The sequence below is a fragment of the Caloenas nicobarica genome, chromosome 1 (genome assembly GCF_036013445.1).
Source record: "Caloenas nicobarica isolate bCalNic1 chromosome 1, bCalNic1.hap1, whole genome shotgun sequence".
Lineage (NCBI taxonomy): Eukaryota > Metazoa > Chordata > Aves > Columbiformes > Columbidae > Caloenas > Caloenas nicobarica.
Window position 1 is genome coordinate 143,400,416 of NC_088245.1, and position 493,895 is coordinate 143,894,310.

A 493,895-nucleotide genomic window follows, 5' to 3' on the forward strand; every position below is an offset into this window, starting at 1 on the left:
GAGATGGCATGTTTTTTTCCATGGCATATGTCAAACCTGCCTGCTGAGCTGGGTCTAGTTATTCATGAGCAGAATGCTGGATCTATCCACTCACAGGTAAAAGAGCTACTTACCTAATGAACACTGAAGTTAAAGATTTCCTTTAACATTAAATGAACTTTTTAGAGTGGCACCAAGATACCCCTCTATCATGGTAAAGAAGTTTGGATTTTCAGTGTATCTGCTGGATGGTTCACGGTGTCCAGGAGTGTTTAATACAACAGAGCTTCACAAGAATAGTAGGAAGAATTTAAATAGAGAGCAGAAGACCTTATTCGGGTCCCTTACTCTGGGATTAACTTTACTCTTGTTAAACCCTTGTAAATGCTAGAAAACATTTTGGCTAAATAAAATTCTGCAATTCAGTTAAGTTTTGAGTATTATATACTTAAAATTATTTGCATACTTAAGTATGATGCCTCAGCAGGTTGCAAGACCTAACGTATACACTGAGTGTTTTAGAAAGCACTTCCACAAACTTAATGTGCAATACTGAGGCATTTGTCTCTTGTTTTTCTGGTGTTAAGACCTCTAATTTTATTAGCCAAATTTGACTGTACTGCCACTGTAGCTGTAATCTAAACAACTCTAAGAATATGCTAATTGAGCAGATAGCATAATTCTTTTGGCTGGAATTCCACCATAAGCAGTGGAATTTGTTTTCTGGAAAAAGAGGTAATGTGATGTAATAATTCAGTGGATAGCTGAGAGAAACAGTGAACCTAAGTGCAGATCTGGACATGCACACAAGTGATTATCTGGGAACAGTGCTAGTAATAACCTTCAGGTGTCTGCTGACATCAAAAAGGAGACATATGGCCCTTAGATGCACATACGGCCTTTGTATTAGTTGGGTGAACAGGCCTTTCTATTGACTATCACAGGAAAAAATCCAGTGCATATGTGACATTTAAAGATTTAAGGGATAAGAAGATGGAGGTGCTAAGATGCTGCGGTAGGCCTGAGTTGGTGTGGTGTGTGCTCGGCCGTGCCGTGTCCCTGCACAGGAGGCGGTTTGGTACCCCTGAGGCAGCAGACTTCCTTCTGAGGTGGAGAGAGGAGGAGGTGGAGCGATGAGGAGAGCAAGGAGGAGAGCGTAAGTACTGCAGCCAAGAGCATGTCCAACATTAAGATCTTCAGTGGGAGCTGGCACCAGGACCTGTCCCCAAAGATTGCCAATCGCCTCGACCTGGAGCTGGCCAAGGTGGTCACCAAGAAATTCAGCAATAAGGAGACATGTATGGAAATAGGTGAGAGTGTATGCAGACAGGAGCATCTCCCTTATGAGGAAAGGCTGAGGGAGCTGGGTCTCTTTAGCTTGGAGAAGAGGAGACTGAGAGGTGACCTCATTCATGACCTCATTCATGTTTATAAATACGTAGAGGGTGAGTGTCACGAGGATGGTGCCAGGCTGTTCTTGGTGACAACCAATGATAGGACAAGGGGCAATGGGTACAAACTGGAACACAGGAGGTTCCACTTAAACATGAGAGGAAACTTCTTCACAGTGAAGGTAACAGAGCACTGGAACAGGCTGCCCAGGGAGGTTGTGGAGTCTCCTTCTCTGGAGACATTCAAAACCCGCCTGGACGCCTTCCTGTGTAACCTCATCTGGGTGTTCCTGCTCCGGCAGGGGGATTGGACTAGATGATCTTTTGAGGTCCCTTCCAATCCCTAACATTCCATGATTCTGTGATACATTGTGCAGCATGGCTGTGGGGAAATTAGTGACAATCTGATGGAGCTCATTATCATGATAAATGCCTGTAAGATTGCCTCAGCCAGCAGAGTCACAGCTGCTTTTTGGTATCCCTGTTCATAACCTGTATGCTGAGCCTGCTGTACTGAAATGGATCAAAGAGAACATTGCAGAATGGAAGAACTGCACCATTGTTTCACCAGATGCTGGTGGAGCAAAGAGAATGACCTCCATTGCAGATCGGTTGAATGTAGACTTCGCCCTCATTCACAAGGAGCACAAGAAAGCCAACAAGGTGTATTGCATGGTGCTGCTGGGTGATGTGAAAGAGCGGCCATTCTGGTGGATGACATGGCAGACACGTGTGGTACCATCTGTCTCGCTGCCGGCGAGCTTGTGTCAGCTGGAGCCAACAAATTACTGCCATAAAAGCATTTTTTGGTCTATCACAAGTTACTCCCCTGTGCTTGATGTATAAGTCCTGTATCAATCCCTCCGTCCTTTTTGTATGAAGTAGCATAGAGTCTTTGCTTCTTGTATTTTTCCACCAACGCTTGTTCTCATGCTGTTCACTCTTGTAGTTTCTCACAGGTTTGATGTCAGAATTCTGCTGCACATGCACACAAGCGATTATCTGGGAACAGTGCTAGTAATAACCTTCAGGTGTTTGCTGACATCAAAAAGGAGACATATGGCCCTTAGATGCACATATGGCCTTTATATTAGTTGGGTGGACGGGCCTTTCTATTGACTATCACAGGAAAAAATCTAGAACATATGTCACATTTAAAGATTTAAGGCATAAGAAGATTGAGGTGCTAGCAAGGATCTAATGTGTTAATATAATGAACAAAGTCAATAATTTGTCTGCTTTATAGGCACTATTACCTTTATTCAAGTGCAGAAGAATTAACCTTCTCAGAATAAATTCTTATTTCAATGAGAGAACAAATAAGTAACTACAGAAACTGGAAAGTTGCAAGTCTCTTTTGCTCATTTAGAACATTGCCTGTCAATGCAGGACTCTCCTCCATAGTACGCCATCTGGTGCCTTAGAATCATACAGTCATAATTCAGGTTAGAAGGGACCTTCAGGGGTTATCTAATTCAACTCTCTCCTCAAAACAGGTCTAATTAGATCAGGTTGATCAGGGCCATGTCCAGGGGAGTCCTGAACATGCCCAGAGATGGAAATTCTGCAACTTCTCCAGGCAATCTGTTTTGGTGTTTGACGACCTTCATGGTATTTTTTTGCCTTTTATTTGGAATATGGAATTTACCATGTTGCAACTTGTGTCTGTTGCCTTCTGTGCCATCACCATGCACCTCTGAGAAGAGGCTAGTTCCATCTTCTATTCCTGTCCTGCAGTTATGTAGTTGTAGGCAACAACAAAGTCTCCTCTTAGCATTCTTTTCTCCAAGCTGAAGTTGTCCAGCTCTCTCAGCTTCTTCATGTGCATCATATTCTCCAGCTCCTGACCGTCTTGGAGGCCTTCTGACTGACTGTCTCCCATACATCAATATTGTTCTTGTACTGCAAGGAGCCCAAAACTGGACACAGTACTCAGATGAAGTCTTATGAAAGGTCACTTCCCTGGCCCTCTTGTTAATACAGCTCAAGACACTGTTGGCCACCTTTGCTGCTGGCCACGCTGCTGACTCATATTCAAATTGACCATTAGGATGCCAGGTCCTTTTCTGTGGAGTTGCTTCCCAACAGCCCCCATCCTGTACTAGTTCATGAAGCTATTCCTTCCCAGATGGAAGACCTTGCAATTGCTCTTGTTGTATGCCAGGAAGCTTGCATCAGCCTGTATCTCCAGACCATGGAGCTCCCTCTGAATAGCTCTGCCCTCCAGCTGAATTTGGCTTTTGAAATGCACTAAAAGAATGTAAAAGCTAGGGAGCCACGGTAGGAAAGAACCCCTGTGCATCAGAAGCCTCTCAAGGGAAATGAGAGCGCCAGATGGAGATGATAGTTTCATTTGCCTCTAGAAGTTACTCGCAATGGGAACGAGACAATACAGAAAGCTTATTTTGCTAAATGTTCTTCTATCAGCAGTGAGAGGTTGGTTTGATCTTCTGTCTTACCATCTTGAAAAAAAAATATTTGTGTTGATTTCTTAAGATGTGTTGGCAACTTGCCTTATGATATTGATATTTCTGATACTATATTTTTATTTGCTTCCCACAACATTTTAATTCTGTATCTGTTTTGATTCGATGACAGGGACAGTTCTAAGTCACAATCTAAAATGGAGTCTTTATTATACAATTCTGTTTTTCCCAGAGGAGATGCCTGAGAAATCTCATGGACCAAACTGTGCAGTAGTCTGCAGCTGGTCTATTTGAACTGATCTTGTGCTGAAATCTTCTAAGAAGGAGGAAGATTCTGACAGCCAGGGAAACCATCTGGATTTATCTAATTCTTCAGATTTTTTTTGTTGCATAAAAAGTGTGTATTAAGACAAGCCATCTGAACAGTTGCATTGCTAATGGGACCATATTCCTAATTCTTTGTCTCTGTTGATTCTATAAACCTCTAAGGCTTTTACAATGTATAACGTTTCACAGTTTGTCACCACTTGCATCAGGGTGGTGTACCCTTTGCAAATTATAGAACCTAGGGCTCCGCATAAACTATTTGTGATCAGGGAATGTAGCTTTGGGACAAACTTCCAAGATAGGTTAAGCAAATTTGGCTTCTGGCTGCTTTTAGGAATTCTGCAAGTTTTCACACCCCTTTTAGAAATCAACACTCTCACAGATCCAGATATCCTTTTTACATGAACAAATAAAAGCCTTTAGAATGGTCAAATCAAGCTAACAAAACACCCCCCACACAGCCTCCACATCAGAAAATAACACAGGAGGAAGCCTCTATCAGATCTACCAGAGACTATTATTGATTTATGTGTAGGATGTTCAGATGCTCCTGTTAATGCATGGCACTACTAAGCCACAAATTATTCAGGGAGTGATTTTTCCAGTACACAACAAATACCACTAATGATTCGTGATCTTAGGAATGTCCTCTCTGTAGTACAGAAAGGATGTTACTGTAGTGATATAGCTGCTTCACGTGACCTGTGGCACGAACTTCTGCATCTGGTGAATGGAAGACAAAGGGACGCGTATAAATCACTTTCGATTCATCTTTCATTCTGTGTTGCAGGATGTCTTGGTGCCCATTACATCTTACAAGCTGACTTAAAACAGCCTCATCTGAGATATCCTTCCATTGACTTTGCTTTTATTGGAGTCTCTTTGTGTGTGGCTAAAAAGATTTAAAAAGGGGAAAAATGCAAAATGTACTAAAATCCTCATGTTTAACATTCCCTAAATATTTAAGAAGCCACCTCCTGGTAGCTCTTGCACAACTGTGGGCCAAACGAGTAAAAAATGTGCATCAAAATTTTGCTCTCTTTAGTCTGAGCAACCAAATCTATTCTGGATTCTTCCATGATATGGCACAACTGGTACAGTTGATATGCTCAAGGAAGAGAATGCTCTGCATGTTTCTTTGTGAAGAAAAAGCCTTAATAAGCCCTCAGCATAGGCTTGAACATAGTTGAGTTTTCATCATCGTAACAAGAAACAGTAATGTTAAAACAATTAGTAAACATCATCTAAATAGTTCTTCAAACAACCCTCTGGATTGGGTGAGATGACTCCTGAGATGCTTTCCTGCCATTTCAGTGGAGCCAGCACCGGACACCACTGGCCAGGAAAGCAGTATCTGTTCCACAGAGCTGTTTGGGAGAGGAACAAGAGAATGGTTTCTTCCTTAAGATGCTTTTTACAGTGGAACCACTGGAGCTGGACACCACCAGGACGTGGGGTTGACTTGCAACAGCCCTTCCACAGCAGAAAGGATGAACCATGAGGCCTGAGAGGCTAATCTGTGGAAGCTATGGAGCCCTGAGCCCCCTCTGCTTTGTGGTGAGAATGTCTGTGGTCAGTTGAGAGCTGAGGAGGTTTCAGTTCAGAAGCTGAAAAGAAATGTGAAATGATGTCTGTGTGACTGTCATTCCCACCCTCCCTCTCATCCCTCCGACCTTGCTGGGAGGAAGCAGGGCTGGGACTGCGGCTGTGGGAGCACGGACATGACGTTTCATCAGCATCTGAAAATTGCATTCCTCTTCCACTGAAAAACGCGTCATGTTCCATTATAATGGTGATGGTATTACAAAGGTGATTCTTTGATCCTGCCAGTGCTTAGGGTGCTTTTTCCCCAAAAATATGCTTTCTTGACAACCTACGGGAACTAACTCGGTACGACAACATCTACTCTGAGTCTCTGCAAAGGTGCTATGTTGCCTTCTTTTGACTGTAAGACTAGAAAAATATTTTTTTAAACTATTTATTCCTCATGGGTGAATTTAGCGTCCTAAAGCAAGCCTCTCTCTTTACACACTCCAAGTGTTCGAAAGCTAAATGACAAGAGCTAAAACTGCAATGACTTGGGACTTCGTAACCAATCCCTTGCTTTTCTGAGAGCTCAATTTGCATTTGCGTGTAGAGATCGACGACATCAGTTTATCCTCTTCTATTAACAACAGCAATACTCGTGTTTTCAAGGAGCTTTGCTCTTCCAGGCAATTCTGCCTCACTTAATCTCTACTTTGAGAAAAGAAAAAAAAAATACATATATTCTTAGCCAACTCGTAAAGGAGGACGGAGGTGGAATAAAGAGGAAATTTAGGGGCTGACTCCCAGGGGCTCAGTTTCGGGGCTGTTAACCCCGAGCACGCCGGCCCGGAGGCGCTGCCCGCAGCGCCCAGGGCGCGGTTACGGACGGGGAGGGGACGCCCCCGCTCAGCGGGGCCGCAGTCGGAGCCGCCCCCGGGCCCCCGCGGCTCCCCCGGGCTGCCTCTCGGCGGCGGGCGGGGGGGACGGCAGGAAGCGGGGCAGCCCCTCAGCCGCCGGGGGCCGCCCGGCGCACCCGGAAGCGGTTGGGCCGGTTGCAGGGGGCGGTTGGCGGCGGTTGGCGGCGCGCTGGCTGGCTGGCTCGCAGGCGCGTCCCGCTGGCGGCCGCGGGGCTCAGGGTAGAGACGCGGCCCGGCCCGGCCCGGCCGCCCCGCAGCCCGCGATGCCCTCGGACTGCCGGCTGCGCTGGCCACGCCGCGGGGCATGGTGAGCCCGGGGCGGCCGCTCCCCGCGGGGACCCGGCAAGCGGCCTCGCTGCTCCGACTCAGCGTCCTCCTCCTCCTGCTGCTGCTGCCACGGGGCATCGCGGCGCAGAAAGGTGGGTGCGAGAGTGGGCGGGCAGGGCGGCGGCGGGCGAGCCAGCTGCCCGGCGGCCGCGGGGAGCGGAGGCTGCCGGGCGAGTGAGGGAAACCAACCTCCTCCGGGGCTGCGGGGAGAGGGAACTCCCACCTCTGGTTTACCCCCCCCCGCGGCATGTGGTCTTGCACCTCGCCTGCCCCCTCCCTGGCCAACAAAGGGCGAAAGAAGAGCCCTATTCTTGGAACCCCCTTTTTCTCGCTCCCCGTTCCCCCAGTGGGAACTGCCCGCCCTGTCGGGGAGCGTGGGGGCTCCCTCAGGCGGCCCGCACGCCCCCCAGATGCGGGGAGGTTTGCCCGGCCCGGGCCGCCCCCCAGCTCCGGCTCCAGGGGGGGCTGCACCCGGGCGAGGCGCGACCGACGGGACAGGGGAGGGAGGCGCTGGGCTGCGGGGGTAGATTTGGGGCGCAAGGGCAGTCCGAAGGCGGAGGGTGTACTCGGGTTTGTATTCTTGAACAACATCCCATTTCTGGGGGAGGCAGCCCGAGCCGCGGGGGACCCCTGGGTGTTTCCTCCGCAGGCTCTGTGTGGTGTGAGCCAGGAGGTGGATAAAGGGGAGATTCTTTCTGCTTGCTGTGAAAAACAGACTTGAATGCGCTCGAGAGTATGTAGAAGCGTGTATGGGGGTGAGAGTCTGGAATCGGAATGTGTGATAGGCAGGGGTTTTGGATTTTGGTTGGTTTGTTTTTGTTTTGTTGGGGTTTTCTTGTTTGTTTGGGGTTTTTTTTGAGAATTTGGCAAGATTTCTCCTGCTCTGGTGGAATTACTGATTAGGCTTTAGCACTTTGAAAATTACGAGGCACAATTTGGTCACTTCATGGCAGAAGATCAGAGGATGCCACAGTAACTGTCACTTTGATCATATGCTTGGGAGAAAGTGGTGGGAGCGAATGTTTTGACAGCATCTTGAAACTTTCACTGCTGTCAGTACAGGGGTTGTGAGAAGTTTTATGGTTTTCAGTTCCGCTTGCCTCTTGCACTGGTCTTGCTTAGTTTTGGAAACTCAACTCTGTTTTCATGTAGCTTTCTCTTTCTGTACATCTCAAAGAGAGATGGCAATATATTTGAATGGCACAGATGCTGTATCTAAGTGCACAAAAGGCAAGTGGAAATCTATGCACTATGCTGTTAAGCATACATTTCAATTAATTTTTTAAATGGAAAACGTCACTTTGACTTACCTTTTCAACTTATTTCCAGCTAATTGCATTTAATTTTAAGTATATTCCTATTCACATACGAAGCTAATGCCAGTAAGCATTTGGCATACCTGGTTTTGTTTTGTTTTAATTTATAATGGAAGAGAAGACCTATTTGCTTTTGAGAGGAAACTGGGCAATTTTAACATTTGATCTTTTCAAGGGTGCTGCTCAGTGAGTCAGGCAACAGCAGAGTCTTAGTTCATGCTGTGGGAGCATCACACTCCAAATACTTGTGTTGACCAGACACTTGTCTGACCTTTTGGTGAGCAGACTGAGTTTGTTATTCTATGAGAAAACTGAACTGGGGGAGGGGGAAAGAGTAATAATTTTTGTCCACATTGTTGAGTCAAATTGGCTCAGTGAGTGGTCAGAGGTGTGCTAGAGGGTGTGAGACCATGCAGCAAGAAGTGGGACTGTGTGGGCAGCAGGCTTTTAGGTATGCTGTTCACTTTATCTTTCTGTACTCTGAGAAACAGTTGAAGAGCTCCTACCCAGATTTTCAGTTTCCAGTGTCCCTCTAGTTAAAGCTTAAAGGTTTGTGCAGAAGCCTCGCTTTTGAGCAAGAGGGGAGCTGCTTTATTGACAAGCTTAATTTTATTTGGTAACAAAAAGCAGAGCATGTTTTAAGGTTAGAGTCTCTGGTGTTGAATACAGTGCTCTTCAGTATGAGAAGCTTTTGGAGCTTCTAAGAAAAGTTCTGCTTGTGAGGGACTGTTTCCTTGCCAAAATATTTTCATTTATCTTATTCTAGAGAAGGTTGGGCCGCCCATATCCTCTATCTTTAAGTGCTGGCATAGTTCTAATTTGGGTAAAGAGTCCCATACAGAAATGAAACTGCTGCCTTACTCATGAAGGGTCTCCACAAAGCTGTTACTATAATAAATTAGTGTCTTAAATACATGCAGAGACTTCAATGAGAGTATGTTGATTGCCAATGGAAGTAACCAAGGCTTAGGAAATTCCAGAGTTAAAGTTGCTTTTAAGCTCATTTATAAAAACACAGTAAGTGATACTATGTACGAACCTAGCCTCATTTGTTACGTTAAGGAGACTGATCCTCTGTTAATAAGCAACTGTTCATTTTCTTTTCCGCTGTTCAGCAGCTCTAAGCCTTACATACTACATGGCATTTAAATCTTAGTCTGAAGATAAAGCGTTTTCATTTCTCACATGCTTCTCTGTAGAGCACCTCCCTAGTATGAACTGATTTTAAAATAACAATATGGTTTTGGGCAATGTGAAACTTATTTTGAATATTGGGTCAAATGTTCTCCTCCTCCTCCCTTTCCAGAAAGCTGCAAACTGAGGAATGAAAAAGTGCAGGTACTGCTGTGGTGAATATGCTTTTCGCTGAGTAGCCCTCTGCATTGTCTTGTAGGATTCAAGTGGGATTTTTTACAGCCTATCATGTTGAAAATCATTCAGTATATGTAATTTAACATTCTTTGGTCGAAGTCTTGAATTTGAGCATCTTACTGTCTTGGAAAATATGAGAATTTCGTATGAGGTTGAACACCTTCAAAAACACTGAAAAAGACTCAACAGAGAAGTACCCTGTGCTGCGTTTCATACAGTCTCATGCATCAGGGATTCTCCAGCCAATGGCTGTGCGAGTCAGCTCTTGTGATTTTGAAACAATTTTGTAGTTACTCTAGGTCCTGGTTTCAAGGAAATTGATATCTGAAAAATACTTGAAGTGTTTTAGTTGTTTTTCATGTAATTAAGCACGTGTGAATGAAAGCAAGCCAGCACCATATAAGATTCCTGCTCTTTGTCGATTGCATTTTGAAAAACAGTGCTTTTAACAGATGTTCAGCTATTGACATAAATTTGGTATGGCCTTTTTGCTGGTTAAGTTTAACCTTTTTTTTGAATGTGGAGAAACATTATAAAACAGCTAAGAGGGAAATGGTTGCTTAGCTTTTATCAAAATAGAAGTTGAGTAATGTCACAGTTATTTGGAAGATATGAAGATTGTAGGGTCTGTGGAGCAAAGACTTCGTTATCACACATGTGGTTTGGTAGTCCTCTGTTGGGATTCCTAGTGGATACTGATTTGCATATGAAACTGGAATAAAGCCTTAAGTTAAAAATAAACTGCAGATTCTAAAATGGATACCCAAGTGATTGGAAGCAGATTTCTTTGCATCTTCTTAAAAAAAATGAACTCTGGATGCTTGTTTTTGAATGTAACTCCCACGTTCTGTTCTAAACAAATACCAACCCATGAGGATGTTGTTACATACTCAAACCTCATTGAAGAAAGTACAAGGAAGTGATTCATCACTGTAGCTTAAAAATCTTTGCTTCAGTGTAGCAGAGAAAAATAATTTTTGATTGTATGGCGCAGAGTTACCATGATCTGAAAAGCTAACTGACAGAACTAATGGGTTTGTGTGTATCGAGTCTAATGAAATGATTTTTCCATGGCCTTATGTTTGTAATAGAACTGCAGTGTTCCTGGATCCGTTATGTGTTCCTTGTTCCTCTTCAGTTCCTCTGTGTGCCTTCCCCTTCTCTCCACAGGGCTCCTGGTCTCACCTCTCCTCGTCCATCTGGCCAGGCAGTAGATAATGGTGGCTTTGACTGTGTCCAGTCCAGATTTAGGCACATGCTGATCCATCAGCCTAGCCTCTGCATTCTGTAGGACCTGAAATAGCTCATGGTCATTCAGATGTTGGTGGCTGAAACAAACACCTGTAGCGACTGTTGTGACTTCCTTGCCACTTACTGTACAGGGGTGTTTCAGTGCCTTTGTACTGCATTTTGCTTACAGTATGGTGAGTTCAGAAATTCCTGGGACAGATGCGAGGTTTAGAACTAGCTGTGTGAGTTGGCAGACTTTATTTCTGTGAATTTGTTTCCTTGAACTTTGTTTCAGACTTGGAAATAACTGTCTGTCTCTTTTGGTCACTAAGATAACCTTCTGATTGTGAACTTCAAGCCTAAAAGGATCCAACAATGTCCTCCAACTATAGATTTGGAAGACAGGTGGCTTGATTTGGAGAGAAGGAAGCAGGCAAAGTGCAGGTGGCTCTAGCTGCATATCCATCAGCTGGGCAAGTGGAAGGGAGAGAGGCTGTAGCTTCTCTCTGAATGTCCTGGGAGAGATTGTTTCCTTCTAGAACAAGGAACTGGCAAGTGTTGCAGCCGCCAAGGTAGCCCATTGCAGGTGTCTTTTTCCTATGGCAGAGAGCTGTTGGCATGTGAATATAAAGCTCTACCACAAAACCGTCTGCCATACGAGCAATCATCATGTGTTGCCCTTCATACAAATGCCATTTTCTACTCTTGCTAAATTAGATCGGGTGGTGTCTCATTGCCCTTTGTATACATTGTCCTTGGCTGGCCTTGTCTGGGAGGAAGAGAGTCACAGCCAAACCCATAAGGAATTATTTTGATTAAAAAGACCCCCAGCTCTTTGCATGAAGCGTTTATTATCCCTCAAATTAAGATTTAGAATTAGCCTTTTATAATGGGGAGGGCAGTGCTCTATTGAACTAGTTGATTTTGCTAATCAGACAGTTTTACTTAAGAATGCAGAGTGTTTTGAAGATGCAGTTGGGGAGAATGCATACTCTTAAGGATTTAGGGATTGGTACCATGTAGGCAGGAGTGCTGAGGCAAATCCCCTTCATCCTTGTGCTGAGAAGTACGGAAGAATTTTTCAAGACTGAGGTGTAAGTTTCTGCCAGGCTTAGCCAACATGTCTGCTGATTCAAGTTTTCTGATGCTCTTTTTCACTTCTCTGCATTGTGCTTTGAAGGTAGATGTAGGGAGGAGGAGGAGTGCTCTAGTGAATTGTGTGGAGGAATGCTTCCCTGGGGAACGGGAGCTGGTATTGGAAGTATAGACCTAAAAATGGTGGAAATTCTTTGGTTTTGAAAACAAGAATCTCAGCAAAATTATTTTTAACTCCTCCAGTTACTGAGGCTAATTTGAAGTGGTTAAGAGGGTGTGGTGGGCAGAAGGTACACACGTGTTCTGCAGAGCCATCCTTTATGGGAGGCTGCCTCGCAGCGCTGATCCGGTTCAGCCCATCTCGGTTTTGGGAGCCTGTTGAGGTCGTGCCAGCCTAGTCCACTCCTCTGAAGCAAGCAGGAATCACCACTTTGTAGAAACGCTCTTGGAGTTCTCATACTTGATTCCAGAATGTATTGCATTTTGCTTTAGATTTAAGCCGTACAATGCATGTGGGTTTTATATATATGTGTGTGTGTACATGGCTAAAAAAATCATGTATCTGAGCTAGTGTTAAAAAGGTAATGTAAATGTTCTTTCAGAAGCTTATATGCTGTTACTGTGTGCATCTCAAGCCAGTGACCTAGCATATTAGTGCAGTCTTTAGGAAAACAATTTTCCTGCTACTGAAAAGAGCTGTTTAGCTTTCAGGATTTGGAAGAATGTTTTCTAATGTTATTTGCATAAGAGAAGAATAATCTGTCTCCTTTTCTGCAATTCTGCCACCTGCTTTGTGCTCCGGGAAATGTTGCATTAGGTTTTTAATGTGATCACTGCTGTTCTGTATAGCTTCAGTCATCAGCTAGTTAACTGCTGCCTTGAATGCATCAGCTTTGATAGCTCAGATAATCATCAGTACAGATTTAATCCTTGCTGGAATTGCTGCTCAACCTATTGGCAAATGTTTCTATATTGGTTATTTTATCCATATTTTGAAAGGTTTCTAAATAAGCTATTGCATGTCAACCCCTCTTCTGTAGCTGCACCCTGTGCTTTGGGGAAGCAGTCAGGATTACGTGGAATTTGTTTTGTAGTTAAAGGATTTCCCTCTCCTCCTGCATTTTCTGATTAAGCATTGCTTTTAGATTCATTTCTTTAACAAAATATTATGGAAGATCTGTCATCCTTTTTTTTTTTTAAATAGTGGTATAGTTGAAATCATTGTCCAAGCACAGACTGTGGATTTGTAACTAAACTGAGGTTAGGAGAGGTGGAGAGGGGGAATAGTTGTAATGTTAACATAAAAGGCAGTGTAGCAACTTGAATTAAAATATGATCTATAACATTTTCGGTGCTGTTTTTTTATACAGAGTGTTGGATTATTGTCTGTGAAGCCTGCTCATTAGTGTGGTAAGACTGTGAAATATCAGATTTTGCTAAGCTTCATGCTTTGCCTTCCATTATTGGATGCAAAGATCTTGAGCTGTGCTGTTAATATTGTATTTGAGCTTGTTGCTTTATATTTGAACACTTTTTGTGTTATTTGAATTAAAAATTATACTCGAAAATGTGATAGTGATTTGACATTTGGACCACAGAATAGCATTGATTTTTGAAAATGGCTTTTGTTTGTAGAGTTCTTTGTCTAGTGTTTGGAAAAGAAAACAAACCCTGACCCTTGGATGAGTAAGAAACATTTAACTTGTGCTGTTTCTTTCTGGACATGTCATTTCTGCTGTTTCACTGTGTAACCACTTAATTTCCCTTCCTGAAGAGCTGTCGAAGGATAACATTTCTTTATGGCTGCAAAACTTAAAAAATGAATTTAAGGCAGATAGTTCATACCTGTTTAGCTGCTAGTATCTCAGTTATTTCAATTAGTTGGATCTTGGAATTGATACACAGGCACTTGGTACTGTTTATGGTATTTATGGTATTTGGATGCTTCCTATTGGAACTTCTTGCAAAAGCTTTATGTTTATAGTTGTTAGTTCTGTTTTGGTTAGATTAATTTTTCTCTGCAAATACTGGAATAAAAAAAATACACCATGACTTAGCAGTCTATAAGGCTTAGACCAGCAAACAGCTGATGGGTGCTGAAGCTCAGTGATTACTCATCTCTTTGACTTTGGTGGGATGAGTTGCACCCTGAAAATCAAGGACATCAGTGTTTGACAGTAAGTGACAACTCGTACTTGTAAATATTTTGTTGCGAGTTTGCGGTGAGACTGTGATTTGGGTTGACCTTCCTAGCAATAAAACAATTGAAATGCATTCACAGTAATAACGTAAAATATAATACTAAGTGCATGAACCCATAGAAGTGCAAGGATTCTTAGAAGCTATAGGCAATTGTTTTAGTAAGGTAGATCCTTTTGAAGAAAAAAGATTCCTGGAAGCAGAATATGTGTAAATGGGAGCCGAATGTGTACTTGTCAGATGTGCTTGCTTTCAGTTTTTGCTAACAAGAAGGTGTTTTGGGCTCTTCACTGGTCTCTGTGTACGATAGGTGTTTTCCATTTTGACTCAGGTAGTCATTATTTTCTTACAATTATTTGACTGCTGATCTTAAGAACCTCTTAGTATCTTACCGAAAGTACCAAGCTGCAAGTTTTCAACTGAATGAACTTTGGTCCTATTGATAGACATTCCATGCATCTTGTTTTTGAAGGGTAACACAATTAGGAAATTTCCAGTTCTGCACCATTGTTATGATAACATACGTAGCTGTTGCTTTAGTAAATGTTTTTGTGTAAGCTGAATAAAGTTTATGAACTTGGTCGTGTCATTCTTGGCAAAAGTAGTATTGAATAATAAGGAATTCACCCATACACCATAAATAAAGTAGGTGTATTTTTTAAGAACAGCTTAGAAATGGTTAGGTGTTTTTTGTTTGTTTTCTTCTCCAAGTGTTTAAGCATGCTAGCTTTAGAAATAGTTAAAAATTCTTTCTCTCAAGATACCTTTAAATCAAGTCTTTCTGGAAAGTTAAATTTAATGCAACATCCTAAATTCCCTTTGGTTAGAATCATGACTAACCAACACTAAGCAGTTGTGGTATGCAAGAAATCGTACTTAAAAGGACCCTTCTGGTCTTCAATACTGTGAATCCATCTTCCTGCAAAATGGCCTGTCCATCAGAACAATCATCAGTCTTGCTGAACTTGATATACTGTGCACGAGACCACATGGATTCTCTTTTTTAACTTTTCTCCCCCACAGAGTTCTTATAATAGAACCATTTCTTTAAATAATACACTGGTTTTATTGGTCCTTAACTTGATGTGCTGTGGGAGATAGCCATTTGATACATCATTGAGGAATATTATTAGTGGTGGAAAAGGGAACTTGAAAATCTTGGAATGCTTCTGTAAATGGTTGTGAGCAGGTAACACTTCTGTCCTGGTGTCAAAAAAACATGATGGCGTAAAAGCTTTCCGGAGTGATGCTGTCAGTCATATTACACTAATACTGTTGATCTTGGCCTGGCATTTACAAAGCTTGTAAATAAATATTGTGTAAAATTATTCCAGATTTGCAAAAAGCTGATTATTTTTCATATCTAAATGCCATTTTCTCCTCATATTCAGTGATCCATTTGTCATTTCCCTAGACTTCGATTGGGCAATCCTAACACCTCAAATGTTGCTTAACTGTGAAGAGGAAACCTTTTCAGATCTCTCAATTGCTGTTTCTTGGAGTAGAAGTAGTAGTAGTTTCAGTACCCAGTTGCAGCTACAGATATTGAGGGAGGAGGATAGAAAAACTGAACTGTTTAGTGGTTTTGTCATAGTTCTCTTTATACATCCTATTGTTGCACTTCTAGTTTTAAATGGAGGTGAAACTAAGTGGCATATTAACTATACTTGGCAAGACAAGCAGCATGTGTAGCTGCTTGGTTGTAAATGTTTGAGGCAGATGAAAGATCCTCAATACTTCCAGTGGAAAGATGAATTATAATAGGAAAGCAATGGAAACAGAGGTGAATTACAGTGGTGCAATTTTGCTTGGTTACTTCTCTAAGTTAGGAGATTTTGACTCTGAAAGGATAGTTTAATACAGTGATCTTGGATGTAAGTGGAGTATGTTGCCCATGTATGTTTGACTGCAAGTTCACAAAGGTTTTAATAGTTGGCAACTGTTGCATCTTTAGCAGGACCGTAGCCAGTTAAATCCATATCTGGTCATTTTAACTTTGCTCCAAAATGATTAAGGTGTAGGGAAAAACACCTTGCCTTGTTCAGTGTGGTGGAAAGAAGCCACTGGTGCTTAATTTTTCTTTTACAAATCTGTGAGTTTTGTGAAACCAGGAAGGCCCGAACCACATTATCTGTTAATTTCTATTTTTATGCCATTGTATGCAGGTGTCAAAATATGTCTCAGTATCACAAGGGCGGAAAGAGATGCATTAATGCTTTTGAAGACTTACGTATGAAGTCCAGTGGTGATCAGTTTCTATCTTCTTCTCAAGTGTATTTGGAAAAGTCAAATAAAACACTTTCTTTCCTTTATCTCTTCATTTTTAAAGAGCTGTTTTCAAGGTCTTCAACTCTATAACACAAGGCATCCTTTTTGTCTTGCTGTGAAGAAGTTACAGCAAAGCTGGTGGGCAAGTTTAAAGTTCACAGGTAGATTTTACTGGAGCTTCACACATTACTGACTCCCTACATGTTTTTGCTATACTTTTGTGATAATTTTGGCACTTTACAACCAGTGACTCGAGTGTGTAAATTTAGTAATATTCCTAGTTAATTATCTTCTTATTCAGTAGTACATCATGTTTGTTTTATTGTGTTCATAAAGGGTCACAAGTGTGAAAGTATCTTCCTTTTAAGGGAATATCTACAAAGCTAAATTAGGAATTAATTACTTTTTAGAACAGATTGTGTATTATATTTCATTACACCAAAATGAAGCCATGTTGTTCACAATGGGAAAACCCCAACAGTCCCCATCGTAATTTCGAAATGAGAGCTGAAAAGGAGTGTTAGAAATTAAGATGATGTGTATCACCTACACTGGCAGATCAAAATACTGGTGTAGAAATGTAGAGTGTTACTGTTTCATCAGCTGGATGACAAACTTTAAAGAGGGTTAGAAATTGATATTTAAAGTCACTGTTCTTGGTGCAGCTACAGAGTGCAAATAATTCCAACTGTTTTTTGAGGTTTTCTTTTTGAAAGCATGTAGATGCCCCACTATTTTTTGTTCAGGTATCCAAACCATCAGCTTCCTTCTGCCAGTTTCTGTTGATTCCATGGCAGCCAAACGCGATTTTTACCTGTGGCTGCTTCTGTCTCACCCTCTCCCCCCATCCCTCTCTTGCATCCTCTTCATTGTGCTGGCTCCAGTGATTCTTGGAGCCCTGTTGGCCCATAACTGTACCCTCAGTAAAAGGCAGATAGAGTGGTAACCCGGGTATGAAACTGCTGTACAGCTCAACAAGGGTACAACAAGCCTCTGCAGCAGGCAGGGTGGGAAGTTGCAGCTGTTAGAAAAGGCAAGATGGTACTACAATAGCTAGTGTTTAGATCAAGGTATGCTGCTGTGGATCCGCAGTGTAAGCTGTGCAGTCTCATTTATAAACTGGTAATGGAAGAGAGAAAAAGGTGACTATAGTGTTAATTTAGCATGTTAATTTAGCTGGTATGATTGGATTATTTTTTGCTGCTTTGTTGTTGACAAATGCAAGACTGGTGAAATTTCATTTAGTCCTGATGTGGTGAGTAGTTTGAAGACCTTAGAAGAGATTTGAAGCCGGTTCTGACCATGACTGCTGCTTATTCTCATAGAGTTTTGCGTGACCATCTGTGTGTTATTTTTCATTTCCTTCATTGGCTGTTTTTCTGCACTTAAAGCACTGAAGCACAAAAGTGTTTATTTTTCTGAAAGTGTTGGTACGGATTGCTAAGTAAATGATATGTCTTGGGAAGCGGGCAAGCTGCGTGTGCCAGACAAAAGACAACATACGGCATGAGCTGTCACTGCGATTCAGCATGGGCAGCAGATCAGGAGGGCTTCTGCATTATGTGTCATTGAACGCAGAGCCCTTTTACAGAGTTCTCATGAAAATCACTTTTCACCATGGGTAGCCTGTCTTTGTAGGCTGCTTTTGCCTGCATGCTATTTAAGCAAGTTATAGCTGTCCCTGGGGACTTGTTCGCATCGTTTCCCTGACATCTGTAAGCAAAAGCTCTGCAACAGTGTTAAACAGCTGATCTTTCTTTTCTGTTCTTTTGAAGTAGTCAGTTTGGTTAGTACATGATAGGAGAAGAAGCAATTGTCTTATCTGCTCTGACGCTGTAATGGTTTGAGATAATTTGTTTTAAAATGTTACCATATTTTGGATGTTAAATTTAGCAAGGCTGCTAAGTGTTACTCTTGTCTAAATTCAGTGGCTGAAAGCTAAGACTGCATTTCCAGAGATGGTGATTGAAAAGGTCTGTGTACAGATGAAAATAATAAAGTGCTAATTATCACTAGCCCAGCATGTGGGTAGTGTTGTAAATGAAAACAGTAAAATTTTGTTGTTATGGCATCTTAAATTTTGTACTTTTGCTATAAGATCAAGAATCAACCTCTGTCTCCCTCTCCCCTCAATACTGGGCTGCCAACATTTTGAAAGGCAAAATGCTTATTGTGCTTTACCTTTGTCCTGTTTCTATATTTGTTAAACCTCAGCCTGTAATTTCATTGCCCTTCTAAGGGTGCCCCACAGCAAGTAAATCAATCCAAGCTCAGACAACCGTAATCCCACCTGTCCTCCTTTCCTTGCCCTACCACTGGCAGTTGCACAATGAGCTGCCTCAGAGAGGTGAGTTGGCTGAAATCTAACCCTGTGCTGGGGGAATGAATAGGGGCACTGGTTCGTCTTCGGCCAGCCCTGCTCCTGAAGCCAGCACACCACTCTTGTGTGACTGGTCTTCCCAGGGGAGGGATGGTTTCTACATTTCTGGTTGGGATTCAAGGTTGTTTAAAACGCAAACACGGGCTGGCAGGGCTGGTAAAGAAGCAGTTGCTGGTGTTTCCCTGTCCTCACACTGTCCTATCCCTCCGTCAGGGACAGCACCGATGCATGCGCACGCTAAAATAAATTGGGGTATTGCTCTAGGTTAAAACTAACAGCTGTTTTTCTCAAGTCCCTGGTCTGGTTTACCATGCAGCTGCAGAAGTGTTTACCTCCAGTACCAGGAAGGGTGTGAGAAGAAGTGGCTAAAAGCAGGAGGCAGACAAGCCTTGCTTTTGTCTGTGGCTGCACTAATTTAAAGTGCCTTCAAGTGTTTATTGAGCTATGGCCTCACTTCTGGAAGTGTGGGGTATTTTATGTTGTGAAACATCTGTAATGGGATGGAATGCTCAAACCAGTGTGTTACTGAGGCAAATAAATGGCATCAAGATGAAGGTGGGCTGTGTGTTTGGCTTGTTAAGAAAATTGATTCTGATAGAGGAGCAGATTCCATCCTGAAGAACATAGTTCTGTGGATTTTGTTGGAAACAACAATGGGTTTGGAACACACAAATAAGGTCATTTGACAATACCTGAAAAACCTATTTAGAATTTGATGTCTCGGTGGCCTTAATTCCTCAGTGTTTCTTATTCATGGAACTGTTTTCTTGGTTGTATAAACTTTCTTGCCCACAGTGAGGAAAGCAAAAAATAGATGCAGTATCTTTAGTGACACATTGGTGAAGAGCAGGGAAATGCAGACCACAGGAGAAATTAATAGGAGTGCATTGAATCAGAAAGAGTTGTATAATTGGAGTTAAAATTAATGCTTTAAAATACCCTTTTGCTTACACAGCTCTACTAGATTTAGTTCTGTCATTGCTTACTTAAGCAAGATTTAATTGCATCCTGTATGGAGTCACAAACTTGCAGAAAATTATAGCTTATATATGTAAAATCTTCTCAGGAAACCCACTGGTTAAACTGAATCTGTTCAAAAGGCAGTGCCACGTGTTAAAATTGACATCAGTGTTTCGATATGCATCAGTTAGGCCTTATAGACTGTAATCTTAAGCTGTCTGATGTCTTTGTCATTCTCTCTTCTCCAAGTAAGGAATGGGAATGCATTCTCTAGTCTTAAAGATTAATTTTTAACATGTTTTGGTAGTGAGAACAAGCTTGGCAGTCACTAACAGCAGCCAGTCTCAGGGGGAAAAAGTTCTGATTAATTAACTTCAACAACTATAAAGAATAATTAATCTTTTTTTGTGGCTATTAATAGAGTACTTAGTGCCCACTCCTGCATGTGCAGTATCCTCTCATTTTATTAAATTTCACATTTTCCTTCTTATCCAATGCATTTTGATATGTTTGCGTTGGTTCAAGTTCTGTATTTTGTTGATGTAAAGAACTTGGGTATGAGAAATCATTTTAAATGATCTGCATGATTGCATCAGACATCAACATGCCATAGCCGGGGGGTCACGTGTAATCTGTCAGGATAATTCATCCAGACTGTATTCGAAGGCGCCTGCAGAAGAGATGAATGGTTCTCCTGATGACAGCAGTCTGCTTTCCCTTACCGGCTTTTCAAGAGGTGCCCGTGTTTCTAACACAAGTTTTGGTGAAAAGCTGAGTTTGTTCGTGTTTGCCGTGAACATGGTCCTCAGGACATATGAAATTCAATGCACATCTGCAGACCTTCCAGCAAATGTCAGGTGTAATGTGTACGTGCAAGTGATCTGGTGCTTCTGCAAAGAGCTTGATATCTTCTGCAAGCACAGTAGTTTCGTTGTGTGACAGAGGGGGCTGAAAGAAAGCAAGAGACCCATTCAGCTGCATAAATACAACAGGAATTGTCGGCCCATTCAAGAATAATTGATTTAGGAGTTGACATCTGTGTCCTCTATGTCTTCTCAGATATTCCACTCTCATGCACACAGATTAACAAAAGCAAAAGATTCTGTTGCACTTAATTAATGACTTCCAAATGAATGAAATAGCTAATGCTCTATATATGTGGCTGTAGTTCAAAGAATTGTACTTTCTTTTATTCTTGGAGAAATTGATGAGTGTTGCAGATTGCTCCCCTGATACGGATATATATGCGTGTCTCCGGAATTGATCAGTGGTATTTATAAATCTTTTACACAGAGAGGCTCAAGAACTACACTTTTATAGTACCAATGAAACAAAATGAGGTTTCATTGTTCTGCAAGTTTCACTGGAAATGTGATTTTTAGAGATTTCTAAATAGCTCCTGAACAATGCCACTGCCCTTGGCAGACTGTATATTGCATACCAAATGTGCAGTGGTAATCCTTCAATGGTAATTCTTCAGGCATCAAGTGTCTGGCACTTCTGCTATCACTAACTTAAGTGAAACACACAACAAAATAAGATGTAAAAATGTCCAGTCAGAATTTAAAAATTTCTTTTAAATTTTAAATTTTATTTTCTTTAAAAAATTAGCTTCATAGTAAGATGTTGCTGTAGATGCATTCAGCACTTTTTTTTCCTTTCCGTTCCTTTCTAGTGTGATTTGACAGCAGGTTCTTTAGTGTGGAAAGATTAGAGAAGTATTTTTGCCTTGCATGTTTTCAAGAAAGCCTACAACAAAAGGGAGATTTAAGATTTGCATTTCCATTACATTGTGTGAGACAGATTAGAAGGTTTTTCTATAATATCTAGCTACTCGAAACAAGACCTATTGTTCCTAGCTACAAGGGGAAATTTGGCATTTCTTAGTGATATGTCTTTAAAAGAAAAGTCTCGAGATCTTTTTAAAACTTACAATATTTTATTTGCATTGTGTCACCTAAGTGTGTAAGAGTGTTTTGGTGTTCTTTTGCTTTTCTCATCAGAAGGTGTGCCCTATTCATCATACAAATGCGGTGCTGGTTTTGTTTCATGCTTGAGACAGCTAAACAGCAAACTGGTGAAGAGGTTGGTTTAAATGAATGTTAGCCATGATATTTTCTACTTCTAATTGGAGAAATTTACAGTTTGGGTCAAAGAAGAGGGCCAAGCTTTCCTTTGTATTTGACTTCCAGCAGCATAGGCTTAAGACACAAAAGAGTGGGAAAGAATCAAAGATACATAATCACGTGCATTATTGGTATTTCTGGTTATAAGAAGTAGAATTTATGTGGTAACTGCATTGCAATAACAGGCCCATTGAAATGAGAAATAATTAACTACCAAGTAATCTAGATCATGCAAGCATTTTTATTTTCCTTAAAATCCACTCAGAACAATGGATCTGCCTGTATGGGGGAAGCTACTATGATTTCATGTTCAAAAGGCCACTCTATTAGTGTATCTGCATAATATTTTCAATCTATAAATAAGTAAACAGTTGCTCACCCCTGTCACATGATAGGAAAAGCACAGAACTGGTTAACTGGCCGTTTGTTTTTATTTAGGATATAACCTAAGCCCGACTGCTGCTTATGTTGAAAATTAAGTTTATATATTTACAGTATGAATAGTTTTGAAATACTAGCCACAAATATAATCACGAATAAAGACCTAGTATATATATGTTGGTTTTATTGTTAATATAATAAGTTTCATATATTTTGTAATGCGTATGAGTACTTGCTTACGAAAAGCCAGTTTACTAGCAAAGGAGTCTGTCTTGACTGATAAGTCTGTTGTGACTAATAAGGAATCTGATATCTAAAAGTTTACTCGCTAATAAACCACGGCCATACAGGTTTTGAATTATAAATCTTAGGTTTATAACATGCCGTTGGAAAGAAAACAGGATTAAAATGAAACACAAAACATACGGTTTAAGTTACCTTTTTGTCACACTGGACAATCGTGTCTTACGTATTAGAAAAACAGTAATTTAGGAAGGTAATTTATCAGCTGTCACCTAAATGGAAATAATATTTGTTGTGGGATGAAACAAAGTGTTTTAAAGCAGATTTCTAAAATTGGATGAAAAAAAACATTGCTAAACCACAGCTTTACAAATAGTTTTTGATTTTACTGAAGCAGTTAATTCCAGTTACCTTTTCCCAAAGAAGATGCATCATTTTGATTCGAGCAAGAAAAAAACCTGCAGTTTGCATCTGTTTGTGATTTCGTATATACCAGCAACACTTTAGCTTTCAGAACATGCAGCTGTCTTCCAGTTTGCTCAGATTATAAAGAGAATAGGTTTTGTTACGAGAAATTAGGTGCTTTTGTAAACACAAGTAAGTTAACACTGGTTGAATAGTATACCACAGTTTATTTTTCCTGTGCCACTTCAGTGCATCGGAGTTACTTTTTCATTCAGTCTTGCGTGAAATACATTTAAGACTCTTGAAATTTAGTTAGAATTCTTAAGTACGTGTACAATTTTTGTCCCTAAACCGTAGCTTTTTGTGTTTAGCAGAAGAACTACATATATTAGTGTGTAATATGAAACACCTTCAGACTGTCACTTTTAGCTGTCAAAACTAACATCTGTCAATACAAATTATGTTGATCATTGTGAATTTCCAGAGTGTGCAATCTTGACATAGTGTTAAATCTGTCATCATCACTTAGCAGGAACTGTATACACAGGCATGAGTTTTGAAGGGTAAAATGGACCTACAGATAATTTTTTTTTGCAGTGTCAAAGACATTTTTTAGCAGCATATCTGATCTGATTTTTGTCTTTGCTATTCTTGCTTACTTTACTTTGCTCTAGATCCTGAAAGGTCCTGATTGCTTTTAGGGTAATGTTTACAGATCTCTTTCAGAAAAGCTCTGGACCTTCTAGTGTCAAATCCTGATAATGATAATGCTGTTCCTGGCCTACTCATTTTATGGGACTAAATTCTAAATAGGCTTTTAGCTTCCAGTGCTAACAAAAAGCAGTTGGAGGTGTTATGAGGCTTATTTTGTGGGGCTTATGTGATTGCAGATGTTAATTTTGCTGCATGTGTCCTTGTGTTCTGGAATACTTTGTTTCATCTTGATACAGTAATTTATAAAGAGCCAGTGACAGTGGATGTTACTTAAAGAACATTCTTATTTCCGAAAGAACACACAAATTCTTACACTTACTGTACTGCACGCTGGGGAAATTAATGTCTACCTGTTGAGTAAATAGATTTATCAGTTTGCTCTTTATAATTTAATTTTGAGAATACACTGTGGTGTGTTTTCCACTTGTTAAACAAGTCTTTAGTATTGTTATTGCTGTTTAAAATTAACACTCAAATGTTACGTAGAGGGCTTTGGGTTGGAGTTACAGTTTAACTTGTTGTACAAATCCAGAAAAATTGAGCATGTTCTCTAAAGAGCTGTAAGAATTAATTACAGAATTAAAATTGTGTTAACATAGAAAACAATGCACTAGCAGTTTGATGGTCAGACCTGGCAGTTATTTTCAGTACAGTATTTGCTGTCCATTGTCCTTCCACTTCTGTTCTTTTTCATCATGTTGTGAATACAGTAACAACAGTAAAACTGATGTGCTCTTATTTTGATGGGTTTCTCCCTCCTTCCCAGGACCTGTTTTTTTCTGTACATAGGTGTTGAGGGAACTTGAAATAGCAGGGGCACTTTGTGTACTGTCTGTGCAATTTTTTAAGTCATTATGGATGAATTCTTATCTCACTGAGGAGGTTGTAGCAGCTCTCTGGTCATCTATGATCAGGAGTTAAACATTAGGCAACATTAGTTGAATGATATTTTCTCACAATGGTTGTTTCATCTGCATGTGACTCACCTTGGTGTATTCTTGCGTCATGATTAGTATGGTTAAAAAACCAACAGAGCTCATACCACTGCTGGAAAACAGGATGACTAAAAAAACAGTGAAGCTTTGAAGATGAACATGCATATCTGATTTATTTTTGTTCTTTTGTAGGTGATGGATGTGGACACACTATTCTGGGCCCTGAAAGTGGAACTCTTGCTTCGATAAACTACCCACAGACCTCTCCCAATAGCACAGTCTGTGAATGGGAAATTCGTGTAAAGCCTGGACAGCAAATTCAGCTCAAATTTGGTGATTTTGATATTGATGACTCGGATTCCTGTCATTCCAGTTACTTAAGAGTTCACAATGGGATTGGCCCCACCAGGACAGAGATAGGTAGGAGCTTTTATTATTAATATTTGAAAGCTGCTGTCCTATGTAGAACTTGGGAGATACTGTTAGTACTTCTGCTACTTTTAAAATTTCTTCCTGTTTACCTGCTCTGAGCATAGAGTTACTACTAGGTGTATGGAATTAGTTAAGTTCTTTCTTATAGCCCTAGAAAACTGGTATAATTCAGTTGGATATTGGGCAGGGTAAGACCTTGCCCGAATACGTTATACACTGCTTTGTACAATGTGGATTTTGAGTCTTATTAGAAGTGACAAAAAGAAGGAAGTGTTTATTATTTACAGGAATCTCAAATAAGGTAAAGAAAGGAATTTTAGTAATTCTGTAATCAGAGTTGTGTTTTTCCTGAACCCTGCAAAACTTTGAGGAGAGCTGTGTATAGTTCACCACAGAAGAAAAACAGCCATCAGGTACCAGTTTTATTAGGTCAATGCAAAAGTAATTGCAGTTTTGGACCGTGAATTTTAAATCATTACAACTAGGCTCAAACACGTCGTTATTAATCAAAATAACAACCATTACAATCAACACATTTTTACCAAGGAGATATAAATTTATTTATTCCTGTGGTGTAAAAATCTGTGCTTTGGGATTCGACAAACTCTTGGAAAGCATTTTCTGCATCCTGCTGGTTGTGGAAGTGTTTTTCCTGCAAAAAGTTGCTGAGATGCTTGAAGAAGTGGTAGTCGCTTGGCAAGAGGTCAAGTGAATGTGGCTGATGAGGCAAAACATTGTAGCCCAATGCATTCAACTTTTGAAGTGTTGGTTGTGCTATGTGGAGTCAGGCATTGTCGTGTAGAAGAATTGGGCCCTTTCTGTTGACCAATGCCAACTGCAGGCGCTGCAGTTTTTGGTGCATCTCATCGATTTGCTGAGCATAATTCTCAGATGGAATGGTTTCACTGGGATTCAGAAAACTGTAGTGGATAAGACCGGCAGCAGATGACCAAACAGTGACCATGACCTTTTTTTGGTGCAAGTTTGGCTTTGGGAAGTGATTTGGAGGTTCTTCTTGGTCCAGCCACTGAGCTGGTCATTGCCGGTTGTCATATAAAATCCACTTTTTTGTCTCATGTCACAGTACGATTGAGAAATGGTTTGTTGTTGTTGTGTAGAATAAGAGAAGACAACACTTCCAAACGACGATTTTTTGGATTTTTGGTCAGCTCCTGAGGCACCCACTTGCCGAGCTTTTTCACCTTTCCAATTTGCTTCAAATGCTGAACGACTGTAGAATGGTTGACATTGAGTTCTTCAGCAACTTCTTGTGTAGTTGTAAGAGGATCGGCTTTGATGATAGCTCTCGAGTGGTCGTTGTCAACTTCCGCTGGCCAGTCACTGCGCTCCTCACCTTCAAGGCTCTCGTCTCCTTTGCGAAACTTCTTGAACCCCCACTGCACTGTACGTTCATTAGCACTCCCTGGACTAAATGCGTTGTTGATGTTATGAGTTGTTTCCGCTGCTTGACGACCCATTTTGAACTCAGATAAGAAAATAACTCGAATTCACTTTTTGTCTAACATCATTTCCATAATCTAAAATAAATAAAAAATAAACAGCAAGTAACAAGCCAGTAGCAAAAAAACTTAAAGAGAGAAAAGCGCATGAAAATGATGTATAACATAACCACATTTATTTAAGAATGTATTCCTTTATCAAACAGCAAATTTCAACAATGCAAAAACCACAATTCCTTTTACACCAACCTAATAGTAACTTTACTACCGATAATACTGCTCGAAAGCACAGCTAAGATTCTCCTGAATGCTACAGAAATCCTCAGCACAGGGGTTGAGTACAGGCACTATATAAACATAGAAGTGGTAAAGGAAAGAGTTGTTTGATTGTCCCTTTCTCTGGTGATGTGCTCATTTCAAGTATGCTCACCATTGTTGCCCAGCAGATGAGCTCTCTGGAATGCCAGAGTATTCTCAATGTAATTGTTCCTAAATAATTGCATTTTTTTACTGCTATTAAAGCGTATGTAAATGTCCGTCTTCTCGACAGAATTCCTATATCCTAAAAATGTACTGAAAAAATGATGCATAATAATGATAGCAGAACATCCTGCATTTTGTTCATGCATACAACGATTAGATGCTAAATGTGACACTGATCCTATAATAATCTTTGGTTCTTCAGATTCTCAAAGGAAACTCCACTGTAATGTGTGGGGTTGTTTTTTTTCCCCTCAGACATTTGCCAGTAGCTAGCAAAGTTGTTGTAAGCAGTGGAGAGGGAATTGCAAAACTATGAGGATCTTCATTTAAAAAAAAAAAAGTTTTATATATACATCTTATGTGAAATGCTTTTCTTTTTATATGGAATAACTCTGATTTGAGCTGTTCATCTTTGTGGTGTTAACAATAGTTGTGTAATTCGAATATTCCCCCTTTTCTAATAAAGTTCATAGTCTGATTTTTGTCCTCTTTAAGAAGACAAAATAAATCTAATGACTTTAAGTCAGGGCTTTATTCAAATAGCACTGTGACATCATCTATGTCAACATATATCTAGGGGTTTAAGACCCTTGTGGTTACTTTGTATAAAACTCAAAATAAATGGCTGGTCTTCCTTCACTAAAATTAGTTGTTATTTTGCAAATTATTTTATTTCCTAAAGCTTTAATCCGGAGGGAGAGAGAGGGAGAGAGATTTATTTCACTGATATTGTTTTTGTGCAAGTCAAATGCTGATCCCACTAAATTGAGTCTTTTTATAATGAGGCTAGAGGAATGTTAGCTTTGTTAACCCTCTTTTCCAACTGTTACCTAGGTAAGTGTGTGTGAAAATAAGTATGTGCTTGGAGCCGTTGAGACAGACTTGGTCTAAAATAGGAAACACTGAAGTCCTTAAATGGCAAGGAATGTCCAGTTCTGATAAGTCTATTATTCACTTTTACAAGTGACTTAATGGGTTCAAGTAAATTTTCTACTTCATTTGTTTCTCTTGACTTTAGCCGTTCCCAGCTGGTGTAATAGCACAGTATGTTGTGCAAATGTGTGTGTCGTTCTGCTCTTGATAAATGAAATCACACAACAAACAGTGATACTAACAGTGGCAGATACAGATGATGCAGATTCTTGAATGTTCATGTTTGAAGCAACAAACACTGGAGAGATTAAACAGTGACCTGAATTTGTTTGGAAGAAATTTGGATTTTTCCTAAGTTTTTCCATTCAAGACTACTGACATGGTGTAACATGAAAATATTTCTATTGTATAACATCTGAAATGCAGTGACACTGACTTTAATGCAAAATGACTTAAAAATTGGCTGATTAGATTAAAAAATTGTTAATGGATTTGTTCATTGATAAACAGAGAAGGTTTCTCATAAAGCTTTTGAGGGCTGGTTCTAATTCCAAGCCTTCAAAAGAAGATTTAAATCCTTGGTATTAAGTTTGTCTTTAATTTAAGTAAGATCTAGAGGTGTTCTGTATTAGATTTCATCACATTCAAGTCACTGTGCATCTACGGTCAGATATATTTATATAATACATACAATGTGAGCACAGATCTATAGGAGCAGAGAACATAAGCTGCTGTGGGAATTCCTTTTCCTGCTGTAATGTTATCGTATGGAAGCACTTGGAGTCCTTCATTGCATATCTACAGACATCTTCTGCACATACCATTGACAGAGGCGTCATGGCAGTCGTGTTTTGTCCCTTTCTAATGCCCGCCTTTTAAAAGTTTGCTAAAAATCCAGCAAGAGACCAGGGAAGAGTTAGAAAAAATACATATAGTCTCAAAAGTGACTTGCCGTGATGCATAAGGTGCATCAGTCTAGAGTTTGTTAAAGGCTGTATCTCCATGGTGCAGGCAGCACTGGATAGTTTATCCAAGCTAGATTTAAATGTCTTACCCTGTATATTTGCCCAAAGAAGATGATAAATGGTATCTTGAGGACAGCCTGACGCACCCCAAGAGGACTCTCATGTTGGCCAATCATGTAACAAGATCCAGTGGCTGAAAACAAAAGTTAAAAAAAAAAAAGTGATAGCTGGAAAAATTATGCGGTTCATCATAATGCAGTTAATCATTGACACGTGACTTAGAGCAGAACACAGGGTCAATGTGGAGCCCTGGTAAAAGGGAACTTATTTATTTGTAACTTTTGCTGATAACCAGTTTAAGTAGTAAATTGAGGTAAGCATTCTAAATTTCATTGTAAAATTAATTAGAAAATACCTTTGCTTTTTAAAAAACATATCTGAATAAGCAATGTTTAGAAAGCTCTGAATAATGATAGGAATTTGTATTTCTAATTATTTTAGTAGTATTTGAGAGTGCAATTCACTTTGTAAGGTATTTGACATATGCATTATATTTGTTTGTGTTATATTTATATCTGTTTTGTGTTATATTTGTTGAGAACTATTCCTGCAGGGTAGTGTTATTCCACTCCCTCTACTTTAGTATTGTAATTTACCTTCAGTTGAGAAGGGAGTTTGGTTTCTTTTTTGCTATTTTACAATGTGATAACATACTTATTATCAAGAAAGCAAATAATGAATGATAAATGGAAACACGTGCAGTGTCATTTGCTGCTGGTGATTATCCACTGCAGAATCTTAAATAGGGCTATAGATGGTTTACGACACTGAATGATCAAGGGAGCCTATAGAACAGAAGATATTTTTTTCCTTATCAGGTTAATAAGCTGATCAGTATTTCATTAAACTTCCTAATTAGTAGGACTGGATAATATTGACTTAGGTCTGTTTAACAGCCGTTCATCCAGGTGATGTTATTTGTTAGTAATTCTAGGACTTCATAGGACACATACTGTCAATATCTGCAGATTCCAGCATCTTAGTTTAAAACGTATTGCTTTTGGTAATTTTGGCAAGAGAAGTATCCAGGTGCAGAACCTCTGTTAGATTTTATAGGTGCAGCAAAACAGAAAGTGAACCAACTGGCAGTTTATATAAATGGTCCTCACATACGCTTGTATGTTGATGCTGAAGTTCAGTGAATCATGCGTGCTGTTGTTCAAAATTGAGAAAAGTAGTTGACAGAAACTGTGAAGTAATGGACGAGGAAGCAGTGCCCCAAAAGCTGAGGGAAGAAGAAGGACTTTTTTCTCATTTGCTTCTGCAGATGATTCTTGGTGCCCTAACTTGATCCTTAACAGATTTCTTACGATCTTTGAAGAACTGACTGTGAAGCCATGTGTGGCTAGAGGTGAAGGTTGCATCTATTTGGAAGAGTTAAGGGTATGAGAGAGACTCACCTGTTGACAGTGACAAAATAAATGTGATACCCATACTCTGCCTTTTGCTTTAAATGGACACAGACTACATTATTTACTGTCATGCACATGTGTTTGGTTTTGAATATATGCCAGAGGTAATGCGAACTTAAGCTGCAAATTAAAAAGATGCTTATTACCTATGTTGGTTTTGGTCCATGTCTGTTCTCCCCCTTCTCTCCATAGGAAAATACTGTGGGTTTGGCTTCCAAATGGATGGTTTAATTACTTCAAAAAGTAATGAAGTCACAGTACAGTTCATGAGTGGAATACACACTTCTGGACGTGGATTTCTTGCAGTTTATTCGACCACTGACAAATCAGGTATTTATCATAATTTGGTAATTTTCCTGTACTGGTAGAATTAGAGCTGTCTAGTAAAAGCACAGAACTATTTTATTCATTCCTACATTCTCACAAATTAACATCTGAAAACAGAGGCTTTTAATGCAGTCTTCCTGATAACTTCTGTGTAGGAAATTGGACTGTTCGGTGACTATTTAAGTTACTGTAGTTTTAAAGAAATGGTATCAAAGCTTACCCTGGATAGCAGAGCAAGAATCTGTTATGAATGAAAGAGCTGCTTTGAAGAAAGGACGAAATGCATTTTTTCAGGTAGTAATCAAGATAACGAGGATTTTTTTCTTATCTAATGGTATATCTTATACAGACCAACCTTGTGGAAAATTTTATTTCAGTAACTGTTTTCTATACTCCCTCAACTTTTCAGTTATAAAGTTAGCTGACTACTTTTTGGTCTTTTGGCCATTTTGTGTTTTTTCCATATTTTTGGTTATTCTAGCCGCTCAAAGAGGTTTCTGTATTTGTTTTGCATCTCCTTCCTCTCATGGTAACAGTAAGTGACATACATGGTCCGCAAGGAAATGAAGGATTGCCAGCAACTGCTTCACAAGACAAAAGGCTTGAGACAGCCCTTTCTAGAAGTAATTCTAAAAAGAGAAGAGAAAGAATTTTCATTTTTAATTTTCATTTAGTGGCTTTTCTGATGCTTTTGTCTCTGTATTTTGGACTATATGTGCTGATACACAGCAGACAGAAACATGAAGTTTGTGATATCACTCATGGATGCCAATAACGTGGCACTCTGTTCTCAATGCTACCTGGTTTCAGTACTGTAGAACCATTAAAGGCTGAAAATACAGGCCTGTTTAGCTAGCTTATTAATTTAATTTTGTGAAAAGAGTGTATGTTTGTGTCTCTGAATTATGTTAGGTTCGCTGAAGTATAATAGTAAATTAAAATTAAGCTGCACAGAAAATGAATGTGTGTAGTAGTATTTATCTTCTTGTCTATGTCACATTCTCAGTAGATTTCCCAGTTATTCAGACAAATTTTCAAGGTTCTACTATAATACAACAACTATTGCAAGAAAATTAATTCATTCTGAGACTTTCGGTTAAGCCACAGAGGCTCAAATGTATATTTTTGTGCATTTTAAAAAGCATACTGAAACTTGTTGTCTTTTATCATCCTCTTGTCCTGATACTTTTTTTCTTTCCAGACCTAATTACCTGTTTAGACAATGCAAGTCACTTTTCCGAACCAGAATTCAAGTAAGACTGATTTTACCTGTTCCCCTCCCAGTCTCTTTCATGAAGTCATTTTAGTGTTTCTACTTCATTCTGTTACTTACACCTCATGCAGCTTGAAAATTGGCGGTCCAGAGAAATTAAGAAATAAACTAATTAGGCTTAGAGTTGAATAATTTTAATATTTGCACTCCTCCTTCCTATCTCTCTCCCTCTTTCTCTCTCTCCCATTTTTGTATACAGTATACAGTAGAACCTTGTTAATTTGCACTAACACGTAGGAGCTAATATCTCATTGCCGTAGACAGAGTATTGCTTTATAAACTTGTGTTACAGCAGGTACACACTTCAAATACTGAAATTCATATTACAGTTATGAAAGGAGCGCTGAACTATGAAACGAGTTAAAAATTTCAAACCCCTTTTGCAGCTTGTAAATTAATAAGGTTCTGTAAAGGCACAAAATGTTGTTCCTTCTCATTGAGGAAACGTTTGTCATTTCCCTGTTTTTCCCTTCTGCATTTCCATCTAGAGCAAGGAGAGCGTTTAAAGTTGCGGACTGTTGTGAAGTATGTAAGCTTACTTTTTGGAGAACTTAAGCCGTGGCATCACAAAACATTTCAAAGTGCAAACTTTCCATTTCTCTCTCATTTTCCCAAGTTCCAAAACAGGGCTCTAATTGTAGGTTGTGGCCTTGCTCAACATGTGCCAAAGTCTTCAAATACCACTGTTTTCATAGTACCTGCAGTGTTGCTTCAACTGTTGTTGAGCTGCAGTGAAAATGTTAATAGTTTGTGTCAGTTCACTGTTAGATCTTGAAGATTTAAGGGGTTTTGTGTGTGTAATATGAAGTGGCACTAGAACGTGAACATTGGTTTGCATCAGAGGTGTAGATGTCTTGCCTCTTGCTTTCCATGAACTAGTGGTATTAACTGAATTTGGCCACTTTTTTATGATGAAAGCATTGCCAGGAGTTATTATAAAGTAGCATTACTTTAGACATGTATTGTGTAAAGATGCAAAACTAATAGATATGCAGGTTTCTAGTTTATAAAATAAAATGCATGAATTACTTGTAAGTACTTGTAAGACTTTTAATTTACAGAAGCCATGCAGTATTTATATTATAAAATCCTGGCTTTATTGCTTTTTTATATTGAGACTGGAACTGTAGTTTCAGTTGAGACATTTTTTAAACTTTTTCAAATGTCTTTTCTCCTGCTGTATACTTCCCTTCTTAAGTATTTTTTTGTCTGATTTCATATGTCTTCAACTAGGATATGTCATTCAATAGTGATATGTGAATGATAACGGAGTATTGTAAATGAAAAAATAGTGACTATTTTATAAAATGGTAAGAGTTGCAGTTGCTTGCGTATCTTGACTTGATGTTTTTTTCTCTTCTAGTAAGTATTGTCCAGCTGGATGTGTGATTCCTTTTGCTGACATTTCAGGCACTATTCCCCATGGATACAGAGATGTACGTAAAAAATACCATGGGCTTACATGAATTTTGGTAAACACACACTGTATAAGTACAAGTTAATCATGGTTGTTCACATTAGTTCTGCTCTCTGGGTTCTGGAATTTGTACCTCTTAAAGTGAATAGCATGGTTTTCATTTTTTTGCACAGCTGCTAAGTGGCTGATGCTTCAGATGTTGCCATCTCCAAGAGGTGAAGCAGTGAGGTAGACACCCAAAGATTTTTGTAAGGCCTGCTGAGAAGAAGGACAGATCAATCAAAATATTGTTTTTTACTTTCTGGTTTGTTTTTGTTGGCTTTTTCAGGTTGGGAAATTCAGATTTATACAGAGGGAACCAGTTCTTTTAATCATGCCCTCTTTTTTCATGCTATAATACATCTCTAAACAGAGAGTCTCAGTGGTTATCTTAATTTTTTGTTACAATACGAGAGATGAAACACTATGCTCAGCAGCTATAAAACCATTTGCAAAACAGTTAATGCTGTAAAATTAATAGTTCTTTAAACTGGAAATGAAAATCTTGAATAACGTACTATTTACTTAGAACACTACAAAAGCCTATATATTGTATTTTTCAGATGTAAGCTTTTGTAACTGAATTAGCATACCTGCCATAAGACTAGAGGGTGTTTGCTTATTTTTAAGTGATTATAATTTTGCTAGCAGTCTGGTCAAGAATTACTTTAGATGTCTTTGTTTATCTTGAAATGCTCTTTTAATAAACCATTAGATCCAGCACAAAGGAAAGACAATTTTAAAACATTAGCAAGCAAAGATTTTAGTACTAAGTATGAACTTAAAGTGTGCCTCTCTGATTTTCTTTTCTCAAGTATCTGTAAACCCTAGGCTGCCTGCTTAAATAATAACCCATATGTAAAATTGTCATCACAGCACAACTGCATTGTATGTTCTGGGCCATACTGAGTCCTCACTATGTGGCTGCAAGGTAATTTTTGTAGCTAGTAACAAGACGCAGTTGAGTCTCTGCCTGATGTATTTGCAGCATCTGTAGTTCTGCTTGTTGGGAGCTTTTTTGCCACAGTCTGGAAAACTGTTTTCTATGGAGGAAAAGGGAAACTTGAGGAAATAAATGCTTCGTGACTTTCTTTTTGTATACTTTATAGCCTTGAATAAAAGGCAGAGAATTTCTCACAAGACAAGTTGTATAGAAAAAACCCCAATTGTCCAGCACTTTAGACAAAGTTTCAGGTAGAGATTTCTCTATTTTTTTTTCAAATGATCAGCAGCTGCTTGCTGCTTTTAAAAATACCTTAGATCTTGATATGTGTGTGTGTGTGTTGTGTGATCCAGAGTCCTTGAGGACTTGGAGCGCCCATTGCTGACATCTTCTGGTGAGCAGGGAGTCCTGTGCTCTTACTTTCAAGGAAAAGTATGAAAGGAGAGGGGAGCTGCATGGATGAGTGAGACAATTACATTTATTTAGAAAGCTTTTAGGATATTTGACTGATGAGGAATAGGGTTAGAGTTTTTATGTGTGAATACACTGAGGAGATTTATGTTTGGAAAAACTTTTTTTGGCCAGTGAGCTTGAGATACAGGCCTACTATACCATGTTGTTCTGGTTTTAGTTCTGTTTTTAAAATAACGTGAGAAAGTAAGTCACCCATGAAGTCTTCCTTCTCTGGAAAGGACCTGCTGATTCCTTCCTAAAGAATTATAGTGAGGCTCTGTAGTACCCAGTGGACTGGTTGGCAGAGCGGAGCAGCACGTGTTTTCAGTAGAACCAGCTAGCAGCAGGCTTTGTTTGGAGGAGCAACTGTTTGCAGAAAATAAAAATCTGCAGTCATCATCTGTTGCTTATTGACTTGGGCAAGTATGCACTGGGATAACCACACTAATAATAACAACAAGCTAAATATGGTTTCTGGAAGGTGGATTGGGAAAGATACCCAGATGGTCCTTCAGAGGCAACTTGGGCCCAATCAATCTTCTAAAATTCAGGTTGATTCCAGTCTCATTGAATGTGAGCAAGGGGCTGCAGGACAGTGTGTCTGTGTGTACCCCAGTGCTGCACATTGCAGGATCACTGGGGACAGCACTGTCTATGCCTGTTGCACTGTGTGTAGCCAGTAAACCTCCAGAAGCCTTGGTGTGTGCGGTGGATGGGTGCAAAGCCACTGCTGCTAAGCCGTCTTTGGAACTGGGCTTGTCTTTCTGCTCCTGAGCACTAGGATATTTCTTGGTCAAGCCCGTTTGGCCTGGAAGGGTTTATTTCCCAGCTGAAAATCTCCTGGGCTAGCTTTGGTCCAGAGACAGAGGCATCTTGCACTGCACACTCTGTGCTGTGCCTGAAGGACTTGGTGTAGTGAGCGAGTCCTGTTCTCTGTGGCCCAGCGAGCCTGCAAGCCAGGGAAATGGAGGTGTCACCCTGACATTTGTTAGTGCATCTGGGTTAACAGTCCTCCAGGGAGAGAAGAAAAGAACAGGATGTCCTGCAGAAAGTTTTTTCATACCTGATCTCCACCGATCTGTACAACCTAGGTAATTGGCTTCTTTAGAACGAATTGTGTTCATGTCTTACTGTGAATTGATATGGATCAGATTGCTGGATGGTTAAACCATGTTTAGCCATGAATTTTTAAAAAGTATAGCACATCAGCTAAAAGTTACAAAATCTGCAGTGCATCACTCCTTAATTGTGAGAAAATGAATAAACATACTTTCAGTGTGCTTTCTATTAAAAGGCTTCCTAGTGTTTATGTATTCAGCTTCTGTTGTCTAATATAGAAGATTTACTGTAGGCTGAAACTGAGCTGTCTGGCTTTTTCAGACTGATTTACCTCACTGTTTGAGCTTATTTGATTACAGGAGTTACTTTACAGACACATCTGGGTGAGGATGGAGTGAAATGTAGGATCTTGGTTTTGTGTTTTTATACGTTCCATAATAAAACAAAGATGAGTGGTTTCTAAATAACAGAGAGAACAGTTAAATAAGAACAGTTTCTTAATGTAATAGTAACAAAGACTGTAAGTGGAAAATGTAGCATTTACAATAAACTGTGTAATATTTAATTTCTTTATAATGTAGTATTAAGTTTTTGTTTTTCCCCTTTTTCAAGTCATCATCACTTTGTATGGCTGGTGTTCACGCAGGCGTTGTGTCAAATACTCTGGGTGGCCAAATTAATGTTGTAATCAGCAAAGGCATTCCGTACTATGAAGGCTCCCTGGCTAACAATGTCACCTCAAAAGTGTAAGTGTACTTCCTATATTCTCCTTGTCTTTAGCACCTTAGATCTTGGTAGTGTCTCATCGCAGGATTAATTCAGCTAGTGAAGCTACGTGTTCCGTGCACAGGTTCTCTTCTGTAAGGTTCTCACAATGCTCTTTTGCTGTGGTATGATTGTTTTACCAGATATATTTAACCTCTGGACCATAAAAATTAATTTTTCAAATTCTGCAAGGAGGTTTTATCTTGCAAAATGCGTGGCTTGACTGCAAATTCCTAATGGTCTGTGGAAAAATAATAGTTTAATGCCAACTTTTTAGTGGCAGGGAGAAGAGTGTAACTTGTCAATTTACCTAATGAGTCCCAGGAATGAAAGCAATCAGAGGGGATTCTTGCTCTTATGATGAGCTTAATTTAAAAGGGAAGCATTAAAACAAAGTCTTCCATTTTGCTGGGCAGATGTTTGTTTGAAAGCCGTGAAGTCAACTGACTAGATGTCAGTTGAAAAGGTGTTTGTACTGAAAGCGTTGCAACCTGGTGACAGGAAGTGTTACTTTAATCATGAAGGGCTTGTTTAGGCATATGTGCAAAGGTTTTAGTGGCAAGCGGTCTGACATGAAAAATAAATTGAAGACAGTTTGTTTCAATTTTCCTCACTGGCTGCCACGAACCCCATCTTTTGTTCTCTGCAGGGGACCATTATCTACAAGTCTCTTCACATTTAAGACGAGTGGTAAGCATTGTCACATCTATTACATGTTGATACTTTCATACGGATTTTGTGAGTAGAAATAAGTATGCAGGCATTTTATTATTTTTTGTTCTAGATAGTGAGGCTTTTTTTTTTACTTCATTCCTCAGGAATGTATATTTTTGAATTGTTTTACTGTCTCATTTTGATGATTAATTATCACTGGGTTTATAGATACAGTGATGTGTAAAGTAAGCATTGCCTTATCTGCAGAAAGAGATTCTTTCAGGTTGTATTCCTCTATTATAGTCTGGGTTTAAGTGACTCATCTCCCATACTTTGAACACACTGCTGAAGCAGAGTTGGGCACTTAAGAGTTGCTCTCTGTTTGTAACAACTGTGCATTGTAGGTTCTTTCCAGGTTTACTCCTTGCACTTTCCTTGTTGCCTGCTAAGAAAGCCAGCAAAAATCCCCAAATGATTCCTCGACTTTCTCCACCCCATTTTACTTTTCTTCTCCCATATTCTTGCAACTGAATGCTATGTGATAAATTACTTGTCTCCTGCTCTGGAAGGGCATTTCTTGGGCCTCTGTGTGTCAGTTGTGTTCCTTCTTGGCTGCCATGTTTTGTTTCGTAAATGTATATCAAGTTGCTGATTGGTATGTTCACCCTTTTTAGAGCTTTACTTCTTTGCATGTTTTTACTTTCTGTCAAGTCCTGGTTTTCAATTAAATTAGCTCTAGTTTTCTAAATGGAAGCTAGCTTTTCTCTAAGTCGCCTTAAATGCCATCTTTGAAGTATTGTGAAGACAGTGGTCTTTCCTTAGTCTCTTTAGCTGTTTAACAACACCAAATGTTGTTAACAACACCAAAAAAAAAAAAACCCTAACAGCATTAGGTCTGTTTTCCATAAAGATAAAATTAAAAACACCAACAAAAAAGGGGAAATTATACACATACTCCTCAAAAGGAAACAAATACTTTGCCTAATAGGTAAATAAAGGTGATAGCTGAATGGGGAAATAAAGACAGGAATTTGATGGGCAGGAGTGTTTTGAGATGGAAATGTATACAAACAAGCAAAAATTTGAATATTATATGTATTATCTTTTATAATAATTTATGTCCCAGACATCTGCAAGAGCTGGAAGAAGGAATTGCATGTTTGATGACCTTATGCATGGAGAATATTAAGCACAGTGATTGAGGCAGGGTTTGTTGTCTTTCAGAATTTGATCTGATAGTGTATATGAAAGTAATTAAATGGCCTGGAAATATGAAGAGATGAGGCTAAATACTTATCTAAACTATCTGGATTTCAGTGATACATTTGAGAAATTACTGAATGAGCTAGAGACAAGATGCAGGTCTAGATTAAAATGTATGTAGTTGGGTGGCCTAGGAGTTGTTGGGAGGAAAAAGAGAACTCTCTAGTGTGCTCAAATGAGGTTTATCAGGCTGTGGTGAAGTTACTAGTGTGGTTCTTCCATAATAGCTGGATTCATGACTTGGTACAAAATTGAGGAGTGTGTTATTAATGCTAGAGGTGTGGTCAGTACAGAGGAAGATGAAACTGTTTGTACAGGAAGACTTGCCTGACTTTGAGACCCGAGTAATAGAAATTATTGAAGAATTACAGAGTAAAAAGTATAACGTTGGGTACGTAGAGACTGAGGCATTTCTCCTTCAAACTGGCAGCATGGTAAATGGAAGTGGCAGATGAGGGGAAGGATCTGGTTAGTGAAGTGCTGATGTGATCCTGTGCTGTAGCAGGTGAGGTATCTTCAGGAGAGACAACAGACTATTAATGCCATTGCACTGGACATTGGCAAAGCCTTTTCTGGGATACGGTCGGATGGGGGCTCTGCCACCTGTGCCTCCCTTGAGGGATGAGCACCCGACCTTGGTGCAGAGGAGGGCTGCAGGGGACCTGCTGGGAGCGGGGGAGCTCACAGCAGAAGGGAGGCCAGGCTGGGTTGTTCAGGCTGGCTGGCTGAAGGCAAAGGTTGCTCTCTGCTGATGTGTCTGGGGAATACGGGTGTGAGAGGGAAAAACTGTTGGCACTACAGAAAAGATTTTAGCAAAGAGCAGGTGGATATCAGCTAGCCACAAGGAAATTTAGTCAGGAATATCAGAGATGTTTTATAGGCATCAGCAGAATGTGACATGGAAAGAAACTTTTACTAAGAATGGTGACAAAAAAATACAGCTCATTTCAAGGATGTGTTTGAGCTCAAGGCCAGGGTTATGACATGGCTTCCTACATTTTTTGGTGTATTGTTTGAATTAACATTTTGATACTGAGGTGGGTTTGAAAAACAAGAAGTTATGTAGACACAGAAAAGGAATGAATGATTTGTGCATGAACCACACATACTATTAAACCATGACAGCTCCCCCAAAGCTTCTCTGCTAGTGCTCTGTGAGGGTGGTGATTGGAGAATATCCACATTACTCTTGAGCAGGTGTAAGTCACGTAATAGTCAAGACCACAAGTTTGGTTCCAGCATCACTTTTAGAGAACTAAAGATGGTGTGTTCCATTGGTAGCGTTGTTATGGAGTAAATTTAGATGGCAGTTTAATATTTGCATGTGAAGTCTTAAACTCCAAGCAAGGAAAATCATTTTGCAACTTGAATTTTCATTTTGAACCCTCAGGTTGCTATGGGACACTGGGGATGGAATCTGGGGTAATCCCTGATTCTCACATCACGGCATCATCTATTCTTGAGTGGTCTGACCAAACAGGACAAGTGAACATTTGGAAACCTGAAAATGCCAGACTAAAAAGGCTTGGTCCTCCTTGGGCTGCTTTTATCAGTGATGAACATCAGTGGTTGCAGATTGACTTGAATAAAGAAAAGAGAATAACAGGTAAGTGAATCTGATGTGACTTTTAAGCAGCATTCAAAAAGTGTTGTTGCTGACATCATTTTTTCCAGTCCTTGGTCTTAGATAAAGTCCAGGTGAAATCTAATTATCATTACAGCAAAATTGGTTCCATGTCCTAGCTAATATACTCAGGAGCCTGGAGTCAGAGTTGACCAGGTGGAGTCTCATGCTAGAAAACCCATGTTCCATCAGCATTTCTTGAAGTGTTTCCTGTGGTTTTATTGGATCCTTGATGGTTCCCTTTTTCTGCCGATAGTCTCCTTGGAGGTAGAGATCCATCTCCAGTCAGTTCAGTTTGCTGGTACCGCTGATGCTGGTGTACTGACTTAGGTTTCTAGGTTTTCGCTGCTGCCTGTCATGGCCCTAGTAAATCCAACAGTGGAGATAGGAGCAGTTGCAGTGCAATGTGAGATAAGCAGCAGACTGAGTAAACCAGCTGGCAGCCTCCCCTTCACCTCCTTTCCTGAAGTGGAACCTGATTTTGGGATGGTGGACTCCTCAGCAGTTCTGCTTACCCTCAGTAAACAGAGCAAACAGTGCCAGCTGATGCAGCCAGAGTTTGGGTTAGGCGCTGATCCTTGGCAGAGATTGTGATTGACTGTCTGTCATGATTTTAGTAGCTGTGTTTATCTGGAGAGACAGCTGGAGGGGCTGGTGTTTGCTTCACATTTTGGGAGTTGGGCAAGTGAAATTATGGTTGCCTGATCCTGTTGTTCACCACGTGGCCCACGCTGCATAGTGAAGCACTGAGGCATTTGCATTTTGGGCTTATCCTCATGGGTAGTGTGAGTAGTGGCAGTGCAGCTATTGTATCTGCTGTGCTGACGTTAGTGTTCTCTATTTTGGTTTAATTGTTCAGAGATGACTTGCTGTTGTTAATGGGCATGCTTGCAATCCAACCTAAAAAATCAAGTGGCTTTAGTTAGAATGCTTTTTAGAGTCCCAGGCTTTAAGACTATTGTGAAACATCCTCCTTTGATCAGGTTGGGTTTGTCTCTTTCTCAAATGCATGAGCTGGTCTCTGTAAACTCAGCTGCACACCTGCTATCAGCACCTTGGCTTCCTGTCATTAAGCAACTCGGGTTTAGCAGCAGCCTTTGTTATTACCTCCCTGGGGACTATTAGGATTTTACATTAGTCCCCTAATTCCTGTGCTAATAAGCTTTTACAAAACAGCTTCCCTGTGTGAGTTGTTCTGCAGCGCTGAAGTGTCAGCTTTAGGAAGCCGTAGTCCTTGCAGTGATGCTTTTGGTTGGCAGTACAAAAGCAGGGAAAAGTGGTGCCGTCTCAGCAGATGAACAGGCCGTTTCCATCGAGAAACGATGGGGAAGTGCTTAGCAAGGTTATATTAATGAGAATTAAAATACAAAAGTAAGTAAAATGATTATTAAGTTTCAGGCACTGTAGAAGTTTCAGACTCTGGCAGCTTGGATAATAAATGAAATGTAACTGGATCAGTGGAGATTCTAACTATGTAACCCTGGATTCAAAAGCCAATCTATTAATTCTTACAAACTGGTTCCAGGTTTTGTCTAACTGGGCACCTTCATTTTCACAGGTATTATAACTACTGGGTCAACCTTAGCAGAGCACTATTATTATGTCTCAGCCTACAGAATTTTATACAGTGATGATGCACAGAAATGGACAGTATACAGAGAACCTGGCATGGATAAAGATAAGGTAAAAATACCACACGCTTTCTACGTATCTTCTGTGGAGATTTTGCAATTGTAAATATGATGAAGTCTGGTACGGTGAGGAAACATTAAATAACTTTCCTGTTCAGTGTAATTTTGCATCAGAAACAGCATCTGTGCAGAAGAAAATATGAAAATATGTAAGGATTTGAATGGTTCTGAAATTATTTTTATTGCTATTTGAGGGTGAGACTATTCTATACAAGAAACTTCTGTTGCCAGTGGTAGGCTGGCTGGTACTGTGTCCCTTTAAGAATAATCAGATTTCTTTCAAAATAGGTTGTTTCAAAATTAAGGTTTATGTTCTCATCCTCTTGTGGTTACAGAATAAATGTTAGGGTTTTATAATTTTCTATGTTTTATAATGTTTCTGTCAATCTTTTTGACAAAATAGTGGTAAGTTTCTTTCTTGTGTAATCTAACAGCCCTTGCAGAGGGGAGTTTTCTTGAAAAATGAAATGGTATGTTCAGATTGCAAATGCTTTACCACACAGAAAAATTGCCTAATATTAGTGGCAAGATAATGTTATTTTCCCTGTGTTTATGGTTTTGCAGTATTTAATAGCCAAAATGAGAACATTAATGTTCTACTGGGTCTTCCCAGTGGTTTGGATCAGATTTTCTTCAACAAATGAGAAGATTCTTGGTAGCCTAACTGGAACTAGAATTTCCATCCTCAATTTCTTGGATGTAATGTACCTTACTTCCATGGGCCTGTGGTATTACATACTTGTAATAGTAATTAGTAACCTAGTAACTTTTTAGAAACGGCTCTTCAGAATGGTAACTCTTTAGCTGTACTTGGCTTTCTTCTGTTTGCTGTAGGTTAAGAATGTTTCATGGTAGCATGTAACATTCTGCTGAGGTTTTTGAACACTGAGTATAATCACAACAGGAAACTTTCTTGAAAGGAGACTTTACTGTCAGGATGGTCCATCTCCTCGAACCGATATGCGAGCTAAGTATTCAAGAAAAAAAATGCAGTTCTTTTGCTGGTTTTTGAGTGCCCTCTTCTGGCAATAAAATAAAATCTCAGCTAGTGAACCACCTAGATTAAAGCTTCATGTTTAGTTTTATTAGTTTCCTAGAAAACCTTTGAAGCTGTTACCTGATAATTTGAGCATATTCTTTTTCTTGCAAGTTCATGAAGTGAAACAAATTGTGGAGCTTGAAATTACAGGTACCAGATCTTTTATTTCACTGTATGTATCATTAGGTGCAATGCATGAAGAACCATAGATACTCGGGAAGCGGCAGGTGTAGTTAGGTGACACAAAAAAAGGATCATTATGGTTGATCACTTAGGCTTCAAAAAAATAGCAATTTTTTTTTCCTCTGTCTGACATCATCTCACTTGATGCAGCTTTGCTTTTGGACACATATGCACGCAGGCTTCTGCCTTTAAGCCTTACACAATTGCACACCAGACAAACAAGGAGGTTTTTCTGAAAGATGGTTGAAATTCCTAACATTGTTCAAGAGACTACAAGCTTTTCCAAGGCTTTTCTGTAGCTTCTGGAGATCTGTTAGTACTTGAGAAAAGCTTTTCTTGAAATTTTCATGCGTGGAAAGAAGAACAAAATGTTTGAATTGGGGAAAAATGACAAATCGAAATTGCAGTGTTGGAAAAGTTTTATTTGACAGCACAGAGGCAAATCCAGAGGGTTTGATAATAAATGGAATGTGAAAGTGATCTCTCATCAAGAAACTTGCACTGTATTGAGCTCAGAGGCAATTTTTTCTGTGCAAAAAAAATAGATGAATGAAAAATATTGAGCTGCAGGTAAAGTTAGAGTACTGTCTTAATACTTGACATCAAAAGCTTGACTAATAAAAGCCTGGAGTCAAGAACTACTTTACTGTTAATCTTTCTCGAAGATAAAAGTCAGCGTTAATGATTTTTTTTTTTTTGCCGTTGCTGTTAACATGCTCAGCCTCAGAAACCTGAGGTGAGAGTAACTTTTGGTGCTGGGCACCTGTTTTTGTAATCTGTGATTTCAGCTTTTGTTGCTGGGGTAGCTGGATGCAGCCAGCACCTTCTTTTCATAGTGGGCACTGGCGTGGCACAGCGCAGCAAGGATACAGTACAGCAGTGTGGGCTGGGCGCATCCTCTCAAAGAGTTTCCTCTGTATTTTGCTTCTCATTTGCATCTTGACCAAAACAAATAATTATCTGGTGAGATCTGTAGCCACAAGCCTGTCAGCTTAAAAATAAGTAAAGAATAATTTTTAAAAATACTCTCATTTAGGGGAAAAGTACCTGTAAATTGGAACCCAGTCTTCTGTGTTCTTGCCATGTCTCATTAATCTGTGAATACGTAGGCGCACAAACCGTGACTGCTTTGTATTATTCATTTATTTCCAAAATAACACCATAGACTTGCCCCTGCATTTAATCTGTCTTCATTTATTGCTAATATTTAAGAACAATAAGTTTAAATTCAGAGCAGGGCAAATATGTGCTTGTAAATCTGCGCTGCAGTAAGCTGTGGAAGAACAGAAAATATATGCTCTCAAGGCAAATACCAAGATTTTTAGTATCAAGGATCGGCTAACAGTTTTATAGTGTTTCTTGGATACATAAAAATAAAAGTGCTTGTTACTAATTTAAGATGTAGAAGAAACAATACCCTAAATATGAAGTACTGCATTTAAATTACCAAGTGCTGAATTTTTCTGTGCCTAACTAAATTGACTTATGTGTTTATTTGGTCAGTCAGTGCTTCCAAACATGAAGACAATTAGTGCTCATGTAAGGACAAACGAAAATTCTTATGCGTAATAGTAATGGGGCTTGTGTGTCTTTTCAGAGTGGAGACGTGTTATGTACATAAGGGAGGCCAGGCCTGAGTCCCTTAAAGGTCCCCGGGGCTGTTTGGGGGGCTTAGGGGACTTCTGAATGGATAGTGTCCTGTAATAATTGTTTTCTTTCAAACCTATAGGGATATTCTAGTCATTTTGTTACAAAACCTTAAGCACAGGAGTGCAATACAACGTATGAAGGTTGAAACACCAGATATCTGCGTTGATCAGAAGCGTGCCAAAACTTGACTGCTCCATTTTATGCAGACACATCAGCTGTTACACAGTACGACATTTGTCCTTAAGAAGGGCAAGGTGCTTTATTGTTTACCAAATGGTGTGAGTGAGCAGAAAACTCTCTATAGTATTTATTTTTCAGGTCCGTGCAGGCAAGTGCCACAATTCTGTTCTGCATTATGTCAGCCATGATTTGCAAAATCTGTCAGTGCTTTAAACATGTTACTCGTTGACTGTCCACTCTATGGTGACGTGTTGCAGTAGCACCCAAGAGCTGCACTTGCAGAGCCAAAGCCCAACTGCTGTGCACTGACCTGGAGAGACACTTCCCTTCCTGCACAAAGACACAATACCAAACCAGCCCTCCCAAAGAAGACGATGGGAGGGTGCACTGGGTCTAATTTTTGTGTTGTTTCAAGCAGCTCAGTGCAAAACCTATAGTTGACTGTCAGTTTGTCAGTGTGCTGACACTGCATCCCTACAGTGACCTACTGGTTTTAAATTTCAACCAAACCTGTTCTGTATTGTCAAATTCTGATGAGTTCTTTGCTTGCAAGGACCAGCAGTGAAGGACCGACTTTAGCTCATCCTTTATGCAAAGTCTGTGCCCTTCTCTTCCAGAACCGCACAGCTCTTTATGAGATTCTGGGGAGAGCTCTCGCGTTCTGAGCTTCAATCCTTTCATTTTGCTTGCGGTTCAGCCCTTGTAGACAGCAGCCACTAGAGGACGGCGTCAGCACATTTTTCACTGTGTCTCGTAATGCTTTCTAATAAATGCCTTACCCGTTCACGGGACAAACTTAAACTGTTCGGCTGTGTGAAGGCACCAATTAATTCCTGTTTTCACGTTGCCACAACTGCTTGCTATATATATTTGAAGAGTAAGTCCAAAATATCATAAAGGACTGAGTTACAATTATTTTCAGTGCCATAAACATTAAGACGTCTTTAACAGCTGGCATTGCCTGGGAACATCAGGAAAATATTACATGGTACCTTTATTCTGAAGTAAGTAGTTGTGTGCATAGACGTACATGTGCACCTTTATTTTATTTATTTATTCATTTCATAGGGCTGAGTGAGTGGAGATGTGCAGGCAACAGCACCAGCCTGGGGTGAATTTTCAGGATTCTGCACCACTTATTTTTCATAAATGAAACATTAAAATTGGTTGTGGTTACTTAGTTCCTATTGCATTTGTATAACATAAATATTTGTCTTTTTTTTTTTCTCCCCCCTAGATATTTCAAGGGAACACTGAATTGTACCAGGAAGTTCGCAATAATTTCATTCCACCTATTATCGCACGTTTTTTTAGGATTAACCCCTTAAAATGGCACCAGAAAATTGCAATGAAAGTAGAATTGCTGGGATGTCAGTTTAGTTTAGGTAAGGCAACTGAAAACCTTTCAACTGTACAAGTCAAGCAATGAAATAATTGCCAAAGATTACATTGTGGGTGTATCTTCAGTGAGAATAAAGTACTTCTTAGCTGCATAATCATTCTGTAACTGATACTTCAGAATTTCTTCCAAAGTTGTTATACTTAACCTGGAAGATACATAGTTTAGGCATAAACTATAAAAGGTAATTTAGAAAACAAGTCTTTCAAAAGAAACCAGTTACTTGCTTTCCATGTTATTGAGTCATGGGTCTTTTTCTTCCTTATTATATAACACAAACAAAAGCTTTAGAGCAAACTGTTCCAGCTGTTTTCTCTCAAAAGGAAACACGGAAAACTAGCACTTCAAAAACTTTTTAAAATAAATTCTTTTCTTCTGAAGGCCGTGCTCCTAAAATCACCATACCACCACCACCGCAGAACAAGAATGACAAGAACGATGGCTTCAGTGATGACTTCATTCATTCGGTGAAGACTTCACTGGAGACAGATAAAACAACTTTCACACCTGAAATAAAAAACACCACAGTGACTCCAAGTGTAACTAAAGGTATCCATAGTTAAGCAGTAGAATTGTTTGGGAACTCCTTACAGTACTTTGGCATATTTTGATAATTTCTTAGGACAAGGCACTTATGATGTAGCTAATCTTTTATGTGCCAGTCATGTTGGTGTGAAATTTGAAAGACATCAGCTGGCATCATCCCTGTGTTTATCAAATAAAAGCGTCAGAAAAGGGAGTGAGGTGACTGCAGATGCCGGCACTGGTCTGGATGGCAGGGGACAGGGCGGTCTCATCTCACAGGCAGATCCAGCAGAGGCTGACTGTGGTTAACTGTTAAGGTACCGTGGTATTTACTTCTTCCAGGAGGTTCAAACTTAAGTGGTTGCGTGTCCTGGGCTCTTTGGATTTACCTGGTTAATAATAAAATACACTGTTTGAACAGAAAACATCTTTCTTGTATTAAAACAAATTTGTTGATTTCTATGAAAAGCCTTGCAGAAATACCAGCTGTGTATACATGTAGAAGAGGGAGATGTTAATTGACGTTTATACACCATCGGTGCATCCAGCAGGGTAGTGCAGCGGGGGAAACTGGTGTGAGAGACGCTATACGTGAAAACTATGTGCTTTACCCAAGTAATTTTTGAATTAAAAACTGATTTATGAGAAGTTCGTCTGTTTGACACCACTTAATTTAATGGCTTTCAGATGTGGCCCTGGCAGCAGTTCTGGTTCCAGTGCTGGTGATGGTCTTCACTACTCTGATTCTTGTATTAGTTTGTGCCTGGCATTGGAGAAACCGGTAAATGAAGAGATTAATGAATGTACTTTAAATGAATGTTAGCCTGCTGTGTGGGAATGAAATGCTGCATGTATTGCTGTGGGAACTACATGGTCCACACTGTGGGAGGATGTTTTTCCAGAATGGTATTCTCTGTGAGAAGATATTTGCTTGAATAATGAATACAGTGAAAATGGGTTTTTTAAGTATTTTCATTAGAAGTGCTTTTACAGAAAACTGGTTTCTCCAGTAGCAGCAGACTGGTGATGGCAAGCCAGGCTACTGGTGCTTATACTTAAAATTTGTGGACCAGATACAGCCAAGGTGACAGTTGTTGAGTGTTAATGCATCTTCCAATAAGCAGACTAGCTAAAATACCCCCTCCTTTTTTTCTTTTTCACAGCAAGAAAAAAACTGAGGGCACTTATGATCTACCTTACTGGGATCGTGCAGGTAACAAAATGGTTTTATGAAATCCTTTACTTGGCATTTTTGCTTTGATGCATAATTCAGATTGCAGTTACACAGACAAGCCCCACAAGCGAAAGCTTCTCTAATGCTAACTGCCGTAGGCTTCATGAACACTGAATTTCTTTTCTGGACAGACTTAACTGCTTCATTCTCCAATTTTTTTTTGGGAAATAGAAAATGCTTTGTCTCCTGTTAGAGCCTATAGCCTCACATTTTTTTTAGTAAACAAAGTATAGTACCTCTTAATTATACAACATGAGGGCAAAAATAATTTATGATAAATGTCTTTATACATATTTTTGGTTGTTTTTTTTTTTGTCCTGGAAAAACCTTTCATCTGAGTGTATAAGGTTTGTCAAGTTTTGTCTTTCTTCATTGCCCCAGTAAGTGTGTGGGATTGTTTGCAGCCTCTTCTAGGCATATTTTCCATCTTACTGTCTTGTGCCCCATTAACTTGGGATCAGGCAATCCCACCGAGCAGTGCTTAGCGAGTGTCCTGAACATGCCTGTGCTACAGCACACAGGGCTGCTGCAGCAGGTGGGTTTGACCGTGCTTCACCTCTCTGGCCTTCTATGGAAAACATCCACATCTGTGTGTTTGCTCACTGGCAAGTGCGCCTTGTCCTTTAGCCAAGAAACCTTTTAATGACCTGAGTGTTGTTTGTTACATGTCTGTTTCGGATAGGTCACAGCATTGTTGGCCTAGAGTATTAGACTCAAAATATCCTGTATTTCAATGTCAATGATGGACATGCCAGATTTTTTTCCTGTTTGCTTAAATTTAAATGTTCAGTATGCAGGTCTGCTTTAAAAGGAAATCTGGCAAAACGCTGTATCAAAATAATGTTGCTACACTTCTCTGTGAAACCTCGGTCCGTCCCCTACCACGGGCTACCTCAAATTTTGTTAAACACTGTCTATGGTTTTGAATATCCTGTTTCTTGGGTTTTATCTACAGGATGGTCTCTTGCAGCTGGATTGAAATATGTTAATGGACAGCAAAATTAGAATGGCTCTGGCTACTGGGGGAAGGGCTGGGGGGAACCTAACAAAACCAACTCCCTCCCTACCTTCTCTCCTACCTTTATGACCACGGTCACTCCTTGTCATTTCCACTGAAGTTATAATCTTCTTCATTCAGATTTTGGCAAATATTCACTGATCAGCAGTTAGCAACGTGACATTAACAGCCAGAAAGTACATGAATTAAATGTACTGTTAGATTATAACTGAGATTGTCTAAAAATTTGTGTAAATATTTGACTTGCCAATTGGAATCATGGCTGACTACTTAGTATTTTCTGTGTTGTATTTTATGAGTTTATTAATGTGATGAGTAGCTCCAGCACTGCTGCTAATGGACATTCAGGGATAGATTCACTGGACTGCAGCAGTTCTGCAGGTGTTTGAAGAGGGGGAGCATTCAGGCAGGTTGATTGGGTGACAGTAATATTTTCACCTCTGAATCTTCAGTCTGCTAGAAAATATTAAAATGTCTTGTAACCTTAGGGTCATGCAAATATTGGTAATTGCACTGTTTACTTGCTACTACAAAATACAAGCTGTGGTGCAAAAATATGTAATAGTTTGAAACACAGTATATATGCAGTCTTAGTTTTGTTTGGTTGGTTTTTTTTTTGTTTTTAAATCCATATGAAGGATGGTGGAAAGGAATGAAGCAGTTTCTCCCAACCAAATCAGCCGAACATGAAGAAACTCCCGTGCGCTACAGCAGCAGTGAAATTAGTCACCTAAGACCAAGAGAAGTCCCAACAATGCTGCAAACAGAGTCTGCAGGTACATTTTACAGTTTTTTGTGGCCTGTGTCATATATAGAATCATAGAATTATTTCGGTTGGAAGAGACCCTCAGGATCATCGAGTCCAACCATAACCTAACCTAACCTAACCTAACTCTAGCACTAAACCATGTCCCTAAGAACCTAGTCTAAATGCCTTTTAAGCACCTCCAGGGATGGTGACTCCACCACTTCCCTGGGCAGCCTGTTCCAGTGCCTGACAACCCTTTCCATGAATAAATGTCTCCTAATATCCAATCTGAACCTTCCCTGGCGCAACTTGAGGCTATTTCCTCTCATCCTATCACTTGTTACTTGGGAGAAGAGACCAACACCCTCCACGCTACAACCTCCTTTCAGGTAATTGTAGACAGCGATAAGGTCTCCCCTCAGCCTCCTTTTCTCCAGGCTAAACAGCCCCAGTTCTCTCAGCTGCTTCTCATCAGACTTGTGCTCCAGGCCCCTCACCAGCTTCATTGCCCTTCTCTGAACTCTCTCCAGCACCTCAATGTCTTTCTTATGATGAGGGGCCCAAAACTGAACATAGGATTCAAGGTGTGGCCTCACCAGTGCTGAGTATAGTGGCATGATCATTTCTCCAAGTCCTGCTGGCCACACTATTCCTGATACAAGCCAGGGTGCTTTTGGCCTTTTTGGGCACACTGCTGGCTCATATTCAGCTGCTGTCTATCAACACCCGCAGATCCCTCTCTGCCAGGCAGCTTTCCAGCCACTCTTCCCCGAGCCTGTAGCGCTGCCTGGGGTTGTTGTGACCCAAGTGCACGACTCAGCACTTGGCCTTGTTGAACCTCATACGATTGGCCTCAACCCAACGATCCAGCCTGTCCAGATCCCTCTGTATGGACATCCTACCCTACAGCAGATGAACATATACATATATATGTATATGAAATGCCAAAATTGTCAGGATTATGGCTACATTTAAGTATTTCCTGTTTGGTTTCAAGAACAGAGGAGAAATTAATAGTTCTGTTGGCAAGTGCATTTCTTACAATACAAGCTTTTTCAGATCTCTTCTCAGTGTATCATAAAAGCATGTATTAATTGACTTGATGTGCTGTGGATAGGCACTTTCCCAAATTAATGCAGTAACTGAAAGTTTCTTTATTTGTACTTGTTCTTAACCCCATAAAGGGTTGAAGGATTGTTTTTTAATGTTTCCATGCACTGGAAAAAATTTCACCCCATTATCTTTATGCATGAATCTGAAACGTGGCACTTAGTTCCCTATGCTGACCATATGGATTAAATCATTCTTTTGACCTAGAAAGGAGGAGTTACTGATAATGGTAAATGCCCTTTCCTTGGTGAACCCATCATTAGAGGAAGATAACTGACTGTGCCTTTGGTTCTGTGCTTACATGCTAATGGCAGAAATATGCAGACGTGCAGGAATTATGACTTCACGGCAGACAATTACTTTTCTTCTTTTGGCTGCTTGTCTGTTTTTGCCCAGAGAGCCAGGTTTTTCACCTCCAGATTTTGTAACTCAGATTATCTGGTAAAGTAAAACATCTCAGCTGACAACATCCAGGCTTCCCCCCTCGGAGGACAAACCCTCTACTCTAAAGACCACTTTTTATCTGAAGCCCGCCAGGATAATTTCATTTAATTATTATTTTGCAGGGAAGTATGTTTCAAAAATCTTCGTTTTGAGGCAGATTTACAGCAAGGAAAATTTCAGCTTAGGAGGGAAGAAGTTTAAACCTGAGAAATCAGGATATTGTAGCTATCCCAATGGCTTTCACTGTTGGGGGAAATTATTTCTTTCATAGCAATTGGCACTGGCAGACAGACAGATCACTGGTCTGATCTAGGATAATAATTTCTATGACACTACTGAGAGGTTGTATTGAATGTGATGCCACTGTAAACAAAATTTCCATTAAGTGTGTGGTTTTTGTTGTTTTGTTTTGTTTTGTTGGGGCTTGCAACACAGAGTATGCTCAGCCACTGGTAGGGGGAATTGTCGGCACGCTTCATCAGAGATCAACCTTTAAACCAGAGGAAGGGACAGAAGCAAGTTATGCCGATTTGGACCCATACAATTCACCCATACAAGAAGTTTATCATGCTTATGCTGAACCGCTACCTATAACCGGACCAGAATATGCAACTCCAATCATCATGGACATGTCCAGCCATCCCAGCACACCTCTTGGCGTTCCTTCCATTTCCACCTTCAAAGCTGCAGGGAATCAAGCTCCTCCACTGGTGGGAACTTACAATAAACTCTTATCTAGGACAGACAGCGCATCATCAGCACAGGCGCTGTATGATACACCAAAGGGGCAGCCAGGGCCAGGCGCTGCCGACGACTTGGTGTACCAGGTACCACAGAGCGTGGCCCACTCCACTGGGAGTAAGGATGAACTCAGTTAGCTCACAAGTAAGGTAGAATGATGGCTTGTTTTTAAAAGCCAGTTCCATAAAACTGACAGTTTTCATTTTTAATTGCATTGTTTTGATATTGTTAGTCTTAAATAATATGATGTTGAACCAAAAGATGTGGTATTGGAGGTCCAGGAAACCAGTACTTCTGCCTTTCTTTAACCTGTGTATATAATTACAGCGTGTTTCCTGCAAAACCATGGATGTTTTTATTACTGCTGTACAATTGTCTGCCAGACATGAGAGAAGAACTCTTTGAGCTTACCTTCAGTAATTCATAGATGTGAATGATTAGTTGGAAGAAACAGTTTAAAGTACGAATGCCAATAATTTCTTGCTAATGGTACTATTTCAGAGGGAAAACAAACAAACAAACAAAACCAAACCTCCTAAGCACTGTAGCTTCTAAAATTCATTTTACTTTGTAAAAGGCCTGCACAACTTTGGACTTTAAAAATGACTACCAGGACTGATGGCAAAAATCCCATTAACTTCATGGCATAAAGTAGTTTTGATTCCAAATTATGTTATTTCAGCTTTTGTTCACAGGATTAGGACTCACCAGCTTTGTGTTCCTCAGAAGTTTCCCAACACTTTTGTTAGCCTTCCAAAACTAGAATTTGCTGTCTGTCTAATCTGGTTCCTGCCTCATGTCCTCAAGCCACTCAGTCTTGTTCCTTCTTAGGGATCCAGGAGGCACAGACTAAGTCATACAAGCATACTACATGGCAACTGCTTTTACATTCCCTATTAAGTGAAGGCTACTCTGAATAGCACCTGCCTCAAATTCAGACTTCCCTGATGGTCAATGTGCAGGAACCATCAAAGTGTTTGAGGTGACAGAGTTCAGAAAGGTTCTCCCTCTTCCCCTGCCCTGTCCCCCTCCCGAGTATCTATTGATGTGTGTTAAGATGTGAGCATATAAAATGATATGTATATACTTTTGTGAGTGCTTAAGGAAGCATGCAAATATTCTAATGGTGCACAGTTTGTGTTATACATGCATTTAGCACATATGGTACGTTTTAGCACAACTGAAAAACTTTAGCCTTGGGGCTTATGATTGTATGTATTAGAAGTATAAAAGATTCCAAAACCTTTGCAAGAGAACCAGTACTGTTCCAAAGAGTGCCCGTTTCAGAAGTGTTTAATGGAATTGTATCCTTTGCATGTCCCAGTGTTCTCTATTATGAAAACATTGCAGTCAGTCTCGATTTGAGATAACATTGACTAGTTTTAGCTAGGTAATCACAAAATGAAAACCATTTGGATGTCATGGTTGCCATTTTTTATCTTGTTAGAAATGAAGCACAGCTTTTTAACCTAAGTAGTAGAAAAAACCCACAATAAAAATGCTTTATTTTTATTGTAACAGCACTGTTGGGAGGATGCTGAATTAATTTATACATGTGAAACCTCCTACCTACACATTAGCCCAGTTTTATGGACTTAAGTGGTTACTGTTTCTTTCTGTGATGCAACTTACATCAGCCTTGTTTATTGCCCAGCATCCTTAAACTAGGTGGAGAACACCCAAATTGAAACTAAAATGCTGTTCAAGGGGGCTGCCACCAATATGGTAACTTATCACTTGAAAATTTGATTGCTCAGGGGCTCTATAAACTCAGTAATCCAAAATTACTTTGTGGCCTGTTCAACATCCAGAAGATGTTATTACATACTCTGTGCTGCCTTAAAGTCCAAGTCTACATTTTTTTTTACCACTTATTCTCTCATACATTGAGGTTTTTTTGTGTGTTTTTTTCTGTTGTTTTGTTTTGGTTTTTTTTTAAGAATTGGGTGTCTAAGCCTAAATGTGAATGTAAGTGAGGGTGGTATATAAGACCCATTCATGAAAAATAAATTCCTGCCTATAGTTGTATTTTTGTTGTTATTGCAACTTTTTCTGCTTGTTTAAAGCTAGTCTGCAATCTTTGTAGTTTTGCTTATACAGGTAAGTGTTCTCTCCCATCAGCAGCAAATATGACTTTGAAATTATCTGAGCTGATTTTATTTGAAAGGAGTGGGAGGTTGTTTCCACCAAGATGTGACATACTTATTCCAGCAAGAAACCTCTGCATTCTCAAACTGTAACAATTTAGGTGTAGAAAAAATTTACCATAGAAATAAATGGATCTGTTCAAGTCAGTAAAATTAACACTTGGATTTAATTTTTTACTATGGGCCAGGTATGGTAGAACTGTGGATATACCGTACACTAAGATGGTGTAAGAATTAAAGTTTTGCTATAGTGGGTTAATTTTTTTAAGCAACCATAATGCAGTTTCATTATCTGAGCAGCATGAGCTGTTGACTGGAATTTTTTTTTTTTTTTTTTAAGAATTTGAAAGTCCCTTTTCTGAAAGAAACTGGTCCCAAGTTTTGCTCCCTGCAAACATGTTTCTGCTGGGTCTGAGAACTTTGAGTATGTAATAGTTGGGTTTAAAATGTATGCTATGACCTGTTCAACACTGATTCCCAAATGGAAGTTGCACGATGCATTTAAGATCAGCATTCTCCTGTGCACAGTACAAGCAGAGGTACATTTAATGGGTCTCTCTTACATGTGAAGACATATGGATATAAAATGTATTTCAGTCTTGTTTGGCTTGAGTATTCTCCCAGAATGTATGTTCTTACCTCAGCATGTATTGTAGTTGCTCAGTATTTGTATATGTTGCTAGAACTTAGACTGTATAAATAGTGAGGGATTTTTATATGTATGTTAAAAAATATTTTAAATAAATTGTACATACGTATAACTCGGTATATTTGCATTTGACACCTTATATCTAACTCATTTGTAGACTGGAAAGGCAAGGGTTATTTATGAGTTAACCCCTTCTGTAGTATGGTATGCCCTGCCTCCAAGACTGACATTGTTTCATGGCAGTTGGTGTATGCAGGAACCACCCACACAGGATGGGTTGGCTCCTGCCCCGTCTCACCAAGCCTGAGAAATAGTGAACTGCCATCTACCAGCGTTCTCCTTGTGGTTGGAGTCTGCTGCAGGGGCAGGTGCTACTGACAGAAGGCAGCTTCCCTGGAGTTACCTCCTGCTGCCAGAATGCTGGCTCTGGAGTCCTGTGTGACAAGAGCCTACAGCACAGCAAAGGCAGCTGCCCTCTGTTAGCATAATGAGAAAGTCAGGCTCTGGTCCAGTGTAACCCGTTGCTTAGATGCAGAGACAATTTCCCACCAGGAAGCACACCACCTCTGTACTGGTAGAGGGGCTGCTAGTTTATTCTTCAACTAGACCATGGCTATTTGCCAATTACTGAGAAAAAGCTGCTTTTGCTTTCAAAGCTTTCTCCTTCTTTATCTTAATTCTAGCACTGCAGTTCCTAAAATTATTACTCTTCTTTTGCAAGTAGGTTAAAATTGGATTATAAATGGCTTAGTCCTGTGCTTGTCAAACTACAGCATCCTTGTAACATTACAAGCAGACTTGTCTTCAGAAAATGAATCCGTGCTTTAGTTGACCTGTGTTCTAGTGGGACTGTTCTCTAGTGGGACAGCCACCTGTGTAAGGCACAATACTTGCCATTTCTTTATCTGTCTCTGCATCTTGTTAAACACACATTCTGCATTTAATGCAACTTGCCTGAAATACTGTTACTTCAGCTTGGGCTGTCACAGCTTCATGTTGAAGGTTTTCCACATCTTGGATGATTGGGGAGATGGGGGCAGGGACAACACACCAAACACAAAACCTTGAAGCAAAAACATACCTCGATTTCTGAAAATCTTTCAGGAACTAAAACCACCCTACTTTTACACATCGTAGTGTGCCTAAAAAGTCTTTTTTCATTACTTTCCCACAAATAGCAAAAAGACCAGGGGAAGTTAATAAGCCAGGTATTCTCTTCACTACACAAATAACACAATATTTCTAAGAAGAAAAGTTCCTGAAAAAACTTGTTATGTAAATGAATGAAATTTGTCTTTCATCCATAAGTGTTCAACATTTGCACTGTTTTATACTGATGAAAATTGAACACGCTTTTTATGCTTGCATTCAACTCTCTTCTCCTGTACTAGGAGTTTGCAGATGTCTCTTTGCAAGCTGAAAGAAACTCCTGTAATTCTACTGGACACTTCAGATGTCTCTTAGCATTAAAAGTTCACTAAAATGCACTTACTTCAAATGGGTGATGCTGACCTGTGAGGAGACAAGCACTGAGGAATTGTTACTGTACATGCTATTCCAGTGAAAGTCAGCTTTGGAAGTTGTCTGGTGAAACTTTTCTTCAGGTAAGTCTTAATTATTGCTAAGGTAATCAGATACACAACTATCACATCTGAGAAAACTCATTATCAGTAACCAAATTCTGATCTAAAAAAACGCATATAAAACTTGAAACTGGTGTCAGTTTTCAGCGCTCCCAGAAGTTTATACCAACAGCTGCTGCTGTTGCCTTGCAAAAGAAATGCTATATTTTTTGTACATCTAATGACAGTACTGACATGACATTGGAACAAAGAGCCCTACCTACATTCACATTGGCAGAAGCCTAGAACAGCTTTTAAGTGTACTTCTGTCTGCATACTAAACTTATCTAGGGTGACTACACGAACAACCCTGGTTTTAGGTAGACTGTGATTTTACTATAATTTGACCACAAAGTTAAATAGTATTGTGGCCCTTTTAGATTTTTTTGCTTTTTTACATGGCTTTAAGCAGTACAGAGTCCTAAACATGCAGCATGCAACTGAAGGGGCAAGTGGAAGTCTACAGGTCAAGTTTCACACTAATACAATGCCACAATACATTGTAATAGTCCATAAATAATTTTAAAGTCTTACATTGCTTTCTAGGTGCCTGCAGTTCACTTGCCTTGCTCCTGAACATGCTGCAGCTTCACAAGATCCTAGGTCTCCAAAACCAGCTTTTGGAGACAATGGGCTGAGTGCCACAATGCATTCTGCTCAGGACGGCTCCTCCATATTGGCCTAGTCTCATACATGAGCCTTTCTGAAACAAAGGCAAAAAGAGTTGAATTTTATTAGTAAAAAAAAAAAAAATCCATGCTTTATGTATCAAACATACGATACACAGCTGATAAAAATGCATTGATTAAAATATTCCCTCAGAAATCCAAGAAACAGGTCTATTCAAGTCATTCTATAGGTTTACTTTAGAACCACTCAAAAGTAGATTAAAAGCTGTGTTCTACACTGCACTGCTGTACCTTCAGTAATTGTGTGAAGATTTTTTTTTCTGCATCGAAAACCCCTTGTAACTGCAAAAAATGCTTTAATTGTCACTTTAACTACCTCTGAAGTAGACCATACCACTAATATGTTTAAATGCTGCATTATTATTAGGAGAAATTACCAAAAAGTAGGATTTGGTAATGAAGTTAGGCTAAAGCTCTTGTAAATAAATGGTCAGATTTTGGTTTGGTGTCTCACCTGGAAGGCAGGACGGCCAGCAGTATGACTGCTTGCTACTACTGTGGTTTATTGGTACTTCCACAGTTAGTAGTGACTTTCTGTGCCTGCCAGGATCCTGCTGCAGCCTCTCCAGACACAGGGATCACACAAGCACTGAGGGGAGACCACTGCCTGGTCACGTTCCAGCACCAAAACAGCCACTCAGCACCACCACACATGGACTCAGGGAATCACATAAAATGTTTCCTTTGGTCCCACAAAAAGCCTCAGCGGTATTCAAAACCACCACCAATAAACAGTTGAAGTTCTTGCACGGATAATTACTTCATTTCACATTAAGGAAAAAAGCAACTTTCAGCATTTGCCTTATACTGAGAAATTACTTTTTTACTGTTTCTACAAGTTCTTGCATTTTTTTCTCTTGGACTAGTAGAAGCATCATTGCCTGCTGTACAGAATATTAGTACGGCAGACATTAATTCCCCCTATGGAGGGAGGAATGCATGCATTTTTATTTATCTAAAGGGAGGAGTTATGCCAACTTTATTACTACCAAGATGCCTAGCACTTACACAGGAGAGGAAAAATAATTTGCTAAAATACATCCCCATCTGAGAAGAGCTCAGCTTCCAGCACTGTGTTATTACTACTCTAAAGGAAGTAAAATCATATAAATCATAGAATACATTGAGTTGGAAGGCACCCATAAGGATCATTGAGTCCAACTCCCTGCTCCTCACAGGACTACCTAAAACTAAACCATATGACTAAGAGTGTTGTCCAGATGCTCCTTGAGCTCTGACAGGCTTGGTGCCCTGACCACTACCCTGGGGATTCTCTGCACAGAGGTGCCCATGTGCTGGTTTAACATGTCAGCTGTGGAAACTTCCACCCAGCATCAACCTTCTGTCTTTTGTCTGCTGGTGCAAGCTCTCCTCCAAAATACCTGATAAGCTGCTGCACAATGGAAGGTTCATAGGTGAGTTCTGTCTGCTGCTCTGCAGTGGGAAGCACTTGTTTGAGTCTCTTTCACCCAACTATCCACACTTTTTTGCTTAAAAAAATAAAAAAGCATGAAGACAATGCTCTTTCAAGTCCCCACGGTGTTGGGGGGGGGGGGGCGGGCACGGGTTTTGGCAAAGGATAGGGCACAGCAGATAGACCACACAGAAAGCATCAACTCCTTCAAGAAAAGGATTTGAAAAAGCTCCATAATATTCAGGAATTTCCTTTGGTGCACGTACAGCATAAAAGTGCAGCCTCTGTCAAGGCTTCTAACGAAACTGCTCAAGAAAGGAAAGCAGGTGGAGGCACACTGAGGAGAAAAGTAGAGTGGAAGGTATTTCTGTCACAACACATATACCATGTCTGCACTAAGTTTTGAAAAGCTGGTCACACTCCCTGACCTGTCAATGACTGCAAAATTTGCAGTCCTGTTTTCAGTGGAAGTTTATGGTATCAACTTAGATGGAATAGTTTTAAAAGGTAAACCTTGTTTCAACAGTTAAATGACATTCCTTCACTGCCAAAGTCATGAAAAGCTCTCTGTTTGGCATTTCATGAACTAAAGAGGCAAGAAAGAGTTTTTCATAGCAATTATTAGCAACAAATTAGGAATGGCTACAAAGAAAACAGAGCAGAGGGAATTTTAAATGATGAGGACCTTTAGCCTAGTAGTTTTTGTAGTTTAAGATCAAAAGACAGACAAGTTTCACACATACCTCTAACAGGTTGCAAAGTAATTAAGAGCTTGATGGAAATAAGCCAAAAAAGGCAGTGATATTTCATACTCCTTCATTTTTCAAAGGGAGAGAAAACAGAACTTTAACAGTCATCTCTGCTCTACCATAGTAAACTCAACTTAAAGGAAAGATGAAAATTGGACAAATCACTGCAAGACTACTCAGTACAAGTAAAAGACTTTAAAACCAGTGTGGACTGTTATACAAAACACACTATAAAGAAACTGACCAGAAAAAAAAAGAGCAAAGTCCTTTTACCATTATCTACATTGCAAATTCTACCATTCAAGCTAAGGAAAGGTGTTGTAAAGATGACAGACTCCGTGGAGAGGAGCAGACAGGTACCACCACAGCACTTGAGTGGCAGAGACTGCAGGCTACAGTGCAAAATCCACACAGCACTGAAAGCGAGCCTAAAACCAAACTGAAGCCTGAACCATGCTGACACAAAGCTGACACCTACTCTACAGGAACACACAGGATTTATGAGGTCTTCATGTGTTTTGCCTTACTTAGTCACTTTGATTCCCTTCTTTTTATGTTGCTCCATTTTTTTTTTCTTAATTGAAAAGCCCTTCTGTTCTTCAGGGAGCTCACTTTAAGTAGAGGTCCAGGGAAATCCATCTCAAAAGCCCCACCCAACAGAGGATCCCATCACAAAGCTGCATAATTTGCATGGGAACTGAAATATGGATGTATAATTTACATTCACTACAGTCTAGCAGATAGCAGTACCATAAACAGGAGTGCATACAGACATGAAAATAGTACTTGCCTTGAACTGGTATTTGATGTATAGTTCAATCTTGTGACACAGCAGTAAAAATGTCTGATTCACAGGAATCTTGCAGAGATTCAAGATTTGTTTTTAGCTCCTGCTGTGAACACAAAGAAATATTCTATACAAGAAATAACAGCATTGTAAGATACACACAAAAATATAGACTCATTTGTGTATGCAAAACAGCTATGATAGAATATACTCAGGATTCATTCAGGATTGCACTTGTAGAACAAAAATGAGAATATTCTTCAGACACTGAGACAAAATACTGCAAACAAGACTCTGCTTTTTTTCTTCAGCTTTTATGATGACAATTTTGGAAGAAAAAACAAAATGGAGAAATCCCAAAGAAGTCTCTAAGTCATCTATATTACTCCAATGCCTCCTTCTGCCCAAGAAAACTGACTCACTGAGAGCAAAAAGTTGCATTTTTCAGTAAAGCTCAGATAAATGTTTCATAACTTCAAGAGATTTCCCAGCTGCAGTTTCATGCAACAAGAAAGCATTGTACTGGTCCAAAAATTCATTAATGTAAAAAGGTAGCCAGAACAGGTTTTGTAGTTCTCACCCCACGTAACACTATTTTAGCTATAATCCTGGAAAGTCATCTTCCTTCAGACAAGCGAACAAAAAAACCTCATGTTACTGTCCTTAAAGAATTACTCAGCATCCTGTCTTAAGTCATATCTGGCACAACATACACCATATAAATTATCATGCACCACATACAATATACAGTGTTCCATCCTACTAGATAAATCTCACTATCTTAAATTATTAAAGAGACAAAATTATTTCAGAGATTCAAACACTAATAATAGTACCTTAATCACTAGTAAAGAACAGCTTTCCAAATACTGACAAACTCTCTCAAATACTGACAAACTCTTCAGGCATAACACATGCAAAAAGAAAGCTCCTCCCTCCCTGCTCTCGCATCCATAAAGTTTCTAAGGCTTCAAATAAGCGACAGTCCTGGTGAGGACATTCTCTCTCCCAGAAGCAGTCAGATCCCCAACATAATGTTAAGACCCAATTCTGCAACCTGTATGGCAGCTTCTGTATTGGTTTGGGTGGAACAAGGTCAAGCGCACCACTGAAATAATTAGGTCTCAGAATCAGGCATGTAGATATGGTAGATACTAAATATACAACAGGCTCCAAGGAAGCCCTGTTGTAACTTCCAAAAGAGAAGGTTTTTTTGCATATGTGCTTGCCAAGTCCTTGTTTTTATATCACTCTTCCTCCTTTTATACTACCTAACATCAATCTTTCCATTACCAGCCTAGATGGCCAGCTGCCTCACTTATTATTTTACATTCCTGAAGGTATTTATAAGCATGTACTATAGCTGTAATAAACCATGAGGCACTTGGTTAACACCAGACACTTAAAAGTACTCCTCCAGCAGCATGGACTTCCAGAATTTTCAGAGTTGTCTTCCAGCCCAGCTTTTTGGTAATCACAGAAAACCACAGTACAGTGTTATTTTGACAGGTATTTTCATTTCCCCAAATTAAATAGGATCAAAAGCGAGTACTTTGATGTAAAGGAAAAAAAAATCCAATATCTTAACAGAATTCCAGTTCCTAACAGCAGATTATAAGCAATGATGTTTCAATTAGGTTTTCATGGCAAAATATAAATAATTTATGCTGCTATGCATATTTTATAGTCATTTTTCAACACAGTAGTGGAAGACGAAACCATAAACACAAAGAACTGCTCTCCTACATAACGCAAACAAAAAAATGCTGATTATTAAACCAAACTTCTCTTATAAAACTAGACCTCTGCTGGCAGTATTCCCACTGCAAACAGTGGCAGATACTAAATTTGTCAGTATCAAGAGACTGAAACCATTATTCATTATTCCAAAAGTTTTAATGTTTTCTGCATCTGTATCAGATTTTAAACTCATACAATACTGAAACAGCCACATGTTATCCAGTACTAATAAAGCTGCCTGCAAAAATGAGTTCCCACTGAGTTGACTTAAAGACCACTTGAAATACAACTATATTACTATTTTTGAAACTTGTGCATATTTCCAAAATTGGCTTTTTATAAGGCATGTGTACGACTGAGTTAGAATTAAATAATTCCAAGAATATTTTTTCCATAAGTCATGATACCAGCTCTCTAATAAAGTCAAAGACATCCCTCCTTACTGTCAGCTGTAATGGCAACAGAATTTGGACACCAAGAGACTCTAACATTTGTTGGTATAGTTAATGTTTTCCTAGTATAGCTACTCTTTTTCCTTAGCATATATCTGTGCATTTGAAACACTTATTTTTCTGTTAGTCTCCACTACCAATGACTTCTCTGATTTATCAGTCTGCAGGATAGGTACATAATAGTTCAAACGACTAGGTCCAACCATGTATCAGCTGAATCCCCTTCATAAACCACAATATAAATACTTTCTAGTGACAAATTAGTTTGTTGGTACTAACAGAGAGGGGTACAAGGAAGCTGTTTTCCCGTGGAAAAATTACACTTACTCCCCCCGCTAAATTAAGGAAAAATTAACTAGTAATGAAATGTCAGACTTCTGCAGGATCTCTGATGCAGGACTTTTCAGCGCCAGCAGACAGACACACCAAATTCTGAGAAGCTGTATATACAATTTTACACTATTTCATTGAGTATTTTCCCTTTCATATTGCATTGTGAGATACATTTCACAGAATCACAGAATGTTAGGGATTGGAAGGGACCTCAAAAGATCATCTAGTCCAATCTCCCTGCTGGAGCAGGAACACCGAGATGAGGCTACACAGGAAGGCGTCCAAGTGGGTTTTGAATGCCTCCAGAGAAGGAGACTCCACAACCTCCCTGTGCAGCCCGTTCCAGTGCTCTGTCACCTTCACTGAAAAGAAGTTTCTTCTCAAACTTAAGTGGAACCTCTTGTGTTCCAGTTTGAATCCATCACCCCATGTCTTACCATTGGTTGTCACCAAGAAGAGCCTGGCTCCATCCTCGTGACACTCACCCTTTACATATTTATAAACATTAATGAGGTCACCCCTCAGTCTCCTCTTCTCTAAACTAAAGAGACCCAGCTCCCTCAGGCTTTCTTCAGAAGGGAGATGCTCCTCCCTTCATCATCTTCGTGGCCCTGCGCTGGACTCTCTCCAGCAGTTCCCTGTCCTTCTGGAACTGAGAGGCCCAGAACTGGACACAATATTCCAGATGTGGTCTCACCAGGGCAGAGTAGAGGGGGAGGAGAACCTCTCTCGACCTACTAACCACCCCCCTTCTAATACACCCCAGGATACCATTGGCCTTCCTGGCCACAAGGGCACAGTGCTGGCTCATGGTCATCCTGCTGTCCACCAGGACCCCCAGGTCCCTTTCCCCTACACTGCTCTCTAATAGGTCATTCCCCAACTTATACCGAAACCTGGGGTTGTTCCTGCCCAGATGCAAGGCTCTACACTTGCCCTTGTTATATTTCATTAAATTTTTCCCCGCCCAGCTCTCCAGCCTGTCCAGATCTCACTGGACGGCAGCACAGCCTTCTGGCGTGTCAGCCACTCCTCCCAGCTTGGTGTCATCAGCAAACTTGCTGATAGTACACTCAATTCCCTCATCCAAGTCATTGATGAATATATTGAATAGTACTGGCCCCAGTACTGACCCTTGAGGCACTCCACTAGATACAGGCCTCCAACCAGACTCTGCCCCATTGACCACGACTCTCCGGCTTCTTTCCTTCAGCCAGTTCACAGTCCACCTCTCTACCCGATTGTCCAGACCACACTTCCTCAGCTTAGCAGCAAGGATGCTGTGGGAGACAGTGTCAAATGCTTTACTGAAGTCAAGGTAGATCACATTCACCACTCTGCCATCATCTATCCACCTCGTTATGTCTTCATAAAAGGCTATGAGGTTGGTTAAGCAACTTCCCCCCTGGTGAAGCCATGTTGACTGCCCCTAATGACCCTCTTATCCTTGATATGCCTTGAGATGGCACCAAGGCACAAATTCACTATTGTCAAGTTCTGCAGTTCAAATACAAATATTTTCAGAAGACCTTCATTCACGTAGGTAAAAAAATGTTTACCTGACATTCCTTTTTGCATGTCTTCAGACTTTGCTTGAGCATAACCTGAGATAGTCTGCATGTCTTCTAAGCATGAAGCTTCATATAGAATCAAACAGAAATTTAACATTAAAAAACCCCAGTAACAAGCTGATTTTATTTAACTGATCATTTATATCTGAACACATGCACAAAGAATATATTTACAATACCTGTTTATAGTTATATGTAGTTCTATTTCAAGATAATGTTACAAACTTCTGCAAAATAAAAACAAGTCATTATTTTCACATAACTTAGGGAAAAACAGCATGTGAAAACACATTTTTTTCTGTACAAATCAATTATATAAAAATACCACTGTCCTAATCAGGTTTTCTCCAACTTGCAAGGCAGTGTTGTGATGAACTGAAGCTGGTTTCTTCATAGTATTGACAACCCCATGGAAACAAAACCAGTGGATTCTATTACCTGCTACATTGAGGTTGATTAGCAAAGACAGACCTTGATTGAACAATCTAAATATGCCATGGTAAATACTTATTAAAAATCCTTACTGGGTCAAATTTAAAATTACCTGAATTCTGAATGTGGTTATTTCAGCTCTAAACAGGAAAAATAAAATTTTTGCTTCCGTATCAAGTGAGGCATTATTCAGCTCAGAACATTATCTATTAAAAAAAAAATCTTATATTAAGTACGATTACAAGACATTACTGTACTTATTTTTATTAGCATAACTATTTTCAGATGAAAACTATTCAAAAGACCTTAAAAATAAGTGAGCCACAGACCTCCTGTTTTTTCTATCAGAGAAGGAAAGTGTAAATGTCTGGCAAATGCCAGGATCAAACCAGCATTTTCCTCTCAGTCACTTCATTGATGAGTGAGGCTCACATAGAGTATGTGTGAACTGAGTTGGAGGGAAGCATACGGTTTTTTATGCTTACAAAACAATTTCCCTCATTACAGAATCACAGAATGTTAGAGATTGGAAGAGACCTCAAAAGATCATCTAGTCCAATCCCCCTGCCAGAGCAGGAACACCTAGGTGAGGTTACACAGGAAGGCGTCCAGGTGGGTTTTTAATGTCTCCAGAGAAGGAGACTCCACAACCTCCCTGGGCAGCCTGTTCCAGTGTTGTAGTAAAAAGTTGTGCCCAAATGTGCCTCTTTCCTATAAAGGCATCTGGAACAGCTGAAACGGATGCAGACGTTGATTTAGTATTGTAAATCTCAACCTGGAAGACACCAGATTAGGCATGGTATATTTGTTGGGATCCAGTTGTCACATTGTATCATCTTGTATTTACCTTGTTTTTACTCTTTTCTAGCTCATGGCTGACAGTGGAAGAGGGGACTATGCTAAATGGACCCACCCAAGGTTTGTCCATATGTTATTAATTTTGCCCAGTGCTACCTGTGATTTGGGAGTCCCTGGGTTTGCTTTCACAGTGGCTATTTACACACTGAAGGTCAAAAAAAGCTGTTGTCTGACCATACTAACAAATGCAAAAAAAAATAACAGAGAAAGCACCTGTACTCTGCTCATATAGACATAGTGCTAAAGCAGGTTTGATCCAGCACTGGGATCTTTCATAAGGCTGTGAGTACCACAGATTCCCCTGCGGGAGACTGGTAGACACGCATCAAGTGTCTGGCACATAACAAGCCCCGCACCGCAGGTTCAGGTGAGACCCAGACCAATGTCTACTCACAGCTGCCGGTCGCACTGGCAAAGGCACCATGGAGAAAGCCCCACCAGAAGCATCAGCGCTTTTTGGATCCAGTGTGACGAAGCAGTGCTTTCACTAACACCTGTCCCCGGGAAACCCCACATGGAACACATTAAACCCCTCGGGCCCAGCAGCTGCAAGCACCCCGCCTCCCTCGGCCTTGCTGTACCCACTGCCCGCCGCCTGACCTGGTGACGGCGGGGCGGGGCAGCGCCCTCTCGCCTCAGGCCGGTCCAGAGAGCGGAGTCCCGCGGCCTCACGGGGCTGGGGGCGCCGGCGCAGCCACGCGCCAGCCGTTACCGTCCCGCGCCAGCCGTTACCGCCTCGCGCTCAACCGCCCGCCCCCACCTGCTCGAGTTACGTTATTCCACAGCCGCTGCCGCGAGCGGTAAGTCCCGCCCCTCCCCGCTCCTCGGGGCTCCACTGGCTGCAACGAGCTACTCTCCTCCCGCCCGCTGCTCACTGATTGGCTCAGCCCCCCGCCGATCAGCGCGACAACCGGAGCCTCGGGGACAGCGCGGCTGCAGGCGGCTCACCTGGCCCTCGCAGCTGGGCGGGCGCGACATCGCACAAGAACCCAGCTGAAGATAGGGGGCGGGGTGGGGAGGCAAACCGGCGGGAAGCGAGAGGTTGTCAAAGGGAACACACACGGGCTGTGGCAGATAAACTGGAAGCTGATGATCCGCAACTCATCTCTGAAAGGTGGCGCCTACAGGCCAACCCTGTTCCCGGCACGTGGTAACGGTCCACCATACTTCACGGGAATGAACACAACCTGCCAACGGCTCCTGAATTTCTTAACTCTTTCATCTGACAAAACTTACCTTGCAGGGAGGGGGTAAGAAAATCCCAGTTTCCTCCCCACTGTCATGTCTGTCCCATTAAGAAGGTGTAAGTTCTGGACAAGGCCAGCATCAACTGACCACCTTTTCCTAGTATAAAAGCTTTTTTTTTTTTTTTGGTTTTACTCTTAGCACAGTGAACACAGCGAAGTCTAAAGAACAAATATGCTAAAGGCTTAACTAAAAAGACTTGCCTTTTCCACCAATTTCTAAGGAAATTGTGCTCTGCCTGCCTGTATCCTCTCCCCCACCCCCCAATAACTTCTGAGTGACATTTGGCTGATGAAAACCTGCCAATGTATGGATGATGTTACAGTTGTTACGAGTTTTATGAAATCAGAAGTGAACAAGAGAGACCATAGACAACACTACAAATACACAGCTCAGGCCACCTCTACATAAAGCTCCTTGCTTAAATGCTACTAGAGCCTAAGAGCTCTTACAAAAGAAGTAAAGCCCAGGATGCAAAACGAGGACAACTCAATTAACTTTGGTATGCTCCTGAAACTTTTAAATTATATCCCTCCCATAGGAAGGGAACATTTTTTCTCCATAACTCAGCATTATTGAAGTCATTATTGGAAATAATCTTTCGACAGCTGAGAACACTTAAAATTACACCTGACACATTCATAATTCATTTCTTTCTACGACATGATCACTATCACCTGCTAGGTAGATATGAGAATTCCTGACAAAACAAGTTTCAGGGTAAACCCCAAATTTAAAAAATTAGCCTATTCACTTACACTGTGTGAGACATTCCATTTCAATCAAAAACCCCCCAAAGCCAAAAATTATTAAAATGCCCAACAGGCTTGTGCTGTCTTCTGATTTTTTTACCTCCCTTTGAAAAGGAACTCTTGACCCTTTCAGTTAAGACTTGGCTTTCCACTGGTTGCCTGAGGTGCAGTGACAAACTTTGAAATCTGAATGATGAATTCCTCAAGCTACAGCCTAAAACCCATTGGCACAATTACAGTTTACATATCTGTTAAGTAATTCTTGTACTTAGTTCATTTGATCGGTAACTAAAATATGCAGACATGAAATCTTATCCATAGTTTTACCTCTTAGATCATCAACTTTGTTTGGGATCAATGCCTTTTTTTATTATTAACTGCAAAGCCAGGAATGACAATGCATGAAGAAAGCTTCAGATCTTCAAAGACTTTCTGTGATCATTGCCGGATCTCACGACACCCAGTAACAACCAGCTTAAAACATGAAAATTTGACTATAAGCACTGGGATTTTTTCCTTTACTGAACTCAGCAAATAAAAACCTGTGCTTTGTTTTTCTCAGTCCAAACAGGAATGGCTGACACCAAAGTTACACATGAACACCACTGACGTTTGTCAGTCTCAGATTCTGATGGCTGATCTCCAGCCATGGCTTATTAGTCATCAGAAGATAATACTATGAAAGCCCTTAGATGCAGAAACCTATCTGCTTTATAGGCCTTCTAATTCTTGTAAGGTGTAGCTGATGACTCACTGATTATTCTTTTATTATTTCTACTTTTAGTGACTTTAATTTGAAGTAACACTGCTGCAGTCAAAGCAACACTGAGCACAGAACCAGGGTAAAAACTGAAGCAAGGCCCCTCTTTCACAAAACTGATAGTACTTCAAAAGTCACTGTCTAAATTTTTTGTAAATAAAATACCTAGGATCTGAACTACAACAAATCTGCAAAAGCACTCATGCCACCACGTGATTCGTCCATGGGCCGCTTTCTTACGACGTTGTGTCGTTTCGGCAGCCTCCAAAACAGATAAACTGCACACAGCACTACCTTGGTGTGTTTCCCGCTCCCTCACCTTTTCTACATTTCCGTACACAACTCAGACCACTACAGAGGTCAGGAGCATAGCAAGCCACAGAGGCGTTCTTGCAGCACACGCTGCTTTCAGCAAACACCTGGGAGGGGTCTCAGTCTCCTTCTGGATGTCCCACATTTGGATGGCACAACGCGGGCCAGCAAAAGCCAGCCCACATGGGGACTGTAACCTAATTACATGACTGAAACACACCCTGCCACCCACCAGGATGAAGCAACCGCTGGCGCATTTCCTTGGTGCCCAGTGTTAAATCACTGCTTTCACCCAGCGCTGGAGAACACGGTCCCGTTGTTCTTCTGCCACTGTGACAGATTTCTCAGCACATCCACTGCGGGGAGGGATGCTATTAACTGCAGATGTTATTATTGTCCTGAGCTGTTTTGAAGCTTTTCTCTGCGCTGTCAACTGCCACATTTTACCTCTGAGGCTGCGACAGCAGCTCAATACACCTCGCCCAAATGTTAACTCATTATGACTACTGGGCTACAGGCAGGTACTACTTCCTTCCTTTTTTCTTTTAACCATTCTGGGGTTTTTGACACGTTTCTTTTTCCAGTATTTTCAGGTTCATTGTCACTAATACTACAACCCATAGAAAGCCCAGGGATTCATGTAAGTTATTTGAGAAACCTCAAGATTTTTTAACCTAATCTTAAACCCTGAATCTCCCACTGTTATAACTGGGTTAAAAGAGCTGTTAATGTAACAGTTTCTCATTACACACAGGAATCATCATGGGGAAAAATGCAAATAACTTTAGGTAGCTGGGTCTGACACATTCAAACCTCTCTTTTTTTCACAGTTTTTTTTAATTGTTTCAGCTTGAAATGGATCATTTTAGGCACTTTACTGCAAAGGGACAATGGCTGCAATTGAAAGGGAGTATAAATGACCTTTTAAAATCTTGTTTCATGCTGTATGTTTGTCAATAGAGTACATAGTAGATATGCAGATATTTTGATTAGAGTTGTCTGACATATAAGCTTTCCAGCGTATGAGGTATTTTGATTTCTTTACCTATGGCAACTACCATTTGATATAATTTAAATATTGCCCCTACTTGCACTGGAGTAGAATCAGACCTATTGTCCTTTTCCTCTCCTAGGTGGCTATACAGGGAAAGAGAGAAAACTTTTTTCACGCACTCATAAATGTAAGCAAAAGCCAAATGAGCCCCACTCTTCCTCTGCCTTAACTTCTCATAGCCTGGGGAGAATGCAGGACACAGAGCAAAGAAAAACCGCTCAACAATCCCTCTCTTGAAAATAAGAGGCCACCAAAGCAAAGTGCCCAAGGCACTCCCAGCTCATAACAAAATTGTTCTTGGAATTGTAGGGAATTATGCAATTAGAGAGAACTGAGTCAAAACACTTTAGCTCAAAACTCTGCACCGTAGTTCAGGGAGTAGGTACTTTCTCTTGAAAACCAAGACCTTTTGTTACTTAGCTTGGCTTCTCCTCAAAATCATACAGGCTATCGAGATCACATGTCAGGATACACAATCATCTTAAGCAGCTCAGATGGATTTCTTTGCCTCCATATCCAAGAGCAGAAAAAGTATCTTTTCACTTCCACCATTTTCCCTCCTTGTGTGATTGCAGTCTTTTCTCAAATAGCTCTGTCTCTCACACCTCACTGTTCCCAGCTGAGGATGACAGCACCTTCTTATCATGTGACAAGCAACCGCTTCCTCACATTTTAGATCTAAACTTAAATCCAAATTTGTATGCAATCTCTCTTTACATTACCAAAACTTTCCAAGCCCTCGCTTCCCTGAACTGCTCACTTTGACTTTACTCTGGTATTAGTTCAATTTCTCAGAGAAAGGACAGAAAAATTTTACACTGTAATGTGTTATTAAAATACATGGCACCCCGTCCAAGGACTATTATTAATCACCTCCATGCAACACAGCTGTTTATATAAAATAGATGCAGCATGTAACTAATTTTTCCAGATTCTATAGGTCTGTGATCATGCTGGTCTGTTTCATGTGAAGGACTCATTCCTTTATTTTTAGATGAGATGAGTTAAGCAAATGTCTATGTCTAGAATACAGAAAAAACAACTAAGGCAGATAGATATTGGATGTATATGCATGAAACTGTAAAGCCTGAAAAAGATTCGGAAAAATTCTGTAACTGAAGTGCTACTTAAATATCCTGTAACTCCTGCTTCACTTTTATGTCTCTCTATATATGTATAGATATAAATCCCCTTATTGACATTCAATCTTAAGTGGAGCTGGCAACCAAAAGTAGTACAACAGTTTTTGACATTAAAATACTCTTACACCTCCCTGTAATTTAGAAATGAGAGTTAAATTGCATCTAAGTTTTTCATAATAATGGGTTCTTTTCACCCCCAGATATTTTTGCTACTGTTAAAACTGAACTATGAAACTCCAGAAGACAAAATGCTCCCATGTGTAACTGTCATCTTCAAAATTACAAACGAAAACATATATTAAAAAAAACCCAAGCCCAGAAACTTATATCGCATTTAGCTCACCTATTTTAGTTCCATGTTTACCATATAAGTTTAGATTATAATACATGTACTAACAGGAATCCTTTGTCCAGTTTTCCATTTATTAAAGATCCACTCCCCAAAAGAAAAAAAAATGGAATAATGTCCTCCTTTATTTATCTGTTCTAGGAAAAAGATGAGGAAGAAAAGAAAAGAAAGGAAAAGAAAGGAAAAGAAAGGAAAAGAAAGGAAAAGAAAGGAAAAGAAAGGAAAAGAAAGGAAAAGAAAGGAAAAGAAAGGAAAAGAAAAGAGAAAAGAAAAGAGAAAAATGCACTTTCCAGCACTTTAAGCAGCTGTGGTATTATTAATTTCAGTCCCCCAAACTTACACCCCATTTCTGACAGGCATCTTTCTTTTTTTGAGAGTGAAAGAAATAGGCAAAGTTCTATCAGCTCAAAGGGACTGAATATATGACAAAAAGTATTATGCTATCTTCTGAAGTGCTGGCATCTGCAGGAAAGAGATTCAAACAATTTAACAATTTTGATATGACAAAATATTACAAATCATGGCAATAAGTCTTTTATGGCTTAGTGATGTAGCGCTCACAGTGGTGCTGTTGACTTACACTTTCCAGGTGTAACTCTTAATTTCATTCAGCAGTCTTAAATCCAGACATCTTTGTACTGAATTGACAAGTCTACATAAATTAATCTCTCCTAGAAAAAGGCCCACTTACTATTGGTGGAAATATGCTTGATAGATAAGCTAAATAAAATTCAATTTTGAAAAGTTTTACCAAGGCTTTTTTTTCTTTACTCAAAACACATGATCTTAATTCATAAAATCGAATGAGCAAGGCAAAAGCAGCGCTGTGCCAAAGACACAGTATTGGTCATGACACGCCAGGTGTTTTAAAAGCAATTTGTTCCTCCGTAAAAGCACAACATCTCTGGTTCCTTCATGCCTCTGCTCTGCAAATCTCAGTATGCTTCCCTGATCAATTTGACGTAACAGTCTCCTAACAGCCAGAATAAACTATTTCAAAATCACACTGTTTTTTTGTCTGGAGTCATACTTCCTGCTGATATCAGCAGGTGACAAAAGGGGATAACCCCCTGGGACATGCCACAACGAGGAGCAGCTAATGATGCCTTTTACTATCTTTGTTATGTTAGGCCAGTTCTTCATCCAGGCCTCTCACTTCTGTTTCAGCCTCTGCACAAGAGGGAATAATGCAGCAGCAGTATAAAAAAATTCCATTAAACATTTCATATAGGTAGAGGAGTATTCTCTAATGGGAGAACTGAGGAACACATCTACAAAATCTTCTTGAAAAGGCACATTCATGCAAGTCCTGGCACAAGGAGCAGACCAACAGCATAGCTGTAGCACTGGCACAAAAGGCAGTGTAAGGAGATTGCTAAAACTTTTATTTTCCACTCTTTTGAGCGAGGCAGATTCCATCTGCTGGAAGTAGTTCATCAAAACTGCCATTCCCATTGCTCTGGTCTGGGGAGCAAAATCCTGAATGACAAGACAAACACTGCAGAGCTGCTCAGAGTTAACAACAGTAACTGCCCGAGCTCAAGCGGCAGCTTCCAGGAATACTGTTCAGAGGGTACAAAAAAGATGTGTTTAAAGCTGTGGTAAGATGAAAAAGAGGTCTGGGGTTTATAAGCAAAGACTTAGACAGCCTCTGGAATAATAGAAAGAGGAAGATTTGTTTGAAGACAGGTTTTCCCTGTGGAGGCGTTTGAAGACGATGTACATTTCAAGAGAAGAGGTTCTTGCACAAACCTCTGGGAGATAATGGGCAAACTGTAAGCACTACTTGCTAGACTGTGTTTTCTAAATAAGTTTTTGGTTTGGTTTGTTTTTTTCTGGTAGACACTGACTCACTGAAACACATACCTTGTTATTCTCCTTTTACTAACATTTTTACCAGATACTTCATGAAGAAATAAAATCAGTGACAATTGCACTGTGACTTAACCACTCAGATGACATATCATTTCCAGAAAGCCAGTTTCCTGGAGGATTTAAAAAAAAAAAAAAAAAGGAAAAAAGAAAGAGAAGAAGAAAGAGGCTCCTGTGGTCTGTGTAGAGCCAGAAATCCTGAGTTCAGCTTTGGCAGCAACTCCCATCAGGGCTTTCCAGAGGGCTGCGTGGAATTACATTTTCAAAAGGACTTAAAAGGTTTAGGAGCGTGCTCATTGTTAAAAGTGATTTAGACTAATGAGCTTAAGCATTGCTAAATGTACTGCTTCATGTCCAGTCCAGTGACGGGCAGGGCTCTCCCACAGCTGCTGGCAGATTTAGATGCAAGGGTTTCAAATACTGGAACTCCGTTTCTACAGCTTTCTGATGGAGGTGACTGGCCCCGACCAGGAAAAGCAGCCGGGGACACGCACCTCACCCAGCAAGTCAGCATAAAGCATTGATGATACGAGACTGTACTAAGAGGCTGGGCTGTGAGCTTGAGCAGCTCCTCTTCTGCTGCTTGTGGCACAATCATGAAGCAGAGATTAAAGGAAATGGTACCTTCTGTGGCTGCGCTCAGGTTCACCAGAGGCCCATCCACCAAAGGTCACAAGCTCCTGAGACACTTGTACAAGCAGACATGGGTGCCCCTGACAGTGGCATCCAGCTTCCCTGTGCCACATTCCCTTCTCTTGCTCTTATCTGTGGTTTCTTTCTTGTTTTACTGTGGAGGTTTTTTGGTATTTTTGGGTTTGTTTTCTTTTTTTTTTGGCGGGGGGGAAGAGGCAGGTAAGGCACACGGGATACTTATCAAAGGAATTAAAGCTTTCTATTATTTTAAAATTATTTTCATTATTTTAAAAAATTCAGATGTACCATGGTATACTTGACCTAAATTCTTCAGTGCTTTTCCTGCATTTTGCCAGAGACTGGAAATAACTCCTAAATGCGTAAAATTTTGAACATGAAACATGAAAATTGATAAGCCTATTCACGAGCTGCAGTGTTTACTTTCTGAAAAGCAAGTTGACAGATTTTCTGATGCTTTGTTTTCTATTGACAATAAGTCACCACACCACAGAAATAAGGGCTTGAAAGGGGAAGAGATATTTCATGTCACTTAAGAGTCTGTGGACTTTTACGTGGAAGGGTGGGGTAAGTAGGAGTGCAATTGTGGCCTAATAGCTGTATTAGGTAGGCGTTTCTGCTAAAATGCTTAGAATTAAAGGAGTTTTTGAATTAAGATTTCTAATAAAACATACAAATCGGTGTTTTGATGCCCTCTAGCTTTGCAGGTTTTTCTCAGTACCTAGATAAAACCAATAAACTGTGTTTAAACAAACCCTAAACTCCTAAAAAATGCCCTGTATTCAATCACAAATCGAGTATCAAACTGTGATGAATATGCTGCACTAAGCTGGTTGCTTTTTCAGGATAGCCGAAAAAGGTATATAAAACCTAAGCCAAGCCATTCAGCTCACATGTGGCCCACAAACAGATCTTAGCACCAAGTTCTACCTGCTCAAGCTTCTTGTTGGATGAAGACTTCACTTTTTACCCATTCAAAGCTCCATTTAAGTCAAGAGAAATCTTGTATGAATTAAGGGCTCAGTAAGAAATGAATATGGACCCTTACTTCTGGCCAGACATTAGTACCATATAATTCCTTTGCCATTGCAATTCTAAACCACTATGCTGTCATTTGTAGCTCATCTCAATACAAGTTTCCTAGGAAACAAATTTAGGAGCACACATACATTAATAAGAATGCAGCCTCAGGTAAGTTTGGTTTTGGATAATGGAATAGCACTTCCCCTCAATTCGCTTATGTTCACAAAACCTGTTACTGAAACAGATCCAGAGCTCAGGGGAAAGGATGAGAGGTCTGTGTTGCGTGGTCTTTGTTCACTGCACGCCTTTGCCTTTGTTCAGAAAGCCAGGGAACCTTATTACTTCTGCAAGTATGTTTTCTTTTTTCTGAGCTTTAAGTGGATGGCAGTTATGACAAAGCCCGTCAGGGTTGCTGCTGCACCGGTAACCACGTAGGCAATTCCTAGGAATGGGTTACTTCCTCCGCTCCATACCATGGTTGAAAGAATCACATGCTTCCTTCCCTTGAATTTGGTAACAGGGAAATCTGATAGAAGGATGTTAAGGTTTCACTGACAAAGTTAATGTTATTCCCAGGGGGAGAAAAAGTAGTGGTAAATGCTCAAAAACCTTTCCAAGGCATAAAGAGTCTAAAGATCTGCATTTGATGCAAAAATTTCTTTAACTGATCTGTGATGTCTCTGTTACTCTGGGTCCAAAAGCTCAGCAGCAGCTGATTGTAAGAAATCCAATTATTTTAGATGCAGTCTCTGTGTAAATACGGGAATATTTTTTTTAACACAATTTTCAGATCCATAGTTTATGTAACAGCTACTGCGTTAATTTGCTATGAAAACTCAGTTGAAAATGAGCCTCTTGGGCAGCTTATCATGATGATACTCCACATATTCTCACTGAGGGGAAGTGCTCATCTCTACCTAATACATCGTCTACCCAGGTTAATATATGATTTTACCTTTTATCTCTCCACGCTGAAACTTTCAGAATAGAACTACGCTGCAACATTTAAAATCATAGCTCTGTCAGCTGAGAAATTTATAGTCATCTTGCCGTAACTCCTGCTGACAAAACAAGAGCTTTAGTCGGCAAAGTTCACGCTGTTCAGCATGAGAGTGCATTTTCACCAGCACAAAAGCTCCTGTCAGCACGTGGCCCAAATCTGCCAGAGGGCTCTGCTGGCACAGGCATCCTGCACAGCTCACAACAGCAGGGATACCTCTGGCACTTCTTGCACCCCAGTAAGGGTGTCAACACATCTCATTAGGCCACTATTAAATATTTCGGCTAAAACAGCGTCTTCAACCATCTCTTCAGGTTCCCAGTCTTCAGTTTTACCCTTTGTGTAAAGCTCCCATGTGCTGTCTCCAGCTAAAACCAGCCCCCTCGGAAGTCAAATCCAAAGTCACATGCTGCCATTTCAGTTTAACTCCATCTGCACGGGCTAAAGAAAACTCATTCGTAGTGTCCCATCAGCCTCAAAACTAGGTCTTTTCCCAGTGACTTAGTCTGGAGTGTTTTGCTCAGTTTCGCTGTCATTTTACTACACAAATCCCATCCACTTCCATCTCATTATAACTATCTAATAGTTCTGGATAATCAGAAAGGATACTATAGGAAATCTGAAAAGTGTAATTCCCTGCTGGGAGGCCATCCACAAACTGCCTTACCCGTTCGACACGACGGTAAAGATTTCTGAATGTAGCAAAGGCTGACACTCGCATCCAGATTATGAAGTCATCATTTACATAACCATTGTTCCTTTCATCTTCCTCGTCTAACAAATATACTGGTTTCTGCCAGTAAGGAGGTCTTGCTGTCCCTGATGAAAAAGGAAGAAACCAAGAAAGACATACTGTCAGTAAAAACAGTGGCTGGTGACTAACTTCTGGGCCTAGTCACAATGAACACAGCGTATGAAATATGAGAGACACAAGACTCTGCCCAGTATTGAAAAATTATATATGGTAGATAACACTTTTCAGCCAAGCATCTGCACTCACCTTAAACATGAATGAACAGAGTTTAACGGTACCCAGCGGTTGCTACACATTGGAAACTTCAAGCACAGGAAAACCAAAGTGACTCGCACAAGTGAAAATACCGTTTATTCTGGATTCTTGTCTCTTCAGCAAACAACACGCTCTCTATAATGTGGAACTTGCCTTCATTTTTGTACATTCATTTATTCCTGTACAACCAGAAAGGCACCTTTTTGCAGTTTAAGGCACAGCTTATGATATTTAGAATCTGTCATATGAAAACCACTTAGATAATTAACTCTTGCATATTGCATCCAGCACAGCACTGACCTGATCCAGAATAGGGAGCTTTTAGTCCCCCTTCAATACAGATCAACCATAACAAGGAAATAGCCCCAGGAAACAGCTGTTTGAAAGACCTAGTGATGATGGTGGCCTCGCTTATCTGACAACTGCTTAAGAATCTGCAAAGGCGTGAAGAAGGAAAGATGTGACATGCAATTCTCCTTCACAGATGTTTTCAATAGGAAAAAATAAAGTTACTATATCTTTGCTTTCTCTGGACAGATCAAGCGTTACAAGAAACTCTACAGAAGGGTGTTGACATGGGCTAACTTCAGTCTTCCAAAACTACTTTCTATGGTCAGTGATAAAAAAAAAAAGATACTTAGGCTAAATCTGTGTTCTGTTCTGTCACCCTCTAGAGCTGCTTTTCCAACCTGCTTTTGGAGGTATTTCTCCCAAAGGCAATTCATCTCAGAATGGGAGACCCTCACACATGTGGGAGGCAAGGTAGGTAAGCCATTGAAAAATAAGCAATACCAGTGGAACCGTTCTTACCTGCAAATGCAGAAGAGAGATTGTATGATTCTGGATTGCGAAATTTCACATTTTTATCTGTCCACCAACTGTTTCCAGTCTTCAGCAGTGGTACTCGAACAACAGATGAGTTAACATTGTAAAAAAGATCAATAGTATCTGTAGGGAATACAAGAAGCAATACTTAAAAGACAGTCATTCTAATTCCCCGGCATTTAAAAATCTTGCTGTCCCTAGTTCTCTGCAGGAGCATTCTGTCCCACAGTCAGGGCTCCAGAGCAGTGTGGGCTGCTGGTCTAGGTCCGAGCCCAGCCCAGTAAATCAGACTTCCAAGGGAGCAGAGAGGTGCACAGGCAGATGAATATCAAATGGATCTAGAAGTTACTGAATGCAGCTGCCCCTTCCCAAGTCCTCTGGGGTATGAGTGGCTCAGCTGCTTGAAAACAGATGCTGCATTGCCAAAATCTGCTGCGTGGAACAGGTGAAAGAATGGGTGAGGATGGGGCAGACAAATGGATGGGGTAGAAGAGAAAAGCCTGTAGAAGCTTTTTGTCTTCTTTCCTCCCAAAGAAATGCATTCTGAAATCCGCCAGTGCTCATCGCTAGGTGCCTTCTAGGTTTCAGCTCAAATGTACTCACAGGCAGATTATGCCCACTAGGTTACTATAAACAAGATCAAACCTGGGATCAAATTGTGTAAGACTATGTATGCTTCCAGCATTCAAAGAACAAAATGCAACCACACGGATGCAAAGGTCCAAAACAATGCGAAGAACATGTCACCTCCTTCTAAGCACACAACTGTTGGAAAGCAGAATCTAGGCTCTCCCAACACCATACAACAATGTACTTTTTAGCAAGGAAGAACACTAAATCTGTTGTATCATTGTTCCTATTTTCACCAGGGACTCAATTCCTAAGTTCTGTTGTATATTCACATTGAAGAGGGTCCTAGGAAATGAAAAATCTTCCTCAGTTTCAAAATGAGGGGCAAGTTACTAAACAGCAGGAAGTAGGGCCCCATTTTCACCACAGTAGCACTGCCAAAGAAAACCTTTTGTGGGAGGAAGACAGAGATCTTGCAACATCAGGATTCAGCTGGATTGGGGTAACGGAATAGTTTCAAGTGGAAATTAGTACGGCAGATGCGGAAGGTACCTACTTACCATTGAACATGCTGTTGGCAATAGCACCACACGGAGCCATGGGTGTCCCATTTTGGTAGGTGGTGAAGGGTGCGCAGTAGCTGTTCTCAATCTGCATTCAAGGTCATAGAACAATCAGGCACAGAACCTGGGGTTTTGTTTTGGTTTGATGGTGTTAATGTTCTCCTCCCATTCCTCCTTCTGTAAAGCCACTGAATAATTAAGTCTCCAGTACCTTTTGGTCACATTAGAGATACATCCAAATGAATGAGTTTGTAGTTGAGGAATACCTTCTATATCATAGTAAGTAAACTTACGGTCTTCACCAAATTCTGCTGCGGACTTGTGAACTCCAGACTACAAAAACTCATCTGGTAATCTGCTATTGTAACACAGCTACAATTTAAAACGTTCCAGTGTAGCCTTGGCTTACCCTAGAACATCTTATTTTTCCTTCTTTATAATTTTGACCCGGACTGCTTCAGTGGTGGAGAACAGCAGATACCGTTAGCCACATTACTGCAGTTCTGTGTGAAGAAATCCTGATGGTTGATGACACAGCATGAAAAACAAAAGCCCATCTCAAATTTATCGCATCTCTCCTAGCCCAGTTTGTAAGAAACTATAAATCTTGAGGTTTAAAACCAGAAACATTTTCAAGTAACTAATAAATTGTGTAACTGATTGGCACAATAAGCCAAAAGTGGTTCCACTTGGATGCAAACAAACAAGCTGACTGGACCCTTGGAGAAGGATGTGGAACATGTCTTGAGAGTTACAAGAAACATTTTATAAAAAGAACAGGTCATTATGGCACAATCATCATATGTACTCAGAAGACAGTGTGTGGACTCTGTATATTAAGAAATGCTACTTCTAAGCCAAAGAAAACATGTTTTAGATTCGTAAGTAAAAAAATGGAATGCAATGGTTGCATTCTCCAGTTTCCTTATGCAGACTTGCTGCAGGTGATGCTGTCTAGGCTCCTCTTTAGACCTCTAAGTTGCATACTTCAGAATGCTACATGATCACCTATTTCACCATAAACTTCCTCCTGCTTCTTGTCCACTTCCAAAGCCAGATGGCAAAATGAAAGACTTAGAATAACTTAATTCCCTAAACCTATAATAAAAGCACAGGTTAAAATATTTCTGGCTAAGACTGAAAACATTAGAAGGAAAAGCATTCCGTAAATTTATTTGAAAAAGGCAATGTATTTTTAATCAGCTTCCCTATTAGGTGCAGGTTTGAGAACTGCAACGTTGAACTGACATTTTTTATTTGTCCCCTCAACCTTCCTCTCTTATTAACTTATTAGACATAATGGCCCTAACAATCATAAAAGCAGAGACCAAACACTGAAAATCTGTACCTTCTGTTTATTCCTCCCTAGAGCCATCTTAACACGCTTACAGTTACGCCTAGTTAGCTCTCCATATGGTCAAAGATGTACCTGATGGAAATACTGACAATCTCATAATATAAAGAAGAAAACTTACATCTGCATTTCGACCCAACAACTGTGCATCACTTCTTGATATCACATATCGACGGTGGTTTTGGTAGAAGTTTTGAAGGCCATAGTACATAAAAACATCACCCTAGAATTCAAGGATAAATCCTTTCAGTAAACTGAACTCATGTAGACAAAGAGAAATCCTATTACTTGCTAAAAAAGAAAGTGGAAGAGAGTGCTCAATTCATATTTAAGTGTTGGTAACTACACTCTAAGCAATTACTTCAGCAAACACTGCTAGAATCTAGTCTTTACCCCAATTGAGAGTTTTAGTATTTTGGCACAAAACTGAACATACTTTAAATCACCAAATGAAATCTAAAATAAAAACGCCTTATTGCTATTTTATTCAAGATGGCACAGCTGGCCGTGAACCTGCACTGACTATCAATATTTGGTGGAGAGACACTCAGCTTCCATAAAAGAAGGTGCACAAAATACTTTAAAAAGTACCTATGAGCTCTTAATTTCTTCAGTTTTTTTGAAAAATAAGGCTGCCTCTCATCAATTATTTGAACTCTTTGGAAAGTTTAGTCCTGTTATTAAAAGTAGAATGCTAGGCAGGCAAATACAAGCAAGACAAATGATTATTAAACTACAATCCCCTGTTATTCAGTTAAATAAACTTCTCATCTCAAACATCACTGTAATCTGAAGAATTAGAGAGTACTTTAACAGCCTTTTCAACACTGAATAACTCTGAAGTGACTTCGTAATTTAAATTGCACTGTAATTTTAAGGGATCATTTATGCAGTATTAAGCAGAAGGTCTCTCTGGTGGAACATGAGGCATTTTAACAGCCTCAGCAACAAGACCTGGAAGTTTAGGACAGCAAATGAAGGATACTTTTCCCAAATGAAACTGCAGAATGACATTGCTAGACTTGAATTATTTCAAGGACCTTGGGGATTAACAGCATAACTCTTGTAAAAAAGACAAAAGAAGTTTACTTATGGCAGGTGGTCAGAGCTTCAGATTTCCTTCTCATGTGAGAGCTTAGCAGTGCAGTAACAACTAACCCCAGGCCATGGGCAAGGGTTTGCTGCTACCTCAGAGAGAAGTCACCTCTGCAATCAAACACCATTTCCTTCATCCCCATCTTCTCCTTGGACATCTTCCAACTAGCGAAAGAGGTAGCCTGATCTTTATTAACATACCAAAATGAAGAGCAAAGGCAAAAGTTGAAAATTTTGAGTATTTTATGTTTTTAAAAAGTACAAAGAAAATTTAGTCAGGAGCTCTACAGAGCAGAATTACTGTATTTTATCACATAGGGATATAAGTAACAGGAGGTACTAAACGACTTGAGTTGGTTTCTCACATCCACTTACCAACATATCTTCCTTTAGCGTGAAATTAACAGAACAGTGGCATTCCTTATTCCAATTAGAGGTATTTTCACGGAGTTCTGAACACTCTGAGCATTTATCTGAATAATTAATCTGTCAGAGAAGTGAACAAGCAGAGATATTGTAGTAAAGGACATGCACACAGGAAAAAGTGAGTGTTTTAGCTGCAAGACTTCTCAGAGCAGTTGTCTTCTAAGTGACTCTGGGCTGCCAAAAACATTGTTAAAATTTGACAGAGACAGAGAATCAGGACTTGGCCTGAATGAACATTCACAAATTTTATCCCTGGTTTAAAGCTGTTTCAGAGCCTTTTGATGACTGTTGCAGAACCTCCACATCTGCTCCTTGGCAAAGGAGTGCTGAGTGAAGAACACTTCTGCAGCTTGGTCTGGCTGACCAAGTAATGTCTGACCAGTCCCCACATACATCATGGCCCACGCATCCCTCTTGAACAGCCTGGATGTGGTGCTGAGCGTTGCCTCCAACCAGGAGTCTATTAACACCACCACAGGTCCAACCAAACCGTACCTCCAGGAGATATTAAAACACCAGGGCTCCCTGCATTTTAAGATTTTGCCCCAGCAAACATGTATGTTCTTCTAGTACCAAACACTATCAAAGGAGTTAGTTTATTTCCCTACAAAAACCCAGGAAATAACGACAACATTTCAGGTATTACCAGTCAGTGGCAGTAACTACCATCCATATTTCAGATATTACCATCCAGTTAACCACCCAGTGCTTGCCTTTTTTTGGTGACTAGCTATCTCTGAGGATTTTCACGGAAACACTGTCTGCTGGACCTGAGGCATGAAGCCATTGCTACCATCTTTATCTGGAAGCAAAAATTCAAAGCCTTTTCCCTCCAAAAATAGCCCAGTTTCTTCTTCATAGAATACCTAAGAACACCACCCCCAAAACAAACCTGGAATTCTCTGACGCTGTTTGCGGACAGGATGAGGCAGATTCCCACAGAAAGGCAGAAGGTGCCTGTGAGAAAGAAGCTGGAGAGCACAGTCGCAATGGTGAGCTGGGGCTTCCAAGCTGGGAGCCTCTGTTGTTTGAATGCGCTGTTATCTGGACATTTGGAAGGACGCGCCCCTGCTTCTTGTGGAAGACAGCTTGTCTTGTTTTTCATTTTCTTCTTGGTGAGAGGAATGAATAATACACTTGTGCAGGAAAGTCTTTAAGCTGAGATACTGTCCTTACTGTTGGGAGACTGCATTGTTTGTTCAAACCTGCATTATGGCCAGGAATTACTCATTAACTAGACGTCTGTCTTCCTCATTTTCTACATTTGTGTTTGGATCCCCATGATCAGCTTGTACTAATCTAACGATTGTGTACTTTGGTCAGGGTGTCCAGCTCATGCCTCCTGGAAAAGCAACTGTGCCGCAACTCAGTAGGATTTGTTATGTCTTATTCATTTCCAGTGATACTGCCAGAGATACTGGAATTTCTGCGTAATTTCAGATGTATTATTTCTTCTCCTTTCACTTCAATAGCTGCCTAGCTAAGGGGCATGGCATATGATGAAAGGAGCTCTACTCCAATTGCACTGGATGCCACTGGGGACGACTTCAGGTGCTGAGACAGCACCAGACAGAAAACATTGCTTTGGAAGACCAAATCAATTTTCTTAATCTGCTACACTCACTGCTATTGATTCAGATGCAATTTAAAGTTGTAGAAAAGTTATGGTTTTTTAATCCCAAAATGGAAACTCATTCTCCAAATATCTGATTTGGATCAATGGCTTTCCAAGATGCTGATGTTTTGCTCACCTTTATTCATCTTGTCCTCTGAAAAAAATCCATCCATTACCTACTATCCGCAATGACAAAAGAATCATCCAGAGATCACCTTCTTTTAATTTAAATGGACAAACAGAAGAATATTTTTGGCACACTTCAAAAGTTTAACCAAAATAAAGTCTCAATACAACAGATAGCTAATTTATTACGCAATAGCAAAAAATAACATTTGGCCAGTTCTAGAACAGATAGGTGAAAAATACCTTTTTAACAAATTACTGAAATTCATACAATATTTTCAATGACCCTCAAGGGCAAGAACTAGATTACCACTCTCATGAGAGAAGTGAATGTCTCCTTTGGGACAGCAGAGGAGGATAACAGAGAACTGAGTTGTATAAAGACTTTCACACCCAAGTTTTCTCATCTTCAGAGTCTTAAAAGTGACATACGGTAAATCGAGCAGGTGAATGCAATGTAACTCTAGTTTCAGTATCACACTGTTCCTGCAATAAAAATAATGATAAGACTAAAACCAAAACTTTTATTTTATTATTAAAAGGAAACTAAGAAAAAGTCGCAATGTGCATTCTTTTTGTACTGATAGAGCTCTGAAAAGCCAGAATTCTTGATTCCATCATCTGTTAATCACTTCCATTGCAGACAAAGTAACAGTAAAATGCAGCTGCAAATGACTTCCTTGTTGGTAAATTCATTAAAAGAGTCCCAGCTTCACAGATCCCTCCCTGCACAGCTTTATAATACTCGTCTCCAGTAGGTCAATTGTTTCTTTCTTTATCTGAAGAAAATAAAAATCAAAGCAAACATCAAAAGTTACTCATAATGCCTTGGCTAAATACCATTATTTATTTACTCAGGCACCTTACTATAGGACTAGAAATTAAAGAAGTAGTTCTCATACATGGTCATGAGCTCCAGAACGTTTCAATTTTGTAAAATATCTAGCATTTGCTCTGCAGTCCTGAAGTACAACTGCGGCTCGTAAAGTCCCATCTAACATGACCCCAGAAAAGCTGTCATCGGCAGGGAGCTGATGAAGCCTGCCACAGCAAGAGATCCATCCTGGGCTGCAAAATCCCTATGGGACTTTCCAGAGGATCAACCAGTATGAAGCAGTCCACGGGAAGTGCTGCACAGCAACAGCCACAACGTTATTTGTGTCTGAGATGCCTGAATGAAAACCAGCATGAAGGTCAGGTCTACATGTGCTGTATGCAGAGTACTTTGGTTTATAACACGGATATGCCTGTAGTTTATTACTTAGCAAAAGATAAAAGACAAATGTATTCAAGAGTAACTAATTGACTACGTATTTCAGCAGGAACAAAAGATTCTCTATCATCATGGTTAGTCCAGAGTCTCCTTATAGCTCTCTCTTCTCACTTACATAAAACTTATTTGCAAGTTTTCCCTCAGGATTATATCCTTCTGTGCCTCCCTTTTGCACAGGAATAAATTATGTGAGAGACTGGCCAGTCTCTATTCCCCACTGTGCTACATGAGGGTGAAAACAGTTGTTTTTCTATCACAAGTCCGTTTCTTATAAACCTTTTTACTTTCATGATGCCTGAAACTTAAACTTCCCATATTTTCAAACTTACTCAAGGCTCAGTGTTTGTATTATTTGCAGACAATACAATATTGGTTTTTGTTGAAAAAACTCCACTTGAATCTTACAAACAAGTAATCTGAGCAGTTGAGACAGTTCTGTATTGTCATCAATCTCCATACACAAAGCTTTCAAACAGGAAGCTTGTCCTTTGGTCAGATCATAAAGTACACAATCAATTTTTATTTTAACCTTTATGCTTTAGTATAACTCCAGAATCTGATAAACTCATTTACCCCTCCTCTGGCTTCTTTGTGAGCTTTCTTTTTATTTCCTTGTCTCCATTGTTTGGGATGAATGAAGTGGGAGACACAAAAACAGAGAAAAAAAAAATCTAACAGCATTAACTAATGAGATGTTGAGGCAACTGAGAGAGCAGTGAATCAGGGCACCACTCATTATGTGGATATGATGGGATACAGGGCTACCATGTACAAAGATTCATGTGTTTCTAAATTCATATATTTATGAGAATATATCACTGTGTACATAATTCTTCACTGAACATCAGGTGAGTACAAAAAAAGTAAGTAGAATGGACACGTGTTTCCAGCTGTTCTTGCTTTCTGGTGTAATTGCAATGAAACTTAGCAATGCAGCACCTTAAATATGCAAAGAAATTATTGATAATTGAGATTTACATTGAAAATAGGTCAGTATGCATAATTTCTAATTTTAAGGGTACAATTTTGCCTCCACAATTAGTAAGGGATGAAAGAAATTAGTACATCAAACTGCCAACTCTCTAAATTACACTTTTGGTATGATAATTCCTCTCTTCATTGAGAAAACTTGTGACTATTCATAGCAAGTATTTGACCATTTTTATACAACAGTAAGATCCTCTGCTCACTGAGACTGTATTCCATATTTCAAGCCTGAAAGTTGCCAAAACATTCCACTGGTTTCTACTGTGTTAAGATGCCTTATCTCCAAAACATTATTTGGATATCTTTTATTTCTGACTTTTCTTATAAATAACTTTCATGAGTCTGTGTGATGTCTGCAGCAGGACAAATGGCTGCAAGATGTTCCACTTACATAGCTCAAGATGTCAAAAACCGTTCTGTATGTTGTGATACTTAAGTCAAATGCAGGTTAGAAGACTTTACTGTAATCACATGTTCACTATTCTGTAATCACATGTGAATATCTATTCGTTATTCTAATACTATATGTGAAGGTGGAACATTCTTTCTTACTTGGTTTTAACTTGAACTAAGCCTTAACATTTTGATGTTAAGATAGCCTTAAGATTTTACCTTAATAAAATACATCTGGAGTCTCAATTTTTGGCCTGTATTCCTAGAGAAATACCGTGATGCTACCTACAGTGAGCTGAAAGGGATAGTTCAGGTTTACAATAGCCCCAAAATAAATAATAGCAACACAATCTTCAGGTTTTTTGAGGTGGATCACCCGTAGTCTACTGTATGTATATTTACTTCAGTTGACTTAAAAAAAAACCAAAACAAAACTATCTCACTGCAACCAGCAGCTTTTGTACTGCTATGTCTGTGAATTAGTGTTCTCTGTTTTTTAAAAACTTACAGGTAAGTACAAGCACCATACAAAAAAGCCTTATGGATTTACCACAAGAGGGAGCCTCCTTGCCTCAAAAAGCAAAGCGGGCTTTTTTGCTACTTCATTTCTGCAATGTATTTTTTTTGCAAAGCGCTTTATCTGAGATTATTAGGAACACGTACCTTTGTGTATGTGGGACTGTAAAATAGAGCACATACAAATATATAGACAAGTGCAGAGAAGGATTTATGACTGATAATTTGTTTCACTTGTGAAACAACTTAACATGCAAAAAATGTCCTTCTTCCCTGGAGATTCTGCATATCGGCCTGCTCTAAATGTGCAAAAAAACAGAAATACTGCAGGAAATTTGAAACTTCATAACAACAATTAATATAGGAATCTGCCTTTTTCACTCTCTGCTGGTTAGATACCAGCTGATGCCCTACAGCATATGGTAAACGTGGCTTGTCACAGCAATAAATGTGAAAGCTGGATTATCGAATTGAAAAGAATAGTGAATTATCTTAGAAGGAGTCAAATAGTCTACAAATGATGGATGGCTCTACAGAGTTTGTACCCTACCTCTTGCCAAATTAAAAAAAAAAGCGTCTGTAAAGTTTTAGTTAGTTTTTGAGTAAACTTTTACACAAGGTCTTCTTACTGAGAGAACTTCCTGGGAACAGGTAAAACAACCATCTAGCATAAACAGGAGAAGAAAAATCCATACCATAACCATGGAAGTCACAGCTGTGACTTGCAACAAAAAAGGAAAAAAAACTTCCTCAGAAGGTAATTTTGAGATCTGAGAGTACAGACTTAAAGTCAAATGTTGACTTCTTTGTGTTTCTAGACCACTGAAGTCCACTTTACAGAAAGAAAACCTTACTGACCAAGATCTGAGCGCTAGAATCAAAAGTAATGAATATACAGAATATATACAGGTGCTTATACAATACCTCAGGGATATCCATCATTCTCCTTAGTTTCTGATCTCTCCAATTCCAATCCAGAATCATATATTTTGTGGAGTTCAAGCATAGGCCATCTAAAAATGCAACATAAAAAAGATGATTTGACATGTGCTTATCAAAATGATTATTGGCTTTTACGTCTTCTGCTGTCTGTTTCCAAGGAAAACTAATCTTTGAACACTTAAGTACTGTATTTTCTGCTTGGAAAACTAATGCACTGACACTGCAAACTCCCTTAACCACATAATCCCATGCCTTTTTGGAAGATAAACACAAAAGCAGAACAACTACTGTTGCCAGGCTTGTCAAGAGCTAACATCCTGCCAGAAAATAATTCCTCAAGCTTCCTCTTGATGAAACCGCAGGAGTTGAATTTCCACAGCTGATGAGGAGCTGGTAAGTCACAAGGACCCCAGTCTGAAAACTCTTGTTAATGGAAACTGACAGTGTTTAGCAATTTACAGGACCGGGTGCTATGTGAATGTGAGTCGGGTCAGTGGTGCCGCTGAAGAATTCCTTTATCCTCCAAATAAATGGTGGTGAAAGAAGTAAAAGGTCCTTTCTGAACCGGCCCTCCAGCTGTTCTCCTATTTTTCTCTGGTCTTCTACATGACACCTACAATTTTTTATATCAGTTCGTCTCCTCTCCTTTCTCTAGTGAGCTGCCACTGCAACACCAAGGTGTCAAAAAAGGACTAGACCTTAGGAGAAAATGATACATCTTGTGTCCCTGCCATAAGCTGCCTCCACCTAACATACTAATGTGCTGATGTGCTGAGCATTAATGATTTAATGTTGGTGGAGGGCAGAGGAAGCAACAAAATTATGCTACACTTGTACCCTTTTGGAAGTCATGGTAGAGTTCCAACCCCCGGCCAGTCTCTGACCAAGAAACTATGGTCAGAGCAAGGCAGTTTTTAGAAAGAGGAATAGAAAGGATCATCTTGTCATTTTGTTGTTTGCTTTTCTTTGTGTACATAATATCTACTGAGTAACTAAAAGTACTCAAAATTTGGGAAGAGAAAAGGAGATTTATACAGAATAATTAATTTTGTTACAGGCAAATCAGAAATAAAATCAAATCAGCAAGCAGATCTTTCACCCACCTTCACTAAAGTTTACAACGAACTCAGAGTGACATATGATACAATGACTTCTGCCATTATTTTCTTTAGATTTACTTGCAGTGTTTGGTTTCCTAAATCTTACATCATGGGTTTGCAATCACTTTCAAGTCACCATAAATCAGTATTCCTGCCAAAAGAGGAAGTCCCCCGCCTCTGCCTGCTCATTACCTGATTCTGCGTGCACACCGGTTTTGTTTTAATTGGGATCACTTCTAATTGGGATCAGTTCACCGAGCTGCCAAACAGACTCAGGCTAGCACAAGAAGCAGGAAGGGGGAATAAGCAGGCACTGACTGGGCGGGTGGGTGGGGATGTATTACTCTGCCTTGCTCTGGTAATACTGATTTATGCCAGCCTGAAGTGATCATAAAATCAACTACTAGAACCCTGACCTGATTTCACTGACACAGTAGAAGCAGAGAAACAGAGCTGTACAGTATAGTACCAAAATCCACAGATTCATGTCAACCTAAGCACTTCAAAACCAACTGAAGTCTCGCTTCTCATGAGACCAAGTACAAGATACTTATGGAGAAAACACTTCCTTTATTCCTACCTTGTTCCACTAGTGCTTTTACTCTCCCAGGAGTTCCAACCCCAATGTGGAACACGCCTTTCTCCAACATATTGATCTGTTCTTTTATCTAATTTGAAGAAAGACAAAACACTGTAAACCCATGATTGTTTAAAAGTTTATTCTCAAAAGCTGGAAATAAATTCAAAATCTCATAGTATCTCTTGCTAGAATACCATCAAGTAACAAACACTGTTCATCTTTCAAACTGTCGAACTGATGTATCTGGGAGAAAGTTTAAAAAATGTAACAGCCAGCTGGGCATCACACTTCTCTAGAAGTTGAGTCATTTTCAACTTTGAAAATCTGCTACCGCACCAACTATTTTTGGAGGTGAGAACAGTATGCTTCCTTCAGCATTTAAACAAATTCTCTGGAAATGTCTGGAAAACTGACAAAGTTGAACTAGCTCTAAAGTCCTTCAAGATGAAGACCGTGGAAAAGGGTGAAATAAAGCAAGTGACATTTGTGTGTTTGACAGCATTTGTATCAAAGGCCAAATGTCCATTCATTACCCAACATCCTGATATTTTGTGCTCTCCAACAGGTATGGATATTGGGTATCCAGGTGTCCCATTGGCAGAATGCAAATATAGGTGCTGCTACAGTTTGCTTTTACAAACCTCTGTGTGTGAGCCTTCTATTTAGACAGACAAAAGCCATTTGATTGAGCACCTCACAGGAATGTGGAACATGTTTAAAACAGAGCACATGCAGCATTTACATTCTGCATAGGATTGCACCAGAGTTATTGGAGACGGTGTTTGGCTAGATTCTTCAAACTGCAACAATGGGTTTCCAAAGGAAGCCTTAACTAAAGAAAGGAACATTATACGAACACTATATGAAAGGCACTACTGCTAAATGCTTTAAAAAGAAAATGGTACAGCACTAGTTAGTTGTTCAATTGTTCTATCAAAATTCCCTTGCAGCTCTCTTACCTTTATGTGCTTTGCAAACAACTTGAGAACTCTGCAGTCTCCTTTAAATGCTGTCATTGACCTAGCAACAAAAAAATTGAAAAAGGAATTGCAAGCATCGGGGCTGAGATTAAGACCACACAGGAGGAAAGCAAAACTAACCAGCATTTCTCAATGTGCTTGAGGCACACAGTCCTCCAGTGACCCTTGCTTGTCTTTGAACACTATGTACATTCTTGTTCGCTACTTGATCAACAGTGATCAACAACTGGACAAACACAATAGAAGATGTCAGTAGGGGGCAATATTGTTTAGACAGCTTTTCAGATAATGTTTAATAATTATGGCCTGTGCTTTCACAGCTAACTTAATTCAAAACTGACTAATCACCAAATTCTCACTCAAAAATATCTCAGTTACTGAGATACAGGCATGAATGAACATGTGTGTGCATGCACAAAAGGAAAGATCTGTGTATGGACCTACATTTTACAGAGTCTTCCTGCAGCGTTGCTGCTGGGAAAACCTCGGCTGCCACAGTCTTTACTGCTGAGATTGCCCAAATTCCAGCTAACCAAAACTAATTTGTCGGAAAAACCTGACTTGTTTTTCTGACACGCCATTTTGGCACAGAGTTGACAACTGTATGTTCTGTATTAATCAAGCAGGAGACAACATATTCAGTATTTACCCAATGCCATTTAAGACAGCTTTCTCTGCATGTTTTTGCAGTGCACCAAATTTTCGATTGTCTCTTGGGCAATGCTAAAGGTTTATATACAAGTATACATATAAACCACCTAAGCCTTAGATGGTAGCATTGGCATGCAGGAGCTAAGCACGACTGGCACATCTGCCGTATCTATGCGTCTGTCTGTGGCATGGAGTCAAACTTCCCAGCTGTCCATCCCATGTTGTACTGACAGATAATCAGAGGAAGTGGGGTCAACATGCAAAAGACGACCATGACATTTGTGAGGCAAACCTTAGTTCAAAGTCATCAAGCCTTCTGGAATGAGAAAGGGGGAGGACAGAGAAGGGAAAAAAAGAGGGCAGGGAACACTGAAAATCGTCATCTCTGCACAGCAGTTCTGCCAGCCTGAGCCAGCTGAGAACAAGGACACAGACCTGGGGGCACTCAGGCCAGATACATGCGTTGGCACTTGTGGCCCTGAAAGCCACGTCCTCATTGCCTTTGGTGCAAAGTCACGACTTCTAGCTGTGGATTATGATGCTTTATGGGTTTACTCTATTCCCAAGTATAATGTGTTGTGTGTTTCCCCCAAATTGATTACACTTTATTTTTGGTTTTTAACATAAAAGCACTTCCATGCAACTGAAGTACTAAGCGTTACTTCAGTCTAAAACCAAACACCACACTCCCACGGTTTAAAGAAGCAAGGGATATTGCATCAGTTTGAGTCAGTGAATTTGTTGGCTAGCAGAGGACAGTGTCCCAGTTTTGCCTTTATGTCTGTGGTTCCAAGACAAAACCTCTGACTGACTGCCAACCTCAACATAATATTTGCTATCGACATACTTGATGAGTTCCAAGGAACGAAGGGCAGAACTGCAGATAACCAGCATCACCACCGACTTCTTCTCCGTGTGGTTTTTACGGAGTTTTGCCCACTTAGGACAGACTGCAATGAAAAAGCCCATATACACACACAGAGAAAGTACTACATGCCACAATTTTAAATTACAAGTAGAGTACATGATGAGTGGTAGCCAGCAGCAAGAACACACATGCTGACTCCTATGAGGTCTGGATCTCTGGCAAGGCTTTTACATTTAGTCATGGCTGAGAAACTGGAAAGAAAATGCCCAAAATAAATAAAATATAGAAATACCACATAACTGAACAAATTAGATAAGCATTAAAAAATCAAGAATTTGTAAGATGACAAGCCTGTTGTCTTCATTTGCCACACAGAGCAACTTGTATCAGAGAAGACCAATCGAAAAGAAACATTTACCAGACCAGAAGTTCTATAAAAATATAAAAGAGAATAAAAATTCTCTTAGTTCATGTCAGCAGACAGCTGCCGGATTTTTACTGTAAGATAATACATACACCTACTGATGAAGCCACACTAAATTACTGACATACAATCCCTAGCAATTAAAAGAAACCCTAAAACATTTTGACACCAAAAAAGTGATAGGGTAAAAAAGAGCCAGAAAAGCAAGACCCGTCATGATAAAAAAAAAAAAAATCTTTAGAGTTATTAGTACTTCATAATTAAAAATATTTGGAGGTACAGATAAAAACTGCAATAGTATTGCATTAACAATGTTTTTCATACAACTTTCATCTCATCCAGACCAACATTTTAACTTACTTTCCTTCAGGTATGAAGAAAAACTGTGGGTGAGATCATTGGCTGGCAAAAAACAGGAATCTGAAAAAAATAAAGGAAAAAATAATTTTGTTGATGCATTTTTAACAGCAAAAGGAGACCATAAATTTGCAGCATAACCACTAGTTACATTGATGAAATTGTAACTGTGTTAAAATCCATCATCATAAATTACCATTTGTGAAACAAAGATTAATGTACGCCTCATGTTCACGAAGCTTTACATTGGATAAATCAATGAAGGTAACATCTCTCAACTCTATTGCAATTTCTCTCTTTTCTCCAACCATGAAACCCTGAATACAGGGCTGCACAGGTGTGATTGCATACTTTCAAGAAAGTTTTCATATGTCTTTGCCACAATCAAACAAAGGTCTTAGACAAAAGCCTTACAGTCAACCTGCTGGACTGTTCCTCCAATCTACCTATGACAGACAAATTTGCAGATCACCCAAACAATTCATCTGGTGTAGATGCAAGAACATACCAATAATCTACCTGTCAATAAGCCTGTTCCTCTTTCTGGCCTTTCATATTGTGGTAATCTACCTAACTATATCGAACCTAACAGTAACACACTGCATTTTAATGCCTTCCTCTTCCTTAATTTCCCACTGACTCGCTGTCTTTCACCTGCTCCCTATTTTAATCAAGAAGTCTTAAAAGCAGTCTGTGGCAGACATGCCACTTAACTTTAAGCTTCATATAGAGGCAATGGAGAAAGACAAGGTCCTAAGGGGTTCTTTAGAAGGCCTTTCCTTTCTCCGGTGTTTGTATAAAAAGCTTAAGTTCTTGAGATGGTGATTCAAATTAGATGGTCTGAAAATTTGCCACCGTTAAGGGTCCTTTGCCTGATGGAACAATATGCTCCTGCAGAGCATTAACAACTCTGCCTTCAGGGACCCACATATTTGTCATCATTCTGCATGAAGCACAGCACCTCAGGGTGCCTTGTCTATGGGATGAGATTATTGCTGACATATTTTAATTAAATTAAGGAGGTTTCCTTACAGATGTTATTCATGTTCACAAGGATGGTGCATTGTGCTAATGCTGGCAGCGTCAATCCACGATTTCCACCGGAACAAAGTGTGACAAACTTGTTTTGTAGCTGATACCTGGCTGAAGTCCTGCCTGTGTAGTTTCTCAAGCACAGGCACTCTCCATCACTATATCTTGTATTTAATGGGTGCCATCTTGCTAAAAACTTTTACTGTTCACTGATCTCTTTTATTAAATCCAGAGACTGACATTTACTGGGACTTGAGCTCCAAAGGGAATGACTGTGTACGACCGAAGGATCAGTAGCTGATGTACTCTTAAAATCATGTTTAAAAGATGCTTGACCCCAGTGGGGAAGAGCAGAGGCTGCCCTTTCATAAGCATTTGTTGGTAACAGGAGAGCTCTGTACACCCACCACAGTCCTTTCCTCCCAGTGGCAAAATATCTTTGCTGTTGTTTTGGTCTTCTGAATATATTAAGTATCATTAATGACTGAATGATTCAAAATATGGTTTCTAAAGGACACAAGCTTCAGCCACTGACTTTTCACCAACACTCCAGGAACACTGGAGTATTAACAACAATTTTAAATGAAAGTTTCAGAAAGTGGGGGGGAAAAAACACATAGCTGCAGACTGCAGCAAGAGACCATGCTGACTGCGAACCCGACCTTCTGCACCAAGCCAGTTCACAAGAACACACAACTCCAAGCAGTTGCTGGTTATTTGCTCAGTGCTTTGACGTGAACGACTTGACAGCCGTAGAAGTTTGTGCACTCCTTGGCACTCTAAGCCTCCAAATCCCAGCATAAAAAGAAAGGAATAATATCTCCATCCAAGCCAAGAGCCAATATAGAAATGGGTCACTTCACTAGTCCAAAAAGCTCTTTTAATAAGAAAGAAGCCAAAGCAATTTATTATTTGCTAAAAACCCTAAAGGTCTAAAAATATTTAACACAAGCTTTTCCAAGCAATCTATATGGGACTTCTCCAGGTTTTCTTGATTCAAAGAAAGCAAGCTGAACCTGCCCCATAGAAATAAAGAAGGGTCAATCCAGAATCATGGATGTTAAGGAGGAACGTATTTATCTAGAAAGACAGGCTTAAACTTTAAAAGAGAAAAAACACTGCTGGGCTAGAAGGCTCCTGTATTGGGCACAGGTCACTAAGAGTTCAAGAAATATCACGGGTGTATACAGGTGAATTACCAGACCCTTTGTAGAGTACTACCAACAAATAATAGAAAGTGCCTATAAAATGACAGTCCCTCTTCATTTGCAGAGTAAGAGGTGGAGAAGTTCAACATTGCCTTCATCTCTAATGCAACCTCAAGCTGACAGAAGCTAACCCTGCTCTGCCTTGTTCATCACTGGCTTTTAACCGGGGACAGAATATGGGAAACCAAGAGGGTCCTCATCATGGTTAAAACTTGGTCACTTTAAACTTGGACCAAAACTACCATCTTTCCTCATGTCACTCCCTGAAAAATCTTTGTATTTGACATCTCATAACCACATCAGAATGATGTCTCATTATTTCTTTGTCTACTCCTGTCATCCCTCCTATCATGCATCTGGATCAACTCAGATAATCCCAGAAACAAAACACATTTTCACTTTCAGCATCTTGGAAGCTATTATTAGGAATCATATGATTTGTACAAGAAAAGTGAGCTCCTGAAATTAATACTTTACAATAAAAAGACACATTTAAACAATGTGTTTTTCTCATTCCTGTAATTCTAAGAAAACTCACATTTATTCCAAAGAAACTAACATATCTACTTAAACAGCAAATTAATATACAGTATAAGAAAATATTTCCATAAAAATGTATAACACAAGACCTCTCCCCAAAATCCTCTTTCTTTTGCAGAAAAAGAACTCTTCAGTATCGTGAAGAAAACATTATTTATCTAGTAAATATAGAATAAGTTACCTGACAGCTTTAATTCCTCTATTTCAATCACTGAACGGTTTTCACCAAAATGTTGACTAAGCAGATTTTGCAGATCTGCAGGGACACCAGGTTTTGGAGCACATTTTTCCAGAATATCAGAAATTTTCTTCTAAAAAGACAAGTAAAATAGGTAAGTGTGGAATTTATAATTTCTGCTCTTTGGCTAGTGAACAACACTATAAACAAATGTTCCTCCATAACTTTATACCATTATTGGCTTAATTACAGCTTAATTAGAAAAACACCTTACAAATTGACAAGATTCCCATCATCTTTAGCAGGAATGCAGACTTCAGATACTTTGATGAGATGGTCTGTGAGACCGAAGACAAGAAAATCTTGTGCACTCACCTGAAATGCTGCTGTAACAAAACCAAACCTGGTTCTGTGAGTTTTGCTGTTGTTACACTTGAGTATCTGTTTGAAAATTCAGGGTTTTCTCATAATTTGTTTTAATTTATTATTCTTAAATCATAAGGAGAGCAATCAGGTGGTTATTTAATTCCTGGTTATATTTTGATTAAAAATGGGTAACTATCTATCTATTTTGGAAGGAAAGATGGTTAGCTATATTCACAGAATACCATGCAAGTGTGATGAAAATGAGTTAAAAGCTCACAAAAAAAAAGCACTCACAAACCTACAAGTCAAGCAGAAAGAGTTAAGCAGCTGCTTTGTTCTTCCAAAATATATACTTTTTTAAACCAAACTAATAATTTTTAGAGCCTGGACATGAGTTCATAACGATTGCATTTTACACCTTAGGAATGTTAGCAAATTAGAGGTCTGAATCTTCACTGAATTGAAGATGTTGCTGTATTTTTCCCCGTATCTGATGACAGGGAAGCCCAGGGTTCCCATTACCTGAACGATCTGCCAGCCTTTAAGAAAACAGCAGATTTTCAAGGATAGAGGCAGCCTGGAGAGAGCAGTAAGAATGTGAAGCCTCTCTTGTTCTCACTGAAAAGTGATTAATTTGTGAAAGGCCAGTTTACGGTTTCTTAGCCGTGTAAGCTAAACTGAACTTGCCGTCAGGAGGACGCACGGCAGCATAAGCACCGAAGTGAAAAGGAGCAGGAGAACACGGTTAGGACGGAGCAATGGGGTATGTATCTGTGAGGCAAAGTGAGATTTCACAGAGAGATGAGGTGGGTCTGGAAGCATTTTTGGCTGCTTTGAGGGATGGTGGGTACCTTCAGTGCGAGTTCGGCAGGCTAAGATCTGGGTCAGCAAAGATCAATGGAAATTTTGGAGAGCTATAGCAGGAATCTTAACATAGGGGACAGATCTTTTTCCATCGCTTTCTCTCACTCCATCTCAGCACCTGCTCCCTCCTTCTCTTTCATTCCCCACCACTCCATCTCTCTCTTGCCAATACACGCCAGACACTTCCAGAATGGCAGTATAAGGGGCAGAAGGCTGAACAGGGAAGAGCCCACCCTGACCTGCTGAAGCCACTGTGCCCCACAGCAAAGGCAAAGCAGGCAGCTGCCTCTCCCAGCCACCTGCCACTTTGGCCACTGCTTGTTAAACACCAGCTGTGTGTTTGCAAGACCCCAGCTGAATCTTTGACAGTGCGATATGCAGAGATGAACTGCTTACACCTTCCTCCTGGTCTACCTTGGGCCTGGCGCAAAGTCCTCTGCAGTCCCCAGAAAACCTTCCAGTGGATGCCTAGCAGGTTTTTGCAGTGCCTGAACTTGCAGCACTCCTTCCCAAGTTGCACCCTCATTTGGCACCGCTATATTTTTCCACCATACGACTGTCTTCCCACAGAACGACCAGAGGCCATCTGCAGGTCCCACAGCCTCCGCTTGAGGCCCACAGCCAAAACTCTTTGTTGTTGCTCCTATCAACTACAAACGCTCTTCTCCAGCCCCAGCCCCACAGCCCACCTCTGAAGTGACCCATGTTTGGGAACCCCTGTTCTGGCACTCAGCAAGATAGAACTATCAGGCTCATTTTACTTGGTAACTCAGCGTAAGGTAACTCAGTCATTCCACAGGACCATTACGTCATTCGTTGGGCCACTTGGGTTCCTCCAGGAAAATTATGGCACTCTGGAGGGGAGAAGCCTGATACTAATGAGAAATTCCGTGAGAGCAAGAGCAAGGACACCTGAGCAAACTCTCTTCCTTCAAGGAGGGCTGTGGGGAAACGTTCCTCATGCAGGAAGTTTTATTATTTTTCTTCCAATTCATTCCAGATGCTTCAAAGCAAAGGGTTTTTACCTCCCCTTCCTTGTTTTTGGAGAGAGCACTTTGTTTTGAACCCATAGATCAACCTGATAAATATTTCCTGATGGACTTCTTGACAGGCTGTGTATGTCAACTTAGTGGCCTAGCCCCACTGAAACCAAAGGTGTAACTAAGCACCTATTGTTTCCCTGAGAACCGGTGTCTTTTTGTTAGCTCTGATTCACCAATCTCTGTCGTGGGATGCTTTCATCCTGGCAGCAGTGGAACAAGTACCACGGTCACTACTGCCAGAGCTGCATTTAAAGCTAAATCCCACTCTTCCTTCTTCCCATTCCCTGGATGATTAAGAGGCCTGACATAATATAAAAAGGCCACCTTGCAGCCTTGCGAGGGAGCCAACTATTTACAGTCTGTCCTGAAAGACAATTAACTTGCCTGGTGCCATATAATTTCCATCTAGACTGCAAGGTGTGTTTTTTGTTGAGGGTGAAGATGGAGCACGGCCAGAGGGACAATACAGAGTATTTATTTATATACTTATGTTCTGCAGAGAAGAGTGAACAGGATCATTCTTGGCTCAGAAGATGTAACAGCAGCTGGAGCCTGACCACACTGCTGAAATGGGGCAGATTCTGCAGCAACTGAAATTCCACCTTTCTTTGATGCAGTTAAATTTTCCCTTGCAAGTGAGTATAGACATATACAACCACTGGGCAGAATATAGACACAATACTACAGTTCAGGCTGGGAATGGGTATTTTGAGGGAAGTCACAAAAGGAGGAATTTCTATTCTTGTCTAAAAGAGTCTGCAACATTACGACCACATTACTTCTCTTTGTCACAGGGTTGTCCCAATTCTGAATCTTGCAATAACACATACACACACTGCCCAGTCCCCAAACTCACTCTGGGAAATTCATACCTTCTTTCTCCTCTTCGTCTTTACAGTAGTCTCTTGTTTTTCTTCAGGCTGACTTAGAAAACACTCTGTGGGCTGCAAAGCACAGAGAAAAATTAAAAAAAAAAAGAAAAAAGATTCAGCATCAGATATCTGATCACCAGGGGTGGGGTAGAAGTCAATAGGAAGCAAGAAGGGATACAGAAATTGTAATGCTGGGTTAGGGAAAACAAACAAAGCCCAGCTTCCTCAGGTGTAGATGGGATAAAATTCTTACAGTTACATATATCCAGAGTACTTTTGGAATTGAGATCTATGTTGTTGTAACCAAGAGAGGAAAAAACCATAACAGGAAGTTGAAACATAGAGGTTGTAGTCACAATTCCATGAAATAGTGAAAAAGAGGTTTTAATTAATTAAAAATACCAAGAGGAAAATATGAACAAAACGTTGCAAAAACTTTGTATTTTTCATCTCTATTATTGTGCGTGGTTGTTTTACTAAACTTTGCCAACGGTGCTCTAAAATAACTGGGTCTAAGGTGAGCATCCATGCGGTGAAAGATACCATGGAACTGGGTGAGAACAATTGAAAACAATCATGCTCTGGATTTCCTTTGACATTTGCGATGCAAAAATTCAGGAAAATATGTTTTGAATTTCTTCTGCCCCATTCTTGCTTTGTCTCCTCATAGCAGGCAGGGTCAAATACACACAAGAAAAATACATGGTGCATTTCAGAATAATCTTCAGCCAACATGTGCTGCTATTAATAACCCTTTTTTGTGCCTGAGAGAGCAGGCTGAATTTGTCCATTTGTAACAGAGTCCCTGTTCGCATAAGTCAGAGTTAGGATTTATCCTTAGCCACTTAAAATTACCCCAAATAGAGGAAGCAGGGCACAAGTTTTCCTTCTTTTGAATATAGCAAATCTCTTTTCTTTCGTCTTCTTAGGGACTTCCGCTTCATGGAAATACAAACTAATCTACATGGATGGGCTGTAGAGCTTAATAAGTGACTTGATGAAGAGCAATGGGAAAATAGGCTGAGCTGCAGGAGAAAGCTCCTTGATAGCAGGATGCATTTGGCTGGAAAAATCTGGTCCTGTGAGAAACCACAGAGAAGTCTCATCACATGGAGCATTAAAAGCTCAGGAGCAGCAAATCCAGTGCTGGTCCCTGGGGAAGCCTGGGAGAAAACTGTCAGCAAGAAAGGGAGCCCAGCCAAAAGCCAGAGAAGCTGCTCCTTCGTGCCCTTGCGAGGGTAGCTTCAACAGGGCAAAGAAGGCCAAAGGAAAGCTAACAGAAGTTCAGAATATCTGAGCCTTTCTGATCACCCCTTAACAGGAGTACACTTCATGACAACTAGTACTACATGACCCTCCCCAGCACATTTGTGCCTTTCCAAGTCCACTCTCATATCCTTATCAGAATCATTCTGTGGTGTTTAACTGTTTATATTATGCTGACATTTCCTTTTTTCTCTACTCCCCTAGCTGATTAAGCTATAAAAACCAGGACAACCCCATGAGCAACACAAATGACCTCTTGCTTGCTCCTGCTTTCTGTGCTGTGGCGCAACCGCAGCCATTGCACTTGCAAAGGCAGTAGTGGTGTATAGAGATGGCCCTGAATCTGGTTGAGGTTTGAAATGATACTTGGGAACTACCAGAGAAGATTTGGCTGGGGAATGGCTACAGGCAGCAAATCACTCCACAACTAGGGCTGGAGTACAACGTAGCCTGGATCAATACCCACCCATGAGAAGTTGCAATAGAGACTGTATCTTGCGTCAACAAAACGTATCTGTAAAAACAGATATTATCTTCACTAGACATCAAGGGAATAACTGCAAGTAGAAACTCACCACAGCTAACAAAGTTGTTCCAGAGTTAACGCAAGCTTTATTTATTTATTCATTTATTTATTTTTGGTTTGTTTCTTTTTTTAAAAAAAAAATCTGTCCTGACTCTGATTCAAGTGTTTTTAAAACACCACCATACATTTCTTCATTCCTATCCCTACCATTAGCATTCCCAGACATTGAGACTGAAACAGAGCTACTCTCTGCCTTCATTTTCTGCTCTAACCCTACGCATCCCAGCTGTCCACAGATACTCAAAGACCACTTGCCAAGTGTTTTAATCATAAATTCCATGTTCAATATTATATTTTATGTAGAGAACAAGCCTCTGGGTTGATTTAGTCAAGGGACACTACTGCCAAGCAATCAAAAAGCCAGAAAGGGGCCAACCTGAATCTCTTTCACCCAGTAGAATATGATGGCTGCCTGTCCTAGAAAGCGCTACCAGTCTTTCAGCATATTGAAAACGCCACTCATTCACTTTGAGTCCATTTCTCCCTCCATATACATTGTGAACTGCTTTACATAAATCTGCAAAACGCTCCCAACTGGTATCCACATGAGAAAAGAATAAAACCATGCCACAGAGCTGAAAAATTTTCTCTAAGAGAAATAAAATTTTCTCACTGATAACCCTTCATTCAGATGCTTAAAACTATCACCAAATGCCATGGCATCTTTTTGAAGGCAGTATGTAACCCTTTATTTCAACAGTAACAGAAGCACACAGCAAGCCCATAGTCAAAGCCTTGCACGTTAAGACTCAAAATTATCTCCTTTACAACAGTATACATGTATTTAGTCAAATATTAGCCCAGCAATAATAAGTCCACTTTATTAAGACATTAAAAATAATGCCATAAGAGAAACTTCATGGTGGTGAATGGCTGTAAACTTACATGTCTTTCATGATCTGCAGTCTAAAACATTTAGGCAACTGATCTAGACTGAACTTCTGACCCTTATCCAAATATCAGTTGCCTACCTACTCATGCAATAGCTCTTTGCATGCCACCCTTAAGAAAAGGTCATTTGCATGTTTTTCTTACACAAGACACAGAGCAGACAACCTACTGGTTTTTGACATGGCTCCCTTGTGCTCTGTGTTTTTAAGCTATTTTTACATGGAAGTTCTTAAAATGCAGAAAACAGGAAATTTGTGCTGAGACCACTGATTTATGAACTAAAATGTCATAAATTCCTTTTTTGTTAATCATAGACAGAACATAAAATATTTCCTGTATTATATTTCTAACATTTTTTTTTCTTTACATGTTGCCAAGTTACTGGAAATTCAAATGTACAGTGAAAACATTCTTGTGAGTGTGTGTGAAAGTTTACATTCTAGGTCAGCCACATACTCTGACTTTTGGAGTTTGTGACAAAGTAAACACATCAATGCGCCATTTAGATCTGAGGCAAATGATTCATTTCATTGTAAGCCTGAGGGCAGTCTGCAGACTGGAAACATAAATGTTCATAATTCTATCTGGTTGTCTCCTGACTGACTTGAAGGTGCCAAGTCCACTGCAGAATAGCTTCCAGCCTGTGAATAAGGCAGGGATGAGTAAAATGGGTTATGTTATTTGCACAAAATCATTAGCTTTCTGTAAGTACATCTGATTTTGCAAGTATTTTGCTCTAAAAGACATGCAATAACACATCCATGACTTAGAGCTCCCATAAAGCATTGCGTCCTGGAGTTTTGTAATTAAAAATCAAATTACCTTGTTCCAAAATACAGACTGCTATTCTTTATATGAGAGGAAGAGCTGTGGCAGGTATTCTGCTACAGCTGAGCAGCCCCAGTCCACCTCAGCAGGATAACCTGTATTGGTTATCTTTTCTAATGTTCTCATAGAGAGAGCAAAGCAACTCCTCCAGACGAAACATCTTAACTTAGTTCCAAATGCTTAAGTGAAGATAGTGGTGATAAAAAGTGGCTCCATGGGCATCCTCATTGAGGTGAAGTCCTCAGCGTCTCCTGCAGAGCATGTTCAAAAGCAATACAGCTTCCTCCTGTATTGATCAATTCTGTCTTTCCTAATCAAAATGTGGAACCAGTTCAGATACTTGGCTTACTTCACCTTTGCTCTCCTTGAAAGACATTCAAGTGCATAGTAATTGCTACTATGTTCTTTACACTTCTCTGTTACACAAGTGAAAACCAAAACAAAACCAACCCCAAAAAGCAACCAAAGAAACCCATCCCTGCAAATGGTTTTCACTTCGGCAACTGCCTAGGCACCACACAGTGAATTTACTCTTGACCTAGGGGTCAAAATCAATATCCATAACTTCAAGGAGAGGTAGCCTCCAGTGTCATTTCAGCTCTTGGAGAGTCATTCCGTCCATTTTCCTGTAAAATATCATGAAAGCACCTTCAACCAAGAGACTACGTAGAATCAGCTGAGCTCTAGATGACTCTTTTCTGCAGAGGCTGGGGCACTGCTGTCTGTCAAAGACCTTGCTGTCTTTTCCTTGGCATACTCTGTGTAATGCTGAACAATGCAGTTTCTGCTGGTTTTAAAGGAAGCTTTCAGGAGTGCAAGTCTATCAAAATATCAGTCCACACAGACCCAAATTCTTCTTCACCTGATCCGGCACTGGGGATATGCTTGGACAGAGATGCAGTACAAGATTTAAATTTAGCTTTCAAGACCTTGTGTGTGCAGGGAAAGGGAAAAGATGAGAGGGGAGGACACTTGGTAGCACCACTCAGGCTTTTATCACTAGACAGTCACTTTGCAGAAGACAGGCTTGGCAATCTCAACTCACTCAAAAGAACAATGAAATTATTATTTAAATGTACTGGAATGCGATCACTTCCAAATAAGGCAAAATCACTTAATAAAATAATCTTACTACATGAACAGATCAAACAAAATGTGAAGTTCACCATCGATTTACTGAAAGAAGGGGGACTACTGTTCCCCTATGCATTGTCATCTCCATGCTTTACACAATTGCTGAATTTACAAACCTGTTTTCTTTTCTTTTTCACAGCAGGTTTGGAATCCGAATCTTGTTGTGTTGCTGTCCTGTTACCACTTGCTTTCTCAGTAGCTTCATCATCCGAAGGATCTGATGAGAAAAAAGAAGGGGTTTTGTTAGTTTTTCAAATCTATCTTCTATCTTTGCATTCAAGAATAGGGGTAAGATCTTCAACTGAAAGCTTATCACAATAATACAATCTCAAGTTTGGCAATAAGTACAGCTGTAATAGGAATTTTTATTATTTTAGAACACTGGTATTTGAAATTCATTCCAGGAAAAGTCCTAGTTTTCCCCTCCTCTTCACTACATTACATCTAGCAGGCAATATATTTCCTTATCTTTTTGGAATGCCGCACAGTGGGTGCCGGCTGCAGCATCACAGGCAGAAATGTCTAATCTTTTCCTAAACCTCCCTTGAATTAAGCTAAGCATCGAACAATGAATAAAGACATTTTTGATAAACTACATCTCAGGTTGCCTGACATCTCTCTGCATTATTATTTCAGAACATGTAAAACATAATCTTGGATTCATAGCACTGCATTTGTCATATGTAATTACAGACCTATCTCAACAAATCATTAGACCACAAAACAAGCACCAATACTGCTACTGAAGACTAAAATGGCACCATGCACCACAAGATCACAGTAAAAACACATCTTTCTTGCTAAGTTTGCTGATATTTCTTTTGGAATAAGTCATTTCTTCCTACTAAGACAAGTCTTGCAGATGAAGGAATAAAACCAACTAACAACAATAAAAATCAAACCAAATGTACACAAAAATGCACACAAAAACTATCCCAGACCCCATCTAAAATCCCAAAATGCCATACTGACACCAATTACCTACAAGAGGAAAAGTTACAAGATTGGTATAATGTCTTCTTATATAAAAATATATGCAGACATCTTCTGTAAGTACATTTTTACTTGTGTGTCTCTTACTAGTAATAATTAGCCAAGGGCACTGTTCCCAAAGTTTAAGCAGAATGTGCACAAGACTAAAAAAGGCTTCTGTTTTGAAAGAAAGCTATTTCAGATGCTTCCATTCATTCTTTTCTTCATCTCTTTTAACCTACAAAGAGACTTCGGGGAAAAAAATTATCCACAGCAACAATCCCCTCTAATAGTGCTATATTAGTGCTTAAGATGTATTCCACCACAAAAGTTTCTGCTGGGGACCGAATTACTTCCCTGATCATCGCCAGAAACATTATCGCCCACCAAACTGAATAATTAGAGCTGAATAATGCATTTTCTGTATTTAGAATACTCTGGAATATTTTTCCCCAACAGGTACTTAGTCATTGTTGAAATCTCCTGAAGTTATAAACAGACAGCTTAAGATGAAATAATTTATTTAGAATAAAAAGTAACAATATAATTCCTTAAGCCTCAAAGTATGGAAGATATAACTGCTGGTTATAACACACTACCTATGCAATCACCAGCTGTGAATAGAGTAAATTGATGGTCAGAGGACACGAGAGAGAGAAAACCAACTATGGCTGGCATTTACTAATTCCATATTGAAACGGGTACATACTGAAAACAGGTAAGTGAAAGGATATGTGAAAGATATGTGAAAGGATTTAAGTGAAAGGTACCTAAAGGATATGAAAGGGAAAAAGGAATCTTTAGTCATCTGCAGATGCAACACTTCATACTACACATAAAGCAGTGGCTTTGAAAATCTTAATGCAAGTGAATGGATAAAATAGCATGTACATACTTATGCCTGGAAAGATACTATCTTGTAACTTCTACTCCTTTTCCCACTTTGAAAAGCTTATGTAACAGCATCCTAAGTTGGATTGTGACAGCTGTTAGGAATTTAAAAAAGTTTGGGAAGTTGAAAGCTAGCAACTGAAGAAAATCAGTGAATGTTTTAGCAGGTTGGATGTAGTTTTTCATGATATCTTATTGCATATAGATTAGATTCTTGGCAAACTGCAACAGCTTTAGAAACAGATCAGCAACTGAGAAGATAATTTGTTTTCTGTCCAGCACAACTAAGGGATTCCTAAGTGAAGGGGTCAAATAAACACGTTAATGAACTTAATTCAGACCAAAACAAATGCTCTGGAAGAAATGGCAGCACTTGTTTGCATCTCAACGCAGGATGAAGACACATTCTGAAATCTTAAGTGGGAATCCCACAAGAAAAGCCCTCGCTTTCCAGATCTAGAGCAAACACACATGTGTACAGCTAGGGGACACTGCAGCTCAGCTGGCCTGTTTGCTTCCTTCTCTTTGCAGGCACGGCCACTACACCAGAAGCTCAGCGGACTTGGGGCCACAGGAGTGCCAGATCCCACGTGGGGCAAGGGGCTGGGGGCAGGAGAAGAGCAGGAATGTCACTCCAGGCAGCCCCTTACCATATGTTAGCTGTGACATCAAGCTGTCCCTTAGGTGGCTGCTGGTCAACCTCAGAGGACACTATGTGGCCATTCTGGGATCTCTTCTCAAAGGACATGAACAAGGGAGGTGGCAAATCTATATCTCAGACTTACTTGTACACTAAGAATTGTCTGGCACTGGTGTCCATGAGCTGCACTCATGAGCTATTTTGTCTCTCTTCTGAAGGACAAACTGTATTGAATTGACTCTTCTGAGCTGCCATTTGGATCATGAAGAAGAACAATGAGCAGCTGTCTCCAGTATGACTGACACTTTTACTAGAACGTCACTGTCACTGACCTAAGGGTGTTCATCAGACACTGGCTGAAGGTGTACAGTTTTCTGGGGAAGTTTATGGCCACTACAAGTGAAAAGGAGAGAGCATTCCAAAGCCCACCTTTTTTTTTTTCCTTTCTTTTTTTTTTTCATTGTCAATGGTGATATGGGTTTACTTTATTACAAATTTATTAATAATGCATGAAAAATATATCTAGTCCTGTACAGCCTAACACATGGCAGCAGGTGAACAGGGAAGCCAGAAACTTGAAGGTTTGGGAGACTTAACAAATTTCTTTCTTACATTACAGCTGAAATATCTGTGTCAATCTACTGGGTGCTTCCTTTCCGGTCTCCTGAGGATGCCTGAGTGCTCCTGCACCATATGCCTGCCCCTGCACATCAGCAGCTCCTTCCTTGCCCTGTTCCCCACCAAAGTCACTGACTGGGCACTTTGGAGTCTCATATATGATACTTCACTAGAAGCTGCTGAAAAATAACATGATCCAGCACACTCCTGGATGTTTAAAAGGTATCTTGGTAACTCTGTTATCACTATGCATTACCATGGGCTTGTTTCTCCCCATATCAACCCTCCTCTGGTAAATTTCTCATGTTGCATTTTGGTGGAGCACCTTCTGTATTTGAGAGTCCATTGGTGACTTCTGTATGCAATCCCTCTGTTTCTTCTGCCATGACTCCAGAGATGCTGGAGGAATGACCAGCTTTTATACATACCAGCTCCACAGACCTGGAGTCCTGGATGCACTACACCCAAGCAGGCTGTGGATCAATGATACAAAGTAAATACATTGAAGAAATCAAAACTAGTGCCCTCTTTCTCAGTCCCACTTGAGCCCCAAACATGCACCACTGAATATATCTGTGCATGCCTCATGGAACTGAATTGCTGAGCCAGCTCTTTCTCAGCAGACTCACTTCACATTGGAAATAAATGAGAATTGCATAAAATAGATTCAGAGGAAGCTGCCTGTGATATTTAAGCATTCCTTCTTAAATCCCACTTGGCGTGCTACTCTGAAAGGCAAACAGGAGTCATCTAAGTTTTAAATAACCCCTTCTCTTTCTCATAACTAAAAGATACACTGCTTGCAATAGCAGTCTAAAACTGGACAAATGGTTTCCATGATCCGAAATAGCCTGACAAACAATGTACCACCTGTTCACTGCCCATCTGAGTTTTGGACTGCACTTCACGATGCAACGTCCTTCTCCACTTTCAGCAACAAGCAAGAGAAGAGGGAATCAATCTCCAGCCCCAGACCCAACAAACTTCTATGAAAACAGTTAAAATTTGAGCATCTTTCTTCAGTACCAGAGTATCTCTACTTCATTCAATAGAAGGACCTTTTATCTGTTCCAGAAAGAGCCAGCCACTCATGTCCCAGTCAAGACAGTAGCCACTTTCAAGCTGTGATCATTTGTGACACCATGTCCGCTCCTGTGATGACAAGAGCATTTTGTTGCAGGCATCAAAGTACCACAGGCCAGACTCTGCCAACCACACTTACACTAAACAGTGTACCTTCTTCTGCAAATAGTTACCTTGATGTCAGCAGAGTTTTTCACAAAATAAATCATAACTTGATGCAAATAAATGCAGAAGCACCCAGCTCACAGATCCCTAACATGTCTATACCAGAGCAGCACTGCTTGCCCTGCTTTGAGGTAACCAGCTGCCCAGGAGACTCCTTTCTGCCAGAACACGAGACACCACAAATCCTTCCTCAATAACAAGCTGGTGCATAATGCAGAACCTGATTGATTAAGACAACGTCGACTTTCATCTCCCTCGTGGTGCAAATGAGCGGCAGGCAGGTGCTGACGGAATATGCTGCTGAAGGGGTGATGTTGTTAAGTGCAGCAATCCTCTGCATCTGCTTTCCCGTGACGTATGGACCTTACGCAACCCCAAGGTCATCAAAGACATCTGAACAGTCACGTAATGCTCTCGATATAGATAAATAAATGTGAATTCCACAGCTCTTCACTTTTGTTCCTTTGGTATTACATCAGTGGCATGACACATACTTAGAGGCTTCCCAGTCATTAAGTATTTATATTTGATTTTATTTTGAACCATACTGAAATGGAAAAAGCCACTTATGCTTAACACGCACATATCTAAGACCTTCTCATTTATTATATTGACTACTATTTAAAATCATTCAATGCAATAGTTTCTTACTTCTTACAAATTTAATATTGACATACACACATATGTCTAAGTACATGAATATATATACTAAATATATACACATACACACCTATATTAATACATACACGTCTGCATGTTTATACACATGCACATAAATAAGCACACAGATATTTATATATAATTTATCAGGTTCCCTTTAATCATCACCTTTATTAACTAATATATTCACAAAGAATGCATATTTGCTTGGTTATTTTTACTAGTATTTTTAAAGGCAGACAAGACCTTAATGATACAGGAGGTAATGACACACGCTTCGATCTGAAGGCAATTTTGTTTGTACAAAATAGCTAGTACATACAAATTTGTGTTTGCTAGGCTGATTCACCATTACTGAGACTTCTGACCTTCACATGCCACTTTTCTACCCTGAAGTGATTAATAAAGGAGTTATAGTAACAAAACCACAATTCTTCTAAGGGCTAGGGCTGACTGAAAAAGTTGAACTCCTTTGGGCAGCACACCTCGACATGTCCCCAAATAAAGAAAAACGTTACAACTGAAAAGGAACAGAAAATAATCTTAAAAGTCTTTGGAAAATGCAAATTGTGGCTCAAGCCAGCCTACGACTGAAATGAAGGTAAAAGAAGCTCACGGAACTGACAGCAGCTATGGGAAGTTCCTCACAGGAAGAGGATGAAGAGAACAGGAGGGGTTTTTTGAGAGAGAAGCAAGGTGCAGTTCTTCCAACTCTTTGTGATATAGGAACAATGAAGATGTAATTAAAGCTCAAAATAGAAAAATATTCTTTTGCATACATACCCAAATAATTTCCACTAGTGGTTTGGTGGGGTTTTTGTGTGTTTTTTTCTTTTTTTGTTTGTTTGTTTTTGGTTTTCTTCTTATCTTTTTATCTGGAAGCTAAGTGCCATCAGACATTCCATTTCTAGTTGGTTTTCTTTGCTAAGCAGTTCTGGCTAGTATAAAGTCTGTTTGGAGCTTGTTGCCTGCCTAAATTGACTTCTGGGGTGCCTCACAGAATCACAGAACGGTTGGGGTTGGAAGGGACCTCTGGAGATCATCTAGTCCAACCCACCTGCTAAAGCAGGTTCACCTAGGGCAGATTGCACAGGAATGTGTCCAGGTGGGTTTGAATGTCTCCAGAGAAGGAGACTCCGCAACCTCTCTGGGCAGCCTGTTCCACGGCTCTGGCACCCTCAAAGTAAAGAGGTTTCTCCTCATGTTTAGATGGAACCTTCTGTGCTTCAGTCTGTGCCCGTTGCCCCTCATCCTATTGTTGGGCACCACTGAAAGGAGTCTGATCCCATCCTCTTGACATCCACCCTTGAGATGTTTATAAACATTAAACTCTGTGAGAACAGTATCACTAACATTAATATATCACTACAGTATCACTCCTCAAGGCAGCAGGAAACATGAAGCTCAGGCAGGTCCTGCCTTGCTGCCCGCCAGTCTCCAAAGGAACAGATGAAGTTTTTAAACGAAACAGGCCTGACTGGGGGCAGGCTGATCAACTATTTAAAGTATTTTAAAGCATTCCAAGCTTAACTACTTCCCTGACAAGGGGACCGAAGGGTGCCGCATGGCAGTGGGAGAAGGAGCGGGTGTGGAAGGCGGTGGTGCACAGAGGCCTACGGCAAGCAGCAGCTCAAACCACATCCTGGACAGATCCCAAATTATGCAGCTGTGTGTCACCAGCACTGTTAATCCCAAAAGGAAGATCTCTTTCATGTCTACCAGGACAATCCTCTCTAAATTCTCTCTGTGTAGGCAATGGACAGCTTTGAATTTTCCTGTTGAGAAGCCTAATAATAGGTACCCTGGAGGCCAGGATGCAAAGCCAACTGGCCAAGCAATGTCTCTGAAGCTCTTCTGGGGACCTCCAGACCAGCCACATGGAATGGCTAACAATGTAAATTTTATTATTAATATGGTTCTTCAGACCACTTTCTGGCTATTGACCATGATGATACTTTAGAAATCCCTAGTAAATGAGATAAAATGTTAGTTACAAAAGTAATCTGTCCTTGGGGAAGATGACCACATAACCAATGCATCAAAAATAGCTCCAACAGTGTCAGTACCCTCTCCATTACTCAAATTGCACTGACTAAATTAGAAAGAGTCTGCTGGCACCCCTAGAAAAATAAATAATTGACCCTGTCATGGGCATGTATCAGCTGCAGTGGCACAACTGAGAAATCCAGATGACAGATCACAGTAAAAAAAAAATATCATTCCCTTACTTCCTTGAGTAAGGATTAGCTAAACCATTTTAAACAGTACAGTAAAACGAGATTTAGTCTTAGATATCAGTAAGAGAACACAAATACTAATAGAAAATGAAAAATGAATATTTAATTGCATCAAAAGACATAATATTACAGCACAGTGGAAATCTTTGATGCAAGGAAGAATGACGACATGGCTAAGCAGAGTGTCACTTCTAAAATTAATGAAGACTTTTTTTTTCTCCATTTTAGTTTTTGCAAATCCGGTTTTAAAACACCGATGAATTTTCATACTTTCCTCACCAGGGTCATGAATCGAATGAAGTGCCTTCGCTTGTAAGGCCTTAAAATACCTGGGTATTTTGACCATTTGGAACTAAAGAGTAAAAACTGTGACTGAACTGGCACCTGTTATTGTTACCAAGAGGTAAGAAGTTGCACGTGAAGCTCTGTTGCAGGTGACTACCAGTTAGTTACCATCCCTGTGTCGACTTTCCCTGTCGGCCTATTGCAACACAGAGCTGCCTCCCTGCCCGGGCTGAGATAATCTCCATGGTAATTACACACCATCATCCCAGACCAGCTGTGGTCCCCCAAGGTCTGGGCACTGTTTTCCCTTCCCACCTCCATGAACCAAGGGCTCCTTTCCTGAAACAGGCCTATTCCAGCACAACAGTAAGTTTTCATATCTTTGAGCGTGCCTTCAACTGCAGACTTTACCTGCCAAGGTACTTTAAAAAAGGTGTTTTAAACTGTATTTGCCAGGCATACCAGGAGGGCACCCAGTAAGCAACTGAGCAGAAACAGACAGAGTCCTATTAAAGAATCAGAAGTGCTCTAATTTTGTCCCCTTAGGTGACGTCCAGACAGCGTAAACTCCTTCCCAATCCATCCAGCCTGAGTCTGTGTCAAGCCAGAGTTTCTTGCAGTCAATCTGTAGGAATTCTCTGTAATAGTTTTTAAGTACTGGCAATAGCTTGTACGACAAAGACATCATTCTTACAAAAATGTAAACCCTTTCCCTGGGCAGTTCAGAAGGCAAATCTACCACAAACTCTTTTTTCCCCCAACAAATCTAGTGAAAGGATATCCAGTTTAGGTTCCACTTTCTTACACTGAATAGTAATCTCAATTAAAATCACTGTCTGTTCAAGCAGAAAAAAACCCCAGGTCTTAATAGAATAATAACAAATGAATTTTCACTATGATCTGATAGAGAATTTTTAGGACACAGACATAACTATCTGCCATGCTAAGGATCTCCCACAGAACATTTCTAACAACTACTCCTCCTTTCTCCCTTATTTTTAAAACTTTCTTTCTAACATTAAAAATGGGTACTTCCAAACTCGTTTTTGATGCATCTTGACTTGCTGACTGGGAATGAACCAAATGACAAAATAAAGGGTATATACGAGAATAAGAACAGAGAAAATTCTCTGTTGTACACAAGTAAGCACAGAAGAAAAAACTCCACATGACCAAGGTTAGGCCCAGCTTGTAGTACACCTACAACCCAGGCCTATTCATAAATTGATGTTTTCATTTTTATATATGGCCTTATATAAGACGACAGAAACATGTTAGAAAAATCATAGACAGTGGCTGATCAGATGTAAAAGTAGTAGGCCACACTCCTTCTAATAAAAATAATTTTTTCTTCTGTAAGACAAGGGTTGAATTTGCCATCCTATCACTGCCTCACACAAGGAATAACAGCATCATCAAGGTAAGAAGGGAGAACTGAAGATTCATTTAGTCACTGTAGTTTTAAAACATACGGCAAGCAAAGGGCAAACACAAAGATGTGACATGTTAGGAATATGACAGGCCCTTTTATTGTTTGCCATCTAACTTAATTTCTTCATGACAGGCCTGCTGAACAAGAGCAACCAGAGCTTGAAGATAGAATAATACATCAGCAGAGTGCAAATCAGTTCTGTTGTTTGCTCTAGTACCCTTCACCAATGACACCATCAGTGAAGGCTCAGAGGACGTCCACAAGTCACTGCAGTCTCCTCATTAATCCTTCTGTTGTTCTCTCAAAAGCCATCCTTTATGCTAAAACTTCTGATAATCTCTACCAGTCTCCAAATTTGGTTTAAAAATGTATTCCTAGAGAGATGGGGAAGTGGGAAACTGTTTTGTTTGTCTGTAAGTAGCATCAGTTTTGGCTGTTGACAAATCTACTGGATGAACATTACAAAATTAAATACTTCACCTTGTAAAAAGGGCTTCTCCTCTTGACAGATACCGGGCATTATATACCCTACAGTCACTTTATAAACCACTCAAAAGGATGCCAGCAATAGTGTGCAACAGTTTATGATGGTAAAAGGACACTCAATCCACCTCTGAAAAGCAGGGGAATGAGGCAAGCCAGAATGCAGTTGACCATGTTGGAAATCGGCCGAGACATTACAGTCCACATATCTCACCTTGTAAAATGCTCCATGGGATCTTTAAACAACTACAAGTGCCTAGGAATTTGTGATTAATCAAAAGAAAAATCAGTTCACAAATACTGGTTACAGAATGCATAACCGTATGAAGGGGAACACTACAAGGCTGATTTGAAATAGCTGTCAACCCCAACAGAGGCATCTGAGAGCAGAAACAGCCTGGGGTCTGAAAACCCAAATCATTCCAGAGGAAATCTTACCAACGAAGGCTGGGTAGTCAAAGAGAAAAACTGTCCACAAAGAGGCAGAAAGACCATCCAGCATCATAAACCACAAGTTATGAGCCCAGGAAAAGCTAGGCACAGACTAGGGCCTGATTCCCTACGACACTTCCCACCTGGTAGTGTGGAAACTCACAAAAAAGCCATCCTAAAGAAAACTTGAGTGTATACAACTGTCAAACAAAATACTGTTCCACTCATCTTGAAGAACTCATACAATCAGTCTTAAAGCCTTTTCCCCTCCTTTTGGGAAGTTCACATTACTGGGGTTTGTTAAGCAACATTTACAGCACTTTACACGCAAACAACATGGCTCTATAAAAGCCTCCCCAAAAACTAACATTCCCTTCCCAAAGCCACTCAAGCGTATTATTTCCATAAGCAAGAAACCATCCCTTCTCCAAAATCTTCACACGGGAGAAGTGCACATCACAGCTCCTGCCAGAGTCTGACTATTCCTGTGCTTTAGGACCCACTGAGCACTGTGATTCCTCCTTTTTCTAAGAACTACCTATCTATCGTATATGGAAACTGCTCCAGCTGTTTGCTGCGGCGGACGAAGAGAAACGATTCGTGCTGTACATATTCCCTAACAGTGCTAGTATGTCACTCAACATTTTTCTCTCTGGAGGCAGACTCATTCCTTTTTCGGGTCCTCTCTCCAAAGCCAAACACCAGCATCCTTCATTTGTTTTAATATTCGCTCCTAACAAACACTTATTCCCATTAATGGGGAAGAAACAGGTTGATTGGGAGGAAAGAGGAACTTGGATAAATCCATTAAGCTACCTAATAGATGGGCTCTAGCCCAAGTCTCACTATGAGCAAGTTTTGCCCAGGAATGTAGTACGGTTGATCCCAGATGTGATGTCTCCCTTAATACTGCAGGAGATTTATACTTTCTACTGTTCTCTCACCATCTTGGGAAGCAGCTGTGGTTCACAGCTGTAGCTCTTGTTGTGAAGGTAACACACAGATTCTGGCTGACCCTGTGGACTTCAAGCTGATAGATCATGATAGAATTACACAGTGGAACTTGCAAAAAATAGTAGGCTTCAATTAAAAGAAAAAATATATATAGCACGCTTTGCAAATCTTAACACCCCAAATTATTGTTCATACATATACATCACTACTTTACTGACTGTTGATAACCTTCACGCGTTTTTGGCTCACGCATATTTTGCAGACATACAGATCTATAGTATAAGGTTATCAGAGTCCTGATGTTTTCTCAGGTTTTCTCTGATTATTGAGAATTGCATGCATGTGTATAATGTAGCATACACTTAGATATATGTCACTACCAACAAATATATCCCGCTGAAGAACAATACTGCAAACAAGCTTTTACCCCAGCTCTCCTACATGTCTTAACACAGAACATGAGAAGACATTTTGAGTTGCTCAGATTTCTGCAGCTTTATTTATTCAGAAGTCTTCATGTGACATAGCAGTATCAGGTTGCTGGTTGACAGAGTATCAGGTTGACTCGTATCAAGTTAAACTCTCCTTCAGGTCAAGAACAAAATACCCTGACATGTTGCCACACAGAGTGGCAAATTCCCTGGAGTATAAAACATCTGTTGAGAAGCAGTTCCCTATTTAAGGCCCAAGGGTTATGTTTCTAAATCCCTTATTCTTTTGTTCCCTCCTCTGCATACGCTACACATTTCTCTGCAGTTTGGTCTCCAATATTGCAGGTTGCACTGCCCTTTGGAGCTACCCCAGCATCTCAAATTTATAGGGTATCAGAATATACATTTGTGCATTTACATCACTTTTCCAACAAGTCTTACTATAAAAGCAAGTGAAAGGAAGGATAATTTCTTACAGACAGAAGCTTTTAAGGAAATATCACATACTGCTGCATTAAGGTTTTTGAGAGGAGGAAACGTGACAGGCTTTTAATCTATGTCAGTGCTCTCTATTTTAGACCAGCAATTACAATGCGACCTCTCATCTGTACAAGTCTTCTGTGAACCGGTATGCTGCTCATTTGTCTAAATGATCAAATAAAGCACATTATGACCCGATCAGTTGCAACTGTCATAAAAATAGAGCTCATACCTACATTCACTTGCTGCAAGCAGATGGCTGATTGCTTTTCTGTCCTTTTACATTGCAGTCTTGTTCCCTTAGATCCTCTCTTTGTAGAGAGTGACATGCTGGGAGGCCAGTTTTCTGACAAGGTCATCTGCCTTCGGAGTATGAAGAGAATTGCACGGAAAGTGGGTTGGGCTATATTTAGAGTTTGGTCCAACTCCGTGCCAAAGTCCCCCCGCTGTCTCTCTCTTGCAGCACCGTCTCAGGTCTATTCTTGCAGATTCTCAGCCCACAGAACACACGAGGAGAGAAAAGTCACTCTGAGCTACTACTGGACCGAGGGTTTTGCAATTCGCTAAAAACAAGTGGATCAGGAGCTCAGCTGAGGACTCCTTAAATCCCTCAATTTTCTAGCATTAATTTTTCTTTGTTCAAGTGGATTTTCCCTTTCCAAGTGAATAAGGAGAGGAAACTGCCTGGGATACAGCAAAAAAGAGCCTCCTGAGCTAAGGTAAGCTGGCTTCATTTTTGTATTGTCATCATAATTAGAGAGCAATTGATGGTGACTTGGATCAGATATGTGATGTGCTTTTTCTGCTAGATCAGTTCTGCATGTCAGCATTAAGGGTGTCTTTGGATAATGAAATCCTCAATTTCAAAACATCAATTTTCATTATCACTGTCTAAAGGAAATGGGAAAATAAAAGAATATCAGCATGTGCAATACAATATGCATTATCTGGTTTTACCTGTTTAAACTAATGTAAAAAGCACGCAGCCATGCCAACAGACTGTATCATTCTTAAAGTAAGAGAATAACAGATGTGTGACTATATCCATGACGATTACATATATAGACATGCATTTAGATGCGCTGAGAGATGTTTTATCCACTTTATTTTGAACAATAAGAGAAAGTATGGCTTCAGGTTTGCAATATAGGGTTGCTGCAAATAGCACAGATATCTTTAAAAAAATTAACAGATGAACACATGCTCAAATCCCTTCACAGTTCCAAAGAAGTTGCTCAGCTTCAACCAGAGTACAGGCAGGATTAAAGATCATTTTGAATTTGGCCTCCTTTCCACTGTATGCTTTACACTGGTCCTGCATCGCTTCTCCTTTTAAAAACACTTGTGGTTGAGCAGTTTTCCTCAGAACCATTTTAAACTGTTGTGACTCTTAAGGAAAACAAACAAACAAACAAACTGGACAGAGTACAGCATTGCATGCCTGTCTGTAAGGAGATCCTAACACACTTCAGGTCACATGGATGTCATGATACTGTGGTGTGGACTCCAACATGAGGAGATTGTTATCACACAAAGACACTCTGGAGCCACGGATTTAGCACTGGCACAGACACACACACTCCCTAATGCAGCATGACCATAGAAAACGCATAGGAATGGTAATGTGAAGAAACAGAGTAGGAAGGTCCACTTGACCCAAAGGTCCAAACATTGAGACAACAGCACCAAAAACTTATTCGTAACATAAACACTATGTAGAAGTCTTACCAGAAATATCCAAAGAAAGGCAGATGGGTTCTGGATTAATAGTAAGCAAAGGGTAAGAGAGGTCATCAAGTCACTGGGACTTAGTGCATCTAAGCTACGACAACTGGGTGAATTTCTGCACTTACTTCAGGTCGTCTTTTCTAAGTATAGCTGCTGGTTAAACAATGCCATGCATCAAGCTGAAAAAGTAAACGAGTTCAAGGTGGCAAAAGCCTTACCTGCTGAAGAAGCTTCTGATTTTGGTTACTCTGAGCTCTGTAAAAGATAATCTCATTGTCCTTTGCTCCTGATTTTTGCTTAGTAATTTATGCTTGGGAGTCTCGAGTGTTAAGTTTATTCAGAGGATGCAATAAACACCACCCATTTCACAGAAAATACCTTCCTAGCAGTCCTAAGACTCTTTAACAAATGCTAACTAGGGTAGCATGTAATGGAACCAACTCGGGCTGTGTGATATGTGATAATTCAGATTCATCCAGCAGGTTTATATTGTAGGAACTCAAAGAAGAGGCTGTTATGGGAGGGTTACTCAATTATTGCAAAAGCATTCATCAAATTCATCAGCAAGTAAAAGGCTTCACAGCATAAAGGCAACTACTGCAGCCTATGCTTGGCAACAGCCTTTTATAAACAGTTGTTACACACTGATAGAAAAGAGGACAAATACATCTTTACAATTGTTTAAATGTTCAGGTTTTGAGTAAAGTTGTTGCTTAATGAATCAACTTCGTTTTTGTGACACTTCATGGCACCTATTCTCTGTTGCATGTGGGAAAATGTAATTTCCCCATCAAGGTTAAAGACATCAGGGGTGTAGAGGGTGGCTTAAAACAAAGCAGCAGGGATGTGACTGTAGTTTACAAAGACAGCATTCACAACCCCCGCGTGGCAGAGGGGAGGGAGCGCTGCTGTGTCCCAGTGGCAGCTCAGGACTGGCTCGTTTTGAAGGGAGGGTCATCATACCTTCCCCACAGGACCTGAGTCTAAAAGGTGTCTGTCACCCAAACTGGTGGGAGGTTTGTTGGCGTATGGATGAGAGGATGACAGCAATGGAAAATGGCAGTGTCGCTTCGATGATAAATATGAGCATGGCATTACTGGAAGAAGTTGGAAAGAAGCACATCTGAGTGAACAGGCCTCATGTTGTAACATAGACGAATCTCAATCTGGTTCTAACGTCAGGGTCAATCCTGCTTGGTAGGATCCTCTTCTTTCAGTTCTCTCCTCTCCATTATAAAATTCCAGCACGAGAATGAGCTGGCTTCATCTTGCTAAGGTGTGACCTCCAATGGGCATGATGTGCCATGCCCATCCTAGTGGAGACCACCACGGAAGGGAAAAAAAAATTAAAATAAAATAAAAAGGAGGAAAAGATCTTTTTTTCCTCCTCTTGTGCAGGAAAAGACCAAAACTCTTCATTTCTATTATGGGGGCTTAGACGGGACTGAAATCCACTTTCCTCACTGCGGGTGGGAGGGCATGGCTATATGTGTTGCCTAACACGTCCAAGGTTGTGGTGGAGGAGGAAGAAGAGGCTTGGCTGATGATACATGCTGCCAGCTGGCCAGGCAAAGCTCCAAGGGGCCACTCACAAACTCCTGCCTTTGGCACTGTCACCCCAAGCTGACAGGTGTGAGCAGGGCCACAGCCAGATGGCTAACTCCAAACAGCACCAGGGGGATGAGTAAGTCCCACCAGCAGTCAAATCCCTACTACTGCTTGTTGTATTTATGTTCCTGCATGTGGGCTTTCTCCTGATGCAACCAAACAACAAACAATGCTGGGATTCTCCTCCCTCCCTGCCAGGCTGAACTGACAGAAACAAGCTGGGGTTTTGAGCCAGAGTCAAAGCATACCTCAACTCATCCTGAAACAAGTACCTTTAGCAAGAGGCCCTGTCAGGTGTTACAGCATCATTGGCACATGGCTCTGGCAGCAGGATCCAGGACTCACCTCCACCCACCACCATCCCGGTATAGCTGGTGCTGCAGCCAATGTCCAGGCAGGGACACCCAAAAGCAGACGGAAGAGTTTGAGAAGGGCAAAGATGGCACGTAGAGAGTCAGTCCGAGAGCACTTGGGTACATTTCTCTGTGTGTATGCCTGCACGAGGCAGGATACCAAATATTGTGGCATGAAAACAAGTTGCTCCAGCTGCTGAAGCAGCTCTACTTCAACACCTGATAGAAATTCTCTTTCAAAACCTTTTGTGACTATTGCTATGATTCCTGAATATACTTTCCAGGAAAAGACAGGGGATGATGTGCCAATATATGCTGTATAGGAAATACAGACACCTACAGGCACAGAAAAATCACAAAGGTATAGTTAAGCAAACAGTTAATTAAAAAATTGTAGTCATTTTACTAAAGAATATTTTCCCCTGAGACTTATTGGTAACAGGGTAGAGGAAGGAAACCAGAGTTCATACTTGCAACAAGCCACATAGCCCCAAGCTTTGTCTGACCTGCTTTCACAAATACAGCTCCCAAAACCAGGAGGATGAAACTAACAACAGAACTTTTCCACAGGGTCCCCTATGGCATTTTGCTCTCTGTGCACCAGAAGAACAGTAATACCGTGTTGCAGAAAACTGTCTGCTCTGAGGTGAGGAATAGCCTCCACAATCTGCATTTTTTTTCAGTCTGATACAGTGTTGGGACCAACGGAAAGATCTCCAACACTGTTTTTCACATTTTGCATTAGAAAATACTACTTTTAACAATGGCAAATTCACTCTTGTATACCCAAAGCACACCAAAGGTTCATGCTCATATCTGAGCAAATTAAGGCACAGAAAAAGATCCCCTACACTTGAAGATCTAGGTACTCTGGAGGCCTGCAGTACTAAACTGCTTTGCAGCTCCAGTTGCCATCTCCAAACTGGTGAAGACTGCAGGTAGACCACTCTCTGTTACACTCAGTGCCTTACTTTTTGCCCAGACATCTTTATGGTCCCACTCAGTACAGTTTTATGGGTCTCAGCCCATACTTCAGTGATTATTCAGGGTTGACACACAACCCATTCACGTGACATAAGGTCTGCTGTGCACAGTCTTCACAAAAAAACCAGGAACCTGAGGTCTTCTCAGCGCAGGAGAAGGTGGGGTAGAAAGAGGATCCCCACCTGACCTCAGACATTGACCACCAGTGCAGCTGAGGATGCAGGGGATGCCGCCTGCTTTCACCCAGTCACATCCGCATCTCTCTCCTGCAGTCACACTGTGCTGGTTTGACTGAAAATGAGTTGATTTTCTTCATGCAGTTAGAAACCTTTCTTTTTCATAGTTAGCGTGATCATTATTTGGACTTAGTTTGAGAACAAGAGATAACACCCCAGAAAAGAGTTAATGTTTTAAATGCTCTGGTCTGAGAGACAAGGACATTCTGAGCACTCTGCCCACAGGTGTGAGGCATCAAGGAAGGGGGGCATGGATGGGGCAGAGCTGCAGGGGGTGGAGACCCACTCTGACCATTAAGAGCACAACATAGTGTTTTAGACTAAGATGAAGTATCTGCTTTGAAAAGTGCATTTATTTTATGTGAACTTTCAGTTTGGCTAGATGAAACAAACAGAGAGCAGCTATGACAGCTTTGTCTACAAATGATGATGTGAATGAAATTAAACAACTGAAAGTAGTTTACCTCGAATATTATAAACCAGTGCAGAGGTGTATGAGACAGCATGTATACACACCCCCAGAGCAGCAGTGGTTACCTCTACTTGAAAATATGCTTTCAGAAGTCTTTAAAAATTAAGGACATACAGCTGGCTACCTGCACGGCTTATTTTCTCATGTTCATGGAGCTGTTCCCAACAGCAGGTTGAGTGACAGCTACAGAAGCAGGCTGAAAACAGAGTGCTCCAGTGTGCCACATGTTTCTGAGGGCAGCACTGGGGGCACACGGCATGTTTGCAGACAGACCTTTGCTCTCCCGGGGGAGCTCAGCAGGAGCTGGGAGCCCAGGAGGGCACCAGCGCAACACTGGCTGAGCTTTGCTGAAGTGGTTTCCCTGTCACTGGTGTGTGCACAGCTTTCCACAGCTCTGTGACACCTGCCAAGGAGAAGGATTATACGCAAGGCTAGGCTTATCAGTGCAGTTCGTTTGAAGATGAAGGTGGTTAACTTTTAAAACAATTCCCACTTAAAATCCCACCTATACAATGTGGCAGAGTCATGCAGGGAGAAATAGTTTCAACTGGGATTATACAAAACTAACACAAATTTCTTATCTTCCATTACATAACCCTAAATTCTTACAATCACAGCAAACTCAGAGTGATCACTACTTGGGCTAAAACACCACAGAAAGCAATCCAGCAACACTGCATTTTTTTATCTCACACGTCAGAGAGTGAAAGTGCATATGCACAGCTGCAAAACTGTAAATTATAATTTTACATAAAATGAAACTTGGACTAAACATACTCCTGTTAAAATAAATCCCTGGAGGTGAACTTTTCCATTTTTCACTCATAACCAACTTTTTAGTACACCAGTCTGTTCCTCAGGCATTCACTTGAGCGGGAGAACAGTGTCCAATCTCTAGCATGCAAATAACATTAAAAAAATCCGTACTTACAGCATGGTTGTATTTAGCACAGTACTCATGCAATTTTCTTAGCCACTAATACTACTGCAGAAGAATATAAGAGCAAAGGAAGAAAAGAATGTAAAATAATCCCTAAACGAATGACAAATGTTTTAGATACTCCTCCTATGTGCAAAATGTAGTGAAAAATAGGCATTTTCCATCAAGTCTTGTTTCTCTTTAAGAATAATCAATTTAAACAGAAAACGAATGGCAGCCATTTTTCTTGTTACTATGTTTTATTCTGCTAACATAACGGCTAGAGATGTCATCCAATACAACTTGATGCATACCATCGTATGCCCATTCACACAATACCTGCCTAAAAGGGTGGGAAGGCAAGGAAATCCCGCTTGGGAGGAGAGTGGGGAGATCTAGGCTGAGCTTGTCAGTAAAACAGAAAAAGGCAGGGTTGAGATGAAGCATCAGGACTCGTGTGCTCCAGCACATGCTGTTGCTGTGCAGTTTGCCTTGGGCAGCCAACCCAACGGGCTGAATGCTCCTCACTGTACTTCTGCTCACCAACCAGCACCGTCCCACTGAGAAGGAGAGACAGCTCAGGTTGCGATGGAGCTTCTTGATATAGATAAGTAGACACCAAGAGATTGAAACTATATGGCCTCTCTTTTTTGCAACAGGGAACTTGAGACTCTTGAAGGGGCAAAACCAAGAGCATTTGCTCCCCCTCACACCAACTGACCTCCAGTTGTCTGAGTTGGGCAACATGTAGTCTAATTATAGGTTTCTTGTGTCTTCCTAAAGATTGTCCTCTTACGTGGGCAAAGAATCTCATGCATCTCTTTCAGAGCACAGATCATCCTCCCTTTGAGACTCTTCTGCCCTATCACAACTATGCAAGGCAGGTTCCCATCAAGTTTGCTCCTCACCAGTGAAACAAAAGGAAGAAACAACGCAAAGCAGAGTATAGAGTGACCACTGGAGAAGGCAGGGCTAGCTTCTTCCCTACTATCTTTTCCCATGACAGCTCACTTAAAAAGAGCTGTTAACATTGAAGATGTTTTTACTAGTAAAAGTGCAAAGCTATGGTACATACTGAGCAGTTTCATACTCTACCGTTGTTGAGGATGCACTACGTGTATGAGTCGATACGTTGTTTTCTTTGCATTTTGTGTACATACCCACTACGTGTGGTCAGAGAAGGGAATCCTGGAGGATTTATTTGGATGGAAGTCAGGTGTGCCTATGTGCGTTTTTATATTAAAGAGTTTGGGAGTACATACTTCTACATCTGATGGGGACTGCTTAGCCTTCAGCAAATCCCTAGCACTTCTTCCATTTCAGTTCATTTTACTGCAAAAAGCGATATGCAGAAATATCCCTTAATGGGGTGTTTTGGACCCTAAATAACATACGTAAGGTGCTATGGAATTCTTGAAGAAGGTGCTATAGTAGAATAAAATAATAGTTGTTTATTATATTCAGACAGAAAGGATATGAAGTTCCTTTCTTTAACCCTCGAAAAAGCACTAGTGTTTTAAAAAATATTTTTGAGAATTCAAGCCAGTTGCATTCAGATCAAGATGAAAACCAAACTTGGGGCTCATTCTGTCAGAGAGACACAGCTCAGTGGGATCCCTTTTAATTTGGAGTTATAATTCCCCAGTCTCAGTATCGACAGCCACAACCAAAAGCTTCTTTGTCGTGTCTTTGCTACTCAGCAGCTTCTGGGAGTGTCTGACACAAAACAAGAGAATGATAAGGGTTAGTTAGCCTCATCCAAAGGGTTTCACTACTGGATCCAGCTCAAGGACAAACTGATGACAGGCTATGTAAAGCTGGGGTCAGAATATATATGGTATGGGACAGACAGAAGCAGTGCTTTATCTAGGCCCTGAAGTCTCAACTCTGGAGACAGCCGAGTAAGGCAGATGTCCTCTGGCATCCCGTACGAATTCACATACTGTGAATTCTTCATTTGAGACCCTGTTGGGAAACAAAGTCTCCTCCCACTTGATTTACTGTGGAATTGCTGATAAGGAAACCTGGCTGTAGCAGAACACTCCCCGCAGCACAACGGGGACAAGACAGGCAGCACATCTGCGGAGGGGAGATTAGTGTCTGGGCCAAAGTTACAGAAAACATTCATTGTAAAATAATCTAAGTCTTACAATATGGAAAACGGCATAGCCCTCAAATCAGAGATGCTTTGTCTCTCACTGTATGTCTTTGGCAGCAGAAAGAACAGCCACATACAATTAATACTATCAAACAGAGCCCAGCACAGCAATAAAAAAAAATATATATCCTACGTACTATCATGGCAATTTTATCCCTTTGTTTATTTTTTAAACTGAACTAATTACTTAGCTCAGCAATGGTCAGGACTGGAAGGCTGCACCAGCACTGTAATGAAGGTAAAACCCTGGGGAACAATTTTGATTACAGTGGAGGTTTCAGCTGACTACATTTTAATTAATCGGAGTAGTACAGCAGTCTGAATTCCCAGGTATCCCATTTCAACCTGTAGACTAACATGATATGTTTTAGGACATACTTTAACATTGTTCTAATAAATTCTCCAGCAGTTCTTTTAAGTCTCAGAGGTAATCTAATTTTTTTTTTTAATTATTTATTATGGAGACTTTCAATAGGAATTTCAACTAATCACTAAAATGATGTGACTGTGGAATGCCAACAAATAGAAACCAAATACCTCTACAATACTTGTATTAATTAAAAGCACAGAAAATTTTCTAATTACAAAACAAAAGAAGTTTTTATATTTAATAAAGCATTTTAATTTAAAATATGTGTCTATTATAATAAAGACAAGCCACAGTAGCATTCGGTTAAAAAGCTCAGCAGTGAACCAGCATAACAACATGAGATATCCTCCACCATAGGATAAACACATAAGTTGTCAATGACAAGAGAAAAGCAGGATGTTCAGGGTTCAACACCTGGTGCAGTGTCTACATTATCTGTATAATCCAGGCTTAAGCGAGCTATGTTTAAGGACTGACAAAACATGCATAGTCTGAGAAATATGTGTCAAACGAAGAACCAGATCCCAAAATAAGCAGGTTTTGAGCTAATACATCCTAAGACCCAGCAGAGATTGTGTAATTTATATCTCTAAATTCAGAAAGCACATAAATTTTCTTTTGCATTCTTCTCTGCACCCTGAATTTGCCAGGGTTCTGCTACTGTATGGAAACAAGAATTTTAAACTGCCCAGGACTCTCCTGCTTTCTACTGAGACGCTGCAGTCCCCAGCATCAGCCAGATGTGACCTGCAGAGGTGGCTGTACACTGCCCCTATCCCGCAGCAGTAGTAGGACTCATCTTCCTCCCAGAGGGATGTAAAAACCAGAGAAAAATCCAGACATTACAAAAAAAGGATCGGGGGAAAACCCTAAAGACAGCCATCAAGCAGAAAGGGCTAAACCCAAGAGAAGGGCAGAGAACAACGCTGAAGCTACTGGCTATGGTGGCAGAAAAGGGGATGAGGACAGCAGATGTGGAGCTCTGCCTCTCAGCCCATACACTTCTCCATGTTAAACATGTCAAAAATGCTTTGTTTTCCACAAAAAACAACCCAACCCTCTCCCCTTGTCAACAGGGTGAGCTGCTGCAACACCTGCTCAGTGTACAGGAGGCCATAGAGCTGCTCCTTGGTCCCTGCATGAGGAACGGAGGAGGGGGTGACTCCTGCCTGCCTCAATGGACTCTGTCACACAGCTGTAGAAAAACACTTGCTCCTAGTAGCACCTACCGCACTAAGCAGTACTGAACCCCTAACTGCTATACCACTAGCAGAGGTGCAGCCCACCTCTGCCAGCTGCCCACTTTTGTCACCTAAATCTTTTAAAAAGGCACCATCGTTATGTATTTTCCCCTACATAAGAAAAGGCTAGGGGCAAGAACGAGTAAGTTACTTCGCATGGTCCTCTACTCTAGTGTATCCGTAAAGCTGCCAAAACTCAACCCCAAATAAAATAAAATATCAGTTAGATTAGTTTTCCAGGGTGAAACCGTTCTGTGTAGGGAAAAAAGGGTAGCTCCATTCTGTGTGCAAGCAATGAAGCAAACAAGAAATTTAAGAGAATGATCACGGATTTCCTCTGGCAATGGGAAAGGTACAGACCTCAGATCATGTCTCTGGCAAGGCATCTCTAGTCCAGCAATCACTATTGTCCTTCAGTCTCTGCTAACTTAACAGTACTACAGATACTCTATTTTACAGTTCTCATTACCACAAATATTACAGGAATAATTTTCTACAGTAAATAATCATAGAATTGGGCAAAGGAAATGGCATTCTCAGGAGCACATAAAATTATTCCAGTATGGAAACCAACTGTTCATGTCTAGTAATAACTGTATGTGAAACCAACTCTTAGAGATTTTAGACTGAAAACCTCAAAGAGGAAAAAGTATCAAATTATTGCCACAGACCAAGACACAAAACCTGACTTCTTGATTTGGAGAGGCAGTTCCTGCACAGATTTGCAAGCATGAAGCATTTTTTAATTTATTTGTTTTTTCACACTGAGTTACCGACCAAGTACTTAGTTCGGGTTTCAGAAGAGCTTGAGTGATGTATTTAACACCCGCTGGGTACATCGCCACTTACACCGTGTTCAAACCAGAGGGAAAGAAACAGCTGCTATTGGTCTCCCTGCCTCAGGTTAAGCACCAGGAGTGGGAACCCCCCACCAGAAGTGTGTGAAAGCACCAGCATCAACATGCTGCAGCCTCCAGTGATCTAGAATTCCCCTCCTGGTTTTCTGTTCTTCACTTATGCTTGTCTTTTAACTGCACCCAAGGATGAGCAAAGGTAAATAATGCAGCACACTTTACCTGGGGCTTACCCTAAAAGCCACTTCAAAACTGCAAGCTTAGGCAGATCCTAGCCAGGTTTTCTGTAGGGAGCCCAAAAGAGCTTGAGCCTACAAGGCTTTAGCACTCCCTGGCTCTGACCAGTACTCTGGCTACTCACCAAGCTCCTCTGCAACACCAAGGGCCACTGACGACCCAGGACTTTTCTATGTGTCAGTCAATAAGCGAGGACAAATGAAAGGAGAGTGGGGAAGCTGAAGCATACCACTCTATAGCTTAGGTGATCTTGACAGAAGTCAGGTTTTCTCAGCTCCCTTTAAGCCCCAGGAAGCATACTCTAGCAGGAGGTCTGACCGAAAAAAATGTGCTGCAGGTAAATCCATTGTAGTATGAAAAATCACCCACCTGTAGCTACTAGCCTTGAGTTGCAGAGAAAGAAAATGGGGAGGGAGAGCTTCTTCTAGGCAGAGAATTGTTCTGTCTTTACTCTTGCACCAGTAAGAGTATCAATGCACCAGTACAGCACTAGTACACACCACCAGTGACTTATGAACATGTGCAATAGTAACAAAGATGCTCATGACCCCAAACTGTATTATCGTCTGTTTAGTGGTGGAGTCGACAGTGTTAGGTTAACAATTGGACTCAATGATCTTAAAGGTCTTTTCCAACCTAAATGATTCTATGATCATGAGAACTCATGTCTCAAAGAGGAAAGGGACAAATAAAACGCTGCCTAGTGCAAGCATTGCATTTACTGTTTTGTTGGGGGGGGTTGTTTGCTTGTTTAACTAGAGAATCTGCATATCTCCTTCTCCTTAAATTGCTCATGCACATGTTGGGAGTGGAGATCGTGCATTTGCAATGACCGAATCACAAGCACGCCTACCAAGTAAACCTTGCAGGGGTGAGGGGGGAACTACATGCACGAGAGTCTTCAAACTGCCTACACACATGGCAGCTGCCTCCCATGGGGTCACTGGAAAAATCCATTCAGCCATTCTGATTGCTTTCAAGAGCAAGGAAGATAAAGACAGAAATACAGGGCGCTGGGGTGCAGAACACTTCTCAGACAAAGCAAGCCAGTTTTGGATAGGCTCGGACAGGTTCTGATCTATTTTAACACCACCTAAGATCGGCAGAAATTTTGTGGAGAAGAATAATTTTTGCCTCCACCATCTGAGGAAGATTAAGATCATGGCTTCATTTTACAGACAGTGTTGGTAGGGCAGTAATACTCAGGGTGCAAGAGAGGTAGGTCAAAAGTCTGCAACCTGTGCTGAACCCAGACAGCATTCAAGAGATGAAACAATTCTCTTTTTAACCTCTACATTCAAAATGAGACACAGAAATGACTGCAGAGGATTTTCATTCAAAAAACAGCCACTGTTCTGGCTCATCAGTCAAGACTTCTGTTAGCATGTACTTCAGGAAGCTTGCGATACCCTTGTACTCTGCTATACAAGTAGGAAACAAAATTCCTTCTGCTGTGTTCCTGTGTTGGATTATGAGGTCATTTTTCAAAGAGAGATTCGAAGCGTGCAGAGATAGGAGGTGGATGTGATCAGAAGTCTATAGACCTGTCTGTCTACTGCTTTCAACACAGTCAACTATAAGGTGCGAGCAACTCACTTGCAGAGCCAAACAGGAGTCGATCTGAATCTGTCTCAGACGGTTCATCTCATTCCTCTCAGAAGGCCCAAAACAGGCAGCTGCTCTTCCTCATGAGGAGTGCTTGCCATGGCATCCCAACAGATTAGGCTCCATTCCCCATGAAGCTATACATTATTAATCTTATCTGAAGCAGACAGTGCTGACGCCCAGCTTCCTCAGTGTCTGGAAGAATACCAGCTGTCTCCAGTTGAGCCCGAGTAAATGGAGAGAATGTGTGCATGTATCGAGAGGAAATATTTCTTAAAACTTTGTGGGATGCAGAATCCTTCCTCTCTTCTTTTCCTTACCCGCTATCACAGCAACTGCCTGGGAGTCACATCTCACTCCATTTCTCTGCATGCTCCCGTGCAATGGACTCCTTTTTGTATAATACCTTCTGCCTACAAGATAACTGTGCCACTTCCTCTCAGACGAGGACCTGGCCCCAACGGCACATCCATTTGTGGAGTTTTTTTGGGGGGATGGGTTACTGCAAGACTGTCTGTATCAGACCAGCAGAACCACAGAATCATTTCAGTTGGAAGAGACCCTCAGGACCATCAAGTCCAGCCATAACCCAACTCTAGCACTAAACAATGACCCTAAGAACCTCGTCTAAACGCCTTCTAAATACCCTTCAGGGACGGTGACTCCACCATTTCCCTGGGCAGCCTGTTCCAATGCCTGATAACCCTTTCCACAAAGAATTTTTTCCTAATATACAATCTAAACCTCCCATGGCGCAAATTGAGGCCATTTCCTCTCATCCTATCACTTGCTACTTGGGAGAAGAGACCAACCCCCTCCATGCTACAACCTCCTTTCAGGTAGTTGCAGACAGCGATCAGGTCTCCCCTCAGCCTCCTTTTCTCCAGGCTAAACAGCCCCAGTTCCCTCAGCTGCTCCTCATCAGACTTGTGCTCCAGAACCCTCACCAGCTTCATCGCCCTCCTCTGCACTCTCTCTAGTACTTCAATGTCCTTCTTATGATGAGGGGCCCAAGGAGATGCCCAGATTATGCAGCCAGTGGAAGATACAATTGCACACTTCCCAAAGCACAGGAATATACACTGTAAAGAAAATTTCTGTACTCAATAATTCCTTAGCTTTTACCTCTTTTAAGTCCTTCATGGGCTTGCTTCTAAGGCTCAACAATCTCTATGGTGGTTTTCCTCATCAGCCTTGGAGCAATAGCACCAACAGATACCACATAGTTGCCAGTGTTGTAAATAAAAAAGTTCATTTCTACTGAAAGGCAAACAAGTTCCGGGAGAACTTTTCATCTTGAACTTAAGAATTGGTCCAAAAGAGGTACTGGATAAGATTTGTATTCATCAGCCCTTCTTAAAAGTGGTCACAATCAACTGGATGGCAAATTACACAAAAACCAGTTTTACTAACTTACAGATCTTTCAAAGCTTCTGACAATCTCAAAGATGTTTTAATGGCCGTGTAGACATGGCATACAATGGTGCAACACAAATACATGGCTCAACCAAAGAACACAGCGCTGTAGCTGATTTTGCACCATAAACTTGTTTCTTGGACCAGTTTTGCATTTCAGGATGCAGTCCAGTAGTGACTTGGTTTCTGAACAGTCACATCAAGACACACAGATCTTGCATATTTCAGCCTCTCAAGAAAAACAGGGGTCTCTACTGTGGCAACACTACATGTGAGGAAGTGCTGGTTTTAAATAGAAGCCTTTCACTCTGGGGTGAAACAATATCCAAACAGGTTTTGGTCCCCCTAAATCAGGGACCAAGACTTTGCTAGTAAGTGGGAAAGTGTACTATAATTTGAAATATTACAGCCAGGCTGATGAAAGATCATTCAAGCAACCTGAATGGCTCACATGCAGTCATTTACTGTAGAAATCAACACACCATGTTCAGGTCTAATAAAACCACATAATCTGTTATTATGGAAAATATGCTAATTCTGCTCAGTATTTCCCACAGGTTTACAGCATTAATAAATCCAGATTTGTGTCATTAATCTCTAAAATTAATGACTGACTACCAGTAGAGTGCAGTAGGTGGTGATTAAAGCAATAGAAATGCCCCATAATACAGACATTATTGCCTTTGTGTAGGGAGGCACCGTGTGGTAAGTGAATATTAACTTCAAAGATCCAGCTCATTTTACACTGTTAGGCTCTTGGACAAAAGTTGAATTTGGAGCATGTTAGCATGTAATTATAATAAAACACTATGGCTGAATAGTATTACCCTCACCCACTTATATCATTAAAACAAGATGGCATTGCCACTTTACTTTCTAAAGATTGTTTTTGGCAAGGCAATTCACCTGTTCTCTCAGGTACTGTTTAGAAAGCAAGATCCGTAAATTAAGCCATTTATCTCCTGAGAGTATTGTGCTTTTTACATTGCCATATCTACCACACAGCTTTAGGCATGGCAAATATAAACTGTCTTAAACCTCTGATTGCCTCAGACCTGTTTGACAGGGCTCTTTCTGCCTCTCAGAGGAGGCTGATAGTTTGGCAGCATGAAGTCAAAGGCTTAATCCTGAGTATAAAGTACTCGAAACAATAAGGATCTCAAAGCAGAAGGCTGAAACATATTCTATATCCATACTCAAATTCCACAAGGCAAACCTATTCATCCACAAGGCAAACCTATTCACATATATTCACCTGGCAATTATGAATGACAGTGTTTAACTAGATCCGAAGCAACCCTGTTTATCATCGTAGCAAAGGAAGACTAGATAAGCACGTATATCTCATGAAATTAGCTATAGCCTATGCGCTTCTGTGACAGATGCACTCATCCATGACAGCTCCCCCCACACTTCTATCTGGGTTTGATCCTTAGAGTCACCTGTGTATTAAGATACATTCACTAAGCCTTCATCACAAGGCAATGACAGTTAATTTCCTTCATTACTTGATTTCCAATTAACCAGTGGTCTTAAGAGTCTGATACCTCACTAATGGAGAGAGTTGGAGCCAAAATCTGCCTGTTTATATAGGAGAGAAAGCAACTTAAATATACACTAATAGAGAGAGTTTGATTTTAATTATATTAGAGACAGGTTTTTTCCAAACAAAAGGGAAGTATATAAAAAATTTAAACAAAATAAAACTCCCAAAACTTGGCTGTTGAAAGAAAATTACATCTGTCATGTTAGAAATGTTGATAAAAGAGTTCAGAGTTGCTGCCAAGGTAATTGTCTTCCTGAATATGCACTGACTGTCCAGACACTGGTCACAAGATTTAAAGAATAAAACAATATAGATCTGTTACTTCATGTAAAATTAAACAAATTGTTTGCTTTTTTGGTTGTTTTGTTTTGTTAAAATGAACCACCATTCAGCATGAGTTTAGAAGAATACACATCTTTCAGGATTCTTTTTAATAAATCAGAGCAATCTGTAAACCCTTTTCAAAAATAAATATTTAGAGGTCATGTAAGCTATGAACGCAAAGAATGGCTTAGATCCAGGCATTGTGTAGACTGAATGATGTGATCCTCCAGACATTTTTCTGCCCATGTGGTGCCATCAAAGAATTTTGGGCTTTTTTTAAAACAACATGACAAAAGTTAAGGAAGGAAAGAGAGACATATGAGGAGCTGAGAACTGTGAAATGAGACAGGAGTAATGCAAGAGGGGTCATATCCCACTCAAACAGGAGCCAGCAGAAGGGAAGGAATGGGATATGAAAGGTCAGAACAGCAACAGTGGCCCGGTCTTTTCTTGGAAAGAGCTTAAGAATGAAAGTAAACCAAAAAACAAGCCTCGCACTTCTCCAGACTTCAGCTACTCTCTGCACTCTCTTCTTCTCACTAGTTTGGATAAGACTTTTACTATACAACATTTTTAATTGTCCACTTGGACCCTGAGGTGCTTGAGGAAAGTGCCGAGGGCTCAGCTACCATCCCAGCATTAAGTGTGGTTGGCAAAATACTCTGCTCCACCATCATTGTCTTCTCTTGAGCAAAGAACTTCCTGCAGGTCAAGGAAAAGGAGAAGCAAAACATCACTGTTGAGAAGTGATCTCCCAACTCAGACCAGTAGAACAACTCTTTAGAAAACTGCTGCCTTTGCTTCAGTTCAGCAACAGCACAAGAGACTGACGTACCTTCTTCTGATTTTGACAACCATCCAAAAGACCTTCTTCCCTAGCCTTGCCACCAACCATGCCAGCTCTCTGTACCAGTGTGCAGCAATATAATTCATTGGGCTACTTTGCAAAATGAGTTGCAGATGCTTCGGTAGTAAATCTTTCCTTAGTTGTGTGCTTCAGAAAAAATGAAATGGAAAAGTCTGCCTCATAGGCTTCATATCAGCCACAAAAAACTGCATGAAACCATGAAGTCAAGCGCAAAAGATCCCCAGAGAATTCTAGAGCATCACTGTCACAACATGATTTTCCAATTTCATCCACTCAGCTGAAAGGATGTTTAAAACCAACATTTCTGGGGACAAAGAAAATCTCATTTCAGTCTCCTCTCATTATTGAAATGTGGCTGAAACCTTCTATTTTCAGAACAGCCAAAAATAAATAAACGCTGGTAAATGTAGGGAAATTTTAGCCTCAGAAGTGGAATTTCTCACAAGAACTTTTGAGCAGCTGAAGATGTGGGAAGGGACACTATTACTTGCTCTCATCTACAGCGGTTGCTAACATGATTATACGGGCCCCTTTTAAAGTCAGTTTCCACAAAATGAGATGAGTCTGTCCGTAAACATCAGAGTAATTTGTCACCACACCCATAAACCTCGCTTCCTAGAACTGCCATACACCTGAATATCATTGAGGAACGCAGACCCCAGGCTCAGGATGAATGCCACCTAAGGCCCTCCTGCAAACTTGAGCTCTGTTTCACACTCTGACTTGTCATTTCTGCACAGCGTGACGGAGGCCACCGCGCTGGAAGACAGTCTGTTTCTGGGAAATGCCATCGCACTTCCACTCCTGACTCAGAACAGTAAGATGATTTTCCTCAAATCACACACCAAGTTAACAGCAAAGCCAGAAACAGTATGTAAATCTCACTGACATGGTAAAACATTAATAAGCCCACACGTGGGTTTTCTGCCTGTTTATTCTACGAGTCTCTACATCTACTTATTTTTCACATGCTGATGATGCAAGACTGAACTATGCTTTTCCAACACTTGGGAAGGCTTACATGTAACTGCTTGTTATTATCACTGACTAAATTACCACCAGAGTGGGAATCATACCTTTGAATAGTCTCAGTTCAATTAAAATCCCAAGCCTTTTTGTTTGCAGTTACCGTATTTCTCTTGTGGTTACTAGAAATATTACCATATTTATCTTATTTCTGAAAACTCCTTGTGGTTAAATAGGACAAATCCCTTCCTCCCTTACTACTGCTAAGGTAGCCTCTCCAAGTGCCCACTGCACTGAATTCCACAAAGTTAAATTTGAGTGACAAGCTATGACTCACCAAAAAGGAAATGAAAGCCATTGAGCATCCTCTGTAGTGTTAGCGGCACACAGGGAGGGAAGCTCAAACAAATGGGGAAAGAGAAGCTGCTGTGCTCCTACTCCCTGCCATGCACATGCAAGATCCCAGTTTCTCAGGACACTGTCAGCTACTCCTTGCCCCACACAGAGCACATAATGTGGTTCCCCTGCCCTTCCCCTTTGCTTTGCTTCTTAGCGAAATGGGGCTTATACGTGACGACGGAATCTGTGTCTATACGTCTGTGCGCTGATCCCGGAGCTTTTGTCTCAGCCCTCAGTGATTACACCAAGGTTAGACAACGGGCCAGAGAAAGCAAATTTCAGCAAGTTCTTACAAGTTTTGTGAAAACAGGCAGGGAGGCGACTCTCAAATTATCCTGTGGAAGGAGAGGTTGGCATGCACGATCCCAGAGAGAGGCCAGAATCCCAGCAAATTCCTCAACCATGGGAAAAGTTTCAGCTGAGACTCACAGTCAACCACCAGACACAAATTTATAAGAAAGTAGGCATGTTTAACCCCAGTGCTCGGAAAACGACTTGTCTGGCTAGGCAGGCACTGTAAAAGACAGTACTTTAAATGATTTGTTCCATTCTTTCTTCTAAGAAATCTTACCCAGCACTGGAACAGGAGGGAGTGAACTGGCAGGTGACACACACATTTGCTAGCACAAAAAGGATCTTTATAAAAGTAGATTTTGTATTTTCTTAATTAAGAAGAAAATAAGCCAGTGACAGGATGTGGTAAGGGACTCTTGTTTGTTCCTAAGCCTGTCTTTTCAAACACTTTGCAAGCATACACATTCAAATACAGAAAAGCATCCATTCTGAAATGAGCACCGGGGTGGAGCCAACATCCATGTTTTGGGATAGCTGAGTTTATTTTCTCAAGGTCTGCAGATCAGAGCAGAGATATCTATTATGAATATCTTGATCACACATCCCCACTTGTGGCTGCTTAAGTAAAGGGAAAGGGGAAGACTGGCCCCCATTATCACCCCTGTTCAAGTCCTGCCTCTTAGTTTCCCATGCCTAGCTCAGCCCAATGAACCAATTTGGCAATGACCCACTACCCCTGCTGTTTACCACTAACCTTGCTCATGACCATCCACAGCAGTCACAGAGCAAACACAAGCCACTCACCTGGCAGATCTGCAGGTATCTGTGGGAAGCAGTGAGTGACCTTTTCAGCTAGCAAAAACTACAGCAGGAAGACAGTGCTTGAACAAACCTCATCACTCAATAGAAAACTTCCCCATTGGCATAATAATGCAAGGGGAGACTATTCCTCACCGGCACTTTACTACGTGAGGATGTAGCTTCAGCAAAAAGGATGCAGCCTCAGCAAAAAGGATGCATGAACTTGCAGGCTAAAACAGTTGTGATAGACCACATGCATGTTCTTCCATCCCTCGAGGAGTTTAGACCTGGCCTGGCACATATCACGTTGCCTGCCACAGCAATACTCCTTCCAGAACCAGGTATTTAACAATGTAGACAGCCCTTGGGATACAGGCAGCAAACCACAGAGGACAGGAGACTAAGACACGTGGCTGCACTGCCCAGAAGGTCTCACTGGTTAGAGAGAATGGAGCTTTGCCACGCTTTCTCTTAAACCTTCACCCTCTCAGAAACTGGACAGTATGGCAGGAGAGCTATGGACTTCCTAAATTTCTGTCCAGCCACCTACCTCAAGTGCATCAAGTCTTGTCACCTAATACCACCAGCCTCTCTCCACCCCACAGATAGCTTTCCTTTCCCCTCTGAAACTTTGAATGAATGCTATTTTTCACAAGTAGAAACTACCAACATTGATAGAATTCTTACATCACTGTCTTTCTTTTATTTTGAAAAAGCTTTCAGTTTGCACTAAAGATATCTCTATCTACTCCAGTCCTCCATGACTCAATCTCTATAAATACTTTAATGGGATTTATTCCATTTATTTTCTAGTTTCCCAGGTGATGACATGACAGACTGTCAACCTGGTCTTGTGTAATCAGCATAGGAGAGGTCAGTGAATTGGCAATAACAAACTACTTGAGAGCCAGCAACAGGGAGAAGGAGTTCAGATATTCAATGATAATGCTCTAGCACAAACGCATGCTTCCCTCCTCAAAGACTATGGCATAAGAAAAAGCTTTAGGAGCAGATCCTTCACACCATAATCTCCTACACTGTTTTGATCAAGTTACTTAAGCACAGTTTGATTTGCTTACCTTCATCTGCAGCTAACCCGCAACAAAGATCTGGTGTCTGAAGCCTGGGGAAAGGACCAAAATACAACAGTTCCTACACCTCTGTGACACTTGTAATAGACAACCAGGCAACGACCTCAGTTTAATCTTTTTGCTCTAGTTTTCTCTTGCTTTTGCACTCCTCAAGTCGATAGCCACTCCTCAATTTTAGGAGTTCGGGATGAACATGCATTTCTCACTGTGCTGGGCTTTAGGCATGCCTGCCACCACCAAAACAGGCACTGTGTGCTTCTCCCACAGCATGCAACAGGCAAACCATTGCAGCAAAGTTCTTCTGCCAGGGCTGGGTCATGATATTGGCAGTGAATATGGGCTACAGGGTACTCCTGCACAAACCAGATCCTGATCTGAGAAGTGGGCCAGAAAGAGATTCGTGTGAGGCAAGAGGATGGGAGAACACTTCTCCCTAGTAATACTGAGAACTCGAAAAGGCTGGAATTTGGCATAGGGAAATGCACAGGCTGCAACTTCTTTTTTTTTTCCTTAAAAAAAACCCTCCTCCCTTCGTGAACTCCTGCCTAGCAACGTGAGACTCCTGAGTGGGATGCTCAGCCAAACACTTAAACTTCTCTTTGTGCAGGACAGCCTGGTTAGCTCACCAGAACATGGGAATCTGTGTGGAAGAAAAAAAGCAGCAAAATATTTTTAAAACATGAAGTTCAATCCAGACCAGTTCCCCCTTCTCAGTAAGGCCCTATAAAGCTGCTCCTGTTAGCAAGGCACTGGAAGGGGTGAGATTTCAGGCATATTCTTCAGCAGTGCTCTAAAATCCCTGCCTACGAAGCAAGCCTGCCAATCAGCCACCTTGCTCTGCTTGCACGCAAACCCAAGTCGAGTAACCTGAGGAGACATTAGCAACTCAACACTCACCGCAATTTCACGTCGTGGTCTGACCAAGTGGCACAAGCACTTAGCCACAGCCTTTAACAACAGCACGCTGCGCACACTAATCCCTCCTTGATATTTCATGTCAGCTCCCACTGTGAATCAGCGCAGACGTCAATGGATTTTGGCTTAACAAGCCGACTCAAGTGCTCTTGCACTGTTTGGAGCAAGGAGGATTATCGTTCTTACCCAAATTACACCCTGATCCTGACTGCAGTCCGCCAACCTCCTCCGAATGGTGCCTTACCAGAGCTAATGTGCAGCCAGGAGTATCGCAGCTGGGACTGCCTGAAAGGCTCAGCCGTTCCCTTCAGGGGAAAACACGGAACAAGCTGATGTCATTTACACGTTACCTGACTCTGATGAGCAAACTCGCTGGCAGCCAAACACAACACAACAGCGACACTTTAAAAGAAGTGTTCAGGACATGTTTTTCATTACCACAGTCAATCCAAACACACCATTGCTGCCTCCATCTCATCCCGCTGTGCAACAGAAATTAACAAGCTAAAGCGATAGAGACGCACGGATGATGAAAACATTCCACCAGCAAACTGGACTATGCTGAATGCTGTGCATGCACATCAATTCAGATAGCTCTCTGAGGCTTCTTTTTTGTAAGAAGGTAGAACCTCAAAAGTACAAAAATAATTTCAAATAAAGTAAATTTTTAAAAAAGAAAAAAGAAAAAAGCCGACAACTGTTTCAAAATTTTTTCCTCCAAAAAGAATGCATTTTTTCCTTAAGTCTTCTGACTCCCTCTGCTTTTTCTTTGCTTTAAAAATACGATAGTAGAAATGAATAGTCCAACAAATCAGAACTTCAGTAACACGACACATAGCACTTATAGCATTAGGCATTGATATTGTAGGTTGACAACACTAGATACGGTCAGTAGAACTGCTGTGATCTTGCATGATCAAAACCTAACAGCATCAAATTTCTCAGGTCTCTAGTGAGTGAGGGGAATGGAAGAAGTTCAAAGGCCTCAGGTCCAGAGTGAGGTGATCCTCTAAGGCAGCATGGCACTGAAACATGGGCACAGGAAAACAATTAATTTGACTTTCTCATCCAGAAAGGCCAGGCACTTTGAGAGGTACCCATGGCATTCACAGCTGGCTGGTCAGAGGGAGCTGTGGATGACGTCTGTTCAAAGCAAGGCTCCTACTCACTCATCTAGATTAAGAGCAAGTATTTTAACCATCTTACTTAGGAGCAAAGCTTTTGGAGGGATGACTGATCTTGATGAGTATGCCAACAAACCAATAGCTCTGCCAGCGCTGGAGGAGTCAAGTTATCTGAAGACATTACACAGCGTCACTTCTAAAACAAAGTCAGTTATGTCCTTCCAACTGGTATCTGGAAGTTGCCAATAGCAATAACAAAAGTATTCAAGAGAAAAAATAAAGGAGCACAAACATGGGGATTAGCTGGAAAAGGAGACTGTGGGTTTTTTTGCAATTGTTACTATTTTTAACTGCAAATGGAGTCAGAACACATTCTCCTAGTGACAATGTAATTTAAGCAGTCTATTATTCAGTATTATGTCAAATCAACATTCTGTGAAACATTAACCTCCATCCCAGGTTCATCCCCCTATGCCGCCCCCAATATACTCGTTCCAAAAAACCACTATATTTAATCCCCAAGTTTATAAAGCAGATGACATAAATGCTATTGCACTCAACTCTAGGGAATGACTAGCACAGTACTCTTGAAATCTCTAAGGAAACTCCTGCTGAGATAATATTTAAGACTTTAGACCTCAAAGCAACATTTCGCAAATGACGTCAAGCCTAAAGCCTAAAGCTACCTAAGTTGCATCAAAGCTGCTCAGACACGTTGTAGCTGGCATCAGCTCAAGTTCTTTTAAAATACAGTTAAGATGTGCAACAAATAGAGAACAACGAAGTCAGCACAAGAAAAAGGTTTTGAAGTTACCTATCAAAAAAAAGCAAGGCAGATCTTGCATAAAAACACGACGAACCATCAGTTTAAATGTTGGCTGAGTGCCCTGTTCACTTGGAGCTTGCTTAGCCATTAGGCTCTTCAAGTGCTGCATGTCTTACCCTTCAGCTGCGTTAAGATGCTGTTGATCAAGGACCAAGATAAATGGTAATATGTAACCTGCCGGAGGTGTCTGAAATTCCATCTGATTCTCATCAAAGTAAAAAATTCCTCACCGTTATTACAGAGTGTAAAATTTACCAAATGCCCCCAAGCGGGATAGCTGCCCCTCTGGAATAATGCCTTCTGCCCACTGCAACACCATCAGCTCCAGGTAAACCATATGGGTTCTCCATGCGCTCTCCACCTTTCAATCGTGGCTTCAAATCAAGAATGCTGCTATTGAAGAACAAGGGCAGAAGGGCTGAATCACAAGATAAGTAAGCAGCAGGGCTGACCTCATAAGCTATTCCTTAGGGCATACCATTAGGATCGCATGAGGTTCCTGGAAACAGTATATCAAAAACATACATTGAGGTTTTACCATTCATAGAATCATAGAATGGTTTGTGTTGGAAGGGACCTTCAAATGTCATCTAGTCCAACCCCCCTGCAATGAGCAGGGACATCACCAACTACATCAGGTTGCCCAGAGCAGTCTTGAATGTCTCCAGGGATGGGGCATCTACCACCTCTCTGGGCAACCTGTGCCAGTATTTTACTGCCCTCATTGTAAAAAATTTCTTCCTCATGTCCAGCCTGAATCTCCCCCTTTTAGTTTAAAACCATTACCCCTTGTCCTATCACAACAGGCCCTGCTAAAAAGTCTGTCCCCATCTTTCTCGTAGGCTCCTTTTAAGTACTGAAAGGCCTCAATAAAGTCTCCTTGGAGCCTTCTCTTCTCCAGGCTGAACAACCCCAACTGTTTCAGCCTGTCCTCACAGCAGAGGTGTTCCAGCCCTCTGATCTTTTTTTGGCCTCCTCCAGACCCTCTCCAACAGGACCATGTCTTCCCTGTACTGAGGGCTCCAGAGCTGGACACAGGACTCCAGGTGGGATCTCAGCAGAGCGGAGCAGAGGGGCAGAATCACCTCCCTCAACCTGCGAGCCACGCTCCTTGTGATGCAGCCCAAGATATGATTGGCCTTCTGGGCTGCAAGCACACATCCATATGCAGGAAGTAAACAATGTTTAGCAGGAATTAAACATACCTATTATTCAAATAAATTTTAAACACAAAACTCACACACAAGTCATGCTGGGGTTAAAGCGTTAACTTAGATCTAATAAGGCAATACAGCGGGAAGAGATCATGGCAAAAGCTGCACACAGCATAAGCACATGTGCACACCTGTGAAGGTACAGATGGAGGTCTCCAATGCTCTTCAAGAAATATGGCCATTACATTAAGAAACATTCAAGGCCAGGCTGGATGGGGCTCTGAGCAACCTGATATAGCTGAAGATGTCCCTGCTCACTGCAGACTAGATGACCTTTGAAAGCCCCTTCCACCCCTATTCCATGATTAGAAAAATAAGAATTACAGAAGCACTTTGCTTCAGATCAACTCCCAGATAAGTTAGCAGAAAAAACAACAGAAACCTCCAAAACAAACAACCCATTTAAGTGGGAAGAAAATCAAGCTATTGATGAGTACTTCTGAAAATCCTCCCCATCCTACTAACGCAGTCTGCTGAGAGCAAGCCGAGTGAGCTGTCAAGCATTTCTGCTTTTGTCCACTTTGAGGTCCATCCCATGCAGATGAGCCTCATCCCTGAGTTTCTCCCTTTACACGTGGAAGAAATCAACTATATACATTTAAAGTATGTGCTTTAAACATTCTCTAATACTGAAGATTATCCTTCTAACATGCGACAGACTTTCAGGGGAGATTAATTGGAAAACAAAGCGTTTGAGAAACATCAACAATACAGAAAAAAAAGCAGAAGATACATATGATGGGCCTAGAATTTGATGCCTATGACCACAGTAAGCCACGATCCTACATTCAAATTTCTTCACTTTTTTGCTACTGTGTTGACCTCAAGGACAAGTATCTCTAGACCTTAAAACACAGGCATCTCAGCTGCCTAAGCTGCAGCATTAGGGCCCATAGCTGGAGGAATCTGGCGTTATCCTCATTTTGTATGGTCCATGACAAGCTCATGTGGACCACACTGACAATTCATAGCAGAAACAATATGAGTCCTGTATCGGTCCCCTGCCACCTAGTTGGTGTTAAGACAAAGTAAAACCAGAACAATGATACTGCACTAGGAGAACATCACAGAGCAATTATTTCAGGGAAAATACTCTAGTGGGCTTTTTGAATTTGCTTGGGTTAAACAGGTTTAGACTCCCCCTAAACCTTTTACTTTTTTTCCAGTAAGTTGCAAGTTGTTCTGAACAGATGAGGAAGACTGAACACTCACTTAAAGCTCTGAGCTCAACATTTTCATGTTTTCTTCCCTTAGAGGTAAATTAACTACTAAGAAAGAATTAATATTATAAGTACAGTACTCAGTGTTTATATAGTCTTTCCTCTGCAGAACTCAAAGAGTTGCATATACTTTTTAATGCACTTATCAACCACAAATCCAGAAAACTGGACTTGCTTACTCGGTCTTCCACAAAAGATATCAGCCTTTGGCAAAAAAACCTTGTGTTTTTTTCAGTACTAAAAAGACCGTTTTTAGGACCATAGGAATTTAAAGAGCTTTTGATCAATTCCATCTCATGCAGCCAAATTCTCACTCCCAATTAATGTGAAAAAATTCTCTTGATGTAGCTAAGCTGCACTACACTGAGATCTGGTGCTGGGACAACTTGATTCATAAAAATCTGGAATTCTATCAAAAAGCTGATGTGACACAAAAACCTCAAGAGATAGATACACTACCGGGCACTGAGAACCTCTCAGCTCCACGTCCACACATTACAAAATGTAAGCGTCTACATTAGGTTCTGCAAGAGAACAGACACATACCCCAGTGCATCCCAAGGCCAACTCACTGCTCTGTCCTCCCAGCTTTATAACTCTACAAAGAACCGAACTAAACCCAGCTCAAAGCAACATTCTGAAAACTCCATATACTAAAAAGTCATTCTACTCATATGTTCCCATGTCCTAAGAGATGAGCATAAAACATGACCAAAAAATTAGCAATTAGGTTTTAGAGACTGTGATCTCACAGATGAACTGAACAATTTCAACCAAAGTCAATGGAATTATATCCACTGACATAAGATCACAACACAGCACTCAAAAAAAAATACCTTAAATCTTAAAATCCCCAGATGCAACATCTGTGGACAATGGCTATATTAGCCACACATGCATTATCCTGAAAGGAGGTTTCAATTATTTTTATAGTGAGATAATGTTCCCCTGATGATCTTAAAGTCTTAGTAGCATATAACAATTAAATTTCATTCTTGAGAAGACAATAGCAAACATCTGCAACTTTGAATCTATACAAGAATTAGTAATTTTTCCATTTTTTTCACAAGATGAGTGATTTTTCCACAATACCATAAAGCTACTGACAAGCTACATACAGGAATTTGAGGGGAAAGCAGGCGGAAGTCTTCTCTGAGGCCAAGTGTGAACTAGAAGTTTTACACTTTGCCAGTTGCAAGAAAAATGGGAAACGAAACACTTCATTTTGTAATAAAGTATCAGCTAACATACTTAGCAGAAGGAAACCTGTTCTTCACCAGCCAAATCTCACTTTCATGTGGTGAACTAAAAATATATCTGCAGAGGTTCGTTAATGCGGTTGACCTCAAAATTTGGAACTTTCTTCCTTCCAGATGCAAAATAGCTCAAAATTATGCATTTTCAGGGAAGGATCCAAAGGCCCCTTTACTGTCTATTCCTCACAGAAGTTAATCACGAAGCATCAGTGAACACAGCCAATCCTAGAAACTACGGAAACACTGTTATCCCCACTTCTGGGTAGAAAAATCAAGCAATTAGTCTCTTCTGTGTTTTCTACAATATACTTTAGAGCATTGCTATGCAAGGTTTAGCACGCTGCACGATGCCACCTCTCCCAGTGCTGCTCTCCTACGTTTGGTCCTAAACTAACCAGAGGAAAGAAAATATCACAGTCATCAGGGCTGGGAGAAAATTTCTTAAGATGAGGTTAAAAAAAAAAAGGAAAAAAAAATTTAAAAAAAAGAGACTACACATACTTAGGAGAGCCACAGAAAAGGAGAAAAGGTAACTTGAAGGCGGCTATATGAAAAAGCTACTTAAAGCTTGTTTTACCAGAGGAAAAACAAGGAGCTGACATAACAGCAACATCACTATAGGTCATAAGCCAACTGTTCACCTCAGCCAGCTAATCCAAACTACAACTTGATTTGTCTGTCCTAGGAACTGGAGAGTTCACTTTTTTTTTTTTTTAATTAAAAAAAATGGTTACTTTTCCATAACTAATGATTCTTTGTAACATATCACCTTAATGCTTCTCATGCCATTGCTATGCATGGGAATGGTCACTCAGGCCCTGCTCCTGTCAGGACTGGCAGCACCAGCAGCAGCATCTTCAGGCATTCTGCACTATGGGCATGCGACTAAAAGAATTAGTGGATCATTTCTCTAAAAGGTACAATCCCATAATTTTGCCAGCATGATCCTGGGAGCAAACAGACAGGAAGGTTAGTTGTGTTCATGCCTAAAGAAAACAAACTCCAGTTACTGGAGAACAAGAGTCCTTTCTTCTCTAAATGACTGTTCACCTGCATAGTAATAATGCTATGAGGGACCTCATCAGTATGTCCTTCCTCCAGCCAGCTCACCCAAACTAGGGTATCCAATTCTCCAGCAGCACAGTGACTGCAGAGCCATTCTGTAGCAAGAGACGAATCCCACCTGGCATCATTTTCAACAGTGCTTGGCTGAGCCATGGTTCTCATTAGCTGCTCTGCAGACCTTGAGACCAGGAATATTCATTTAGATATGCCCTTGGAAGTTACCTGCATTCATGGAAGGAACGAATCCCCAACCCTCATTTAGATATGCCCTTGGAAGTTACCTGCATTCATGGAAGGAACGAATCCCCAACCCTCACCAGCAGCTCTACCCCAGCACACTAATAATGATGTACGAGTGACAATCTGCCACTCAGTGTGACCACCTCTGAGCTGAGCCAATGGTATATAAGGCCCCTTTTAATGCAGAGTAATGCATTCTCCTACAGCTTAAAATCCTTGGGAGCGGGTGGAGAAAACACCTTCTACCAGCAGTGTGAAAATTCTTCAGGCAAGGATGGAAACACCTGAGAGAGGGACAAGGGAGCAAAAGACGGCAGCTTCATTCCCTGGCCTGACATGGAACTCCACATGCACTTAAAGGAAGTTAGTTCAGGAGAAATGCTGCATCTGGGAAAACGTCCATGTATCAGGGACATGGCACTGAGAGAGCTGGTCAGTAATTACAGTCTCAGTCTCTTCAGAATTACCTTTTAGCAAGAAGGATATCCCATCAAAAACCTAATCCTCTGCAAACCAGTAGGGAGCAGGCAGCCTTGGACTCATTTTTTCGTGAGCACTTTCAAGACCCAATAAAGGTGACACAGAATTATCCCATTCCCCTCAGCAAGCGTCACCAGATCATTCAGAAACTTAACTATAACCCACGGTTACATATGCAAAGAGCTCAGTTTACGGTGCATTTCTCCATGTATATTAGCACAAAAACACACAGTATAACACAGATTCGGAACAACAGATACCCTTTTAGACGTGGGGCTGGAATCACCTCCAAATGAACATCTTCCCGATTAATGAGGCACCCTTCTGAAGTACCAGATACGAATCTAGGACCTCTGGGTGACAGGGATCTACTTCTGATACATGGCAAACAAATAAGCTTGGCTCTACAAACATGTCCTGCAGGGGCTCCAGGAACAAGTCTGTTCCGGGGACACTGACTGAGACTGGCCAAGAATGAGAATTTAAAACAGGCTGCAGTACAGTGGTTTACCAAGAATAGGGTGTCTTTGGGACTGCAAACAGCCCAGCCTACGTGCCTGGCGCAGGTACTCTGGCCAGTGGAGTCAGAGAATGGGCAGAACTGGACAGGCTCCCACCTGCAGCAAGGCAAGGCTCCAAGCACTGACAGAGAGCCCTCTTCAAAGACTCCAAAATTGTCACAGTGAACACAAGCCCTCCCTGACATGTGCCAACCAAGCATAAGATGGACCTTAAAAATATTAAGGTATGAAGGATTAGGAATGCACGTAGATGCAGATATGTGGGATGGTCTATAGGAAACCCAATACCTGCCTCAAAAAAACACCCTACTCACTTCCAGCGAGTCACTAAGGTGGAAAATACAGCTTTTGCTCTGCTCCTTCTGAGGAAGGAGCCATTGCAAATCTCTAGTTGGCCTCTGTGGTGATCCCCTCATTAGTCATCACGGTTCACCATGAACCCGAGGTACTTTCTGTGAATGGCCAAACCACAGTGATGAAACAGATTTCTTTATGTGAAGCAATCTCCTGCCACAACACAGATACTATCGGCTAGTGTCATCATCCTTCATTTTCTTTTGTGAGTGAAGAAGCTCAGCCTGACCGCTTGTGTATCAAACAGACGGAAAAGTCCTGCTGAGAAGGAAGCTTCAGATTGTTTCTTGGCAATGCACTCTGGCCCTGCGCTCTAAAGCCTGACACACCACATGTAAGCGGGTTATGGTCTCTACCCAGCAAACAAGGAGGTGTATCCCCTCAGCAAGGAATGGAGCTCTTATAGCTTACATCTGGGTACAACTCTGCCAAGTGAGAAGCATGAGGCTGGAAATCAGGCTGTACCACAGCAACAGAAATTAAAAACTACAAAGAAGATGCAAAAAAGTCTGAAGTTCACAAAAGAAGTGATGCAAAGTAGAAAGGCATGAGTAACCCAAGCAAAGAGCAATAAATCCCAGAGAAGCTCTGACTTGCCAAGACAAGAGGAGCAGCTGAGCGTGCGAGGACAAGTGCCATCCACTCTGGCTGCCTCTGCGCAGAATGGAGGTAGAAAGTCACAGGATCCCCCTTTGTATGCATCACTAGCTCTAAAGCTTCTCCAGCCCCAATGGCAGCATCAATACACAGCAAGGGAGAATATAAATACAGAGACAGCCATACCGGAGAGTACACTTTTCCCCTACCAGACATAGTTTAGAGTTACAGCTGTTTGATTGTTACCAAATTTAAAAGGCTAGCCAGCCTATTAGGACAAATTTTTGTGATGACCTGATCTTATATTGTTGATGATGTGGTGGATATTAAATTGTCAAGGATCAAGAGTACCAGCAGAATTGTCCACGAACAGGGACACTAAGGGATAGAAATCCCACAGCTTTTCTTCTGCGGTGACCCTTAACATTAACCCACCATAACATGCTTACAGTTACAACACTCTCAAGTATGTATGTATAATCACCTGGCAGATTATACTCTGTTCTGTAGTTCATTTTTTCTCCAAAGAATTTACAGGTTTGGATATTTGGTTTTTTTATAACTTCAGCATAGCCAGCGAGCAGTCAAAAAGCACAGCACCACCCCCCAAGTTTTGGGCTATGTTTGCATAGTCCAGTGAAAGAAACTGCTATAAAGTGGGCACACATTGTTAAATTAAAAGGAAATTCATGATTAATTCTCTAAAGAATTCTCCAGCTGTTTTGATATGTGGGGATGTATATAAAACTACGAGGAAGCAATAGTTTCATCTCAAACCAGAAATGACACTTTTCTTTTACTGGTGTGCGGGTGAGGAATGGGGAAAGGTACAAATCATGCAGTTATTAGGAATAGGAGACATCTCAAAGATAACATGAAAATAGATGGACTAAACTTTTCTATAGCCACTTAGAAAGAAAGTGAATATAATTATGTAGAAATGAAGTATCAATACAGCCATCCCTCAGTGCATCAGCACTGAGCAACTCAGTTCCATTATGGTGTGTTTTATTCAGAAGAGTAAGGTAGCCCCTCCATCTGAAAAATTTAATCCAATACAAATCAAAATCCAAAGAAAGTAAATGTAACAAGCAGTTTAAAATATGTCTAACCTCCACTCCTCCCCCCGCCCCCAAAAACACCAAGAAAAATGGATGTTTGTCCTGTATGAGCCGAAGATGCACAGTTTGATGGTTTTTGCTTAATTGCTTAATTTTGAGGCCAAGTCTTATTTGCATATATGTTTCATTCCAAATATAAATGAGGAAAAATACATTCAGGCTACAGCAATCTTGGCTATAGCTAACTTCCATTTGTAACAAGGTTATTGCACTCTACTTTTAAATTGCCTTTGAACTTTGGTTCCTTAAGATGCCTTTGCAATTAACAAAGATGGTAAAGTTTGCAGTTGACTTCCACTTTACATGCAAATAGGACCTCTTGACAGGTGGCTCACAATAACAACCTCTGATCACTCCTTGACAACAGCTGCAGAGATCTACCACCTCCATCGGGGGTAAAAGCCTACAGGCTAATTGGTTGTGGTGTGAGGTTTTTTGTCTGTGTCTTGGTTTTGGTTTTTTGTTTTTTGTTTTTTGGTTTTTTTTAAATCTTGCATTCAGAGATGAGAGAGACGTTGCTCATTATGCAAAAGACAGTACACAGCTCTGACCTGCTTCTTTGTAGCTGAAGTTCATTACATGTTGAAGTTCATTACATTGATATGGCTGCAAAAAAGTAAGCATGAAAGCAACAAGTTACATTCCTAAGGAAACAGCAGCCACCTAAAGAAATGAACTAGTAGGGTGGCAACATCTTGCATCACCATGCCAGGAGTTTTAGGCCAAGAAGGCAGGCAAGTGGGTAAAGAGCCAGGTAAGCAAACATCTTGCTTACGCTTCAAAAGCTCAAATTCTGTTGTATTTCGCAAACTTTTTCCCAGTGTGACATTTTTATTGGTTCATCCAGCTAAATGGCTCCAGGATGAATCAGTGATAAAGGAACTAAACTGCCACCCTGTTAGGAAGGATGCTGAAGACACAGGAGGAACACCCACAAAAGCTGTAAAGGAAGGCCTGTCTTCATAAGCCTGTAATTGTACTGCTCCGCATCCCTGTGTAACCCATTTTAAAGCCAATCAGGTTCTTTTTTCCTAACCAAAGTCTTCAAATAAGGCCAATATGTTTGCTTATGGCTAAATATAACAAATCTGAAAACTGAACCAATACAACAGTTAGATCAATTTTATTTTCTTACGGGGATTAATAATTTCTTTTTGTGTTTTAAAAGTAAAGACTTACAGTCAACTGAAGCATGAGAAAATACTTAATGTGATTTTCCAAAGCATAACGTTTCTGAAGCGCTGCCAGTCATGTCATAGATTGAACATGGCATTACAAAGTATCCTCACGTGTAACCACAGTGACTCTACGAGCTATTCAAAGCCTTGTGAGATTCACTTACAGTTCTAGGTAAAGTACATTTCTTAAAGTATTTCACTGGCAACCATCTGAAGCTGCATTCCAAAAACTGAAGTGCAAATTTCACAGCCTCTAGCCATGGCAATTCACATCCTATAAAATAATCGGAAACTTTTATCTTTTGCAGAATAGCGGGGATCCCCTGCCCTTGCAGACAGTTTTTATATTTTGTTCCCTAAACAATAAAAATATGTCGAGAGCTGCTAGTAGGTCAGAAGGAGGTCAACAAAACCAATGTCGGGGCTTTTTATTTCCTTTCTTTTAAACTCCCTGGGGAGTCTAGTGATCGAAACTTAGCAAAGTGCATAAGTATGTTGTGTAACAAGATTGTTAGATCTGTTGGCTTCCAACTAAAGAGACTATAAACCAAAATTCTTGTTACGGATATTTCTTATTTTGGTCTGTCATGCATTCCCACTACAGATAGTCATTCTCATCCTGTTGCTATTAAGCTCTCTGATTAAAGAGCATTGCCGTAATATTTCCACGAAATTACTGTAATTGGAGAATTTTACTTTTGGAAAAAACGTAACAAAAATTAACATGTCTATCAATTCTCCTCTCTTAATTAATGCCAAAAGTGGAAGGGCTGAATTATTAACCACTTGCTTGCTTTGCCTGTCACACTGACAGAATGTTTGACCCATTCCTAGCATTTCAGCAACACTATAAACCAGAATCTTCCTCTAATACTGCCCATAAAGACCTGTCAGAATGGACAATGCAGACCCACAAGAAACATCTGAGATAACGATGCGTCCTTCCTAGAAGCATCTGAGCTAATCACAGAATCACAGAATGTTAGGGATAGGAAGGGACCTCAAAAGATCATCCAGTCCAATCCCCCTGCCAGAGCAGGAACACCCAGATGAGGTTACACAGGAAGGCGTCCAGGCGGGTTTTGAATGTCTCCAGAGAAGGAGACTCCACAACCTCCCTGGGCAGCCTGTTCCAGTGTTCCGTCACCCTCACTGAGAAGAAGTTTCTTCTCAAATTTAAGTGGAACCTCTTGTGTTCCAGCTTGAACCCATTATCCCTTGTCAACTGTTGGTTGTCACCGAGAAGAGCCTGGCTCCATCCTTGTAATATTTCACTGCTGATCTACACAAAAGCAAGGCAGACATATTTGAAGCTTATTTTGTATTTTCTCTTAAGCAATTCTTATGTGAAGCTTAATAAGCTGGTTTTGACCTAAGAAGTTCTCTGTATCTCTGTCCTAAACACATAAGGAATGCCTCACCTTTCTTCTTCTGATGGGATGGCCTGAGACTTGCCATCAGGAGAGACAATCTTTCCAAAGGTTTCCTTAACACATGCTAAATCTCTTTGGAGAGCTTTTACATGCACAGTAGCCCACCACTGTGGATTACAGTCAGTGGTCAGCAAACGGTTTTGAAGCTTCACCAGTGAGACTGAGAGAAGAATTGAGCTCAAGTGCCATAAACACTATAAGTCAAATCTTAGTCACACAGAATTCAATGTTAAACTTCCTACTGAATTTGTAGAATCCAAAATTTAGTTTCTAGTTACGGAAACTTATCCATTAGAAAACATAAAAGGAATCTGAGATTAGAATTCCTCAATATACATACACCTGGGACTTTACAAGCAGGTTTTAACATCATAAAACAATACACCACATATAAAATTCATCACATACAGCAGACTTCTCTCAAAGAAGGTGAAAACACGAATTTTGTGAGCAGTTTAGTAGCTTTTCCTCTAAACAGCTAAGTCAGTCATTCCCCCCAAAAATGGAAAGCAGCACTTTAGATTTACACAAATAATCTGAATATTATTTCTTAACTCCTCAGATAAAATACCGATACCTAACAAGCGTTATTAAAAATCAGACAAAAACCCCTCAAGCCAGAACTGCATTTGCTTTTGCATGGAAAAAAGAGGAAAAAATATTCTCAAAAAAATTTACAGCTGAAGGAAAAAAAACTTGAGTGCTTACACATCTGCTGGAATTATGAACAACTTACCCAACTATACAGTCTCCAGCTTATCTGACATGGCTCCACGAATGCATCTCTCTGCCCCCAGTAGGAACAGTAAGAGATGCTTTAAAAGTCTCTGAGGACAGTTTAAAATGAATAAAAAATGCAGAACCGTGAACCCAAAAAAGCCTCAAATAAAGTCTCTGATACATATGGAAAAATTATAGTTTAATCTCACAAAAGACTGATTTTTAAGCATAGATGGTAATTTATTAAGTATGAAAATGTTTGACTGGTCTAGACATTACCAAGAACCTCTTGATCCCTAAATAACATATTTTATCAGATGCTATGGGGTTCTTGTTTGTTTGTTTAGTATTTTTTTTAAAAGCCCACAAAAACACTTCATGCGCTTGCCACCAAGGAGAAAACAGCAGAAAAGCATCCATTTCCAAGACTGATGGTAAACACACTCTATGTCCTGTGTGTAGGACAGATTTTCAGATAACACTCCAAGAGAAGCAGCAGCTCTGAAGCTGGTGCACCAGAAGCAGAAGCTCTGCACATGGGGGTGAACTGTAATCTGCCTTCACCAAGGATAGGGATAACGAAACAGAATCACTCATTTCTTAGAAAGGTTTCTGGTTTCCCTTTCAAGCCCAGAAAGTGTTCAGTCAGCACAGCCTAGTACTTGCTACTGCTGCCACTCATTCTTCGGGTACAGAAGTCAGAAGTAGCCACATTCACGCTCACACCATAACCTCCCAGCTAACAGAAGCTAACCACGGTGTCCTGGCCACAAAGAAGAGGAGAAAGGAAGCCTTATAGTCAGAGAAGACACTAGAGAACAGCTGCCAACAGCGAAAGTTAGACCATATCAGAGAGAGGAAAAAGTGCTTCTAACAGCAGCTGTTTTCCTGCTCCCTCTCTGAGCGCTCCTTGAGTTTCACTCTCCAGATTTTTCAAGTCAAGCACCAAACAGGGTGGGATGGAATATGGATTTGTGCACTGCAAGTGTTTTTTAATGCCCAGGAAAACAGTGGATCCTGAAAGGTGCAGAAGGAACTTGCTGGGGAGAACCGCAGTGTAGTTTCAAGATGCAAACAGGAGAGCAGCATCTTTCCATAGCCCCCACCTCACAACCACTGTAGGTGACCTCAGCACGTCTGAGCTAAGAGCTAACCACCAGCCAACAATCCAGTCTGCACCCACCCACTGGCCTCAACACAAGTCAAAAAGAACACACACAGATCAGGAAAGTGAGTTGTAATTGAACCTCCCAAAGACGACTCAGTTTGACTTCTACATGACTTTGCTAAACTGCGAGAAGCCCACAGCACATTTTCTTCTTCTTCAGCCTAGACCCAAATAAAATCAGCAACCGAAATCTCTGCTGAAATCATCAGCCTCAGTAAAACTGTATGCAACATGCTCTCCTGTAATGGCTGGGCACAGGTTTTACATCAAGCCATGCTTCATCCTAAAGTCCTACCGATCTAAACAGTGGCATGCGATGCTCATCTCTACAGGCTGGTTACTGCAAACGTGGCTCAGAGCAGGCTAGATCATGGTCAAGCGATGCTCACGTGCCTTCTGCTAAGCCCAGCTGGCTCTGCTATTTTTTAATTTGTCAAAGGTGAACAGGGAAGGTGAAAGGTGTTAAGACATGGAAGGGAATAAACCAGACGTGCTCAAATTACCAGCTGAAAAACTGGCTGACAGGAGAGGGAGTAGGATGCTTATAATCTAGTGAAAATGCCATGTTAGTTAGGAGGTGTACATTTGTTATGTTTCTGTGACTATTTGTGAAATGGGCTCAGTCTGCACAAGAAGTATAAACTCAAAGGAACTGAAGACAGACTAAATTTTATGACTGTTTTTACTCATCACCTCCACAATCTTACAGTCTTCAAATGAGCACAGAAACATAAGATGTTTCTTAACTAACACCCCTCAATGTTGCACTGATCAGCTCAGCAAGCTCTTTTCACCCAAACACTGCAGGGTTGGTGGGAATAAAAAGTGGTCAACACACTGAGGAAATTAATAAAATGTAGCAATATCAAGTAAAATGCTGATATGTCTCAAGTTTCTTTTCAGAATACAACCAGACTTTTTTTTTAAAAAAAATTTTCGATGACTAGGCATTCTTCTTTAGATGAAATCTAACCTCTACTACTTTTCATGCAGCACCCTAAAAATCAAAATGTGTGGTTAGTTCCCTTGACTTTGACTAAGTTAAAGTGCATATGATAACAAAGCCTGTGAACTGTAAATTCTCCTTGCAAACACCAACTGGTGGCCATCTTGCTGAGCAGGTAACTTTCTTGTATTGAAAGACTCAGAGCTCTCACACAAAACTAAATAAATTCTTAAATTCCTACATGTGGCTATAATTGCCTCAGAGGGCATCATACGCAGCTGCAAAATAGAAACAAAATTTAAATAATCCTGTAACTACAGTTACAGAATTTATTAATATTATTTTATTACAGATTTTGAATAGTTATTTGTGTCCAAAAGAGGCAAATATTTAATTTGATGTTTGTTTCTATGGCTTTTCCAGCAAAAAATAGAGCACTTTATTATTGGCCCTGAAAACTGAGTTCTTCTATTTGTCGAGCTCTCCCTCTTTTGTGGAGAGAAAACTAACATCAAATGTACACTAAAACCAAATTAACCACTAGTGGGTTTATTATAATTTCTCAGGTTTTAACACATTGAAGGGAGAAGACTCTAGGTAGACTATGAAGAAAAGTTCAGGACTTGCCTCAATCAGATGTACTGCGTGGTTTAATTTTGATACTAGTCAGTGCCCACAAAAGCCCAGAAGTGTCTCAAGTCAACTACTAATTATGCAGGCAAATTGGAAAAGATTATCAGAAAAGACTAGAACATAAATCAAACCAACCATTTGTAAAATTAGGCTAAAGCACACGTATGCCATATTATTATTAAAAAAACCCAAACAAACCAACCAACAAACTAGTGGCTAGATTTCTGTAAGAAGAAGATGCAGGTTTAAGGAGCAGTAGACCCCCTAATTAGATCAGCCCTTACTCTGCACTCATACTTTTCACAAGCATTTGATGTACCAGAAGGTACTGGGAGAAGCCATGGTCTTGCTAATCCAAAACCCAGGTAGTCATCAGAGTTAAACAAGAGCTGACTAACATAACAAGGAGTTAACCCATTAAATAAACTGTTGTAGGGCTCCCTCCTGAGGGATTTCTCAATTGCTATGAAAACAATGTTCTACATCCAGCTTCCATTGCTAGAATGAAAACAAATGCTACGAAGAGTACGATGAGACGGAGGTCTTTGCATAGCAGAGTCAAATGGTGGGATCTCACATGCTGCTTCAGTTACTAAATTTAATAGTTTTAGTATGCCCAAAAAGATGCTACTCCAGAGGTCACGGCTCACAGATTCCAAGCAATTCCTCATCAAAACCCTTCAAAAGTAGCAGCTAAATTTAACATCAGCACCTGACGGGATATTATAAACCAATAGACCTACACCAAAGCATTCTCACATAGGAGTTCACAAAAAGCCCTCAAAAAAATGTATGTTATCATAACATATACTTAGTCACCTCATCTGACCTCAGCAAGCAAGCAAGCATGGGTGAATTCACCTCATATGGCATTAAAAGCAATGCTGCAGATACAGTTCTTTACAAATAATGCTTCTTTTGCCTGAAGTAACGATGAAAGCCTCCCTTCTTCCATATTCCCTCCTCTGTAGAGTTCTTCAGGGTGTCACCTTCTGCTAAAGACATAAAACTTAAGTCTTAGCCACTTAGGCTCACTAGAAGATATGAACTCACCCACCTTCCTCCACTGCTAGATTGTCCAAGTCCCAACTTAAATGATTTCTGCCTCTCCAGGTTTCCCCTTCGATGACACCTGAGTATGTAGAAACTTTGTTTCTTCTGCCTTTTTTCTAACTGAATTGCCAGAAGTTTTTCAAATGGAGGAAAAGTCAAGCTAGAAACTTGTTTTGGGGTAAGGGAGCTGCTTTTGGTTTTAGCTTTAAAAATGTGTGGTATATGCGTCAACCAAACTAGCAATAATTTAAAATTCAAAAGTAACCATGATTAAGAGATGCTTTTACAAGACTAGTGGTTAGCAAAAACTAGCCACTAGGCAAATTCTAAAAAGCCAAATTGGCTAACAATCAAGGAAAGAGGTCGCTGCACTCAGCTGCAAAATAAACACCCTTTTTTTTTCTTTAGTCAATCTTTGGAATTCACAGACAGATTTTATTTGCATTTTGTGCAAGCACTTGTTATAATCATGTCCATCAACAGATGGAAGTTGTGTTCTAATGTTACTAATCCTCTTATCAAAGTATTTTAGACACTGATTACAGCATTATGAAAAACAACTAAAATGTGAAGGCTCAGGGGTAATGAAAAGGATGCCAAAGGGTATCCTTTCCTAGGGGGAATGAAAGGCTTAAAGGAAGCACAATAGGACATCATCAGTTGATTGCCAAGGCTCAAGAAAGTCAGTTTGGTCATCTTCACTCCCTTTGTACCAATACCACTAGCTCAAGCTCCAGCTGCTCACCTGGTACCGCATGAAACCTAAAAACATACATGGTTACCAGTCTCTAACATCTTTCCATTTGTATGTTCATGATTTATATGATTTCAGGCAGATCTTTTTAGGAGAATAGGCCTGATCTGACAGCCCAAAAGAGGTGAGGCTGCTGCAGCTCCATGCTCCCAGGTGCAACCAGTAGCGAGCCTGAAAATGTATTCTCAGCTGGCACAAACACTCCCAGAGCACATGCACATACTGCACATACACAGCACACACTGCACATATACCGCTATATACAGACAGCCATATAAGTAACACACAGCCCCTCCCTGGCTGAACAGGAAGAGGTCTGCTAGAGAGAATACATATATATTTTATACATATACATGTGTACTTATTGCACATACTTCCATTGTTGCCTGGGACCCCCCTGCTTCACACACAGGTACCTGGCTCACAGACGACCTCACCTACTCACTGGCCCAGTCTTTGCTACAGCTTGCACAGCAGTTGCTCTGAGTGCTGCACCACGGACACATGGGTCTCTGGCCTCTGGTCTCACCTTGGTGTCTGGCACTTGGTTTCACTCACTTGGGTGTCCTCAGGTGCTGGCACCCAGACACATGGGCCCTGCAGCCCTCAGTCCCAGCCCAGCTGCTGGCACTCAAACCTTTGTTTGCTCCAGCTGCTGCACCATGGTTGCTATGTCCAGACCCCCATTTAGACACAGGGAATAGAGTCCCTCACCCAGGAAAGAGGCAGAAAGGAATATAATAAGACAACAGCACAGTCTGTTCTGCCAGGCACAAGGCATGGCCAGACAAGTACAATGACCAGCAAAGTATCTAGACACAACTGGCCCTTTTTTTGGTCCCTTCCTCCCCAAATCATCTAAATGCCTCCCTTTGCCTGCCTTTGGTTCTTCCCTGAAACATCCCATAATAAGTTCTGTGCAATACTGAAATGCTCTTCCCCTGCATCCCATCATGTGTGCTGAACACCTCAGCAGCAAACCCTCCTCAGTCCAAAAGGTGCTCTGGCATTGACTCATCTTGATGGGCTTCAGGGCTGGACCCTAGGGCTGAGGCTCTCCTGGGACAGCACTGGGAAGGGCCCAGACCAGGCACCCCTTCCTCCCAATCCTTAATTAGGGTTTCTGCCTGCCATTGTGCCCCTGTACTCCTCTGGGCTTATGGAGGTGGGCCTTTGGTGGACTGATGGCCCCTGTGATGGCCTGGGAGGAACCCAGGGCAGGGTACTAGGTTGGGACCCCATCTGCCTTTGTCTGTGCTCATATAACCTCACAGATCTTCCCATGCAAGAGTGACCCAGCAACTAAAACACCCAGCCCCACCCCCAGCTTTCTTTTCCTTTACGTTGTGGTGTTGTTGTTTGGTTGGTTGGTTTTTTACAATTGGTGAACATCTGCTCTTCCTATTAGGCATTTGGCATAATTTAGAGGAAGAATGAAAGGCATCTGTATTAGAAACACAAACAGAGGCAACTGAGATCAGACCAAACAATTCTCACAGAAAGCATGAAAATAAATTTCAGCTAAACATAAAGGTGAATTTTCCAAATTCCAGTACTCCTTTTTTTTAGAAGGAGATGCATTAAACATTTTTCTGTGGTCATTTTATACTTTTAGTTTATTATCAGGAAAAGAACTCTATAACTCTCATTTTACGTTCACCCTGACCATGGGTACCTTAAGCCTGGCCCAAACCAGAGCTCACAAGCTGGCTTTGGCACATGGGATCCTTTCAGCTGGTCTAGCACATCACTTTGGGAGAAGAGGAGGAGCAGTGGTGGGGCAGCAGACAGGCCTCCCTGGCCAATGCGGGCACGCAGAGCCCGGCCAGATGACCACACTCCTGAATGAAAGTTATTTTTGCCTTCTGACCAAGCACTGCACGCAGCAGCCCCGTGTGTTTGTGGGGAATAGTAAAGCATTTCGACCAATTCTTTCCAAGCATGGGGAAAATTACTGCTGCTTATGTAGTCTGTCTTTTGCCAAACGTGAATCTGGGAGCTCAGCTGAGCTATTTCTTTGAAGTTAAAGAGATGCTCTTCCGGCTTCCACCATTGACTACAGATTCTGTAGGCAATGTAAATACAGATTTACATCACAGGCCTAAACGCATCTATATCATTGGGATCAAGCAAGGCATTTTGTTGAAGGTACAGTTCAGAAGGCAAGATTTGGGAATAAGGGAACATAGAGTCATATGTAAGCAAACAAGCAGCAGCAGCATTACAGTGTGTTACCCCACAGGCCCCAGGTACAAGGGCTACCTTGCTGACCTGCAGCACTTGGAAACAGGCAGCCCCAAGTGTCTTCAGACAGTTTGCAACCTTTCTACCTTGTTTCATAGATTAGAAACTTATTTAACCTTTTAACTGACAGCACGTAATTGTATTGTTTTATATGCAGGGTCTGTTCGTAGCTTCTCTCTTGAAGTTAATTAAGTTCTTTGTTTTCTATACCACTTAATATAATTACTTATCACTTAAAAAGTGTACCAGAAGACATAAAAGCCAAGAAAAGACATGCAATTAAGAAGGATCTCTCTCAACCAAAACATCATACTGATTACTTGAAAGCCCGTTTCATAATTTGTCAGCAAAATGGCAGTGATGCATATCAATTTCAAAACAATGAGCATTAAATGCAGAAAATCAGCTGAAGGAAGGTTGTTATGAAAGCGTTTTACAGCAGCAATAAACCCCAAGTCCTGAAAGACTTAAAATGGTCCAAGACCACATGTTCTTACCAAGTACAAGAACTGGCTTATAAACCATATCTAGATTAAGAACAAAACAATGGCAACAGTCTTCAGATTACATCTGTCATAAGAAATGGCTCATCTAAGAAAAAGATGCCAACTCACCTGCCTCCACTCTGAGTTTGCGTCAATGCTCACTCTCAGTCAAGTTTCTACTAACTTGAATGATAATTGATCATATCGATGCTCCAAAAAGCAATGTCTCAAGTTTAGAAAGTTAACCAGTGTATATGCATCTAGGGAAAAAATAATCTCTTCTGTTTATCTCACGATACCTAAAGAAAACAACCCATGAGGGCATACTAACATGAACAGGCATGACAGAAAATACTAGCTCCCTCTTCTTTAAATAGCTTTGGTTGGCAAAGTGTAAAGGCATTATTGCAGACTTCTCTGCCCATATGACTACTGAGGGATGACTTCAGGTTAGCAAGGTTAAGGAAACAGCTGAAAGCAGCAGTTCCATTTTTAACTATTTTTTAATTCAGAGGCCCCTAAACATTCTCCAGCAAGGAGCAAATCTAAACTAAACGGAGGGGTGGGGTTGTTGTATCCTACTCTCTCCTGATTAAATTTCACAGATGCCGTGAAAAGGACAGTCGACTGGTGTCACCCCCAATCCGACCCCTGGGTCTGTCACTACTGTAACTGAAAGCGGCAACTGAGGTTTTGTTATTCTCAAAACCTTCTGTGGCAGCAGATAAAGCTTCTGCATTTTCCTTACATCCACTGCTAATAAGCTTGATGAACAAGTCTACAACCCTGTGCTGACTCAGCATCAACCAAATCTGGTTTGGTAGCCATGGGCTTCTTCCCTTTTCCTCATTTCCTCCAAAGCTGATCCATATTTCCAGTGTTCTCAGTGACTTTAATGAGAGTCACCAGCAACTCTTAGGTATGTTACTTTAAAACCAAAACAAACAAAAACCCCCAAACAAACAAACAAATAAAAGCAAAAGAAAGACAAGCAAAGGCCAAAGAGGTTAGGTTTGCTTTACTTGGTCTGGCCAAGCATGAAACAGCAACATAAAAATCCTACTTTTAAAAAATTCCTATAAAATTCTTTCTTCTTTCAATACTATATTCCTCCTGAATCCTGCATGTAGGGGTAACAGTAACACAGCCTTAAGACACTTCCAGACACCACACTACAATTTCCTCTGTGGTAAGCAGACTAACATCCGCCAGTAAAACTGACTGATTCTCAATGAACCATCTATAGCTGTCATTAAAGTAATGGGAACCCGTAGCAGGGGAAGGCTGGGGCTCAACACCAGTGTCAGTGTGTCTTGGGCTGCTCTACACTTGACTAATTTTGAGATATTCAAACAAACTCCAAATTGCAACTGTTATGTGGGAAACCTTTCAGACTTCCCTGAAGATTTTTCTGTCATAGCAAAAAGTAAAAGCTGAAGTACTAATATATTTGATTTCAACCAGCATGATGAAAATCTCACTATTGGGAGGGAAAAAAAAAAAAAAAAAAAAAGAGAGAAATGGTTGATTTTGGCTATGGTTGCTGCTGCTGTTGTTTTGCTGCACTTTAAGTAAAAAGCTACATTTTTTAACAGTGACAGAGCTCAGTAACAACCTATTAGCTATAACTTGTATAGTTAATCTTTGTTAGATTCTCTATCACCTGAAGCCTTTAAATCAATATTGGGCACCTACTTAGAAGATAAGCTGTAGCTCAGCCAAGTTTATTGAGTTGTACAAAAACCTGCTAGATTAGGCTCTATGGTTTATGTTTATGTAAGATTGCAACCATGACATAATGTCTCTAACCTTAAGTATCCACTAAGCTATAAAATACCCAAAATACAAAGGCCTTAGGAGCTACTAACTCTAATGGACGAGAAGGCGGGCATGTAAAACAGACTGCTGTATGACAAACAAGAAATAATCGAGTGCAGTAACTCCAACAGGGGCAACTTCAGTGAGGTATGGAAAAATACTGCAAGCACTATTATGCTGCAATTACAGTGCTGAAAATAAAAATTCACATAAGAGGACAAACACAACTACAGAACATATCTGTCTTACCAGTGCTATGGCAACTGTAAGAGAAAACATACACATTGACCTGAAATAGTATCAACTTTGTCCAGTTAAGAACATTGCTTATAAGGGAACAAGCAAGAGCTGGCTGACCATGTAGCCGGGTATGTTTTCTGTTTCCAGACAGTGTTTCAATGCCTTTACTATTAAAAAAAAAAAAAAAGTAGATTTGCCCCTGATTTTACAATCCCCGAGTCCATGAAGTTAACAAGCTGAACAGTTACACACTTCGGGGACTTCTCCTAATCCAAACTCTCACGTTTCCACCTGCCTTGGAATCTGCTGATAAATACAAACTCCCTTAACCAGATCCTGATACCACAGGCTGATCTAACCCTTACACAAGCATCCCAGTCCTTTTCACTCACCAAAGAGATGATGACCTGCTCACAGAAATCAGCTGACAAATTCAAAATGAAACAGCTGAATCTGCCTGGCCAGGGATTAACTGGCATTTCAGCCTTGTCTGTCCATTGAAGAGCCTTCACGCTACTAAGATTCACCACTTTGATGCCATTAACTGCAGTGAATTTGTAAGAAATGCTATGGACATTGGAGAGACCTGCAGCAAAGGTTTTACAAGGTTGATTTGAGACTCTTTCCTAAAGAAAGTCTTGCAATCATATGTTTTACAACTATCAGGCATTGTCCCTTATCACTGCTGGCCAATTTCAAAAGAGAGAGGGTAGTCCTGAAGATGGTAAGCTCCTAAAAATCTGCTGAGAAATCAATGCAAATAGAGGAGATTATAATAAGAGCATGTGTGGAAAAAGAATAAACAGGCAAACTCTGCCATTGTTTGGTGGTACAGCACCAACCTGGCTTCCAAGTGGACGTAGCAGACACTGGCTGTTGCCTAGTAGAGGTTTCAATGGGGAGCACAGTGTGAAGCTGAGGTTACTGCAGAGCTGGAGGTACCCAAGCAGAAAAGGACACACATCTAGTCATTAGCACATCTTCAGGCCACAAACAGTTTGGATTTGCTTGTTTAACCATAATATATTTTTCTATTAGCAAATGACAATGTATGTATGTTCATGAGTTCTCCACATCTGAGCAAAAACACAAACCAGAAAAACCCACCTAGAATGATTATTTACCATCTCCTACAATAAATCTAACTGTAACATAAGCTTACTCACATACTGCATTGGACATTTAAATATTGTCTAGCAAGCAAAAATAAGAGCTAACTAGATTTTTTTTTCCTTTTAAAAAAGTCATACAAGTGTGACATTTTGAGAAGCTGACGCATGCATTTACCCCTCATGTCTTTACCATGACTAAGACAGACAACAGTCTGATTTACAAGTACTTCAGGATTTTGTGGAAACTGTTCTGCAGTTCAGTGACCTGTTGGAACCAATTCCACTGCTATGCACATATTCCTCCCCAGCAACCCAGGCCTGTAAGCCACCAAGTGGGAAGGAAAAAAGGCAAAACAACAGGGGCTTTTTTGCATTTAATAACCAGTAATAGTTGGGGCAGCTATTCTCTACCTTGCTTACTGACTTTTAAAAAGTTGTCACTTGAATGTCTAGAATACTTTATTTCTCATGACTACTTGATCTGTTTCTCCAATCTGAAAGTACTAACAACTGTTGCTATTTGAAGCATCTAGAATGTTACTTGCACATACTTTATACAAAGGACATTTGCTAGTATAAGCAAAGATTTTAAAGTTTGGGGGAAATAGCCTTGGGGTTTTCTCCTTCTGAGGGCTTAAAGTTTTATGAGTGAACCTAAAGGACTGCCAGAGTTTTAAAGTGACGACACATTACAAAAAAATTTCCTATGTGTTTTGCAAATTTGGAGTCAGCCACATTTCACAACTGACATCAGGGTTTTTAATATCAGCTCTAATGAAATATAATTCTCCAATGACATAGCTGTGAAGTACAGCATTTTCATTTCACTAGCTGGCAGAGAGGTTTTGGCCTTATTATTACTACTATTAGAGCCAAAAGTGTTCTAAGGCCCCGCACGGACACATCTGAAGAAAAGGTCTTTTCCTTGTATCTGCTGTAAACACCGATACCACAGGGTATTCAGTCTAACAGAAGAGGTCAGATGCATTTTCACGTGACTGCTATGGCCAAGTCATATGTTAGGGCACAAGAATATGAATACAGTATAAGGAATAGCTTGCCTTAATCTTCTCTACAGTTTCAATTTTACTAAATCTCTTTGGGTGGGATTGGATAGTTTCTGGTTTGGAAGAGTTTCACTGTTTTTAAAAAAAAACCCCTACAGTCAATTAAGAAATTCCAGCCATCATCAAAACCCTGAGGGAAGCAGGGGGCAAGCTGAGGATTTAAAACAATAGTGCTTTTTAAAAAATCTGGTTCTTGTTGAGGTCACATTTCTTCTACTGGATGACAGAGTAGGATATTTATTTAAAAAGTACAGGTAGACACACAGCTTACGACAGCTCAACCACACAACAATAAAAATCTGAAAGCTCTCATTTGCAAATGACTGAAGTACATAACTGAGAAGAGCTCTTGCTTCCCCAAACCTCAAGAATCCAAGAAGCAGGGATGAGAGAAAAAACCAAAATTCTCCTTCCCTAAGGCCTACACCTCCTTGACTGAGATGAAATTAGAGCATGGTAGACAGCAGTCAGAAAGGAAGCCGTGCCTACTCAGAAGCCCTAGTGTAGCTGGCAGGAGCACCTGGCATGGGCACTTTTTTTTCTGAATTTGTTGTGCGGATAAGCAACAAAAATAGCAATGTTGTATTCACTCTTCCACCTACACATCTTGCTCAATGCACATGTTTCTGCCCGGGGAAGTGGTGGAGTCCCCCCGGAGAAGTGGTGGAGTTTAAAAGATGAGGCTCCTAGGGACAGGGTTTACTGCTAGATTTAGCTTATGGTTGGACTCAATGACCTTAAGGGTGTCTTCCAACCAAAATGATTCTATGATTCTTCAGGAATCCGATAATGTTAATTTGGGAAAGAAATGTGCCTCGACTTGGCTGTTCTCAAGACACTTGGAGGCTCTGAAGACTGCACATTGTGCTCTGGGACTGAGCAACAACCCTGGTGACAACCAGTGCTGAGGGATCCTGACACGCAGGAGACTCCTCCGCACAAAGATCCAGCTCCAGTTTAAGAGGGAATTTGAAAGGGGTATCTCGTGGTACAGTACACAGTGGCCTGACCTGACAAAATGTACACACAAAGAAGAAAAGAGTAAGAGATCCTGATAAATGCAAAGGGGAAGCCACCGTTGCTAATCTAAATGCAGCACCTCCATGGGGCAAACATGAGTGGAAAGCAGCAGGGCACAGCAACCCTCCCATGGGGCTGATACATCCACACTCTGCTTGGATGGGAGAATGAATAAGAACCAGGATACGGCACATTGAATTGAGAGGTGGAGAGAAAAATCTCCAAGGAACACAAGGGACAGTTGTCTGGTGAGAGTTAATATTAAAGTTCACTTTTGGGCTGTTGGCCTTCTGTATAACTCCTGTGGTAACACCTTGTTGAACTCAAAAAGCATCAAAGCAGTAGATGAGTATCAACTTCCCCTTCAGATCGGACTCTGATCAAGGCAGTCTAGGAGCCATGCCCTCTTTTTGCATCTTTAAGTCCTCAAGGACTTTTTTTAATGGGGATCTGCAGTACCTGCACAGCAGCCTAAACAGGGTTTGAATTCTTAGTGAGTGACAGTTGCACATCAGCTCCATTCGAGGCTGCAGCAGAAGCTGAAAAGAAACAATGTTTACTTTTTCTAATTTTGGGGATGAGTGAGGAAGAGAAGAGTCTGCATAATACATTACGGTGCCGTTTGCAGTGGTGGTGGTGTTCTCTTTCGGTGCCGCAGTTCGTTTCCAAAAAGATAGCTGTGCAGGATGAAGTAAGTGTTATCCTTCAGTTCCTCTAGACTGCTGACAAACATTAGACTGGTCTCCAACACTGATGGAATACAGAAGAGAAAATACAGTATATGACCTCCCAAAAATGGGCAAAAACTTTGGTTGTCTCTGGAGGATGCTCTGGGAAAAGTTGGAGAATAAATGGGGTCTGGCATTCTTTTCCAGCTCCATGGAACCAAGCACAAGCTAGCAACAACATCGATCTCCCCACCTCTGAAGGTCTGTTTGAAGGTTGCAGGAGGAGATGGTACAGAAAGGGAAAAACTGCCATGCGTGTCTGCTCTCCACAGACCCAAAAGACCATGGTCAGGACTCACTATTGTGCTTGATGGAGGCTTTGTCTCAGAAAGGAGAGATTGAAACCCATGTAAGGATAGTGGGGTTTGGCCCATCATAAATGCTGGTGTTTATAATGGAGAACAGAGTGCCACTGGATATCTGTACAGCCACTCATGGACTGCTTTTCATGTAATGTACTGAGATTTTATACAGTAGTTCCTCCATTTAAGTAACTGCATTTTCTACTAGTCCGAAACGGTCTGCATTGACCATACCCAATAAGCTATTGTCCCACCAATCACTTTTCCATAATCTTCCACCAACATTTGTTTTAAGGCATTGCCATTTCTTAAGAGGTCTCTCGACTCTATTAGAGGACAATGTGACTCTGAAACTAACGAAACACTCTTCTCCAAAGATGACATACTTTTCATCATGCACTGAAGCAGTAAGTGGCTTAGGAAGGGGGAAAAAGTAGTTAACTAATTGCTAAAACTGCCTAGAGCCCCTGCCTGTGAACACAAAAAATACTATTTATCATGTGGCTCTAGAACCTAAATATGCGAAGTTATACTAAAATGGTATTAAAACTTTCACATCTTCTACCCACACAAATGGAGCAGACCTCTCTTACCTTCCCCCCACCCCACCCCCCTCAGCTTCTAGCCTCAAATATCCTGGCATAAAATGATCAGACAAAATAGGTGACTTATGTTTTTATTGGTTCCTCCAGACTATGATGACATTTCCTAAAACACTGAGCCAGGAAACTATTAATGTCTCTGAAAAAGTGGAAAGGGTCAGGCTATTTCAAAGGGCATGTGTTTGCTAAGAAGCCTTTGTTATAGATGTATAGGCCACTTAAGATTCGATTAATAATAACAAAAGTATTTAGCATTCACATAGTATTTCTAGCTTTAAGGTATATTATGGATGCTTTTGTAATACCTCTGTGTTAAGAAAGTGTTACCCCTCTTCACCTTTTTGAGAATTAAAATAAGGAGGTTAATCAGCTTGTCCAAGATTCTGTTAAGTAGCACATCCATTCCAAGATCAGAATTCTCCACAGATCTGTACATGCTCCCAATCTCAGGCTGTTATTAGAGGGAGAAATGGAAATGGTCTCAACTTACCAACATGAAAAAAAGGAAGACCAGTAAGACTTTCTAGATTTACCTCAGCTGCGTTGGCCTGCATTTGGCAGCACAAGGCAGGTCAGGCATCTGCAGATGGGGTCAGACTCCTTAAAAAAAGCTCTGTGTGTTTTATATACAACCACTAAACCAAACTAATTGGTACTCTAACAGGAGCATAGCACACTGCATGCAGGGCAGAAAGAGGGATCCTGCAGAGGTTCAACAAAACCTAATTTTCTAGTGCATACTACATGTATATATGGGACCAGACTCACTTCATTGGTGCCCCATGACAGGATGAGGGGCAACCAGCACAGACTGAAACATAGGAGGTTCCACCTAAACATGAGGAGAAACCTCTTTACTTTGAGGGTGCCAGAGCACTGGAACAGGCTGCCCAGAGAGGTTGTGGAGTCTCCTTCTCTGGAGACATTCAAACCCACCTGGACACATTCGTGTGTGATCTGCTCTGGGTGAACCTGCTTTAGCAGGTGGGTTGGACTAGATGATCTCCAGAGGTCCCTTCCAACCCCAGCCATTCTGTGATTCTGTGATACGTCTTTGTTTTGGCTGCTTTGTCAGCAGGTCTGGGAATTATCAAGGGGGACTTGCACAAAAGCCTTGGAAGTATGGGTGCTCCAAAGGCATCACCACCTCCTTCATGGCTGGATTAATTTTACCCACAAACCCAGTTCTGATTCTGACTGCACTATAGGACACACGCAGGTCAGTTCCTTAACACAGGGGTGCAAAGCAGATTTAAACCCAACCTGCCTACAGCATATACAGTATGTTACAATTTACACAGAATAGAGTGCTGAGGCATCCTACAAGAAGTACAAGTCACTCTGCTCTTACTGACTCAAGAACCTCACTCATCTGTCTTGTCTCAAACAATCAGGATCTGGTCACACCACAAATGCTGCAGGTAGCGATCCCAGTATTGCACAGTGCCATCTCCTGGGCAAGCAAGACTGGAAAATCCCCCTCATGCCTCTCTTCTGTCTCGCAGCATCCATCATTTTAGCGTGGCCTTCCGTGTGCTGGCAGGCCAGGCATCACCTCTGTTCTCAACAGGCAGGCCACGAATTCACGGAAAGAAGAGCAGATTGTTTACAGCTCCCACCACGAAACGTGAGCCCCAGCAGCCCACTCTGAAGGGAGGCAGTAGCTGCACAGGCAAGCTCCGCGCAAAGCCCCACAATTAAGTTCATTCTGGGTTGCTGGCTAATCACAAATGAGCAATCAGGGCTTCCTTTCAACATCCAAACAGGAAATGGGAGTGGAGGAAGTGAAAGCTTAATAATTTCTTGCATGTTAACAAGTTACATGAGCCACTCCAAGAAAAAAGTTTTGCTAAGTGAACTTAAACCTAGCACATTGTCTGCCCCAATGGCAAGTGTTTATCTTTAAAGCCAAGCTGCACATTTTGGAAAGAAAACACCGATGCAAATATTTCATTCGGCACAGCTGCATTTCCAGGATAAGAAGACATCAAGCTATGGAATAAATTTGAGTATCCTATCTTATGTAATCACAAATCTTGAGATTACAATCCTCAAACCAAACCAGAGCTGGTAAAACTGCTACCTCTCTTGAAACGTTCAGAAAAAAACCCAAACCAAACCAAAAACCAACCAACCAAACAAACCCCACAAAAACCCCCACAAAAAAACCTCAAAACAAAAAACCCCACACAAACGAACAAAAACAAAAAAACCAAACCAACCAACCAAAACCCAACAGGATCAAAAGGGTAACTTTTTACTTATCACGAACTATTAAATCCGTAACAGCCCCTGACAACGGACCAAGAAAATCAGACATAATGTGTTAGCTCCATTTCTTTCCACTATCTTTTAGGGCTACTGTCCACATCGGCTCTGTATATGCCACAATTTCTGCCTGGCCATACAGTAGAGGGTCAGGAAAGCTGAGGCAGAAAGTCCCTGTGGGACAATGACAACCCTAAAAGGCCTGAAGGAGCAAAGGACTGTCAGGCCTCCACGCCAAACGAGCTTTCTCCATCTTCAGACCACCACATCACAGACCCTGGCAACACTGAAAATCCTAGCCCATGACACACTCCTAACCTGGTGCTATCTTTACTGCAAGGCAAAGAAAAAAAGCTTCGTGCAACTGTTGAGTAGCTCTCAAGAGTTCAAAACAGATGAAAGGCCAGTCTGTTGGTTGCCTGGAGATATTAAGACAGATTAGAGACAAAAGTAAGATGACTTATATGGGTGGGTGCAGATGGATGTTTTGAGGGGAAAAAACCTGCCTCAGGACTACAGCATAGAACTATCTGTTTTTTATGGATGTGCCCAGACAAAAAAAAAAAAAAGTCCTGAAGAAGTTATAAGACTCGACAGTACAAAAAGAGATTATTTAAGTGGGCTGCATATAGAACAAAGGCAAAGAAACTTAGAAAAAAAACCCCAAAAACTGCTGTCTATATATCCACTGCAAAATCTCATTATCTCCCAGGGATGCAAACAAGAACAGACATATAGTTACCATGGCCCACAATAAACTGGCTGGATAAATAAGGAGCTAAAACTGCATGGGTGAATGATCTCCATTATGGAGTGTGAAAGTAGGTTTTTTTTTCCCTAGTTCAGCAATAGAGACACGAGCAATCCTAGTTCCAATGTAGCATTTACCATAAAGTGCCGTCTGCCATAAGTCACCTCAATGTACTTGATAGACTATGCACAAGGCTAGAAATGGCAGACCTTTCTGTGGACTCTCACATTATTGCTCTGAGCAACAAAAAAAAAAAAAGAGGAGAAAGTCTGTTTTAAATGTGAACTATCCTGGATCCTCCAGGGTCAGATCATTTTCACAGTAGGAATTCGTGTTTCCAAGGTGATGGAAGGCTGATCAGATATTTAACCAGCCTGGGTTTTAGACCACCCATTAGCAAAATCTCTCCAGAGGAAGAGTTTGAAAAGCTGAAAAACAATGACTGTGTAAGAGTGCTGGGTTTGGTGGGGGTTGTTTGTTGTTTTTTAAGACTTAATCATAGGTAGGTATTAACCTCTTTCACTGGAAAGACTGATATTCTTTCTAAAGGACTTGTATTGCTATCTTGCACTCCAAGACTCTCACTATCCACTGTGTCCAAGTGTTTACTTCTGTGGAGTCACTGACTATCTTATTCACTTCTCTCGTAGGATGTTTGTATCCAGGGCAGCAATGCCACTTCCTACTACGTGAGAAAGACCATGACGATTTTGCAGGACTGTTACCTGCTCCGTTCCCAAAATGATGGCATCTGCCAGAACATTCAGGTTTTCAGCCTGTGATGCTCCAGCAGGTTAGTTGATGTTCACATAACTTCTACAGTACCCAATGCTTTTCCTTAAGCCAGAGATTTCCAATTTTCCTTCCCTCTCCTTCCAATGAGCAAGGAGAGAGTTTCCAGACAAAGTTACTTTGGTAAGGAGTGCTGAAGAGCTCGTACCTGTTCAGCAGCTGTGAATGTATCAACAATCCACTGCAAAGAAATGGAGGAGGAATGTGCTTGACAGTTCTTAGTGAGAGACAAATTATGATCCTTGTCTTCCTTGCCCTATGTTCACAAAACATCCAAGCTCACATCACATGTTCCATTTGCTTAAGTGTCTAAAGGCAGATGTAGTTGTGATCTGTTTCTCTGGATCAGATACCAGGTAGATGTTAAATAATACTGATTTCACTATGAGAGGCTTGTACTGGATCTCACCCAAAACCTTTTTATATATTGCATATATTACTGTCTTGCTGCAATTGCTGTCTCAAAGCAAGAACTTTGACAAATACATGAAAGAGATCATCCAGATGAAGAGACCGTATATTTGCAGAGGTGTGGTAATACTTGACAAAATAGATTCTCTCTTTCAGTCTTCCAAAATAATTTTTTGGATTATGAACTCCGGGGTTCCCAGAGTTTTGTCCACAGAGGGCAACTTAATGGGTGGGACATCAGGCTAGGGGCTGTATAACAAAAATCAATCTGCATGACAATGTAGAACCACCACAATTTGAAAATCCCTCTGAGGGTCATATTTAGTAGCTTTCCAGGTCAGCGTCTGGGAACCCCTAACTCAGGTGCTGAATTCTTGTGAAGAATAATAATTGATCCTTGTGCGTTCCCCCCCCCCCCAAAAAAAAAGACATATTTCTGTTATTTTTTGTGATTACTACTGGGCTCTGTGTTATACAAGCAGAAGGCTGACAAGGCAAGAGCAGACATGCTAACCTTTCAATTTGTAATGTACTTGCAAACACTTGTAAGCTCAAAACAAGTAACAGCCTTTATTGAGAAGGCCTCCAGCTCTAGAAGCAGCTCATTCCAGTGGTGGTGGAGGTGAAGGGACTCTTGCTGCTTAAATCTTCAGTAGACTGTTAAAATTTCTTTTCATAGTCTGAAGGCCTGGGAAGGTAATGATAACTTTTAGTGTTCTCGAGAATACCACTTTCATTGTAGTTTTGATGAGTTATTTGCATGACACTGTTTCTCTGTGCCACAAATATACACAAAGAGGAAATATTTCTGCCTTACGCTACATCTGCAAGAGAGATATAGCCTACAGAGGGAAGAGTAACAGCTGTGGAGATACACTGCTCCAAAAGATAGCAAGGTTATCAGCCTCCATTTACATGTCTTCAAGTGGAACTGACAACTGTAAACTGCACCTAAGATCTGAACAAACAACTATGCCAGTCAGGTGAAATTCAATCATGGATAAGTAAGATAAAGAAGATTTTAGGCTTACAGGCACTCTCTCTTGCACTTATACTTTCTCTGTGTATTTTCAATGGCCTCTCATTCCCAGCTGCACACAGATTCACAAAATAAGAAATGTTAGCAACTTCTTCTCCAGTTGGCAGGGTTGGCAGGAAGGTTTGCTTGGCTGGTATGCTTGTGTCTGCTATTAAAAAGGCTACGGCTTACTTAAGTGCAGGCAAATTAATAGAGAACATCTGCCTTAGTCACAGAATCACAGAATAGTTTGGGTTGGAAGGGACCTTCAAAGGTCATCTAGTCCAACTCCCCTGCAATGATCAGAGACATCTTCAACTAGATCAGGTTGCTCAGAGCTCCATCCAGCCTGGCCTTGAATATTTCCAGGGATGGGGCATCTACCACCTCTCTGGGCAACCTGTGCCAGTGTTTTACCATCCTCTAAAAAATTTCTTCTTCATGTCTAGCCTGATCTTCCTCATGTCTAGTCCTTAGGTACAAGTAGGTGTAACAGAAAATTCCCCTCTACCAACAGAAACTACCTGAGGAATAAAATATGTCTTTCTCAGCAAACTTTCTGACTTTTAGTTGAGCTGTTTTGAGGGGAAAAGCCACCAGTGAAATGAAGAAGCAAACACATAAAAATCTCTGGAGCGTCCTCTCTGCTCAGAGCTCAGAAAAGCTTTGCTAAGCAGGGAAACCTGCCCCACACTGCCCCGAGACGCAGGGGACTCCATCAGTGTGTGCGCTCCAGTCCTAAGCAAAAAATGTCTTTTGCCTCTGTTAACCTGGCAGCCTTGCCAATGAACATCTCAAGTTCTGGGCAGGAAAGCACATGTTGGGTCATGCACTCCTGTCATGCTGGATCATAGGGTGGCGTCTGTGGTTGCAAGACTGCGTGAACAACAAGAACAGTGCTTTGCTATGGTTGGAGCACCCTTGTTAAAAGGTCTCATGTCATTAGCAGGCATGACTAGCTGGCAGAAATCTGGCTTAAGTGGAGCAACCTCCTTTTTGCTCCCTATCCCACACGCCAGGTGTTGCTGTTTGAGAAATCAAGGCTCATGCTGCCCTAACTACCTGCTCTGCCTCCTTATGGAAGACAGGAAAACCAGCTGCCTTCTGCTGCAAAATGGGCGCAATCCAGGTCAAGCTGTGGGGAAACGCGAGGCCGAAGCTTCACATGATGGTTTCACATTCACTGGGTGCACTCTGACACGTTTGGTCACTGAGTCAGACAACTCTCAGAAAGGTGCCCAGTAACAGAAAATAGAAAAACCCGAGAAATATCACTTGCTTTTAGCAGAAGATTGGACAGTGATGACAAACCACACAGTCACATAGCTGCAAAAAAGTGCATGCCATGCAGCAGGTTTGCTACACTGCGACCAGCCAAGGAGGCTGTCTCTGACTTGTGGTCTGTTTAAGAAATACAGTCCTCACTGTTTTCCGTGCTTTATCTCATTCTGATCACGAATTAAACAAGCCAGTCAGCCTATTGTTCTTACCACATGGTAAGTAACTAGCTACATGTAAACAAAACAATTAAGCTCCATAAGGAACTGTGTGCCATTCAAAGCTGAACTAAACATTGCATTTTGTTTTGGGAATCCAAATATGGTAAATTACTGACAGTTAACTATGACAATGGGATTATTCGCTAGACAGAAAGGGTAAGGGGGGCAGGCAGCATGAACTGGAAAATGGCCTTTTCTTCCTCTTTACCCTGTCATTAACCATCTCAAGACCCTTCTGGTCTCACTACTAGCTGCCTCTTGCTGAGTATCATCACCCTAGCATCACTAATTTATGATAACGGGTGCAAGAGAGAGATAAACTTCATATGCTGGCACAGCTGGGTCTAAACCCTTTGCTCTTCAGTTGCAAAACCACAAGGTTCCATCACTACCCCTCCAGGAAAATACCTCTGAGTTGTTAACCTCTTAACATATTTGGCAGTCAAACAATTCTTTAGAGGGTAGCACTGCACACAAATACACACTAACTCATTATTTTCTCATTAGCCGTATTCCTGTTGCATCTAGAAGCCCTAGACCAAATCAGACTGTCAACCTGCTGGACAGAATATGCATGGAGGAAGAAAGAATCCCCTCCGAAATGTCTACAAAACCAGAAGCCTGGATACTGTAAAACCAACACACACCCCCAACTCAAAGAAAAAGAACTCTTCCACCACTTGTGTACACACTTAGTTTTGCAGGCTGAATATTCCTATTTCAAATATTTATAGAACATAGGGGTCTTGAATAGACAGGGTAGGAAAAACCAAAACAACCAGAAAGAACACATTTTTACAACTATTGGGGGGGTTAATAAAGGCAGAAGTAAAAATGCATTGTTACAGCACCCACTGGAATGTCCACTTTTATATTTTAAACGTGCATGCTTTGCTCCTTTGCTGTCCCCAGTTACAGACCTGCACCACAGCTCTCTGCTGTGTGTGTCACTGGGGCAGAAGCAACTGAGCTGAAACAGGCACAAGGGCTGAGGTGGAAAACCAGCAGAGCTGGGACAGGACACAGCAGGTGGGTGCTGAACCCCAAGGCAGAGAGATCCCAGCACACCAAGGGGAGGGGCAGACAGCAGCTTCCAGGATAAGCTCACAATTTTCACATTGGAAAGTTAAAACCACAGTCATGGTGGATCTTCCCGTTCCCATCAGTCACGCTCTCCCAACCAACTCTACGATGTGGTGCCTATGCTAGTGCTGCCCAGAAACATGCCACCCTCCCGATGAAGTTACACGACAAATTGTAAGCTTTGGAACACAGTTAGACAAAGGTTATGAAAACAAACTACGGTCTATTTACTGTAGTACTGCAGAACATGTCTCCATCTCCCATGAAGGGTGAAAGACACCATTTTGTGCAACAGACTGGCAAGGACAGCTGTTGGGAGGCTGAAATGGCCTGTTAGGGTGGTATTATCCAAATGATATAGAGCTACGGGAAGTGGGACATAGGCTGTGCAAATGCTCTATGCAGTATATTAACAGAAGCACCACAACTTGCACAAAACATAGAAGACAAAACACTGTTTGGTTTGTTTTCTAAATCCTGGGTGCCAAAAATGGGAGGGGAGGCGGTACCAGGATAAAAAGGATAGAAATAGCCTTAAATTTCATCCTCAGCTTCACGTGCCAATTGTAAATATTGCAAGCCCTCAGATTATTACCACCTACCTTCTATATTCCCTGCAAATATTGTGGGCACACCTTTAAAGCTGCCCCTGTAAGAGCTCTGAGCATGCTATATATGAGGCAACAGAGCTGGGAACATACAAAAAAAATCAGCTGGTTTTGAATCAGAAGTCCATATCAAATACTCATTCTCTGTCCCTCAGGTTTTTACCCTTCATCCAGCAGAGACAAAGAGGTCTACAGTCTCTTCTCAGAACATATCTCAGGGTGGGATATGGTGGGAAGGGATGCAGGTCTGGACTAGGGCTTGCCTGAGGCATCTAGGGACCTGCAGAGTTTGGGACTCATTCTATAGCAAGATCAAGGTAACCCGGAAGAGTCAGAAAGCTGTGAAGGGCTGGACTCGAAAGCCAGGGGTGACAGGGGCAGACCTGGGACAGACTGTAAGACAGTATCTGGCTCCCAGCCTCAGGGAGAGCAGTGTCTACAGAAAGGCTTCCCTTGCGGCCAACACAGGAACAACTGGTGTGGTCTGCAGCTTTCTTATAAAAAATACTGTGATCACAGTATTAGGAATTCTGATGGAGAAGCATTTGAGATTGGGAAGGAAAAGGAAAGCTGCTTCCAGATCCATGCGGAGACTGAAGAGATGGCAAAGCTCAAGCCTTCATCAAAGGAGCTCAGCTACTTTCAGTAGGTTCTCCTTGTCCTTCGGACAGCTTAGCACCCCTCCTTCCCAACACAACATTTCAGAGAAAGCTATTGCAGGAACGCAGGTGCACGGCATTCAGGATGCACTCCCCAAAATGTGCAAATGTACTACAAGTGTTACATTTACCCTTATTCCTTACTCAAACATTGTATTTCTCTGTCTCCTCTAACCTCTTTCAGCATCTTAATCTTAGCTCCATTAACCATACGTTTTGCCCTTTTCTGCTTTGCCTTCACTCTCTCTAGTTTTCCTCCTCTTCACTTAAACAGTCCTTCCCTTCTTGCATGCTGTTTCCCCACTAACACAAAGAAAATCATAACATTAATTCGATTTCACAGGTGTAGCACAGTTGATTTTACTTCTGCATTCCCCACACTTTTCCCTGCATTAAGACTGTCCACAAGCCCTCTGGGACAAGGCCTATTCAAATTTGAAGTGTGCTTAGCAAAACAGCACCCGGAAGATCCTGTCTGGCCCCTCAGCATGCCCCAGACAAAGGCACTTAACAACACTGGTAGGTTAACTTGTTTCTTATACAGCTACCGCCCTATTCCACCTTAGGATGTGAAGTTTTAGGTCAACACATTAATACTGTGTGATCCCCCCAATAACTGATGCAATTTTCATCAAGGTCACTTTGCCAGCAACTTTAAAGGCGGTTGAGGAATTCCACCTCAGATGACAGGCAAGAGGGAAAACTGCTGTATCAGGGAAAACTCTTCTGAGGTACAGAGCAAAAGACCTCTAAATTCCGTCCTTAAAAAAATAAGGCTGAGTGCCTATCCAGCCCTTGCCTCTGCAGCTCAGAGGGTTCCATAAGCACTTGCATACCATGGTGTTGACCACGGCTACAAAACCTAGACAGATTGTTTAAACAAGCTAGGACCTGGGCATCCTGTTTCTCACGGCACCATCTTCATAACATACGACTGCTGCCAAACATTACAGTATAAATTTCCTACTCGACCTAAGATGCGGTTGACAAATATCCAAAAAAAGAATAAAAATATTTATATCTTAAAACATGTTGACTGGGTAAACAAGATTGTAGCTGGGTCTCTGTTATGTCCTGCTTACCAACGTGCAGGCTGAAGCAGACATAAATGTTTACAGCGGTCACTGCTGTGCATTTACACATGCCCGGTGGGCTGTCCTTCCCCCTGCTTTGCCTGGCAGGAGCGGAGCAAGTCCTGGACAGGATGACGGGTGCCCACTTATGCTTAGAAGGCGGCAATGACCCAAGCGCACTCAGCAGATGCTGAGCTTCTCAGCCCACTGAAGCAAATCATTCCCACGCTCTATGCAAACACCATGCACAGCTAGAGGTATTATGTTATACAATTTTCAACTCCTCTTCATGTCTGGAATGCCATAGGGACCCTGATTGTGGCTACGGTATAATGCCTTTCACCATCCTTCATAAATGATTTTTATGGAGCCCTTTTACTCTCTCAGAGAGAGGGCCACCCATGTCCTGGGTGCGTCCAGCACAGCATTGCCAGCCGGGCAGGGAGGTGATTGTCCCGCTCTGCTCTGCACTGGTGCGGCCTCATCTGGAGCACTGTGTGCAGCTCTGGGCGCCACAGGATAAAAAAGATATTAAGCTGCTGGAGAGTGTCCAGAGGAGGGCCATGAAGTTGGTGAGGGTTTGGAGACGAAGCCGTATGAGGAGGGGCTAAAGTCACTTGGTTTGTTCAGCCTGGAGAAAAGGAGACTTAAAGGAGACCTCATTGCGATCTACAGCTTCCTCACAAGGGGAGGAGGAGGGGCAGGCACCAAACTCTTCTCTTTAGTGACCAATGACAGAACCCAAGGGAATGACAGGAAGATGTGCAAGGGGAGATTTAGGTTGGACATCAGGAAAAGGTTCTTCCCCCAGAGGGTGGTGGAGCACTGGAACAGGCTCCCCAGGGAGGTGTCACGGCCCCAAGCCTGACAGTGTTCAAGAAGAGACTGGACAAGGCCCTCAGACACATGGTGTGAACTGTGGGGTTGTCATACGCAGGGACAGGAGTGGGACTCGATGATCCTTGTGGGTCGCTTTCAACTCAGGACATTCTGATTCTATAGATAATTTTCTGAAATGTAAATGAAACAATCATGACCAAAACCAGCCAGTTAGTGGTCAGGCTTGTTTTTAAGCAATCAGCCTCAATTCTGCTCCTCTGCAGTCCTCACGGCAAGCATTTATAAGTCCATCAATCTGTCCATTTCACTGTCACCAGTCATCTCCTCCTTTACAATGCCTGTGTGCTAGAATTCACTGTGCCGTTAATGTGAAAAACTAACAATCCATTATGTTAGTAGTCTGTCACATTTGGCCAAAACTCACACTCATATTTGAAGGCATGTGCCTTTAATAACTCAACATCTTAGCAATATATTACATTTTTTTAATGTACTTTTAAAACTGAAGATATATGATTAAATGTCTCTAAGCCTACATATATCCCATCTACCTCTATCTGGAGCAATATTCTTCAAAATGACAAGTGAAAAATCTGCAACCTGTAGAAAGCTGGCAATATTTCAATCCCATGCAGCAAGTAACTTCTATGCTTTAACTTGGGCAAGCAAACACAGGAAAGAACCATCCAAATAAAGATAGTGGCTAAGGGACGTTTTTTTCAGTTAGCACCTTAGAGGATACAATGTTCCAGCTTTAGAGGAATTCAAATATTTAAGAATAATTTTATGTCAGAAGTTGTGTACAAGAGCTCTGTTCCAGGTAAGCACCTGAGTCCACCACTTGTCCTAGACTGACGGTCTGACACATCAAGGCAGCAGGTCTGATTTCCAATGCAGTCTTTGTATTTCCAGCGCAACTATATACTGATATATCACTCTACAGGAAGGAAGAAGACCTGTTTCAAAGCTCCTAACATGTGAAGTCCTTCTGAAATAAGCATTTACCATCCTAATGGAAGCCACTCAGATGTATTTATTCTGCAAATTCCTTCTTATAAAACAGTACCATTAATAAGAGACAACTTGCAATCTACTGAACTGTTAAGAGACCCAACAACAAAAATCAATTAAGTGCTACTGTCTACCCAGTTGTTCTACTTAATTCTTGTGGTTTTACCATTACTGTGTTTTCCTTTTTCTTTTAATTGTTTTTCTCCCCTTTCCTTATTGCCTGAGAGACATACATGCAGGATTTGTCTATCTAGACATGCAAACACAGCAATGGCAGAGGATATGGTTGAAGAATGCCTGAACTACCATGTAAAGAGGAAAAAAAAAATATTCTTTTTCCCCTCAAGTAGTCACGGCCATTACTTCTAGCAGGGATATGCAAAAAACATTAAGGCAGATGTATGAACTTTAAGTTGATGATATGCCGTAGCCCATTACATCTGAGGAAGTGTTGTTACAGGGAATGCTAGCAAGAGCATTTTGATATGGGCCACAGCACTGGCTAACACCAGTTTCATTGCTCGATGTGGCATATTTTTCCTATTATGTAATGCTTATTGTAGGTATTATAATGATACATAGCTGAAAGCCATCAGTAAAGGCTTTCACAAGGGACCACGCAAAGAAAGCTGATACAATGATAGAGAGACAGCACTTGATTGTTTTTCCTTATACTCTTTTGTACCTTCTGGTGGCTGTTAAATCGGTATGTTGTGATCAGATCTCCTAACCTCACCTGCCACCTTTATGATACCATTTGTTAGACCAAATTTAGAAACCAGCTGCTGGGAGAAGGGCTGCAGCCTCGTCACTTGTGGAAGGTCACTAAAGCAGGAGGAGGGCAGCAGGGGGCTGGTCTCTGCCAGGTCCCTTCACATCACTACATGCTGTACAAGCACCATCCTTCGCAGGAAGATTTCTTTCAACACACACAGATTCCAAAACGGTTAGAAAATAGACTAACTAGATGGGGTAGTTATTGGGAAACCTCTCAAAATACGAAACCGTATTAGGTGGCTTTTTATTGGCTATGTCTAATTTAAAGTTTATATGTCATCAGGGCAGACTTGCAGAAATCCTTATGAACGCAGTGTAATCAAGCTCTTAGTAAAACTAGTCAGACATTTTCACCGCCAAAGCCAAGATTTCATTAGGAACCTTTCTCTGGTTACTCTGTTTAACTTTCTACATTTACAGAACTCTGTCAAAATTACCTCTTAAAGATCTGAGACTGAATTAACTGATACCTTCCAGGGGGCTCTTTGTCACCGAGAAAAAGTGCACTGATTTGGATAGTTTAGGTTATTCGGATCTTATTTCTTTTCTTTTGAGAAACTTCAACTGTGCTGACGATGAGAAACAGATGAAAAAGAACAGTTTCCAATCCCAACCTCTGATATTATAATTGTATTAAGTGTTCATTTAATTATTAAAAGCAGTAGAGTGCAATGCAAATGAAACTTCAGAAAATAACAGTTTAATGCCTCAAAATCCCTTCTGTCACTTAAAGGCTGCAGAAGTCTAAGAATCCACACCAAGTGGAATTTTACTACAATAAACACGTTTGATTTATTATTAAAAAATAAAGTGAAACTAAATGTCTGAGCACTACCCCAAAGCAACTGGCTACACAGTTAATCCACCAGTTTATTCATAAACCTATTTCCTGGCCAAATACTCTAAATTCAATACAATATCATTACGAACTGCTGAATTGCATGTAGAAGTCTGCCTATCACTTCTTTGAAATACCACAATGAAGAGATGCTTATTCTAAGCTCGCAGAGCAAAATATAATTTTGGAACCCTCTATAATTCCACTATGAAATCACTACAATTGGTCTAAAAATGTAGTAGTTTTAAATTTAATACCTCATATTTTGGGGAATAAAATATTTGCATCTTGCAAAGGGGAGAAAGGCAGCTCAAGTCTGTTTGTCCTGAAAAACAAGTTTGTCACAATGGAAAAAAAAAAAAATCCACCGACTGCTTAAACCAAATGAAACAGTCAATTACAAGTCCCAGTCCATTTTGGTTCCTGGTCACTTTTGACAGTGCAGACACATACACAGTGTGCAAGGTGTAGGCTGAAGACGTAAGAAGTTGCACGTTGTCCCATAGAGTGGAAAAGGCATAAAACTTAAAGCAAAACTATTTGGTCATAGCAGGCCCACATAATCATTGGTTCCAGATGACTCCTCTCCTTGGCTGGCCTCTTCGGTGCCTTCTGGGCTACTAGAAAGACAAGTTCCTTCAAGTAGAGATCTCGGTAAGGTCATCCCAAACATCAAAGGCAGCAATAAAGATGACACACAAACAAATATGGGAGGACATAAAAGAAGATGAGTCTGGAGCAGCTGTCAGAATAAAGGAAGCAAGACTGAGGCTGGGCAGACAATAAGACATCAGAGAAAGAAATGCCAGCAGATTAACATCAAGCTGAGCAGTGAAAGCAAAAAAGGAAAATTCGCTATTGCTCTCCCCGAGAACAGAAAAGCAGTCAAGCTAAGAGGAAGAACACTTGGTGAAAGAACATAACTGTCATTATAATATTAGCCTTGCCAATCTTTAAAGTCCCTTAAAACAGGCAAAATCAGTGACTAAGACAAGAAATGAACAGGAAGCACACACTGTGTATCTGGCAGCCAATGTTGAGAAAGCACGCAGGATAAAATGACAGAATTCTGTCCTCATATGAATGTAATCAGAGAAGCTGGAAAGGAGGAAAAAGCTGAAGATGTTGCAAGCAGAAAGGAGGAGAATGCAGAACTCCAACTGCATGTAGGCAGCTAGCACAGGTCCAAAGACATGTCTAAACTAGAGACATTGCAATAGCTCTGTGAATGCAGGGTATGGGAGCAGCCCAGCTGTGACTACACAGTGCAGTTTATTAGCTCATTACCTATCAACTTTGTTCATGATCCTCATCTGGCAACAGTAACTCTCTCACAGTAGCAAAAACATAGTGTAAAAGTATGGTGAATTTAATGCTGTTGGGGGTGAATGAGACTCTTCCATCACTACAAGAATTTTTTTTGAAAGCAGAAACAGCTCCCAGTTGGGCAGAATCAGAAAACTGCACCTCTTCAATTCGGTCCATGAAGTTTGACAACAAAAATCAAAGACAGGCTTCAAACAGGGGTCTACACATCTGAAACCTGCATATGCAAGGACAAAAAAAAGTTTTGGCTGCAAAGGATTCTGAAGTTGCTGAAAACAAGGGATACAGCAATCCTGAGGTAAAAAAATCATTCACTGATTTTCTCATCAGTCAGGCAAGAACAAATTAGACCTCAGGCGTGCAACCTAAAATCCTTGTCATAGTTTCTGCAACTTCTGTTTTTTCTGGGGTAAAAATTATATCCACCCAGGCATTAAAACGGGATTGTGATTTAAAGTCAAATTAGCACCAGAACAAATTCTGGATCAACGTACGTCAGTCACAAAGTCATTTATTCTTTCTGTTCACCCAGTCCTTCTCCAAGCAGCCAGGCAATGCCTAACACAGTGGGAGCTTGTCTCAAAACAACCAGTTTCAGCTCAAGTGTAAGACCAAATCCTTACACAAGACAATCCTTACTTTGACAAATTCAGGATGGATGTCAGCTCCAACAAGGGCATGAAATACCCATATTTATATGAAGCCCCTGATTAATGTCTTACAATGTCCAAGTGCCTCAATAAAGCCAGAAACTGAGTACATGGAACTTGGCATGTGGGTAATGATGCCTGTGTATAAAATGCAGATTGCATCCCATCTGTGCTACAAACTGAAATAATGTGGTGAGCCAGTACTGATTTTTGCTGTGCTTGTACTTGAGGCAAATGCAATCGCTATTTACCTACCTCATGACTGAGAAAAGATTGAATCCAGTAGAAGATTTTAAGAGAAAAAGAGTATTAGATGTAGACAGGACATTGAAAGATCCCCACATGATACAGATGTGCAATTTGTGCCATGGAAGCCCAGAGAGAATTAATCGGTCAGGCACAGGCTTTTGTGCAGGAATGACATTTTAATAAACACTGTGCCTATGCCCTAAGTGATTACACAGACATCCTCAGAGGTACTAGGAGACAAAACTGACAGAAGGATGAATCATGACCCCAAATGGGCAGCATCACAGAGCTAGTAAGGAGGCTGAAAAATTACCTCAATTTCACTCCCAACTGAACAGTATAATACAACTTTCATCCAACCTACGCATCTCAACAAAAAGGCAAAAATCTACACCAGAATGTAGGCAATACTTCAACAGATGCTCAGACCATGGTCTGAGATACATGTGTTCTGCAAGGCAGATAGGGAGGGAATGAAATAATCAGCCTGGGGGTACACTGCAGTATTTCTTCAGTTAGTTTTGTACATGAAGTCTTGCATCTTTTCATTGCCTCAAACACTCTAGGCAGTTTCCATCATCTAAAAATGAAGAGACCAGCAGTCCATGAAAAGCATTTTTTGGGCCTGTAGCTATTTGTGTTTTAACATATAATTAAAATGTTGAACTGAAGTGAATTAAAAACCAGCTAATTTAACTGTGACGTGGTGCATGCTCAAATATGAAGCATATCAGTGAGTCTTATTTTCTGATGTAAAAGCTTGGTCTGCATAGGAATTCAGACTCCAAGCCTAAATATTTCAGAGAGCTATTCAATTACACAAGACGGACATTTTATATTTTTGCGTTACAGAGGCTGAAAAAGTGGCAGTGAACTTCTGCACTGTTCTGCCTTGAGAGGACTTCATGTTGCAGCCATGTTAGAAATGAGGCAACTGAATTTAGGAGCAGCCCTTGCAGTTTAACTCCACAATGAATTAGACTGAAAGAATATTTACTTTCAACTCCTACACAGGAATTTGCAGTAGTTTTAAAAGGGATGAAAATATCCTGATAGTTTGCTCCTGAGCTGCTACGACGCAACTCAAGCATCAAGTCATTAAAAGTTGGTGTCAAGAAGTGGACTCTTTGTAATTTTAATTGTTCCTTAATTAGAGAAGAGACTACAGTGCATGTGTGGTTTATAATGTTACATAACACAAATAGCAATCATTTTAACAATTGTCTAAATGCATATTTAAACAATTAGCCAATATATTGTCTCAAATATTATCATGTCCAATAATAATAAAAAAATCCTTTAAAAGCACTCAAATGCAGTTACAGTAGGAAAGCCCTAAAAACCTATTTAAATGATACAAGAAGTCTAATCTGAACCAGGTGGACAGAACATCAATCCTAGAATGTCTTGATTCTGCGGGTTTATATTAAAAGTTGGCAGAGGGATTAAAAAAAGATACGAGACCAAATCTGCACCTAATTCAATAAAATGAATTTTTGTAGAGAAACAGAAGGGCAGAACTCATGGTAGTACAGAACATGATGTGGACAGGCCAACTGACTTTGCCTCAGTGTATTGCTCCAAATTCAGCTTTTGGGAATTCTGTCCACCAAAGACATTGGTGTCTTTCTCCTCCCCAATTTTTGCCAAACACTGATGATGTGAGGGCAGGACAGGGAGAGATGAGAAAGATCCTAGAGAAGGGAGCTTCCAACCATATGCTATTCTGTTTTCTACTACTGCATAGCAGACTTTAATTTTTTAAACTTTATTTAATATACTGCATATTATCATATATATATAATGCACATTGTTAGTATGCATTATATCATCCCATGAATTTCCCCTGCTTGCCTCAGAATCTCTCAATGTACATTCCCTCACGTTTTCTGTGCCTCCGTGCCCAGTTCCACTGAGCTGTGTAATGTAAGCCAGAAATTTTATTTCTGGCATGGTAAAGGACTCTTGTATTTTCTCCTCTGTATTCATGCAGATTTTCCTATTTTTCCTTAAAAACAAAAAAAGTACAATAGACTTTCTTCCTCTTCTCTTTCTACCCACATACTAAAGTAGTACTTTCACCTATTACGTGCTAGAGTAAATGACACAAAATTAAAGGACTAGGTGTTCTGCTTCTGGCATAAATAACAGTTCAACTGCTATAACCTTTGCTTGTTCTCTAGAAGGAAGCTGTAGATGCCTTAGTTCACATGTAAATGCTTTTTTTTTTTGAGAGAAAGAAATCTGTAGCTCACCAACAGTGTCAGGTGAATTCAGCTCACTCTTAATTTAGAGGGTGAGGAGAGCCACAGGACAAACAACAGCTACCAGTGACAACCCATCACAAAGCAGTGAAAGTACAAATAAGAGTAAAGACTGGCAAAGTTTGGAATTTGGAGGAGTGAGAAAAGCAAAGCAGGAAGAAACAATTTGGGACAGAGGACTGCAAATAAGGGGAGACAGACACATGGCAATACTGAGCTGTACAGCCCATGGGAGATCACCACTTCTGGGATTAAATCCCACAAAAACTTCCGGAAGATATTCAGGTTTGTTCTGAAAATTTGACAGGTATATGCGAATTATAAATATGTTATTGAAGCAGCTGCTATTTTAAGTAAAAGATAAGGAGAGAGAGGAGTTGAATGCCTGCCAAAAAGAATGGCAGGCTTCTCTAGCCAGAAGAATATTGCAACCTTAAGAAAAACCCCTAGAGTTGAAGTGTCTGATTTTGCTCTAAATATCTAAAGGGGGGAAAAAAAAAAAAAAAAAAAAAAAGGTGGACAGGGCTGTTGCAGCAGTTGGGGCTAGAAAGCAAAGCAGAGCTGTGATACTTTTATTCTAGTTTTAGATGGTCGGTACGCAGAATTGACTGAAAATAGCTAGGCAATGATGCCTGTTGCATTCTGTAGATTACGATCAGGCAAAGGCTTTACACTGGCTGCCAGCATTTGAATAGTTCTGAGACATTTCAGAAGATTATGTGAGTCCAGCAGACCTTTTTTTAAAAACAAAAACAAAACCTCTAGTGGGTGCTTTTAATAGATGGTGACTACAGTCAGGCTTTGTTTGAGAAAGCACTGCTTATTCTGAAATAAGCAGGATCCAGACAAAAAGCTTCATCAGTTCACTGCCCTCTAAGAAGACCTTTACTTAGGAGCTCTAACCTTCCATCTACCCATTGTTTTGAGTAAATCCAACCTGAAAGAAAAGAAGTCAGAAGAAACTGGAAGCAAAATTTGTTAGCTAAATAGGCAGGGCATGGCGATGTTAAATGGAGAGTGACTCCAGGATAAAGCAGTGTCTCAGAACCTTGTACCTGGATTCTGAGCTGTGAATGTTGTCTGCCCTCAGTGTGAGTGCAGTCTCAAGCAAAAGTGATGAGGGAACTGCTGTTTGCTCTTGCTCACCTGAGTAGGATCCTCAGCACGTACAAGAGGACAGTCACAAGCACTAAAGGAGGTGTGCTCATGATTCTGATCAAGAGCAAACAAAATGTACAAGAGGTGGCAAACTGTGTAATTAAAAAAAACCTGTACAACCCCTGCATTCTCTCTGTGAGTGGTGACAACTGGCTTCAGGATTCCAACCTAGAGTCAGACAAAAGCATCTGGAAAATTGATATGAGACCATAACACTTACTTCACTGAAGACACACAGTAGTCACCAGCTGTAGAAATCACAGATTGTCCCTTTTTTCCTTACTTTTTCCTTTCTCTTTTCTTTTTTTTTGGTCAAAAATTGGAAATAGTGACTCACTAGCTCAGTATCCTACAAATCCTACCCCCTGCAAGAAAGTTTAATCATTCTCAGCCACTCCCATCACATTGCAGTCAGTTGAAAAGGCTTCGGTTTTTAAAGGAAACCTGTGATTTTCATAACATTTTATTGTCATACTGAAGTAAGCCATTTAAATCTCTCCACTTTATTACATGCTCCAGTACACCAAGCAGTCTGAACACAGGGAAATGGATTAGATAAATAGAAATATTTTTGTTATGACCTAATTTAAGGAACTTAAAAATAATACAACTACTTCAAAAACTGCAAGGCATCAAAAGGCTTAAAAATATTGCAGAGACATGAGAGTGCAAGATATCTGGCAAGTATTGATAGAGTAACATTTAACTCGAATGAGAAACAGGAGGCATTCCGAGACACATGGTTACCATTCACATAAATTTATGACCAGGGCATTTCGGTTACTGTAATACTCTTTGTACCAGGAGCCATATGCAATGACTCGCTCTTTCATGTGCAATGTCCGTTTATGTCATATTGGTGAAAATTAAAGAAAGGTTTGAATCTGGAATTTGCTGGCTGTCAGTACAACGTGAGAGATGAAGTAGTACAGTTTCTGCTCTTTGCAAAAGAAATCAACACCCCTAGGAGAAGGAACCATGCAGCTTTTACAAACTTCACAGTAAGCAATGGAGGAGATGGCTTTGGGACAAGAGTATACCTATCCCATAGAATCATAGAATCATTTTGGTTGGAAGAGCGCCTCAGGATCATTGAGTCCAACCATAACCTAACCTAACCTAACTCTAGCACTAAACCATGTCCCTAAGAACCTAGTCTAAACCCCTTTTAAACACCTCCAGGGATGGTGACTCCACCATTGCCCTGGGCAGCTTGTTCCAATGCCTGACAACCCTTTCCATGAAGAAATTTTTCCTAATATCCAATCTGAACCTCCCATGGTGCAAATTGAGGCCATTTCCTCTCATCCTATCACTTGCTACTTGGGAGAAGAGACCAACACCCTCCATGCTACAGCCTCCTTTCAAGTAGTTGCAGACAGTGATCAGGTCTCCCCCTCAGCCTCCTTTTCTCCAGGCTAAACAGCCCCAGCTCCCTCAGCTGCTCCTCGTCAGACTTGTGCTCCAGACCCCTCACCAGCTTTGTCACCCTTCTCTGCTCTCTCTCTAGTACCTCATCCTACATGCAATTAACATCAGTCTAGTAAAGTTCAAAGCACACCTATAAGAAAGCTGCCTAAAGTTTCTATCAAACTAATGAATGCACTGCTTCCTTGATTACCTTAAAAGTTCCTTTGTGCATTTGCACTAGCACTGAAACTTCATTAGCATTTTGGCCTGTTCTAGAAGACACCTTCATTAAGCCACTTCCTACCATGCACTCGATGGTCTTCTGGTTCCTGGAACAGAAATTTTAAACGAACAGTGCAAACTGCAGTCTGCAAAGCAGACACACAATGCCATCTGTACTGCAATTCCCTCATTACTTTTACAGTTTATATTATCTTCCATACTACATTCCGTCTTACAGAAGCACTTGGACATCATAGCAGCCTGAGTAATAAAACCCCAAATTATAAATAGTAGCAACTTCTCCTTATCAGGCAATAAGTGTCCAGGATCCCAAATATGGTGAAGCAATTAGTAAACTGGAGAAATAATGAGTTGTACGAAAAAATCTTGCAACTCTTATCACAAACTGTTTTTCCAGAGGGTCTCTGTCTCTACCTGTACACCAAATTCACACTGTTAAGATGTCATGGGAAGAACTCCTCCGCCACGTGCTGCCGAGCTCAGTCCTTTGATTCTTGGGTATGATGCCTGACCTCCTCAAATCCTCCTAAAGGCATTTACTTCAATGGAAGAAAAATCCTGTGCCTAAACCCATAGGGAACGCCGCTGCCATAACAGTAACCCAAGCTTGTTTTACCTCTTATTTCTCCTTTAAATTCTACTGCATATGTCTGCATCTTTCTATTATCCCATGTACCCCATTGCCCTCCCTCTGAGGGTATTTGCACAGTCCAATACAGCAGTGTAGATCCTTGAACTGGACATCAGTTTGCAGCACATCTACACAAATGCAACACATAAGCATAACATACAGAACTAGCACATTTCCAGTGCCCAGATAAGGTCACTCAAAACTAGGTGAGGTCTTTCTGCACATATTTGTACTGCATTACGGAATCAGGCTCTCTAAAGAAGAGTGGAGTCTCCTTCTCTGGAGACATTCAAAACCCGCCTGGACACCTTCCTATGTAACCTCATCTAGGTGTTCCTGCTCTGGCAGGGGGATTGGACTAGATGATCTTGCAAGGTCCCTTCCAGTCCCTAACATTCTGTGATTCTGTGAAAGAAGAAATAATCTTTCTGCTGTTCGCATAAAGCACCTTGTGTAACATCAGGGCTCAGAAGTGAAGCCCCTAGGTGCTGCACAACTGAAACCAATAAACAGTAGCAGGAGTCCTCTTGTATATTCATAAAACCCACAAATACACTTAGTTGGCTGCTGAGACAAATGTTTTCCCTTTTGCTATGATAAACCAACATGCCAGTGTGGTTCTCTACAACAAAACATGGACAGAGGAGCCACAACCAACACAACTCCCCCATGTATGGGGGACAGAACCCAGCCCAGCACCTAAGAGAACTCCAATCTGAAACAGGGACAAGAAAACTCCACATTTTAATAGCTCATGCCCACTTTTTTACCACAATGCAGCCAGATCCTTAAGCATCAAGGCTTAGGTTAAATCTAGACAAAATTTTTCTCATAGGTAAAGGTTCTTCAAAGGGAGATGGCTTATTAAGTCAGAAACATTTTATGCTGTGAACTGGTGAAATCTCAAAAGCATAAGAGCATCATTGTTCCAAAGAGTCGTGGTTTAATCCCAGATGGCAACTAGGACCATGCAGCCACTCACTCACATCCCCGTTCCCTCACAGTTGTATGGAGGAGAGAACTGGAAAGGGAAAAAACTTGTGGGTTGAGATAAGAACAGTTCAACAGGACAGCAAAGGAAGAGATAATAAGAATAACTGAATATACAAAACAAGTGATGCACAATGCAATTGCTCATCATCCACAACGCTGATAGCCCTTTTGATCCTGAACAGCAGCATTTGCCCCGCCAGCCAACTGCAGTTTATATACTGAGCATGATGTCATATGGTATGGAATACCACACTTTGGTCAGTTTGGGTCAGCTGTCCTGGCTTTGTTCCCTCCCAGCTTCTTGTGCACCTGGTTCAACACGGGAAGCCAGAAAGTCCTTGACTACCCAGCAACAACCATCAGTGTATTATCAACATTCTTCTCACACTAAATCCAAAACACAGCACTATACCAGCTACTATGAAGAAAATTAACTCTCCTAGCCAAAACCAGGACACAAAGGAAAGCAAAACGTTTTCATGCAGTACACTTCTTCCTCCAGCTTCCCTGACCATTGCTTCCTTAAGAATGTCCCTTTTCCTACATTTTTCTACTAAAAAGTCTGCTTTGGGAGAATACTAGTGTGTTTTCCAGATGGAATATCTTATTCTGCTGCTTTGTTTGCTAAAAAAGAAACAAACAACAAACAAAAAACCAAAACAAAACCAAAACCAACAAACTCCAACAAACACCCCAAAATGACCAAAAAAAAATCATTTCCACTTGGAAGAAGTATTCTTGGCAGGAGAGTTAAAATTAAGTACCTCACGCACACAGCAGAAAGATTGTTGGTTGTTTCACTCTGCTGGAATGCTTTACAAAATCACTTACATCCTCATATGGAATAAAATGTCACAGCAGTTCTCCCACACTTCACCTGTATTTTACAAATACCTCAGTTAAGAGGTCATATAAATTTTACTCTCAGTTCTTCAGTGTGCTTTGATCTTTCTATAGTATTTTAAGGCAATTTTCAGATTATAGAAAAAATAGATTCCATTTAAGGGACATGGATTATCATACTGGAGAATAAAGAGGAAAGGAGAGAAATAAGGTTATGTATAATGGATAACGTTTTCAGAATTTCCTACGTGAATAACACATTTAATCCCACGAAATTTTAGTAGGACTAAGAAGCCCAGTATGACCTAGATGTTGTCCCCATGTTAAGTAGGTAGCTGCCTGGAACGTCATCCGCAACACATCAGCTGCAGAATTCCAACCAGGGCTGTACATTATTCAAAGAAAATACTGGCCACAATCAATCCTTCTCACAATGCATGTAAAGCATTAGGGGACACAGCATTAGCTACATCACTGGCTGTTACAGACATCACAAACACACGTCATAGTTTGTCTTATCTGTTTACTCGGTGGTTTTCATGACCATGGTTCAATTCCTGCTGAAAGCCACAAAATGGCAATCAAACTTTTTTGGAAGCCAAGGCATGTGGAAATTTTTAAGGGCTTATTCTTTCAATAACTACAATCATCTGAAATTAATAAGTGAAATATTAAGAAGAAATTTTCTGTCCAGCTTTCAACTTTTGTGGAGAGGTCTGCTTTTTTTCAATCAGCATCTGAGCAGCTGATAAATGAGAATTTCAGGAAGCCTGTAATGTTGCCATGTAAGACATTATCACCCCGGATCTTTAACAGTAGCTCAAGCACACTGTAAACTGACTGCGGAACACTAAAATTGGACACGGGAGTCAGTATGCATCATTTGGGTAGGACAACATAGCCATTTTACACCATTTATAACCAACTTGCTGCTTGCATTATGCAATTTATACCATTCACACTTTAACAAACAAAAAGAAAGGCAAAAACCCCAAGGCTTTATTGCTTTTCCTAAATGTGACTACCCCTTTGCACTATTATTATAAAAACATTGCTACCGGTATGAATGACTGATGGAAGGTTTACAAATTAATAATTCTCAAAAAGCTGCATTAAAGCTACATTTCACAGATTTTTTTTTTTAGTTCAAGTCCCATATTAGAAGAGGGGATTAGTGTCACTGTTATGGAGATGACTGCACATTAGTATAAAGACTTACAGAATTTTGAGTCGGTACTATTGAAGCAGAGCACCGTGCTGTATGGGAAGCTCTGTTACTGCACTTAAAATAGCTCATAATATGTTCCAAAATGCAACAAATCAGGAACAAAAAAAAAAAAAAAAAAAAAATCAGATCTAATTCATTATGTTGATATATTTAAAATAATGCATGCAGTGCTTTACAGTTATTTGCTCTTCCATAAACATGGTGGTATTTTGATATTTAAGCAAAAAGTCTGCTCTGATTTATTTGCAGATTAAGTTGTATTTTTGTGCTAAAAGCTCAGCTACTCTGCCTCACAGACCAAACCATGACATTTGTTCATATATGGTTATTCTTGGATGCACGGAAAGAAAAAAAAAGAAACTAAGAAGTTACTCAGCTAAAAGCTCTCTCCATCTGCCTGGAGTTTTATTAAAAAACTCATCACCATGGTATCACAGCATCTTAAGGAAAATAAAACAGACAGATAGTTGCTAGGCTCTCCAGCCTCTAAGGATAAAAGAAAATACTTCTTGAGGAAGAGTGGGAAAAATTGGTTTGGTCTTATTTCCTTATCACCCTTGAGGGTGAGGCTAAGCCAAGATGGGCCTCATATTGTGTTCTGAAAGCTGCAAGTATTGTGGCCATCACTCAAATCTGTCATCCATGACCCATTTCTCTGCACTAGCACTGACATTAAAAAAAAAAAACAAACCAGAAATCCTAGCTGTGAAGGGACAAAACTTAAGCAAAAGGGAAGCAGATGAAGGAATGCACTGCTCTCTTTAGCACTCCCATTTAACCCTCAAAAGGGCTCTTCAACCACATCACTGTTGCCCCATTCATTTTAACCTAAAATAAGCTGTTTGCTGACATGCACTGAACTCTGCCCTGCAGAAAGGGCTCCAGGATCAGCACATGGCACAGACTTGCCCTCACTGAGCCCCATAGTGTCATGCTATAAATGTATCTGACATCCATGGTGGGAACCAGGGAACAGTTCAATGACAGCTCCTCTACCCAGAAGAGTCTCAGCTGTTTCTCACAAGTATTTTCAGAACTACTGAGTTTGAGAAGTGCAGACCTGTAGCACTCTCCCCATCAATACTGCGAGAGAGGATGCCCCTATGCCTCTGCCAAGTTTAGGCTATAGAAGGAACAGACAGCCTGCACGCATTTGTAAACATTATCCACTTCAATGAGTGAACTGAGCTGAAAATATGCTATCACATCTTCAGAATTCTAATACAGACAAGTATCAGGCTTAAATGCAATAAAAGACATATGGCAGGCAGAGTTTGTTTGCAATCCGCATCCCTTTCAGAAATCATGTACTGCAAGGTTGCTCATTTCCGACTGTTGCCACACTATTATACCAGAAAAGAATGGGACAGTAAAGGGAAATCCATAAAAGCAACATATAGACTGAAAGGTACAAGAGAGTGCTTCCTACTCACAAATAATTACAATATTGACTAAATTCATTCTCAGACCAGAAAGCAATGCAATCTGAAGTCACAACTTTAGCTGGTACGCTGTTCTGCTGAAGTGTCTCATGAGCAGGAAACCTTGACGGAACCATTACGTCTAGTGCCAGGGAGAGACATCCAGACCAGCAAACTATCCAGTCCACCATCTGTACAGTGAGTGGTTACACCATTTCCTTCCCTTCCCCCTGTTAAGACAAGAAAGCAAAGAGGGTTAAAAAAAGCCCCATGGGATGTGGCAGATTTACCTCCAGGGACGTCTCCTTAAAGTCCCAGCACTCATTGCTTTCTTCACATATAAGATTAACTCAGCAAAAATATTGCAGCAGCTCAAGGGGGAGAGAAGACAAGGAGCACCAGGGAAGTGCCTTCCCCACTGCAGAGCTGGCAGGACATGAAATGGCACAAGAAGCAGGCCTGCCTGGCTCCCCCAGAGATGCTGCCATAGCTCAACAGTCCTCCCTCTCAGAAGGACCTTCACTCCTGCGTGCTGCTTGTTCATATTTTAGAAGGAAGGACACTGCCCTTTATCACGTCTTTTTCACTCTCGTGTTACTGCAGACTAAGGCAGAAGTCTGTCACCTCCATCAAGTATAAAATGCTGTATTTTGGTCTCTCAGGTAGCCTCATGTTGAATTTCTTACAGTTAAAAGAGAAGTGAAGCACAGGAGGAGAACGTTCCCCTCGTCCTTCAGTTGCTTGGCTAATTAGCACAAGCCAAAAGCAGCCAGAAAATATTTTTCTTTTTGGTAGACAGTTGTAGCCCTGAGAAGGCAGTGATTCCTGCCACATGAAGCTGTGTGCTACTTAGGGTCCTTCTTTTAGGGTGAAAAAGCAGCAGAGGTGAAGGTAAAAAAATCTGTGGAAACAAACAATCACCCTGTTTTACCACTGCCTGTCAGGCTGGTGCATTTTGTCTTTCTCTGTATCCAGAACATATACAACGAATTCTATTTTCTAGAACTGCAATTGTTGATTGATGAGTCATCTTTCCCGTAAATTTATTTTCTTAAGTGATTTTGGCATTGTTCCTTGAAATTCCTCTCTCGCTATGTAATGGAAATTTTGACCTCACACTCTGGTTTCTTTAACATCACAGATACTGAGATTAAGAGTTTAGGAAGACCAAACAGTTGAAGAAAGGATGCAATGAAGAAATCTGTAGCTTAAAAAGAAAGTAAGCTGTACTAAATAAACTCACGAGTAAATATTTAGCTGTACGGCCATTGGGTTATGGTCCTAATAATACAGCAACTCATTTATCATAATTAAGAATTCCTGTGGGGAAGGGGCTGCTTCTCTCTTTCCCCTCCCAAAGGTGGTCACATGGCCAAAGTTGTTGGCAAGTGAAACTTGGCATATGCCAAAGTTCAGTTTTTTCCTTTTAATTAGTGACTCCCCATACTACCATTTTGTAAACATACTGCAATTAGTAGTCAGAAAACAAGGAGTAGAAAAAAAGTACACCAGAAGAGAGTAGAAAGAAAACAAAAGTACCAAACCAGTCATCCACGAGAGAAAATTATTGCATAGGGTAGCATAACACTTTTCAGATTGTAATCAGCAAGATTAAGGACTTTCCAGCTCCCTATCCTTCCTCCATTTGAGGGCAACACTGAAAATATATGGTAGGTCAAATTTCTTAGATATACTACGTTGAAAACACATGACGAAGAGCTTGGAATTTTGCACTGCCTTAGTCCCCTGAGAAAAACTAGATGGATCATTATAGCAAGAATCAAAACTGAACACATTTGTGAACTACTCTGATTCATCTAAAACATCACTTAATAAATAGAAGAGAAACTTCTCGGTCCACTCAGTCTGCATTCAGCTGGCAGGAAAACCTGACGGCACTCAGAAACAGAGGGATGCCCCTAGCACCTGCTGGAGCCTCTACCTAGTAATTACCGTCAGCCAATGCCAATGATCATGGTAAGCTATATCTGAGAAGTGGCTCATTCATGACTCATGAAGGCTAAGCCTATTTAAAATGAATTGATGTTCATGCCTATCTTCCAAACGTTAAGTGGGATCGCCAAGGGACATGACAACATGAGCTTCAAATTATGCATTCTTGGAAAAACTCTAAACAAGATTTCTCAAATGAGAACACCATCATGGTCTCCAGCAATTCTTCATGATCATGCCAGAGGGTATCCCAATCTATCCCACCCACGTTCAGCTTGCACCACCAAGCAGTTTTCATTCAGTCAAACCAAAGGACATTAAATATTTGGCAACAAGTTCCACTGCCACTCTAACCACAATGCAGCCCACAGTAGTCTCTTCACAGACTTCATTAAACACTGACCAACTTAAATGGCCAGTTTAAGCCATGAAGAGTGCAGCAAGTTTGAAATGTTGAAGAGAGGCACTGCGCCTTCCCCATCAACGCAGCACTCTGAATGGAAACTGTGCAGCCAACAGTGAAGTAGCTCTGACCATGTAGCCTGGGACATGTGACTGTGCTGCTGGCACCCCAGACAACCTTGCAGCTGCTCTGAAACTCATTAGGAATGTCTCTTCTTGGTCTGTTGCAATGACCAAATGAGTTAATGTGACTTATAGAGGTGTGACAACTGACTGATAAGGTTTCCAAAAATACTTGTGATAAGATGCTACTGAAAAAAAAAAAAAAATCTGTGTAATCACATTCCCAGCTCTTATCACAATCTTAATGAAGTTGAATTAAAAAACAAACAAACAAACCAACCAACCAACAAACAAAAACCCCAACATGTCAATAAATTTGTTTTTTACCTTTCTGGCCTCAGCAATCAAACTAACAGCTGGCAAAACCCATTCTTATGGCAAAAAATCTTCAAAGTTTCAGGTAGAGAAAGTCTATGAAAAAAAACAGCTCAAACTCTATGAGAACAGGTAACAGCCAAGCTGAATCTGTTTCTACATACATTAATGGCTCAGAGATGGCTGTAGATTAGTAAAATAATGCCTGTGACCTAGGGTAAAATACAGAGGATTTTAAGACAAGGTAGAACAGACTCCCTTACACACAGTCATTAATGGACACGGGAGAGAAATGACCAAAAGTTTTCTTACTACACTGACTGATGCAGTTTTAAGTAAAGCATTTCCACAATCTTCCAAATTATTCTCTTCAGCTTCATAGGTAAGCTTTCACTGATTCAAACATTTATACACTGGGGAAGGAGTGTGTCCATTCTAGTGATGAACATACAAACACCATAAGCCAAGCTGGGCAGAACATGGAGAAAAAACATTTAGCATCTAAGTAATTGCTTGAGGTGCTAGGGAAACTTCCACAAATGTGCCCAGATGTTACCTCTGCTGCCTCTCAAACCATTATCATGTCTGTTCTCTTCCTTACTGAATACCGGTGTTATTAACTGGAAGCATACATAGTTTACTCCCGGGAAAAACCTTAATATATCATTTATAAGCCTGGCAAGTGCCACATCTCTTATTAGAAACTGAAAAGCTCAATGAACGTAACACGCTAAACTCAGTAACAATCTTGACCTCTCTTGATCAGGGCAAAATTCCACAAATATCACAACAGCCTCATTTTTACACACTAGTAGTATTTTCCAATCGATTGTGAGGCAACATTTTAAATACTTCCATCCACCTCATAAATAAGGTTGCCTGTCTAGGGGAATGCCCTGCTGTGAACACAATTACTAAAATATCTGGAGGTCTCTAATTACACAGAAAAGGAGAAAAATAGCTGGGCAACAGGATCCTGACACTGAAAATTAGAGGGGTTTGGGCACAGCGAAGAGGAGAGAGAGCAATGCATTCCTGTTTCCAGTGATACAACGTTACATATAAGTGTACCTGATTTAACTTGGATAACAATCCTTGAAAACATGATAGCCAAAACTATCAGAAACCAACAGCAGAAAGAGATCGGAAAGCACTCTCATTTCTGTAAAAGGAATTTATGTTGACTTCATTTTCATCCCCATCAGCCATCCTCTGCACGAAAGCCACTAACAATAAATGTTCATGGACTGGTGGGAGAGGAAGGGTATTTCCCCAGGGAGAGAGGGGAACACGTAGCTGGGGATCCTGAGCAGGACCTGGCCAGAAAAGAAGAGGAGTTAGGCCAGAGGAAGGCCTGATGCTGACAAGGAGAAGGGTTTGGGCAACATAAGCAAGAGGAGCACGTTTCTACTAAGATATGACTAGAATTAACAAGAAAGAAAAATAAATAAAGGGTGGAGAAGGGGTGAGTTGTCAAACCGTATCTTAACCTCAAACGTAAACGGCTTTTAACGTGCACACGAGAACTAAGGAGAGACAGTGGTCAATGCTCACTGCTCAGAGAAGCACACCCATCGTGTACATCCCAAATGCAAGTTTTAACTGTTCTGAGAAATCAGCTTCAAATGTCTATAGTTTAGAAAAACAAAACCAAAAAAACCCACAACCAAAGAACAAACCCCCTAAATTTCTTAACCATTACTGCCTGAAAATTGTTCTTTCACACAAGCACTAATGTTTCATTTAACTCATCTTTGTAAAACATTCTCAACACCCTAGAAGAACTCCTTTTTAAGGAGATAGACCCACAAAAATAGTAATGTTTAAAACCCCCATGTAATTACATGATTGAATAATCTGAACTTCTCAAGTTATTTAATATATAGGGAGTACAATCGTCTGTCCCAAAGTATTACTGGAAGTGAAGATATTTTCCAAAACCACAAGGACTGAAATAGCAACAGAAATAAAGGTCCATATAAATTACCAGAATTAAAGAGGAAAAAGGGAAGAAAAAACATCATTATTAAATGCACCTTTTTAGCAGGGAGACTAAAATCCTTCACAAGGCCTTCCTTATATACCTAATACTGAAATGATCTTCCATTTTTCAGCTACTGAAAAATCCCCTCTGCCATTGTTGCATGCAGGATCTGATTACCTGTAGCAAGTGAAAGTATTGCACTTGTATCTGTGAGGAAAAAATGATCATTATTTTTAAAATGTATAGGGAAGTAATAATTAATTATTCCAAACTCTCTCAAGTTATTCTCCAGATTTTTTTACTTTCAGCCCCAATAATTTTTCTAGTTTTTTTCTAGGTATTTTGCACTACACTATTCTATGAAATGCAGAGAAAAACACAATCAAAATGTACAGATCCAAGTTACCACTATGCTATAGCTGATACACTGGGTGACCCCGAGCAAATCACTTCGCTACATTCCCACCAAAAATGGAGAAGAATCCAGACTCTGAAAAATGACTGTCAGACCAAAAAATGTTTACAGAGCAGCTTGCAATCATCAAACAGAGGGCTCTGCAAATGGAAAGTATTACAGCATATGCTATGTTCTAGCCATGAGGGGTTTTTTTTTAAAAAAAAGAGCAGAAAAAAAGAACCTTTGCAATCATGACTAGGCACATATGTTTCAAGAAGAAATGAAACTTCTGTTTCTTGGGTATAGAGCTTTGATTTTTCATTACTTATACTTAATAAAGGTTAGGTCTAGAAAACAGAAAAATAAACCAAAAGTTCATACATACAGGATTATATAGAAGCCGTTGAAATACTTCACAAACTGCAGGCATGATAAAGTTCTTGGAAAGAGGGAGTAACTATTGCTAGATTTAATTCCTATAGCTAAAAGTAAAATTTCCAGGTACCAAAGCCCTTCTTCAGGTTTCAGTCACCTTAGTGGAGTAAGAGATAAAAGGAAAAGCAGCACTTTCTGTAAAAGGGAAAGATGCAGAAGTGAAATAAACAACCTGTGTCAGGTCAGGATGAAACGAAGCACACACAAACCCTGACAGATGGAATGAAAAGCCCTTGCCTTTGATTTGCACACAAGAAATTAAGATATGTCAGTGTTTATTTGCAGGAAGAGGGGGTGTCTCCATCTGAATAGAACCCAGCAATTTTTTTTTCTCCACCTGCTTAGGCTGGTTTGTAAGATTTAAATGAAGGCACAAAGAAAGCAAAGTCCACCGTGTTTCCTAGCAAAAGGCTTGTTCCATCCAAATGGCTGCTCCTCATGGAGAAAGCAGTGGCAGAGTTTGCATTAGCTTCTTCTGCAACATGTCTGTTCCAAGTGCGAAGACTCAGCAGTAGGAACAACAAGAACTTCAATGCAGATAGAGGCTCAAGCGTATGACAATTTATTGATAAAAGCAAATCCTGTTTTATAGCATACATTGGCCAGTGTTAATTATGTCTATGAACAATGCCAGCTAAGACAAGCATATGGTAGAAAAAATGATGATATGATTAGACACTGTGCAGCAAATAAGAGAGGCAAACATACAAGTCATAATTTTGTCTTTAACATAAGGTAGGAGTACTGAGGTTTTCAAGAGTCTAGTAAAGGAACCGCTTGAGAATATTTATATTTTTAGAAGGTCAATTTTTATTTTGATTCTCATCCTTTAAAGCAAGCAAGCAAACAAAAAAAAATCTCATGAAAATAGTATGAAGTGTAAAAGAAAGGTATAGACAAGGTATAGACAACCTTGTTGTCCTTGTTTATGCTCTTCCTCTCACCTGCCTCCGCAGGCAGGAATCACACAAAACAAAGAAAGAAATACATACATTGATTAAAACAAACTCAACACACATTATTTCCAAATGCATAGCATAAACAAAGCAAAAGTCTGCTACATTTCCTATAATTATCTTTTTCTTAACAAAAACCCCCACAAAACAAAAAATCAGCTGTACCCTTCATTCAATGTGTAAATCTAAATTGACAGAGAATGGAAATAAGCATTTTCTCTCCACCTGTGAAAGTCCTATTAGTCTAAACAATTAAAAGCATCAGAGGGCCTAACATCCATCGTTTTCTCTAAGCATTCATCCATACTCCAAGTCTGGCACTGGTTTCAAACAAAATCTGGATTAAATAACATGATTCAGAGTGAAAAGGCTGACAATAAACAGCATTTTAGTGCCGCTCAGTCATAAACCAGAAAGCTTTAGTACTGCATGTCCACATTAGGAAAAATGAAACTGTTTCTTCCGAGAACAACATGCTGGGTGTTTGACCCCTGTGCCCCACAATAACAACCAGGGGAAATTTGTTTTTCTGATTTCCCTTGTTCCATCGACATTTAAAAGGAGCCATACATAATGAAGTATAACTACTAAAAAACGCAACTTTTCTTTTAAAATCTTAGAAAAATAATTTTTTTAAAGTAATTAGCCACTTTTGCCATTTTGAATAAAGCCATTTCACGATGTTGTTCTTCTTAAAGAACAGTGCTCACAGAAGAACTTCAAAGAAAGCCATAAAAGGCTTTTCTCGAAGATCACAAAGCAGATCGGATGGCCTCTGATCAATGCAAAAGCCATTCGCTGCAAGCATGTCCCGATGCTAACACAGATGACAGGCCTACCCACGGCAAGGAGGCAGCTGCAGAGCTCTGAGAAGAAAACATGAAGCACAGTCACTTCTTCCATATTTTATAAGGGCCTTCCTTATCTCCCTTCAAATCCCTACAGGAAAGGGTCTTTTGGTAGTTTCCATAACCACTAATTCTTCTGTAAAACGGATAAAAGAGCAACCACAGTAGTTGGACTTGCCACATTTCTGGAGTTTTCTAGACTATGGTGGACAGATGAACTTATCCTGCTGTAAAAGAAACTTTTCAAATGCGTTTATCGCAACATGCCACTAGCAGATGGTGATTATAAAATGCGTATGAAGGAGGCTTGGGTGTGCTTAGTCATACTGTTCACAAGAAAAGACAAGATTGCTATGGATATGTTGCTACAAAGATGCATAAGTTCCAAAATTCAAAGCTGAAAATTGATTTCAGCGTAGAATATGAGCAGAATTGCTGAAAACAGCAAGATGCGGGGGGAAAAAAAAGTGCACGACTGTATGCTTGCCTCATTCCTGTGATCTTTCTGTGGCTAATGGCTACGGCTGGAGATGAGATACGGAGCTAGATGGACACTGGTCTGACACAATACATCTGCTCCTCAGTGCTCAGGAGAAGCCAGATATAAAGAAGTGGCAGACTTTCTTCGACAGTTTAATCATGTTCTTGACGGTGCGATCTTTTTGTTACCTAATTAGTTAATAGACGTTCTTTTATTGTTAATGGATGTGGTTTATGCAAATCTTATCCACTCCAGATACAGATTTAGAAATTACTCTAAACTACAGTACTGTAATTGGACAGTGTTGACATGAAACTCAAGTAGTTTAGGAATTTCCAGAGGCACGATGCCTGGAGCTAATGTTTAATTCCATCTCTTAAGCAGATTCCCACTGTACCTTTAGGCTACTCATCTCCATTTCCTCCTCTCTAAACTTGCCTTCCAGGATGGTGCTAGATGTTTAATTAATGAATGTGAATCATCTTAGCATTGCCTCCTGAATTCCAGATAGAACCAATAATGAGCCAAAGTTTTACTCAGGCAAAATTGTAGCTGACTTTGAGAAAGAGCACACCTCCCACTATGGCAGCCAGGAGTGGTCTTGCAAAACACTAAAACCAAAGCTGTGCAATTTTTAATCTCTGCCAACATGCGCAGCAGTCTGCCTTTAAGTGTGCAACCACTTACACTGTTAAGCTCTGACACAGCCTGCGCTCTGACCCGTGGCATTGCAGCTTCTCTGCTAACTACACTCAACGTGGCAAACTAAGATACAGCAGTCAGATGAGAACCTATGTGTGTGTCTGCCTGCTCAGTCCCTAGATGCAGGCACTATCACTGGCTGTGAGCATGCATACTCTGCCAGAAGTCACCTCTCCTCAGAGGATAACATCTCCCCTTTCCCACCCACTGCCACAGGGCAGGTCAACATTCCTCAAGCTATCTGCGCTGCTTGCCTGCTCACTCCCTAATGGTTTCCACCCAAGACAGGTTAGCACAGGTGAGATCCTTCAGCTTTTTTGGTTGAGCCTGCTCCTTCTGACCAAAAGAGGCCAGAGAACAATAGCAGCTGAGAAAGTGGGAACAAAGAGGTAGAAGAATATCGTAAAAGAAGTGTACCAAGTTCTTGTTTGTGACTATCAAACTATTAATCAATGCCAAGGCACTTGTTTGAGTTACCTGGCTGCCAGATGTGTTCCTCCCTGTGCCTTCATGTCATTCACATGACTTCACATTCATGAGACTCCCTATGCACCAGGTTTGATCACCTCCATCTCTGTTCAAGTACTTTTGTACACTGTTATCCCATTTTTTTGGCATCAGTATCAAGAAAATAATTTCAGGCACGTGTTATCAAAAACACTGTTTTTTGTGTGGTGGTGTTTTGTTGGTTTTGTTTTGTTTTAATTTTTAATGTGACATTAAACAGCTTTACGTTGTAGAGCAAAAGGAAAAGGAAGCTACGAGAAGTACTGTAACTGGAAAGAGCCGTTACTTTCCATCTGGTGACCTCCTGACAATTCCAGAGGTTTCACAGCAGGCACATTCCTGTCCCACCTCCCTATTTAGTTTCTCATGACAGTCATCATCACCCTCTTATCTTGTCTGGCCATCAGGATCACTTCATCATACACTGCAGGCTAAAGAGCCTCACTGCGTAATTTCAAACCATAACTTCAGAGCTGTGGGACAGCTTGTAGGTGAACGTCCAGTTTTAATGACAAGACGTAAAGTGATGGAGAAGCTGTTATGCCTCTCAGAGGCAAACTGTTCCTCTAACTTCCAAGACCAGTTTCAGCGAATAAATGTCAGGAAAAGAGCTGCCAAAAAAAAAATAGTTAAACCTACATCAGTCATTTATTACACAGAAAATAATTAAACTGCTGTCAGTCGTAGGTTACTCAAGGTCTGACCATTTCTGTTTCGGTACCAAGAACATGGCCAGATATATCAAAGAAAATTAGGACAAAACCAATGCATGTGCATGCATGTGCTCAGACACGCAGTGTATGATAGTCGCTCCACTCAGATCTCATGGCAAGATCCATTTCAAATATCTGCTAAATGCCATCCTGGAAAAGAGATTATATTCAGATTTTGCGACTGATATAAAAAAAGACATATATGTATTGTTAACACAAGACAAAACATGAGCATCTAACCACAGAATTATCTGAAATCTACCACTCATTTTCATTTCATTAAAACAAGACAGGTGGTCTGCTTATCACTAAAAGCTGGCTGTTCTCAGAGATTTCAACCACTGTGAAAAGCTGCTCAGAGGGTTACAATCAACAATAGATAGAAACTCACTGAATATTAAACTTTATTAAACTTCTATCGATATTATGTTGCAATCAAGATATTACAGGCCCCCTGTTACTGAGTGCAAACCAGGGACCTGAATACTCATAGGATTAAGGCTTTCATCTTATTCTAAATGCTGAATTTTGTTTTCAGTTGGCATCTTTGCCAAGTCAAAACAAGCAAATTAATATGTTTGGGGTTTTTTTTAACTGAACTCAGACATCAAATCTTTCCACTATACATACCATTTGTTAGCAAACTCGCACATACTTTCCATCCACTTATGTTCACTGGCCCTGAGGCACAGAGAAGAGTATGAACTCCTTTCCCCTTTCCCCCCAAGCAGCATTCTCTCCAACCTTCATTAGCTAAACTGAAACTAGTTATAGGACAACTAAAAGCACTTACACATCTAAAAGCAATGTTAGTCAACAACTGATCATAAGAAAAATGTGATACTAATTTGAGAATATCCTTATTAAAAACTGTAAGAAATCCCATAGCTTTTCATGAGTCTTTTAAGCTGTAATCTAGTTTATATACACAAATAATAGCATAGGAACGGAGTCAGCTGCTATGTAATCAAGGCTCTTCATGAGAAGTAAAGCTTTGCGCTGACTCAGTGTGCATTGTCCTCAACCTACATGAGCCTGAAACATTGCAGTCATTACCAAGGGCAGCTCACCAAGTCCTCCCTCTAAAATCCACAGGAAGGCATTTTCATCTTCCCCTCCCACTCAGAAATTCTCCCTATTGCTCTGTTAGAAAATGGAGCCTGCCCTTCTTTGCCACAGCTACTGCCTCCCAAATATAACTCCCACCTTTTAAGATCTATGGGTAACTAAGTGCCTCCAGTGTAAGTGCGACAGCTCCATGCCTTTAATTCTTGTTCCCTTCCCAGGTTGCTGTCAGGCTCAAAGTAGCTTTGACACCTCCACAGAAAGACGACTACTGCCCTGAAAGGTCTGGTCTCTTCTTAACATTCCAGAAGAGGCTGGCAGAAGACACTATACTCTGACCTCACTTTCAGTCCTCCCTTCCTCCACACCCTGCTGTGGATCGTCCCGTTGCCCACACTCCCAGATCAGGGATGCTGGCAGGAAGGGATGCTGCTCGCTTCTGCAGAAGTGAGGCCTCCTCTGTATGGAAATGCAGAAACCCTCTTGTGAAAAGCTTTCTCTCTTTCTCTTTGCATTTTGAACAGATCTGGGTTTAACTAAAGGCAAATTTTCCTATTCAAATGGGAAATGAGCAGAAAATGCAACACATATGAGTAACAAACTCATGTATGTGAGAGTTGTTCCTAGTAAATAATTATTACCTGCAGTAACAGGCAGTGCAGATCCTCTCTCTCTACCCCTACGTCCCTTTCTTTTTTCTCTCGTTCTTTTCCCCTTTTCCTCCTTTTTTTTTTTTTGTTATTCAATTACAGCATCAAAAGAAAACTAGGACTTTTTAGAGACATAAATGAAGCATTCCTGCTCTGGAACAGCATCAGCATCTGGACACCTGGCAGAACATAGCTGAATACCTACTGTACCTATTTCTCACTCCCCCTGAGCAGAAGCATGAATATTCTTGCCTTTCTTCTTATTTACCAACAATACTTAAAGCCAAGAGTGTTCAGAAGTCCATTTCAATGGGTTTTGTTCTGGTTACATTACAGCAAACTGCTTTGATCTAGGGGAGGAGGGGAGCAGAGAACATCTTAAGTTCACAAAGCCAAAAGCCAAGATGCACAAAACTGAAGCATTCCAAAGTTAAAAATAATCGTCTTTAAACTGCAAGAGCAGAGCTGTAATTTTGAGCAGTACAGCATGACATCATGGTTTATATGGGGCCAGCTCAATAAATCAAACTGTGCCTAATTAGAGATCCTACTGCAAATCTATATTATTTGGACAAATAATTAAAACAGGAGAGTCCGTAACACAAGCCAGATATGTTTACTAAAATAGGTTCTTTTCAAACTTTTAGGTTCACTACTGCTTACAAAGCTTTCGCATTTAGTAAATTATACACCCCTAAGCTTTTATTTTAGGCTGACTTCACTTTCAAGGAATTCTTCAATTAACTTTACATTGCTTTAAGCTCTTCATCCAACAAGAAAACAATCTGTGGTTTCTTACTTCTTCCAGTGCCAATGGCTGCCCTCCACGTTTGACTTGCAGGCTCACTGTCTTTCTAGGGCCAAGGTCTGTTTGTCTAAAACCAGCCTAGTTGTCATAGCATTTTAACAAGTCTTCTCTAGAAGGAGAACAAAACTTTGTGGTGGGTAAACTCCCGAGAATCATGAAGGTTGTTCTCAAAATTTCAACAGATGGGTGCCAAATTTAAGGAACACTGGGCAATAAATGCAGAGCTGAAAGCCCTGACTACCTGAGTTGCCTTTCTTTCCTGCCTAGCCCAGTTTTTAATTTTCCAGTTTCTACTTTTCTCAGCTGCTTTTCTAAAAGGCGTACTTTTTCTCAAATCTAGAATCTATGACACGCTTAAACTTTCAAAGCCGGAAAAATCCCAGTGCTCTCTAACATTGCTTTCTGTAGATGGTCAGGACACCCCTGGAATTGTTGGAAAAGGTGTGGAGTCTTTACCTACACAGTGACTGATACTAAATCTTAAATCAAGAGCCAAAGAGTTTAATAAAAAGCAGGAGCTAAACAAAAGGGAAAGGATTAATTGCTAAACTCCACATTTTCCTTCCTAGAGCTTGAGATATTTGTATGTAATTTTTTAATCTCAGATTAAAAATGAGGGGAGAGTGGGCAGCTCTTGCTCCTTTTCCCTTCTGACATCTGACTAGCTAAATGGACCAACATACAGAGGATTAGAAGAACTGTTAGGACAATGACTGAGGAGCAAAATGTTTCACACTGTCAACAAAAAAGGACTACACAAAGATGAGAGCTATGTCTACAAGTTCAGTATTATGTTGCCCAAATAATTTTTTTCTACAGAATGTTAACCAAGCACAGACATGAAGAAAGTATCATTCACTTCTTAATACACAGATTTTAGTTAAAATAATCTGGAGGGTTTTAAAGAAATCAAAGCACATTAAATATTATATGCACTGCATAACAGTGTTTATAAAAGACATGGCAAATGCACCTCCCTGAACCACAGCCACCATGACTAGCATATCCTTAAACAGGAATGTATCTTTCAGACCTCCATTTGGATTCCTCATTACAATAAAAATGCATCTAACTTGTAAATTAAGAGGGTTTGTTTGTTTGTTTGGAGCTTTTTTTTAATGTCTTTGTGGACAGAAATATTATGATTGACCTCTGCTAAGTACAAGCATTTGGAGGCATAGCCATTCCAACTGCCTTACATTCTCAGTGTGCAGCAATGGATTTCTTGGGGAAACAAACAAACAAACAAACAAACCACCCTGTAACTATTTGGACACAGTTCTGAAAGCAACAGTGAAAATTAAGAAAGCAGCTTTCCCAAAGAAGTATCTATTTTTGCCATTTTTACCATTTTAAAGCACAATGCTTACGGAATGAAATACTTCAGTCCTCTTGTGTAAACTTGTACAAATTGTTTGCTATTGATCTTTTGAGTCATATTTTGGCAGTAAACTGGTATTCTTGTAGAAAATAAAAGTACTACAGAGCAAGTGAAGTAATCTACATCTAGGAAAACTCAGGAAAGGATACAAAAATCAAAGAAAGGTAAAAAAACCCCCCAGAATATTTGTAATGAAATTTATATTTCAAAACATTATTTATAATCTGGACTCCATACTTTTTTTTTTCCCCATACTATGAGCCTTGCAATAATTAAAACCTTCAGAAGAGATTGATTGTTTGTTTGTAGGAACATGGCTCTTTAAAGTCACACGACAGAATTCAGATGAAAGAAAGAAGTGTTTCTACCTGTACTCAAGATGTTGGGCTATAAACCACTTTCTTAACTGAATGACAAAGTGACTCTATAAAACCAGGGCAAAAACTGATCTCAAGGAAGTGAGATCTACATTTTTTTTCACAGTGGATTCTTCTTTCCTCCTTGCCTCCAAGCTACTGTCTATTCAGAAAAAAGGAAAATTGCACTATAGCAAGGCCATCCATATGGCTCAGGCTTGTGCTGTGTGTGCAGCGTCAATGCAACATTCCCCCTCTACTTCTGTTGTAGCCCAAATTAGGTGCCACGGTGTCCATGTTTCTGGGGTACATAACACTGAGTGGCAGTTTGGACAGAAGCAGGAGGAGCCTATGGAGGAAGGTCGCTGACAGAGGGAAACTAATGCAATGCTCTCGACTGGTAATTAAAGGTTTGCTCAGCCTCAAACTCTCAAATGTGGTTAAGTCTTTAACCAACTAAAGAGATAGCCAGCAAAGGACAACAGTGAGTGAGAGAAGGAACACAGGGGCAAGAGTGTAAGTGAGAGCGTGCACCGAAGATGGAACACGTGTGCTGCTTCTTCCTTTTCTCCTCTCAGGTTTCTCCTATCAATGGAGAACTGCTACCTAAGGGCTCCAATCTCTTCAAAGGCTGGTTACTCTTAAAATAAGAAGATGGTCAAGGCTAATATGTAGAGAACAACCGGAAGAATCTTACAGTTAAATCCTAGGTTAAGGTTTTCTTATCTCTCTGACACAGGGACTCACTCGTATCTTTTCTTCCTCCTTTTCATGCCACCAGTGTCACTGCCTGTCTATTCTCCCCTCCCTGTCACACTGCTTCCCACCCCTTCCTCTTTGCCACCTGGGAACCAGTTGTGTGGGGAGCTGTCAAGATGAGGATGAACACCATGCATCCATTTCTGGGCAGCTACAAGCTTTCCCTCTTGGAATAAAGCATCTCAAACTTCAGAGTTCATTTGAGAACATCACTAATTGCCGTTCAGATGGAATGGCAAGGAAGAAAACGTATTTTAAGACTCGATAAAATTAAAATTCACACAACTTGCACTGACTTTTTCAGAGGCTGAAACCCACGTAAAATCTGTTAGAATACTAAGTGAGAGATTTTTGCCTGACATTACACAAAGGATTGGACTAGATGTGTACAAAGGGTCCCTCTGACTAAGTTGTGGTAATACAGATGCCAGAGGATTTTAAAGATCAGGATTATTTCCCAGAATTAATTATACTATTTCTTGTTTTAGTTTTGGTCTTCTAAGAACAGACAAAACCCAAAGGAATATTATGCACACACACACAGCGGCCCAGTGCCTGCGCGTAGATACTGTCCAAGTGACATTGCTTTGACCAAGGAGATAGCAATACCTCTGTTTCTATTAATTCTCTATTAAGAATCACAAGATGCAAATTTCCAGCATTACCTCATGCCTGACCCTCTCACTGATTAATTAAAACTGTATATGTATAGGAAAAAGAACAAAAAAGCAGAACTGTGATACTATGAACCAAGAGTGTCCCTGATAAAAGAAACGGACTGCTGTTCTCAACTCCTTTCCATAGGTTGATTGTGAATTGTAACTAGACAAGATCTCCTTTTTCAAGCTTCCAGCAACTGGCAAACATGTCTAATGCACAGGAAGTCATATTTATAGTTGCATCACTCTCCACAATATACCAATTCTCTTGTAATCAGAAGTCGTCTCTAAGCCTGCTAAATGAAAGATCTTTTTCCTTGGGATTTAAGCCTTTTAACAGGAAGTTTCCAAATCTACAGTTGGTAATGGCTGTGGAAGGGAAAGCACAGCACAGTACAGCCCCACAGCATTACTGAGCAGTAAACTTATCAGACTTTGGGGTTTTTTTCAAAAAAGCCAAACAGCTCCACAATTCTACTACCGCAACCCGTGTTAATTACTCTGTTGAATCATCATATAATTTACAATATGTGTTTAACTTACCTACTTTTTGCTATCTAGCTTTAAATTCTTCTCGGGTATAGATAGATGAACTTATTACTACATATGCTTTGGTATATACTTGGGCGAGGACTTTGCGCGTGCAGATATTCCACAGGAAATCTGAATCTGCACGCTCAGCCTCATTAAAGGAAAACCTATTCCAAACTTCTTCAGACTACTGCAGGTGACAGTTAATAATTTCCTTGTGCATTTGTACTGTCACCCTGCATATAGATAGAAAAGTATGAAGAAAAAAGCCAAACACCTCTTTGAAATTTTCAAATTATCTTCCAGCAACCGTATCAGAGTATTTTAAAGGGCACAACATTAGTCTTGGCCAAGGACTCCTCCTCCTCCCTTAAATACAGACAAAAAGAATACCACTTTTTAAGGAAGATAGAAAAAGAGATTCATACTTTACCAAAGGAGAAATTCTTCAAAAGCAAAACATCACTGCAAAAGTCATTCTTACCTAAAATGGAAAGAAAAGAGAGGGGAAAGTAAATAAGATTAAGAATCATCCCTTGGAGCATTGCACCTTCAAAACACAAAAAATTCCCAAACAATATTTTACAGACATTATGACAGCGTGGAACAAATCTAAAGAAAACAAGCTCCACCAGAACAGGAAATTGCAATTTCTTTGAAACAATAATTAACCTTAAGAAGGAAACCACTACTAATATAAACAAACAAGTAATAAAGGAAACCCTTTTACCACAGGGAAACCTGTTTTAAAGCAGCGGAACAAGGGAATATAAAAAGCTTGCCAGAAGTGACGGGTCTCAGAAGAAAATCGGAGCAATTCTGTAGCAAGGATCATGCACACGCAGCCTTCAGATAGGTCATTTTCAAGGTGGAGGCTGGACCACCAGAAATTTAGTAACTTTTAAACAGAGGACTCGAATTTAAGCTGAATGTAATCTCATGTGCTGGCACTTACATATAATCAGGAGTAGTCTGAAGGATATGTAGCAGGCTAAATTGCTTTTATAATCATAGCTTTTGACGCCCAATCCTTGTCATTTATAAATAACTTCAGTTATAGTAAGCATTTTGGTGATTACTTCATTCTCTTAAATGGGAATCAAAAATGGGGTAATATGAAAAATCAGAAACTTGAACTTTTTTCATCAGAAGATTACAATTTCAAAATTTTTCATGAGAAACATGCATACAAAATTGAAAGCAGGTCTGATTTTTAGAATTTAAAATCATTACTTTTTACATAAAAACTTATTCTCAAACCTAAGTATTGAGTTTTGCTTCCTCTTTCTGCTTGAAATTCTTACATAGTTGCAAGTGAGTAGTAGTCCTCTTGTATTTACTGATATTCCAGTGGGAAAAGCAAGTTCAGAGGGGTATAAGAAAGCTGTAACTAAAATAAATACTAAAAACAGAAACCATTTTTGTTTCAGACGTTAAGTCAACTATCTGCAAGCAACAGTGCTTCAGACTGTCCTTATTTGTTCTTGTTTATTACTCTGGTGCCCTTTGTGGTTTCTAGTATTTTGGCAACTGGAACATACACAATAAAGCTAGCAACTCAACAAAAGTTTAGTGAAGGCAACCCTAATTTGATTTTTAAACCCAACACAGAATAGAGCAAGCAGCTCTACAAACAGTGGAACCAACGTGGTTTGGCTTCCTATGCATTTGTGTGCTATGGGGATTTGAAAAAGCTTCAGTAACTACACAAGCTCGCACTAAGACCTCTCTCTTCCACCTGGGAAGCCACTGTCATGAAATTTATTGACAGTTACTATCATCAAAATCTCTTGTTGCTCAACTCTTTCATCCCCCTCACTGGGAATGACTGTCAGACAGACAGATAAAAGTCCTTCTTCCCTAGAAAAACAAGCCAATGAGAGAAGTACCAGACCCACTACTTTTACGTAGATTTATTCAAATTTGCAAAGTGGCATTTAATTAAGAAAAAATACTTTCCTGCTCTCCAAACCAGCTTCTTAACACTATAGCAATGTTAAGTTTTGTGACTTCTTGTTATTTTCTACACACCTTTAAGGAGGATCACTACAAGAGAAAAACCCTTATACGATGCTAAAACAGATCCACAGTCAGCAAACTCCAATACTTACCTAAAAGGAGATTTTGGTAAAGTCAGAAATGGAAAATATTTGTTATGGAGATCTGAAACACAGATATACCACCTGTGCCTCATTGCCCTCACAAAGTGAGTTTTTTCCTAACTCTCCTAAAGGGATTTGGGAAATGGAAATTTCCAAAGCTAGATGAACGGCAGAAAATAACATGTCCAAATTAAGAATGTCACAGAGTTGCACTCAGGAAGCTTAAGAGATAATCTCTGGAAACACCTTCTCAAATGGAAAAATGGTGGCAGCAGCAATCATGGGAGATGAGGGAAAGTCAGGCCTATCTAGAAACAAGACAAAGCCCTCAATTCCCAGAAGGAAAATTGGAGCAACGATGAAGGAAGATTGCTGATGGTTAAATTATGCACTTTTCTCACACTGCTAAACCAAAAAGCAACAGTGCATTCAGAAACCCTCTGCTTTACTCCATAACTTGAGCTCACCAAGGGCTCCCAGGTGGCTGAGCAGGAAGCCAGAAAGCTCAAGTGGGCCACAACAACCCTGCAAGGGGGTGTTCTTAAGATACAAGCAGACCACCAACAAACCAGGTACAAAGGCTTTGCTTCTGTGAAAGAGCTGACAGAGGTAGAGTTTCAGAAGAACTGCAAGAAATCTCGAGGCAGAGATGGTGTCTGGGCTCTTCTCAAAAGCCAGAAGGAACCAAAAGAAAGGTTCCTGGCACAGACCCTGCACTGCTGTTCCACAAGCATAAACCATCTCGTTTTGACACTTGAGGCCTTCACAGCACAATTTTTGAGCATCATGCCTACCCTAAGATCATAATTTTCTTCTAATGCCACTTGTTCTATTATTATTTTTTTTTAACTCCGAGATTCTCCATATCATTCTGGCATCCTGTAATGAGAGATTGCTCAACTGATGAATGGATACCAAGAACATGCAAAATCTGAAAGCAGATTCTAAGAAGCATTTCTGTGCACTTTCTGTGGAAGATAAGGTGCCAACACCCAATTTAAAGAGTTTGCTGTAGGCTTCCTATGGTCCGGGTATGACAAATGTACCCAGGCATCTTTTACACCACAAAAGGTCACAGGAAGAAAGGCGCACACAACAAAAATAAAATACTAGATCTTCCCTGTTTTGGAGACTTCCCAGGGCTTTTTCTGAATATGTAGGATACTAATGTTGGCCTTTTGCATCCCCCTATGCATGTTGATCTTTGATCAAATACAAGAGAAGAACTACTGAAGTACCAAAAAGACCATACAATGCATTTGGAAAAAGCTATCTAGCTGCACATAGAAACAAACGGTGACCTGCAGTGTTGTCAGAGAAGCTGCCTGAAGCTTGACACGACACCACAAACATCAACCAAAGAAAAGCATGTTGCAGAAGTCACATTAATCCTTAGGTAAACCTAGATTTAAGTAGTCCAATAAATAAGGCTATGAACTATAGTTCTGGCCGTTTAACCCACTTAGTTATTTTGGCTTGGTACACTTGTTATCAGGCCACCTGAGCCAGGACACTGCTCTGAACATCTGTTTCCTGCCGCTTGGGCCCTTCCTCAATCAGAGCTTCCACCGACCTCGGGAGTTTGACCAAGCCAAGGAACCAGAGGGAGCTCGCTCTCTCTCCGCAGACTGTTTGTGCTTTGAGCAGCAACTACAGTTTGACATGAACTGGAGGGTGGGCGATGTCCTGCCTCATAAACCTGCAGCAGAAGCAAAGATGGAGGTTTTACAGAATTTGTTTAAAGCCAGTTTATTTTTTCACTTCATTCAGTGCCTTTCAATTTTGAAAAAGAAACTTTTTAGCATTGTTTGATTCATTTTCTAGTTGAAAGTGCAAAAGAAGAGGGGTTTAAATGAAAAGCAAAACCAAAAATCAATCAGTTCTACAGCCGAGGCACTGGCTATTTAGCCAGCAGAAAACAAAAGCCAGAAACACCATTTCACTGCTCAAGCTGAAAGACAGATTCTAGATACACAGCCCACATAAAGGCACGTGTCAAACAATATGCTTGATTTTTACTTAAACACTGAGTCACTGAATAAAATCTGCTACTCTTTTATGTAAACGGTTCCTTTAAAAGCAGCAAAACAATACAGACAACATTAAACTGGACATGAACTTTTACCATCCCCATTCAGGCATCTATGTATCGTTAACTTCATTAGCATATATTGCAATGTATGCAAAATGTGCTGCATGTTGCATTAGAGAACTTTTTTATTTTTTAAAGGTTTTTCAATGATATGTTTACATAAGAATTTACTCATCTGCTGCATCTTTTGAGACTAGTGGATCATAGGATGAGTTTGTTTTCTTCTAAGATATGTTCGAAAAATGTAATCAGAAAGTGCATATAAAATTTTATCTCAGGCATCAGTATGGCCTTTATTAGAAGTAGTTGAGAGGTATGCCTTATAGAAATAAATTGGTGGGGGGGCGGTTTCTGTCTAATTATTCACTTTGACCATTCTTTTCTCTTAAGGGAATGTTATTACCAAGAAATGCCACTTAGATAAGTATCAAGGTTGTTTACATTCTACACAAATGTTAGGATCTCAAGCTTTCATTTTTCAAAATGTCAAAAAGTAAGGGGGATGATGCTGTGCTTGTAAAAACGTTCTTTATTAACAGAATGAGTCTCATGGCATTTTCAGTTTTCCACAAGACATTTCTGTCTATCATTTTAGAACTTTTTCCCCACACATCGTGTTCCTGATATAGGCTTTGGCAGGTTGCAAGATATGAGCTGGCTGGAAGATGATAGCTTGTTTTCAGCATAACCTTCTGCTATTAAACATTGAGCACTTTTTGCACAAGATATTTCAGACTGAGCAGCACAAACGCAGAAAAGACAATAGATTTAGTTGAGGAAAGCTGAAGTCCCAAGGGATGTCAAAGACTTTGTGACAGTTTTACAGATAAAACAAGGGAATCTTGAAAAAATAATCAGCGTTTCTTGCAAATTCTAAATTGTCTTCATTCTGGTCTTGAGAGCATTTGACAGCAGACTTTCTATCAAGTTTGGTAGAACATCAATACAGACACTCTCTGAGGAACCTGTAGTTAAAGAAAACACATACACAAATAGCAGAACAAATAACTGATCTTCGAGTACAAAAGAGGTGCAAGTCAGCCAGCCCGTGATAAGGGAATGACCATGACTTCAGAGAACATGCTCGCATGTTGTCTTCATCAGTAAGATCAATTTCCTGGTTACTCTGTCAAGGAGTAAATAGGTGGACCGAAGTTGATGGGAACAGTTGTACCTGCAGCCCAAGGAAGTTTCAAAAGGTGGAGACAGCATCATAAACTTGCCATTTGTATTTTGTAAGCTTATATCTGTGCAAATGCACAAGAAGAAACAGGAGGCTTTACTGACAGACAGAAACTGACTCATGGTCCTGTCGCAAAGCTTACTAACGTCCTAACACTACCATTGCTAAACCTGTGAACGTGAAAAAGACTTCAGCTGATAAAAATCAGAATTCACGTAAGGACAGAGAAAGTTTCTAAAGCTGCCTGAACCACAGATACATCTAACAGAGCTTTCCATTTAGCATTATGGTCAGCTATCTGTAAGAAGCGTATTTAATGTTTCACAAACACAGAGTTTAAAACAAAAGTGCTGCTAATCAGATCTGGCAGGAAAGGGAGAAATGCATACATAGAATGAGGTAAGTGTGATCTTGCCCAGCTGAAGAACAGGGAATGGCAGGGCTTCAGGCCATGACTCACACAGCCACTAAACAGTAGAGAGCTAGAGATAATTCTCAGGTAAACTTTGCATGAGCCACTACGTCATCCCACTCTACCCTTCCTGCATTAATCATGTCATTAGTAACCTGACGCAGCCTGAGAAGAATGTCTGATTTACAGGGAGCAGAGCAATGCTAACAGAACAAACCCTTTGGCAGGTCAAAAAAGGAAAGACACACCTAAATTTCATTTTAGTTCAAACCACATCCTAGAAGAACAAGAAAACTAGGGAAAAAAAAAATATATATCTATCTTCCCACTGTGAGATTGCGTACTCGTTAAAAGTTCCTGATGAACCAGTTACTGAGAGTACAAATACGAAGGATACGCAAGAGCACACCGATAAAGAACCAGCCTGAACACATACCCAAACAAAGAGAAAAAACAAAACAAAACAAGCTTTCTTTTGAAGTTTTCATCACAATTACATAATTTCCACATTAGTCTAGATGTTTTTAAATATCTTTTATAGCGTACAGTTGTGAATCAATTGTACAATGAGTACTGAGAAAGTGTACTGTTAGGAAAGATTCACATCCCAGCCAGGTATCTTGGTTACTCCACTAAATTAAGGACAAGGGAAAATGCTGGGGCAAGAGAAAAATGTACAATTTCAGAATTTCTTTTTAAAATTATTATTCACTCTGGATTGATAGCAGTCACTTTAATAAATGCAGCTATCGATTAAAATATTGCATATGGCTATTTCACCTTAAATAGCTCCAAAAAGTAACGGTCATTTGAAGGAAGGGCAGATCACTTTCATTCTCTCTGAAGCAAATAAAAACCTCTGTGGATTACATTAAAAGCAGAATGAAATTATCCTTAAGTTTCTTGAAGCAAAGAAAATTATCACTCAGAACATGCAAGGGGTGCAGGCAGCAGCAGCGTTCAAAAAGTCCACAAGAGTCATTTTACAGTAGCAATTTCAGAAGAGCATCCACAGCAAACACGTACTGAAGTTTCTCTAAGGGTATGGAAACCTTTTGGGGTTTAGTTCAGTTTCTCATGACTTCATCTGCTTCTAAGTCTTCCTAACTAGGCTGCCTATTTTCTTAATATTTCCTTCCCATAGAACACTACCTTATCCCTCACCTTCCTCTCATTTTATCTTAGCGTCAGTACAGTGAACTGCCAAAGCAGAGTCAGAAGAAAATGATTTCATCTCCTCTTCTCCTTCGTCTTTGACCCACTACAACGGCCGCACATGAGCTACTGATACCTAAATCTAATTGTTTTGTTCTGACTGATTATTCATAGCATCTCTTCCTCAGTATTAAAAGTAACATATAAAATATTACTGATTTTAAAGCTATAACATATAAAATATTACTGATTTTAAAGCTAAAGTGTTAAGACAATACATCAAAATGTTAGTGGAATGCAAATTAACAAAGAAAATACAACATTCATCTTCTGACATCAATTTGGAAAGCTTTTCCATTGCGTCATGACAGTAGACCTACATCTCTCATTAAAATTTAAATCAAGATTGTTTGAAGGCTTTCTCAGCTTACATAAAAGGGCATGTACCTTTCCTGGCTTCTTGTTTTAAAGCCAACAGTGACTTGAGAGAAGCGAAAACCTGTTTTGTCCCTGATAGTTGTTCAAGGTAATTAGCTGGAAAACACAAGCAATCCCAAATCTGAAATAGGCAGTAATTTGCCCTACAAGTAATCCCTTTGTCCTCAGTTTTTTGAAGGTCAGCTAGAGACTATGTGGGCAACACAGAAAAATCTCTCAGAAGAGTCCCTACTTAGATAAACAGCATTTGCCAGAAAATGGTAGGTTGGTAAGAGTGATCTGTTCGTGCTTCATTCAGCAAAGGTGTTAAGGACAGTTTCACAACTTCCGTTTATTTTGAGAGGAGTGGGGGTGTCTGGTTTGTTCTTTTTTTAATTAAGACCTTCTGAAACCAAAGAAAAGATTTAGAGATACAATGCCAACAACATAATGCATATTCCATAGTGTATATGAGCACCCTGGGAAAAACCTGCACTCTGATAAACAACAGATACGGTTTTCCCCTGCCTGCAGGAGTATAAACCAGGCTCATAGTTTACACCTAATCTAATGGTGGCTTTCAAAACAAACCCATTTCAGACATAACTAGCAAATACTCCTCTTCCCACTCTGCATCCAAATCTTTCTCTTGAAAAAAAGGCCTTCTTCCCTGACGAAGACTTCAAGGATATCTTCCAAATCTGCCAACAGCTTGCATTACATAGTACACCTAAGAATTTTAAACTGACCTTTGTCCCCTCCGAGAAAGCCGTCAGTCTGTTCCAAACGACCCACGCACATTCATCAGAAAGCCAAAGCTCCCAGAAACTCTTTCAAATACATAATGTATCTGTCCCATGGGGTGAGTCTGTGTGTGTCTCTACGCACAAACGGAAGGGTGAAAAGAGCTTTGCACAGTCTTGACTGTCCCACAGCACGCATCTGGTCCTTAGGGGCCTTTCCCTATACCTTGCTCTGTGGCACTGCTTCCTTCCATGTTCACATCTAAAAGGGGTCTCGAAAATTTACTCACAACTGGGAAGTAACACACAGGTGCACTTTGCCAGCACAGGCTGTAGAAAGGGAAGGAGGAGGAACACCCGCAGCCCACTGACACTGCACACCTACCGTAGTGAGGCTCCTGGGCTGGGAACACGCCGTATGAACACCTGCCCCAGGAGCTGCTCTTTCCCCAAGGGAGCATGCAGCAGAGCCTGGGCGGCTCTTGTATGCCCCGTGCAAATGCGCAGGGTTTTCTGGTGGTGGGAACTGAATTTGCTATCTCTGCCAACTTAAAAATCTATCCCTAGTGAGGAAAACCAAAAACAAAGGAACAAAACAGACAATGGCTTCAGAGACTCCAGAGGAATGTAATGACTATAACAAAAGGCAATCGCAGTAATGTGACAAGGGTTTATTAACGGATCAAAAAACAGGCTGAAATGACTCAGACGCAGAATCAAAACCCAGCAGGACAGCTCTAAACCTCCTTCAGAGATTGTAGGCCTTCATGCAGTTTGTATTCATGTTCTCTTGGAAAGGACCATAAAAAAGAAGGCTCTATTTGCTCCTTCACCTCTCGATCAGAAGGGCTTCCTACCAGAGCAGGGCAGCACCACTATCCCTTTTTAGCAGAGCAGAAACAGGCTCAGAAGCATCAAGCTACCCTTTTAATGAAGGGTAGTGAGGCAGAGCAGAGCACAAACACCTCCTACTAAACTGCCACTGGTGCAATGCAAATTATTTTCTTGAAGTGATTGTAAAACTACAGTAAGGAAATACTGGTTGACAGAAGTTTGTACAACTACTACCAAAAGAGCACATAAACAGGCTATAATTGTGGAGAGAGGTGACAACTTAGGTATTTTATCCCATTCGTTCAAGGGAGGGCATGTCTAATCATCTTAAATACAGCCTTGCTCCACTGAAACACTACTTACCTTTGCCCCAATTAGGAAGCAAGACTTTCATACACCCTATACACTTCAATATTTCAGCTTGTTCATTAACGCATATGTTGGTGTCATTCCAAGTATACCAGGGACAGCAGCGTGTTGTGATTTTGAGCAGTTCTACATTCACATGTAACTACTCAACAACACTTACACCTTCAAGCCATCCAAGCCAGGCCTCCTCTCAATTATCCACCTTAAATAGATCAGTAACACAAAGGTTAAAATCATGAATTCAACAAAAATCTCAATTCCTTAGTAACAACGATTAAAAAAAAAAAAAATCAAGTCCTACTCCTTTCACTAACAAATCCACAGATTTTCTAACAGAGCTTTCTAAGCAGCAAGACATTGTCTTCCCTGATGTTCCATGTACACCACGGAACAGCCTTTGAAGGGGACAATCACAGCACTCAGGTTTTAGCTTCTTTCCAATTACCAAGTCAGGTACCAAATTCTTCTATATATTTGATGGAGAGGTAAATGCCTACAAGAGTGTTTTACCTGGATGCCTAAAGATGGAGGACAAAAACCAGAATACATTGGGATCAAAAAGGGACAGTCACAGACCTGGCAGGAATTATGAACAGAACAGAAAAGAAACCCACCACGTATTGGACAGGGGTGAGACCTGGAACAGACCTCTCTCCACAGTTGCCAAAAATTAAACTTGCTGCAAACCATTACTCAAAGAGTAACTCAAAATAGCAAAGAGCTATTTGGTTCTTAAATAAAACACTATGACCATGTGTCAAGAAGCATTACATCATCATAGTATGACTCAAGTACTTGTGAAAGCTATGTAAAAAGTCTCCTCTAACCCTGCTTGGAGGGTCGAATTCTAGCAAGAAATCCCTGAGATCCTGCAACCATTTTCTTGGGATCTAGCATATTGGACAAGTCACTGGTCTTAACGAGTGCACCAATTTACATCTAGTATTGTCTTAATACCCTCTGCTCTGACTAAAGACAAAAAAGGATCATCAAGCATCTAATTGTGCCATGCTGAAAATCAGGAAAATATTTTTTTCTCTTCTTTGAAGAAGCAGCACAGAATTTCCTTACATATATCTTCTTGTTAGTCAAAACTAGCCCAATATACTTTGAAGAAAAACAAACCAGACTTAAATAATACATTTAACTTCACTGATACAAGAAAATAAGTTAATTAAATGTTTTGTGATTGAAGGGTAAAGGAGATAGATGGATTGACATCCTTTCCCATATCTTACAACACTAGATGATTCTGTAAGGTGCATATTTAAACAGTGGTTCACAGAAACTTTCCTAATAGAGTCAAATAGTTTTAACCAACAATTAGTAAAACAGGATTCTGGTTTTATCTGTCTTCTGTGACTTCATCAGTAACTGTTCAGTAATTACAGAAAGTTTCTCAAAGGTTAGCCATTTTGATTTTAGAGCCTAAATTCTATGTTTCACTGTCAAAAATTAGGAGCTTAAATCAGAAAGCCACTACAGATCCAAAATCTTACACCTGTAATGTTAAAAAGCAAAAAACCCATAAAAATATAAGTGAAAACATAGTACATCTATAGTTTTCAAACTCTGAAATGTTTCTTTCGTTAAGAGGTGTTATTACAGTTATTATGGTATTTGTTATCTTATTATAATAGCTGATAGAAAAATGATCAAATGGCACATTACTTGAAAAAGTATGAGGAACACTATTGTGGGAATACCTGAGACTACCTGACATTGACATGGAAGAGGAGACAATTCATCACACCCAAAAGGCAGTGAGAAATCAACATAGCCTGGTACAAGTTTAGGAAACTAAGAGTTCAAGGAAGAGTTATCCAGAACACATGAACTAACCCAGACTAACCGGTGCCTTCTCCCTCTACTCTGTCATTATCTATCAGTAATAGATGGTTTAATACTAGAAATATATTATGTGGTTTTCACTCTTGGCAATAAGTTACAGAAACAGCAGGCAAATACAAAATATAATTCGGTTTGAAGGAACGGCATGCGTATATTATGTGAGTTGCTACCAGCAAATAACAAAAAAACGCCTTCCTGTGTCCAAATAATACCACCTTCCTTCCCTTTCCTGTTACATCTTTGGTTCATCTTCTAAAAACGCACATCATACTCGTTTCATTGCTCAGTGTGTTGCAGGGCTGAACTGACTTTCACCCAGGTCTTCCACTCAGTTTCCTGCCTTCATCTTCCTTTGCACGTCACCTGAGTTCTTTGGTCACATCTCCGTAAAAAAGACAAACCATTGCTAGTATGCCATTCAACACTGGTACCGCAGTGTTCTTTCCCCTCCCAGAGCTGCCTGGCTGAGGGCTACACTTTTCAAAAAGTCCTTTGGGATCGGTGACGTAGCTTCATGAACCAGTGAATTCCCAAAGATGAAATTATCTATGTAAGTTCTAGCAGCTAGAATTTGCTCACTCTCTACCAATGCAAACAAATGTTTTTGAAGCTAGAAGAGAATACAGAAAAAAAAGTACAGGAGAAACAAGTCTTTAAATGAGAGAAAAATCAGAGATTAAATAGCAGTGCTTTATCTCAGTATTCTTACAGGCATCTGATAGAATCCATAACAGTTAATTAGAAGAGCGTATTGTTCATGTGCAACTTTTTGAATGGTAGAATCTTTACTGGATCCAGTCTAATCCTTAATAAATTAATTTATACAGATTTATCAAGTTAATTCTGAAACAAGGACCTCTGAAGTCAAAAGAAATCTCTCAAGCAATATTTGCTTATGCTTGTTAAAAAAAAATCATAATGGACTTTTGAATTTTATTGCAGATTCATACTACGAGAGAGACAATTCTGCACACAACTAAGAGGAAATTTAGGGAAAATATCCCTATCAGCAGAAGAGCTCTGAACTGGTAGGAATTATTTTTATTTGCATGTTTTTAAGTGGGTGCTACTGAAAAATATAAATAAGATACAAGCTCAATTCTCATGTATGAATTTTTCAATAAGATGACAACAATAGGAACCTGTACATATAGGCCATTTTATGCAGATAACTTGGTAGTGAAAAAAATATATCTTTTAAAAAACAAATCATTCCTACTTTCTTGGCAAAAGCGTGGAAGACTTTCTCACACCTCCTACAGATAGTGGGTAATGCTCTATTTATCCATTTCTTTTAAATTCTAAGTCATAGAATGCAGTGAGGGTGGAGGGGGGAAAGATTTTGTTCTGCTGACTAGAGAATTCTCTTAGTCGATTAAATTAATTAAAAGCTTGTTGGATATCAAATCAGTCTTTGAATGTAAAGTAAATGTGAAAAAGTATTGTAAGTAGATTTGTATTTCTCCCGTTCTACTTTTTCAAGTCAAAGCCTCCCCTTAAAAATAGTAAATAAAAAAAATCAAAACAGTTTTGTGAATCCTCCAGATGTTTAAAAAGTGGCTTCATACAGCCAGCAATGTCATTATATTAAATACATACAGCGATTAACTCATCTGCTTTTGCCATTTGCAATGGGGTTTTTTTGACCGAAATAATGTTTCTGTAAACACATTCTGGAATTCCACTGTTCCATTTAAATTAATATGCATCTTATGGTAAGTGGCCCTGGGAAGGAGCGCGTTTCTGGTGTCTCTGCATGAAACATATACCTTCCTGAAACGCTTCCTGTCGCGCACCCGTTTTTGGATATTATCACTGTTGTCTGACAAGAATGAGGTCAGCTAGGATTGTAGAGATACTTTACAGCAGCTGTTGGGAATTTCTTTGAAACCCCACAAGGCTTTAACTCCTTAACTGCCTCACCAAAGCGGACACTGTAGTCTTGCAGGAACACTGGGAGAATGACGACTTTTCAGGGTGCACTGCCTGCCATCCACCGAGCAGTCTCAAAGTGTTAACTGAGGGATATAAAAGACTAAGCTTTTCAGGTGAGCAAAAATGAGAAAGAATATGAACGTGCCATGTGATGTGTAACCGAGAAGTGTTACCACCTTTGCAGCAGCCAGGCCCAAACAGAGCCGGAGAGGCAAGACGACATCACTTATGCAGAAGAAAGAGACACATTGTGCTTGAAAAACAGCAGAGACAGACAGACGGCCAGGTTCAAAATAGTGAGGTTTATCAGCATTCTCCCACGGAGGCACGCTTGGCTGACTCTCAGCAAATAAAACTGTCCAGTTGCTCAGTTGGGCCAATAAAGCTGAACTAAACCTGTATAAGCAGCACAGAGTACTCTGAATTCACACAGAACATAGTCATAATGCGACACACAAACTTCCATCCCCAACACCCTCACCAAACTTCCCGATGTTTTAAAACTAGCTGTCTCAGGTCAGGTTGACTGTCAGAAACCTTTCAAAATTCATTTATGAAGCTGTGTTCACAAAATCGCTAACATGAGCTCTGCGTTTGAATGAATCTTTCAGTAGCCAAAAATTTGATCTGTATCAATCATGCCCATATTTCCATTAAATGAGCCAAAATTTGCACCCATGTTATATTGGCTGTGGGAGGACAGACAGAGCCATAATGATGCAGACTGATGATATCTGCAATACAAGCTTTACTTGTACAAAAGTTAACGTGTTTAATTTTTTTTTTAAAATAGAGTAGAAAGTTCCATTCATAGTATACATTTACTCCCAATGCCTTTTCCATTGAGAAGCTTTACGATGATACAGGCTTACCACATTACCAAACTAGAGTTTCTTTATTGCTTTTTGACACACTGTGTAAGAGCTGTTCAGGGGACAAGAACTGCCCTGTGCCACACCACAATCTCTGCAACCCTGGCACCAGAGAAGCCTGTGAGAGAACAGCAACAGCAAGTGCAGAGTATGTTTGAAAAAGGCTCAGTTATGAGACTGATGAGACACAGACTGTGATCATGCGGCACAAATATCCTCACAAAATGTGACTTCCACGGCTCCTTGTTTTCCTTTTTTGCCATGTGTTCACAGGTGTCACACATCCGCCCCCTTTTTGTACAGTGAATCTAGTCTACACCTTGCTTCGAGGATACTGTGATGGTTTTGTAATTTCAACCATGACTCGGTGACAATGTTAAGGTTGGCACAGTTTTAAAAGAACAGCATTCCTCCCTAGGCTCCTTTGGCAGCAAGCAACTTAGCTCATCTCTTATCATACTGTAACACTTCAGAGTGCATACCAGATCGAAGAAAGCATTTACAAACTCGACTTGGAGGGGAAAACAAAAAAAAAGAAATTAAAAAAATCTTTCACTAAACTGATTCTGAGAAACCGATTCTGTCTTGCAAAAAAACCTCTGTGTGCCTTTGGCTGCTTCTGTCCCCACCGGAGGCAGGGCGTATCCACACATAATATATCAGGCATGTGCGTGCAGGTCTGCGGGGCAACCCTTTGCGCTTCCTTCCAAACTTGTCAAAAGGCAGTTGCCACTGTGTGCCTTACCATGTACAATATCTCAAGCTAAAGGCTGAAAAGCAAGTCAACACACAATGAATTAGCTCAATTTTGCCTACATTAAAAAACAAGCAAAACGCAAAAGTAAGCCATTTCCAACCATTTCACCTGGCTCAAGAATCAAATTGTAGCCCCATAGCACTATACCAAGATGTTCTGCAATAAATATTACACTGCTCTAAACTGAAGAAATTGCTAATGCCAACGTGGCATCATTGTTGTCAGTAGAAGACCTCCTCCTGCCCCCTTTCTTTTAAACTAGTGTCCCAGTGTCAAATGGTTATGGTTGGACTCGATGATCCCGAGGGTCTCTTCCAACTGAAATGATTCTATGATTCTAAATTACAGGTTGCCTCAGCTCCCTTGGCACCTCACAAAGGACAGTCTGGCTTTTTGGACGAGTTAAAGTCTGATAACCAGTGATACCAAACAAGTAGCTCCTTTATAAAATCCCATGATTCCGTAGTTACGGACAAGTAATGGAAAAGGCCTGAAAGCTGAACTTAGTCTAACAGAGGTGAGATGAAACAAGCTGGTTTTTGTCCCCCCAAGCCATAAACAAAAAACATCAGATGCATGCAGCATGTTAGGATACTATATTTAAAGGCCTAAGAGGTCATAGATAATTAGCAAGATGGCCAGGGCATGCTTCCTTTAAGCTGATATCATTATGTAGCATCACATTAATAGGGCTGGGGTTTTATTTTATTTATTTTTGGCTAGATTTTAAAATGTTATTTAGTGCAGGGAGGAGACAGATGGACTTGCATAAAGAAAAACTGCTGTTTCCAACAAAACTTTCAAATAAATTGATCATTACATACGTTCTAAGTCAATATTGTAATGGTTAGAACAATTTTCTGTCAAAGATCAGGTAAGTTTCATGGAAAGCAAAAGAGAAGGTCAAGAGTAACGCTGTGTTTAGCTGTTTCTGGCATCTGATCACAACCAGTATCTCTGCCACAAGAAGACAGATGAGTTGACAAAGCTCAACTAAGAACTAAGCAAAAATATTATCTTTAGCTAAATGGGCAAAATTGCCCATTTTTACAGACATTTTCCGTCCCTTCTCTTCTAAGCTGAAGATAGTATATTTCTGTGAATAACATGATGAAGGAGCAAGATCCACAGGCAAGCTGGCAGAGCACACAGGCAACAGGGAATGCATAGTATAAGACTGCCGGAGCTTCTACCCGGCATTTATAAGTTGTCAGATGCCTTCTTCTAGCTTGAACTTCTGAATAAGTATTAAAAATTCATTTAGGAAGAATCTGTTTCAGAAACCTTGTGCAAGGGTCAAAACCTTCCTGCCTTTCCTGCTCCTGAAACCTAAAGGAATCAACTTTTGAGAATTAGACATTTACCAGTAATTCTGTCTTTGTTGATTTGGCATAAGGGTGCACCCACAGAGCCAATGCCTTGCAGTTTCTATTAGCTTACATCCCCACTTTAAAGGGCAAACAAGACTTATTAAATCTTAGGAATAAAAAAAAATATATTTCCCAAACCCCAAATTTAAAATTTCTACACTATTGTTTACATTTGGTGTTCAGTTCAATTTCCTTTTTTTTTTCCATAGCTGAAATGATTAAATATATATTTACAGTTTTAATAACAATAACAATAATAAAAGAGAGGGAACTACTTAAATTATAATAGACCAGAAACATTTTGGGTTTTGAAACAATTGCAGAACTTACCCTGTTTCTGCACTCTCAAACAACAACCCGCACATATTGGCACCTAGGTGTTAAGATACAAGTAACATGTTCGTTAAGGACAAATTATCTTTGATGAAGTGGGGGAAAATCGTCCAATCTTACAAGCAGTTTAAATGATTAATTTTAGCTTTTACTTACTGATGAATTGTTGCTTTCATACTGACGTAGCTTTAGGTGCCTACAATTGGCATTATGTGCCTATTGTAAGGCTTAAGCAGAAGTACCTTATGTTAAATGGGAAAGGGGCCAGGGAGAGAACAAGGGAAGCTGGTTCTGAAGACCTAAGCAACACTAAACTTTGTGCAGAAAATCCAGTCTCAGAGAAACGAAAGAAAATACAATAAAAGAAACTACCAGATACAGCTACTTCACCTGATACATGCAGGATGATTTAAAATGTTCACAGCACCCTTTGGCAGAGAGTATCGCAACACCTTTCCTAAAACACTTGTAGGGTGAGGCATGCAAGTGTTCACTGGCTCACTCAGTTAAACAAAAGCAGGCAGCAGCAAGAAAGAAGCTTGAATCATTTTGCCAAAGCTAACAGGAAGGCAACCCCTGACAGTTCGGGTGCAGGTTCTGCTCTGGAAATCTAAGGACCAGGAAATAGAAACAAGGGAAAAGCTTCACAAAGTCTTATGAGGACTGCAAAATAATTTCCAAAAGAATGCAGAGGAAGTCTCATCCCTTGTGATACTAAAACTGGATGGAACGAAACAGTGGAAAGTAATCTAAGGAAAAAGCTACTACTGGCAAGTTGACAGGCTATATGGAATACATTTTTTCTTGCATCTCTGACTTCTATTAACATTTTTGTGGCTCTTGAGGCAGCAAGGTAGAAGCTTTCATTTATACTCCGTAAACACAAGCCAAAAGCCTCCCACGGATCCATTTGGTAACGTCAGCTTAACATGCTCAAATACACGCAGAGTTCTGACAATGAGTCAAGTTCCCACTCAAACATAAATTATGCCAAAAAACACCCAAGATTATTTCAACTAATAAACACTTGGTTAAAAAACATGTCAAATCAACTTGGTCTTTACATCAACTTAATTGCCTCTTACCACAACCATTGCCTAAGCCATAGTGTGCTGCAGGAAGCACCGAAAGATAAAGGCGACTGAAAACATTCTCACAGTGCTCCTCTGACTGTCATCGCTTCTGTGGGTGCACAGAGCTAAAGGCCCTTCACTAGGAAAAGAGTTTCTCCAGCAACCAGGCTTATGTTGTGAAAATCATTTTAAGGATGTCAATGTCCTGACTCTTGAAGACTAGAATTTGGGACCAATACCACACCAAAGTTAAGGAAAGGTCAAAGTCTTGTATCCTGTCACTGTACACAGTTTCAAAGCCCTCTCAAAATGTTGTCCTTTGATTCAACCTTCATGGTGCCATTCTTATAAAAGACATCATCTCTTCACAAGAAATGCAATACTTGAAAATATGCATGATGTTACTCCAAGTTTATACAGATGCTGTTCATTAGCATATTTATTCTCTTTATAAAACTGTGACATTTGGACTTCAGATTTTTCCAAATTCCATTCCAACTTCCCCACTGAGTTTGTATACTGAGCATTACAAAGACAACCAAAGCGAAAAATAAAAACAAAAAATTAAACACAAGGACACAACTAAAGCGCGAAGTGACTTGTGATATGTTGGCTTTATAGATCCTGAAGTCATCTTCTCCAAACGATTGTTCTTCCCAGAAATTCATTAGTAGTTACAGTAACATAGAAGGCAGAGCTGGTGTGGTTAGCTCTTGCCCAAGAGGCCTTTACAACATAAGTAGTATCTCTCATAGAGCACTCCGACAAGCGATTAGAGAAAAGGCAAATTTCTATCAGACAGATGAAAATAATACAGCAGAAATGCATTGTCAGTTAAAACACTGATTGGCATAGCATCACCGGTAGCAGTTACAGCATGGAGAAAAAGTCTGGAATCTCTTGGAGACTCTTCTATCACATTTAAAACTGTTTTTCCTGATTAAGATCGAGCCACATTTGAGAGGCAAAACTGAAGTTTACCTTTTGCATAAGAGCAAGCCTTCTTCCTCCACAACGACCACACTGAGGCTAGCCCTGCACAAATATATACTAAATTCACTCAAAACACTTCAGAGACAAAAGTTCTTAAAGACAACCCAGTTCAACTGAAAACACATGTATGCAAACATAATGTCCCGTCTCCGTGTGTATTTCCTCTTACAGAATGGTGACATGAGCTAAAATTTCATTCCCACTATGAGTTCTGGACAACTCATGGAAAGATGAATCACTGTTCTCAGTGGAAATAATGACTTGTGACAGCTGTAACTTCTGATATATAAAGTATCACATGGGCAAAGTTAGCCTGACTCCCTGCTGTAAATAATTAGTGGATTGCAACAAAATGTATTTCACTACCTAGCTTTAAAAGGCACTGGAGAATTAACAGTCTAGAGTCACGCATGTGCTACAGGATTAATGCATGAGGAAAGCCAGAGGTTGAACTACTTCCACAGCCTTTCTGACCGGGGCCAAAAGCAGATGCTTGGACAAAGACAACAACGGGAGCATCAACAGCATGATCCTTCTCCTATCATGCACTCAGCTACCATGTAAGGATTTAAGGTGCCTCCAGAACATCCTGCTAAACTGCCACAACCAAGATGATCCTCCATGAATCTCCGTAGTGAATGGACTAACACCTCTGGCCTCGATGATACTCTGTGGCACTAACCTCTAGGGTTTGACTACATGCTGTGCAAGGAAGTACTTTATTTCAATTTTGTGGCAAACCGATTCACTGAGTGTCCCTCAATTATCATGTTAGGAGAAAATAATTATTTTCATTTACTTCATGTGTGCTGCTCAGGATATCTGAGTCCTACATCGGATGCCTCTTAAACATTTTCTTTCTGATCTGAACAGTCATGGTCTAGTAGTCCTAGGAGATAGAGCATAAGTAATCTGTTGCTACCTTATATTCTATGGAGATAGGGAATCAACTGCATCTAATACCGAAAATATGTTTGCATGAAGGCATAATGATGCTTTCCTGTTTAGTTTATTTTGTTAAAGCTCTCTGGTTTCTGAACAGTGCTAGAAACTGAGTTGAAGTATTCCCAGAACAATGAATAGGGATCCCCTCTAAGACCTCTTTGTTGAGTAAATGTTGCTAATAACTACCTCAGGACTTTTTCTTAGAGATACCATTAGAAGCACCTAATTAAATAGGCTGATAAGCCATCTATTTTAATAATTTTCCTGCTACAACACTGACATAAATTCTGCAGGGCTTTAGCAAAACCAATTCCAGTATGTTGCACTGAACAAGCAGTTTCAGAAGCAACACTCATTCCTTTGGGAAGGAAGAGTATAGAACAGGGAAGGAAGGAGTTTTCATACCTCAGTGCTTAGGTACTTAACCAGCCAGCCTCTTCAGTCTCCTGCCACACCTTGTGGAAAAGCAGGGCTTCTCCTGAGCAGGAATACAGCCTTGGATTTGTTGAAGTGCCCTCTGATAGCCCCATCCCTCTTCACTGCCTACAGCCAGCTAGGCTAAGCACGTATACACAACTAGTGTGATAACCTTCCTGAATACACCTCTGCATTTCTGAAAGCAAACATTTGTCTTAAGATATCTGATTCTGGACAAAGAATCATCCTTTTTTACAAGGTGTCATGGTCTTAGCCCTTACAGCTTTCCCTCACAGGGGAGTAAGTTTGCATATGTATATATTTATGTATCTTAAAAGATATATGTATTTTATATATGTAAATACAGGACCCTTTTTGTGTCCCACAATAGAGTATAGTGCTATTTACAGACTTCCAGATGCTCTGTCCAGCTCAACCTGCATGCATAGCTTCTGTAAACCAAAGATGAAACACCAGCATTGGCAGCCACTTCCCCAAAATTGTCATACATGTTTTGATAAGGGCCTCTTTCCTCCCTTCTGACACCTTCTGCCCTCCCTCCATCCTCCCAGGCTGTCCTGCTGCCCCCAGGACACCCCATTCACAGGTGCAGGGGTGGTCTGTGCTCCAGCACACGGCAGCAAACTTGGAGCCAAGCAAGGCTGCCCACCCCGGGGAGGGGAGCACAACAAGGGCCCTTAGTACCCCTAGAATCATAGAATGTCCTGAATTAGAAGGGACCCAACAAGGATCATCAAGTCTAACTCCTGTCCCTGCATAGGACAATCCCAAAATTCACATCATGTGTCTGAGGGCCTTGTCCAGTCTCTTCTTGAACACTGGCAGGCTTGGGGCCGTGACACCTCCCTGGGGAGCCTGTTCCAGTGTCCACCACCCTCTGGGGGAAGAACCTTTTCCTAATGTCCAACCTAAATCTCCCCTGGCAATGGTGGTGAACACCATCGCTCCAGCAATTAAACAATGGCCGAAACACTGCCTTTATTGTACCTGCCAAGCCAGGGAGCAGATGACTGGGGTTCATGCATAACAAAGCAGCTGCAAATTCGACAAAGCTATTGCTTACAAGTATTGTACAAGCCCTTTGGGAAGACAGCCTTAAATCTCCACAGGGTTACGTCTTGCACAGGTGGCCTGTATAACTTCACAGGATCCTGCTCTTAATACTTTCTTCAAAGCTTGCTCACTACATTTATTACTGTAGTTCTGACTAAGCCTCCAAACTATTTTTACAAGCCCTGAACAATAGTCATCATTTAGGATCAAGTTCAACTTGCTAAACTGAATTATATCTAATCCAGATCCTTAAAATCATGCACCTCTGACAAATGCTGTTGATCACAGAACATAAAGGATATCAATCAGGATAATGTTAGTTTAAGAGATATATGAAGAACACCATAAGCAAAAAAAATTTGCCATAAGGTTTTTTCATCGTTCAGACTCTGAAAAAATGCAGTGCTCTGTAACACACTGTTAGCAACAACTTCATTTTGAAACATGCAATGCAGTTGCAGTAAGGTAAAGATGATCAGGTTTCTGAACGATCATTCTTGTGAATTTTTTCAGTGGCATTTAAGAACCCTGTCTAGAACCTAACAGGACATTAAGAAGTTGTAAATATCATTCTTCAAATAAACGAGCACTAAAACTAAAACATATTATTTGCTATTTTCAAAGACTGAAGATTTTACTCTCTTGATGGTCAGCAAAAATCAATTATTTCGCCTTATTTGTAGTTAAATAAGTTATATAAGTTATAACTTATACAAGTTAAAACAATCCCAAATCGATTCAATGTCCTGAAACAAACTCTGATGCTTAAGCACTACTATTTACCATTGAAGCATTTCCCGGAACCATACACGTTCTAAAGAAATCACTAACTAACCTTAAAGAGATGGGTAAGTATCAGCTCTGTAGCTTTAATTTGTGTAAAGCTGAAATTACGACAAAAACAATCTCTCTATGCAATTGCTCCGAGGATAAATTTACATAGTTTGTTTTAGGCTCATGCAAGGTAAGAAAATAATTATGAACGTGTATGATAAAATGGTTTGCTGTCATTATTAATATCAGCATTGTGAGCCACAATCTACCACACTGTTACCATACATATGCATTTCTTCTTTATTTTTCCTTCAGTTCTAACCCTAAAAGCCAAACTGGACACTCAGTTTTACTTACAGGTATCACAAATATTCCACCCCTCTCCTATCCCAGTGAATTTTTTTTTGTTGGAGTTTGGTGGGGATTTTTTGGTTGGTTGGTTTTGGTTTTTTCCCTTTTTTCTTCTTTTCTTAGGGCTATATGTCAAGAAAATGACTAAACCTTAAAGTAAGGAGAAAACACCTTACTGTCTCTAGATTTGTTTCTTTAATTAATGAATATCCTCGTTTTAACAATAGACCTTTAAAAATGCCAGATTTTGAAATGGCCCAGACTATACTCAAAGCAAAATAAATGTATGCAGTTATGCTAGCAATGAGTCAAAAAATACAGTCTCCAACCCTGTAGTCCAATCTTACATATGCAGCCCCACAGACTTTCATGGGCCTACCTGCACAAGGAAAGCTTGCAGAACACTACCATATGCCCTGGGTTTACTGGGTATTTGGTATTAAACGATGCAGGACAGATTCTAGCCTTTCATTTAAAAGCCCTTCCTTTCTTTCTCTCCAGAAATCTATTTGAGCAGAAAATTTAAGGTTTTGGTGTCAGAGGAATGTTAGGATCTGTGATCGTTCCTGTAGATAGATAAACAGATTTCTTTGCACATACAGGAACAACTAGCTATTCACAGCTGTGTATCATCATAATCCACTCTGCTGTTAACACTTCTTAAACACTTATTCACTCACTCAAAACAGAATTGAGTGGAACAGAGGGCTAAGAAAAGTTATCTTCCTAGAGAAAGAATGTAAATACTATTAATGCGTGGGAACATGTGATCACTACACACACACCTGCTGCATGTTAAAATGACTCTTTTACAACCACTCAGAAATCAAGTGGGGGACTGCTTTTGATTTTTTTTTTAATGCTAAGCAAATATTCACAAGCTAATTTACATGTCAGAAGTTTGACCAGGAGTGTCTTTTTTATATATATCTAGGAGAGAGGTCTGTACCTACATGACATAGAATTAGGAGGATACATTCAGATGATGAGGTGCCCAGGTACTTTCAGAAGTGGCATTAATCCACTGACTTAATGTATAACAAATTACCACTATTTATGTACAGAAGAGGCACGGTGCTCTCAGGAGCTAAATATTAACTTCAGATAAAATAATTTCAGTGAAGTCTTACTGAGCAGCAGCTCTAAGGAGGCCCTCTGTGCCTGCAGGATATGACTCATTGCTTCGCTAGGAAGGACTTGAATGGATGCAAATGCAATGGAATGAAATGCAAATATTTATAGTCATCTGTCCAAGCCCTCCTTAACACACCTAAAGAACTGTAGACCTGTCCTCAGCTGCCAAGGAAACACCAGTGGAACGTAATGTAATTGCCATGGAGACCAAAAAAAAAAAGCAACTCCAACAGGACTTTCTTGGTAGATAAACCCATTTATGATACCTGCTGCTCAGGGAGCAGTTTCTTTCCAAATCCTCTCATGGAAACTGCAGGGTTGAAGACGGGCAGCAGAAGGGTCCCTGCTGCGTCCCTTGGGTCCCACCTTGCCTCTGCCTAGTTCCACACTGTCACTGGCCATCAAAGAGGCAGGTGGACAAGCCTTCTGTGAGCCTCTCCAGCACCAACACACACGTAATAGAGCTCCAGCAAAACACGGGACAACCAGTGTCAAGCAGCTAAGCTAGATGACACCAAAAGATTTTGCTTTAATTGCCATTCTTCCAAAAAGATAAACAGGTGTTTTAACCAGGCTTTTCAGAGAGGCCTGTAGAGGGGTGAGAATGACGAAGAAGGCCTCCAGACTTCATTGTTCCCTTAGGACCTCTCTGGACATCAGAACTTTGTAAAATATTCATATAGATGCATCTGTTTATGTCTGCAAAATCCCCTTCCTCAACTCCCACTAGCCACTGGCCTAGCAATCGGCCACAGCCATATTTTGCCTGAACAAGGGGAAAAACAAAGAGAGGAACAAATAACACTATGTCCTCTAAGCCACCTCTCGAGCATGCCTTGCCCTTGCCGCTGAGGACTGAACTACAGTATAATCAAAACCAGGGTGAAGTCACAGCTGCAGCCACAATCAACAACATTTGCCTTTACATATGAACCTCGTGTAGCAAAATCATGAGGTCCTTTATGTAGCAACAAAAGGAATACAAGAGTTTTCTCCATTTGCCCTGTGTCAAAGATGAGGTGTTGGCCTCAAGACCAAATTTCAAACAAGGGGGAAGGAAAAACAGAAGAAAACACAGGTAAGGACACAGAGGAGGTACATCTACTGGGCTCACCAACCTCCATTCCACTTCCTTTTTTCTGTGAGGAGGCAACTTAACTTCACTGCTTTTAAGAAACTTCCTATTAGAAAGCTGCAGTTTCCAGTGCATTTTTATTGCATTTTCCAAAGTTGCGTCATCAGACCAGGGCATATTCCTACAGGAGCTGAAGGTCCAAAACTGTAAGCTGCTACAATAAATAATAAAGAATGTTGTGGCTAGTAAAACCTGTAATCTGAACACATACAAAAATTAATTTCACTGTGTATGGTTTCTGGTCAAACTCTGTGCTTTTCACATTTTCCTGGCAAACACATATAGTCACAATTACCAATTCATATGAACAATAAAAAAAAAAAAAAAAGCCTCCACTCAAAGTCATAATTTTACTCTGGCTTACTGAAGGCAATAGTCAATCTTAATGAAAAAAAAATTCAAAACCTAAAAATTAACTACAAAGCTGACTTGAGAATCTACCTGGAAACTCACATTTCCTTTGTGTGGAGGAGAACGTGTGCCAAATAATTAAAAAAAATCCTGCTGCCACAAAATCAACAGGTAGAACCGAGATAAATAGGAACAAAACAAAAGAATAATAAAAGCCAAAGAACACAAAATAAAAGCCTGCAAAACAATGAAAAACAGAAATCCACATTCCTGTCACAAAAAGAGGTTTTGATTCAAAATACCAATGCGGCACTAACTTCCACTTCCACCAAAGCCTAGAAATTGAAATTTTCAAAATTTCTTAGGAGTACCTTGTGACCCTAGGGCACTCTTGTCAAAGTTATGCAACTTGTCACCGTGAATCACGGTGAGAGCTCACAGGCAGCATTTGTGGGGTTGGATGAGAGGGATACAGGGCACCACCAGTAAGTACTCTTGGCTCAGAGGTGAGAAGAGAACTCATGCCATTCACCCCGATGGCAGCATCCCTTCCCTTCCCTAAATCCCAAAACCTGAAACCTCTGTTCCACAGGAAATAAGGTCTAATCCACGTAGAAAGGTTACAGTGACAGAGGACTGCAGATCTGAGAGATTTTGTTTCCATTAAACTCCTGGGAAAGAATGATAAGGCGTATTTATCTAATTTATCCAAATTTTTCTCTTGGATATTAAATATGGAGAATGTGGGCGTGAGGAGCAGAGTAAGGAATCTTTCACGGCCATCTGCATGTTGCTATTTTGTAGTTGCAGTTGGAAAAGGAAAATGCCAGAGCAGATTTCTTGCACAACTAAAGATCAGCACAGTCAGAAAAATTATGTTAGACAATACACTTGGGTATTGTCATTAATGAGAAAAAAAAACACCAAGGAAAAATAACATGAAATCACACTGGGTTTGTATTGAAGAATACAAAGAAAAACTACATTTCTCCAACTATAGGAACTCAGAGTATCAAATCACAGAATGTAATGAAGTTCTGAACTTGAGAGTATATAAGGAAAATGCAGTCCAGGGCTAAACGAAAACCCCAAAATCTAAGAAAAAGAAATCTGAGTGATTTCATTTCTGATCAGGTAAACCAACGAAAGGTTACTGTCTGATTTCTAGACAGCAGCAGAATATTGCCATTGATGGAGCTGGTATGAAAAAGTTTGGTTTAAACAACAATTAGAAAAACAAAACCACACACACAAAACCAATAACTCTGACGCCTCGGTTTAGATACAAGCCTGAAGTCCTACCTAGTACTGTTCACAGATGCTTCACGCCAGCATGACAAAAACAGTGAATTGCTATTCTCAACAGTTTCTACGAGTTAAGTACTCTCCACTACAAGACAGCACATACAGAATTGGTCTCAAGTATAAAAGATGAAGTTCTTGAAGGCAAACAGACATTAAGAAAAACATAAGAAAGAAAACCCAGGACTTTAGAACAACAGAAATTAATCTAAAAGCTTTCTAAAGGTGGGGAATTCCAGATTAGGGAGAAGTTCACAAACTTTCAAAGCTTGGCTAATTTGTGTTATGTGTTGCTTAGATACAAAAACAGACAAGAAGGGATTTTTTGATAAATCAAACAAAAAACAACCAACCAAGCAAAAATCCCCGATCTACAATTTCTGAGAAGCCCTGAAAGCCGTATCTGGACATTTCACATAGCTTCAATAGCCACAAAAGCAGATAAAATTGCATATTTAAAAATGTCCATCAACTCACTCTTACACAGAACTCTTGAACATGCACTGCTGAAGACAATTGTCTGAAGTAGAGCATCCCACACAATATTGTGGGAAAAACAACAGAACTGGTTTTGAGAAGTTGTTTTATTCATGTCTGTCTTGGTAAAATTAAGGGGCATCTGTGGATTTCCCGACCTCCTCTTTTTGCAAACAAGGTATCTTCTCTCAGAGTAGGTTGCAAATGATTAAATCAATATAATAATGATCTTGATTGTCTTAGCCAGCTCTCCATAGACATGAGTTCACAAGAGAGGCAGCCATGCAGCTTCCTCAGACGTTAGTAAAGACTTTTGATCTTTCTTTGAAGAAACATTTCTCAGGATATTTAAAAGTCTGTGGTTTATTTTCATGTGTGAGGAAAAGCAACACTGAGGCGAACACTCCCACACAAAGAAATGTCTCAACAAAGCTACTCTTGTCAAAAATACCCTTTAAGAAAATTAACATATATTCACTTTGAAGGTGTACATTTTAACTCTGTAGTCCTCACTGTGGTCTCTGCTGCCTGTTTCAAGACTCATGGATGTATGGCACTCCATGCAAACAGCAAGCAGATAAAAAATATGAGGGAAATGGAGATGGCTGCAAGGGTTAAGAAGTTTGGGTCTTGCATACCCAAAGCAATTACTCCAAAGTAACAAATTAACTTACACTAGATAACATATACTAGATAATCATTGCTTACTAACCATACATTTTTCATTGAAAACAAAAGCAACGTACTTCATCTTTGTGTACTGCTCTTTTTCTAGAAGCTGATAAAGGACCGCTTATTTTGTATTTGCCACGTGCACCAAGTGCAAGAGAATTACATAGACACACACTTGGTACACAAATATCTTCTTTCAAATGGTGTGTGTGTGTGCATAGAGACAGACATACACACTGAAACACAAGAAATACCATTGGTTTCTTCCTTCTCTTTTGCCAACAGCTATTAGAGCTAATAATATCATAACACTGTATTTCTTCAATTAGATTCTCTTTAGAGTTGTGATTATAGGCAGCTTTTCAAAATGACCTTGTATGTCACCAGCATGTTTAAGCGCATATAAGATGACTGTTTGCCACTAGCACTTCTTTGCCAGAGTCAAGTTACCTTCCATCAGAAAGGAAGGAACATATGACAGGAGACACACTGGCCAGTGAAGCAATGTTTGTATGTGCACGTGCAGATGCATAGGCAAAGTTAATCACTGAAGTCAGAGATGTAAAAATTGCACCAAATTGTGTGAACTTCTTTTGTCTTTTTTTCTTACAGACTTCATTATATTTGGGGTTTCCTTCTTATTACTTTGAAAAATAGTTTTAAAACTAAGAGATCTGTCACGCTATTAAAAACATTGGAAAAAGATATTGCATTGGAAGTATGCTATTTCTGCTCAGATGATTTAAATAGAAGATTGTGTTCTCATTTTGGGGATGACAGGAAGTTTTGAGAAGTGGGAGGCAGCACCATAAAAATGAGATTGTTTTTAAAAACCTGGTATCACAAAACTCACCTTGAAATATTTATAAGATTACCGCACAATGATGGCATTTTGGCTACATCTAGTCTGCTGAGGAAAGCAAAAGAAGTGTAGGCAATAACCTATATTGTCAGGAAGTCAGAAATAGGTGCTTTTGCTCGCTCCCCGTTTACCAGAAGCATGTTCAACCTGGGGAAGGAACAGCACATACCTACCAGCTGAGAGACAAGCAAACACGTGGAAGACTTAGAGAGCCCTGTGCACTGAGAAACTTCGCCTGCATTTTAAACTCCGTACTTGCACAAAGTTAATTCCACTGCTGGGTCAATACCTTCAGATATGTTTGCACTGTGTGTGGCACAAGGAGATACTGATCTTCATCAGGGCCTAAGATTTCGTTGAGTAAGTCTCTAGTAAGAAGGGGGAAAGGAAAGGCCAGAAACATAGATATTGGCCTGAGAGGTGCATGGATCTCATGTGAAAGTCAGGAATTAGACATGAATGTTTGAACTATATCAATCTGCAAAACCTAAAATAAAAAACCTGCAACACATAAAAGCCAGTAAAAACCTTCAGTAAAGCTGAAAAAAACCGCAAACAACAAACAAACAAAAAAACCCCACAACGACCCCACCATTCAGTAGGCAGCAGGTATGTGATATACCATATAGAAAATATTGGCCTGTTCTGAAACCCAAAAAACTTTTGGTTTGGATTTTTTTCTTTCTGTTTTCAATCTTGCATGTTGTTATTTTACAAATAGCTAGCTAGCCCCTTCTCAAGTCCCCAAATACCCTACTTCAGCTATCGCTTGTGAGATTTACATGACACCCACCATGCTAAAAACTATCTGGTTTATAAGTCTTCAGCTTCATGAATACCCCCAGAACAGACGATTCTGGGAAAAAGCCAAAATTTCCAGTGTAGTCTTCCTAAATATAGCCTGAGCTTGTTTCTCTGTGGCAACGAGCCTGCGCTCTTTGTCTATCCAGGGGTCCCATCCTGAACCACTGCCAATTTCAAACAAGCCAGAGAGAGGCAAGATACGACATTTCTACAGATTTCACGGAAACTGGTGCCTGTAGAAAGAGTTGAGAGAGAGCCTCAATGAGGAAAAACTGAAGTGTGGTATTCAAACTCAGCCACAGCAGCTGCTGCCTTTGCCTTTCTATAGGCATAGATCTACAGAAAACTAGGCTCCATTAGTATTTCTCTCTACACAGCTTCTTGCCTTTTTTTTTTATTTTTTAAATATATACTTGGTCATACATACTACGATACTTAACCTAAATTGGAGCTGAATTACCCTGCTATGTAAATGTCTACAGTCTAGTTACTTTCAAGATATTCAGGAAAAGGATGAGTTTCAGTTCCTTAACAGAAAGGAGCATTTTCTTTTCATGTAGCACTATTTCCCATCTTTCTTTTGGATAATGCTGTAATTACAGAGTAATTATGCATTGGAGCCAAAATCACAGCAGCTGAATAATAAGTATTAAATGACAACCACTGAATTAAATAACGTTAACTGCTTCTTATGCACATGAAAAGAGAAAATTCTACACTTGGAAAGCAAATTCATATAACTGAAATTGAAGCAGCTGAGTTTTATTTCAGTGTACTTTAACAATAAAAATCTATCATACAGACAAGTGCAAGTGTCATATTTTTTTATTTAGAAACAGAGAAAATGGCATTGCAGAGTTTAGCTTTTCAAACACCTAGATCTACCTGATGCTACAGTAACATTGTTTCACATGTACCAAAAATCTCTCTTTCATTAATCCTTACAAATAATCCACTTTTGGTGTCTACTTACAAAACAAGTGTGAAACATTTTACTTTAAAAAATAAAAGAAAAAACAAACCTAAACCCAAGGAAGCAGACATAGAACAAGTTCCCCATATTAATACCTCCAAAGCAATTCAGTGCTACTGCATAAAATTCCCCACAGCCCTCAGTTCCCAGAAGTAGAAAGTTAAAGAAATTCTAGCTATTTTAATTTTGATTCCTCCTCAACCTTTTGAACCCATGAAAACTTGGGATTATACTAGTGCTGCCTCCCCACAGCAGCGCATTGATGCCATGGTGCACATAGAACTTCAGAGTCATTCTCCCATTAAAACTAAAACCTGAGCTGCACATGGTGGCCTTCCAGCATGTGTAGTACTCCACCAAGAAGACAATCACCTCACACAAACCGACTGTGTCTAGCCTATTTGCTACACAAACTGCATACATATAATGTAATAAATACCCTGTAACTTTCCAAGACTACCATGAATTTAGCAAAACGCTGGACCACAAACTAGGAGAGCTGAATTCCTGTGGAGGAGAAAGAAGAGTAGTTTACCAGGAGGAAAAAGTGTTGCAAGTGCCTTTGAGTGTTAGGTATGGTCAGTTAGTTGTTAAACAGTATGACCAGAGTAAAGGGTCAGAAAACTCTAAAAGTATTGATTTCTGAGCTGGAACCTCTGTGGAATCCATGTGTTTATTTGAGATTTCAGAACAGCTACTCGGTTTTGCTGAAGTAATGTTATGTGACACAGCACAGAGCCCAAACTCTTGAGTTTCTCATGGATGACCACAAAGAGGTCTAGTACCCAGACACTTGGTTTTACGGACCATCTGAAGAACCCCACTTAGAACAAGGTTTGACATCTCTGAATAGGAATATACATTCCTAATCATATTTTTCCAATATGAAAATTCCAAGTATGTTCCAAGTGATCCGTTTATGCTTTCATGCAGAGCTCTGTGAATGGGCATGCTTTAAACTGCCACAGTATAAACTCAAATATGCAGGCGAACACCACCTGAGCCTCGTCTGGAGATGGGCTGAGACTGGTTAATCTACAGGAAGGGTCTAACTCAAGCTCTAGGCCACAAAACCAGCAACTGGCCACATGGTACAGGCTCTTTTCTCTATTTCCATGCACAAAATCCCATGGTGTCTGTGTGTGTGTGTATATATATATATATATATATATATATATAAAAAGTCTTAACCTATATATATATATATATGTATGTATGTGTATATATATAGGTAGAGACTTTACAAGATCACAAGTTCACACACCAATCCTGAAATGACAGACAACTGACACAGATACATTCTTCAAAAGGAGCTGGTGAAAACCTCCTACAGACACAGCCCTCTGAAGACGACTGTAAGGCTGTACAGACCTCATACGCAAAATGGACTTGGAAAGATCTTACCTAGCCACAATCACTGCATGTGTGCAAAACGCTACGGGATTGGAAGGAGATGGAGACAACAACAGATGGTGGAAATTTCACAGTACCTTTACCATCAGCAGAGTAACACGACAACTCTCTAACACAGTCCAAAAGGCATCTTACTGTCTCAGAAGAGGTTCCTTGTCTCCAAGGGATGAGAAATCTGACTTGTGGTCAGATAAACCAAGACCAGCACAGAAATGACATCCAGTTCTCAACCACGCACTTTTCCTGTCTGGAGCGTTTACATGGTCTGTTGAATCCAGGTTTTCTTCCCATTTGAGTAATTGCTGTTCTTGCAGGATCCCCAAGGGCTTTAAAGACCAAAATTTGACAATATCCCATGAGAGGGGAAACAGACTTATAATTTATTTTTTCTCCCTGCAGCTCCGCATGCCAACAGATGCATCAGGCTACACAGGTAAGCATTGCTGCATCTGTTTTCCCAGATAAACAGCTTAATCTTGCAGTTTCTGTGCCAGGATGGAAACACTTCACAGAATCACAGAATGGTTGGGGTTAGAAGGGACCTCTGGAGATCATCTAGTCCAACCCATCTGCTTAAGCAGGTTCACCTAGAGCAGATCACACAGGAATATGTCCAGGCAGGTTTTGAATTGTCTCCAGAGTCTTACCCCAGAGTCCCTGGGTGAAGAACCCATTAAGGGAAAGAAGTCTCTTCTCACTTACTGCCCAGCCTATATATCAAAACAGCACAAGAGTCTACTGTGAATAAGAGCACAGCCCAAATGAGAAAGTCAGCCGTGGTACAATGGAACATCCCTCTGGACAGAAGCCCTTGCAAACGGTTTTCAGGAAAATGCTAAAACAGTCTACCCCCCCAAAAAATGGGCTGGATCTCTGGAAGTGGTGCAAATCTACCACAAAGCAGCATGTTCCCACTCAGGGGAAGGATGAGAAGTCCTAAACACATTCTGCCAGAAGACGCCAGTTCCACAAAAGGCTCAGTGTTGCTATGAGATGGCCAGATCCTGGTATTCCAATTAATAAGATGACCTTTTCATCTTCTCCTGTGGTTTAGTGTGGCTCAATTGCTGACCCACAGGCCACAACTAGGACTACAGAAGGAGAAGGCGGCAAACCTGTGCTTTCTCTGGTGGAGGATATAACGTGGCCTGGCCACAAGCCCCATCCTGTGCCTGGATACTACCTGACACACAGCCACACAAAAAGCACCAGAACAGGGACAGGAGATCAATTTCTCCTTAAGGCATGTTGTATGTGTGGCACTAAGCTGAACATGATGCTTCAAAGTAGCTTTTACTACACTGGAAAGAAAGAAATGTCGTGTAGGGTTGCAGTAACTAAGGTGAGACCACCACATTCATAGTGATGGGCAGTTGGTTGCAGACCTTACAAAAGACATCAGGCGCTTCATGCTCTCCCATTACACTGTCACGCTGAGCAATCGCATCTCAACTCCTTCTAGAAGTCAGTCTGTTGGTAGGAGTCCTATCAATTTCAGCAAATCAAAAGCATTGCCGCATCCCTTTAAGGGATGTTAAAAACCAGAAAGACATAATTCCTTGCTTAGTCACGGATTTTTGGAAGAAATGGCAATTTCTAAACTATTCAGGATCCTTACCCTGGGATTAAGGGAAGATTTGGTCCTGTGAGGGATTTTCTTAGCTCATAAGTCAATCACGGACTAAAGGGAAAACACTAAAGGAAAAAATAGATGGAAAAAAAATGGCTGTTTCTTAAAACCCTATGGTGTCTGTGGTGAAGTCATCTTTGAAGGATATTTCAGTCTTTTCCACAAAAGTGCGGGGATTTCTGAACAACCTGCTTGTTCACTGCTGCCAAAGAGACAAATGCAGTTTCATCTCCTCCAGAATATGATTGAAAGGGTGGAGACCAAGTTAACATTATAGAAACATTTGGTCATTTATTCATCTGGCTCTTCAGAAAAATATATTTTGATCCCTCAGATTACTTGCTGATCACCAAGAAGAGGAAAATTTCTCTTCTATATGCAGAAGGACAGCATACACATCCAGAGATGAGCAAGCTCTTTGAAAAACAGAACGGAAAACAAACTATAAAAAGAACAAGAACACTTAGAATAGATTCAAACTTTGCTGAGTATGTTACTTGCAATAATTTGAATTACCAGAATGTTTCAATGCAACCTATTCTTACTCCATTTTGATTCTGGTACCAGTCTACCAAGCTGCACTGAATCTGATGAGCCTGGGAACCGTCACCTTGTGACTTCAAGCAAGACACCACTGCAAAAATCTCCAGCAAAACAGACACCTCATAACATGAAGAACAGTGCAGAACACAGGCCATGGGCTCTTCAGTTGGCACATTTGCAGTTAACTAACCTCTGTAAAGTACCCACACTGCATAGTGGTCTGTGATTTCAGGAGACATGACTTCATGGACCTGGACGATCCTTTCAATCTTCTTTTTTTTTTTTTTTTAATGCAAGCAGATATCAACTAGATGTAAATAAAGCATCATATGAGAATACTGACAAGTAACTTTCTTTCCTCTGTTCCTGTAGCTACAATCCCTGCTGTATAGTAATTGATCCAAAACAGATGCAAGATCAGAACTGCAAGGCACACAACCAAATCGTCTCCCCTGCTTTCTTCTTTCTTAGCAGTTGCTGCTTACTGTTTTCTAAAGTACCTTACATTGCCATCCTTCTTGCCGATAGAGAGAAACAAGGCTTTAGTTAGCTTCTATACAGAAGTTTGCTGCAAGAGGCAAGAATCAGTCCTCCAGGAGAAACCACAGAGACTCTGTGACCTACAATCCCTGTTACAAGAAGGAACACTTCTTGCTTAGCTCATTTTTTCAAGACAGCTTCCTTCTGCACAGACCCCATCAATATGTAATTTGAAGTGAAAACTGGCTGAGACACAGATATGCAAAAAGGCAAATTTTCCACTCATTAGACTAATCTTGAGACCCTGGGCTCAGGAGGGATGAGACATCTTTTTGGGTGCCTTGAAACAACTGATATACACAAATTCTATGAGCCAATTAACATTTTTACCTTGGGGAAAAAAAAGTTGCTGTTCATTAACTTTCAAGAACATGGAAAGAGTTGTTCAAAGTAGAAAATAACCCAACATACCAAAACATACTGCTGGAAAATTTCAAATGGCCTTGCTTCTCTCTTGAATGTTACACTAGGGCCATTCAAGGGCTTAATAACATTGCAGAAAACCAGCATCCTCTGGACTAGAACAGATCATCTTTCTGCCATGGTGCAAGGGCACGACACAGCAGCTGATATTCTGTGTAAAATGTCAGGTGCACTTTGAGGGTTAGTCCCTTAGATGGTGTCAAATCTATGGGGTCTGGCAATTTGAACGTGGTGAGGAGTTTCAAGATAGGTGGATGGATGCTTATTTTTGTCCATTTTTGAGGTTCTGCTTTGCTTGCTGCACCAGCAGCTACACTGTCGGTGGTAATTTGAAGCTGTGAATGGCTCTTCTGTTACTCATACCTCCATCCTTGGATGACCACATTGGCACTAACATCCTTACGTAAACAGACAACACTACGAATAATATGAATGCCAGTCAATATACAGGTAATAAGAAGGCTTAAATAAATCAGCAGAGAAAGAATACGTTAATAAGGCAGTCTACTAGTACAAGAGCATTTGCACCTCTCTTGTCAGCTACATTCAATTACCCATACAAAAAGTGCTTAAAACATGCATTTAGTATGCCACTTTGGTTTCTGATCATTCGGATTAATTGCTAAATCTGATAAACATTTGCATTATCAGATTCAATTGCAGGCATTGGCATTCAGGAATGTCAGAACAAAATGCAAGTAAAGTGTACGTAACAACTCTGCTCAACAAGAAAAGAAGACAAATCCATTCTGAGACACTTCAAAGGCACCATCTCCATAGAAGAGTAATCTATTTGGCAGGTCAGCTGGCCTCCTCAGGGACCAAGTGACTTTTGTCAGTGCAATAAGGACTGATTTACCTGATTAAGGAGGCACAACAAGCTTAAAAGGGAGTCACAGCTAGCGCTCTGCAGCTGAGAAATCTGTGCGCGGCATGTGGCCTTGAAGCCAACAGCATGTGTACAGTGTAAGAGAAAATGTGGGGAAGGGCGTCCTAGGCAGGGTCACGAGACTACTGTCCTTTCAAGTCCAGGATCCTGCTTCGAGGTGCAGCCAACTCACAAAGCTTGAAAAGGTACCAACCTCTTCTTTATGCACTAGTTCCTCTTCCCTTCTGCAAGGAATGCCATATTGACACTTGACAACAAGTTTGACAGTAGCTTGATGTGCAATTGAGACTCCTGCTGCACCTGGCGTGCAAAAGGGGAAAACTGCAAGGCCTCCTACTTATGCATTGCACAGCATCCCTCTGCTTGCAGCATAAAAGTGCATGGACAAGCTCAGAGTGCATTCAGGTTACCTGATTTAACTCACAACTCCTGCATTTGATTTTATAAATGCTAGGCCAAGCAGGCATTCAGCATTTTATGCTCAAAGGAAACCAACAGTCTTCTTCCAAATTAGTAACAGTCTGCAAGCAAGATGCAAAAGGTGAGGAAGCCTAATAAGCAGACTACAACGAACAAAGATAAACTACATTCAACTGAAAAGGCAGGATGAGAAACAACTTAAACTAATTATCATCAGCTAACACCACTGGTAGCCTGCTATGAACAGCTCTTGGTTTCCTACATTCACTGTAACAAGCTCCCACCCTAACCCAACACTGTTGATGCACAGCTTCACAAAACAGGTTCCAGTGCACACTACCAGACAAATCTGACACACCTGGGTTTTTGGAGACCTGGAGAAACAAGTTTTTCTTATGAAATATGAGCTATTACGAGTGCTTTAAATTAGACTAGAAGAGACTTAAGCACTACAGAAAATGTCACTTGCTTTTCTTGTAATGTTTTTGATAAACTCTCCCCACTCCCAGACATCATCCATTACAAACAAAAAGCTTCTTCCATCTCTTCTGTTCTTATAAAAAAAACCAACCAAACAAAAAAAAACCAACAAAGAAGTATTTGTAGTGTTCAGTGAAAAAGTACCACAATTAAGGAGTGAAGTCACAAAGTTTAGGATTTAGAGTCAGAACCTGGTGAAAAGGGAAGCTCTGAAAGAACTTTGTCAGCCACAGGTTTGCAAGGCCAAAAAGCTGCAGCACAATTATCTCCTGCTTACCATAGGCCACAACAATTTTCTAGACCTTTCAGCAATTAGCTTTGAGGTTTAATAAGAAAAATTGTGCCTTATTTGTACTTGGAACATGTTTAATTTCACCATTGAATCACATGATCAGGCTTTTGTCTGCTAGATTGTATCCATGACCACAGTTTTCCTGTAGAGGTAGACTATAATCCATTCACACCTTAATCTGAGTGGTGATAAGCAACACAAGAGTTCCTGAGGTTAATCAATATTTATACAACGTTAGTCATTTATCTGCAAAGGCATTAGACTATGTTTACTTAACAGTGGTACTTCAAAGGGGCCTAGTTAGGACAGGTCTCCCTTTGGTCCGGTACTACCACCCCTAGAGTGCTAGAGTCTAGCACTAAGGGAGTAGTAAGGTTTCATACTACATGGCTATTGTGAGGAGGCAATCACGATCAGCAAGGTAGTTTGGTTTTGGGGATGTTTATGATGAGGCTGACCCCTTGCAGTCTGGATGTGCTAACCCCTACATTTTGCCAAACACAGTGAATGCAACTGCGTAACTCATAGTAGTGGAGGACCACTTCTGTGCTCCCCCTTGAAAAGACAAAAGCAAAACATGGCTACACAATAAGGCCTGGGATCTTATGGAATTGGAACAGAAAGATTTTCCCAGTGAAAACCTTCTAAACCTAAATTTGCCTCATCACAATAAGTATCTACCTGAAAGCTGAGGTAGGCGCTGTCTCGCAGATGGGAAATATGGTCCGGGTGACATACACAGAACTGCTGCTAAAGTCGCTGCCTTTGCAAATGTTGAGGAGGGAATTGTTACAACTGCGTAAGACCAGTTAAACTCACGTCACTACAGACATCCAGCAAGGACCACAGCCCAGTCCTGGTGGCTTACATGAGGTTGCCAGCTTCTAAAAAATGATAAACAGCCTTGTGTGGGAGGGAAAACTATAAATCTGGAGAGAATAATACCTACCATAAATTACAGTAATAGTTTTATAATCTCTACTAGTTAAAACAATTACTTTTTTCCCCACCTTCCTTCAGCTTCAGAGGTATAAACCATGCGTTCCAGAAGTAACAACACAGAAAGCCCAACCAGACCAAAGCTGAGCCAGCAAAGACCAAAAGACCACCATAAAGAAGAGGTTGGTTACAGTGGGAGAGGAAACGTGCAAAGAAAGCAGGAGGAGAAGGATGATGTAGCCCAAGCCAGTACCATCCTAAGAAGCCCTAAGGCAGAGAAAAAACAAAGAAGTCCTTTCAAGAAAAGAGAGGATCTCTCTCGTGATGACTTGCTATTTCTTCTTAGTGTCCTCGAGGGTGAATTACAGGTGATTTCTTGTTTTATTTTATATCCCAGATTAAAACACACTTCACCACCCCCACCAATTTACCACAAAGACATGCTGCTTTCATGTTAAGGAAATTTGCTCCCTGCTTAATTTGATACAGAAGGCCAAATGTAAACTGGAAAGTACATAAAAGCATAAATTATAGCTATTATTATAGAGATCGGCCAGAAAAAGTGATCTTTACACCACTCCTAAATGCAAATAAAATTTACTCACAATGTACCTTTTATCACACTAAAAACACTCATGGTCCACTGTGAAGGATCACGTAACTCTCAAAGCAGAGCACTCAGAAAACTACCCTACTGTGCTGCCTCTTTCTAAGCACTTCGAATATAAAGTATTTGTCACTGTAAAACCTATATGGAGAACACATTAGAGACCTTTAAGAAGTTACTTAATTACTTCTTATCACCCCTCTCCTATGAAGTCATGAACATTACTCCCTATGAATCAGTATGTGCCAGATCACAAGAAGTAACTCACTCTGCAGTATTCTAACATCTTTTGCTAGAAAAATCAAAAGAGCTCTTTTCTTTCCCATAATATGAAGCATAAGCATTGCATGCCACTCAGCCCACAAGATACTGGATTTGGAAGAGTGAGCATTTTTCTATCTGGAAAAGGAGCCAGCTGCCAAATAGTAAATGATGCTTAACCTGGTCAAACATAATTTCAGGAAGTGGCAACCAGATTTCCAGTGAGCAGAGAGATTTCTGTGGCAGGCTGACTGCACAGAAGTAGTGTCAGCCACTTAAAACTGCTCACAGGCAGAGGGAAAAACAAACTGGCCAAAGTGGCATAATTGAGTGTATCACATGTTTTCAGAGCTCATTACCTAGAACAGGGGTGTCAAACTCATTTTCACCAGGGGCCACATCGGCCTCGCGGTTGCCTTCAAAGGGCCGAATGTAATTTTAGGACTGTAAAAATGTAACTACTCCTCTTTGAAGGCAACCGCGAGGCCGATGTGGCCCCCGGTGAAAATGAGTTTGACACCCCTGACCTAGACAGTACCTGGATACTTCGGTTCTTACCGTATCTCTATATACTGGCATAGTAATACGTATATGCTTAACAGAACACACATGCAATACGAATATGTCCCAGTCTCTTGGGGGTAGATCCGAGGCAAACGTCTGCAAAACATTTCATCATGCAAACAAAACTATTTCCATGTTTGCAAAACATTTTTCTCCTGCTCACTTGTCCTTTCTTAATTTACATTACAATGCAGATGTCACACACTCCTCCAAAACAGTTCCCTTTTCTTCTCAAAAAATAAATGTGTGCGTACATATATTTATATACGTATATCACACGCATACTTCATTATGCTGGTGTAACACAAATGTATATATATTTAGAAATATATATGAACACACAAACACTTCAATTCTTAAGATTTAAAACCGGAACAGAGTAAAATGAGAAACTGGAAAACAATGAGCATGACGTGAACTTTTTAAATCATGTCCAACATTCCAAAGGAAGCATTATGAATGAAAAAAATGAGAAGCCATTTTTTACTCCTAATTTTCCACCACCTGTACTGCCAAGCCAAATCTCTGAAGATCAGCTGTCAATCCAACTATAATTAAGTTTCAAAGTTAGATGCCATTACTTTCTGGCTCCAGAACATTCAAGATGTTCAAATATCACTCTTCGAGGTTTTTTCCACAATGATAAGGATTAGAAATAGATTATTTTATATATTTTTTTAAACACAGTCACAAGTAGAGATACAGAAGTGCTCCAGCCAATAGCAGTCAGACTGGAAGTGTTACCCTCTCTTGACAACACCCCCCTTTCTGATTTCCTCCCTTCCTATTCTACCCTTCTAGGATCAGCATGTACTTTGTTTTGTGTTCAACTGAGATCATTGCAGACAAGGGATATTTGAGACAGTTCATGCAGTTATGTCACCATAACGGAGGCAGGGTGCAACCTTCACCAAAATCACAGAATGTTAGGGATTGGAAGGGACCTCAAAAGATCATCTAGTCCAATCCCCCTGCCGGAGCAGGAACACCCAGATGAGGTTACATAGGGATGTGTTCAGGCAGGTTTTGAATGTCACCAGAAAAGGAGACTCCACAATCTCCCTAGGCAGCCTGTTCCAGTGCTCTGTCACTCTCACTGTGAAGAAGTTTCTTCTCAAACTTAAGTGGAACCTCTTGTGTTCCAGTTTGTACCCACTGCCCCTTGTCCTATCATTGGTTGTCACCGAGAAGAGCCTGGCTCCATCCTCATGACACTCACCCTTTACATATTTATAAACATTAATGAGGTCACCCCACCCAGCTCCCTCAGCCTTTCCTCATAAGGGAGATGCTCCACTCCACTAGATACAGGCCTCCAACCAGACTCTGCCCCATTGACCACGACTCTCTGACTTCTTTCCTTCAGCCAGTTCACAATCCACCTCACTACCCAATCGTCCGGACCACACTTCCTCAGTTTAGCTGCAAGGATGCTGTGGGAGACGGTGTCAAATGTTTTACTGGAATCAAGATAGACCACATCCACTGCTTTACCATCATCCATCCACCTCGTTATGTCTCCATAAAAGGCTATGAGCTTGGTTAGGCATGTGACTTCCCCTTGGTGAAGCCATGTTGACTGCCCCAATGACCCTCTTATCCCTTGATATGCCTTGAGACAGCGCCAAGGATAAGTTGTTCCATCACCTTTCCATGGGTGGAAAGGTGATGGAAAGGTGAGGCTGACCGGTCTATAGTTACCCAGGTCCTCCTTCTTGCCCTTTTTGAAGACTGGAGTGACATTTGCTTTCCTCCAGTCCTCAGGCACCTCTCCCGTTTCCCAAGACTTGGCAAAGACGATGGAGAGTGGTCCAGCAATGACTTCAGCCAGCTCCCTCAGCACCCGCGGGTGCATCCCATCTGGACCCATGGATTTACAGCTGTCCAGATTGCTTAATTGCTCCCTAACCCAGTCCTCATCAACTAAGGCAAACTCCTCCATTGTCCTGCCTTCCTCTGGGGCCTCAGGGGTACGGGGCTCCTCAGGACAGCCTCCAGCAGAGTAGACAGAGACAAAGAAGGCATTCAGTAACTCTGCCTTCTCTGTATCTTCTGTCACCAGGGCATCCACTCCATTCATCAGTGGGCCTACATTGCCTCTGGTGTAAGCTTTATCTGCCATGTATTTGAAGAAGCTCTTTCTGTTGTCCTTGACCCCTCTCGCCAAGTTTAACTCTAAGGAGGCCTTAACTTTCCTAGTTGCCTCCCTACATCCTCTGACAACAGCCTTATATTCTTCCCAAGGGACCAGCTCCTCCTTCCATGATCTGTAAATTCTCCTCTTCCACTTGAGCTTACCCAGCAGTTCCCTGTTTAACCACGCAGGTCTCCTGGCTCCCTTCCTTGACTTCCTACGTGTCGGGATGCTCTGAACTTGAGCTTGGTAGAAGCAGTCTCTGAATGCTAACCAACTATCTTGGGTCTCTTTACCTTCAAGCAGCCTTGCCCATGGGATCTCCCCTAGCAATTGTTTGAAAAGGCCAAAGCTGGCCCTAACGAACTCCAGGGTTGCGATTCTGCTTGCTATTCTGCTCCCGCCACACGAGATCCTGAACTCCACCATCTCATGGTCGCTGCAACCAAGGCAGCCTCAACCTTTACCGCTTCAGCCAGACCCTCCTTGTCAGTGAGGACGAGATCCAGCAGCGCTCCTCTCCTAGTCGGCTCTTCCACCATTTGCATCAGAAAGTTGTCATCAATGCACTGGAGGAACCTCCTGGACTGAGGCTGGCTGGCTGAGCAGTCCTTCCAGCAAACATCAGGGAAGTTAAAATCCCCCATAACAACCAGGGCCTGTAATTGCGAGGCTGCTCTCAGCTGCCCGTACAAGGCCTCATCAACTCCCTCACCCTGATCTGGTGGCCTGTAATAGACACCCACACCAGTATCAGCCCTGCCAGCCTTCCCCTTCTCACCCACAGACTCTCAACTCGCTCCTCATCCACCCCTGGACAGTACTCTATACATTGCAGTTGCTCTCTCACATAAAGAGCAACTCCACCACCACGCTTGGCTGGCCTGTCTTTCCTGAGAAGGACATAGCCATCCATGACCACATTCCAGTCATGTGAGCTGTCCCACCATGTCTCTGTTAATGCCACCAGATCATAATCTCCTGACCGAACGCAGGTTTCTAACTCCTCCTGCTTATTCCCCATGCTGTGCGCATTGCTGTAGAGGCACTTCAGGGAGCGAACCGAGTACACCGATTTCACCCTAGCGGGGTGGGAGGTCTCCCGGTCTTTGTCAATACTAGAGTGCTGCCCCACTGATGCAAGCCCAGCTACAACCCCATCGCCCTTCAAATCTAGTTTAAAGCCCTGCAAATGAGCCCTGCTAATTCCTGTCCCAGCATCCTTTTACCCCTGTGGGATAAACCTTTCCCATGTATTACTGTCCGGACTGGTGTCTTATAAAACCAGTCATTATCAAAGAACCCAAAGCCCTGTCTGTCGCACCAGTCTTGTAGCCAAGCATTTATGGATTGGATCCTTCTATTCCATCCCACGTCATCACCCGAAAATGGAAGGAGGGAAGAGAAAATCACTTGCGCCCCAGACTCTTTCACCAACCGTCCCAAGGCCCTGAAGTCTCTCCCTCAGATTACGGGATGCAGCTTCCTCCCCACCTCCCCACCTGTCTGGAAGATCAGCAGTGGGTAGTAGTCTGTTGAGTGCACCAGGTTGGGGAGCGCCCTGGTGATAGCCCTGATCCGGGCTCCACGTAAACTGCACTCTTCCCTATGATGAGGGTCAACTCTGCATATTGGGCCCTCTGTTCCCCTCAGAAGGGAATTGGCTAGTACAATTATCCTTCTTTCTTTCTTTTTTATCAGAGGCAGTCTTGAGGCGTGGAGTCAACCGCCTCTTCCTGTGTGACCTCATAGTTGTGCCTTCCACCACATCCTCACCTGCCTCTCCTTCAAGATCCAGGGCCTCAAACCTATTACAGAGGGGCACCTGGGGAAGCAAGGCAGGTAGGGAGGGGGGTTGCCTGTGACATCGAACTGGGACTTTCTTCCAATCCTCCTCATCTTTTTGGTCCCCTGCCTCTGCTTGACAGTGACAGGATGGGGGGTCCATCACCTTTTGGGGGGTATCTCCCTGGCGCCTTTCTGGCTGGCACGCCAGGGAGTTACTCCACCAGTCAACCTCCTTCTCACACTCCCTGATGATCCTCAGTCTCTCAACCTCCTCCTTAAGTTCCACCACCATGCTGAGCAGATCCTGCACCTGCTCACACCTCACGCAGGTGGAATGCCGGCCTCCCTCCCCCGGCAGCAGCAGCCTCTGGCACTCCATGCAGCCTGAGACCTGAACAGCCACAGTTCGGGGCAGGCCCTCTGTCTGGGTCACCAGAGTCTTTTTGGGGCAAGATCTCTACCCAGTGGAGACCATGGTCACCTGCAGTCTGGGAGACTGCCAATAGGCGAGATGGTCTACGGAGCAAGGAGGGACAGCACCTCTGCACCCTGCTGCAGGAGCTACCACACCTGCTGCCGCAGCACAGTGTGGGTGGTACTCACTCGCTTCACACGCTGGTCTCACCTCCCAGCGCCTGGTGGGCAGTGACACTTTGCTGCCCTCCCTGAGGCTTTTTCAAGGATGGGGGCGGGGGTGTGATTACCCTGGCAACGCCTATGACATATCAGCTGCTCTCACAAGAGCTGCCATGTGCTGCTGGGTCAGGCCGCTCTCATGGGGTTCCCCTGGCAAAGGAACCTCCTGAAACCACCCTGTACCTCAAGATCTGCCGCTGTGGTTCTGACCAGATGACCTCGGGGACTCAGTGATGCAGGGACCAGAGGATGCAGGGAAGAGGTGGACACAGCCCTATTGGAGGTGGTGACCTAAACCAGTTTCCCTCACAGTGGAAACATTCACATAACCAGATATTCCCATGAAAGAACATTATTGTTCGAAGTGGGACTTGCAGACAATTAGCACAATATTTGCAGCAGGTATTCTGTCCCTTCCAACTTAACATCTAGAAGAAGGACTTTATAGCAAAGAATTGTTCTTGGTGGTTTGTTGGTTTGGTTTTTTGTTTGTTTCTTTGGGTATTTGGTTTGTGGGTGGTTTTGTTTGTTTGTTTGTTCTTGAAGAGCAAAGAGAATCTATAGATCCTTTCAAACACAAATAGCATGCATCTCCACTGTGGAGCATTGACTTAGCAATGCTGTATGATAGGAAGAAGGTAGGTGCACCTGCCAGCTTGTGCAAGAATTTCTGAAATACATATATACAAGAACACGTAGAAAGAATACTTGAGAACACATTGTAACTACTCTTTAGTAACAGGATGCCATCAAATATTTTATAAGATTAAGGAAACAAATGCAGTGACATGAAAAAAAGAAAAGTATAAAGCACACTTTTAGGCTATACTTTTTGAAACTACATGATTTTTTTGGAAACCAGATAACACAACATTCTCTTAATCATTGTCTTTTAAAATGGTGGGTTTTGGCATGCACTCACGCATTGAGAATACCCTTACAGCAGTTATTCTAAAAAACTTGATGCTGCAAGGTTGCTTATTACCTGAGGGCATGTAAACGAGTGTGTGCACATCTACATGTCTATAAATACATACGGCATTGTCTCACCCATGCACACAGGACCCCACTGCCAGCTTCGAAGGCAACTAATCTTGTTTTAAAGAGCTGCCATTATTGCATGGCTTTGGAATGCGTGTTGCGAAGGGTGCCATCCCCTGCACCGCAGGCCTCACTGCATTCACCGCCCAAATGAGCTCAGTCTAACAGAAGCAGATGACCCCAGGCAAGTTTGAACTACAAAAGCCGCCTTCGCACCCAGAACATACAGAATGTGCAAAGCTTCCAGGCTTCAGGAACCATCCTAACATCTTTCCCCAACAATTTGAAATCAGCTTCTAATACCACAAGTCACACTTTGCCCTGAAATTTTGTGTTGTGAATGCTACACGCTGGTCCAGAAATAGCAATATTATCTTATCACTAACGAAGTATTTAAGCATTGTCGAGGGTTCCAAAGATGTTGGAGTTTATGCAGAACTAATAAAATACAAAGACCAATACTTCCCTCATGCTTTTTAACTGTCTTGATCTTACTATTTTGGGGTACTTGACAAACACAGCATTCTTTAAAAAGTTTTCTAGTTTTCTTAAAATCAGAAGTAGAAAGCTAACCTGTAAATACATATATACAGTTTAACCAAATAAAACCTTACTTTGTGTTTCTGCAGGCTCAAGATGAAGTTATAGGAATACTTAAGGCTGAAAAAATTGACTTGGCTTTGCTTGAAGCACAATACGGCTTTGTTACACCCAAGAAGGTGTTAGAGGCCCTCCAGCGAGATGCTATTCAAACAAAGGCTGAGCAATGGCAAGAAGATATCTACGAAAAGCCTATGGGAGAGGTATGAACACATAATTGATATTTAACCATAGTTCCCACCAACTTAAACAGAAAATGTCTCACTGAATTCACAAAAAGAAAGCAAATGAGCTCTAAATCTAGAATCTAACATGAGTGTATGTGACAGCAGAACAAAGTCCGTGATCCAGTGGGGTCCCTGCTAAAAAAAGTTATCTAATGATCCTCATTTATACTGCACACTGGGGGCTTTAAACATAGAAAGACATGATTTTGTCTAACTGAAACTCTGATAATCAGCCTTCTATTTTTGACATCTTTTTTCTTCTTCTTTCTCTTATCCAAATTCACAACCCAAATAGATGCCTCTCCATTTGTCTCACTGAGGCCACTTTACCAATGGCTGGGAAGGGCCCACTGAGCAGCAATGGCACAGCTGTCTCTATCTTTACATATCCTGGCTCCCACTAGTTTTGGGGGAGTCACAGGTATACCTGCGTGGTCCGAGTAGTTACTCTGGTGAGTTGCCATTAGAAAGTTAATCCAGGTGACAATCTAATATTCTCACATTATGTGTAAGCAACCTGTAGTTTAATTACACTGCAGAAGCAGCCATACTTTCTGAACAATGTTATCTGAATTTCACTTCTGCCCTGTAAGGCAATTACTGGATATTAAAATCCCTTCATATCAGAATATGTGGTTTTTTTCCCCAAGTGTCTGCTCTTGTATTTAGATAGACATTTTAAATAATATTTTAATAGATAACAATCATAAAAACAAAAGCAGAAATTATGAATAAAATTCTTCTACCAAGTGTTTTCCAAGCTTTCTGAATAGAAATGTACCTAAGGATACAGAGCTTGTTTCAGAGAAAATTATGTCAGGCAAAAGGTCAAAACTCATTTCAGAGGCTCAAAGGTTAAAATCTCTGGCTAATCTGAAACAGATAAAGTTCAACTGTGGAGGTTAATTTATTTTAGAACATTGTGGCATTATGTCTCAGGAACTTTGAGTACAAACGGAAATGATTTGAAGAGAAGTCCAAAAAAGTTCGAAAACATAAGTTCAGTTTGTTACTTTACCTGAGTTTATATACGCTTTTTCCTTCTTACACTTAATGGCAGAGAAAGGATTTCTAACACCACTGGATTTGGCAATTCCAAAAGTCAAAGGTAAACATCCTGAGAGCAACTGAAAGGCTAGAAGGACCATTGGCACTTTGTGTATCTTGGTAAACCTAAGAATGCCATAACTGGCAGGCATTCCTCAATCTCAGTTTCAAAATCCTCTCAAATTAAAACAGAGACCCATTCGGTTTTTGTTTGGATTTTTAAAACATTTATAAAAACCAAGGGAGAGGTGGAACCAGCCACCAAGTATGGGAACCAACCGTTTAAATTCCCCTTTTGCCACCGTGACAATGTACCTTTTTATCTGCCTACAAAATCTCTGCTGATCCAGTTCCTCTAGAGCACATTTCACCCTTGACAATTTAGCCTTGTAGCCCTGAATGTTGAAGTTCTTCCCAAAACTCAATTGAATGTACAGTGAATTTGTGAAGGCATCTGTAAGGTTACTGGTCCTTTAACGTTCCCTCACAACTTGCCCATCTATCCTAAACTTTACGAAGTTTCTCGGCAAATTTGGTTAAGAATGTAGTGGGAAAATTTGGTGACTGGACAGCTTTACTCACTAGAAACAGGATTCATAGGTGAAGAAACGTAGCAAAATAGAAAACAGTAGCAATACATCTTCCTTTGCAAAACCTATGAGGAGTGTGACAGACCAAAACAATGTCTTCCTTAGCTATGAAGAGATTTTTTTTTTTTTTTTGAAAGCAGAGGGGTTTTTTTCAGCTGAATTTGCTCTACAACTATTTCTTTCCGCAACCAAACAAATGCCAGATAGGCTAACTCTTGTTCCTCACACTTGAGGATACAATAAATGGGTTTATGTTTAAAGGAGCTTAAAAGAAAAGAAAATAGACTTTATTTTCTTCTTGCTTCTGTCTTGACAAAAAGGCCTGAAAAAGATCAATTGACACTTCTGTTGAATAGAAAACAAATGGTATTCAACATACTAGTAAATACAGAATAACAGCATAAGAACCATTTTCCCAGATTCAAAAATAAATAAATAAATTCTTAAAATAATTTTTAAAAAAACCCCACATCAGGGAAGGTGATGAAGGAAAAGAGAGATAAATAGGAAGACACTGCAGAATTTATGGTGTCTTTTTCTCATTTCAAACCTTCACAGAATTAGAAAGCCAATTCTTGTTTCTAACTCTCCCCAGCTTCCAATAACACAGTCAGAGATACAAAAATCTGGTGCCTCGCTGTTTGAAATGTGATGAACAATACCTCCTGCCACTTTGAGAACTCCTCTAAAAGTAGTGAAACTAGAGGAAAGCCTATATTCTACATCCATCGAGGATAATTCAAAATGGCATCCATTTTTAAATTCCCAGTGGCCATCAACTCAGGGAAAAATGCATCCTCATCAGCCTTTTAACAAAGTATATCTGACTGCATTCTCACAACGTCTTACAAGAGTTGGTCACAACCTTCCAGAGATGACAGCTGTAGGGCGACAGTAAGTTACAGTCATAGGAAGAGACTGAAACAATAACAATGACAAGGTGGCATTCAGGAAAAGCAGACCAACATATCCGCATGGAAATTTGGCTCAGCTAGGGTTGGAAAAGACAAAGGAGGAGCTGCTCCCCTAATCTCCAGTAATCCTAACCTCAAGATTATACATTGATAAACAATGACCGTGAGGGTATTATTAACAGGAATAATATTAATATTTCATTGAATTTTGGACAAAGAAATGTAACTAATCTGGATTTTATTCTGGCACAGCTCCAAACACAAAACGGTCTAAAAAGAGAAAAACTGAAAGTTCAGTTCCAAAGTAATGGATATGAGACACACCATCCTACTTTGACTTCAGAGACAAGTTGGTGGCAAAATGTACTTAAAATGATTAAATTCCTGTTAAATTTTAGCTTGCTGAACTATTCACAGTTACGTAAGACCACGCTTCTTATTTTCCATTGTATTGTACAGTATGTTCAAGTATTAATTCCAGCAAAAAGCCCATATGGTTAGCAAGAACAAAACAACAAATCACTTAATTAAGATTTTATCGCTTTAATTTTCAACAGAAGACATTTATACTGCTGCTTATTAGTCCTCTGTGGTTTTTAGCCAAGAACTGCATATGCTGAGTAAACATGTGCGCGTACATATAAAAGGATATTTCTGCAAGCGCAGCTTTAGCATTTGGACAGAGTAATTTGAGGAACCAGGGGCTGCTGGAGACCGCTCCTGTGAGAGGATCTCACACTAGCATGGGTTTACATGACTTCTCCCTCTTTTCTGCTGGATACGTGGGAGTCAGCCACAAGATCTCACAGGGAAAACGCAAGAGTCAAATCTGCTCCCCAGGGACGTGCCCTTACCTCACAGAGGGCCAAAAGAGAGCTTTCCAAACAAAACACACAGGAGTGCAGCAGCCCAGTGCCAGCCTCTGCTCTGCTTGGTCCTGCAGGGAGGGAGAGACATGCTGCGCAGTAACACAGACAAGCGTCACACGCTCGAACGCCCATAGCCATTTTGCAGCTTACATGCAGATCTCAAGCACCTGCACTAATAGCGATGTAGGATCTGCTGCCTCTCCAATTCTCTATCACCCACCTGTACCAGGCCACAGGCCCAGCACCTCTTCCCTTCTCCCTCAAGTGGAATCCCAAGCTCTCACTCTCCACGTTGTCCCAAGCCACAACAGCCACACACCAGGTGTGTAGAACTGAGGTAGAACTGATTTGACAGCATTCTTGACAAGAAAACCTAAATGCATCTTCTAATCTGAGCGACAGAAGAAAAGTGCAATATGAGAACAGCTTTAATGCAGCAGCTTATTTACTTATCTCTCTTACCCTTTCAAGTTAGCATGACACTACAGTTCTTTTACCCATTTTCAAACTCCTTGTTACCCCTCCCTGCCTTGAATGCACACCTCTCTCATTCCAAGTACCAGTTTGTAATCCAAACTGGTACTCTCAATGCTGACAAAAGCACAACTGCAAAATGAAAGGCACTGGCATTGCTCACAGAGAACTGCAAAACAAAAACCTGGAGTTACTGCCTTTCTTGTTGCATACTTGCTGCTTGGATTACCACTTGAATTAACCTCTCATAGCCATTCAAAAATTACTCTAGAGCAAACAAAATATACTGAACCCATGAAACACTGCTGGCAGGTCCCGCACTCCTCACACCCAACAGTGCAGAAGCAGGACTATTTTCTATTTGGTTAATGTTGTTTGTATAGACAACTAACCCTCATCTCCATCAAGTATTTATATGTTTGGAAACAGGAATAATTTGATTTATGATCAGCTTGTAGCCAGAAATTTCAGTGTTTTCTTATGACAGCAATCCATACATCCCCTCAGGTTCCTACATATACTTTTGTAACAGTGGTGCAATCCATAAAAATGTATCACTTTACATTCTTAACCCCATCCATGCGGACTGCCTGCCAAAAGAAATCAGCAGTTCACACCTTTGCCTTCATCCCCACCTGACCTCGCACTGGCGACTGAAACCAGCAAGCACTATCCTGCAAGGCTGATGCCCAGTTCACATTAATTTAGGTAAGACAGGGCCATAGTTGCAAACAGCATCGCATCAGAACTTTGTTCAAAAACAAGAGGCAGGTTGCTTTCTGAGAACAGCACATATTCACCTGACAGCAAGGATCACAAACTCAGGTGATGGTGCTTCAAGCATCTATGCAACAGCTGTTCCAAAAAACCCTCTGAAATCTTGGAGGGGGAGGAAGGTTGATAAAACACACTGACGGTTCTCTCATTCTGGTAAGCTAGTAGCTGGACAAAAGATTTTAAATTTTGAAACTTCCACTTCTGGTGGAAGAAGGGCGAGTGTGGAGAAATTAAAAATGGCCAGTTTTCTTCAACCTGACCTTATAAGGCAATTCAGTTTTCAACCTCTGTAAAAGATACAGAAAATGCAGCCAAGAGATTACTGTATAAGTCAGCACTTGCTTACTGAGAAAGCTTCCATATGCAAGGGTTTAGGTATGAAATGTTTTCCCTAGAGAGGTTCCACTTCAGGATCATGATTCCAGAAAGCATTGACCTTACTGGTGTAAAAGCATGCAAATTATGAGTGAAGAAGAAAAAAAAAAACCTTAATGACTTCATGTAAGAGCACCACAAAACAGCCAAATAGGACAGTCATAGGTTTCTTTACATTTTTTGATCATGTATGAAATGAGCTCAGCTATGTCACAACAGAAAAGATGCTCTCTAATCTCATAAGCAGAAAGAACAGGCAATTTTCAAAATGGTCTACATTTCTCTTGGAATATTTTGGACTCAAACTATCTTTCAAAGTCTTGTCAATACTTCCTTTTTCCTTATTCATAGCAGTGTTACCAAAAAAGTTAACAACGATTTAGGAGAAACATAAGAGAATATATAAAACCTAAAAAGAAGCTGAGGTAAGCTGGGGGAGACTCAGAAGCCCATGGAGAAACTGAGGATATTCTCACTCGTTCAAGAAACTCGTGTTTAGGCATTCCAGCTCTTCCTGTCATTGCTTCTATCAGCTGAACTGTGAATAAACATGAGGAAAAGATAATTAATCATACTCCTTGGAATTAAATTGTCCAAAATAAGCAGTGGCCCTAAGAATCTGAAGCCCCAGTGTTTCTTGTGGCGCATGAAATTCCTTGTGGGGGAAACGCTGGAGAACCAGAACCAGTCTTGCTTCCCACAATGCCCATTTGTGAATTCTTTCCTATTAATAGAGTGAAACACTGTAAAGCAGCTTGACCTACAAGAATAGACTGCGGTTAAAAGGACCTACTGGGTTCGAGCTTAAAATTTCTCTTTTACAAAAAGGAGACAAGGATTCCTGTGTTGACCTGATGAGGGAGGCAGTCTCCACAGGGGAAGGGGAACCAGCAGGGAACAGATATTCTCACAGATACAGGCTCTTCCCAGACCTTTAGATGGCCTCCAGTGAGCACTTCTCAAACTTCAGCTACATCAAAAATGCCTAAGGAGGAGAATCTCTTTTGGTTTCATACACACTCACTTGCACAATTTGGTCACTTACTCAATTGAAAATTATAAGAGAATTTTCAGAATGATAGTTTTCTTTCAGTTTGTGGAAATCATTTTGTTTAAGGGCGTAAATCCAGTGCCAATACCTCTGTGGTTTAGAAAAACTGAAAACTGTTACCAAAACCTAAAATAGATTATTTACATTAAATACATATAAATATATAAATATTTAGAATATAATGTTATAATTATTATAAATATAATAATATTTAGAAGCTCAGCAGAAATCCTTGGGGAAGGGAATTTGATGTTCCAACTGTGCTATAAAGGTGCCATCTGCAAGACAAACCCCTTTATAACGTGAAAATTGAGGAACACAACAGGAAATGCCACTATTAAATAAAAATACTTCCAACCATTTCAAAATTTAGCGCTTGCTTATTCCAGAAACCCAGAGCCATGCTCAGAGTAAGCACGGGAGGCGGGATTGTTTTCCACTCTTGTTTGTATCATGCATTTATTGTGAAAACAGAGGAAAACTGCTTTTTGATCTACCTGTCTACCTTACAAAGACAATCCAATGCTCTCATTTCCTGTGCAGCTACCAATGAGGCAGCTATTTCTATTCAACCAAATTCAGGCTACTTCTGTGTGAAGCAAAGGCTGCTTCTGCCAAGACATCTGTTTCTCTACCACAATGATCAATGAGAAAAGCACAGCCCTGGGAACAGTAACTGTTAATTAGTAGCTGTTGAGGATCAGTCATGGCAGGAGGAGGAACAGAAGGTGACTAAGGGTCCTGCAAAACCGTACCTTAACTTATTGTTCTAATGTGTCAGAACTAGGCTGACAGAACTAAATAACCCTTTCCAAACAGACATCAAAGCACCTGGCCATTAGGCTATTAAATGCATTTTATATTATTAACCCTCTCTTAAAATCTTTCATTAATGAAAGCTTGAGCAAGTAAGAGTTTCAGAAGACTTGAGGAGTTTTTGCTTTTTTTGTAGCTTGATAAAGTTGTAGAGAAACAGAAAGAAACTCACAGACGAATGCTGGAACAACTTCTAATGGTAGAAAAATCACACAGACAGACACTGCATGAACTAGAAGAAGAGAAGAGGAAGCACAGCAAATACATGGAAAAAAGCGATGAGTTTACAAACTTACTGGAACAAGAATGTGAAAGGTAAGGTTACCTCTTGCCATAGTACTAAGAAATTCCCACTATTTAACGCTACATCTAACGATTTGTCAACCTTCTTATTCTGTATCCACTAAAAGTCGGAAATATTTGCAGAGTTGTATTTTGAGAGTTCAGCTGTGAAAACATGACTAATTACTCCTAAATAACAGCAGTGTCTACTTCTCCATCAGCAGGTAAGATAGGTAAATGGTTGGTAGATTCTTCAGCACTGTGGTAGGATGACAGGCATGTTACACTACAGAAAATACAGGGAGGTATGCAAATGTGTAAAGTTACAACCAACATGAAGCAGGTGAACCTTTCAGCATGTTTAAGATACTCTATACACTATAGTATGTAAGTAACAAGATGAAATCAAGCATGAAGCTTTTGATTGCAGAACAAAAAGGCATGAGGAGAAGTAGATGTTTGGATAGATGACAGAAATACAGAAAGAGGAAGCAAAGGCAGAGGATAAATTACAGAAAGCTTTGAAAATAAGAACACCATTAAGTTCTCCTATCAGGATTGGCATAAAAAACATAAATCCAACTTTATTTTTAAGTGTAACCTAAAAGTGACACAATTTGTTTAAGCAGTGTGAGGGTTTCAATACCTATTCTCAAAAGAAGGATTAAGAAGAATTTAATGTTTTTTACTGTCTTTAAAAAAGCCACATCGAACTGTGGCTTCTCTGAATCTGCAGTAAAACCAAATGCATCCTAAGGGGAAAAAAAAATATCAAAGAACATTTCCTACTCCCTGGATAGCTACTCCAGAAGATAGGAGAATATTGTTTCTGTTTCCTTTCGTTTAGGAACAGCTTCCAGATGGAAATGTTTGGGTGTGAGAACGTCAAGCCTGTTCTAAACTCACATTATGCATAGATAATTCTTCCTCTGCTTCGCCTGTGTAACATCATGTTCCATGTATTTTGGCAGCGTTCACCCTTCGCACTACACCTCTCTCCTGCAGGTCTATCAATGATAGCACATACACTTCCCACTGAGTACACAGCCATATTTATGGATTGCAATTAAAGCAGCTGCAGAAAAAAACCCCCTTTGCTTCTCAGAGAAATGTATACAGATGCAGGCAAGCACTGGTACACACAGAAAAGCACATCCCAAGTCTCCCCACAGGGCACAGAACTGACTTTTTCCTCTAAACTCTTTTGCGAAACATCATCATATCAGGAACCAAAACCTGAGATGAATGGAAGTTTTCATCTCTGCTGTCTTTTTCTCAAAAGCTGTAAGCCACTCATCTCTTGGAGACAGAGCTAAACTACTACAGTTGCTAAAAGTGGCAAAATGTTACATCAGACATGTCCTCACACAGCTTGAAAAGCTGCACAGAACTCTCTTCCCTGACCCTCCTCCATATTGTCCCCAAGACTATAAAACATTTACCACTATTATCTGCAACATTTAGTCTATCTGCCTGGAAAAAGGAGGCGGGGGGAAATACTGAGGTGCCTAATGAGACCTTAGAGGATGTAATAATAGATTTCAGAATAAGTTTCAATTTTAGTATTTTCTTTGGAGGACGTATTTTATGTGGAAAACCTTAAGGGGGTGTGATGTCACATGTTGAGCTGACTCCAAAATGTTTGCCAAGTTATGTCGCCATCAAGATCCCCATGCAACTGCTTGCCATAACAACAAAAAAAAGAAAAAAAGAAGAAAAAGAAAAAAAAAAAAAGAAAAAAAGCTCAGCAAGTTAAGGTACAGCTCTTGCTACATTAGTCTACCCAACCTGACATTCAGAACACACACCCATATGCAGCAAACTGACCTTTTCTTTCATTTCAAAAACCTTAATCCAATTTAAATCTTTTCAGGAGGTGAATTTTGCATTTGGATTAAGAACAAGTAGAACTCCATGAAAAGTTTGATACATAAACCAAAGATAAATGCATTTCTTCTTCCCCATCCCCCATTCGATTAAAAAATATATTCAGAAAAGCTTTAAGTGTTCATCAATGACCTTTCTTCTTTTTTCAGCCAGAAGCAGTATTCTCTTATAAGTGTGGAAGGGTACCTAACATTCCTAACAGTATTTAAGTTTCAAAGCAAAATCCTGAACTTTCATTCAACTAGTTTAAAAAGCGTCTTGCTTTTATCAAACAGCAAGGCTACAGTATATGCTAAAGATATCCTTGAAGAGTATAGAATGCATGCAAGCAAAACGAGGTAAATGAATAATACGCAATTATGTGATCAAAATTAAAAATCTTAGGTGTTATGGGACAGTGATGCTGAAGCACTGAAAACGAAAAGAAACTATCAGTCAGATTTCACTCTCACATATGACTCTGAGTATATTTTAAAATAAGGAGGATGTATGTACTCAGGAAGTACAGAACTAAAGAATTCTTAAATGAAAATTTTAGTGATGAACTAATTTATCAGATGATCATGTTTTACAAAAAACTAGGCAAGCCTCCATCTCTAGGGCCTTTCTGCTACCTCACTCCCTCCATACATGACATTTCTCATGCAAAATATTAGCAGTCTTCACTGACTCAGCAAAAACCCTTCACCTGAATCATTCGAGAACCCTTTGACTTCATAGCAAGACAACAAGACTAAGTTTAGCATCAGCAATTGTATGTTGTCAGATTTGGGTGTTTAAGCTTATGACAGGACTAGTGACAGCTTTCTAGATATAAGAACTGGATTAGCATTTAACGTTAACCCTTTAGGCCTTTTAAGCTTTTTTCTTGTTGCCAACCAAAACTAATAACCCATAGTCTTGCTGTAGTTGAAACAAAGATTCATCTTCCAAACTGAAAAGTCTCAGTGCTTAGCAACAGACATTTATCAGTAAAAGAATGGTAAAGTCACGCTGCTATCATTACATTTATTCATCTTCAGTCATATGCACTTTTGAAGCAGGAAGCCACTGACAAACCCCTATCAGATAAGGGACAGTTTTGTGGAGCAAAGAAGGCCAATGGGCAATGACCAGATAGGTCTTCCCTGCACTTCAACATGAATTGTGCTCTGTGTGCAGATCAGAGAGGAACACAAACTACATGAGCATGGTAGTGTACTAGACCAAGTCTACTAGAATCTAGAAGGGAAAATTTTATTGTATTGCTGGAATCTAAAGAAATAGCAGCACTCAAACTCACAGGAACATAACTCCAGAAGTTAGATACAGAGACTACTAGGTGCACCTAAAGAGCCACAGCACAAAAGCTAATGAGCTTATTCAGAAGCTATTGCATTTCATGGGGCTGAGGGATGAAGGGCAGGATTAAGTACTAGGAAGAATATTTACTTCAAATGCAGATTCCACTATATCTTCCCTGAGGATGTACCTACTTGTCTATTTATCCACATAGTTTTCTAGTAAAGCTAAATAATAAAAGCTGTTATTTTAGAAAACATTTTACAAAGCTAGAATATGAAACTAGAAGATTTCCCAGATATGCTGTTCCCAATTTGAAAACATAAGCTATATGCATGCAAGTTATTTACGTTAACATATTACTCTCCATTACACACACACAAAGAGACAAAAGAGTAAAATAGTAAAATGATTAGCACTTACACAGCCCTTTTCCTCTGCAAAACTCAAGAAGTTTTATATATTAGATAAGCACAGCTATTCCCCATTTTCTGAATACTGAAAAGAAATGAGGGTGTGAGTAGAAGAAATCAGTCACAGGTACCTTGGGGTATAAGGGCTAAATTGAAGGAAAGGAAGAAATGTCCCCATAGCAGCAATTAATAAGATGTTTAGTTTAAGGATCATCTACTGAGATTTTTTTTTTCCCTACAGGGAGGAAAGCCATCATAAGTTTTTGGTTTAGCTCTGAATTCACACTTACAAAGGTCAGACAGAGAAAGTACTCAAAACCAGAAGAAAACACAATTGTTTACATATAAGATAATCCTAACATTTCCTAAAAAGAAACTTATTCCTTATGCTCTAAGCAAGTGAAAAAACCTAAGCCAGCCAACCAAACTCTATTCCACTGTATCAGACATTTTCTTCTGGTACAGGGCATTTTCAGTATTAAGAGTTATTACTATACCCATCTGAGGAGTCTACATTCATCAAGCATGAAAAAATGGAACCTAAACGGAAAAAGTCTCACAACTGTAGCCCTTCTCATCTAACAAAACTCTATAAAATGCTGTGCTTGTGGCTCCAAATGCTGCCCCCCTCAAGGTCTGTCAGTAATATGGTGTCCTATTGAGTGCTATAGGCCAGAAGAGATCTCTGGAGGTCTCCAGCACAACCTGCTGAGTGCATGGCCAACTTCACAGTCAGATCAGATTGCTCAGACCCCTGTCCAGCTGACTGTTGAAGATCTCCAAGGGACAGTGATTCTGCTGGCTGCCTGGGCTCCTGTTGCAGTCTTTGCCATCCTCACCAAGACATCCTTTCCCTCCATTTCACTGTAGGCATCATTCTGGTCTGGCTTCTGCCCATGTTCAACTGAAGCTGCTCTCATTAAAGGCTCAGTAACTTCCCTTCTGGCAAACCTCTGAAGCTAATCCATCTTCACTGTCTCTGATCCTTTGGCTGCCTTGGACACAAATGAGCTTTCGGCATTTCCTTGCCATCTTACCCACACAGAGTTTCTGCGACTCCAGCTGGACTCCTTTCTCTACATGTTTCCACAGTGTAGTCTGAGTTGGAAACTTCTCATTGTCCACCTCTGCTCTGTTCATAGGACCCCACAGGTTTTATTCTTTATGTCTTCTCTTTATCTTTTCACTCTCTGTGCTTCTCCTCAGAGAAACTCAAAGCCAGCCAACATTTCTATGCTGATGACTCAAGTCTACTTAAACCACAGCCACAACAACGAATGTCACCCTTTGTCAGCAACCTGCCATAATCCCAAGCTCCATGAGACTACAAGGGAACTCAGTCTTTTATCCCCTTGCCCTTGGCTTCCTCCTTAAGATTCTCTAATACCTCAGTTCTTAAAACTGAGTTAATAAAGTCATACTGCTTGTCACTCAATCTGTAATACTTAGGCACATTTTCTACCTGAGCCTTTCTGCATTTAACTCTCACAAATTCTTCTTCATATCACCTTCAAGAAAATTACAAAAAATAATAATCATTTAAAAAACTCACCACACATGCAAAACCCCCACATACAATGACAACAAACAACTCCCACACAAATAAACCAAACATATCTTTCTGTCCATCCAAATAACTAAATCCTTTCCCAGCCTTCACTTCAAAAATATTTTTTTATCATTTTGACACTAGCTATTTCACCCTACTATGCATTTTCACTCTCATTACTGCATTAAGGCTATGTTATTTCCTTTTGTGTACCTTTACAGTACATTCTTACCTTCTCATGCAATCTTAATACCTGGACTAAACACCACACTAAAAACATGTCAAAATTAAATAACATGTTGTGACACTGTTCAGGTATTGAGTAGGTAAGAAATGTGATTTCATAAAACTGAGCACTCTAGGTTAAGTGGTTTGTTGCTGTTTTGTTTTTAATTGTCAGAGGAAAAGTAATTACCCCACACAGTAGGTCAAGTGAGCAATGCTTGAAAACTGGGACAGGGCATCAAGGAGAAAAGGAATCATCTCTGCTAAAAGGTGAAGTGTGTTAGTATGTTGTCAGCATAACACTGCTGTACTTTAATTCTGACACATTCACACACTGGAATTACAATAAATTGTGTGCCCGGCTCTGGAAAATTCAATATTCTGTAACAGTGGGTATAATTAACATTTACTGTTTTTCTTAATGAAGCCAATTAAATATTACAAGAAGCAGGATCTTATCTCTATGGAAAGCTTCAGTAAAAATAAACACTGTCGACTTATTTATGCTACATGTGTTACCAGCAGTTTTTAATTTCATGCACACTGAACTATTGTTGTAGATTGCATTGTACTCAAATGCAATCATTTCCTTTTAGCTTTCTGGCAATGAGCTATATATATTACATATGCCTGAGACTATGTCTTGCAAGTGGTGAAATGGATGCCAGATCTCTGTACATTTGACCTTTTTCATGGGTATCTAGTGTTCTATAGGTGAATGAGACCCACCACAAGCAAAACATTAGCCATCTTATTCTGCATTACACCCCAATGGGACAGTCCCACTAACAATACCACTGAGGCACGAAGACAAACTCAAGGAAGTGATGTACACAGATCAATTACCTCATGCTTGTACGTGAAAAACTATGTACCATTGCACTACATAACTTTGAACAGATGTTGTGAAATCAAACCCTTGTCAAAATCCAAGGATTCAAAGATTTCTACAACAGTTTCTGTGCATGATGAAAGGTTACAATACTTTATCTTAGAGCAAATAAATTAATAAAACCCAGGTTGACAAAGAGATTAAAAAACTCAAGCCTTTTAAATCAGGTCATATTATGTTTATTCAAAGCAAAGATTAAGAATAAATACAAATAGAAACAGGGCTTTCAACTCGGTGTTAACACAACTGACAGATTCTCTAGATCTGTGGTACAATTCTAAATTATTCCACCTACTGTGCCCAGCAAGCACATGCAATGTCTAGGCGATAACCATTTCTCATGCAACTCCACTGACATTGGTGGAATGACCGAGAGAAGTGAGGCTCATATTTAATTTGTCTAAATTCTGAGCACGTAAGGTGTCTGTTCACTGCTTCAGGCACACTGTCAGGACTACCAACCGATGCCATCATTGTGTACTTTGAGGCCACGGAGGACACAATGACAAACCTTAGTCAAACTATGTTCTCCTACACTGCCACCCTCTCCCCCCTCAGGAGAGGGGAAAGTGATGGTCCTTGCCATATGCCCTCCCTACAAAAGGGCATAAATTCTCCTGAAAGGGATGATCATGGAAAACCACCCTGGTAGTAGCTCTGGTCAGCACTTTGAACCGTAGTGTCAGGGCTCAAAGGGAAAGATGATCTTTCTAAGCTGGCAAGTCTCGGAATAATTATGGCTCTTGTAAATCAACACCAACTCCATGTACTCTGGAACCTCACCAGTGACCGGTGTGGACGATGAAGCACTAGCCAAATATGCTCAAGCTGAGGCGCTGCCCTCAGTAATGGGGCACTCGCTCTAGTCACCAATTTACATTTCCAAATAAGACTGAGTGCACGGCTCCATGTGCAGTGCAGCGTAACTAGTCTAATCATCAGCAACAATAGGAGTGGATGACTGCACCAAGACCTGTGACCAAAAAAAGGCACGGTGCACTTCTGATTCATCGCAGGGTGGGGCTGTGAGAGAAGGAGAAATTGGCACAGGATTTTGTAACCCGAGTTTGAAAAGAAAACACAAAACATCAGACAGAGAGACAGATCTATAAATCGTTCTCTGAGACAGAAAGTTCGACACTATCATAAGTTTCCAGAACAAACCATTGCTATGGGAAAAGTTATACCCCTCTTTGAGTGTGGAGGAGGAGAAGTCTCAATGAAGTTAAGATCTTTCTCGTGGCAGAAAAAATTAAGCGACTTATATGTGCTATAATTAGTTTCATATCTTAACAGGCAAGAAAAAAATGGTCATGAGAACTATGAGTACAGGTCACACATCAGTTACCAAGACCTGTGGTCTACACTCAGAACCAAGTTTCCCATGGCATTACTATAAGCTTCAATGCATTTATGCTCAGCTACAAGTGTCTCTGAGCATTGCATACACATAGGAAAGAAGCACGCATGGGAGACTGAAACAGTTTAATAAAAATGTCACAGCCTCAGTCTCCGCACTAAGACAGCAATTTTAAACAGAGAATAAACAAACAAACAAAAAATCAGTAGCACTAAATCTGTTGAGAACAGAGATTACTGGAAAAAAACTGTTAAAAATAAACACAAAAATCTTCTTACATGATATTTTTTTTTGTTGTTGTTGTTTCTTGAGCCCGAAATGCACATTGTATAACCTTTCAGGAAAATACCACATACGTGGACAAGGGCACACACAAACTATTTAGTGTCTGAAGACTGAAAGTGCAAACACTTTGAGAAAGCATGGTCAATATTTGAAACTTTCTGCAAAGAAAAAAAAGCCACAGAATATGTTTTAATTCAGAAATAAACCAAAAGGTCAGGAGGGACATATGAACTTCCTTTTTTAAAATTTCTGTTTCAGAATCCTATATGGCAGAGGACAGGACAGGTGGATGGGTCAGAGTAGGAAATGGAAGTAATAGGAAGTAGATACAAGAAAAACCATTAGATCATCCAGTCTCATCCCTGGCAACAGAGGATTGTTCCCCAACATGCTGCCAACAATTTTGCTTCTCATTTCAAATGTCCAAAATACAGAAAGGTCTCAGCTCTTGTAGAACTTCTACAAAAGCTGCATCTCCCGAATTTCACTTTTCTATTAATTCAATAATTCATTCTCTTTAACAACTCATTACAGTCCTTCCTGATAGGATTGTTATTGTATTGAAAGATTTCTATATACTTGGCTAAGGCTAAAAAAGAACCCTAAGGCACCCATTTTGGCCACAGACACAGACCTGGCTGAGATCCATAGCAGATAAAACCCTAAGATGAGAGTCTGAGTGGGCAGCAGCAAGGTCCACTGCTTAGGGACAATTCTGAACAGAAAACTGCCTGCAGGTCTCACCTGTGCACCCCTTGGGATAAAAACCTGATACAATGGCCTCTGTGAGGTATGATTTGAAGGAACTCCAAAACTGAGCAGGCAGAGAGACTTAACCAGTCCCTTCACTCTTCTACAGAAAAGTTCATGCTGGAGAACACGACTGGTAAAAGCCAGAGCTTGTACAGACAGACTGACAAGAGATGGCTCCAGCACTAGAGGCTCTTGAACCACCAGTTGATCATTGGCAACATTAATTTTCAAACAGAAAAAACCACAAAACCAACAGTTGTGGTGGAATCATTGTGGTAAGGTTACTGATGGGGGGGGAGGTGCAGTATTTTGCCACAGAGGTTTTATTCCCTCCCCCCCCAAAATAGGAAATTAAAATTGAAAATACCCAGGGAGCCAACTGATTTATGGCTGCTAAATTTGGTCTAGCATCAGATACCTTCTCCCAGACTCTACCTTTGCCAAGAGTGTTGGAGAAGGGAAACTCACTGAAACCAGAGGCATGGTTGTTTTCAAATGTGCATATGAGCTTGACGCGATATGCCTTGCACAGGTCTGCACTCATTCTCTGCCTAAGATACCCCTAGCAGCATCAGGTTATGGAATTGCAAAAAAAGAAAGAAAAAGAAAATAAAAATCACTACAACTGCTCTTTGGGACAATGCTGTATTTACTTCCTTGCCAATACCTTTCAAGTTACACGTTTTGCTTGAAATTATGACAGCTGATTCAAAAACTGCGACCTTAACAGAGCTCTTCACTTTCAAAACCAGAGTCTCACCTCTTACACACTACTGGGAAATTCCTTAGCCTCAGCACTTTGATTCACAGGATCTTCAAGTCACAGGGAAAGATACGTGCCCCACAGACATTATCAGGGTACAGGTAACAACACAGTGGTTTTCTTGAACTATCCTTCCATTTTAGTCAATCATAATTGTTACCGTCTCACTTGCACTTCCTTACATGCTATGCTAGCCTCCTTCCTCCTCATAACCCAGGGAAAAAGCATGAACAAAACAGACCATCCTGCAGAAAAGGAAATAAAACCTAGCAGAAATAGAGATCGTGCACCCTCCGCTCCCTTCAATTTGATTTATATGCTAAGAATTTTAGGGTTATCAGAAAATTCTTAGCACTGTAAACCTTATTCTGACGTATAAATTTATGACTATTAAGAAGACTTTTAGGAATGTTCAGATCATACAATTTGCATTTAAGTCATCAGGAAATTGGGACATCGTTTATTCAGATGTTTAGACAAGATTTCGCATGTTTCTCATTTGAAAATTTTATCTTGCATCCAACTGGGGAACTGAGAAGCAAGACACACTCCCTGAAATCCTAAAATTCTCCCATTTTTTTCAATACTCTTGCCAGCTAAACTCTGGATGTCTTTGCGTTCTGTCAGACAGGAGAATGAGTCAGTCTGTCCCTGACTGGCCTTCTAAAAAGGAAATCGAGAAGTTTGATGACATATTTGGATAAACGCACTCACTGGATAAAGTTACTTAACTTTTTATATCTCTAAGTTTTCTATAAACCTTCAAAATCCTTATAGGCTAGATTGAAGTATAGCCAATAAAAACCTATAGATTGTAAATAAACTTCATAAAACCCACTATATTAAAACTCAAAGGACCTTGCAAACATGCTCACCAAAGCTTCACCACTGTACTACAGCACCACATCCATAAATCTGTTATTAATTGCTAGGCATTCACAACTCCTATTGAAATATCAGCCCTATATAGATCATCTTTGGTTCAGAACCCAGTTTTCTCACGGTCTCTGAACACAATATAACAGCTAGCACTGTAGCTGTGACTGAAGAAGCCATGAATAAACCCAGAGTTTATACAGTTCAACTCCCCTGAGAAGACAGTGAATACTATTGTTATAATCTCTATGCGCTTTAGGTCTCCCTGAGTATAGTATTTGGCCTAGAAATAAAAGATGGTTGAAACATAAAGTAGTGAACCTATAGAAAAGCACAAATACTGAGCTGAGTAGGTTCCTAAGCCCTCAGTTTACCAAAGGGTAAGGAGATTTAAAATACCATTTTGGAAAGCATCATTTCTTGCAATAGTGAACATCCAACAGCACGGTGTATAACTCAATAGAGTTTTATTAAAGGAATGTACCTTACAAATTCAAGATCCTGACCTCTATGAATGCCTATCTTCTTTAGCTCTGTATTAACTTCAGATGCAAAGAAAGAAAATAAGGCATTCCAAGCAACACAGCTTTTACTAGAAAACATGTATTTTACATGAGTTATATATTGGACTGTTTTCCATACATGCTTATAAGCATTATCAAATGTTACGATTAGTCTGGTCTAAATTTCTTGTCTGTAACTCATCTTAAAATTAAGCTAATTTCATATCATTTCAGATTTCACTGGCAGCATTTCACGAAAGTGTGTAGTTCAATGCTTACATGTGCAAAGATCTGGGTCTCAAAACAGTACACACAATCTCGCCCTTGGGTATTCTGATTACTAAAATGCAAAGATAGTTGGTTTTATGACACCCAGAAGGCATCCAGAGTATTACTTGGAGAAAACTGAGAAGGAGCCATTCACGATAAAAATAACAACACGTAAAGGAATTTGCAAAGAGCTGGGAGACAAAATTAGCTTTTTAGTGACCTGACTACAACCTGTCTCCATGGCTACATCTTTGAAACGGTCCTAATACCAAAGTGCATGTTCAGGCAGTAAAGCAGCATTTCAGTACGTAGTTGCGAAAATGACGCAGGAAGAAAGGTTTCAGTTTTATTGGACTGTGGAGGGACTTATGGAATAGGATGCACAAATTCTACCTCAAATAAAACAAAAATCAGCTGCTGATGTTTAAGTTTAATATTAAAGACAAATGGTGTTTAAACTTAGCAGAAAGTTGGCAGGTGCAAAGGCATGAATATTGAGGATGACACATCAATTGTAGACACAATCATTAAAACTCTGTATTCTTGGAAATAAAGCATTAAACTATTAAATGAGGTTTGACAGGAAATAGCAAAGCTCTGTCTAACCATACAGCATTTCAACCAAGCAGAGTTTAAAAAAAAAAAAAAAGGAAAAAAAAAAAAGAGAACAAGGGTGTGAGGGCTCCTATACAAATGCAAGGCCAAGAATCTAACATAAAAACTAGACCATCTAGTTTTAAACATGGACAGAGATAGAATGTGCTTCTCGAAGGGTGTGACAAGAAAATGTTCAGAGGAATACAATTATGCTATTGATAAAGTATTTAAATCAGAATGAGAGAACTATTTATGCTGAGGTAGGAGCTGTACAGTTGTAACAAAAAAAAAAAAGGAAAGTACAAAAGTGGAGAGAGTGAAATATGAGAAATGTATTTAACTCTGTAAAAGCATATCAAGACTTCAGGTGAGTTGAAGCACATATATAAAGAGATAATAATATAAATGCTAGACTACTGACCATCGGTTCAAAATAATGACACCACATAGCAATCAGACGTAGAAAGGACAGAGATAAGGGGAATCTGCAGTTATTTTTATGTGCCGGATAAACATCACACTAGAGCATAACAGAGAATAGCAATTTAAATACTTGAACTTTTTATTAAGTATCTAATCCTAAATTTCAATAGTATGAGTAAGTTATGGTTTTTGTTCCTACTAGAGCCATGAACTAGTCCACACTGTAAATATTCAAAAGTCAGAGATGAATAAGTTCTCAAATTCAACCTGTTTGAGGGAAGAGGGAAGAAAACAAAACCAAATGAAAAGCTATTGTATCTAGCTTTAAGTGGGATAAACACATAACACTAATGGAAACTAATTAAACAGAGGATCTAAAAGAGTAAATCCCTTGACGGCACCACAGAAACAATTTAAAAACATTGACGATGCAGATTCCATGTAAATGTGTATCGGCAAATCAAAAGCAACTAAAATATTCTCCCCAAAGCCTAGTAAGCAATTTAAAAACAGATTAAAAGAACTTAAGTATTAAGGGAAAATAAGTGCAAACAAGGATAACATACGAGAAATAGAAATGTTGGTATGTTAAAATCCATCTGTCAAATGTGGGAAGTCTGCATGCTACTCAAAGTGGAGAATACTAAATTGCTTTGGACATCCCTCTCCTCTGAACACTGAGGCATAAAATTAATTTGGTTAATTTGCCACAACATTAGTTCTTTCTCATTTGTATTTTTCCCTGACAGCTTTGGATTCCACTGTGTGGAAAGTCACAAAAGTTTTCACAGTAGACTCTCTTTATGGAGAAAGTATCTGTGAAGCTGAACTGATAATGGGAAAAGCTTTAGATCCAATTTGTACAACACAAAGCAACAAGCTTACTAGCACTTTACCAGGACTAAAACGTATTTAAGTGTTCTAAAAGAACTTGCATGAGGAACTGATGAACTAGTAGCTGGTGGGTAATTCTCCCCTTAAAAAAGCTAGAGAAATGGGAGGCAGCACAGTTTTTAAGAGAGATTCTAGGAATAACGCAAGCAGAACTCAAGACCAATTCATTTGATTCACCAATCAAAAGAACCTATAGTAAAGAAGAGAACTGACATGTATCAGGCAAACGTGAACTACTTCAACCAGAATCATGTACCAAGTCTGCTCTCCTTCCCCATTTATCCTTAAATTGTGTAATGATTCGCCCTTCTAGCCTCCTGTTAATCCTGGTCTCTGCACTGAAGCAAGACTGAGCTCACAGAAGTTCATTTACCCCTTTCCCAGCATGAGCATGTTTTTCATGCATTTTGACATGCACAAAAACAAACCTCAAGGGTCGGAGTAGTTACTTACAATTGTTTGAAATAGATGTTTACGAAAGCCAATTTTTAATTGTGTTTCTTATGGTTGTGCACCTATCCATCATCCCATTTTCGCATCCCTCAGCTAATTTCAAATGTAATGCAAGAAAGAAGCAAGGACCTCTAAATTATGAAATGCCTACAGGGCTCTTGAAACCTGGTATCTTTTAGTGTTCAGGATATTAAGCAAGAGTCCAGTTTGACCCCAGTAAAAGCGCATTGCAGAAAAACTTTGTGATCATACCAACAGGGGAGAAAGCCTAGTAGGTCGCACATTATTGGACACTAAAAAAATCCAGCCATGAAACAAACTTCCGTAATTCATTTTGTTTCACTATACAAATAGCATTTTTCCACAGCACATAATGCTGTGTTTACAAAGTTTATGGTGACAGCTGCCTATCCTTACTTCACGCAGATGAAGAAGTAAAATCAGAATCTTGATTTGCTATTGCAAAAGCTGAACATTTGGATAGCTGTAGAACACCACAATCTTCACTTTTTCCTTCTTTTAAAAATCAAAGAACGAGATTATAGGAACCCATACATAAGTCTTCTGGAAATACCTATAATGAAATATTTAGTCAAATTTTCAAGAAATAAGTACCAGCACGTGGGGTCATAGTTTCAAAAGAGCTCAGGCATGCAGCCTTCACCCTCTTAGAGAACTGCAGCCAGACTTCCCAGTGCATTCAGGCATGCAGCAGATTGTAACAATAATGGAGAGAGGAATGAAGATGCTGAGCTCACAGGCTTTTAAAAATTATTCCAAATAAAGCCAAGGTCTCCTGCCTCCAAGAAGAGAGGGAGAGGCTGTTTTTAAAAGAAAAATACGAAAAATACCTTCAATTACATTTATCTTAAAAAAAGATGGAGAGAATATATGACAAGTCCTCTTCAGTTGAATCCACACAAAATGAGACAGGGTAAAATGTATATGAAGAATGTTTAAGACACTGAAATATCTTCAAGAATTAGGACATAGGAGTACGTGGATCCCAATACAAGAGGACACTGAGAGCATGAACACAGAAAAAAATATCCTGAACCATTTGAACACCACTCCACTTTTTTGTAGCATCCAGACCTCTAAGAAAATTCTTCAAGGAACTTCGCATGTTATCTTGTTTGTTCAGCTGTTATAATTACAGTAGGAAATGGAAAAGCTGATGATTTGCTGTATAACACTGAAGAAGTCATGACACTTCCTTATTTAACACAAACATCTCACTTTCCTCAATCATAAAATGGAACGACGACACAACACCGTAGGTCATAACTGGTGCCAAGTCTTATTCACTGTCTTCGCATTCAGGAAAAATACATAAGAGAGAACATACAGCTATATGCTATGGTTCATAAAGTATATACTAAGCAGACATTCCTATGAAAGCACTGTGTATTTTTTTTTAATAAGTTTATTCTATTTGATCTATCTGTCCTCAGATACTTCAGTCCTTAGTATTAAAATTATTCAATTTCATTTCCTTTTTGGTTCTTGTCATTAGCTCTGTAAAGAATACTTATTTTTGAAGTCATTATGGCAAAAAAAGCATTTTTGGTTGCAGCCTCCAAAGAATCCTAACCTTAACTTTCTCTTCAGAAAATGTTTGTTTCTCCATTATTATACAAGATATTCGGACTACCATATAATAGGCACATTTTCTCATGTTTGAGTAAGCTTACTTAACATGGAGCAAAATTTGCTCTCCCAGTGCTCATGTTCCCCTCTCTGCTTTCAACTCGTAGCTGTAAATTATGTTCAGAAACAAAACGTAAACTTTGCTCCGTGATTGACATTAAAGGTGTGATTCAGCTTGTAGATGGAGCTATCTAAAGTAAGCGACCTTGTTCAGATGCCACTGTTGCGAGGCAGGCACCTAAGCTCCCAGTGCTGTCCGTGGAAATGTACTCACGATGGCTCTACTCAACTGACTGAAGACAGATGTCAATCCCACTCCAGAAGTGTTAACTTTTAGATAACTCAGTTAGGGTCACTACTCCTTTTCTCTAACCTCTCTTTGAACAGGCAATCTGAAAGACAAATCTTCACTGAGCTGTTTACATTTATAACACACTGATGTATGGCACAGTTTTTTTGTACCTCATCCTCGTGTACCGGTATTGACCACTAACACTGACCCAGTGTAACCACTACCCATCTACTGCATATGCATATTCAGATTTCTTACCATCCTACTTCTGTTTCCCAAGTCAGACTTCACATTTTAGTTCTTAAGGTGGAACTAACACTCTTTCAAAGAAAACAAATTCAGCAAATGAAAAACAAACAAACAGACAAACAAAACACTACCCCTACACCACCCAAGTAGTAAAATCCCACAAACATCTGGAAACGAGAGACTTTCTAGAATCCCACTAGCTTCCGTTCTGCACTCGCAGTTTGGAGCAAGTGGAACATGATGAGCAGATATGCAATGTATGGTGGAAGTTGTGTCAATTCTCACAAGGATACACTTGGCAGTAAAAGATAAAATGCTTAGGAAATTGGTGCTAAACTCACATGGTTAGAAAAAAAAAAAGAAACGTGAGAAAGGAAAAAAAAAGTTCTTAGATTACTACTGTCTTTTCTCATTATTCAAGTTGGGATATCCCTATTTATCAGCAAAGGAAAGGAAAAATATATAATGATGTTTTCATGGGAAGAGGAAAAAATACAATCACTATTTGATTTCTGACTGGCTAAGTCTAGAGTTACAAAATGTGTTTACATTAAGAACCTGAGCTTTGTTTGAATGTTCACTTTATAAAACCTCTGAGTTGAAAAGCTAGCAGAATAAACTCCATATTATCTTTGTCAGTGTAAATTACAGGTTTTGTTTGCCATAGTCCTCCACAATGAGAAACTGGCCCAGAGCCAAACAAAAGCAAATAATTTGAAACACTCAGTTAGATTCTGAGACATTTTGTTTAGTGTTTAATAAGCTCTCCAGGGACGGAGAAATTACTAAAGCACATTGTCTTGACATGAGCTAAAATGGTCCTATCTTGTCACCACATTTTTGGGAATTTGACAGGAATGCATTAGCTGAAGATAGGTCTGCGTATATACATGCTCGCATTTTTGCATATATGTACATTGAGATACATTTTATTTGCCAGTTTTGCACATCTGATATTCTTTACTACATTCTTTGAACTGAAGGGTCCATATTCAGTAAAATTTCTATAGACATTTATATGTTCACTCATCCCTCTACTCTCTCTGCAGGATTTCTTGTTTTATATACTAAAAGAGGACACAATCAAATGCATCATAAACAATGCATCATACACAATGCATCATGAATGGAGACTGAAGGCTATTCAGGAACTGTTCTTCAGTTTCTCTCATATTATGGGAAAGAGAGCCTCTATTAACAGAAAAACATGGTAACTCCAAAACTAGTGTATCAAAAAGTTTGTATTTCTTTCATTGATGATCAGGTTATGACACTCACTTTTATCAGAAGTTTCTGAGCCCAAGAATTTAGGAAATTCTGTTGTGCCTTTAGATGCAAAACAAAGACAGTGGAATTGTTAACAGTTGCTTCTGAGCATTCAGTGGCAAGCAGGAAAAAGAAGGGAAAATTATTAAGATAAAATCCATCTCTTCCCAGAAATCAAAATAAGACATTATAATACAAAAAAATTATTCTGCCCCGCCTACCCTACAGTTTGGCTCCTATGCCTTTTTAGACATCCTGTCAGTCATTGTCAAGGGTCCTGATACTATGGTGGAACACATGTCCTAACATAGCAGTTCGTAAGTTCTGATTTCAGCACATCTATGTAACACAGGCAACGTCCGACTCTTTGAAACAGCATCTGCTCAGCTGCAGCTCTACACGTATCTCAGCCACCAGCTCAACAGAGGGCACGACAGGCCTCCACCTACACCTTCTGCTGATGGTCTGGAATACAAGCCAGAGCCACCAAAGCCACCCTGTAGCCTCTAGCCAGCCTTTTCACAGACTCTCCTGGGAAGAAGAGTCTTACTTAGTGCCTTACCAAAGTTGGGATCTTATCCAGAAGTCTGCATCAGGACTAAAGTGAGGCTGTATCTGCAGACGTACACATGTACACACGTGCACTTCCATGCAGCCAGCTTATGGTGTTACTGGTAGCGTGATATCAGCAAGCTGTAAAGAGTACTGAACCCAACTAGGATATTGGCTAATACATGATGAAAGGTGCTTCCTAGGTATCCAGTAACTTCTTCTAAAGAACTGTAAATGCATTTGAACCATACCTAGGAGAAAGCAGGTTGTGAAAAGGAATCAGGAGGGCTTAAGGAGTACAGAAACAAATTAAAAACAGAACAATAGAAGAAAACATTCTACTAAATTGGAGCAAAAGTGCCTAGCCTTCGTCTCAGAGTAGGCCAACAAAATCTACTATGAAGCTGTTTAAGGTCCAAACCCCAGCATCTCCTTAACATCCCATGAAAGATTGTGTGACATAACCAAAATTCTGGTGTTCCCTATAACATACGTGCCCTCCAACCTGAGAGACATGCACTTCACTGAGGAGGACAACAGAGAAGGGGCTACAGACCAGCAGGATGATTCATAAAGACCACACAGGAATCCTTGCTTCAAGAAATGACAGTAAAAGGAAAAAAAAGAAAAAATAAGTTCCAACAGGCCATGCCCAACCCTGATGGTCACAGACTGGCTCTCCCGATCTAAAATGAGGTTTTGGAGAAAGAAACTGGGAAGAGACATTTACCAACCAAAAGCCTCAGTTATCCTTAAATGCACAAATTTGGGATGAGGTCTGGCATGGGGTTCCTTATAGACTGTGCTGTATGAAATACACGCCACCCTGCAAACTCATAGTTTATCTATTGTTCTTATAACACATTGCCTGGGAGGAAGAAACAACCGAAGCTGTGAGAGTTGGGAGGCAAGGAGGACTCCCTGGTGCTGTCGCACACCGTTCCAGAATGCATCTGACACCAGTTTTCGTACCTGTACCATGCGCTGCTTTATCCTCTCACAAGTACAAGAAAGTTTGACCTGTCGTTTCTCATCAAAAATATCACTTTGGAATCCATTATGTGATTTTTTCCATTTTAATTCTCTTCCAATCAAACAAGATTAGAACTGGCTAAACTTTATGCTTATAGATCATCTTCTATTCGGCAGTATCAACAAAACCCACAGAGGATTATACATAGAAAAGTTTATGCTATACTCCCCACCACTGTTTTGGGTTTTTTTGGTGCTGTAACACTTTGAACTACTGCAGGTTATTGAAGTGAGTCAAAAATGGCACAGCTTGAAACCTTTACGCTTATGGCTATTTGATGAATAGGAATTCTTACTTCAAGTGCAACAAATAAAATATCATCTCCAAGGATATCCATCAAATAAGAAAAGCTGCAGCCTCTATAAAATGAGTTGCACACAGCAATGTGTTGCATTTCTCTTAAAAACAAAAGTACATTTCACACCTCCTCTCTCATTTTCTTTAGTAACATTCTGAAAAGGCCAGAAAATCTCTATCTGCAATTAGCAAAAAAAACACTAGGAAATATTAAAGTGAATTTTACTAAACTTAGTTTAGACAATCGTTTCATTCTCTAAATCAGTGTAAAATGGCAATGGCTGCTATTGGTGCCCTAAACACACATAAATATATATGAAAAAACGAAATTAGGATGTTTTGGATTCCTGGAAGGGCAAAGGAGCAAAGGGAAAGGAGTTAACCATAAACGTAAAAATCCTCACCTCGTGACTCTAATCTCAAAAGGTGAGTTTAGGTTTCAGTTACTGTCATCTGTTTATTTTGTTGAAATATTTAATTCATTAGTCTACACGTAAGCTATTTTTGCACACTTTAATTTCTCCACACTAATTAGCTAACATCCTAGGAGATTACATCTTTTAAAAACATACAACCAGTCTGCTTAAAACAAAATGGTATAAAATAGCATCAGAAGACATCCTAGACGATAAAAACCAAATATTTACATAGTATCTCTAATCATGTTGCATCTTCCTCCTATATTTACAAAGTTCAAATTATCATTTGCAAACAACGTCACAAAAGCATTAGATTTGTTGTTTCTCTGGTTTCTCCAGAGAGCTCTTCAGAGTATGCAATTTTTAAGTATCTCTAGACAAAATTTCAACATAGAAGAGAATCTACAAGAGCAGCAGCAATCTGGGCAGGATGGGGAAGTAAACAATAACACTGATCCTCAAGACTCAGAGAAGAAAGCCAAGCAGTAGTGCAAACCAACATAGCCTATACTACATCCTGGAAAAAAACAACTGCAATGACACTGGACAAAAGAATTTCAAGAATTCTAAATTTTGAAGAAGCTCAAAATCTACCCCTATTAGGCATTTCAGCTGAGAGAACATCCCATCTTCTAAATATTAGAAAAGGCAGACTGAACCCAAACATAACTGTGATTTCCAAAGCAAAGTAAATCCATGACTCTCCTCAAAATAATTCGTACTCACTGCTGTATGACAGTGCAGGTATGAGACGCAGCAGACAGATCAGCAGTGATTAATCACGCCACTGTTTTTAGAACCAGCTAAAGTTCTGGCGATCATCCTTACAGTATGTTAGATCTTTAGACATCTTCCTGTGTCCTGCAGAAAGATGCATCAAGTGATTTAAGAACAAGGATTTGTTAAAAAAGGTAGGGAGAGATGCATGATGAGATTGCTCCACTTCAAATTCTGGGTGGCAAATGTAAAGGGGTTTCAGATCAGCAGGTCTGGAAGTGATGGAAACAGCTACATTTCTGATCAATGGACCACAATTCTAGTGCTGAGAAGTCAAAAGTAGACCAGCATCCAAAAGAGTTTTTCCCAATGTCCTACCAAACAAATACAAGACAAATACAGGAAGATACTCATTTTGTCAGTACCACTAGCTGAGTGTACAAATAAAGCAGTCGCTGAAAATGGAGCATCAGATGGATCTTAATTCAGAGCATGGAAAATAGCAAGCGCCTTCCCCTCATCCAACTTGCAACAAATACCCAAACCAGCTCCTGACTTAGTTCTAAAGAGAATACTTAGCCAAAATTTTCTCAAAAATTACTTATTCACAAACTTGAACATCAGCATCACTCCACTGACACTCGAACATATTATCTGAGTCCCCTGCAAAGTAGGCAGAAATTAGGTGTGTTTTCAGAAGCCAGAGATAAACATGTGCATACAGCTTTTTTCAAAGCTCTGATGACATGTTTTAAGCAGCCAATAGCTCATAAAAAAGCGGAACTCTTAACAGGGCAAGTGATCGCCAGGTCTCACGGTAAGAAGTAGATCCTAAAGCTCAGCTGACCTAGAGAAGGATTTGTCACTTTATTATTACAGGAAAAGGCAAGACTCCTGGTGGCATAAAAGCACAGATTTCAGCCTTCAATCAGGGAGGGATGGCAGCAGCGGCTGGCTCTCATCCAGCATTCACTATATGGGGATTCAAGTAACGCGGAGCAGTAGAGTTACTGTTGGACACGAGAAAAGGAAGAGAGAAAAAAAAAAAAAAGATGAGTTCACTTGTGCTGAAAAGGCTGTTAGCATCACTCATGAAATAACTACCCATGCACATGTGCTCCATGCCCAGCAGGCAGCCCACACACGTCTGCTTGAAATTTGCTCTTCTGTGGGGTGGTTGCCAGCCATGGCACACAGACACACTGCAACCCAGCTGCTTTAAAAGGCTGTACAAACCATTTGGAGCTTCTCATACCATAAAAATGTCACATCTTGTGACTACAGTTTCATGGTGGTGGATTACAATGACATGAGAGCCATGCATTGACTCTCTTCTGCCACCTGACAGTGGTTATTAGTTGCTATGTTCTAACAAACACACTGAAGCAAAAAGCTCTACCTCAAACAGGACAAGTCCTTACAGTATTTTATGCTGGTGTGACGGCCGATTCATGGACAAACTCGAATTGGCTGAAGGGTTTATTATACAAAATGTAGTTATCTCCTTAGTGGTTACTCACTCAGAGCCTGAAACTTGAATAGAACAACAGGACAAATTTCTTTGAATGCACTCTACAAAACTGATTGATAATTAGGAGGCAGGGCCCCACAACCAGGATACAAGTTCTTGTCTTTTCTGACCTGTCTTACTCTAGTTGACACATAATGACAGGATTCTGTGTGCATGGAAGTGATTCCACCAAAGTCAACTTACAAGAAAAAACCTACAGGACAACTTGATGCCTTTACACTTGAGTAAAATAAGACATACAGAATCTATCAAATGAGTATTTTCAATAATTTTCCTGAAACTTCTTTAAAAATGTCTCTTATTCAGAACAAGTAGTACACTATTAACTTTTTTTGTTTCAAAACAAAAAGGGAAAAAAGCTGTTCCCCCCCTGCCATTTACAAAAGGGAAGGAAAAAACCTCTAACTCCACAGATTTCTGCGTATTCCAGATGCATTTTCCTGGCTTTTTGCTAAACATGGATGACAACCAAAATAACATAAATACGTGTCCTTTCAAAACATTTGTTTTCATTCTTTCTTCTGACAGTATTTGGGATGTCATTTACTCTGGTAAAGAAACTAGCTCATATTTCTCAAGTTTCCAGAGTGTTATTTGTTAACACACAGTACTAATTAGAGGGGTTTTGGTTTTTTTGTTTTGTTTTGTTTTTAAAAAGCTAGAGCTGGCTTTTTAGCTATTTTTAGAAGTTTAACACTGCATACTTTCCGAATTTAAGAAAGATGGGTAAAGCATCTGTCCTTCTCCCCAAAATAAGCCACATTCGCTGGTATAATGCAGCCAACTTACACATTAGTATTTTTTAATGATTTCACATAGGACTTACCATCTCAAAATTAAATCACTAGACCATAAAATCCCAGAGCCAGAAAAAGGTCAGAGAGAAGAGTGAACAAAAATGAAAACATCATTTAGTCAATTTTCCTTTTCCATGCAAGGATTAAGATCTCCTCAGAGTACGGGCCATAACATGACCGACCAGTTGCTGAGTTACAGTTCTCCATGGGCCCCACCACTCTTCAGAAAAAGAGGTCATACTTCTGAAGACAAACGTGGTGGGAGACATTCTCCCAGGTGTTTGTCAACCATTTTTCAATGGAATGAAAACAGACTGCTTTCATCCTAAGCATTTTTGAGAACATATTCTCTGGACTGGAGAGTTTTCAGCTGCAGACCCAAGTAAGTTCCTAAACACACATTCAGCATGTCAACAGAAGCCCTATAAGACCAGGTTTGATTTTGACCTTCCCAACAACACTCTCACTTGAAACTGATTATTTAACTGAAGGCACAAAATTAACCGAAGAAACAAGAGCTACCCGTGTTTTCTCCATATCACATACAGTTTGAGAGACTGCATTTTGCTTACAATTGTGCACAGATGTGTGCACAGGGTTTTAAAACTAAAGTTAGCAGGTTACCTCAGCACGTACTTCACACTGGAAACATCATTTGGATGATGCCTGTTTTCAGGACAGCTCTTCATTTCACTAAGCAGTAAATCGGAAGTTGCATTAAGCCATAAACATTCTTGCTCACTTAACATGGTTTAAAACCCCACAAACCTGAATATTAAAATACAGGAGGTTTTCAATTTTTCCTCTTTTAAAATGAGAATATGAACGAAGGCAGGTTTGCCTATTTGCATCCAGATTTTTGCCCCCATTCCCTGGCAGAGAGGCTCTGAACCTTGCACATCACCTTCCACTCCCTCAGAGAGCTCTTTGGACAGACATTATGAAGGAGCTACAAGATATGGCCCACATATAGAAAACTGAATAAATGGAGCATACATTTTTGTCCTTAAATAAATCAGTCCCTCAGAAGTTAAGTGTACTGATTATGTGGCTAATGTTAGGGCAAAAAATTTTCCCTTGCCTTCCTATTGCCATATGCCTGTCATTTTTTTTCCTACAGTTTCCACTCACTGTTTCAAACATATGTTGCCACTTACGTGCCAAGAACGGAATCTCTGAATTACCCCCTTCATGTATGATGAAATGGCAGACTGAATGGAGCCAGAGAGAGCACCATTAGCAGTTATTCACACTTCTGTTTTCTCTTAACTTCCTCTTCTCCAGAGTTTATTCCTCCTATGCAAGTGGATGTAGAACTATAAAGCCATCGATGACTCATGCTGCAAAATATACAGCTGCAGTCATGTACCAGAGAAGTAATTTTTTAAATTTTTTCTTTTTAAAGGCCACCTTAAATAAACCTTTTCTCCTTTCAGTTTCCAGATGGAGGATTCTTTTGTGAATCGCTTACCCAAGCATCAACACTAGTGATCCAACATTCTTTTCTTGTAAACTCACTGCTCAGTTTACCAGTGGTTTGCAGCCTCTCTCCCTGCAACTCCTGCTTCCCGGGGTCAGCCTGGGTGCACACTTCACAGTTCCAGAGCAGTGGACCTCAAAAAACACCTACAGCAGTACCTGCAATCTTCTTCTCCTCAAGAGAAGATAAAGTCATTCACATAATTCTTCAAAGGGGGGAAAATCCGTAAAAGATGGATGGAGGGAAAAAACAGGATGCGCAAACAAAAAGCAAGTCCGTTTGATGACTTAAATTCCCACACCGCCAAGGCATCCACGCTTCTGAGTGTGGTTCCTCCACCACCTTCAAAATCCAGCTGAGTGACAACTCATGCGGATACAGTATCTTCAGAACTCTCAAAACTAAGCAGAAAAAAAGCTATCCACTAAAACAGATGCCAGCAGCTACCCTTCAACCTTGCTAACATTAAACAGAGCTACCGGGAAGTTAGTCCATCAAGAAATATTTTTATAAAACAGGTTAAAAATAACCAAATGTTTCCAGAAGGAGTCACTCAACGACAAACACAGTGCAAAAGTAGATGTGTTGGGCAGTTTCAAGAGAAGTTACCAAAAAAAAAATATTTCAAAAAATAAAAAGTGTTACTAAACTAAAATTAATTCAAATAAAACTAATATCTTCACTATTTTCTTCTTTGACCGCTTGCATTGATTATCAGCATCAAAATTGCCATGTGGTAATACTAGACTATTTTATTTTCCTTTTTTTTTTCTTTTAAATTGATTGGCTGGGGGTTTTTTTGTTGTTTGTTTGTATTTTGGTTTTGGTTTTGTTTGCTTTGTTTGTGTTTTTTTTGCTGTCCTTTTGTTTTGTTTTTTTAATGTGAGATACAGACAGAAGTTTTCAAATTTAAAAAAAAAAAATTGAACCGTATATTCAATGCCAGAAAATTACTTAAATTGCATAATCAGAAGCCAGAGAATTACCTTTCACCTCCATTTAATTCTCAAGAGCTTAATGAATCCAAAAAAGATACCAGATTTCAGGCTGTGGATTTTTAATTTTGTAAAGGAAGTCGTTAATTACTTAAAGACATGGGTTCATGCTAAGAATGGAAACTGTCCAACATATCTTACTTCTACACTGTGTTTTGTTATCGAGTGACTCTTCCTGGATATTCTCAGTTATTTTCACCTGTTTTTTAAACATAATTGTGATCCTGGTGTTTTATGATTGTTATTTCCAAGGTGTCCCATGAAACCAACTGTAATGCATGCAGAATAATGCTTTTTCCTTAATTCTCAGGGTAGCGGCTCCAAAGTGAAATGATGTGGTGGTGTTCTTATCCTTTTCAGTGCCACAAATTTCTGCCCTTAGTGATATCAACCTCATCTCTTCTGGAAGTTAATAAGCAATTATCACATTTCTTGACAGAAACATAGTAGGCATAGCTCAAACCCTCATATTTATGCTGATTCAACAGTGAAAATTTAAGAAATCCTCCACCACTTACTTCCATCACTAAAATGAACAAAAAGGGCCCCACAACACACCTAAAGTTGTTTTTCAATTCTAACTTTCTTCAAAAAGCATATAAAGAAAAGGAACAGTCAGCAGGGTAAAGCAGCAAATACTGCGTCCCAGAAAGTTTAGTGAGGAGATGCAAAAGTTCTCTGGTGCTTTTTCAGAAAAAGGAATATGCAGGCTTCAGTCAGAGAGGCCAAAAGGCAGGAAAGTGACGTGGCAAGCTCCAGCTGCCAAAAGAGAAATCCCACAGGCTGATGTTTTTCTATCAAAATCCACAGGTGGGACGGTAGGGATCAATCTTGTTTTCCTAAATACACATCAGTAACATGTATATTTACCTCTCCAAATTAACTAATAATCCTTTGTCCTCATGTCTGCTCCACAACTGATATAAAGATCACTAGGAGAACGAAACAGAAAGATGCCTACATGAAGAACTACCAGGGAGAAAATGTCACACATGCACACCCCAAACTTTTCTAAACAGAACTGCTGATAAGTAAAAGTAAAGCAAACTGGCAGGATGCTAAACATCACCTATTGTCCATCCAATGGGCAACAGTTGGAGCTTGCATTCATTTTATCTGATCAAAAATTTGAACATTAATTATATTAATGAAGTCTGTTGAGTACGCAACCATGCTCTGTCCTATGGATGAGTGACAAAAAAAACGTCTCTAAGAACTACACTGTCTGCTGTGAACAGATAAAAATACAGTGAAGATTTAAATAAGACTTTGCTGTGTGCGCCTTCCTTTCCACTCGAGGATCTTAAATATTACACACGCTTATGTCCCAGTTGTCCTTGAAGTATCAAGCCGAATATTTTGAGGCCAACACTTTCAAAATCCGTATCTTATTTCAAGATTTCATGGGAGCACTGGCCACCTGGAATTGAGCTGGAGAAGAACTAGAGGATTCTGTGAAATGACCAAATCAAATTTATTATTTCTGACGACACATTGGAACAGGCATATTAACAAAACAGGTGCCAACAAGTTCTCACTCTTCAGCAAATATAATATTGATGGATGACTCACATTGGTGCCTAATTCAGTCTGGGAGCAAGGCAAGAGGGAAAAGAGGAGCAAAACCCATGGCCCTGGGTTCAGTCAGTATTTTCACCGAAAACCACCTTCCAGTCTAAAAGGAACGCATACGCAAAGACTGACTAACAGTTTTAATTTGAAAGTTTGGTGCAATTTCACCCTGAAGGCATGCATAAAATCTATGTTAAGACAACAAGGGAAATCACCTGTAGATCACCGCAAAGCTCAGACTTCTCAATATTGGGGGGCGGGGAGTGTTTGTTGTTTTCATTTGGTTGGTTTGGTTTGGTTTAATGTGCTCTCATTTCCCACAGAGTAGGGACTTACCTATCTAGTTTATTTAGGTGAGGTTTATGAAGTCCAGGTTCATTAAAACTAGACTGGGACCACGCAAAATATAATTACAAACAATGCAATACCAAACTTTGGTATTACTTTCATATAGCTCGAGAACTATAAACTCTATATCATACCTTTCACACACACACACAAAACGTCTTACTAAAAACCAAGTTACTTCTGAACTGGGTCTATTAAAGTTGCCAGACACATAACAATAATTTTGCACATATGGTCCTTAACAAGTGAATAACTCTAAAAAGTGCTTAAATTAGCTTGGAAAGACAGATTTAGTATTCCATAACCAAAAAAATTTTCTTTCCAGTATTTTTAAGTGGATCATTTTCCAATAAATTAAAACCACAGGCTGAGTGGAAATTGGTCTGCCTCCTTCAAAATCATTAACAACAGAAATTACACCACATGAAATTTCAGCAAATCAGTCTATAAAGACATCTGTAAAACTCTTCTGGTTCTGTTTGTTTCAATACATTTAAGTACACTTACAGAAAGAAGGTGAACTCTTAACCAATTCAAAAATCTTACTTTTTTTTTTAGCTACACCTTTCCCAAGCGAATCCTATCCCCAGCATATTATTTCACTTCATAGTTGCTGATAGGATAGTTAGGAAATGGTTAATTTTGCAAGATTACGTCTTCCATATGCAACTACCATTCTGCATCCCACCCTCAGGGTACAATCAACCAATAAAGACATTGTTCTGATTATGTAATGCTTAGATTTGATATCCCACTTGAGAGCTCTTTTGGATGCAGAAACAACTATAGCATAGTGACTTTGCAAATAAGGTGATGTAATGTTACTTTGGCAGTGACAAAACGTCTGAGCATGCCCACCGTGAACCCCACAGTTTGAAAGCGCAAAAGCACATTTCGTTTGGTCTGAACCATTCAACTGCTAGAGAGCTGTGTCTCCCTTTCTGGCTTATTTGCTCTGTAGCTCTTACACACTTTCTGATACCAAAAAAAAGAATCACAATTTTCTTCAAAACTAGTCACACAAAAAAACCCACCCAGAACAACTCACCTTTGTTTGCAGTTAACGGGTTCTCAAAAAATTGAATAAAAACCCTCTCCCCACTTGTGTTTGTTAAAAAGAACATGAAAAATATTTTCTGGATAACTTTAAGCAATGCACAAGCCCAAAAGGCAGCAGTCAAAAGGGCACATGCAAGTCTTGTGCAGTTCTTAAAAGAGAAGTTACATGTGGAAATCCAACTTGTATCAACACACCTATAGCTGAGTTACAAAGGTGTTTTAACTTGGGATTTACATTTAAATGTTGCAAGTGAACACACCTCCAGTACATACATTGTTCAAAGTAGAAACAGTAATAGCCTATGAAATGTCGTAAGACCACACACACACGCACAGAGTTTTAAACAGACTGGTCACCTCATGAGGCCTTATATATAGCAGCTTTCTTATTTTTTGTCAATGAAGACGTGGGGTTTTTTTAAAGAGGGAAAAAAAAAAAAGCTTACCAAAAGTTGGACATTCAAATATTCACCAGAAGTATCACACAACAAAACAATAAAATTCTATTATTAACTCAGCAAAATTACTGTCACTGAAGAGGTTACTATGAATTGTGAGAGAGAGAACAACGTCAGAGGCAGAAGAATGAAGCCAGACAAACAAACCAAGACCAAAGCTCTACTGCCAAACAAGGCGAACACTTCTCTTCATTGTGAAAGAGGTGACCATTTCCACTATCCTTAATACCATGCAACTGACAGCAGTAAATTGGCCCTAACTGAAACAAAATACTCTCAAAATAATTCCATGCAGAAAGGCAAGATAGCCATTTTCCCTTCTAAACTCAGAGTAAGGCCAAAGTGAAAAGTATGCATTTGAGACTCTGCGTGGACTACTTCCTGATTCGGGACCTCATCCCTTTCCCATTGACCTCCCTTTGGGAACAAAAGTGCAATCATAAGCATCCCTGCATTCCAGTACAAATGCTAAAAACGCCTCTTAATCATTTCTTCCCAGTCACTCCCACAGGAAACTGGCATATTCACAGGGTCCTCTCTCCACCTTCCAATAATCCACTCATGGATTTTCTTCTTTCAATGTGACAAAGGCAAATTGGAACCTCACCTGACATATGTTAGCCTCTTTTATTGCTTTTGGCTCCTGGATGCACTTAAAAAACAGAGACAAGCACAGAATAGCACAAGAAGAAAAGACTTGTTAATACCTGGTGAAGTAGTTAAAGAAAATAAGAAACCAAACTTCACAGGGTGATTTGGTCTACCTGTTCTCCTGCAGCTCTGAAAAAAAATAAATTATTATACTTGCAAAAGGATCCACAAACATTATTTCCCATCTTCCTTTTGTATTACTTAAGATACTAATGCTATTCCCTGAAGGCTATAGGAATTCACTACAAAAACTGGGCAGCTTTCCTGCTTTTGAAAGATACCTAAAATAGAGAAGATGCTTCCAAGAAAGCATTTTCCACAATACTGAAGCAAAAGTGACTATTCAAAGTTTGGCTAAACAACCCAAACTCTGTGACATGCATACACGTGGAACACGCACTAGTACAGCATTTAAAGCTAAGGTATCGCAAACTGCCCTCGGTCACTTCTTTTAAAGAATAACTAGCTGGAAGAAATCAACATCCTTTGGAACCACCATCGATAAAAGCTCAGAAGTCTCCACAACTTCTTTGTGTATATTTGAATACGCAAACTTTTCAGAGCAATTCCCAAAAGATCTAGAGGCATTTCAGTAGTCACTGCTGCACAGACCCTGCTCTCCCCAAGCAAAGCAACCGGTGGGGGTTTCCACAAGCCTCTGAGGTACGAGTGTTTCTGCTCCAGGAGTCCCTAGCCCCATCAGAACTGCTCCAAGAACTCCAACCACCCACCATGCTGACCACTGAGCAAACTATACATAGCAACATCTTTCAGGCATGACTTGCATTGATTTAGATATACAGAGATAGCTACAAGTTAAGGCTCCGCTTACATTCCCAAGCCCCAAGGTCAAAGGCATTTTATAACTCTCAAATAAAGTGTTTATTCTTGTTAAGCTCTGTATAACCTTATGCCACTCTGGACACACCTTAGGCTTCTAGCAAAATAACTCCTCCTATTTTGGTAGAGTTGAATCTATTTATGCTCCTCTTTGCTCAGCAGCAATACCAAGGACTGATTTATGTGAGAATGGCCTTTGGTCATCTACTATGGGGATTCTGAAACAAAACCAAATAAAAACAGAAAAAGAGGGTAAACCAAAAATGCATCAAAAAATAAACTTCCCATGTCTCTAAACACAGACATCTTTAGAGTAGCAAAAGTCAACTTAATCAAATTCTAAGAGGTCACACACAACCAAGTCTCATGTACCCAACACAACATACCTTAGGAATTCAGAAAATATTAATACTTTTTCTTTTACAACTTCTAGTTCTAGGCCTCTGATTATCATACATGGAATCCAGAACCTTCTTTATGTATCATTTTAAAAGTTAAAGTAAATAGTGTTGTCATTTCCCACAAAAAAAAGGTTACAAGCAGTATCGTAAGTACCATATTACAAGAACTAGAATTGCTTTTCTCCATCTGCCCTTGCTACTGGCTAGAGTTATGCACAAATATTTACTTATACACACACTTCTGTATTTATTTGGGATGGATGGAAGGACACGTGGGGAACAACTCAAAGATTAACAAATTTACCATGCTTAAATCTTTGTTCTGTAGAGTCACCTAAGAGCAGTGAGGTCTATGGTATTTTGTTGCACTATCCTTGCTAGGAAAACACAGCTGGGTTGCAAACATATGCCAGGGAACAACTTATAATTATATGTCCATTTAAGAAATTAGCTTTTTAATTTTTTTCTTGAGTAACAACACAGCCTGTTTATAAAATAAATTATTGACAATTATCAAATATACCACGAGATTTTGTAGCGAAAGAAGGAACTTCAGATTTATCTCCTATTAAATTGTATCACTACAGGAAAGAATCCAATATATCTCTACATTTAATCTATTTCTACACAGTTCATGATGATCACACAACACACACACAACTTTTTATGGACTGTAACTGTCTTTCCTCTAATTAATATTAATCTTCATGTTATGAGCTTCTGAGTTCACTGGTCAGAGCAAATAGAAGCGAGAAACGTTTTGTGAGAATGCTTGCAATTAAGTTACCAAGAGGAAACAACATTAAAAGGAACAGAAACTTCATCCTTACAACTAAAAATAGGTAACTGAACAAACAGATTAAAAATAAAGTACTCAACAACTTATAAAAAAAAAACCAAACCACAAAATAAAGCAGACCATCAAGCACTGGGGAAGGTTGCAGGGAAGACTGTTAAAAGAGCACGGGATTTTAGAGACTTTAAAAGGAATTTTTGTCTTCAGGTGTTGGAAGAGAATTCCTTTAAAATCACTTATTTGTGCTTGAGTACAATTTTCAAGCATGAAGCAATGTGTAGGTTATTCAAGCATTCAGTTCATGTCCTGAAAACTTCCTTAATAATAGTCCATCCTGTTGACATAACATCCAGAGACATGAGATCAACAAAAGTGTTCCCAGATAAGGACATAACTTTAGTATTGCTGTGTTTAAGGTAACAGTACTTAATGTTGACATGTCTCATGCATGGTGCCATAAAAAAGCCAAATTAATACCCTTTTGTATTCATTCTCTTTCCTCACTCAAGGGTTTTGTGAAATTTTTGTAGCATACTCTGCAGCTATGGAGAGTCTGAGTCTGCTAAATACATTTCCCCAAGTCCAAGAGACTCCTTGAACAGTACCTGCTGTGAGCAGTGCTAACACAAAGAACTACATGGGACTACATGCTAGGAGATCAAGAAATTCTGTAAATACTTTTCCAGACTAGGGAATTGAACCACACAGCTAAGTCACATTTTCAAACTACGAATTTATCGGATAGCTCAACAATTCTGAACCCCAAAGGGATCAAAGTTTTACAAGTTATGTTACATCCCTAGTAATCCACAATCTCACATGGTCTGTACGGGATACATTTGCCCCTGCATTACTTCAATACAGATTCCTTGAACAGGTATTAAAATAACCATTAACTTACTGTGCTTTAAACAGGGACTAGTGTATGGCTACTGAAATTGTAGACAATAAGGAAAGCCTTTTAAAAGTGTATTTTTTAGCAGGAATTCAAAGTGGAGGGAAAAGTTATCAAGAGAGGAAAAAATATCTCTTCTTATGTAGGTTTGATAACATACATGCCAGTATCTAGAGACCCAAGAACATGTTTGTGTTTTACTCGACTATTGCAGGCAGTCCAGCAAAAAATATTTTCTCTCCTTGCAAAGTTTGCCTTCCTTATCATCCATAGTCATTGTTTTACTACTACACTACCTTTCAGATAAGCCCTCTTGAACAGCTACATTTTCACGGGGTTAATCTGTAGGAGGCAAGAGAAGCCTACTCAAGGGAATTAAAACAATGAAATGGAAGACTCACGATACATTTTGATCCTGGACTCTCTCTAGTTAACCACTGAAAAACCAAAAAAAGTAGGACAACTTTGTACTCCTCTATGTATAATAACAATGGCTCCAACAAGCCTTCTTACAGTTCCTAAGCTGCATTCAAGTCCACATTCACCTAAGCATGTGCCTCCCAAGCTTGTGCTCTCCAAGCAGACCATGGCCTCAAGTGACCCCTGTAAAACTTGCAACCTGTAAGAAACGCACCAAGTGCCAAATCCCTTCTACCTGTGTCATGGGCTTTGCACTCCAAGGCATCAGTAGAAGAGCATCACTCAGCAACAAGTGAAGAAACAACAGACATGAAGGGAAAGGCAGAAGGGAAGAGCTGGTCGGTGACACGCAGGAACTGAGGGAACCTGCAATAACTTGATCTACTTCTTCACCGCATTTGCATGAAGCTTTGAAAGGAGCATCTGCCACTGACACCATGTTCTATTCATGTTTATGCAAAAATTTGAACCAACTTCACTCAAACCTTTGTGTTTATTAATCAGACAAGAATCAAACTGCTGAGGAAGAGGTGTGATCACTTTGAACAAAATTACTGATTTCACAGCCTAGGTTAACATGAACAAAAGATCTGAGACAGGGACTTGTGGAGTCAGATTTGAAGCTCAAAATGTTTCAGTCATACCATTTCCCTGAAGTTCTACAAGAAGAATCTTGCTTTGACTGAATTTCAAAGGAGATGGATGAATAAAAGTAGGCAACTAATTACAGTGTCATTTTTTTTTTTCTGAGGTCTAATGACTAAAGGCAGACATTTAAAATATGCTCTGCTTCCAAGCATGTTCACAGACGTGGAACTTAGTACCTTCCGAGGTGCCTCACCGCAACAGTCTTCACATGGTTACAACTCACTTGTGCTAGTGCATTAAGACTGAAATGGCTGTCATGCTTCCAGAAATAGCCCAACTAGACCATACTTGAGGGAAAGGAAGGGGGAGGCAGATAAAATAATCTCAGTGCAGAACACCACAAACAAAACAAACCTACAAGCCCAAATTGCTTCTTAAAATACACTATTGTGCACAGTTTTCATAGACTAGAGAACGTTATTTCATTATGGAGAAAACATTGCTTGGCTATATATGGTTTACACGGACTAGGGGAAGGCATGCAAATTAAATTCTATTAGTCTTTGTTCATGGTAAGCTCTGCTGTGCAAAAAAATGTCTTTTTCATAAAAGATTATCTTGGTCCCATATACAAGAGGAAGCCATCTCACAAGCAGATATGGAGCCCTTGCCAGTTCTTCTTAGGAGAGAAGTCATTAGTAGTTAAGAGATACAGTCATCAACTTCTCAAGGCAGCGCCCAACAAAAAGAGATCTAATTATCCCTAATATTTGGCTAGGAATTTAATTTGTATCTGCCAAAAAAGGGAGAATAATGGAATCTGCAAACAATAGGAGAGTTTGGGAAAATATTTCTTCCTGCTGCCAAAAAAATTAAAAACACATAGTAATGAAGATATTAATCTCTTTCCGTTCGTGGTCCATAGTAAAAGACACATGAATCTAAAGAATGTTATCTTTAGAACTTTCCCCTGCTTCTCCCCCTTGCCTTCCATGAGCAATTTATCAGTTGTCAGTTCATTTCAGACTGTCACTTAGCCATAATAGTCTCCATATTTCTCTTCATAATAATCAGAAATTAATCTATGTGTTAGGATATAAAACACTAAAACAGTACTGATGAAATCTAAGAGAGTGTCAATCACAATGCTAGAAGAAGTAATAAAGACAAGTTGGATTGAAAACTTTTGAAGGATGCTGTCAATCCAAGCAATAATTAAAGAGTGAGCCTTCTTCCATTGAGTTAATGTCAAAACTCCCACAGACTTCAGAGACAAAGCTGAACACACATTGGAGAAAAATCCTTGAAGTCACATGAGTTATTAAAACATTAAGCATCAGATCTCATTTATGCAAGTCATTAAAATTCATCTTTTCAATCCTGCATCTGTTTCAGTCCTCCAGTATCACTTGCAAAGCTTAAGCAGACCACCTCCAAAAAACCAAGAGGTTTTAAGTAATGTAAAATGACAGTATTTGTAGTTCTGTAGATGTCTATTTTTGGGATATGAAAGTAATCTAAAGATTTAGATCCCATGGAGAATTTTAAAAGCCTGAGCTTCAACAATACCTACATGAAGTAAATATGACCAAGAGCCTGATACAGCCAAGCGTTTCGGTATATCATTAAAATCAAGCTTATGCTGAAGTCCTTTGCTTTTCGACAAAAATACACAGGACTATGTTTTAAGTGCTTTGTTGAAACGAGGCCCAAGCTCTAATTTCCTTTATTTATCTTAGTTACAAAATGGCTAAAGGAAGGGGTCAAATGCTGCAATAGATAGGTTATGGGTTTAAGGACACTGGAACTGCTGCTATGAATTGCCATGAGAAGAAAAAGGAAAAAGAAGTAGTTTAATGATGGAAGCAATGGGAGGAATTCAGATAGTTTAAGATAAAGTCTAAACAACAGCCTCAAAGTCTTTTAGCTTATTTGTCCTCCCTTTTCCCTGCCTGCTACAATCTTCCATCTTTCCAGCTTCTATTTTTTTTCAAGTAAAACCCTGGGAGTATGTGGGCACAAATAACAATACGAAACTATAAGCAGAGAGACTAGGTGAAAGCCACTGCAAGCAGGCTGCAGGGAGCAGCCCCGCATAGTCAGGGGATGCACCAAATGATCTAATAAGGTTTTACTTGGTCTCTAATTTCTACAAATCCAGTTTCTTTTGCTGTCACAATACTTGTAAGTGCACCAATTCTGAACAACTATGTCTAGTAACTAAGGAAACTGAATTCATTTTCAGGGAGCAATGGAGAATGAGACAGGCATATATATCTGCCGGCCCAAAGGCTTTTTTTTTTTCCGTTCAGTGAAATTCACCAGCACCAGGATCTCACCTACAGACACTGGAAGACACTGTAAAAAAGCAGTAAAGGAAGGCTTCTCAGCAATTCTATTTGTTGGCTCAGATCAAGCTTTTCACGTTATAGTAATCCAAAACTTGGAATTTTTAATGATGTAGTTCCTTAACAGGGCTTGGAATAGTACTGTACTCTGTCCTTTATTAAGTTGTGACAATACAAGAGAAGGAAGTCAGGTCATTACATGCTCAGCTGATGGTCTTTGATAAAGCTGTTTTGCAGAATGTCACAGATGTGCACTTTTGTATTGCAGAGAATTAATTAAGAAACTAGAAGTTCATACTTTGGCCATTCCCAGATGTAAACACGGACTTATAAACAGGAGGATCTGCATTCCCTATTCCCTGTTCTAGCCTGCCCCCAGACTGCCAATAAACTTATCACCAGCACTATCTGAGCTGTGTTCCTAGCAACCCCAGAACAGAACTGGACTGTAAGGATGGATTTTTGATTACCAGCTTTTGAAAAGTCCTCTTCTTCAAAGCTGTGTATGGTTTACAACACCTGTTTCATGTGGGAGGACAAAAAATGCAGGTAATTTTCACATAGAGATAGACTAGAGAGATAGGAGCTGTGCAGGAGGTGAAGGTGAAGATATAGGAAAAAAAAACAACAATTGCAAAGGGAAGACAAAAATAACCAAGTAAAATACAGAAACAATAGTTTTCACTCTATGTACTTGTACGTTTGCACACGCACACACATATAAATATGTAAAAACCAACATATGCACATTTAACTCAGAGCTACCTTTCACAGATCTACCTACCTGACTCTGTCTGCAAATTTTAACTGGATAGAGCACCCTCCACAGCCTGCTCTGAGACAGTACCTTGCACCTGCCGTTGTCCTGTCTTTTTAAACAGTCCCAGTAGAAAGGGTGAGTTTGTAGCTGAAGATGAAGTCAACTTCATGTTCCCCATACCAAGGCCACCTGAAAGGTTTTCTGTAATTCAAATAACTGGCACAATACTTTTGAAAAAATAACTATACAAAATGTAGGTTCCCCAAAACACTAGCCAATCAACTGAACAGTGCAATTTCAGGTAAAGGACAGGTGATTTTTTTGTTTGGATTTGGTTATTAAATCTCCCTAGAATAGGAAATAAAACATTATCCTGGTCTGTCCATTAGTGTATTGAAATAAGAGATTTCATCATCTCCTAAAACGTTTTGGAAGGGTCTGTATACAGGTATTTCACTATTCAACAGATTTGGAAGTTTTCCCATCAGGCACCCAAATTTGAACTTCTTCAAAAACTTTCAGGGGTGACAGAGCAGGATCACTCCCACACACAGGTACCACACTTCTGAGTAAATCTTACCCAGTCACAGCGCAAAGGGCTGGCTGAAATTTTCCAGCTAAAGAATAAGCATCTTTTCCAGGCTACACTCCGGGTAAATACATGCAAGGTAGATAAGAGAGGTCTGTCTTTTTAATGAAACATAAATATTTTAATCACCATTCGTCTTCCTACCTACAGACATTATGTTTGAGTATGATCAAACAAACAAAAAGCAGGCAGTGGGACAGCAAAAGTTATACCAAAGTTTACCTGAAGACTAAAATTCAAATGCTGCAAATATGTGAATTGTGGATGCACCTACTTTAACAGAGCCGGACAAAATAGCACAGAATGCCTTTCAGTGGTCTAATTTATCCATAACGTACAAGCAGTTTATTTCATTAACTCCTGTTAACCCTTAGTGGAATTTCAACAATAAGTTTTGTGGCTATTTCAAGTATTTCTTCCTTGTGTTCTCAATGTTTATTCAGGGTGTACACTGAAGGACAGGGAATACAAGAGATATATTTTAAGCTCTTCAATCTAAATCCTATTTTTTGGCTTCCTGTCTCTTTCCTAAATATTAAAACAAATGACTCATTTCTTTAAGACCTTCTTACTAAAAATAGTTGGTTGGACTGCTTAATTGTGTTAGCTGAAACACAAACATATGAAAACGAAAGGGTTTTGTAGGAAAAACATTGAAGAGAAAAAAAAAAATCAGATTTCATCTGGCCTTCCCATCATCACTTAGAGAATTGTTTTGTAGTTACATCATCAGGAAATAAAATAGTATCCTCTGAGGACCCCGACTCTTTACAGAAGAGGGAAAAAAAAAAAAAAGGCTTGACGTTCATACCACTCTCTGAGGAGTTCAGCTAAATTCACTTTTTTTGTCATATTAAAAGAAAGTAAAAAAAAAAAAAAAGAAAGGCTTGAAGTTCATATCACTCTCTGAGGAGTTCAGCTAAATTCACATTTTTTGGTCATATTAAAAGAAAGTATATTAAAAAAAAAAGCTCCCTTAGAATGACTACTTAAAGAAGATGACCTTGAATTTAGTTTTTCCCTTCTCAAATCCTAAACTGTGAGACTAAGCGGGAAGCACTCTAATTAATCAGCTAACAACTTTTAACGACTTTCTTACCACCGACAGAAAGGAACTGCTCTAACCCAGACACAGAATCACAGAATGTTGGGGATTGGAAGGGACCTCAAAAGATCATCCAGTGCAATCCCCCTGCCGGAGCAGGAACACCCGGATGAGGTTCCACAGGAAGGCGTCCAGGCGGGTTTTGAATGTCTCCAGAGAAGGAGACTCCACAACCCCCCTGGGCAGCCTGTTCCAGTGTTCCGTCACCCTCGCTGTGATGAAGTTTCCTCTCATATTTAAGTGGCACCTCCCGTGTTCCAGTTTGTACCCATCGCCCCTTGTCCTGTCATTGGTTGTCGGCCACCAACTAGGGGAGACAGACGAAACCGTTTCACACGCACACACACAGAGTCCCGGGCGCCCGGCCGGAGCCGGGGACACCTCAACCCCCGTTCCCGAGCCGCCGGCTGTCGCCGCGGCACCAACACCCGCCGGGCGGGGAACGAGCCCCGCACGACGCCGGGGCGCCTTATATGGCGCGGCGATGACGTAATGCTGCATAGGCTCGGGGCAGCGCCGCGCGCCCGTCCCTCATTGTTTGGCGGGGCCGCCGGGATGCGCCTCGCAGCGGCGCGGGCGCCACCGCCGAACGGCCCCGGAGCCGCGGAGCCGCAGCCGGCCCGGGACCCTGCCGTAGCCCAGGAGCGCCAAGGTAAGGGAGGAGGAGGGGTGGGAAGCAAAGCGAGAGGCTGCCTGGCAGAGCGCTGGCCGCTCCGTGCCTTTTTCCTATGGAGATGCTTTTTTTAATTAACGACACTTGCTTCCGAAAAACGGGGTGAGGGCTGAGAAGCGGTGAAATCCTCCCCCCCCCCAAAAAAAAACCCAAAACCCACAACCCAAAAAACCCCGCAGATCTAGAAGATGTCTGGTTACTCGGAAGTAGGACGCACTATTTCAAGCGTTAGAAGTTGTATTTTAAACAACTCCCGACAAACAGACGAAGAATTAATTCAATGTTAAAGAAGGAGGTTGTTAGGAGTTACGCACGCTCTCCAAATGGTCGGATAAAATCGTGGCTGCATTCGAAGCTGTGGAAAGGGTCCAACTGTATTGTAATATATTAGGTAGAGCAACCGCCTCTCTTTATGCTGCATTTATATGCATATGCTATATATTAGAAGACATCTATGCACACATGTCTCTAGGCACTTGCTATACTTTTGAATAACTTTTACTGTAGTTTACAGAGGGCTGTATAAACTGCCACAAACACTACTCTGCAATAAGATTATGCTATGTCTGAAAGAAAAAAACTAACTAGTTTAATTACTAACAAACTTTTCAACTCCTAACACACTGCTTCCCTCTTCTGTGTCTTGTGTGCAAGTGTCAAATCACAAGAGGACAGAACTGTCAGATTTTGATGAAAAAACCTTTAAATCCTGGTCATCAAACAAATTATGAGGGTTTCAAAACCAGAAAACCCCCTGGTCTCTTCAAAACTTATTCTGCCAGATGCTGAACAGTATTTAGGTTATTAAATCCAAAAACATCAGAGAATGGAAAGCAGTTTTGATGAGGCACTAAGCACCTTGAAAGATTACACCTTAGTGTGTTCATAATTCACAACTGCATAGTATACAAAACTATACTGCCCTCTCCCTTGATTAAGGACCAAACCCTATCAAATCCTTGTTTATAGGAACAACTGCGATTAAGTCAATTGTACTGTCCTACTTGCAAATTCAGAATACTAAGTATTGCTCTCCAGAGTCTTCTGTGTAATTTAAAATGTTGGAAGAGTTAGACTTCTTAAGACCTTTAAACTCAAACTCTTCTTGAAAGTAAACCAGGTTTTTGTTGTATGTTTTCATTTTCCTTAATATGAAATTAAATTGGCGTTAAATGTTGGGACAGCAGAAAGGGAGTTTTTTTCTGCTTTATTTGATGTTTTAAACCCTGAAAAGTCCTTGTGGAAGTATATATTTCAGAAAAATCAAAGCTGATACAATCATATGCATTGCTACACTATCAAGTATAGATAGATCAAGTCAAACTATCATGTGTGAACATTTTTGTGACTTTTTTTTTTGCTTTAAACAACAAGAAAATATTAAGTAGTTATTTTCCACATGCTTCTAAAAACATATAGAGAGACATTTCATTTCAAAGATAATTCAGGTATTTGTGTATTATTAACTTTGTCATTTAGATAAAGGTCACATCCACGTTTCCAAGATAATCTTCTTTGTAACAAGCAAAGTTTATACCTCAGTTGATGCCATGAGTCTGCCTGACTATAGAATCGGGGGAAGAGGGCACTGTATAGTATATATACAATGAAAGAATCCTAGCAACCAGAACAAATCTAAGTTTATAGTAGAAAACCAATACCCCGGATCAGTATCCTAAGCCCCTTACAATGTTTTCTGCTCGCTATTCTGTCATTTCTGCAGACTTGCAAACAGTGTCCTAGCATTTTTAGATCTCTTTCCTGATAAATGATCACTTGATTTCCTACATATCCTATATCCAGTGGATTTAATAATTACTACATTGTTAAGTTATGAAGTGGAGAAGTTAGCTACAATACAAAATGATATGTTATGAACCAAAGTTAAGTAACAGACCTCAAAAATGTGTCTGAGTAGAAAGGATAAGATGAAGTCAAAAGACTACAATATGATGAAGAAAAAATGTTCATATTAATGCTACACATGAAATAAACATATATAAACATATATATTTGATAAAGGCAGTAACTGGGGAGGGGAAAAAATGCCTGCTCATAGGGAAGAGACTATTTCAGCTACTCCAAAACCAACAGAGGAGGCCAATATTTATCATTAATTACTGCTTTAGTAATATCCAAAGTACCATCTGTACTGTGAATGCTGTGAGCCTGATACAAATCGTAACATCTTTGAAAATCCAGAACAACTTTATTTCCCATAGTCTGTCTTCCTTAGATCGAAAGGGAAAGCAGTCTTCACTTAATACAGGACCAGTTTTACTCTCATTTATACTGGTAGAAGTCCAAAATAATTAGACAGAGGTATAATTATTAAAATGTCTCACTGTTGTTTCTCCCTCACCTCCAGCATTACACTCCTTTTTTTTTCTTTCAGATTTCTTAATATGCAGAGACTATCTTACTTTAAACAATTAAAATGTAAGCTTGTATCACGTAGCAGTAGACAGTAAAGGAAAATAATTATGACATAATTCAGTCTTCAACAATTGTATTTCTTCACTTAAATTTCTTTTTATAATAACTTTTTACAACATTCAATGTAAAAAGCAAGCATTTTAAGACAAATATATCCTCCAGAAATGAAAGTCAACTTCCTATCAAACTGCATTGACCCTTTGTTCCTTCCCCGTCACTTCCCTCCACTGCGAAACACTGCATAACTGCTGACAGTATAATTTTTAGAGATTTGACCCAGAAGACCAAAGGATATAACTTGCACTTATTTTATTTTTCCCATCACTACTAGTGAAATAAACTTATCACTTGATTTTTGCTAATGGCACTTTCATATTTACCCTATACTACTATGAATTATATTTGCCATTGTCATGGGATTTAAAAAAAAAAAGCATGGTTTTACTCCCAGCAAGTTTTCCCTCTATGGCAGTTGTTAAAACGCTGGTGCTTTTCTTCAGGAAAAATTCTTTACCAGGGCACGGGTAAGTGAGCAGCCACTGCTCCTCTGGACCTCTCCTGCAAACAGCTTTTCTCAAATCCTGGGTGTGGTATTACCCGAATACCATTCATTAAAGAAGCAATTAAAATATTTAAGTCATAGAAGCAATTAAATATTTAAGTCAGAGAATCCTAAGGAGTTTACAATGTAGGAAGATGTCTCTTTAAAAACCATCCCATAAAATTTTAGTTCTGACTCATTAATAGTTCCCCTTAATACTTTAGTGTGTCATCAAGTTGATTTGAGCTTAGAAACTATGTCTTAACAATACAAGTAAATTATTTTTAATTGCTTAGGGTTTTTTTTTTTCCTCATATTGAATGGATTCTGCCATGGCATCCTTGAAGTTTATGTTGAGCTTTTTTGAAGTGGTTCAAACGTCGGTTAGTTCTGCCATTCACTAAACTGTGTTACTCGGCTCCAAGACAGTAGGAGGCATTGCTGAAAAATTCTAAATATAGCACCCAGGCTTGTGATTTAAGTGAAGTAATGGACATTTTGAGTCTTAACACCTCTCAGAATCTTATGCTGATTTTGCAGTTTGCTGTGTTTTCTGTCAGCGAGACAAAAATCACTTTGATTGCACGTCCAGGGCACCATGTCATTTCTGGAAGGTCAGTAACAGCACTCACGCTGATGGACCAATGGTCCACGCTCAGACATTCACAGCTCACTTTCCTCAAGCATTCCCAAATTTGAGGAAAACATGCTTGAAGATTTTCTGTGGCAGCTTGTGGCCTCCAGGTGAAAACAGTACAAAACCAACACCTCCCAAGGCACTGCCTCCTCACCAGAACAACAGAGCTGAGACGACAGCAAAGAGGTGAATGTTCATGCACTAAATGAATGCTAGCTGAGCAAACACCCAGCAATATCATTGTATAACCCTCCTTTAATAACAAATGGAAAGCTTGGGGGTGAAAGTTCAAACCAACCTTGCTAGACAACATTTCAACACAACTCAAAGTCCTATAACCTTGGTCATCCAACTTGATAAATGCACGTACTTTTTGCCTGATGCAGAGGTCACCTTTTCTGCTACAGCTCATTGTTTATATCATGATGATGTAACACAACTGGTTGACTTCAGCCTCAAGCTGGGTAGGTGACCTATGGACAACATCCAGAGAGTGGCTCCTGAGATAAATAAGAAGGACTTAAGCCACTTTGCTTCACTCTACAGGCTCATAGAAGCTTGGCAACCAGAGCACACAACCACCTAACTGCTCGTGCTTAAGCTTCGACAAACCTTTACAGACCTACTACAGGTAGGGTACACAAAGCTCCAGTGTACAAGTCTGAAAATGTGGACAGAAAAAACTAAACACTTGTGACAAGAAAAACTTTAATCTTGCATACATTTTGGGGATGTGAAAGAAGACATCAACCAGATTTCATTGTCCTTTATAGGCTTTCCAAGGCTTGGGAAAGAACACAACAATTGCACTTAAAAGAAATGATAGGTTAGAGTGCTCAAAGATCTGCCTTAAACCTAGTATTTAAAGCAATTTCTTTCAAAGTCATTGCAGAGACTGAATTTAAAACTGTGCCCTTTTTATTACAGACACAAAGCTCATCTAGTGTTTGCATAGCAACTACTGCAGCAATAAGAACTTAAGAGAAAGAGGAGAAATTTTAAAAACTAAAATGAAGCAGCATGTTGCTACTACCATGAGAAAAAACACAGAAGATTGGCTGTTTAAAAATGGAAAGTAATGCACTCATAAAACTCACATTTTAATCACATGGTGGATTTCAGCACGTGGACAAAACCACCTTAGAGAAAGTATAAGCTGACTGAATTCCATCAACTTTTTATGGATTTAATCACTATTCTGGTAAAATTTGCATAACTTTCAGTTATCAAGTCAAATTATGAAGGAAATTTTATTCACCATTAAGCTTGGCTTACCCAAAACTAATGTCACCCACCACACTCCCAAACAGGATTCTGTTCTACTTAGCTACACAGAGGTTTCCCGGAAGAACCCTAATAAATACCACAGTTATTTTTGTTTTCAACTTCAAAATGTTCTCCCCAGTCAAGCATGTTCTCAACCTCAGTAGACCCATTCTGTTTCAGATCCCTACCTAGAAAAGAAGGAAGTGAATTACATGAGCCTAATTTCTTCTTTAAATTTTGGTCACTTGAACCTGGGCATACAACGGCTCCACATTCGGGGTAGCCAAACCCTGAACTAAATATTTGAGATCCAGTGCTGAACACACTAACTTGGATGTAGAAGAGTGGAAAAAAATGCAATTTGTTAATGCTCAAAGCTGAAGCATTTTCTTAACATGCAAAATAGTACTTCCATGTGAAGAAAAGTCTTTTCACTAGCAGCCCATGTCATTTCCAAATTAAATACTCAACTGGCTCCAATGAAAAGGCCACCATGAACCCTGGCAGGCTTAAAACTTCTCCTAAAATACATGTTTCTAAAAACATATCTAATATATAAATGGATATGTGCATTTGCTTGCATATGGGTAAGCAGAGCAGGGGGATAAAAGGCCTCTGAAGCGAAGTCAGCAAGTACAGCTTCCATATAGGTCAAATCAAGATGGATGAAACAGACTGCTTGTGAGGGTGGTATGGGGGTCACACCAGTCCATGGAGAACATTTAGGCTTGTGCTAGGAGATGCACACACAGATTCCTTTTCCGGAAAGCAGCAGGCAACAGCTGACAAGTATCTTCAAGCCTACAGATTTTGCTAAACCCTATAAAGGAGAAGGGAAAAAAATGCCACATGGCATACAAAGCAGCAGCCACTTTGGAAAGTGTCTGCTCGCCCTTGCTGTGTTCCCATCCTCTGCTTAAAGCTCTAGGTGATTACTGCCATCTTGTAGAATACAAAAATTATCCTATTTCTATCAGGATTAACTAGGTGGGGGGAATCAGAATTTGACAGGATAACATTTTATAACCTGTGAATGACCCACTCACATATTGAGGCTAAAGCAGTTAACCAAACAACTAGCAAGTTCTGTCTAGAGATGAATTGTGTCTTTTTATATTCAGCATTTGAAATCACGTTATAAATTGATGATAAAAGCTAAAATGTATTACATCAGAAACATACTGCACATGAAAGCATGCTACAGCTCCTTCATTTTCAGAGTGACATCTGAAAATAGGAAAATATAACCTAAACATCACAGACCATCAGCCAAGAGGCAAGAGATCAAATAGGGCATGTAGCCAAATGCCCTTCAGTCACATAACGATACTGAGTTATAAATCAGTTTGGGGTACAATAATGAAGCAGGGAATGTTTGACTGAATTAACAGTTGTTTGAAGAACAGGGAACGCTTGGAGTCTAGAAGTCTTCATATGAAGGGGCACGAGAAGTATACATGCACGTGACCCTCCTCTTTCCTAAAAAATAATTTTTTCTATGACAGTTTTTGAAAGGCAGAGAGAGAAAACTGGAAAACAAGTAATTATGGAAAAAGTAAGTATCTCTCTTGGTTTTAGGAAGACTGTTCAGATCAATTTTAAAAGAGATTAAGAAACCATGGGTCATAGAATAGCTAGAACTAGTAAAATCCACTTTTTCACCCTAATAGTTTAGGGTTTTTTCCCTAATAAATAGAGAAACATTTATTTTCCAAAGCAAGCAACAGTTACTCCAGCTGCTGAACACATATGCAAGTAGCTAGATAAACAAACGAACAAAAACTCTGATTCTACGTACAAACTGTTACTGGCACTTTGAGTGGGCATATGACTAAATGACCCAATTTTCTATTATGCTTAAGCAGGGTGCTTGATCTTTAACACAGTGAACTATCAAGGCTGCAGAATAATGGAAAATCTTACTTCAACCTGATAATCAACACACCTGAGAGTAAAAGTTGTTTCTTTTAGTTAAACAAATCATCACAGGTGAAAAGGCTACTTAAAATTATTATTTGTTATTTAAATATGTGAATTAGATCTATGAAGCAAACCTTGGTTAGAACTATAACCATTAAAAAAATTCTCAGACTATCATCTTTTGCTCTCTACTGTAGCTTCCTATCCTGCAGTCTAAAGCCAACGTGTTAGTCCTCTTTGAAGAGGATCAGTTTGGAGAAAATGTGTAAACTTAAATCCTGAACAAGAGCACCTGTGCAAAGGATTAACACACTTTAAACAGGCATGCATTGACTTTGCACCTTTAGATGATTCACCAAGTTCTCCCAGGCCAATGTGGCCCAAGGTCCTACTGAGACATGAGAAAATACAGCTTCCAAACATCCCACACTTCAAGACCAAACACATTCAGATACAGGAGACAAACAACAAGACATTTAGCAGGATTAGGACAGATAGCAAGAAAATGAACTGTCTCCCAGGTAGCAAAGTCCCCAGAACTACAGACCTTTGATACTTCAAACTGTACCCAGAAGCAACTTGTATTAAAACTATTTCTGATGTATTACAATTTACTGTTTGCAGGAAAGTAGCAGCATTCTTCATCACTTGTAGCTTCAAAGCCATCTTTAGCTAGTTAACTACGCTACAATGCCTTGCTACAAACTTGCTTTCACTTGTGTCCTCCAAGATGAAGTGCTGGCCAAGTCTTTGAGAAAAAGGACACTCTCACATTACCAGGTCTACAGGAAAAAGATACAAATTTAGCTTAAAAGAGAAATATCTGTTTGACACTAGTGTTACAACTGCTCTTATCAATTCCAGTCTTTGCTACTATAAAAAGTTGCAACTGTATCAGCAAACCTGATTAAAGTGTTCAAACACTCAGAATTTATTATACACATACACAGGGCTACTTCAGGAAGTCTTAGGATGTATGTATATAACAAAGATTACGTGGGTACAAACAGGACCCTCAAGAAGTCATGGAATTTTATCCTGCACAGGAGCAACACTACCTACATCATTCCTGAGGAATGTTTGCCTAATTGCTTTTAACTAACCCCATTCCTCCAAATGATGGCAAACTCAAAGTCTTCCCAGACAGCCCCCATTCAGTACTAAAGTACCTTTCTTCAACTTGCAATGTTTAATCTATGTGGTTCTAACCACAATTTCAGCACATAAATTCTTGTCATGTGCATTGAGCGTGTGGAGAACATACTGAAGTTTGCAGCCAACTTCTACCTGTCCAAAAGCAAGTGGCCACTGTCTGACTGAGCTGCTCATCCAGGACTGGCAGCAACAAGGAGGATGCCTTCATTCAGTTCAACAGAGGAAGTGCGTGTGGCACTATGGAAAGGTCTAAATTTTACCACTGCTGATGACTGATAACATACAAATAAGGTCATGGTTAGCATAAGAGACAGGCACAGTGCCTGTTCTGCTCGTGGATGAAAATGTGGCCCCAGACATTTATTTCTATATAAAATGTGTGTTTAAATTGTTTTAGGGAACATCCAGTTCCTGTAAATGTTATGGGAAAATGACATTTACCACTAACCAGCCTCTTCTGAGTAACATGATGTGTTATTGTTGGCTGAGTGCCATTTTCCGTCATACCAAAAATATTAACTAATTGAAGTTAAAAAAAAATTGTATGAATTGGATCCTTGCACAATTATGCCCAGTTCTGGTCAAGACAGCAGCACTAGCACTGCCCCAGGTGAATCAGATGCCAGCAAAGCACCTATTTTCTCAACTGCCCCCCAGAAAAAGCATCCAAAAAACAGAGGTCCACCTTGAACTTGCACACTATAATGTAATATACAGAATAAAAAACTCACAAATTTTAGACACGATTTACCTATTGAAATTGCTTAAAGAAAACTCAGATTGTTCACTTGATCTAAAACCAGTATTATCATTAAACTGAGAAGTGTGAAAAGATGACTTGAGGGTTACAAACTTATACAGAGCTCAAGTAACTGACTCATTCAGGGAATCGGGACTTCTGCAAACTCCTCAGTCACTTGAAGGATGCAGATGAAATAGCCAAGCCAAAAATTCAGCTCTCCAACTATTACACTACCATCTACAGTAACACAGCATGGCAGTGATAACTAAGCAGGGTTTGCCTCATACAAACTAAACACACATGGCCAGGGTAATCAGTGCTAGTAGCAGCCTGACCAGAAATTTCCAGAACTTGAGCAAGTTGCACTTCCTTTTTGTGCCTCACCTTCCCGCAGAGAACAGGGTGGAGGCAGACTGGGCTCTAAAAGACAGTTCTCAGGAGCTCAGTTAACTCCTGCTGTAATTTTTCACTGGCTAAATCTTAGCAGTAGGCTCCAGTGGTAACCATTGCTGGTGCTGACGCTCCAAACAGACAATGCAAACACGTCCACCTGCCCATGGAGAGGAAAAACACAAAGAAGAATGGAAAAACTGTGTCCTGTTTATCTCTGTAGTACTGAGTGTTCTATAGCACCGGTGATTTTAAAAATGGCTCAATAACTATGGTCAAGTAATAATGTTCTAGCAGTAATGCTTAAAGTACACATTTGAAACAAAACTCAGGTTCATAAGACATGGGATCTCTCCCATCAATTTAACCTGTTATCATGCAATATCAAATACCAAATCATCAAATGCAACAATTTCAATGACACTGTCATTTAAAAATCACAAATTATAAAAAGCAGTAGTTGTCTTGATTTATTTTATGTAGTTACCATACTTTTAAAACCTCTTTGGATTAATGTTAATTCTCGAATTAACCTGTTACAGTAAGTCAACACTGCTTTTCCATTTTAAGAAATCTGAAGTTCAGGCACAAAATTTTACTTGTTAAACATGAAGAAAATACAAAAGCAGGACCTGGATTAGTAACTGAGAAGTTCTGCCTCAGTCTTGTTGCTTTGACCCCTATACCACATCTCTTGTGGTTCATCTTTCCATTTCCTTCTGAAAGCTTTCCATCTGCAAAACTATGATTTCCTGGCTGACGTAAATTTGAAGAGTTCCAAATTCTGGTGTTGCATCTGAAATTACTTGCTTTATTTCTGACTTTACAGGCAATGTGGAGAGAGAGTGAGAGAGACAGAAAAGGAGAATGAATATGCACTACAGTAATACAAAAAAAATCCCACACTACTAACCAACAAAACCCAAGTTGTATTCATGTGAGCTGAGTTACTGATGCATTTAGATTCAGAACAGAAGAGGATTAACAGTCACACTACGTGCACAATTACGTATCAGTGAAATGGCAACAGTAATAGATACTGAGTTCAAAGAATAACTGAAATAGCTGCTAAATCCAGAAAGGCAGAAGAAGGAAGCAGAGTGCATCTGAAATGGTGACACATCAGAGCTCAACTCACAATTCATCGTGCCATGTTTTCTAGTAGCTGAACTCTGGGACCCTGAGTTTTTAAGGCTAGCTTCAAGTATAGCTCATTGTTATTGTGGTCTTCTCAGGTCAGCGCTCATTTACAGTTGTTTTTCACGATATGCAGTCAAGAAAAACAAACAAACAAACAAACAAACAAACAACACAAAACCCAAACCAAACCAACCAACAAACAAACCAGAAAAATCTGCCAGCAATTTAATAGGATAGCAACTTCTTGACTCCCACCTAGATGTCCTGCACCTTTCAAAATGTCAGACATTGCGAATGGCTACTGCTACAAGATTAGAAATGGACAGAATTAATAACTATCATCTTGCATATTCAAACAGTTACTGCCACAGAAAACATTAATACTTTTTACACACAACTGATGTTTCTGATAGGTGATTTCCAAGAACATCTAGATACACAGAGAATATAATTCAAGACAGAAAATTATTTTCTTAAACTGAGGTTTCATGATAAAACAAAACTGAATTTTAGTACTCAATTAAAATTATTCCAACTAGAAGTGAATGTTAATCCAATCTTAAATTAACCAACATAAATTTGTTAAACATTTCTCATGCCATTTACTGTCACCCAATTTACACAGGATTTCATAACATTTATGATGGCCATTATCCCCATATCACCAGGAAGAACATTCAGGAGCTTAGTAGTTGTGAAATCAGTCACAAACAACGTTACTGTTCCAGATTAATTAATTTTTAAAAGAATATATTATCTGCATATGTTTACTCAGCATCTCGGCTAAATACATCTGGTTATCCATTTGAAATTTTGCCCAAGTTAACCCAGAAATGGCAACACCATTCATCATATATGACTTTTATTAAGACTTGTAAAGCAAGTCAGCATTTTAAGCATCAGATAAAACAACGATTACTCTGTAGTAGTTTGCAGAGTAATAAGCAGAACTCACACTCCCCTCATTAAAAGTCCTCATTTTATAAAATACATTTCCTTATCAGGAAATTTGCCTTACAGTCTCTTGCAGTTGAGACATGACACCCTTTGTGGAGGTTTGAATCCTAGTATAAACAAATGATTTAAAATATACATATGTAAATAATATATTGGAAAACTAATTTTAAAATAAGCGTCCACATTCTGTTGGGAAGTACTGACTGATTCAGATAAAGCCAACAGATTACACAACAGCTATGGTATGTTGTTGCTGTTGTAATTTCAAAGGCTTTTGACTTTCTTTATGATGGAAGGGAAGAAGCATCAATAAAGATAATAAAGAGAGCCATAAAAGTAGCTATAACATATAAGTTCATAAAGACTGCACACCAACAAGCAGAATTGTAACCACCAAAAAAAAAAAAAAAAAATAGCACAGCCATCCCAAGACCAGAAACCCATTTTAACAAACCCAAATTTTGTTGCCATAAACTGTGGAAGGCACAGACAGCCTGGCTTTCTACCAAAAATAAATATTTAACTGCATTGGTGTCAAAATTACAATAACTCGTAAAATTTACCAGAAATGATGAAGCATGTTTTTTCTCTTCTTAAAGGCCAAACCATGGCTTATTGCTAACCGGGAAGAATGCCCCAGAGGAAGAGGCATGACATCATCTACATTTAAAAGTTTTCAGCTTAGTGTTTTTATTTGCATTGTACAGGGGGAAATTCAAGCACGCATCCAAAAACTTTAGAAGGAAGTCTCCCTCATGTCATAACCTGTAGAACCTCTAGTAAGCCATGTCTTTTACATGGGGAAGGGTGAAGACCACACGAGCTAGATAGAAATATGTATCTTTGTGATTTACAAAAATGAAAAAAGTCACAGACATTGAAAATCTTGATCATTTCTGCAGAATGATCTGCAAGATATTTAATCAAGATATTGACAAGGTGTATATTAAAATCTCCTCAATACTTTGGTGGAAAGAATGATAGAAGTACAGCTTTACAAACCAACATCTATTTCACTTGCATCCTTAAAGAAAGTTATCATTACAAGATTGCTTAAAGGAAAAAAAAATTGTTTTGTTCTTATTATTGTAAGAATAATGATTCATTCTAGAATGAACTCTAAAGAATAAGGGTCTTGCAATCTCGGCTTCCCACGCTTTCTTTAGTTTCCCTGAAACTCAAAGGAAAAGCAGCCCCCTAAGAATTCTATAAAAACACAAATTAAACAGTTGATGTAATACAGGTTCCCCCATGACAACAGAAAACCCCACTTAAGGACAAAATATCACATGACACCAAGAAGATAGATAACTTTTTTGGGAGTCCCCATGTCTTGTAGAGAACACATAGTCATTACGTTGCTAAATACAATGTAGTGTAGCCAAAGCTATAGGCACTTGAAAAAAAGAAAAGGGAAAACAAGACAACACAATTGGATGCATGGCATTAACATGAAGAAGCTATAGTGTGCTTACTGAGGAAAGCGATTATAATGAACAGAGGAGAGCTGAGAAATAAAAATTCTTTAAGGAAATAAAAAAACAGGCAACTGGTATTGCAAACAAGTACAAAAATAAGGCACAAGAAACAGCCATTTATAACTGAAGAAAAAGTAATAAGACACTGCCCTGACTCTCGTTTAACTACCTAACATTCACATTCATAAAAATAATTTCCAATCTCTGTTTTTACTGGCCTGGATTCAGAAGAGTTAGTCCTATGATGTCAACTGCTTGGAATTATATGGGAAAGCTTTGACTAAATGATATACCTACCTTTGCCGAATATAAAATTATGTGATCATGAAACTCAACTGGAAATGGAAACAATAAAAATATTTTTTTGGATAGGGGAGCACCTATTCTTTTATTTTTGTTTTTTTAGCCAACGTATTTTGACCTTTGCATATCTTTGGTAAAATTGCTCTCTCAAATACTCTGGATACTGTTCTTCAGACAGAGAGTATTTTGGATGAAGTTAATACAAAGTATTGTTATTCTGTCACAAGAGTACGGAAAATATCACAGAGTGCTATGATCAGTTACAGCACTTCTTCAATTAAACATGTGACGCGCCTTAATTCAAGTGATGTACATCAAGTCCTGACGTGTAGAAGTCAGGTTACCTAACAAAGGTGACAAAAAACAAGCCATTAATTTTTAAAAAGCACAACCAACCAACAACGACAACAACAAAAAAACCCAACACAAACATACAAAAAAGCACACCACTAAAAAAACCCACCCAAATATTTTAGGGTCGTCTTCCATTCCTAAGCGCATGCGTGCGGACACAGTTGCTGTGACCTAGTGAACCATGAAACAGGAATTCAGCAGCCAAGGAAAACTTCTTCTGCAAATGTTAACGGACTCCTAGTTGACTTCTTACAATATCAATCTCAGTTCTGTCCAAGAAATCATTATCTATTCAGCAGTGTTGAGTGCATTTTCTGTATAGGAATATATGAATATTTCTGTATAGGAATGTATGAATACACATATAGTTATCAAAAACAAGTGCAAAACCTTGTTTCATTACACATAATTAAAAAATATATACCATGCTTAATGCACCTCTTTTTTCTTTCTAGAAATACATTACAATCCTTTAACTCACAGATTCCACTCTATGCTCTGTAACTTAACTTCAATTGAGTGATTTTATAGAAGTATTTTTTCAAAAAGAAATAGATGTCAGGGGTTAGAAATATTTGCTTTTCTGTTTGAATCTTAAAACTGCATTTTATCTTTTGAATGAAGGAAACATTTTAAAATACCCTAAAGTCCTCTGGCATGAGCAAAGAAACAATCTCTTGAAAATCCTTCTCAGCTGATACAATGATCCAGGTCAGATATCAATAATTTAGCTACTTCCATTCAAATAACTCTTGCAACACAGACTTGATCAGAGATTGGGTCAGACTACCTTGTTCAAGTACTCATTTGGGGCTGGAACCTCAAAGACTTTGCTGAAGCAAATCTTATGCATTCCAGACAGCCTGAGAAATAAGTTATAGAAGAAACAAAGAGGAGAAGAAGACAGAAAAAAATACAAATTGTACACAGACAGATGCTTACTGGAAGGACTGCTGGGATTATTCGCCGAAGCATTTGTCAACTGATTTTATTTATTATTTATACACAATTACACTACTTGCATCATTAAAAAATTACACAGCATCCCTATGAAAATTACAATTCTCGGTTACTATTTGGTCTAAGAGTTTTCTTTCTAAAGCAGTTTAAGGGGAATCAGTCACCAGAGCATTACAGTTTCATTTGGCCAGAGAGATACCAACTAGTTAATACAGAAGCATTGGGTAAAACACTGATTAATTTAGGTATTAATCACCTCAGCTAAATTTGCCTTACAAAAATAAATTATATTGAAACAAGCTAAAACAAATCAAATGCAAATAAGCCCAACTCTGTTTTAACAGTATCAATATGTCTTAACTTCATGCACACACAAAACCTGAGTTCATTCCAAATGAAATTGTTAGTTATGCTTCTGTTATGGTTTTATATCTATGGCAACGGTAAATCATCAATTGAACTTCACTACTAAAGCATTTAGAGAAAAGGGTGGGGAGGGAACAGAGACTTTTACACTAAAAACAATTCAAACTGAAAGTAGCACTGAAAAGTGGATGAAAGTTTACACACCAACACCACAGTAAAAAGCTGCCTTTGAAGATGGCGCAGTCTTCTCCCCACTTATTTGTTCGGTCAGCCAGCAGCATTCCTTCAAGCTCATTCCACAAACCTCTCCCTCTGCACTTATACCTCTTCATGTCTGATTTCCCCATTATGTTAACTGACTGCTGTAAAGAATTTGTGGCTGGTTTAAGTCTTTGATATCCACTCTGTTTATTGCTGCTTCCCATTCCGACAATTTTTCATATAAAGCATTTCATTACATTCAATATAGTGCAGATTACGCACTAAAATAAAAACACTGGGGATGGTGAAGGTGTTACAAGAAATTTTATAGTCATAAACGTCTATACAATACCACCATTCAATCAGACAAGTCTGATGGGCAGTTGTAGAATGGAGGGGACTTCCTCTCTCCGTGCGAGAAAAAATACAATGCCACCAAAGGGGATGCTGCTGAGGCGGCCTGTTAAGTGCCCAGAAATACACGTCTCCAGTCAGCCAACAGCTAATAAAGAGCTGTGCAAAGGAGGCCGCTGTCTAAGCTCTTCCTGAACTGAAAGGATGGCTGACACGGGAACTTGCCAGTGGGAAGCTGTGAAGACTCACCACTCGGACAAGGGCATCACAATAGTGAACAGAGACAAATGTGGAACAGGAATCTTACATCTCAGCAGCAACTTGCAGTCATAGTCGTACTTCAGAGAGGAAAAAAACCTAAAAAAAAGTAAGTGGCCTCAGCTAATGAGTGTTGAATAAGTCATTTTGTGCAAGTACAGTCCTGATATGCAATTCATTTCCCTTGCATAATCTGCACAACTGGATACATACAAAACATATGAACAATGGTGAAACATACAAATACTTATAATTTATTACTTCAATCTAGGCTTTTCAGACTTTTCTTTAATACCAGAATATAGTTACAGGTTGGCTGTGCGAAAAATCTAATTGAAAGGAGGCAAATGTGCCGGCCAAACCTGATCATACCTCAGACCAACTCCACAAATATCTCCCTGACAAAGAAAAGTCTACAAAAGAACCTAATTATTTGACATGTTTGGAGGTTTCTTAGGATCTCACATAAACAAGTGTAAATCTTATCTCAAGTCATTAATAAATTAAGTATGTTGCATCTCACTAAACACTGAGTACTAATATAAACTTGTAAAACTAATTTTGGAAAACCATTATGAAAACGTTCAAGAAGCATGTAAAAGCAGGGTTGCAGTTAGGTATATCTGCAAGTTTGGGATATAAGACCAAATCCAAGCCTAACAGACATCAAGATGTTTGGGCTTTCTTAAATTCAAAAGGCACCTGTTTATCTGCTGAGTTGCATTTTTTTGCTCTGATACAAAGTCACAAGGCCTGCATTTTCACTGACGACTGACTTACCTGCAATGTTTAGTTTTGCTCTGATGTGCTGCTTAGAAATGGACATTAGGCAGTCTGACTAATTGCCCAGCGTGGCTACGTTTCTTTCACATACTTCAACATCCATAAGGTTTAATCATAAAACATCATGAAACAGCAGGATGGTTTATAAGTAACTTGGGGGGGGGGGTATTAGGAGGTTTATGATGCTGTAAATTATACCTGTCCTTGAGGGCTGCACTGATTTAATTTCTCAATCACTACGATAATCCTGTTTCTTAAAAAAGCCTGCTTGCACATAGCCAGCCTCAGCAAACAGCCAAAATCAGTGTTGTTCCAGTGCAGAAGAGCAAAAAGTTGTGTTGCATCGATACCAGCCAAAAGCTGAAAACATAATCAAAGACGCATAATCACTGAAATTGCTAAGTCTAAATGATCATATTGAAGTGTCCATTGCAAAAGAACTTCTGAGTAGAAAATAAGGCCCCATGACACTGAAAGGAAAGGTCTGCTTGTAGTTACAAGGGGATGTTCATTCACATCTGGCAAAGACACCATAATGTTTCAGATGTGTTTTTAAATGTCCATAGAAATGACTACCAAGTACAATATTATTTCTTCCCACAGACTGAAAAAGCTTCTTGAACAAGAGACCGCGTATCAGGCAAAAAAAGAACAGGAAAGCAACAAGAAAATAGCTAAACTGAAAGAGGAATTGACTAAACTGAAATCCTTTGCTTTAATGGTGGTGGATGAACAGCAAAGACTCACTGAGCAGTTGAATCAACAAAGTAAAAAAATTCAAGAATTAACCACTTCTGCTGAACAAGCACACGAGAAGCTGGCTTTTGCTGAAGCAAAAGTTCAAGAAGAGGAACAGAGAGCCAGCAGGCTGGAAGCTGAACTTCAAGCCCAAAGCAGTAAGATTTCCCAAGACCAAGAAGCAATGATGGCCAAACTAACCAATGAAGACAGTCAGAATCGTCAGCTCCGCTTAAAATTAACTGCTCTCAGCCGACAAATTGATGAGCTAGAGGAGACCAATAAATCTTTAAGAAAAGCAGAAGAAGAACTGCAAGACCTAAGAGATAAGATAAATAAGGGAGACTGTGGGAACTCCACGCTTATGACCGAAGTAGAAGAACTACGGAAACGACTGCTGGAGATGGAAGGAAAAGATGAAGAGCTCATAAAAATGGAAGATCAGTGCAGAGAACTTAATAAAAAGTTAGAAAAAGAAGCATCACAGAGCAAGAACCTTAAAGGGGAAGTTGACAAACTCAACAAAAGAATCATGGAGCTGGAGAAATTAGAAGATGCTTTCAACAAGAGCAAACAGGAATGCTACTCCCTGAAATGCAACCTAGAAAGAGAAAAAATGTTAACAAACCAGTTGACCCATGAGCTGGATGGCTTAAAAGCTAGAATTGGCGAGCTTGAAGCAATTGAAAGTAAGTTAGAAAAAACTGAGTTTACACTTAAAGAAGATTTAACAAAACTGAAGAGTCTAACAGTGATGCTTGTGGATGAAAGAAAAACTATGAGTGAAAAAATAAAGCAAACAGAAGAAAAGCTGCAAGCTGCAACTTCCCAGCTTCAGGTGGAACAAAATAAAGTGATGTCCGTTACAGAAAAACTAATTGAGGAAAGTAAAAAGGCACTGAAATCAAAATCTGATGCAGAGGAAAAAGTGTCCAGTGTTATAAAAGAAAGAGATGAACTGAAAACCAAACTCAAAGCAGAAGAGGAGAAAGGAAGTGATCTTGTTTCCAAAGTGAATATTCTAAGAAAAAGACTTCAGTCACTGGAAGCTGTTGAAAAAGAGTTTCTTAAAAATAAACTTAAGGAGAGTACTAAATCCAGCACCTCCTTGCAGCAGGAGAACAACAAAATCAAGGAGCTTTCTCAAGAAGTTGAGAGACTTAAGCAGAAGCTGAAAGAAATGAAGGCTATAGAAGATGATCTTATGAAAACTGAAGATGAATTTGAGTCTCTCGAACGAAGATACATCAATGAACGTGACAGAGCCAAGCTCCTATCAGATGAGCTGGAGGCTGTGAAAATGGAAGTAGCAAGGTATAAATTAACAGAAAAGGCAGAGTCCAATCAAGAGCAGCGTCTTTTTAAGAAGCTCAAAGAAGAGGAAGCTAAATCAAGTCATCTTTCCAGAGAAGTAGATGCACTGAAAGAGAAAATTCATGAATACATGGCAACAGAAGACCTAATCTGCCACCTCCGAGGTGACCATACAGTCTTACAGAAGAAACTCATCCAGCAAGAAAACAAGAATAGGGAGTTAGCAAGAGAAATGGAAAGCCTCACAAAAGAACTGGAGAGGTACAGGCGCTTCAGTAAGAACTGCAGGCCCGGTCTCAATGGGAGGAGAATTTCTGATTTAGAAGTTTTTTCTAAAGAAGTCCAGACAGATCCAGCAGACAATGAACCGCCCGATTACAAAACCCTCATGCCTTTAGAGCGAACAGTCATAAATGGGCAGCTGTATGAAGACAGCGATAATGAGGACAAAGACAACAATGAGGAGGAACAAACGGTGCCTTTCAAAAGCAACTCAGGCATTGCAAATGCTGTGAACAAAAAATTATGGATCCCTTGGATGAAGTCCAAAGAGAGCCATCCTCAGAACGGAAAGATTCATACAAAGCAAAATGGAAACTGTGCACAGACTGGTGACCTAGTGCTAAGCCATACACCTGGCCAACCTCTTCACATAAAAGTAACTCCAGATCACGGACAGAACACAGCAACACTTGAAATAACTAGTCCTACCACTGAAAGTCCTCACTCCTACACAAGCACAGCAGTTATACCCAACTGCGGCACCCCAAAGCAAAGAATAACCATTATTCAAAATGCCTCCTTAACGCCTGTAAAATCAAAAGCAGCAGAAGGTTACACAAGCCCAGAGCAAGTTATTTCTCCTATTACTATGGCTACTTTTACAAGATCTCAAACTCCTGAATCATGTGGTTCTTTAACTCCTGAAAGAACAATGTCCCCTTTGGCTTTATCAGGCTCAAGCTCTCAGGAACAAATACTCTCCTCGGAACCTTTGGAAATGGGAGCCAAGCACACTGTTTTTAGAGTATCTCCAGACAGGCAGTCGTCGTGGCAGTTCCAGAGATCTAACAGTACGGGATCAAGTGTAATAACTACTGAGGATAACAAAATCCACATCCATTTAGGAAGTCCTTACGTGCAAGCTCTCACCAATTCCAAGCCCATCAGCCCTTGTAATCCAGTGCAAGACATCAGAACTCCAGCACTAGCTAATGGCCTACCCAGTAAGCCCACCAACAAAATCACCAGCAGTATTACTATCACACCAACAGCCACTCCTCTCCCCCGGCAATCACAAATTACAGTAAGTAATGTCTATAACTGACCCCCATCCATGCTGACACCCTTACCAGCAACCCATCTTGTTTTTCATCCCAGCAAGAATTATTTGGAACAGCCCCTTTACTTTGGGAGAGATCTGTGCATGAACTATACAACAGTATATGAAACTAACGTTAAGTTTTGCCTGCTTAGTGTTATCAAGTGTGCACTTACTGTATATCTCCTCATTGAAATACAGTTATGTAAAATATTTAGTCTTGCACTTGTATAAATGCATCTTGATGTACTTCCATTTTCAAAATAACTCACATTACTTTTGACTGCAACTTGCCTTCGTAAAATATTTTAACATTACAAAAACAGTAAATAATTGATTATTTTTATCATTGCTTGCAGAATATTTTTGTTTGTTATGTGTGTTTTGTATTTTTTTGCATGTACAGTAGAATTTGAATTAAGCCATAATATTGCTTGCTAACTTCAGATAAGACTTGATTCATTATCTTCCCTGCCATTTCCCAATTCCTCCTAGCCCTCTCATTTCAGATAATTACCAGTACATCACACACAAACACTCAAAATATTATGTATTGTATCTCATTACAAATTTATGATACAAACATGATATGTTCCAGAGCACAACCACCACTTTCCTTCCCATCTTTTTTTTTTTTTTTACACTGTTTAGTTAAAACTCTTTTTAAATCTTCCTATAAATCTTTCTTATAAGTGAAACTTATATCACAAAATTATTCTGTTCAAGTAAGGCAAGTGGGTTTTTTCCAATACAATAGAAACTGCTATCATTATTCTGCACTGCAGAATAATAAACAGTAACATATTCCTAAAGGATAACTCAGAAGAATGGATTCACACATAACATTCCAATTTCATCTAAGCTCCTAGCCATCAGTTCAATGAACAATATACATCACACAGGTACACTGAAGAAGAAACAAGGTTAGCAAACTATGGCACACTTTCACGTTTTTCCTATAATGGGCAGAGAAAGCTTGAGAGAAGCATTAAGAAGTAGTATTAGATCAACTCTCCAAACATGTACACATGTAGAACTATGGCAAATAGAGTACCATACAGAACGGACAAATAAGGTTAAGGTATTTCTGTGATGGATACAGTATTACCACCTAAGAAAAGAACAGAAACACAGCAATTCTGCCTGTTACACATGTGCCAAACAGGCAATTCTAACCCCTCAGAAAATATTGCTAGTAGTGGATCAACTTCACACAGAATGTAAATCAGCCCAAAAGACCTGAAATGCACTTTCAAATGTCTCTTTTTCAAAAGCTGTAAACTGTAAAAGTAAAATGAAACAGCTGCTCCTTGTTCAAACAAGTGAAATGCCTATGTACCTTACGCTCTTGTGGGGAGGAGGGGGGTGGAATAATTAAAAAAAAAAAAAAAATCAACCTCCATATCAACAAGAAAGTTTGCAAGTAAGTACAAAGTTCCTATTCACTAAACTCATATCTTTATTCTGTTTACATTATCTAGAGGGAAAAAAAAATTTCTGCAGTGTAACTTAGCAAATGATTCAAAGGGCTTTGCCACATGCTTTCACATAACAAGGAGACTTCCATAACTTTAAGTCCTTTTGATGGACAGGAATCTAAATTATTACAACTGTAGGCAATAACTGATTTTAGAAGGAACATCTTCCATTGAAAAGCAAAGCCCACCACCCATACACACTTTTCTCAGTAAAATTAACAATGGGAAGAAAAAATATTAACTTATAAGACATGATAGAAATAGATGTAACAAATCTATTACAGTTGAAGAGTGGCAATTTAAAAAAAAAAAAACAACCACCACCAAAAAACCAACACACAAAAAACCCAAAAATATGGACTTGCACAAGCCTAGCTTAATGTCATACTGATACCACATCTGAAGCTACTGGGCTTCATAAGAGGTCCTTCCCACTGGTTTTGTCCCAGTTTATCTCCACTGACTACAAAAGTCAGACCTGACTAAGATCTGGGTCAGAACAAGTACACAGTCTTATCCTGCAAAGCAAACTTTGGCTCTCACTAATTTCAGCAAAGGTTACTGATCAAGACAGCAGCCAGCACTCAGACAATTCAAGATTATAGTAATTTTTAGAGTGTGCCAATTACGTGAACAAGTTATTTAACTACATTCAGGTTACACATTCCTAACCGCACGATCTATTCAAAACTAAAAAGCAGTCAACTCAAGACACATTCTCTGCACTTCTACTGCGTATCCTGCTGATCCACAGTGAAGATCTCTGCAGGGACACATTACAAACATAGTACTGAATAACTGAGTGTGAAATAAACACTTGCCAGTGTACTAACAGACACCAAAGTCTCCAAAAATTAAAGGATTAAGAGTTGTCCTCAGAAGCACTAATATTTTCTTCAGCTGGACCTAAAATCTTGTAGGAAAAAAAAAAATCATTTCATATCTGTGTTACCAAATACACAGAAATGTGTTGATCATTAACCACCTGGCCATCTATCACATCATCTTGTAAAAGAAAAGCACAAATCAGGACATAGCAATAAAGCACACTTAGTCCTTTGGACAATTCCCAACTTATTATGAATACAAAACCTTGGTGACATTTCACATCACTTGTACGTTTAATTATTAAAAAGGACAGTATTTCTGTTCCTGTCTTTATCCTTACACTAGTGATGGTTTACCAGTAACTGTCCAATTAGCAAAAGACAAAGAAAGTAGCCATTCATGACCACTAACTCCTAAATAAACTCGTAAATATTTTTTTTACTAAAAATAAGGTTTGCAGAATAAAACCTGTTCATCCTGTTCAAATTCCCAAGATCTATTTCAAAGTACACAGCAGAGAAAAACACCTGGATACATCTGTTGAGAGCCGAAACTTACTTAATTGTTAGAACAGAAATGTTACCTGTAATTTTACCATAAAATAACAAACGGAAAGCATAGCTCAATAATAAGCAAATTACCTATTTACAAATTAATCGCAATTTGTTCAGACATTATTTCTATTTTGCTGAGTGGGACTATTCACCTACTTCCTTGACAGAAAAAAAGAAAGCAGCAGAGTGAGGAGAAAATTAAATGAGTTGTCTGCAAATTGATTTAAACACTCCAAACAAAAACATCAAGCATAATCATATTAAAATTCAACCAATTAAGGCAGCTTTTCTGGGAATTTCAAGCATTCCATGAATGGTAAGTATTGCTGTTAATTTGGATGCTGAGATATTTGTTTTCAGCATTTACTCAAAATCCTAAAATCTGACAGGTATGTAATGATTCAATTAAATGTTAAAGGAAAACATGGTCACAAAGTAAGCTGCATATATCAGAAGGACTTGACTATGAAAGAGAATGTAAAAGCAGGTTTTAGCAGATTATAATTTCAACGCTTAGCAAGCATCTCATCTGAAGTCTAAAAATCTACCCTTTCCCCTGGATGTTGAGGTAAGTCCCGAGGAAAAGAAAGAGAGAATTAACTGATAAAAAATGGCAGAAGTTATCAGCCCACTTTCCTTCATCTTTTCAGTTTTATTTCAGTAAGTGAGCAAAGGAACATAAGTAAGGACAGCAAAAGCAGTTTGGTGCTCAGTGTTCTTAAGCCATACTTTTTATGCTATTAAATATTTCAAAATAAATATTTGTAATTTTTGTCCTTACAGGGAGGATGGATGAGGGGAGGGAAGAGAAAAAAGAGGAAAAGGAAAAAAAAAAAGAGAATAAGAAGCAATAATGATATTCTGAGAGCAAAGTGCCCATCCATCAACTGAGAGGTAGTATTTCAAGTTATTTAAAAACCTCCGTCAAGTAGCTAATTAAGAAATAGAATTGTCAAAAAATACAGGAGCAGCCAGCTAATCTTCCGGATCCAAAGCACAGTAGATAATATGGTGTCTCGGGACAGAACACAAGGCTCTAATAAGAAAAAAGATCTGTATGTAAACATCTCATGCAAGGCTTAAGAAGGCATGCTCCCCACACTGGGGAAAAAATAATCAGAAACAGAGTAGTACAGCGCTACTTTCTGATTCAGATTGAATGGATGCTGCAAGGTTAGGTGATGGAAATGGAGTAACCATCTGCAGGATGACTTTGTCCCTAGGAAACAGATATTGAGACAGGCAAAACAAAAACTGACAACTGCCTAATCTCCGGGCTTAAGCAAAGACTAGCAAAACATTATGTTACCAAGAAACAGAAGAGGAAAAGATCTTATGGTTCAAGTACAGCACAAGTGGGTGTATAGAGACATTTTTAAATTAACACCAAGTACCATAAGTGGGAAATTGCTCAAAAAAAGGACCCACCTTAAAAATTTAAGAAGCGTGAAGTGTTTTCACAAACCTGCAGTCAGTGGCCCCAAAATGTAGCTGAATTCTCCCTGCTAGCACATCACCCAACAACCCACCATACTGTGGGCACCCAGAAAGCCTCAAATATCAGAGCTGCCAACTGAACATGATTCTCTTCTGAGCACCAAGGAAAGTACTCCTGGGAAACAGATTTTGAGTACAAGAGGAAACACCTGTTTTAGTCAATGACTCTCCACTTGCCAAGCAGTGGCCTGACATCACAGGGTCTTCATATAGGGATGGGCAAACACAGCTCCCCTCCCTCTCTTATCCCTGCCACATCCCATATCCAAAAATACTGCCCTTTCAGTTATGCTGTCATCACTGTTCGGGTAGGCAGCACTGTGAGTCAGGTCAAGAAACCGGATTAAAACCAAACAAAAAACCCACATTCCACTAATCTATATTAAAAAAACCCACCAACCAACGGGATCTATCTCACAGCACAGTTCTACGAAAGAGCTATATCGGCATAACTGAAGGGGCAAGCAAAAAGGATGAGCACTTTGTACTGGAACCACTGCCAAAGCCTTTGTCCCACCAGCTTAGATGCTACTCCTATTGTCTGAAAAGACACAATCTAGCATGCAAATACATCACAAAGCACTCCAAATATATAACAAACACTCATCAGTCCCATTAACATCCTTCTGGGGTAGAAGGAAAAAATTATTCAACTTTTAGAAGAGAAGTTAATTGACCTTTGCGAAATCACAGCAAGGCAGCTTTGATCACATTTAGAATTCTAGAATTTCTTATCCTTGATTTTCTTATACTCAAGCCACTATAGGTCATTTTTATTCTGTACAAACACCAGTCTTGGCTGGACAAAAGGTACAGGATTTTTTTAAAACATAATTTATATATATAGAAAACACATTTCATATATATGTTATTTTTTTAATATGATTTTGAAATACGACTCTGATTAACACACTTTTAAAAGTGGCCTTCGCAGAGGAAAACGGCGTGTTCCCAGACAGAAAAAAAAGCCACAATGGTAAAAGCAGAGGGTTCTTTCTCCATGCAAAACATATTTGGGCCCAACCTGGTTAGCCCCGTATGCTTCTTCAATATATATATTAACTAATATGGGAAAATATATGCAAAGCTTTCGAACAATGTTGATATTGAAGACATTTTCATGTCAAAAGGTGTGTGTAGATCTGAGCGCAGCTCCACACATCTTTAAAAGCTACACACTTAGAAATACCCAAACACATATAATCCCTGCCTGCTCACAACCTGTACAGAATAAGACCCACTGCGAAGAATCTTAGTCAACAAATGGCAGCAAAGCTTTAAACCAAGTGAATCGATGATCTCACACAGATTTGTAAAATAATGTATTATATAAAAACACTTGACAGTTAAGCACCAGTAGCCACATTTAAGTGCCAGCACTACCCTCTCCTGGACAGAATTAATATTGCGGTGTGTTTAATATTCTTCAAAAATGCCACGCTACTACTCTTAGGGACTCCCTGTGCTCTAACAAGGTGCCAGAGATCCCTCCTTGTTTGAAGGGGAAAAAGGAGGAGAACTAACAACAAGTAACTCTTCACTTCAGAGAACAGTCAGCTGCATAGCAATGTTGATCAATCAGTCTCAGGTAAATCCTCGTCCGAGGGGAGCCGGACCAACAACATAACTTTACCTTTCCCTGAATCTTGCCAATTATCTATTAAAAGTGAGTCTTTAAACTACCTTCTGCTTAAAAGATTATCGCATTTCTCAATGAAGACACATCCCAAGAAAAGCAAGGCATACAATAGAATTTTAGTGATTAGGAATACAACTTCTGCCTCCATCTAACCCTGCTTCTTTTCCCTACCACCAGAAAGTAGATTTAAACTTGGTGTTCAGTAAGACAGACCATGGTGGCAAATTTGGGTACATGAGTGCAAATTGTGTCACATATACGGAAATTATTTCTAATATTAATATAGATTATATATTATGTTATATAGATAAGATAGATATAGGTCATATTATTGAAATCAAGAGTGCTGTAACAGGCCAAATACCAGCAGAAAGGTAGAAGTTGCAGAAAATAGAGCTTAGAAGAGACCTCGAGACATTTCCCAGCCCACTCCCTTGCTACAATTTAACTTAAACCATCCCAAACAAACGCCTGGTTCATCCTGTTCCAAAAAACTTCTGCAATGACAATTTCACAGTTACCTCAGGAGCATATAATAGGGCTGAAATATCCTTGCCATTAAAAGTCTTGCCAATTTCTAAACTGGATTTCATTTGCTGAAATCGTAATCCAGTACTCGCTTTCCTATCCCTCCACTGGACCTCAAAAACTATTTTCTCTGCAACAGACGTTGACATATTAGAAGACAACTACCACGCCTTTCCTCAGTTTTGTTTTCTCCAGATTAAACACGTCCAATTGCTCTCCCACTTAATAGCTCAAGTACTACAACGGTATGAACTACTAATAATTTTCCCTCTGCAGAGCTGTTTGTAATGGTGTGAAAGCGCAGTGCCCCAAGCCAGACAATACTCTGGCTAAGGTCCTAACAATGCTAGCAAGTGTAACAATTATTTATACTGCTCCTGCTTACACAACTCAATATAGTCAGGCACACAAGTGGGACGCATAAAAAGAAATGCAAAGCAACTGAGAATTATCCCTCTGGATTCCTGAAAGACAGATGCCAGGATCTAGTGAAAAAAAAGGAATATTCAAGTGCCCTGTGCCTCTGAGGAGGCCTAACCAGAAATTTCAGCCAAAGCTGTCTTGTTTGGAGACCAAAGGGAATATTCAGGTTTATCATTTAACCTTAACTCATTCTCACTTGCAGACCTGGCTTATGTTCTGACTGCATTCAACCATCCAGGAACAAATTTAAGTCTGGCACCTTTGTGTGCATGGAGACACGTGGACTTCTGTGTAAAGGATCTTCAGCACCACCCCCTGGCCACCTTCACTAAAGCTGAAAATGATGCGCTCCTTTGCTCAAATTTCCTAAACTAAAAACTTATGCAGTGAGAAGGAACCTTATCTAAAGTGATTTCTCATAGAGCAAGTTAAACGATGACTGTAGAAAGGTAAATAAGAAAACAGCAGAAGTACTACATGGTCCCCCCTATTTAAATGAACACAGTTCAAACAGGAAGCAAACCATACATCATACTTCCAGAGGGGGACAAAAAAAAGAAAAATATTTGGACCAAAGGCAGGAGAACTACTTGCACAGAAAAAGACCTGGTTTTTTTCCTTGACCTCCCCACACACGCTTGTCTTAGCCTGCTACCCAGAAAGCAAGCACTATATTGTAGTAAAATATCTGATGTCCCATATAAATAACAGATAAGCCACCTCTGTGCCTGTAGGGGGAAAAAAAAAAAGTGTGTATGGAATATATACCCGATATTTCAGATCATGCTTTCATAGCTGACTTCCTGAAAATAAGATGAGTCATGTCCACGTTCATGTGTGAAATTCCACAGTCAACATCCATGGAGTGTTTCCCCATCCCTGAAGTAGCTGCTGTCACTCACTATGAAATAACACACACAGTCACTGCATACAAATTCTCACTCTAACAGCCTTTCTCCTGCCAATTCCTATTACAGGTGATTGACATCTACTTCAGAAGTTAAATTAAAACTGAGGAAGTAAAAATATCCTTATGAAACTACAGCTTTCCTGATTCTTAGATTACTCCCCTGAAAAGGAGCTGTAACTGCTTATTTCTACAACCATAAGCACTACTGACAAAAAATTTGGTATTTTCTGAGTCCTACACCTTAAATTAATACGAGGTTGTTATGTACAGACAAACATATCACATATCTTCTCATTTCAAAAATGTGGCTAGTTTAATGTCTCTGGGGTTGGTTGTCTTTGTTGTTTCAGTAACTATTTGCTGATATTTACTTAGCTGTGTTTAGACATAAAGTAAAGGAAAACCACACAGCTACTCAGATAGGTAGCTCCTGGGTAACATTTCATTTCTAGGGGTTTTGAGAGCTCTGATAGGAACTCACAAGGGCTCCCCAGAACATGAAAGGCAGCTCAGCTTGGTTTTTAAAGGATAAACGTTATCTTGTTTCCACTTCTATCACTTAGATTGCGAATATAAAAAGTGCCCTACAGGTGGGAACTCTTAAGAGTCATAACTAAGCAATGATGAACGCAGAGCTAGAAAATTCACAAGTCTCCAAAGAAGAATGGGGGAGACTGAAAACCATTCATATTGAAAGAGAAAATGAACTGGTAGAACAGGTGCATACATCTGAAGAGATCTGAAGAGATTCTTGGTATGCACACAGACTTCCCAGACACAGACAAGAGCTAAAAATCAAATTGAAAAAGCCCACCGAAATCTATATATAGGTGAGTTTTTTGGTCATTCAGGTCTGCCCAAAACCCAAAAGGGACATCTCAACACACAAGCACCTCATAGCCAATCTATCTGCTTACATGCCTTGACACTAAGTAGCAGGGAAGGAACTAAGAGAATTACACAAGAATTTTCAGTACGCATACAACTAAACCAATGCAGAACTTCACTACAGTTACTTCCAAGTGTTTTCTCAGCAATTCCCACATAATGCAATTCCTTCTTTACAGGTACATCTTACAGCAGCGTTGATATAGTCAACTGATCCAAAATGTTCTTGTACAATTCATATCCGAAATGCATATTTTGCCTAGTACTAAGTTTTAAAAAATAAACAAATTTTAGTCCTTAATCTAGCTAAACATGTAATTAAACTAAAAAAGTGTCAACAAGTATTTTCCTTAATTTTAAGTTATTCAGTCTTTCCTCTCTAGAATTTATAGCAGGAATTATGAAAAAAGAAACCAATTTTTAAATGCTGAATGAGAAGGAAGAGAACTAGATGGACAGTTTGTTAAACCCCTACCTACAATAGAAGTTAACAGCTATACAGTTAGATTGCCACAATCACTGAAATGCAAGTTTAGTTGTCCTGGCACAGAAATTTAAAACTGATGCGGTTTATTTGCATAGCAAAAAAAGCCCTGTAATACAGCTGTTATCCTCAAGTTTGAGTCTATGCCAGGAGTTCCATCAATTCAGTTATTGTGGCTATAAGCAAACGTAACACACACAAAAGCGAGAAATACAAACACTGTAAGCAGTCAAAACCTTAGCTATCCATCAGTTATAATGCAATACTCAACACTATGTGATAATAATTTAGATACATTCAATATCGTCATTCAGAACTGCAAAATAGAACATAATTTTGAATCACCAAAAAACTTTTGCCTGAAATTAAACCCGACAGCTGAGAAGGCCATATTGTAAACGGTGGTTTTAATGACCTGGAAGCTGGCGCAAACTATAGGCCAGGGGACAAGGGTATTTACACAGGTAACCCCCCACTGACTTAATAAGGCCTTAGAGCCTGAACACCAGTCAGATGGACAAAACCTGCAAAAATCTAGGCCTACAAATACCTTCTTGAAGTACTAACACTGCTGTTCAATCACCTATAGACAGAATCCTCCAACCACTCTATACCCTATGGAATCTCTGCACTGAAACACTTTTGTATCATGTCTAAATTTACATCAGACAGTAGCACTGCTGGGAATAGCCCACACGAATGTCTTATTCTCAGCACTGTCCCTCATCTACCAGGCCACACCACATAGTCAGAAGGCAAACTGCTCCAACTCGGTACACAAGGAAAGCCATAGAGCAGTAACGCAGTTATCCCCTCCAATATCAACCCCTTCTTTCTTAACACGGTGCCTTTGGCAATTGAAGCAAAATGCTTTTTGGTTTGGTTTTCTGTTTGGTTGGTTTGGTTTTTGTTGGGTTTTGGTATTGTCTTGTGTGTGTATTTTGGGGTTTTGTTTGTTTGTTCCCCTTGCATACTAGCAATATGAGCACTAGAATTCAAGACTACCATGAAAATGCATGTTAATTTTTCTATGCTGCATTTAACGACAAGTTTCAGTTTGGTTTTAGTGCAAATACTGGGATGCAGCACAAAAAAAAAAAAAAAACCAAAAAAAACCAAAAAAACCCCACCTTTGCTGCCACCTAGAGGTAAAATCTTCAAGGAACACAGCAGAGAAAAATAAAAATGCATCTCCTTTTTCCTTCTGACTTTCAAAGTCAAATTCTTTCCTTTATTAATGTATATTTAAAAAAATCTACAAATTGAAACTTTCTGATTTTGAAAATAAAAACAGGAAACGAGTTATATATATATTCAGACCCAGGACCTACATATCTCATCTTTGGTAGTGATGAGCAGTAAATGCTCATGAAAAAAAATATAAGTACCAGGCAGAGTAATAAACCCAGCCTCTAGCAGTCCACAACTTCTGGCTATCCACAGCTGAAATCTGCCTCACATCTTTGTGTTTAGCAGTCCTTGATGGATGCCATGAATCACTCTAAACTGTCTCCATACCAGTGTATATCATCACCTCAAAAACTGCCTGTCCAAATGAGTTTTGTAGTTCTTTGACAAGGGAAATTACTTTTTACTTTTCTTTAATCCGCTTCCAATGGATGTCTTCGCAAGCATGTTATTTAAGAAAATCTCCTATTCACCAGATGCTAGATTTCTTCTGGTGTGTTTGTTTGTTTGTTTGGGTTAGTTTGTTTGGTTTTGTCTCTCCACAGTCAATTTTCCAAATTTGAAAAGGTTTAGTGGATGTTGTTAATCTTCACACAGAAGCCATTCCATAACTGATCTTCTTTGCCACCTTTTTCTGCATTTTGCCATAACCTTTTGTAAGCTGCTTGGGCAAACTCTGCAAAACATTCACAATGTAGGCATGGTTTGGATTTACACACTAAAAAATGATGGGGTTTGTTTTCTTCTATTATTTTCCTAGTAATTCCTTACCTGCCTGTTACCTGTTTGACAATTGCCAGTTGCTGAGCGATGAGGACTATTACAGTGACTCCAGGATCTGTGTTCTGAGTGACAGCAGATGTCATATTTACTACTGTATGTGAACTAGTTTTCCCTAGATATATTATTTTTAATTTGTTAACACTGAACTGACACACATTTTTATCACTTTGTTGCTTAATACCATTAATTTCTGTCAGCTCTTGCTTCTGTTACCTTTTATACCATATGCAAATGTCGTCATTTCAGTATTAACTCTCTTCCCGTGAAGTTTATGACTACGTTGAATATCACAGGTGTCTGTGAGGCTTAGATGGCATCTCTACTATACTACTGGCTACATGCTCTGCTTCCTCTCTACTTGCCACTTTTTAACTATGAAAAATTTCCTTCTTTTTCCACAGAAACTTGGCTTTCCCAAGATTCTTTTTTTAGACACCACCGTCATGTGGGTTTTTTTCTTGGTTGGTTGGTTTTTTTAAATCATAATATAACGTGGTCACAGCTATATTATTAATTTAAAGGCACCTACATCTGTCCCTCAAACACCAAGACACAGGTCAAGCCAAACCACCAGAAACTTCCTGAGCCTCCAAAACAGCCTAACCACAGACACTGTGGTCACTTTCAAAGAATGATTGCTCACAGTAAAGTAAAAGCTTGGTGCTCCCTGGTACTCCGGACTTGCTTCTCTTGAAGTTCTCTGCATATTCACCCAGAGAAGTCACAAAATTCACAGCCCTTGCACTGCATCACTCACTCAGCCCCTCGGGCTGCTGCCCTAGCCAGAGGGCTAACAGCAAACCCCTCTTATTTACACTCCGGATTTCAATCCATTCAGATTCTTTGATATTTACCAATCAAGTAGATAAGTGAAATACAAAGCTACACACTCATTGCCAAGGACAGAAAGGAAATTCAGACAAACAGTTCCAAGAGCAATATGTTTCGTTTGACAAAGTGGAAAAGACATTGACAAGCTAAATACACAATCCATCTTCTCCTCCCTAACGCATAACTTATTTTCTTGGTTTATTCCAAGATTACTGATGCGTTCCATCGTTCAATTCCAACTCGGATACCCAAACCAAAGCCTGTGAGCACAACCAAAGTACCTGCCAAAATTCCTGCTGGACATCTCAACAAACCACTCCAAGACAGCGGTCCTGGAAAGCTACGCGTTATAAGGACTGTGTCCAAAACCTGCCTTCAAAGTGGAGGGAGAAGGTAAATAATTTTCCATGATCTATGACATTAAAATGGATATAAGCAATCCGAACCTCAACAGTAGTTGTCTCCATCAGGGAAAAGTCTGAAACCACCCACACGGTCAGCACATCAATGGTCACTAATCACAGGTCATCAAGAGATAGCCAAATTCTTAGAAGCCAAAGGTAAATGCATGTCTGCAGGGACCAAGCTCTGCTCCCATTTTTGTGATGTAATTCCAGAATTTGGCCCTCACAGTAGAGAAGCACACGAGGCACAAACAAGTTTCTACTGTAAACTCAGTTTTAACATGTTCCACAAATAACAATACTAACGTTGTCCCAGTAGATTTATAAAAACACATGGTCAATCAAATGAAGAGAGGTTGAAGGAGGTGCAGTTCTGTTTTTAAAGTTGGCCTAGTCAAGAAATGTTTCTGTACGGATATCTTACGTTCAATAGTAAAGACAGAATGAAGAGAGGTATGGAGAAATTTACTTGTTCACGATGCATAGAATTCAAAGAAATGCAGAGCTCCTTGTTGTGCCAAGCATCACTTTAACAGCATGATTTGAAGATGAACAATTCTCTCCTTAATGAGTTAACTAGTGTGATTATCCCCACTCAACTTGGTACAGATGTTATCTTAGGAAAAGAGATGCAAGAACTGAGATGGATATTGTTTGTATTAGCTGTATAAACTGTCAGCATTTTATTTGGACTATAGTATTTAGATTTCAGTTCACTTAAACTGTATTTTGGAACTGATCAAAATGTGTCAAGCTTAACAGTAAGTTGTGACTTACAAAGAAGTACAATTTTGTTCTTGCATTGCTCCACAACTTTATCCTTTCTTTCAACTGCTCACATTCAAGTAAAATAAGTAATTGCATTCATAACTCTTAGTGAAGCTTTTTTCAACCAAACTCTTTGCACAAGTAGTTCTACTTCATTCATGAGAAAATTTGCCTTTTCACTTTTCTTAAAGCATAACTTCTTCAAAAGACTTAAAATCAAACATTACAACGGACTCCAGCTTTGTTATTTTCAATTTTCTAAAAAGCTGCAGTTGTTGCTCTGATAAGAAAATTTCTCACTGTTCCACTTCGGAGAGTTAAAACTAATAAAATACTATTACTGCAAGGAACCCCCCACAGGAATCCTGTAATACCAACTAACATGAGTTACTGGTTTAGAATATAAGAATTAATTTTTATTTCCCTGGTATTAATGTCTCCCTCATTTTCTTCCCCTAACAGAGTGCATTCCAACAGTCTAAATGGCTCAACTGATAATTTGTGGAAAAACTCCTTTCACATAGGTATTTCTTTAAGAACTGCCAAATCGTAATTCCTAAATAAAGCAAAAGCTGGTGATGATCACAGTGCCATAGTCAGAATCATGATCCTTTTGCTGAAGCAAGGAGCAATTTTGATGCATTCAGTTACCCGATTTTTTTCCTTTTATTTCACAGCTAGAAGTTTAACTTAACCTCTGAGACAGTACAACACATTAGCACTGCTGCGTGACTATTTTTGCAAACTCACAACAGAAACCTATGCCTCCCTGAACAGCTCCACAAGAAATTCTCCAAGAGTACCTAAAAAAGAAGTTCAAAAAGATCAGTCTGCTGAAAAAATATTTCAGCTTGTGTCCTACAAGACACACTTGTGTCAAATGCAAAAATTAAATGTCTCTTCCATATTAAATAGAAATGGTTTCAAATTTTTGTTCACTAAATCTGCAGGTACCTATAAAGTTCTGAGGCTCTATGTCATGTATGCTCAGATCCAAATAAAGTTCACAGAAGCACAGCATTATATGTTCTGCAACTTGCAGAATGAGTATATGTAAATGTGAAGAAACACAAATTTCAAAAAGCAGCTGTCAACCTGGCATGCTTATCAGAGAGATCTTCAGTATAAGTTTCATCAGAAGGGACGGCAACTCATGGATGAGTCAAAAAAAAAAAAAAAAAAGATACAAACTGCTCCATACACAGATCTGTCAACAGATCTCAGCTCCAATCAAGCTACAAAACTCCCACTGAACATGCTACAATCAACGGCCCACTTCTTGGTAGTTGCAAATCACATATTACAAACTGATGCTATTTGTCACCCTTTATTGCCAATCTACAGTAAGAAAAGAAAATCTCTGGCAAAAGAAATTAATTCCCACAATAGCATCCTTTGCTTTAGAGACCACAAAGGACTCCATGAGTACTGTCAAATCATCGTCTATAGTATCATATTATACTTCTCACCTATTTGTACCACTGACATAAAAGAGTTTCCCTGTCTTCTGCTCCTGTCTTGGGATGACACAATTGATTTCTACCTATGAGTATGAGGATCGAAACAGACAAACAGGGATACTACACTCTTAAGGGATTAAGGGTGACAAAGAAAGCATGGAGAATGAAAGATAATGAGTGGTCACATAAAAGGAAGAAACTGGGAGGATTTCTGAAAAATAAACTCCAACTCTCTCCCTCAAACTGCTCGGGAGATGTGGCACGCTGGCTACAGGCAAGGTATGGTCATCTATGGCGCTGTGAGAAGTGCTCCTTCTGTTTATGGAGAGAAGAGGATAAACCTGGCGTCTTTCACCAGTACAAAGCAAACTCCTTAGTATTCCTCATCTTCTCCCTTACAGTTCCGAACACGATATAGAAGTCATATTCAAGACTGGACATAGTTGTGACATGAACTGGAAAAGGGGAGGGGAGGAAGCCCTGCAGTTAAATGACTTGGGATGTGTGTAACACTAAACAACATTGCTAAGCAGACAATAACCTCTGACCACTCTCTCCACAAACATCATCTCAAAGGTTTACTGAAGAGGTTCTTGTGCAAGATTTTTTAGACTGTGTCATGTGACAAGGTAAATAGATGGCCAATCCCTTCAGGGCTTTTTTTTGTTGGATTTTGGTTCAGTTTGGGGGTTTGTACTTCTATAAACCACCTGCAGCAGGGTAAACATTCATGTCTCAAAGTGAGAGTAACTACCTTTAACATGGATTCTAAAATAATGATATCTAATGATGTGGCCAAAAGTAAGTTAAGACTTACTTATATATCCTTATACTTGGCTATGTATTTTGTGTTTTCATACCATTCGATTCTGAACACCTTCCACATACTTCTTCTTCTAAGTAGCCTCTTCTAACTACAAGTTGCTAAAATCTAAGACACTTCTGAGGGCTGAGTTACGAAGAAGAATATTGCATTGGTAAGGACTTATTCTAGTGCTAGTCTTAAAGGACTTGGCAAAAAATCGGTATTTTAAAAGTACATTTCGAATTCTGCTTTGCACCTACAGTTGTGGCAGAGATGATATTTTTTAAAATAGGTCAGCAAATGAATTTGGATAGTAAACTTTTTTTTAACAAAACTTGATGTTTCACAGAAATAAACTTGATCAAGTTTGTCAAAAGTGCTAGCTAATGGCCAATTATTTTCTTGTATTGCTGCTTACATTGTACGTTGTAAACCTTGATTTCCTATTTCAGGTCAACTGATTTTAAAGCATTTTATAGTATTCATAAGAAGTGGTATAAATTAACCTTTGATTTTAATTTGTTGTATGTGAAAAATAACTACACAAAATAAAAGTAACAGCTGCTCTTCTTACTTTACTGATGGCTTGTGTTAACTTAATGCAACAGGCTCCTTATAAAGAACCTGCCAAAAAGTTTTGAAAGGTGAGATATGGACAGCAGAGTACATGCTTTGCACAACACTCACCTGTAATCATACTTGTAACACACTCAGATAATGTTCTTGGAGTAAAGTGCATATAGTGCTTTTAGTACAGGGCTGGATTAGACACCTACAGAGGTTCCTTCCCACCTGAATTATTTTAGTAGCTCAACAAACTGCAAAAATCCCAAGGAGTTTACATAACTGGAAGAGTTGTGCTTCACAGTCTCATCTCAAAGTCAGATGGTTTATTCACCATGTCAAATGTTTATCATCCAAGTCCTGCTTTGTGTCCAGTTTCTAAAGGAAAGTTGTCAACATGACAAAAATCAGCTTACCACCCACCCCAAATGAAACCTCTGCTTGGCAGAATGTGCAGGTAGGCTCCTAAGTTATTTAGGACTCCTGAATGAAAAATTCTTAATGAAGAGCATTAACTATGGGAAATGGAACTGTTCAAGGAACCTACATGAGAATAAAAATCAAAATTAAATGCTCAGGAGCCTTATTAGGGCTTGTGATCCCTCTTGCACTACATACATACAATTTTTACATTGCTCCCTCTCAAACTATTCTCCAACCCTTTCACAGGAAACAAGCAACCATTGTCAAGACACTGGAAGATTCAGAGTCTTCCCAGAGGTCCAAATAACTCCCAACTCTTACCCATATGCTAAAAATAAAAAAATAAATTAAAAAAAAATCAATATGGCACTATAAAGTTTTAAAGTCATTTTAGTTGCCTAGATCTACCTGAATTTTTGCATTAAATCTCAACGCTACAGATGCAATCACAGGCTGTAACGTGCTTTAAGATACACTGAAGAAAAAAGATATAGGAGCCAGATATTATAATCATTCCGAAAAGAGACAAATAAGCCATAGTACCATACTCCAAGGAGCAATGGCTGGAGAAAAGCTGTTTAACTCCTGCCCTTTTACAGTAACACATGACAAAGGTGACATGCGACACTCTAGTGAGCACATGGGTGATGCTTGTCAAGTAGCAGATATTTTTCCCTCCAAAGGCTCTACCGTGGATATACTGTTTCCAAGGCCTTTCAGAAACTGTAAGTTGCTTCAGGACGGTAGCGGCAATCAACGCACATTATGCAACATCCCTCCATCAAATAAAGTGGGTTTGGAAGGAAACACAATTTAGAAGCTGAATGAATGCAGGGGGCTGCTGAGCTCGGAACTCAAAGCAAGGCGTTTTCTTCCTTTCCCTCCCCTTCGCTTTTTAAAATTCGCTTAAATGCATTTTTGTTGAGCAGGTTCCCGCAGCCACTTAAATACTGGCGTCTTCGCTTGTCTCTTCATCCTCTAACTATCCCGGGCACGAAGGGTCAGAGATTAGACCTCACCTGGCTGCAGAGATTTTTGTTTACAAGCGAAACCGCCATCAGCAGAAAGCAGGGAAAAGCAGGCACAGGAAGACAAAAAAAAAAAAAAAAAAAAAAAGAGAGAGAGCGAGAGAGGAAAAATGGGAGAAATAAATTAAAAGCGGAAAAGGGAAAGGCGGGGGGCTGAAGGGAGGAGGCAATAAAAAAAAAATTTTTAAAAAAATAGAGAGAAGGAGGGCCGGGGAGGAGAGGGCAGGCCCTCAGGAAGACTGTGGCCAGCCCAGCGTGAGAAGCGAGCTCCAGGAGCCGCGTACCTGGACCGCTGCCTGCCCCGGTCGGGCTCTCCCACCACGGCTCCTCCAGCGCGTCCCCCATGCCGCTACCGCCGCTACTGCCGCCGCCGCCACGCGGGGAGGGCGGGGCGGGCCGGCCCGCGCCTGGCCCCGCCCCCGCCCCCGCGCCTGCGCACTGGCCCCGCCCGCCCACACACAGAGGGACGGGAGACAAACGGTGCCCAATGAGCATTTTACAAAGTTTTTTTCCTAAGTAATAAAAGTAGCTGTTTAAAATGCATGGGGGGGGTGTTGACTTTTTTTTTTTTTTGCGAAAAATATAGACCAAGCGGGGAAAAGGGGGAAATAAATTAAAAATATTAGCCTCTCACAATATTTTTTTTAATTGCCTGAATCTGGTTTGACACTGTAAAATACTTTCTGGATTAAGATTATTCATATAATTTTTTTTCTGAGAAACAAATATACAAATATACACGGCAAAACATTGCGTGTTGCCTTTGAATGAATGTTCTTGGCTCTCGGGGCACAGGATCCCGCAGGCAGTGGAGCAACCAGTGTGTGTTTTTTCACAGGAGCGATCCTGCTTTAGAGTCTGAGCATTTGCATGGCGGAGCACATCCCACAGCCAGCTGTGGCAGTAAAACAGACAAGTGTAAGAACATCAATTTTTCATAAGGTGGCACTGTTATTCCAGAGAGACCGCATCTGGAGTATTGTGTCCCGTTCTGGGCCCCTCAGTTCCAGAAGGACAGGGAACTGCTGGAGAGAGTCCAGTGCAGGGCCACAACAATGATTAAGGGAGTGGAGCATCTCCCTTATGAGGAAAGGCTGAGGGAGCTGGGGCTCTTTAGCTTGGAGAAGAGGAGACTGAGGGGTGACCTTGTTACTCTTTATAAATATGTAAAGGGTGAGTGTCATGAGGATGATGCCAGGCTCTTCTCGGTGACAACCAATGATAGGACAAGGGGTAATGGGTACAAACTGGAACACAGGAGATGCCACTTAAACATGAGAGGAAACTTCTTCTCAGTGAGGGCGCCAGAGCACTGGAACAGGCTGCCCAGGGAGGTTGTGGATTCTCCTTCTCTGGGGACATTCAAAACCCGCCTGGACGCCTTCCTGTGTAACCTCATCTGGGTGTTCCTGCTCCGGCAGGGGGATTGCACTGGATGATCTTTTGAGGTCCCTTCCAATCCCTAACATTCTGTGATTCTGTGATAAATTATTTGCATAATTTTTCTTAACTTTCATAGGCGTATACTATTTTTTTTTGTTTCTTTGAGGGTGTAGATGGGTGAGGAATGTGCACAATTGCGAGCTTTAGTGTTGTTCTGCCCAGGGTTGCTAATGAACATCGCCAGGTGATTCGTGGTCCTTGGAAATCAGGATTCAGTGTAAAACGTCTGAATTTTATCTCCAGCTTGTGGAATATAGCCTGGCAAAATATTGACTGCAAGGGAAGTCGTTTAATAATCAAACCTGTATACAGCAAAGCAGTTCGCCTTCATGGGAACCCAAAATACTCGTATTTTTCACAGAATGGCTTCCCTGCTGGGAAAACCGACTCCCAAGGCTTACAGAGCAAGGCACCGGCGGGAGCGCCTTCCCCCGCCAGCCAGCCTGAGGCCGCACGGAGGGGCCGCAGCAGCCGCGGGTCTCCCGCCAGAGCCCCCGCCAGCGCCTCCCCCCGCGGCGGAGCGCCGGCCGCCTCGCGAGCTTGCCCGGCCCCGACCGCCGCCTCCCCGGCTGCGCTGAGGGGCGGCTGGGGCTCTGCCAGCCCGGCCCGGCCCGGCCCGCGGCGGGGCAGCTCCTGCTCCCCCGGGGCAGAGGCTCAGGTGAACGCCCCTGGGCCGCGGCGACAGCAGCAACAGCCAAGCCCGCCCGGCCTGGCCCCGGCCCCGGCCTCTGATCCTCACGCAGAGGCACCGCCCTTCTGCCTTGCCAGGCTTCCGCGCTTTGCGGTGGGCGCCCTCACTTCACGACAGCACGGGAGAGGCGAGGACCAGGGCCGGCTCATGGTGAGGTGAGGCGTCGGGGGGAAAAAAAAAACCGAAACAAAACAAAGCAAAAAACACACACCACCCGACCGCGCTTTACGGCCGAGCGAGGAGGCACGTCAACAGCTATGGCGGAAGGGGAAGAGGCGCCGCCGCCGTCGAGCAGCTGGTGAGTTACGGGGGTGTCGGTGCCTTTCCTCCCGCTCCGTCCCCTCCGCAGCGGGGCCGAGGGGGAGCAGGGGCTCGATGGGCGAGAGGGGCCGTGCCCCTGGCCCCCCGCACGTCGGCGCTCCCACCGCTCCCGGGACCCGCCGCACTTGGGGTGCGGGTGTGCGGCTGAGGCTGCCCCGAGCGCCTCGGGACGAGGGGAGGGCGTCCGTGCTCCCGCCGCCGCGGAGCGCTCGGTGGAGCCAGTGGGTGGCTGGGGGAGCTCCCCGGGGTGGGGGCGGCCCCCCTTTAGCCCCCCACCCACCCGCCTGCCGGGCCCGGCAGGCCCCAGCGCGGTGAGAGCCCGGGGCCAGCCCCGGGGCAGACGCCTCGACAGCTCTCGGGTCCCGAAAGAGGAAGCGCCGCTGTCCAAAGAAGGCTGAGACGGGCCGGCCTGTGGCCGTGCCCCGCCTGGAGCCAGGCGGTTGCTCTAGTTTCAAAATGACAGCTTTTAATCTGGGGTAGGAGCGGCTCGATGTATGCACCTGGCTGCCGGGAGCGGACCTGCTTTGTTCGGTTCAGCTTCCCCTTTTGCTGCGTACCTGCTCGAGCACAGGTGACAAAGATAGGTCCTGGCTTGATTTCCGAATGATTTTGCTTGCCACCCTCCTCTGGTGTAGCTAGTACTTACAATAGATTTGACATCGAATCTCTAGGGCAAGAGTGGAGACTATGCCTGGAGCGGGTATAGTATCATTTTGATGGTAACAGTGCTCTGATTTTAGTATTTGTTGCATTGCATTCACTTAAGTATTCACTTAAGATTGCAGAGGCTTAAATAAACACTGTGTTTAAACACTGAAGGTATTCTTACTGCACCCCACATTTCCATTCCTGTGCATCTTCACTTTGTTTTTCTCTTTACACTTCTGCATTGCATGTGATTAATTTTATTTCTGTGATTCATTTTACTTCTGTGTTTCTGTGCCAGAGCATTGCTCTTTGTCCTTTCCACGTACACACTTTTCAAACAATTACCTTACAGACCTGGTTTTTTATGATCATTTCCAGTCTGATGGTTTTGCTTCTGGGCTTTATTTTGTGTGGTGGATTCAAAGTTTCTTGCTAACTATGCTCAGCCCTCTTTGCTAGGTTGGTCCTACAGATACAGCTCTTGAATATAACAACTAAGTATCATTTACTAGCAAATTAAAATGAATTGGTGTAATGTTTTAACCTTTTTTTTGCTTTTAGTCGCAGCTTAAAAATTTGTAAAGTGCTTTCCGTAGGTACAGTGTTGCATAAACATAATTTCCAAATACAAACCTGACTGTTGAAACATATAATTACAAAGGTAAGGACAGACTAATTGACAGTGCAGTCTTGACACTTTGAAATATAACCCTGGACTTTGAATAAGAACCATGTTGAAATATCTCTGAAAAAATACTTCAAATCTCCTTCATTACTAATGCTGAAAGAATGTTATGGTCTCCTAGATCACAACAATCTGCTAAAATTCCTGGTTAAGAACAAGGCACAAGTGTGGTTGCGGGACATATTTCAAGGCACAGCCTGCATTGTTGCCATTCTGACTGGCAGCTTCAAAATATAACTATAGTAAATTTGATATGCTTGTACTACTAGAAAATGCAAACTTGAAGGCATTACTTGCAAGAGATTTTGTAAGTTGTTACGGAAGGAGTTCAAGGGGTTTATACTTAAATGCTACATTAGTATGGCAGAATACGTCCTGTTACTAGAGCTGTACACTGTAAATAACATAAAGTTGTATTCTTTATTGCTTGCTTAGAAATTTCCCATGGCTTTTTTTGTTGTTTTGTTTTTTAAAGCAAGTTTCAGTGAAATATTGTCTTTTTCATTTGATTTAAACTATTGTATACATATCTGAATGCTGTTGAACCGTTGTTGTTTTTCTGATTATAATATGTATCTTTCATATTAGCTTTTTTGTGTAAATTACTACACTGTCATAGTTTTGAAGTATATAGGATTGTGCAATAACATCTAATGTTTTAAAAGTACACAGCTGAAACATAAAGTGATGCATAATGTACACCTGAACTGTGCTGGGATGAAAACCAGCAATACTTGTCCTCTATTCAGTTCCTTAGGGGGATTCAAATGCAGATGTAATTTTGTGTTCAGAGACTGTGACAGCACCTTGAGTATGTAGAATCTAGACATGCTTATTAAAATAAAATGCTCTTTATATTTTTCCTGTGTCAACTTGACATGCAGTGCTGGTGTGATTTGAGAAGGGGCACAAACTAATCATGAATTAAAACCTTCAACATCCATACTAACTGCTTGGTGTTTTGTTTGACAAAAAGCAGGAAAATTTGCCACTGTATGATACAACTTTAAAAAAAAACCCACCACCACCCACCCTACCCCCTAAACTTACTGGACAGAGTTACTGAAAGATGAGATTGTTGGCTTTTTCTTCAGTAAATTCAGGAAGTTTCTCAACAGTTTTGATTTAAAAATGAGACCATTCTGTCAGACATTGTTCATTAAATATTTCTTTTTAGCTATTTGGCATATTCTCAAAAATTAATTTGATAAATTGCTGACTGTATTATATTTGATGCTGGAAGACCTGTCTGTGTCCAAAGCTAGCAATGCTGAGAAACACAAAGGAGGCTGTTTTCAAACTGTGCTGTAAGATCGTAGTTTCTTTTTTTGTCTACTTACTTGATTATTTTAACCATAATTTTAGTCAATAAAATACTTCTAGTCAATAAAATGTATAGATACAAACAAGCTGGACTGTTCTTAGTTAAAATGTTTGTAATTGGAAGTTATAGTTTTTTTCTCTCGTTATCAAGGAGATAAATCATTTGGACCTAATTTTTCTTCAGGTTCTCAGACAGATAAAGATATAAACAGTTATGAATTAATTTCTAAAACTTTTTTGCAAATCTTTGTTTAATACTCAAGCTTCAGGTAACTTGATCAAATAGTATTTTTATTTTAAGATCTATACTTTGAAAGTTAAGGCCTGAACTAACTAAATATAACTTTAACCACAGATGGAATTGTTCCAATTCATTTAACTTTCCATTGGAATAATTCATCTTATGGGTCTCAAAATACACTCCAACTGTTTCAGGCAATAGAGTGACAAAACTTGTACATATATATTTTTTCTGCGCTCAAAATCTGGCTTATTAGTGCCTGGAGCCATGGTATTTCTTCTGAAAGCATATGAACAAAAAAAAAATTCCTTGGCAGTTAAACGTGAAATTAACATACTTGAGGGAAAAATAGAGGTAAAAATATCAGGGAATTAACGTTTTTCTCCAAAGTTTGATTGGAAAAAAAGAATATTCAATAGTGTTCTGGATACAATGGAAATTTTGAAGTAAATGCAAGGGATTGATTTTTGTTTGTTTGTTTTCAATAGCGAACTAACGCTCCTCGTTACTTTTGATTTAATATCGCTCTTGTTGAGGCTTTTTTTTGGTGGTCAGGAGAATCCTAAATTAAAAGTAGGAAGCAGAGTAACTAGATTATATAAAAGCATATTTCGTGAAGGGGGGGGAAGCTTTTATAAAGATAGTTTTCTGTGGTTTGAAGCTGTGTTCTTTGCTATGGGAAGGTATAAAAATAAATTGATATTAGCCATTGACTTTGGAGATGTTCATCAGCACTATTCACTTACACAATATTGTTATAAGTAAAAGTTGTTTGCCATTACTTCATGTTATAAACCTGTATGCTGCTGTGACTTTTTTCAGGTAAAGTTCTTTGCCTAAAATGCAGTTTAGTTCTACCTTATTTGTTACAATAGTAATAAAAATATATTAGAATAAATTAGCCCGGTCTGGCACTAACATGGATATGTACAGGCACTGCTCATAATTGTGATGGCAGCATTGTGATATATGTGCCTGTCTTTTTCTTTGCATGCTACACTTACCAGAAATACACAGAAACTTGCAGACTGGATGTGTTTGATGACCTAGGAGACAACGACTTTGTAGTGATACTTCTGGCAAAGGTTCAGCTGGTAGCAGCCTTGCTTCTGATTTTGGGGAAAATGATGTGTGGAGATGTTGAAGAAATACCACTTCTTATGCTCAAAGTGGTGGTGGCCTCCTAGAGCATAGCATGAGCAGCTCTGATGATTGTGTCACTTGGGTAGTGTGGGTGAAAATAAACAAAGCAGCTTTTCAGGTGTTACACCAACGTCAGATCAGTGATCAGAATATGGGAAGCAGTTTGACAAGAGGTATAATCTAAGTGTGGTTTAACCTTTTTAGGACATTGAGTAATATCTTTAATAGAGGGGTGTGTATTATGGTAGTAGTTCCAGTGTGTATGGAAAAAAGTGATCACCTTGTTTTGGACTGATAAGTGTGCTTTAGATAATGAATTTGGTACATGTAGAAGATACCTGTTGGGCTGTGAAAAGAAGGAGTTAGTATTAGAAGTGTGCCCATCACAAATTAAAGCTTTAAACTTTTGAAGCATTTTTTTCCAAAAATGCACTTTGATTTGGAAGAAGCAATTCAAGGGGATCTGTCTTGCCTAATAACGAAGAAGCAGACTTAATGACTTTAGCAGATACATTCCAGGCATTGTAATGTAATGATTAATTATAGTTTTCTTAATACTATACATCTTTTCCTATGTATTTGTAATTTATCAACACACTTCCTCCTATCTTTTGCCTGCTGTTCACATCCCCATGATTTCTTAATCTCTTCATTAGTATTTATAAATGATTCTTATCAACCTTAGAGTCATATATAAATAAAATAAATAGTACTTTAAAAAAAAAAGTCAAGCCGAAGTACCAAGAGTTGATAATTTTTTTTTAAATTGCCTCCGGCTCGTTCTCACATCTTAAATGTTTTGGCTTAAAAAAAATGATGTTGAATTTCTGTGAAGGTAGTTACCTGTTGATTTTAATATGTCACTGGACTGGCATGAATTTCAGAGATCCTTCTGTAAGTATGAAAATTTACTCCAGATACACTAATAGCAATAGTGTGCATTGTGACATTTTGAACAGTAGGTCTTGCAGAAATAAACCTTTCAGGCCGTGGCTTGGGTATAGGCTGGAATTGTATACATCTAACCAAAATTTAGAAGAGCATCTGAAATCAGGCTGTGGAGCTATGGTAGAGTAAAAAGAAGGATGTTCGGGTCTGGAAGCATTTGCCTATAAAGAGAAGTGCTGCATTCTTTCCTAAGTAAGTGCAATAGTTGTTTTCCATATGAACAGAAAACTTCCTAGCTGATCTTCCCTCATAAAAGACAAGGATCCAGATTGCTAGCATTTTGCTAGGACATTTGTAGCACAGACTGAAATAAGGTAAAAGACAGCTGGTGGACTGGTGTTAAAGTATCAATCACTTTCATGGTACTTTGGAAGTTAGTGTGAATAGAATAATTATTAGAAAATAATTTTTCTTCATTTTTGAGAAGTCTTCAAGCCTGTAAACAGTCTTGGGGGTTGATGGAGGAAAAGAATAGCAAATTAAATCATAAATAGGGTAAGGCATTTTTCCCTCCCCACTGTTATTTCATTTAACTCAATGTGGTGATACAGCACATCTCTTCATGTGGGAGATGGGCATGTTGGATTCTTACTTTTTTAAAGTGAAGTAGTAAATCTAGCATTTGCTTGTCATCTTCAGAGTGTGCAAAGGGCGGATGACTACTTATAAATAAGATTTTGCACCTAGTAATATATTATCAAAGAAATGGAGGAAGCACACATTTGCAGGTACCATGTTGAAGTTGATCTTGATGTTAACCTGTGCACAGCTTTTTAAGCTGTGACTATTAGGTACAAGTAACTGGTAGAATTAGTACTCATGGTCTGTGAAACATTCTTTGCCAGGTGTGTTTTTGTGATTTGTGTAGATGTGTTGTTTCATGTATATTATTTTTTTTTCTCAAATAGTTTTCTTTGGAGGGCATAGAAACTAAATTTAAGAATTGCTATTTAAGACCTTTCGACCTGAAATACAATGTGTGCAGCTGTTGCGTTCAGATCCACGTGCCTGTTTAATACTTGGATAATGTTTGTAGCAACTGATCATATTTTGTGTGCTACAATTCAAGGCCTAGCTGTTGCTCTCCAATTCGTTTGTCATACATGGTGTGCACAGAAACCTGCAATACATCTAAGAGCATCTAGTTCTCTTCAGCTGATGTTTGATGTTGGCTTCTGTTGAAGTGAGATCATCCCAGAGTTTGTGCAGTTCTGCTGAGTGCTAGGGCTCTTGGTGTAAGTGTTCTGGAAATACCTGAATTTTATTCAGGTGAACTGATTTGATGATTTAATTTTTCCAGCATTGATTGTTATGTACACAGTTGGACCACAGGATAGGTGACGGTTGTGCAAATGTGCTTGTGTATTTTTTCCATCCCCGTTTCTGTCGCAGGAAAGTGATATTCACCCATGCACCCTGCAGTTCCATAAGTGGGCTTCGGGATTTTTCTTTTAATTCTGAAAATATAAGGAAACAAGGCAAGTCAGTCTCTTTGTAAACTGTACTTTCTTTCATCCAAATTTACAAAATCATGTGAAGAAGGCAGACTATTAGTTATGCCCCAGCGTATATTTGAAATGTGATTTGAAGTGCTGCCAAAACGTACTGGCAAAGAAACTGGCTGATACAATGCAAGGCAAATGCTTACTCTGCAAACTTGTAAATACTTTGAGAAGTCTTAAGTAAGGTTCTCTCATTGCTTAATGTTAAGTACATGCATGCATTCTTACAGGATTGAGATTTTTAGTCTGTTTATCAAAAAGGGTGATATTTAGGAAATCAGAAATTTGTGTGTTAAGCTTTCAGAAGACCAAACTTGAGAAACTTTGTATCAAGGAGTTAGTTGTGGATATATGCAAATGAAAGAAGCAGACAGCGCTCAACAGCTGACATTCTTTTACCGTGGGTATCTGGAATTGACTACATAGTACCTAACATGTGGATCAATGAAGCATTGTACTGATAACATTTTAACATCTGTCATTACACATGTATCAATAGCTGTGTTGTTCAGAAGGAATGCCTCTTCATACTTGAATATCTGTCCCGAATAAACAATCATGTTCTATGTTTTGCTCTGGCTATAAAGCTCCCGGCTATGTGTTTAAGGCCTCGAGTATATGAAGCAAAGCCTTTCTTAAGGCACGTGTCAGAGCTAGCAGGGAACAGTTAAGAGGAGACAGTAAGGGAGAAGTTTTTCCTACAGGACATGTGTCACTGCCGTTGCTATTTTTCCAGTGAACCTGGTGCTTTGCCACCGCTGTGCTACATAATAGTGGGATTCCTGAAATCATCAGATGTGATTCTCTCATTGTTGACAGCATGGAACTGTTGACACAGTCTGCAGAAATTATCAGAGAGATTGTGAAGTAGTCCTTTCTGAATGCACTTCTTCCTTATAATGCTTACAAACTTTTGTTGGCTTACTATGGCAACTTAAAGTATCATTACTGTTTGACTGTCTTGTGAATTTGTGTATTTTACTACTTTCTACACCATTATTAACATTTTGGTATGTTTTAATTCAGTCTTGTGCCTGTGTCTACGCTTATGGTACTACAACTTTATAGTTAAGTAAACCTGAGTTTGACTCAAAGGTCCTTTCCAATTTCAGGGAAAGACAAGGTTAAAAGCTGACTGTTCTAAACCTTTGAAATAAGTTCTCTGTTTTCTAGGTCATGTAGTATTTTATTTGAAAGAACTCTGCCATCTAATTTAGGTGTAGTGTTTGCTTTGAATGCATTGTGTATGTGAAAATTTGCCATGTATCTCTTAAGTTATAAACAACAATTAAGTTTGCGTTTTTATGACACATTTTGCAAAATTGCAACTTCATGAAAGCAAACAAAAAGTGCTTTGAACTTATTTTTTTCTCCTATGTAAATTTAATGGAATTAAAAGCTGAACAAGCAGCCTTAAAAATAAAGGAATAAATAAACATGTTGCAAATATTTATTTTCAATAATTGGCAAATTGTCTTATATGGTATCTTTACATATGTGTGGGTTTTGCCTGATAATAGCCCTCTGTCTACATCTATTTAATACATAAACATTGACAAATATTGTATTATTTTTTAATAAATACATTATGTATAATTATAGGGAAAAAGATCTTGCAGATGCTCTAGAAGAGGGAGGCTGTGATCTTGAAACTGTGAGAAACATCATTCAAGGAAGGCAATTGCCTGCTGAGCTGAGGGCCAAAGTCTGGAAGGTAAATACAAAGTTACAGCAAGAAGCAGGAAATACTTGAAGTTCCAATTGATTTGAGGTAAATGATTTAATTACCAGGCATCTCTACAGAAGAGACGTAATACTGGAATTTTAATATGCATGTATGTTGATTCAGTTTTAGGATATTCCTCTTCATTGAGTTCAATAAATGGGTAACTACAAAAGGATACTACAATATTTAGTGGGTTTTCTATTCTTGTTTTCAGATTGCACTTAATGTTGTAGGAAAGGGGGACAGCCTAGCATCCTGGGATGGCTCCTTAGACCTGCCAGAGCAGAGTACAATTCATAACGATTGCCAAGAGCTAATTGGTAAGTTCAATTACATTTAGATCACCTATGCAAAAATCTCAGTACTCTGAGTTGTCTTAGGGCTTTGTTATTTGAATTAAATAACCTGAATGATGTTTACATTTTGGAGGAAGATGAGAGGGCAGAGAACATCAGAAAGAACTTCTAAGAAAACAGTAGTATCTTATCTGTACTCTGAGATGGGTGACATCATGGAAGTTTAAAATATTAGCTTGTACATGATAGTTTGCATGGTCAGAGATGAATGGGAAGAAAGATCCAGGAGCTGAAAATATTTTAAATCCTTTTCTAAACACTATCAGTTAAACCAGACAGTCTTTTTGTAGTGCCATTCAAATTTTTAATTGTCTACTGGCTGGTACTTAACCTGAGAAGCTGATGTAGCACCAAATGCATATGACCCCTAAGGGAAGAAACGTATTAAACATTTAGGAGTTTAAAGACTTTTTTTTTTTTTCTGAAAGGTATTTTTTAATAGTGTTTTCAGCAAAAGTTAAAGGTTTGGTTGTGAAAGCACGATGCTGCCAGGACATGTCTGTAAGGAGTTGCCACAAGATCTGGTTGGCAACTCATCACAAAAATGGCGAAATTCCTGACACCAAGCAACAGCATTAGTATCAGTGATCAGGTGATGGAGTCAATACCGACTTATAAATTAGGATACTACTACTTATGGCATCAATAAGAGAATCTTCTATTTTATTACCAGTCAATCTTTAAGTTATTCTTACACAATTGAAAGTTAAGACAAAGAATGGAGTTATTGCATGCGTGCATACACACCTACTGCTAAAATGCAGTTCTGCATGTTCTAGCCCTAGAATTTAGTAGGGCTTATTTTCCTTCTCTCTCTGTCCTGTAAAGGAAAGGAGGAAAAAATCCAGCATTATTCAATCAGACTGTCTTTCTGGAAGATGGCAAAACATCCCAATTAGTATTCATAACGTACAAAATTAAGTACTTCAATGTTTATTAGTTCTCCTTTTGTCTTTATTACATGATATGTAACAATATTAAACTGATTAAAGTAATAAATGTGAAGTTAGTTCGGAATGAAGATTATATAGAGATTTCAATTTGGGATTGAATTAAATCTCTCTATTTCAGTGTTTTATCAAAGCAAGTAGTCTCCAAATTGAAAATAAATCTTCAGATGGCATTTGAGTTTTATGTACTATTTGATTTTCTTGAGAGGTAGAGGAAAGGAAATGCCAAATATTGACTGGCTTTGATGGGAAAATATTAAAGACTTCACTATTAAAAACTTTCACCTAACAGCAATGAGACTTGTGGGCTTCTTGTAATTGAGGGGGGGAAATGTTCGCTAGAAATTTAGTGCCACTGCATCAATGTAGTGAGTACACATCTCTTGCCCCTGTCCAGCACAAAACATGGTTATTCCTTCTTTTACTCTAAGTTAGTTTAGCTATAGTAAAATTGACATAATCTAAATGGATGAAGAAAATTTATTTCTCAACTATATAGTTCATAAGTGTATTTAATACTAGATTTTTCATTTTAAAAAAAGAGGTATTTAATGTTACACAGAAAATTGTATGAACTTAGACAAAAGTCTGGTTTCTCTAGAGTCTGTATAAATAAAGACTGATACATTTAAATGTAAGTAAGCTAAGTAGTCATTTCATCACATGGAGGAAGTCATAATTTGAGGTATGGTATTGACATATTTCAATATGTTTTCGATTCATTGCTTCAAGTGCAGTGGATGCCAGTAGTTATTCAGAAGTGTTGTCAGCCTTTTAAGTGAGAGCCTATGCAGAAAGATGCTTTACAACTAATGAAAACCTAAGCTTTGCGTATATATCCAACTCGATAATGACAGTATTTAAGAAGTGTTTCGCTTGCTAAACTTAATTACAGAACTGGTTTTGTATCAAATTGGTGTGCCAATTTTTATCCAAATGCAGCAATATAAGTTTATGAATTCATAACTAGTCTGACAGTAAAGAGCTGACATCTTTACTTTTCAGTACCTTACAACATTTGTAAGAATTTGAAGCAATGCACTATATTACATAAAAGATTAAACGTCCATGGTTAGTGTATCTTCTCATTAACAACAGTACGAAATCAAATTTAAAAGCCAGGTGTAGATGTAAGTAATAAAATAATTTCTCTTTTTATAGTTACCCTAACAACCCCAAATTTAAACTGTTGTTAGGAAAACTACTTTGAATTAGAGATTAAAAATGTGATTTTTCTGTTAATACTAAAATCTAAGTCTGTAAGCATAACTGATTTCAAACTACTGATTTTCATAGATTTGCACGTCAGTGGGCTTTTGAGGAATTGGAAGTATGCATTGTGGGTTGAACTGTGTTGAAATACAAATTAATTTGTTGTAGAGTTGGGCATAAGTTATGTGCTGAGCATGTTAAATAGGAATAGAAGAGGGGCATTTTGTGCCTTTTTTTTTTTTTTTTTTTCCCCAGGCAGTCTCTGTTGGTGATATTGTGCTGTGAAATATTCTCATTCAATTTCTTGAAAGGCCGCTAATACAATTTGTATTGCTGTGCCTCTTTCAGACCAGCTGTCAGTGCCAGAAGAGGAGAAGTCAGTATTACTTCTGGATATTGAGTCTGTTATTACTTTTTATTGTAAGTCACGCAATGTTAAATACAGTTCTTGCCTTGGCTGGATACATCTACTCAAACCTCTGGTGCAGCTTCGTTTGCCACGCAGTGATTTGTACAACTGCTTTTATGCTATTATGAATAAATTCATTCCAAGGTAAAACACTTTCTTTTCCTTGTATACTATTTTTATTGGCATTAGAAGTATTTTCTGAAAGGATGTGCATGTTGATTTTGGCTAGAGTAGCGTTTTGTAGCAAAATTGTCAGATTCCTTCATATGATAATAAATTGACCCATCTTTCAAGACCTGTTGGTTTGAAGTCCAGGAGGTAATTGAGTTGGTTTAAGAGGTAAGGAATTAGTATGTGGCTGATGTAAACTTGATGTGTCTTTTAAAGAACAACTGTCATTTCATTCTATATGAAAAATATCTAATTCACATATGTTGTTTGAAAGAGTTTTTTCTTTCCTTTCTCAGCATTTTTGGTATTTAAAATGCTTCTATCTCACTTCAAAATATTTCATAAGCACTAATTAAGTCTCAAAATCTCTTTAGATGAAGTAGTTGCTATTTTCCCTGTATTCCACTGAGTTGGGACTGAATTTTTTCTTTTTTTAATAAAAAAAAATTGGAGCTTTTCATGCTGTTATATGGGTGCTCTCACTAAAATTATTTTTTATTTATGTTGCAGTAGCATCATGATGCTTCAGTGAGGCTACAAGGTCTTCTGATTAAGACCTTGTGAAATAATATCTGGTTAGTCTGTAATTAAAGATCTTAGTCTGATTCCCTGGAAAGGAGATTCTGGCCCAGCTACTGGACATGTGCCCGTAATATGAAAAGTGCACATTTGGTGTTGCGACAGGAAACATTTATCGGTCCTGTCTCTTTACTCAGCTTGTGACTGTTTGTGATTTAAAATACTGTTGGGCTCTGTGAACTGTTTGGGGATAGTGGCGTTATGGTCATGTAATTCATATACTTTTAGCCATAGAAGACTTTCAGAGTGTCTAGTATTTGAGTTTCTCTGTAAGAACTTAGGTGATGTTTCATTGAGATATAGCCTGTGGGTTTTTTTGTGGTTTTGTTTGTTCATTGTTTGTTTGGTTTTGGTTTTGGATTTTGGGGGGGGTTGTTGTTCTTGGTTTTGGTTGTTTTTATGGGAGACGGAAAGATATAAAAGGGAATTTATAGTATATTTGCAAATCTCCACTTAGGTCATTTCAGTCCCAATTTGATATTTGACAGCTGGATCATCATTACTATTTGATAAAAATTTCATTTTTTAACTTGCTGGTTTGGGGTTTTTTTGTGTGTTTGGTTTTAATCACTTTTTATTCACATTTTCTCGTGTTTTGTAACTATCATGAAATATTTATTAGGAATTAATTCTAACAAAATACTGACTGGAATAATTGACCATATTAATCATTCAAACAGAAAATAATTTGCAGTTCTAGATTCTTAGGCTAAATTCATTAGTAGAATATTTTTCTTCTTTTCACACTTTTTGTCATGTTAACTTAATGGAAGTCAGAGTTGTTCTGTTAATTTCATAAAAGAATCTCCACATAAAATTCGCTGTGAATGTTTCCATTTCACCACTATAGACATAGCTTTGTTTAAGAAAGTTAGACTGATAATTGTGTTTGGAGATCTGTGTGTGAAGTTTCACCTGAGTTTACATAAATTTTTATACGCTTGAAATTTGTTCCTAATGTCTTTAAACAACTATTTCTTAATTTTAAATACTCTGTTTTCTGACTGATGAAGTGATATTTATTTGTTATTCATGTGTGAAATAAGCATACTTAAAATTTCCTTTGGCTGCCATATTAGAATGATATATATTTTCTAAAATTTGGGGTTTAGTTAATAATGTCGATACCATGCTAGCCTTGCTTTGCTATTTAAATCTGTTTTAAATACTTCTGTATTATATACTCTATTAAGTATTGGCAGTATTTTGTTCTTTCTCCTAGCTTACTAATATGGTGGTGTAATTTTTTTTTTTTTGGTGACTCTTGAGGCGAGTTGGTTTCATGATCAGTCTCTGTGAATTAAAAGAACGATACAGGAAATTACATAATCACAACTAATAATGAATTGCTACTGTAAGTCTAACAACTGGAATATTACAGGAGGGTTTACGATTACTTTCACTGCTACTTTTTAGGGATTGTTTTATGAAGGGAAGACCATTTCATCTATTTAGACTGCTTCTTCAGTACCATGAGCCTGAACTCTGCTCCTTTCTTGATACTAAGAAGATGACTCCAGACTCATATGCACTCAACTGGGTAATAAAGTGAAAGTAGGGAAACATAATGAAAAATAAATTTCTAATAACATTTAAGTACATGTTGGCGGTTAGTGGAAGAGTAGTACAAGAGATTAGTACTGCGTATATTGAAATAAATTGCATGTTTTAATATAGTGCAGGCTTTTTGTCTTCAGTTGTTTAACATAGGGTATGAGATCTTGTTAATGTCACATTGTTATTGTACTGGATGTTAATTGAGCCACTGATGTTAAGAATTTATTGGAATAATTAAGAATCAGACCAACTGACATACTCAAAAAGTAAGAAACCGTGATGTTAGTTTATATAGTAGGCAGCTGTATAGCTGTAGATATGGATAAACATCAGCCTAATGGGTTTTTTAAAGTCAAATTACTGATAATTTTTAAAAACTCCATGCTAATAGATATATTTGACTGCCTTATACAGTGCTATGCCTTTTAGAATTTAGGCACACGTATTTTACAGTTCTTCAAGAACTGGTCATTTCCTCCTCACCTTAACTTTAAAACTGCCTTGAGTTGGGAGTAATTATAAAGAGCTTATCTCAATCATTTTTATAAAGTCTGTGTAGCAGGACTACAACATAAAGCAGCAAAATTCTTAGTTTCAATGCTACTTAGTATATGCACTACAAAATCATGATGCAGTGCTTGCAGAGGCGGAGTCTATAAAAGACAACTTTATGACCCATGAACTCTTCTAGGCTCTTCTTTCGTACCCACTAGCTTTGTAAATTTTTTTGTAACTCTATGTATTTCCAGTTAAAAAAATAATACTGAAATTAATTCTTAAGCTGCAAGGTCTGTATTTATTGGTTTTCTTTTTTTTAAAGATGAATTTTAATATTAAAATGTGTCCATATTCTCAAAATCTGCCTTTTGCTAGTCATCAGCATTCAAAAGAGCAATCAGGTCTTTTTTTACTACTGAATCTCCCTTTTTTAAACATATAATTTTCCTTAGTAAATACAAACTTCTTTGAAGTTATTTATTAAAAGTGTAGTAATTCATTCATAAAAAAAAAATCTTCCCTTTGAAAGGAGGTAGGGAAATGAGCTAGTGTAGCTGCCAGTCCTCAATGTCGTGCTTTCTGGTGTACAATCTTAGAAAAAAATCTTAAGCTTCATTTTGTATTGTGAGATCACATAAAAATTGCTTGTTCCATCTGTCAAAAACTTGGTCTATATAGAGGTATTTCTAATGTGTAGAAATGCACAAGCAGCATTCAGAGACCTGTCATTGCCTTGTTGTTCAGGGACATTTTGCCTTCAGTTGTGTTTCACTTAGAATTGGATAGATCTCACCTTTTGTTACAAAAGTATAGTAGGAGGTGTTGAAATATTCCATGACCGTGTTCAAAAGCAGATACTGAGCTTTTGAAAGCTGTAGCTGTGTTGATACAGAATTTGTATGCATCAGCAAGTCCAGTAAGACCCCCGTGAAACGAGCCGGTATGCATTTGAGTTAGGTGTGATTGCAAATATCTGGCATGAAAAGAAGTTCCTACCTTTTCTTTTATCCACTTTGAACTTTGCATATCAGAGAGGATGTATTTTTAAATGGGAACAGGCAAACAGTATGTTAAATGGTAATGAGAATTTTCTGGTGCTTGCAAATGTGTAATTTATCAGCCATAAAGCATCATAATGTAATTGTAATGCTAGGCAAGTGATGTTGTTAAACTAATGTGCAACCATGTTCAATTAGCTTGGTTCTACTGTGAAAAAATAAAAAGAATGTTGTTTACAGGATCCTTTCAAAGTTGTATTTGCTAAGCTAGTTGAGTAAATATTTTCTTTTATTATTGTCTTCCTGGTACAATTGGTATTTAGCAGTTACTATGAGCTAAACAGTATTCCAGCCTGATTGCAGTATCTCTGGTTGAATTTGCAAGGCTGACAATGTACAGTTGAGTTTCCCTTCACAGTAGGCGTATTTATTCACAGATAATCTGTAGCATTACTGCACTGTTTCCATAAAAATTGTTTTTGAGGGTAGAACCATACTTAAATACATGGTGCAAATGTATGTTTTAACATAATTTTGTTTGGTTTATTTTCTTTTCAATATCTTGTATCTGTGTTAAAAATGTTAGACTGATAAGATTGTTCCTGGTTATTGCTTTTTCTCACACAATTTTCCAAATTTTAAGCTTGGAAGCCTCTTCTCATATTACTGTTCAGCTGAAGTCACTCAGGCTATATGGGATGGATATCTACAACAAGCAGATCCATTCTTCATTTATTTCTTAATGTTAATCATCCTTGTCAATGCAAAGTAAGTATCTAGTTAATTCTTTAGGACATTCCTTGCTGACACAGTTTTAATCCACTTTTGTTTCATTTGGGTTTTACTAACTTAATCTATGCCTGTGACTTTACTGTTTTCAGAGACGTTATCTTAGCACAAGAATCAGATAAAGAAGAAATGCTAAGTAAGTACTTCTCTTATATAGCTGCTAGTGAAATATTTACCATATAGCATAATCCTCATTTATTATTATTTTTAGTTACTGAAGAAATGAATTATGTAATTATTTCCCCTGTGATTTTTTTCTCACTAATGAATTCCCTAACCCACTAATTCCTTTCTTGCTGTTCTTCTGCTGCATCATGTTTGCCCTGTCCTTAGCATTCTTTTTTTGTGTTTCCTTTTAGCACTCCCCCACCTAGTTTTATACTTCAGTTTGGCGTACTTGAAACAATCACCATGTTACTAAGCCCAAAGCAGCAGCTTTCAAATCCTTATTTAAATCTACCACACTTGTTCCATTTTCCAGATTATTATTTTTATATGCACTTGACTTGAGCCTAATTCATTGTTCTTGTCTTACTGTCTTCTTTTTTTATAGAAATTACACTGAATTTCTTGTGAGCCTATTTCACCAGCCTTTTACAATTTTTTTTACATGGAATAATACAATATAATTAATAATCTCCTAGTAGTTAAAAATGAAGGTGCTTGGAATTTTGCATCTTTGTCATATACTGCAAAATTACACCCTTGTACCATCTACTAATGATTGAGTACTGTGTTCTAGAGGATTCTGTTGGTCAGCCCTTTTTAGAAAAGGCAGCTGACTTAGTGTTACAACTGAAAGCTAAAACTATACAGAGGTAAGAGTGCAGTAAAACTAATTTGTGTAGCAGGTTTGAACTTCTATCAAATAGCATAGGTTTCCCATGGATAAGGAGTATTTCCTGTATCTTCTCTTTCCACCTGGTGAATGAATCAACATTCATGTTTACTCAATAAACTCAATTGTGTTATGCCTAATTAAAAGTAAGTTATTTTATGATGTGAGAAGATGTAAGGTGCTTCTTTTCTACATTTGAAAAAACAGTGCACTTAATGTTCTTTGTGTACCTCAGAGTTCTTAGAAACTTCACCAGCCAGTCTTGATTTAGAGGATATAGAAGATCTCTTCTCTTTGGCACAATATTACTGTAGCAAAACTCCAGCTTCTTTCAGGAAGGTAATAACAAAGTAATTTTGAAATTCTCTTGTTTTGGGTGACTGTTTAAGCTCCCGCTGACAGTAACTTTGAATATTTCATTGTGTTTTTTTTTTAAACAATTTTTTCATGTTGTTACTCTAGTGGTATTTACTGTTAGGATCTTTGAAAGATAAGAAAGATAGGTGAAACATCTTGGAGAGAAGTTTCCCTGTGATATTTGCACTTCATCATTGATGACGTTGTTTTGCAAACCAGGTTCTTTTAAGAACTGATGAAGCAAAAATGCCATACTGACACAATTGCATTGTGGTAGACTGCACAGCAGTCCTAGCTGTACTTGCAACAGGAAAAAGTCACTTACTAGAGATAAAGCTGTGATAACCCGCACTTTTCTTGCAGTTCTTCCTTCCTTAAGATATCCAACTGCAGTGAATTCATGAAATAAAAGTAATTGGTAGTCATTGCCTTTGGCTCGTATGTAATTTCTCTGATGTTTGTAGACGGGTATGTGAGATTTAAAAAAACAAAACAAAACAAAAAAACCCACAGAGGTATTTCATCATATTTGCATGGTCAGAGCAGTGAACAAGCATGTCTGTAAGGGAAGTTTAGGCCTTGCCATGATTTTCAGGAAGAATTTCAGTTGATCAAAAATTTGATGACTGTGTGGACAAGATACACGTGCCAGGTTTAATGGTTGTGACACAGCGGGTATAGTTTTCCTTTAAGCCTTCGTATCTAAAGACAATGGCTTCAGTTAATTTTTTTTATTCCCTTCTTGTTTCGTTAGGACAACCACAGTCTTTTTGGCAGCAGTTTGCTGGGCCTCAAAGATGATGACACAGACTTGAGCCAGGCGCTCTGTCTAGCAGTTTCTGTGTCTGAAATTCTTCAAGCAAATCAGCAACAAGGAGTCAGTATGCTGAATTACTCTTCTTTTATGTTTTTTGTTTTCGTTGTTGTGGGTGGTTTTCTTCTTTCCCCAATTTTATAGAAAATAATCACTTACCATTTTGTGTATCACAAATATTTTAAAGTGCTAACAACACAGATTAGTATTTGCTAAAGTATTCTTATCTTTGTCTCCCATGAAATTGATCTGCTGACTGCAATGCATTTGTGCTGCAGCAACTAGAGCTACAGCACAGGGGAGTTTAATACAGCTGATTTGAATCTGAGGAGTAGGAATTTGAAATAATATCTCACTAATTTGATCTCCTTTACAAATGTAGGTATAGCAGAGGAAAATTTAAACCCCACTATTCAGTGCCTTTTAGAAGAATCCCATTACGAAATACCTGTCTTTTGTCAGTGAAAGGTTTAAACAAAACAACAATAAAAAAAGATTCAAGTTGTTTCTGTAGTAGCTAGTTGCAGACATGTTTAGATGCAGGGACTTCATTTACAGTATTTAAGACCAATATATGGATAATAGTGTCACTAGATTACAGTCTTTCTTATGGACTACTGGGTTTTTGAAGCAGTTTCCAGGCCTCAGTTTCATCGTGCATATTTTTTTTCCCTAGTCCAACCAAAGTTCAGCATCTGTTTGCATCCTGTTTAAGTTGATGGGATATAAAGCTATACTTATGGGCTGTGCTGAGTAGTGATGGACTGTTGGATTGAGACTTTGAAGTTGTCCCTTCTGATCTTTCGTTGATGTGTGCCCTCATATCCACTATATTTCTTCTCAGTAGAGGTGAAACAATTACACCGTCTGTTTTGCACTTGGGTGATCCTTTCCAATGGGCAAGCTGATGTATGAATCGGAAATTACTATTAGAATTCTGTTGGTGGTCTGACAACTGTGGAAGTTCAGATTAATCAAATGAAATAAGATTTTCCGATAGCTGTTAGCCCTTTTGAGGGATTCCTGTAGTATTAGAATTAGCATTAAAATATAATTGAATGATGTACTTTCCAATCAATAATTACACAATTTTAAAATTTCATAACAGGCACATTTTTTCTCTTTCAGGAAGGAGTAAGGTTCTTTGTAGTGGATTGTCGTCCTGCAGAGCAATACAATGCTGGGCATTTATCAACAGCGTTTCATTTAGACTCAGATTTGGTTTGTATGCTTTTTGTTTCTCTACTGATTTCTGAATCCTAAATTAAACTGAAGGAGACGGAAGTGTCTATCTTGAAAAATAAATTATTGCTGTTTTAGGCTCTAGTCTGTGAACTGCAGTGTGTAGCTACGTGATGAGGTTTCAAAAGTTAGTTTATCCAAAGGAGATTGGTAGAAGCATAATTTTACTGAGTTTAGTCCTTAATCACATTAGAATTTGGGATTCCAGACTTCTTTTATTAGAACTGGAAACCCATACAGCTGAAGACTAGACATTGCTTGGAGGAGATATCTCTTTTTAGTATCATAATTTCTAATGAAAGCTGTTGTTAATTTTAACAAGTAGCATTTTTTATTTTCTCCGGCTGGTATTACTACAGCCTCCTTGTAAGGAGCATATGTCTTGAAAAGGATTAGGTTGCTGCTTTAAAATTTTTGCAGTACAATGTGAAAGAAGTGCATTAATTTGGGGACTGAGACATACTACAGGCTCATTACTTAAAGACTTTGCTGTGGTTTCCATTTGATTATTAATTCCTGAATGAACACTGAATCATATTTTTTTCTGTCTTTTTTTTCCTCCATATCACTTATGCTTCAGCTGGCTTACAGTGTATTCTTCACTTCAAGATTGGCACTCTACTGTTTCACTCCAAGCAGTCTATGGATGCTGCATGGAATGATTTCTATGTATATACCCCATAAAAGGCTTTTATTATCTTTCTTAGTTAATAAGCTCAGTCCTGCATCTATTATCTTTGCCTCTCTAATTCAAATGATGTATTATTCAGTATTATTTGCACAGGTATAATTATGTAGGAGAGAAAAGGAGGCTGAGAGGAGACCTTATCACTGTCTACAACTACCTGAAAGGAGGTTGTAGTGTGGAGGGTGTTGATCTCTTCTCCCAAGTAACAAGTGATAGGATGAGAGGAAATGGCCTCAAGTTGCACTGGGGGAGGTTTATGTTGGATATTAGGAAAAAATTATTCAGGGAAGGGGTTGTCAGGCATTGGAACAGGCTGCCCAGGGAAGTGGTGGAGTCACCATCCCTAGAGGTGTTTAAAAGGCGTGCAGACATGGCAGTTGAGAAGACAGCTTAGTGGTGGACAGCTGGCAGTGTTAGGTTTGGACTCAATGATCCTAAGGGTCTTTTCCAACCTAAATGATTCTATGATTATATGATCTGGGTTTTAGCCTAGATCAAAAACTATTCAGGGTAAAACTTTGCTGATGGTATGTGTGTGCGTCCTTCTGTTAGCTGTAACTGAACATCATATTCAATATTATTAAACAGTTTAAAACCTATTAATATCTGAAAAAGAAGTCCATGAAGACAATTCCTAAATTGGATGTCATTAGTTTCTATGTATTTAAATTACATATTGGAATTTACTTCTGCAGTGTGTGCCAGTTGGCACACCACACCACTCCCCCCCCATCCAGTTACAGGTCAGTATTTCCTTTTTAATTTAAACAAGTGCCTTCCCCACAAGAGCAGATTGAAATTTCAGCTGTGTTTAGAAAGTATTTCTTTCTCCATCTCTTTCATGTAGCAGCTCATTGTTTTTGTATGCATAGTAGGCCTTCAGGAGACCACTGCCTTAGCTCTTTGAGAGTACTAAGAATCCCAAGTATCTCCTTGTACTCCTGATTTTTTTTTTTTTTTTTTTTTTTTTTTCCCAAAATCTTGATAAGTAAATGAGAAAAAGCTTAGCGGGGAGACAACAAGAGAAGGACCTTACTGGCAGCTAGAAATTCTAGGTATTTTAAAGGGTTTCAAAATTAATAAGTGTGAACATGTTGTCCTCAAGCATGTGTAAATGTGGAAATCAGTCCCTCTGCCATATTGCCAACTTAATGCAACATGAAAGTTGCAAAGACTTTTTCCACTATTATTTGGTGTCTCTGAAAATAAACTAACAAACTAGCTGCATTTCTTTCTTGGGTAGAGCAAGATGGAGTGAGGAAGAAAAGGACCATTCTCAGTGTTTTTTACGTAACATGAGGTCTGGGTCAGGCTGTCCTGTGTGTGTGTGTCTTGTACAGTGGCGGTGTTACCTTGTTTGTGCTCCACAAATTATAACCATTTTCAAAGTTTATATCTTTTCACAAGTTTTGTTACAGTATGTTGGTGTCAAACAACGCTTTTTGTTTGTTCGTTCTACAGATGCTTCAAAACCCCGCAGAATTTGCACAGTCTGTAAAATCCCTATTAGAAGCACAAAAACAATCAATTGAGTCTGGCTCCGTAGCTGGTGGGGAACATCTCTGCTTCATGGGAAGTGGCAGGGAAGAAGAAGATATGTATATGAACATGGTGCTCGCACACTTCTTACAGGTACAACTAAATTGCTGTTAATTTTAATAACTGAAATAAAGTGTGTCTGCACATATTGATACTCAGTGACAAAATATTTTCCCTTTAAAATCTTAACTGTTTTTTACATTACTCAAGTTCACAGTTTTTATGAAATTAACCCGTTTCAATACCATGTTTGCAAAACTCATTCCACAGATTTTTGCTTCAAACAAAAATGTCTTTTCTGTTACAGAAAAATAAGGAGTATGTAAGCATTGCCAAAGGAGGATTTATGGGTAAGCTTATTAATAATGAGCTTCGGCTTGAGAAAACTTGATATCTTAACACTGCTGATATTTTTATTAGGCTTTCGCTAGAAATCAGCTAAATGAATAGCAAATAGGTCTCATTTGTCAGGTTTTTGTTTTGTGTAAGTCAACACTGCGCACTTGCACATTTATGCTTAACTGTTATGGTTTACCCACATTTCTGAATGCTGAAAGATTAATACAGAAAGTGGGGAAAATCCCTCTTCTGACTTATCATTCTTGATGTTTAGCCTCTGTAGATTGCAGATCCATATGAAGGTGCTACTTCATAATTAGTATTAATTGTTGTTGTGTTTTCTCAAATAATCCGTTCATGATTCTGCAGTTTATGGTGCTGGGATCAGTTGGGCTCTGCAACAGTGGAGACATCTGTGCTGCAATATGAGTATAGAGACATTACCAGTCAATATATGCAGTGTTGTAACAACTGTATTTAGGATCAAAGCAGTGATTTATTTTTAGTTGGTCCTGAATTTTAACTGTTTTCTTTACTTAAATAAAGATTGTCTTAATGCCTCTGTACTACTGAAAGAAAAGCCAGGGATTATTATAGTGGTATCTGAATTTATCTGTTTTATTAACTCATGTGGAGCACAAATTGTTACTAATTAGTCTTGGATAGACAGTATTTTTCATCAACAGACTAATTCCAGTGTAGTTCTGAACATTTTTAATGGCCTTTTAACAGCCCTCCAGCAGCACTTAGCAGATATAAATGTGGAAGGACCAGAGAATGGATATGGCCACTGGATCGCTAGTACCTCAGGCTCAAGAAGTAGCATAAACTCCTCTGCTGATGTAAGTGAATGTTAAGCTCAACTGGTATAATGGGATGGGAGCCCTAGGTGTACTGAATTTTTTTTTGCGTATTCCTCGTTCTCTTCTGTAAAATGCATTACTGCAAGTCACGATTGTTTTTGGTTGTGTGGTTAATTTCAAACTATATTCCTGGACTAATTGGAGGCGATCTAAACATTTTTATCCTCTTCAGTGAAAGAGCTTGTAGAGAAGAACTTGCTGTAGTCGTTCTCCAGCAGAATATATGTAATATGCAATTCTTGTCCTGGCTCTTCTTCACTCTAGGAATAAGTTACTATAAAACTGGCCTGCACTTTCATGGGAAAGCTCACAATTGTCTCTTTTCTACAGCTGATACGTTGTACGTGGATTTTGACTTTTAATTTGTATGGGATTTATCATTAATAGGATTCTTTCCTCTCTGGATTTTTGTAGCAGAGTGCTCAGTAATAGAATTTGTTAAGCTTGCTTTATTGGATCATCTTCACTTCAGACGTAGATTGTTGCTGTCATTTGATAGGACTCTAAATGAATACTTAATGCTATAATTAACGTTATATTGACTACCAGAAAGCAGAAGAGTACTATTTTGTAGTCTGTTTCCTTTCTTAACAAACTAGAGATGAAATAACATTGTATGATTAATCCTGAAAGGAGTTACTTTTACAGGGTGATTCTCCCAATGGTTCAAGTGATGGAAAAGGAGTAAAGTCCCTGGTGAATAAAATGACAGTTGCTTTGAAGACTAAATCTGTGAATGTGAAAGAAAAAGTTATTAGTTTTATTGAAAATACATCTACTCCAGTGGACAGGTGAGTCATTTATATTTCACTGTGAATTAGCAGTGAGGAATGACCTCCCATTTCAGGTGGCTATTTTGTAAATGTGAAGACTGTGCTAATCAGGAATGAAAAAGTTATTTTCCATTTTCAGCTTTTAGATTTCCAGTCCCTACCCTCCTCACAATTTTATCATAATGCAGTCAGCCTACTGTGCTGCCTTAGTATTGCAAGGCCAGAGTGAGCAGCCTTTTGTCTTGAATGTTCATCTAGAATTTGTCACTGCATGATAAGTTTGACAACTTATAATGTGTTGATTCTGTATTCAGTCTAGAAGTTAACAAATATTTGACTTTTATTTCAGTTCCTTCCCATCCCGACTAATAGAATGGGTGAATGACAGGAGGGTTCTGGATAGGTTTTTTGTTGAGTTAGTTTTGTTCTGTTTTGTGTTAGTTGGTTGGTTGTTTTTTTTACTGCCCCATCTTGTCAAGTTGAGGTTAACTTTTTTGAAGATCTTGATTTTTCAAGTCCTGATGTAAAGCTGCTTTTCAAACCCAGAGTCTACTCTTGTTCATTTTTTGTATCTCCAAGTAGAGCTGGGAATGAGAATGTGCAAACATGTAAAAAGACAAATCATTATTTGCAAATCATCATTCCAAATACTTACCTAGATAAAAGAATAACAGTTTTCATCCGTCAAAGCTTTAATCAAATAGCCTGATTTAGAGTTTTTTAAAATACAGCCTTTGGAGCTATATGTTGCTAGGACTTTGGTATTCAAGAATCTTACACAGCTAGTGTTTGTTTGATAGCAGGATGTAAAATACATGCCAAACTTAGAGTAGGTTTTGGTAGTCTTGTACCTGATTAAAAGGTACAGATTTTTGTATTGGATTTTGGTTTTTTAATTATTATTGTTTCACAACCAGAGGCAAAAGAAATCTTAAATAGCACTTGATAGTAGCTTTTGTTATGTGAAGAATTCAGGTAAGGCTAATATGTAAGCCATACATAGAATCAAAAATGCATCTTTTCACAGAATTTTTACAACTATTTCTCTACTTTGTGGCTAGCTGTCATGAAGCATTGTTTTTATTTCTAAACATGCTCCTGGAAGAAGATACATTGCCAATATAGAGCATTTCAATTATTTATCCAGATTTTTCCTTTAAACTTTTTTTTTTTTTTTTTAATTCTTTTGTTCTGTCCTCTGCCCCAACATACTATAGAATACCTTTCAATATTCCCTGGCCAGACAGAGCAAGCCTGGAGCGGTAAGCTTGATAATTCAGCAGTCTGACTAAAACCACCTTTGTCGTATTCAGCATGGCATCACAATATTTGTAAGCATTGGTTACACTGACAAAATTGCTCGCATATTTTTAATTTAGGGGTTTTTAATATATTAAAGCTATTGGGTTTTACAAGTACTGGTCAGGGGACTAGAGGAAGAAAAATAATGTATTGGCAGTGCTTTCTTCTCTTAGTTTTTGCTTTGTTATTTCTGTTCTCTTCCTTACTATTGCTTTTTATGGAACTTTTATTTTACTTGTCATTTCCTATATACATTTTATTAGTGACTTGTACTAGTGAAAGACACCAGGAGCCATTACTGAACAAATTATGGCTTAAGGTTTTAACAGGAGAGACTGCAACTATGAAAAAGACTTGTTAAAAACTGTTCATAAAGCATTATCAGACCTTAGATGTAGCAGGGAACCCATACAGAAATTCTTTCTGGAAATCTGTGATTTTTAGCTTCTCATCATATAGTTGAAAGAACATGCTGATAGAGACAGAGGTGCTCATCACTGGTAAAATCAAAATGCTGGGTTAATAAGTAAATATACCTTGCAATTCTCCCTCATCTTGTTCAAATAACTACCACGTTTCGCACAAATCTGGAGTCCCTTTGCATTTGTCTCAGATTTATTGCCTTATAATTATTTCAGTCATAAAAATTGTGAATTGAGGTTATATGAAATTACTTGTGATAAATGAAGGACAGCTCAAGCATAATGACTTTGGAACTTTGGTTTTACTTCAGGAACTGTATATTGTAGGTTTTGACCCTCATAGACTGAAAAGCGTGAAGATTGGATCTGGAAAAATTAATGAAGATTTAAAATGCTTTTCGGGTTTTCAAGGATTGTGTACCAATTCTTCTTTCAAGTAGCTTGCACATACTTTGAGATAGGATTTACCCGTAAGCATTATGGAATGGTGTTGTGTGAGTAAAACCAATAGTAATGTTAACCGCTATTCTTAAAAAAAATGAAGAAAAAAAAAAAGTGGGAAAATCTCAAGAGCACATAATATATTTTGTTAATTTAGAAATCCTAGAGACCATGGGGATTTCTCCCAACATTTTATTGATCAGTTTTTAGAACATGGTAGAAAAGTGTCAAAATTCCAACTTAAAACACTTGGTGACTGTTCGATAACTGAAAGACACCTGAATCTATATTTGCAACCAAAAATTTTTGATATATTGAGATTATACTTCAGTTATTTTACTTGCTCCTTTCACTCATATTGCTTATCTTCTTTCACTGGGAAGATGCAATAATAAATTTGCCCACATCGTGGATCACTAGACTATTCCCTTAAAAGAGCAGCTCGTAAAAACCTGGAATGGCATCCTCTTCCCAGCCACTCAAATAGATCTGCTTTGTGTTTATCCCAAATATATTTCATTTTTGCAAGTTTGCCACTAAGGGGAATTCCATTCAATTTGTAACAATGTAATGATGGTCTTCCATGCAGACAAGTTAAAGGAAATCCATTTCTAGTTGAAGATGTTACCAGGTTTTTATAAAGTAGCTTTTTACTTTCTCTTGTCTTGACTAACTTTGATGTATAAACACCAGCGAAATCCTCTGTTAAATCCTCTCTATGTAATTCAATTTGACAATATTTAAATGTGCTGCTTCTTACTCAGTTATGTATTACTAAATCATATTTACAAAAGCCTCCATATAGAAGCACTGCCCTCTTGAATTGTCAGTGTCATTGATGCTTATTGTCTTAAACACTAATGAGCATGTTTTTGTATGTTTATTTTTTGTTTCATTCTAGAATGCATTTCTGTTTGTTCTCCTATTAAACATTTCCTTGTTTCGTCTACATTATTAAATTTCAGTCACAGAAGACTTAGGTTTCTTTTTTAACTTTCAAATATGATTTCAGGTATACCTAAGTACTAGCATTTGTTTATTACTAAATAGGTTGCCTCTACAACTTGATTCTATAGTAGCATGTAAGCTCGAGTTTGTGAATACACTTCAAACAGGAACCAAGGCTTATAGTTTATAGGAAAGACGAATACATGTTGTGGAAAGGGAATTTATAAAAATTAAAATGGGGAAAGGGACAGATGTGAGGTTTTTTAAATATTGCACGTTGCAGTTTCTAAAGGCTAAAATAATGAACTGTTTCTATTTTTCAGCAATTACCTGTGTTGTGGCTTTCTGAACCTTTAGGTTTTCTTGTATTTTTCAAGTATTCTCAGCAGTTGAGGGCCAAAATTTTTAACATGACAGCTGTGACCATGTAATCACAGCATTCTGAGCTGGAGTCTTAAAATATCTCAGGATTTGCAACTGTGCTGTCAAACATTAAGACTCAGTTCTGTTTGCTTGTGTCATTTCATATGATTTGTAGAAACAGATTTAAATGTGATTTTTGAGGTCAATATCTCTGCAGAAATCCCAGTGATGCTGGGTTTTTAGCCATAGGAATTGCTTGACCAGAGACTGCAGAATTTGTCTCATGCTGGAGAAAGCAAAGGACAGGAAATCAGAGTTCACACTACAGTGGATGGTTTATAATAAGCCCATTGGAAGTGCTTGTGGTCTTTTGTTACATTTTGAGGAATTAACCAGGAAAATGAGCTTCCAGACATGTTAGTTAGTAGTCTTCATGTTTTCCTCCATTCCAATTTGGCATCCTTATAAAGCTGCCCTGAATGTCCAGAAATATTTCAGTTTCATGCTAGAAACACCATAGCATGTTGTCAGTTTTCAGGTCTCCGATTTATTTTGTCATTTGAGAAGGTGACCAGAAGGGGTTTTTTTTTAAAACACAAAAGTATTTATTTTTGCTTTATTTGTTACAACAGTCAGCCTAGCCAAGTAACTGAAATACATGCTTTCACTAACCAAATTGCTTGATGGGTCAGTCACAGCTTTGTCGCAGGCTCCTTCATGAAATTCTCTTGTCCTTCTCAGTTGCACAGTTGTGTTTACGTTTTGCTAAGACATTATTGTAGGAGTTATACCATCAGTTTGAAAGTTATTTTTCTTCTTCTATCCCATGTCCTCTCCTGCCCTTTTCATTGCCAACAGACACATCAGCAGCAGTGACAGAGTAGGAAAACCCTACCGTGGTGTGAAACCAGTGTTCAGCATTGGAGATGAAGAGGAATACGATACTGGTACAGTAGAAGACTTTCCTCTTATCCACATAATCATTTTATCTAAACAAGCTAAAGTCTGGCTAAATCATAAGAGTGTATTTAATATCTTTGTCTTACAACGTGACATTTTTCTTTCTATTACCATTGATCGTGTTTGTTATGGTGGTGCCTCGGACCAACCAAGAAACACCCTCTTCAAATACATAGTAGCAGACTAAATAAAAAAGGTTTTTTGGTAAGCACCAAACAGCCAACAAGAAGAAGTGCAAATAGATGGGTTTAGTGCATCATTTGTGTTCAATTGTTATTTCTGTAGTAAAGATCTCTTTTTCTACTCTGGTCATGTTACATGTAAACCTCCAATTGTATCGCTATTACTCATGACACTAAGCAAAATGTAAAGGACCTAGTCTGGCTGATAGATCTTAGATTGAATCTCTAGTATTGGCAATTAGTATAACAATCTGAATTTCTGAAAATATAGTTGGAGCTAGACTCAAGATGGCTAATGTATACACACCTCTTCAGTGTTTTGGACTTTTTAGCATTGAATCGGTTACTAATTGATTGATCTCTTAATATGCATGCAGAATGCTGTAGAAAAAAATGTGCAATTTTTATTGATTTTTTTTTTTTTTTTTCTGCAACACCACATTTTTCACAAAGGCTGTGGGGTTTTTTTGAGATCAGTTCTAATGTTAGAATGATGCAGACCTACTGCTGTCCTGGTTTTGTTCTGGCAGGGTTAGTGCACTCTCAACCATCGTCACCTCACAAATAACCATTCTATGACCAAAAGGCACGCTCTGCTTCCATGTGAGAAACAAATATTTAGACTAGAAGTCTTTGACCTGCAAAAGAAATAATTTAGGAAAAATTAATGAAAGAGATTCATAGGATCTAGAGTTTTTTAAATAAGATGGATGACAAACATTTGATCATTGTTTGGCTACTGTAAGAAATGGGAAGGAGCAAACTGAAACTATCAGGCAGAAGCTTTAACACTAACAAGATACTTCTCCAAATGCCATGAAATTAAGTTTGCACAGTTCTTCGAGCATCCCTAATAGTGTTTGGCAAAGTCTATGTGGTTTCAGAAAACCAGGTCCTCAAAGACAAATTGTCTAGAACATATTTTCAGTAATGGTTGTTTACCAATTTCTATTTACATTTGCTTTTAAAAGCGCTATTAGACTTAGTAAGCAGAATCACTGCAATTATTTGAATAAGCAAAGCCAACACATATGAAGTGATATATATGTTATTTTGGTACAGAAGAATGCAAAAAGTGAACCTCTTTCTGTATAATTGCTTTTGTGAAGTTTTAGTGCTTTGTTGGGATTTTTTTGTAGTAAATAATTGCAATGAGCAATAATAATTGCAGCCTGCTCTAGGTGGCCCTGCTTGACTAGGAGAATTGGACCAGGTGACCTCCAGTGGTCCCTTCCACCCTTAACCATTCTGGGAAATGAGGATGGATTTTTGTTTTGTTCCTTTCAATTTCATACTGTATTTTTTCAGTGAAAACCTTTTCAAAAGTGTGGCTATAATTCTGAATTGCTTTGAAATAATTAGTTTAACAAAGTATAGAAAACTGACTTTGAAAGAGACGCTTTACAGAGGTGTCCTTCAAAGTTATTTCTGCAAGCAATTTCTGTGGATTTAATATAGTTCATTGTTCTAGATAACTAGATTGCTAAAATTCTTCTAACGTAGCACCAAAATTACTATGTAAATATAATCCCCATATTTAGACATAAACCCAGTATTTTGCAACTAAGAGATAATGCAGGAGTTTGGGGTGTTTCACAGAAATCGGTGCTGAAAATTTTGCTTTTGAGTATGTTCTTAAATGTTGTTAGAAAAGGAGGTGAACCTGAAGACAGTTTTTGCTAATGATCCCAGGTTATTCAAGGTAGTAAGGACAGACAGAAGAATTGAGAGAGTCTCTTGCTTGTCTGAGTGACTGGGCAATAAAATGGCACATGAAATTTGATGTGGATTAAGGTGAGGCAATAAAGACATGGAAAAAGCAGTTCTGTTTTCAGATACAAAATAGTAGACTCGTTCAGCTGTGTCCAGGAGCAGTAGGTTTATTTTAAGAAAGTGCTCATTAGCAGTCAGAAAAGCAGATCAAATGCTACAAATTATAAGGAAAAGAACAGAGAACAAAACAGGAGTCATAATGACATTGTAAACCTGTGGTTCACCCACACATTGAATAATGTGTGTCTTGATCCTCTACCTCAGAAACAATATGTTTGAACAGGACAAGGTTCAGAGAGGGATAAGAAGGGCGAGGAAAGATGTGAAATGGCTTTCACAACATGCATAACTGAGTATTAGAACTTTCGTTATGTGAAATAGGCAATTTAAGGGAGAAAACATAGCCCACAAAAAATAATGCCTGGCCTGGAAAGGGATCAACAGATGTTTCTTTCTTGTACAAGAAACTAGAAGCCAGAAGAGGAGGCTTTCCTGGAATGTAGTTGACATGTTTTTGGTATGCCTTGCCAAAAGATATTGGTGATGTAGATGCAAGAAGTTTACATGTAAGAAAGTTACATGTGAAAGAGATCTATTAAACTTCACTGAATGAACAAATCAGACCAGCCTAAGAAATCGCCTGAGCTGAAAATAATTGTCTGCTGAGAGAGCATTAAAAGAGAAAAATCAGATATGCATACCTTTTTCTTTCTTCCCTCTGAACAATTGTTTGTGGCTAGGTGGATCTTGTTCTGAACCAGTGTAACTACTATGGGTTTAAGTGTTTAAGTGAGTTGACAACCTGTCTTATGTGGTGCAAAAATATTTTCTTTTCTTTTTTTTTTCTTTTTTTTAAATTTTTTGCCTCCTCTCTTCAAAAAAGATGAAATTGATAGCTCCTCAATGTCAGATGATGATCGAAAAGAGGTCGTCAACATCCAAACATGGATAAATAAACCTGATGTGAAGTATAACTTCCCCTGTAATGAAGTAAAAGAAAATGGACATATGTTTCCCAGGTACTAGAATTAGTTCTAAGCTTAAGGAAAATGCCTGTTCTGATACACATTAAAAAAAATATCGAGCAATTAAGTTATTCTTTATATTAAACTTGAAAGTGGAGGTACGAAACAACCTAGAACAAAATGTTGCCACTATATTTGCATTCTTACGTTTGCAGTGTTATAGAATGGTGATTAAGTACAAAACCTACTATGAAGTTTTGCTTTGCAAGACAAGATAGTAAGAAAAATATTGCCATTATACATAGGCTTATTTTTTCAAGACCACATAGATCCAAGTACCTATGGCTCCAGTTTTTCGTCTATACTTGTCTCTGTACCTTGTACCACACACCCATCTTTCCCCTGAGATTCAGTGACCTCATTAATCCTGCAAGAGCAGAACATGATGCTTGCTGTATTTTGGCTTCCCCAAAGAGTACAAATCCTGTTGAGACTGGATAACAGAAAATTATGATGGGCTTTCTTTTCCATCATGGTCTGTTCTTGTCTTTTATTATGAATTTTATTTTCCCTTTAGATTTATTTTATATGATGTATGATTAGTAATCTGCCATAGTATGATTTCTCAAACTGAGCTGGAACTGAACTAGTGTTTTCGCACCACTGGTCGAACATGCATTCCTTTCATGAAGAAGGCAAAAGTAGGTTTTAAACTGAGCTGGCAGGACAGCATCTCCATGTTGGTGCATGTACAGCGATTGACAATCATGAAGTGCCAGCATGTTCTTTTAACTTAGGTCTGATGCTCCACATGTAGAGTCGCTGCTCTACTGATGGAGGGGTGGGGTTGGGGTGTGATTGAAGGATGAAACAGAGAGGCTGGAGACATTTTCCCCACTCTGTGTGTGGCCTGACACATTCCTGGTGGTTGTGATCTTTGTTGATAGCCCTCATGGCTCTTGTGTTGAGGTGATGACGTAATCTGCTCACTCTGGTTTTATATGCCGCTGAGGATGCCGTGCTTGTTTTAAAAACTGGCTATGATGCAGTACTCAAGGAGAATCTGAGGTATTTTGTAGGCCTTTCTAAATTACAGATTTTAAAAGTATTAAAACTGTTTCTTAGATTTGGGAATCATTTTATCTAGCTCTCTCCATGTAGCTTATTTGTAGAATTTAGATTTCTAAATAGCTGCTATTTAGTTCATTACCAAAATTAATTTGTATTTTTCTTTTCCTTCAAGTCATCTCCTAGTAACAGCAACTCATATGTACTGTTTGAGAGAGATCCCATCGCGAAAGGGACTGGCTTACATACAGTCTCGACAGGCACTCAACTCTGTAGTCAAAATCACATCCAAGAAGAAACACCCAGAACTGATCACCTTTAAATATGGAAATAGCAATACTTCAGGCATAGAGATTTTGGCAGTTGAAAGGTAAGCCATCTCAGTAGCAGAGATGTAAGTGGTAATGCTGTACAGAATGCTGTCAGCTGGAAATCAGGGGCATGCTGTCATTCCCAGAATTGAGTTCAGAAGTAATAGTTTTTATTTAGGAAGAGATAATTCAGATGTGAACTAGAAAAAAGATCTGCCAGCAGAATGAGGAGAGTTCACAAGACCCAGCAGAGAGGAACCCCATGTTCTGCAATGTGATGTGTGCAAGCATTTTCTTTTTGTAATATGTCTTAAAATGAAGTGGACAACTATCTGCAGCTTTAAGTATGGATTTTTGAAGAGTGGGATCAAGAGAGTGTTCGTTCTTCCATGCTATCTTTGTTGAGACATTTAACTCTTCCTATGCATTGTGCAAGGAGTCCAGAAGCCTAATGTCAAAACTCCGAACCCCTGAAACCTGGTTCCTGAAAGTTAGATATTGCAATGCTCAGCATTGGTGTGTGAAAAACTGGGGGGAAATCAGACAGATGGGTGTATTGGGCTTTTTTCCACTGGTGTAGCCTATTGTTTCTTGGCACTGTTTTAACAAAGTTGCTGACATCAGCTGGACATTTTGTCATCCTCTTCCTTGGAGAGAATTGTGTGCAGTGGGTACTCTGTTTTCACAAGAAGCAGGAGGTGAGTTTCCTAGCTAATTAGGGAAGTTTTTCTATGCCTGTTGGCTGCTTAGAATGAAAATAGTTTGGTAGCAGAGCAGACAAGGATAAATTAAAATGTTGCAGAGAACTTTTGTTGCTGGTTGAATTAATTACTTTGTCACCACCTTGTTGACTGGAGCAAATCCAGAAGAGAAAGGATTGTAAATAAATTATCTGTGGCTATCTATAGGAATTAAATAGATAAACAACAAAGACTTCCATGCTTCAGTCGAACAATGCTGTCTGTAGAGATCTTGAACTGCCTGATCCATACCATTGTCAACTAATGAAGAACTTTTCCTTTCCAGAATGACCTGTGAACTACACTTCAACAGTTTTAAGTTCACAAACAGAAAGTGTTTCATAGTATAAACAGGAAATAAATGTTATCTTCTCAGTACTTCTTCATTTTAATATATTCCCCACCTCCTTCCTCCTAGTTTGTGCCAGAGGAAAAATCCAAACAAGAATTACAGAATTGATACTCAAAAAATGTATAGTGAATTAATTTTCTTTTTTTTTTTTTTTTAAGGTATTTGATTCCAAATGCAGGTGATGCTACCAAAGCCATAAAACAACAGATCATGAAAGTGTTGGATGCCTTGGAGAGTTAATAACTAAAGACTTTGTAGTGAACAGTTTATAAAGAAGAAGCAACCAAGATACTGTATGTGGACACAAGCTGACTGTTTCCCAACGGAATACTAACTTAAAATAATTTTTCTGTTTGTTGATGGGAGTGCCTGAGTAGCAGGCTTAAGATAGGGTAAATTATTATCAATTTCTGAACAGGATTTTTAATTTTTTTTAATTATATTTTTTCTTTTTTTGAGGAAATGTTTTTTATAAAGGTCAGTTTGTTTCATTTTTTAATGCAGCCTTAATGTGAATGATCTGCATCTTTGCAAGAGAAGATGCAGCTGTGTTCGCATTAAGTGTGTTGAAAGAATGAAGCACTGCCAGATACAGAGAAGCAGTTGAAAACTATGGTTTTTAAATTACTGTCCCCTGAAAGTAAGATGTCTCCATTGCCTACAGTCTATAAAATTTGATTTTGCCTACTGAGTAGTATCAAGGACTGATTAAAAACTTAGGGTTATGAGCAGAGCAGATAAAAATCTTAGAAATACTGGTTCCTTCTCATAAAAATGGTTAAGTCCAGCTTGGGCTGCAGATAAATGGAAAAATGCAAGCAATTTGTAAAATTAACTTTTAAAAAAGTGTTATCCACTACTAGGTGAAATAATTGGAATTGGTGGTAAGGGTATTTTTAAATACCAAAATGAACTTACGAACCATAAGCTTTTACTACAGGGCTGTGATTTTTAATTATGCAAAATTTTACATTTCATAGATTGAGGCTCTTTCTCTTGTAAAGATGCGTGTGCATTGAAATTGGAGTTAATGCTTCATGACACTATATGACAGTTGAAAACAAGTTACCTTGCTCCTCAGAAACAAAGTGACTAATAATTAGACCTTTTAAAAACCTTCAGTTCAGCACAGAAGTGAGTGTGTGCTGATCAGAGGTGTGTTCAGCAAGAAAACACACACAAAGTGAAGAGATTCAAGTGCTAAATACCTGCAATAAATGTATCCATTACCTGTTGCCTTCACTGTTTCAAGCGTTTGTTTATATTCTTCTAACTAACATCTTCTAATTAGTTAATGTTTGAGAGATGGCAACTATGTCATTGTTTATCAGCAGCTTTCCACTTGTTCCAAGAACGGTTCTCTTGTTAAAAAGCTCAGTTCAGGAATGTCCTTATGGCTGAGGTATGGCGTTGTCATAGACTGATATGGAAATTACCAAAAACTGTGAAATTGAGGTAATAGGGATTAGCTTTGCTGCGTGAAGTCTTCTGAGCATTTAAATCAAAACCTGTGATTTGGTGCATCATCGAGTAAAATAATTTAAACTGACCTTTATAAAAAACAGTTAGTCTAAGTTATTAGAAATCAAGCTAGGGCACCTTAATTCTGGAACTAATTACTTTTTTTTTCTTCTTAGTATCTGATTAAACACCAATAGAACTTGAACCGTTGAAAATATTTGCATGAAATTGCACCTGGGCCAACACTCATGTATTTATAGTTTTGCCCAGCAGCTGTTGTATTACATTTTCCTCTTCGTACTCCCCTCTGAAAATATCCTGAAGAGTCTCTGACTCTGTGCCTATTTCAGCAATGAGATTTTTTCATGTAAAGATGTTTGTGTTACTGTTTATAAACTACAGTTGTAAATAAACCAATACAATTTGAACATAACTTGCTCTGTCAGAAAGCATTTAGTTGCATACTGTGTGAATTCTCTGAATCAATTAACAGTTTTTCCTAAAGGTATTTTGTAAATGGAAGTGAATTTGATCTTCGGAGTAGAAGAACCTGATTATGGATCATAGGGATCTACTGTCAGTGACATCTTAATGTAAGTCTTTTGGAATTTAGACTAACTTCATTAAATACTTTTGGGTGAGCCATAGTAAGCATTCATAGAAAGGTCAAAATGAGTTAACAAATGATCAAATTTTAGAAAGGGTCTCTGCATAAATTCCAGACCTCTCAGCATCGTATCCTTTATGTTATGGAAATCTTGACAAAATTATATACAACACATTTCTTCTACTCAGGTGGTGGGGTGGGGGAATTGTGAAAAGTACACTCAATTGTTAAACAGATGTAGTTGGGTGTTAAATATGGGAAGTGAGTAATGTGTATGCTTCTCTATGAGAACAAGAAATACAGACCTTTTAGATCTACGGTAAGTAAAGCTGCTAAGTTCTTAAATCCCCTCTGTGTAGAAATGTACAATCCAAGCCATTAAGAGGCTAATTATTTGTAATTTTAAGGCAACATGCTAGTTATTTATATCAACACACTCCTTATCTTACAAAGGTCAATCCAAACTACAAATAATTTCCATGGTGTTTTATGCACCTCTACCCGCAATTTAAAGGCTGCTTTTGCCTCATAGTGTACGTATCTGTAGTTAGTGTGTTTGTTACAAAACTTGTATTGCTAAGCAGAAATTCCAATTATAGTACTGGAGTGACAGTTTTTGAAAAGAAAAATCAATCAGTATGATACTTCCTGTCCCTTTCATCTTCAAGGATTTTTTAAAATTATTTGCGAGAGATTTGCAGGTTCTTCTTATAGTTTGCATGCACTGCTGCCTATAATGTTGAATGTAAGATAACAGCTGCTATGTTGCTGGGGTTTTAATTTTTATTTTTATTTATTTTGGTGATAGAAATGAGGGTTTGTAGCAGGAAAGAAACGCTCTTCTCAGAGTAAGCTTTCCTGCCAAATGGAAGCTCTTCTTACCTTTGTGTTTCATAGCTAGGGTCAGTGCTTCTGTGCTCACTGATGGCTCTACAGTCATCTCATAAATTCTTTTAGATTCTTATCTATATGAGAATTCATACAGAACTTTACATGTATTACCCACCAAAAATACTCATCATGACTGTGGAGTTGCGATTTTATTTACATTGCCTTCTCCAGGTGTACGTAAAGACTACTTGCTGTTCTTTCAGTTTAGTTCCTGTTAAGTCCTTACACGTGGGTCTCAGCAGTTTTTGTAGCTTTTCCTTCCAACTGCCTTTCAGCTGTAGTTTCAAAACTTTTCACACTGTCAGATAACCTTTTTCAATATAGATGTAGTCTACTGAGTGGCTGAAAAGTTTCCCCTTTTTGGGAAGGAGAGGGGTGATAGCGTGTAACTTGTTATTTCAAGTGTATTTAGTCCTTTCAGATATTTTTGGTTTGAAACTTGAAAAATACACTGTACCTCCCTGAACCATGGGAAACACTGAATTTTTAGCCTGTGCTTTTTGCCTTGAAGGGATGATACTGCTTCACTGCTTGTTCTCTTTCTTACTTTGTGCTCTGCCCTAATCCTCATGTGGACTCAGGAGACAGCCATTCAAAAAATATTTCATATATGCTGTTTCTACTACCATGGGCACATCTAAAAGGGTGAGAGACCTGCCAAAGAGCTGCTTCATCTCCTCCTCGTCTGTGGTTGTGCACTGTCAGCAATTCTGTCCCTTCGTTTGGTAAGTTTGGGGTGAAGTGTTCCCTTTACAGCTCTAAGGGGGTGATTGAACGTTTTTTCTGTTGAAGGAAGGTTTGTAACTGCTGCAAGCCGTGGTGGTTGTGCATTTTTATGGTGGTTGTGCACTTCCCATCCTCTATCTTTCTGCATAGGTTTCCTGGAAGTGAACATGTGTGAGAGATTGATCACCCTGGGTTACCCATTTTGTTTTATCTTTGTCCCTTCTGCTGTCATGTGCTTTCAGCTTGTGGAGATATTCTTGCACGAGAAATAACTCTCTACACTACATTAATCTACAGTTCTACAAATATGCTTTTAAGAAGCCCAAGATTGTAATGTACGTACATGAGGCAGCAACGTTACATGCTGAGTAAAGGGGAGCACTGAGTGTTTAAAGCTAGCAAGAAAAACAGCGTGGCAATTAGCACATCGGTGTGTACCTTAGGAGGTGCTGTTCGTGTACAGGAACACGGCGATGAGGATATCCCGGGTGGCGGGGTTGCCCGTAAGCAGGTGCAGATCTCTTGGGACGAGCCTTTAACAAAGCTACGGCCGCTGGGGATTGCGTGTGCATCAGGATGTCAGCACGGCGGCTCCGGGCAGCACCAGGAGCTGCAGGGGCACAGCTGGGTTTTTGCCGGGTGCCGAACCCACCCTGGAGGAGCGCTCCCAGCGCCCTGCCACCCACTGGGGTTACGCAGGAGGAAAGGCTCAACAGCCATTTGGGCTCGGGGTACCTCACCCCCTACTCTGCCCGCGGGCCGCGCCGCCGCCTTCAGCCGTGTCAGCAAAACTGCGTGGGGCAGTGCTGCGAGAGCTCATCGAGGAGCCAGCCAGGCTTTTTAAAAGCAGCGTACGAGGCGTTTTTAAGCAAACCCCGTGGCAGGCCCTGTTGGTGAGGCCCTCCCCTTGCCTGCCGCGGCGCTGGCCGGCGGAGCCGGAGCTGCAGCCGCCGCTTCTGCGCAGGGTTCGGCCGCGGGTTCCCGCGCCGGCACCGCCCGCCCGGCGCTGGGGCGGGACTACGTTTCCCAGCAGCACCCTGCGCGGTGCCCTGGCGCATGCGCACGGGCGGGCGGCGCAGCTCTATAAGGGCGGAGCGGGGGCCGCGCGGGGATGCGGGCTGCGCGCGGAGCCATGGCCAGTGAGTGGCGGCGCGCGCGGAGGAGCCGTTGGTTCCTCTCGTGCCTCTCCTCATCCTCCCCCTCGCGCTCCCTCCCTTCCCCCCCCCAACTCCGCCCCGGCGGGGTCCCGGCGCCGGCCGGGGACGTGGCAAAAAGGGGCCGGCGTGGGGTTAAACCTGCCCCTCTAGCGGAGCCCCGGCCTCCCGCCGCGGGCCTCAAGCGGGGAGAGGGGGGCGCTCCGTAGTGCCGCCTTCCCCGCTCGCCTCGGGGCTCTCGGCGGAGTCCCCGCCGTGTCCCCCTTGGGCCCTGACTCTTGTCTGACCGTGGGGGCGCAACCGGGCCCGGGCCGCGGGCAGGCTGCTGCTCTGGCCAGTGTTCCCCGGAGTCCTCAGTCCTGGGTGCAGTCTCTGAGCCTTTGTGGGGTGTGAAATAGCGCAGGTGCTGGAGGGAGCTGCCCGCTTTGGTACAGACAGGTACCGACTGCTGGCCGTGCATCTCTCGGTACTGCCGCAACGCTCGACTTGTCAAGAAATTTGATGTGAACAAACCAGACGCCTTGAGCTTCTGACGTTTTCCAAAAAAACCCCATGCTTCACGCTGCTGCAAATACAGTTATTTTACTCGGATATGCTTTCACCCGGTCCTCGTTTGCATTGCTATAGGCTTGTCCTAATAATTGCTTTTAAAGAAGCTTTTGAGGCACCTTTGCAAGGCCAGAAGAAATCTTGGGCCTTTACAGCACTGTTGCACATTTCTCCACATTTCTGCTACTTCTACATCTCAACGTTTTTAAACAAAACTGTGGATGCATAGTACATGTATTCTGTTGTGACTGAGCTTTAATTTTGCCATTTAGCAAACTCAAAACCTGAGGCGTAGGGAAAACAAGATTGATGGTTTACTAGTGTTTTAAACACTAAGGGAGGTTAAAATTTTTCCTAGTGGATGCTATTTTGTTTGGATTTTTTTTTTCAAAGATGAATTTGTACTGAAATGTAATCTTTAGGTGTCCGGTTTCTCTGAGCAAAAACACATTTCATAAATATTGGAAAGTTTTAGACATATTCTTAGCATGGTTATCTACGTGGGCCCAGAAGCTGACTGTGGTTACATCTATTCAAAATCTCAGTTAAGCTTTCTTTAATCAAGAAACAAAATATTAAGAGTCTCTCACATTAAGAGTGGCAAAGTGAGCAGTTAATCATTTACTTAACTTCTGGAAACTAGTTGATTAGCTACTGAAGTGAGAATATTAGGAAAATATTCTGCCTGACTGTTCCTGACTTGTCTTCACTTGAATCAGTTCTTCCCATTTCTCTGACTGCTGAGCTGTGTTGCTTGCAGTTTTTTGTTTATCCTATAGTGATCTTTGACTGTATGACAGGGGAGTTTTCCAGAGAAGAGAGGTACTTTGACACTGGGGTACTTTTCTTTATGAAGCCAGAATGTTTTGGTTTTTTGTGGTGGGTTTTTTTTGGTTGTTTTTTGGTTTTTTTTAGGGAGATTGTTCTACCTGATCAGGATGTGTTTTCCTACAGTCCAAATTACTAGGAGGTTTATGGAAGGAAGTCCAAGGGTTGTGCACAAAACTTTATCGGATCTCTTCCACTTGTGTAGTTCAAGAACCTACAAGTAAAAATCGTGCTTAGCCACAGTAGAGACAGTGTTGATAATGCTTGCAACTGTCTCTTGGCTAGAAACCAAATTGCAAGTGTTATCTTTATTGGTTTTTATAGCCATTTCCAAGGCTAGGTGTCATTTGATGGATAAAAGCAAACTATTCCCATATTTGCTGCTTTCAGAATGATCCAATCGTTTAGCTTGCTGGTGGCATTTTAGGACATGCAGTGTCCTTCAGGTGACAGGCGCAACCAAAAGGCTCACAAAGCCTGTGGGAACCTGGGAATGAAGAAGCAGGTCCAGGTGATTAGTGGTCTTCCTTTCTGTCACATGGTATTGTATGTTAGAAGTTGGGCTGGGTACTGCCTAGGCTAAATATATTACTAGCAGGTAAGCTCTGTGATCTTCAGCCTGAGCAGAGTGATGGCGATGTATGGTTCCCATTAGCAAGCCTAGGTTTGAATGTTCTTCCTTTGTTAAGAGACCATTTCCAGAGTTTGTAGACAGACTACAAAATGAGTTGGAACTGGTTTGTGTATATGTTAATATATAAGCAACTTAATTTTGTTAAATGCTCATTAGTGAATTCGAATTTTGAAGAGTTTTTCCTGGGGGAATTTTGCTGACTATTTTTTTTTCTTTCTTTTCTGCCATTAGACTTCCGCCTGGCTCTTATTCAGCTTCATGTATCTTCTGTTAAATCAGGTAATCTTCAACGAGCCTGTGGACTGGTGAGAGAAGCAGCAGCTCAGGGAGCAAATGTTGTGGCTCTACCTGTGAGTAAAGATCATGGTCTGCCTAGCACCTATACCTCAAATCCTTGGAAACTTCTTTCTAGTGTTATACATATTTATTTTTCTTTCTGGGTAGCTTAGATACTCTGTGAGGCTCCAAAATAGGGGAGAAACAAACAAACAAAATAAACAACAACAAAAAACCCCCAAACAAAACAACAACGAACCAAACAAACAAAAACACACAAAAACCCCCAAACAAAACAAACAAGCACAACAAAAAAAAACACCAAAAAACCCACCAAACAACCAACAACAACAACAACAAACAAAAAACCAAACAGGGGTTCTGTCTAACAGCACGCTTGCAGCACACTTTAGAGAGGGAAAAACAGGAAGAAAAAAGGTAGTTTGTCTTTTTGTGATATAAGGTTCTGGTTAAGTTTTTGCTGGTTTAAATCCCAGGCAATTCCATCACTGGTATGTTCTGAATTCACAAAAGTGACCCTGTGGTTTGAATTTTTGCAGACGCCTTCCATGCTCGAAATGTAGGAAAAGGTGATTTTCAGCTAAAGCATATTGATATGAAGATGAAAGAAAACAGATATACAATGATTCTCTTTGCCATAATAATTCCAGATTGGGTAGTACGTGAGAAACAAATTAGCCTTAAGATGTTTCTAGCATGTCATTTGTGGCTGAGTTATGATTAAAACACATTTCTCTTGTGAGTTCCTTGTGTGGGAACATAAATAGCCACTTAAAACTACTGATCATTTCTGATTAATTTTTGGACTTCAGCCATGATAACCATGCTGAATTTTCACACAGGTGAGTGCGCTGGCAACAAGGTGACCTTCCCAGTGCAGCTTTGAGCTTTTTTCATCTCCTCCTGGGGGTACATATGTTACCCCTGTGCCCTACAGCATCTAACTCAGGAGTGTAAAGTTCTCTGGGTGAACTTCTGGTCTGAATGTTTTCCACACAGAATGTTTTCCCTCCTGCCATCACAGGCAAAGTATTAAGCGACCTTCCCAGCTCCTCTGTGCTAACATAGCTCCTGTGTTAGAAACGTGACCTTTGATTATTCTGGCTGTGCCTCCTATGCTTGGATTATCTATTATTTGCTAGTTTCATCATGTGTACAAACTTTGAGTTTTCTAGACCTATTTAGTTGAGATACCCACTTTGCTAATTATGATTTATGCTTTAGAAGTAAAACTTGTCAAAAAAGGGCAAGTTTTTTCGCAGACTTATGGGTGGTAAATTTTGTATTGGCATTAGGACATGGGCATGAAATATTCTCTTCCCTCCACGTTTTTGTTTTGTGTTTCTTTTTTTTTTTTTTTTTAAATTTAAAGTCACACTACATAAAGAACAGTAGTAACTTGCACTGACTATATAATCTACACCTCTGCAGAGGCTTATGGCAGTTTTCCTGTGACATGTTAGCCTAGAGATGTTAAACTTTTTTCATTTCTGAACCAGGAAAAATTGTGACAGAAAAACAATTTTTAATGTTTGTGGATAAAGAAATAAAACCAGAATTCATTTGGATCTAGAAATTGATAAAAAGGCAATTCAAAGATCTGTCCCTGTGTTCTTACCACTTTGGAGAGCACAGGACCAGGTGATCTGTGCAGACAGTCTGCAGTTTTGTTCCAGTGTCAACTTATGAACAGCCCCCATGTGCTGCTGCTGCAAACTTGCACAGAGCTCTGCCCATTCTCTTGAGCCCATGGTTTCAGTACCAGCCACGTTGACGCTGCAAATGGCAACACGAAGGTGGAGGCAGCTGGCATGGCTTTCATTTCCTTGTTCAGTCCAACTTTCAAAAGCCTGGGAAGCTCATTTGACAACCTGTGGAGACTTCCCTTCCTGCCTCTTCCCTCTACAAAGTCTGCTGTGGGTTAGCTGGCACCTGCTGGCCCGCTGTCTCTATATGGGCCAAAACCATTCATCCAGTTTTGGTTCTGTTATTCCAGTTCAGTAGAATCTACTACAGTTGTTACAAAGTTTGCTTGAGCAGTTAAAACATAAATGTTTATGGTGCTATTCACAGTTTCTTTCTTTTTTTTTTTTTTTTTTTTTTTTTGGTGGGGCATAGATCTTATTACAATTTCCAGTGAGCAAAGGTAACAATTGAAGCAGATGCTTGGGCTGGAAATCACTTGCCAAAAAGTAGGTGCTGTTACTGTTTGATAGCCTATCTGTGGCCTTCAGCTGTACTTCTTTAGGGGAAAAAGTGTTGGGGGGGACAGAGAGGTGTCTCACATCCTCACAGAGTTGGCAAATACAATGTAGAGTAAAAGTTCTGGATATTGTGGGCATCTCAAATACCATTAGCCACCTAGTTCAGGTGCCTAGACTGCTCTGTTAATCATGGTGTCTAAAGATTACATGTCTGGTTCTGAGGGGTAGCAAATCTTTAACTAGAGCCTAGGACAGAAGACACTGTTGAGTTGTGAGGAAATGGTGTTTAAATGATTGTTTTAGATAAAGAATATATCGTTTTGAGAAATGCCTGCTTTTGCAGAGGTCCTTTTAAAAAACAAATAAATCATGGGCTGTGGACGAGCATATGCATTTCACAGTTTTGAGAGGATCTATTTAGCTTGTAACTGGTCAAATGAGCTAGGTGGAGCTTGGTTCATTGTTCTGATGAGAACATCCCTTATCATCTTCCTAATTCTAGACTGATAAACGTGCTAGCCTTGCTGGGTGCCGCTTGCTTGATACTCCTAGCTCATGTTCTACTTGTCACCAGCACACCCACTGCATTTTCTGTAATTGTTAAGGGCTCTGTGGCCTCCTGGTATTTTCTGATTTGCTTATTGAGCTCCTGTAAACTCTAACTAAAGATTGTATGAGAGCATTGATAGAGAGAAGATTGCAAGGTCGAGTATATCTCCTTGTAGTGGTGTTACTGGATTTTTAAATTTATTTTTCTAACTCTAGGAATGCTTTAATTCTCCATATGGAACTCAATACTTTAAAGAGTATGCAGAGAAGATCCCTGGGGAATCGACACAGAAGCTCTCAGAAGTTGCAAAGGATTGCAGCATATATCTCGTTGGAGGTAGTTTACTTGTAGTCACCATCTCATTGTGGGAAAAACAGGCAATGTCTGTTAGTGCCATCGGATCACAATTCCGTATAATACAGTGGGGGAAATCTTTGTTCTTGCCTTTACAAAGGATCCATTCCGGAAGAGGATGGTGGAAAGCTGTATAATACATGTACTGTCTTTGGGCCCGATGGTGCTATGTTGGCAAAGCATAGGAAGGTAAGATGGCACTATATTGTTACTAGAAGATTTCTCAGCAGTGTTGCACAAATTATTTCATCTGTCTAAAGGTGATGTGAATTAGTAGAATCTCGCATTAATGATGAGCTAAGTACTGTCAGTAAAATTGCATGTAATTTTTATTTGGGATATGTAAATGCCCCTTCAAAAGGTGGTCATAAACTTGTTCTGGATGAGGACAACAAAATGCAGAAGGCATAACTGGCTTTTCCCAGATGCTGGGAAAACTGTGGTAAAAAGTGAATACCGATCCAACTCATCTGTGTACCATGGTCTAGGTCTAAAACATAGTGCCTCTTAAGTGGGATCAGGGTTTTCCCTCAGGTTCCCAGTGGATTTAGTGCTTCTGTTATCATGAATACTGTTCTTTACATAGTCTGTGTGCTATATATACGATTAGTGCAGACAGCTGAAGTCCAGATTCCAAAGTTAAGCTGTATCTGCTGTTTGTGGTGGATGCTTGCTTACTGTCATCTTCCACCTGGACATTGCTTTGTGCCTTTGTAGAAACTACCTTCTTTTCGTAACTATAGAGTGTAGCTTCTGTTAATCTGACTATGCATACAGGTATCATTCCTTAGGTGAACAACAGCTTATTTCTTTCAAGGAAAAACAAAAAAGAGAATGCAAAGTTACTTGGAACAAATGAGGTGGTGCAAAATACCTCTGGGAGCAGGTATTAATTTATTCTATTAACTGATTCTACACTTCGGTACGCTATTAGATCACTTTCTGAAGTCCAATGTTGTCTTCCATCTGTCATACCACACCAGTCTGCAAGCCCAGTGGTTGTTTGTAGAATGAGTGCAGGCTTGTATTGCGTAAATATGAATGAATAGTTGTATAAAACCAGCTGTATTATTAGGAAGCTCTGGTCAGGAATAGACTCTTGTGTTGCAGGGGAGGGATAAAGACTGTTTGCAGGGGCTAAGAGGCATCTGCAGAGCTAAAGTTGTGGGAATTTTAGGACTAGGTGAAGGTATTTTCTGGAGAAATTTTGCAGGAATGGGGCTGAAATAGTAGAAAAGAAAATATCAGCTTCCTTAACATTCTTTACAATCATCCTGGCAAACTCAAGACATTTTATATGTGTTCTTTCTTTTGCAAAATTATTCATTAGATCAAGATATCCAGCTATTTTGCAGGGATTCTTTCTGCGAAGAAGATACAAAGCCATACTACAAATTAGTTGTTACATTTTTAGCTATTTTTAACTACTCTCTATTACTGCACGGGAGAAGGACAGGGAATCATATTTGGTATGCAGTATAAGTGTTTGATATGTGCATTACTTGGGTCACAGGCATTATATGTGTTGTTTAAAATGGCTAGTCTTTTTTTTTTTGTTTTTCTCCCCAAAATAACTTTAGACATGTATGAAAAAAACCAAGAAAACTGCTTTAAATCATCTTTAGGAGATATCACAATCTTAAGGAATATTTAGGTGGGATCCTGACAAAAGAGTAGTCTAGGTAACAGTAACTAGAAAACATGTGCCTAATAGAGGCTCAAATACCAAGCAGAGAAATTGTTATTAATTGTTATTATTCATACTATAATTACAGGTTCATTTGTTTGACATTAATATCCCTGGGAAGATACAGTTCAAAGAGTCTGAAACACTGAGTCCAGGGAATAGTTTCTCCATGTTTGATACTCGTGAGTATAAGACAAGCCCTCTCTTTAAGGAGCTCTACCACAATAACACTACAGTTGTTCTGGAATTCTCTTCCCCCTCCTCCTCCCCAGCAATGGATTTTTAGACTATCAGATTTATATTAGGCATTTGACAACCATGGCAAATATAGTTTAAATTGTTCCAAATGTGTGGGTCATTTTAAAAAGGCAACATGATTGCAAAAGGGCATGACTGTAGTTTCTTTAGTCCAGCGAAGCTTTCTTTCTTGAAAATAAAATAATAGAAAAACCTGCGGCTAATTGAGAGAGGAATATATTATGCAGAGACCTGATATAACATGATTTTGTGGAAATGGCTCTTTTTAAAGGGTAGATAAGATTGCTTCTCCCAGTCTTCCTCTCATAATGAAACATGAATTCTCCACCACAAATACCCAATGCTTGTTACAGGTAAAGATACACAGTTAAATATAGCTCCTTTCGTTACTGTGGGACATATAAAATAGCAGCTGGCAGGATGGCTACAGAGTCTGGTGGTTGCTTTTGTGTACTCATAATAGCGATATAACCATTGTCTCTTGTGTTTTGAGGACAGCATACTGTAAAGTGGGCCTAGGCATCTGCTACGACATCAGATTTGCTGAGATGGCTCAAATCTATGGACAGAAAGGTGAGGCTGGGTCAGCTAATGGAGCATGGTTAGCCCTGAGGCCTGAGCTATGCGGGGTGGTTTCAGAGTGGTACGTACTGGGCAGTCTGTGTGATCAGGCAATCTTGTCTTCATCCAGTAACACAAAATGCATCTTGTGGCCAAGACTTTGTTATTCAAATGAGTGTCCATTCTCCTTGAGTAAAGTAACAGTCATTTCCTGATGCACATTTGCTGATGGAGTGAGAAGACACTACATCCTCAGGCTTGGTAATGTATCACAGGGCTTCGCCAATGTGATCGCTTGGGTCACGCATGGACAGGCTCTGTATGGTTCCATTTTGGCCAGGGTTTGGGAAGTACTGAAAGAAACCTCGCTTTGAGTCTCAGTGTGAAGGGCTACTCTAGGCGAAACCATCTTCTCCCTAATGATGTCTGGGTTCTAATTTTATCTGGGTTCTAATTTTCTTTTAACAAAGGTTGCCAGCTGCTGATATATCCAGGGGCTTTTAACTTGACAACGGGACCAGCTCATTGGGAACTGCTACAAAGGGGAAGGTGAGAACAAAGTAACAGCTTATCCCCCTCTTCCAGAGGGAGTTTTAGCAAGTGGAACTGAATGGTTCTTATGTTCCAAATGACACTGTGCATCAGAAGTGGTGCTGCAGGGCCGCTCTGCTACTGGAGGTGCACCATTACTCAAGCCTTGCATGGGACACCAAAATGGTTTTGCTGTCAAGGAGAAAAGAGGGGAAGGCTCACGCTTCACTGCTGCCAGTGCCTGTGCAGTTATGCCCTTTCGAGAGCCTTTTCCCCCATGGCCCTGTAAGCACCCTTCACACACAAACTTCTAGACAGAACAGCCAATAACCATTTGAGAACTGCTCTAGTTACGGATAGAAATAGACCCTGAGATTCCTGAGTGCAGTATCATTTTTTCGTTGGGTCAGCTTTAATCAACTTTGCTACATACTGAATTAACGTGTAATTCATTCTACCCACTAACTCTGGAGCAGGTGCTAGAGACTTCTCTTTCAAGGCTTTGCTTTCTCTGACCTTCATGTCATTTACAGTTTTGGCTAGTCCTTAGGAGGATATATAGCTTGCCATTCTGAGTGAATTCTTTCTCTTCTGCTTAGTCAATTGGCAGTATAAAAAAATTCTACTCACTTTTTTTCCCCCTTCTTCCCTCATCTTTCTGTGAACACAGAGCTGTTGATAATCAAGTCTACATAGCTACCGTATCTCCTGCTAGAGATGAAAAAGCATCCTATGTTGCCTGGGGACACAGCACTGTAGTAAATCCATGGTGAGTTCAGAAAAAAAAAATTAAAAATCCATCTTTTCTTGGTTAAAAAATATGTTTACCTTGACAGTCATATTTCAGTCCCACATTTCCATCTACTCTTTATGTCATAAGTTCTTGGTAAAAAGCACCTGAGACTTAAGCCTACATTCTCAAAATCGTTCTTTAAAACTGACTGAAAAACAAGAAGGAAACTAAAACTAGTTTAACAGTGTGTATTCTTTTTGGTAACAAGATACTTAATACTAATATTTAGCATTAGTTAAGCTGCTGACCTTTTCAACTTCTCTGTGAAGTTCAGTTCATTATGGTAGTTCTCTGTGCAGAACTGAAACAGCTTGCACAAAACTATTTCACTTCCTCAAATGAAAACACTGCTTTGACGTAAGAAAGAACAAGAAGAATGTCTTCAGCTAGATAAGACACATTCTGATTTAAGCAGAAGTCACACAGGTGCACAGGAGGTAAAAGCGACCAAATCTTCAGGCAATTATTTTTCTTTTAAATAAATCCACTGAGAGTTCTCTTCCAGGTGATTGCAAAGTAAGAAAAGCTTTATCCTCGTCTTGAGCTTATAACTGTAGATGATGAAAGCAGTGACAGAACACCTAGCAGGAAACATGATAAATAATGTTCAGTAGCTCATGCAGAGTAAAAGTATACTCCTAGTAAAAGCCAGTAGGATCTGAAAGCAGAAAGTGTTAGTCTTTGCCATATATAGCTGTCCCTGGCGAAGCTCTTTCTTTCTGCTTGAGGTATCCTACATGCTGCTATGCACTGGTTCTCATAGTTGCTCTTATGATTCTTGATCTTTGGAAACACGCTTATGTTAAGTATGCATATGTCACATATAAAATGTGCCACATATAAAGCCTGGAAGCTACCATGCCAGAGTTATAAATTATGATGCTATTTTTAGGACATCCCTGTCTTTACAGCTGTAGATATCAAGGGTAGGAACTCCCTTTTGCACAAACAGCAGCAACTGGACTGATGCCTTGAGGCTTCTGTGTTAATGCTGTGAACAAATGTGCTTAATTTTGCAGGGGTGAAGTCATAGCCAAAGCTGGGGCTGAGGAAACAGTTATATACACAGATATAGGTAAAGTGTTGTGGGTTTTTTTGTTTGTGGTTTGTTTTTTGTTTGTTTGTTTTTTGTTTTTTTTCCCTGCTTGCTTTCTTGAGTAGAGGTCATGAGACTAAGGAGAGACAGTTTAAGTCTGCAAGCTTGCAGATGTAATTACAGATGATGCAGCATTCCCATCCCTTCTCAACTTATGCTGGAGTAAAGCATGGACAAGCAGCACTTGACTATACTCTTCCAGTTTCCTTGCTTTTGAGGAAGCTGCCACCCTAGGAAAGAGCAAAGTGGCAGTGCCCTACAGACCCGTTCTCTGTGAAAGCTGCTCTTTTCCTGCCGCACCTCAGAGGAAGTCAGGAGCTTTCATTTTTGACTGTTCTAATAGCTCTTTCTTCCTCTCCTGCAGATCTGAAGAAACTTGCAGAAATACGTCAACAGCTTCCTATTTTAAGCCAGAAGCGTGGTGATCTCTATGCCGTAGAGATGAAAAAGTGAAGCTGGGTGAATAGGGAAGGTTCATGTGGCACAACGGCTGCTGCTTTCGTTTTCAGAAAGACCCCCTTACTTGTTGCTCCACGATCTACTACTAAATGTGCCAGTTAACTAAAAAAAAACCAAAAACCAAAAAAACTCAGTGGTATAATTCTAAAATTGATTCAAATACAACTTTTACATCTCTTCTCACACTTCTGTATTTTACAGCTGGGATAAAGATGGAGCTGAAATCAGTTCAATGCAGTAGTAGTTAATGTTGGGTTTTATGCATCATGTTTTAGTTACCTTTTTGGGATTTTTTGTAGAACATAGAAATGGAAATCTTGGTCTCTCTGGATATCCTCTAGTCAGCTTTGATATTGTGAATTATCAGGTAATCTAGAAGCATGACTCTTTCACCTCTGTCCTTTTTAGTTGTACGTGCCTTAAAAACTCGGTTTAAAGTTTCTTAAATGCCGAACTTCCAACTTAGAAAGCTTAAAATTTAACACACTATGCAAAATGGGCCAAACTCTGCTCTGTACTAGAGATAATGTAAGATGCCACTGGACAGAACTACTACTATAAAAGAGTCTGGTGAAGACACTGATTAAGTCTTTCTGCTCACAGTCTCCCAGAAGACAGGTACTAGAATTGCTCAATATTTAAATGCATTATTGCTACTGAAGGCAACTCCTGTAAGGCTGCATGGGAAACACTCTTTACTTCATTGCTTCTACTGAGGAGACTAACAAACTGATTATTAAAGATGGCTTTAAAATACTTATAAATTTTTTGTTTGGTTGATTGTTTTGCATTTTGTTTTGGTTTTTCTTTTGGTTTTTTTTTGAAGGAAGAGACCTTGGTACTTCTAATGTTTTTTTAAAAAGAGAAGAATTTGCAAATGGCATAGTGAGTTTTTTTTCTCCTTGGGATGAAAAAAAAGCAGCAACTCTAGCTATCCAGCCTTTACCACTAGGGTTTTAGTTTTCCAGCAGCAAAAATGATAAAGCAAGAAAGTTAAATGAGACTTCAAAATACAAAAACGGGAGGAGGGAGATAAGGTTTTTGTCTTGCTGTAGCTAACCACCAGCTTCCCCCCCAAACACCTTACCTTTTTATTAATGTTCAGCCATCTGCCTCTTCCCACAGCTGTTCTTGACTTTTTGTTTATTTGTTTTGCTTTAATGTCCTTTTGGGTTCTCTGAAATGAACTGGGTGTATATTTTATAGAGGAAAATTAATGGTTAAATTGAGGCAAACCCTGAGGCATCTTTCCCCTCAAAAGGCAGGTCACACCATTCCACGCAGTGGCATGATCTATTCCAGCAGGCATTTTTTTGGTCTGCACTGCATTGTGGTGTACATACTGTACTGGAACTCTTTAAGAAACAAGCCACAGAGCATAAGGTGAAACGAAGATTTATTTGTTGAAAAATAAATATAAAAAAAATAACAATTTACCATTTAAGTCTCCTGCATTAGATTAGTGCCTCCCACATACTCTACAATTGGCATCCATTATGGCCATCACCAGGCTCTTCTAAATCGGGGTGGTGGGGGGGCAAGCTCATTTTTACTGGGGGCCACATCAGCCTCACGGTTGCCTTCAAAGGGCCGAATGTAATTTTAGGACTGGATAAACGTAACCACTCCTACCTTTATACAGTCCTAAAATTACATTTGGCCCTTTGAAGGGAACCATGAGGCTGATGTGCCCCCCAGTGAAAATGAGCTTGACACCCCTGTTCTAAATCATCACAACTGTTACACATCCATTTTTCTAAACTACTCCAGCTGTCTTTCCCTTCTCTTTGCTAGTTTAACATGCGGCAGAGCAGAAAGTAAATGCTACCTCTGGAGGATTAAAGTTGTGCAGGACTCTTACGGGCTGACCACATAATTTTAAATATGCAAAGTGCAGTCTGTGACAGAACAACAGAATCTGTGGCCTGGACCCTCCTCCCATACAATCCCAAATGGAGAGACTGGGTGAACTCAGCTAAAGAGGTGACATGAGCTCAGGACAGATTTAAAGCACCTTGTTTTAGTAGGATGTTTCAGAGGCCTCCAGTGTGATCCACTCAGAAGTGATAAAAACAGACTGTGAATTTTTGGGGTGGATTTCAATGAAAAAAGTACACAATCGGTTCTCAGCTAAATAATGCAGTCAATAATCAGTCTCTGTGTTGGTAGAAAACAGGCACTTTTAAGTATACACCGATATTCTCTAAGTATAGAAAACCAGGCAGTAACAGCTCTGAAATAGCTCCAGAATTTCAACCTGCAAGAATTTAAATTCTTTTTAAAGAAATGGTAGAAAACACAGTTAATGCCTGTGTATCAGGCAGTGTTATTACCACTGCAGCTGAGAAGCCTGGTTAAAGCTGCATCTAAGCTGTGTTTAATAGTTCTAGAATAAGTTATAGGTACAGTTCCTTAGCATGTGTTTGTTCTCTCTTCACTTTCAATCTGCAAGTAGATTCTATTAATTCATGTCACAACTTCTAATCGCCATTTTGGCAAACTTGGCTCTTAACATGAACAGCAGGGATTTTACATGATCAGAGTTAAGATGCAAGACAACTATGTGTAAAAGCAGCTTCCCAGTGTCTCCAGAATACACCAGGCTTATCCAATTCTTCAGTACCAGCCTCAAACATTACTTAAACAGATATATTTTTTTTTAATTGCAGTAATACTTGTTTCAGTTCAGCTCTTGATCCCTATTTAATAAGCTTTTCTCAAAGTTCACATGCACACCTGGCTTAAAGCAAAGCCTCAACTGTATCAGCCATTAAAAAAAAAATCCCTTTCACTAAAGGGATCCACCTGCACACACACATTAACAAGGTGTCAGCTACTCAGATTCCCAGCTTTCCTGGCTGGACTTCCTTTCCCCTGTCATCTTCAGCTTTCAAGATCATACCTCTGTCAGTGATGGAAGCAATCAGAGATAAAAACTTGTCAATTCCATGCCTGCTCCTCATTTTTTCTTAAAGGTTGAAGTGAGAGAAGATGACAGGGAGTCAGTCAGCACTAGTTCTTCCTAGATTCAGAGCAACTTCAAATACACACAGGGTGCACCACTGCAGAGAACACTTTCATCAAAACCTGTTCTTATACATGTCAGAGAGAGATACTTGAAGGTAATATTTATTTTTTCAGTTTACAGGTGATACATCATTTACAAAAAAAAAATACAGACAATGCATCCTTTCAGTGCAGTTTCAAACTAGTTCAAGAACAGGCAAAAGTCTGTGATGATTTGGAATGCTAGTATTTGACAGCACATGCTTTTTTCCCTTAAATGATTGGGTGGGGTAAGGAATGAGGTACAGGTAGGGTGAAGAGGAGAAAATGCCAATGTAAATAAGGCCATGCGAATAAAAACTCCTCAGGAGAACAGGTCACATCAGTCAGTCTGGCATATTTTTGTTCTCAGGTAACTGATGCTGAGATTGGAAGTTCCAGAAGACATTTGACACTTGTTAGTGCAGTGCCCTTAGAAGCTGCCAGTACCTTCCAATGCCTTCAATTCTACACCAACACTATTATTTCAGATCACCTACTGAGCTAGCTAAAACAGAATGATTAAATCTTTATGTCTACTCTCCACCATTTGATTTCTCAAGTGTTGTTGCTGGGAGAAAGGAAGGTCAGGTTGAAAATACAAGCTGCTGCTATATGGTGGCACAACTACAGAACAAGACAGTTTGACCACAGCATGGTTCATTTCTTTAAAAGATGAAATACATTAGACAATTCAGCACAAGCAAATCTATTGTTTCAGAACAGAGAGGAGCCCAAATTAGTGTATCATAAATTAAGCTACATCAGTTAAGTATTTGCATGAGGTTTATCCAGCCACATCAATCCAGGGAGAAGCAAGATGGACTGATTGACTTCCATACCTGAAGGATCAACCCAAAGCAACAGAGCCCTCTGTGAAGTTCCTAGCTAGAAGAAGATGGTTTATACTAGTATTTAATAATTTGCCAATGTGCTATTTGCAGAACAGTTGCTTCCTTCCTACAATATTTGCAACCTTGGACAAGACCGGGTCTAAAGAACAAGGAAACCAGCACAGATTCTAAATCCATAATTTGAAGTTTTAACCTATGCTTTTTTCCTTATTTCACTTAATCCTGCAAAGTGCTATTACAAGGAGCAGATCAGAACACAGCCGTCTCTAGAAACTGAAGAGAATTTGGATAGTCTGTTAGCTGTTACATTTAAGCAAGAGTGTCAGAGATTACAAAGATTATATGCAAGCATGACCTTACCTTGGCAGCTCTACTCCCAGCAGTGCTTCCTGTTCTTGAAAGTCCCTCTGAGCTCTCCAGAACACCTTGCTGTGACATTCAGGTAAGCATTGCTGCACAGGAACACGGCCTTTCTTCCAGCAAAGCTTACGCTGAAGCAGTGTTACCTGACCTTCTTCCCCAGCCAACCTCTGTACTAGCTCTCCTATACAGTACTCTAGAGCTTTCTGGGGTGAGGATAAGGACTATCAAATTAATTGCCTAATAGCTGCCACAGGACTATTTCTAAGTAATTTATGCAGAGGGTGGGAGGGGCTTTAAGGGAAGATTGTGCATGCTTGCATATATTTACAGGGATTCTCTCCACATCTACTGACTTAAAAAAACCCCGTCTATTATTAAACAGTTTGAAAATTATTTTTTCCTTTTTGCAAAATTAAAATCAACCCTCAAGGATTAATTGCATATAAAAAAGAAACCTATTTTACAGCACTGACTAGTATTACCTTTAAAATCAACAGGAAAAAAACCCACATGCTGTAATATTGTTTGAAAAAGCAAAAATCGCCCACAACATAATCACCCAAAATGAACCAGTGTGAAGTTTTTATTTGCATGGCCAAAATATCTTCGTTTTGTTCCCCTGCAACTTTGTTTCCCTTAACATACTTCAAGGTTTTTGCTGCAGAAGGAACGAGATGCAACACTGCATACTTCCTTGAACAACCACTCCCACAACACCTAAACATTTAACAGATGTAGCAAATGACAACTCCACGAACGGGAAAAATCTATGTTCCACCATTCAACATGGTCTGCAACAGCGTCTTTAGGGCTGGCTGAAGTGGGCAACTTCACTTTTGAAGGTCATTTTCTTCTCATTTCTTTACAGTGTTGGTGGTTTCAATCCATACTTCTTTGCAACTTCAGTCTGGGCATAGGCAGCATCACAGAGCGAGTAGAGGTGGGCCATCTCCATTTCAGATTTGGCCAGGTTGATAGCTTTGTTGAACATTTCAATGGCTTTATCCAGATTACCCCTGAAATAAACCAAAATGTAGTCCAATTAAGGCTGACAGAGCAACCTTTCCATCTCTACAGCATCTTTTTTTCCTTCAGGACTTACACTCTCCACTACTGACATCTTAAAAGGACTTCAGGAAGAACCACCACGAGAACTTTCAATGACAATGAGCAAACCGAGAGAAGTTGTTAGCAAGCCTAAGCAACTAGGACAGTTGTTAAACTGCCTTCCTCTTAAAAGCACCCAAGGGTGGCAGTGGGGCATAAAATGTTCTCCACAGGACACCATGTTTACTACAAAGATAACGCTGGGACTTTGATGTCTCTTGAAAAGAGTTTGTGTACTTAAGACAAAAACTAGCATAGTCAAGAGTTCACATTATTCAAATAGAAAATGCTTGCAATATGTCTCATGGCAACGGTTTGTCTGTCCTTTTGATGGCTAGATATGTAAAAAAAAAAAAAAAAAAGACTCAACCTCAACTATACTCTCAGCTACACGCCAAACTTTTGCACAATTGTACTACAATGCACTGTTACAGAATAGTGCATTAGTCTTTCCTCTTTACACTGTGAACTTGTAAACTACAGCTCTGTTGGGATTAAACACAAATCGTCAGGCTTGAGAGTATAGCTCAGGATCCTCAGTACAAATGGTCCAACAAGATATGTTTAAGGACTACATCAGATACACATGAAGCCTAGTAATGATGAAGGAAGTCATCTTAAATGCAGAAAGGGTGTATTTAAACATACACAGATTCATCTGCCTGTTGTCCAATAAGTATGAAATTGGTAAACACAGAAACTTGTCAGACTATAAAGCAGAATTATGCCATAGAGAAAGGAAGGCTTTACCTAAGAGTTACACAACAGAAATCAGGACTTTGGGTAAGAGCTGGCCTTGTACAGCACAGGGGAGAAGATCTTAAGAAAGACTTAAGATCGATAAGGAAATCTCAAGGACTTCTGTAATTTCAGAAGTAACTAAGAACTTTTAAACACTGCAATTCAACGTTACCTTTGCACTTCAATCGTTCCCATGGTTTCATATGCAAAATCACATTTGTTATCAATTTCAATGGCCTTGCTTATGAGTTCTAACCCTTTGTCTAAATCTTGCTTCCACTGGAGCTGAAGTAAACTAGAAGAGAAGGAAAATTTAGAACAAACTTCCTCACATATTCCTCCCAAAACCCAGATCACATAACCAAAAAAGAAAATCCCCAAAGTATTTGATCCTAATGCAGGGTAGACAGTAACTTCATGGCTTTTAAAAACCTTTATGTGAAAGTCACTTTCAATAAGCCATGTTACCAGTTTAGTGACTCGAAAGAAAGGTAAATTCCTCCCAAGATGACTTGTTACAAGTTGTTTTATGAAAGAGAAAACTACAGCACAAAGCTGAAAATAGGGCTGAAGTAAAAGTCAGATTTGTTCAAGCAGATACTCCATTAGGAATGAACACTAATGAAACTTCTCTGAAACTTATTCACAGTTTAGTCAAGAGAACCTGTAGAAACAGCACTAAAATATTTTCACAAAGTTATTTCTCCTGGCTAAGCTTCTAACCACAAACATTCAATTCAGGTTGATTCATTTAAATATGCCAACTGTCCTCGACCAAGAGGATCGCAAACTCAATACATACCCTTTATGAACATATGTAGTGGCATTGTCTGGCTCAAGCTCAATGCATTTATCATACATTTCATCAGCCTTGCCAAACTGCTGTTGATCAGTTAGTGCCTGCATCAGAAGAGAAAACTGTATGTCAATACGCAACCAAAACACGCACTCTGTGCAGGGCTAATTCTAATTAAAACCATATTGACGATGTGAGATTGGATATAGCTCTCTTATCATAGAGCAGGCCAGGCACATCAGTTACCAGAGTTAAGTTTCAAAATGGAGGCTTTTTAGAAGAAAGCTGGTAGGCTTTAAGTGCACAAATTACTGATGACAGTACCATCTGTAATGGGAGGTCCACAAGCAACATGCTAAGTGTACTGCAAGCAAAAGGCATTCTAAAAGTCTGTACCTGTAAGTCTCAACTTCTTCCTTTTCCAAATACACTTCTTTCAAAAGGAAATGCATCCATGTTGCCTACATACTTAAAATCAGAACATCTCATGCTTTGTACTAGAACCAGCAGTACATTTTCTTAGAGGAGAAATTAACCACCTCTGTTACAAGAGTACTCCAAACACTCCGCTTGAGCAGTACACATCATTTGTAGCAGAACAAAACTGTTAGCTTAGTTCCACACATTTAACTCCCAAATTACCCATAAAATCCCTGACATCCATCATGAGAGATGCCACATACATGCAGGAATTCAAGAAGTGTATGCCAGACCTCTGTCACCCTTGACTCTCATCACTTGGATTATGCTCCGACAATTCTCCCTCTACCTCTAGAGGTTGTTCCTCTACCCCAGAACACCCATACCCATAAACTCTGGTACCTTATTAAAGACAGCATGTGTTATCTCAGAACTTATTCTCAAAAATCTTCACATATTATTTGAAGAAATGTGTGTTATCCAAGGTAAAAGGTGAAAGAGAATGCAGCATTTTCTTTAAGAGAGAAAAAAATGTACCTGAGCATAGAGTGCATAGCCTTCAGCACACTTCGGAAATTTTTTAATGACATCTTCAAAGCCTTTCATGGCTACTTGCACAGGCAAGGGATTATTTCCTGTATAAGCTTGGCGATACTATTCAAGAAAAAGGAAAAAAAAGATAAAAAGGAAAAAAATGAAACACCACCATACACACAAAAAGGCTCATTGGACCCTAACCACTTCCCCAAGAGACACATGCACCATAACAATTACAAGTTCCAGAAAGTGACATGCCTCTACATCCTACTAAATCTGTTAAGAACCTACCATGTGTTCAAGTCTCTGGTAGAGTGGCCTTGGAGAGGAGAAAGGGAGAAAGAGGGAAGCCATAAGGCCTGATAGCTGCCGGCAGCCTCCTTCTATTTCTAAAGCCTGGAAATCCTAAGCCTGGATTTCCTCCTTGTTCCCACTATGCAAAGCTGTCCTCAGAAGAATCCCGAATGCAGAGGCATCGTACTAGCTTGAAATAGTTTGTTTCCAATTTCTTGAAGATGACAGTTTTCCGTAACATTAAAGTTTTATTTAAATCAATTTTATGTGATACAATTAGAATGAAGATTTGTGTTCGTCTACCACAAAACAAAAAAGATGACCTACTGTTTGAGCAACGCACATTTCAAAATGAAAGCAGCAAACACTCCAACTGAAGAAACTGTTGCATTATTTCTTTACCTTGAATGATACTGAGATGTTTGTTGCCCTACATTTCCATTAAATTGAAATAAAACAGAAACACAATATGTTTTCCAGAACTTTTAAAAAGTACAAGCACCCAGATAAACACCAGCATGTTACCTACCAGAGCAAAACATTTCTGTGCTTGAGCCAAGGCAGAATCAGGTCGCAATCGGATACATTCATCAAAGTCTTCCACAGCCTCTTCAATTTGGTCAAGCAGGATTTTCAGCTAGCCAGAATGAAACAAAATTCTAATTCTGCATTTAATCTGCACTTCAGACACTTAAGTGATAATTTTATTAGTGTCAGTTACTCATATAATCTCCAGTTCAGTTTTAGAACTGCCTAGAAACCTACAAAACACATGACCATAAGCCAGTGACATAAAATAACAAAGCCACCAGTGAAACTTTGGCGTCGTGCACAAAAAGGTAATGTCCATGAGTAGGGATTGAGAATGCTTGCATTTTAGACTGTCGCCATTACTGCTTTAGCATTATGTCCAGTCTCCAAAATTATGCCGTATTTTCTCAAGTCGCTTTGCCTTGCTGTAGTTAATTGCCTGCGGACTAGTTGGATGTTGAAGCATTTCAGCTTTCCCAGCTTCTATTTCAACTTTTTTTTTTTTTTTTTACATTCCTATTCCTCCACAAGAACAGAGCTCATTTCATCATTCTCTTACTTTACTGTGAAGCTATTTTAAACCATTAATTTTCAGTCTGCAGAAAGCTTTTATTCCCTTCCATCAACACATAACACCATTCTTATTTCTGAGCACTAAAGAGATCTAATGAATTCATGGAGAGAGGCATCTGATCTGTGGAAGTCTTCCTTACAAATACAACGTAGCATACCTGCATATGGTAGTGTTTCCTTTTTCTTCCAGCACCTTTTATATTACACATCTGTGGAAGCAGGCCTCCCTAGGTCTAGAAATTAGTCAAGGACACAGCAGCATCACAAGCCAGAGACGGATGAGCTGAACAGATGCAAGTCTAGGCTGCAGCGCTGCAGATGCTGAGTTGTCAGGAACGCATGTTACATCCACTCTTAACAAAGCTTCCTTCCATGCAGATGCTGCTCTGCCCTATCAGGCCCCTTCACAAAGCAGCTTTTATCTGCTGTAAATGTATATAAGCCCTAGTACTTTTAAAGCCAGAGTTCATTCTGATAGAGGGCTGAACCTCTGTTGCTTTGTGTTCTTTCCTACAGCTACAGAAATAAACTGTTGCTGCCTGACCTGAACCTGTAAATTAGACTGCGTGTTTATTCCGCAAGAGTTCCAAATCAGGAGTTCATGTTTTTTTCTGCCACAAACAGTATGTGTCTCCGATGATGTACTGATCATTTTTCTTTTAGTTTGTATCGAAATATTCAAGTATTGGGACAAAATCTCTAATGTTTCTTACTTGTCCTCGATGGTGGTAAACATCTGCATTCTGAGGATCGATATCAGCAGCCATGTTAAAGTCTTGAGTGGACAGCACAGGTTGCTGCTGCTGCATATACATACTTCCTCGTTTGATCAGAGCATTAGCTCGGAGCTGTAAAAAAAGTTTAAAGCAGCATTAGCCACTTTAGCATTCCTCCAGATTTAAGGCTTTGTTACAATTACAGCCAAGTTTTTCATTTGACTAGTTTTTCCCACTGATAGATTTAATTCATTCTAAGCAGGGATAAATTTCATAGTACTCTAAATGAATCAATTCCTCTGATTTCAAATATGGCAGCCTATGCTTGCATCTTGGTGGATTTACAACTCCCCAAAATTCCTTTAGAAGACAGGCTCCCTATGCTTACAAATAGATCAGCATTCTTTGAAGCAGTCCAATATGCAGTACAATTAATGTTTTTTCCCTCTTATTTATGAACTGATTTTTCAGACTGGATAAGCCTCTAATTCATTTAACTTCCCCTGTTCTTTAGTTTGTACTACTTAGCACAGCTGGCTCAAAAATAAACAAGTCCTTGAAAAACAGTTTGTCAGGAATGAAAACACAAAATGGTAAATAAACCAGAACACTCCCATTAAAGTACCTGAAAACTTGGAGAAACAAGCTCTTGAACTATACTGCAAGTTCATCGTTTAACTTCTACATTTTCTCAACCCCAACTACAACCCAGCTGTGACAGGTTCTTACCTTCACATTTGCATCTTCCATGCTGATGACTTGATCCAGGTCCGGTTTGGCAGCATTTGCATTGCCAATAAGTAAGTAAAAAGTAGCTCGCAGAAGCAAAGCTTCTGCCATGTATTTTCCCTTTGCTTCAATTTCTTTTGTGCACTCACTGATAATTTTGTCATAGTTCTCTTCTTCCATATATTGTTTTGCTCTCAAATAGCCAGAGCTGTAAATGATGTAAGAACAATTGTATTTATACATGCATTCACTGAACACTGCACTTTCAATTCAGACTTTTCATTAAATCATAACAAATACTAACTTTTGTTATGCTGTGTTACAACAGCAGCATTATAAGCAAAGTTACAAATATTCCTGGATGGAGCCATCACAGACTGAAAACAATTTAGACAAAAACTGTCAAAATTACATTGGAAATAAAGAAGAAAAATCTTTTAAAGCTCTTGAACTTGTTGAGCTTCATTCTTCCTTGAAATTTTTTTCACATTAAGGACAGAGATAATATCTGCCTTAAAACAAGAGGGCTGGGATGGAATTCCAAGTCAGAAAAGTGAAATATTAAACATAGCCATGTGCAGTTTATATGTGTAAGAAAGGATTTCACAGGAAAAATTACAGTTGACATTGCCTTGTCCTCAGCTAAGTGTCCTGGATTCAGTGGATTTGCCTGTAATCATGACATTCTACCTTACTTTAAAAAAAATCAAATTCATAACACTGTTTTCAATGGTTTCCATACTGACAGCAATATCATCTTCCAAAATTAAACTGGAAAACAGCATAGTAAGTTAAAGTACCAGCTATGTGGTGCTGAAACTCCACTCCAAAAAGGAAAAAGCTCAAGCTTTCCTTTGTCAGAACAAACCTCTCATTTATGTGCCATTTGATTCCAGAAACACAGAACACCTTTCAGCCCCAGTTGCTGTAAACTCCTAGTGTTCATTAACAGAGACCCTAGCTTGTCTTCTCCCCTCCAATCCAAAGTCTAACTTGCTCCTTCTTGGAAACTCTCCTTCAGTATAAAATATTCCTTTCTCCAGAAGCATCATTCGTGACTAACCAGTCCTCCCATCTCCTAAGCTCTACTATGGTCATGTAGTAAATATTCAGCATATCTTCTGAATCTTATTGTCCTTCCTCTGTTTAGTGGATCAAAGCCACCTCCAGTTTAGAACCAAGTAGTCACCTTTCATAAAAGTTTCATTTTTAATACTGTTCTCACTTTATTACCACAGAATCTCCCATGCCAAGTACTATAACAGCAAATTACACCAAGCGGTATGTGAAAATCACTGAAAACCTAATTCCAAACAATTCCCAACTGTACTGTACACTCACTTTTCTTTTACTTCAGAAGCCTCTCCCTCCTTATCCTTATCTTCATCTGATTTCTCACCCTTAAGCAAAGGTTGGGAGATTATATCATCTGTGAAAGAACTGAAGTAGGATTTAATGAACTGTGGTGAGGGCATCAGAGGCTCACGATTCTGAAACAGAGAAATGTAATTTCAAGTCATTAGATGCTAAGATTGCCTGGTAAATATGGATATGGATAAACAAATGTGATTATAAAAAAAAAAAAAATCATTCATGAAACAACCAATGTCTGACTTCCCACTATCTCATTTGATAGTCTGATATTTTTTATTTGTTTGACATTTAGGGATTATTTAAGCTTCAGATCACAACTCAGTACCCATCACCAGTAGAAATAAAATGAAGAAATCCAAGAGAGGAGGAAGGATACAGTATCCTTCTGCATGTGTGACTAAAAACAAGGACTCTTAGGATATCATAAGACACTGGGTAGTTGTACTAAACCAGTATGTGTGCACATAAATTGAGTGAAAAATGCAAGCTGGCAGTTTAAGCATGAGCTTACATTCAACTAGATTCTGAATAGCACTTGGCCCTTTCCTCCAACTTGTCCAAGAGAAGCTGCTGTCTATCATTCCAATGAAGACTAATGAGGCAATAACCTGATTCTGCATGGAGCTTGGCCTAGATACCACACAAATCCCAGAAGTAACACCTCTGAGGTACAAAATCCTTTCTACGGCTAAAAAATATTTCTTACTCAAAATGAACACTGCATACAAGAACTACAATTCCACCTCTCCTGCAAGTCTGAATGCACTCTTCTGAATTTCTCTATTAAGTTCTATTGTAACACTGTCTATTGGAAGTGCACCTATTTTATGATGCTACTACCACCACACTAATAGCACAATTCATTTTTGCTATCCTGACACCATACATTTATCCAAATTTCCATAGGGAAGAAATTCAGCATCTCAAAACCAATGTGGATTTCAGCACTTCAACCATCACCACAAAAAAACAAGCAAGAATGTTTTAATAACAAGTGAGAATGTTTTAATACCTGTCTCAACTTTTTTGTAAACCTACAGCCACTTAGAATGACTGCTCCTGACTACGCTTGTACTTCCACGGTTCTCTTTTCTGCAGCTTCCAAACATTAACACAAAGACTTCTGACTGGGAAAATAGAAAAGTACAAGTATGAGCACCTGTTTACAGAAATGGAACAGCCTGCGACTGAATGTCACAAGGAATTTGTGGTAGTTAGGAGATCAAGGTGCATTTCTCAAGAAAGAATCAGGAAATCTGACCACTAATAAGATGATGTAACTTTGCACTGCATTATTTTTTCTTAAGCAATGCTTTTTGCTTTTCTTCTTTAAAAAACAAACAAACAAAACAAAACACACACCAAACCAAAAGACAACCCCCTAACCTTAAACCAGTATTATTTTGCCACTTTCTAAAATGTAGGAATTCCGCTGTCAACTTAATCTTTCTTACACAAAATTTCTTTATGAAACCAAGAACAACCTGGGGAAAAAGCCATATATCATCATTCTTCTTATTTTAAGCTATTCAATACATATGGAACCAACATTTTAACACATAATTTATAAACCCTCCTATCTCAACACACATTCCTAACTCAACCACCTGATGTGCAACAGAATATTAGGCTACTGCTGTTCCAACATATCCTGTTTTCATTGTGTCGCAAGTCCAGAAAAGCCCTGTGTGAGGCAGCACAACAACTTAGGTGTCTTCTGAATGTCACAATAAATTTGATTATTAAAGGGAAATAATTATTAGAAATAGGGTCTCTTCCCTGTTGAGGTTTCAAAAAGTTTGGACAGGTCCCAAAGGAAAACATTGGTACAACAGTAGCTTTGTACAAAACTGTTCGTATCAACTGTTATACTTCAGCAGATGAAGACAGTGACTTGCTTACAACAATTGACAGAATGCCAAAAATCAACATTTCAACCACCAGTCAGGTGAAATCAGAATTTATCAGCAATATCACAAGTCCTACCTTGTATTTCTCTTTGGCCTTTTCTTTTCCAAGGAGTTTAAGAACTTTATCAGCTAATAACATACTTTGCTGGTTCTGGAAGCCTTCTAAAATGCAGACTGCAGTGACATCTAGGAAACAACACACAAAAGTGAGACTAAAGACAAATTCTGATAGTCACTGGAGTACATTAAAATATGCCACTATTACAATGAGTCACTGTCAAACTAATAAATGTCCTCTCCAAGAGTAAAAGCCTCTGTTTCCAGTTTGCTGTATTTACCATGTTTTCCAAGATACAAATTTGTATCCAAAATGATCTCCTTGTGATAAAAGGACTTTATGACAGTGGATGAAAGAAATTACGTTTATTTTTATCACGTTTTTAATCTAGAGACAAACACACTTAGATGAATGGTAACCTATACATATATATAGATGAACAAAAAATTTATACATCCAGCAGAGGCTTTCAACATTTTGAAACTTTGGGGATAGTAATGATGTTCATATTATGTTCACATTAAAAGTGTTAACATGGCTTCTCTTATGGGACTGATCCTAATTTTCTACTTTTAAAATTCACATTCAGTCCAATCACATCTTGCTTCTTGCTCAGTTTAAGAAATCTTCCTATATTATATCTCAAATTTTTCTGCTCACCTCTGTGACTTTGGTATGGTGCAACTTTAAGAGAAATAGTTTGTTGGCCTACTTGAAGTGCTAGCCCATAACATATCACTTCCATTCACACGTAGAGCCTCTGCAAATGCAAACCCATTGCTCCCTGCATCATGCTTTGCAGTGTGAAATGTGCTCTTATGGTACATTCTCATTACTTCTCTGGATCCTCTAATTAATGTCACACTACCACTGTTTTTTCCTAATTAATTTAATTCCTACTTAAATATCAGCAAAGGTGGACTTGAGATTCAAACAGTATATGGTTTGAATACACTTGAAAAGCAAGTGTCTTCCCCTGGAATAAATACAGTTTCTGTAATTCTACACCCTATAGGTACTATTATGCCACCATTTATACAGACACTCCTCATAACTCCAGCATAGTCAAGAAGCACATCAGAGTCCCCAGGAAAACATGCTACACCCAGAAAGACTGTGAATTACAGTGTGCAGTAACACTGTACTATACCACCTTAGCAGACATGCTTTGCCCAAAGCGGCAGCTGTAAACCAGTGCCCGGACTTGGCTGAGGCAGCAACATCTTGCAAATTATACTGCCAGGGATCATTGGAGGGTTTTTTTGCTGGTGATGGTGGGTTTTTTGTTTGGTTTTACTTTCCTTCACTACACGGACATCCCCTGTTTCCTGGGATTTTACTGGCCATACAAGGTTGGCAGGTAAAAGCAGTATTCTATTTGAAAACTGCTGTCATTCAGAAAAAGCAGGTAATTTTCAGATCAAACAAAAATAAAGGTTGAAAAAAATTGTAACAACCACTAATGCTATTAACATTCACAGAATCACAGAATGTTAGGGATAGGAAGGGACCTCGAAAGATCATCTATTCCAATCCCCCTGCCGGAGCAGGAACACCTAGATGAGGTTACACAGGAAGGCGTCCAGGTGGGTTTCGGATGTCTCCAGAGAAGGAGACTCCACAACCTCCCTGGGCAGTCTGTTCCAGTGCTCTGTCACCTTCACTGAGAAGTTTCGTCTCATATTTAAGCGGAACCTCTTGTGTTCCAGTTTGCACCCATTGCCCCTTGTCCTATCATTGGTTGTCACCGAGAAGAGCCTGGCTCCATCCTCCTGACACTCACCCTTTACATATTTATAAACATTAATGAGGTCACCCCTCAGTCTCCTCTTCTCTAAGCCAAAGAGACCCAGCTCCCTCAGCCTTTCCTCATACAGGAGATGCTCCACTCCCTTCATCATCTTCGTGGCTCTGCGCTGGACTCTCTCCAGAAGTTCCCCGTCTGTCCTGAACTGAGGGGCCCAGAACTGGACACAATATTCCAGATGAGGTCTCACCAGGGCAGAGTAGAGGGGGAGGAGAACCTCTCTGGACCTACTAACTACCCCCCTTCCAATACACCCCAGGATGCCATTGGCCTTCCTGGCCACAAGGGCACAGTGCTGGCTCATGGTCATCCTGCTGTCCACCAGGACCTCCAGGTCCCTTTCCCCTACACTGCTCTCTAACAGGTTATTCCCCAACTTATACTGGAACTAGGGGTTGTTTCTATCTAGATGCAAGGCTCTACACTTGCCCTTGTTGTATTCCATTAAATTTTTCCCTGCCCAACTCTCCAGCCTGTCCAGATCTCACTGGATGGCAGCACGGCCTTCTGGCGTGTCAGCCACTCCTCCCAGTTTAGTGTCATCAGCAAACTTGCTGATAGTACACTCTGTTCCCTCATCCAAGTCGTTGATGAATATATTGAATAGTACATGAATATACTGAATAGTACATCACAAATAAGTTACATTTAAAAGCTATCCTACAATGGCAGGGACACTTGACCTTTCTCAGGGCTTTATCATCTGTCAGTTTATCACAACTATAGTTTAGATTTCATTATAGCACTCTGGAAATGCAGCTGTTGGGCAATTAGTGATCGCAAAGGACTACACTAAATCACCTAAGTAGTCCTTTTCTAGTGACTATGGTCTTAGAGGGCAGAAATGCATTCTGCCAGCAAATAAATAAATAGATAGATAGATACATAAAATTTCCACATCTTATTTACCTTCTAGTTTAGCAGACCTAATTCTTTGCTGTTATACATAATGAAAGTAATTTAACTATTAGATTTGCCAGTCAGAGCACTGGCTTATTTTCTGTCCTTCTTTGATAATGAGCACAACTGAAAATTTCATTTGCCTTTTAACCATTTACATAAGCAGGAACAATTTCACTTGATGAAATTTAAATGGATCCTTGCAAACAGCATCCCTTTGTTCAAAAGTGCCCTCAGACAACACACCTGACCTGTAGTACTCCTTAATTTTCATGGCTTCTCAGTCACATCTTCCTGACAGTTCAAAATGTGTTCTGTTAGGAACAGTATTTGGAAGGATTTGACACAGTAGTTTCTACCAAATACACAGTGTTAATGTTTTTTAAAATGTTTGCTTCTTAAAAATCCGTTCCAGTTTTCATAACAGTTATACAGCAGAATGCTACTGAAGCTGTTTTCCCTTCAGTACCTGCCAAATGCATTTATATGACTATAATACTCTCATGTCTGACCATGCATCTCCACCTGCAAAAACACCTTGGTTTCTGTAGTATTTCCATTTCTCTAAAACAAACAGGAAAGAAAGTTTGTTAGAGTGGAAGTAGAACGACTGTTGTGTGCGTTATCCACTCAGTATGTTACATGAATTCTATTCTAAAATTTAAGTAGTTTCCTGGAGGAAGAATACATTGAGTGGCTGCATCAATTTCTCAGCAGCTATTTCAGACCTAAGCAGATGACAGCTTGAAAAATGGGAAAAGGCTTCTTCTTAGAAGAGAAGAAAATGTATTTGCATTAGCTATGAATGCTTTTAAATAAATAATTCTGTATTTCTATAGTTGCAGAAGTAAAAACAAAACAAACCCAGAAGTTATCCTCTCCAAAGCGCCTGAGCTAGTTCCACTTTCAAATATACACGTCAAGAGACACTCACCTTCTAAACATTCCTTCTTATTGTCTAGCTTCTCATGAGCTTTTGCGCGTCTGAAGAGAGCTTTTACATATTTAGGATTAAGCTCAACAGCCTTTGTGCAGTCTTGTGCCACTTCTGTCCATTTTTGCTGTGGGTAGAAAACAACACAATGAGAGAGTCCCTACTCAGCTGCATTATATTAGCTTTCCACTACCAACTCCGGGGTCATGCCCACCTAACAGTAGCTGCAGTTCTCAGGGCTCTAGTTCTACCTGCTTGCTTCTATTTCCGCAAGTTTCTCAGTAAGAAACTGCCAGGCACCACTGGAAGCCACCTGCACCAGAAGAGCCACAAAACAGAAAAGGAATTCCTACAGAAAAACGAAACCAGACAGTTGTACAAAGCACATGGGAGAAGATAATTAGTTGACGCAAAGATGCTTGCAGGAGGCAACATTGGGACTGAAAGACTGGAACAAAACAAATACAAGAAAAAAGATGAAAACACAATGAAAACCAGCAAACAAGTCTAATGAAGTGCTAAAACACTTTTTTTCCTAAATTTGTGATTTCCATTTACTACATCATGTTACTACAAAGAGATGATAAATGCATATGTAGCAGTAGAGCTGGTCAAGGGTATTAAGAACTAAAAATCCATTTCTCTGCAAAATTGATTATGAAAACAGGCTTTTCTAATAATGGAAAAAGAAGAAACACATACATTTGGGATTCATTATGGCATGAAATAGTGTTTTAAGTAGTATTTGATTAGACGAGAACTGTTTTATCTCTTCTCTGACTTTCAAGAACAGATTTCTCTAATCACACAGTCTCTCAATTGATACTTCAGGCTGTACAAAGCCAATTTTTCCACTCCTTTATACAGTTCACTAACTTGACCTCATAAGCAAATTTACTGATACCATAATAAGCAACTCTGGTTGACTTCTAAAACTAATATCAAGTATATTCAGCTATCAAATAAATGTTACTTCCACAGGTGTAAAATTTAGGTCTTGGGCTTTAGTAGGTTTTTGTTTAATTTTTGAAGTAGCATACTTCCAAAATATTTGGCCTTTCACCTAACAATTGAAGAAACAGTCTAGTTGAGAGAAGCAAAATCAGCTTACCTACAAGAAAATTGTACCAGAGGATAAGAAATGGAAACCTTGTCTTACAAAAAAGGTACACAAATGAGTTAAATAAGAGAGACTGATAATACTTAACAGAAAATACTTTTATTTATATGTGGAGAAGTATGACAAGCTAGTGAAAAATAACTGCACACAACAGCATCTTCTTGTGAAGGCAGAACATATCACCACCTGGGATCTAACAGTGGACAAAGGCAACAAAATACACAAATTATAATGGAACTTTTTAGAATAAACACATAATTATCTTTAATTTCTTACCAGTTGTTCATAGGCAGCAGCTCTGTTTTGATAGAAGGTAGAAAGATCAAGGTTTTTCTCAGGAGGGCACAGGCTGATAGCCTCAGTATAACACTGAATAGCTTGCTCATATTTTCCTGCTTTAAAATATTTGTTTCCTTTGTTCTTGGCTGCTTGGGCTCTATCAAGAGGGCTCTGAAAAACAAAGTGATAGGTCAGTTCAAATAAGAATAGTATCATCGCATGCAAGCTATGTGCTTAAGGGCTGAGCTTCAAAGATATAAAATGGATCTGAGTGGTAAACTTCAGCCTACACTTCTGAAAATCTCTCTCCATCCATTTCCTGGAAAAACACAACAGATTTTCTTTTGCTAGTGTATCAGATAGGAGACAAACTTTTCAAACTATTCGCTACAATGGTATTAAACAATGCACTGATTTATCTTTGGACAGCTATACAGGTTTTAATGTTGTGTGGCCAGTGACCAGAAGAACCAATGAGATAAGTTATTTATCCAAAGACTAATATGTGAACACAACAAAGCCCTTAAAGCAATTTAAATAGGGTAAGTTTCCTACTGAAATACATTTAGCCTATAAGACCAGAGCTGACTCACCAGATTATGAATTAAACATGGAAAAACACTTCATGGAAAGACCTACTGAGCAAGACAAATAAAACCTATATGGAAAACAAAGCTGGTTTGCCTGCCATACACTAGACAAATTACAGCTAACTCCTTTACAGCTTTGCACAACTTGCTTCATCCAAGCACTAACACAAAGTGCTGGACCATCACAGTCTGTAATTTTTAGCAGAGCATGGAAGACTTTGCTAACTGGCCTGTGACCCTGCTAAATGAATCTTTACATTGTGCACCACCTGTTGATCATCTGCATTTCTGCAGAAACCAACACTGCTACCTGCAACCCCTAGATATATAGATCAGTTATCAAATATTGTGGTTTATAAGGAATCAGATATAAAAAGCCTCTCTTTATTAAAGGGGTATGACCCAAATTCAAGAAATACAGAGCTGCAAAAGATCCTAATATTAATCTTCTGGATTTCTGCTCCTCTTTCAGAGCCTAGCTTCAAGGATCAACATTTTGGAGCAGTTCAGGCTAACCTGCCAGACCAAAACAAACAGAGGTGTGAGCACATATGCCATCCTACCAGCCTCTCTGAGGAAGGAAAGAGTACAAGCTGGGGCCAGTAATGCCTTAAACAATAGCTGCAGGATTCACTATATCTCACCTATTGAATCATGCACTGAAAAGATCATCTAGGATTTGCTGGCAATTGTAAATGCTGCTCTTTGGCCATACTTCTGCCTCCTCTCCCCTCTCATCCACCACCAGCATCAAACTACACCCAGACTGCTGTAAGACACGCTTAAAAGCATCTTTGCAGTTCATCAGCCTGTTTCACTTTATGTCTGTTCATTTCACGCCAGTCTGATCATTCTTAGCATCTAAATGATGTTTCAAACTGAAAACCTGAAGCAAACTCAGGAGTTGCTGTACAACCCCTCTGTTACAGCCTGGTTTCCAATCATAGTATGAGAGAACGAGATAATGGGTGCCAGCCTTAGTTCCTACACAAAAATAGGCATTCAAATAGAACAAAAGTATCCTACAGGCACTCTCCCGAGGAGAGACTTAACAGTGAAACCATATAAGGGAGAGAATTTCTTAAATATCCCTACTGCCAGAAAAGCTCTTCTCTCACAGGTCACCAGTCACTGGGATTATAGGAAATCAATCCGCACCACCTCCATTGTTCATAGAACAAGATAACCTGCATCACTTTTACATTTTTAAAAATTATATTATTCAAATTGATAAAATATTAATTTCAATGCTTTTCATACACTGTGTTTAACTCCATGGATACACAAACCAGAATTAGAGTGCAAGTATTTTTACCAAGAGGCAAGTAACTGTGTGTTTGAAAACTTGTTTCTTTAAAACTCAACCCAAGTTTGAAAACATTGCATTTACTTCAAGTATGTCCTAAATTTAGCTCCCAATACAACAATGCTTCTAACTAAGGAAAGTGTTATGCATATGCAGCAGACAAATGCATGAAAGCCAGTCTGAATTTTTCTTCTGCGTTTCTAAAGCAAATGGCATTAGAAATGTCTCTGTGAAATAATCTACAAAATTCGGTGCTGTTCCAATTTACTTGGTACCAAAAAGAAAAACACAATATGTGGGCCATGTTGAAACATTCAGACCTGTGTTCCTGGTATGAAGATTGTTTAAAACTGCAGAGATTAAGCCTATGCTACAGCTAGGTTACTACTTTATGACCACTATAATTCTTTTAGCGCAGCGGACATATTACCCCAATATGCGCCTCAGACTGACCAGTCTGTCTGCTCCACCTTACGTGCTTTGACAGCTCTGCACTGCAGCCCCTGCATGAAGACACATGCTACAGGTGAGGACTACTGGGTAAAATCCAAATGCAATGGCTGCTCCAGTGTCAGGTGTGGGATAGGAATTCTAACTGGAAGCAAGAAATCTGTAGTTGTGGGGCTGTCACTGGTGCTCTGCTGGTTCTTGGGAAGCATGAAGTCTTCAGACAAGTCTAAGTGCATGAAAAAGGGACCAAAAACTTCAGAGAATCCAGGCATGATGCCACAGGAAAACCATTAAAATTAGTAACTTTGTTATCTGAGTAAGCTTTGAGTAACAGCAAGGACCACAGACCACACGATCAACTGTACAGAAATGAATCACCGAATATATGCTAACTCCATAGTTACTCTCTGACCTGTGCATTGCATTATGCAAGAAATTTCAGGGTAGGGAGTCAGAAGTTAGAGCACAACATGCTATCATGTAATAAAGTCGCAATAATGCCTATGGTAAGAAAGAAATCAACTTTTTTTTTGGTTTTGCTCCCTTAAACTAGACTCCTAGCCTTTAGATGCTTTATCTCTGCAACCTTAGTCAAACTATTCTGCTATAGTCCTCAGTATGCATGCAATACTCTGTTGAAATTAATAAATGCCATGTTAAACACCAAGGCTGATACAGCTCTGTATCAGAATGGACTTATTGATGCTAATGACTTAGATGAAAAAATAGAGTCTCTTAGCATCTCATATCCACAAAAAATGGATCCCACAGACTGTACAGAAATCATGCATCAAAAATAACAAAATGTTGTACCTATGTCTTGAAGCCCAAAAGGTCATAAAACACAATTCCAAGTTTTAAACTCCTTTTTTTAAAAAAAAAATAATGATCTCCATGAGATTTATTTTCTTAGTCATCATGAAACTCTTTTACCATAGAAAACATAGCAGAAAATAGTGGATTAATTTACAGCTTTGGTATATGACTGCTAAACTCATGGAACAAAACAAAAACAAAACCACAGTTTTTATTTTAACTTTGTGAAATTTTAAAGAATATTCATAACCTTTTAAAAAAATAAAACTACTTAATTTCTGTTTAAGTTACATATTCAACTTAACTAACTGCAGTATATAACCTGATGAAGCCAAAACTACTAAAGACCTAAGTCTCACAAATCTCTTATTTTGCTTTGCTACATTTGTTGTTGTTGTTGTTGTTGTTGTTGTTGTTTTTCTGTTGTTAGAGTGGGTTTGTATTTTATTTTTGAGATATTAAAGAACTCGCATCACATTATATGCTGCAATACCTTTTCATAATAGCATGAATAAGAATATGAAAATTAATTCTTAACATAAGATCAATTTGAAAGAGTTTGTCAAGCCTTAAATTTAACCCTGACAAAATTTTTAAGTTGCTGCTTCTCAGCCCTCCAGTTCTTCTCAACTGCTACACTGAAGATGTAAACAAATAAGAAACGGATTATGCAAGCAACCTTCATGTACCTCATGCACAAGTAATCAAAACCCCTCACATCATCTTCTTCTATTTTCTTGCAAATGTAATGTCTGGGTATTATTTTCCAACTTCACTGCCTCTCCTCACCTGACCCAGTGCCACTCTGTGTAGTGCACTGGACATTTTTTGTCCCAAAGATGAAGGTCCATATGAAGCAAGAAAAAACCCAAGCAAACCAGCTCAACAAAAGGAATGGAAGTTCACAATCATTTATCTGCCAGGGCAGGATAAACAAGTAGCTCAGAAGTTATCTGCAGTTACATTAAAAAATCTCAGTACTTAGGACCGCTTTTAGCAACTGTTCACTAACAAGTCTTAAACAGAGTTTAAGCCAGAAGACGCTGGTGTATTTGAGAAGCACTCTGTTATCTAGGTAACTAAACAAGCAGATTGGTAACTGTCTAAAGACTAGACAACACTGACAAAAATTTCTTAACTGTTACTTTAACCTCGGCAAATATGTTTTCCTCACAAAATGTTCAGAAACTCTATGTAAACATGGAGGAATCCTGTTTCAGCCACCTTAATTCATCAACTTGAAAAAAAAAAAAAAAAAAGGCAAAGAGCCCTGGACTTCTTTTTTCCTCTGCAAGTGAGAGGACCCTCTTGATGAGATCAGGTACCAAAAAAAAGTAGTTTTCTGAATACATACTGTTGCTGAATACCTATCTTACCTCTTTTTTTGACTAACATTCGTCTGAGTCTTATTTCAGACCTATACTGAAAGGTATTAACCAAGTATAAATGGCTTTAAGATCCTCCTTAGTACCAAAACCACTACAAGAAAAAGAACGATCACATGAGTTTAAGATGCAAATTCAGAGCGCAAGCAAGGACATATTATACTTAGAAATAATTAAGCTCAAGTTTACAGTACAACTTGTCAGCATTCTTCATCAGTCACCTTCCTTTCAAACGAGTTTGTCATTCACACCAACTGTGATTAAGTGAGCAGCACATGAGCTGCCAAGAGTCTAGCAATTGTTCTAGTGCTATTACACACATGTTTAAGAGTTTTCTACACCTGTCCACTACAGCTGGCATGAAACACAGAAGACTTACAGTAGGTTGATAGTGAGATTTATTAGGCAATGGGTGCCCAGTACAACAGAAATTACATTTTATGTACTTTGCTTAGATCAACTCAGAGTAAGTATCACATAAGTGTATCTAGACAGAGGGGTTTCATTCGTTCATATACTGATCTAATGACACAGCAGTGAGCTAGGCAACATTCAGCAACTACTATTAAAATAGATACTGGAAAGAAGCCATACTAGTTGGCTGCTGATCTTGATATGTAGTACCACACAGGCCAAGGAGTTTGGCCATGTTCACCCACCACTGCACTCAAGGACTATATCCAGCTCAGAAGAAAATGTACAAAGACAGTGAACTGCTAGGAACTCAAAGAGCTTTGTCTGTAATACGCAACACCACACAGATTCAAGAGTCTCTGCTCAATGCTCCCTCACACACCAAAACCACAGGGTTAGCCTACAAACTTGCTAAAAGTGTTAAGAGATGAGATTTGGACTATTGCAGACTTGCAAAAGTAAATTATTTCAACTTAAGGAGAAAAAATACTGAAGCAAACCAACACATTACCTCACTGACTAACTGGTGCTCACTCCTGTCAGACAAGGAGGGTATAAACTCGTTAAGTTTTCATGGAATAAGTAAAAAAAATGAATCAATGGGGTATCAATTAATGCAATAAATGCAAAGCAGGTTCCTTCTCCAACATGTTTGTTATGCAACGTTCACTACAAACTAAGAGAGCACGTAAAAAGCAACTTCTGTTACTAACTAAAACACATTCCATCTGAATTATAAGAAACAATGACAACTTCCGTAACTAACAGATGCAATTTGACTTCCCAACCATCCATAGATGTAGTTTTATCATTGGCACTTAACTGGTCCAATAATACCAGTTTACTGTACTGCTGAGGAGCTGTGCTTACAGAAGAAGGAATCTCAAAAGCAGTTCAGCTTTTCCCGAAATAGCACCTATGCTAAGGGCTTCTGCCAACATGTCAGTCACAGATCACGCACTTGGCCAGTGCATCTATGCCAGGAGAATCCTTTAGTGCAGACACAGCCTGGAGAAAAAATGTGAAGCCTCTGCAGCAGGTAAAAGAAAAGCCTGAACTGCATCCAGAATAGTAAGAAGTCTGAATAAAGAATAATGAAGACTGCAGACCCTACATATTTTCAAAGAACACAAAAAATTCAAGGTCCTGTCTTCCAAACCAGTGAACAGAGCATCAATTGGATACAAAAGCTGATTTAATGAAATGCACAAAGAAGTCTATGTCCTAAGTTACATTTCTGAGTAAAATAATAGTTACCTCACACAGCTGTTGGTAGCCTATTCATTATTGACATGTGTGTTTCCAAAAAGAATTCCCTCTTGTGTTTATAAACTGTGAAATGAATTACTGGCTTTTATTGCTGTACAGATTTGTATTTGAAATCTGACTGAGTTTACAAAAATAGCCCACCACATTAGAAAGGCAGACCAATAAAATGCTTCTAGTTAACAAGTAAAGCCTCTGCCATAGTTGTATTTTCAATCAAGGGTGCTGTCAATAACATACATAATAAAATATGCGAGGAAACACGAAATCTACATGACATCACCTCTTTGGATATGAGGAATGGGAAGACAATCCTCCCCACACACAAAAAAAAAAGCAGTAAAGGGAACCTGCAGCCACACTAATTTTCCTGCTGCAACCATAGCTTCACCACTTAGATGACTGTCTCATGTAATCAGGCAAATCCAACACTATATTCTACAGTTTTCCTAAGTAACATCCCTCTTTTCTTTACAGTAAGCAATGACACTTTTCAAGGAACTCTGGATCATACCAATCAACAATGTACTTATTCTTATATGTGTAAAGGCTTCCAGTAATTTAATTTGTGGAGCAACCTGAAAGAGCTAGACACATGACATTTTAAATCAAGTGAGACAGAAGTGTTTTAAATGTTTTAAGTGCTTGCTTCAAGTACAACTACAGAATGATTACACACCACTCCATGGTATATTCCACACTCCAGAACTACAATCAAGAAATCCAGAGTTAACATACTAACAGCAAGGTCACTGCAGCTACACAAAGGTCACAAGTAGCCTGCAAACCAGAGCTCGCACGTAGCAAGCACACTGCCATAAATATGCCAGATGCTGTTTGCAGCCACAAGCCAAAGTTACCACAGTAAACAAAGTTTGTATGCGTGCTCTGTACACTACTTGCTCAGTACTTCTGCTCATGAACTAACAAATCACTGCATCCAAGTAACTTCCTCCAGGTCCAGCACAGACTTTGCAGCTCAGTAGGCTTCCACAAATGCCCGAGGCTACCTATGATTCGCTACCTATGATTCACTACCTATGGAAGTTGTCACCCTCACCACTCCCATGTGCTCCTGCCACTGTCTGCCCACTCATGTAACACTAATCTTCATCACTGAAATGATAAAGGCTAAAACTGACCTCTTCCAAATCTCTGAAAATTGATTTTTTTTCTCTCCTGATCATTTCAGACAAGAAGTTTAAACCGTGGTCTGAAAGTTCAGATTATTTCAGGTGGTACACAAGAATGGGAGAAGAAATATCTTAATGGCATTTTATTATCAAAGCAAATCAGTTTGCCAAATCCACCACTTCAAACATGTTTGCTAACTGTAATCTCACCTCAGTAATACAATGTGACTGTCACGATGCATCTGTGATTGCAGATGTGCAGAATGGGCATCTCAGAGGCATTTTTCTACATACAGACATATAAGAGAACGACAGATCTGATCTGGACCCTGATTTTCCATGTTGTCCTTCATTTTTCGTACAGACCTTTTTATCTGAAAATTCTCAAAATGGTAGTTTACAACAGCATAAGTGTAAGTTCTGAAAGCATACCTGTTTAGGCAAACTCTGCTCTGAATTCTCAGTTGCATGAACTGCATGACTTTTGTATTTTCATGGAACATACTTAATTTTAAAAATATTTTTATTGTGTTTTATTTCCATGCTGCCGTACCCAGCATCTCAGACTAACACACAACAGATCACAGATTTATTTTTTAAAACACTGTTCTTGGAAGGAACTTGCTCACAGGTATTCCACACCTCAGAAGCAGCACATTGTCAGATGCATACACATCTGCTAATGTGTACTTCATGACAAAATGCACTCAATAACACACTTTCCCGAGTGGCACTACCCAGACTGGACCCAATACATGCAGCCTGTACAAAGCACGACCAGCCATAGCAAGACAGGGGAAAGCTGTGACACAAGCGCCTGGTTATGAGCACTCCATGGTCATAGAATTATGAAATCATTTCAGTTGGAAGAGACCCTCAGGATCATCCGAGTCCAACCATAATCTAACTCTAGCACTAAACCATGTCCCTAAGAACCTTATCTATGCGTCTTTTAAATACCTCCAGGGATGGTGACTCCACCACTGTCCTGGGCAGCCTGTTCCAATGCCTGACAACCCTCTCCTTGAAGAATTTTTTCCTAATATCCAATCTAAACCTCCCCTGGCACAACCTGAGAACATTTCTTCTTGTCCTATCACTTGCTACTTGGGAGAGGAGACCAACACGCTCCATGCTACAACCTCCTGTCAGGTAGTTGTAGACAGTCACACGGACCGGCCTCGCAGCCGCCCTGAGCACACCGAGGATGCCACCCGAGCGCACCCGCCGCAGCGCGGCTCCATCCCCTCACACACCTCTTTCCGGGCCAGGACCGGGACTCTGACAAGGGCTTTTTGGACCGGGACAGTGGCCTGCGTGGCCCTGCCTGCCACAGACCGGGTACCCCGCTCCAGGCGGCCCCGCCAGCGCCGGGACACCCACCACCCCAGCCCACGAGCTCAGGCCCCGACACTCCACGCCCGGGCGGGGCGGCGGAAACGAGCCCCGTCCCTGCCGGTACAAAGCAGCGCTTCTCTCCTCCCCCGACTCCCACGGCTGCGGGGACTAACGGCCGCCTCGCGCACGCGCGCGGGGGGTGGGGGCAAGGGTCCGCGCCAACGGCCGCTGGCGCGCGCTCACCGTCTCCTCGTGGCCGGGCCCATCGAGCTGCCCGCTGCCGCCACAGGGCCCGGGGCTCGCCCGCCCCTCGGGCGTCTTCCGCTCGCTGGCGCCCTTGCCGCCGCGGCGGGCCGCCCGCCGTCCCCACAGGTAGAGCGCGCCGGCGCCCAGCAGAATCGGTGCCCCCAGCACCAGCGCCAGCTGCCAGCGGGACAGCCCCGTGCCGCCGCCGCCTGCCGCCTCCACGGGCTTCGAGGCGGCCATGACGCGCTCACACCGCCGCCCGCGGGAGGGGAGGGAAGGGGTCACCGGACACCCGAGGCACGCCGGGAGGGCACGGGTCGCGCAAACACTTCCGTCCGCCGCATCGCCCGGCTCGGCCCCGCCCCCTGCTGGCGGGCGGCGGGGCGGCGCCACCTGCTGGAGTGGCGGTGTCTCCGCAGGGCGATCCCCTTTCCCCCCAGCGGCGCCCCCGTGTGGGGGTGTCCCGGGGCGGAGGGGTCCGCACGGTACAGAGTCGCTCTGGGGTTCGGTAGGTGGTTAGCCCCGGCCTGAAAGAGTCTTAGTGTGTCTTTAGGTCCGGGCTTATGATGTGCAGAATGAGTTTCTGGACCGCCAACGTGCAGGAGTGGTGCAAAGTTTCTCTGACTTTGTGCTGGAACGTTTTGAAGCAAAATTAGCATTCTTGTAAATGCCGTTTTTCTTCTAGCTATTAATTGAATCTGCCATAAAAATAATTTAATATGCAATATTAGAGTTTTATATATGTTGTATTACATGCATTATATGTGTGTCTGTGCCTACTTAGCATCTTTTCCTGTAGGCACAGGACACTTATGTTTCTGTCTCCACTTATTTCCCTGGAGCACTCACTTGAGGATTAAAAGGAGTCATCTTTGATACTTTTTTATATTCATATAACATTGCTCACCTTATACCTAGAAACGTCATTGCAGGTGGCATGGAAATGGAAGGAATATGTGTGAAGACATATATAGCATTGAGGAAAAAAAAGACTGAAAAGAAAAACGGGTAAGACTGCAAAGCAAATGCCTCAAGAGCCCAACTAAAATTTGGACTATGGACTACTGGACTATGAGTTAATATATCTTGGTGCCTGGTAGTAAACAGCTTAGCTGTGTCTTCCTTAATTTACGGATTATTACTATTCACATAAGCATATTTTGCCAAAGTTGTGGGACAGCCTCTCTCCCACTTTTCCCCGACACCTGTCTCAGCATGGTGGAAGCATCTCCTATGCCACACGACAGGTTGCAGTTCTGTCTCACATGTCAGAAAAGAAGAAACTTGAACCATACAATAGAAAATACATATCAACAGGTCGAGAGCTTCCTACTGAGACAGCCTAAATTCCACCCACATGATGCTTCCTGTGAGGTATAGTAGGCCTTTGGATGTACCTTGCCTGTACAGACTGGTAGCCTCGAGGACATGAGTCAAATTTCAGCTCTCAGAACATGGCCAGGAGCATGTTTCCCCACCTGGAGAATCAGCCTGCACATCCTTTTTATTGCTTCAGGTGTCTTTTTACTGAACTGTTTTGCAGGTATTCCTCTCACTTCTGTCTGCCTGTGCCTCTGCCAAGAAAGCAGCCTGATGCAGGTTTGGTTTTGTCTCCAAGCTCCGATATGCAGCACCTGAGGATGTGCCATCTGCACACCCATGTACTCCAGGTCCTTGTGCTAATCATGGCCTTGCCTGCCCTGGACAAGGTAAAACTCGGGCACATAGGCGTACATGACCAAATGGTTCTTCACCCCTATTATTCAGAGTGAAGAGTTCTACATCAGAGTATTTTACTTAAACCTCACACCTACACCCACAGGAATGAAACTGGAGGTGTTTTACTACATCTGTATTGCTAAATAGGTTGGGACAAAGAGCAGGGTATAATGCTGGACTATTATGTTAAAGTGCCAGCAAGCTTTTTGGCATACTTCTGGCCAAGGCCAGCTAGCATCTCCACAGCAATGCCTAGGCACCAGGAGAACACTAGCTACCTAGAACACACCAAGGACCACTTCCAATACAGAGTTAGATTTGCGTCTTTTCCTCCTGTGCAGTCTTCCAACATTATCCCTACAGGCTCTACAGCCTGAAAGCCCTTCTCCTTGTCCTTCTGTCATGTCCCAAGGCATGTAACACATCTTCCAGTTTCTTACTATAAAAACAAATGTTTTATGGGCCACAACAGAGTTTTCATATTATATAAAATATTTTGAAATTAAAAAGACACAAAAATCACAACAAATTATTACAGGAACAGTGTGTTACGTACAGCCTCAAGGAGACCCACAGCACAAGCACCTTGTAGGCTAGATGTGACCAGTCTAGCCACTCAGTCTTGGGGCCAGAAAACAGTCCCCAGCCATGTTCTATAGCGTGGTATATACAGGGCCCATATGACTTACACCCCAGGCTGGTGAGGAGGAATCGGATACACTTTTTACTCTGTGTGCCTTCAAGTGAAACAGGGCCTCTTATAAGCCTGATGTGGCAGATGAAATGTCTCTGGTGAAAAGCAGCTGATGCAAGTTTATGCTGGCTGTCATAACCCAAAAATGAACACGCAGAAGAAACTTTCAGGCTGGACTCTTTTCTACCTAGACAGACCACGTTTCCTAAATACTGAAGGAAGAACAAAGACAATAGAAGTCAGGAAGGAGGTCAGCATGGGAAGAGTGGGCCATTTCTCCTCCCTCCCACTGAGCCAGTTAGGCCTCTGCAAGCAGCTGGGCCACCTTCTGACCACCATCAATATGTCAATTCTGCTTCTCAAAATCACAAGCCTGCTTTGGGTTCATGTACACACCTCCCAGGCATGTAACTGTGGGCAATTCTCCATTGGTATTGACAGCTGGTGCAGTCAACAGCAACACTCGGGGAGTAGCTAACACATTTCCCGTCCCACCAGCCCCCTGCAGCAGTGTCATATTGGACATGGCTGTTATGGAAAGGTTAAAAGAAACATTGTTGAAAAGAGATGAGAAATGATTGATTTTATGTTTAGACAGTGCCCAGGGCTGCAGTGGGATGGGTTTTGGGGGATGGAGTGCAGAAAGTGTGGTTGAAACTCTGTCTCTGCTTCCTCGTGTTGGCAGAACAGTGTGAGGCCATTGGCTTGGTGGTGGCATTTGACCTTGCTTTTCCTTGCCTGATTGGGAGACCTCCCCAAGTCTGAAGCATCTGTACATGGAATATGAAGAGGATGATGATATTTCCTTTGCAAAATGGATGAGCAGCTTCTGGGGCCATGACTTGATCTATGAGGATGAGAAAGAGGGTAGAGGCCACAAGAAACACCAGACTCGACTCTTTAGTGAAAGGAGAGCCTCCCTTCCGGTAAGAGCTGTGTGCAGTTTTCTCTGTGTGTGTGTGTGCATGGTTTATGCATAAACTTAAGTGCCATCTCCAGGGACATAGCCCTAGAGATGTATGAGGATGAGCATGGTACACCTTGCCAAGGAAGTTCAGTTCCTACTGGCAGCAGCTGGCTGGTTTTTGAACTTAGCTGCCTGCCAGGGTCAGACTTCCGGTGCCTTTGCAATACTAGAAAACTGGCAAACTCCAAGATAAGCGACAATAGGAGCAGAAATGTAAAGAGGGTATAATAACTGCCTAACTATGTATTACGATGTTGTTCTGTCTGCTCAGCATGACCTGTCAGAGATCAAAACATTTTTGCAACTGGCATATGTAAACACTATCTTTAACGGGTCTGTTCCCATGTGTAAAACTATATAACCCCATATGTATTCATAAGTTTTGGACTTAATTCTGCAACTATACTGTCTCCAGAAAGTCGTATGCTTTACTCCCTGGGATTTAGCCGTTTGCACTATAACTTCTAATATAAGCTAGAGAACACAATCCCTCCTGGTTTAAAATATCTGACTCGGAAGATAAGGATGCAACACACAACAAAGCTTATTATACTGTGAAGTAACATTTTAAAGTAGAAGTTCTTTGTTTTTAAATGAACAAAATATTTGGGAAAGGGGCAGCGTTCATACATAGAAGCAGGTTTTTAAGGCAGTTTACAACTATCTAACCAATAACCACCATAAAGATAAACTGAAAACAGCTGTTCACACTCTGCCCTTTACTCGAAGACAGTTGCTTTTATTTCAGCTCTAAATAAATGTTTAGGTGGTTCAAACCTGTCTCTTTTTTTCCAACTACATCAGCTGGCTTATCCAAGATACTATGTTTCCTTACAAACCATTTTTCACTTGTATCCTTAGATCATTATGGCTGCAAAAAAAAAAGCAAATGCTATTATATTGGGGAGAAACAGCTGATCTTTTGCAAACTCTTTTTTTCTGCCATGCTATATTTTCACCTTGCAAGTTCTCCTTCACTGGAGCTGCTGTGTTCTAAGCTGTGGGATTTTTCATTAAAAAAAAAATTATTAAGAAAACCAAAAGAGACAAAAACCATCTCTCTCTCTTTGAATTCATGGAGAGGCTGGATATATAATCTTCATTCATTAGTTTTGAATGGATCAGCCACATTTGTTATTTACAGTTATATTTCACCTTGGTCACAAATCACAAGACAGACTTTGAGCTAGTGTTTTGCTCATGGATTCCATCAGAATGCCTGAAAACAGAATGTTTATTAATTTTACTGTATTTTAATTTTATCCTTCAGAGACCTATGCATATGTGATTTCTTTCAGCCCGAACACAGAATGAAGTGTAACAACTTACTTTAAATCACTTTCCATTCAGCAAGTTGCTGAACACATCTTTGCGTATATTTGTGTGTGTGTGTACACGTACATCTCATTTGAAGCATGTTCTTATACTCACTTTGTTCAAAAGCTATTTAAATACTTAGCTAATAGCCATTCAAATACTTTGCTATAGGTGCATCCCTGAATCCATACCTAAAACTTGGGTTAAGTTATCTGACAGAAAGAGAAGACTCCAACTTTTGACATTACTATTCAATGAGTCTTTCTCCAGCAGTATTTTACAAGAGATATAAATTTCAGCTGCTTTATTTCTCAGTGCCAGAAATTTACTGGAGGAATTAGAAGACTTGTTTGGTGATTTTATGATTCAGGGATGAATTTTGAGCTGAAACTTTTTAATTTGGAAATCTCTGACTAGCTGGTAGTAAAGACCACTAAAACATGTTGTCTTAAACCACTTCTAGAAGTTAAACAAATGGATGCCAATAATTCCTTATAAACACCTTCAGAAAGAGCATCTCTTTGTTAAGAGCAATAACTTGCTATTGTACCTGATGTGTGTTTTTTACAGTTATTATAAATAATAACCACTGCAAGTTTCATTATTACAAACAATAACTACTGTAAGATTCAAAACAGTAATCACTGTTAGTTATTGGAGTTGTATATGTTACTGTGGGCCGAAACGGAATGTTGCCTGGGGAGAACCAAGCAAGTAATCTGTTTCCATTTCCTTTACTTAGCTTGTCTCCCTGGCAAACTTTAAACACATTAACAACAATACCCTCTTTGAAGCCTCTGGCTACAACTCCTTGACACATTCTGGTTATTCTCCATCATTTTGGTTCAGGACAGTTTCTTACCTCCCAGACATTTTGTTGCAGGGAAAAGACAGGAGGCAAAGGAGCACTGGTAAGTGTTTTACTACACTGTAAATGTATCCACCTTAGACATTGCTGCTCACAGGAGAGAATCTGATAAGAAACAGCTGAGAGTGGGGGCAGAACAACTGACTGCTGTTGAAGTTACTAACATTTAATTTAAACTGAAGTCAGACTGGACATCTACCCCAATATTGTTACTACAGATCAGTTGGAGCCTAGGCCAAAACATTTTTAAGGAATATCTGCTTGGCTATAAGCTTCTCGGAAGGAAAGTAAGCTGTGGGACAGCATCTGAATGTTAAATGTTCCAAAATATTCTCAAAGTACTGGGGTCATTGTGTAAACTTCAGCAAACAATGAACACTTGTGCTGACACAATGAAGATTAGTTTTCTTACTGACAGCTGTGCAAGCCCTCACATAAAGCCCAATAGATGGAAGCAATTACCTTGTCTCCAACAGAAACTGAGAAAGAGAATAGACAAATTATATTGACATCAGTTTCATGAAGTATTTTTGTTTGTGTAGTTTTTGTGTGGTTTAGATGGGCAATTAGCAAAAGATTAGCTGTTGTGTAAATAGATACACTGAACATGATTGGCCTTTACACAAAGGCTCCAGCAGAAAAAGGGAGTGCTACAGAGAATGCGAAACAACCTCTGAGAACATGCTTGGTGCTTCTGGCTTTCCCAGTACTGGCAAAACTTCCTCATTTTGATATAGGGGAGCATTTATCATTCTTCCTTCCTATGCCTTTTCCCTTGTTTCACCTCCTCTCCACTTCTCCAGTTTAAGAACTACTCAAGGTCGGATCCTAAGAGTCAGAAATCAAGGGGTGTTCGCTGAAGAGGTACCAGATGTAGGCACGAGGCAACTGCTGGTGCAAGGACAGGAGCAGATACCTGGGCTGTGCTCGGAGACCTTTGGCAAGTGAGGACAGCGGTGGATGGACAATGAGTGTGCAGATACAAAGGCAATCTCTGTTGCCAGCAGCTCCTGAGACTTCAGGAGACGAAGCATAAATTAAAGCAGTCTTCAGCCATTCTTATCTACAGTGTTACCAAGCAATCAATTTGGCACCAAATGCATGTATTAAATGTATGTATTAAATCTAAGAAGCAGGTAGAAATCCACATGGATTTTATCTAAAGTCAGTGCCAGATTTGCCTTATCGCTGAGCTTCATTTTATGACTCTCACAGTTCTCCACAGAGTCAGTCTTAAATAAAAGAAGACTAATGTGCTGTGCTAGTTATAGCCATGAAATGTTCATGCTTGAGCAGTTGTGTTAAGGCTCTTGTCCTCTGTAGGGTTGTGTCCATAAGAAAGCAATATGCTGACATGCTCTCCTAGCTATGGTTGTTCATATCATGCAAAGGCACTGTGAGAGGAGGCACAGTCACCGTAATATGATTGCATAGGTATGTATGTGTAGCTTTACTTTTAGTCCACAGAGGAAGGCCTGTCTCTGTTCATGTCAGTATGTGAACTACAGTCCTTTTGTTAAGGGCTTAACTATAATTCTATCTGTGAAGGGGAAATGAAAAAGCAATGTCTTAGTAAAACAAAGCACTTATAAACATTGCAAAACACTGTTGGTAGAATACCATCCCTGTTTTAGCTGTCCTGGGTTTTTTTGTTCAAACCCTCTAAGAACTAATATCAGTGACTTTTAGTATGACATAATTTTTATTTCTAGGAAACAATATATGTTGATGCCATTAAAATGACACAGAAGACATTTAGCTTGCTGAGCTTGACATGGAATGCATACTTCTGTCCCTCAAGCACAATGGGATTGCTTTGATGCTTTTTTAAAACAACAATACAATATGACCTTACAGAAATTACAGCTGTATTGACTGGTTTGAAAACAAAGTAAAAATAGCATGGCAGAAATCATTACCACTACTCTCAGAGGCAGTCCATAATACTAGTCACTGAAGTAAGATTATGTCTGGAAAAGAAATCGAACCAGTACCATATGAAGTGAAAACTCTTTAGTATTAGGTGCTTTTATCAGATGTAAGATTTATTATTTTTAGCACCTCTCCTCAAGCTGGTCTAATGTGATGTAGTCACAAACATATGGATGCACAGCCTCACTCTTCAGAGAAAGGCTGCATAGGTCCCTGTTGTGCTGCTACGTTTAGAATAGCATCTGAGCCAGAGTAAATGGAAATGTATACAGGAGACTTTCCAGGTCACTCGGAGTCCAAGGTTTGTAGATTCACGTGGCCACTATACCAAGTTGGTTTAGCTTTCCACTGTTGTTTGTTAAAAAACCAAACAACCAAAAAAACCCAAACCACCACCACAACATCCAACAAACCCTACTGTGAGCATAGGGTGTTCTCCTGGATTTTCTTAGAAAGCATTTCAGGATCTGTGGGATAGACCTTCAGCTGTATAAACAGTCACAGCTCCCTTGAAGCCAGCAGAGCTTCTCAGGATTACTCGGTAGCTGAAGACTTAGCACCAGGCTTATACAAAACATAAATGTATTCAAATGTATGCAGCAGCTGGGTGCCTGGAGCACCTTAACCTGACACCTATGGGGGTCCCATTTTTGGCACCTTCCATCTCTCTCTCACAGTTTTCACTACCTGAATCTTACCAGTGTTCAGCTGCTCACCCCAAAAAAGCACCGACAGCTGGCAGGCTTTGGTGCATGCCTGGGCCTCTTTGGTGGCCTTCTCACCCATCTCTTCTGCAGGTCTGTCTTTCTAAAACCACCAATACATGACTCCACAGGACACAGCAGTTCTGCATCAGTTTAATCTCCTTTACAAACATTCAGTTGAATACATCTGATGCAGATAAATTTTTATCTGCCTGTTAGGCCTGGGAGAATTAAGCAACATGGAAACTAAACAACTATCTATTCCATCACCACTTTATCCCTACAAATGTAACTGTAGGAAGCCTGCTTCCTAGTATTTCCCCGGTAGGGATGTGCCCCTCAGTGCTTTCAAAGTGCTTCCTCATCAGTTCAGGACAAACATGCCTAACAAATCAGCAGAAAATTCAGACCTGAAAAACAGAGCATCTTGTCTGCATGCAGGCCATGCTGAAATTTTGACACAACTGGGCTAGAAATGGTCACTGTCATGCTCAAACATCTGATAAGAGCTGGAGCATCTGTGGGTCAAGTTTGGCTCATCTGGCCAGAAAAGGCTGGGTCTTTGCTTGTTGAGAGTCCTGCCTAGAACCTGCCCTGACATGTGAGGCCTGAGTTTTTGAGGTTATGAAGGGTCTCAGTTCCTTTTACTGTCAGTGGCCACTAAGAGGACCCAGCACACTTTAAATTTGAATCGCACATTGGGGTGCCAAAAGTTGTATACTCAAAAACAGGAATAAAAAGCAAATTCTGCTGCTGCCTCCGGAAAGCAACCTCTAGGCAGTGTGATTCTCCTGCACATAAAAGGAAAAATATAGGAGTTTGGGCAAGGTCCTTCATTCCACACCATTGTTCAGAGAGCACTCTGTGGTAGAAAGAATCTGTCCTGTGCGCTCTGCTTTAATATTCAATACTCAACAAAGACCTCTTGTTTTTCAGGCCAGGCTTTCTTCCTTCCATACAACACGACTTCATGCTTCTACCAAAGGCTCATCTTCAGGCCACCTCAGGGGCTCCAAGGAATTTCAAGAAGACCAAGATGCCAAATGCCACTGCCACAGGAAGGCAAGTGGAACACCATCAGCAGACAGCTCATGCTCAGAGACAAGATCAAACTCCATCCAGGAATTTGCAGAGTCCTTTGAAAAACAATTGCATCTCAAAAGCAAACGCTCAGTTTCTTTGGTAGGTAACAACCAACTTAAGATCACTTCAGAAGAAAAAAAAAACACAACAAAAAACCAGCAAGCAGGACAGGCTTTTCCCTGGTGTAATTGCTGTGGTTTTGCTGGGAGAAGAGCAGAAATAAACTTGAATTAGAATTTATCAGATTATGTGGTCCTTACAGTAATAAAAACAAGGCTAAAGTGGTAATATCATTAGTATGACAATTCTTGATGTAGTGTTACCATCTAGACTTATTCAGAAATGTGTATCTTCAAAATGAGACAGAACACTGGTTGTGACAATGTCTTCAGAGGTTTCTACAGCTGTGCCAACAAAACATGACAATATAAACCCAGGTTTGCTTCACTTTTGCCATAAGACCCAGCTCTGTTTCTCACTGCTGCTGACCTAATTTAACCATATACAGTGTTATCTCTAAGACTGCCAGACACTGTGGTGTTTGAGAGGCTTTTCTTTTACCCCTTGGGAATCCATCCATCTGCTCTCTTCAGTGCCACCACACAGCTGCAGCAGCAGCCATTGCTGTAAGTGACTGAATGTATTTTCACTGTAAGGGCATGCAGCCAGCCCAGGATTCTCTCCCCATTTCATCTTCTCCCCATCAGTCTGTCCTGAGGCATGAACATTTTCTGTATGATTTATGCTGATGAAGTAGCCAATAAAAACCTTTTGTCTATGACACTTTAACACATTTTTATTATGATGTTACATAATATCTGGTGTATCATACAATGGAAGAAAAGGTAATAAACACTAACTCACCTTTCTGTATCAGAAATACACTATGAAATTCAGTCACCCTATTGAAAAAGCTGTGCTTGAATAACTCTTGACATTAGCACCAAATAACAACGGAAGGAAGCATCTTTTTTCAGTTTGTTGACACTGACAGTTTGTATGGAGAAGTAATTTTCATTTTTCTTTGCAGACCTTCTGTGCAGCAGCAAGAGAGAAAAAAATCTCTTTTCAACAAGAAGCATCATTGCATGATTAGTCCCACAATTATAGTTGCTGCGTGCCCAGTCATCTAAGAATATGCAGAATAATGGTGATGACAACCCTGTTATGCCATTGTTAAGATTTTAAGTGCATTCTCTCATCATTTTTTTTCCGCTTTAGGAACTACTCAGAATTTATTTCATTTGGAACTTCACATTGCCCCATGTGCCAAACTTCACCAGTGGTTGTCTGGTTTATCATTTCTCAAAAGTGCCTTTTGCTAGAAATTCTATGAGCGTGTCATAATTGTACGATAGGTATAGTGAGCATAATGCATTAAATACAGCTTCAGTTCCAGTTAAAAATGTGGATTCTGGTACCCTTCTGCAATCTGCAGTGAGGTGCGCTGGGCTCTATTTCAATTACCTTTCAAGTAGACTAAGTTGTTGTCATTCCCTCAGTCGCCATTGAAGTTTGGGAGATATGAAGGACTTGAGAATCTCAAAGAATTGAGTGATAGGTGTTAGAGATCTAAAAGGAAATTTGAGAGTGGGTTTAAACACATATCTCCAAATAGCGCAGGTTTTTTTGCATTCAGAGCTCTGTGGCTGCAATTCACACCACCATGATCACATGGGTTAAAGTAAAAGTGGGGGAAAGGAAATCCCATTTCATCTCCTTCCCTGTGTATTGCTTTTCGCTTATAAGCGTGGATTTAAAGACACTTCATGACCTTCAGCACTTGTTTCAGTGAGGTCTTCGCAGCACAGCCCTCAGGCACATAAGCATGGATCATGTGAAAGGACAGAAATGTCGAGTCTGGGCTGAAATCTCAGAGCATCTCCCTTTTTCCCCTCCTGTCTGCTCTCCCCCTAAAGTCCTCTGGGTAAGTGACTCTCCCATCATACACAGAGTACAATCAAAAAGCATGTTGCCTCTTGCTGAGTTTTAGCATGGCTGGCTGGGGCCTTGAATTTGAGCTGATCTTGGTGAGGTAGGTAACTGGAATATTTTATTACACATTGCTAGTGAAATAAAATAATGAGGTTTTTTTGTTCATGTGGGAGTCACTTCTAAGTCACTGGTATTTTTTTCCTGCCTTTTAGCAACCTGAAGGCATGAAGGAGAGAAGAGAAAGAGAAAGACTGCATTTGAGAAAAAGCAAGTCTCACAAGGGTGTCAGGGAGAAATCAGAGCCAAGGAGAGAGCGGGAAGAAGATGAAAGTTCAGAAGTTGTACCTGCAAAACACAACAGTTTCCATCACAAGCAAGCATTGAGAAAGGATATTTATGCACAGGCAGCTAGAACACGTGGAGATAAGGAATTTTAGCACTCATCTGAAGAGCAGAGGGAGCATTCTTGTTTTGTTTTGACTAGAAAAGTCCTGTTAGCTAGAATAAACCCTAACCTGTAAAATAAAAGTAAAATTCAACTGCATCATTGACACCATCTTACTGCTTTCCTGTCTTTTGCCATTAGGAATGTGACCCTTGTCACAGGAGGAGTGTATCTGTAGTGAGATCCAAGTTAGCAATTAAACAGTGTAAGAGGGTTTCAGGCAAATTTAGCATTGCAGCAGGACAGAGGTGGATGTGTTCATTTAAGAGGAGAGCGTGTATGTTTTACAGAGCTGTGCAGACTCATCTGACATGTTATGTTTCTGTTTTAATTGCAAACACACTTATTGGTAGGTTTAGGAAGGAAAAAGTACACATAAACAGCCACCTGCTTCCTGACTGTGACGTTCACTTAGGTTTGCATTGGAAACAGGTATCTTTTTGCTTTGACAATCTCCCATTTCCAAATTTATGGAAGTAATAGATGAGAAGCGCACATGTTCTCATCAACACCTCCTTGATGTCTCACTTCTCTTTGCTTTCCCTGTCCCTGTGCAATATGACACTCGTTTCTCTGGCATCCCCCAGCCCTCTCCCATGTCCTCAGTCCTGTTTCCCCAATCACACAACTAGTTTTTCTCCCAATTTTAACCTCATCCTCTTGCTTCTTTTGTGGCTTTACCCATCTCCATTTACTACTTTGGGAGATCTGCCTTATAGCTACCAACTTTTGCTACATCTCGAGTTTTGCCTCATCAAAATTTGAGCCTTGCTGAAAGCTCTCCTGTAAAAACAGAGATGTTTTGTCTCTCATACCTCCATATAATGTCTTCAAGGATTTGCCACACACTCAGGGTGAGGAATCGCAACCTTTTCCCCTTTTTCCCTTTTCTAGAACTAGGGCCAAACCAAGAGAATTGGAACTGGCTCTGCATATGGTAATCAGGACTTAGGAAAACCCTGTTTCCTCTGGCTGAAGATGTCCTGAACTCAGGTGTAAATCTCACCAACTGTAAGTAAGGTTTCCTTCTATGCAGACGAAATCCACCTCCACATACTCATAAACATATACACACACCCACAACCTCCCCATGTCCCACTTTTTCAAACACTAAGTCTTCCCTGCAGTGAAGAACCCTGCCCTTTTTGGGAATAATTTCCCTAGGCCTAGTATAGAGAAATCCTGCTTTGGATAATGCAGTTACAGAAGAGTAAAGACTAATGAAGTAATGAACAAACGTCGAAGTCTACTGGGTATTTTCCTGTGATTTTCTGTAATTAACAAAGATCTCATTATTTTACTTTAGAGCCTTAATTTTGAATGTTCAACCTTTTAAAAGCTTAGGGCATCCTTAAAACTTTGTAACACTTATCTCCATTAAAAGATTGGGTTTTTTTTTAAGTAGGACTTTGGGGGATATATAAGAAAGAAACCGAACCCTTGCTAATGCTTCTAAGTTGCTTCTTGCCTGGTAACATCTATTATAAACTAATAAATCCAATGAAAAATGTTGTTCCTGTGCATAGTTCCTGTCCTCCCCAATCCAGATTGAATTTTCATGAAGTTCTTCTGTCAGCCAAACTTCCATGGAGATGATTTTCCTCTTATCCTCAGATAAAACCTCTCACATTCATCCTTTCACGTAACAGCCTGCTGTCGTATCTCATAAGAGCTGAATGCTGTGGCTGTACCAGGTTTGCCCGGATTTCAGAGCATCAGCCTCCTCCTCCTCCTCCTGTTTTCCAGCCAGGTTTACTCAACAGGTCCAGCTGTATCCCAAGAGAATTTGCAAAAAGCTTGTATTTGTGAGACTAACGGGCTGGCTGTACACCACACTGATGAAAAGAAAACACCAAAAAGAGCTAAAAGAGAAAACCCGTGTACAGCCTAGCAGGTCTGCCTGCAAACAGCTCCCATGTCTATCAATGAACCTCATCTTCCCAATGGGACAGTCTGTAAGTATTTGTGTCCTTTCTGAACTGGCCCATCAGCCCGATGGTGTGACTCTGGAAACAGAAGCTTTAAAATAACGTCCTCAACACCGTCCTGCTTAAATCACTAAAAACGTTTACTCAAAAGTGTTTTGTTTTGCTTAATATCACTCATGATTGGACCAACAGCCCTTTCTAGTTTAGTCCCATATAGTCTGATAATATTACATAGAAAGACTGAAACTTGCATGATAGAATGACATAATTCTCCACATAAATTAACAATTATTCTATAACGAATCGGGCATTTGGGAAGGAAGGTAATCATTCAAAGAGGAATCTGATTGCAAATGCATGGCTTATATTTTTATTTCCACAGAAAGTGGAAGAGGGTTATACCACTAGTCAGAAAGACTCCGGGGGTTTTTCATCTTCACAGTAGTAGGTCACTAGTTTGGTCACGACTGACCTAAAAAATAGTCAGTGCCTTGATTCCCATCCCCAATTGCCAGAGCAGCAGGGCTGGCTGCGGGTGTTTTCAGCACACATGCCCATTCCTAGGTAAACACTTTGCTTTTTCTGCTCTTTTCAAGAGTGGGATGGCTACAAGTTACATCAGTCTAAACCTTGGACACGAAGGAGGTCACTTAGTGGGAAGCAAAGACATAGGGACCAGAAAAAAATCTTTTCCAAAATGTCCATTAACAGGTAATGTTGAAAACCTGAAACAGTTTTACAAGAGAGGGGAACCATCAGAAGTTGGCTGATGTTCCCACTGCAGGTTGGCTGGCAAAAGCTGACCTGATTCAAAAGCACATGAAGGACGTTTTAGACTTGCTGTGCCTCACAATTGGGAGACCATGCTCTGGTAAAATGCTCATCTTGGTGGATCCTTCCCAGCACGTCAGGCTAACTAGGAAGTGCTCCTGTGGGAAGTTAGGGCACGGGCACATACAACCATTTCAACAGGAAGAGCCAGTTATAGGCCAGTGTTTATGAGAGGGCTAAGAAGAGAATGTCAAGTGTGGTTACCTCATCTTTTAGGTGATCATTCCCAAAGCAAAATACTTATGCTTGCATGCTTCTGATGTATTGTTTAATTGCAGCATGGTTTTGAGGATGGATTAAATTTGGCGTATTTGTTAACATACCACATATCAGTGTATAAAATGCCAGACCCAGCAAAGGCAAAATGAAGCAACAGCTATATTTATGTATCTGCTTGAAACAATCCTTTCTAGGAAAAAAATAGGAAATATTTAAATGCAGAAATAAAACAAAACAACCAGAATGTATAACTGAACAAGAATGTACTACCCATTAAAAAAAGAAACCTAGTATTAAATATAAAAAAAATGAAAACGTTCATCTGCGCTTTTTTGTTCTTTAGCACAAAAGAAAGTATTTGGGTAACCACAGCCCTGGCTCTGAATGCATTCGGTGTATATGTGAGAGGTATAAAAACACATAGAGATACAATCAAATCTGACAATCAAAATTATTCACAGAGAAATGAATCATAATCATGGGATCTTGAGTTTATACAGCCATCTGCCAAAACCACTGAAAACAAACAGGTCTTGAAATATGTCCAGAAGCATATTGCAGCCAAAATCTAGTCATTCAATGAGAGAAGTGAATATTGAAATCCAACAAACTTCATAGATAATGCCCTGCCTGCAGTTTTTGTGCCAGAGCTTTTGGTAACTGTGTATGAACAAATGCTAAAATAAACCCAGTCATCATAGAAAACATTGCTTGTAGGGTGTCGATTTTCATTTACTGTGTTGTTTTAGATTGGATTGACAGATAATATTGCTCCTATTAGGAGGATCCCTCTGAGTCCTAGCCCAGTCTCTACTGTACTTTGGAAAAAGACACCACCCTCTCTCAGCTGTGGCTTGTCCTTAAGGCCAGACAGAAAACAGGAGAAAGAAGTGATACAAGGAGCATCAAAAACTAATATTCTGTCATATTTGGGAAAGACCCACCAAGATTTGTGACAGTTATATATGAACTTTCTCCAAAAAGCCTATGGAGTCCTTACAGAGAGTCCTCAGCCTGAAGAATTAGTCCTATTCCTGATACTGAAGTATCGAAAAGGAGTTCTCTTTTTGTTCCAAAGCTTGAGTAGATGGATCCATGGGCACTGTTCCCCTAGGCTTCACTGCAACCATATCGCATTATATGAGGTGGATGCTAAGGTTTTTGCCCTTTAGAAAGCAACCCTTCCTGAAATTTGATATAATGGATCTCAGTTGATATTCTGCTCTTCCTGTATGCACAAAATAAATCTTAAATATCTCTTATAAGTATTTTAAATGTAGTGGGTCTAGTCCCCGAGGACTCCCATACAGAGAAGTTTAGCTGTCAGAAAGCAGACAGAATGATTTTAGGTTATCCTTCCCACAGCTAGCACAAGTTTATGACTGGGAGAGAGGAATAGTTAGGGCATTCCTTTGGGCCGATGGTCTCAGCAGCAATACAAGGTCCTCAGGGACTACAAAGTAACTTTGGGCTGCTCTCACCTGTGCAGGAGTGGCAATCACAGGTTAGCCCAGAATTTGGGATGCAAAAAAAAAAAATTTCATGAACTCCTTCTCTGTTGTGCCAAGTTCCACCTACCCACAGCTGGAGATGAGGCTACTTCAAACAGCAGATTTTTCATTCCTTTAACACCTTTTGCATGGAACAAATGTAGTAGCATAATCCAGGTCTCAACTCTATGGTCAACAAACATCAACCATAATGTTCATCACTCATTCAGGGTGCTCATTACAATTCAATTACCTAATCAAAAGCAATTCTGAGTTAGGCTCATTCAAGACTGATAAAAATTTCCTTTCACTTCTGAAGAAGGAAGATTTGAGTCTGCGTGTGATTTGTCATGACTTTTGAACTGGCAGCAGCACAGAACTTCGCTGCATGCACAGCTATCACAAACAGGTATTATGACAAACTCCCAGGGCCTTATTTTCTGTTACATGCAATGCAGAGAGTAGAGGAAGGGGTTTATGTATCAGCTTCTCCAGATCCTGATTAAACCTGGAATGCTGGTGTTTGTTGGAGCTGCTACAGTAATCCCACATTATCAGATGCTACCTAGAAGGTGAGAGAATCCCTAGTATAATCCTTAATGTTTTTTAGGGAAGTTTTGCGCTGATGGAAAGACCAAAGATGATTTGCCACACTGAAGCTGCTGCAGCCAATGTGTGTCATCCTTTATATGATTTTTTCACGAAAAAGAGGAACTTCAATGCTCTGAAGGAGCTGCAAGCAGCTGAGTGTTTCAATGTCTGCGGCTCAGAGCTGCCACTGCAGAGGAGGAGCAAACAGTTCTTCCAATATCTGGCTAATCAATGTTCAGTCAGTCTGGTTCACTCACCTCCACACAGATAAATTATGTGGTATAGTTGGTGCCTTTATTGATGACCTCAGGAAAGGGACCGAGGACTAAGTACTCCTCTCATTGGAGGTTGTTTCTGTAGGTGGCATCTGAGACACATTGGTGGAGTGGAGCAAGAGTAGCAGGTGTAACTGCTGTGCTAACTGTACTTTCAAACACAGAACCTCATCTCAAGACTTTTTCGTCTTGTATCAAATAAGCAAAAAGAGAAAGCGCTGGATACCACATTTTTCTGGAAGAAAAAATTGTGTCTGGTCTAGATCCTGCTGAAGTTATTCTGATGATAACAGAATTCATCTAATAGCAGTATCCTGATTTCCTTAATATAATTGATTCAGTAAATGTTTTGGACCAGGAATCCTAACTTCGTAAGGTAATATATGAGCTACACCTCTAGAAATTCCTGGGAAATAACAGGAATTCCTGTGTTAAAATCCTGTTTGCTAGAAGTCTTTTCCATTTGCTTTTAACAGTGTATTTGAAAGTGGTTGTTAAAGAAACCAGCTTGTCCAGTGTGTTGTGTTCAGGTGCTTGTGTGAAGCCAGTGACAGACTCTTATCATCTGTGATGAAGAAGGCAAGAAGAAAGGGTCCTTTAGGACTACAGAGAGGAAATATCCAGGGCTTGACTCCAGTTACAGAAGAAAGAAAACAAAACTTTACTTGGTGGGTAAATGCATTACAAGGTTACTGTAAGTGTTGCAGCAGTTCAGAGACCAGCTTTGAAGATAAAAACTAACTCCTAACTTCTTTTGTGTGTGTGTGTCACAGAAACACGCCAATGTTTGAGGAAGAGGTTAATTTTTTGTTACAATTCTGTGGACAGTGTAAAGAAATATTACACATTTGCTACAAAATACATTATTTAGAAGTCATTTCACTTATTGTCAGTAAATGGCTAGATAACATACATAGCCGTTTTCCAGCAGAGGGAGTCTGTTGATACAGAGTGAGAACATGCACTGCAGTTTGAGATTAAAATTAATTACACAGCTAGGAGGAGACAACAGCATAAAGCAAAACAAAGAGCACAGGACTAAATGGTCAAATTTTGCCTGTGTTGTTCATATACAACTTCTGGTGATATGAAGGAAATCAAACCACACTGAAACACGTGGCAGAATTTAGCCTGGTATTAGAGACTGTAGTAGTTACCCTGTGACCAGCTTGATCTCACTCCTGAGACCCCGTATTGCTGTACCACTACTTGGCAGCTCCTCACTGCAGGTGTTTCCCAAACCTTTCTCTTCCTCTGCCCTCAATTTCGAGGATGCAGCTCACACTCTCTCCTTTAACCCATCAGAGAGGTGCTGGTGTGTCCTCACCCACATGCTCACTGAATGCACAGGCTGGAGGCAAGGGATGAGCAACAACCCCTGCAGAGGGATGGAGGTTCACCATGGCCGCTGCTTTCTTTGGGGTCAACGGGTGACCAACATGAGAGACAGCTCACCCAGCTCTTGCCCATGGAGCTGCTCTTCACTTCGCACCCAGAATCCAAGATGGGCTGTCTGCCCACGCTTCTCTGAAACCTTCCTCAAATACCTGCCTACAGCTGGTGAGGTGTTCCTGTGGGCCAAAACATCCCTGTGATCACTAAGGGCTCTGCATTTCCCAGTGATCAGTTTGCTTTCTATATTTTCAATGTTAAATATAAGAAAGCTTTTGGGAAGCTCTCCCCTCATCCTTACTATAGGAGAGATAATGTACTTCTTGTGCCAGGGTACTGCCAGTTTGGTCTTTACTCTGACAGAATAATTATATGTGATGCCGGAAGTTTCTTGGTGAGAAAAAGCAATGGCATTTTCTTCTTATAAGCAGCACATGCTATTCTATAACTGTAAATATAGAAATATTAATGAAAGCCTTTGCTTTTAAAAACAATTTTTTTTTAAAAGCAACATTTTCCTTCCAGAGTGTGCGACTAACATTTAGCAGGTCTGTGCAGGTTTCCATGAATAGTTTTGTGACTATCCTTTACTTGTCAGGTGTGCGGGTCGACTTTTCAAACCCAGATCTCACACTGCCTTAACTAGCAAAAAAAAATCTCCATTCCTCCTGTTCTCCTTTGTGACCCAGAAAAACAAAACAAATCAAAAAACTTTAAAACTTTTAACTTTAAAGAACTTTAAACCTAAAAATCTTTAAACTTTAAACTCTATTTAAAAAAAGAAATAAAGTACTTTTCACATGCAACATAGCTGAAAACAAGCTATATTTTAAAATACATTTCAAAACACCTTTATTCATCAAAAGCAACCTCTGCTTTACAATAGCCTATAGCAAAGTGAGCCAAGTGGAACACCCACCCACATTTCATCTGGTCCAGTTCCAAGTGTGACTGGTGTGGGGAGGTTTGTGCTGCTTTGCTGGGCCATGAACCATGACGGTGAAGGTCAGGGAGGCACCCTCATTGGGCAGCTTTGCTCAGAGGGTACGTCCCTCAACGGGACAGAAATAAGCATCTGGGGAGTACCAGGAGTCTTAAACCACTCCGCTTGTTTGCACAATTGATGTGAGCTACAGTCCTCAGCCTCCTACTATTACTTCAGAGGAAATCTGGAGACATAAAGCCACACCGAACACCATTCTTCAAATATGTATGAATATGCTAATTGCAGAGAGATTGCTCATGGTTGTGAAATGAAGCATAAATGGACATGTTGGTGTGATCAGTTCCTATGTTCTGTCAAATAAAGAAATACGTTTGCTCAGAAACAAAAAGGAGGTAAAACAACTGAATTTCTTAAAACAATAGAAGTAAGTCACAGGAATTTCAAACCAAAGTTGATAGTAGATTCTTTCTTTCTTGATTGATTGATTGAAAGAGGATGTTCTGTCTGGGAACTTCAGCAGGAGACCCAGGATTAGAAATCACTCTCATTCCTTTTTACACCAATCACTGGTTTGCTAAATTACCTGGTCATTTCACTTTTGTTATGCCTGTTTACCAAGGTTCCAAATAACATTATATATATACACTGTATTTATATCTAATATATATACACTGTCTATATATGTATGTATGCATATATACATATACATATGTATTATATATATGTACACAGTGTACATTTTTATATATCATATATTATACTAATATATATGACTATATATATTATATACACACAACTTCTATATATACACTATCTAATATATGTATACTATATATACTGACATTTAGACCTTTGTACCATATTGTACATACCATATTGTGGGTTTCTGTTCACCACCTCCCCCTGCCTGGCCACAAACTATTATTTTTCAAGCTGTCCCCAGGTTTCTCTGCTTTCCCTCAACTTTCTTGCCCTGACACAGCCTTCTCCCTGTCACTCCCTTGTTTCCCAACCATGGCCTTTTCCTACAAAGCTGCTTAGCTGACTGCCTGTGATCCTATTACACCCAACATTGCCCTGCGAGTTTAAGCTCCTGTGTTTATAAGGCTCCTGTGCCAAAGTATATGAACTCATAGGCAGATGGAAATTTCGATGCTGTGGGAAAGCTGGAGGAGAGGTGGGACTAGGTGGGACCCAGCTCTGTGGACGTGGTCCTGCCTGCACTGGCCAGGCTCCTGGCTTAAAGCAAAGGTGAGGAAGAGCCAAGCAACTTAACACCGAAGTGCTGCTGCAGTTGTGTCTTGGCAGCTGGGAGCTGGCTTGGGAGTAAGGTCAGCGAGAGCAGGGATGAGGAGCTCAGGCTGCTGGGTTGGGCCATCTCAACGAGGCATCCATGAGGAGGAGTGTGATGAAGAGAGCCCAGAGATGCCTTTGTGAGGGAGCTGGTTGGTGAGTAGTGTTTTGGGTTGATGGCAAGGACCTGGGGTGGGTGTCCTGTAAAAATCAGGTGCTTTGGGAGGGTGAAAGTTTGCTTAGTGACAGCCAGGCAGGAGACTGAAGGATCCAGTTCCCAGGTTCAAGTGAGACGGGACGTGTGACCATGCCTGCTAGGAGCTGGCTGAGGAGGGCAGTGACTGAGGGGAAAGCATTTGTCTCCAAGGAATACTGCACCTGGACACAGAGGCTGTTGTGGTGCTTGAATGGATTCCTTCTCTATTAGTGCTTTTTCTCTTTCATGTGTGTGATAAGTGTGTGTGTGGGGGGAGCTTTTCTCCACCAGACTTTTTCTGGCCCTGGTGTCCCATGGGATGAAGATCGGTACCACAACAGCTGTGTACTCCTGCTCTGTATGGGGAGCAGGAGGATGTCACCTGCCGTGCTGCCTGAGAGCTGAGGGAAAAGGGTTGCTGGAAGCAATGGCCATGCAGCAATACTGTCTTTCTGACCTCCCTGTCCCTCCTCACTCACCTCCCACAGCTGTGCTCCTGCTCTGGCTTTCCCCTTTTCCCCTGGAAAAGCATTTTCTCCCCTTTCTCCCTAGGCTGGACTACAGCTGTTGCTTTTCATATCACTGCTCAACTGGCCAATTCTCTCATGCTGTTCTTTCTGTCGTGTGTCTCCGTCCAGAGGGCTGTTCACCCTGATGTCCTCCCCTGGTTAGCCCTCTCTCCTGACTCACCCGAGGTACGTGCTGAACGCAGCGAGTCAGAGAGAGAAAGAGAGAACAAAAATTAATAAAACAATGAGGAAGATGAAGTTGCATCATAAAAAAAAAAAGAGTAAAAATAACACCATTAGATTTACAAAGTTAAACTCTCAAAAGCCGGATAAATCCAGATGTAATGCTGCCTTTGGAAGGGTAGTTCAGCCCCCTCTCCCCTTCCCCCACGCAATGTGTATTATGTGACATGATTTAATCATTTGACTGCATACTATTTTTCCCATGGGACTAGCGCCTCGTTTAGTGTAAAAGCAGGACAGCGTCTGGGAATGAAGCCCGTCTCCACATTTCCTGGACTAAGTGTGTGACTACGAGCCCCATTTATCACCGTGCAACCCAGACACCACACTGAATTCAGAGTTGCCAGATGCTTTGCGAGGATTTCTGGGGTAGCTTTCCTGCAGCCTCTGAGTGTTTTGCGAACATGATTGTCATCACATTGTGAGTTAAAGGTGAGGAGATACTATTTCCAGGGAACAGGGAACTTTTTATTATGATTTGCTACACCTTTTTGCTTACTCTATTGGCTCCGACATTTGTTCAGAACACTTTATACTTTAACTAACTGCTCCAGCAAAATTCACTTGCTGTTCTGAGTGCTTGGTGCTTCTATAAATTTATAACCTACATGTCTTCTACTGTATGCTCCCAAATAAGAAACCATCAGCCAAATATAGACATGCAGGTAACTTATCTAGAATGTAACAGAGACAGGGAGACTTTCTAGTTCTTGCAACCGCCATTTCTTTCCTCAACCAGCAGATTATTCCTTGTTTTCCCACAGCCCTCTGCTTTATATTTCCATGTCCCACCTTCTGCAACAACTGATAAACTAGGACTTGGTTTGGTATTTGACCCCAAGTGGGTACACCAGATGAGCTCTCCACTGCCTGATGCTATTGAGAAGTTACACTGTGGTAGATATTGACTAAATTGTTGCTGACCATCCTGCACCAAAAAATGCCAGATTGGTGCACATAATTTTCCCCAGTGTGAGTGAACTCTTACTTTCTATTTCAAAATTTGCTTCACAAGCTTAACTGCAGTAAAAACAAATGTCATTCCACATTTCAAAATTCTGTGGTGGCATCTGCAGCCTTAAAAATCTTCTTTGCTCTCATCCAGATGAATCACGACAAGGAAAGAATAAGCAAAGACTCTTAATCTGCAATGTGTGGATGGGGATAAAAATTGTTATATCTGTTTGGACTGTAGAAGACCTCAACCGCACAGGTTTCAGTGTCAAGGCATATATTCATTTTAAGTAGTGATACCCTGAGAAGAAAAATATTCAGGGTCTGCAAACTACATTGTCCTGGTGCTTTTGCTTTTCCCAGATTTCTCTGTTCTGAATCATCATTATACGGAAATGGAGAAGTCTGGGGATAAAATTCTTACCCTTAATATGGTTGGCATTTCTGGCTTTATTGGACTGGATTCCCCATGCCAGAGGGCTAGGTTAGTACAAAGGACTCTAATCAACTTGAAACATGGGCAATTACTCATCAATTATAGATGGTTTCAGATATTGCACCTGCAGTTATTACTGTTCCTCTTTTAATGCAAATAGGGATAAGATGAGGTCTTTTGACTATTTTTATCTGTGATGTTTTTGCATATTCTTCTAGATGAAAGACTCTCATAAGGGGGGATACATTTTTTATATGCTAGGAGTCAGCTTGACAAATTGATGATTAACGCACAGCAAGGATACAAACTTGAAAAAAACATGTTTCTTAAAAGTTTATTGCACAAGCTACTTGTAAAATAATGAGAAATACTTTGAATAACAACAACATAATAAATAATTATAAAAATTTATAATTTTTTAAATGCCATGTATAATGTAACTGCATTTTTGTAGGATTAGGCCCAGAAGCATTTTTAAACTTTACAGTTGTAAACCTGTATCTTCTAAATCCATCCAAGAGCAAACATCCCTACTAGCACTCCAAAACCTGGACTGTGATAAGATGGGTCTTTGTATTGAAATTCACTTTTCATTTATTTTGCTTGTTACAAGTCATACTGAAAACAGAATATCAACATTTGCTTTTCCTCAAGGCATAGCCAATGCAGGTATTTGATCTTTTTCCAAGTGTTGCATAAACTTTGCAAGGCCATAATTAGTTGTTTAATTTGTAGCCTCATCTAGGTGTTCCCGTTCCGGCAGGGGGATTGGACTAAATGATCTTTTGAGGTCCCTTCCAGTCCCTAACATTCTGTGATTCTGTGAACTTTCTGGGCGCTCTGTCTGGAGATCAATTATTTTATCAGTGTCAGCCACACTTATATGCTACACTTCATCAGCTATAAATTAGCTGTGATGCTACAGAGATACCTACAAACAGCGCATCTTAGACTTGAAGTGTTTCCTCCAGCAAGGGAGGAGATAGACATTTCACTTCAGGTTTTACACAGACACGTGTCATGCACGTGTCCTTTTGGACTGGATTAGCCTCAGGAGGCCCAAGGTTAGCTTTGTCCGCTGACTGTGCATGGCCACCATCTGACACACCTCTACTCTCTAACCAGGAGGCAGGTTGGCATGGACGCAGCCAGCCAAGGCAGGAGCAGCAATGGCCAAAGGCGCAGAGTGCAGCTGCCAGAGCCCTGTGGAAACAACATGGAGAGCAAGGTTATGGTGGTGTTTGCTTCCACTCTTTGCTAAAGGTACCGTTACCCCAAGCAACTAGGCTGAAACTGGTTCACGTGCCTCCAAGTGCTACCACTCACCTTCTTGGCCAAACTGCAGATGCTACAGTAACCCTGAAACATGCATAACTCTGATTTGTCTATAATGTAGGGATGAATATTTGAATCAAGGCATGTATGTGTGACTCTGCACAAATGTTGAAGTACAGAGATATTATTGATCTAAGTGCCTCATACCTATGATAACTCCGATGAAGTGAAGAACTAGGCACAGTATTAAATGCAATGTAACAGACCTGTGGGGCTTGGAGCCACAGACTTTTGGCCTTGTAATGTTTCATTCAGGTAACTTCTGTGAAGGGCAGTTCAAGCACTAACTGCAAATTCATCTCATTGAATTTAGCCTTAGCCGTAAAGACTCACTTCAGGTGCAATGCTCAATACCAGCAGTCAACAACCAAACAAATGCCTATAAAAAGTCTCTTTTGCAAGTGTCTTATGAACTCAAACCCCATGGAGATTTACTCAAAGTGTGTTCTTGAATGAGTTTTGTGGATGCTATTTACTCTGACTCCAGCAAGAATGGAGGGATTCCCAATTATTAAGGAATTTTCCAGGCAAAAATAGGAGGAAGCAGGGCATATGGAAACAATAAGTTTGTCAGATGGGCAGACATAAATGATGCACCTGGTCTGTATTGTTCAGAGAATCTTGCTTTTCTATCTTAGAAATGTATATTTTTATCTGTAGTTACTTGATAGCCTGTTCTTACTGAGTGAATAGGATTTGTCATGTCAGAGAGGTTACATGGTATGATTATATAATCATTTTACCATACAGCATGGTCATCTTACCATATAGCAAAAGCAGTGTTAATCACATGATACCCATGCCATTCAAGTATTGAATGGTCATCCAGAATCATTCATAGCACAGACATAGCACTCACTATAATGTTACGCATTGTTCTTTTGCTGATGGACACACTAAAGAGGAAGAAAAGTGGAATGGATCCAATATGCTATTAGTTACAAACTGGTAAACTGGATCTATTAGTATTGTCAATTGTCTCTTACAATTGTATTGTAATCCAGGACAGGCAAGAAAACACACTATGATCTGAACAAGTCTTTTTTGCTTATTTTACTTTTTTTTTACATATATACATTTTCTTTAAGGTATTTGCTGTTGTTTGTATTAATTCTCAGAATACCTTGCCCCAGCAAGCAAGACCAGTGTCATATAATTTCTTTTCTCCTTTCACCAGCCAGAGTTTGGGAGGCACATGTAGCCCTTTCAGAGATGGGCGAGTACTCTCTTCCTCCAGCTAGAGGAAGGCTCAATTGTCTGCCTGCGTGTCAGGCGTGTATCCTAAGTATGGCGAATTATTTTCCTACCTTTGGAGTAAGGTAAAAAGAGTAAGATGAAAACAAAGGAAGGTCTGAACTTGACTGTTTGTAGTAGTGCTGTTGGCCTGTTGTTGACCTTTAGTGAAAAATTGCAAAGGATGCTTTGTTGTTTCGGTAGTGTCTAAGAGTTTTATAGAATATTCTATGCACTCACTTCTCTGTGGTTACTTTAATGCACACTGCAATGGTCCTTGCAGAAGTACAGAATCCCTGCAGGGCTTATGGGATGCTAACTGGAGTTTTTGGCACTGGAGACACTCATCAGTACTTCAAATAACTTTTAAGCCATCTTAAGTATGGATGGAAGTGAGGAATCCCAGGAAGTGATTTTTGCTCCATTGCCAAGAAAGACACATCAAAGCAGTGGTAAATAGATGAGGTAATTACAATTATCAGTTTCATTGATTTACCTCATTCTAACTGAAAATTCTTCTGCAACAGAAGGATATCTATTATGTAGAAATTAATGCCATTATGTGAGATGCATTCTGTCATCTAAAAAAAATTGCAAAAGAAGTCACTCAACCCAGGAAAGTGGAGCAGCTGCCACAAAGGTTGGATTTCTGAAACACTCTCTACAGAGAGGTGGTCCTTCTGGAAAATACTAATTGTCTTTTTCTTTGTACTTATTACATCACCCAACCTGCAAAGGCATCTGCTTGCCAGATGCTGAAGGGTATTTGCTGGACTACTATTTATCTGTTGGTGAGAGTGTCACTTTATACTAAAGAGAAAGGTATGGATGGAGGTATCTGAGAAGGCAAAAAAGTGTCAAACAGAAATGCACCATTGATCTAAGTTTTAATCTTTACATTGAGTTAACTTCATCTTCAAATTTCCCAAAGCAAAAAGCTTTTGGATCCTGAAAAGCAGAAATCTTAAATTAGGGTACATGGAGGGGTCTCAGAATTTAGTCCAAGTTATGATTAGCTGGTGAGGAGGGTTGCACCTTGGCTTGCCTGTTTCAACAGCCGCAGGAGAGGCTGGCAACACAAGAGCTTGATGCTGACAGAGGTGGAAAGGGTCAGGGACGTTTCTGGTGTGATTTAAATGGAGCTTCAAAACCCGATTATCACAACTTCCTGGCAAATACCTCAGAGAAGGATTTTTCCATATGTAAGATTCGAGGATTTTGTTGGTGTTCTCTGCTGGCTAATGTAACAAAGGTGGTGCAGTATAAGATGCCTTTCATTTTACTGTGAATGATTCAGTAATGTCGCTGACACTGTTTACTACAGCATGACATTTGCAAATAAAACTGCGCCTTCATCCCTTCAGTTTTATTTTTAGACATTCTTCTTTTGGATGCATGGCTCTGCCATACATTCCAGTCAAATTACAGGAACTACAGCCACGGATGCTCATTTTCGTGGAGAAAATCACGGGAGGGGACAAAAAAAAAAAAGAAAAAGGCAAATAAAAAACGTCCGTTAGACGCAGCGGTCAAAGGACGGTTTGTGTGTCAGCAAGTCGCTGTACTTTTTCCACTTTTCCTAGCCTGCCCGGGCTAGCGGGAGCCTCTGCCTCCGGCCGTGAGCCCCCCGCCAGCCCTGCCCGCTCCCGGCTGCTTTTCCTGGAAAGCGGGGCAGGAGCGGGGGCCGGACAGCGGGCAGCGCCAGATCCCGCTGAAGTCTCGCTTTCCCCCAGCCCCTTTTATTTGGCTCTGCCCTGGGTCCTCCCCGGCCAGGCGGGGAGAAAACCGCCCGCCCCCACGCGGGGCCACCAGGGGAACATCTGGGCGGCCGCGCCGCCAACATCTGGGGGCGGCCGCGGCGCATCCCCCGGCCGGCGGCTGCAGCTGGAGGGTCCCGCGGCCGCGGGGCTCGCCCGGGCCGGCAGCGAAAGCCCTTGGAGGGGGAAAGGGGCTGCGGGGAAGGAGGAGGAAGAAGCTGCGAGGGAGCAGGGCGGTGGAGGTAAGAGCAGCCCGGCTGCCGCCAGCCCCGGTTGCGGGAAAGGCGGGAGGTCTCCCCCACGCAGGGCGGGCGGCAGCGGGGGCAGGGTTTGGGGGGGGGGGGTGTTTAATATTCCCGGGTGAAAGGACAACAACTACTCCATGTTTGCCTTAACTCGGTCCGCGAGAGTGACTCCTGAGGTAAAAAGCGCAGGCGGGACTTCTAAGTCAGAAATAGCTTTTTATAAGATTGCTGGTGTTGAAATACGGCTCCAGCCTTTGCAGGCATCCGGATTATTTTATCCCAGGAGCAAGAGTTCTTGCAGCAGTGGTTCTGGACCGTTAAACAAAGAGGGGATTAAGTGTTAGGGATGTGAATAAAATGTTCGCTTTAGTTTCAAGTTCTTTGTGTGGCTTTTTCCCCCCTTCTTTCCTCTTGAATGTCCCAAATGAAGATGTACATTCAAACTTGAATTTCCAGGCAAAACCAAGAGAATTTACATGTAGCCATGTCTACTTACTATAACCTAAAATTAGGTTATCCCAGCCAATCTATTCTATTAAAAAAGAAAAAAAAGAAAAAAAAAAAGAAAAAAAAGAAAAAAGAAAAAAAAGAAAAAAAGAAAAAAAAAGAAAAAAGAAAAAAAAAGAAAAAAAGAAAAAAAAAGAAAAAAGAAAAAAAGAAAAAAAAATCCTTGTAAAAACACAGTCTCTGCACATGTTCCATTTGATTTCAGTTTTCTGGTGATAAATCATATTCTGCTCTCCCAGTTTAATACTTGACACAGTATCAAAAATTTCATCATCTTCCTGATATATGGCTTTCTGAAATTTCAGAGCTTAGGAAGTACTTAAAGTGTTTGTGCTTCTTCATTTTTAAACTGAATGTTTAATGATTACTGTGCATTTGTATACCTAGGACTTTTGATTTCTCCAGTATGTGTAACTGTGTTTGCATCACCTTATATTACTGTTTCTGTAGACCTCTTTAAATTATGTCATAAGTTGTACCATAAGTCACTGTAAGTACTTTGTAATTTATAAAAGGAATGTATTCAATATCCATTTTAGATGCAAATTAATCATTGACTCTGGAGTTACCTTTTCCAAGTTTGCTCAGATGTCTTTTGCTGCTTTTGAGAGTTGCTTATGTAGTCTTTTCCTACATTTTTCTCTTTACAAATGGAACTGGATAAACCAAACAGATTTCTCTCAGTTGTGGAGAGTGTGGGTAGAAATAACTGCTGGGGAAGAAAAGTCAAATGAACATTGAGGAGTGGCTTGAATAACTATGCCTGTGTTTAGGTAAACTGCTCTCTGTTTACTCTTTTTTTGCACACCAAACCTGCCTGGAAATATCATTTTACTCAGTACTGCAAACAGCCAGTGCAGCAGCACAAAAATGGGCCCCTTGTTTCCACTCTGAACACGTACATGAATCAAAATTTCTCAGTGTCAAAAGTTGTGTCAACTGGCTCCTACTCTGTTTCTTAGATGTGACCAAACATGCTCATGCTCACTTGCACTTGGCAGCAGGGGTCATTTTCATCTTTTCTTCCTAGCTATGAGCAAGAACTCCTTAGATATCCCTAGATCCAGGGATTATAAATAATTAAACATTGTTTTTGAAAAATCTTGGGTTTTAGTAGAGTGCCACTCTACTGTGGCACTCTGTCTTATCTGCATGAGCCAGACCTTGCATTCTGGCACTGTTTTTTTGCTCCAGAAGATAAAAAGGAGACTTAAGTCCCTTCTAATCAATTTATGCTGAAATCAGGGCCTGCTATAACATTTTAATGCTATCTGAGCAAAATTCTTAAAACTCTTGCTCTACATGACCTTGCACTTGAGACATTTCGAAGATATGGAGTGCAGCATCTGTAACGTCAGTGGTTTTGGAAAAGGATACAGCCCCTTGCTATAGCTGCTAGTCTGATTGAATTACAAAGCTCCTACTCCATAGCATTACTCCTGCTCTTTCCCTTCATTCCGTCATCTGAGGGGCAGCAGGAACTGAAGTCACTGCTACTGTGGACTTGCATTATGGAGGACTCTTCAGTTTCTGCTAATGTTGCATTAGCACTAGCTGATTCCCATTTAGTGAATACGAGGTAGTCCAATAAAGAGGAGCTATACCTGTTTCTCCGATGCATTTTGATTTTTCAAGCTGGGCCAGCTCAGACAGCCATTTCTCCAAGCTATTATTGATGTTACAGACTGCCTTGCCAACTCTCCCATTTATTCATTAGTGTTTCTCTTTCTTTTCTGACCCACACATCTTTCTGCTGTTGAGAGTGTGTCTTCCCCAAGCAATAGCTGGTATAGGCCTTGCACTTGGTCACCCTTGTGACAAGCAGTACATCAAACACCCTGATCCTGACAGACAAGACTGCAGAGATAATTTCCAGGTACAAAGGCAAGTCAGCCAAGGCAAAGCTCTAGGGGCAAATCCTGCCCTCTGTTGCATGGCTTTATGGAAATTACTGCCAAGAAAGTTTTTTATATATATTTCTTTTTCCTTCTTATTACAACACAATGTTGTGAGCCCCAAGCCCTCAAATACTATTGGTTAAAGCATACAAATCCATGAGATCCAAACATTTATTTTGAACCATTCTTATTTTCCACCTAAGAGCCCTGAGGGCTGACACTACCTGACTGTATTCCACAGGCAGACAGAATAGCTGAAGGTTATTAATCACTTAATCAAATGACTTCAGAAGGAAGGGATTCAAGAAATGGAGGCTGGATCTCAGAAGGAGGAGTCAGCAAAATGCAGCACGGTGTCCCATTAAAAGCCAATATTCTGGACACGTGCTACTGGTTTCCAGTCTCCTCCCTAGCAGGGGACAGGGGAAGTTCAGCTCTTACAAGTGGCACCTGCTTGTTGCGCAGGTATGAGCTGTTATGAGTGTCACATTGGCTAACTGAGCCTGTTCATATTTTTTTTGTAAGAAAGCTGAGTCCTTCCTATGAACACTGTCAAGAACTTATTAATGCTCTTGTGTTTGTTGAGATGAGCACTCTTCCTGTGTTTGTCAACTTGCAACTATCCTTAAGTTGGAAGCTTACTAGTATGCACAGCACAGCATGACACTTCTGCTTACCACATTTTGTTAGTGTTTGGCAATTCTTTAAACCAGGGTCTTCTTTGTAATATTCCAGTTTCTCGTTCAAAGGCTCCAGTCACCCCAATATCTGGTACTGTATGTAATGAAGAAGAATCTTAATGCCTTTTCTGAACAGTCACTGGTAGTTATGGTAAGGGAGTGACCCTTGTAACCAAAGAATTCTAAATCATATTGAGGTCAGAAACCTCTGTCCTTCATACCTGAAGTTTTGTTCTTCTCCAAGAATAGAATTCCTCACGATTCTCTTTCAGACTTGGCTTATTTGCAGGTGGAAAATACCACTTTAGAACACTCAAACATTGAGTTTTCTCAGTAGAACCCCACCTTTTTTTGAGGGGAGCTGTGTCTCGTTGTCTTTAAGAAGTATTTGGAAACATAAATAACAATTGCAGCAACTCCTAATAGTCTGTAAAGAGCTCTGTAAGTGTCAAATGCAGGATCTTTCACAGCCTAGGTGGTCACCAGTATTTATTACAAATATTTGTCATAGTCATTTGTCATAGTGGCCCTGTCACTTTTGCTGTCTTATGAGATCGTTCCACTGAAGCCCTGACTGTATTGTTAAGATGCTGTAAGATGAGGTCCATAAAAGGGATGCTAACAGGAACCAAACCATATTTTATTTCATTTCTTCTCCAGAGCAGGGCTTTGATCTGTAAATCGTCAGTTGATATATCAAACTTTTGCTCTCTTGACATTTTCCTAGCCTGTCTATCAGGAAGCAGAGAACATGTAGGTGGGCACACTTGGAACTACAAGGAGGAGACAGAGATTACACCCTACAAAACTGTTTTTGGTAAGGTATCCAAGGGGCAATCTTCTTACTGGTGGTGTGACGTCTGCTTGACCATGGGCCTTGAGGATTACCTAGAGTCCTGCAGAGGTTGTTTATTGAAGTGACTCAGGCTGTTTTAAAGATAATAGGAGGAATTTACTTTAAAAAGGGAGAGCATATAGGAATTTCACTAGCTGGTACAATTCAGAGTAAAACCAGGAAGAAATAAGAGCTCTAGCTGAGCCGAGCGCCAGGTGGACTGGAAGGGAAAGCCAATCTTGGATGTCAGTGAAGAGCTCCTGCAGCACAGCAGTGGGATGTCACAGCACGTCCTTCCACTGTACCATCTGTCCAGCAGCACTCAGCCCTGCCACACACAGATAAAACTTGAATCTGCTGGGATGGGAGGAGCGGTGTGTGGGCAGCACCTCGCTTTGAGGGCAGCAGCCAGTTGTGACCCTCTGCGGGGAAGGGAATTGTTGATCTACAGAGGGGACAGCTGGAAGGCCACCCCACGGGAGGCAGCAGCTACTGCTGGGCTCCTGTGGGCAGGGGAGTGGCTGAGGTGGTTGAAGCCCAACATAGTCCCGTAAGAGGCAGCACTCTCATATCTGCAATAGTTTGCTCACAAACCCATGCTATTTTACCCTTTATTTCAAGCAGTGTTAGCAACTACCAGGTTATATGGTCAATAAAGGAGCTGTGCATCTTTAACAGGAAAAAATGGCTTTTATATATCATATGCAATCACAAAATTTAATTATTTGTTCTGCGTGTGTGGTTTGTGAACTTGTCGTGATCTGAATAAGAGGTTCCAAACTGGCAGTCCTGGGGAACTAAAAATTTCATATCCAGAGACTAGCAGCTGCTTAGATATCAAGAGCCAACGGTAAAACTATTATGGAGTGTCGTTGTCCCTGGATAACCCCTGGAGATAGCCTGCTCAGATGTAAGAGCAGAAACAGTCAGCAGATGCACAGAGAAAGGGGAAGGAAAGCCAGAAAACTGAGGGTCACGAGAGGTGAAAAAATGCAGTAAGGAGCACTGAAAGTGCTGGGAAGGACAAGAATTTGGGAAGCAGGAGTTGTCAACAGATGCAAGGCACAGAAAAAAGAGAGTAGTTCAGGTTGTGGACCCAAACTCGACACAGTGATAGATTGTGTCTTGGAGTCCCTCCTAACATCAGTATATAGCTTTCTGATCATTACCTCTTCAGGATTTTTGGTTTTCATCCCTGTCTTGTAGGTCTGAAGATTTTATCAAGGGGTGAATTCTTGTCTTACAGCTTCAGAGAGGCCTATTTTTGACACTTCTTTTAAAAAACCTTTATCTCCCATGCCCTTAAGCCAAAAATATCAAGTCTCTACTGTAATTTTTTAGTATTTCAAGAAGTCTTGAGTCCTGCTTTCATTAGCATATGCACTACTTAGTTCCAGTTTATTTTTGAAGTAGCTATAGGTGCCAGCTGAGTATTTCCTTAACACCAAAGCAGTGATCTCATCTGGAAATGTGGGGTTAGAGTTGCTGAAACGCTTTTAGTCATGATATGAAATCAGCATTCCATTTAGTGAACAAAGTAATTACAGCAGATCTTGTTTTTCATATCAGTGTGGCTCTCCATCATGTTTACAATTTAATGGCTGCAGGATAAAAGGCACTTGCATTGTGAATACATCTTTAAGTGCAAGTAGGAAACTTTGGTAGTGAAGTAAAATTCTCTGTCATTTTCTTTGTCTTAGGTGCATGGAACTTTGCTGGATTCCAGTTTTCGGTAGAAGCTGTGTGATCACAGCTTATGCACTGAATAGAAAGTGTCTACAAATGTGTTATTTCCTTCTCTTACCTGGGTCCACTATTCTCACTGATACAATGAACAATTATTGGGCTGTTACAGATAAATAAACATTTTGTATCAAATATTATAAACTCCAGGTCATTGTTTCCTAATCTAGCCTATGGGAGAAAAATAATACTTTGTTAATGTCAAATCTCCAGTTTTAACTTCTGTTATCCTATGGATCTGTAGCAGAAATGAATGCATTGCAGCAGAGTGAGTTTTTGGCCTCATAACTTGTATCGTTTCTGGAAAAAAACCCCACATTTCTGGTTGACTGTCCTCTTTAACATCCCCCAGGGCTTGATAAACACAGGAAATTGCAAGGCATCCTGCTATGGCAGGAGAATGTGTAAGCCCCTGTCTTTTTTTTAAAGGGCAAAGGGGAAATAGGAAAACTAATCTAGTTCTTCAAGAAGCGATTGAGAAGCTGTCTGAGTAACCAAGTGACATATCTAGTTTCTCCACACCACTTGCAAGTCTTGCTTTAGTCCCTACTTAGGCGACCTCAAGAGATTAGGAATCAAACCAGTAAATGTCCCTCCTGAAAAAGTTAGATGTCTAAATCAACCATGTAGGTCTGTTTCTTACCTGCCTTTCATTCTGCCAGGATAAGTGAAATAATTTTCAGGCTAAAAAATCAGCTTTTAATACCCACAAAAATGCACACCGTTTCTTGAATGCTCACTTGGAAACTGCACTTGCTCTTCACCTCCTTTCCTACCTGATGCCCTGGGTGGGGGGCCAGGGTGGGGTTCCTGGGTGAGACTGATTGGGGCAATTAAGGCCCATGGATACCCCTGAACCCTGACAGCAGCATCCTCTCCTTGTGTGCCCCACACCCTCCAGAGAGCTGGATTTTGAGGAATACTTGCTGTGGAAAGCCCAAATCTGGGCTGGAGCCTGTGTCCTGCTTTCTGGTTCCTGGGCATGATCCTTGGGGTGGCAGCTGCGGTCAGCTGGGAGCTTCCCCCAGGTAGAGTCCAAAATTTGCTTTGCCAGAGTCCAAAATTTGCTTTGCTGCTGCCCTGGCTGCTGTGGCCCCATGGCTGCTGGTGGTAGAAGGGTCCTGGGCGGTGAGGCTTCAGGATGGAGACATGGAAAGCTGGGTGAGCCTGCAGGGACCCCGGGAGTACACACAGCAGGTAGCAGGGGCGATACAATCAGCAGTGGTCAGGGAGTACATGTGCGCTCCCTGGAAAGCCAAACCCAGGCACGCATGGTGAGGGCTGTGACCAGGTGACACCAGCTGTGTGCCTCTTGTAGGCAGTGGCACCATTGGCTTTGTCTGGCAGGGTTAGGGGCAGGATTGGGAGAGGGGCAGGGTTGTGCAAGCAGGTCACGGGCTGCAGATATGCACGCAGCTCCTGATGTGGCTGGGTGGCTTTGGAGGGCAGTGGAGGGAGCGTGGGCAGACCACACATGACCAAATCCAAACCTCACAGCACCCAGCTGTGGGGCAGCCTCAGGATTCTCTCTGCTTGCATCTCTGGGGTATGATGTGTTCTAGGGACAGTAGTGGGCAGCAAGGAAGTTTTGATGCCGAAGTATTGTCGTAACATGCTGATGCCACCTTTTTTCAACAAACAGCACCTGAAGTATCAAAATGGGCTGGCTCCCAAGCTGTCCAGAAGAGCTGGCAGGAGCTGCTTTCTCCTGGGTTGCACAGGAGGATGCCAAACTACAGTGCGGAAAGGCAGCAGCCCGCCATCCTGTCCTCCTCCTCTTTCACCTCCCAGATCCATCTCCTGACCCTGTAGGGATTTTCCTGCGGGGGGAGGCTCCACTTATCATTGCTATGTCCTTGATGTTATCCTAAGCCCCCAAACGCACGATATCACCTGGTTTACTTGCAGGCAAAACTTCTCAGTCACCTCGAAGCTGTGGGTGGTGGCAGTCGACTTCTAGCCTCACCGAAATAAACTCTCAGACCTGATATGAGAAAATTAATAAATTGGGAAGTTTAATCAGTTTAAGGTGAACTCTGTTGTTCTATTTTCAAGTTTAGTAGGGATTTGAAGTATAATTCACGTAACTCCTTTCTGAAGCTGACTGTGTTGAGGTTCAGTGTCCTAAAGGTCTGCCACAACAGCTGGCTGGCACATCTGATGTATCTCTTTCTAGAGAAATACTACAAATAGTTTCCAAATCTTTGGATGGACTCAGACTGAAGTTTACACTCACTAAAGCTAATAACATGTCATTGTATTGTTTATAGCAAAAAATCAAATTTTCTCATTCTGTTCTAATGGATATGTAGCAGTAGCTGCTGTATCAGTCTTTTGTTCTTTTCCCTTGTTTGGAAAGGCAAAAATAGTTTTAATCAGAGCGTCTTGATAAATTACACAGATTTAGGGCAGAAAAATCCTGCAGTGATTAGAGCTCTAGATAACCCAGGCGTGAATTTACAGATTGAGAATTTATTTTGAAATTTTGTATATTGTGCACTACAAATGACATTAACACACTGTTCTTCAATCTACCCATGCTGCAGCTGTACTCTCCTAGAGGGAGGCTTTTCATAGGTTTAATTTACCTTTTTAATCCAGTATCTTGCTTTGATGTGTGGTACAGGGTAAATATTTCCATTACAAGTGCTATGTCTATGGCGAATAACAAAATAGTTAATGGATAAAGTCTTTCTAATGAACGGTATTCAGTGAGATCAGACATATGGTGAGGAAAGGCCACTCCCCACTCTGCCTCTCTTTCATTCAAAGAAGGAAAAAATCCAGCATGTTTGAAAAGAAAGCAATGCCTTTCAGGCCAGTATGTTTTGGAAGAACCAGAAATTAAGTCTTTCAAAGCAAAAGAAGTATTTCAAAGTTTAAAGCAAAGTTTAGGCAAACATCTAAAACTTCATCTCCTGTTAGTACTGCCCTTTTTTGAGGCAAACGATGATGCATTGAGTGCTGGCAGCGACGCACAAGCTAGTCAGACTCTTTGAACTAAAGATGTCCCAAAATGAGGTACCTCTTCTGCAGAACTGCAGAGGCCACCTCTAACCTATGGGGCTGAGCTCCCTAACCACACCACTGAGAGTCCAACTGCGCTGTAGGCTGCTCAAGAGTGAGCAGTGCTTTTCCCATTTGCAAATAAACCACACAGGCGTAAATGCGTCGGGACTTTAAGGGTGGTGGGGGAGGCAGAGGAGACAGAGGAAGCTTCTCCCAACCCTTGGACCCTCAGTTACCACCTTTTCCTCCTGCCCTGCCCAGCCCACCCTGGGCTAGGATCAGAGATGCTCAGCTCACAAGCAGGCTGATTTGATGCCACTAAAACATACTCAGCCCTGGGGAAGTTTAGAGCTTAATTCAGCATTTTGTGAGTGGAGATGGAGGTTGTCATCACTATCTCAGTGGTCAGGTTGCCGGTGCTGAGAGCCAGCTGCAGGGGCTGCCACTGCTCCCTCCTCCTCATGGCTTTTGCTGCTCTGATCTTCTCCAGGCAAATCAAAGCCCCCCAGCAACAGCTCTGGGCAGGCACCCTTGCTTTTCTTCTTGACAGGAGACAAGTGACATGTAGGAGCCCTTCCCCACATGGCAGAAATCTCAAAAAGAGTCCTTTAAGTTTCATAAGAATACGGAAACATGTTCCTTGTTCCCTGCCCCATGGCTGGTGGGTGCTGCTCCCCAGGAGCATTGCTGGGCTGGGTGCAGCCATCTGGGCAGGCTTTCCTTCCAGACCTCCAGACACAGATGCCAGCACTGGCAATACCTGCAAGGACACATCCAGAAATGGGCTTGCTTGGGCAACCAATAGCACCGTTCCCTTTTCTTGTGCTTCAGTAGTACTTCCCTAGAAATTAGCTAAGGGGAGTTTTACCCAGGGAAGGCTTTTAAAGCTCACCCCCTCCTGTTCTGCAGCCCTTACATTGGGACAACTCAACTCTGGAAGAGAAGGGGACAGGCAGCAGGGGCAGGACCCTCTTCAGCAGCCCCGTTTAAATCATAGCCTGCCTTGTGCTATGCGTGAGCAGTCCTGTTTGGGTTTTTTTTTGTCTTCTCCTTTATGGCTATATAAGTCACCACTCCTCATGCAGTTGCGTAATAGTCTTATGGCAGCTTTAGGACCTGTATATGTGGAAAAGTTCCTCTTCTTAAAAAAAAGCAAAAAAAAAGCCTTCAGTAGAGTTTAGCCTCCAGAAATAGGAAAGAGTTCAAGCTACGTGACTAGACAGCATTATGTGAATCATCTGCAAGTATTCCATGGCCCACAAGCCACAGTTTAGAACTTCTTATGCAGAGCTGACCATAGGAAATACTTACTGAAAATAAAAATATACCAGAGCCTCCATGTTCTGTCCACATCCAGATGGTTCCAGTGTAGTGTGGTGATAGGATTTTTAAGTCAGCAACAATAATAACAGAAAGTACAGATTGCCAGTGCTTCTAGAGTGGTTATTGATTATATATTGTGTATGCCCAACAACTGTTCACAATAACTAGAAGAAAAATCACAATCTAATGTTAGAACTATAATTTTAATGAAGAAGCTATTGGAGCTAAGTTACGTCTCCTAGAAGTTGAGATGATGACCCGAATTACTAGGTTTTACTAATGACACTGCTTTTAAATAACTGTATGACACTGACCAACTAGTAACCTTATCACTCAGAGTGCTTGATGGAGATAATATATATCTAGTTGTGGGTGCATAATTCACCTATCAAATATTGAGAATGACTTGATGTTTGTAAGTCACAATGAGGCATCCGGTTTGAAATACAAAATACAGTTTATTAGTGAATGCCATCAGATCTGTCTACACTTCATTTTTCCCTCAGTCAGATACTTTCTTGATTTCTGTTTGCAGAACAAAGAAACACAGAACACTCTTAAAGGTGAGACAGCCAAATTGTGAATATTTATACTCTCTCTTTTACTAGAACAACTTCGACAGCATAACATAGTGCACTACGGCTTTTTTCTCTTAGCTGGTCAACTGCCAGCTCTGCATTTCAAGTCGACTGCTTTCACTCTTGTTCTGCAAAGCTATGAAACTGAGGAGGATGGCTGGGTGTTCTGAACAACTGGGAAAGAGAAATACTCAAATTTATTTAAAAATAAATTGTGAGCGCTTAATTCAGTGACATACTTTTGATCTATGCAGAGACATACTTTAAAATTATAACCCACAGAATCCTCCTGCTACTCCAATAATCAACTAGCATTTGTTTTATCTTCAGGTGTCACCTAGCAGAAAACCATGGGCAATTTCAAAGGGCATGCCCTACCTGGAAGCTTTTTCCTTCTTTTTGGCTTGTGGTGGTCAGTAAAGTATCCCCTTAAGTACGCCTGTCGAAAAAACAAGAACGCTTGCTACCTTGGTTCCAGGGCAGGATTTCAGCGCCTGGAGTTTATTGAAGGGATCATCAAAGCTGTCTTTGCCTTGATTGGTAAGTGAGGTGGACTTGGGGCGGACAACAAAAAGGCTGTGCCTTTTAACACTTTTAGTTTGTTTTTGTTTTAATTTTGTTCACTGATAAAACATATGTCATTCTGTTTTGGTACACCATGAAGCTAAGAACTAGTGGCGCTACTGCTATTAATTACATATTATAGTTACGACTGTAACATGATTTCCATCCATAGCACTCTTCTGGAGCTTCTTCAAGGTCTCCTGACTACTTCACAGCTGGTCCACCTGCATGTTCATATGCTGTTCGCTACTTCAGAGAGGGAGATAAGACATTTAGGCAAGGGGCTCTCACATACAGACTGGGAGCACCAGACTGTGGGGATGTTGCCTTTCTATTTTGAATCCAGCCAGAGCAGCTGTCAGTAGGCTCCACTGAGTTATTGATAAAATAAATGCAGATTTGTGCAGCCAGCTGGAAGTCTCGAGTTCTTGCTTACATTCCAGCATACTGTATGTTAGCAATTTACCTTTAAAGAGTAAGTAAACTAAACAACAGGGGACTACGGGAGCTCAGCACATGTGGGTCACGAGTTGAAAGGATCTTAATTTTCAGTATTTTTTTATTCTATCTATCTACTCTTCTTTGGATGCTGAGTTGCCTGATGTCTAATCAATGTTCGGGTTGTGCCAAAATATTCTTCCTTCTTTTCCTTCCTCTGTATCAGTTAACATACATCAGCACTGAAGTGTTGTTGTGCATACAGTATATACTTTGATATGCCTAAAAAATTGTCAAAACCTAAATAATAATGTTCATTTTGAGGTATGAGTGGGGACATCTTTCCTACAAATTTCCCAGTCAATGACTAGAGGTAGCTGGGCAGCTAAAACACTAATGTAGTGAGTTTTATTTTGACTCTGAAAGAAAAAGCTATTATTTTAACATCTGGCAATTTCAATTCCAGTCAAAAATGTGAGTAAGAAAGCCTGAAAAGAACAAACACTAGAAGCAGTAGAATAAGTAAAAACTACTGTTTCCATGTAAAGACAACTTAAAGGTAGAAAATCACTGCATTTGCTCTGTAGCATATCTACTTATACAGCAAGATGCTGGCCTGTGTTTTATAAACAATAAAATTAACTTTGATGTCTTTAGAGCACAACGTATTTTAAACCCTTCCCAAGCTTCATTGATCATACAAAGTATCTAAAAGCAGCTTTCCCCTTTCTGGAATACTGCAGCTAGTTAACAAGACACCAAGGGGCCAAGGTAAGGGAAGAGGGGGAGCAGCAATTCAAATTGTAACTCAGTGTATATTCTCATGGGACCTTTAATAGCTCTGCATGGTGGAGAGATTTCTTTTTATGGCTTTATAGTAAAATCTCCTTTGAATTAAGAATTTGAACTCTGCCATTCTGCATAATGCAGGGGACTGAAACAGTAACACTTTCTTTCAGGGACTTTAGCATATGTTATACTCATGTTTGAACCACTGGGAAAGGCAGCTGAAAAATTCAGTCAGAGGTCTACTACAATAGCAATTGTTTAAAAGAAAAAAAGAAGGCAACACAGTATAGGGGTCTCCATTTTCACTGCTGGAAACTGTGAGATGCAAATAATCCCACCAGGAGTGGTGGAGCTGAAGCCTGGTTTTCTCTGGCTCTCTCCTCTCTGGATTATGTGATGGTTAATATATGCTTGAGCTCACTCTTTTGCCTTTCCCTCAGCAAAGCAACTAATTTTCTCTCTCTTTCACACACTGCCTATTTCCTTGAAAATTTATATAAAATTAATACATTTTAAGCCTCTCTGCATTTTCATTTGAATTTGGAGAATATGTTAAAAACTTTACTTGGAATGGCTGAACTGGGAGGAAGGGAGCAAAACATAGGAATCAGCCAGAGCAGTTCTCAGGAAGGCAGAATAAACTCCGAATTAACTGGCATTATGCCGTGTGGGGGTATATTGTTGCCTCTACTGTTTATATAAAGAATTATTATCAGTCTATACCTTAAGCACCAGGACAAAGAATTATACTTCTCCTTTCACGCACAGGAATGGTGGCCGAGCAGTTCGTTCCCGATGGACCTCATCTGAAGCTGTATAATTATGAGGAAAAGCATTGGGACCACCTGATGAACTGGCAACATGCCACCATGTACCTCTTCTATGGCATTTCAGGGTTGGTTGACATCGTGGCACATGGGACCAACACGTTACCAGTGGCCATGGACAGGATGATGCTTTCCTTAGCAGTGTTCATTGAAGGTGAGTTCACCTGTCTCTGCAGAGGTGCAGGTCAGACTTGCAGAAGGGTATCAGCCTTTGGTTTGGGATTCTCAAATCAACCTTAGAGAATGAGCCTATGGGAGCTGAGTGTTTAACTCCCTGACACTCATAAAAAATGATCAGTCTTGGCCCTCCTTGAACCGCTGAGGGTTTGCCTGAACTGCAGCCCGGAACATGATCACAAATTGCAGAGGTATATCTCTGCTCTCCTAACTGGCTCAGACAGCAACATAAATGTTATGAAAATAGCAGCACAAGCCTGTTTTGGATAAGTGCTCAGTAGCCTGGGCATGTGCTTCAATGCATGTACTGCCATGGGATGCAATTTCTTAGCTAAAGCCAGTGTGAGTGCATTTACCTGCACAGCAATCACATGTTGGAATTGCACTCGATTTATATTTTCTGTATGCACAGTATATCTCATAGCTTCCCTCTTGTTATACTGCAGAGATGGATGAACGAGGCGTTTTGTTAACATATTTTAAATGAAAGGTGACAGAGCTGCAGCTTCCCATGCAATCTCCTGGTCTGAGCTCAATAGTGGGAGTATACAGTACATAGGCATCAGTCAAAAAATTACTCTTGGTTCAAATGAGAAGGTGATATTGGCATAACGAGAAATGCTAGCAGTTCACTGTTTTCTAAAAGCAGATATAGGGAGATTACAAGGGAAGATAATATTTTAAACTGATCACTTAATTGATTCCAGGTTTTCTCTTTTGCTACCATCTTCATGGGAGAGCTATGCTGGATGTTCATGTTCATCAGTTATTGCTATTTGCTATCTTTGGAGCTGCTGTTTGCATATTTCTGGAAGTTTTTTTCCGTGGCAGTATTGTGCTAGAGATGTTTCGTACAAGCCTCTGCATATTACAAGGCAGCTGGTTCTGGCAGGTAGGTCACTTTTCTGCCTTAGGAATTTTGTCCTTCACCAAACTTAGTCATTTACCCCTTTACAGATGTTTCATGCGTGATATAATATGCCCGTTAAACACAGACCTCAAAGGGCTCATAGAAAACAATGCATTCTTAATGTCCCTTTAAAGAGACAAAAGTATTTATCATACCTGCTTTACAGATGAAGCAGCCAGTTTACTTCTAGTGTCTTTTATTTGAATCTGTAAAAAAGCCCAGGTGGTATTTTGAGCTCTCCCTTGCAATTGAACATCCCCTCTGATCTCTGTAACATCCTGTTCAAAATTCCTTGCCAAACGGCAGTGATTTTACAGCCTGGCAGTATATGCTGTTCTTTACAAAGGCAGTTTCCCCTGTCAGCTGCTGGAGCAGGGAGTGAATGCCCAGCAGAGTTCTGGACAGGTGAGGCAAAGCACTCATTGATGTTGCGTGAAGAGGAAAGAAGGTCCAAATTATCTTTCATGTTGGCTGCCTCTTTTTACTTTCTAAAAAGCATTTCAACAGTGGCAACTTAGGTTTAAGAAGTATTTGAGCTCCCAATTCTCCTTAAGAGATGGGGTGATATAAAGCATTTGGCTTTTGCCAGTGTTTGGGAAATTGAGCAGAAGAAGTAACAGCCCAAACTTTTCTATTTCAGGGATGTGGCTCCCAAAAGGACTCTTCAAAATGTAGCTGCCATGCCTTCACTTACTTGTGATATTTGATAGCTTACCTTTCTCTCCTGTCAAACAAGAGAGAGAATTAAATGAATTGCTGTAATCTTGTAACAAAGAAATAGGAGCACTAGTGCCGATGTGTGTTTCATCTTATAGCAGAGAACTGAGGTCACTCTAGTGATTTTTCTTTCCAGCATGTCTAGACTGGCTTCCCTTTTTTATATGCTGGCCAGACACGATGAATAAAAATGTTTGCTGTTCCTTAGGAGAACTGGACACTCAGCACCAGATCAAATATTTAAATACTTGCTCTGGCAAGAAGACAGACCTCTGAAATGGCACTATTTTTCTAGAAGTGGACTCCAGAGCCTGGTGCTGCAGCACATTTTTTTATTTTCTTGGTTGTAAACTTTTCTTCAGTGATTTAAGAAGCTTTACATAAGAGGAATTAGATGCAATCATTTATTCTTTGTTGTCTGCCTAATCTAATTTTAGAACAAGTTATTTCTTTAGTTGCAGAGACAATGTGCTTTTTGTTTCAAAGTAAAAAAAAAAATGAAGAACTAAAAATACAAGACATTTAAGTGTGGCTTTTTTCACACCCATGTTAGACTTCAACCGTATGTGTGACTGCAAACCACATACTGGCTGCAGCATGACAAATTTGTAAAAGGTAAAGGAGATTTCTTTCTGCATCATCAACACCCTCATTCATTAAATTCTCTGCATGGACATGCAAAATTCACTCTTCCCCTCCTCCTTCCTCTTCTCTTCCCAGCTCCAAAATTCTCGGCTAAACTGCTGAGCAGTGACTTTGAAGAGCATTAGGCAGTACAGAGAACTGGTGCTTGTCAAGGCAGATCCCAATTTGGGATTACTAGTTTCCCAGCTTATGCATTAATATGAATTTGATCTTTCCCAGCTCTGAGTAAACAAATCAGGTAGATATTTCATATGAGCTTATAGCCTTGCATGAGAAAGCTCAGTTTTAACGCAATTTCAAAACCTGACCTTTTCCCTGGGTGGCCCAGGAGAAATAAACTCATAGCTTGCCTTTATTTATTGATTTATTATTCTTCTTCTGAACCACATAATGCATTCCAAGATGCTGCTGGTAAGAAGTGAGTCAGTGCAAATTGGTGAGCAGGTTTTCTGGTTGGTGATGTGCTTGCAGTTCAGGCCATACGTGGCTGAGCACCAGCCTCTTTCCTTACAGTATGTAAGTGGGATCACTGCGGGACTTGCTGGACTGGCTCAATAATTTGCGAGCAGGGGGTCTCTGGGACTGGCTCTGCATCTTCAAAGGCATTTCTGCACAAAACTGTGTAAACTGATCCATCACATCTAAGTGTGACTGCAAAATTATTAAAAATAATAAAAATAATAATCATCACAGAAATAATCAGCACTTTAAGAAAAGTAAATGTCCGCATTGTGATGGGTAGCATAATACATGATATGGCATAGGGTATACATCAAATCACATTTGCTAAATATCTTCTACTTTATTACAGATTGGCTTTGTGCTTTATCCTCCAAATGGTAGCCCAGAGTGGAATCAGACAGATCATACTAACATGATGTTCCTGACCATGTGCTATTGCTGGCATTATGCCTTTGCTTTTCTTATACTTGCAGTGAATTACACGATCGTCAGCTGGTAAGTTACTTGAAACACTAAAACTTTGGAGATGTGTCTGCTTAGTCTACCCAGATCTTTATTTTAGAAAGGTTTCACTGACGAATCAAAAGGTTTCCACAATAATTAATTGTCTTGCAAGGCAAAACGAAAATAGATATTGTTAATCAATGAAGACAGCATGACTCATTGCTTCAGTAGAAAAAGGAAAAACATTCATAAAGTACAGTTCTGGCGGCGTAATGTTTCTCACATAAAATGGGATCTTTTTGGTAGTCTTCCACATCCATGATTGCAATTAAAAATTACAAATAGGAGAGACCTTTTTTTCCTACAACATCTTGTCTCCCAGTGCTCATGTCTACTTATTCCAAGTGGCTTGGCCAGCAGGCTTCAAGACTGAACTTTGAAGACTTTAACTTCAGGCAGGTTTCATTGCTATCAATTTCCTGCCATCAGAACTGATTTTTTTTTTTTTCACTAGACAGTTTAATCCCTTAATTTCTAAAGACAGCCTTTTTCCTCGCTGCCTAGTGCTAATTCTGACAAAATTCCAACTGCAGTATTTACTTGGTGGTAAAAACAAGCCTGATTCTGCCATGCGTTATCAGCTTCTTCTTGCACCGTCCTAAATATGCTTCCCACCCCTTGCTTTACCCCTTCCACCCTAATAACCCTATTTAATCATGCTTTGGCCATAGGTAGTTCTCGCATCTTGCTTTGCACCAGGGAGGTGCCATTTGTTTTTGAATCTCAGTACAAAAGTCACCGACACTCAAGGCTAGTTAAGTGGTTTGTCATATAAAGCATGGCAACGATGGAGAAGGTGACAGCAATTTTGCATCCCTTCTGATGCTGGGAACAGCGGCTGCTGCAGCGTTAGATGAGGCTCCCCAGACTTACTCTTCTTCACAGCTTTATAGTGCTCTTCCAAGTGAACATAGCTCTCAGTCTTGTGCCTGCACCACTTTGAACTTTCTAGATGTTTCACTGAGGTTTGCTTAAGATGTATGCTCTTAGATGTGTCCATAGGAACAAGCTCTTACAAGCAATACACATAGGTGATATTGTTAAATGCAGCACATACTAATATTATAGTACCTGCTTACATTTTATAGTGGTCACTCGTGCTAATATACAGGTATCTACAACCAAGGCCTGTGGTTAAATTGAAATCATTGAAATCATTATTATTGATAGTTCTTGAAATCACTATCTCCTCTTTACAGTATCTTCCACAGTGGCCCACTACAATCTTCATAAATCAATCATACTAACTCCTCAATGAGATGCAAGAGTTAAATATTTTTTTTTGTAAAAATGGTCAGATAAGCCTCTGAGTCACTATTTGATTTCTAATATGTATGTCCACTCTTTTTTCTCCTGTTCTTTCCAGGGCAGTTCGTTCAAAGGTTAAACAGTCCCAGTCCATGGAAATGGGATTACTGAAAACATCTGAACGAGATCAGGAGTCAGAAGATGAAATTTAGTATGAATATGGCTTGACTAGTTTTCCCGCTCTACCATTAGGCTAATTGATACCTCATTTCTAGATCTGTTTGCCATCTTATTCATACTTTACTGCAACTTGCTATGCAAATATTGTCACCCAAGTACTGTCTACGTCTACAAAGTTACATCTTTATTTGCAGAGAGTAAGACTTGTATTGATTGGCAGTGGTGGAACTACTACCTTGCTTATCACATGTTTCAAAGAAAAACAGACTAATATTAGACATACTTGGACTGGATGAAGTGGTATGATGAAGTCTGTGTGTTTGCCTCATTAAAAGTTAAGCAAAATGTTTTCCAGCTGCTGCTGAATGGATGGTTAAGTTTCCATAATTAGGGTGTCCAAATAAGCGCATTTGTTGACCTGCAAGTAACTTTGCATACATAACTGTGCAGACCTGGAAAACAGGAGAACAAGATAAAAAATCAGTGTCTTGCACCTGTCTTGTACAGCACTTTTGAGTCTCTGCTTGTGGCTTTATGTTAAATGGAAAGAATTACTCACTGTGAACCCGTTCAGCACCTCCCTGAGGAGTGTGTACTGTGTTCACTTCCTCCTGCAGAGACACTACCAAGCTTGTTAGGAGGAGCAAAGAGGTGTATGATGATCAAAAGCCACTGAAGTTATTAATTCTCGTGCCTAGATAGCTCTGGCTCTTTGCTATCATTTTACTTTGAAAGACAGCAAAGTGACTCTGCTTCTCCTTAGCGCTGGGAGCAACTTCTTTTCCAGAAAGGCTGAGAGGTGTCCAGTGGGGCAGTGCCTGGCCACAAAGCCAGTTTCTTTCCTAAAATTACCTCCTTTCCTTTGGTGGAATTTGGTGGATTTCTGCAGGGTTCATAGCAGACCCGCAACTGGACCCAGCAGCTGAGTCAGGAATGGGTAATGCTGATCTGGAGGCAGGATGAGCTGAGTTTGCAGCCTTTTCCCTGTGTTGCCTCTGCAAGTGCTGGGCAGCCTGCACAGTGCTGCACGGTGAGCTGTGGGAAACATCTTCATAGTAGCTCCATGTTCAGCTACCCACAGCAGTGAGTGAATTTATTAAGAAAAAAAATTAATTATATTTATTTTCTCCACCAAAACTAAGGTCTTGAGACAGGGAAAAGCAGGGCTCAGTGTTACTTGGGATGTGCTCCAACCTCAACAAAAGGGAAATAACTGATACATGGCAAAAGACATCAGAAAATGGTGTTGTATATAAGCACACTGCCCCTAAGGGGTGGACTTTTGAAGCATTGCCCTGTCTCTAAATACGTCTTTTGAAAGACTGGCACGGGCAGCTTGTGGCACAGCAGCACCTATGCTCTGTTTTTCAGAGGACAGAGCATGAGATGCATGCTGGTGGCCATGGGCCATTTCACCTATCCATCAGTGATAAGGTGGTTATGGTAAGGTGGTCATTATGCAAAACAGCCCCTTCCCTTTAGAACATCTTCTAAAAATATTATTTTCTAATTATTTTCAGAAACAGGCTGGTGCAGGACAACAAATTCTGTTCAAATAGTGCCAGTTTGTCGGGTTTGGTGCTGCAGAAGTGTGTTCCTTCTATTATTCAAATATTTCCAGATGCTCCTAAAGGAATGCAGAGCTGGATTCTGGTAGATGAATGAGAGTTATAGAATCTGGTCCATCCACTTTTGAGTTTCCCCTATATTTTTTCAGCGTGAACCAGAAAAACTAGTAGCATAAAATTACTAATTGCAGTAAGCTGATTGCTTAAAAAGATAGGTGAGAAAATAGTTTGTAGCTCAAAGGGATCCCAGGACTCAGAAAAAAAAATAAATTAGAGGCTTTTTCAAAAGCTATTTTACCTTCAGTGCAACACAAATATTCACTTCATTCTTAAGATTTACCTTTTGTCCCCACTTTTTCAAGGAGAGCCTTGCTTAGCTGCACATGCTGTTAATGCTGAATTTGAGACTGCCAGGTTTATGAATGCCTCTCCAAAATCAGTGAGGTCGTTTATTCTGAAGGTGATCTCCAGAAAGTACTTTGCTTCACATAGATGGGAACAATGCAAGTTTCTTCGCTGCTTTTCTTGATAGATATATTTAATACTGTACAAATATTAAGGTGCTGTATCTCGAAACTAAAGGGATAACCTAAGCAGGAAGAAAAGCACGACAAACTGGCTGAGCTTTCATATGTCTTCTTAGAAGACTTCAGTTGGTCATTTTTTTAATTGTTCTAGATCTTTGCCAAGTATTGTGAAGTGACACTTGTAACCAGTTGTCAGATTATCCAGATGAGTATGCTCTGGAAAGCAAGAAAAGCTGGTTCCCACATATTTCTACATTTACAAATGTAAAATGGGAAACTGCTAGCCAAAGATCACCACTTTTCTTAATAACTGTTTGTCCTTCTTCAATGCCTTTCTCTGAGGTGTCTTGGAGATTTTGGCAAACTTTAATGAAGCCTGTGTCAGGACATTCTTGTAAGCTAGGTATTGGTATGACATTTTTGTAGCTCCTTGTCTCATCTTTACAGTGATCCCCCTGTCATCTCTGATTTAATTTATATTTACTCTGCTCTGCAAATCTAAGAGCTGAGTTTCATTACTGTGGTTCCATTAAAATTTGATTCTCTGTTGGCCTAAGCCAGAAAGAAAATACACAGCTTTGCTGAGGAGCTTGCCTGTTAACTCCTGCAGGGACACATTGACCCTATGCAGTGTGTCATTACACCCAGCTATAATCTTAGCTTCATTACGCCACATCACTCTTGTCTCTAAATTGTTGGGATTTTTTTTAAGAGCAGAAATTTTTTTTCCTGTTAACATGGTTGGGGTATAAAGCTTCTACAGTGCTCGGCAGTGAAGATGATGGTTACGTATCAAAAAAACTTGGGAATTATTACAAAAGTCTGTCATGCTAAGCCAAAATCAGTTGACAAAGTGAGCCTCATGGGATTCAATAACCTGAGTGAGCTGTGAATGTGGAGGGTGCTTAGCAAATTCTTCTTTTGAAAAAAGCCTGCTTTTTCAGAAACAAAACCTACCAGTACTAGAATGTGATGGCTGGAAGAGTGGCTGCCTGCTGCAGTTCCTCCTGTGACTGCCTCAGCCTGTTGGCTGTGGTCTGTCCTTACCTGTCTGTCCTTACCTGCCCCTACAGAAGTGGCTGTAGGTCTGTATGTTGGGAGAAAACCTGAGGAGGACTCAGCCTGCTGAGAGGTAACACCTGTATCTCTCTCTGCGTCCCTGCTGTGAATCTCCCATAAATGATCAGAGAACTGGATGAATAAGCCCATCAGACACATCTGCTGGTTTAGGTGCAACCATGCTTAGCAAAGATGCCTTTAAAGAAGCCCAACCTGGAGGCTAATACATTCTGTGATACAGAACTTCTCACTGTGACACAGGCTTCTTACAAAATCTCTCACTTCACATAAGAGAAGATGGCATTGCATTATTAAGCTTGAAGAAATGCAAGGAAAATCAGATCCTGAAGACTCAAAGAAACAGTAGTCTTTTCAATGTAATTGTTAATACTTACAGTACACGTACAGTGAGTGTCACAAAGGGATTTTGTGCCTGATGTATTTTTGGTGCCACAAAAGAAAGAAACACCCCATTCCAGGGTGGGTTTTTGCTACGCAGAACACCTGACCTGTTCTTCTCAAGCATTGTTCAAAAGAGATGCCCAAGAGCTTAAGTAAGGTACTTACTACAACGAAAAAGGTGCAAGCTTCGGCATTTCACTAGCAACAGATTTTGCTTGAGTTGAATGAGTGGAAGGAAGTCTGACAAGTTTACAAACGCCCGTCAGAAAAAGGTAGAAAATTTGAATTACTGTTAAATATTGGTGCCTTTGAAAAACTGTATGGTAGTTTATAATAGACAAGACATGCCATTAATTTTATTTAAATAAAATTGATTTATTCATAGAAGATGTCTGTAATGTTTTCAGGGGAAAAAGAGTAACCATTTGTGGGGCAGGATAGGGTGGGATAGACATGTTACTCTCATAGCCCACCCAGACATTTGAATGAGTTACACTCAAATTCAGGAAAGGTCAGTGCTGCCTTGTCAAATTCCCTTGATTCTACGATTTAATTGTCATTTACAACACAGGTGAAAACAACTGTTTTTGAGGTCTGGGCAGTAGTGCTTTACAGATCCACAAATTCAAATGCTATGGAAAAAGGAAGTCCCAGATTTGGATCTGGTCTCCAGTGTCATACAAGCCAAGTAAAGAGAACAGCATGAATGGGATCTTTCTGTTTTGGCAAGCTTAATAATAAAAATATTTAAGATTTTGTTTGACTTTGCACCCTTTTTCCTTTAAAGGAAAAAACAAAAACCTTTGTCTCCTATAAGATGAAAATGCATTCTAAATGAAAAAACTGTAATACTTGAAGAAATGTTGGCAATTACAGATTTTGTCCTTTTCGTATTTTTCAGCAGTTTCTAAAATTAAAACTAGAGATCATACTGGACAAAAGTAGCAAATAATTTTGGCTACTCTCAGACTGCATTTTGGAGATAAACTGATTATTCATTAAAGATTACAGTCCTATGGCTTGCTTTTTTCATTCCAAGGATTTGATACCACTTTGCTACATATTTGACAGAGAGTGGTTTTCTTTGTCAGCTATGGAGAACTTTGGGTGGGATGCACTTACCTGTACATGAGAAAACTTCTAAATTTCTCCTGGACCAGGTAAGAGAGAGGTCAGAACTTCCTAATTTCCCATGTCATATGTTTGCTCACAAATCTGAAAGAGTCGCATAAGACTTCTGAAAACTACCATCCAGAAACTTTTAAAATCTAGGAGTAGCTTTAAATAAACCAACTGGGAAACCAACCAGTTTGCATCAGAAAAGTGAGTGTACCAATGTCACTCTATCCCCTGGTGTTGGGGCTGGGCTCAGCCATCCCCAACCACATTGCCAGTGCGACTGCTTACTCTTATGGTTGACTTCAAGGAAAAACCAGTGACAGGCTGCATGTCCCATCCCATTTGGGAAATTGTGTAAAGTGCACATGTTGGCGTTGGCTCTGTATAAGACGGACCAGTTTCAGTGTGTGGCAGAAGCTTGTCTCACCTTAAGCCTCATGGTTGGCTCCATTGGAGAGGAGTCAGAGCGTGGCATTTGGAGGCCCCTCACAGGAAACTAAGTTCAACGGTGCTCTCCAGCATTGTGCCTTGTGTGCTCCAAGTAAATTCAGCAGTGCAAAGCACTTTAGTCCTACAGGTTCATTCATCAATAGACAGAGGCACTAAAACACTTTGGTGTATCTCATACCTTAATGCCCTCCTCCCACATGGTTCAGTTCCTCTGAACTACAGCAGCAGGGGTAGGACTTACTGGTACAGAAATCAGTGGAAGAAGACAGAACAGCTTTTTATCCAAAATGTCCTTTAACATGTGCAGCAGTGGAAGGAAGCCTGACTCCCGAGGACTGCACAACAACAGCGCATCTGTTAAAAGGGAGAAAGATGGCTGGAAAACTCCTGGTCACTTGCCTTTAAAATCTATTTTAAGTAAAATATGTACTTGCTCGAAATATGTGAGAGTAAAAAGCCTAGTATTTGTCAAATAAGGCATAACTAGTCCTCAGGCGACTTTTTCAGAATAGTAATTTCTAACACCTCACTATGTAATTGTTGCAGTTCATAGATTTTTGTATTTGATTCACTTCTTAGAATAAAAATACATTTTAAAATAGCTGAAAAACAGAATTATAAATACTACAGCATACTTTGCAATTTGATTCAGAAAAAAAAGCTCTTGCACATAGACCACTGCCATTTAATGACAAAATTTTCTGCAGCGGATGGTACCTAAGAGGTCAACGTCACAGTAAGGGCATGAAATTGGAGCAGAAGTGGTTAAGTGTACATACTGTGGTTACCAGCCATTGCCTCCCTGAGGAGGAGAAAGAAGAAATGGAAAACAGACTGCAGATCTATCCAACTGAGTAGCAATTAAGCAACTAGAAATCATTCCCAGCGCTCTAAGACTACAGGAAGGGAAGCTGTGTTCATGGTATACGGCATTCCAGTCTGCCTCCAGCATTACTTACCAGGCACAAGGTTCACAGACACACTCCAGGATTTTTATGGCTCCTTTGCAGCAGCCCCAGAAACAGTTGTGCTGATTCCCTGCCCCTCACAGGAATGACAGCAGGAGTGAAACCTTGCATTGCTTTGCTGGAATTTTACCAGTTTGTAACTCCAGCTCAGCCAGATGCAGCTGACACATAAAAAATGTCAAAGATGGTGTTTGCTGATGGCATAGCAAAACAAAAAAACCCAAACAAAACAAACAAAAGAAAGGAAATAAAAGTCATCTGGTGCTAATTAAAGCTCAAAAGAAATGGAGGAAAGTAGAAGAAACATGTCAGTCACTCAAGAACAGCTTAGTCTCCCTGCAGCTGCATCACATACACAAATTTGCAAGTCATAAGGTTTTATTTCAATTTGATTATTCTATTATATAAACATAGAATTATAGAATAGTTTGGGTGGGAAGGTCATTTAACTTTTAAATGTCATTTACCATGGTTTAATATTTTCATAAATAAAAGTGTATGATCCTTTAGGATGTATATATTGATTTGTTTTGGTTTTGCCATCTGGTTCCTTAAGCAATTTTTTTTCTTTAAAGTTTATATAAAATATTCATGCGAAGTTAGAAGTCCCCAATTGTTTTTGCTCACAATCCTACTTCCACTTCCCAGTTAACAAACTGTCTTCCATTTGCAAACCTGGGCTTGCAACCCAAGGCTTTGGACTCACAGTATTTTATATATCTAAACACAACATCCTGCTCAAAGACGTGCATGACGATATTAGCTATGCAAAGCAGTGAAGCAGGGATGTTATGTCCAGGGAACAGAAAGGGCAATGTCAGTAATCATGAGATTTAATTCTTATTTCTTTCCTACTTTGTCATTTAAGAATCCCTGTAAGTAAGCAAAGTCCCTGCTATTATCCAGTAATATTCCTACTAGCAAAGGACACCAGACCTGAGATTCAGAAGCTGGGTGTGCTTTTAATACACTGTAAATGTCTGACTTGATGCTTCATTGGATGTAGCTTGACTTAATGTTGCTGAACCAGTCTGTGACTCAGTTTCCCCATCTGTAAGTTCTAGTCTGTCCAAATCGCGCTTGGTTCTGCTTTGCTCTGCACAAGCCCTGTGCAGGGACGTGTATCTTCCTGTGTGTCTCTTAGACATATTTTTAAAGTCTTGGCCCTTCTAACCCCAGAAAAGCAAACATTTAACTGCTTATGGAAAGAGGCTGTAAAGTAATTTACATGTGCAAGGGTACTAAGCATTCTTTGTGAGTCGGACAAGGAGGAGGCTGAGCACCGCAGCGGTTCACCGTTCAACAGCAGTGAGATATCTGGGCCACGCAGCCGCCAGGCTGCCAGGGCTCACCTGGGCAACTCTGCAAATGCTTCCTAGCCCGTGGGCCAGCGGGGCAGTGGGATGCACCCCGGGCCAGCCTTGGACTGTCCCACCCAGCCTACACCCATGGCTGCTCTCACTGGGCAAAGGGGGCACCCCTGCTACCCTGCCCCACGGAGCCCCACTTCTGCCCCTCTGATGAAGAGAGCCTGCCAGTGCCTGTGCAACCCCCCTGGAGAGGATTTGCAGTTTGGCATTTTATTGAGTTAAAAGGCTCAAACAGCCCCTCCATGACAGGGAGACGGCTGTTTTCTCCCACCATCAAGCTCCCTCCCACCCGCCGGCTTTGTGCCACAGTCCCCGCGCCTTCCTCATGCCCCTGTGCTGATCCCAGCACAGACGGTCTTTTTCCTTCTCTGTTTTCCAAGCTAATGACAGTAACATGGAGAAGGGAAAGATCTATGACAACAGACACACTCGTAACCCAACAGCTACCACGGGCAGATCCCCAGCCAGACAGAGCTGCGCCCAAGGGACAGCAAACAGCCCTGTCCCACCTGTCCCATTATCAGTCACTGGTGTGGCAGCACAGCCTGTCTTTAACTAAAATTTCTGCGAACAGATTGTTAAGACATTTGGCTATCTGAAAAGTCACGTTAATGATTTTGGAGCTCTCATTTGTAAATGTAATCTTAATTATTTCCGCATTTCCTCAGTCTTTCCTATGTCCTTAGGCGCTCTCCTCAATAGAGTGTCTGTATGGATTTTCTGATTATGAGTATTTTTATGAATATTTTGCAGATTGCCACAAAGGAGATTAAATCCATACCTCATCTTACTAATGTTTTTAATTGATAAGAGGAAAAAACACCCTCATAATCTGTACGGCCTTAAAGAAACAGTAGTATGTAGTAGTATCAGTAGAATGTAGTGGCTACACTATTGGGCCACATCCCAAGACACCTGAACTCTTTTTTGACTTGTTTTCTGTGCATCCTTGGCATATCGCATCAGGTTTTTTGAGCTCTGTTTCTGAAACTGAGGTGTAAGTGCTTCAGTAATTAAAAAAGCCAAACTAATCTCCTTTCCTCACTAAAGCAGAACACCATGTAAAAGCAAGGTGCTGTTCCTACTCCCACGCAGGGGTTTCATCCGCTGATCATCAGTGATAAAAAAGACAGTGTTTATTCCAATTAGTTCTTTAAATAGGTCTGGTTTTGCCTTTTCATTTTAACTGCCTCTTCATTTTAATCTCTTATCTTTTAATTTGTCAGTGGGAGACACACTAGCATGCAAAGAGGATGCTGATTTTGGTAGTTCTGGTGCTGTAACTTTTCTTTCCACATCACATTTAACTTATGCCTTTTACCTGTTTTCTTTTTCTTTTTCCCTCCTTTTTTTTAATGAATTGGATGTCCTGGGAATCTGAAGACAGAGATTTTATTACCAGTTTTGCCATGCCTGCTGACCATATTTAATGGTGGAGGTGCACGAAGGGGATGCAACAAGGCTCTGCGCTGCTTGCCCAAATTGTGTAGTATGGAAACGCCATTTACTCTCCTGAAAGTGCGTACCAAGTGCATACTTGCCTGCCACGGTTTTGGCCCGCACCAGCCAGCAGCCCCCAAACCATGTGCAAGTCTAGTTTGAGGACCAGAGTCAGTTCGCAGGAAGGTATATATAAAAATATATACATATATAAAACATATACATGGGGATGCCTTGGTTGGAGGAAGAGAGTTTTGCTGACATGGTTCTGAGACATGTTGTGCACTCAAATGAGAAGCTCTAGCCCTTACCAGGGCTGTGTTACTTCTCCAGTGAAACTTTTTTTTCCTAAGTAGAACAGAAAAGGTTAAAGATTTAGCAGTAGACAAGTAGTTAATGGTTTATCCATCACAAGGTTATGAATGTATAATACCATTTTACAGCAGAGCAGACAGTCTGCACCACAACATGCCTTCACTCCACTGGGACACAGTATTAGTTGGAATTACCGGTTGTGTGGTGACTGTGATCCTTTGGGCGCTGTGCATTTGGCAGCTTGTCCTCAGGTTTAAAACAGATAAGAAATATAATTCTCCAGCATTAGAGCTCTATTTGAGGTCTTTGTGTTCTTTTTTCTTTCCTTAAGTGTTTAAACGTTATTACAACCATGCTGCATGCTTCTTAGGTGGAAACATTTTTCTTCTTACACTGATGTTCAAAAAAAGTACCCCAAACTTTGCATTCTGCTGTAATATAGAATAGAACGGTAAACAGTCTCTGGAGTATTTTCCTCGTAACATGTTTACACTATACATATTTCTTCTGATAGAGCTTTGAGAAATGCTTGAAATTTTCTCACTCTACTGGTAGAAATCTAATTTATTTTTCAAAACACAAAAATAAACTTCTAGCTAGGCCAGTAAATTATGTTTTAAAGATAAAATATTTAGCTTTATATATGTTTATATATTTGCATATACACAAAACATGATGCATGGCACCTGTTTATGTTTTAAATCCAATCTGCATTGTAGAAAACTCTGTTGAAAGAATATCTGTGATACTGGTTTGCATATTCTATACCTTAAAATCAGGTCAATGCACCCTCGTAAGACATGTCAACTTGGAGCAGAAAACTGGTCCTTTCAGCAAAATACTAACTATATTGACATGATACAGAATTATGCATGGACCTATATTCAGGATTCATAGAAAGAATCAGATATTCCTGGCTGCATGTCCATCAGGGGAGTCAGATGTGATTGAAGACCAAGAAGCCTACGGAAAAATTATATGAGGATACATAAGGCTATATTTACTTCAACAGATTTATCAGATGTTTGTAGGGAGGAAACATAGCCAAGCCCAAGAAATGGCACATAAGTAATCATCAATTATTAAACATAAGTCAGTAATAATATAAGAACATGCCCAGAGCTTTGTTTGACCTGATGGAGCTAAACCCAGATGAGACGGGAGCTAACTCTCAGTACAGCTCTGCTTCTGCTTAGGATTTGCACAACAGCAGGCAAACGAGCTGCTAGGAACTGGATTTAAATTGCAGCTGCTTCAGGAATGGAGAATATCTCCATGCCCATCTGATGCATTGCTTGCTGTGTGTAGTTGTAGTGTTTCTTCTTTATTCAAACTTTAAACACAAGTATTAGCATTAACAGTTCCCATGATGTTTGACTAAAAAAACCCCAATAGTTCATGACGACATAGTATCGTGCAAGAATCTTTTTTGTTTTAGTTTAAAAATATATATGGTCAAAATCAGTCTGATCCTTGAGAGGATTAATGTTTGCAAAACTTAAAAGCCAAAGACAAATGAAAAGACAATGCTTTTTGAATCTTAAAATAAAACCAGAAGAACCCCATGATTTTAAGCCAATGCCACAATTACTGGAGCCCGATGAGTTTTACTGCATGCGGGGTTGACATGACTGCATTAGTCAGCTCAGGAATTCATACTTGTGAAAGATATAGATTTCTCCCTGAAAAAAAAAAATTGCTTTACAATGATACATGAGACCTTGAACAGCAGGCTAAGAAAGGTTACCAGGAAGCACTACACAGAGCCACAGTTTTGACTAGCATTAACAGATCCTTGGAGTATCACGTTGTTGGGGAAGGCAAAGTTGAGGTCGATGCTGTTTGCTGGCACCTGCTCTTTGCTGCATGGGCTGTGTGGCAGGTGTGTCTGCACCTCCGGGGGTAAATGCTGGACTTTTTACCCCACAGATTCACACTTTTCTGTTTTAATGCTGAAAAAGGAGTGTCAAGACTGTCCTCTTTGTCACCTTTCCCTTTTCCTTACATGCCTTTTTGCAGCTTGTGACTAGCAGTGCCAAAGCCAGACTCTGACATGGTTAAGAGGTAGACTTGACAGTGTTTGGTCAATGGCTGGACTTGATGATCTTAAAGGTCTTTTCCAACCACCAAAACAATTCCATGATTCTGTGACACCCTAGTCCAGCTGTAGAAGTGCCACCACCACTGCTCCCACCTGTGTCTACCCTGGCTGCTGCCCTGCCTCGCTCCTTGGCAGCACCCCAGGCTCGGTGCATTTGCAGCGCAGTGCCGCTCCCTCCCTGGTTTCAGGATCCGCTGGGCCAGATTAACCCTGCTGTGTCACCTTCTGCCTGGCTGCTTCAGGCACACACGTTCACCAAGCAAGACAGAGGCTTGGAGCTGTGCCGCAGGTTCCTCAGTATTTTGAGGGTTCCCAGGCTCCTAATCTGAAGCAAGTGGCTGAGTCCCTGTGTCACCCCTCTGTCACGTGGCCCCATGGTGACACACGCATGTTCCTGGCAGGTGAGCCAGCATTGCTGGACAATGGGGCAACAGCTGCCCAGCCAGGCACTCAGCTTCCCCAGAAATATCCATTCTCCATAGATGCTTAGCTTGGGCTACCCGAATCTCATCTGCTTGGAGGAATTTTTCTTTCATTTCTGTAAGATTTCCAATGGAGGGATAATGTGTTTTTAAATGCTGATGGCTAGCGGAGATGTTACCGAGAGACATGTAGATGTTATTCCACTGTCATCATAGACATCTGCTGTAATGTAGCTGAGACAGCCTGAAACACAAATGCTAAATAGCAACAACATGAGCAAAAGCCAAGTGATGCATGCCAAGAACAGAATTATCCCTGCCACGTGGCACATCCCCTATAGTTTGCAATAATCTTCCAGTTGTATGCATCCCATTAAAAACTAAGTAGTTAGGCAACCTTTTTAGTTCAGTGAGAATGTTAGAAATAGACAATAACACGTGTTCCTGACAGCACTGTTTACTTTTGAATTTTTTGTCTGTACTCTGTTAGTCAGTGTCTCAAAACACAGGCACTAAAATGTCAGATCAAATGGCAGTCCTCAGCTCCAGTTTTCTGCACAGTTTCGAGGCACACTATTGCAATTTCTGCTGCATTCTAGCTACTCAAGATTTGCCAATGACTTTTTAAGAAACCTTAGCATTTTTTGAGCTTGCCAAACACAGTAAATACCGTGGTATGTTCAGAAATTTCTAAGATCTGCAGTTTGTCTGCTATTGCTTATGCTGTGCTTTTGTTTCCTGAAGCTGTGGCAGTCAGTACAACAACTACTTTGAAGAAAACCCACTATTTCTGCCAAAAGACAGAATAAAAATTGGCACCTGTCCTGGACTGTGGGTAGAGGCTATGGCTGAGACTGGGGCATGGGTTTTTATCTGCTTTATCCTATAATGCCTGGCTTAAATCAGCATATCTCTGTCTGACTCTTGGATGTGTGACTATCCACATCCTTGTTACCATTCCAGGTCCCTCAGCACTGGGAAACTGTGCCCCTGCTTTTCCTTCTTGCTCCTATGAAATCCTACAGAAGTGATGTGGACTTGTCACAGGTTCAACAGCTTGAGGTTTTGGCGGTCTGGAGGCCCACACCATCACTCCTGTTTATCCAGCAGCTGTAAAGAGCTGTTTCTGTCTACATCATGTGGGAACACAAATTAATATTTGAAAGCTTTGTCCCCACATTAGTGCCATTGGTTTTTGGGGTAAGGAGGGGACCAGTGACTGAGTACCTGGGCAAGACTGTGGGTCACATATATATTTTGGTTTAATATTTTTTTAGCTGAAGCTTCAAATAAATCATGTTTGTTTCTTTCCTTCATCAAGTAAGGGGTTTTACATAGGTATTTATGCATATGTATATATATATATCTCTTGATTCTTTATTTACACAGACACTACAGAATCCATGGTACCTCCGTGCTTCTGCCTCAATGGTGGGTGGCATCTGTCAAGATGGATCCTGCGTGTGCCCAGGGGAGTGGATGGGATCTCTTTGTGAAACAGGTCAGTACAAGCCAGACAGCATGGGCAGCTGGCATCATTTCTGGGAACTCCTCTGCTTTGGGAGACCCCTGATCTTCCTTCCTCCCCTGGAAACTGCTCAGCAGGGTTGGAACCACAAGCAGAAACACGGTTCTTCCTAGGTGAGCCCATATCCTTCACTCACTTCTGTTGCTCTTTCAAATGAGTTATATATCTGGGGAAGACATTACAGGTTTCAACTGTCTGTGGCCTGTTTCTAGCCAATTTGGCCTTTGTTTGAATTCCTCTGTTTGAAGATCACAGTGATCTGAACATCTGATTCAGACCTCAGCATTGCCACGTCTGGCTTTACTAGAATTTAAGGGACACCATCCAGCCTGCAGGACAATGCCCGTCCTCAGCTCTTGCTGCCCCTGGCACTGGTTTTGGATGAGTCAAATTTCCTATGCCTGGCATAGCACTGGCTTGATTGACTCCCATTTTAGTCCCCTCTGCTGCAAGACGGCACCTCTGCACTGCCGTATCTGGAGCAGGTTCTCCCAGCTGATGCTGGGAGGATGCCAGCTCACCGAGCCAGCACCACCAGAGCAGGTAAGATAAGATTTGCAGGTCACGCTTTCCAAGGCAACAAACACACTGTGGCCATGCAGATATGCCATCACCTGTCAGCTGCACCTTTGTCAAGTGAACTCACCTATTTTGTCAGAAGGACATCAGAAGACCTGCAGTTTATCCAGCAAAATATTCTTGGTGAAGACTGCTAGGTAGATGGAAACTTCAGGTCTCCAATGTCATTTCCCTTAAGTCAGAATGGGTAGCACTTTCAACAGACAATGACAGATTGAATGGGTTCCTGGTGGAGTGGAACATTTGGACAAAATGTTTCAGAGAAGTTGGCCTAAATAAAATAATCATGGCTGGGACTTCAGCACTGGAAACAGACTGTTATGATGACTCCTATTCCCTGTGTTCACTCCACTGTCATTTTCTATTTGATTTGCTGCAAATTGCCTTAAAGAATAGATTTAAGCAACTGTAGTTATTAAAATACATGATGTAAGAATGTTTGGACAGGCATCATTAACTTGAAATAATAACACACATTATTGCATTTACAAAATCTGAATTTTAGTCTGTTTTCCTGAAGAAATATTGACCATCTGTCTGTTGTTCCACCTTCTTGTCAACTTTGACTTGTTGACAAGTTTCAATGAAATTCACCAGGTAGTTACAGGTCTCAAACGTCTTAGATCCTATGAGATTTGTACATAGCACTAGTTGGGTAGAGAAGACCAACCCTGTAAATACCTCACTGAGAAAAAGGCAGAGACTTATCCTGGCAGTAAGGAGGTGTGGGCCACAAGGCCAGTCAATCCAACCTAGCTTCTCAGATGCAGAGCTCTAAACTGCCCATGACATTTGTCTCCTCTCCACCAGCTAATAAAGTAAAGATATATATTTTATGTATCAGGAATCTAAAAATGGTTGTAGGACACAGAGGTGGGAGAGTTGAGGCATGATGGGGCATAAAGAATGTGGGAACATAGTGCTAAAGGTGTTGGGGAAGTTGGAAAGAAGTGCAGTCAGATGTTGGGTGTATAGAGAAGGTAATCTGGTTTACTGTCAGCAGAAGAGATCAGGGAATATAGGGCAGACAACTTTCATAAAACAATTAGTTTTGATCCAATGGTGACAGAAAAATTCCACTAAAAATTCCAGTATTGTTCAATGTCCTCATCAAAGACCTGAAGAATGACATAGCATGCCCACTCAACAAATCTGCAGACAATATTAAACTCCAGGCAGGGTGGAGGTATTGTTGACACAGTTAATGGCAGAGCTTAATTGCAGAAAACCCTTGAGAGACCTGAGGATTGTGCCAACAGAAACCTTACAGCGTCCAACAAGGACAGGTGCCAATCTCAGTGCCAGGGACATTGGTACAGACCAGGAACTTGCTGGCTGAGGAGTAGCCTGGCTGGAACGTACCTCAGAATGACAGTGGATGCCAAGTTCAATATGAGCCAACAGCGTGTGTTCATCGCAAACAAGGCAGAGCAGCTGTGCTGTGTGGAGGGAGACAGGTTGATGGACACTATTACCCTCCTCTTCTTGGCACTGGTGAGGCACCACCGGGAAATCCATACTTAGTTTTGCTGCCTACACCTGTGACTGAAAAGACTTGGAGAGACTGGAGAGGGTCCATCAGGATGCTGTGAGGATGGTGAGGGGCCTTGGACAGGTGGCCTACAGGGAGCATTTGAGGAAGCTGGGCTTGTTCAGTGTGCTGAGGAGGAGGCTGAGGGCAGAGCTCAACAGCAGCCTCCAGCTGACTGAGTGGGAGTTGCAAAGACCATTGAATCCAAACTCTTCTTAGTAGCACCAGAAGGGAAAGTAAGGTGCAGCAGACATAAATTGCAGTTTGAGAGGCTGACGCTGAGCATGAAGAGAAATGTTTTGGTTAGAAAGGTAGCGTGTCAGTGGTACATGTTTCCCAGTGAAGATATGGAGCCTCTGTTTGGCCTAGATGCCCTCCAGAGGTTCCAGCCATCTCACATTTTTGGGATACATCGCCCTGCTAATCACCTCTTAGCAAGTGAGGTTCAGGTGTGGTGCCGTAAGGCAGACCTAGTCTTTGCAGAGTCATGTATCCTCATTTGTTCATAACCGTTTCTATAGAAGAAAAGTATCATTGTGTCATGGGAAACCAAGACCCTATAGAAAACAAGACCCACAGAAAGTTATGTGACTTGGCAAGGAAGCCTGTGCCAGAACATGGAGAAACATTTCAGGTCTTCTGAGTCCCCTTCAGGACCCTGACCATACGTATGTTTTTTTGACTCAGTCCTGCTAATGGGACACAGTCAGCTGAAATGTGGTCCAAATTAGCAAAAATTAGCAAAACCAGCATGTTGCAAGTCTTAAGACCAAGAAAAAAAATCCGCCTGTGTTCCTGCAGTATGTTTTCCAAGTGTTTGCATCATCATCGAAAGGTAAATTTGTGTTAAGTTGGCATGGTATGACTGGGTCAGGCCACGGGTCCATGGAGCTCATCACCCTGCCTTTAGAAGTGACAATATCAGGTACTTAGACAAGCTGTGGGGTTTGGGGTGGCCACCCCACCCCATTGCAGCAGGCAGTGGGGCAGCGACTTCCTGTGCCAGAAGCTGCATCCGACCCATCATGATTCAGAGTCACCAAAGGACCACCCTCCATTAAGTGCCCAAACCTCATTTGGAGCGAATGTGTATTTTTGCCACTGCTGTATTTCTCTGGCATTGGGTTACCCAGTCTAATTTCTGCCTGGGTAACACGACTCTGGAAGTGAAGCTTTATAATATTTTACAAATTGTCTAGGTCCAAAGCAGTGAAAATAGGAGATATGGCAAAAAGTATGAGCCTTTAGCATTTCAGTGACTTCATAAATACCACTTCTGGCAGCTCAGCAGCTTAGGTTTATACAAGATTTACCCAGCTGCTTTTCTTTTCTTTAGGGCAAAAGATTCAGTGTCTCAGTACTATTTTATTTTAGAACATTAGTCCTTGTATTAAAAATATTTGATCTGGATTTCTGGTTTTTTGTTTGTTTGTGAGGGATTTTTTTGGTTGGTTGGTTGTGTTTTTTTTTTTTTTCCTTCTGTGTAGTTAATTTCTGTGAAGCCAGTACTTGCATAGTGACAATTTGTGAAAGCATTATAAAAAACCTTACTTTTGAACAGATCTTAGTGGGTAAATATGGCAACTCCAAAGAAAAATGTGAACTTGATACTGTGAACGGTATGTGTTTCCTTTTACTTTTGCTTCCCAAAAGTGAATGTAAGGTTTGTGAAAGGTGTTGGATTATTACAGCAGATGAGAGGTTGGTGTTTGGAGCCAGAAGAGCATAGCTCAGGCAGCAGGAACACAAACCTTTCCACTTCTACCCCAAATGCAGAGAATTTAAGGTATGCACACTGAGTTGTATCTGTGTCTGTGTGGGACTGGGCTGAGAGTCAGGTAATATGTGCTGCTGTACAGCCTTTTGACAGAAAAATAATCTATTTATGTTCTCCTATTTAGCATTAGGATTTAGGATGCTTTCCACCAACTGTGGTTCTATGAACCATCTCGGCTTTCAGAGACGTTGTAGAGGAGTAAGCATTGCATAGCTGCTCCACATGCCATTTGCATTTTTTTCACAACACATAAACTATGTCTTTTCAGGACATGATAAGATGACTTTCTGATAGTTCACTGTTGATGCTTGTGTCTCATGTTTAAGAGATGTGTTTCTGCAGCTCTAGCGAAATGCAGCCTGTCTGAATTTGGTATGAATAATGTCAGTCACTCTGACAAGATTGTGTATATGAGCATAAAACACATACTCTAAACCCAACAATAACTAGTTAAATAACTGATGGTCACTCGTAACCTTGAAAGGCAAATACAGGTTTTTTCAAAAAGATGGACTTAATTTCAAAGATATAGTGGTTTCAAATTGGGTCCATCTTTTTGAAACACCCGGTATTTTACATGCAAACAGAAAATAATACTGGATAGGGTGTTACACCCACAACACAGTTTTCATTCCCAATGAGATCACATGCATGTGAGTGAGTGCTTCTGTACTAAATGTGTGCCTTTCTGCTTTTACAAAATTACAGTTAACACTTCAATAGCAATCAGGATGTGCTCCAGAGAAGGGAGAATTCCTGCTTTAGAGCTCCCCAGATTTCTGAATTGTAATGAAAATCTGGACTCCTTACCCTAGCATCACAGATAATCTTGAATTACTGTTTAAACAGTGCCTGAGGTTCTGCATCATCCCAAGGAAAAAAAAGTTATAGGAAATTAAGGCAGGAAACATGTATGTGTTACATTTCTTAAAACTTTGCAGAAAGCAAAACAACCAATGAAAGCCTTTTTCAGTGGCGTTCTTGGCATGTGCCTTCTTTGCAAATGGCCGGAATTTCCAATTTTGCTTGGGTTTGCCTGAACGAGCATTCCATTTCATATTTCTTAATTGGCCTGCAGTTCCCTCAGTCAGGTTCCCAGTTCACAGTAAATACCTCTGAATGGAGACGGTGCCAATCCAAGATACCAAACTGGTGAGAAAGCAGAAGGGATTTGGAGAAGACTGCCGTGAGGGAATCAAGCAATTCTGACACTGACACATTGTGAAGGATTAAGATTGAAGCCTTTCCATTCGGTCCTCTGATCAGATGACCATGGACATAACACTTTTGGCCTCTCAAAAATTCAAATTCAAACTCTGTTTTATGAAGGAAAGACTCTTCTTGATAAAATCCATAAACCTCTAAGCCTAGTTTTAAGGCTTAGCTCTGTCATATCTACAAAACATGGAGAGCTGAACATGACTAAGCACATTACAGACAACGAGTGTTTCTCCTCTTCTGCTCTGCATTTTGTTTCCTTATCACTAGTCCCAACTGAAAAAAAAAAAAAGGAAAAAAAGAAACCAGGTACAGTCCCTTTAAATAATAGAAGTCCCTTTATCATGCATTTTTGCTTGACTATTGTACCTTCAACACAATGCTTCATCTGCTGGATCCTTTGATGGGAAACTCTTGAGCTCAATATTATGTTTTCCTAGTACATAACCTTCACTAAATGGTTCAACTGTCAAATTGTCTCTAACGTAATACACAATATTAGCAGTAGCTATTTCTAATGCTGATAAGATAAAACTTAAGGTTGCAACATTAGGCTATTCTGCTGTCATTAGTAATTTGAGGTTTTATTACAAGCTCTGATGTTATGCTGCCATCTAGTAGTGAGCCCAGGGCAGCTCGGGGTGCAAAGGGGAAGGCTGGGAAATGGGAGGAGGAGGTGTTCATGCTAGTGATCCACAGCCCACGTTTAAAAGGATTTTATTCCTTTTAAATACAAATATTTACTTTGAATACAAGGTAATTCAGAAGTGAAAATATTGTGAAAATAGGTGTTCACGATGTTCATGGTGTCTATGCAGATATTTTCAAGTCAAGTAATATAATCTCCAGTAATTAGAAGTGCAAATTTCCTTCCTCCTTATGCAACACATTCACCTTTCTTCCCTACCGTTCCAAGCTTTATAAACACTTCAAAGCTGCATGATTGAATTAATCTTGATTTTGATAGCTTCCCAACATAAAGAATTTGAGAAAAATTCAGTTATTGAAGCTCTTCATTTAAGCTGTTCATTGGCTGAATTAGAAAAGGGATGACTCCATACACTGTCTAGTTGGTCTCCATAGTCTACAAAGGAAATTCTCCTGATGATTGGCAGATTTTTCATCTCTTTAAGTCTTATTGTTCCCTATGTATACCTTCATATAATATACAGCTAATGCCTCAACTTTTTTTGTATTAAACTCTTAAGATACTATAGACATTTACGCTTTACCCATTAAATACTAACTGACTCAAACTGGCCCCAGCCAGTGCTTCTAGCACTTCATATTAGTACCATCAGCACCAGAAGTTTTTTTTTTCTACATTTGTTCCAAGCTGACACTATATACAACGTATTGAAATGAGGATAATGTTCTCGGTACACATTATGAGCACTGTGTTGAGAAGCATGATTATTCTGTAAGATATTTCTGATGTTCCTCTGATGGCTTTAAAAAAAATCCTGTTCTGGTTATTTAAGGAATGGTGAAAGGTGTACAGAAGTTTATAGACTCAGAAGCTTAATGATCTCCTGACAAAGGGGAGGTCCTGCTGCTGTCTACAGCTACTGCATGGTAAGGTGTGGAGAATAATGGGGTCAGGCTCTTCTTTGAGGTGCACAGATTTAGAATGAGTGGCAACAAGGGAAATTCCAATTAGATAAGACTTTTTTCCCCCCCTTGATGCTGGTCAAACACAAGCAGGTTTCTGAAGGATGTTGTGGATATGCAAAGTGAGCCCCCGAGCAGCCTGACCTCAGCTGGCTCTGCTGGACTAGGGGACCTCCAGGGCTCCCTTCCAACCCAACCTACTCCCTGAGTCCATTAAATTATCCCCTGGGGAGAATTTGCAAACTTTGCATACTCGCCATGAACAGAAACAATTTAGACCACCAGTTACTTGTATATTTTGATTTTATGTGCGAATGCTATAGAAGTGGTGACTCTTTTTCCATTTCTCGTTTTCTTTCTGTTGAATGGCATTTCCAAACAGGTTGAAACCACAGACTTCAGCAATGTTTTAGCCATTGCAAGTAACAAGCAAATCCTCACCTCTGTGCCAGACCAGCTGACCACACAGAACATCTCTGTTGCTGCAAACATCACACTGCAGATTCTGAAACAGCCAAATGTTTCAGAAGACTCTCAGATGAGACTTATTAAGATTAAAATAAGACTTTTGTGGAATATTTGGGATATCAATTCTGTCCTCCCTGTAGTAGCAGAAGGAACACTCTGCTTCCTTTTAACTGTACATAACACCACAACCAAATGCATTCATTTTGCCATTTAGCAGAGTTATTTAAGTGGCCTTGAGTGGATACTTGTATAAGTATTTGTGGAAGTCATTTCTCAGAGCTGAGTGTTAATTTGTTTCTTATCAGTTGTTTAGACTTGCATATATCTGAAATTCTCATACAATAATAATTTGATGTTTAAGTCAATAATTTAATCCTTACTGTCTCCATTAATAAAAGTGTGGTATTTATGAACCCATTGGTGTAAAGCTCGTGTTCTCTTGAATGGCATCCTGTACTTTGTTTACTCTGCTGTGTATAGTTTCAAGCAATGCTTATTAAGTGTTTTCACTTTGCCCATTCACTGTGTAGCACATGGGGTGGTTTATTTCAATTGCATTTGAATATTGCCTTTTTTTCTGGTTGTCTCAGGTATCTGTGGCAGTAATGGCTACAGTGAGTCAGCTCTTGGATGGCAACGAAACAGAATTCAACCACAATAATCTTGTCAATGTTACAACAAGGTAACTTTAGCTTTTGCCATTTTTTTTAGATGTAGTAAACTGCATTTTTCCTTCTGTTTCAGAATTAAAGTGGTCTATGGACAAGTCAAAACATTTTTAGTGTTCAACTCCAATATACAATTTCATTGATTCAGTAGATTTATACCAACATAAACAGTTTGGGCTAGATTTTTCTGCTTTGGAGAAAGGATAAGGATAGGGAATGAGCAGTAGCTCCCACAGGAGAACCAAAGCAGAGAGGCAGCTCAAAAACTGAACCTGTAGCTGTATATTAACAAATAATGGTAACTTTTATCCCACTCATTGTTTCAACGCAGCCTCACCAAAACAATGGAGGGATTTTCCTTGACTGGCAACATCTCACAGCACAACATTGCAATCCAGTCTGTTCCACTGAAATTAAGCTCTTCTACGATACTGTTTTCAGCACGAAGAGGTAACTGTGTGTGTGTTGTTGGGTTTACCTGGACAAAGTGGTATGTACCATAAATCCCAATGCATCCACTGCTAATTTTTGCAGATACAGCCCTGGGATGTTATCAGTCAACAAAACTAAACATACAGGAAAATGCTCCTGGCCTTATTGGTGACCTCAGTACTGAAGTTCAGATACTGGTCAACATTATAAATAAGAGTAAATTCTTTCTCCTTCTCTGTGCCTGCGAAAAATTTGAATGAATATTCACTGAAAATCTCTTTTGGAAAAAAAAAACCCTTAGCCAATATAAACAATTACATATTGTTTTTTATGCATGCTAATGCCATACGGTGGTACAAGAAATGCACATGTCAAATGAGCTGAATAATCTTATTTATGGATTAATGCACGTGTACATGTAATGGCCAGAATGCTTGTGGCATTTGGGACTTTTTCATTTGTTTTGTTTTCTAAAATTGAGAACATAATGAACCTTTGACCGTACCTCTACAGACACCAAGATCAAGAGTTAGTACATAAGGAGCTTGCCTGAAATCCAAAGACATCAACTGTTTCAACTAAAATTACTGCCACCGTCAGGTGGCAGCCAGGATGTACACATCCTCTCACCTACATATTGGGATACGCTTTAATGGCATGGTCACAAGGAATTTTTCCAGATGTCCATTACTTAGACTCTCTGGTGCTCAGATGATAAATTGGTGTCACCCAGGAAAAAAAGAAAAGAAGCCCATAGTTCCTCTGCTTCATTTGCTTCAGAAGCTTGTGGGTGTGGGGCAACTGAGCTTTGAACATATGCATTTCTCTGACATGCTAAAACTCACAAGAGTTTCAGACTGGGCATGTGAAACCAGCAGACTTGTCCTCAGGCTCTCTGTATAGTGGCAGTAATACTAAGACATCACAGCACAAGAATATTATGAAGGTGAAGTTTGTGGAGCTCAGATATCATAATGCTGAACATTGTTTATATACAAGCCCACAGGGAAATGAATAATTCAGTCCTCTCACCAGAGTTGGAGAAGACTTGAACAGATAAAACAGGTAGTCCCACACACCCAGAAATGACAATAAAAAAAGCCCACCGATAGCTCATTAAGTGATCACTATTTTTTCTGTTCACTGTTTCAGACAACAATCCTGTGAAAAACAGTGCGATCATGTAATTAAAGACTTTATCATAATGCCTTTATCACAACACTTCCTTCAAGAGAGCTACATTGAATGCAGTTGTCTTAAAAAAACATAGGTTTATTCAGTATTAAATGCCTGATTGTGACATTTTGTAGATATAAAGTTAAATTAGTCTCTCTTGGTGATCAAATCAGAGAGCGATCAAATCAGTCTCTCTTGATCTCAAATAAAAAGTAAAAAATCAAGAAAAAAATCCATTACATAAACCAGGTTTTTCCTTCCTCAGTTAACCAACAATTAAGACTAGCAATTTAAATCACTTTGATGAAACCTCTCTGATTTGGTAGAAGAGTGCAAAAGACGCAGAGTTCAAAAGTTGGATTTGAAAGTGAAAATCCAGCCAACCTCTTTTATCCTCTCACTTCCTACTAGCTGTAAACGTCCTTGGTGTTACTATTTCTTATTTAATATATTTAAAGGCCTGGAGTGTGTGTATATATTGGGATTTAGGACATTATTTTTCCCATTACCAGTATTTTCCCCATAAATGACATTAAGACAAGGGTAATAATTATTTTCGCACTCCACCTAAGCAAAAATTGAAGAGGACTCTCTTCAGATTCATGGGAAGAGAAGCTCTTCTCTACTTCTTAAATGGATTCTAAATAAATATCTAGACAAAAACCTGCTGTAAATATTGAATGTGTGAAACAGCATAGCGTAGACTTCTTCAAAGTCACCAGCTTCTCTGATATCTGCTATCCATACCTACTTTCCTGCTTGCCTTGTAAAGGTTCATCAGACAATGGAAAAGCTGGCTTTGTCCTGTATCAAAATGACAAACTCTTTCAGTCAAGGATTTATCAGAGTCGCAGTGGTTTCTCTAAACAAATTTTCTCTGGCAACATTGATGGTGGAAAAATGAATGGTGTTGAAATAGCCTTCAGTCCCAAGGTAATCCTCTGCAAGAAATGCCATGTTCAGTTTGAACCAGGGGCAGCCCTTGCCCTACTACCTGTCTTCAGGACTTGGGGAAAGAGACTCAAGCATGAGGGGGGTTTTTTTATACTTCCCTGATTTCTGGCAATCGGTAGTTGGGCGAGTTTGTGGAATGTATAGGTCACATAAGTGAGGCATAGAAAGGCACAGAAAACATTTTTCAACTTTTGCATGTAAGACCTGGTGTTACTGTCTTATTACTGCTAAACTAGGATGTTTGCAAGCAAAATGATATTCCATAAAAAGTTACAGAGATATCAGAGTGGACTTGTCCTAGGGCAGATTAGTCCTAATACAAGAATGAAAAAAACCCAGGTCCCTGGAGGACAAACTTTCTTTCCAGAAGACTATTAAAATTTTTGAAAACAAGAAAAAGTCAACATGACTGGCACAGAACAATACATCTACCAATGTGAGGAATGTTCATTTTTCATACTATGTTTTAACTCTTGCTTCCAGTTAAAATCATTGTGTGTTTTGTTTGGACTTCCTCCCCCAGGAACTGACTCCAGATGTTACTACTTTCTTGCAGGAAATGCTCTATGCGAGTGCCTATTTGCTCAAATAGCTGATTTTTAGATAATATGTGCTCATATTTAGCATGGTCTCTCCAGAAAACAGTAATTGGCTGCTTCTTACAATATTTAACAAAGGTTTTAAGCTCAAATACATGCATATGATAGATCAGTAGTCATCATCATGGATCCATACAGTTAAGTGATCTGGGAAATGTGTCATTTTTAAGGAAATGACTGAAACAAACTTGTTTTGTTTTGTTTTGTTTTGCTCCTACTTTTATTCCTTATTTTAATTGAACTACCTAGTACTGTGAGTAGTTGCTTTCACTACTTATTTGCACTTCAAGCTGCTGGTGGCTTGTTAAAGAGCAGTTCTAATTGCAGTACCCTGCAGAAGTATGTTGTCCCACAGTGATTGCATGCAGTTTGACATATAACTGCACAAGCACCACCATGCTGCAGAAGGGGAGAGCATGATCTGCAGCATTTAGCATTGTTTGCTTCATGTTATAGTGAGGCTACAGCTCCAGTTGGCAGCAATTTAATGCTGCTGATATCTAAAAGTTGTTTGGCTTATGCAGAATTCATTTCGCAGTTTTTCTAATGCCTAGTCAATGTGCATCTGAACTGTAATTACTTGAATAATTCACAGAAATGGGTAGTTTCATGGGCAATCTTGACTGAGAAAGGCACACAAAGCAAGTTTGAAATGCCAAATTATGCTGTTATTGATATTATTCATAAAGTTTATAGGAAACCCTGTAAATCCCTTAGTAGCTGCCAGCTCTCCTTTCAGAGGATAATTGCCAGTACATGCCATTTGCTGGTGCATATCTATTTCTGTTTCTGTAGCCACTTTTTCTCCTTGCAATACCAATCCATGTTACAACACATCCATACTGCAGCTGTGTGATCATGCCTTTGCCTTCTGGGACTACACTGTCAACGACTGGAGCACTGCCGGCTGTGCAAAAGGAAGATACCAGTTCATGAGATGCAGGTGTCATCACACGACTAATTTTGCTGTCCTCATGGTAGGGTGTTGTTCTTTCTTGAATGGGAAGGTGGTGTTTGTTTTTTTTTTTTCATCAGTTTGATTGTTTTCAACTATATGACCAGCATGCCAATGTAAGGGCGTAGGCACACTGAGGTACAAGGAACAGGAGTTTAAGATGTCACCATGTACTTGTTTCTGACCTGTGGCAGAGCTGGCAAATTGGGACAGGCGAGTTGTTGTCAGGTTGCTGGAAATCCAAACATATCAGTGAGTCCTCTCCTCCTCTGGCACAAATTGTGGCTGTGCTCCCCTGCCTGTGCACCCCAGTAGCAGGGCAGGGCTGGTGCAATTCGTTCCGCTTGCTCAGCTGTGGTGGCCCAGCTCTGCATCTCCATTGCTGCAGCTGGGTGTTGAATGAGTGATTGTCTAAAGCCTAAAGTGACCCAAGATGAACAGTAGAGTAGCTTGGGATCTGGGCTAGTTGAGGGGCTGCCTTCTGCTAGGTAAATAACTCAAAAGTACTAAGCTTTAAATACTTCCTTTGTGTATACACTTATAAAAAGCAATCACTCTGTAAAGATTAAGCCTGCTGCCATTAAGTTTTATATATTGCCTTTTTGTACTAACAAGAACTGTCTCTGACACTTGTTATTCTTTCAGTATTTGTTTCAGCTTCTACAAACAAAACATTCCCTGGGTAAAATCACATATCTGTGGTCACTGACTTCTGCACTACTAGGATTGCACAATTTCTTTTTACTCTGTCTTCATAGAATAGCATTTCCACATTTGTAATATTTTCTGTTTCAATGAATACATTCATATTTACTTGCTGCTTAATTGTCACTATACAAAGAAAGATCGTTTTTTATTTGTAATTCTTCATAACATCTAACCTTAGACTTTATCCTCAGAAGCCAAAATTCAGAATGTACATCAGTACAAAAAGTTAAAGCTACTTTTTCCTCACCTTGCATTTTTCTATGAATAATTTAATCTGCTATTTTGCTAAATATTTTATTGACATTCCTAAGCCTCTTTTTGGAGTTCTTCACAAACTTCTCTAGTTTTGATGTCCAGAATAATTTTGTGTGATCTGAAAATTTTGCTACTGGCTAGCAACAGTCATAACTTTACTGAATTTTTTTTTTCCGATGTGCAACTAGAAACACATATTTTAGAAATAAATTTATCTCTTCTTATAACTGAAACAATTTGTTTTCTAGGCCTTTCAGATCAAATATAAATATGCAAAACCCTTGGAGTATATTTCTTACATTGGTGTTGGATTGTCCATGGCTGGTCTGGTCATTACAATTTTTTTCCAAATATTCACTAGGTAAGAGTGAAGATGTAAAACCGCAAGTATATTACACTAAGTTATGAAATTTTGCTCTATATATAGTTTGAGGAAAACAAAGAGAGTAGCCAGTTTAGAACATGTTGCAATATTATTGATCAGCAAATAACATTTGAAAAAAAAAAAAGGTAATCACGTACCATAGCTTGGGAAGTAAGTGTGGTTTACTAGTTGAAGACACGAGGTAGCTCAGCCATGCCGCTCACCTAGATGAAACTTAAACATTTCTGTTAATGTTAATCTTTTCATGTGAAGGATACATATATGATTATTATTCAATAAATCCACCTTCAAAAATGTGAGGTTTGAAAATAAATGACATAACAGAGTATGGAAGAGCCCACTAGGGTAAAAGGCCAGGATTTTCATAGGAAACATGGAGCATGGCTGCTGACAAGAAAAATCTTTCCATTGCTTTGACGAGGCAGCTCACCAGCTACAAGATAACAGAGGAGGCAGTGTGTGCTACTGAGGACCAAGTCAAGGGCTGATCCTTTTACCATGGGCTGCCATCACTGCGTCTAATCACAGTGATGTCCCAGAGTGACATTTGTCCCAGCTACCTGGGGTAAGGGTATTTCATGTCCCCTGCTGCCTTGCTGATATCTTTTGTTACTACCCTGGCCAGGTAGCTGACAACGCAGACCCAGTGCTCTATTATTGCTACACTGGTCCATGCTAAATGTTGAGGTGTTTAGTTCATTACTCTCACTCAATACTAGGTTTTAAAAATCTTTGACAATATTCCACCACCAGCATGACCTTTTTATTTTCCTGTATTCTCTGTACCCTGGTGTTATGATGACTAATCAATCAGTTATTTTCCTTCCAGCCAGTTACCAGTATGTCTGTTATATTGGTGTCTTCATCTAAGGCTAGTCTTTTTAGCCCGCTGTCTTATCACTTAGACTTTTAGCATTCACGTAGAAGCATATATGTTGTTCCCCAGGTTCTCTTCTTGCTATCTTATTTAAGTGTCACACTATTTTCTGTTGGCTGTTTCATAGTTTCTATACTGCCTTCTGTTTACAAAATATCTGTAGAGAAGAGATGATTTCAAAGCACCATGATTATACAGCAATATAGGTTATGTACACTGCTTGTGCTACAGTTTTATTGTGAGTGACTTAATTCAAACACAGTTACAGCAAAACTTCCCTGATGCACGTGCCCGTGATTAATGGTGTCATGTGATGCTCCCTTGAACAAGGAGCAAAGTCATGCCAACAGAGTTGTAGTTATCGTAGATGAATGCATGTCTCTAATCCTGCTTGCACTAATGTAGATTTGGAGTGATTCCATCAAGGTAAATGTATTCAATATTGTAGGAGCTTCAGACAATGCCTTTCAAATGCATTTTTAAAACAGCATTTGGAAGTGGAGATTTATTATTATCTTGTAAAGAGTGTTTAGAAGTACTTGTCTTATGCTATTTCATCTCTTAACACTGAAGTAACAGATTTTAAAAAGAGTGGAGTGGAAAAAAGAAAATGCTTCCCAACTCCTGTTTGAAAAAGCCCAGTCCTTAAAGATGCTGGGTATTCTCTGGTCTAGTTGAAATTAGACAACACTGATGGATTTGGTAAGTTGTCTGACAGTAATGACAGTGTAGAATTATGCAAACAAGTTATTGCTTTGTTTTCTTTCTGTATTGAAAACTGCACACTCTAGCTTGCTTTTAATACCAATGGAAATGAGGAAATATTTTACAGCTTTTCTTATTACCAATAGGAAAACTCGGAAGTCATCTGTAACGTGGATGTTAGTGAGTCTGTGTTTGTCTATGCTCATTTTTAACATCATCTTCATCTCTGGAATTGAAAACCAAAACGCCAGGAATCACAGCAGGAATACTACCAGCTACTACCAGCAACACCTTATGATACCACTGGTAACACCTTACTCACATCTGACATAGTAGATCCTCCTGCAGACCTCTGGTGTACGGCTGTGGATGTCCTACTGCACTTTTTTTTGTTGGCGATATTTCTATGGACAGCACTCAATTGTGCACAGTTGTACCTGTTGTTGCTGAGAGCCATGAAGCTCCTGCCCGGACACTTCCTCATAACCATGTCAGTAATTGGATGGGGTAAGTTTTAAAGTCCTCCATATGGCCACTCTTACCAAAGTATCAGTACATAGTACATTCAGGGAGAGTTGTAAAGATAGGAGGAGAGCAGTAGAGAGTGATTATGATCAGTGGCTCTCTGGTTTAGTGCAATGTGATTTAATAAATAATCTCCTGTTACCGCTCATACTACTGGTAAAAACTGAGCTTGTTTTCGTTGTCCTGATTTGGCACTGAAACTGATAACTTGTTCAGTGGCAACATAGGCCTGTTGTGCGCGGGAGAAACTTACACAGTTATCATGACGTTCAACAATCTGTTTCTGTCAACTAAGTAAAAAAGATCTTTCAGATAAAGTGATTGCATACATAGAGTCAAATTCTTCATTTAGATATCTCTGAGATTCCTCATGACCTCAGCCAGAGCCTTGCATACATCCAAAAGCAAAGAGTGACTGACATCATTTGTTACATATTATTTATTAGTGAAAAGGAACTGCTTGAAGGACTGAAGAATGCAGACAGATGCCCACCACCTAAAGGAAAAATGTCAGCCTCCTTCTAAAAACTCTTCTAAGACAGTGCACAGGAATACCTGCCTTTTCCATGCTGTATATTCAGCTTGTGTGGTGTGTTGCTTCTGATGGCATCTACCCATCAGTTTTAGATCCTGATTGTTTCATTATTATGTTTTGCATTTGGGTGGAAGAGGAGGCAATTCTAAAACTTTTAGAATTTGGACTGTATGTGCAAGCTAGAAAATGTTGAGCAAAAGCTGTCTGGCTACGCATCACTGTGCTCCATGTATATTTTCATTAGAACAGCATTAAGTTCTTCACTGTGTCTTGTGACTAGTTACACGTGTCCAAACCAGCGTGATTCTGACTCGCTGCTTTTCAGTTTTACTTTGAGAGCATAGCAAATAGCTGGCAGTCTGGAAGATCTCTATTAGGGCTGAAGGAGGAACAGACTTTAAGAAGGTCATTTATTTCCCAGATAAAAACTTGTGCAGGAGGCTCCTTCCTATGAGAAATGCTTCTTAGCCAACAGGTAGGCAGGAGACATGGAGGACGGGACATTAAGCGAAGGCATGGAGGAGGCAAACCCACACTGCCATGCTTCTTGGAGGGCAAAAGTTACCCTCTGCACCAAGCTGGTATGAAATGTAATGGTGCCTGGTGCAGAATTTTCTTAAATTAGTTTCTCACCACTGGCAGGAGTGTAGTATTGCACAGCTGTGATGAGGGAGTCAACTACAGCACAGGAGGGATTTTGCTCTGTCACCATTGGGGTTGTCTCTGGAAGCTGTGTTGGAGCTCTTTAACGGCAGAAATCAGCAAGTCATGGACATGAGCTGTTCATTAAAACAGTGCTCACAACCCTCAGTTCTGCATTTTCCTCTAGGCTGTAGAAAACCCACTTAGCTTAGAGCAAGGCAGATGAAATAGGACTCTGAAAATCTGTGGATTTTAGGAGGCAAGAAGCTATTTATGTGGAAGCTATGCAACTGAACAATAAATTGCCAATGTCTCTCCTATTAGTTAGGAATCCCTGCTGTAGTAGTTGCAATACCACTTGGAGTTACTTACAGAGAAGGAAAAGCTTTAAACTACCGACAGGAGGAATTGTAAGTTCATGTATTATTACAATACTTGCTATCCCACACCTTTTTTGATGGCTTATGATTAACATAATCCTAGTTTTTTGTTGCTATACTATTTTGCATATTTAAGTACTTGAAACAAAACAAAACTCTTCACTCAAGCTGAATATTCACTATAAGGAATTACAGTTTCTCCTCACTAAGGATGTAGGGTACTGGATCCACATCTGCCTGGAATCCTCCTGCAGGATCCCCTGTGACTTTAAATGGAATCTGTAGACACTCTTAGCCTAACAGAAATTCAAGAGCTTAATTTAAGTGCATAACCACATTTAAGTACCTAAACTTAATCCTCTCATTTATTTAAAATCTTTTTGGCCAACATAACTATATCCTTACTTACCCTGTGTTTTTGCTATCAGCACTCACTTAATTGCCCAAATGCCAAAGCAGGCTATCAGGCTTACCATGTACCCTGGTGAGATCAGACGATAAAGAACAAAGGTAGACTTCTTTCAGAAACGTAAGCACAAATCCCCTTCCACATGGTGGCCACCTCATGATACTCATCTAGAGAGTGTTGACTTCTAACTGGAGATTATTTGGCAACAAAAAAACAGAGGTAAAGATTGTTGCAGGATAACACTGTCCTCCTGAAGTTGCCCCTGTTTTTCTTTCAACCTTTGTCCATTAGGTCTCCCCTATTACTCTTTAGCTCTATATACACTCTAAAGACGAATTTGCATTTGGTGGCCAGATATTTTGTTAGTTATATTGCACTTTACTATACAGTTCCTTGTGAAGTTTGTTTGTAAATCACTTTGCATTCCCCAGAGAAAGTGAAGCATAATTGAATAACAAGACCTAGGAAGCCCTGTTAGATCTTTCAGGATGAAAAGTGGAATATAATTTTCTTTTGGTTTGGTATTCTGAATAATGTGTCTAACAGAACTTTTGAAATGGTCTCTCCTTATATTAAAAGTTGCTGGCTTGCAGTACTGGATCAAAATCAGAATTTCAGCGTGCAAAAGCCCATGTTCTGGTCATTCCTTTTGCCAGTGGCACTCATACTCCTGTTTAACATCATCATGTTCATCAAGATCACAGTCTCTGTAATATGGAAGAAGAATGAGAATTTGACAAGGTGAGATGGCATAGTACTCCTCAGATCTTTCAGCAAATGTATTCCTTGGTCTCTTGTCACCAGCTCAGACTTTCTTGTCACAAATTCAGATTTTTGACAAAATCTTTTGTTTTAAAGAAATATAAACTTAAAGCAGTCAGAAAACTAATTCCATTGTTGCAATGGCTCAGACTTTGTTCAAGTACGTGTCAATGAACACATTTCAGGCTTTTATCCCCTTTTTGTTCGGTTGCAGTGTTGCTCAACTTGACTGCAATGAAGGTTATCCCAAATTTAAATCCATGCAAGTGAGAGGAGAGCTGGGTCCAGCCAAATGAGAATTATGAACTTCTTAGCACATCTGAAAGTCAAGCCAAATCTCAAGCAGCTTTGAAGCAGATTTACTTAGCCAGTGTTCCATCAACACTCCAAGTATTGTCACAGGCAGTGCGTCACAAGCTCTCCAGTGTCCATTCACAGAACCACAGAATCACAGAATGTTAGGGATTGGAAGGGACCTCGAAAGATCATCTAGTCCAATCCCCCTGCTGGAGCAGGAACACCTAGATGAGGTTACACAGGAAGGTGTCCAGGTGGGTTTTGAATGTCTCCAGAGAAGGAGGTTCCACAGCCTCCCTGGGCAGCCTGTTCCAGTGTTCTGTTACCCTCACTGAGAAGAAGTTTCTTCTCAAATTTAAGTGGAACCTCTTGTGTTATAGTTTGAACACATTACCCCTTGTCTCACCATTTGTTGTCACCAAGAAGAGCCTGGCTCCATCCTCATGACACTCACCCTTTACATATTTATAAATATTAATGAGGTCTCCCCTCAGTCTCCTCTTCTCCAAACTAAAGAGACCCAGCTCCCTCAGCCTTTCCTCATACAGGAGATGCTCCACTCCCTTAATTATCTTCGTGGCTCTGCGCTGGACTCTCTCCAGCTGTTCCCCATCCTTCTTGAACTGAGAGGCCCAGAACTGGACACAATATTCCAGATGTGGTCTCACCAGGGCAGAGTAGAGGGGGAGGAGAACCTCTCTTGACCTACTAACCACCCCGCTTCTAATACACCCCAGGATGCCATTGGCCTTCCTGGCCACAAGGGCACAGTGCTGGCTCATGGTCATCCTGCTGTCCACCAGGACCTCCAGGTCCCTTTCCCCTACACTGCTCTCTAACAGGTCATTCCCCAACTTATACTGGAGCCTGGGGTTGTTCCTGCCCAGATGCAAGGCTCTACACTTGCCCTTGTTATATTTCATTAAATTTTTCCCCGCCCAACTCTCCAGCCTGTCTAGGTCTCGCTGGATGGCAGCACAGCTTTCTGGCGTGTCAGCCACTCCTCCCAGTTTGGTGTCATCAGCAAACTTGCTGACAGTGCACTCTATTCCCTCATCCAAGTCAGTGATGAATATATTGAATAGTACTGGTCCCAGTACTGACCCTTGAGGGACTCCATTAGATACAGGCCTCCAACTAGACTCTGCCTCATTGACCACGACTCTCTGGCTTCTTTCCTTCAGCCAGTTCACAGTCCACCTCACTACCCAATTGTCCAGACCACACTTCCTCAGTTTAGCAGCAAGGACGCTGTGGGAGACGGTGTCAAATGCTTTACTGAAGTCAAGGTAGACCACATCCACCTCTCTGCCATCATCTATGCACCTCGTTATGTCCTCGTAAAAGGCTATGAGGTTGGTCAAGCATGACTTCCCCTTGGTGAAGCCATGTTGACTGCCTCTAATGACCCTCTTATCCTTGATATGCCTTGAGATGGCACCAAGGATCAGTTGTTCCATCACCTTCCCAGGGATGGAGGTGAGGCTGACCGATCTATAGTTACCCAGGTCCTCCTTCTTGCCCTTTTTGAAGACTGGAGTGACATTTGCTTTCCTCCAGTCCTCAGGCACCTCTCCCATTTCCCAAGACTTGGCAAAGATGATGGAGAGTGGTCTAGCAATGACTTCAGCCAGCTCCCTCAGCGCCCGCGGGTGCATCCCATCTGGACCCATGGATTTATGGATGTCCAGATTGCTTAATTGCTCCCTAACCCAGTCCTCAACAACCAAGGCAAACTCCTCCATTGTCCTGCCTTCCTCTGGGGCCTCAGGGGTACGGGGCTCCTCAGGACAGCCTCCGGCAGAGTAGACAGAGACAAAGAAGGCATTCAGTAACTCTGCCTTCTCTGTATCTTCTGTCACCAGGGCACCCACCTCGTTCATGAGTGGGCCTACATTGCCTCTGGTGTTAGTTTTATCTGCCATATATTTGAAGAAGCTCTTTCTGTTGTTCTTGACCCCCCTCGCAACGTTTAATTCTAAGGAGGCCTTAGCTTTCCTAGTTGCCTCCCTACATCCTCTGACAAAAGCCTTACATTCTTCCCAAGTGGCCAGTCCCTCATTCCATGATCTGTAAACTCTCCTCTTCCACTTGAGCTTACCCAGCAGTTCCCTGTTTAACAACGCAGGTCTCCTGGCTCCCTTCCTTGACTTCCTACGTGCCGGGATGCTCTGATCTTGAGCTTGGTAGAAGCAGTCTCTGAATGCTAACCAACTATCTTGGGCCCCTTTACCTTCAAGCAGTCTTGCCCATGGGATTTCCCCTAGCAATTGTTTGAAAAGGCAAAAGTTTGCCCTGCTGAAGTCCAGGGTTGCAATTCTGCTTGCTATTCCATTACAGAACATTGTATTATATAAAACAGAACTGCTTTAATTTTTATTAATCCCACAGAACTAATCTGTTCAACAAAACTTTGCACGATTTCTTCATTCCTTTTACATATAATTTTCAGGGTTTGTGCAAACCAAAACACCTTCTCTCTGACCCCTCTCAGGCTTGTGAGAAATTGGATATCCAAACTTCATTGACAGCGTATTCTTATATTGAAAATTGAGAACATTTGAAGTTATAAGCATTCTAAAATGCTTATACTAGCTAACGTATTAATTTTCAATGCTTCTTATTGCCTTGGTAAGCCTCAATTTCTGTTAAAGAAAGATACATTCAAGCTACATATTCCAAACACAGATTATGCTAATAAACTTGGATTCATTTCTTTTCCTGGATTTCTTCTCTGGATGATACCTCAAATAAATGCAGGGGTATGTATGTTCACAACTCGCCTTAATGACACATCTTTGCATTATAGCCCTGAAGAAATAAAATTGAAAGTTTAAAGCTCAAAAAGCTAATAAATGGTTTCTCTTATATCAATTAACATGTAAAATGATATTCAGAGTGAATATCAGGAAAAAAACTTCTGCACCAGCTGTGGGAAGTAACTAGAGCTTCATGGCTTGTGACCTTTCGCAACGATCCTGGACAAAAGCCTACAGAACAGCACCTGCCTCTTTTTCCCCCATCGCCTTGCTGGATCCTTGGCTTTATAGTCATATAGGGCATATGAAATACTTGAAGTAATGGATCCTTCACTATTACACTACTGAATATTTTCTGCAAAGCAACTAATTGGAAAGATGTGAAAATACCCCCATCCCCAAATAATAATTTGTTTATTTTCAGTTTGATGTACTGAAAATTGAGGGTCTGTACACCAAGAGGATCAGGTCTACAAACTCTCTGTGTGAAAAGTCCTTAAGTGATTATTACTACACTGGTGGGTGGATTAGACCCGTGATTTAAAACCGAAATCATGGATAGAGAACAGAGATCCACCTATTTAAAACCATGAGCCTCTTTCTCTTTCCTTTTCTCTCTTTTTTTTTTTTTTTTTTAAATTAACCCAGGAAACTCCTGATTAATCCTTGAAATGAGAAATTAGAAGAACAAGTATAGAAATTTTGAAGTCCAGCAGAGGGTAATAATACAATCATGAGTCATCCCAGGTAATCCATTACAATGTGCAAATGAGGTGACTAGAATTGCAAGTCCATAGTTACACGGAATAATTTTCCTATTGAAAGTACTTCTTGGAGTTCAAGGTATTAATGTCATTGTTAGTGGCTACTGAAAATTACTTTGTGGATGTTTTTCAACGAAATAATATTGACTAATCTTTTCTGGTTTTATCAGCAAAATGTTAACTCCACACTTTCATTTACTCTACGGGGACTTCAGATTTGTTTTCTGCACACTTTCAGATCACCAATCTTCAAGAAAAAAGTTTCTGAAGTGTTTCCTTTTTTCTGGGTGCCAGAGGTATCATTCTATCTGCATCAAAAACTTACTAAGTTTCAAAATCACAGCCTGCAAAACATTCATGGGAAACTTTCAGATTAACCCAGACTTCTTCAGGAAATATTTCCTTGTCTACCCTCCCTAACTGGAGTTACAAACCTGTAAATACACGAAATACCATCCCGTGTTTTTCATAG

At 40.0% G+C, this 493,895-nt stretch overlaps 11 protein-coding genes across 23 annotated transcripts; 8 read left to right on the forward strand and 3 right to left on the reverse strand.

Annotated features, from left to right (window-relative positions):
• Positions 1-1,156: 1,156 nt before the first annotated feature.
• LOC135992903 (ribose-phosphate pyrophosphokinase 1-like) lies at positions 1,157-2,167 on the forward strand. The gene is given in 4 exon segments (XM_065642374.1): positions 1,157-1,317; positions 1,735-1,836; positions 1,838-2,067; positions 2,070-2,167. Coding segments are annotated over 4 exon segments (591 nt in total).
• A 4,649-nt stretch (positions 2,168-6,816) lies between these two features.
• On the forward strand, positions 6,817-54,830 carry DCBLD2 (discoidin, CUB and LCCL domain containing 2). Its single transcript, XM_065658713.1, has 15 exons — positions 6,817-6,986; positions 24,710-24,937; positions 30,395-30,532; positions 31,731-31,782; positions 33,166-33,238; positions 36,326-36,459; positions 37,128-37,168; positions 39,786-40,001; positions 41,578-41,702; positions 46,000-46,147; positions 46,543-46,710; positions 47,374-47,467; positions 47,850-47,899; positions 49,577-49,714; positions 51,676-54,830. The coding sequence occupies exons 1-15, from the start codon at positions 6,872-6,874 to the stop codon at positions 52,116-52,118; spliced, it is 2,163 nt and encodes a 720-aa protein (XP_065514785.1). The 5' UTR covers positions 6,817-6,871; the 3' UTR covers positions 52,119-54,830.
• A 19,958-nt stretch (positions 54,831-74,788) lies between these two features.
• Positions 74,789-82,580, reverse strand: LOC136001785 (cell cycle control protein 50C-like). Its single transcript, XM_065656435.1, has 7 exons — positions 82,319-82,580; positions 81,376-81,486; positions 80,027-80,128; positions 78,549-78,639; positions 77,404-77,541; positions 76,194-76,403; positions 74,789-75,110 (listed from the first exon to the last, which is right to left on the reverse strand). The coding sequence occupies exons 1-7, from the start codon at positions 82,529-82,531 to the stop codon at positions 74,923-74,925; spliced, it is 1,053 nt and encodes a 350-aa protein (XP_065512507.1). The 5' UTR covers positions 82,532-82,580; the 3' UTR covers positions 74,789-74,922.
• A 723-nt stretch (positions 82,581-83,303) lies between these two features.
• Positions 83,304-333,860, reverse strand: CMSS1 (cms1 ribosomal small subunit homolog). 2 transcript variants are annotated; one of them, XM_065657343.1, is made up of 10 exons: positions 333,755-333,860; positions 103,163-103,263; positions 98,342-98,413; positions 95,200-95,329; positions 92,242-92,301; positions 91,437-91,539; positions 89,918-89,978; positions 88,959-89,046; positions 87,261-87,349; positions 83,304-83,946 (listed from the first exon to the last, which is right to left on the reverse strand). In XM_065657343.1, exons 1-10 carry the CDS (start codon positions 333,813-333,815, stop codon positions 83,863-83,865), a joined length of 849 nt encoding a protein of 282 aa, XP_065513415.1. In that variant the 5' UTR covers positions 333,816-333,860; the 3' UTR covers positions 83,304-83,862. The 2 variants fall into 2 exon arrangements, with proteins under 2 accessions (XP_065513415.1, XP_065513405.1); XM_065657333.1 differs by lacking the exon at positions 333,755-333,860 and adding an exon at positions 115,042-115,291.
• Positions 115,232-330,380, forward strand: FILIP1L (filamin A interacting protein 1 like). Of its 10 annotated transcripts, none has more exons than XM_065657263.1 (12): positions 115,232-115,528; positions 132,469-132,545; positions 167,385-167,527; positions 217,885-217,970; positions 243,197-243,483; positions 250,776-250,949; positions 258,023-258,201; positions 313,218-315,972; positions 328,227-328,411; positions 328,489-328,578; positions 329,653-329,714; positions 329,868-330,380. In XM_065657263.1, exons 5-12 carry the CDS (start codon positions 243,214-243,216, stop codon positions 329,882-329,884), a joined length of 3,732 nt encoding a protein of 1,243 aa, XP_065513335.1. In that variant the 5' UTR covers positions 115,232-115,528; positions 132,469-132,545; positions 167,385-167,527; positions 217,885-217,970; positions 243,197-243,213; the 3' UTR covers positions 329,885-330,380. The 10 variants fall into 10 exon arrangements, with proteins under 10 accessions (XP_065513335.1, XP_065513327.1, XP_065513319.1 ...); XM_065657255.1 differs by lacking the exon at positions 132,469-132,545 and adding an exon at positions 237,359-237,392; XM_065657247.1 differs by lacking the exon at positions 132,469-132,545.
• Positions 333,861-335,731: 1,871 nt separating the features above from the next.
• TBC1D23 (TBC1 domain family member 23) lies at positions 335,732-370,810 on the forward strand. Of its 2 annotated transcripts, XM_065657365.1 has the most exons (19): positions 335,732-335,902; positions 344,018-344,129; positions 344,356-344,461; positions 347,008-347,212; positions 349,235-349,358; positions 351,515-351,639; positions 351,753-351,796; positions 352,734-352,837; positions 353,610-353,732; positions 354,798-354,890; positions 357,061-357,231; positions 357,446-357,488; positions 358,210-358,319; positions 358,989-359,131; positions 360,331-360,375; positions 363,448-363,536; positions 366,388-366,523; positions 367,713-367,907; positions 369,099-370,810. In XM_065657365.1, the coding sequence occupies exons 1-19, from the start codon at positions 335,862-335,864 to the stop codon at positions 369,178-369,180; spliced, it is 2,091 nt and encodes a 696-aa protein (XP_065513437.1). In that variant the 5' UTR covers positions 335,732-335,861; the 3' UTR covers positions 369,181-370,810. The 2 variants fall into 2 exon arrangements, with proteins under 2 accessions (XP_065513437.1, XP_065513426.1); XM_065657354.1 differs by lacking the exon at positions 360,331-360,375 and having other exon boundaries at positions 335,776-335,902.
• Positions 370,811-373,692: 2,882 nt separating this feature from the next.
• On the forward strand, positions 373,693-385,336 carry NIT2 (nitrilase family member 2). The gene is made up of 10 exons (XM_065645977.1): positions 373,693-373,764; positions 376,022-376,140; positions 379,057-379,177; positions 379,296-379,384; positions 380,971-381,064; positions 381,639-381,713; positions 382,172-382,250; positions 382,903-383,001; positions 384,045-384,100; positions 384,486-385,336. Exons 1-10 carry the CDS (start codon positions 373,737-373,739, stop codon positions 384,572-384,574), a joined length of 849 nt encoding a protein of 282 aa, XP_065502049.1. The 5' UTR covers positions 373,693-373,736; the 3' UTR covers positions 384,575-385,336.
• Positions 385,337-385,967: 631 nt separating this feature from the next.
• TOMM70 (translocase of outer mitochondrial membrane 70) lies at positions 385,968-412,900 on the reverse strand. The gene is made up of 12 exons (XM_065651901.1): positions 412,610-412,900; positions 403,666-403,839; positions 402,270-402,396; positions 398,647-398,756; positions 396,628-396,776; positions 395,287-395,494; positions 394,555-394,689; positions 393,267-393,374; positions 392,444-392,560; positions 391,493-391,590; positions 390,863-390,985; positions 385,968-389,858 (listed from the first exon to the last, which is right to left on the reverse strand). Exons 1-12 carry the CDS (start codon positions 412,850-412,852, stop codon positions 389,705-389,707), a joined length of 1,746 nt encoding a protein of 581 aa, XP_065507973.1. The 5' UTR covers positions 412,853-412,900; the 3' UTR covers positions 385,968-389,704.
• A 2,901-nt stretch (positions 412,901-415,801) lies between these two features.
• On the forward strand, positions 415,802-424,243 carry LNP1 (leukemia NUP98 fusion partner 1). The gene is given in 4 exon segments (XM_065626837.1): positions 415,802-415,951; positions 421,750-421,995; positions 424,044-424,203; positions 424,206-424,243. Coding segments are annotated over 4 exon segments (594 nt in total).
• A 9,114-nt stretch (positions 424,244-433,357) lies between these two features.
• TMEM45A (transmembrane protein 45A) lies at positions 433,358-462,688 on the forward strand. Of its 2 annotated transcripts, none has more exons than XM_065658392.1 (6): positions 433,358-433,397; positions 451,053-451,262; positions 453,282-453,494; positions 454,225-454,409; positions 456,601-456,746; positions 458,122-462,688. In XM_065658392.1, the coding sequence occupies exons 2-6, from the start codon at positions 451,073-451,075 to the stop codon at positions 458,213-458,215; spliced, it is 828 nt and encodes a 275-aa protein (XP_065514464.1). In that variant the 5' UTR covers positions 433,358-433,397; positions 451,053-451,072; the 3' UTR covers positions 458,216-462,688. The 2 variants fall into 2 exon arrangements, with proteins under 2 accessions (XP_065514464.1, XP_065514463.1); XM_065658391.1 differs by lacking the exon at positions 433,358-433,397 and adding an exon at positions 439,763-440,146.
• A 4,866-nt stretch (positions 462,689-467,554) lies between these two features.
• ADGRG7 (adhesion G protein-coupled receptor G7) lies at positions 467,555-489,899 on the forward strand. Its single transcript, XM_065642508.1, is given in 17 exon segments — positions 467,555-467,654; positions 471,305-471,354; positions 471,356-471,425; positions 475,050-475,181; positions 476,048-476,155; positions 478,549-478,700; positions 479,221-479,318; positions 479,636-479,754; positions 479,839-479,952; positions 481,685-481,848; positions 483,296-483,442; positions 484,632-484,744; positions 486,497-486,639; positions 486,642-486,857; positions 488,381-488,462; positions 489,421-489,582; positions 489,818-489,899. Coding segments are annotated over 17 exon segments (2,052 nt in total).
• Positions 489,900-493,895: the final 3,996 nt, after the last annotated feature.

Excerpts from the sequence above, each read along its gene's own strand:
- DCBLD2 (XM_065658713.1), top strand. The coding sequence starts at position 6,872 with ATGGTGAGCCCGGGGCGGCCGCTCCCCGCGGGGACCCGGCAAGCGGCC. Across the intron at positions 30,533-31,730 it reads TTCGACCACTGACAAATCAG|ACCTAATTACCTGTTTAGAC; the intron begins GTATTTATCATA and ends TTTTCTTTCCAG. Across the intron at positions 46,148-46,542 it reads GGGATGTCAGTTTAGTTTAG|GCCGTGCTCCTAAAATCACC; the intron begins GTAAGGCAACTG and ends TTTCTTCTGAAG.
- LOC136001785 (XM_065656435.1), bottom strand. The coding sequence starts at position 82,531 with ATGAAAAACAAGACAAGCTGTCTTCCACAAGAAGCAGGGGCGCGTCCT. Across the intron at positions 77,542-78,548 it reads TGCCAACAGCATGTTCAATG|ATACTATTGATCTTTTTTAC; the intron begins GTAAGTAGGTAC and ends TATTCCCTACAG. Across the intron at positions 76,404-77,403 it reads TCTCTCTTCTGCATTTGCAG|GGACAGCAAGACCTCCTTAC; the intron begins GTAAGAACGGTT and ends CTTTTTCATCAG.
- CMSS1 (XM_065657333.1), bottom strand. The coding sequence starts at position 115,168 with ATGACCTTGTCAGAAAACTGGCCTCCCAGCATGTCACTCTCTACAAAG. Across the intron at positions 95,330-98,341 it reads AGACGAAGAGGAGAAAGAAG|AAGAAAATTTCTGATATTCT; the intron begins GTATGAATTTCC and ends TTGTCTTTTTAG. Across the intron at positions 89,047-89,917 it reads TGTTTGCAAAGCACATAAAG|ATAAAAGAACAGATCAATAT; the intron begins GTAAGAGAGCTG and ends TCTTCAAATTAG.
- FILIP1L (XM_065657263.1), top strand. The coding sequence starts at position 243,214 with ATGCGTTCCAGAAGTAACAACACAGAAAGCCCAACCAGACCAAAGCTG. Across the intron at positions 243,484-250,775 it reads TCCTCGAGGGTGAATTACAG|GCTCAAGATGAAGTTATAGG; the intron begins GTGATTTCTTGT and ends GTGTTTCTGCAG. Across the intron at positions 315,973-328,226 it reads CCCGGCAATCACAAATTACA|ATTACTGATGCGTTCCATCG; the intron begins GTAAGTAATGTC and ends GTTTATTCCAAG.
- TBC1D23 (XM_065657365.1), top strand. The coding sequence starts at position 335,862 with ATGGCGGAAGGGGAAGAGGCGCCGCCGCCGTCGAGCAGCTG. Across the intron at positions 353,733-354,797 it reads AAGCAAATCAGCAACAAGGA|GAAGGAGTAAGGTTCTTTGT; the intron begins GTCAGTATGCTG and ends TTTCTCTTTCAG. Across the intron at positions 359,132-360,330 it reads ACATCTACTCCAGTGGACAG|AATACCTTTCAATATTCCCT; the intron begins GTGAGTCATTTA and ends AACATACTATAG.
- NIT2 (XM_065645977.1), top strand. The coding sequence starts at position 373,737 with ATGCGGGCTGCGCGCGGAGCCATGGCCA. Across the intron at positions 373,765-376,021 it reads TGCGCGCGGAGCCATGGCCA|ACTTCCGCCTGGCTCTTATT; the intron begins GTGAGTGGCGGC and ends TTCTGCCATTAG. Across the intron at positions 379,178-379,295 it reads CAGCATATATCTCGTTGGAG|GATCCATTCCGGAAGAGGAT; the intron begins GTAGTTTACTTG and ends GCCTTTACAAAG.
- TOMM70 (XM_065651901.1), bottom strand. The coding sequence starts at position 412,852 with ATGGCCGCCTCGAAGCCCGTGGAGGCGGCAGGCGGCGGCGGCACGGGG. Across the intron at positions 398,757-402,269 it reads TAAGAAGGAATGTTTAGAAG|ATGTCACTGCAGTCTGCATT; the intron begins GTGAGTGTCTCT and ends GTTGTTTCCTAG. Across the intron at positions 389,859-390,862 it reads GGAACGATTGAAGTGCAAAG|GGGTAATCTGGATAAAGCCA; the intron begins GTAACGTTGAAT and ends GGTTTATTTCAG.
- TMEM45A (XM_065658392.1), top strand. The coding sequence starts at position 451,073 with ATGGGCAATTTCAAAGGGCATGCCCTACCTGGAAGCTTTTTCCTTCTT. Across the intron at positions 451,263-453,281 it reads AGCTGTCTTTGCCTTGATTG|GAATGGTGGCCGAGCAGTTC; the intron begins GTAAGTGAGGTG and ends TTTCACGCACAG. Across the intron at positions 454,410-456,600 it reads AAGGCAGCTGGTTCTGGCAG|ATTGGCTTTGTGCTTTATCC; the intron begins GTAGGTCACTTT and ends ACTTTATTACAG.